We start from the raw sequence: 576,716 nt of genomic DNA on the forward strand, positions 1-576,716 counted from the left end.
CATCCCCTCTATTCCCTACTGAGAGCTTTACCTACCATCCCCTCTATTCCCTACTGAGAGCTTTCCTACCCATCCCCTCTATTCCCTACTGAGAGCTTTCCTACCCATCCCCTCTATTCCCTACTGAGAGCTTTCCTACCCATCCCCTCTATTCCCTACTGAGAGCTTTCCTACCCATCCCCTCTATTCCCTACTGAGAGCTTTACTACCCATCCCCTCTATTCCCTACTGAGAGCTTTACTACCCATCCCCTCTATTCCCTACTGAGAGCTTTACTACCCATCCCCTCTATTCCCTACTGAGAGCTTTACTACCCATCCCCTCTATTCCCTACTGAGAGCTTTACTACCCATCCCCTCTATTCCCTACTGAGAGCTTTCCTACCCATCCCCTCTATTCCCTACTGAGAGCTTTCCTACCCATCCCCTCTATTCCCTACTGAGAGCTTTACTACCCATCCCCTCTATTCCCTACTGAGAGCTTTACTACCCATCCCCTCTATTCCCTACTGAGAGCTTCCCTACCCATCCCCTCTATTCCCTACTGAGAGCTTTACTACCCATCCCCTCTATTCCCTACTGAGAGCTTTACTACCCATCCCCCTCTATTCCCTACTGAGAGCTTTACTACCCATCCCCTCTTATTCCCTACTGAGAGCTTTACTACCCATCCCCTCTATTCCCTACTGAGAGGCTTTACTACCCATCCCCTCTATTCCCTACTGAGAGCTTTCCTACCCATCCCCTCTATTCCCTACTGAGAGCTTTACTACCCATCCCCTCTATTCCCTACTGAGAGCTTTCCTACCCATCCCTCTATTCCCTACTGAGAGCTTTCCTACCCATCCCCTCTATTCCCTACTGAGAGCTTTACTACCCATCCCCTCTATTCCCTACTGAGAGCTTTCCTACCCATCCCCTCTATTCCCTACTGAGAGCTTTCCTAACCCATCCCCTCTATTCCCTACTGAGAGCTTTCCTACCCATCCCCTCTATTCCCTACTGAGAGCTTTACTACCCATCCCCTCTATTCCCTACTGAGAGCTTTACCTACCCATCCCCTCTATTCCCTACTGAGAGCTTTACCTACCCATCCCCTCTATTCCCTACTGAGAGCTTTCCTACCCATCCCCTCTATTCCCTACTGAGAGCTTTACTACCCATCCCCTCTATTCCCTACTGAGAGCTTTCCTACCCATCCCCTCTATTCCCTACTGAGAGCTTTACTACCCATCCCTCTATTCCCTACTGAGAGCTTTACTACCCATCCCCTCTATTCCCTACTGAGAGCTTTACTACCCATCCCCTCTATTCCCTACTGAGAGCTTTCCTACCCATCCCCTCTATTCCCTACTGAGAGCTTTACTACCCATCCCCTCTATTCCCTACTGAGAGCTTTACTACCCATCCCCTCTATTCCCTACTGAGAGCTTTACTACCCATCCCCTCTATTCCCTACTGAGAGCTTTACTACCCATCCCCTCTATTCCCTACTGAGAGCTTTCCTACCCATCCCCTCTATTCCCTACTGAGAGCTTCCTACCCATCCCCTCTATTCCCTACTGAGAGCTTTCCTACCCATCCCCTCTATTCCCTACTGAGAGCTTTACTACCCATCCCCTCTATTCCCTACTGAGAGCTTTCCTACCCATCCCCCATCCCCTCTATTCCCTACTGAGAGCTTTCCTACCCATCCCCTCTATTCCCTACTGAGAGCTTTACTACCCATCCCCTCTATTCCCTACTGAGAGCTTTACTACCCATCCCCTCTATTCCCTACTGAGAGCTTTCCTACCCATCCCCCCTATTCCCTACTGAGAGCTTTACTACCCATCCCCTCTATTCCCTACTGAGAGCTTTACTACCCATCCCCTCTATTCCCTACTGAGAGCTTTACTACCCATCCCCCCTATTCCCTACTGAGAGCTTTACTACCCATCCCCTCTATTCCCTACTGAGAGCTTTACTACCCATCCCTCTATTCCCTACTGAGAAGCTTTACTACCCATCCCCTCTATTCCCTACTGAGAGCTTTACTACCCATCCCCTCTATTCCCTACTGAGAGCTTTACTACCCATCCCCTCTATTCCCTACTGAGAGCTTCCTACCCATCCCCTCTATTCCCTACTGAGAGCTTTACTACCCATCCCTCTATTCCCTACTGAGAGCTTTACTACCCATCCCCTCTATTCCCTACTGAGAGCTTTACTACCCATCCCCTCTATTCCCTACTGAGAGCTTTACTACCCATCCCCTCTATTCCCTACTGAGAGCTTTACTACCCATCCCCTCTATTCCCTACTGAGAGCTTTCTACCCATCCCCTCTATTCCCTACTGAGAGCTTTACTACCCATCCCCTCTATTCCCTACTGAGAGCTTTCCTACCCATCCCCTCTATTCCCTACTGAGAGCTTTCCTACCCATCCCCTCTATTCCCTACTGAGAGCTTTCCTACCCATCCCCTCTATTCCCTACTGAGAGCTTTCCTACCCATCCCCTCTATTCCCTACTGAGAGCTTTCCTACCCATCCCCTCTATTCCCTACTGAGAGCTTTCCTACCCATCCCCTCTATTCCCTACTGAGAGCTTTCCTACCCATCCCCTCTATTCCCTACTGAGAGCTTTCCTACCCATCCCCTCTATTCCCTACTGAGAGCTTTCTACCCATCCCCTCTATTCCCTACTGAGAGCTTTCCCTACCCATCCCCTCTATTCCCTACTGAGAGCTTTCCTACCCATCCCCTCTATTCCCTACTGAGAGCTTTACTACCCATCCCCTCTATTCCCTACTGAGAGCTTTACTACCCATCCCCTCTATTCCCTACTGAGAGCTTTCCTACCCATCCCCTCTATTCCCTACTGAGAGCTTTACTACCCATCCCCTCTATTCCCTACTGAGAGCTTTCCTACCCATCCCCTCTATTCCCTACTGAGAGCTTACTACCCATCCCCTCTATTCCCTACTGAGAGCTTTACTACCCATCCCCTCTATTCCCTACTGAGAGCTTTACTACCCATCCCCTCTATTCCCTACTGAGAGCTTTACCTACCCATCCCCTCTATTCCCTACTGAGAGCTTTCCTACCCATCCCTCTACCCCTCTATTCCCTACTGAGAAGCTTTCACTACCCATACCCTCTATTCCCTACTGAGAGCTTTTACTACCCATCCCCTCTATTCCCTACTGAGAGCTTTACTACCCATCCCCTCTATTCCCTACTGAGACACCCATCCCTCTATTCCCTACTGAGAGCTTTCCTACCCATCCCTCTATTCCCTACTGAGAGCTTCACTACCCATCCCCTCTATTCCCTACTGAGAGCTTTACTACCCATCCCCTCTATTCCCTACTGAGAGCTTTACTACCCATCCCCTCTATTCCCTACTGAGAGCTTTACTACCCATCCCCTCTATTCCCTACTGAGAGCTTTACTACCCATCCCCTCTATTCCCTACTGAGAGCTTTACTACCCATCCCCTCTATTCCCTACTGAGAGCTTCCCTACCCATCCCCTCTATTCCCTACTGAGAGCTTTACTACCCATCCCCTCTATTCCCTACTGAGAGCTTTACTACCCATCCCCTCTATTCCCTACTGAGAGCTTTACTACCCATCCCCTCTATTCCCTACTGAGAGCTTTACTACCCATCCCCTCTATTCCCTACTGAGAGCTTTCCTACCCATCCCCTCTATTCCCTACTGAGAGCTTCCTACCCATCCCCTCTATTCCCTACTGAGAGCTTTACTACCCATCCCCTCTATTCCCTACTGAGAGCTTTACTACCCATCCCCTCTATTCCCTACTGAGAGCTTTACTACCCATCCCCTCTATTCCCTACTGAGAGCTTCCTACCCATCCCCTCTATTCCCTCTATTTCCCCTACTGAGAGCTTTACTACCCATCCCCTCTATGTCACTACTGAGAGCTTTACTAACCATCCCCTCTATTCCCTACTGAGAGCTTTTCTACCCCTTCCCCTCTATTCCCTACTGAGAGCTTCCCTACCCATCCCCTCTATTCCCTACTGAGAGCTTTACTACCCATCCCCTCTATTCCCTACTGAGAGCTTTACTACCCATCCCCCTCTATTCCCTACTGAGAGCTTTACTACCCATCCCCTCTATTCCCTACTGAGAGCTTACTACCCATCCCCTCTATTCCCTACTGAGAGCTTTACTACCCATCCCCTCTATTCCCTACTGAGAGCTTTACTACCCATCCCCTCTATTCCCTACTGAGAGCTTTACTACCCATCCCCTCTATTCCCCCCCTCCCTACTGAGAGCTTTCCTACCCATCCCCTCTATTCCCTACTGAGAGCTTTCCTACCCATCCCCTCTATTCCCCTACTGAGAGCTTTACTACCCATCCCCTCTATTCCCTACTGAGAGCTTTCCTACCCATCCCCTCTATTCCCTACTGAGAGCTTTACTACCCATCCCCTCTATTCCCTACTGAGAGCTTTCCTACCCATCCCCTCTATTCCCTACTGAGAGCTTTCCTACCCATCCCCTCTATTCCCTACTGAGAGCTTTACTACCCATCCCCTCTATTCCCTACTGAGAGCTTTACTACCCATCCCCTCTATTCCCTACTGAGAGCTTTACCTACCCATCCCCTCTATTCCCTACTGAGAGCTTTACTACCCATCCCCTCTATTCCCTACTGAGAGCTTTACTACCCATCCCCTCTATTCCCTACTGAGAGCTTTCCCTACCCATCCCCTCTATTCCCTACTGAGAGCTTTACTACCCATCCCCTCTATTCCCTACTGAGAGCTTTACTACCCATCCCCTCTATTCCCTACTGAGAGCTTTCCTACCCATCCCCTCTATTCCCTACTGAGAGCTTTACTACCCATCCCCTCTATTCCCTACTGAGAGCTTTACTACCCATCCCCTCTATTCCCTACTGAGAGCTTTCCTACCCATCCCCTCTATTCCCTACTGAGAGCTTTCCTACCCATCCCCTCTATTCCCTACTGAGAGCTTTACTACCCATCCCCTCTATTCCCTACTGAGAGCTTCCCTACCCATCCCCTCTATTCCCTACTGAGAGCTTTCCTACCCATCCCCTCTATTCCCAACTGAGAGCTTTCCTACCCATCCCCTCTATTCCCTACTGAGAGCTTTCCTACCCATCCCCTCTATTCCCTACTGAGAGCTTTCCTACCCATCCCCTCTATTCCCTACTGAGAGCTTTACTACCCATCCCCTCTATTCCCTACTGAGAGCTTTCCTACCCATCCCCTCTATTCCCTACTGAGAGCTTTACTACCCATCCCCTCTATTCCCTACTGAGAGCTTTCCTACCCATCCCCTCTATTCCCTACTGAGAGCTTTCCTACCCATCCCCTCTATTCCCTACTGAGAGCTTTCCTACCCATCCCCTCTATTCCCTACTGAGAGCTTTACTACCCATCCCCTCTATTCCCTACTGAGAGCTTTCCTACCCATCCCCTCTATTCCTACTGAGAGCTTCACTACCCATACCCTCTATTCCCTACTGAGAGCTTTACTACCCATCCCCTCTATTCCCTACTGAGAGCTTTAACTACCCATCCCCTCTATTCCCTACTGAGAGCTTTACTACCCATCCCCTCTATTCCCTACTGAGAGCTTTACTACCCATCCCCTCTATTCCCTACTGAGAGCTTTACTACCCATCCCCTCTATTCCCTACTGAGAGCTTCCCTACCCATCCCCTCTATCCCTACTGAGAGCTTTACTACCCATCCCCTCTATTCCCTACTGAGAGCTTTACTACCCATCCCCTCTATTCCCTACTGAGAGCTTTACTACCCATCCCCTCTATTCCCTACTGAGAGCTTTACTACCCATCCCCTCTATTCCCTACTGAGAGCTTTACTACCCATCCCCTCTATTCCCTACTGAGAGCTTCCCTACCCATCCCCTCTATTCCCTACTGAGAGCTTTACTACCCATCCCCTCTATTCCCTACTGAGAGCTTTACTACCCATCCCCTCTATTCCCTACTGAGAGCTTTACTACCCATCCCCTCTATTCCCTACTGAGAGCTTTACTACCCATCCCCTCTATTCCCTACTGAGAGCTTTACTACCCATCCCCTCTATTCCCTACTGAGAGCTTCCCTACCCATCCCCTCTATTCCCTACTGAGAGCTTTACTACCCATCCCCTCTATTCCCTACTGAGAGCTTTACTACCCACCCCCTCTATTCCCTACTGAGAGCTTTACTACCCATCCCCTTTATTCCCTACTGAGAGCTTTACTACCCATCCCCTCTATTCCCTACTGAGAGCTTTACTACCCATCCCCCTCTATTCCCAACTGAGAGCTTTACTACCCATCCCCTCTATTCCCTACTGAGAGCTTTACTACCCATCCCCTCTATTCCCTACTGAGAGCTTTACTACCCATCCCCTCTATTCCCTACTGAGAGCTTCCCTACCCATCCCCTCTATTCCCTACTGAGAGCTTTACTACCCATCCCCTCTATTCCCTACTGAGAGCTTTACTACCCACCCCCTCTATTCCCTACTGAGAGCTTTACTACCCATCCCCTTTATTCCCTACTGAGAGCTTTACTACCCATCCCCTCTATTCCCTACTGAGAGCTTTACTACCCATCCCCTCTATTCCCTACTGAGAGCTTTCCTACCCATCCCCTCTATTCCCTACTGAGAGCTTTCCTACCCATCCCCTCTATTCCCTACTGAGAGCTTTCCTACCCATCCCCTCTATTCCCTACTGAGAGCTTTCCTACCCATCCCCTCTATTCCCTACTGAGAGCTTTCCTACCCATCCCCTCTATTCCCTACTGAGAGCTTTCCTACCCATCCCCTCTATTCCCTACTGAGAGCTTTACTACCCATCCCCTCTATTCCCTACTGAGAGCTTTACTACCCATCCCCTCTATTCCCTACTGAGAGCTTTACTACCCATCCCCTCTATTCCCTACTGAGAGCTTCCCTACCCATCCCCTCTATTCCCTACTGAGAGCTTTACTACCCATCCCCTCTATTCCCTACTGAGAGCTTTACTACCCATCCCCTCTATTCCCTACTGAGAGCTTTACTACCCATCCCCTCTATTCCCTACTGAGAGCTTTACTACCCATCCCCTCTATTCCCTACTGAGAGCTTCCCTACCCATCCCCTCTATTCCCTACTGAGAGCTTTACTACCCATCCCCTCTATTCCCTACTGAGAGCTTTACTACCCATCCCCTCTATTCCCTACTGAGAGCTTTACTACCCATCCCCTCTATTCCCTACTGAGAGCTTCCCTACCCATCCCCTCTATTCCCTACTGAGAGCTTTACTACCCATCCCCTCTATTCCCTACTGAGAGCTTTACTACCCATCCCCTCTATTCCCTACTGAGAGCTTCCCTACCCATCCCCTCTATTCCCTACTGAGAGCTTTACTACCCATCCCCTCTATTCCCTACTGAGAGCTTTACTACCCACCCCCTCTATTCCCTACTGAGAGCTTTACTACCCATCCCCTTTATTCCCTACTGAGAGCTTTACTACCCATCCCCTCTATTCCCTACTGAGAGCTTTACTACCCATCCCCTCTATTCCCTACTGAGAGCTTTACTACCCATCCCCCCTATTCCCTACTGAGAGCTTTACTACCCATCCCCTCTATTCCCTACTGAGAGCTTTACTACCCATCCCCTCTATTCCCTACTGAGAGCTTTCCTACCCATCCCCCCTATTCCCTACTGAGAGCTTTACTACCCATCCCCTCTATTCCCTACTGAGAGCTTTACTACCCATCCCCCCTATTCCCTACTGAGAGCTTTACTACCCATCCCCTCTATTCCCTACTGAGAGCTTTCCTACCCATCCCCTCTATTCCCTACTGAGAGCTTTACTACCCATCCCCTCTATTCCCTACTGAGAGCTTTACTACCCATCCCCTCTATTCCCTACTGAGAGCTTTACTACCCATCCCCTCTATTCCCTACTGAGAGCTTCCCTACCCATCCCTCTATTCCCTACTGAGAGCTTTACTACCCATCCCCTCTATTCCCTACTGAGAGCTTTACTACCCATCCCCTCTATTCCCTACTGAGAGCTTTACTACCCATCCCCTCTATTCCCTACTGAGAGCTTTACTACCCATCCCCTCTATTCCCTACTGAGAGCTTTACTACCCATCCCCTCTATTCCCTACTGAGAGCTTCCCTACCCATCCCCTCTATTCCCTACTGAGAGCTTTACTACCCATCCCCTCTATTCCCTACTGAGAGCTTTACTACCCACCCCCTCTATTCCCTACTGAGAGCTTTACTACCCATCCCCTTTATTCCCTACTGAGAGCTTTACTACCCATCCCCTCTATTCCCAACTGAGAGCTTTCCTACCCATCCCCTCTATTCCCTACTGAGAGCTTTCCTACCCATCCCCTCTATTCCCTACTGAGAGCTTTCCTACCCATCCCCTCTATTCCCTACTGAGAGCTTTCCTACCCATCCCCTCTATTCCCTACTGAGAGCTTTCCTACCCATCCCCTCTATTCCCTACTGAGAGCTTTCCTACCCATCCCCTCTATTCCCTACTGAGAGCTTTCCTACCCATCCCCTCTATTCCCTACTGAGAGCTTTACTACCCATCCCCTCTATTCCCTACTGAGAGCTTTCCTACCCATCCCCCCTATTCCCTACTGAGAGCTTTACTACCCATCCCCTCTATTCCCTACTGAGAGCTTTACTACCCATCCCCCCTATTCCCTACTGAGAGCTTTACTACCCATCCCCTCTATTCCCTACTGAGAGCTTTCCTACCCATCCCCTCTATTCCCTACTGAGAGCTTTACTACCCATCCCCTCTATTCCCTACTGAGAGCTTTACTACCCATCCCCTCTATTCCTACTGAGAGCTTTACTACCCATCCCCTCTATTCCCTACTGAGAGCTTCCCTACCCATCCCCTCTATTCCCTACTGAGAGCTTTACTACCCATCCCCTCTATTCCCTACTGAGAGCTTTACTACCCATCCCCTCTATTCCCTACTGAGAGCTTTACTACCCATCCCCTCTATTCCCTACTGAGAGCTTCCCTACCCATCCCCTCTATTCCCTACTGAGAGCTTTACTACCCATCCCCTCTATTCCCTACTGAGAGCTTTACTACCCACCCCCTCTATTCCCTACTGAGAGCTTTACTACCCATCCCCTTTATTCCCTACTGAGAGCTTTACTACCCATCCCCTCTATTCCCAACTGAGAGCTTTCCTACCCATCCCCTCTATTCCCTACTGAGAGCTTTCCTACCCATCCCCTCTATTCCCTACTGAGAGCTTTCCTACCCATCCCCTCTATTCCCTACTGAGAGCTTTCCTACCCATCCCCTCTATTCCCTACTGAGAGCTTTCCTACCCATCCCCTCTATTCCCTACTGAGAGCTTTCCTACCCATCCCCTCTATTCCCTACTGAGAGCTTTCCTACCCATCCCTCTATTCCCTACTGAGAGCTTTCCTACCCATCCCCTCTATTCCCTACTGAGAGCTTTCCTACCCATCCCCTCTATTCCCTACTGAGAGCTTTACTACCCATCCCCTCTATTCCCTACTGAGAGCTTTACTACCCATCCCCTCTATTCCCTACTGAGAGCTTTACTACCCATCCCCTCTATTCCCTACTGAGAGCTTCCCTACCCATCCCCTCTATTCCCTACTGAGAGCTTTACTACCCATCCCCTCTATTCCCTACTGAGAGCTTTACTACCCACCCCCTCTATTCCCTACTGAGAGCTTTACTACCCATCCCCTTTATTCCCTACTGAGAGCTTTACTACCCATCCCCTCTATTCCCTACTGAGAGCTTTACTACCCATCCCCTCTATTCCCTACTGAGAGCTTTCCTACCCATCCCCTCTATTCCCTACTGAGAGCTTTCCTACCCATCCCCTCTATTCCCTACTGAGAGCTTTCCTACCCATCCCCTCTATTCCCTACTGAGAGCTTTCCTACCCATCCCCTCTATTCCCTACTGAGAGCTTTCCTACCCATCCCCTCTATTCCCTACTGAGAGCTTTACTACCCATCCCCTCTATTCCCTACTGAGAGCTTTACTACCCATCCCCTCTATTCCCTACTGAGAGCTTCCCTACCCATCCCTCTATTCCCTACTGAGAGCTTCCCTACCCATCCCCTCTATTCCCTACTGAGAGCTTTACTACCCATCCCCTCTATTCCCTACTGAGAGCTTTACTACCCATCCCCTCTATTCCCTACTGAGAGCTTTACTACCCATCCCCTCTATTCCCTACTGAAAGCTTTACTACCCATCCCCTCTATTCCCTACTGAGAGCTTTACTACCCATCCCCTCTATTCCCTACTGAGAGCTTCCCTACCCATCCCCTCTATTCCCTACTGAGAGCTTTACTACCCATCCCCTCTATTCCCTACTGAGAGCTTTACTACCCATCCCCTCTATTCCCTACTGAGAGCTTTACTACCCATCCCCTCTATTCCCTACTGAGAGCTTCCCTACCCATCCCCTCTATTCCCTACTGAGAGCTTTACTACCCATCCCCTCTATTCCCTACTGAGAGCTTTACTACCCATCCCCTCTATTCCCTACTGAGAGCTTCCCTACCCATCCCCTCTATTCCCTACTGAGAGCTTTACTACCCATCCCCTCTATTCCCTACTGAGAGCTTTACTACCCACCCCCTCTATTCCCTACTGAGAGCTTTACTACCCATCCCCTTTATTCCCTACTGAGAGCTTTACTACCCATCCCCTCTATTCCCTACTGAGAGCTTTACTACCCATCCCCTCTATTCCCTACTGAGAGCTTTCCTACCCATACCCTCTATTCCCTACTGAGAGCTTTCCTACCCATCCCCTCTATTCCCTACTGAGAGCTTTCCTACCCATCCCCTCTATTCCCTACTGAGAGCTTTCCTACCCATCCCCCCTATTCCCTACTGAGAGCTTTACTACCCATCCCCTCTATTCCCTACTGAGAGCTTTACTACCCATCCCCTCTATTCCCTACTGAGAGCTTTACTACCCATCCCCTCTATTCCCTACTGAGAGCTTTACTACCCATCCCCTCTATTCCCTACTGAGAGCTTTGCTACCCATCCCCTCTATTCCCTACTGAGAGCTTTGCTACCCATCCCCTCTATTCCCTACTGAGAGCTTTACTACCCATCCCCTCTATTCCCTACTGAGAGCTTTCCTACCCATCCCCCCTATTCCCTACTGAGAGCTTTCCTACCCATCCCCTCTATTCCCTACTGAGAGCTTTACTACCCATCCCCTCTATTCCCTACTGAGAGCTTTGCTACCCATCCCCTCTATTCCCTACTGAGAGCTTTACTACCCATCCCCTCTATTCCCTACTGAGAGCTTTCCTACCCATCCCCTCTATTCCCTACTGAGAGCTTTCCTACCCATCCCCTCTATTCCCTACTGAGAGCTTTCCTACCCATCCCCTCTATTCCCTACTGAGAGCTTTCCTACCCATCTCCCCTATTCCCTACTGAGAGCTTTCCTACCCATCCCCTCTATTCCCTACTGAGAGCTTTACTACCCATCCCCTCTATTCCCTACTGAGAGCTTTACTACCCATCCCCTCTATTCCCTACTGAGAGCTTTACTACCCATCCCCTCTATTCCCTACTGAGAGCTTTCCTACCCATCCCCTCTATTCCCTACTGAGAGCTTTCCTACCCATCCCCCCTAATCCCTACTGAGAGCTTTCCTACCCATCCCCTCTATTCCCTACTGAGAGCTTTACTACCCATACCCTCTATTCCCTACTGAGAGCTTTACTACCCATCCCCTCTATTCCCTACTGAGAGCTTTCCTACCCATCCCCCCTATTCCCTACTGAGAGCTTTCCTACCCATCCCCTCTATTCCCTACTGAGAGCTTTACTACCCATCCCCTCTATTCCCTACTGAGAGCTTTACTACCCATCCCCTCTATTCCCTACTGAGAGCTTTACTACCCATCCCCTCTATTCCCTACTGAGAGCTTTACTACCCATCCCCTCTATTCCCTACTGAGAGCTTTCCTACCCTTCCCCTCTATTCCCTACTGAGAGCTTTACTACCCATCCCCTCTATTCCCTACTGAGAGCTTTACTACCCATCCCCTCTATTCCCTACTGAGAGCTTTCCTACCCATCCCCTCTATTCCCTACTGAGAGCTTTCCTACCCATCCCCCCTAATCCCTACTGAGAGCTTTCCTACCCATCCCCTCTATTCCCTACTGAGAGCTTTCCTACCCATCCCCTCTATTCCCTACTGAGAGCTTTCCTACCCATCCCCTCTATTCCCTACTGAGAGCTTTCCTACCCATCCCCTCTATTCCCTACTGAGAGCTTTCCTACCCATCCCCTCTATTCCCTACTGAGAGCTTTCCTACCCATCCCCTCTATTCCCTACTGAGAGCTTTCCTACCCATCCCCTCTATTCCCTACTGAGAGCTTTCCTACCCATCCCCCCTATTCCCTACTGAGAGCTTTCCTACCCATCCCCTCTATTCCCTACTGAGAGCTTTACTACCCATCCCCTCTATTCCCTACTGAGAGCTTTACTACCCATCCCCTCTATTCCCTACTGAGAGCTTTACTACCCATCCCCTCTATTCCCTACTGAGAGCTTTGCTACCCATCCCCTCTATTCCCTACTGAGAGCTTTGCTACCCATCCCCTCTATTCCCTACTGAGAGCTTTCCTACCCATCCCCTCTATTCCCTACTGAGAGCTTTCCTACCCATCCCCCCTATTCCCTACTGAGAGCTTTCCTACCCATCCCCTCTATTCCCTACTGAGAGCTTTACTACCCATCCCCTCTATTCCCTACTGAGAGCTTTCCTACCCATCCCCTCTATTCCCTACTGAGAGCTTTACTACCCATCCCCTCTATTCCCTACTGAGAGCTTTCCTACCCATCCCCCCTATTCCCTACTGAGAGCTTTCCTACCCATCCCCTCTATTCCCTACTGAGAGCTTTACTACCCATCCCCTCTATTCCCTACTGAGAGCTTTACTACCCATCCCCTCTATTCCCTACTGAGAGCTTTACTACCCATCCCCTCTATTCCCTACTGAGAGCTTTACTACCCATCCCCTCTATTCCCTACTGAGAGCTTTACTACCCATCCCCTCTATTCCCTACTGAGAGCTTTCCTACCCATCCCCTCTATTCCCTACTGAGAGCTTTACTACCCATCCCCTCTATTCCCTACTGAGAGCTTTACTACCCATCCCCTCTATTCCCTACTGAGAGCTTTACTACCCATCCCCTCTATTCCCTACTGAGAGCTTTACTACCCATCCCCTCTATTCCCTACTGAGAGCTTTACTACCCATCCCCTCTATTCCCTACTGAGAGCTTTACTACCCATCCCCTCTATTCCCTACTGAGAGCTTTACTACCCATCCCCTCTATTCCCTACTGAGAGCTTTCCTACCCATCCCCTCTATTCCCTACTGAGAGCTTTACTACCCATCCCCTCTATTCCCTACTGAGAGCTTTACTACCCATCCCCTCTATTCCCTACTGAGAGCTTTCCTACCCATCCCCTCTATTCCCTACTGAGAGCTTTACTACCCATCCCCCCTATTCCCTACCGAGAGACTGAGTTCTGTTTAACGTTGTGTGCAAATAAAAAAATTCCTAAAGGGATTCAAGTGTTGGTCTCTACAGTTTATTGGACCATCAACCTCGGGAAACCCCTAGACGAGCACGAGGTGGAGAAGGTAACGGTAAGCCCAACAAAACCAGCCGCTCCTTCGGGGGTCAGTGCTACAAGTATAAAAACTCCAGCTGGGAAGGTTGGAGCCCCTTGTGATGGCCCCGGGTGTGTAGACCCGGATCTCCCGGACAGATACCCGACCAATAGAGTCATGACAGAGATCACAGATTGGGGTTTAGCTCTCCGGCATTTACTAAAAAAAATTTATATCTGTGTTTGAGAAGTTTACCAAACTCCAGACGTGTTTCTGCAGGCATTACAACGCCGTCCCGTACACCACACAGAAACCTGCAACCTGCATACTTTATACTCCCAAATGTAATAAATAAACAAGCTGACCTGTAAGGAGCCGGGAAATGGAAGCTACTTACCTGCTGCAACAGGGGAGTACGGTGTGGTGCTGAAGCTAGATTTAGTTGTGGTCCAGTTTGCAGAGGGAGTTGTGGAATTAAATGAAGATTGGCTTGTAGGTGGTGTTGTTGGTATTGGAGTGGTAGGTGATGTTGTGTTTTGCACTGTTGAAGTGGTAAGTGATGTTGTGTTTTGCACTGTTGGAGTGGTAGGTGATGTTGTGTTTTGCACTGTTGGAGTGGTAGGGGGTGTTGTGATTTGAACTATTTGAGTGGTAGGTAGTGTTGTGTTTTCTGCAATTGTAATGGTAGGTGATGTTGTTGTCTGTACTTGTGTAGTGGTAGGTAGTGTTGTGGTTTGCACTATAGGAGTGGTAGGGGATGTTGTGTTTTGCACTGTTGGAGTGGTAGGTAGTGTTGTGTTTTGCACTGTTGGAGCGGTAGGTGATGTTGTGTTTTGCACTGTTGGAGTGGTAGGTAGTGTTGTGTTTTGCACTGTTGGAGTGGTAGGTAGTGTTGTGTTTTCTGCAATTGTAATGGTAGGTGATGTTGTTGTCTGTACTTGTGTAGTGGTAGGTAGTGTTGTGGTTTGCACTATAGGAGTGGTAGGTGATGTTGTGTTTTGCACTGTTGGAGTGGTAGGTGATGTTGTGTTTTGCACTGTTGTAGTGGTAGATGATGTTGTGTTTTGCACTGTTTGAGTGGTAGGTGGTGTTGTGATTTGAACTATTTGAGTGGTAGGTAGTGTTGTGTTTTCTGCAATTGTAATGGTAGGTGATGTTGTCTGTACTTGTGTATTGGTAGGTAGTGTTGTGGTTTGCACTATAGGAGTGGTAGGTGATGTTGTGTTTTGCACTGTTGAAGCAGTAGGTGATGTTGTGTTTTGCACTGTTGAAATGGTAGGCAATGTTGTGTTTTGCACTGTTGGAGTGGTAGGTGATGTTGTGCTTTGCACTGTTGAAGCAGTAGGTAGTGTTGTGTTTTGCACTGTTGGAGTGGTAGGTGATGTTGTGTTTTGCACTGTTGGAGTGGTAGGTAATGTTGTGCTTTCCACTGTTGGAGTGGTAGGTGATGTTGTGCTTTCCACTGTTGGAGTGGTAGGTAGTGTTGTGGTTTGCACTGTTGAAGCAATAGGTAGTGTTGTGGTTTGCACTATAGGAGTGGTAGGTGATGTTGTGTTTTGCACTGTTGGAGCAGTAGGTGCTGTTGTGTTTTGCACTGTTGGAGTGGTAGGTAGTGTTGTGTTTTGCACTGTTGAAGCAGTAGGTAGTGTTGTGGTTTGCACTATAGGAGTGGTAGGTGATGTTGTGTTTTGCACTGTTGGAGTGGTAGGTAGTGTTGTGCTTTCCTCTGTTGGAGTGGTAGATAGTGTTGTGTTTTGCACTGTTAGAGTGGTAGGTAGTGTTGTGTTTTGCACTGTTGGAGCGGTAGGTGATGTTGTGTTTTGCACTGTTGGAGTGGTAGGTAGTGTTGTGTTTTGCACTGTTGGAGTGGTAGGTAGTGTTGTGTTTTCTGCAATTGTAATGGTAGGTGATGTTGTTGTCTGTACTTGTGTAGTGGTAGGTAGTGTTGTGGTTTGCACTATAGGAGTGGTAGGTGATGTTGTGTTTTGCACTGTTGGAGTGGTAGGTGATGTTGTGTTTTGCACTGTTGTAGTGGTAGATGATGTTGTGTTTTGCACTGTTTGAGTGGTAGGTGGTGTTGTGATTTGAACTATTTGAGTGGTAGGTAGTGTTGTGTTTTCTGCAATTGTAATGGTAGGTGATGTTGTCTGTACTTGTGTATTGGTAGGTAGTGTTGTGGTTTGCACTATAGGAGTGGTAGGTGATGTTGTGTTTTGCACTGTTGAAGCAGTAGGTGATGTTGTGTTTTGCACTGTTGAAATGGTAGGCAATGTTGTGTTTTGCACTGTTGGAGTGGTAGGTGATGTTGTGCTTTGCACTGTTGAAGCAGTAGGTAGTGTTGTGTTTTGCACTGTTGGAGTGGTAGGTGATGTTGTGTTTTGCACTGTTGGAGTGGTAGGTAATGTTGTGCTTTCCACTGTTGGAGTGGTAGGTGATGTTGTGCTTTCCACTGTTGGAGTGGTAGGTAGTGTTGTGGTTTGCACTGTTGAAGCAATAGGTAGTGTTGTGGTTTGCACTATAGGAGTGGTAGGTGATGTTGTGTTTTGCACTGTTGGAGCGGTAGGTGCTGTTGTGTTTTGCACTGTTGGAGTGGTAGGTAGTGTTGTGTTTTGCACTGTTGAAGCAGTAGGTAGTGTTGTGGTTTGCACTATAGGAGTGGTAGGTGATGTTGTGTTTTGCACTGTTGGAGTGGTAGGTAGTGTTGTGCTTTCCTCTGTTGGAGTGGTAGATAGTGTTGTGTTTTGCACTGTTAGAGTGGTAGGTAGTGTTGTGGTTTGCACTATAGGAGTGGTAGGTGATGTTGTGTTTTGCACTGTTGGAGCGGTAGGTGCTGTTGTGTTTTGCACTGTTGGAGTGGTAGGTAGTGTTGTGTTTTGCACTGTTGGAGTGGTAGGTGCTGTTGTGTTTTGCACTGTTGGAGTGGTAGGTGATGTTGTATATTGCACTGTTGGAGCGGTAGGTGCTGTTGTGTTTTGCACTGTTGAAGTGGTAGGTAGTGTTGTGCTTTCCACTGTTGGAGTGGTAGGTGATGTTGTGCTTTGCACTGTTGGAGTGGTAGGTAGTGTTGTGCTTTTCACTGTTGAAGTGGTAGGTAATGTTGTGTTTTGCACTGTTGGAGTGGTAGGTGATGTTGTGGTTTGAACTATTTGAGTGGTAGGTAGTGTTGTGTTTTCTGCAATTGTAATGGTAGGTGATGTTGTTGTCTGTACTTGTGTAGTGGTAGGTAGTGTGGTGGTTTGCACTATAGGAGTGGTAGATGGTCTTGTGGTTTGCACTATAGGAGCAACTGTAGATTCAGCTGTGGTTAAGGTTGTAGTTCCCGTTCCAGGTGTAGATTCAGTTGTGCTGGAGGTTGTAGTTTCAGTTGCTGGTCTAGATTCAGCTTTGGCGGGGGTTGTAGTTCCAGATGCAGGTGTAGATTCAGTTGTGGTGGAGATTGTAGTTCCAGTTGCAGGTGTAGATTCAGTTGTGGTTGTAGTTTCAGTTGTTGGTCTAGATTCTGTTGTTGTAGAGGTTGCAGTTCCTGTTGCTAGTGTAGATTCGGTTGTGGTAGAGGTTGTAGTTTTAGTTCCAGGTGTAGATTTAGTTGTGGTTGAGGTTGTAGTTCCAGTTGCTGATGTAGATTCGGTTGTGGTTGAGGTTGTAGTTTCGGCTGCAGGTGTAGATTCAGTTGTAGTTGAGGTTGTAGTTCCAGTTGCTGGTGTAGATTTGGTTGTGTTTGAGATTGTAGTTTCAGTTTCTGGTGTAGATTTGGTTGTGGTTGAGGTTGTAGTTCCAGTTGCTGGTGTGGATTCAGTTGTGGTTGAGGTTGTAGTTCCAGTTGCTGGTGTAGATTCGGTTGTGGTTGTAGTTCCAGTTGCTGGTGTAGATTCGGTTGTGGTTGAGGTTGTAGTTTCAGTTGCTGGTGTAGATTCGGTTGTGGTTGATATTGTAGTTCCAGTTGCTGGTGTAGATTCGGTTGTGTTTGAGATTGTAGTTCCAGTTTCTGGTGTAGATTCGGTTGTGGTTGATATTGTAGTTCCAGTTGCTGGTGAAGATTCAGTTGTGTTTGAGATTTTAGATTCAGTTGTGTTTGAGATTGTAGTTTTAGTTGCTGGTGTAGATTCTGTTGTGTTTGAGATTGTAGTTCCAGTTGCTGGTGTAGATTCTGTTGTGTTTGAGATTGTAGTTCCAGTTGCTGGTGTAGATTCTGTTGTGTTTGAGATTGTAGTTCCAGTTGCTGGTGTAGATTCGGTTGTGGTTGTGGTTGTAGTTCCAGTTGCTGGTGCAGATTCGGTTGTGGTTGTAGTTCCAGTTGCTGGTGTAGATTTGGTTGTATTTGAGATTGTAGTTTCAGTTTCTGGTGTAGATTTGGTTGAGGTTGTAGTTCCAGTTGCTGGTGTAGATTGGGTTGTGTTTGAGATTGTAGTTTCAGTTTCTGGTGTAGATTCGGTTGTAGTTGGGATTGTAGTTCCAGTTGCTGGTGTAGATTCGGTTGTGGTTGTGGTTGTAGTTCCAGTTGCTGGTGTAGATTTGGTTGTGGTTGTAGTTCCAGTTGCTGGTGTAGATTTGGTTGTATTTGAGATTGTAGTTTCAGTTTCTGGTGTAGATTTGGTTGAGGTTGTAGTTCCAGTTGCTGGTGTAGATTCGGTTGTGTTTGAGATTGTAGTTTCAGCTGCAGGTGTAGATTCAGTTGTGGTTGAGGTTGTAGTTCCAGTTGCTGGTGTAGATTGGGTTGTGTTTGAGATTGTAGTTTCAGTTTCTGGTGTAGATTCGGTTGTAGTTGGGATTGTAGTTCCAGTTGCTGGTGTAGATTCGGTTGTGGTTGTAGTTTCAGCTGCAGGTGTAGATTCAGTTGTGGATGAGATTGTAGTTTCAGCTGCTGGCATAGATTCAGTTGTGGTTGAGATTGTAGTTCTAGTTGCTGATGTAGATTCAGTTGTGTTTGAGATTGTAGATTCAGTTGTGTTTGAGATTGTAGTTCCAGCTTCTGGTGTAGATTGGGTTGTGTTTGAGATTGTAGTTTCAGTTTCTGGTGTATATTTGGTTGTAGTTGGGATTGTAGTTCCAGTTGCTGGTGTAGATTCGGTTGTGGTTGAGGTTTTAGTTTCAGTTGCTGGTGTAGATTCAGTTTTGGTTGTAGTTTCAGCTGCAGGTGTAGATTCGGTTGTGGTTGAGATTGTAGTTCCATTTGCTGCTGTAGATTTAGTTGTGTTTGAGATTGTAGTTCCAGTTTCTGGTGTAGATTCGGTTGTGTTTGAGATTGTAGTTCCAGTTTCTGGTGTAGATTCGGTTGTGTTTGAGATTGTAGTTCCAGTTGCTGGTGTAGATTCGGTTGTGTTTGAGATTGTAGTTCCAGTTTCTGGTGTAGATTCGGTTGTTGTTGACATTGTAATTCCAGTTGCTGGTGTAGATTCGGTTGTTGTTGAGGTTGTAGTTTCAGTTGCTGGTGTAGATTCAGTTGTGTTTGAGATTGTAGTTTCAGTTGCTGGTGTAGATTCGGTTGTGTTTGCGATTGTAGTTCCAGTTTCTGGTGTAGATTCAGTTGTGTTTGAGATTGTAGTTTCAGTTTCTGGTGTAGAATCGGTTGTGTTTGAGATTGTAGTTCCAGTTTCTGGTGTAGATTCGGTTGTGTTTGAGATTGTAGTTCCAGTTGCTGGTGTAGATTCTGTTGTGTTTGAGATTGTAGTTCCAGTTTCTGGTGTAGATTCGGTTGTTGTTGACGTTGTAATTCCAGTTTCTGGTGTAGATTCGGTTGTGGTTGAGGTTGTAGTTCCAGTTTCTGGTGTAGATTCGGTTGTGGTTGAGGTTGTAGTTTCAGTTTCTGGTGTAGATTCGGTTGTGGTTGAGGTTGTAGTTTCAGTTGGTGATGTAGATTCGGTTGTGGTTGAGGTTGTAGTTCCAGTTTCTGGTGTAGATTCGGTTGTGGTTGAGATTGTAGTTCCAGTTTCTGGTGTAGATTCGGTTGTGGTTGAGGTTGTAGTTCCAGTTTCTGGTGTAGATTCGGTTGTGGTTGAGGTTGTAGTTTCAGTTTCTGGTGTAGATTCGGTTGTGGTTGAGGTTGTAGTTTCAGTTGGTGATGTAGATTCGGTTGTGGTTGAGGTTGTAGTTCCAGTTTCTGGTGTAGATTCGGTTGTGGTTGAGATTGTAGTTCCAGTTTCTGGTGTAGATTCGGTTGTGGTTGAGGTTGTAGTTCCAGTTTCTGGTGTAGATTCGGTTGTGGTTGAGGTTGTAGTTTCAGTGGGTGATGTAGATTCGGTTGTGGTTGAGGTTGTAGTTTCAGTGGGTGATGTAGATTCGGTTGTGGTTGGAGTTTCAGTTGTTGGTGTGGTCACAGTTGCGTTATAGTTTGTAGTCCCAGTTGTTGTTGTGGTTGAGGTTGTAGTCTCTATTTCTAATGAGGGATAGATTACTACTGAATCTGTAGTTGTAGTTGGTGCAAAAGCTAAAAGAACAGAAGAGGAATAAAATATCAGTATAAATTCACATCATACGATGAAAGAGAAGCACGCACTAATATTGCTGGAGAGTGACTGTGAAGGCCATGAATGTACAGTTTTGTAAATATATCAGATTCAATTTCTGGCAATTCCTTAATTCCAGAGCTGCATTTATTCCAGAGAATACGTTTGTGGAAAACATCTAAACTTACAGATGTCAATCGTCTGCCCTATTTGTGGTTGATTTTGGGCTTTTGTCCCCAAGTGACATCTCTAGCCACTTGCTTACTGGGCACTTAAACCCCCCTCCTGCCCAGACCAATTGTCAGCTTTCAGCGCTGATGCACTTTGAATGACAATTGCGCGGTCATACAACACTGTACCCACATGAAATTGTTATCATTTTTTTCCCACAAATTGAGCTTTCTTTTGGTGGTATTTAACCACTTTCAGACCGGACCAATTTGCTGGTCAAAGACCAGACCACTTTTTGCGATTCGGCACTGCGTCGCTTTAACTGACAATTGCGCGGTCGTGCGACGTGGCTCCCAAACAAAATTGACGTCCTTTTTTTCTCACAAATAGAGCTTTCTTTCGGTGGTATTTGATCACCTCTGCGGTTTTTATTTTTTGCGCTATAAACAAAAATAGAGCGACAATTTTGAAAAAAACGCATTATTTTTTACTTTTTGTTATAATAAATATCCCCAAAAATATATAAAAAAACATTTTTTTCCCTCAGTTTAGGCCGATACGTATTCTTCTACATATTTTCGGTAAAAAAAATCGCAATAAGCGATTATTGATTGGTTTGCGCAAAAGTTATAGCGTTTACAAAATAGGGGATAGTTTTATGGCATTTTTATTAATAATTTTTTATTATTTTTTTTTTTACTAGTAATGGCGGCGATCAGCGATTTTTATTGTGACTGCGACATTGTGGCGGACACATCGGACATTTTTGACACATTTTTGGGACCATTGTCATTTATACAGTAATCACTGCTATATAAATGCAGTGATTCCTGTGTAAATGACACTGGCAGTGAAAGGGTTAACCAGTGGGTGGCAGTGTAGGGGTTAAGTGTTCCTAGGGGTGTGTTACTAACTGTGGGGGGGTTGGGCTTTCATTTAGTGTACACTGATCTCTGCTCCAATCACATGGAGCAGAGATCAGCGTCACTAGTTGCTAGGCAGAATGGAAAAATGTTGTTTATACAGCATTTCCTCCATTCGGCCGCTCCGTGAGACGATCGCGGGGATGCCCGCGGCGATCGAGTCCGCTGGTCCCGTGACCGGACTCACGGGGGTCCCGACCAGCGCGGGAGCGCACCGCCGGCGGCGTGCTCCCGATGGCAGGGCGGCATCGAATATTGGACGTACATGTACGCCAATATGCCTGCCCGTGCCATTCTGTTGACGTACATCGTCATGCGCTGGTCGGGAAGTGGTTAATTACAGCTGGGAGTTTTATTTTTTGCAATATAAAGAATAAATTAAAAAAATCATGTTTAATAGTTTGTTATAAAATTTTGCAAACAGGTCATTTTTCTCCTTCATTGAAGTGCGCTGATGAGGCGGCACTGGTGGGCACTGATAGGCTGCACTGGTGGACACTGATAGGCTGCACTGGTGGGCACTGATAGGCTGCACTGGTGGGCACTGATAGGCATAGTTAAGGCGGCACTAATAGGCACAGATAAGGTGGCACCGATAGGCACAGATAAGGCAGTACTGATGGGCACAGATAAGGTGGCACTGATGGGCAAAGATGGGCACAGATAAGATGGCACGGATGGGTGGCACGGATGGGTGGCACTAAGGGGCACTGATAGGTACCACTGATAGGTGGCACTGATAGGTGGCTCTGATAGGTGGCTCTGATAGGTGGCACTGCTGGGCACTGATGGGCAGCACTGATGGGCACTGATGGGCACTGGTAGATGACACTGATGGGCACGGATATGTGGCACTAGGGTGCAGCACCGTTGTTGAGGCAGATTGTGGGCACTGATGCATGGCACTGTGGGCACTGATGCATGGCACTGTGGGCACTGTGGGCCCTTATGGGTGGCACTATGGGCACTGATGGGTGGCACTATGGGCACTGATGGGTGGCACTGATGGGGGGCATTTTTTTATTACTGAGGTGGCACTGGCAGGGGGCAGGTGGGCACTGATAAGCTGGCCATGATTGGGACTGATGTCCCTCTCACAGCCGCCGGTGATCGGCTCTTTTTTTAGCTGATTACCGGCTCCGTTGTATCACATGATCAGCTGTCATTGGCTGACAGCTGATCACGTGGTAAGGGGTCGGGATCCACCCCTTGCTTCGATCCGTGATCAGGTGAGTCTCATAGACTCGCTTATCACAGGCCGCTCGTGCACGGGACGACGTCAATAGACGTCGTCCCAGCAAAGGAGGTTTGCGCTGTAGCCGTCATTTGGCTATATAGCGCGGATCTCTAGTGGCTAGGGACCTGAGCAACCAGTCGCCAAGCACCAGCAATGAGAAGACGGGGAGGCGCACCCACCTCTATACTGGAGAATGTTACTTTGTTTCCCCAGGATAGTGGGGGCAAGCTGGGGGGGGGGCATTAAAGTGAACCCCTTGCTCTGCCCTCCATAGTGGACCAAACATGTTCATTTAAAAAACATACATATTGTGATCTTACAGATCTATTTGTCTTTTCCAAAACAGTTAAAAATCCTAGTTTAAGTTTTGTGACCTTCATTTAAACTTAGATTGTACTTTTCGGTATTAATGTGTACCAAATGGGCTTTAAATATTTAACATTTCCTAATTTAGAGGCACACACAACCAAAGTCTCTTTGGATGTCCATAGGCTTCAACTTGGTCAAGTAGAGTTATGAACGGGCTACGCTACTCACATTCAGGTTTAGGCCCACGTTTGTTACACGGGTTTGGTGGTTTTTGTGTATGTCATTAGCACCGGGGTGTGTTTTAATAGGTAAGTAGAAGAGATTTTCACCTTGACAAGAAGTATGGAGCAAAGGTGTCCTTGTTCCCCGCTTTTATATCCTAGCAATCAAGCTGTTACCTACAAGTCTAATGCCACATACATACGACCGGTTTTCCCCGTCGGAATAAACTCTGAAGGTTTTTTTTCCAAGGGAATTCCGCCGAAACTGTCTTGCGTACACACGATCACACCAAAGTCCGACCGTCAAGAACGCGGTGACGTACAACACGTACGACGGGACTAGAAAAAGGAAGTTCATTAGCCAGTAGCCAATAGCTGCTGTCTTGTACTTGCTTCAGAGCATGCGTGAGTTTTTGGTCCGTCGGAAAAAGCGTACAGACGTGCGGTTTTCCCGATAGGAATTGGTTTCGTCGGAAATATTTAGAACATGTTCTATTTCTCGGTCCGTCAGAATTTTCGAAAAATAAAGTCAGTTGAGGCCCAAACACGATCGGAATATACGATGAAAAAGCTTCCGCCTGACTTTTTCCGCTCGTGTGTACGCGTCCTAAGGCAGCGTTTCTCAACGTTTTTTTCAGTCAAGGCACCCTTTAAAATGATGGACAACCTCGAGCCAAAATCATGGACAGTCCTGAGGCACCACATTCTAAAATGTAAAAACTATTCTGATAGTTTTACATAATGCAGCAACATCAATACACATATGACACCCAACGTAATGGCGCGTACACACGACCGGACTTTCCGGCAGAATAGGTTCAACAGTCTTCCCGACGGACTTTCGTCAGAGATCCGGCGGACTTTCCGAATGAACGGACTTGCCCACACACGAACGGACTAAGTCCATTCGAAAGTCTGTTCGTTTTGAACGTGATGACGTAAACGGGACTAAACAAGGAAGTTCAATAGCCAGTAGCCAATAGCTTCCCTTGCGTCGTATTTGGTCCATCAGACCAGCACACAAACGAACGGTTTTCCCGATTTTAGTCTGTCGGATTAGATGTTCTGTTTCTAGGTCCGTCAAGTAGCTTCTGTTTGGCGCTCCGGCCGGGCGGTTTGATTGACATCTGAGTTAGATGTCACTTCCTGTTTTCTCTCTCCTATTGTGCCCGGGAGAGAAAAAGTATGAGGAGTGGACTCCTCCATCGCTGCTGCCAGTAGAAGGAGACACCGCAGGAGAGGAGAGGACAGCACAGCAAGGTAAATGCTGCTGTGCTTCCATGGAGAAGGGGGGGTTTTATGTGACACAGGCTGCATTTGATGGGACACAGGCTGCATGTAAGGACGGACTCCGTTGGGGGCACCTGATGTAAGGACGGACTCCGTTGGGGGCACCTGATGTAAGGACGGACTCCGTTGGGGGCACCTGATGTAAGGACGGACTCCGCTGGGGGCACCTGATGTAAGGAGGGACTATGCTGGAGACATCTGATATAAGGAGGGACTCTAGCTGGGGCACCTGATGTAAGGAGGGACTCTGCTGGGGGCACCTGATGTAAGGAGGGACTCTGCTGGAGACATCTGATGTAAGGAGGGACTCTGCTGGAGACATCTGATGTAAGGTGGGACTCTAGCTTGGGCACCTGATGTAAGGAGGGACTCTGCTGGGAATACCTGATGTAAGGAGGGACTCTGCTGGGAATACCTGATGATTAAGTAAATTAACCTACAAAATAGGGGATAGATTTATGGCATTTTTATTTTTTTTCTAGTAGTGGGTCGGTGATCTGAAATTTTTATCAGGACTGCGACATTGCGGCGGACAGATTGGACACTTTTGACACTTTTTTGGGACCAGTGACATTTATACAGTGATCAGAGCTATAAAAATGGACTGATTACTGTATAAATGTCACTGGCAGGGAAGGGGTTAAGACTAGGGGGCGATCAAGGGGTTAGCTGTGTTCCCTCGGTGTGCTCTAACTGTAGGGGGGATTAGCTACCAGGGACATGACATAGATCACTGTTCCCGATCACTGGGAACAGTAGATCTCTGTGATGTCCCCTGTCAGAACGAGGAATCGCCTTGTTTACAAAGGCAGTTCCCCATTCTGCCTGTGTAAAAGGCGATCGCAGTCCGCCCGACCCGAGGGCACGCTCCCGCAGGATAATTACAGAACGATGCATTGTATCTGTGTCTCTCCCTCCAGCAGCTGAAAGCCGGTTCCTCCCCTTCCCTCCCTCCAGTTTTCAGCTGCTGGAGGGAGAGACACAGACACAGTGCATCGTTCTGTAACTGTCCTCCCGTCTCCCAATTTCCAGTGGACCAGATGGTCGCAGGAGTCTCTATGATCGTTTAGAGGCCAGGCGTGAAGTTATGATGTCCCGCCCGGCCTCTGCATTCAAACAAACGGTGCCGCTGCGGCTGGGAAGCCAAGATCGTATTTTATTTTTTATTTTTATTTCAGGCTTCCCAGCCTAGAGGTGAGATGTGGGGTCTTATTGACCCCCCAGATCTCTTGTATCATAAGAATACAAGCCACTCGTGCAAATAATGCCATCAACCAGCCTTTCCCGTGTCACCGTATTCTGCCCTATACTTTTGTGTATCGGACTTCCTCAGGGGGAAAGATGTGGCGTGTACATTCCTCATATGCTCCGAGCCCTCTAATTGGATTATCATACCAACCTGTTCTCTAGCACAATATTTGGATTGTTATCACAGCAAATTCTCTGGCACAATATTTGGATTGTTATCATAGCAACCTATTATCCGGCACTGTAGTTGGATTATACACCGCTCAAAAAAATGAAAGGAAGACTTTTTAATCAGAGTACAGCATCAAGTCAATGAAACTCCTGGGATATTGATCTGATCAGGTAAGTAGCAGAGGGGGGAATTGTTAATCAGTTTCAGCTGCTTTGGTGTTAATGAAATTAACAACATGTGCACTAGATGGGCAACAATGAGACGACCTCCAAAACAGGAATGGTTTTACAGGTGGAGGCCACAGACATTTTTTTTCCCCATACTCCTCTTTTTTGGTTATTTTTCACTAGTTTTGCATTTGGCTAGTGTCAGCATCACTACTGGTAGCATGAGGCCACGCCTGGACCCTATAGAGGTTGCACAGATGGTCCAACTCCTCCAGGATGGCACATTAATCACTTAAGGACCGAGCCTCTTTCTGAGATTTACTGTTTACAAGTTAAAAACATTTTTTTTGCTATAAAATTACTTAGAACCCCCAAACATTATACATTTTTTTTCTAACACCCTAGAGAATAAAATGGCGGTCGTTGCAATACTTTCTGTCACACCGTATATCGGTCTTAAAAGCCTTGGAAAAAATACACTTTTTTGTATTAAAAAATAAGAAAATAGTAAAGTTAGCCCAATTTTTTTGTTAGATTTTGAAAGATTGATGATGTTACGCCAAGTAAATTGATACCCAACATGTCACGCTTCAAAATGGCGCCCCACTCGTGGAATGGCGACAAACTTTGACCCTTAAAAATCTCCACAGGCGACGTTAAAAAAAATTCTACAGGTTGCATGTTTTGAGGTACAGAGGAGGTCTGAAATTATCGCTCTCGCTCTACCGATCCAGACGATCCTTCACATGTGTGCTTTGAATGCCGTTTTCATATGCGGGCGCTACTCACGTATATGTTCGCTTCTGCACGCCAAGCCCTTGTACACACGATCGGACATTCCGACAACAAAATCCGACGGATTTTGTCCGAAACTGGTGTTGCATACACACGGTTGGACAAAAAGTTGTCGGAAAATCCGATCGTTCAGAACGTGACGACGTTATTTCGTTACGACGGGACTACGTTCAGGCTAGTAGCCAATAGCTTTGGTCTAGGAATTTGATCTGAGCATGCGTGGCACTTTGTCCGATCGGAATTCTCTACACACGATCGGACAAAGTCCGATCGGATCATGTTGTCGGAAAGTTTTATAGCCCAGCTCTAAAACGTTGTCCGTCAGATATTCCAACGGAAACAGTCCGATGGAGCCCACACACACAGTCGGATTATCCGACAACACGGTCCGATCGGACATTTTCCGTCGGAACGTCCGACCGTGTGTACAAGGGCTTAGAGCTATGTGCGGAAGTGATGTTTTGACGTTGTTTCCGCCCTGCATTATCATGGAGACGGGCTGGGGGGGCGCCATCTTCCCCTCACTCGTCTCCATACCCAGCAAGGAAAAGGAGCCGACCGCCTCCACCGCTACCGGCTGCTACGGTAAGTGGCGGAGGGCACTGGAGAGCAGTGGGAGGGGCCCTCCACTGCAGAGACCACTGTTATCGGAAAGCGGACCGCCCGCTGAAGAAGGGGATACCGGGGCTATGGTGGCTAGGTGCTGCCATAACAAAGATATCCCTCCTCGAAGTACCGACGATATATCGGCGTGCGGCGGTCCGGAAGTTGTTAATTTCCCCGCCATTGCCAGAAGGTTTGCTGTGTCTCCCCGCACAGTCCTCATACACACGGATTGCTTAGAATTAGATTTGTATTATAAGTCCTTCTCCATCCATTGTCAAATGAACTCATCTCTGCTGGGAAAACTGCGCTTTTATTGCCGCGTACACACGGTCGGAATTTCGGCCAGCAAAAGACTGATGAGAGCTTTTCGCCAGAAAATGCGACCGTGTGCAGGCTCCATCGGAATTTTGCTGGCCGAGTTTCTGCCAATAAAAGATTGAGAGCAGGTTCTCAATTTTCCAGACGGAAAAATTCCGATCGCGTGTACGCAATTCCGAAGCGCAAAAATCACGCATGCTCAGATTCATCTACGAGACGGAGGCTATTGGCTACTGGGTATTGAACTTCTTTGTTTTTCTAGGCCAGTCGTACGCGTTGTACGTCACCACGTTCTTGGCGGTCGGAATTTGCTGTGACGGCGTGTAGGCAAGACAGCTTGAGCGGAATCCCATCGGAATTCCGTCGGGGTAAACCATCAGGGCTTGATCGTGTGTACGCGGCATTAGAGTATTTTTTTTCCTGGTTGAGCTAAACACCTTCACCGGGAAGAAGAAGAGGTTCTTTGAGATGTTGCTAAGTCTATAACAAAGGACACATAATCCTGTAATTGACCAATCATAGTAGGGTATTTACACTGTGCTTATAGAGAAGTATGTGTTGGGAATAAGTCCCATCTAGTCCCAGAGGTGGAACCTCTGGAGTTTAGCCGTGTCTGGAGGACACGGTTGTCAAGTTCAACCTCGCTGCCAGAAGCCTGGAGAACTCTATGAGAGGCTGACAGCCGATGCGGCTGGACGGGGGCTGGGCGGAACACCGGAAAGATTTAGGGCAGGATGTGCCCGGGGACAAGTGCAGGAAGCATTGTGCATCCCAGTCCCACAGATCTGTGTGTGGTGCCAATCATAGACCTGTGCACAGGGTATGCCGGATGTGTCCGGGCACACCCTAATCACCTAGTGCTCATTAGCATTATCCCTCCGTGTAGCAGCAGGGAGATGGAATGCTTTGGGGGTTTTACACAATCTTTAGGCCTAAAATGATTTTTTTAACGTGCAAAACCCCCCCTCGCGCAAAAATGGTTAAAGTAGAACAATTTTATATAAATGAAACTCTGATACTACATTTTCCCTAAGGAGGACATCGAGACATGTAATCAGGGCACTGATTACAATAAAGCGCCAGCAGTGCCACCAACAAGTGCCCATTAGTGGTGTCAGTCAGTGCTGGCTATCATTGCTGCCCATCAATGCCCACCAGTGCCAAATATCAGTACCCATCAGTGCCACCTATCAGTACCCATAAGTGCGGCATATCAGTGCCTCCTCATCAACTCACATCACTGAAGGAGAAAAATGACTTACTTACAAAATTTACTGACAGAAACTAAGAAAAACTTAGTTTTTTTTGAAATTTTCTGTCTTTTTAAAAATAAATAAATAAATAACCCAACAGTGATTAAATACAACCAAAAGAAAGCTCTATATGTGTGAAGAAAAATATAAAAATATAACATGGGTACAGTGTTGCATGACCTTGCAATTGTCATTCAAAGCATGAGAGCACTAAAAGCTGAGAATTGTCCTGGGCAGGAAGGGGGTAATGGTGCAAAGTAAGCAAGTGGTTAATTTTCTTTTTTGCTTTTTTTGCTATTTTTTTTGGTACATGTGCCCATGTACCCAATGTGCCCAACCCCCACCCTCCACCATGGTATTTGTTTCACAATAGCTTATTAGCCAGTAAAATCGCCAGACATTTTTTTTTCAACATTTGGCTCCTGATGACTTGGAGTTCAGCATTTGACTTTGGTAATTTTCACCAAACCATCACTTGTGCTTTAGCTATTTCTTAAAAAAAATTCCAGTACCCCATCATACTGCCCCATCACACTGCCCCATCTTAAAACTGCCCCATCATACTTCCCCCATCAAAATTGCCCCGTCACATTGCTACCATCAAAATGGTCCCATCAAAATTGCCCCATTATATTGCCCCATCAAAATTGCCCCCAGACATGTAACAGAATACATATTGCCCTAAATTTATGAAGAAATTTTATTTTTCATTTTTTTTTTATTTGATATGTTTGTAGCAGAAAGTGTTTTTTTTATTTCCCAATTTTTTGTCTTTTTTCATTTCTTTTCCTCGCGATATAAAAACAGTGGTGATCAAATACCACTGGCCTAAAGAAATTAGATTTTTTTTTTTAAATTGATAGGTTTTACAGCAAAAAATTAAATAAAAAAATCGAATTTCTTCATTAATTTAGGCCAGTGGTATTTGATAACCACTGGGGGTTTTTTTTTTTTTGCGATATAAAATGAAAAAAGACCAAACAATTGGAAATAAAAAAATAAATTGCAAAAAATGCCCTGGTCATGAAGGGGGGTGAAACCTTCCAGAGGTCAAGTGGTTAACCACTTAAGGACCGCCGCATGGCAATGTACGTCGGCACAATGGCACCGAAGGCACAAGCACGTACATGTACGTGCTTGCCTTCCAGGGGGTGGGGGGTCCGAGGACCGAGGGCTTCAGGAGCGATCCAGGATGAGGGGATGGCCGTTGGTTTCTGGCCATCCCCTCTCGATCGTTCCTGGTGAATGAGAAGCTTCCCCCGCCTGTGTAGTGTAAACACAGGCAGGAGGAAGTGATGTCACTCTCCTCGGGCGGTCTTTTTGACCGGCCTGCGAGGAGAACACAATAGTAAGTGTGCACCAACACTACACTGACATGTAGGTACACATAGGCACACAAATCGTCCCCTCGATCACCCCCCGATCCCCGCCGCCCCCCCCCCCCAGTCACAGTGTCACTGATTGCAGTGATCATTTATTTACTGATCACTGCATTTAGTGTCAGTTGTGACAGTAAAAACTGTCAGGGCAGTTAGTGTTAGGTCCAGGGTAGCCCCCTACCCCCCTAATAAAGGTTTAACCCCTGATTAACCCTAGAGTTAACCCTTTCACCCCCTTTTGCCAGTGTCACTAAGCGATCATTTTTCTGATCGCTGCATTAGTGTCACTGGTGCCGCTAGGTAGCTAGTTATTTTTTTAGGTTCACCGCCAGGTTTTTATAGCGCTAGGTACCCCCATATACTACCCAATAAAGGTTTTAACCCCCTGATTGTCCCTAGTTAACCCTTTCACCCCCTTTTGCCAGTGTCACTAAGCGTTCGTTTTTTCTGATCGCTGCATTAGTGTCACTGGTGCCGCTAGGTAGCTAGTTATTTTTTATGTTCACTGGCAGGTCTTTATAGCATTAGGTACCCCCATATACTACCCAATAAAGGTTTTAACCCCCTGATTGCCCCTAGAGTTAACCCTTTCACCAGCGATCACCGTATAAGTGTCACTGGTGATGCTGGATAGCCAGTTAGTTATTTAGTTATTTAGGTTCCCTGTCAGGTTTTTATATAGCGTCCGGGACACCCATATACTACCTAATAAAGGTTTTAACCCCCTGATTGCCCCCAGGTAACCCTTTTACCCCCTTTTGCCAGTGTCACTAAGCGATCGTTTTTCTGATTGCTGCATTAGTGTCACTGGTGCCGCTAGGTAGCTAGTTATTTTTTATGTTCACCGCCAGGTTTTTATAGCGTTAGGTACCCCCATATACTACCCAATAAAGATTTTAACCCCCTGATTGCCCCTAGAGTTAACCCTTTCACCAGCGATCACCATATAAGTGTCACTGGTGACGCTGGTTAGCCAGTTAGTTATTTAGGTTCCCTGTCAGGTTTTTATATAGCATCATGGACCCCCATATACTACCTAAGATTTGAACCCCCTGATTGCCCCTAGTTAACCCCTTCACCAGTGATCACCATATAAGTGTTACGGGTGACTCTGGTTAGTTAGTTTGCTTTTTATAGCATCAGGGCACCCACCATTTATTAACCAATAAAGGTTTAACCCCCTGATCACCCGGCGGGTGATATCAATTAGGTTTTAGGGTCAGGGTCTGCGTCGCCCCAGGCAGCGCTAGGTTAGTGCCAGTACTGCTAACACCCACGCGCAAAGCATACACCTCCTGTAGTGGTATAGAATCTGAACAGATCAATATCTGATCTGATCAGATCTATACTAGCGTCCCCAGCAGTTTAGGGTTCCAAAAAAACGCATTGTTAGCGGGATCAGCCAAGATACCTGCTAGCACCTGCGTTTTGCCCCTCTGCCCAGCCCACCCAAGTGCAGTATCGATCGATCACTGTCACTTACAAAACACTAAACACATAACTGCAGCGATCGCAGAGTCAGGCCTGATCCCTGCGATCGCTAACAGTTTTTTTTGGTAGTGTTTTATATTTAAATCCTGAAGACGGTGATTGGTTTTCGGGGTCCCGTACGTGGCTAGGCTCCCAAAAAGTCCCCCACATGTGGTATCCCCGTACTCGGAAGAAGCAGCAGAATTTATTTTGGGGTGTAATTTCACTTATGCCCATAGCATGTGTGAGCAATATATCATTTAGTGACAACTTTGTGCAAAAAAAAAAAAAATATTTAATATTCCTGCAACTTGTGGCAAAATATAAAATATTTCATGGACTCAACATGCCTCTCAGTAAATAGCTTGGGGTGTCTACTTTCCAAAATGGGGTCATTTGGGGGGGGGGGGGGGGTTGTGATATTTTGGCATTTTATGGCCTTCGAAACTGTGATAGGTAGTGAGGAGTGAAATCAAAAATTTGCACCCTTAGAAATCCTGAAGGCAGTGATTGGTTTTTGGGGTGCCGTACGTGGCTAGGCTCCCAAAAAGTCCCCTACATGTGGTATCCCCATACTCAGGAGAAGCAGCAGAATATATTTTGGGGTGCAATTCCACATATAACTATGGCATGTGTGAGCAATATATAATTTAGTGACAACTTTTTGTAAACTTTTTTTTTTTGTGTGTGTGTGTCATTATTCAATCACTTGGGACAAAAAAAAAAATATTCAATGGGCTCAACATGCCCCTCAGCAATTTCCTTGGGGTGTCTACTTTCCAAAATGGGGTCATTTGGGGGGGGGGGGGGTTTGTACTGCCCTGCCATATCAGCACCTCAAGAAATGAGATAGGCAGTCATAAATTAAAAGCTGTGTAAATTCCAGAAAATGTACTCTAGGTTGTAGACGCTATAACTTTTGCGCAAACCAATAAATATACGCTTATTGACATTTTTTTTTGCTAAAGACATGTGGCTGAATAAATTTTGCCCTAAATGTATGACTAAAATTGAGTTTATTCGATTTTTCTTATAACAAAAAGTAGAAAATATCTTTTTTTTTTTTAATTTCAGTCTTTTTTCCTTTTATATTGTAAAAAATAAATATCGCAGAGGCAATCAAATACCATCAAAAGAAAGCTCTATTTGTGGGAAGAAAAGGACGCAAATTTCGTTTGGGTGCAACATTGCATGACCGCGCAATTACCAGTTAAAGCAGTGCAGTGCGAAATTGTAAAAAGACCTCTGGTCCTCAGGCTGACAATTGGTCCGGGGCTCAAAGACAAATCCCATTTTCGTGGAAAATTCTTATCACATATAAAATTGATAAAACAAGATATTTTGTCATTTATTTAAGTCCCAGATTTCCCCCTTCAAAAAAAAAAAAATAGTATCTGTTACAAAGACTTACCAGAGATGAGCAGCTGGAGGGCGATAATCGCAGGCAGTGCCCCACGCCGGGGTCCCGCCATTATTCCGGGGGGGGGGGGCACACAATAAAATCCGGGGTTCAGTAAGCCGTCAGTTTCTCCCAGATGACCCCCCACACTGGAGGAATATCTTCTCACTGACTGGTCTAGATGTGAAATGTTCCGACATGGGGCGGGGGAGGGGCGAAGAGGAAAAGTGACATTCCTTATCAGTGATTACAATAGAGATTATCAATACAAAGACTGAAAACAAATCCCATGTGACCAGCCAAGCGATGTGCCTGGTCTTCCCGGACAGGTGAGCTTCTCAGCAACCTTTAGGCTCCGTTTACATATATGAGAATTGGATGCGTTTTGTCGCATGACGTGTGAATCAAACCAGCCTGTTCACACACACAATATTACCAAAAGTATTGGGACACCTGCCTTTACACACACATGAACTTTAATGGCATCCCAGTCTTAGTCCGTAGGGTTCAGTATTGAGTTGGCTCCGCCCTTTGCAGCTATAACAGCTTCAACTCTTCTGGGAAGGCCGTCCACAAGGTTTAGGAGGGTATCTATGGGAATGTCTGACCATTCTTCCAGAAGAGCATTTGTGAGGTCAGGCACTGATGAGAAGGCCTGGCTTGCAGTCGCCACTATAATTCATCCCAAAAGTGTTCTATCGGGTTGAGGTCAGGACTCTGTGCAGGCCAGTCAAGTTCCTCCACTCCAAACTCACTCATCCATGTCTTTATGGACTTTATTTACTAGAATCAAAGAACGAGCTTCCTATGAATACATTGTCTGGAAGGATGCTCTTTGGATTGATTGACTTGGCAGAACCTTCTTTGAAAGTCTCTGGGAAGTACTGTTCCATCTCTGGGTGCTTCTCAGACAATGGATCCTGATAGGGTGCTTCTCGGACAATGGATCCTGATAGGGTGCTTCTCCGACAATGGATCCTGATAGGGTGCTTCTCAGACAATGGATCCTGATAGGGTGCTTCTCCGACAATGGATCCTGATAGGGTGCTTCTCCGACAATGGATCCTGATAGGGTGCTTCTCCGACAATGGATTCTGATAGGGTGCTTCTCCGATAATGGATCTTGATAGGGTGCTTCTCAGACAATGGATCCTCATAAGGTGCTTCTCCGACAATGGATCCTGATAGGGTGCTTCTCCGACAATGGATCCTGATAGGGTGCTTCTCCGAAAATTGGATCCTGATAGGGTGCTTCTCCGACAATGGATCCTGATAGGGTGCTTCTCCGACAATGGATTCTGATAGGGTGCTTCTCCGACAATGGATCCTGATAGGGTGCTTCTCCGACAATGGATTCTGATAGGGTGCTTCTCCGACAATGGATCTTGATAGGGTGCTTCTCAGACAATGGATCCTGATAGGGTGCTTCTCCGACAATGGATCCCGATAGGGTGCTTCTCAGACAATGGATCCTGATAGGGTGCTTCTCAGACAATGGATCCCGATAGGGTGCTTCTCAGACAATGGATCCTGATAGGGTGCTTCTCCGACAATGGATCCTGATAGGGTGCTTCTCCGACAATGGATTCTGATAGGGTGCTTCTCCGACAATGGATCCTGATAGGGTGCTTCTCCGACAATGGATTCTGATAGGGTGCTTCTCCGACAATGGATCTTGATAGGGTGCTTCTCAGACAATGGATCCTGATAGGGTGCTTCTCCGACAATGGATCCCGATAGGGTGCTTCTCAGACAATGGATCCTGATAGGGTGCTTCTCAGACAATGGATCCCGATAGGGTGCTTCTCAGACAATGGATCCTGATAGGGTGTTCTCAGACAATGGATCCTGATAGGGTGTTCTCAGACAATGGATTCTGATAGGGAGCTTCTTGGGCAATGGATCCTGAAAAGGTGTTCTTAGACAATGGATCCTTCTAGGATGCTTCTCAGACAATGGATCCTGATAGGGTGCTTCTCCAACAATGGATCCTGATGGGGTGCTTCTCAGACAATGGATCCTGATGGGGTGCTTCTCAGACAATGGATCCCGATAGGGTGTTCTCAGACAATGGATCCTGATGAGGTGCTTTCTGGGCAATGATTCCACATAGATCCAAAGAGGGTGCCTCTCCCGGACAATGGAATCAGAAAGGGTGCTTCCTGGAGTGTGAAATCAGAGAAAGTTATTTTAGGTAAATGGATCCAGAGAAAGTGCCTCCTGGACAATAGAACCAAAGAACGAGCTTCCCATGAATCCATTGTCTGGAAGCATCCTCTTTGGATCGATTGACTTGGCAGAACCTTCTTTGAAAGTCTCTAGGAAGTACTGTTCCATCTCTGGGCGCTTCTCAGACAATGGATCCTTCTAGGATGCTTCTCAGACAATGGATCCTGAAAAGGTGTTCTCAGATAATGGATCCCAATAGGGTGTCCTTAGACAATGGATCCCGATAGGGTGTTCTTAGACAATGGATCCCGATAGGGAGCTTCCTGGGCAATGGATCCTGATAGGGTGCTCCCCAGGCAAAGTATCCTGATGCGGTGCATCCTGGGCAATGGATCCCGATAGGGTTTTCTCAGACAATGGATCCCGATAGGGTGTTCTCAGACAATGGATCCCCATAGGGTGTTCTCAGACAATGGATCCCGATAGGGTGTTCTCAGACAATGGATCCCGATAGGGTGTTCTCAGACCATGGATCCCGATAGGGTGTTCTCAGACCATGGATCCCGATAGGGTGTTCTCAGACAATGGATCCCGATGAGTTTGTTTCTGGACAATGATTCCACATAGATACAAAGAGGGTGCCTCCCGGACAATGGAATCATAAAGGGTGCTTCCTGAAGTGTGAAATCAGAGAAAGTTCTTCCAGGTAAATGGATCCAGAGAAAGTGCCTCCTGGACAATAGAATCAAAGAACGAACTTCCCGTGAATCCATTGTCTGACCTTCTTTGAAATTGTCTGGGGAGTAATGTTCCATCTCTGGATGTTTTTAAAAGCAGACCCATAATACATCTCTTCACCAAGGCTTATAGCACCACCTGAGAAATCCTTCTATCACCAACTCGATCCGAGTCCTCAGGGAGAAGAGTGCTATAGAATTATTTATAAGAAAAAAATGAAGGTGACTTTTAGCAAAACTGGAATTTTTACAGAAAAAATAAACAATGTGCTCATGAGGGCTTTCGCTCTCGTTCAGCATGTTTCCTCCTAGGGGAGCCGGTCTGTTAACTTTCCTACATCTCCCGGCTGGTCTCGGTTATTGTCATTGTCCTTTGTCTTTCAGGTTTGTCTCCATCGTCGCTGACAATAAACCTGCTATTAGACTCATCCATGTGAGTAATCACAGAGGAATCTCACATGCCTCTCACCTTTCTGAGATGGGGAAATACGGACGCAGAACTTCCTGCAGCAATGCGGGTGTGACTCAATAGATTGAGAATTTCCTAAAAGTGTATCTCCAGATTTAACAGAGAAAAAGCAATCGGCTTTTGGGGGGTCTAACCCCCTTCTTCTAGTGTCCAAGCAGTACTAATACACACAGCTTGAGCAAAAAACTGTTTCAATTGTCCATGCAAATTTAAAAGTATCATCAATGGTATGCAGTTGTGCTGTTGTGAAAGTAATAATACCATCTTTCCCCTGAAAGTAAGACATCCCCCGAAAATAACACCTACTTCCAGTTTTGTCTCTCGCTGTAATATAAGGCATTCCCCCGATAATAAGGCCTCCCCCGAACATAAGGTCTCCCCGATAATAAGGCCAACCCCGAAATATGAGGCCCCCGAAGCTACCGTAAGGCGTCTGACTCCTCTGGACCATATCGGCGGGCGCCGCCGTGCAGCTCTCTGATTGGCCGCAGCGCAGCCGCAGCTGTTCAGGCAGTGTGAGGTCTCTTTAAATCAGTGGGCTGCGGCCGGCTCTCTAGATGACGAGTGACATCCCTGACTTTGCGCAGGGGGACGTCACCCGTCATTCATCAGAGAGCCTGCGCCGCAGCCAGAACAAGCTGCCGCCTTCTGCTTGCTCTGCCCTGACGGAGTCTGGCTGGCTCACAATTAGACAGTGAGTCGCGCGGGGCAGGAGTCGGGTACATTGTGTGGAATCTGGCTGCCACAGACACACAGGGTTGACTGAGGTGGGGGGGAGGGAAATGTCTGATAAAGGGGGGATGTCTGATAAAGGGGGGATGTCGGGTAAAGGGGGGGATGTCTGGTAAAGGGGGGGGGATGTCTGGTGAAGGTGGGGGGGGAGAGACTAAATAATCCACTGTCCACTGGCACAGGGGTGGGGGGAGGGGGACTTACTTAAAATGACACAGGGTAGATTTGAGGGGGGGGGGGATCAAAATGGCACAGGAGGATCAGAAGGGGGGAATCAATAAATGTGTACCATATTCTTCTTCATGGAAAAATAAGACATCATCTGAAAATAAGACCTAGGGCATCTTTGGGAGCAAAAATTTATATAGGACACTGTCTTATTTTCAGGGAAACAGGGTAAATCTCAGAATGTTAGCTGGGACCTTAAATTCACCTCCAGCAACCATCTTCCTGGCCAAGGGTACCTCCCACCCAGGGCCGGCACAAGGGGTGGGTGGGAGGGGCGGCTGCCCCTGGAGGCAGTTGTATACTGCAGGGATGGGGGCGCCGCCATCCTAACTATATGCCTGACAGGAGTAGTGACATTGCCATCACTACTCCTGTCAGCTTAGCGCTGGGAGCAGTAAGGAGAGCAATAGAGAGCCAGGAGGCACAGGGGACTCCTACCATGCACAGCCTCAGTTCTTGCGAAGACTCCACTCCTAATAAAAATCCTTCTATTGACAAGGGGATGACCGCTGGGGGTAGGAACCCCTAAGCTTGCATATAATAGGGGGGAGGGGACTGTCACGTACCGGATTGGAGACTGAAATGACAAGGTTGGCCTCTCTTGTATCTCCAGCTCAGGTCCTGCTGAAGGTGGAACAGAGGGTACAAAGGGACAAGAGGAACACGACTGCTGCCAGGTGTTGATAGGAGTGCTTGCAGCAGGAGATGCAGACCCTGGCAGGCTGGCAGGACATCAGGTCCGGAACGGTAGCTGATCCCGTCAAAGTGAAAGGGGCACTCCACACCGGCTGGGGGGATACAGATGCGAGGCTTGTCTGAGCTTCTAGCAGGCTTGAAACAGGACCTAGCTGCGATGAGCAGAGCTGATACAGGTGACAGCCAGATGTGAGAGCAGAGCCAGGAACAGCAGCTTGGTCACAGATAGAGCCGAGGTGAGCAGAGGGTGGGCAGCGAGGTACCGAGACATAAGACAGAGACGTGGTCAAGAACGGAGCCGGGGGTTGGAATCTGGTGACAGAGCAGAAGCAGGATCCAAGTCAAAGGCAAGGTGGGTCAGCAACTGGGGAACAAGCAAAGTAATAGCAGGACACAGGGAACCACTGAAGGACCAGCCAGCACTGGAGCATGAGCAGGGGCCCCCTTTAAATAGTTTATCTGTCTCCAACATTCATTGTTGCCCGTGCGCACGCGTGTGCGCATTCTTCAGAATACTGCAAAGGATTCTACGTGCACGCGCATTTCTATTAGCCATTTTTTGTGCATGCCCATTTCTATAAGCCAAATTTCTGGTAGAAATTCTCTGACAGGGGCACAGTTGAGAATCTTAGCCCTGGGCCCTGGATGACCTTGTCCAGGCATTGCTCCCACTGTCCCACCGCAACAGGAACAGAATGGGGTACCAATACTTATGTCATGTGGAGGAACTCCGCCATCTTGACCACTCCTGGCCTGTGGCCCACCTTACAAAATGAAGGAATGTCCGTACGATCAGCCATTTTAATGTTTTATTGTACCAGAAAGGAGGACACAGTGATTTTCGAAAATACTGCCATTGCCTCCTTGCACCCCACATCGGCAACACTGCACAGTTCAACTTTCACCTTAACCCAGAGATTCCAACCAGCACTTGCAGTTCCCTCACAGTAGTTCCCTTAGATGGGCTCTTTGATGGGGCCGATATCAGGCTTACCATGAAGGGCAACTTCCTTGGGCTGCAGCCTCACATATAGTATACTGAAGACACCCTCTACCCGTCAACCTCTTCCCCCAAATGTAAAGACAAGGGGGGTATATTGGGACATGAAATGATAAAATGCACCTCCATCCGTATAGAATTCAAGGAAAAAAAGGGGGTTTGGGACTTTGAATGAGGCAAGGATCAACAAAAGAGTAAAAAAGGTATAAATGCACTTATTGCATAAATTCATGTCATACAATATACAGTTGTGCTCATAAGTTTACATACCCTGGCAGAATTTATGATTTTTTTGGCCATTTTTCACAGAATATGAATGATAACACAAAGACTTCTCTCTCACTCGTGGTCAGTGTTTGGCTGAAGCCATTTATTATCAATCATCTGTGTTTACTCTTTTTAAATCATAATCACAACAGAAACTACCCAAATGACCCTGATCAAAAGTTTACATACCCCAGTTCCTAATACCGTGTATTGCCCCCTTTAACATCAATGAGGCTCTTTATCTTCTCAGATGGTAAAGCTGCCCATTCCTCTTGGCACAAAGCCTCCAGTTCCTGTAAATTCTTGGGCTGTCTTCCATGAACGGCACGTTTGAGATCTCCCCAGAGTGGCTCAATGATATTGAGGTCAGGAGACTGAGATGGCCACTCCAGAACCTTCACTTTATTCTGCTGTTGCCAATGACAGGTGGATTTGGCCTCGTGTTTTGGGTCATTGTCATGTTGGAATGTCCAAGTACGTCCCATGTGCAGCTTCCTGGGTCATGAATGCAAATGTTCCGCCAGTATTTTTTGATAACATACTGCATTCATCTTGCCATCAGTTTCGACCAAATCTCCCGTGCCTTTGTAGCTCCCCAAAACATCAGCGATCCACCTCCGTGTTTCACAGTAGGGATGGTGGACCTTTCATCATAGGCCTTGTTGACTCCTCTCCAAATGTAGTGTTTATGGTTGTTGCCAAAAAGCTTTATTTTGGTCTCATCACTACATATGACTTTGTGCCAAAAGGTTTGAGGCTTGTCTCTGTGCTGTTTGGCGTATTGTAAGTGGGATACTTTGTGACATTTGCGTAGTAATGGCTTTCTTCTGGCGACTTGACCATGCAGCCCATCTTTCTTCAAGTGCCTCCTTATTGTGCATCTTGAAACAGCCGCACCACATGTTTTCAGAGAGTCCTGTATTTCACCTGAAGTTATTCGTGGTTTTTTCTTTGCATCTCGAACAATTTTCCTGGCAGTTGTGGCTGAAATTTTAGTTGGTCTACCTGACCGTGGTTTGGTTTCAACAGAACCCCTCATTTTCCACTTCTTGGTTAGAGTTTAAACATTACTGATTGGCATTCTCAATTCCTTGGATATCTTTTACATCCCTTTCCTGTTTTTTTTTTTTTTTTAACATTTCAAGTTTATTCGATCAAATGAAATACAAGCAAAGTTGAACAATTATAGCCAGAGATAGTCTTAATACATAAGGTACATTCGAAAGACTGTCAGGAACACACAAGAAAAAATGGATTACAGGCAACTGAGGCATAAACTTCCTGAGAGTAAGGTTATCTGACAAATAACTGCAATACCTCAACTTAGGTCTATTGATTTCTTCAAATATTGTTCCCTTTCCTGTTTTATTCAGTTCAACTACCCTTTTCCCGTAGATCCCTTGACAATTCTTTTGCTTTCTTCATGACTCAGAATCCAGAAACGTCAGTGCAGCACTGGATGAAAGATGCAAGGGCCTGTCAGGAGTCCAGAAACTCATTGTGACCTTTTATACACACACTAATTACAAGCAAACAGATCACAGGTGAGGATGGTTACATTTAATAGCCATTCAAACCCCTTTGTGTCAACTTGTATGCATATTATCATGCCAAAATCACCGGGGTATGGAAACTTTTGATCAGGGTCATTTGGGTAGTTTCTGATGAAATGAGTGAAAGAAAGGTTTTTGTGTTATCATTCATATTCTCTGAAAAATGGTCAAGAAATCATAAATTCTGGCAGGGTATGCAAACTTATGAGCACAACTGTGTGTATGTATGTATATATATATATATATATATATATATATATATATATATATATATATATATATGTAGCACTAACCCCCGAAGGTGCTGCTGGTTAGATTTGGGCTTACCGTTACCTTCTGTCTTCCTCGTTGCACGTCTAGGGGGTATCCCGTGGTAATGGCCCAGTAACTTGAGAGACCGACAACAGATCCAGTTGAATGGATTTTATTTGCAAAACGTAGACAATGAACAGTCTCTTAAATTGGGATCAGAGGGTTGGAAAGGGGTCGGAACCCCGAACCACATGACGTCCGCATCTTAAATACTGGCCGGGCTCCAAGAGAGAGTAACTTAAGCACCTAACCAGACCATAATTCCATGCCTGCCAGAGGAGACAGTGCCCCCTGTGGCCAGGCTGAACATTTCACAGTCCAGTCAGACTGATGCTGAAGTCTAATTTAGATAATTGTACCCAAACCAAACGGCAGTTTAGGCAAATTTTAACTTTGAAAAAAAAAACTCCCTTATAGACAAAAAGGTACATAACTTGGGCCAAAGACATAGGACATGTTGCATCATATCGTAAAGAAATAAGTACATGAAACATAACAAAATGAAACTAAAATCATATATTGAACTGAAACTTGTGACATGATGTGGATGAAACCATATATGAATGTGGGAGCTGCATCCTGTAAAGCTTGACGCGTTTCGTGCGTCCCATTGTATCCAACTCATCAGGAGCGGATGCTGAGCATGTCTAGAAAATGTAAAAAGAGTATAATAGATAATAAAAGCATGATGGTAAAGAACTGTTATGCCCCATTTTTCCACCGGAATTCCGCTCAAGCTTGTCTTGCATACACACGGGTCACACAAAAGTTCTCTGAACTCTCCACCGCCAAGAATGTGGTGACGTACAACACCACGACGAGCCGAGAAAACAAAGTTCAATGCTTCCGAGCATGCGTCAAATTGCTTCCGAGCATGCGTCAAATTGCTTCCGAGCATGCGTCAAATTGTTTCCAAGCATGCGTGATTTTTTTTTGCGCATCCGAACTGCATACAGACGATCGCATTTTCGCATAGGAACTTTTCCCGCCCGAAAAATTGAGAACCTGCTCTCAATCTTTTGCTGGCTGGAATTTCGCCAGCAAAAGACCGATGGAGCGTTACACACGGTCGCATTTTCCGACCAAAAGCTCTCATTGGAGTTTTTTGCTGGCGGCATTTCCAATCGTGTGTACGTGGAATAATTCAACCAACCCTGGATAACTTACACATGGTGACAAGTTCAACCAATGCGATCCTGGCATGAAAGAGTGGCTATAAGTGTCTATCCCGGGAGCTGAGGTATAGAGGATTTCAACAACGCCGGCCGCACACCCCTTCCCCGCACAGCTCTTGTGGGTCTAGATTATAAGGGACAATGCTAGCCTTAGCCCTTGTACACACGGTCGGACATTCCGACAACAAAATCTGTCGGATTTTGTCTGAAGCTAGTGTTGCATACACACGGTCGGACAGAGTTGTGGGAAAATCTGATCGTACGTAACGTGATGACGTAATTTCGTTACGGTGGGACTACGTTCAGGCTAGTAGCCAATAGCTTTGGTCTAGGAATTAGATCTGAGCATGCGTGGAACTTTGTCCGATCGGAATTCTCTACACACAATCGGACAAAGTCGGATCGGATCATGTTGTCGGAAAGTTTTACAGCCCAGCTCTAAAACTTTGTCGGTCGGATATTCCGACGGAAACAGTCCAAACGAGCCCACACACGGTCGGACGGTCCGATCGGACATTTTCCGTCAGAATGTCCGACTGTGTGTACAAGGGCTTACACTAATGCCGCGTACACACGACCGGTTTTCCCATTGGAATGAACTCTGAAGGTTTTTCCGACGGATTTCCGCTGAAACTGTCTTGCCCACGTTGACGTACAACACGTACGACGGGACTAGAAGAAGAAAGTTCAATAGCCAGTAGCCAATCGCTTCCGTCTCATACTTGCTTCAGAGCATGCGTTGTTTTTTGGTCCGTCGGAACAGCACACAGACGAGCGGATTTCCCGATAGGAATTGATTCCGAGGGAAAGATTTAAAGCATGTTCTATTTCTAGGTCCGTCAGAATTTTCGAAAACAAAAAGTCAGATGAGGCCCCACACACGATCGGAATATCCAATGAAAAGATTCCGTCTGACTTTTTTTGCCAGAAAGTCCGATCGTGTGTACGCGGCATTGGGAGTTGATTTACTAAAACCAAAGAGTGCAAAATCTGGCGCATCTGCGCACGGTAGCCAATCAGCTTCTATCTTCAGCTTGTTCCATTAGGCTGTGGCAAAAAAAAATCTGGAAGCCGATTGGTTTCTACGCAGAGTTGCACCAGACTTTGCACGCTCCGTTTTTTTCGGAAATCAGCCCCTTATGGTGGCCACACATGGGTCAAATTCCGAACATATTTTCTTTTAAAAATCAGAAATTTTGTGCGTTTTGTGGTCTGATGGCGCCACCATTTATTTTGAAACTCGACCAACCAAGCCTTCAATTTCATCTCATGGGGTTACAAAAAAAAAAAATTTCCATGGCCGGGAATCTTCTATTCTTTTGGGAATTTTCCTTTCTTGCTCTCATGTGCATTTCTTTTTCAGTTATATTTCTCACACGATTCTTCCATCAATGATTAGAAAAGTATTTGTTACCCCCCCCCCCCCAAAAAAAAATGGCCAATCACTCAAATTCGACGGCCGCAGGAAAATTGGCCGTTGCTGCAGCCCACTAATGGTGTGAAATTCGATGAAAATTCTTAAATAAGATTTTCAAAAGAAAATTATTTTGGAATTCGACCCGTGTATGGCCGGCCTTAGTGTCCACTTAGGGGAGGGGATTCCCTAAAAAAGGGGTACTAACCCCAGCTTCAGTGGTGGCCCATCCATGAGGGGCGCAGGGGCGCCGCCCCCCGTAATCCATGCAAAACGTTTTTTTTTTAGAAGCACATGATTAGAGCCAGAGGCTCTAAGAGGCTTCAAAAAAGGGTGGTCTCGTGGTGCAGAGCACTGCACCCCCGAGCCCACCCAGTGGTGGGACAATAGCGAATTAATATTTGCTACTGTCTTCCTGCTTCACTTCCCGGGCCAATCAGGAAGCGGGTTGACCCGATTGGCCAAGAGGGGGAACGATCGTATTGGCTGCCGAGGGAAGGAGCAGGGAAGCTGCTGAGGACGGAGCCCCCGCCATGGAGGAGGAGACGCAAGGAGCCGAAGCTGCTAGATGGGGTAAGTGGAGGGCTGGTGGGGGGGGCGGATGAGCAACCAAGGCCGGGGGTGGTGATGGGTGCCTTGTTTGCCCTCCCCCCCCCAAAATATACAGCACCAGCCGCCACTGCTCTGCTTACACGATCACAGATTTAACATTCTTTTTTTTTTCTGAATAAATCCCTGTTTGTTTTGCCATGACGTGACCTTTCTTTGCCCTCCTTATATACACCTTGTGCTGCCATAACACAAGAAGCCGCTCTGCATCTTTCACTGTTGTAAAAATATTTTATCACGATCGAAGCTGTTGGAGGGAATGCCTGTAATTGTCTGAGCCAGAGAGAGGGGATGACCAAGAAGGACAGCAATCTGGCAGTCATGTTCCCCCAGCTGCAGCATACTGCCAGGTTTGCTCCAGTGATGAGGAGGGAGAGGATGATGAGGTCACTGACTCCACATGGGTGCCTGATAGGAGAGAGGAGGAGGAGGCACATCTCCAACAAGGCAGGATGCCCTCTAGGGGCCAGCTTAAGGGTGTGTTATATATATAGTGCCTTGCAAAAGTATTCACCCCCCCCCCCTTGGTATTTTCCGTGTTTTGTTGCCTCACAACCTGGAATTAACATGGATTGTTTGAGGATTTGCATCATTTCATTTACAGAACATGGACAAAATAACAGAAAAAGTCAATGTGCATAATTATTCACCCCCCTAAAGTCAATACTTTGTAGAGCCGCCTTTGGCGGCTATCACAGCTCCAAGTCCCTTTGGATCAGTCTCTATGAGCCTTGCCACATCGTACCACTGGGGGTTTTTGCCCATTCCTCCTCCTTGCAGAACTGCTCCAGCTCCTTCAAGTCGGATGGTTTGACGCTTGTGAACAGCAATCTTTAAGTCTGACCACAGATTTTCTATTGGATTGAGGTCTGGGCTTTGACACAGTTCCATGTTTCTTCTTAAACCACTCAAGTGTTGCTTTAGCAGTGTGTTTGGGGTCATTGTCCTGCTGGAAGGTGAACCTCCGTCCTATCCTCAAATCACACACAGAGGGGTACAGGTTTTGCTCAAGAATATCCCTGTATTTATCACCAATCATCTTTCCCTCAACCCTGACCAGTTTCCCAGTCCCGACTGCTGAAAAACATCCCCACAGCATGATGCTGCCACCACCATGTGATCAAAAGGTTCAATGTGTTCCCTCGTTAGTGTTTCTAACTGTTGGGGGATGGGACTGACTGGGGGGAGGAGAGAGTTCGCTGTTTGCAATGACTGCAAACAGCACACCTGTCTTTTCTCTCCTGTCAGAACGAGTGTGTGTTTATACACATAAATCCCCCACTCTGGATCTCGTGGCCCCGATCACGCCTGCCGGGCCACGCTCGTCGGGTCTCTCCCACCATGCAGCACGCGCATGTCTGCTATGGCTCTTAAAGGAATAGCTGTACATATATACGGCGATTGGCGCAGGAGAGCCAACCTGCTGCCGTATATGTATGCGAACCGGTCGGGAAGTGGTTAAGGGGGCGTGGCAGGGGGCGTGTCCTGTGCCTACATACTTTTGCTAGTAGGTGTCCCTCATTCCCATCTCATAAAGTTGGGAGGTATGCAAAACATACTGCCAAGGCAACAAAGAAGTGGCTCAAGAAGAAGCACATTGAGGTCACAGAGTCTCCACACCTTAATCCTATAGAAAATTTATGGAGGGAGCCGAAACTTCGAGTTGCCAAAAGACCTCATCCACTTCCCACCCGCTGTATGCAGAATGATGGCCGGGATGTGGTTCTGTTATCCTGACTGGGCGTCCAGCAGGATAACATGCCGGCGCGTGCCCGCGGGGGCGCGCAGCGAGGCGATCTCGAGTGCGGCGTGTCAGTCTGACACCCCGCATCTCTGATCGTGATAAGAAGCCTCTGTCAGGGGCTTCTTACCACGTGATGAGCTGTGACCAATCTGATCTTTGCGTGAACCAGGAAGTGCCGGTAAATGGCATTTTTCGGTTCGCTCTGACAGGGAGAGCTGATCAGCGGCTCTGTGCTGATAATCAGAACATTGATTATAAGCACAGCCCCCTCAGATGTGCCACAACACCTTTTAAAATGTGCCCATAAGCTGTCAGTCAGTGGCCCATAAAAACACAGCTCACGGTGCCCAAGGTGCCAATCAGTGCCCACCACAGTGCCAGTCAGTGCCCAGCGGTAAAACCTGTCAGTACCTCAACATCAGTGCCAATCAGTACCGCCTATCTGTCAATCAGAGCCGCCAGTCAGTGACCATCAGTGCCGGCAGTCAGTGACCATCAGTGCTGCCTATCAGTGCCCATCAGTGCCGCCTATCAGTACCCATCAGTGCCCATCAGTGCCGCCTATCAGTACCCATCAGTGCCGCCTATCAGTACCCATCAGTGCCCATCAGTGCCACCTATCAGTACCCATCAGTGCCGCCTATCAGTGCCCATCAGTGTCCATCAGTGCCGCCTATCAGTGCCCATCAGTGCTGCCTATCAGTACCCATCAGTGCCGCCTATCAGTGCCCATCAGTGCCCATCAGTGCCGCCTATCAGTACCCATCAGTGCCGCCTATCAGTGCCCATCAGTGCCGCCTATCAGTACCCATCAGTGCCACCTATCAGTACCCATCAGTGCCGCCTATCAGTGCCCATCAGTGCCCATCAGTGCCCATCAGTGCTGCCTATCAGTACCCATCAGTGCCGCCTATCAGTACCCATCAGTGCCCATCAATTCTACATATCAGTGCATCCTCATCAGTGCCCGTCAGTGAAGGAGAAAACAACATTTTATAACCGAAACAATGAAAAACATATTTCTTTTAAACAATGTCGGTCTTTTTTAGTTTGTTTAGCAAAAAATAAAAACCGCAGAGGTGATCAAATACCACCAAAAGGAAGATCTATATGTGGGAAGAAAATCATAAAAATGTCGTTTGGGTACAGTGTGATGTATGACCGCGTAATTGTCACTCAAAATGCGACAGCGCTGAAAGCTGAAAATTGTCCTGGGTGGAAAGGGGCGAACGTGCCCCCCCCCCCGGTATTGAAGTGATTAAAGGGGTTGTAAACCCTCGTGCATCCTATGCATTAAGGTGAAAAAACACCTGGCTAGTCACTGCCCCCCCCCCGGCCCCCCTTTTACTTACCTGAGCCCCTCTCCTCGACGGGGACATGCTCTCCCTCTCTCCATGGGGGGTTCTCGGCTCTTGATTGGATAGATTGATAGCAGCTCAGCCATTGGCTCCCACTTCTGTCAATCAAATCCAATGATGTGGGTGCCGAGGGGGGGGCGGGGCTGAGTCTGGCACTCGTGTCTGTGGACACAAATGTTGGACCTGGGAGCGCGCTCCGCAAGGTAACCCCCTTGGGGCGGGGGGGGCGCTTCTCCAAGAGGGCCATCTGATGCAGGGGAGGAGCCACGAGAGCTGCCAGGGGACCCCAGAAGTGGAGGTTCGGGGGCCACTCTGTGCAAAACGAGCTGCACAGTGGAGGTAAGTATAATATGTTTGTTAGTTAAAAAAAAAAAAAAAAGACGATCCTTTCCAATCACTTTAAGGATTTAGAGAAGATCTGTAGAGAAGAAAAGACCAAAATCCCTCCTGAGATGTGTGGAAACCTGGAGACCACCTACAAGAAACGTCTGACCTCTGCGATCGCCAACAAGGGTTCCTCCACCAAATACTAAGGGGATCAAATACTTATTTTACTCACTGAACTCCATTTATAACATTTGTATTGTGTGTGTTTTCTGGATTTTCGGTTGATATTCCGTCTCTATCAGGGCCGGTGCTACCACTAGGCAAACTAGGCAGCCGCCTAGGGCGCACTTCTGCCTGGGGGCGCCGGGCCATTGGTGTTCCTACTCTCTTCTCTCTGCAGCAAGCAACTAAGTCTCAGCATCAGCAGGCAGCCACCTTCGCACATAGTGTCAGAGGTGCAGCCTGACTCCCGAATGAATGGAAGCAAGTAAACATTCATTGATGGGCACTGTTAGGCTGCATTAAAGAGCATTGGTAGGCTGCATTGATGGACGTTGGTAGGCTGCATTGATGGGCGTTGGTAGGCTGCATTGATGGGCGTTGGTGAGGCTGCATTGATGGGCGTTGGTAGGCTGCATTGATGGATGTTGGTGAGGCTGCATTGATGGACGTTGGTGAGGCTGCATTGATGGATGTTGGTGAGGCTGCATTGATGGACGTTGGTGAGGCTGCATTGATGGATGTTGGTGAGGCTGCATTGATGGATGTTGGTGAGGCTGCATTGATGGACGTTGGTGAGGCTGCATTGATGGACGTTGGTGAGGCTGCATTGATGGATGTTGGTGAGGCTGCATTGATGGACGTTGGTGAGGCTGCATTGATGGATGTTGGTGAGGCTGCATTGATGGATGTTGGTGAGGCTGCATTGATGGACGTTGGTGAGGCTGCATTGATGGATGTTGGTGAGGCTGCATTGATGGACGTTGGTGAGGCTGCATTGATGGATGTTGGTGAGGCTGCATTGATGGGCGTTGGTAGGCTGCATTGATGGACGTTGGTGAGGCTGCATTGATGGACGTTGGTAAAGCTGCATTGATGGACGTTGGTGAGGCTGCATTGATGGATGTTGGTGAGGCTGCATTGATGGACGTTGGTGAGGCTGCATTGATGGATGTTGGTGAGGCTGCATTGATGGATGTTGGTGAGGCTGCATTGATGGACGTTGGTGAGGCTGCATTGATGGATGTTGGTGAGGCTGCATTGATGGGCGTTGGTAGGCTGCATTGATGGACGTTGGTGAGGCTGCATTGATGGACGTTGGTGAGGCTGCATTGATGGATGTTGGTGAGGCTGCATTGATGGACGTTGGTGAGGCTGCATTGATGGACGTTGGTGAGGCTGCATTGATGGATGTTGGTGAGGCTGCATTGATGGATGTTGGTGAGGCTGCATTGATGGACGTTGGTGAGGCTGCATTGATGGATGTTGGTGAGGCTGCATTGATGGATGTTGGTGAGGCTGCATTGATGGACGTTGGTGAGGCTGCATTGATGGATGTTGGTGAGGCTGCATTGATGGATGTTGGTGAGGCTGCATTGATGGACGTTGGTGAGGCTGCATTGATGGATGTTGGTGAGGCTGCATTGATGGACGTTGGTGAGGCTGCATTGATGGATGTTGGTGAGGCTGCATTGATGGGCGTTGGTAGGCTGCATTGATGGACGTTGGTGAGGCTGCATTGATGGACGTTGGTGAGGCTGCATTGATGGATGTTGGTGAGGCTGCATTGATGGACGTTGGTGAGGCTGCATTGATGGATGTTGGTGAGGCTGCATTGATGGATGTTGGTGAGGCTGCATTGATGGATGTTGGTGAGGCTGCATTGATGGACGTTGGTGAGGCTGCATTGATGGACGTTGGTGAGGCTGCATTGATGGATGTTGGTGAGGCTGCATTGATGGACGTTGGTGAGGCTGCATTGATGGATGTTGGTGAGGCTGCATTGATGGACGTTGGTGAGGCTGCATTGATGGACGTTGGTGAGGCTGCATTGATGGGCGCTGGTGGAGCTGCATTGATGGGTGCGTCATTAAAAAAGGTGGGGTATGCATGAGCAGGGGAAAGGGGGTGGGGTCAGGGGTGCAGCCGGGGGGGGCGGCAAAATGAGGTTTCGCCTAGGGTGTCAAAAATCCTTGCACCAGCCCTGGTCTCTATCATATAAAATACACCTATGATAAAAATGACAGACCCTTCATTTCTTTGTAAGGGGGCAAATCTTACATCATCTGCAGGGCAGACGATCTTTATTTTCCCCCCACCATATAAAATGAGGTATCATAAACCATCGTACTGTCCCTTTAATCGGTGGTTGCTTGTGTATCCTATGCTGTAGGTAATAACAGATCGTTCGGATTCCTCAGACTAAATTCTATAAATAGCGATGTGTTGTCAGCGGGTCGGGAACGTGACTGAACGGGTGACTACGAATACAATAGCGCAGTGTTCGCAGACAACTGTTTTTTGGGTTTTTTTTCTCCTTTTCTTTTGTTCTGTAAACACTTCTTATGACGAGGTGTCACCTAATCCCCGGAGCTCAAAACAAGATTCCGATCCAGAAATACATATAAAGCGACAGCTCTCCATTGTCATCCAAAAACAGCAAGTTTTCTGCCACCTGGACCGCGTCGTCCCCGGAGGAGCTCTCCCGCCATATCTGCTTTTCAGGTATCGGCGGCGCCATGTATGAGGGAGACACGCGCGGTTCGTTTTCGTTTCCAAATTGAAATTCGGACAGATTTTTTTTTTTTAAAACGAATCTGAAATAACGGAACACTCCAGACAAAATTCGAATAACGAATCTGAAATAACGGAACACTCCAGACAAAATTCGAATTTGCATAGCTTTTTCGGATCAAATTCGAATTTCTGAAGAGAATAAAATAGAATAGGAAATGAAGGAATAGAATATAATAGAAAAGAAAAGACTAGAAAAGAATAGAATAAAATAGAAAAGAATGGAATAGAAAAAAAAATAGGATAGAAAAAAATAATTGAATAGAAGAAAATAGAAAAGAATGGAATAGAAAAAAAAAATAGAATAGAAAAAAATAATTGAATAGAATAAAATAGAAAGGATATAACCTTCTTCAAAAATTGGAATTCCAGATAGAATAAATTCAAAATTAGAATAGAACACAAAAGAGTAGAATAAAAAAACAAATAATAGATTAGAAAATATAAGACTAGAATGAAATTCAAAAAAGAATAAAATAGAAAGACTATAACCGTTTCCAAAAAAATGTAAAAATTTTAATAGAACAGCAAAGAATAGAATAAAAAAAAAACATTAGAAAATAGAAGAATAGAATGAAATTCAAAAAACAATAGAATAGAACAGGATAAAAAGAATATAACCATTTCCCAAAATGTAGATAGAACACATTCAAATTTGAATAGAACAGAAAAGAATAGAATAAAAAAAAAGAATAAATTTGAAAATATAAGAATAGAATGAAATTCCAAAAAAACAATAGATTAGAATAGAATATAAAGAATATAAACATTTCCCAAAATTTTAATAGAATACATTCAAATTCGAATAGAACAGATAAGAATAGAATAAAAAGGAATAGATTAAAAAATATAAGAATAGAATGAAATTAAAAAAAAACAATAGAATAGAAAGGATATAACCATTTCCCAAAATTCAATAGAATATATTCAAATTCGAATAGAACAGAAAAGAATAGAATAAAAAAGAATAGATTAGAAAATATAGGAATAGAATAAAATAAAAAAAAAACAGAATAGAAAGAATATAACAATTTCCACAAATTTTAATAGAATTATTAGTGTTACTAAACCCAGGACTCTGCATTCAGTATATCTGCTCCCCCCCAGGACTCTGCATGCACTATATCTGCTCCCCCCCAGGACTCTGCATTCACTATATCCGCTCCCCCCCCAGGACTCTGCATTCACTATATCTGCTCCCCCCCCAGGACTCTGCATTCACTATATCTGCTCCCCCCAGGACTCTGCATTCACTATATGTGCTCCCCCCAGGACTCTGCATTCACTATATCTGCTCCCCCCCAGGACTCTGCATTCACTATATCTGCTCCCCCCAGGACTCTGCATTCACTATATCTGCTCCCCCCCAGGACTCTGCATTCACTATATCTGCTCCCCCCAGGACTCTGCATTCACTATATCTGCTCCCCCCAGGACTCTGCATTCACTATATCTGCTCCCCCCCCCCCAGGACTCTGCATTCACTATATCTGCTCCCCCCCCAGGACTCTGCATTCACTATATCTGCTCCCCCCAGGACTCTGCATTCACTATATCTGCTCCCCCCCCCCAGGACTCTGCATTCACTATATCTGCTCCCCCCCAGGACTCTGCATTCACTATATCTGCTCCCCCCCCAGGACCCTGCATTCACTATATCTGATCCCCCCAGGACTCTGCATTCACTATATCTGCTCTCCCCAGGACTCTGCATTCACTATATCTGCTCCCCCCCCCAGGACCCTGCATTCACTATATCTGCTCCCCCCAGGACTCTGCATTCACTATATCTGCTCTCCCCAGGACTCTGCATTCACTATATCTGCTCCCCCCAGGACTCTGCATTCACTATATCTGCTCTCCCCAGGACTCTGCATTCACTATATCTGCTCCCCCCCAGGACTCTGCATTCACTATATCTGCTCCCTCCAGGACTCTGCATTCACTATATCTGCTCCCCCCCAGGACTCTGCATTCACTATATCTGCTCTCCCCAGGACTCTGCATTCACTATATCTGCTCCCCCCCAGGACTCTGCATTCACTATATCTGCTCCCTCCAGGACTCTGCATTCACTATATCTGCTCCCCCCCAGGACTCTGCATTCACTATATCTGCTCCCCCCAGGACTCTGCATTCACTATATCTGCTCCCCCCCAGGACTCTGCATTCACTATATCTGCTCCCCCCAGGACTCTGCATTCACTATATCTGCTCCCTCCAGGACTCTGCATTCACTATATCTGCTCCCCCCCAGGACTCTGCATTCACTATATCTGCTCCCCCCAGGACTCTGCATTCACTATATCTGCTCCCCCCAGGACTCTGCATTCACTATATCTGCTCCCCCCCAGTACTCTGCATTCACTATATCTGCTCCCCCCAGGACTCTGCATTCACTATATCTGCTCCCCCCAGGACTCTGCATTCACTATATCTGCTCCCCCCAGGACTCTGCATTCACTATATCTGCTCCCCCCCCCCCCAGGACTCTGCATTCACTATATCTGCTCCCCCCCAGGACTCTGCATTCACTATATCTGCTTCCCCCCCAGGACTCTGCATTCACTATATCTGCTCCCCCCAGGACTCTGCATTCACTATATCTGCTCCCCCCCCCCAGGACTCTGCATTCACTATATCTGCTCCCCCCAGGACTCTGCATTCACTATATCTGCTCCCCCCCCAGGACCCTGCATTCACTATATCTGCTCCCTCCAGGACTCTGCATTCACTATATCTGCTCTCCCCAGGACTCTGCATTCACTATATCTGCTCCCCCCAGGACTCTGCATTCACTATATCTGCTCTCCCCAGGACTCTGCATTCACTATATCTGCTCCCCCCCAGGACTCTGCATTCACTATATCTGCTCCCTCCCAGGACTCTGCATTCACTATATCTGCTCCCCCCCAGGACTCTGCATTCACTATATCTGCTCTCCCCAGGACTCTGCATTCACTATATCTGCTCCCCCCAGGACTCTGCATTCACTATATCTGCTCCCTCCAGGACTCTGCATTCACTATATCTGCTCCCCCCCAGGACTCTGCATTCACTATATCTGATCTCCCACAGTACACAGAACATGGAAATGTAATTATTTTAGTCAATATAAACTGATGAATACCTTTTGTCATCAGCAGTATATAGCAGGCTTATGACTTCTATCAGTGGCTGGTTAAAGCTTGTAGGAGGAGTTTTCATTCTCCTCTGACTGTCCTATGAGGATGCAGGATCCCTGACCGTCCGTCTGGACAGTGCTGATAACATGCACCTTCCCAAAAAATTTTTTTTTAAAAACTCTCTTGCAATACACACCAAACTGAGCATGTGCAGAGTGACTCCAAAGGCTCCGCCTTATCAGGAGATCTGTTAGGCCCCGTACACACAATAGGATTTTCTGACGGAAAAAAGTGCGATCGGACCTTGTTGGTGGAAATTCCGACCGTGTGTGTGGGCTCCATCGGACGTTCTCCATCGGACATTTTCCATCGGACATTTTCCATCGGGATTTCCATAACACAAAATTCGAGAGCAGGTTCCGATCGCGTGTACACCATTCCTACACAGACAACACACACGCATGCTTGGAGTGGGGTTCCTTGTGGGGTTCCTTTTGACCATCTTTGCCACTATGTTAGCCCCTCACACAATTTTGATCAGTCCACCTATATACAGGTCATTTTGCTTCGAGTTAGTCTGTCATTGTAGCTTTGGTCAGGACATGGGGGTATTAAAACATAGATTGTGTCATTTTCCTGCCTTGTCTTATTGTAATTTTGTGTTTTGTTTTTTTTCAATTTTTCAGTAGATAGTGCCTGACAAATGTAATCCTCCTGAGGAAGCTACTAATTGTGGCGAAACGTGTTGAGAATTTGTTGAGCTGCACATTCTGTAACTGTAACTGTATTTTTGACGGACCTTTTATTCTGTCATGTTTATAATTTTATAAATAAATATTTTTTGATCTACCTAAAAATCCCATTATCCTTATTCTCTTTATTGTCGATTTACGGGATGTGGTGCCAATGTAATTACAGATGATAAGCAATCAATTGTTCTCAGTGCCTGAAACATGTTTAAACAGCTGACCTGAGTAATATAATATAATCTGACAGGCTCAAAGTGCTGCCCCCCCACCCCCCCATTTATTATGAGCAGAGAAATACAGGGAGTTAAAGTGGATATAAACCCTCCATATACCCGGTGAAGTGACCGGCCTCGGGTGATACACAGAGATGATACAAATCCTCCTACATACGTTGTACCTGTTTATCTGCAGCCTTCTTTTCTCCACAGCTGATCAAAGTGCTGAAATTTACACAGCTTGTCCCAGCTTTCAGAAAGCAGGGGGCGGAGGAGCTGAATTCACATTTGCATGGCTGAGTGACTGCTGATTGGAGGGAAGGGACACACACCCCAACCCCCACCCCGTTCACACAGCACGCAGGAACAGAGCTGAGGCTAATCAATCACAGGCTGTGTGCTAGAGCTCTTGTCGCCCTTTTACCTCTTGGTGTCAGAAGTGCAGAGGAAGGAGGAAGCAGACATAAATGATACTAAGTGCTCTAGACTGAGACAAATACACACTATAGAGGGATACGCTTTGTTCAGATTTCATGTCTGAGGTTTACAGCCACTTTAACATAAAGTTATATTTCAGGTAGTTATACTGGAAGTATTTTGAAAAATACACATTCAGTGTACATAGCGGGACTTAAGAGAGAAAGGGCTTTTATTGGCAGGAGTTCCTCTTTTATGGTAAAGTGTGAGCTCTTCAGATCACCTGATACAACGACTCACTCTTATGTATCGGCCAACTTAAGATATTCAAGATCTAATCTTTCAATCCTCCTTCATCAAAGTGACTGCAAGAGTTTTCAAGCAGAAAAAAAAAAATCATACTCCAAGCAGGCAGATGTGGGTGCCGTGCCATCTCTTTAGCTAACCCATAGTGCTCTGGGATTCCTTGGTCGTGTGTTACATGTTTATTTAAAAAAAAAAAATGGTATACAGATAGTAAAAGAACAGCCAATGTGATACAGTGAAAGTCTATGCTGTGACTACAGATCACTATAGTTTCCCTTTATGTTCATAGAGAAGGGATTTAAAAAGCTTAACAACTCAATAAAAGGTGATCACTTAAACGTCAGAGTTTCTGCATTCATTGGTGGCTACAGGGCTTTTCAAAGAATAGTTTCTGGCCCTCCCCCTTTCCAAGTCACCTCTTGTCTCCTCCCCCTACCCACCCCCGAGCACCTTCTCTTGGTTCCACCCCCTACCCTCCTCCGAGCACCGCCCCTTTTAGAGAATACAGAACTAAGTATTATTTTGTGATGCAAAATACGTTGTATGGAGTTTTCCAATAACAAGAAAAGCAGTAAAATAGATGCCCTGCAGCCAGCAACAATAGACCCCAACCCCCCCTAACAACAATAGATTGCCCCCAGCAAAAAAAGATCCACCCCAGTAACAATAGGCCTCTTACAGCAAAAACAGACCCCCATAAACAGTAGAGCCCTCCCAGCAACAATAGATCCATCCCAAAAATAGGTCCCTGACAGCAACACTAGTTCTGCCAGCATCAATAGGCACTTAAGCAATCAGCAACCATAGACCCATCCTCCCAGAAATAATAGATCTCCCAGTAGCCAGCATCAATAGACACACAAGCAGCCAGCAACAATAGACATCCCCCCAACAGAAACAATAGATCGCCCAGCAGCCAGCGCCAGTAGACACTCCAGCAGCCAGCAATAATAGACACCCCCAACAGAAAAAATAGATCTCCTAGCAGCCAGCGTCACTAGACACTCCAGCAGCCAGCAACAGTAGACCCCTCCCCCCAGAAACAATAGATCTCCCAGCAGCCAGCATCAATAGACACTCAAGCATCCAGCAACAGTAGACCCCTCCCCCAGAAACAATAGATCTCCCAGCAGCCAGCATCAATACATCCATCCCCCACCAACAATAGGCCCCTGACAACAAAAATAAATATCCCAGCAGCCAGAATCAGTAGACCCTTCCCTCAATGCCCTGGATGACTAACCGTGTACAATCCTCTACTACTGCTGTCCCAGGTCATTGTAATCAATGAGCAGAATATACAACAAAGGACTGAACACCCTTCTGAATGTGTCTCCAGCACATGGTGCTGGCTGGGAGCTTCTGAGGGTGATCATTGGAAGCTCCTACAACATCAGGAAGGTTCTTTTTTTCTCTGCACAGGGCTCCTAGCGGCCATCTTGACTGGACACAGAGCTCTCCCAAGGTTTGGCCATATTGGATGCAGAGCGGCTTTACATAGCGCCTGCTGGGCTGTTTTGGCATTCCTAAGGGATCTATAAGAACAGGGACAGTCTGGAGTGGCCCTATATACTGCTTGGAGCTTGGGGAAGGAACCTGTTGCCCAGACTGCATCTAGATGAGAACATCCTTGCGCCTTATTTTGCCAGCATAGAACCCTAGCTGGTAGGCCCACTGTGTAGCCCTACGGGCAATCCCTGAGTGTACTGCCGCCTGTAGATTTTGCACACTTCCCCTGCCGGTTATGGAGTTGTACCCGTGTTTTATTATCTATGTGTATACTTTGGAGTGACCGCTGCATTGGTGGACTGTTCCTCATAAAAAGAAGGAAGTTCCTACAAGATGTTGCCCCGCTTGGTTCCTTTAAATTACTGCCAAGCACTTGCCCCGCCCACACGTGGGGCCTAATATTGCTATGATAATGGTATGGGAAGATCTGGTTTTCTGAAGCCACGGCTGTTTGTCTGATATCCCACCGGAGATCTGGAATGTGGTCAACCTAAATGCAAATAAGCAGATCTGTTCAGACGGCTGCTCTCCGGCTTATAAGGAAGCGTCCAGGAAGGTGTCACAGTTAGTTGATGTTCTCTGCTGTCCCCAGGTCACTGTTGCGTGTTTAATTGACAGATCATGGATGAGCCTGGAACATATCTGTGGAACAAGGACAACAAAAAAAAATACATCAATGGGAAAATCAAAAATAAAGAGCACCACCAATGCTCACAGTTGGTGTAAAAGCCTCCTTTCTCCCAATAAAAATAGGTCAACAACATTGGGAAAAGGAAAATGCCCCTCTTCTGGTCTACAAGACCCTCTTAGATGTGTCCAACTAAGTCTATTCTAATCCCAAAGTGTGATCATCTTTCAAAAGTGACCCCTCTTCGAGATGTACCAGATTAGACAAGACAAACTCAACCAAAATCTAGAGATGGGCACGATGAAAAAATGTTTTTCATTTAGTTTTGGATATTGTTTTGTCATATTCGTTATACAGTGGAACCTTGGATTACGAGTATAATCCATTCCAGGAGAATGCTTGTAATCCAAAGCACTCGCATATCAAAGCGAGTTTCCCCATAGAAGTCAATGAAAGTTAAGATAATTTGCTCCGCATTGACTTCTTTTACATGCAGTACCACATGTGGCCAGATGTGGGGGGGGCGCCGGAGAGATTAAAAAAATCCTTGGGGACAGCTCGACTGGACTCGGAAAGATTCGGAAACATTCGGGAACAGAGTATTTCCAAGTATTTTAGAGTCATTTTGAGTATTTCCGAGTGTCCCCGGAGCCCCGGCACCTCTGGCCAAATGCGGTACTGCACCGCCCATTAGCTTGTTGGCAATACTGGTAGGCCATTTTTGGGCATCAGTATACCTTCCTTTGTGGTTTTACCATATGCCCATTTCTATCTATCCCTGTGATTTTGGAGCCAAAATTCCATTGGATTTTAAGATATTCATCAGTATTCAGTGATCATATATGCAGTCCTTGATTAAAAGTCTCCTGATGAAGCCATAGTTTGGCGAAACATGTTGAGAATCTACTGCATTTTTCCATTTACCATATGGATATATGTGATGACATTATGCTGATTTTTAAATGTTTATAATACAATTTTGATATATTTGATATATTTGTGTTGTGTTTTGGCACCTCAAAAATCCCATACTTTTCTTTTTGATACAAAAAACTACTAGATGTATCTGCCAAATGCCTCCATGTTTATATGAGGCCTAGAATACAAGTAAACCCAATCGCTAAAATCTCATATAAGCAGTATCCTGTTATAAAACCAATTTTAATACTTTTCAACCTTCAGCCTTCTTCGTACCAATTGATGGTGATCCTGCCATGATAGCCATTATTCAGGCACTTCCCATTTTAGGGTAACAACACTTTGTTCCTATCTACCTTTTTTTTCTCCCATGTTGTCACTAGGGGCATGACTATGAATCATGGTTCCCCACAGCACCCCACCCCTGAGTACATCACCTTGGATAATATTACCTTCTCCCCCCCAAACCTTTCCTTGGACAAGACCTCGGACGTCCCTATTTTTTTTTTCTCTCATTTTAAGGGGTAAGGATAAGGGGGTTAAGAAGGTGAAGAAGAAGCACGGAATTAGGAAGTAGTGGTTGTACATCATTGTGGTGTTACAATCATTCTATTGTAGCACTAACCCCCGGAGGAGCTGCTGGTTTAATTGGGCTTACCGTTACCTTCTTCTCCTCGATTTGTGTCCAGGGGTTTCCCGTAGTAGATGGCCCAGTAACTTTTGAGACTGACAACAGTCTCTTAAAATAGGATCTGAGGGTTAGGAAGGAAGTTCAGGTACTCTTATGCCACGTACACAGGACAGGACTTATGTCCGACAGACTTTCGCAGGAGTTCTGACGAAGTTCTGACGGACTTTTCGAATGAGCGGACTTGGCCACACACAATCACACCAAACTCCGACAGAGTCGAGCGTGATGACGTACGACTCGACTCGAATAAGGAAGTTCATAGCCAGTAGCCAATAGCTGCACTAGCGTCGGTTTTAGTCTGTCGGAATAGCATACAAACGAGCGGATTTCTTGGTAGGAACTGGGTCCGGCGGAGTTCTGTCGGAAAAATTTGAAGCATGTTCCATTTCTAAAGTCTGTCAGACTTTGGATGTTGAAAAGTCCGCTCGTGTGTACGGGGCTTTAGTGTCAAAGTCAATAATGAAGGACTTGCTTACTTTGACTGAATCCAGAGAATAGCCATTCACAACTTGATGTTCACTCAGGTTGGACAGTCCTTCTCTCACAAGGCCTAGCGCCCAACAAGGTGCTTACTCAGGAACAAGTCTCTGCCACAGACGTTGTTGTAGAACATTCAGGAAACTAAAACTTGTAGAAGTTCACTCGTGTGATACCTGGATCTATGGAAGTCTCTATAGAGGTCTCTATGGAAGTCGCTATAGAGGTTTCTATGGAGGTCTCTATGGAAGTCTCTATAGAGGTCTATATGGAAGTCTCTATGGAGGTCTCTATGGAAGTCTCTGTCAAACTCTCTATGGAGGTCTCTATGGAAGTCTCTATAGAGGTCTATATGGAAGTCTCTATGGAGGTCTCTATGGAAGTCTCTGTCAAACTCTCTATGGAGGTCTCTATGGAAGTCTCTATAGAGGTCTATATGGAAGTTTCTATGGAAGTCTCTGTGGAAGTCTCTATGGAAGTCTCTATAGAGGTCTCTATGGAAGTCTCTATGAAAGTCTCTATGAAAGTCTCTATGAAAGTTTCTATGGAAGTCTCTATGGAAGTCTCTATGGAGGTCTCTATGGAGGTCTCTATGGAGGTCTCTATGGATGTACATACGGTCATGGCATTCAGTATGGAGGAAGTGATGAGTACATACAAGGGGTGCGCTCTACAAAGAATTAGCGCTCTATTGGTGTGTGTATTGGCGTTGCTCTGGTGATGCCCTGAGCTCACACATTCCAGCATGTTTACAGGTCAGTCTTATCTTCTAAGATCTGGAATGGAAATCCTGATAACAGGTTCTGCAGCTCTTATGGGAAAAGTCGTGTACAGCCGATTCCAGGAACCCCCTGAGGGTACGAGAGAGACCTGTCTGCAAAGTCACGGTCCACCGTCATTACCAGCAAGAGCCTACAAAGGGTCATGGCTGTCTTTAAGCTGGCCAAGATTCAAACCGTCTATGGCCAACTTTAGAAAGAAGAAAGAGCAGAGTCCTCCAGCAGAGCAGAGTATTTTAGGAGAGGAGAGTTATAGAGGAAGGAGCAGAGTCCTCCAGCAGAGCAGAGTATTTTAGGAGAGGAGAGTTATAGAGGAAGGAGCAGAGTCCCCCAGCAGTGCAGAGTATTTCAGGAGAGAAGAGTTATAGAGGAAGGAGCAGAGTCTTCCAGCAGTGCAGAGTATTTCAGGAGAGAAGAGTTATAGAGGAAGGAGCAGAGTCCCCCAGCTGACAGCTTCTGCCACCACCTTCCATTGCGGGTCACTGATTGGTCCATTATTACTGATCGTTGGTTTCCCGCATGGTTGTATGTGATCTAGTGATTGGTGCCCTTTACAAGGCTACTTACTATTGGGTATTCTCTTTATTCTATACAAGGGATAACCCATTTTTTCGTGTGTTTTTGCCACCAATGTATGTGTTTACTCTTAGGATTTGTTAATATTGGAACACACTATTGGTTGTTGATAGTAGGGGGTTTGACATTACTTGACATGTGGTCTGTATCCAGATCCCTGCCGAATCGCCCAAATTGTGCTCCTTGTACGGCCCCCCCTAAGTTGGCCATAGATGGGTAGACCTTTGAATGAACATTAGGGAGAAAAAAAAGGTCCTAAGAAAGTTTTTTCGTTTTTCTAATCATTAGTGGGCCAAATTGACGTTGCGGAAAATTTGAAGGAGCAGAGATGGTTGGAAAACTTTTCTGGAACAGATTTCTAAAGCCGCGTACACACGTGGCGGACTGTCTGGCCAACTTAGTCCGTCAGACAATCCGACGGACAGTCCGTCATACTTTCGAATGAACGGACTCGCCCACACACGCCGAGGAAAGTCCGCTCATTTTGAGCGCGTCTCCAGGTAGGCGGGGCCCGCGAAGGAGACGTCGCTGACCCCGCCGCCTGGAATGAACTTAAAGGGGAACCCCAACGGCAAAAAAAAACGGCGTGGGGGTCCCTCCCAAGTCCACAACAGACCCTTGTCCGAGCACGCTACCCGGCCGGCCAAGAAAGGGGGGCGAGCGAGCGCCCCCCCCCTCCTGAGCCGTACCAGGCCGCGTGCCCTCAACATGGGGGGTGCCTTGGGGAAGGGAGGCCGCGCAGCTCCGGGGGTCTTCCGTCTTCGGGGGTCTTCTCGCCGGACTCCTCCGCTATCTTCTTGTAGCTCTTTTGCTAGCGGAGGAGTCCGGCTTTCTTCCTCGCCGCCGGCCTCTTCTCCCGACTTCGGGGGTCTTGTCCCCCTCTTCGGTTCTTCTGCCGGGCCACCGCGCCTTCTTATAGCTCTTTTACAGGCGGTGGCCCGGTCTTCTGTCGCCGCCGTCGCCGCCGCCTTCCGTTCTTCTTCTTCTTCTCCAGGAGATGTTGCCTTGACGATCTCTCCGGCCGGAATGCCAGAGCCGCGCTGCGCTGCCACTTATATAGGGACAATGGGGCGGTGTACGATGTCATAGTCTCCATGTGACATCAACCCATGTGACCAACCCATGTGACATAAAGCCATGTGACACCGCCCCATTGTCACTATATAAGTGGCCGCGCAGCGCGGCTCTGGCATTCCGGCCGGAGAGATCGTCGAGGCAACATCTCCTGGAGAAGAAGAAGAAGAAGAAGAACGGAAGGCGACGGCTCTGACAGAAGACCGGGCCACCGCCTGTAAAAGAGCTATAAGAAGGCGCGGTGGCCCGGCAGAAGAACCGAAGAGGGGGACAAGACCCCGAAGTCGGGAGAAGAGGCCGGCGGCGCGGAAGAAAGCCGGACTCCTCCGCTAGTAAAAGAGCTACAAGAAGATAGCGGAGGAGTCCGGCGAGAAGACCCCCGAAGACGGAAGACCCCCGGAGCTGTGCAATAAAATATTTTAACCCTGTGTTGTGTTTTTTTTGTACTTTTTTCACAGGTGAATGGGTAGGGGTACATTGTACCCCATACTCATTCACATAGGGTGGGGGGCCGGTATCCGGGGGCCCTCTTATTAAAGGGGGCTCCCGGATTCCGATAAGCCCCCCGCCCGCAGACCCCGACAACCAACGGCCAGGGTTGTCGGGAAGAGGCCCTTGTCCTCATCAACATGGGAACAAGGTGCTTTGGGGTGGGGGGGGCCACGTGTGACGGACTGGGGTTTATATGGTCACAAAACAGACACCCCAAAGCAAAGTACATATTCATTTTTTTTATATTTCTAAACATCTCCCTTCTATTCTATTAATAACCAGTAGATGGCAGAGAAGGTACACAAACAGAGTCTATATAAGGCCACACACCATGTGACTGGAAATTAAACTACTTCCAGCCATAAAGTCAGTAGTCATATCTCATGCTGTTTGTGTGATTCTTTGCAGGTATGTACTCTAAATTGTTCCTAATCTGTATTAACCTGTGATAGAAAGATTCCTAAACATCTTGAGCAGATGCAGAAAAAGTCTCAGCAGATTTTATGCTATAGTTTTGCTGTAATTACAAGTTTAGAACAGCATGTGTCAGAAACAAGAGAAAAGTGCATAAGAACATGAAAATACTGCATTAGTCAGAACAAATGTCTATGATAAACACTAAACCGTTCTAAATAGGTATATTTAAACCTGATTTATTGGAAATGGCATAGATTTATAGAAGCACATGTTTTCTGTTATTTAATATAGAAAAAAAGCTATTGTATGTAAAGCTTATGTATTGCATCATACAGACATGCAATGTGCACCATCTAGTGGTTAAAAAAGAGTACTACCATGAAAATATTTGTATTAAAGCAATGCATTGCTAGTATGATTATTGCACACTTAAAGTGTACCAGAGAGATAAAGATAATTATCTATAACACTGAATAACAGGGATATATATGTTATTAAATTTAGTAATGTTCATTGTTGTAACTACGTATTAAAATACTTTAGTTAAAATCGGTATAATATATATTGTTAATGGTTATAAACATGTGACTATAAAAATGTAAAAGATGTATTGTTATGTAAAAATTAAACTACTTCCAGCCATAAAGTCAGTGGTCATATCTCATGCTGTTTGTGTGATTCTTTGCAGTCCACGACAAGCTGATCACCTTATCTCATCGCGTCTACAATCATCGGCTCTCTTAATTCACATTTTGAGGCCGGTAACATTTTGGGGGCTCGTGTGCCGGGATTCGTTGTGTTACCAGTGAGAAGGAAGCGCGAGACAAGCGTGAGCCTGCTACAGAGCTACAAAGAGAGTCCTGAGTGTCGTCTGCCTTGTGAGTGCAAGTCTTCAGATTGCAACAGAGATGGCGTCTCCTCCTCGTGCGCTGATGTGGGATATCCGGAAACAAATTCATCTGCTTAATGAAGAACAGCTGCATAGCCTCGCTATTACGCTGGGAGATGAAAGAGACGTGGACGTTCCATCAGTGACTGGTACCAACGAAATGGAATTTGTTGAATTTATTGTAGACTACTTGAGAAGTGATCAGCTGGAAAAGTTGGAAGATCAAGGTATGTCTTACCTACTCATCATCCAAGACAAGATCAATGAACTAAAACTTAACAAGGAAAGTACACCAACTGTGGACATTGCAACCAGAGGCGTAACTAGAAACCTCAGGGCCCCAGTGCAAGAAATCAGGTAGGGCCCCCCCGAAAAGCATGATTTTGATACTATATTTTTTTCCACTGTACAACAAAGTAAAACATTTCTGTGCAGCCTGTGTCCCAAGTGGAACCTGTGTCACCAGTGCAGTGGTGGTCCTGGAGAGGGGTGGTGGTACTGGAGGTGGGTGGCGGTGGTGGTACTGGAGGGGGGTGGCGGTGGTACTGGAGGGGGATGGTGGTCCTGGAGAGGGGTGGTGGTGGTACTGGAGGTGGCTGGTGGTGGTGGTACTGGAGGGGGGCTGGTGGTACTGGAGGGGGATAGTGGTCCCGGAGAGGGGTGGTGGTGGTACTGGAGGGGGATGGTGGTCCTGGAGAGGGGTGGCGGTGGTACTGGAGGTGGGTGGCGGTACTGGAGGGGGATAGTGGTCCTGGAGGGGGATGGTGGTCCTGGAGAGGGATGGCAGTGGTACTGGAGGTGGGTGGCGGTGGTACTGGAGGTGGATGGCGGTGGTACTGGAGGTGGGTGGCAGTGGTGGTACAGAAGGGGGGTGGTGGTACTGGAGAGGGGTGGCGGTCCTGTAGAGGGGTGGCGGTGGTACTGGAGGTGGATGGCAGTGGTACTGGAGGTGGGTGGTGGTGGTACTCGAGGGTGGGTGGTGGTGGTACTCGAGGGTGGGTGGTGGTACTTGAGGAGGGTGTGCGATGGTACTGGAGCGGCATGGTGGTCCTGGAGAGGGGTGGTGGTGGTACTGGAGGTGGGTGGCGGTGGTGGTACTAGAGGGTGGGTGTTGGTACTGGAGAGGCATGGTGGTCCTGGAGAGGGGTGGCGGTGGTACTGGAGGTGGGTGGCATGGTGGTGGTACTGGAGAGGGGGTGGCATGGTGGTTGTACTGGAGAGGGGGTGGCATGGTGGTGGTACTGGAGAGGGGGTGGCGGTGGTACTGGAGGGGATGTGGTGGTACTGGAGGTGGGTGGTGGTGGTACTGGAGGGTGGGTGGTGGTACTCGAGGAGGGTGGCGATGGTACTGGAGCGGCATGGTGGTCCTGGAGAGGGGTGGCGGTGGTACTGGAGGTGGGTGGCGGTGGTGGTACCAGAGGGTGGGTGTTGGTACTGGAGAGGCATGGTGGTCCTGGAGAGGGGTGGCGGTGGTACTGGAGGTGGGTGGCATGGTGGTGGTACTGGAGAGGGGGTGGCATGGTGGTGGTACTGGAGAGGGGGTGGCGGTGGTACTGGAGGGGGGGTGGTGGTACTGGAGGGTGGGTGGTGGTACTCGAGGAGGGTGGCGATGGTACTGGAGCGGCATGGTGGTCCTGGAGAGGGGTGGCGGTGGTACTGGAGGTGGGTGGCGGTGGTGGTACCAGAGGGTGGGTGTTGGTACTGGAGAGGCATGGTGGTCCCGGGGAGGGGTGGCGGTGGTACTGGAGGTGGGTGGCATGGTGGTAGTACTGGAGAGGGGGTAGCGGTGGTACTGGAGGGGGGGTGGTGGTCCTGGAGGTGGGTGGTGGTGGTACTGAAGGTGGGTGGCACGGTGGTGGTGGTACTGGAGGAGGGGTGGCGGTGGTACTGAAGGTGGGTGGCACGGTGGTGGTGGTGGTACTGGAGGAGGGGTGGCGGTGTTACTGGACATCAGGATCCCCAGATACCCCCCTTACTTTAGGGTCCCCAGAGAGCCCCCCTTACTTTAGGGTCCCTAGACAGTCACCCCCCTTAAAGAGGTTTCTCTGTACCTTGCTGGACTCCGCTGTGCACCTTGGCCCCCAGCAGATCTCTGTACCCCCCCCCACACCTGGGGGGAGGCAGCGATCAGCAGCTCTATGATGTTGATGGGCGGCGGGATCTTCCTGAGTCTCTGCACACACTGGAGAGGGGTCAGCACGGCTGTGAGTGGAGAGCGTGTCTCATGTAAACAGCAGCGCAGAGACACCGGCACTCAGGAGTGAAGTTTCATTTTCCCTCATTCTCTCTCCCAAAACACACAGCTGATCTGCTCCCCGTTCGGCCCCCCCTCCCCTCCTCTCCTCTCTCCTGTGTTCTCCGCGGGAAATGTGAGCTTGTTAGCTTCACACCTGAATGCCCGCGGAGAACACAGGAGAGGAGAGGAGGGGAGGGGGGGCCGAACGGGGAGCAGATCAGCTGTGTGTTTTGGGAGAGAGAATGAGGGAAAATGAAACTTCACTCCTGAGTGCCGGTGTCTGTGGATAGCAACCACGCCGGGGCCCCCCCACAGTGATGGAATTCCAGGGCCCAGTCGCAACTGCGACTGTTGCGACCCTGATAATTCCGCCACTGATTGCAACCGCTGCAAAAAAAATAAGTAGTGGAACTGTAAGGACTGAACAGGTATCGGAGGTGGTGAGATTAACTGATGTTGTTGCTTTATTGCCACGTAGAGAATTTAAAATGCATGGTGGTGTAATTTCAGATCATGGTTCGGACATGAGTTACAGTAGCGTGTGCAGACAAATTGACGAGGGTCTAACAGAAAAATTCCCTGAATCTGAAATTATACGCACAGTGTTGAGAATAATCAAACCTGGTAATTTTAAAGATATGTTGACTGACAAAGATGATCTTACTGTTGCTGAATTGAAAAGGTTTTTGAAGTCACATATGAGAGAACGAAGTGGTAATGAGTTATTTCAGGACCTTAGCAATGCTACCCAGCAAGAAAGAGAAACAGCACAACAATTTGTTTACAGGCTAGTGGGGTTAAAACAAAAAGTTCTGTCTACATCACAACATGATAGGCGAGAGCTTAGCTATGACAAAAAACTGGTGCAAGGCATATTCCTTCATACACTGTTTCAGGGACTAAATGAGAAAAATTCTAATGTTAGACGAGATATCAAGCCTTAGGCCGCATACACACGCGGGGACTGTTTGCTGAAACTGTCCGCCGAAACAAGGTTTCAGCGAACAGTCCGCTCGTGTGTGGGCTTTCAGCGGACAGTTTCAGCGAACAGTCCGCCCGTGTGTAGGCTTGTTCGACAAACTAAGTTCCGCGCATGCTCAGAAAGGATTTACACGCCGAAAGTTATAATGCAATGTATAGGACGTCGTATTTTTCGTCCCGTCGTACGTGCCGTTCACGTCATCGCGCACGGTTTCAGCAAACTGTTCGTACGTCGTGTGTGGCCATGTTCGTCCATGCTAATTTTGAGCGGACTGTTTGCCGAAACTGTTTGACGAACAAGGTTGAGCGAACAGTCCCCGCGTGTGTACGCGGCCTTACGTGTCTGATTTGACAGTAACGGATGACTTTATCATAGAGCAAGTCACCAGATCAGTTGATGAGGAAACAGAAAGGCAGAGACGCTTAAACAGTGTTCCTAAACATAAACCTCTTACTGTTCATTCATCACAGACACCAGGGAATAGCGAAAAAGACACCTTCCAAAAGGGAGTTGAGGGAGATGCTAGAGCAAATCACACTGCATTAATGGAACTAACAACACAGGTCTCTGCTCTCACAAAGAACCTGGAAAAGATGATGAAGCTAACTCCTATTGTTGGAAACCAAATGACTAAGCCACTAACCAATACACCAATTCTAGCATACCCTGATTTTGACTTACCCTTCGTCTTACACACTGATGCTTCCAATGAAGGCCTAGGTGCTGTACTATACCAACGACAAGGAAAAAAACTTCGTGTTATTGGGTTTGGCTCCAGAACATTGACTCCAGCAGAGCGCAATTACCATCTTCACTCTGGTAAACTTGAGTTTTTAGCTCTCAAGTGGGCAGTCTGTGACAAATTCAGAGATTACTTGTACTACGCTCCAACATTCACCGTTTACACAGACAACAACCCATTGACATATGTATTGAGTACTGCCAGACTGAATGCTGTGGGTCATCGCTGGGTTGGCGAGTTGGCTGATTTCCACTTCGATATCAAGTACAGGCCAGGTAAACAGAATGCAGACGCAGATACACTGTCACGATTTCCGGTGGAACTCACGAAGAATCTGAGTGAGTACACAGAGCTTGTACCATCTGAGGTTGTGTCAGCTATGTGGCAAGGGAGCAAAGCTGTTGACGAAGAAGAGGCATTATGGGTGGCTTCATTGACTCTTCACTCAGAAAGTAATGTGGCCGAAGAATTGCTGAAAGGACAGACAATCTGCCCAATGACTCAGGAGAATATCAGAGCATTACAACAAGACGATACCAACATTAGAGAAGTGGTCTGGCTTAAGGAGAACGACTGGATTCCAAACCACAAAGAAAAGGAGAGTATGACCAACAAAACAAGACGTTTGATACATGAATGGAATAAACTCAGAGTCGATGAAGGAATCCTCTACCGACACTCTGGAACCCGAAAACAGCTAGTTCTACCAGAAAAGTTAAAACCATTGGTCTTAAGAAATCTTCATGATGACATGGGTCACATTGGTACTGAGAAGGTAACCCACCTAGCACGTGAACGATTTTACTGGCCATTTATGCAAAAAGACATTGATGAATATGTGCTGAAGAAGTGCAGCTGCATCAAACAAAAGCGTCCAAATATCACCGAAAGAGCACCTATGGGTTCGATTACTACCAGTTCACCTTTGGAGTTAGTATCCATTGATTATCTTCACTATATACTTGTAATAGTTGACCATTTCACACGCTTTGCACAAGCGTATCCAACTAAGAACAAATCTGGAAAAACGGCGGCAGAAAAGATCTTTCAAGATTTCATACCACGTTTTGGCTATCCAGAGAAACTCCACCATGACCAAGGAAGAGAATTTGAAAACAACTTATTTCAGACATTGCAACGATTGGCAGGGATTTCTCATTCAAGAACTACTCCATACCATCCACAGGGTAACCCAGTGGAGAGACTGAACCGTACTTTGTTACAGATGCTTCGCACCTTAGAGGAAGAGAAAAAGTCAGATTGGAAAGAACATCTTCCACATATGGTTCATGCATACAATTGCACCAGGCATGAAGCCACAGGATACTCGCCATTCTTTCTATTGTATGGAAGATCTCCTCGTTTGCCAATTGACCTAATGCTCAACCTAAATTTGGAAAAGGAATCAGAAAGTCAACCAACATTTACTCAGAAATGGGCATCTAGAATGCAAGAAGCTTACAAAATCGCATCCGAGAATAGAAAAAAATCATCTGCTAAAGGGAAGAAGTACTATGACAAAAAGATAAAAGGAGCACCTCTTCAACCGGGTGATAGGGTCTTAGTACGAAATCTCTCTGAAAGAGGAGGACCTGGTAAACTTTGTTCATACTGGGAAGAATCAGTACACAAAGTGGTAGAAAGAATCAAAGATGGGCCTGTGTACAAAATTCAGCCTGAAAGTGGTAAAAAGACTATTCGAGTACTGCACAGAAATCTTTTACTACCAGTAAATGACCTACCAATTGAAGGACACATTCCAAGAGTACAGATGAAACAAATACAATCAAGTAACAGAAAGGATACCAGAATGGATGTGGACCAGGAGGAGGAATGTTCAGATGAAGAAAGATGGTATTATCCTTATATACCAGAGACTACAGAAAGTCATGATTGTGTTGTGTCTCAACAAAACTCTCAAAAAGTACAGAAAATCCCATTAAGAGTTTCTGCTGAGGAGTTCTATCCTACAACTACCACACCCAATCTTGAACAAGAACAAAATGATGGAACAGTAGTTGGCGACCAAATCTGGGCTACAGATATGGTGGGATTAGACACTGCAGAATTACCCTCATTAAGTCAAGACTTACCTGTGAACCAAGATATGCAAATGGAAAATGATGTTGATGGAGAAGACTCAACTCCTGTCAGAAGATCTACCAGACAAGCTAAGCCTAAAGAGATCTTTACATATGACACACTAGGTCAGCCAAGATACATACCAAGTCAGATTCGCACCATACAAACTCCTACAATGCTACCTACTCCCAGGACATGCCAGGTAGTTAACGTAGCTCCTTGGTGGCAACAAGTACCTATTTGGGTTACTTAAATCACTAAATAGTGTTCAGATACCAGTTTAATGTCGGGAGCCATTAACTGAAGGAGGGGAGAGTGTGACGGACTGGGGTTTATATGGTCACAAAACAGACACCCCAAAGCAAAGTACATATTCATTTTTTTTATATTTCTAAACATCTCCCTTCTATTCTATTAATAACCAGTAGATGGCAGAGAAGGTAAACAAACAGAGTCTATATAAGGCCACACACCATGTGACTGGAAATTAAACTACTTCCAGCCATAAAGTCAGTGGTCATATCTCATGCTGTTTGTGTGATTCTTTGCAGGTATGTACTCTAAATTGTTCCTAATCTGTATTAACCTGTGATAGAAAGATTCCTAAACATCTTGAGCAGATGCAGAAAAAGTCTCAGCAGATGTTATGCTATAGTTTTGCTGTAATTACAAGTTTAGAACAGCATGTGTCAGAAACAAGAGAAAAGTGCATAAGAACATGAAAATACTGCATTAGTCAGAACAAATGTCTATGATAAACACTAAACCGTTCTAAATAGGTATATTTAAACCTGATTTATTGGAAATGGCATAGATTTATAGAAGCACATGTTTTCTGTTATTTAATATAGAAAAAAAGCTATTGTATGTAAAGCTTATGTATTGCATCATACAGACATGCAATATGCACCATCTAGTGGTTAAAAAAGAGTACTACCATGAAAATATTTGTATTAAAGCAATGCATTGCTAGTATGATTATTGCACACTTAAAGTGTACCAGAGAGATAAAGATAATTATCTATAACACTGAATAACAGGGATATATATGTTATTAAATTTAGTAATGTTCATTGTTGTAACTACGTATTAAAATACTTTAGTTAAAATCGGTATAATATATATTGTTAATGGTTATAAACATGTGACTATAAAAATGTAAAAGATGTATTGTTATGTAAAAATTAAACCACTTCCAGCCATAAAGTCAGTGGTCATATCTCATGCTGTTTGTGTGATTCTTTGCAGTCCACGCCAAGCTGATCACCTTATCTCATCGCGTCTACAATCATCGGCTCTCTTAATTCACATTTTGAGGCCGGTAACACACGCGGCCCCCCCTTCCCCAAGGCACCCCCCCATGTTGAGGGCACGCGGCCTGGTACGGCTCAGGAGGGGGGGTGCTCGCTCGCCCCCCTTTCCTGGCCGGCCGGGTAGCGTGCTCGGACAAGGGTCTGTTGTGGACTTGGGGGGACCCCCACGCCGATTTTTTTCGGCGTTGGGGTTCCCCTTTAAGTCCATACCATGCGGCGGGGACAGCGACGTCTCCGTCGCGGGCCCCGCCTACCTGGATACCCGCTCGAAATGAGCGGACTTTTCTTCGGGCGGGAAAAGTCCGCTCATTTCAAAAGTACGGCGGACTGGCACACACACGGGCGGACTGTCCGCTGAAATGCGAGTCCAGCGGACAGTATTTCCAACATTCCGAAATACTTAGTCCGCCAGACTGTCCGCTGAAAAAGTCCGCTGAAGCCCACACACGAGCGGACTGTCTGCTGAAATGTTTTTCGGCAGACTAAGTTGGGCAGACAGTCTGCCCGTGTGTACGCGGCTTAGCAGTGTATATGATTTTTTCGTTTGGTACAGTCCACTTGTTCCAAAATCAAATATTACAAGCAGGCAAAATGTTTTGATCGACAGACACTTGTTCTGAGAATTATCATAAATTTTCCTACGATCCCCCCCCCCCCCCAAAAAAAAAATTATGTAAAATTCCATCCATCTCTGGCCAGGTTAATGGGTGAAACTGTCCCAGAGGCCTCTCTATTGAGGTCTCTATGGAATATGGAGGTGTCTATGGAAGTCTCTATGAAAGTCTCTATGGAGGTCTCTATAGAAGTCTCAATGGAAGTCTCTATGAAAGTCTCTATGAAAGTCTCTATGAAAGTCTCTATGAAAGTCTCTATAGAGGTCTCTATGAAAGTCTCTATGAAAGTCTCTATGAAAGTCTCTATGAAAGTCTCTATGAAAGTCTCTATGGAGGTCTCTATGGAGGTCTCTATAGAAGTCTCAATGGAAGTCTCTATGAAAGTCTCTATGGAAGTCTCTATGGAAGTCTCTATAGAGGTCTCTATGGAAGTCTCTATAGAGGTCTCTATGGAAGTCTCTATAGAGGTCTCTATGGAAGTCTCTATAGAGGTCTCTATGGAAGTCTCTATAGAGGTCTCTATGGAAGTCTCTATAGAGGTCTCTATGGAAGTCTTTATGAAAGTCTCTGTCGAAGTCTCTATGAAAGTCTCTGTCGAAGTCTCTATGGAAGTCTCTATAGAGGTCTCTTTGGAAGTCTCTATGAAAGTCTCTACGAAAGTCTCTATGAAAGTCTCTATGGAGGTCTCTATAGAAGTCTCTATAGAGGTCTCTATGGAAGTCTCTATAGAGGTCTCTATGGAAGTCTCTATGAAAGTCTCTATGAAAGTTTCTATGAAAGTTTCTATGGAAGTCTCTATGGAAGGCTCTATGGAGGTCTCTATGGAAGTCTCTATAGAGGTCTCTATGGAAGTCTCTATGGAAGTCTCTATGGAAGTCTCTATAGAGGTCTATATGGAGGTCTATATGGAGGTCTCTGTGGAGGTCTCTATGAAGGTCTCTATGGAGGTCTCTATGGATGTACATACGGACATGGCATTCAGTATGGAGGAAGTGATGAGTACATACAAGGGGTGCGCTCTACAAAGAATTAGCGCTCTATTGGTGTGTGTATTGGTGTTGCTCTGGTGATGCCCTGAGCTCACACATTCCAGCATGTTTACAGGTCAGTCTTATCTTCTAAGATCTGGAATGGAAATCCTGATAACAGGTTCTGCAGCTCTTATGGGAAAAGTCGTGTACAGCCAATTACAGGAACCCCCTGAGGGTACGAGAGAGACCTGTCTGCAAAGTCACGGTCCACCGTCATTACCAGCAAGAGCTTACAAAGGGTCATGGCTGTCTTTAAGCCGGCCAAGATTCAAACCGTCTATGGCCAACTTTAGAAAGAAGAAAGAGCAGAGTCCTCCAGCAGAGCAGAGTATTTTAGGAGAGGAGAGTTATAGAGGAAGGAGCAGAGTTCTCCTACAGTGCAGATTATTTCAGGAAAGGAGAGTTATAGAGAGTCATAGAGGAAGGAGCAGAGTCCTTAAGCAGAGCAGAGTATTTCAGGAAAGGAGAGTTATAGAGGAAGGAGCAGAGTCCTTCAGCAGTGCAGATTATTTCAGGAGAGGAGAGTTATAGAGGAAGGAGCAGAGTCCTCCAGCAGTGCAGATTATTTCAGGACAGGAGAGTTATAGAGGAAGGAGCAGAGTCCTCCAGCAGTGCAGAGTATTTCAGGAGAGGAGAGTCATAGAGGAAGGAGCAGAGTCCTCCAGCAGTGCAGAGTATTTCAGGAGAGGAGAGTCATAGAGGAAGGAGCAGAGTCCTTCAGCAGTGCAGATTATTTCAGGAGAGGAGAGTTATAGAGGAAGGAGCAGAGTCCTCCAGCAGTGCAGATTATTTCAGGACAGGAGAGTTATAGAGGAAGGAGCAGAGTCCTCCAGCAGTGCAGAGTATTTTCGGAGAGGAGCGTTAAAGAGGAAGGAGCAGAGTCCTCCAGCAATGCAGAGTATTTCAGGAGAGGAGAGTCATAGAGGAAGGAGCAGAGTCCTCCAGCAGTGCAGAGTATTTCAGGAGAGAAGAGTTAGATAGAGGAAGGAGCAGAGTCTGTCTCCTTCTCGTTTCTTATAATTGTGAGGACAGCATTATTTAATTCATAAATATGGTGGCTTGCTTATTGGTTAGTGGCACTGAATAGGGACTTCACTCCTCGCAGTTTCAAGTGCAAATCCAGCAGCTGCTCAGACTGAAGACATAAGACATAGTGATCTGCTACATGATGTCCTCTCATACAGGATTCTGTGGTTTGCTGCTACTGTGTACTGCTTAGTACACAAATAACCACTAGAGGGAGACTCTATAGACAATGTTCATGATACACAATAATGAACATTTGGAACATTGACCCATTACAAATGTAGAAGTTTAATAGCAAAGTCATTTTTTTGGGTTTGGGTATCCCCCGTATACCCTAATAGATTGTAAGCTCTTCTACCTTCTGTATCCTCCCCTATACCCTAATAGATTGTAAGCTCTTCCACCTTCTGTATCCTCCCTTATACCCTAATGCCGCGTACACATGTAGCAGACTATTTGGCGGACTTAGCCCCTGTACACACGGTCGGAGATTTCCACAACCAAATCCGTCGGATTTTGCCCGTTGGATTTTGTCCGTCGGATCTTGTCCGAAACTGTTGCATACACACGGCCGGACAAAGTTGGCGAAAAAATCTGATCTTTCAGAACGTGATGACGTTATTTAGTTACGATGGGACTATGTTCAGGCTAGTAGCCAATAGCTTTGATGTAGGAATTTGATCTGAGCATGCGTGGCACTTGGTCCGATGAAACTTCTCTACACATGATCAGAGTATGTCCAATCGGCCCAGTTGGTCGGAAAATATTTCCAACAAGTTGGAAAATTTGGTCCGACGGATATTCTGACAGAATCAGTCTGATGCATACCACACACAGTCGGATTATCCGACAACACGGTCCGCTAGGACACATTCCGACGGATTCTCCGACCGTGTGTACAAGGGCTTAGTCTTAGTCCGGATTTTTCGAACGAGCTACCTGCCCACACACAGTACTTTTGCGGCAGACTAAGTCCACCGTACTTTTGAAATGAATGGACTCGCCTACACACACGGAGGAAAGTCCGCTCATTTTGAGCGCGGCTCCAGGTAGCCGGGGCCAGCGAAGGAGGCGTCGCTGGTCCCGTCACCTGGTATGGACTTAAAGGGGAATCCCTACACCGAAAAATTGGCGTGGGGGTCCCCCCTAGGTCCATATTAGACCCTTATCCGAGCACGCTACCCGGCCAGCCAGGAAAAGGGGTGGGGACGAGCGAGCGAGAGCCAAAACCCCCCCTCCTGAGCCATACCGGGCCGCGTGCCCTCAACATGGGGGTTGTCTTGGGGAAGGGGGAGCCACGAGCCCCCTTTAATAATATGTGAATGAGTATGGGGTACAATGTACCCCTACCCATTCACCTGTGAAAAAAAGTAAAAAAAAAAACACAACACACAAGGGTTAAAATAGTTTATTGCACAGCTCCGGGGGTCTTCTTCCGTCTTCGGGGGTCTTCTCGGCGGACTTCTCCGCTATCTTCTGCTCTTTTGCTAGCTCTTTCACTAGCGGAGGAGCCCGGCTTTCTTCTTCACCGCCGTCCCCTTCTTCCGACTTGGGGGGTCTTGTCCCCCTCTTCGCACCTTCTTCTAGCTCTTTTGCAAGAGGTGGCCCGGTCTTCTGTCGCCGCTGTCGTCGTCTTCTGTTCTTCCGTTCTTCTCTTCTCTTCTGGAGATGTTGCCTCGTCGCTGTCTCCGGTCACAATGACAGGCACGCGGCGACTTATATAGGGACATCCCCGGATGATGTCCCCGCCAATTATGATGTCCCAGTCCCAAAGGATGCTGTAACTGTGACATCATAATGGGCGGGGACATCATCCGGTGATGTCCCTATATAAGTCGCTGCACGCCGCGTGCCTGTCATTGTGACTGGAGACAGCGACAAGGCAACATCTCCAGAAGAGAAGATTTGAGAAGAACAGAAGAACAGAAGAACAGAAGATGGTGACACTGCTTGCAAAAGAGCTAGAAGAAGGTGCGGTGGCCCGGCAAGAAGAGCTGAAGAGGGGGACAAGACCCCCGAAGTCGGAAGAAGAGGGCGGCGGCGAAGAAGAAAGCCGGGCTCCTCCGCTAGTGAAAGAGCTAGCAAAAGAGCAGAAGATAGCGGAGGAGTCCAGCAAGAAGACCCCCGAAGATGGAAGAAGACCCCCGGAGCTGTGCAATAAACTATTTTAACCCTTGTGTGTTGTGTTTTTTTTAAAACTTTTTTTCACAGGTGAATGGGTAGGGGTACATTGTACCCCATACTCATTCACATAGGGTGGGGGGCCGGTATCCTGGGGCTCCCTTATTAAAGGGGGCTCACGGATTCCGATAATCCCCCCGCCCACAGACCCCGACAACCAATGGCTAGGGTTGTCGGGAAGAGGCCCTTGTCCTCATCACCATGGGGACAAGGTGCTTTGAGGTGGGGGGGCCGCGTGGCCCCCCTTTCCCAAGGCACCCCCCATGTTGAGGGCACGCGGCCTGGTACGACTCAGGAGGGGGGGTTCTCGCTCGTCCCCACCCCCTTTCCTAGCCGGCTGGGTAGCATGCTCGGATAAGGGTCTGATGTTGACCTAGGGGGGACCCCCACGCCGATTTTTCAGCGTAGGGATTCCCCTTTAAGTCCATACCAGGTGACGGGGCCAGCGACGCCTCCTTCGCTGGCCCCGGCTACCTGGAGCTGCGCTCAAAATGAGCGGACTTTTCTCCGAGCGGGAAAAGTCCATTCATTTCAAATGTACGGTGGACTGGCACGCACACACGGCCGGATTGTCTGCCGAAATGCGAGTCCGGCGGACAGATTGGAGTGCAAAACTACTTTCTTAGTCCGCCGGACTTTTGGGTAAAAACTTTTCCACCGGATTGTTTGATCGTGTGTACGAGGCATTATAGATTGTAAGCTCTTCCACCTTCTGTATCCTCCCTCATACCCTAATAGATTGTAAGCTCTTCTACCTTCTGTATCCTCCCTTATACCCTAATAGATTGTAAGCTCTTCCACCTTTTGCATCCCCCCTTATACCCTAATAGACTGTAAGCACTTCTCCCATTGTTGGCTGCTCTGCATCATTTCCTCAGCGAACATTCTTCCCTCTTACAGCTTCTTACCAGGACTGGACCTCTTTGAGGTCAACAAAATGCCTGGACCTCCCAGAGCAGAGGGTGGGACCATAAGACCCAACATAAAGGTCAGACAGGTCTCCCCTCCACATACCTCACACTGTAAGTAGACCCCCCTGCCCCTGTCTTATGTGACCAGGACCTCCTAATTAGAACACTTGAAGGTTCTCTCCCATGTTCCGCCAGCTTTGTTTGGAGAACCCCCAGAAGCTGCAGAGACAGATCACTTACCAGTTTTAGAATGGCTTGGGTTGTGAAAGGATAAATGGCGGATGACTCCAGTTTTAACCTCAGTGCCAAGATTCCTGTTGACAAAAACAGACAAATGGCGTTATATTCTGTATACGGGACTGAGAGTGAAAAATCAGCTTACAATGTATAATGGTGAATACCGACTCCTATTATATACAGCGGGAAAACTCATTTACTGTCTATGATCATTTCCTGAATCAGCGGAGTTGTAGAAACATCTCATTGTTGGGAAATTTTCTAAAACTGGAGAATGCAAAATCTGGTGCATGGCAGCCAATCAGCTTTTAACTTCAGTTTGTTCAATGAAGCTTTGACAATAAAACCTGGAAGCTTATTGGTTTCTATGTAGAGAGGCACCAGATTTTGCACTCTCCAGTTTTAGTAAATTAGCGTCAGGACTCGGATCTGAACCGGCAACCTCTTCTGTCCCCGGTAGTATCTTTTCTGAGCCACCTGAGATGCTGGACAGCTCCCTGGACAATCTTGTCTCGTCTCTTGTTTCTGGTGACCCTTCAACCCTTTGCTCCTACCATGAACTTACTTTCTAAGCCATGTCTCTGCACTTGCCGTTTGCCAGATTTTTGTGCTCTTTCCAGCAGATATCATTGCCAACCTTCCTAATTGCTTGTATTCTATTGTTCTTTGTATCAGGTTTGCTTGCTAGAGTGACTTTGCACTCATCCAGGGCTTTTTTTTCAGCTCATGGTTGAGTTCATTCACCTATTCTCTGAGAAAAGAAAGCCCTGGATACATTTATATAGCCTTAGTCATACAACCGGGCCTTTATGGGCAACCTTAACGCTGATGGGGCCCGCAATGAAATTGAGTTTGACATCCTTATGCTCTAGGAGATTTGTACATATTAATTTCTCTTTCTAATATCTACTTTGTAACTAGGGATGAGCTTGGCGTTCGATTCGAACATCGGCCGTTCGACTGTTTGGCGAATTCAGAACTTTGTGGACCGTTCGCACCAAATTCACGTACTACGCCATCGCAGTGCATTGCTGGCTCATGATTGGCCAAACATGCACTGTGACTCCGCATGCTTGGCCAATCACAGCGCCGGCAGCGAGGAGAGCCATAATTGGCCACAGGCGGGATGCCTGTGGCCAATTATAGCTCAGGGAGTTTAGTACACGCCCCACACTATATAAGGCCGCCAGCGCGGCGGCCTTGTGTATTGTGATGGAGTGCAGGGAAAGAGCTAGATAGGCAGGGACAGTGTGTTCTTTGCTCAGCCATCTGCAGGAGTTAGTGGGTGTTGTGTGCCTCCAGCACAGCACAGTATACACCTGTATCTACCCTTTATTGCTGGTGTTCTCTAATACAGGCATCTGCAGGAGTTAAAGTGGGTGTTGTGTGCCTCCAGCACAGTATACACCTGAAGATAAATATAAAAGAAGTTATTCCTGCGCCTAATCAGGAAGGAGTCTAGTTTTTGTACCGCTGCACACACTGAAAAGGGGGTACTTGAACCCCAATTACAGGGTAAAAAAGGCAAGGAATAGTGATGCGAAGTACTATAATGGGAAATTTAGCCTAAAAGGCTAATAGATTCTATAAGCACCAAGATTATTGGGTAATTGCTGGAAAATGAGTAGGTCCGTGTAAATGTCTACTACATCATAAAGTGAATTAAATAATATACATAAAGCAATCAACAAAATATATAGTGATTCCCAATGCGATTTGTTAAGGTTGACAAAGTCGCATAAAAGTGCCAGTGCTAGACAGTAAATAGGTCTGTGGAAATGTCTACTAAACCATAAAATAAAAACAATATACATAAAACAGTCACTAACTTGATGAATCAATTTTGTGCAGAGAGTGGTTGGTTGTGACTGACAAAAATCGCATAAAGTGCCAGTGCCAGGAAAAGGTTATAGAAATAAATACGTGCGGGTGTCTTTCTACCATATAATAAATAATATCAGTACGGTGAACAACTCAATAATACAATTGTTCAAAAAATGGCAGAAAATCAGAAAACGCATGAACAATATTAGTGTTGAAGGAAGGGAAAAAGTCTCTCTAGAAATAATCCAAAAAAGGTTGTGCACAATACTTGAAAACTATATAAACAAAAAGAAAAAATTTTATGGATTGCACAAAGACATATGTCAAAATGTGTCCATTCAGCTTGTGCGACAACCGGTGGCGATCATACCAAAAATCGCATATAACAAGGAAATCGCATACGGTGCTGGTGTTTGGATATATGTGCACTATAGAGTAGCGATATAATCGGTGGTGGTAGTGGTGATGGTGAATATATCCCACGTGGTCCTGTGTAGTCGAAGTATGGGTGTCCCCTTACCTTACAGCTGTAAGGTAACAGCATATAATCAGGGTTCCTGGTAATCTTTATCCCTCAAGGTCCCGTTCCTGTATCCCCAGATCCTGACGTCTCCTGCCTATTGCGCCATGTTGGTCACTTTATATAGTCGCTCAGCAGTACTCAGCATGGGGGGGTACCTCGGCGGTTGGTGTTTATGTAAGGGGTTAAACAGATAAGGAGGAAGGGAGCCCCATAGCGTAGTAGTTTTGAACAATATTGAAATTTATTCAAACAAATGGATAAAATACTCACAAACATATAAGTTTCATATGTGGGGTATAAACAAGCCTCGAGCTCGATTGCGTCACTTCCGGTAGCGTCCCGACGTGACCGTGACGAACACGCTATAAATAATACTGATATTATTTATTATTATTATTATTATTTTAACACGCTATAAATAATACTGATATTATTTATTATATGGTAGAAAGACACCCGCACGTATTTATTTCTATAACCTTTTCCTGGCACTGGCACTTTATGCGATTTTTGTCAGTCACAACCAACCACTCTCTGCACAAAATTGATTCATCAAGTTAGTGACTGTTTTATGTATATTGTTTTTATTTTATGGTTTAGTAGACCTTTCCACAGACCTATTTACTGTCTAGCACTGGCACTTTTATGCGACTTTGTCAACCTTAACAAATCGCATTGGGAATCACTATATATTTTGTTGATTGCTTTATGTATTATATTTAATTCACTTTATGATGTAGTAGACATTTACACGGACCTACTCATTTTCCAGCACTGTCACTTTATATGATTCTGCCAATTCTAAAAAATCGCATTGGGAATCACTAGCTTTAATTATTGAATTTTTTTTGTTTATGCCTTTATATCCACTTGACCCTTATTCCAAACACTACTACGTTATAATAGTGAGGGTTTCTCACCATTCCCTCACAAAACACGTACATCGGTTTCTTAAGCCCCGTACACACGAGCGGACTTTTCGACATCCAAACTCCGACGGACTGAGTCCGGCGGACTATCCGATCGTGTGTGGGCTGCAACGGACTTTAGCTTTGCTAAAGTCTGACGGACTTTAGAAATGAAGCATGCTTTAAATTTTCCCGACGGAACTCCGCCGGACCCGGTCCCCTTCGAAAAGTTCGCTCGTGTGTGTGCTACTCCGACGGACTAAAACCGACGCTAGGGCAGCTATTGGCTACTGTCTATGAACTTCCTACGTCGAATCCCGTCGTACGTCATCACGTTCGACTCCGTCGGAGTTTGGTGTGATGGTGTGTGGCCAAGTCCGTTCGGTCGAAAAGTCCGCCAGAACTCCGTCGGAACTCCAGCGGAACTCCGGCGGAACTCCTTTGGAGGTCTGTCAGACTTAATCCCTCTCGTGTGTACGGGGCATTATACACCATCCTTCCAGTCTTGGTGGCAATATACTTATTACCCAATAATCTTGGTGCTTATAGAATCTATTAGCCTTTTAGGCTAAATTTCCCATTATAGTACTGCGCATCACTATTCCTTGCCTTTTATATTCCTGAAGATACCCCTTATTGCTGGTGTTGTCTGTTGCATATCTTGCATATTAGCCTTTAAAATGAGCACTTTTGATTGTGAACGTTCAAGTCCCATAGACTTTAATAGGGTTCTAAAGTTCGTACGAATTTTCAGTCTGTTCAAATGTTCTAGTGCGAACCGACTCATCACTATTTGCAACTTTTCTCTTCTAAATAAATGTTCAAAACTTTCACAGTTAAGTTGGAGTTGTTGTTTTCCTTATCAACATCTTGATACTTTGTGTTCGTTATCTTTTTTTACATTATGTTAAATGAATACGCATTGTAACATTACAAGGTGTAGGTTGTATCTTCCTTCCCTACAGCTTGGATTTCTACTCTCCTTTCTCCTGTGACACATGAATAGATGGAAGGTACAATACTTCCTATTTAATGGGAAGGATCAGCCCAGTAGAAAGGATATTTCTCAAAATGTTAGGCCGCGTACACACGCGGGGACTGTTCGCCCAACTTTGTTCGTCAAACAGTTTGAGCGGACAGTCCGCTCAAAATTAGCATGGACGGACTTGCCCACACACGACGAACAGTTCCCTGAAACTTGCGCGATGACGTGAACGGCACGTACGACGGGACGAAAAATACGACGTCCTATACACTGCAATGCAACCTTCGGCGTGGAAATCCTTTCTGAGTATGCGCGGAACTTAGTTTGACAAACAAGCCTACACACGAGGGGACTGTCCGCTGAAACCAAGTTTCAGCGGACAGTTTTTCGGAAATTCCGAAAAACTTTGTTCAGCAGACTGTTCGCTGAAACTGTCCGCTGAAGCCCCACACACGGGCGGACTGTCCACCGAAACACTGTTCAGTGGACAAGGTTGAGCGAACAGTCCCCGCGTGTGTACGCGGCCTTAGAGATTCTCTGTGCACAGTAATGAGAGATTCTGACATTATTCCCCTCTAGTGGGACCTCTAAATGATACAATTTTCACCTGCCAGATTCTGTCACCTGTAATGGATCCTAGAGACTGTTGCTGCTCTTTACCCCTTAGCCTGTTAAGGGCTTGCCTGTCCTAGAACATTGCTAATGGTGTTCCAGTGCTGTCCATTTTACGGCCTACTGCTCAGTGTTCTGGAGTATCTTACAGCTTCCCTAAACCCCATCCAAGTTACTCCACAATAAACTTTAAAAAAGGCAACCACTAGCTCAGGCTTTCTCAACCTTTTAACCCTAGAGGAACCCCAAAAATAATTTTCAGGTCTCGAGGAACCCTTAGTAAAACCAAATCATCAAGGCTCAATAGGAACAATGCTCCTTACATTGGTGGTCAATAGGAAGAATGTCCCCCTTAAAGTGGTGTTCAGAATGCCACCCTTAAAGACAGCTAAAAAGATATTTGGTGTCATACTGCTGGCTTTGCTAAGTGGTGTTGAACCATGAACTCTGTAGACATCATCAAATAGGTGGTTCATCAGCCACAGCTCAAGGAACGCCTAGTAACCTCTGGAGGAACCCCAGGGTTCCACGGAACCCTGGTTGAGAATGGCTGCACTAGACTGTATACTGAGCCAGAGGAGTGAATGTTGCCATTTGCCTGGTTGCCGCTACACTAGTAGAAGAACCTGGGGCACAACTCAGCGGTCCTTGAAGTGGTAGCGCAATATTAATGTGAGTAAATCGTGTACCACTTACCTCTGCTGTTTGTCTCATAAGTTCGCAAGGTGGCAGCTTCTGTAGGCCACATTTCAGTAGCGCCATCAGTCACGTTAGTGGTAGTTTTGGTAGCATTGACATTTTTAAGTGTGGAAGCAGTTGACATCTTAGTTGGGAAGTTCAAATGTATTGGCTCAGTTCCAGTGGAAAATGTTGATCCCGTAATTGTCAAAGTTGTATTAGATGGTATAGCTGTGGTACTGGTTGATGGAGCACCAGTGGAAGGGGTTAGAGTCACAGAAGCCACCATTAAGGCAGGCGTGGTAGTTGGCAAAGTAGAGTTGGCAATAGTAGGTGCTAAAGGCGCAGGTGTTACAATTGGTAATGACGGCAATAGTGTCGATTTGGTTGCCAGTGATATTATTAGACTTGTAAGAGCCATCGTTGTTGCAGGTGCTGCACTTGGTGATGAAGAATTAGTAATACTAGATGAGACTGATATAGTTTGGGCAGCTAGTGATGTGGCATTAGACATATTAGAAGTCATTGCTTGGGTTGCACTTCCTGCTGATACTACAGAAGTTGGTGCAGTTGTGGCTGCTGATGATGTTGGGTAAGTTGATGTAGTTGTGGCCGTTGATGATGTTGGGTACATTTGGGGATAAGCTGGTGCAGTTGTGGCTGTTGATGTTGGGTAAGTTTGTGGGTAAGTTGTGCCTGTTGATGTTGGGTAAGTTGTGTCTGTTGATGATGTTGGGTAAGTTTGTGGGTAAGTTGTGGCTGTTGATGATGTTGGGTAAGTTTGTGGGTAAGTTGTGGCTGTTGATGATGTTGGGTAAGTTGTGCCTGTTGATGATGTTGGGTAAGTTTGTGGGTAAGTTGTGGCTGTTGATGATGTTGGGTAAGTTGTGCCTGTTGATGATGTTGGGTAAGTTTGTGGGTAAGTTGTGCCTGTTGATGATGTTGGGTAAGTTGTGCCTGTTGATGATGTTGGGTAAGTTTGTGGGTAAGTTGTGGCTGTTGATGATGTTGGGTAAGTTTGTGGGTAAGTTGTGCCTGTTGATGATGTTGGGTAAGTTTGTGGGTAAGTTGTGGCTGTTGATGATGTTGGGTAAGTTGTGGCTGTTGATGATGTTGGGTAAGTTTGTGGGTAAGTTGTGGCTGTTGATGATGTTGGGTAAATTTGTGGGTAAGGTGGTGGGGTTGTGGCAGTCCGTAATGTTGGGTAAGTTTGTGAATATGCAGGTGCAGTTGTGACTGTTGATGATATTTGGTAAGATTGCGGGTAGGTTGGTGCAGTTTTGTCAGTCGATGATGTTGGGTTCGTTTGTGGGTGGGTTTCAAAAGCATTTTCAGATGAAACTCTACCCAAGTGTCCAGAAGGATAAGTGCTGGTGGTGATATTTCTGGCTTCATTATGGGATGTATCCCCTTCCATTATCATAGTGGCAGATGGTCCTGAGGTGACCAGAGGTTCAGTGGAATCAGTCTCTGGACCAGGTAAAGTGATGGCCCCTGATCTCTTAGTAGGCGATGTGATGTTTTTGTTTATTGGAATTGGTCCTGCGGCAGTCATATTGCTGTTCGGTGCCATGGTCTCTCCTCTACTAGGGTTTGGAGGTGAGGTGGGCGTCTTGGGTTTGGTTGGAGGGGATAACGGTGAGGACTCACTCCTCTGAAAAGTTGCTGGAACTGAAGACTCTGAAGGCTCTGTGTCCTCAGTAGTGATATTCAGCAGTGAGACAAAAACTTCTGGTGTCACTGGAGATAGTTCCGTGATATTCCTTGAAGGATCTTTCCTGCTCCAAGTTGGGGGTTGTGAGATGACATCAGAGAAAAGTGGTAAAGGTACTAAAACGGTAACAAAGATAAGATATTCAAGATGTTAAAATAAATTACCGTTTCAAAAGCAGAAGTAGGCAGTGTGTGCAGGTCACAGGAAACCAGTTATTAGAGAAAAATATGGCAGCCATTTCTCCTTCTAATGCCGCATACACACGATCGGAATTCTCGTCGGAAAAAGCTCTGATGGTTTTCCCGACAGAATTTCGCTCAAGCTGTCTTGCCTACACGGTCACACCAAATTCCGATCGTTTAGAACGCGGTGACGTACAACACGTACGACGGGACTAGAAAAAGGAAGTTCAATAGCCAGTAGCCAATAGCTTCCGTCTCGTAGTTGAATCTGAGCATGCGTGATTTTTGGCGTGTCGGAATCGCATACACCCGATCATAATTTCCGATAGAAAGTTTTTCCGTTGGAAAAATTGAGAACATGCTATCAATTTTTGGCTGGCGGAAATTCGGACAGCTAAATTCCGATGGAGCGTACACACAGTCGCATTTTCCGATGAAAAGCTCTCACCGGTCTTTTTTCTGGCCGGAATTCCGAGCGTGTATACGCGGCATAAGAATACATTGGTTGACCTGGAACCTACTTACAGATGTAAGTCAAAGTGAAGTCACAACTCCTGATCTGCACACTTGTTCCATGCCTGTGCGTTGCAAAGTTTGAAGGCCATTGGAAAAGCATGGCAGCCAAGCAACTAGCATTTCCAGAAACCAAGGGCAGGAATGGTGGCCTCCATGTTCTTGTACTACAGGTTTCCTTTAATGGCCATCCCATTATATTATGAAAAGAAAATATTTTCATTAAGGGCCCTTGCACACGTGTACATGCTGTAATGTATGCTCTTTAACCACTTGCCGACCGCGTCCTGTAGATACACCTCAGCAGAATGGCACGGCTGCACAAAGTAACGTATATTTACGGCACTTTGAATTTTGCGCCGTGCGGGCACGAGAGAGCCCCTGCCGCGAGCTCCGTGACCACGGGACCCGTGGACTCGATGTCCGCCGGTGTCCCGCGATCGTGTCATGGAGCTGCGGAACGTGGAGAGGCCAGCGTAAACAAGGCATCTCCCTGTTCTGCCTAGTGACAGCACACTGATCGTTTTCTCCCTGTCATCGGGAGCAGTGATCAGCGTCGCGTCACTCGTAGCCCATCCCCCAGACAGAAATCCCTCGCTGGGACACACTTAACCCCTTCCTCGCCCCCTAGTGGTTATCCCCTTCCCTGTCAGTGTCATTTACACAGTAATCAGTGCATTTTTATAGCATGGATCGCTGTATAAATGACAATGGTCCCAAAATAGGGTCAAAAGTGTCCGATGTGTCCGCCATAATGTCACAGTCATGATAAAAAATCATTGATCGCTGCCATTACTAGTAAAAAATAATATATATTAATAAAAATGCCATAAAACTATCTCCTATTTTGTAGACATTATAACTATTGCACAAACCAATCAATAAACGTCACCACTCTGCCTCTCCACCTCACCCCCCCCTGGATCGGTCGGTCACCAGCCCTGCAGTTACCCCATCTAGGTCGCGGGCAGTGTTCCCCCCCCCCCCCAGGGCAGTGGCTTCCCCTGCGTCTCCTCCTCTTCGGCATCACGGTGGAGTCTCCTCCCTCCTCCTCCTAGGTGGGCCAATAGGATCGCCTCTCCTCTCGGCCAATCGGGTGAGGGTCTCAGAACCTGCTTCCTGATTGGCCAGAAGAAAGAATCAGGAAGACAAAAGCGAATATTAATTTGCTATTGTCACGCAATTGGGTGGGCTCAGGCTGCAATGCTCTGCGCCCCGAGCCCACCCCTTTTTTAAGCCAATTAGAGCCTCCCGTTTAAATCACGTACTTAAAAAAACAAAACAAACAAACACTGGAATCCATGTGCCTTGCATGTAGATTAGGGGCCAGGCACATGGATTAGGTTGGCGGCGTATGGACGGGTATGGGAGCCAGAAACTGGTGGAGATCAGATTTTTTTTCCCTTGGTGGGTAATACTATTTACTGCTAAATTAAGATAATCCAGCACCACACCGAGTCTTATTGTTTTTTATGATAGAACTGTTTAGTTTTAAAGTTTAACTCTTTGCAAAATAAAATTATTATATTATTGGATGGTGTGGTTTTTATTGCCGTCTGTGTCCCCATTGGGGAGATTCACCCTCTTTTTATCCAGCTGACCATTGCCACCAAAATAGAAAGTGAGGCTTATTCCAAACATTTGGAGTTGTCCTCAGAACAAGAGGTAGTGGAAAATCTTCCAAAGGGGACACTTTTTCGAAGACAACTAGAGGAATTTACCTAACATTAGGAAATTTTCTCCAACTTCCTGCTGCACCTCTGGGACAGAAACTGAAAGGGAATTAGACCAATGATACACGGACAGCAAAAAAAAAAAATAACCTGGCAGGGGTTTTACCCTTTTCTTCCTCTACCCGACCCCCCCAAAAAAATATTTTGTGATGCCTACGTATTTTTAAAATGGCAGAGATTGGGAGGGGTTTGTTTCTGATTCAAAGCAAGTGGTGGCGTCACGTCTCTAGTCACTGATGATGTCTGTTGGGATGAAACGTGTTGGGTGAAGCTTAGAAATTTGGCGCTAGTGACCATGCCCATGATTGTATACATGGGGATTACAGTGGGATGTTATGCTTCCATGCGTATTCCTTTTTTGCAATCTAGTTGGACATATCAGCGTTTTACATGGAGTGATTTTATTGTTTTAGGTAAATTATCGGACTTTTTCAGGTGTGAGTATATTATATTATAACATATAAGCAGGTTAAAGCACCATGAACATAAACTTATAGCTTCATCAAAACATATTATATTAACTTCAGGCAGGAGTCAAGTCCTGGGAAAAAAGTGTGGCAACTCCCACCCAAGATCCACTGCCCACCAAAAAAAAAAAATAGGACATCGGGGCACCTTAGGGCACGGGGCACCTCAGGGCATGGGGCACATCAGGCCACATGGCACATCAGGGCACGGGGCACATTATAGGGCACATTATGGGGCAGATAGCACATCAGGGCACACAGCACATAAGGGCATGGGGCACATCAGGCAACATGGCACATCAGGGCACATAGCACATTAGGGCAAGGGGCACAGCAGGGCACGGGGCACATCAGGGCTCAGGGCACATTATGGGGCACATAGCACATCAGGGCACATTATGGGTCACATCGGGGCACATTATGGGGCAGATTGGGGCACAAAGCACATCAGGGCACATTATGGGGCACATAGCACATCAGGGCACATAGCACATAAGGGCACGGGCACATCAGGCCATATGGCACATCAGGGCACATAGCACATAAGGGCACATGGCACATCAGGGCACATGGCACATCAGGGCATAGGGCACATCAGGGCTCAGGGAACATCAGGGCTCAGGGCACATCAGGGCTCAGGGCACATTATGGGGCACATTAGGGTATGGGGCACATAGCACATCAGGGGGCACATTAGGCGATCTTACTAGCCAGCATGCAGAGTAACGCAGGAAGCGTTTGTCTGTAGTAAGTTTTCTCTCACGTCACGCAGCGCTGCTCGCTCCCCGGTGGCCCCTCCTCTCTTCTTGTCTATCCCCATTGGCTTGTGACATCATCTGGGATAGACGAAAAGAGAGGAGGGGCCGCCGGGGAGCGAGCAGCGCTGCGTGACGTGAGAGAAAGCTTACTACAGACAAACGCTTCCTGCGCTACTCTGCATGCATCTCAACATTCGGCTTGGGCGGCTCTAGTCCTGCAAAGGGAACGGCGTTCCTACTGTGAAAAAAGTGCAGGGACGCCGTTCCCATGCATTCCCGCAGGACGGGAGCCCTGACTTTAGGCATCTCTGTCCAGTAGAAATGGAGATACAAGTGTTCAGGTCCTAAATAGCTTCATATGTACAACACATGAGATACTAAAGAGGTGTGATCACTACTGAACCCTTACATATAGCAAACTCTAACTTATAAATTGGGGATTCTTAGTTTGCATATATTGCAATACGTGTTCAAGCTGATCAACTGTGTTAAAAAGGACCCCCGCTCTGGCAAACTGCGCCAACGTGATCCATTTCTGGCCAACTGCGTCAAAGCGATCCCTTTTGGCCCAACTATGCCAACTTGATCCCTTTCTGGCCAACTGTGTCAAAGCTATCCCTTTCTGCCCAACTGGGCCAATGTGATCCCTTTTTGACCAACTGCAACAACGTGATCCCTTTATGGCCAACTGCATCAAGGTGATCCCTTTTGGCCAAATTGTGCCAACGTGATCCCTTTCTGGCCAATGTGATGCCTTTCTGAACCACTGCATCAAAGTGATCCCTTTCTGGCCAACTGAGTCAATGTGATCCCTTTCTGGCCAACTGAGTCAACGTGATCCCTTTCTGGCCAACTGAGTCAATGTTATCACTTTCTGGCCAACTGTGTCAAAGTGATCCCTTTCTGGCCAATGTGATCCCTTTCTGGCCAACTGCATCAAAGTGATCCCTTTTTGGCCAACTGTTCCAACATGATCCCTTTCTGGCTAATTGTGCCAACGTGATCCCTTTCTGGCCAATGTGATCCCTTTCTGGCCAACGTGATCCCTTTCTGGCCAACGTGATCCCTTTCTGGCCAATGTGATCCCTTTCTGGCTAACTGCCTCAACGTGATCCCTTTCTGGCCAACTGCATCAAAGTGATCCCATTCTGCCCAACTGTGCCAGTGTGATCCCTTTGTGGCCAAGTGTACCAACATGATCCCTTTCTGGCCAACATGATCCCTTTCTGGCTAATTGTGCCAACGTGATCCCTTTCTGGCCAACGTGATCCCTTTCTGGCCAACTGCATCAAGGTGACCCCTTTCGGCCCAATTGTGCCAACGTGATCCCTGACTGGCCAATGTGATCTCTTTCTGACCCACGGCATCAAAGTGATCCCTTTCTGGCCAACTGAGTCAACGTGATCCCTTTCTGGCCAACTGAGTCAACGTGATCCCTTTCTGGCCAACTGAGTCAACGTGATCCCTTTCTGGCCAACTGCGTCAATGTGATCACTTTCTGGCCAACTGTGTCAAAGTGATCCCTTTCTGGCCAATGTGATCCCTTTCTGGCCAACTGCATCAAAGTGATCCCTTTTTGGCCAACTGTTCCAACATGATCCCTTTCTGGCTAATTGTGCCAACGTGATCCCTTTCTGGCCAATGTGATCCCTTTCTGGCCAACGTGATCCCTTTCTGGCCAACGTGATCCCTTTCTGGCCAATGTGATCCCTTTCTGGCTAACTGCCTCAACGTGATCCCTTTCTGGCCAACTGCATCAAAGTGATCCCATTCTGCCCAACTGTGCCAATTTGATCCCTTTGTGGCCAAGTGTACCAACATGATCCCTTTCTGGCCAACGTGATCCCTTTCTGGCCAACTGCATCAAAGTGATCCCTTTCAGCCCAACTGTGCCAATGTGATCCCTTTCTGGACAACATGATCCCTTACTGACCAACTGCATCAAAGTGATCCCTTTCTGGACATCTGTGCCTACGTGATCCCTTTCTTGCCAACTGAGTCATCGTGATCCCTTTCTGAAAATAATGGAAAACTCGATACCTATGGAAAATACCCTCAGTAACAATAAATTCAGAATTATACACACCCGGTCAATTAACCATTCACCCACTCAAAATACGCCAGGAGTACTTTATCTGAATGATTATTTGAACCCAATAGAGTGCTTATATGGATACCATGATCGCACAGGGATAACATTAGAAGATAATTTATGGCAAGTGTGGTGTGTATGGTATAGATGTAGTCAACGGGATCCTTTTCTGGCCAACTGAGTCAATCTGATCACTTTCTGGCCAACTGTGTCAAAGTGATCACTTTCTGGTCAACGTGATCCCTTTCTGGCCAATGTGATCCCTTTCTGGCCAACTGCATCAAAGTGATCCCTTTCTGGCCAACTGAGTCAACATGATCCCTTTCCGGCCAACTGAGTCAAAGTAATCGCTTTCTGGCCAACTGCGCCAACGTTATCCCTTTCTTGCAAACTGAGTCAAAGTGATCCCTTTCTGCCCGTGATCGCTTTCTGGCCAACTGCGTCAATGTGATCCCTTTCTGGCCAACTGCGCCAACATTATCCCTTTCTGGCCAACTGCGTCAACAAAGTGATCCCCATTTGGCCATCTGTGTCAAAGTTATATCTCTCTGGCCAACTGGGTCAAAGTGATCCCTTTCTAGTCAAACTTCAGCTAAGATATCCCTTTCTAGCTATCTGTGTCAAAGTGATCCCTCTCTGGCCAACTGCATCAAAGTGATCCCTTTCTAGTCAATTGCCTCAAAGTGATCCCTTTCTGCGCAACTGTGCTAATGTAATCCCTCTCTGGTCAACTGTATCAAAGTGATCCCTCTCTGGCTAACTGCATAAAAAATGATCACTTTCTAGTCAACTGTATCTAAGTGATCTCTTTCTGGCCAACTGCATCAAAAGTTATCTCTCTCTGGCCAAATGTATCAAAGTGATCTCTCCCTCTCTGGCCATCTGTGTCAAAGTGATCCCTCTCTGGCCAACTGCATCAAAAATGATCCCTTTCTAGTCAACTGCGACTGATGGCGCGTACAGACGACTGGACTTTCTGGCAGAATAGGTCAGACGGAATCATTCCGTCGGATATTCCGATCGTGCGTTGGATAACTTGATCGTTTTTGAAAAAAAAGTCAGACGGGCCTAGAAATAGAACATGTTTCAAATCTTTCTGATGGACTCAATTCCTATCGAGAAAACCGTTTGTCTGTGTGCTGGTCCGACGGACCAAATACGATGCAAGGGCAGCTATTGGCTACTGACTATTGAACCTCCTTTTCTAGTCCCGTCGTACGTCATCACGTTCAAAACGAATGGACTTTCGAACGGACTTTGGTCTGTTTGTTCGGATGTCCGTCTGGACTCTGTCGGGAAGACAGTCAGACCTATTCTGCCGGAAAGTCTGTCCGTGTGTACGCGGCATAAGGCATCCCATTTCTGCCCTTCTGCTTCCATATCAAAAGAGACCACGGGGGACGCACAGAGGGGGGACCTCAGAACACCAGAGCTTCTACAACTCTACCAAAGTTTAATAGAAAGGGCAGGAGCATACCTACAGGGGTCGCAATTGCAACCCACCCCTATGCTGCAGGGGGCCATGTGGCTCTCCTGTATGCCTGGATAGGAGGAAAGGTGGGGGCGGCTGCATATAGAAGAATCAATCTCTCCCGCTGAATGTCCGCTTCTCCTCTTCCCCCTCCCGCAGGCATTCAGCGGCTGCAAGAGAAAAAATTGAGAGATCGGTTGTTCTATATGCAACAGTTCTTCTATATGTGTAATTTACTGGCCCCTTCCTATTCTAAATGGAGAGTTCGTGTTCAGTACCAATCACTGACTCTGTCCAATCATAACTGAAACATAGGAAACTGTGTTTTCTATGCTTCAGTTTGTGAATGAACAGGAAGCAATGTACAGAGTTATTCCTGTCCATTCATTCTGTGAAGTTGATAGCTGTGTCCTCAATCTCCATTCTCTGTCTTAAAGGTGAAAAATTTCACCGAAGCCCCCCCAACGAGACTCCTAAAAAAAAAGTAAAAACAACAAAATCATAAAAAATAAAATAGCAAAAGTAAAAAAAAACGGACACACCAGTGGCGGAACTACCAGGGTCACAAAGGTTACACTTGTGACTGGCCCTGGCGTTCCGCCACTGGGCTCGGAAGGGAAGGGCCCTGGCCCGGTGGGTACTTCATAGTTTCTTGCACCGAGGCCCTTAAGGTTTTAGTTACCCCACTGGTAAGGGGCCCGCGTAGAACTGATAGAAGATCATAGATGGACCTTCAATTTAAGATCTCAGTCTACAAGATCTGAGACTTTTTTTTATTTGCACTTCCATGCAAATTTTCAGGACAGGTTTTCAGGGTCCAAGCAGGATTCTTGGAGTACCTCGATGAAGGGGGTCTTGAAGAAGGGGGTACACCCTGAAAGCTTGTCCTGAAAGTATCACGGACAGGACTTCATTGTTCTTCTTCCAAGTGAATGAATACGGCTACAGTCACCTCAGGCACGAATGAAGATCTCAGTCTACAGGTGATGATATCAGACACACGGAAAACAATTTCATCCAACAAAATAAAGATCCTCCAAGGGTCCCCACCAGACATGAGGAGCACCCCTCCCCCTACTTACCCCCAACCAGGTAGAGGACGATGGAGGTGACCCGGAGATCCATGGTGGAGTGTCTGGATCGGAGCGATGTATGGGGGCGGCTCGCTCCTTCCTGGTGATGAAATGATATCTGGGTGTGACTGTTGATGTGACATTAATCTGTTCTCCTCATTATACTAACAATAGTCAGATGGAGAAAAATCATCACACATCACCTCCTATTACTCCATAATCTCCATCATTTGTCAGAAGTCTCACGTACAAAGGTATGACAGGTTCTAATTGTCCACATTACATTTGGAAAAGGTAACTTAGTAGTAATTTAAAGCTGAACATCATTGAAAACAAGATACATACATTCTGTGTATTTCTGTCCATCCAGTCCTTGAGATTTATACAGCTCTGCAACACCGTGTGGCAGAACTGTAGCATGTCCCTTGCAATGCAGCACACCTGACCAACTCCTTGTGTATCCTGTCCATCTTTTAGTCAGAGCTCTGCTGTACGGAAACTGCAGGAGGCTGACCTGCTGATCTTGCTTGAGAAGGTGACCTGATTTTTCTGTGCCGTAGTTAAAAGGATCTTTAACGGGGAAAAATAGTTTTTCTCTTTTTAAGCATTTCCACTGTCCTCTTCCCCAGCAAGAAAATCACCCCCTCTTTTTTTTGCAGATTCCGACTTCCCTCTCCCCCCTACCCTGCATGCTGCGCTCTGCCCTCCCCCCACCCCATATTGACATGCTGTGCTCCAGGCGCCCCATGGTGGGCGGGTCTATGACGCCCTACAGGATGTCTTTAGTTTCCGGTTTGGATGAATGTGGGTGTCATTTAATAAGGAATACTGAGGACATCTAGTGGTAGAATGGCATAGCTGCATGTGCAGTTTTGGAAATAAGCTGAATTATATGAGGAAAAAAATTAAGAATTACATTTTTATAAATGTAAAAGAAAAAAATATTAGTTCAGCTCTGGGCTTTCTTAATTAGAAATCAAATTTGCAATCAGTTTTACGTATTTTTTAGGGGTGTGTGTAGAGTAGTATACTAAGGCAATTATTATTCTTTGTATTTATTATTAAAATTATTTATTATTATTATTATGTTTATTATTTCTGTTTTTCCCCTTTTTGTTGAGTATTTGATCGTTATTTGTGTGCAGTTATAGCTGCAGTTTAATCTGCTTGTATTGTGCCCTCCCTGGTCCCTCCCCTCTCCTCATTAACATGCTAATGACATACATAAAGTCTTTGTTTTCATTGCTTACCTTATTTTAGGTGTCATCACCGGGTCTCTGTGCTTCTCTATTCAATGCAGGCAGATCATGGCTGGTGGGAGGAGCCGGGAGGGGGCGGTTCTTAGCTTCCTGAACACATCACAGCACCCGGCCTCAGTACTCCTCTCAAGAGCCCTCAGCACTGATGCAAGCAGTGGGAGGAGTTATAAAAAAAATCAACATGCTTTGATGGATGGGTGACATTCTAGGAGGTGGGTGGTCCTGGGCAGGCTGTATTTGCATATGTGACGCCCACTTGTGACTCTAAGCTTCTATGATCAAAAGAACTGAAATTCAATCCAGATATGGGCCAGGGACAGTCAAACTGGGGAGAAAATGGGCTGGGCCAAGGACAGTCAGGCTGGGGAAGAAAAGGAGGGGCCAGGTACAGTCAGAGTGGGAGGAAAGGGGCAGGACCAATGACAGGTTGGGAAGGAAAGAGGAGGGGCCAGTCAGGCTGGGGAGGAAAGGGGAGTGGCCAGGGACAGTTAGGCTGGGGAGGAAAGGCTAGATAATGCTAGACTTCCTCCAGGCAGAAAATGAGGCGGGGCTCTATCTGACTTGCTGAAGCTTCTAATGCACATTGTGTGAAGCTCTCAGTGTGCGGTGAAATCAGAGGAAGCCGTTTCAACCCAGAAGAGGAGCCGGTACAACTGTGCAAGACTGAAGACTGGCTGGAGTCCAAGAATAAGACACACAAAGCAATCCTCTCCTGTGTGCCTCAGGCAGAAAGAAAACAAATTAAAGCCTGCAACATCTTTTCCGCTGATACAATAACATTGCCCAACATTACCAGATAGATTACATGGCAATATAATAATCCTGAGCAAGGAGGAGGTAAAATGCAACATTCGCTGACCTCATTTACTAACACAAACTCAATAAGGATAAAGGGTCTCCTCAGCACTGCACAGAGCCCAAATAATCCAACCCAGTACTGCACATACCCCAATAATCTGACTCAGCACTGCACAGACCTCAAATCATCTGACCCAGTACTGCACAGAGCCCAATAATCCAACCCAGTACTGCACATACCCCAATAATCTGACTCAGCACTGCACAGACCTCAATAATCTGACCCAGCACTGCACAGACCCCAATAATCTGACCCAGCACTGCACAGACACCAATAATCTGACCCAGAACCACACAGACACCAATAATCTGACCCAGAACCGCACAGACTCCAAATATTCTGAGCTAGCACCGCACAGAGCCCAAATAAACCAACCCAGTACTGCACAGAGCCCAAATAATCTGACCCAGCACTGCAAAGACCCCAATAATCTGACCCAGCACTGCACAGACCCCAATAATCTGACCCAGCACTGCACAGATCCTAAGCACCGATCCAGCACTACACAGACCTCAAATAATCGGACCCATCACTGCACAGACCCCAATAATCTGACCTATCACTGCACAGATCCTAAACACTGATCCAGCACTACACAGATCTCAAATAATCAGACCCAGTACTGCACACACCCCAATAATCTGCCCCAGCACTGCACAGACCCCAATAATCTGACCCAGCACTGCACAGATCCCAAATAACCTGACCCAGCACTGCACAGATCCTAAATATCGACCCAGCAACGTACAGACTCCAAATATTCTGACCTAGCACTGCACAGAGCCCAAATAATCCAACCCAGTACTGCACATACCGCAATAATCTGACTCAGCACTGCACAGACCCCAATAATCTGCCCCAGCACTGCAAAGACCCCAATAATCTGACCCAGCACTGCACAGACACCAATAATCTGACCCAGCACCACACAGACTCCAAATAATCTGAGCTAGCACTGCACAGAGCCCAAATAAACCAACCCAATACTGCACAGAGCCCAATAATCTGACCCAGTACTGCACAGACCACAATAATCTGACCCAGCACTGCACAGATCCTAAACACTGATCCAGCACTACACAGACCCCAAATAATCTGACTCATCACTGCAAAGACCCCAATAATCTGACCTATCACTGTACAGATCCTAAACACAGATCCAGCACTACATAAAACTCAAATAATCCGACCCAGTACTGCACAGACCCCAGTAATCTGACCCAGCACTGCACAGACCTCAATAATCTGACCCAGCACTGCACAGACCCCAATAACCTGACCCAGTACTTCACAGACCCCAATAATCTGACCCAGCACTGCACAGACCCCAATAATCGAACCCAGCTCTGCATAGACCACAATAATCTGACCCAGCACTGTACAGATCCCACATAACCTGACCCAGTGCTGCACAGATCCCATATAATTGGTGCCCAGCACTGCACAGATCCTAAATATCGACCCAGCAACATACAGACTCCAAATATTCTGACCTAGCACTGCACAGAGCCCAAGTAATCCAAACCAGTACTGCACATACCCCAATAATCCAACTCAGCTCTGCACAGACCCTAAATAATCCAACCTGGCTCTGAACAGAACCATATAATCCAACCCAACATTGCACAGATCCCAAATAATCCAACCCAGCACTGCACAGATCCCATATAATCTGACCCATCACTACACATGATGTCACTGGCCTAAAGAAACAATCATATCAGTTTGCTAAACTATTTCTGTGGAAGAAACAGTCACAGGCTGGACTATCTCATTAGAAGGTAGGACATTTGAACCATCAAGACCGATACAGTGAGTTCTGTGGGCAGGCAGAAAGTTGTTAATTTGTATCCAATCAGGCAGATCCTTCTACTATATAGTTGTTGGTAGATCTAAATTAGATTATAACATGTGGGGACACAGCCAGTGGCATATCATCCTTGGGTGCAATGTGTGCAGTGCACATGGGTCCTGGGGGAGGGATCCATTGTATTTTGACACACAATGCAACCATGGAGGATAATTTTCATGCCCCTTATGTGTCACTGGCCACTATGTCCCACTTCTTGTATCCCGCTGTCTGTGTCCCCTTCCCTGTTGCTGTTTGGGATTTGTCACTGGCTGCCAAATCTGGGGGCAGTTTGGCCTGGTGGGGGGGGGGGGACGCGCTGTCATCCTGAGCCTGGGAGGAAAGAAAGTTCACATGCCGCAGATGTGTCTGAGGTTTATTAGTTGTTAACGGAGGGGAGGGGCTTGGTGACTCTGCTGGGGACCCTAAACTAGGGGGGATAGTGATTGTGCTGGAGGACCCTAAACTGGGAGGGGGTGTGGTGATTGTGCTGGGGGACCCTGAACTGGGGGGGTGGAGATTGTGCTGGGGGACACTAAAATGCGAGGGTGGGGGGATAGTGAGTGTGCTAAGGGGCCCTAAACTGGGGGGATGGCGATTGTGCTGGAGACCCTAAACTGGGGAGGGGAGATAGTGAGTGTGCTAAGGGACCCTAAACTGGAGGGGGTGGTAAGGGTGCTGGGGGACCCTAAACTAGGGGGGGTGGCGACTGTGCTGAGGGACCCTACACTGGGGGGTGGTGATTGTGCTGAGGGACCCTAAACTGTTGGGAGTAGGGGAGGGTGCTGAGGGACCCTAAACTGGGGGGGGTGGCGATTGTGCTGAGGGATCCTAAACTGAGGAGGATGATAAAGAAGCTGAGGGTAAAGGTGATGGACCAGCCAAGCATGTCTCCAGACCTAGACCCTATTGAGCATCTGTGGGGCATCCTCAAACAGATGGTGGAGGAGTGCAAGGTCTCATCCACCAGCTCTGTGATGTCATCATGGAGGAGGGGAAGAGGACTCCAGTGCCAACCTGTGAAGCTCTGGTGACCTCCATGCCCAAGAGGGTGAAGGCAGTGCTGGAAAATAATGGTGGCCACACAAAATATTGACACTTTGGGCCCAATTTGGAGATTTTCACTTAGGGGTGTACTGACTTTTGTTGCCAGCAGTTTAGATATTAATGGCTGTGTGTTGAGTTATTTTGAGGGGACAGGAAATTTACACTGTTATACAAGCTGTACACTCACTACTTTACATTGTAGACAAGTGTCATTTCTTCAGTGTTGTCACATGAAAAGAGAGAAGAAAACTTTTACAAAAATGTGAGGGGTGTACTTACTTTTCTGAGATACTGTACTTCTGACCAAAGTGTGCATTGTCTTAACAGTTGCTGGTTGCTAAGCAACTATTCTATTTTTAATGAAGTTCTTCTTTAATTTAAGGGCGGCTCAAAGTGTTAGCTCTCTATTTTCAATGTGCATAAATCATAGGTAATGGAAGAGTTTTTATTTTTTTTAAGTTAATTGTGCTGAGGTTTATACAGGTCTGTGAGACTCTTACTTGGCTTGTGGCACATCAATCTAAGCGTTTTTATGTGAACAAAAAGTTTTTCCCTTTATTTAACTTGCCCCTTTAAGCCCCTCCCGCTGTTACAATTTGACCACGCCCACTTTTCACAATGGGAGGAAGGAATTGGAGGCATACATCTCTGATTAGACCCAGGAGATGCACAGGACAGACCAATCACCGCCCCCTCCCCCCTAACAATGAGGGGGGGAGGGTATTGCTGAAGGGCTATATAAGCAAGGTCCAAAAAACAACATAAATCCCCCTGAAGAATCTTCCAAGCAGCTCTAGAGAGAACCTTTCCGATGATTCCTGAAAACATGTAACCCCCCCCGTCCTGAAGAAACACTAAGTACTAAAGTAGGGCTCTGGAGGACCACTTTTTATTCTCTGTGGGGTACCATGTTCCTTGTCCCATTGGGAGGAGCTCTTCATCCTCCTGGAAGACAACTTAGGAAAATCAATATATATGCAGCTCACCTTGGTGAGTGGCCAAGAAAACGCCACGCCCCGGCTGGCAACTTTACAAAGCAGAAATCCGCAGTCGACTTCCAAGAGATCTTCAACACATCCCAGGTTTGGGCGTTTCATGCTCAACAACCATGCTGTTGGGTATTGGGAGCCCACAAAGTGCAAAGTAAGGAAGTGGATCGCAATAACAGTAAACAAAAAAGTCACAAATTTCTTAAAAATAATAAAACTCAACATTTTTCGGTGCTTAAGTAGTCCCAAGTATATCACCTTCCTAGATACCATATTTATCGGCGTATAACACACACTTTTTTCCCCTTAAAATCAGGGGAAAATCGCGGGTGCCAATCTTCTGCGATTTCTGGGCTCTGGGCTGCTTTTAGCTGCCTTCTGTCCTTCTCGGCGGCCGAAAACTGCCGAGAAGGGCCGAGAGCGGCCGAAAGCCGCCGAGAAGGGGCGAGAGCGGCCGAAAGCCGCCGAGAAGGGGCGAGAGCGGCCGAAAGCCGCCGAGGACGGCCGAAGGCGGCCGAGAACTACCGGGCGCCGCCGAGATACACAGGACATCTCTGCGACGCCATTTTTAAAAATAAAAGGCAAGGCTGCCATGAGGACAGGCTGCAATGAGGACAGGCTGCAATGAGGACAAGTCTGCAATGAGGACAAGGCTGCAATGAGGACAGGGCTGCCATGAGGACAGACTGCAATGAGGACAGGCTGCAATGAGGACAAGGCTGCAATGAGGACAGGCTGCAATGAGGACAAGGCTGCAATGAGGACAGGCTGCAATGAGGACAAGGCTGCAATGAGGAGAAGGCTGCAATGAGGACACGGCTGCCATGAGGACAGGCTGCAATGAGGACAGGGCTGCAATGAGGAGAAGGCTGCAATGAGGACAAGGCTGCAATGAGGACAAGGCTGCAATGAGGACAAGGCTGCAATGAGGACAGGGCTGCCATGAGGACAGGCTGCAATGAGGACAGGGCTGCCATGAGGACAGGCTGCAATGAGGACAGGGCTGCTATGAGGACAGGCTGCAATGAGGACAGGGCTGCAATGAGGACAAGGCTGCAATGAGGACAGGCTGCATGACAAGGCTGCAAATGACACTGACAAGGCTTCAGATGGATACTGATAAGGCTGCATTGATGGGCATTTAAATGTAAGTTTTTTTTTCCTTAAATTTCCCTCCTAAGAGTTTTTTTCCTTAAAATTCCCTCCTAAACTTGGGGTGTGTGTTATACGCCGGCGCGTGTTATACGCCAATAAATATGGTAGGTTGCCTGGATGATAGGTAAAATTTCGTTTTTTTTGTCTCCTCTGTAATCATTGGAGCAACTATTGATTTCTTTTGGCTATTCTAGATTTCACAGGCTGCAGGTTTGATTGCTTCCCCCTGCATTCTGGAGCCTTACAGAACATAGAGGGCTGGAACAAATAGGCAGCTTGAATATTTATGGTACTGCAGCCAATCCCTAGGGAGGTGTGCCCAGTAGGTAGGTGGGCGGGGGGAACATAAATAGACTGGGGAAGCCCTGCTGGAGAAGTTCCACCGCTTTAGGGAGGCTGCTGCCCCTTTGATGCAGTTCTGCTGGAGTTCACTGTGGTTCATTGAGGTCCCAGCTGTGGCAGGACTGGGGAGGGGGGGGGCTACCCTAATTATCCTTGGAGCCAAGTAAGCAAGCAAGCCTCACTCAACGTTGTGGCCTGGAGGACTCACTGGAGAGTGCTGGGTGGCAGCTAGAAAGTGTGCAGCTATTCTGTGGTTATGTATTAACCCCCCACTGAAGAGCTTCTGGTGAACCATAGGAACAGAACAGCTGTCCTGAAGCATAGAGATATCTGAAGGAAACTGGGAGGGGGGAAGTATTCAGCTGTCCTAAAGAGGCCTGGTGAGAAAGGACCCGAGAGTTCAAGATCAAAGTGACTGTGTGCTGTTTTTGAAGGATAAGGGTCAGCAGTAGTTCTTTCTGAGCTGCCTCTTAGCCCTTGTACACGCGGTTGGACATTCCGACAACAAAATTCGTCGGATTTTGTCTGACGGATTTTGTCCGAAACTTGTGTTGCATACACACGGTCGGACAAAGTTGTCGGAAAATCCGACGTGATGACGTTATTTCGTTACGACAGGACTACGTTCAGGCTAGTAGCCAATAGCTTTGGTCTAGGAATTTGATCTGAGCATGCGTGGCACTTTGTCCGATCGGAAGTTAGATCGGATCATGTTGTCGGAAAGTTTTATAGCCAAGCTCTAAAACTTTGTCCGTCGGATATTACGACGGAAAAAGTCTGATGGAGCCCACACACAGTCGGATTATCCAACAACACCGTCCGATCGGACATTTTCCGTTGGAATGTCCAACCGTGTGTACAAGGGCTTACAGGGTCTCAGTTTTGGCCATTCCTATTAACCCTTTGGCAGAAAGGCTTTTCAGAGAAGGCTAGACAAGAGTGTCCTCCAGTTACAATGAAGATGCCTTGCGTATCCCACACAACTCTCACCCCCTTCCCCATCCCAGGGTCTACAAGCAATAAACCACAAAAAGACAACTTCTGGACTGTTTATTGAAGCCGGAGCAGATGGACTGTTGCTTGTGTGACTGGTGGCCTCTGCACTGTGTGGAGAAGAGCCTGTTGAAATCAGTGGCTCCTATGGTGTTAGCTCTACACAAGCTCCCCCTTTTTTAGTGTGGGGTATTGGACTTTGGATTGTGTATTAGCTCTACAGGTGTCCTGGATGGAAGTGTCAACATACAAGCTCCAATACCTAGGCTTATATTAAGAAGTTGGCCTGGGGCCATCCTATGTAACGCCACAGAGAACAGGAATTCTGATTACTTCCAGACAAACCATAAAATAACAATAACACAAAGAAAGAGGCGCCAGGACTCAGGTAATAGCTACATGAAACCGGTGGAGCTGACTCTAGTAATAATCATTGTGGGAGATGCAGCCTGTGAGACCTGCTTTGCAATAAAAGCAATCTATTCTACCACAACCACACCATATGACCATATGTGAGGGCTGGCTCAGCCCTTCCTTCTCTGAGCTGTCCTCTCAGCTATCAGTTAATTGCCAGCTCTCATCTCTCTCCACAGTTACCAGCTGTTCCTGATCATGCTCGTCTGACCTGCCTACTTAAAGCTGTCCAGCTCACTTCATCTTTGCCTTCGCCTTGGTCACATCACAAGAAACCATCTCCTGTTTAAAGACTGGATTTGCTGACATCCCTTCTGGCTCCTTTGCCTGCTTGCTGTTCCTCTATTTGGATCCCTGACTTCTGGCCTGCCTGATTACCCAATCTGGCAACTGAACTCTGGCCTGGCTGACTACTCGATCCGGTTACTGGACTCTGGCTATGCTTTGACTACGCTTACTCTAGTTACCTTTTTATTTTTACTAATAAATAAGTGTGATTTTACTGTACTTCTGTCTCGGTCTGATTCATGGTTTCTGACACCATATGACATATCAGATTGTTCTTCATGGGAGAAGCTGGACTGCTGTACCAACAGAATTCCAGGAGATATAGATTCTGGTTTCTTGGGCAGAAGAGACATTAACTGTGTAAGATAAAGGGTTTTCTAGTAGCAGATTAAGATGAAGCATTTCCTTAGTCTTCTCTCCTCCAATGATCAGACTGCAACATTGTAGATTTGTAGCAAGTGACAAGGTGAGAGGCAGCAACAAGGGGTGATAGCGCTCAACTTCCTGTACCCAGTCTTGATACTGTTACTTGCGCCCCCTCACACAAGGATTATTTTATTATCTGCTGCCTGACTTGACCATTACCCTATTGAAAGCTGTCTGCCATGACCCTTGCCTGGATAATGGATATGCTACAGATTTCCACCCGTCCCAACTCTTGCCTGTATAAGAGATATGCTACAGATTGTCACCAGACCCTTGCTTGTATAAGGGATACACTACTGATTGCCACCTGTCCAGACCCTTTCTTGTATTAGGGATACACTACTAATTGCCACCTGTCCAGACCCTTGCTTGTATAAGGGATACACTACTGATTGCCACCTGTCCAGACCCTTTCTTGTATTAGGGATACACTACTAATTGCCACCTGTCCAGACCCTTGCTTGTATAAGGGATACACTACTGATTGCCACCTGTCCAGACCCTTTCTTGTATTAGGAATACACTACTAATTGCCACCTGTCCAGACCCTTACTTGTATAAGGGATACACTACTGATTGCCACCTGTTCAGACCCTTGCTTGTATAAGAGATACACTACTTATTGCTGCCTGCCCTGACCCTTGTGTGGATATGGACTCTGTTCATGCCAGCAGCAATCCAGTCCTGACCATTGCATGCTTGCTATCCAGACATCTACTAAAGGCCTGTTAACTCCTGAAATCTTTACCTACCTTTAACCTTCTCTGCAACTTGAAGGCATCTGGCACAGCACATGAACTCTGTCTCTGGGCTTGCTGGTATATTCTATGAATATACCTCAGTGTCTTAAGCCCTGGGGTCATCCAAACACTGGTAGTAATACTGGAGAGAAAAGTGCATAAGCTTTGCTATTTTTTGCAGAGAACAATGTGAACTGGTAAACCTTACAGAATCTAGAAAGTCACCATTCTATTTGTCTGGTGACCATTTACAGAGACTTAAAATAGAAGTGTGGGTGCAAATACACATATTCACCTAGGTGAATGCGTAATCTGTCTCCCACCAGCTCTCTGCTGAGAACTGAGCGATTAAACGCCATTGATCTTTCAGTTCTCAGTCTTCAGTGAGCAGAGAGTGGTGTCAGTCACCGACACTCTGCTCTGCCCCTCCAGTGCTCAATAAAAAAGCCGGGCTGGGGAGGGGGCGGGAGAGGCTGGCTCAGGCTCTCAACAGTGTGGTGAGAGGCTGAGCTAGTTTCTGGTCAGGGATCTCGGTGGATCCCCATAATTAAAGTCGGGATCTTTCCTGAGTCTGGAGACTCTGCCCACAGCGGTGACCTCAGCCAACAGCGGACTTTGGTCTGCCGAATACAGGTCTCAAGAGTGCAGAACGAAGCGCACTCCTGGGACCTACAGGAGAAGTAGGGACAAAAGAGCTTTTGCCCTACTTCTCCTTTAAGCTCAGAGAAAATATCAAAATTCAGAGTTGTCACCAGAATAGGAATAGAGGAAATCTTGTACCATTGACAACTGTCTGGGAGGGAATTTCCTCTCGGTTCCTGTTGTGGCTACAGGACAAGAAATGAAGGAAAATGGGATGTACATGGCAAGAAAAACATTCCCTGCCCTATTCAAAAAAAAAAAAAAAAAAAAAATTAAATAATATATGAATACTTTAGATACAATTTAACAGATATCTATCCAAACTGAGAAAAATACTGACTTGGTTTTTATCCAATTTCTACTGCAAAAGTAAGAAAATCAAATTTGTCTTGAGATTTAATTTAAATATATAAATTTTATGATTCTACAGCAATGAGTGAAGACATAAAACATTCAGAAAAGGAACAATAAATGGAAATATATCATAGCTTTATTAAATGCAATATTATTTCCACTGAAAACCCATCAGCACCCAACAAAACATCCCACAGAGTTACAGTCAGGATTTGAGGTATCAACGCTTGTTTGTAAAATATAATCTCATTGTATAAAAATGTACACTGGTATAGAAACAATGAATACATTCCATAAAATCTCTATAAATGTTCAGGATTAACATATTGTAAAAAAATATCTACAAATGTGTTTTATAAAGTAAAAAAAAAAAAAAAAAAATTCATATAAACATCTTTAATTATTTACATTCCCATTATTAAAACTACTTTGACCCTAAGATAAATCTATACAATGAAGGGCTCCCTGCAGAGAAGACATTGAATACCCCACCGATCTCTACAGAAACCTCCGTCTGAAGATCCTGCAGAATAGGACACTTTCCGGGTCCCCTGCTGGGTGATGTGGTTTTTCCCACCAGCCCCCCCACGGCACTACAGGATACAGTACTGATGGAGGGACTGAACCACTGAGAGCAATGGGGACCAGAAAATTGACACACCCGGAAGTGTCAGATTCTGTGGGATCTTCAGCCGGTGGTTTCTCTTCACTACTGTAGAGATCAGCGGTTGGGCAGTGAAAAGTGAGTATTACATTTTCAAGCCCTTCCCCAAACTGCAAGTTTAAATGAGGCCTGACAGCAGCATTAATGGTAGACAGGGGCGGATTGACAACTTATGGGACCCCCGGGCAATAGGAGATCATGGGGCCCCCTGTGTCCCTGTCTATACGCAAGCCACACAAAACACCACCTACTTATTGCACAGTGCCCACATTACATACGTTCGTCTCTTCCCCCTTTAGTTACAGTGGCTGCAGCTAAGGATGTACACATGCTGCAGCAGGAATTATACCTCCTGTTGCTTTTGGTGGGTGATTGTGACCCATTCAAGTAAATAGGGCCACTCTGTAAACATCTTGCAACTTTGTGCAAGGCACGAAGCTGCAGCATGCTAGTGTGGGATCCAAGCGGTTAAAGCAGGTGATGAAGAGGCAATACAAATCTTAACCCTTTTTTTTCGCTGTACTGCACAAGGTTGCACGGCCTTTTGCAGACCAGCCTCATTCACTTGAATGGGTTACGCTTGGCAGGCACTACACCAGCTAAGTGTGACGGGGTGTATAATTCCTGCTGCAAATGCAACATGTGTAAACCCCTGGCCACTACAGTTAAAGGGGGTGTGGTTGGGGGTGAGAAAAAAAAAAGAGGGCTCAACTATGAGGTTTTACCACCCCCAAACTGTGAATGTAAATGGACTCCTGAGATAAGGACAAAGATGGGCCCCTGGGATGAGAGCAGAGAGGGGGTCCTAGGATGACAGCAGAAAGGGGGCCCAGGGATGACAGCAGAGAGGGGGGTCCTGGGATGATCGCAGAGGGGGGGTCCTGAGATGAGAGCCGAGAAGGGGGTCCTGGGATGACAGCAGAGAGGGGGTCCTGGGATGACAGCAGAGAGGGGGGTCCTAGGGTGACAGCAGAGAGGGGGGTCCTGGGATGACAGCAGAGGGGGGGGGGTCCTGGGATGACAGCAGAGGGGGGGTCCTGGGATGACAGCAGAGAGGGGGTCCCGGGATTACAGCAGAGAGCGGGGTCCTGGATAACAGCAGAGAGGGGGTCCTGGGATGACAACAGAGGTGGGGTCCTGAGATGAGAGCCGAGAGGGGGGTCCTGGGATGACAACAGAGAGGGTGTCCTGGGATGACAGCAGAGAGGGGGTCCTGGGATGACAGCAGAGAGGGGGGTCCTGGGATGACAGCAGAGAGGGGGGTCCTAGGGTGACAGCAGAGAGGGGGGTCCTGGGATGACAGCAGAGAGGGGGGTCCTGGGATGACAGCAGAGAGGGGGTCCTGGGATGACAGCAGAGAGGGGGGTCCTGGAAAACAGCAGAGAGGGGGTCCTGGGATGACAGCAGAGAGGGGGGTCCTAGGGTGACAGCAGAGAGGGGGGGTCCTGGGATGACAGCAGAGAGGGGGTCCTGGGATGACAGCAGAGAGGGGGGTCCTGGATAACAGCAGAGAGGGGGGTCCTGGATAAAAGCAGAGAGGGGGGTCCTGGATAAAAGCAGAGAGGGGGGCCCTGGGATGACAGCAGAGAGGGGGGCCCTGGGATGACAGCAGAGAGGGTCCTGGAATGACACAAGAGTGGGGGGTCCTGGGATAACAGCAGAGAGGGGGGTCCTGGGATGACAGCAGAGAGGGGGGCCCAGGGATGAGAGCAGAAAGGGGGCCCAGGGATGACAGCAGAGAGGGGGTCCTGGGATGAGAGCGGAAAGGGGGCCCAGGGATGACAGCAGAGAGGGGGGCCTGGGATGAGAGCAGAAAGGGGGCCCAGGGATGACAGCAGAGAGGGGGTCCTGGGATGACAGCAGACAGGGGGGCCTGAGATGAGAGCAGAAAGGGGGCCCAGGGATGACAGCAGAGAGGGGGTCCTGGGATGACAGCAGAGAGGGGGACCTGGGATGAGAGCAGAGAGGGGGGTCCTGAGATGAGAGCAGAGAGGGGGGTCCTGAGATGAGAGCAGAGAGGGGGTCCTGGGATGAGAGCAGAAAGGGGGCCCAGGGATGAGAGCAGAGAGGGGGTCCTGGGAGGAGAGCAGAAAGGGGGCGCAGGGATGACAGCAGAGAGGGGGGCCTGGGATGACAGCAGAGAGGGGGGCCTGAGATGAGAGCAGAAAGGGGGCCCAGGGATGACAGCAGAGAGGGGGTCCTGGGATGACAGCAGACAGGGGGGCCTGAGAGCAGAAAGGGGGCCCAGGGATGACAGCAGAGAAGGGGGTCCTGGGATGACCGCAGAGGGGGGGTCCTGAGATGAGAGCCGAGAAGGGGGTCCTGGGATGACAGCAGAGAGGGGGTCCTGGGATGACAGCAGAGAGGGGGTCCTGGGATGACAGCAGAGAGGGGGGTCCTAGGGTGACAGCAGAGAGGGGGGTCCTGGGATGACAGCAGAGAGGGGGGTCCTGGGATGACAGCAGAGAGGGGGTCCTGGGATTACAGCAGAGAGGGGGGTCCTGGATAACAGCAGAGAGGGGGTCCTGGGATGACAGCAGAGAGGGGGTCCTGGGATGACAGCAGAGAGGGGGTCCTGGGATGAGAGCCGAGAGGGGGGTCCTGGGATGACAGCAGAGAGGGGGTCCTGGGATGACAGCAGAGAGGGGGTCCTGGGGTGACAGCAGAGAGGGGGGTCCTGGGATGACAGCAGAGAGGGGGGTCCTAGGGTGACAGCAGAGAGGGGGGTCCTGGGATGACAGCAGAGAGGGGGATCCTGGGATGACAGCAGAGAGGGGGTCCTGGGATGACAGCAGAGAGGGGGTCCTGGATAACAGCAGAGAGGGGGGTCCTGGATAACAGCAGAGAGGGGGTGCTGGGATGAAAGCAGAGAGGGGGGGTCCTAGGGTGACAGCAGAGAGGGGGGTCCTGGGATGACAGCAGAGAGGGGGGTCCTGGGATGACAGCAGAGAGGGGGTCCTGGGATGACAGCAGAGAGGGGGGTCCTGGATAACAGCAGAGAGGGGGGTCCTGGATGACAGCAGAGAGGGGGGTCCTGGGGTGACAGCAGAGAGGGGAGTCCTGGGATAACAGCAGAGAGGGGGTCCTGGGATGACAGCAGAGAGGGAGTCCTGGATGACAGCAGAGAGGGGGGTCCTGGATGACAGCAGAGAGGGGGGTCCTGGATGACAGCAGAGAGGGGGGTCCTGGCATGACAGCAGAGAGGGGGTCCTGGGATGACAGCAGAGAGGGGGTCCTGGGATGACAACAGAGGGGGGGTCCTGCGATGACAGCAGAGGGGGGGCCCTAGGATGACAGCAGAGAGGGGGGCCCTGGGATGACAGCAGAGAGGGGGTCCTGGGATGAACCAGAGTGGGGGGTTCTGGGATGACAGCAGAGAGGGGGTCCTGGGGTGACAGCAGAGAGGGGGTCCTGGGATGACAGCAGAGAGGGGGGTCCTGCGATGACAGCAGAGGGGGGGCCCTGGGATGACAGCAGAGTGGGGGGCCCTGGGATGACAGCAGAGAGGGGGGCCCTGGGATGACAGCAGAGGGGGGGTCCTGGGATGACAGCAGAGAGGGGGTCCTGGGATGACACCAGAGTGGGGGGTCCTGGGATGACAGCAGAGAGGGGGGTCCTGGGATGACAGCAGAGGGGGGGGCGTGGGATTACAGCAGAGAGGGGGGCCCTGGGATGACAGCAAAGAGGGGGGCCCTGGGATGACTGCAGAGGGGGGCCCTGGGATGACAGCAGAGGGGGCCCTGGGATGACAGCAGAGAGGGGGGCCCTGGGATGACAGCAGAGGGGGGCCTGGGATGACAGCAGAGGGGGGGGCCTGGGATGACAGCAGAGAGGGGGGCCCTGGGATGACAGCAGAGGGGGGCCTGGGATGACAGCAGAGAGGGGGGCCCTGGGATGACAGCAGAGGGGGGCCTGGGATGACAGCAGAGGGGGGGGCCTGGGATGACAGCAGAGAGAGGGGCCCTGGGATGACAGCAGAGAGGGGGTCCTGGGATGAACCAGAGTGGGGGGTCCTGAGATGACAGCAGAGAGGGGGTCCTGGGATGACAGCAGAGAGGGGGGTCCTGCGATGACAGCAGAGGGGGGGCCCTGGGATGACAGCAGAGTGGGGGGCCCTGGGATGACAGCAGAGAGGGGGGCCCTGGGATGACAGCAGAGGGGGGGGTCATGGGATGACAGCAGAGAGGGGGTCCTGGGATGACACCAGAGTGGGGGGTCCTGGGATGACAGCAGAGAGGGGGGTCCTGGGATGACAGCAGAGGGGGGCCTGGGATGACAGCAGAGGGGGGGGGCGTGGGATTACAGCAGAGAGGGGGGCCCTGGGATGACAGCAAAGAGGGGGGCCCTGGGATGACAGCAGAGGGGGGCCCTGGGATGACAGCAGAGGGGGCCCTGGGATGACAGCAGAGGGGGGGGCCTGGGATGACAGCAGAGAGGGGGGGTCCTGAGATGAGAGCAGAAAGGAGGCCCAGGGATGACAGCAGAGAGGGGGGGTCCTGGATGACAGCAGAGAGGGAGTCCTGGATGACAGCAGAGAGGGGGGTCCTGGATGACAGCAGAGAGGGGGGTCCTGGGGTGACAGCAGAGAGGGGGTCCTGGGATGACAGCAGAGAGGGGGTCCTGGGACAAGAGGCAAGCAGCATCTCTTTGGTTTTGGGGGTGTAACAGGATATGTGCTGCGGGATACTTTTGGATTGGGATTGGGTAAAGGACTTGTCCTAATAGGGGGATCAGATTTGAAATCTCCCCACACCACCCCACCTTGCAGCACAGGTCCACTGCTCTCCAAAAGCAACCCCCACCATCACCATCACTTCTCAGTGTGTGCATCCTGACCCCCCCCCCCTTGTTATTGTGACGGTCACATTGTGTCCCGCTCCCCTATCAACAAACTATATACACACCACAGATGACCAGCACAGCTCTTGCAGTGGATGTCTTTCCTCCCACCTCCTGTCTGTGTACATCGGAGTCAAGGAGGAGGATCCTCTGTCAGCTCTCTGTGTGATGTGCGGGCTCAGTGGGGAGAGATGTCAGTGTCGGCTGTTAGTGCTGGAGAGGAACTATCGCTGCGTGGGGAACCCGGGCACCCTGCAAAACATGTGGGGAAGGTGTCCTAGCGTGCCCCTGTTGGACCAGATACCGGAGCTCAGTGCTGGAACTTGTTACAGCACTGGGCTCCATGATCAACACAGAGTACCAGGAGCCTCTCATGGGGCCCCCTGCCCGAGGGCCCTAATGGTCAGTCCGCCCCTGATGGTAGACTGTAGAGTTGAGCAAAATATACAATGGGTTCCCCTTGGGGTTTTTTAAGCAGCAATGAGAGAGACTAATAGATAAAAAATAAGATTTTTTTATTAATCCAAAAAGCATTGTAGCCACAATGATTTCAAATTCAAGCTCTGGTATACATTATTTAAACAATTAAATGGATAGGAATACATTAATCGCTTAATACATAGTTCATATGAATACAGTTACAACAATCTTCAGATTATTCCATAGAATTGAACCATTTGATATAAAGCACCCTGCTACCCCGATGCATTTCAGTCTTCTTCAGGGGGGGACAATGCTATAAATGGGCAACTTTGTCACATTTCTAAAAGATTAATTATGTGATAATTATTCTTATTATTCGCATGTGATATTTACCATTTCCACCAAACCGTTTACACTTGAACCAGAGACTTTTATTCTGATGTTTAAAAATAACTATATTTTCTCCCTGACAAAGTTGCCCATTTATAGCATTGTCCCCCCCTGAAGAAGACCATAATCCCTAGATGGTCGAAATGCATTGGGGTAGCAGGGTGCTTTATATCAAATGGTTCAATTCTATGGAATAATCTGAAGATTGTTGTAACGGTATTCATATGAACTATGTATTAAGCGATGAATGTATTCCTATCCATTTAATTGTTTAAATAATGTATACCAGAGCTTGAATTTGAAATCATTGTGACTACAATGCTTTTTGGATTAATAAAAAAATCTTATTTTTTATCTATTATTCTCTCTCATTGCTGCTTAAAAAACCCCAAGGGGAACCCATTGTATATTTTGTAGAATTATATTCGGGGGGTGTGCAGCCAGCTCAAAATCAAAATTCTTCATGCACCCTCCTCTTACATGACTGTAGAGTTGAGAACATAGAGGGAATAGGTTATAAGGGTATGGAGCAGTTCTTCAGAGTTCTCAAGAGTAAGGAAGGGATGTAAGTTGCAGATCATAACAAGGTAGAGGCACCAGGATTTTGAGATCTTCAAGGATCTGGATGCTCAAGACATAGGTCACACCGACCCAAGTTGTTTATCTGTTGGAATTTCCGTGCCGGCTAAACAATACGTGAGGAAGACCACTAGAGGATTGAAAATTAGGATATGAGAACGCATTAATAACATCAAAAAAGGTTTTGAAAAACATGGTGTGTCCCGTTATTTTAAAGTGAAACTTAAAAAAGATCCCAGTTTGTTAACTTTTTATGGGATAGAAAATATTAAAGGGACCCTGGAGAAGAATGGACAAAGTTAGAGAAGTATCTAGGAGAGAAACCCACTGGGTATATGAGACGGGTTCTTTATATCCACATGGGATGAATATGGACATAGTCGATGCAGCCTCGACTGTATAGGTACATAGTTTATACATTATTTGACAGTTTTAAAAGATATGGGCTGACACATATTGAGCTTAAAAATTGGTGTGATGCTGCCATGTGGCCTATGTGCCCATCTGCAGCCTCGATGCAGCCTATGCGCCCATCTGCAGCCTCGATGTAGCCTATGCGCCCATCTGCAGCCTCGATGCAGCCTATGTGCCCATCTGCAGCCTCGATGCAGCCTATGTGCCCATCTGCAGCCTCGATGCAGCCTATGCGCCCATCTGCAGCCTCAATGCAGCCTATGCGCCCATCTGCAGCCTCGATGTAGCCTATGCGCCCATCTGCAGCCTCGATGCAGCCTATGTGCCCATCTGCAGCCTCGATGTAGCCTATGCGCCCATCTGCAGCCTCGATGCAGCCTATGCGCCCATCAACAGCCTCGATGCAGCCTATGCGCCCATCTGCAGCCCCGATGCAGCCTATGCACCCATCTGCAGCCGTCTCTCATCAATGCAGCCTGATGTCCATTTGCAGCCTCACCATCTCTCGTGCAGTGAGGGAATCACTGATATGCGAGTGCTTTGGATTACAAGCATTCTCCTGCAACGGATTATGCTCGTAATCCAAGGGTCGACTGTATAGGTACATAGTTTATACATTATTTGACAGTTTTAAAAGATATGGGCTGACACATATTGAGCTTAAAAATTGGTGTGATGCTGCCATGTGTCCTGCAGCTCCTTGAGGACTTTACTTAACGAAACCAGTAGAGCGCGGCTAAGGACGCTGACACCATCCAGCTCTTGCAAAGGTAAGGCTGGTATCTTTGGATTACAGCCAGTAGCAGAGAGATATATTGTAACAACACACAATTGTTCCCTAGTGTCGGGCTGACACTCAAGAAATGTGAGTGCATTTTAACAGAGTTTTAAACAATAAAACCTTTTTTAAAAAACAAAACAAAAACATCTGCTGTTCAATACGGGAGAGAAACGGACGGGCAGATACGGTGAAAATCAGCAGAGAGGAGATCCGATCTTCCTAATATACAGTATAAACACCGAATTATTGCTGGATTATAATCTGACCAGCCACAGCCTCTGGTAAGTCATTTTAGGACTTTATTGATGAGGGAGCACATCATATATTTGAACACAGGAGTTGTTGGATCACATTTTTTTCGTTGAAGATTGGAATTTGGATTTTGCTTGGCTGCACACACGCATTTGGAGATATTTGTTTAGTTTTTTTTTCTTGGACTCTTGCAATTTGGGACACTTTTTAAATTTATTTTATGTGAACATTTTCATGTAATCTTGCCTATATTCTATATTGTGGAACATGTACCGTACCAGTTGGCCCGTTTTTATATGTTATAATCTAATTATATTATGATACCTGTTTATTTTATTTTTTAAATAAATGCATTCATTGGTTATCCACCATATACAATTTTTGACCGTAAGATACTGCTGTCCGAAGCCCCATCAGGGAAGCTGTCCTTTTTTGCTACTTTTTATTTATATATAATTTTTTTGTTTTATTAACATTAACATTAATAACATTAACATTAATATTAACAAATATTCATATACAGTGGAACCTTGGATTATGAGCATAATCCGTTCCAGGAGAACGCTTGTAATCCAAAGAACTCACATATCAAAGCGAGTTTCCGCATAGAAGTCAATGGAAACGAAGATAATTTGTTTCACTTTTGACTTCTATTGTATGCAATACCGCATGTGGCCAGAGAGACTCAGAAATTCTCAGAGACTGCTCGGATGGACTCGGAAACCCTCGGAGAGGTTCGCGAACACTCGGGAACAGAGTATTTTCCGAGTGTTTCTGAGTGCATCCGTCCGGCTCCGAGTGTCACCGGCGCCTCCGCAACCTCTGGCCAAATGCGGTACTGCACACCGCAGAGGCTTGATTCCTGGATCGTTTTGCGAGACCATGCTCGCAAACCGAGTCAGGATTTTTTCAAAGTAATTGCTCGCATTGCGAAACGCTCGTTAGCCGTGTTACTCGCAATCCGAGGTATTACTGTATACGCTTTTCTGTCAGCATTGAATAGCAGTTAGTTGTAGTTATTAGATTCCTCTTGGAAATTAATCTTCATATTGTAATATTGTGGTGATACACATATTGATTGGCACACATAATATACTGTATTTATTGGCGTATAACACTCACTTTTTCACCATGAAAATCGGGTTGCAAATAGCGTGTGCGTGTTATACACCAATACTTCAATTTTAGCTGCCTCGGAGGGGACAGGGAGGAGGCGGGACGAGCGCCATCAGATTACATACAGTGAGAATCTCCTGTTTACCTGGCGGCCTCTGTAATAGGAAGTCCCGTCTCCTGGGCCGCCAATGGACCACCGTTCCGTCTATCATAGGAGATTCTCACTGTATGTAATCTGTCGGCTCTCGTCTGGCCCCCCTCTTTGTCCCCTCTAGGCTGCAGATGGGCATCGATCAGGTTGCACTGATGGCAATGGTGAGGCTGCTGCATTGATGGTAATGGTAAGGCAGCTGCATTGATGCCAATGATGAGGCGGCTGCATTGATGGCAATGGTGAGGCGGCTGCATTGATGGCAATGGTGAGGCTGCTGCATTGATGGCAATGGTGAGGCTTCTGCAATGATGGCAATGGTGAGGCTTCTGCATTGATGGCAATGGTGAGGCGGCTGCATTGATGGCAATGGTGAGGCTGCTGCATTGATGGCAATGGTGAGGCGGCTGCATTGATGGCAATGGTCAGGCTGCTGCATTGATGGCAATGGTGAGGCTGCAGATGGGCACTGACCCTTATTTTGCTTCAAAGTTCCTTATTTAAAATGTAAGTTTTTTTTCCCTGAAACTTCCCTCTTATAATAAATGTGCGTGTTATACACCAATAAATACGGGTAGTTGCACTTTATGTTTATATAGATACTTACATAGTGTTCTAGCACTTTACCATTATGCACTAAAAATATTTAATATGTATTTAATTCAGGTAGAATATTAATAGTAGTGATGGACGAACTTCCGAAGGGGCGTTTCGCAAACGCGGACCGCGAACGCGGCCGATAGTTCGCGAATCGGAACGTTCGCGGCGGGCCCCATTGACTTCAATGGGAGGCGAACTTCGCAAACCTACAGGTCAAATTTGCAGCCACAAAATAATTAATAGCTGTGCAAACATAGTCCCACCACATGGCCAATGACATAATACATGTATGAGGTGAATTTGGGATCGACAACTACAAGCATTCTTTTTTTATATGGGAAATTGTTGTGACAATTCAGGACTGTGGAGCGCATGAAGGCAATGGAGGAGAGGGAAGGTCAGGGACCAGGGTAGGCAACGAGGGTGCAGGAGATGATCACCAGCAGCGTGACATACAGCAATGACACCTGCACCGTGATAGAGTCATCTGACACCAGCACCGTGATAGAGAGCACTGACATCAGCAGCGTGACATAAAGCACTAACACCAGCACCGTGATATACAGCACTGACAGCAGCACCGTGATAGAAAGCACTGACATCAGCAGCGTGACATACAGAAATGACACCTGCACCGTAAGCAGCCCCAGGAGGAAGTCAGCATAGCACAGGGATGGTGGGAGCCCCTCATAATGAGCATAGCACAGGGATGGTGTGAGCCCCTCATAATAAGCAGCCCCAGGAGGAAGTCATCACAGCACAGGGATGGTGGGAGCCCCTCATTATAAGCAGCCCCAGGAGGAAGTCAGCACAGCACAGGGATGGTGGGAGGCTGGGAGCCCCTCATAATAAGCAGCCCCAGGAGGAAGTCAGCACAGCACAGGGATGGTGGGAGCCCCTCATAATGAGCATAGCACAGGGATGGTGGAAGCCCCTCATAATATGCACAGCAGAGGTACAGCCCCAGGAGGAAGTCAGCATAGCACAGGGATGGTGGGAGCCCCTCATAATGAGCATAGCACAGGGATGGTGTGAGCCCCTCATAATAAGCAGCCCCAGGAGGAAGTCATCACAGCACAGGGATGGTGGGAGCCCCTCATAATAAGCAGCCCCAGGAGGAAGTCAGCACAGCACAGGGATGGTGGGAGGCTGGGAGCCCCTCATAATAAGCAGCCCCAGGAGGAAGTCAGCACAGCACAGGGATGGTGGGAGCCCCTCATAATGAGCATAGCACAGGGATGGTGGAAGCCCCTCATAATATGCACAGCAGAGGTACAGCCTCAGGAGGATGTCAGCACAGCACAGGGATGGTGGCAGACCCTCATAATAAGCAGCCCCAGTAGAAATATGACACCGCTCAACCTCTTCAAAGAGGAGGGTAGAGGCATATAGTACGGTGTGCTTTTTTTGGACAAGGAAGTGAGCCAAATGAAGAAAGAAGGTCTGTGTGCTCAATTAAAAAAATTGTTTATAGACATATACATGGTCTACTGGTCACATGTGTTGAATTCCTCCGAGATCCATGCCTCATTCATTTTTAGAAATGTGAGGTAGTTAACACTGTCGTGAGCTAGGCGAGTACGCTTATCGGTCACGATCCCCCCTGCTGCGCTGAACGTCCTTTCGGACAGGACACTGGATGAGGGGCAAGCCAACAGTTCGATTGCAAATTGGGCAAGCTCTGGCCAGAGGTCAAGCCTGCCCACCCAGTAGTCCAGGGGTTCATCACTCCTCAGAGCGTCCACATCGGCCGTTAACCCGATGGAGTCGGACACCTGACGGTCTAGGCGTTCCCTGATGCTGGATCCAGATGACACTTGTTGGTGGGTCGGCTGAAAAAATGACCTCATATCCGAAGTCACCAACACATTTTCAAACCGGCCTCTTCTTGCAGGCGCTGTTGGATTGGTACCCGCAACTCCTTCTCTGGGAGTGGGAATTGCTCCTCTGCCAGCGCACGCAAAGGCAGAATGCAGCATTTCCTGGTAGGGGTAGGGGTAGGGCAGGAGCAACAGGCTTGAGCCAAAGTGGGAAGTTGCAGAAGGTGCGTTCAATTACTTTAAAGGACGCACCAGACTTGGTTAAGTGGCTCGCTCAGCCCTACTCTTCTGCACCCTCCTCATCCTCTCGATCTGCACCCTCTTCTTCACCCTCTGCTATGTGCACCCCCAAAGACACTACCACCACCACCACATACCTTCCGCTTGAGTCACAGGAATTATTTTTCGATCCATATCAAGAGGACATTTCTGATGTGCAGCCACTCTTGGTATTGGATCAGGAAGAGGAGGTAGCAAGAACCGCCACTCAGCAGTCTGACGACAGTACCCAGATCAGCCCAAGGAGGAGGTTGGTCCCCGGTGTTGCTGCGTAATCCGAGATCTCTACTTATAGCGGTGGGGAAGGTGACGTTGATGATGATGTGTCTAGTGATGTCACGTGGGTGCCCACAAGAGAGGAAGAGGAGGGGAGTTCAGAGGGAGATATGGACCAGCAGATAGGGAGGAGAAGCAGGAATAACTTACATTGCACAGGAGGGACAAAGCAGACTGCAAATGTATCAGGAGCGAGTCATCGACCATGTACGGTCACATCTGGCGCTCCCAGGACACCGGCACATGGCTCCGCAGTGTGGGCTTTTTTTAACGTGTCCGCTGCTGACAATAGCGTTGCCATCTGCAATCTTTGCAGCCAACGCATTAGTCACGGTAAGCCCAACACTCACCTACGGACGACCACCTTAAGAAGGCACATGGGCAGCCATCACCGAGCCCAGTGGGAGCAACGGAACACACAAAGCCACACTCCAGGCTCTCACCGTCCAGCCTCGTCTTCTACTTCTCCTTCTCCTCTCTCCTCACAACTGTCCTCCACTCCACCTTCCATCACGCCAAGCTCACGTTTTTCTGCAAAAAGGCAGGCTTGTGTTCGAGCGTAAAAAAATTATGACTGATAGCCTGCCAACTACTGCCATATAAACTGGTGGACTCGGAGGCCTTTTGCAAATTTGTGGCCATTGGAACACCACAATGGAAGGTCCCAGGAAGGAAGTATTTCTCAGAGAAGGGCATCCCAGAGCTATATGGCCATGTTCAGCGGCAAGTGAATGTATCTCTGGCACACAGTGTCCGTGCCAAGATACATCTGACCACAGACACATGGTCTAGCAAACACGGGCAGGGAAGGTATATCACTTTTACTGCCCACTGGGTGAACCTTCTGATGGCCGTCAAGCATGTAACCCGTGGCACCCGTGTAGATTTGGTTTTACCGCCACAGATTGCATGCAGGCCTGGCTCTTCTTCTCCTCTTCCTCCTTCTACTCCACCCTCCTCCCTCTCCTCCTTGGCTGACTCCTCCTTTTCCGCTGTTAGCGTCTCTTCCGCTGTGCCACCCAAGCTCCCCAGAACCTATTCGACATGCCAGGTGAGACGTTGCCATGCCGTGCTGCGTCTGTTGTGCCTGAAAGCCAAGAGCCACACTGGCCCGGCACTCCTTTCAGCTTTGCGTTCACAGGCAGATCAGTGGCTAACACCGCTCAATTTGACAGTTGGTAAAATGGTGTGTGACAACGGTGCCAATCTGCTTAGCGCATTGAGACAGGGCAAAATCACGCACGTGCCATGTATGGTACACGTCTTAAACTTGGTCGTGCAGCGATCCGTTGTCAAATACCCTGGGGTCCAGGACATCTTGCGGCAGGCAAGAAAAATCTCGGCCCATTTCAAAAGATCTTACACGGCCATTGCTCGCCTTGCTGACATTCAGCGGCGACACAATCTGCCAGTCAGACGTCTTATTTTCGCTGGGTCTGTTAAGAGGGCCTGTCGGCCATTATCCATTACATATCCTAGGGACTGTACTACGTACTGAAGTCTCTGACCATGATAATGTGATAATGACATTGTTGAAAAGGGGTGGTGCATGGGTGACCCTAAAATGATGCCCCCTTAAAAAAAGTTCTGTGGACACCCATGCCAGCCATTCTAGCCTCAGCATACCCACCATTGCAGCCTGTCAGGAAGATCCTCCTCACGGACGTCTGAGCGGCGAAAGTCGCAGAAGATCTTTTGCCCAGTTTCAGGAGCGTTACCGCAATCGGTGGTGCGCGCGTGCACGCGGGAGCGCGCACGCGGGTGCGCGCAGGGCCGTTTGACGCAAGTTGGCGCCAATAGCGCTATTTAAACTGGGTCCATGCCTCACTGCCTTGCTGCCTGATCAACAGCGTTCCTGTGCTTCCTGTTTATCCGTATCTGAACCTGAACCTGTACCTGTACCTGTATCCAGATCCGTATCCAACCCGGCTTGTTCCCGACTCTGCTGTTTGCTGCCTGCCCCCCGACTTTGGCTTGTACCCGACTACTCTTTTGGATTCCGTTTCTGTACCTGATCTGCCCGCCTGTGCCTGACCTGGACTGTTACACCATCCGTCAACTGTAAGTTGCTTGCTGTTGTACTACAGGACACCGTGCCTGACCTGGACTGTTACACCATCCGTCAACTGTAAGTTGCTTGCTGTTGTACTACAGGACACCTCCCAGTCCTCCGCAATATTTGGCTGTACTCCCTCTGCGTCTGTAGCCTTCTACCTCTGGCTGCAGACTACTGGACTCTTCCACTTCTGCTTATTCCATTGCACCTGCATCCGTTGTTGGACTACAATACCCCTCCGTCGTTTGTCATTTCCTGCAATCACTTGTATGCCGTTGCTGGACTACAGGAATCCTTCTGCTGTCTGCTGAACCTTACCTCACCTTGCCTGCATTCTGACACCGGACTACAATACACCTCCTCCTTCAACGGTCTACTGCCTCTACCACCTGCTATCCAGTCAGGCACTTGTGCCCCTCTGTGCTCCTGAGCCCCTGTCATCACTACCAGGGTCTCTCGAGTCGGAGGTCTACGAGAGGCCACTCCCTGCACTCCGGGCTCTGCTTAAAGGTACGTGACACAGCCTCTGTGTGCCAGCCATTGCAGCCTCTGTGTGCCAGCCATTGCCGCCTCTGTGTAGCTGCCATTGCCGCCTCTGTGTAGCTGCCATTGCCGCCTCTGTGTAGCAGCCATTGCCGCCTCTGTGTGCCAGCCATTGCCGCCTGTGTGTGCCCACCATTGCCACCTCTGTGTACCAGCCATTGCAGCCTCTGTGTGCCCACCATTACAGCCACTGTGTACAAGCCATTGCAGCCTCTTTGTGCCAGCCATTGCAGCCTCTGTGTGCCAGCCACTGCTGCCTCCGTGCCTACCAATTGCAGCTTCACCATTTCCTGGATCACACACAGCGGCCGATGTATGGCACAGACGGAGCTGGGTCTGTGTGTGTAAGGCGGCGCTGTAACAAGGTCCCACCCCCCTAGACCAGCTTGTGTGTTAGGCGGAACACTGATTCAACCAGTTTTCCATCTAGAAGACTATCACACGAGCTGCTCTTGGAGGGCAGGACCTTGTTACAGCGCTGCCTTATACACACAGATCCAGCTCTGTGCCATACAAGAGGAGGACCCGGAGGACAGAGGGAGGGAAGGGAGCACTGCAGCCGCCACTCAAAGTGGCCCTAGGGCAGCTGGCCTACTGGGAAATTTCCCGGTATTCCGGTAGGCCAGTCTGGCCCCGCCTCTCGCTTCCTCCTGCCCCCCTTTAGGCTTCCCTCCACAATCCCCTCTATGCTCTCTCTTCCCTTTCTCTCGCTCCCCTCTACGTTCCCCTCCGTGCTCCTGCCTACTTCCTCTTGCTTCCCTCCATGCTCCACTTCACACCTATTCTCCCATCCATGCCTGCTCTCACCACCACCCCACTGCTCACCACCACCGTCCAACTCACCACCACACTTCTCTACATGCTCCCACTCACCAACATGCTCAGCTCCACGCACACCGTCCAACTCACCTCCACACTTCTCTACATGCTCCCACTCACCAACATGCTCAGCTCCACGCACACCGTCCAACTCACCTCCACACTTCTCTACATGCTCCCACTCACCAACATGCTCAGCTCCACGCACACCGTCCAACTCACCTCCACACTTCTCTACATGCTCCCACTCACCAACATGCTCAGCTCCACGCACACCGTCCAACTCACCTCCACACTTCTCTACATGCTCCCACTCACCAACATGCTCAGCTCCACGCACACCGTCCAACTCACCTCCACACTTCTCTACATGCTCCACTTCACACCTATTCTCCCATCCATGCCTGCTCTCACCACCACCCCACTGCTCACCACCACACTTCTCTACATGCTCCCACTCACCAACATGCTCAGCTCCACACACACCGTCCAACTCACCATCAAACTTTTGCACACGCTCTAACTCACTGACAGTCTCGCTTCCAGGCACACACTCCCACTCCCTCCCCAACACCACAGACAGAGGATCAGTGCCAGGAAAAGGTCATCTGGAGCCCAGGGTGAACATGCCAAACTGTGCCCCCTCTCCTACAAGATGTATGAGCATTATGTGTTAGAAAAAATCCCCTCATGAAAACACTGAGCACTAATCTGCATGCTTATCCCCTAAGCATAAATCCCCCCCCCCCTCCAAGTACAATCCCCCCTCTCAGCACAAATTTTGCTCCCCTTCCCTCAAATGCCCCCAGCTCCAATCCCCCCCCCCAAAAAAATCACCCCTCTTAGCACAAATCCTCTACCCTTTAAACTTTCCCTCCTAGTACACATCTTCTCCCCCACTTCAAATTTCCCCCTTCCAGCACACATTTCTCCCAATTCCCCCACCATTGTTAGCATTTCCCCTCCTAGAACGCTACTTAACCCCTGCCACCCAAATCCCCCCCCAATATCCTTGTGGTGCCCCCCACGTCACATGATACCATAGTGCCCAAGGCAACCACCCTTTTGTCCTGGCTCTGCAGAGGAGTATACGACCTGCACATAAATTAGCAAATGGGGATAAGGGTTTGGTGAAAGGACCATAATCTGTGATCGAGGTCAACAAATGCCTCCCATGGGTCCAGCGGAGGATGAAGTAAGGTTCTCAGGTCCTTCTGTTGCTCGTTTGACAAAATGGAGACATCTGGATTTACTTGTTGTTGACAGACATTGAAGATGTTTATGATCAGTTCCTGGGGGGAGGTCTGGATTATGCAGTACTAGTGATAGGACCCAGATGTCCCCAACCTTCTTAAACTGCCCACCCACTCATACTCCACAATCCCCCTCTTACTATTCGAAATTAACGAGACCACACCTGAATTTCGAGTATAAATGGCCATAGCAGCCTTTTTATTAACAAAATGATTATTATAATTAAAAAACTTTTAACTTATAACATCTGTAACGACAACTGTCCACCCTCAGTCTGTTGGTCTTTGACTTCCACCACTAAACCGCGGGACCTTTTCTCCATGATAGGCCTCCAGCCGTACCACCCGCTCAGAGACAACCCCCTTCTTGCAGTGCAACCATTACCATATTCCAGCTAACCGTTCTAACTGGAATACACCAGAGGGGCACATACCACCGATGAGCCCCCACCAACACTTCCATCTCGTATGTATTCTGACACCATCAAAGACCAAAAACACTGCCGTTACTTCACTGCTATGACGAAACCGACTTCCACTACACCTGAAATGAAAAAAACAAACAAAGAGACAAACGAACATACCAACAACACAGGGAGGTTGGGTGGGAAACTGCTTCCTCCTTTCTGCCCCTTCCTCTGCTGCCTGGAAGTGCCGCCTCCCCCTTAACCACTAGGGATCCGCGCTATAGCCGAATGACGGCTACAGCGCGGACCTCCTTTGCCAGGACTACATCTATTGACGTCGTCCCGTGCACGAGCGGCCTGCGCGCCCCCGGAGGGGCTCGCGCGGCACGCTCTGTGATCGGCGAGTCTATGAGACTCGCCTGATCACGGATCGAAGCAAGGGGTCGATCCCGACCCCTTACCACGTGATCAGCTGTCAGCCAATGACAGCTGATCATGTGATCACAACAGAGCCGGCAATCGGCTATTTTCTATCGGCTATAAAAAAAAAGCCAATCACCAGACTTCAGTCCCGATCACGGCCAACCCATCAGTGCCCACCTGCCCCCCTGCCAGTGCAACATATATATAGTAAATGTGCCACCCATCAGTACCACCCCTTAGTGCCCATAGTGCCACCCATCAGTGCCCATAGTGCCACCCATCAGTGCCCACAGTGCCACCCAACAGTGCTGCACCTCATATGCCACATATCTGTGCCCATCAGTGTCATCTACCAGTGCCCATAAGTGCCCAGCAGTGCCGCCCATCAGTGTCCAGCAGTGCCACCTATCAGAGCCACCTATCAGAGCCACCTATCAGTGCCCATCAGTCCCATCTCTCAGTGGTACCTATCCGTGCCCATCCATGCCACCCATCCGTGCCATCTTATCTGTGCCCATCTTTGCCCATCAGTGCCGCCTTATCTGTGCCCATCAGTGCTGCCTTATCTGTGCCTATCAGTACTGCCTTATCTGTGCCCATCAGTGCTGCCTTATCTGTGCCCATCAGTGCTGCCTTATCTGTGCCCATCAGTGCCGCCTTATCTGTGCCTATCGGTGCCACCTTAACCGTGCCTATCAGTGCCCACCAGTGCAGCCTATCAATGCCCACCAGTGCAGCCTATCAGTGTCCACCAGTACAGCCTATCAGTGCCCACCAATGCAGCCTATCAGTGCCGCCTCATCTGCGCATTTCAATGAAGGAGAAAAATTACCTGTTTGCAAAATTTTATAACAAACTATGAAACATGATTTTTTTTTTTTGCATCTTTTTTTGTTTGTTTAGCAAAAAATAAAACTCCGAGCTGTAACTAAATACCACCAAAAGAAAGCTCTATTTGTGGGAAAAAAATGATAAAAATGTCATTTGGGTACAGTGTTGTATGACCGCGCAATTGTCATTCAAAGTGCATCAGCGCTGAAAGCTGAAAATTGGTCTGGGCAGGAGGGGGGTTTAAGTGCCCAGTAAGCAAGTGGTTAATAAATACCACTCCTCGCACTCTGTCTTCTCCAATCTGTACCATCCCCTTCCTCTCACACTTTCCTGATTAACCATTTGTTGTCTCCCTCCATACACTGTCATGCCCGGCCCTGCATTACTTTCTTCTTTCTCTTTTTGTTGCGGCCCTCACTGTAGCGGATGACATTTTGGACATTTTTGATGTGTAAATTTAGTTTTTTTCCTCAGAACAGTAGTGGGCTTCTGAGGGTTAATTATGTAGGTTGACTTTGACATCAGTCTGGCCGGGCTGTGTTAGAAGTTCTGCCTGGTCATGTGTACAGTGAGGTGCACATAACAGGCCAGAACCAGGCCTGGTTGGACGTTTTAGGTATCAGTCTTCTCGGAACCAATCAGTGGGTGTGACGGGCCTCGCTGAGGAGTCTGGGAGGGGCTACTTAAGATGTTGGGGGTCACGTGTTTTAGAGAGAGGAGTTCATAAGGCCCGTGTGGTCTGTTCTTGTTTCAGGACCGGGGTAGCCCCGCGAGGGGTCCTGGTCCCGGGGTGTCCGACATCTCGCAACATGCTTCTGTTGGTTACCCCCAATAGACCCACCTGGTCTGGGGTAGGGATCCGTCTGTTCCCGAGTCTCGGAACGGGCTGGTCTGAGGCGCAGTAACTGAGGGAGGATTCAAGGGGTCCGGGTGTACTCTTGGCTTGGAGGGGTACCATGGCTTGTGCAAGTGACCGGGGGAGGACTCTTCGGAGGAGGGCCGACAAGTGGCATCCTGAGAAGTGCCTGGTTACTGAGTTGGGATGGACAGTGACGAATCCACGCTTTCTCCAGTACTATTAAGGAGACGGAGAACGTTACCGTTTTTGAGGGAAAAGGTTCCTGTTCACTCTTCGTTACAACTTGTACACATTCATAGGATTTTTCAAGTTTTGAATCAACGTGCTGATTGCCACGATCTCTGGCTAGAGATCTGTTCAGCCTTGAAGTGCCCAGCTGCGAGTGGCTACTCTCTGGGTGGAATTAGAGACTTTGTTAAATCTGCAGTTCAAGGTACCTGAGTTCTTCACCCCGTGCCCTCTGCTCCCATGAGAGACTGTGCTATTGGATGTTATCACTGCAAAATAAAACCTTCCAAAAGGACTTTATTGGTGTCAGCGTCCAAGTTGTTGGGTATCAACCCTGGGAACCCCTAGACGTGGAGGAACGAGCCGAGCGGAGGTAACCGGTAAGCCCAATAAGTTAAGCCCCCCTTACAAACGGTTATGGCCGCTACACGTGGGGGATTGCAGTCCGGGACTTTCAGTTACCTCGCAGGGCCTTGGAACAGAGGGTGAAGAATGTTTTTGAACTGCGCCACAAAGATCAGCGCCATTTTGGAGAGACTTTCACTGAGGTGCGTAAGCATGTACCAAAAGCCCGCAAAACTACACAGGAGCCAGCCCCCAGTGGGAAGAGTCTAAGCTGATCTTTTCCCCGCACAAACCTTCCCTCCTCATCTCTATCAATGAGCCTTCCCTCCCAACCTCCATTAATGAGCCTTCCCTCCCCACCTCCATCAATGAGCCTTCCCTCCCCACCTCCATCAATGAGCCTTCCCTCCCAACCTCCATCAATGAGCCTTCCCTCCCCACCTCCATCAATGAGCCTTCCCTCCCAACCTCCATCAATGAGCCTTCCCTCCTCATCTCTATCAATGAGCCTTCCCTCCTCACCTCCATCAATGAGCCTTCCCTCCCCACCTCAATCAATGAGCCTTCCCCTCCCCACCTCCATCAATGAGCCTTCCCTCCTCACCTCCATCAATGAGCCTTCCCTCCTCACCTCCATCAATAAGCCATCCTTCCCCACCTCCATTAATGAGCCTTCCCTCCCTACCTCCATCAATGAGCCTTCCCTCCCCACCTCCATCAATGAGCCTTCCCTCCTCACCTCCATCAACTAGCCTTCCCTCCTCACCTCCATCAATAAGCCTTCCTTCCCCACCTCCATTAATGAGCCTTCCCTCCCTACCTCCATCAATGAGCCTTCCCTCCTCACCTCCATCAATGAGCCTTCCCTCCTCACCTCCATCAACTAGCCTTCCCTCCTCACCTCCATCAATGAGCCTTCCCTCCTCACCTCCATCAATGAGCCTTCCCTCCTCACCTCCATCAATGAGCCTTCCCTCCTCACCTCCATCAATAAGCCTTCCTTCCCCACCTCCATTAATGAGCCTTCCCTCCCTACCTCCATCAATGAGCCTTCCCTCCCCACCTCCATCAATGAGCCTTCCCTCCCAACCTCCATCAATGAGCCTTCCCTCCCAACCTCCATCAATGAGCCTTCCCTCCCCACCTCCATCAATGAGCCTTCCCTCCCCACCTCCATCAATGAGCCTTCTCTCCTCACCTCCATCAATGTGCCTTCCCTCCCAACCTCCATCAATGAGCCTTCCCTCCCCACCTCCATCAATGAGCCTTCCCTCCTCACCTCCATCAATGAGCCTTCCCTCCTCACCTCCATCAATGAGCCTTCCCTCCTCATCTCCATCAATGAGCCTTCCCTCCTCATCTCCATCAATAAGCCTTCCCTCCTCATCTCCATCAATGAGCCTCCCCTCCTCATCTCCATCAATGAGCCTCCCCTCCTCATCTCTATCAATAAGCCTTCCCTCCTCACCTCCACCAATGAGCCTTCCCTCCTCACCTCCACCAATGAGCCTTCCCTCCCCATCTCCAGCAATGAGCCCTCCCTCCTCACCTCCATCAATGAGCCTTCCCTCCCCATCTCCATCAATGAGCCTTCCCTCCCCATCTCCATCAATGAGCCTTCCCTCCCCATCAATGAGCCTTCCCTCCTCACCTCCATCAATGAGCCTTCCCTCCTCACCTCTATCAATGAGCCTTGACTGCCCATAACACTTTCACTGCTTTTCCTTCCTTGGACCCCTTTTGCTTGGTTCTGACCACTGCAGACCAGGAACATCCCACAGGAGTTGTAGTTTTGGAGTTGCTCTGATCCAGTCATCTAGACCCGTGGTTCTCAACCCTGTCCTCAAGTACCCCCAACAGGCCATGTTTGCAGGTTTTCCTTTATCTTGCACAGGCGCTTTAAATCAGAGTCAATGGCTTGGTATTTTGGACCACTATTTTATCTAAGATAAATTCCCAAAACATGGCCTGTTGGGGGTACTTGAGGACAGGGTTGCGAACCACTGGTGTAGACATTACAATTTGGCCCTTGCCAGGGTCCCCCGAGCCCTTACAATTTTTTCTGCTTTCATAACAACAACTTCAGGGACAACATGTTCACTTGCTGTCTAATAAACACCACTGACATTCAGATGCCAATGTCAATGTGATTCACTTTACCTGTCAGTGGTCAATGTTATAGCTGAGCATTGTATGTGTCTGTACCAAGATGTTCCTTTTTATGCGCCATACACACGGTCGGACATTCCGGCCACAAAATCTGTCGGATTTTGACTGAAACTTGTCTTGCACACACACGGTCGCACAAAGTAGTCGGAAAATCCGATCGTTCGGAACGAGGTGACGTACAAAAACGTACGACGGGAATACGTAGAGGCCAGTAGCCAATAGCTTTTCGTCTCCAAATTTTTTCTGAGCGCGCGTGCCACTTTGTGCGTCGGAAATTCTCGAAACACGATCGGACAAAAAGTCAGATCGGATTTTGTTGTCAGAAAAATTTTAGATCCGGCTCTCAAACTTTTTCCGTCTGAAAAATTCCCAACATAATCCGATCGCACTTTTTTTCCGTCTGAATTTCCGACGGTGTGTACGGGGTGTGGTGTCATATTTTGCTCCCCATCATAGAATGCTCCGGAAGTGACGTTTTCGGCCAGAAATTTAGCACTGCGCATGCGCGATGCGTTCCAAACACTTGCGCCATGCGTTCCAAATAATTTGCGACAATGCAGACCAGTGAAACCGTCAGATAATGTCAGAGAAGTGAGGGGAGGTAATGCCCTCCCTGAGCCTCAGTTACCCGCTCTCCCTCCCCCGCTCTCTGCTCTGTCTAAAGTTAAAGCGGGAGTCTGCCGGGGCTCCGCGTTTTTTTTTTTTTTTTTTAAAAGCCAGCAGCTACAAATACTGCAGCTGCTGACTTTTAAAATAGTGACACTTACCCGCCCAGCGCGCCCGCGATGTCGGCACCCGAAGCCGATCTCTCGATCGTCTCTCGGGTGCTGCCGTCGCCATCTTGGGTATGGGAATCAGGAAGTGGAGCCTTTCGGCTTCATTTCCCGGTTCCCTACTGTGCATGCGCGAGTCGTGCTGCGCAATAAGGACGGTCCCCGCTGTCTCTGGGATCCGTGTGTTTCCCAGCAGGCAGCGGGGGACTTTCGGAAAAAGGGACGTAATCTACGCCCCTTTCCGCAGAGCTATCCCGGAAGTGGGTGCAGATACCTGTACTGTACAGGTACCTGCACCCCCCTCCCCCCTGAAAGGTGCCACTTGTGGCGCCGGAGGGGGAGAGGATTCCAATGAGCGGAAGGTCCACTTTAGGGTGGAGCTCCGCTTTAATGTCACGATTACCTCCCCTCACTCCCGTGACATTATCTGACGGTTTCACTGAACTACATTGTCGGAAATCCTCTGGAACGCATGGTGCAAGCATTTGAAACGCATCGCGCATGCGCAGTGCAAAATTTCTGGCCGCAACGTCACTTCCGGAGCATTCTATAATGGGGAGCAAAATATGACACTACACTGGCAATAGATTGTAAGCTCTTCCGAGCAGGGCCCTCCTAACCTTGTATTTTATTGTATTGTAACTGTACTGTCTCTCGTTAGATTGTAAAGTGCTGCACAAACTGTTGGTGCTATATAAATCCTGTATAATAATAATAATAATATAATAATAGTGGTGTGTAGGGAGGATTGCTGCCGTGGTTTTTTTCTGCACTGTGATGAGTTAACTAGAAACTCTAAACTGTCACTTCCTGGATCTGCGCTGGGCGTGGTCTGACGTTCCTTATCTTCACTTTCACTTTGGAAGACATAAGCCAGGGAGAAGGTAATAACTTTCTAATGGTTATTTAAATATAAATGGTATTAATAGTGCTCCTCAGAAGACCCGGAGATTGTATAAGAAGTGACAGTTGTGTAGAAAGTAAAGGATTGTTCTCTATATAGGATGTTTATGGGGATTTGCAGGGCTGGGCCTGCAGTGTAAGGAAATACAAATCTCGGTGCGATCTTCTGTCTCATAACGTGGAATTTCCTTCATTTTTGGAGCCGAGATCATTATTATTAATGATGTCCCAACATACTTTACATGTAGGGTTGCCACCTTTTTGTTCAAGTCTAGGGATGAGCCGAACACCCCCCGGTTCGGTTCCCACCAGAACTTTCAAACGGACCCCAAATTCGTACGAATGTTAGAACCCCATTGAAGTCTATGGGACTCGAACGTTCGAAATTAAAAGTGTTAATTTTAATGGCTAATATGCAAGATACTGTCCTAAAAAGGGTTTGGGGACCTGGCTCCATGGGACATGGGTCAATGCAAAATTTTTTTTTTAAAAACGGCCGTTTTGGCGGGAGCACTGATTTTAACCACTTTCAGCCCTGGACCATTTTGCTGGTCAAAGACCAGACCACTTTTTGCGATTTGGCACTGCGTCGCTTTAACTGACAATTGCGCGGTCGTGGCGACGTGGCTCCCAAACAAAATTGACGGCCTTTTTTTCCCCACAAATAGAGCTTTATTTTGGTGGTATTTGATCACCTCTGCGGTTTTTATTTTTTGCGCTATAAACAAAAATAGAGCGACAATTTTGAAAAAAAAACGCATTATTTTTTACTTTTTGTTATAATAAATATCCCCCAAAAATAATAAATATCCCTCAGTTTAGGCCGATACATATTCTTCTACATATTTTTGGTAAAAAAAAAAATCGCAATAAGCGATTATTGATTGGTTTGCGCAAAAGTTATAGCGTTTACAAAATAGGGATAGTTTTATAGCATTTTTATTAATAATTTTTTATTATTTTTTTTTTTTACTAGTAATGGCGGTGATCAGCGATTTTTATTGTGACTGCGACATTGTGGGGGACCCATCGGACATCGGACCAGCGCGGGAGTGCGCCACCGGCGGCGCGCTCCCAATGGCAGGGCGGCATTGAATATTGGACGTACCTGTACGCCAATATGCCTGCCGGTGCCATTCTGTCGACGTACATCGTCGTGCGCTGGTCGGGAAGTGTTCCTTTTAGAATCTGATACTGTATGTTCGTAACAATAACATTTCCTGTTTTTTTTCTATTTATTTTATTTCCTTTTTTTCTTTTTTTTTTTTTTTTACACATGTATTTCTGTGTGGCAGAAAGTCTGGCTATCTATTTCAAATAGTGTGACCAGCTTGGTATCAGACCCCTTTCACACTGTGCCGCCCTGGGCGTCGGCGGTAAAGCGGCACTATTTTTAGCGTTGCTTTACCGTTGTGGCCATTGTGGCGCTACTTGGCCGCTAGTGGGGTGGTTTTAACCCCCGCTAGCGGCCGAAAAAGACTTAAAATGACCTGCAAAGCGCCGCCGCAGTGGCGCTTTGCTGGTGGTTCTCATTCAGATCAATGGGCAGGAGCGGTTTAGGAGCGGTGTATACACCCGCTCCTTCACTGCTCCAAAGATGCGGCTTACAGGAGTGGTTACCACTGTTTGCATTTTTTTTTCTCCAAAAATTGGCAAACAGTATAAAAAAAAATCTTTTTTTGGGCAAGCGTGGGTACGGGTGGGCTGTCCCTGAATGGCAGTTTGGAAATGTGGTCACCCTAGCCGGGGCCCGCTGAGGAGTCTGAGAGGGGATACTTAAAGCTGGAGTTCGGCCGTTTTTTTTTTTTTTTTTTAAACTCAGCGGCTACAAATACTGCAGCTGCGGACTTTTAAAATAAGGACACTTACCCACCCAGTGCGCCCGCGATGTCGCCACCCGAAGCCGATCTCTCGATCGTCTCTCGGGTGCTGCCGCCGCCATCTTGGGTATGGGAATCAGGAAGTGGAGCCTTGCGGCTTCACTTCCCGGGTTCCCTACTGCGCATGCGCGAATCACGCTGCACAATAAGGATGGTCCCCGCTGTCCCTGGGATCCGTGTGTTTCCCAGCGGACAGCGGGGGACCCGCATCAAGTGGCGTAAATATCCACAGATTCTGTGGATATTTATGCCGGAAGTGGGTGCAAATACCTGTACTGTACAGGTATCTGCACCCCCTCCCCCCTGAAAGGTGCCAATTGTGGGGGGGTTCCGATGAGCGGAAGTTCCACTTTAGGGTGGAGCCCCGCTTTAAGGGGGTGTGGGTCACGTGTTAAGGGGTCTGAGTTGTTCGTGAGACCCGTGTGGTCTGTTCTGGTTCCAGGACCGGGGTAGCCCCGTGAGGGGTCCCGGTCACGGGGTGTTCGACATCCCGCAACATGTTCCTATTGGTGGCCCCTGATAGACCTGCCTGGTCTGGGGTAGGGATCCGACTGTTCCCGAGTCTCGGAACTGGCTGGTCCGAGGCGCAGCAACTGAGGGAGGATTCACAGTGTCCGGGTGTGCTCTCGGCTTGGAGGGGCACCGCAGCTCGGCAAGTGGCATCCTGAGAAGTGCCTGGTTACTGAGTTGGGAAGGACATTGGTGAATTCACACTTTTCCAGTACCATTGAGGAGACGGGAAACGTTCCAGGTACGGCGGAAAAAGGTTCCTGTTCACCCTTAGTTGATTGATCAAGTTTGAGTCAACGTGCTGACTGCCATGATCTCTGGCTAGAGATCTGTTCAGCCTTGAAGTACCCAGCTGCGAGTGGCTACTCTCTGGGTGGAAATAGAGACTTTGCTAGACCTGCAGTTCAAGGTGCCTGAGTTCTTCACCCCGTGCCCTCTGTTCACATGAGAGACTGTGTTATTTGAAAGTTCTACTGAAAAATAAACCTTTTTAACCACTTAAGGACCACCGTATTGCCATTGTACGTCACCGCAATGGCACCGGCAGGCACAAGCACGTACATGTACGTGCTTGGCTTCCAGCGGGTGGGGGGTCCAATCGGACCCCCTCCCGCTGGATACGGCGGTCCGGTTCGCTTCAGGAGCGATCCGTGATGAGGGAATGGCCGTTGGTTTCTGGCCATCCCCCCTCGATCACTCCTGGCGAATGAGAAGCTTCCTCCCCTGTGTAAATGTAAACACATTACGGAGGAAGTGATGTCACACTCCTCGTGGCGGTCTTTTTGACCGGACAGCGCGGAGTGAAGACATCCAAGTAAGTGCACCAACAGTCCACTGACACATAGGCACACATTTCACCCCAGTCACCCCCCGATCGGCCCCCGCCCCCCCCAGTCACAGTGTCACTAATTGCAGTGGTCATTTATTTACTGATCACTGCATTTAGTGTCAGTTGTGACTGTAAAAAGTGTCAGGGCAGCTAGTGTTAGGCCCCTTTAGGTCCAGGGTAGCCCCCTACCCCCCCTAATAAAGGTTTAACCCCTTGATTGCCCTCCCAGTTAACCCTTTCACCCCCTTTTGCCAGTGTCACTAAGCGATCGTTTTTCTGATCGCTGCATTAGTGTCACTGGTCCCGCTAGGAAGCTAGTTTTTTTTTTTAGGTTCAACGCCAGGTTTTTATAGCGTTAGGTACCCCGATATATAACCTAATAAAGGTTTTAACCCCTTGATTGCCCCTAGAGTTAACCCTTTCACCAGCGATCACCGTATAAGTGTCACTGGTGACGCTGGTTAGCCAGTTAGTTATTTAGTTATTTAGGTTCCCCGTCAGGTTTTTATATAGCGTCAGGTACCCCCATATAAATACCCAATAAAGGTTTTAACCCCCTGATTGCCCTTAGTTAACCCTTTCACCAGTGATCACCGTATAAGTGTTACGGGTGACGCTGGTTAGGTAGTTCGCTTTTTATAGCATCAGGGCACCCGCCATTTATTGCCTAATAAAGGTTTAACCTCCTGATCACCCGGCGGGTGATATCAATTAGGTTTTAGGGTCAGGGTCTGCATCGCCCCAGGCTGCGCTAGGTTAGTGCCAGTACCGCTAACACCCACGCGCAAAGCATAAACCTCCCTTAGTGGTATAGTATCCGAACAGATCAATATCTGATCTGATCAGATCTATACTAGCGTCCCCAGCAGTTTAGGGTTCTAAAAAACGCATTGTTAGCGGGATCAATCCAGATACCTGCTAGCACCTGGGTTTTGCCCCTCTGCCCAGCCCAGCCAAGTGCAGTATCGATCTATCACTGTCACTTACAAAACACAACACACATAACTGCAGCGATCGCAGAGTCAGGCCTGATCCCTGCGATCGCTAACAGGTTTTTTTGTAGCGTTTATACAGTCGCTGACAGGCTAGGTGCTTTTTTACCTGTGAGTCTCACTAGTGTACCCCTAAATTTAGAGCCCAAAATGGCAAAGCGAAGGTACACTAGTGAAGAGGCCTACACGTTTCTGAGCATGACAGATAGTGAAGAGGAAGACACTGATCTGTCAGATTCAGGCTTAGAATACGAACCTGTAGAGGACAGCGCCTCCATGTCAGATAGCTCTGACGACGAAGAAGAGGTCCCTGCTATTGTCAGGCGTACCCGACCCCGATCTTCTGATGTTGTTGAGGTGCAGGAACCGCAAGTCCCTCGTATGGAGTATAGAGCCAGTACTAGCGCCGCTCATCCTTTTGGTGAACTGGCAAGCACCAGCGGCCTAGTACACCCTGGGCGTACATCCAGCACTGCAGTATCACGTGGTGACGTGGCGAGTCCCATAAGTGCAGTTCAAGCTGGTGAGGTGGCAAGCACAAGTAGTGTCCGCTGCCACCAAGAAGAAGACGAAGACAGGCCCGTCGTTCCCATAATGCCCTTCCTGCAGAATTTGCCAATCCTGATTGGGTGCCCACCACTTCTGCAGCACCAGTACTTCCCCCATTCACTGCCCAACCCGGTATTCAGGTGGATACAGATGATTTTACGCCACTTGATTTTTATTCTCTGTATTTCACGGAAGATCTCGCAAGCGCCGTAGACAGCAGTGCACTGAGCAGGCTGCAGATCACGGCGATATGCCGCTCGTGTCGGCTTCCGTGCCCATGTGCGGGAGTGACATCATCGCGGCTCCGGCGAATCGCAGCGAGACCCAGAAGTCACTCCGGGATACATGGCAGCGGTGAAGGTAAAGGAGGAGGACCGCTTCGGGGGCTTCGTTCTCAGGTAAGTTATTCATAATGAGCTAGTATGCTATGCATTCTAGCTCATTATGCCTTTGCATTGCAGGTTGCTTTATATTTTTTTATTTTTTAACCACTTGCTTACTGGGCACTTAAACCCCCCTCCTGCCCAGACCAATTTTCAGCTTTCAGCGCTGATGCACTTTGAATGAACGAATTGCGCGGGCATACGACACTGTACCCAAATGAAATTTTTATCATTTTTTTCCCACAAATAGCACTTTCTTTTGGTGGTATTTAATTACAGCTCGGAGTTTTATTTTTTGCAAAACAAACAAAAAAAGATGCAAAAAAAATAAAATAAAAATCATGTTTAATAGTTTGTTATAAAATTTTGCAAACAGGTCATTTTTCTCCTTCATTGAAATGCGCTGATGAGGAGGCACTGATAGACTGCACTGGTGGGCACTGATAGGCATAGTTAAGGCGGCACGGATGGGCACAGATAAGGAGGCACCGATGGGCACAGATAAGGTGGCACAGATGGGTGGCACGGATGGGCGGCACTAAGGGGCACTGATAGGTACCACTGATGGGACTGCTGGGCACTGATAGGTGGGACTGCTGGGCACTGATGGGCGGCACTGCTGGGCACTGATGGGCACTGGTAGATGACACTGATGGGCACGGATATGTGGCACTGGGGTGCAGCACCTTTGTTGAGGCAGATTGTGGACACTGCTGGGTGGCACTGTGGGCACTGCTGGGTGGCACTGTGGGCACTGCTGGGGGGCACTTATGTTTTAATGAGGTGGCACTGGCAGGGGGCAGGTGGGCACTGGCAGGGCTGGCCATGATCGGGACTGATGTCCCGATTACGGCCGCCGGTGATCGGCTCTTTTTTTTTTTCTCCTCGCGCTGTGAGCGCGAGGAGGAATAATAGCCGATTACCGGCTCCGTTGTATCACATGATCAGCTGTCATTGGCTGACAGCTGATCACGTGATAAGGGGTCGAGATCGACCCCTTGCTCGGATCAGTGATCAGGCGAGTCTCATAGACTCGCCGATCACAGAGCGCGCCGCGCAGGCCGCTCGTGCACGGGACAACGTCAATAGACGTAGTCCCGGCAAAGGAGGTCCGCGCTGTAGCCGTCATTCGGCTATAGCGCGGGTCTCAAGTGGTTAAAGTGCCTTTACAACAATTCTGTCTCCCTCCACCTTGTATTTATAGAGGTAATTCTGAATAAATAACTTTTTCTATTTGAAAACCATCTTGGCCCACCCAGATGTGACTTGTTTTCATATAATTTGGGTGTCCTTCTATTAGATAAAGTTCAATTTGGCCCAAGCCAAGTCATATAAATCATAAAATATGACGCCAAACTTGTCACCCTGACAGCCATGCATTTCAATGGGAAATTTTGAATAATGCCGCATGTACATTGCTGGTAAACGGACGTTTTAAACGGGTTGGGTTAATATCTGCCACATTAAATCATTCAGGAGAGGTTACCTTAGAAGCCAAGCTATTCCTATATGAAAACCAGCTTGATTCGCCCCAAATTCCATTTCTTATACACTCATTGGGCATCCTACTATATAGGACAGGGATATGCAATCAGCGGACCTCCAGCTGTTGCAGAACTACAAGTCCCATGAGGCATAGCAAGACTCTTGACAGCCACCAGCGTGACACCCAGAGGCAGAGGCATGATGGGACTTGTAGTTTTGCAACAGCTTGAGGTCCGTTAAATACATATCCCTGATATAGGGACAAAAAACACAGAGCAGTGATCTATGGGTAAAAGTCATAGATATTTATAAACCATTGGCTATGTAAAAAGTTGAGAAAGGTGAACAACTGTCATAAAAAAACTTGCAGAGGTTGCAAAAAAACAGTCATAGGAGCATATAGCCAATATAGATACTAGTATAAAATGTTACATAAACGTAGCACAATAACATCCAGGTAGGGAAGGGTTAACATCATCCAGTCGGCTTGTTGGTTAACCACTTGCTGAACAGCTGCCTCAGTTTCACTGTAGCAGAATGGCACAGATGGGCAAAACGACATTATGTAACATCGCTTCTCCCTGTGGCCACCAGAGGTGCGCGCCCACAAAGCCGATGCAATTGCCTGGCGGTCGCGATCACCGCCAGGCTCCCACGGTCACTCGTGGCACACTGAGAAGCAGGATCTGTGTGTGTAAACACAGTTTACGGTTCTCTGAGGACGAAGAGACATTTCTCTTATATTCACCGACCGACACAGCTCCTCTCTGTAACAAAATGGGTTGTCAGCCCTATCACTAGGAGAATACTAGGCAAAGTTGTAACACAACACTTCAGAACTTTAGTTCCGCCAAGGGGGGCGCTCCCTCAGGCTACAATCCCCACACTCTGCCCTAGCAGCCTTCTGTTTTATTTTGCCTAGTAGGTCCGTTTTTTTGATGCAGAAGCTTGGCTTTTTGCGCAAGATGAGTGATCATGTGATCTTCTATCAACAGCCGGCTGGGTGACAGGCTGGTTCACTTATCCTGGTAGTCTCCCCAGTCCAGCCATTGTGCGTGTGCAGGTCGCAGCTACAGCTCGGCAGGCCACGACATACCTCAGCTCCAGAGGTGGTCGGTGAGCTTTTATGTTCCGGGGCGTACATATGACCGGGCTACTGATGTCTGGCTCACAGTATGCCGGGCCAGTAGACTTCCCTGTACTGATCAGGAGTTGGCTACAATGGAATGTCTCCCAGCTCTTGAGGACTGGTAAGTACAGCTCTCCCTGTCTCGGCAAGGCTGAGCAGCTGGGCATTCCCTGGAAGGTTGATTCGGGGGCCCCCTCACCCCCTTCTCTTCTCTCCCCTGTCCCTAACTCCCCTCCTTTCTCCCCTCATGGGGGGGGGCTGTGCATGGATGCTGAGCAGTGTGTGTGTACCTTTTGGGCCCTCACCTGGGTTCTGGCTGTGCTGGGGTGCCTGGGCCCTGAGGGCTTAATCAACAGGAGGTGTCTGTGAGGGTTGCCCCTGTGTCGGTGCAGCGCTGTGTCTGCCAAAATTTTTCTTCTGCCTCTCATGGTACTGGCTGGCGGCCATTTTCAGTGTGGGCAAGGGACACCATGCTTCAGGCGGCCATTTTCACGGTGATTCCCTATTCAGAACATTGGCAGCCATTTTCTTGAAGCCGGACCACGTTTTTTGTGCTCTAGCAGCAGCTTTCTGTGCCCTCAGCTTCCTGTTTTGTCACCACAGAGCTCTGGCAGGCCTTCTATGTAATCTAGACACGTTTTTCAGATTGCTCAGCGATCATTCACCGATCACTCTGACGGACTGCCACCGATACAGCTCTGGTCCCTCTGCATCTGGGAGCTCTATGGGGCTACAGGCACTGCTGTATACAGCGCGGAACTCCTCAGGGCGGTGAGTCCGGTGGGTTAGAACCCCTCAGTCAGCGGCAACAAAGAGGGTGGGACTGTCACTGTCCTAAGTCCCCTTCGGATGGCAGACGGGGTAGGGTCAGCATGGCTTTAGAAGCTGGTGTTTCTTCCCCCGAAATCCATGCAATTGCAACCGGGTCGCCTGCGGACTGCGCGGATCCCATGGACACCCTGACAGCGGTCTTCAATTCGTTTGTTGCCAAGATGGAGGTGGTGCGTGGGAAGAAAGGTGCTAAAAAGTGGCCCCTGCCCCCCCCCTCCTCTGGGGAGAGCTCTGACGCAGACTCGGGTCCTCCTGAGGCCAGTGACCCCTGCTCTGTCTTGTCAGATGACGCTGACCAGGACAGTGAGGATGAGTCCCCGCCTGGGTCCGTGCACGACAAAGCGCTTGTTGGAGCACTTATCACAGCTGTGCGTGCTACCCTGAAGATTCAGGAGCCAGCGGATCCATCTGCTGATGTACCGGTCCCTTTTGGGTCCCGTAAGCCAGCACGTTCACCTAAGGTGTTCCCGTATCTGACTTATTTTGACAAGTTCATTTACAAGGAATGGGGTCGCCCGCAACAGACTTTTTCGGTCCCCAAATACATGGTGGTGCGTTACCCTTTTGAGTCGTGGACCCCCCAGTATCCAGGTTAAATAAAGTAACCACGATCCCTGTTGAGGGGACTCCTGCATTCAAGGATCCCATGGACAGGAAGGCCGAGGCAGTGGCTCGTTCCTTGTTTATGGTTGTGGGGTCAGCCGTGCGACCTGTACTGGCATCCGCACTTGTGTCGCAGACACTGACTGAGTGGGCAAAATGTTTGCACTGCGAATTGGCAGAGCAGCAGGCCTCCCCTGTCTGCGTGGAACAGCAGACCAACTAGTGCAAGGCCTTGAGTATGTCTGTGACGCGGGCCCTGGATACTCTCCCTCTATGATCCAGGGCTTCAGTATCAGCTGTGGTGCTGAGGCGTCTAATTTGGCTAAAATGCTGGTCTGCTGACCAAGCATCCAAAAAAGCCCTGATCTTACTTGGCGACCGGCTCTTTGGAGCCTCGCTAGATGACATTATTAAAAATGCCACTGGTGGTAAGAGTACACTACTCCCACAGGCCAGGAAAGCTAAGGAGCCACGCCGTAGGCAAGGGCCCTCTTTTTCCACACACAAACGGCTTTTTCGTCCGCCCGGAGCTTTGACAAAATGTCCCCATCCCGACAGGACGCCCACGGACAGTCAAAAACATCCCTGGAATCGCAAGCCTAACAAGCCTACGAATAAAAGTGCTACCGCATGAAGGTTTGCCCCCACCAGGCTACAAGATAGAGTTTCTCTTACAGATTCTTCCCCTCCAGCATACCCGTATCCCCGGTTCGCCGGGAGGCCCTGTTGGGGGCGGTAAGGGATCTGCTGAATCGCGGGGTGATTTTACCTGTTCTGGAATCGGAATACTTCCAAGGATTCTACTCAAATCTGTTTGTGGTTCCCAAGAAGGAAGGGGTACGTCCAATCTTGGACCTAAAATCCCTCAATCACTTTGTGAAAGTGCAGAGGTTCAGAATGGAATCAGTTCGCTCAGTAGTCGCTACGCTCCCTCAAGGGGACTTCCTGGCGTCCTTAGACATCCAGAATGCGTACCTGCACATAGCCATATGCCTTTGGGATCAAAAGTTTCTGCGCTTTGCTGTCGGGGAAGCCCATTACCAATTTGTGGCTCTTCCCTTTGGTCTGGCATCAGTCCCCAGAGTTCTTTTTTACTAAGGTACTGGCTCCAGTATTGGCGTTGCTGCGACAATGTGGGATCGCGATCGTGGGCTACCTAGACTATCTCCTGCTGAGAGCATCTTCCGCCTCAGAATTGGAGGATGTGGCGATCACCATGCAGACCCTGCAGGAATTTGGGTGGCTGTTGAACTTAAAGAAGTCGGTGATTGTGCCGACCCAGCGTCTGGAGTACCTAGGTTTGCCGTTGGACTCCAGGGAAGCGAGAGTTTTTCTCCCTTCAGACAAATTGCAGATTCTCGGATCTACGGTCAAACTGCTGATGAACCGCAAGTGGTCGTCGCTCCGGTTTCGCATGTGAGTACTGGCACTTATGGTAGCCTTCATCGAGGCGGTGCCTTACGCCCAGTTCCACGCCGGAGTTCTGCAGAAGGAGATCTTGTCAAAATGGGACAAATCTCAGTTGTCCCTAGATCGACAGATCCAGGTGAGCCGGCCAGTCAGGGACTCACTGATCTGGTGGTTGAGGTCCCCGGTGATTCAGTCCGGAAAATCGTTCCTTCCTCTGAAATGGATGGTGATCACTATGGACGCCAGTCTATCCAGCTGGGGTGGAGTGATGGAGGTTCAGTCGGCTCAGGGCCTCTAGTCGACGGAAGAATGCGAGCTGCCGATCATTCTGCTCAAATTGAAAGCGATCAGGCTGTGTCTCCACACATGGTCAATGAGTCTTCAAGGGTGTCCAGTCAGGATACAGTTGGACAATGCCACGGCTGTGGAGTATGTAAATCACCAAGGGGGAACAAGAAACTCAGCCGCTGCACGGGAGGTCACTCACATACTTCGGTGGGCAGAGCGACACGTACCGGCCCTGTCGGCCATTTACATCCCGGGAGTGGAGAACTGGCAGGCGGACTATCTAAGCCGCCAGATGCTGGACCCAGGAGACTGGGCATTGCATCCGGAGACATTCAGGCTGCTGTGCCTGAAGTGGGGTACACCAGATGTGGATCTACTGGCCTCCCGTCTCAATCGGAAGGTGCCAAGATTCGTGTCCAGGACAAGAGATCCATGGGCAGATGCGTCAGACGCGCTGGTGGCCCTGTGGGATCAGTACCAACTGATCTATACCTTTCCTCCACTGAAACTGTTGCCATGTCTGCTTTGCAGAGTGGAAGCTGAGGGGATCCCAGTGATACTGGTTGCCCCGGATTGGTCTCAGCGTCCTTGGTGCGTAGATCTGGTGCGTCTGGTGGCAGACGCTCCTTGGCGACTGCCGTTGTGAGAGGACCTCCTATCTCAAGTTCCAATCCTTCACCCTGCTTTACCATCGCTGGCTTTAACGGCCTGGCTATTGAGAGCCCGGTACTGAGGAACCAGGGTCTGTCGGACTCAGTGATTCCAACTATGCTGAGGACACTGAAATCTTCTTCACGGAAGATATACCATCGTACCTGGAAGGCCTACATCTCCATGTGTGAGGAGAAAGGGTGGCATCCGCGCTCATTTTCTATATCCAGGATCCTGCTGTTTCTTCAGCAAGGAGTAGACCAGAAATTGGCATTTAGCACCATTAATGGGCAAATTTCAGCCCTGGCTGTCTTTTTTTTCAGCGGCTCCAGGGAGTTCGACATGCAGTCCCTCTGGTGCGTCCCCCGTTACCCCTATGGGATTTGAACCTGGTGTTGTCGGCCCTTCAGAAGCCACCATTTGAGAATATCAGGGAGATTCCCCTGTTGACCCTTTCACAGAAGGTGGTCTTTCTAGTGGCCATCACATCGGCCAGGAGGGTTTCGGAATTGTCGGCCTTGTCATGCAAGTCTCCTTATCTGGTCATCCACAGGGATAAGGTGGTAGTGAGTCCGCAACCGTCCTTTCTACCAAAGGATGTTTCGGCTTTTCATGTCAATGAGGAAATTGTATTACCATTGTTGTGTCCTAAGCCGAAGCACCCCAAGGAGGTGGCTCTTCACGCTTTGGACATGGTTAGGGCTCTGAAGGTATACTTGTCTGCCACGACTCCCTGTCAGAAGTCACTCACTGTTTCTGTGGCTGGTCCAAAGAAGTGTATGGCGGTCTCGTCGGCCACCATTTCCAGGTGGATCAGACAGATTGTAGTCCAAGCCTACGCCTTGAAGGGGCAGGTGCCCCCCTTTCCAGTCAAGGCCCACTCTACAAGAGCTATCGGAATGTCTTGGGCCTTCCGACACCAAGCGTCTGTCGCTCAGGCGTGTGTAAAGTGGCGACCTGGTCATCTGTCCATACGTTTACTAAGTTCTACAAGGTAGACGTCGGTGCATCAGCTGATGCCTGTTTTGGCCGCAAAGTTTTGCAGGCGGCCGTGTAGTTGCAATTGAGATTTTTTTCCTGGTTTTTCGATAAAAACACAGTACTGTTTGCCAATGCACTGTTGCATTACTTCCGCAAAAAGGTTGCGGTGTTGGATCTCTCCTGTTGAGAATGCCCGGTTATGGCGGTGTGTTTTTCCATACACTGCTGTTTTTTTGTGGGTTTAGTTTCACTAGTTCCCACTTGACATGGTGGATGAAGTTTTATGCTGTTTTTCCCACCCCTCATTTGGCACTGCTTGGCGACTTCCCATTTAGTTACAGAGAGGTTCTGTGTCGGTCGGTGAATATAAGAGAAAATAGGAATTTTGTACTCACCGTAAAATCCTTTTCTCTGTAATTCACTGACCGACACAGCACCCGCCCCTCCTTTTCTCTACATTATACTGCTTGTTGACGTACTGAGTTCTGCCTGGGAGCAGGGAGGGTTGTTAGCACAGGGTCTGCCCCCCTGGGGCAGGACTAAAGTTCTGTGAATTGTGTTACAATTTTTGTGCCTAGTTTTCCTAATTGCAGGCTAACAAACCCATTAAGTTACAGAGAGGAGCTGTGTCGGTCGGTGAATTACAGAGAAAAGGATTTTACGGTGAGTACACAAATCCTATTTTTCCCCAAAATAGCTTTCTTTTGGTGGTATTTGATCACCTCTGTGATTTTTATCTTTTGTTAAAAAAAATTAAAAAGACCACATTTAAAAAAAAACAAAAAATTATATATATATATATATATATATATATTTTTTTTTTATTAGATTTTGTTATAAAAAAATGTCTCCTTCATTGATGTACGCTGATGAGGTGGCAGTGATGGGCAGGACTGCTAGGTGGCACTGATTGTCACCACTAGTGGGCATTGATAGGTGGCACTGGTGGGCAGCGGCAGGGGGTACTTGTGGGCACAGATGAGGCGTAATTGCCTCTTCTTCTTCTTCGGGAAACAGATGTCCCTTGCAGATAAGCCGGTGATCGGCTTTTTTTTTCTCCTAAAAAAAAAAATAAATAAAAAAAAAATAAAAAGAAGATTACCGATTTTTATTTATTTATTTTTGTTTGTTTACATCATGTGATCAGCTGTCATTGACTGACAGCTGATCACGTGGTTAGGTGGCCGGGACCGGCCCCTTACTCAGATCTGTGATTACCTAAGTCTCAGTGACTCGGAGATCACAGCGCGTGCCGCGCACACCATGCAGGGCGCACGCAGGGAGCGTGGCCTCCCCGAAATTCATGTCTGCACTGTGGCCGCCATTCGGCTATAGCGCGGGCGGCAAGTGGTTAAAGGCTAAGTTCACTTTCTCCTTCTTTTTTTTTTTTTTTTTTTTATTCTAGAATTCCAGCTCACCTATGTTCCAATATAGCATTCATGTGCTATATGTCAGTGGTCATCAACCCTGTCCTCAGGGCCCACTAACAGGCCAGGTTTGCAAGATAACTGAAATACATGACAGGTGATATCATTTGCTGCTCAGTGATTGCCGTATTCTAGTCTGCATCTCCTCCAAGGTAATACATAAAACCTGGCCTGTTAGTGGGTTGATGATCATTGCTATATGTGGTGGTGGATAGTTGAATGGACTTCCCTATGTGTGATGAGTGAAAATACCCCAAAACACCCCCCCCCCAACCTCACACCAAAAAAAGCACGTGAGAATGAAAGTTCCTGTGAATGGGGCTTGACAGCTGAGTGTTTATGTCCACTCCCTTCTATGTACTTGTATAAAGTTGGCCTTGCACTATTATCACATACCTGGTTGGAGGCGGAATTGCCTAGAGGGCTCCTCTTGTGGCTGACTGCAGTACACCCATGAAGTTGGGTTCAGAAGTTGTGGTGCCTAGAGAAGCACAGGTTGCCAAATGGATTCAGGAGAGAAGAGATGGTGGTCACCTGAAGAATACTGGGTAACATAGATAGGCCATAGTCTCTAGGAATCCTCAGTAGTACTTGGCAAGTTGTGCACAAGGGACAGTAGTGGACGTCAGGCCAGGGGTCAAACACAGTAGATCCGGCAAGAGGGAGAGGCAGGTTGCAGGAACGGAGACAAGCCAAAGTTTTGGTACCGGAATGCAGGCAGGAACAGGTAACTGTAGCAAAGTCAGTGATACAAGCCGGGATCAGGTACTGGAGAAGGCAAAAAGTCGGTAAAGCTAGCCAGGGGGTCAAACCAGGAGAGCAGATCAGACAGGTTAGGAACAAGCTGGGTCACAACGGAAAATCCAGACAATAATTGCACAGAGGCTCAGGAACACAGGAAAGCTGACGACAATCCAGCAATCAGATGGTTTTAGCAGCAGTCTTTTCTATAAGCCAGCAAGTGGCCACATCTGTCACGCCGTGTGTAGGCACATTTGCCAATTAGCGCTTCTGCGCATGCTTGTTTGCCTGTTGGCGCCCTTGTGAATCTGAGGGTGCCCGTTCGCACTTCTTGCATTAGTGCACACAGCAGTGTGCCGGAGGCTGCCATTACCAGTGCTGGCACTATTGCCAGTTCTCCTACAGCCATTTCCCTGACAACTATGCAATCTGTATATTGTGTGTTTTCTGTTATCTTATCACTGATTGCATTTCATTTAAAAAAAGTGCAGCTGGCAATGGGAGGCTGGATGATGCAGGGTGTGTGCAAATGAGGTCAGCTGGCCAACTCCTTCCTATGTCATAATCTCTAGTCTGATCAGGAAGTAAGACATTACAAATGGATACGTCTGAAAATATGGATGAGGACAAGTATAGTAAGTGTCTGTAGAATTAATAGAAAGCATTGATATTTTTGCAACAAAAGTACAGGAATGCTATATTGGTAAATAGGGGAGCTGGAATTTAGGTATGACACCTCCCCCCCCCTCTCCCCTTTCCGGTGTCACATTTGGGCACCTTTTTTTGTGGGGGGGGGGGGTACCTGTTTCGGACTCACGGAGCTGTGACTCTGCTTGGGTGCCCCTCATAGCAAGCTGCTTGCTGTGGGGGGCACTTGGCTGAAGGGAGGGGCCAGGAGCACAGAAGAGGAGGATCTGAGACACACTGCAAATCCAACTGCAACATAGGAGGTAAGTATAACATGTTTGTTATTTTTCTTCTTTCTTTCTCTTTTTTTTTTTATTCATTTTTATTTTATTCAGAAAAAAGGTTGAGAAAGAGAAGGTAAACAACACAAACAATAACCAGATAGGCCGCGTACACACGAGCGGACTGTCTGCCCAACTTAGTCCGCCGAAACACATTTCAGAGGACAATCCGCTCGTGTGTGGGCTTCAGCGGACTTTTTCAACGTACAGTCTGGCGAACAAAGTCTTACGGAATTTCCGTAAGATTGTCCGTCCAAATTTGGTTTGAGCGGGCAGTCCGCCCGTGTGTGTGCCAGTCCGCTGTACTTTCGAAATGAGCGGACTTTTCCCGCCCGGAGAAAAGTCTGCTCATTTCGAGCGGGTATCAAGGTAGGCGGGGCACGCGACGGAGACGTCCGAGCACGCTACCCGGTCGGCCAGGAAAGGGGGGCGAGCGAGCGCCCCCCTCCTGAGCCGTACCAGGCCGCGTGCCCTCAACATGGGGGGTGCCTTGGGGAAGGGGGGGCCGCGCGGGCCCCCCCACCCCAAAGCACCTTGTCCCCATGTTGATGAGGACAAGGGCCTCTTCCCGACAACCCTGGCCGTTGGTTGTCGGGGTCTGCGGGCGGGGGGCTTATCGGAATCCGGGAGCCCCCTTTAATAAGGGGGCCCCGGATACCGGCCCCCCACCCTATGTGAATGAGTATGGGGTACAATGTACCCCTACAGACGTTCCAGGTCCCTTATGCGGTCCACCTCCGTAGCCCAGTCCCCAAGGGAAGGCATGATCGTCGATCTCCAGTGACGAGGGATCACTACCCTGGCCGCCGCCAGGAAGTGTCGTAACATATCTTTTTTGATGGATTTGAATGTACCAGGGAGTATAGATAAGAGAGCCACCTCAGGTGAGGGGTGTAGAGAGGTCGCCATCAGCTTACAGTAAAGTTTGAATATCTGTTGCCAATACTTTTGTACCGGAGGGCATTTCCACCATATGTGGAGCATTGTTCCCCGGGAACTAAGACACCGCCAGCAGGTATCTGGTACTCCCGGGTTGAAATGGTTTACAGTCGATGGGCATCTGTACCATCTCGTTACCAGTTTAAATCCCTTTTCCTGGGTCTTAGTGGCGAGGGATATTTTGTGCGTCAGGATAAAGCATTTCTGCCAGTCAATAGGAGAGAGATAGTAGTTCTGTCTCCCAGGCCGCCGTAAACGGAGGGAGGTCAGGGGAGGAGATATTGAGCAAGAGGGAGTAAAGTTGAGACACCACATGCGTTGGAGGTTCTGCCTGCAAGATCAGTTCCTCAAACCCTGTCGGTTCAGCAAGGATATCTGGAATGTTTTTTTTTTTAAACAAGACTTTACAATGACTTTAAACCATAACCACACTTCCCCCTCAGTGACCTCCAAACTTGAGGTATCTGCCCTATCTTGGTGAATATCGTACTTCAATAATATTTTGGTGCTGATTAATACCAGTTTTGGGTTTGAATGCCACAAACTTGTAGGGGTGGTATAAAGAAGTACGAGTCTGTATAAATGTATACATTTTCTTTCAGACCTTGATATTCCAATTGGATTAATGCCCTGATGAAGGTTCTGGTTTACCCTCCGTCATGGGGCATCCATCCAATTCTGATCTCATCTGATTACACAATTGGGCAGCCAATCATTAACTACAGTTTATTATTATTTGTGCTTCTTCTAGATCAAGTCATTTTACATTATCTGCTGACGCCATGGCGACCTCTTCCTCCTCTTCACAAGGTATGTTGTTTTATACTGACAATGTTTTCCTCCATCTCACATCACTGCAGATTGCAATTAGATTATAAGATGACTCGCATATCCATTTCCCGACCGGCCCATATAGCTTTACTGCTACAGGGTGGCCACTCTGCATGCCCGCCCAATCCCACCGCGGCCGCCGCACTATCGTAGTCCCATTATAAATCGCTCATGTACACAGGATCCCCGATCTCTCCTCTGTTATCTTATCAGTACATGTACACAGGATCCCCGATCTCTCCTCTGTTATCTTATCAGTACATGTACACAGGATCCCCGATCTCTCCTCTGTTATCTTATCAGTACATGTACACAGGATCCCCGATCTCTCCTCTGTTATCTTATCAGTACATGTACACAGGATCCCCCATCTCTTCTGTTATCTTATCAGTACATGTACACGGGATCCCCCATCTCTCCTCTGTTATCTTATCAGTACATGTACACAGGATCCCTGTCTCTTCTGTTATCTTATCAGTACATGTACACGGGATCCCCCATCTCTCCTCTGTTATCTTATCAGTACATGTACACAGGATCCCCCATCTCTTCTGTTATCTTATCAGTACATGTACACGGGATCCCCCATCTCTTCTGTTATCTTATCAGTACATGTACACAGGGTCCCCGATCTCTCCTCTGTTATCTTATCAGTACATGTACACGGGATCCCCCATCTCTCCTCTGTTATCTTATCAGTACATGTACACAGGATCCCCCATCTCTCCTCTGTTATCTTATCAGTACATGTACACAGGATCCCCGATCTCTCCTCTGTTATCTTATCAGTACATGTACACAGGATCCCCCATCTCTTCTGTTATTTTATCAGTACATGTACACAGGATCCCCCATCTCTTCTGTTATTTTATCAGTACATGTACACAGGATCCCCCATCTCTTCTGTTATCTTATCAGTACATGTACATGGGATCCCCCATCTCTCCTCTGTTATCTTATCAGTACATGTACACGGGATCCCCCATCTCTCCTCTGTTATCTTATCAGTACATGTACACAGGATCCCCCATCTCTCCTCTGTTATCTTATCAGTACATGTACACAGGATCCCCGATCTCTCCTCTGTTATCTTATCAGTACATGTACACGGGATCCCCCATCTCTTCTGTTATCTTATCAGTACATGTACACAGGATCCCCGATCTCTCCTCTGTTATCTTATCAGTACATGTACACAGGATCCCCGATCTCTTCTGTTATCTTATCAGTACATGTACACAGGATCCCCGATCTCTTCTGTTATCTTATCAGTACATGTACACAGGATCCCCCATCTCCTCTGTTATCTTATCAGTACATGTACACAGGATCCCTGATCTCTTCTCTGTTATCTTATCAGTACATGTACACAGGATCCCCGATCCCTTGATCGCCCCCTAGTGTTAACCCCTTCCTTGCCAGTGTCATTTTTATATTGATCAGTGAATTTTTATAGCACTGCTCACTGTATTAGTGTCACTGGTCCCCAAAAACTGTCACTTGGGGCCAGATGTGCTGATAAAAAAGGCCAATTTAGAACTACAGCGCAACTTGGAAATGACTTCTGTAATAGAAGTCCAAGCAAGTTGCCTGAGTCTTCATAGACTTTCCTCCTCTCTGGGCAGACAAGAAAAGAGTAAAGAGATGAAATGTTTACACTTCTGAATGAATGGACTGATCTCTGTGTGTAGAAGTTCTCAGTTTAACCATTTAAAGACTAAATCTTTTCTGACACTTGTTGCTTACAAGTAAAAATCCTGTATTTTCTGCCAGAAAATCACTTAGACCCCCAAAAATTATATATATATTTTTAGCAGAAATCCTAGGGAATAAAATAGCGGTTGTTGCAATGTTTTATGTCACACGGCATTTGCAGAGGCCTTTCAAATGCATTTTTTGGGGGAAAAAAAATACACTAATGATTAAAAAAAAAAAAAAAAAATTAAAACCGTAAAGTTCGCCCATTTTTTTTTTTTTTTTGTCCAAAAATTTTGACTACCTGTTTTTATTATATATTATTTTTCTTTTTTCATCTAAATCATACATACAAATAAACTGATTGGAGGTTTGTTTTGTTTAATAAATGTTTAAATGTAAGAAATTTTCTGCATCACTTATGAAGGCCGCTTTCACACTGGAGCGGGCAGGCGTTGATGGTAAAACGCTGCTAGTTTTAGCGGCGCTTTACCATCATTTTAGCGGTGCTATTCTGCTGCTAGCGGCCAAGGAAGAGGTTAAATGCGCCTCGTGAAGCACCGCTGCCAAATCGCATTGCATGCGCTTCATCAGTGGTGCCCATTAATATCAATGGACAGGAGTGGTGGAGGAGCGGTATACACCACTCCAAGCGTGCTGCTTGCCTGACTTTTTTTTTTTAACATCCTGCCAGCGCGTCGCCTCCGTGTGAAAGCACTCGGTCTTTCACACAGACTGCAGGGGAGCCGTTTTGCAGGCACTTTACAGGCGCTATTTTTAGCCCAAAAGCGCCTGAAAAAACGCCCCAGTGGGAAAGGTGTCTGTTAGATTTTATGAGATGAAGGGGGATGAGGGAAAAAAAAAAGGAAAAAAAAAAAAAAAAAAATCGGCATCATATATCGGCCATCGGCCGCCATGATTTCTAAATATCTGCATCGGCCAGAGAAAAACCCATATCGGTCAACCTCTACACAGGATCCCCGATCTCTCCTCTGTTATCTTAGCAGTACATGTACACAGGATGCCCAATATCATTTCAAACGTGTGCTGGCATTTAGCCGAGTTTAGTTACCCACTTAAGCCCCAAACCAATTTGCAACCAAAAGGACCAGGCCCCTTTTTTTGCGATTCGGCACTGCGTCAATTTAACTGACAATTGTGCGGTCGTGCAACGTGACTCCCAAACAAAATTGGCGTCCTTTTTTTTTTTCCCCACAAATAGAGATTTCTTTTGGTGGTATTTGATCACCTCTGCGGTTTTTATTTTTTGCGCTATAAATAAAAATAGAGCGACAATTTTGAAAAAAAAAATGCAATTTTTACTTTTTGCTATAATAAATATCCCTCAAAATATATATATATATATAAAAAAAAATTTTTTTCCTCAGTTTAGGCCAATACGTATTCTTCTACATATTTTTGGCAAAAAAAAATCGCAATTAGCGATTGATTGGTTTGCGCAAAAGTTATAGTGTTTACAAAATAGGGGATAGTTTTATATCATTTTTTTTTTTTTTTTACTAGTAATGGCAGCGATCAGCGATTTTTATTTTTTTGGGACTGCGACATTATGGCGGACACATCATTTTTGACACATATTTGGGACCAATGTCATTTATACAGCAATCAGTGCTATTTAAATGCACTGATTCCTGTGTAAATGACAGGCAGTGAAGGAGTTAACCACTAGGGACGGGGAGGGGTTAAGTGTGTGTGTGTGTGTGTGTTTATTTATTTTTTTACTGTAGGGGGCGTGGCTTGGCACATGACGTCACTGATCGGTTTTCCCTATAACTGGGAACAGACGATCGGTGACAGCCACAGTAGGAAGCACAGGGGGAGGTTTGTTTACACAGACCTCTCTTCGTTCTTCAGCTCTGTGACCCGATCGTGGGACACCAGTGGCGATCAGGTCCCGCGGGCACGGTCACGGAGCTCAGGAGCCGGGTCATGAGCGCGCCACCGGCGGCGCGCTCCCGACCCACGGCTGGGCACTTAAAGAGCAACGTATAGGTACGTGCTTGTGCCATTCCGCCAACATAAATGTGCAGGAGGCGGTCCTTAAGCAGTTACAGACGTTTTTCATTTTTGGCTATAGTGACTAAACGCGGCATTTAACCACTTCCCGACCAGCGCATGATGATGTACGCCGACAGAATGGCACGGGCAGGCATATTGGCGTACAGGTACGTCCAATATTCAATGCCGCCCTGCCATCGGGAGCTCCCGCGCTGGTCGGGACCCCCGTGAGTCCGGTCGCGGGACCCGCAGACTCGATCGCCGCGGGCATACCCGCGATCGTCTCACGGGACGGCTGAATGGAGGAAATGCCGTGTAAACAGCATTTCTCCATTCTGCCTAGCAACTAGCGACGCTGATCTCTGCTCCATGTGATTGGAGCAGAGATCAGTGTTCACTAAATGAAAGCCCAACCCCCCCACAGTTAGTAACACACCCCTAGGAACACTTAACCCCTACACTGCCACCCACTGGTTAACCCCTTCACTGCCAGTGTCATTTACACAGGAATCACTGCATTTAAATAGCACTGATTGCTGTATAAATGACAATGGTCCCAAAAATGTGTCAAAAATGTCCGATGTGTCCGCCATAATGTCGCAGTCACAATAAAAATTGCTGATCGCCGCCATTACTAGTGAAAAAAAAAATAATAAAAAATTATTAATAAAAATGCTATAAAACTATCCCTATTTTGTAAACGCTATAACTTTTGCGCAAACCAATCAATAATCGCTTATTGCGATTTTTTTTTTTACCAAAAATATGTAGAAGAATACGTATCGGCCTAAACTGAGGGAAAACATTTTTTTTTATATATATTTTTGGGGGATATTTATTATAACAAAAAGTAAAAAGTAATGCGTTTTTTTTTCAAAATTGTCGCTCCTATTTTTGTTTATAGCGCAAAAAATAAAAACCGCAGGGGTGATCAAATACCACCAAAAGAAAGCTCTATTTGTGGGGAAAAAAAAGGACGTCAATTTTGTTTGGGTGCCACGTCGCACGACCGCGCCAATTGTCAGTTAAAGCGACACAGTGCCGAATCGCAAAAAGTGGTCTGGTCTTTGACCAGCAAAATGGTCCGGTCTGTAAGTGGTTAAGTGGTTACAGACGTTTTTCATTTTTGGCTATAGTGACTAAACGCGGCATTTAAACGCGACTAAACGGATTTTTTTAGACGCCGGCTTCTAGCTGTCAAGTTAAATCGTTCAGGAGAGGTTGAACGCTGTCCCGTGTACATGAAGCCTAAATCCAAATAGTCTGTGCTCTTTGCAAGTGCAATTGCACTCCTTTTCCACAGGGCTTGTTTTAGTGTGGTGAAGCTTTGCTGACTTCCGTCGTTCAATCATGTGCAATCAAATATGCTGTTATGTGTTTGATTGTGGTGAGTTTTTTTTTTTTTTTTTTTATTATTTGTGAAAAAAATTTTTTTTTTTTTTTTTCCTTGCATCAGATTTGGTTTTCTGTACAAAGTGAATCTTCACCACATTCTAAGCTCTGGACACATTGAGTGCATGTGCACCTACAAAATGCATAATCTATTTGCCTTTAGTAAATCAGCCCCAGGGAGTAACCTTCCTTTCACAAATGTTACAAGAATTCATATAATCTTCACAAATTTCCCCCCATAGTTTCTCTAATATTAGGAGTTCATGTGATCATCAGCTCATTCTAATTGCCAAAATGCAGTTTTGTTTTCTGACAGAGTTATTTCTGAAATATTATTTAGCACATTTTGACCTACAGATGGAGCGAACGATCATAGGAAGTCATACCCTGTTTCCCCTAAAATAAGACCTAGTGTGATTGTCGGTGATGGCTGCAATAAAAGCCCTACCCCTCCAAATAAGCCCTAGTTAAAGTCCTTGTAGGTCTTCTTTTCAGGGCTTATTTTTGAGGAAACAGAGTAGGGCTTATTTGGGTGGTAGGGCTTATATTGCAGCCAACACCGACAATCACGCTAGGTCTTATTTTAGGGGAAACAGGGTAGTGCAGAAAATATGGGGATGGATTCATACAGCTTGGTAAATACTTGTGCCTTTCATTCAAATAATGTTTTATAAATAGACTTTCTAGGTGTTTTCACACAATACATCTGACAAGTCCTTCTAAGTCCTTGTACACACGGTCGGAGAATCCGTCGGAATGCGTCCTATCGGACCGCGTCGTCAGATAATCCGACTGTGTGTGGTATGCATCGGACTGATTCCGTCCGAATCTCCAACATGTTGGAAAGATTTCCCGACCAACTGGGCCGGACGGACCTAATCCGATCATGTGTAGAGTATTTTCATCGGACCAAGTGCCACGCATGCTCAGATCAAATTCCTACATCAAAGCCATTGGCTACTAGCATGAATGTAGTCCCGTCGTAACGACATGACGTCATCACGTTCTGCATGATCGGATTTTTCGCCATCTTGGCCCGACCGTGTGTATGCAACAGTTTCGGACAAGATCCGACGGACAAAATCCGACGGGCAAAATCTCCGACCGTGTGTACAGGGGCATAAGAAGATGGTTGTCAGGAAGACAGTCCTGTAGATTATCACAGGGAAGCCAATCTCTCCATAGGCCAATATAGGATAGTTCCTTTCCTTTATATATATATATATATATATATATATACAGTAGGCTCATTATAAGACCACCGGCTGCCAATACAGACTTGTCTGCTGTCACCTGTCACAATCTGTCCAATCAGGATTAATGTTTGTGGTTTCCTGTTGTACTCTTTGCAGGGTGGTCTCCTGATATTCCGGGAAAGGTTCCACAAACCCCCGGGGATCTTATCGTAGATTCTCTGGAGGATCTGAAAGGAAGTGACTTCAAGACATTTAGGAACAAATTGTCCGATTTCTCCTATGGAGATAAACGTCCCATCCCCCGAGGAAGACTGGAACATGCTGACTGGATCACCACCAAGGACTTCCTGATAGAAGCATATGGAGAAGAAGGGGCTCTGGATGTCACCATTCAGGTCTTTACACTGATCGATCTGATGGATCCCGCAAATGATCTCCGGGAGAGGAGAGCGAAGTATGGTGAGTTCTCATCTATAATGAGATTTCCTAACAATTCCTGATCAATATCTGTGAGGAAGATCCAGGAATGTGATGGAGGGAGAGCCAGTAATACACAAGCAGAGCTGCATTATCTACAAGGTAACCTAGAGCAGTGATGGAGAACCTCGACACCCCAGATGTTGTGGAACTACATTTCCCATGATGCTTCAGTACACTGCAGAGTGCATGAGCATCATGGGAAATGTAGTTCCAAAACATCTGGGGTGCCGAGGTTCGCCATCACTGACCTAGAGAGAAGCTTAGCGCCCAGTTAACCACTTCCGGACTGCCCGCCGCACATGCAGGGTGTCCTGCTGCACGAACCAACGTACCTGTACATTGGTCCGTGCATGAGATATAGTGGCCGCTCGATGTCTGCCAGCCACTGCAATCACAGTACTGAGAGGCAGAATGGGGATGTGCCTATGTAAACAAGGCGGATCCCCGTTCTGACAAGGGAAAAAACACGGAGATCTGCTGTTCCTAGTAATCGGGGACATCGATCTGTGTCCCAGTAAACCCACCCCCCCATACAGTTAGAACACACCCACAGAACACAGCTAACCCCTTGATCGCCCCCTAGCGTTAACCCCCTTCCTTGCCAGTGTCATTTTTATATTTATCAGTGAATTTTTATAGCACTGCTCACTGTATTGGTGTCACTGGTCCCCAAAAACTGTCACTTGGGGTCAGATTTGTCCGCCGCAATGTCACAGTCCCGCTAAAAATCGCAGATCGCCGCCATCATCAGTAAAAAACTATAAAATCCATAAATCTATCCCATAGTTTGTAGACGCTATAACTTTTGCGCAAACCAATCAATCAGGGGGGGGGGGGATTTGATTTAAATCATCATTTTTAAACAACAAGTGTCATTTCTGGCTCCGCCTCTGACCCGCTGGTGACTCACTAACAGTCCCATTCACTTTAATGGCGCGGCAGTGACACAAGGCGAGGGACGTGGCGGCAGCAGGTGAGTGGATGTCCGCTAACAGGTGCTGCCATGGTGGATCTGAAAGGACAGGTGCTCTTTAAATGTGAGGACTCATTCTTGCTGCTAGTTAAAATCTTTTATTTAACCACTTGCTTACTGGGCACTTAAACCCCCCTCCTGCCCAGACCAATTTTCAGCTTTCAGCGCTGATGCACTTTGAATGACAATTGCGCGGTCATACAACACTGTACCCAAATGACATTTTTATCATTTTTTTCCCACAAATAGAGATTTATTTTGGTGGTATTTAATTACAGCTCGGAGTTTTATTTTTTGCTAAAAAGATAAAAAAAAAGAAAATCATGTTTAATAGTTTGTTATAAAATTTTGCAAACAGGTCATTTTTCTCCTTCATTGAAATGCACTGATGAGGCGGCACTGGTGGGCACTGATAGGCTGCACTGATGGGCAAAGATAAGATGGCACGGATGGGTGGCACTAAGGGGCACTGATAGGTACCACTGATAGATGGGCACTGATAGGTGGCACTGATAGGTGGCTCTGATAGGTGGCACTGCTGGGCACTGGTAGATGACACTGATGGGCACGGATATGTGGCACTGGGGTGTAGCACCTTTGTTGAGGCAGACTGTGGGCACTGCTGGGTGGCACTGTGGGCACTGCTGGGTGGCACTGACGGGGGCACTTTTTTTTTAATGATGTTTAGTGATGAGGGGGCAGGTGGGCATTGGCAGGGGGCAGGTGGGCACTGGCAGGGCTGGCCGTGATCCAGACTGGTGTCCCGATCACGGCCGCCGGTGATCGGCTCTTTTTTTTTCTCCTTGCGCTGTCAGCGCGAGGAGGAATAATAGCCAATTACCGGCTCCGTTATATCACATGATCAGCTGTCATTGGCTGACAGCTGATCACGTGATAAGGGGTCGGGATCGAGCCCTTGCTCGGATCGGTGATCAGGCGAGTCTCATAGACTCGCCGATCACAGAGTGCGCCGCGTGCGCCCAGGCCGCTCGTGCACGGGATGACGTTAATAGACGTAGTCCCGGCAAAGGAGATCCGCGCTGTAGCCGTCATTCGGCTATAGCGCGGGTCTCAAGTGGTTAAAGAGGAAGTAAACCCTGATGGGTTTACTTCCTCTGTTTCCCTGCAAAGGCAAAGCATATGCATAGTAGCCCATTATGTGTCACTTACCTGACACAGGAGCCAGCGATGTCCCCGATTTCCTCGCAGGCTCGAAGTGTCCATCTTCCTTCTGGGGTCACGGACTTCGGCTCGGGACGGCACGCCGTGACCCTTCTAAAGTGCACATGTGCCGAATACATCGGTGCTTGCGCAGAAGGAATCCTTGTACGGGGAATTGTAAATATCTCCTAAACCATGTAGGTTTATGAGATATTTGCAGCACCTACAGGTAAGCCTTAGTCTAGGCTTACCTTTAGGTTAAAGTATTCTAAGGGTTTACAACCACTTTAATTCACTAAAATTGCCAGTGCATGTTATCTTAGTTTGCAGAGCTTGGATTCATTGAATGAGTTCACCAACAATGTAAATTTTGCAGAATATACAGCCTCATACTACATAACTAAGCTCCATTTCATGCTGAATAAACTAAATTATTAATGCATCTTAAATAGAAAACCATCTTTAGATAGATTTTTGCTCAAAGCATTTTTTAAAAATAAATTTGATTAAAAATAAAAAGAATCTGATTTAAATAAAAAAAATCAAAGCCTGCTTTTTTTTTTTTTTTTTTTTTTTTTTCCTTGCATCGGATTGGGTTTTCTGTACAAAGTGAATCTTCACCACATTCTAAGCTCTGGACACAATCTATTAGCCTTTAGTAAATTAGCCCCAAGGAGTAACCTTCCTTTCACAAATGTTACAAGAATTCATATAATCTTCACAAATTTCCCCCCATAGTTTCTCTAATATTAGGAGTTCATGTGATCATCAGCTCAATCGAATTGCCAAAATGCAGTTTTGTTTTCTGACAGAGTTATTTCTGAAATATTATTTAGCACATTTTGACCTACAGATGGAGCGAACGATCATAGGAAGTCGTACTCTGTTTCCCCTAAAATAAGACCTAGTGTGATTGTCGGTGATAGCTGCAATAAAAGCCCTACCCCCCAAATAAGCCCTAGTTAAAGTCCTTGTAGGTCTTCTTTTCAGGGCTTATTTTTCAGGAAACAGAGTAGGGCTTATTTGGGGGTAGGGCTTATATTGCAGCCAACACCGACAATCACGCTAGGTCTTATTTTAGGGGAAACAGGGTAGTGCAGAAAATATGGGGATGGATTCATACAGCTTGGTAAATACTTGTGCCTTTCATTCAAATAATGTTTTATAAATGGACCTCCTAGGTGTTTTCACACAATACATCTGACAAGTCCTTCTAAGCCCTTGTACACACGGTCGGAGAATCCGTCGGAATGTGTCTTATCGGACCGTGTCGTCAGATAATCCGACTGTGTGTGGTCTGCATCGGACTGATTCCGTCTGAATCTCCGTCCGACCCAATTTTCCAACATGTTGGAAAGATTTCCCGACCAACTAGGCCGGACGGACATACTCCGATCATGTGTAGAGGATTTTCATCGGACCAAGTGCCACGCATGCTCAGATCAAATTCCTACATCAAAGCCATTGGCTACTAGCCTGAACGTAGTCCCATCGTAACGAAATTACGTCATCACGTTCTGAAAGATCGGATTTTTCGCCAACTTGGCCCGACCGTGTGTATGCAACAGTTTCGGACACAATCCGTCGGACTAAATCCGACGGATTTGGTTGGCAAAATCTCTGACCGTGTGTACAAGGGGCTTAGAAGATGGTTGTCAGGAAGACAGTCCTGTAGATTATCACAGGGAAGCCAATCTCTCCATAGGCCAATATAGGATAGTTCCTTTCCTTTATATATATACAGTAGGCTCATTATAAGACCACCGGCTGCCAATACAGACTTGTCTGCTGTCACCTGTCACAATCTGTCCAATCAGGATTAATGTTTGTGGTTTCCTGTTGTACTCTTTGCAGGGTCGGCTCCTGATATTCCGGGAAAGGTTCCACAAACCTCCGGGGATCTTATCATATATTCTCTGGAGGATCTGAAAGGAAGTGACTTCAAGAAATTTAGGAACAAATTGTCCGATTTCTCCTATGGAGATAAACGTCCCATCCCCCGAGGAAGACTGGAAAATGCGGACTGGATCACCACCAAGGACTTCCTGATAGAAGCATATGGAGAAGAAGGGGCTCTGGATGTCACCATTCAGGTCTTTACACTGATCGATCTGATGGATCCCGCAAATGATCTCCGGGAGAGGAGAGCGAAGTATGGTGAGTTCTCATCTATAATGACATTTCCTATCAATTCCTGATAAATATCTGTGAGGAAGATCCAGGAATGTGATGGAGGGAGAGCCAGTAATACACAAGCAGAGCTGCATTATCTACAAGGTAACCTAGAGCAGTGATGGAGAACCTCGGCACCCCAGATGTTTTGGAACTACATTTCCCATGATGCTTCAGTACACTGCAGAGTGCATGAGCATCATGGGAAATGTAGTTCCAAAACATCTGGGGTGCCAAGGTTCGCCATCACTGACCTAGAGAGAAGCTTAGTGCCCAGTTAACCACTTCCGGACTGCCCGCCGCACATGCAGGGTGTCCTGCTGCACGATCCAACGTACCTGTACATTGGTCCGTGCATGAGATATAGTGGCCGCTCGATGTCTGCCAGCCACTGCAATCACAGTACTGAGAGGCAGAATGGGGATGTGCCTATGTAAACAAGGCAGCTCCCCGTTCTGACGGGACAACACGGAGATCTGCTGTTCCTAGTAATCGGGGACATCGATCTGTGTCCCAGTAAACCCACCCCCCCATACAGTTAGAACACACCCACAGAACACAGCTAACCCCTTGATCGCCCCCTAGCGTTAACCCCCTTCCTTGCCAGTGTCATTTTTATATTGATCAGTGAATTTTTATAGCACTGCTCACTGTATTGGTGTCACTGGTCCCCAAAAACTGTCACTTGGGGTCAGATTTGTCCGCCGCAATGTCACAGTCCCGCTAAAAATCGCAGATCGCCGCCATCACCAGTAAAAACTATAAAATCCATAAATCTATCCCATAGTTTGTAGACGCTATAACTTTTGCGCAAACCAATCAATCAGGGGGGGGGGGGGATTTGATTTAAATTACTATTAAAATGCTTGATTTAAATCATAATTTTTAAACAACAAGTGTCATTTCTGGCTCCGCCTCTGACCCGCTGGTGACTCACTAACAGTCCCATTCACTTTAATGGCGCGGCAGTGACACAAGGCGAGGGACGTGGCGGCAGCAGGTGAGTGGATGTCCGCTAACAGGTGCTGCCATGGTGGATCTGAAAGGACAGGTGCTCTTTAAATGTGAGGACTCATTCTTGCTGCTAGTTAAAATCTTTTATGTAAAGAGGAAGTAAACCCTGATGGGTTTACTTCCTCTTTGTTTCCCTGCAAAGGCAAAGCATAATGGACTACTATGCATCGCATCGCATCGCATCGCATAGTAGCCCATTATTTGTCACTTACCTGACACAGGAGCCAGCGATGTCCCCTATTTCCTCGCAGGCTCGAAATGTCCATCTTCCTTCCGGGGTCACGGACTTCGGCTCGGGACGGCACGCCGTGTCCCTTCTAAAGTGCACATGTGCCGAATACATCGGCACATGCGCAGAAGGAATCCTTGTACGTGGAATTGTAAATATCTCCTAAACCATGTAGGTTTATGAGATATTTGCAGCACCTACAGGTAAGCCTTAGTCTAGGCTTACCTTTTAGGTTAAAGCGTTCTAAGGGTTTACAACCACTTTAATTCAATAAAATTGTCAGTGCATGTTCTCTTAAGCCCTTGTACACACGGTCGGAGAATCCGTCGGAATGAGTCTTATCGGACCGTGTCATCGGATAATCCGACTGTGTGTGGTCTGCATCGGACTGATTCCGTCCGAATCTCCGTCCGACCCAATTTTCCAACATGTTGGAAATATTTCCTGACCAACTGGGCCGGACGGACCTAATCCGATCATGTGTAGAGCATTTTCATCGGACCAAGTGCCACGCATGCTCAGATCAAATTCCTACATCAAAGCTATTGGCTACTAGCCTGAATGTAGTCCCATCGTAACGAAATTATGTCATCACGTTCTGAAAGATCGGATTTTTTCGCCAACTTGGCCCAACCGTGTGTATGCAACAGTTTCGGACACAATCTGTCGGACTAAATCTGACGGACAAAATCCAATGGATTTGGTTGGCAGAATCTCCGACCGTGTGTACAGGGGCTTAGTTTGCAGAGCTTGGATTCATTGAATGAGTTCACCAACAATGTAAATTTTGCAGAATATACAGCCTCATACTACATAACTAAGCTCCATTTCATGCTGAACAAACTAAATTATTAATGCATCTTAAATAGAAAACCATCTTTAGATAGATTTTTGCTCAAAGCATTTTTTAAAAATAAATTTGATTAAAAATAATCTGATTTAAATAAAAAAAAAATCAAAGCCTGCTTTTTTTTTTTTTTCCTTGCATCGGATTGGGTTTTCTGTACAAAGTGAATCTTCACCACATTCTAAGCTCTGGACACAATCTATTTGCCTTTAGTAAATCAGCCCCAAGGAGTAACCTTCCTTTCACAAATGTTATAAGAATTCATATAATCTTCACAAATTTCCCCCCATAGTTTCTCTAATATTAGGAGTTCATGTGATCATCAGCTCAATCGAATTGCCAAAATGCAGTTTTGTTTTCTGACAGAGTTATTTCTGAAATATTATTTCTTGATCATACATCACGGGACACAGGAGCTTCATTACATAGTGGGTTATATAGGCACCTCTGGTGATTGGACACTGGTTGACCCCAATTAAAGAGAATTCCTCCCCTATATAACCCCTCCCATTTGGGAGGCACCTCAGTTTTTTCGCCAGTGTCTGGTCGATGGTCACGTAAAACTTAGCTCTATGCGGGTCCCAGCGAGGGCCGAAGGGCTACAACAAACCGGATCCATACCTCGGGCCGATATTTGACTCCCAAGATGGTATGGTACCCGGGCCTCGTCTGCCGAAGAAACGAGGTTCTGCCTGTAAGTCCTCTCCATTGGAAGACTGGGCTCTGGGACAACCAGACTTGGGGTACTGTTTACTCAGGGCGCCCCTTAAGTAAGTTTCTGGCAGAGCTTTTTACAAGGCCCAGGTAGGAGGATCTTTTCGTAAGAACCCCAGATACGCCTGAAGGTTGGCTAACAATACCCGCCGTGATGGGTGAAGGCTGGAATTGGTCTGAGATCAGCAATTCCTGCAGCGGGGAACAGGTAAGGGAAGTCATCCTATATATTTTAAATATATGAATGGATTTCTTCATTGTGAGTAGTTGTATGTCTTACCTGGTTTCCACCACTAGAGGGAGTAAGAGCAGCCTGATGCATACTTACATGCCTTTCAATACAAACACGCTCAGTGAATGCCTGGTTCTTCCAGCTACTCACGTCTCCTTACAGTTCCTGCCACAGTTAAAGTAAAAAAGGGGTCCCACGCAGGTCAGGGGTCCCACGTTGCTCCCTTTGGGTTCTCCTTCCCCCCCCCGGATCCCGCGGTCCTCGTGCACGCGCGCGGGCGCGCTCCCGGCCTAATGGAGGAGGGGGGGGGGTGTGGTTGCCAGCTGTGCACGATTAGTGTGTTCAATGCTGTAGTGCAGGCGCCAAACGGCCGTTTTAAAAAGCCCAGAGCGTCAGGGGACTGTAAGGTGAGACACAGGAGCTGTGGGCTGTAAGCATCCGTGGGATTGGATCCAGGCGAACCTTAAGACACCTACTCGGCATCAGGTTGTGCAGTTAAGCATATATTGATTTATTGTGAGACTTTAAGCACAACAAGTGATTGCATTTGTACTAGTACCTCTGCTTTGTAGCTCAGTACTATGTCTCCTCGTAAGAGGGTTTCAGGGGCAGGTAATAAAAGCACTGGCAAATCACCGCCTAGGTCCAGGGGTTCCAAAAGTGCATGCAAATTACCATCCCCCTCTGCAAGACTGGAGCCTGCATCTCAAGACGAGTCAGTGCCCCTTTCAGGCTTTGCAGCCTCTCCTAATGTCGCAGCCCCGGTCTATGTCACTGAGGACTCCCTTAGGGCTACATTGGAGAGTTTTGAAGGGAGGATAATGAATTTTATTTCTGCTTCCCTAAAAGATAGCAGAAAAAGGGGTAGATCCCCTCCCTCTGCTGAAATCCCTCTCTCAGACAGTTGCTCTGAAAATGAGGAGAGATCCCTATCTTTGGATAGGGATCATGAGCAGTCGGATGAGTCAGAGGAAGAGGAGATAGTCCCCTCCTCCCAGGCACTCAGAAAGCAGGTGCAGTATTACACTGAATTGGTGCGTACCACGTTCAGAATGCCGGCTGCTGAAGTCGCTACATCCTCTGTCTCTTCCCTGGGAGTCAGGAAAGCCCCACAGACTGCTTGTTCCTTCCCAATTCATCCTTTAATGGGTGACTTGATGTATGAGGACTGGGGACATCCCGATAAACTGTTTACTCCTCCCAAGAGGTTTTCCATGTATTATCCCATGGAGGAAAGTTTCACCAAGAAATGGGGGGCCCCATCTGTCGATGCGGCTATCTCTTGTGTGAATAAAAACCTAACTTGTCCTTTGGATAACGCGCAGGTATTTAAGGATCCAGCTGACAAAAGGCTGGAAACCTTGTTAAAAGCCTCCTTTTCCATGGCCGGCGCTGTGGTGCAACCTACAGTCGCAGCCGTGGGGTTGTGTCAGTTCCTTAAGGAACAGGTTAAACAAATGTTTGAACTCCTTCCCAATGAGGAAGTAGAGAAATATGCAGAGATGCCTCACATCTTATGTTTCATAATTGATGCGATTTTTGGATTCTGTCCAACAAGCATCACGTTTGTCCCTCATGTTGGTACACATGCGTAGGGCTCTATGGCTAAAGAATTGGGCTGCTGAAATGTCATGCAAGAAGCATTTGGCTGGGTTCCCATTTAAAGGGGAGCGTTTGTTTGGAGAAGAATTAGATAAATTCGTCCAAAATATTTCGGGAGGTAAATCTACACTCCTTCCAGTCAAAAGGAGTAAACGTCCTTCATTCAGGCGTACTCTTTCTCCCGAAGCATCAAGCTCTAAACAGTGGCGACGGCCTTCCCAGCCCTCCGCTGCTAGAAAGCCTCAGGGCCGAGCCCAGGGACAGAAAAAGACTTGGGGGCGGAAGCCTGCCAAGCAGACCTCCAAGACCTCCTTGTGAAGGGGCGCCCCCTCTCGGCCGAGTGGGGGGAAGGCTCCTGCGGTTTGCAGGCGCCTGGCGGGAGGAGATTCAGGACAAATGGGTGATCTCTTCAGTATCTCTGGGCTACAGGCTAGAGTTTCAGAAGATTCCACCTTCTCGTTTTCTAAGGTCAAGGATCCGATAAAGCGGAAACCGCTATTCCTGGCCTTAGATCAGTTACTATCCCAAGGTGTGATAGTAGAAGTGAGCCCGAAAGATCAGGGTTCAGGTTTTTATTCGAATCTCTTCACCGTTCCAAAACCAAACGGAAGTGTCAGACCTATCTTGGATCTGAGAGACTTAAACCGGTTTCTACACATCCAGACCTTCCGGATGCAGTCAATACGCACTGTGGTCTCCTCCCTGCAGGGAAGAGAATTCATGGCATCAATAGATATCAAAGATGCATATCTCCATGTGCCAATATTTCCCGCACACCAGAAGTTTCTAAGGTTCGCGGTAGAGCAGCGCCATTTTCAGTTTGTGGCCCTGCCGTTCGGCCTAGCTACGGCCCCCCGAGTCTTCACGAAGATTCTAGACCCTCTCTTAGCAATCTTAAGAGTTCAGGGCATAGCCGTCATGGCTTACCTAGACGACTTGCTTCTCGTAGAGAGAACTACAACGGGCCTAAGTCGCAGCGTCACCAGAACGCTAGAACATCTGGGCCGCCTAGGTTGGATTATAAACCTAGAAAAGTCGTCTTTGCAACCGACCACCAGGTTGGATTACCTGGGTCTCATTATCGACACCGCTCAGGGCAGGGTGTTCCTTCCAGGGTCAAAGGCCTTGGCCATTGGAGATCTGGTGCGCCTGATTCTGGGCAGAAGATCTTCCTCTATTCGCCTATGTATGAGACTGTTGGGAAAGATGGTCGCCTCATTCGAGGCCGTCCCATTCGCCCAGTTCCACTCAAGGCCCCTGCAAAGATGCATCCTTGCAATTTGGAACAGGAAGCCCCAATCCCTGGATCTTCCTATGCGTTTATCCCCCCGGGCACGCAAAAGTCTTGTCTGGTGGTTACAAACCAGAAATTTGCTGAAAGGCAAAACTTTTCTTCCCCTCTCATGGAAGATTGTCACAACGGATGCCAGCCTGACAGGCTGGGGAGCCGTATTAGAGGGAACATGCTCGCAGGGAAAATGGTCTGCGACCGAAAGTCTGCTGTCCATAAATATCCTGGAGATTCGGGCAGTTTACATGGCACTCATAGAGTGGTCTCACAGACTGCGAGGCTTCCCAGTTCGGATTCAGTCCGACAATGCCACCGCAGTGGCTTATATCAATCACCAGGGCGGTACCAGAAGTCTGGTGGTCCAAAAGGAGGTGAATCGCATACTTGTCTGGGCAGAGGAGCATGTTCCGTGCCTCTCTGCAGTCTTCATCCCAGGAGTGGAGAATTGGCAGGCGGATTATCTCAGCCTCCAGCAGTTGTGCCCAGGAGAATGGGCTCTGCACCCCGATGTGTTTCGAGACATATGTTACAAGTGGGGAACTCCAGACGTGGATCTGTTTGCGTCCAGATTCAACAGGAAACTGGACAACTTTGTGTCAAGGACAAGAGATGCACTTGCTCAGGGGTCAGATGCTCTGACGGTTCCCTGGGATCAGTACAATCTGATCTATGCCTTCCCCCCGAGCCCGCTACTGTCACGGTTCCTGGGAAGGGTCAAGAGGGAGGCGAAGTCGGTCCTTCTAGTGGCCTCGGCTTGGCCCAGGCGACCATGGTTCGCAGAAATCATGAAGTTGGCAGTGGGCAGGCCATGGACCCTCCCTCTCCGGCCAGATCTGCTCTCACAGGGTCCAATTTGCCATCCTGCTTTACGCAGTCTGAATTTGACGGTCTGGCTGCTGAGACCCACATTTTGAGAGGCCGTGGTCTTTCGGGGCCAGTCCTTTCCACTCTGGTCAATGCCAGAAAACCGGCCTCCAGGCGTATCTATTACAAGATCTGGAGGGCATATGTTTCCTGGTGTGAACCCAGGAGATGGCATCCTAGAAGGTATGTCATTGGCAGAATCTTGGCCTTTCTCCAATTAGGCCTTGAAATGAATTTGGCCATAAGCACCATTAAGGTGAAGATTTCGGCCCTATCGGTCTTTTTTCAAAGACCACTTGCATCACATTCCCTAGTACGGGCTTTTATTCGGGGGGCTATGCGAATAAAACCGCCAGTCAAACCTCCGGTATGCCCATGGGATCTGAATTTGGTTCTCTCGGCCTTAGAAGCCCAACCATTTGAACCTCTGCATCTGGCTTCTTTAGCTCTCTTGACAAAGAAGCTGGTTTTCCTAGTAGCCATATCCACGGCTAGAAGGATATCAGAATTGGCAGCTCTTTCTTATAAAGAGCCCTATTTAGTTATCCATAAGGACCGGGTGGTTATGCGTCCCAACAGGTCCTTCCTACCTAAGGTGGTTTCAGGTTTCCATCTGAATCAGGATATAATCCTACCATCCTTTTTTCCAAATCCTCAGTCCATAGAGGAAGAGTCCTTACACACTTTAGATGTGGTTAGAGCAATCAGTCTTTATCTTCAAGCAACTGCTCAGATAAGAAAGACTGACTGTTTATTTATTCTGCCAGAAGGCCCTAGAAGGGGTCAGGCAGTGTCAAAGTCCACTCTCTCAAGGTGGATCAGACAGGTTATTTCTCAGGCCTATAGCTTAAAGGGGAAGATTCCTCCTTTTCAGGTGAAAGCGCACTCTACTAGGGCTGTCAGTGCTTCTTGGGCAGTGCATCACCAGGCCTCCCTGGCTCAGATCTGTAAGGCTGCGACTTGGTCATCAGTCCACACATTCACCAGATTCTATCAGGTGGATGTCAGAGGGCAAGAGGATATCGCCTTCGGGCGCAGTGTACTGCAGGCTGCAGTTTAGGTCCTCAGGTCCCTGGCGGTCTATATTTATGATCTGTGTCTCCCTCCCCTCAACCTGAGCATTGCTATGGGACATCCCACTATGTAATGAAGCTCCTGTGTCCCGTGATGTATGATCAAGAAAATGGGATTTTTATATACAGCTTACCTGTAAAATCCTTTTCTTGAGAGTACATCACGGGACACAGGGCTCCCGCCCCTCTTGGGTTTTACGTGGTTTCTTATTGCTTTGCTACAAAACTGAGGTGCCTCCCAAATGGGAGGGGTTATATAGGGGAGGAATTCTCTTTAATTGGGGTCAACCAGTGTCCAATCACCAGAGGTGCCTATATAACCCACTATGTAATGAAGCTCCTGTGTCCCTTGATGTACTCTCAAGAAAAGGATTTTACAGGTAAGCTGTATATAAAAATCCCATTTTAGCACATTTTGACCTACAGATGGAGCGAACGATCATAGAAAGTCATACCCTGTTTCCCCTAAAATAAGACCTAGTGTGATTGTCGGTGATAGCTGCAATAAAAGCCCTACCCCGCCAAATAAGCCCCAGTTAAAGTCCTTGTAGGGCTTATTTTTGAGGAAACAGAGTAGGGCTTATTTGGGTGGTAGGGCTTATATTGCAGCCAACACCGACAATCGCGCTAGGTCTTATTTTAGGGGAAACAGGGTAGTGCAGAAAATATGGGGATGGATTCATACAGCTTGGTAAATACTTGTGCCTTTCATTCAAATAATGTTTTATAAATAGACCTTCTAGGTGTTTTCACACAATACATCTGACAAGTCCTTCTAAGAAGATGGTTGTCAGGAAGACAGTCCTGTAGATTATCACAGGGAAGCCAATCTCTCCATAGGCCAATATAGGATAGTTCCTTTCCTTTATATATATATATACAGTAGGCTCATTATAAGACCACCGGCTGCCAATACAGACTTGTCTCCTGTCACCTGTCACAAACTGTCCAATCAGAAGTAATGTTTATGGCTGCCTATTGTACTGTTTGCAGGATTGGCTCCTAATATTTCGGGAAGGAAGAAACAAACCTCCGGGGATCTTATCGTATATGCTCTGGAGGATCTGAATAGAAGTGACTTTAAGAGATTTAGGAACAAATTGTCTGATTTCTCCTATGGAGATAAACGTCCCGTCCCCCGAGGAAGACTGGAACATGCGGAATGCATCACCACCAAGGACCTCCTGATAGAAGCATATGGAGAAGAAGGGGCTCTGGATGTCACCATTCAGGTCTTTACACTGATTGATCTGACGGGACCCGCAAATAACCTCTGGGAGAGGAGAGCGCTGTGTGGTGAGTTCTCCTCTATAATGAGATTTCCTAACAATTCCTGATAAATATCTGTGAGGAAGAACCAGGAATGTGATGGAGGGAGAGCCAGTAATACACAAGCAGAGCTGCATTATCTACAAGGTAACCTAGAGAGAAGCATTGTGTTCACTTAACCACTTCCGAACCGACAACCGCACATGCACTGCGGCAGGGCAGCCTTATGCGCGAACCAACGTACCTGTATGTTGGTCTGCACATGAGCTATAGTGGCCGCTTGATGTCTGCCAGCCACCCACGATCGCAGTACAGAGAGGCAGAACGGGGATGTAAACTAGGCAGATCCCCATTCTGAAAGGGGACAATACTGAGATCTGAATCTGCTGAATCTGCTGTTCCTAGTAATCGGGGGGGGGGGGGAAAGCGATCTCTGTCATGTCCCAGTAAACCCATCCCTCACACAGTTTGAATACACCCAGGGAACACGGTTAACCCCTTGATCGCACCCTAATGTTAACCCCTTCCCTGCCAGTGTCATTTTTACATTGATCAGTGCATTTTTTATAGCACTGATCACTGTAGTGGTGTCACTGGTCCCCAAAAAGTGTCACTTGGGGATCAGATTTGTCCGCCACAATGTCGCAGTCCCACTAAAAATTGCAGATCACCACCATAACCAGTAAAAAAAAGTCCATAAATCTATCCCACAGGTTGTAGACGCTATAACTTTTGCCCCAGTTACAATTCTCTAAAACATAAATATAAATGTCCAACAAGGCAGGAGACTCCCATAATGGAACAGGTACTGATCCAAGGCTGAGGGCCCACTCACACCGAAAAGGGTCAATCCAGCCAAAATAATATCTACGTTATAGGTGGAGCCCGGTGGGCCAAGTCACCCGCTGATTTCTTACAGGTCTATGGATGATCCAAACGCAAGATCCCCCCCCCTACCATAATTTCCGACTCTGCCCCTCCGGGGGAATTTTGGTGGTCCTCTCCCACACCTGGCTCCCCCCCCCCATTTACATTCTCTAAAACATAACTATAACGTCCAACAAAGGCAGGAGACCCTCATAATGGGCACAGCAGGTGTACAGACTCAGGAGATTGGAGAAACCCTCCATAATAATAGGCATGGCAGGTATATAGACCAAGGAACGCAAGGCAGAAATGGTGGGAACCCCTCAAAATGGGCCACAGCAGGTGTAAAAACCTAGGATTTAAGCACTGGGATGGTGAGAACCCCCTCAAAATGGGCACAGCAGGTGTGCAAACCCAGAATTTGGGCATTGGGATGATGGGAACCCCTCAATGTGCATAGCAGGTATGCAGGCCCAAGAACCCAGGATGGGATGCTGAGAACCCGTCATAATGAGGATAGAAGGAAGATCAGCACTGTGAAGGTGGAAACTGCTTGTAATGAGCATTGGAGCTGTGCAGACACAGAAACTCAGTGAAGGGATGGTGGGTATCCTCATGGGGGGTACAGAAGTTGTGCAGACCTAGGAGCTCCATTAAAAAAAAAAAAAAATTGGATCCCCTCATTTTGGGCACAGCAAGAGTACATACCCAGGAACTTGGCACAGGGATGGCGGGAACCCCTCCTATTGTGCATAGCAGTCATACAAGCCAAGAAATTTAGGGCAGGGATGTTGAAAACCCCGATAATGGTCACCAAAAGGTGTGCAGACCTATGAGCTTAGAGCTGGGATGGAGGAAACCCTTCAAAATGGCCACAGCAAGTGTACAAACCCAGGAATTCGGGGGAGGAGGCTCAGCATGATGTGATGTGGGAAGGCTGGGGGAGGAGCCCGAGGCGGTGTCTGTGAGGACGGAAGGGGAGGCAGGAGATCCATGGCGGCAAGTCCGATGCAGATGCTGGTGAAGTGGGATAGAGCACCGTGTTAGAGGACCGCACATGGTGACCCCCGCAGATGCCTATTCCCCGCGATATTGGATCAGGAGACCAAGGAGGAGCGACTGATAGATCGGGGTGGACAGCGGTAAAGGATGCAGGAAACTGAACAGGGGTAAGTGAGAGATATCCCTGGTTCAATCAAAAAAAATGGCTGCAAGAGAAAACACCTGATCCTGAGACCCCACGAGTGACTGTTGGTGCTGACCTCCCCTCTGTCTCCTCCATACGCGCCCCCTCTTATCTCTGCCTTTGTGTGCTCTGTATACTACCCTCCAGAGCCCCTAGGTTATCCAGCACTGTTGCATTGTGAACTGTGTTTGCTGTGGAAGCTAAAGAGATTTGATGACTAACTGAGGGAGAGATGCAGCAGCTGGGGCTGGCTAAAAATTAAATGACTGGAGACATGAGAGGTCTTGATGGAACAATGATTCTTTTTGAAACCTATGGATCTATGAGAGCTACGGAATTCAAATGTTTGTATGAACTGTATGAACTGTACTAATGAGAGGACCTGTTTAAATGTCAATGACTGCCTAATAACCCTAGGAGTGGCTCAATTGATTAAATGCTGGAAGTACTGGAAACTACTAAACTGATAGTTGAAACTAGTACTGAGTTTTAAGTTCACTTAAGGACTAAGTATTGATACAGCTTAGTACTGACTGAAAAGGTTATGAACTATGTTACGAACTAAGCTGCAAATTAAGTGATGAACTCTGCGTTTAACTATGCGATAAGCTCGGAGCGATATCTACTGGAGAGTAACTTTCCTTCCTGTGGTGGATAGCAGCTGATTAGATAATTGGGTTAAGCTAATATAGAGCTGCAAAAGTATAAGGACATTCCTTTTTTTTCTCGTATCCTCCCGCCTCTCTTACGCTATACAGAGACCGGGAAAGAGGGACGAATGGTACGTTTTTCATAGGTTCTTTATAGGATTTTCATAGGTGCCCCAGCAAAATAAAATACAAAAAAAAAAAAAAAAAAATCCACCAAGTCGCAGAATTTTCAATTCCATCTAAACTAGGGGGCCTGAGAGGGTTAAGTGACTGGAGACATAAGAGAGGTCTTGATGGAGCAATGATTTTGTTTGAAAACTATGAACCCATGAGATCTATGGAATTTAAGGGTTTGCATGAACTGTACTAACGAGAGGACCTATTTAAATATCAATGACTGCCTAATAACCCTAGGAGCGGCTCAACTGATTAAATGCTGGAATTACTAAACTGACAGCTGAAACTAGTATTGAGTTTTTAGTTCACTTAAGGACTATGTATTGATACAGCTTAGTACTGATTTGAAAGGTTATGAACTATGTTACGATCTAAGCTGTGAATTAAGTGATGAACTCTGCGATTTAACTATGCGATAAGCTCGGAGCGATATCTACTGGAGAGTAACTTCCCATTCTGTGGTGGATAGCAGCTGATTAGACAATTGGGTCAAGCTGAAATAGAGCTGCAAAAGTATAAGGACGTTCCCCTTTTTTTTATTCCCATGCGTTTTTTTGTTTTTGTTTTTTTGTTTTTTTTTACCTCTCTCTCTGCGTGTCCTCCCGCCCCTTTTACGCTATATAGAGACCGGAAAAAAGGGACGAATGGTACGTTTTTTATAGGTCCTTTTACAGGTGCCCTAGTAAAATAAGTAAAAAAAAAAAAAAAAAAAATCCACCAAGTCGCAGAATTTTCAATTCTTAAAGCAAAAGTGAAGAGAAGTATCCCATCTAAACTAGGGAGCCTGAGAGGTGAAACGGCAGGATATTTTTCTCTCCCCTTACCCCTCCTTTCAAATCAATAAAAGCAAAGATTGGAACCGAGAGGTACTCCCCTCTATACAGGACAAGTAATTTGTCAAACAAGATAAATGAACAAGATACATGATGAGGGGAAGATCACATAAAACAGAACCTAAAACACAGAGGGAGAGTTTAAATACCAGTGTAACTGCTAGTTCAATACAAAAATATTTGACAACTAAAGAGGGTAACCAAAAAAGCCCAGATGTAGAAAAAAAAACATCCTTGCCAACCAAAAACGCAAAAAAGGAAATGGCTAAGTTAAAAGGAGCCCAAGGAGATAAAACAAGAGAAGATACACAAACAGAGAGAGAGATGGAAACTTACGAGGGGGACGGGGAAGAACAGCGAAGTATAGCTCAAATGCCCACAAAGATCGAGATGATGGCAATGTTTGAAAGGATGGAAAGTTTACTTAAGAGTGAGATTACAAATGTCCGGATGGATCTGGGACATTTGCTGCGGAGAGTAGAAGAGGCTGAGGAGAGAACTGAGAAACAAACACAAGAAATCGCAGAATTAAAATCGCAAGTGAAAGCACTGCAAATAAACCATAGAAATACCTTTTATAAAATGGAAGCACAGGAAAATCAAAATAGACGCCAAAATCTAAGGATAAGAGCCCTCCCAGAGCAAAACGGAGAGAAACTGGAAGAAAAAAATAAGGAAAATATTTAACCCCCTCCCTACTAGGACGAGAAGGGGACGAGGAGTTAAAGATCGATAGAGTACATAGAATCAGAAAGCCTCTAGGAATGAAGGAGGAAACCCCACGAGATGTCATTGTTAAATTCCATCGGTATACAGACAAGGAGAAAATATGGAGGAACCTCAGAGAGAGACACCCGTTGCAATACGAGCAAACAACAAGTATTTGCGGACTTGTCAAGTGAAACATTATCCAGAAGAAGACAATTAAAACCATTACTAGAACATTTAAGACAAGCTAATATTAAATATAGTTGGGGGTTCCCTGCAGCATTGATAGTACATAGGGACGGAAAGACGGTTAGATTGAAATTTCTGGAAGAAGTACAGGACTTTTGTACAGAGTTACAGATTCCAACCATTAGTATACCTAAGCGATCGGAAAGAGAAGAAAGACTAATTGAAGAGGGAATAGGGAAGAGAGCTTAATGTAGGGGGGGGGGGTAGGGGGAGAGGGGGAGGGGGGGCTGGTGCAATTTATTACAAAAGAAACGAGATGGGAGAGGTAAAGTAAATAAAAGTTAATGTGGGTATGGGTGGAAACGGGAAGAGCGTCCCTCGACTATCTGCTCCCTCCTCTCCCCCCCTATGTCTACCGGGCCTTCATGGCCGGGGGGGAGTGGAGGGACACGGAATGCCGGGCTTGGAGCTTCACCCCAAGGGGTGAGGTACATATTCCAGGATGGGGATATATTCTGGATATAGGTACAAGGACCAAAGAGGGGTCTGGGAGGGTAGGGGGGGTGGGAGGGGTGGGGGGAGAAAAAAGACCCGACAGCAGAGAACCTCGCTAAGTGAGAAAAGAGAAAAAAACAGCCTGACTAAAATCTATGTCTATAGTTAATTGTTTGTCATATAACGTTAGGGGGCTAAATGAATCAGCAAAGCTGTTTAAAATTTTTAAAGAAATAGAACAATATGAAGCGGGTATAGTGTTCTTACAGGAAACCCATCTATCATACGAAAGCAAGATTAGAATATATTCCCCTGGGTTCCCGGTGTGGTTTTTTGGAGATTCTTACTCAAGGAACTCAAAAGGGGTAGCTATCGGTATAGGACGGGATGTATACTATAAAATAGAAGAAAGATTAGTCGACCCGGAGGGTAGATTCCTCTTTCTGAAGGGGAAACTATGGGGAGTAGACTATACCCTCGCTAACATATACTGCCCAAATAGAAGTCCAACTGTTTTTCTGAAAGGAATATTGGAGAAATTATGGGATTTTAAAAGAGGAATAGCTGGAGATATGAACTTTTGTATGAATCCGCAAATGGATAGTTCGTCCCGTGTGCAGGGGATTGGGAAGGAGCAGAGGAGAATAATAAAACACAGGCTATATCAGTATCAGCTTATGGATGCGTGGAGAACTATGCACCCAAGGATACGAGACTACTCGTTCTATTCCCCTGTACACGGGAAGTACACAAGGATCGACTACTGGTTAGTGGAACATAGGGTTCTGGACGAGGTGATATCCACAGATATAGGAATTAGAACATTGTCTGATCATTCTCCAATATGCCTGAAGATCAAAATCCCAGGATTTCAGAAATCTCCTTTTTCCTGGAAATTGAATAGGGAACTGTTGGACGAGAAGGGAGAGGAAATAATTAGAAAGGAATTGGAGTTTTTTTTTACCACTAATTTAAATGGAGAATATGGAAAATATTATTTGGGAGACACATAAAGCTTATATAAGAGGCATATATATTTCACTAGGTACAAATAGGAAGAGAGAAGGTATAAAAAAGAGTAGGGAGTTGAGGGAGGAAATCCATGGATTAGAGCAAGAACATAAAAAGGCAAATGGCAGGGAAAGTGGACAGGTAGTGGACCTATTACATAAACTGGCTATGAAAAGAGAGGAACTTGGGGAATTAATGGAACAGGAAATGAGGACGATATATAATAGGATTACTAAAGAGAGATATTATAGCGGCGTTAAAAATAGTAAGATCTTAGCAAAGATATTGAGGAAAAAAAGATCGAAGAATTATATAGAGAAAATATTAAATAAAGAGGGCGAGCCAGTCTATAAAACTAAGGAAATAGCAGAAGTTTTTAGAGAATACTATGGGCAGTTATATTCCGTGAGAAAAAAAGAGACAGAAAAACAAGAGATGAAGAGAAGGGGAAAAATCAAAGACTATATATTTCAAGCAAATATCCCTAAAATACCGGGGGAATTGGCGCAGGAATTGGAGAATCCAATCTCAGTCCAAGAAGTAATACAGGCAATAAAAGAGAACAAAGGAGGAAAGAGTCCAGGGCCTGATGGCTATATAATAGAATATCTAAAAAAGTTTGGAGACATACTAGCCTCAATTTTATTTGCATATTATAATGGACTAGGTACAAAATATGGACTGAGCGAGAAGGCCTCCACTGCGACAATCTCCACGATATTGAAAGAGGAAAAAGAGAATACAATATGCTCAAACTATAGACCGATCTCACTACTCAATACGGACGTTAAATTGTTCGCAAAAATATTGGCCGCTAGAATAAAGAAGTTAATGCCTAGCTTAGTCCATGCAGATCAGGTGGGATTCATTGAGGGGCGAGAAGAAAAAGATAATGGAGTAAGGTCAATATTACTGCTTCAGAGGATGAAGGAGAGTAGAATCCCCAGTCTACTCCTATCAATAGATGCTGAGAAAGCTTTTGATCGAGTAGACTGGGGATTCATGATGGGTACCCTAAGGGGAATGGGGTTTGGACCCAAAATTTTGAAGTGGATAAAGGCACTATATAACAGCCCCAAGGCAGAGGTAAAAGTTAATGGGGTACTATCAACAGCCTTCAGAATGAACAATGGGACTAGACAGGGGTGTCCGCTTTCCCCCCTATTGTTCGTTCTGGCATTGGAGCCACTCCTGGAGATGATAAGGAGAAACCCAGATATAAAGGGGGTTGAGATAGAGGGGGAAATACATAAGACAGCCGCATTCACGGATGATATTCTGTTTTATGTATCTAGCCCACGAAACTCCATGCCAAACTTGTTAAAGGCTTTACAGGAGTACGGGGAATTATCTAACTTTAAAATTAACCCAAGCAAGTCAGAAATCTTAAACGTAAATATAAATTCGAGAGAAGAACTTGACATTAAGAGAAAATTCCCATTTCTATGGCAAAAAGAAATTAAATATTTAGGGATTAAACTGACTGCATCAATAGAAAAAATATCAAATAAACTATATCCCCCTCTTAGAAGAATTGAGAGAAGAAATAAGGAGAATGAGAACAAAGCCCCTGTCATGGTTAGGAAGAATTAATGCCTTAAAAATGATTATTCAACCTAAAATCCTTTATAAGTTTCAGCTATTACCAATATATATCCCCCCCTATATTTTAAAATGATAAATTCTTTAATTTCTAAATTTATCTGGAACAACAAGAAACCTAGAACTCCACTGAAGACTTTGCAAAAGGGAAAAGATGAGGGAGGTCTGAATGTCCCAGACTTTAGAAAATATTACGAAGCAGCAGTGTTAACACGGGTGGTGGAATGGGCAAAATTAGAAAGTAAAAAAAGATGGGGAAAAATAGAACACAGTTTATCAGGCACAAATCTAGGTAGAGAAATCTGGACTCCTTTAACCACTTCCCACCCAGGCCAATTCTGACATTTCTCTCCTACATGTAAAATTCCTAATTTTTTTGCTAGAAAATTACATAGAACCCCCAAACATTATATATGTTTTTTTAGCAAAGACCCTAGAGAATACAATGGCGGTCATTGCAACTTTTTATCTCGCACGGTATTTGCGCAGCAATTTTTCGAACACGTTTTTTTTGCTAAAAAAAAAACAAATCAGTAAAGTTAGCCCAATTTTTTTGCATAATGTGAAAGAGGAGGATACGCCGAGTAAATAGATACCCAACATGTCACGCTTCAAAATTGCACGCGCTCGTGGAATGGCGCCAAACTTTGGTATTTAAAAATCCCCATAGGAGACGCTTTAAAATTTTTTACTGGTTACATGTTTTGGGTTACAGAGGAGGTCTAGGGCTAGAATTATTGCTCTCGCTCTAACGTTCGCAGCGATACCTCACATGTGTGGTTTGAACACCGTTTTCATATGTGGGCGGGACTTGCGTATGCGTTCGCTTCTGTGTGCGAGCTCACGGGGACAGGGGCGCTTAAAAAATTTTTTTTTTATTGTTAATTTTTTTTTTTTTTTTTTAGTTTTACACTTAAAAAAATAAATAAAAAAATTGATGACTTTTATTCCTATTACAAGGAATGTAAACATCCCTTGTAATAGGAATATGGCACGATCGGACCTATTTACAGTGAAATATGGGGTCAATAAGACCCCATATCTCACCTCTAGGCTGGGCAGAATAAAAAAAAAACAAAAAAAAAACGATCCTGGCTTCCTAGCCAGATTGGCGCCGTTAATTTGAATAACGAGGCCGGGCGTGACGTCATAACATCGTGCCCGGCCTCCGAACGATCATAGAGACTCCGGGGACAATCTAGTCCACTGGAAATCTCTATGATCACATGCTGGGGCCGGCGGATCCTGTGACCGACTCACCGATGGAAACGGTGAGTCGGTAGAAGCACCGGAGGGCGGCGCCGCCCGTAAGAACGATCAAGCGGCGGAACAGCCGCTATGATCATTCTTATGGTGTAGGGAATCGCCGGCTGAAAACGGCAATATCTAAATGATGTCTGTGGACTCAGGCATCATTTAGATATAACCACCGAAACCCCACGTATTGCGGGTCTGAAGTGGTTAAAATATAGATCACTAGGGAAGACAACCCCTTTGGTCACAAAAAATGTGTTTAGAGTATGGGAGGGAATACACAAACATAACAAGTGGAAATATAATTCCCCTTTAATTTATTTAAAAGATAATGATTTTTTTGCACCTGGTAAAAGTACAATAGGAGGGAAATGGATAAAACAAGATAATATGCAATTACGACACATAATTAAAGAGGGGAAATTGAAAACACTAGCAATATTACAGAAAGAAAATGATTGGATGGATTTGAATGAGTGGCGATACCTGCAGCTTAGACATTTCGTCTCAAGACTACCACAACCGCTTAGAGATGGAGAAAATTTGACTGCCTTGGAGCGGATATGCGAGGGGAAAACCCCAAGGGCAGGTATTGCCCAGTTTTATAAGGTCTTGAGACGGGAATGTGAAGCGGAGGTACCAACCTTCATTAAAAAATGGGAAGAAGAGATAGGAGCACGGGGTGAAAACCAAAATATAGAAAAAATATTGAAGATGGTGCACAGATCCACGGAAAATAGTAAGATGATGGAAACAAATTATAAAATTTTAGTAAGATGGTATAGGACCCCAGATATAATGGCAAAGTACCAGGAGGGACAATCTGGGAAATGTTGGAGGAATTGTGGACAAACGGGAAGTTTGGCCCATATATGGTGGGACTGCCCCAAGATTAAAGAAGATTGGAGAGAAAGAATAAGATATATAGAAGTAATAGCTAAAATACAGTTACCTGAGAACCCATGGTTATGCCTATTCCATGCAGTAGATACCCTAATTAAGGAGTATAGGAATTCCCTTACAAGCTCATTAATAAACGTGGCAAAAAGTCTGATTCCGAAAAAATGGAAAGAAATAGAAGCACCCAAAGTAAAGGAATGGTTAGGAAAAGTTGAGGAAATGTATAGTATTGAAGGGCTGGGAATGGAGGAAGAAAGAGAAAGAAAGATTCCATGTGAAATGGAAATACTGGAAAATCTTTAGACAATCTATGATTTTTAACGAGGTAATGGGTTGGTAGGGGTGGGAGGGAGATATTTTAGAAGAACCCGAGAAGTAAAGAAAGAAAACCAGGATAATGTGAAAAATTGAAGGGCATGAATGTATTTTGGTCCTATGGTTTTCTTTTAATACTTGATTATGTTTTGTACGCAACTTAAATGAAAAATTTAAATAAAGAATAAAAAAAAAAAAAATAATAACTTTTGTGCAAACCAATCAATTTGGGGTAGATTTGATTTTATATCGCTACTGAAAAAGGCTTGATTTAACCCCTTGCCGACGAGCGTGCGCAGATGTGCGTACTCGGCTTTCGAGGGTTATACCGTGAAGATGCTCGCAGCTGCATGCATCGTCCCGGTACCGTTGTTTAGAGCCGGTGATTGACTTTCCAGGTATAACAACCGATGCGGCTAAAAGCTGCTTGGCTGTTATACTGGAGGAGCGGGAGGGAATGTCACGCGTGTTATACACCAATAAATACAGTGTGTGTGTGTGTATATATATATATATATATATATATATGTATATATAGTGTGTGTGTGTATTTTATATTTTTCAGCAAAGCTATTTACTGTAACGTTTTGATTAAAGTATTTTGTATTCTTTGGCTAAACGTTTAATTCTGTTTTTAGTTGATTTTATGTGGGAATATTTTAACTCCTTCCATAATACTCCTTTTTTTTTTCTTGCGGTATATTTTTATGATTAAATTCTGAATGCTTATGGTTGCAAATGCAATAATATTTCCAATATGATTTTAAATTATTATTTCATGCGTGTGCAAAGAATAAAAAATGTTCTTTTCTCTCATATAGACATTGGAAAGGAACACAGAGAGTCTATGAAACAGAAGTTACAGAGGATTCCAGAATATAATTCCCGTATGGGGGAGGCTGTTTATCTACAGGAAAGATTCACTGAATTATTGATGACAGTGGGACCCCAGAATAAAGAGGGAAAAGAACAAGAATTAAGGAGTTCAGGCAGAAGACATCTACAGATCATGGAGAAAAGACCCCCAACCACAATCCAGACCCTCTTTGACCCTGATCAATATGGGTTCACCCCTAGGGTTGTGGTGTTAGAAGGACCTGCTGGTATTGGAAAAACAATGACCTCCAAGAAGATCATGCTGGACTGGGCCTCTGGGGATCTCTACCGAGACAAGTTTGACTTTGTGTTTTATCTGAGCTGTAGAGAAATCAGCACCATCCCTGGAAAGATAAGTCTTGTGGGACTTTTATCCAGAACCTGCAGACTGAGTTCAGATGACTTGGTGTTAATTCTGAGGGATCCTGGAAGTCGGAGAAAACTTCTCACCATAGTTGATGGGTTTGATGAAATGAGGTGGACTCTGGAGGAGAAATCTGAGGGTTGTCCTGACATTTCTATGGAAACCCACCAAGAAATAATTCTCCAAAGTTTGCTCAGGGGACGGGTTCTCCCAGAATCCTCTCTGATCATCACCACAAGGTCACTGGCCATAGAGACACTTAACACATTCATTGACGATTCTCGCAATGTGGAAATCCAGGGATTTACAAGGGCTGATCGAGAGAAATATGTCCATAGATTCTATGGAAATAAAGAGGATGCAGACAAAGTTCTCAGTGTAATAAAAGACAATGACGTTGTGTACACCATGTGTGCCGTCCCCATCACATGCTGGATTGTCTGCACTGTAATAAAAAAAGAAATCAGAAAGGGTTTGGATGTAATTTGGTGTCCTACAACGACTTACATTTACCTTCTCTACCTGGAGGTTTTACTAACCCATCACAGCAAGAAGGATCTGTCTGTACACCAGAAACAAACCTGTCTGAAGAAGCTGTGTGCTCTGGCCAATCAGGGAGTTCTGAACCAACAAATCTTATTTGTGAAGAAAGATCTAGAAAGACATGGACTTTCTCTGGATGAGGTGGAATCTTTGTTTCTGAATGAGAACATCTTTCGGTTGGACCTCCACACCCAAATCTGCTACAGCTTCATCCACCTGAGTGTACAGGAGTTCCTTGCTGCTCTCTATTATGGGATGGATGATGAGTCTATGGAAGGTACTTTCCTCCCGGAGATCTGTAAAGGAGAATCACTCGTAGATTTCACAATTTCACAATACCCTCATTTAGCATTAGCTGTGCAATTCCTGTATGGTCTCCTAAATGAAAATCAGATGAAGATGTTCTCCGAGATCACAGGAATCGACGTCTCACTCCGAGCCAAACCTGCAATGATAGAATGGTCCAAGAAGGACAATAATGGGAGTTTTTCTATCCATGCTATTGTCTGTCTGTATGAGACTCAGGATGAGGACGTCATAAGACGCATCTTGTCTGGGTGCTCACATCTGAGGGTGTACGGCTCACTGTCAGATGACTTGCAGAGGGACAGTAATTCTAAGCAGCTGAGATATTGCTTGAAGACTTTGAAGAGAGAGAGATTTCAGGATCTATGTTTTGAATGGCTCACTTTGGATCCCAAGTCCCAGAAATATATATATTCATTCCTACACAGGTGTCAGACAGTTCGGTAAGTGAGAGTAATTATTTCCTAACTGAAATCAGAAAAAGTCAGCTCAGTTTAACCGCTTAAGGACCACCTCCTTTACATTTACGTCGGCAGAATGTCACGGCTGGGCACATCAATGTACAGGTACGTTGCTCTTTAAGTGCCCAGCCGTGGGTCACACGCCGCCGCCGGCATGCTCGCGACCCGGTCCTGAGCTCCGTGGCCACTGGTGTCCCACGATCGGGTCACAGAGCTGAAGACCGGGGAGAGGTATGTGTAAACAAACCTCTCCCCCGTGCTTCCTAGTGAGACTGTCACTGATCGTCTGTTTCCTGTCATCTGGAAAGACAATCAGTGATGTTGAACACCAAGCCACGCCCCCTACAGTAAAAAAAAAACACACACGTCACACTTAACCCCTCCCCACCCCCTAGTGGTTAACCCCTTCACTGCCAGTGTCATTTACTCAGGAATCAGTACATTTAACCACTTCAGCCCCGGACCAATTAACAGCCTAAGGACCAGAGGTCTTTTTACAATTTCGCACTGCGCTGTTTTAACTGGTAATTGCGCGGTCATGCAATGTTGTACCCAAACGAAATTTGCGTCCTTTTCTTCCCACAAATAGAGCTTTCTTTTGATGGTATTTGATTGCCTCTGCGATTTTTATTTTTTGCGATATAAATGGAAAAAGACCGATTATTTTGAGAAAAAAATATATTTTCTACTTTTTGTTATAAGAAAAATCGCATAAACTAAATTTTAGTCATACATTTAGGGCAAAATTTATTCAGCCACATGTCTTTAGTAAAAAAAATGTCAATAAGCGTATATTTTTTGGTTTGCGCAAAAGTTATAGCGTCTACAAACTAGAGTACATTTTCTGGAATTTACACAGCTTTTAATTTACGACTGCCTATCTCATTTCTTGAGGTGCTAAAATGGCAGGGCAGTACAAACCCCCCCCCCCCAAATGACCCCATTTTGGAAAGTAGACACCCCAAGGAAGTTGTGGAGAGGCATATTGAGCCCATTGAATATTTTTTTCTTTTTTGTCCCAAGTGATTGAATAATGACACAAAAAAAAAAGTTTACAAAAAGTTGTCACTAAATGATATATTGCTCACACATGCCATAGTTATATGTGGAATTGCACCCCAAAATATATTCTACTGCTTCTCCTGAGTACGGGGATACCACATATGTGGGACTTTTTGGGAGTCTAGCCGCGTACGGCACCCCGAAATCCAATCACTGCTTTCAGGATTTCTAAGGGTGCAAATTTTTGATTTCACTCCTCACTACCTATCACAGTTTCGAAGGCCATAAAATGCCAAAATAGCACAAAACCCCCCCAAATGACCCCATTTTGGAAAGTAGACACCCCAAGCTATTTACTGAGAGGCATGTTAATTCCATGAAATATTTTATATTTTGCCACAAGTTGCAGGAATTTTACATTTTTTTTTTTTTTTGCACAAAGTTGTCACTAAATGATATATTGCTCACACATGCTATGGGCATAAGTCAAATTACACCCCAAAATAAATTCTGCTACTTCTCCCGAGTACGGGGATACTACATGTGGGGGACTTTTTGGGAGCCTAGCCACGTACGGGACCCCGAAAACCAATCACCGTCTTCAGGATTTAAATATAAAATGCTACCAAAAAAAACTGTTAGCGATGGCAGGGATTCGGCCTGACTCTGCGATCGCTGCAGTTATGTGTTTAGTGTTTTGTAAGTGACAGTGATCGATCGATACTGCACTTGGGTGGGCTGGGCAGAGGGGCAAAACGCAGGTGCTAGCAGGTATCTGGGCTGATCCCGCTAACAATGCGTTTTTTTTGGAACCCTAAACTGCTGGGGACACTAGTATAGATCTGATCAGATCAGATATTGATCTGTTCAGATTCTATACCACTACGGGAGGTATATGCTTTGCGTGTGGGTGTTAGCGGTACTGGCACTAACCTAGCGCTGCCCGGGACGACGCAGACCCTGACCCTAAAACCTAATTGATATCACCCGCCGGGTGATCAGGGGGTTAAACCTTTATTGGGTAATAAATGGTGGGTGCCCTGATGCTATAAAAAGCAAACTAACCAGAGTCACCCGTAACACTTATACGGTGATCGGTGGTGAAAGGGTTAACTAGGGGCAATCAGGGGGTTCAAATATTTATTAGGTAGTATATGGGGGTCCCTGGCGCTATATAAAAACCTGACGGGGAACCTAAATAACTAACTGGCTAACCAGCGTCACCAGTGGCACTTATACGGTGATCGCTGGTGAAAGGGTTAACTAGGGGCAATCAGGGGGTTAAAACCATTATTGGGTAGTATATCGGAGTATCTAGCGCTATAAAAACCTGGCGGTGAACCTAAAAAAATAACTAGCTACCTAGCGACACTAATGCAGCGATCAGAAAAATGATTGCTTAGTGACACTGGCAAAAGGGGGTGAAAGGGTTAACTAGGGGCAATCAGGGGGTTATAACCATTATTGGGTAGTATATCGGGGTACCTAGTGCTATAAAAACCTGGCGGTGAACCTAAAAAAATAACTAGCTACCTAGCGACACTAGCGACACTAATGCAGCGATCAGAAAAATGATCGCTTAGTGACACTGGCAAAAGGGGGTGAAAGGGTTAACTCTAGGGGCAATCAGGGGGGTTAAACCTTTATTGGAGGGTGGTAGTGGGCTACCCTGGACCTAACACTAACTGCCCTGACAGTTTTTACTGTTACAACTGACACTGAATGCATTGATCAGTAAATAAATTATCACTGCAATCAGTGACGCTGTGACTGGGGGGGGGAGGGGGGGGGGTTTGTGTGCCTATGTGTACCTATGTGTTAGAGTAGTGTTTTGGTGCACTTACTTTTAGTCTTCTCCTCGTAGTCCGGTCAAAAAGACCGCCCCAAAAGAGAATGACATCACTTCCTCCCTGCCTGTGTTTACAATACACAGTGGGAGGAAGCTTCTCATTCGCCAGGAGCGATCGAGAGGGGATGGCCAGAAACCAACGGCCATCCCCCTCATCACGGATCGCTCCTGAAGCGAAACGGACCGCCGTATCCAGTGGTTCCAAAAATGTGTCAAAAATGTCTGATGTGTCCGCCATAATGTAGCAATCACAATAAAAATCACTGATTGCTGCCATTACTAGTAAAAAAAAAAAAAAAAAAATTAATAAAAATGCTATAAAACTATCCCCTATTTTGTAAATGCTATAACTTTTGCGCAAACCAATCAACAATCTCTAATTAAAATTTTTTTATTTTTTTTTATTTATTTTTTACCAAAAATCTGTAGAGGAATACATATCGGCCTAAACTGAGGAAAAAAAGATTTTTTATATATTTTTTTGAGGATATGTATTATAGCAAAAGAAAATTATTTTTTTTTTCAAAATTGTCGCTCTATTTTTGTTTATAGCCCAAAAAATAAAAACCGCAGAGGTGATCAAACACCACCAAAAGAAAGCTCTATTTGTGGGGAAAAAAGGACGCCAATTTTGTTTGGGAGCCACGTCGCACGACCGCGCAATTGTCAGTTAAAGCGACGCCGTGCCGAATCGCAAAAAGGGGCTTGGTCCTTTGGCTGCAAATTGGTCCGGGGCTTAAGTGGTTAAGGACTTCATAGGCTGTAATAGGTAGGAGGATGCATAGTGTGACCATGATATTCCGACATTTTCTCCATGTACCATGTTAGATCTCTGTACTTTCCTTAGACCTGAATTCTGGTTACCCATTTTTTGCCCTATTTTTACTAGGCTAATCACTTTCTGACTCCAGTATGTATATATACGTTGCGGTTTGCAAGTCGTTTTCCGGGGTTATGGCGAAAGATGTCCACCCCATAACGTGTTTTATTTTATTTTTTTCGTTTTTGTTTTTTTTTTTTGTTTTTTCCTGGAGGTGGCTGACTTTCTGATGAAACCATTCGGAACAGCTTCTGAAGTATTGGCAGGGGACTTCGCCCCGCAAAGCTCTATCTGTCTTAAAGCGGGAGTCCGCCGGGAGTTCCGCCGTTTTTTGTTTTTTTTTAAAGCCAGCAGCTACAAATACTGCAGCTGCTGACTTTTAAAATAATGACACTTACCCGCCCAGCGCGCCCGCGATGTCGGCACCCGAAGCCGATCTCTCGATCGTCTCTCGGGTGCTGCCGCCGCCATCTTGGGTATTGGAATCAGGAAGTGGAGCCTTTCGGCTTCATTTCCCGGTTCCCTACTGCGCATGCGCGAGTCGCGCTGCGCAATAAGGATGGACCCGCTGTCTCTGGGATCCGTGTGTTTCCCAGCAGGCAGCGGGGGACTTTCGGAAAGGGGCGTAATCTACGCCCCTTTCCGCAGCTAGCTATGCCGGAAGTGGGTGCAGATACTTGTACTGTCCAGGTACCTGCACCCCTCTCCCCCCTGAAAGGTGCCAATTGTGGCGCCGGAGGGGGGGGATTCCAATGAGCGGAAGGTCCACTTTAGGGTGGACCTCCGCTTTAAAAATGATAAAAAATATCATATGTACAATGTTGCATGACCGCACAATTGTCATTCAAAGTGTGACAGCGCTGAAAAACTCTGTTGAGCTAAAGTGTTATATATAATATAGTGCCTGGGCTGTTGTCTGCCCCAGTGACTAGTGCAACATTGCCAAGCAGGTGTCCTGATATTTTCTAATGCCATGGGCGGGGCAGCATCATCAGTTTTTGTTCTTAAAGCAGAGGTCCACCCTAAAAAAAAAAAAAAAAAATACTTAAGCCCGCTCCTTAAAATACATTAGGAAAGAAATTTTTTTTTTTTTTTTACTTATCAGAAATGGCTGTTGCTAGGCAGATCGTCCTAATCTGCCACTTCCTACTCTGCGGTTCTTGTCCTCCCTCACGTTGTCTTCTGGGAGATGGGGCACAATGTCTTCTGGTACGTGTGTGCAATAGAAGAGGGTTGGGACTTTAAATGAAGCACCCAAAGGTGCCTCCATCCCGGTAATGAATAAAAAAGGAGAAGGAAATTGGGACTTTGAATGAAGCAATTGAATAGTGGAGGTGAGGTACAATACAACGTATTTTATTTATAAATACTCTCAAAGCATTAAATCATTGTTAATATAATATATATATATATATATATATATATATATATATATATATATATATATATATATATATATACACACATGTAGTGTACACAAAAACTGAACATAGTAAGCAAAGTACATACATACAACACATGATCGGAGTAATGAATATACAGATTGATACAAGAGGGCATGTACATGCCAATAGCACCATGCCCGATGCTGGCATGTACGCCTACATGGTATATGTGCATCTGTCAAAAAATATAGAAACATCATAAAGTCTAGTAGTAATGAATAAATAAATATCAGTTCGTATGAGGTGTAACTGCAGCATCAAGTAAAGCTCTACGCGTTTCATGGGTATTCCCAAACGTCAGGAGCAGATGCGGCAGACATTCCTATGGAATATATATAAAAAGGGATGTAAGGAACTAAATTCTAAATAAAAAATACTCAAAATAATTATATAAGTATGAATGGTTGACCAGCAACACTCACCAAACCTGACCACAACCGCAGCTAGGAGTGGCCAGCCAAGGGTCAGGCGAGAATACAAACCCCACCGCGGGAGCTGAGGCGGCATAAAAACAAGAATGCAGCACAGGAAGGTATCAGGGCATAAGCAATATGAATAGAATCTCCATGTGGCAAAGAATTGGGTCTACTGCGTGGAGCAAGGATATCTAAAAACAAAATGTTTAAAGTATATGTGTAATTATAAGGGTGACATGTTCTAAATAATGATTTTATATGAGTGAAAGTGTCAGATTGTGAAGGTGTGAGAGTGTAAAAAAAGCCACAAGGGGTTTGGACAATATAAGAGAAGTGCAAGAGGAATGTGAGAGTATGCGTGTACAAAAGTGATGGACAGGTGTGTGAATCAAAGAAGAAAAAAACGAAAAATCTAAAAAATCTAAAACAAGTGGGAAGGTGATGGGAAGTAAAACTTAAAAAAATATGTGTCCCAGTAGACAGGCATCCATTCACAAAGTGCCACGCGGCTCGCGCATGCGCAGTAGAAAACGGGCAGTGAAGCAATTTTGCAAGTGTATTACTACCATAAGCCTAATTTTATCTAACCAATCCTTTATCATCGGTATTTTCTTTGACTCCCATTGTTTCGGAATTAATGCTTTCGCTACATTTAATAAAAATGGGGTGATTGCTGCTCTCTCTTTCTTCCTTGAAGCCCCCTTCGCATGGAACAAGCATTTGCCAATGGTCTAGCTCAGGGGTTGACAAATTTGCTTGGAATCTAGGAGCCAGCTTAAAAAGTTAGGAGCCAGGTCCGTGACGGCGATCTGGACCTGTCCCTGGCCTGACATGGAGACGAGTGAGGGGAAGATAGCAGCGCCGCCGTCGCCGCCCCCCAACCCCCCCCCCCCCCCCCCGTCTCCAAGTCATTGCCCATAGCTCTTAGAGGGACATTTTATTAATTTTTTTCAAATGACAATTTTTTTTTCAATTGCATTTTAGTGTAAATATGAGATCCGAGGTCTCTCTGACCCCAGATCTCATATTTAAGAGGACCTGTCAAGCTTTTTCTATTACAAGGGATTTTTACATTCCTTGTAATAAGAATAAAAGTGACACAACATTTTTTTTAAAAGAACAGTGGGAAAAAAAAAGTTAAAATAAGCAGAAAAAATAATAATTTTTAAACGCGCCCTGTCCTGCCCGCATATAAAATCGGTGTTCGCCGTGATCGGTAGAGCGAGAGCAATAATTCTAGCCCCAGACCTCCTCTGTAACTCAAAACGTGCAACCTGTAGAATTTTTTTAAACGTCGCCTATGGAGATTTTAAAGGGTAAAAGTTTGTCGCCATTCCATGAGCGGGTGCAATTTTGAAGCGTGACATGTTGGGTATCAATTTACTCGGCATAACATTATCTTTCACAATATAAAAAATAATTGGGCTAACTTTACTGTTGTCTTATTTTTTTATTAACTAAATTATTTTTCCCAACAAAAGTGCGCTTGTAAGTCCGCTGCACAAATACGGTGTGACAGACAGTATTGCAACAACCACCATTTTATTCTCTAGGGTGTTAGAATAAAAAATATATATAATGTTTAGGGGGTTCTAAATAAAGGGAAGAAGAGGCAGGTAATATAAAACAGGCAGAGGCATTGCTGGTTTGTCATACCAACGGCGACCACAAGAGGGCGCCAGATTCCATAAGGAATCATAGGACCGCAGAAGGCCTCAAAGCCGCGGCCTAAATTTTCGGCCGCCGGCGGAATGGCCCGACGCGATCACGCTGGGGGGGTCCACAGAGACCGGATACCCCCAGCTGTGCTGCCCCAGGCGCGAGGTCGCTATTTCTAGTCGCCAATGCGGCCCGGCGCCCGGGTTTTGTCGAGCCCTGGTCTAGCTCAATTTCACTCCTACTGATCTTCTTCATTAAATTTAATATCTCCACCCAATATGGCTGGAACAGATGGCACTGCCACCATATATGGGCATGGGTTCCAACCTCCCCACATTCCCTCCAACATAGAGGCGATATATCGGGGGTTCATTTTGTGCAATGTTAATGGGACATAATACCATTTAGTTTGTAGTTCATTTCTTTTGTCCCTGTGTCAGTTGAAGTGGAGTGAACATAGTCTAGAACTTTTATTTTTCATTATTTCAGGCAATGGCTTCAATTCAATTGTATTTCCCAGCTCTCCAAGGGACACGTGAGCCCATCGTCCAAAGAGGACATCAACATCTTATATATCCTAGAGATCCCCTGTCTATTCCCCCTTGGTCAGTCAGCCTTTCCAATGGGTTTAACTTACTGGCCACACAGAGGGGTTTGGGGAGAGACTCTACGAAATGTTGGATTTGTCTATATCTCCAGCCATCCCATGGAGTTGTACCGCATCTTTCTCGAAAGTCCTTTAATGAGCATAGAACATTTCCTGTCAGAACGTCTTTTAACCTTGGAGAGTCCGAGGAAGACCATTTTAACCACTTTCAGACCGGATCATTTTGCTGGTCAAAGACCAGACCACTTTTTGCGATTCGGCACTGCGTCGCTTTAACGGACAATTGCGCGGTCGTGCGACATGGCTTCCAAACAAAATTGACGTCCTTTTTTCCCCACAAATAGAGCTTTCTTTTGGTGGTATTTGATCACCTCTGGGGTTTTTATTTTTTGCGCTATAAACAAAAATAGAGCAACAATCTTGAAAAAAACGCATTATTTTTTACTTTTTGTTATAATAAATATCCCCCAAAAATATATAAAAAAAACATTTTTTTCCCTCAGTTTAGGCCGATACGTATTCTTCTACATATTTTTGGTAAAAAAAAAATCGCAATAAGCGATTATTGATTGGTTTGCGCAAAAGTTATAGCATTTACAAAATAGGGATCATTTTATAACATTTTTATTAATAATTTTTTATTATTTTTTTTTTACTAGTAATGGCGGCGATCAGCGATTTTTATTGTGACTGCGACATTGTGGGGGACCCATCGGACATTTTTGACACATTTTTGGGACCATTGTCATTTATACAGTAATCAGTGCTATATAAATGCAGTGATTCCTGTGTAAATGACACTGGCAGTGAAAGGGTTAACCAGTGGGTGGCAGTGTAGGGGTTAAGTGTTCCTAGAGGTGTGTTACTAACTGTGGGGGGGCTGGGCTTTCATTTAGTGAACACTGATCTCTGCTCCAATCACATGGAGCAGAGATCAGCGTCACTAGTTGCTAGGCAGAATGGAGAAATGCTGTTTACACGGCATTTCCTCCATTCATCCGTCCCGTGAGACGATTGCGGGGATGCCCACGGCGATCGAGTCCGCGGGTCCCGTGACCAGACTCACGGGGGTCCCGACCGGCGCAGGAGCGCGCTGCCGGCGCGCTCCCGATGGCAGGGCGGCATTGAAGATTGGACGTACATGTACGCCAATATGCCTGCCCGTGCCATTCTGTCGACGTACATCGTCGTGCGCTGGTCGGGAAGTGGTTAAAAGGCATTACCCACTTCGTACCCAAGGATGTCCTATGACAGCTGCGAGGTGTTCTGCTGGGAAGCCTGAGTGCAAATTATTTTTTTTTATTTTTTTTTTAATCTCAGGCTTTCCAACATAGAGAAGAGATGTGGGGACCTATAGACTCCAGATCTCTTCATAAAGAGGACCTGTCATGCCCTATTCCTAATTCAAGGGATGTTCACATGCCTTGTAATAGGAATAAAAGTGATTTAAAAAAAAAAAAATTGGCCTGGGCAGGAAGAGGGTAAAAGTGCCAGGTAGGCAAGCGGTTAACTGATAGGTTACAGTCCAATTCTCAGCAGGGTCCATGACTTGGAGGTCTCTTGCGCTGCAAACTGATTAATTTTGATGGTCAGGATGGCATTTCTCCCATCAAACAGCCCTCTGTCCAGGCAGGGAATGAATTGCCCATTTACACCACACATATACAACACTCCATCAACTGCTCCGTCTTCCAGATTTAGGAAGCAGTCCAAGAGCTTATTATAACCGAGCTGATTGATCAGTATAAATGCAAAGTAAATACAAAGAAGAGTCCAAAATATGAAAACTCAAAACAGATATAAAAGCTAATTTTCTTTGCTATTGTGTACTGGCCACCTGTCTCGTCACTAATGAGAGGGGTTTGGATCACTTCCAAAGGGAGAAAGGAACTAATTACCTTGGCAATGAGGGGTTACACAACCGCCACAATTAGAAGGGCATTGGATTATCTTGACAATAAGAGAAGGTTGGAGTACCTTCGCAATGACCGGGGATTCGATTACTGTGCTTGGATTTCCTCATTAGGGGTTTGATTACCTCAGCTATGTGACGTTATTTCAAGTGTGATCAAAACTAAATTTTTTCTTTTCGTTAATTGACAGATACGGCACCTTTAATCTTGACCTTAGGGTTATATCGCCACCTTCAGGAGAGGACTAGGCAGAACATGTAAAAACAGCAAAACTGCAGAGTACTACCCAGGGGGCGGTCCTACTGGCTATAACCCCTCACTCTCCAGCAGCTCAGTTTTTATTCTTCTTAGTATAGAAGGACCTGGCTCCCTGTGGGGACCATTGGTCCTTGGAATTTTTTCTTTCTTCTGCTTTTTGATTCCTGCGATCTACAATCAACAGCCGGACTTGGTGACAGGCTGGATAATAGAGATCCTGGTAGTCTCCCCAGGCTGGCCATTGAGCGTGAGCAGACCCTAGCTACGCGCTGGGTTGGCCACGACATGCCCGTCTGGTCCAGGGGTGGCCGGCGAGCTATATGCTCCGGGGGAAAAAAATATGACTGGGCTACTGCTGTCCGTGTCACAGTGTGCCGTGGCTGACAGCTACCCCGTTCTGCTCGGTTGATGGGTCTGTCCGTGGAATGCCTCCAGCAGTCCCTGTGGGTGGGGTAAGTATGGTTCCACCTGTCTTTGCAGGATGGAGCAGCTAGGCATTCCCTGAGAGGTCGACTAGGGGATCTCTCTATCTCCCTTTCTTCTCTCCCAGTCCCTTTCCCTCCTCCCCATACTAAGGGGCTGCTGTGTGACTGGGCATAGGGGGTGCAGTGCACGTACCTGGCCGGAGGTCATCTGGGGAGTCTCTGGGTCCTGGCAGTGGGCTGTGCTGGGCGGTTGGTGGTCCGCTCATTTTCTCCCTGTTTTAAGCAGTTTTCTTGTAGCCGCAGCCAGTTTCTTAACCGCGGCCATTTTCTTGAAGTCCGTGGGCCATTTTCCTGGCGATCTCAGACATTTTTTGTTGTGGTGGCCGGCGCCCATTTTCTAGTAGCCTCGGTTTTGTTTTACTCTAGTGCTGGGGGCCTGGTTCAATCTGGAACAGCACAAAACTGACACAGAACACCTCGTGGCTGGCACAGGGGTGAGTAGACAGCGGCAACACAGCCCAGTACCTGAGTCAGAGTGGTGAGTCCTGCAGGGGGCCCTCAGTCTGTGGCAGCTAGGAGGGTGGGCATTTTATGTGGCTGGTCTTAGGTCCCTTTGCTTTCTAGAGCCTCAGTATCAGCTGTGGTGCTATGTTGCCTGATTTGGCTTAAATGCTGGTCTGCGGACCATACTTCTAAGAAAGTGCTGGTGGATTTGCCCTTCTAGGGGGAGAGGCTATTTGGAGCCTCGCTGGATGAAATTATTAAGAATGTTACTGGGGGGAAGAGTACTTTGCTCCCACAGTCCAGAAAGGGTAAGGTGCCACGGCGTAATAAAAAAAAAAAAAGGTGCCCACTCAGAAAAGGAGCCACACAGATTTTTTTTCCCTCCAACCTTCATCATCTTCCGGCTCGTCAGGAGGCCCTCTTTGGGGCAGGACCTGCTGCTGCGCGGGGTGATAGTACCTGTGCCAACGCTGGAAAGGTTTCAGGGACTCTACACCAATCTGTTTGTAGTCCAAAAGAAGGAAGAGGTCCGTCCGGTCCAGGATCACAAGGCCCTCAAAGGCTTTGTGAAAATACAAAGGTGCAGGATGGAATCGGATCGCTCTGTGGTCACTGCACTCCATCAGAGGGATTTCTTGGCGTCCGTGGACATCAAGGACTCATACTTGCATCTCCTCATATGCATCAGGCTTCCAGATTTCTACGATTTGTGGTCGGGACGAGCACTACCAATTAGTAGCTCTCCTTTTTGGTCTAGGGTCTTCACCAAGGTTCTAGCCCCAATTCTGGCATTGCTGAAAGAACGAGGGATCGCAATCATGAGTTACCTGGACGACCTCCTCCTGAGAGCAGCTTCTGCCTCGGAAGTCATTTCCAAGTCGCGCTGTAGTTCTAAATCGGCCTTTTTATCAGCACAATCGGCTGACAAAAATACTATTTTCTCTTTCGTTCATCGGACACAGCTCCAGTAATGTTGACTGTAGGGACGTCCCCAAGCAGTGTCATAAAAAGGGGTGGGAACAGCAACATAACTTCACCCACAACCATAGTTGCTCCCCAACAGGGGATTCACCATCTGAACCAACAGCAGCAGAACTTGTGGTCAACCTATGCATCAGAGTGCATTAAATTCAAAAGAGGTAACTTTCTCTTAATAGAAGAAAGAGTGTAAAATTGCAACATTACACAGCCGCCTGCAAAACTTTGTGGCCAAAGCAGGCATCAGAAGATGCGCTTACATCCACTTTATAGAACTTCATAAAGGTGAACGGACGACCAAGTCGCCACCTTACACACCTGGGCTACTGACGCTTGATGTCAGAAGCCCCAAGAAGTCCTAATTGCCCTATGGAATGGGCCATGACAGGAAAGGGGGGACACCTGCCCCTTTAGGGCATAAGCCTGGACCACGATCTGTCTGATCCACCTGAAAAGGGTGAACGGCGAGACCGCCAATCCTTTTTTCGGACCAGCTACCGAAACTAACAGAGTCTGACTTCCGGAAGGGAGCCGTGGCAGACAGATAAACCCTTAAAGCCCGGACCACATCCAGGGAATGGAGGGCCACTTCCTTAGGATGTGTCGGTTTAGGACACAGAGATGGTAACACAATGTCTTCATTGAGGTGAAAAGCCGAAACCACCTTCGATAGAAAAGAAGGTTGCGAACACAATACCTAACCAGATAGGGAGACTTGTAAGATAAGGCCGCCAGTTCCAAAACCCTCCTGACCGATGTAATGGCCACTAGGAAGACCACTTTCTACAACAGGAATTTCCCTGATACTCTCAAACGGCCGTTTCTGAAGCACCAAAAGCCCCAGGTTCAGATTCCACGGAGGCAAGGCTGGACGCACTGGAGGGACTACATGCCGGACACCTTGTACAAAGGTGCTCACTAGAGAGACGCCAGGGGTCGTTGGAAAAAGACAGCCAATGCTGATATCTGTCCCACATCCTCTTTTAATTCTGAGGCGGAAACTGCTCTCAGGAGATCGTCTAGGTAACCCACACTTGCGATCCCGCGTTGTCACAACAATTCCAAAATTGGAGCCAGCACCTTGGTAAAGACTTGGGGTGCTGAAGCCAGGCCATAGTGGAGAGCTACAAACTGGTAGTGGTCTTCCCCTACTGCAAATCGCAGAAACTTCTAATGCCTGAGGCATATGGGTATGTGTAAGTACGCGTCCTGGATGTCTAAAGACGCCAGGGAGTCCCCCTGATGGAGTGCAGTGACTACTGAGTGAACTGATTCCATTCTGAACCTCTGTACTTTCACAAAGCAATTGAGGGCTTTTAGGTCCAAGATTGGACGTACCTCATCCTTTTTGGGGACTACAAACAGATTGGAGTAGAACCCCTGAAACCTTTCCATTTCCGGAACAGGCACTATCACCTTAGCAAGTCCCTTACCGCCCCCAACAGGGCCTCCCGGCTCGCCGGGTGTAAGGGTATGCTGGAGGAGAAGAATCGGTTTGGTGGCCAATAGAGGAACTCTATCTTGTAGCCTGATGAAATCAGTTCCCAGACCCATTGGTCGGACAGCCGAGAGGCCCACCGGGCTGCAAACTCCCAAAGATGACCCCTCACCCGAGTGATGGGCAGGGGCAAACCTTCATGCGGAAGCACGTTTGCTCGCTGGCTTGCTAGGCTTGCGAGTCCAGGGACGCTTCTGTCCCACAGTATTCGTCCTGTCGGACTGGGAGTGTTTTGCTGAAGTTCCGGGCAGACGAAAAAGCCTCTTTTGAGCAGAAAATGTGGGCCCTTGCCTGCGGCGTGGCTCTTTACTCTTCCTGGCCTGTGGGAGCAAGGTGCTCTTCCCACCTCTGACATTCTTAATAATTTCATCCAACGAGGCTCCAAATAGCCACTCACTAAGGAAGGGTACATGTGTCAAGGCTTTTTTAGATGCCTGGTCCGCAGACCAGTATTTCAGCCAAATCAGGCGCCGCAGCACCACTGCTGACACTGATGCCCTGGAAAGCAAGGGAAGTGTATCCAGGGCATCACAGACGTACTTAAGGCTGTGCACTAACTGGTCTGTCAGTTCCATGCAGACAGGAGAGGCCTGCTGCTTCTCCAACTCCAGGTGCAATAGTTTTGCCCACTCAGTATTTGCGGCACTAATGCTGTGGCCAATACTGGCGGTATCGCTGACCCCACTACTGTAAACAAGGAATGGACCACTGCCTCGGCCTTCCTGTCGGTAGGGTCCTTAAATGCAGGAGTCCCTTCTACCAGGATCGTGGTTACTTTGTTTAATCTGGATACTGAGGGGGGTCCACGACCGGAGGAGCCGACCATTTTTTAAGAAGACTCTCCTCCAAGGGGTAACGCACCACCATTCTTTTTGGGACCGAAAAGGTCCGTTGCGGGCTTCCCTATTCCTTGTATATGAACTTATCGAAATAAGTCAGATACGGAAACAACTTAGGTGTACGGGCTGGTTTACGGGACCGAAAAGGGGCCGTTACTTCGGCAGAGTATCCTGCTGTATCCTGAATTTTCAGGGTATTACGCACAGCTGTAATATGTGCACAAATTAGTGATTTGTCTTGCGCGGACCCGTACGGGGTATCATCCTCACTGTCCGATCGGTCCTTGTCAGCTTCTTCTGACACATCAGAGCAGGGGCCGCCAGTCGCTGAGGGGCCTGAGTCTGAGTCAGAACTCTCCCCAGAGGATGGGGGGCAGGGGCAGTTTTTTACCACCTTTGCGACCGCACACCACCTCCACCCTGGCAACAAACGTTTCAAGGACCGCTGACAAAGAGCCCAAAGGCACTGCAGACGATCCCATTGCAATTACAGGGAGTTCTGGGGAAGAAACACCAGTTTCTGAAGCCATGCTGACCCATCCTGTGGGACTTAGGACAGGCGTTCAATCCCACCCTCCTAGCTGCTGCAGACTGAGGGACCCCCACCGCAGGATTCGCCAGCCCGACCGAGTTCTGCTCCATGCTGTTACAGGTGCCTGTGTCCAATGTCAGCTCCCAGGTGTCCAGAGCAAAATAAACGTGCTGGTCTGAAGTACAGCGACCAGCACTGAAGAGTAAAACCGCGCTGAGGCTACAACAAAATGGCCGCCGGGCGCCCTGTATAAGGGAAAATGGCCACCGAACTTTGAAAACATAGCCCCCGACCATGCTTTCCACAAAGATTTACAGAAAATGGCCATCAAGGAAATGTACACAATGAATGAACAGAGATAATGGCGGCAAACAGTGTTAGGGACAGGGAGAGGAGAGGGGCCCCCTAATCGACCTCCCAGGGAATGCCCAGCTGCTCAACCCCACCGAGGCAGGAAGAGCTGTACTTACCATCCGGGTGAGCTGGGGACATCCCATCACAGACCCAAGCAGTATGGGGTGGCTGCTGGCCATAGCATACTGTGACAAAGACATCGGTAGACCGGTCATGCGTGTGCCCTGGAGCATGCGCTCACTGGCCGCCCCTGGAGCCTGAGGGGCATGTTGTGGCCGACCCGGCGCATAGCTAGGTTCTGCACACTCTTGATGGCCAGGCTGGAAGACTAAAAGGATATATATTATCCAGCCTGTCACCCAGCCGGATGTTGATAGCAGATCAGAGTATCTTAAAATCTTGGGCAAAAGGCAAAATCCAGAAGAAAAATCCCCAGGACCGATGGTCCCGCAGGGAGCCTAGGTCCTTCTCCTTCACTAGGCAGAAAAAAACTGAGCTGCAGGAAGCAGGCTGAGGGGTTATTGCCAGAGGGACCGCCCCCTGGGCAGAACTGTAAATTTCTGTTGTTTTCACATGTATAACATGTTCTGCCTAGTCCTCTCCTGAAGGTGACGTAATAACCCTACGGTCAAGATTACTGGAGCTGTGCCCGTCAATGAATGAAAGAGAAAAATAATGTGTTTTATTCAAAATTGTCGCTCTTTTGTTTATAGAGCAAAAATATAAAAACCGCAGAGGTGATCAAATACCACCAAAAGAAAGCTCTATTTGTGGGGAAAAAGGGACGTCAATTTTGTTTGGGAGCCACGTCGCACGACCGCGCAATTGTCATTTAAAGCGACGCAGTGCTGAATCACAAAAAGGGCTCTGGTCAGGAAGGGGTTAAATTCTTCCGGGGATGAAGTGGTTAATAGTAATAATTTTGCGCTGCTTACTAGCACATTATGGCATTAACCTGTAGACAATTAATTTTTTTTTTTTTTTAACTCTTTAACTCTTTTTTTTTTTTTTTTTTTTTTTTTTAGTTTACTACCACTTTAATGCACAATGTGATGTGTCTATATTTTTCTCTGCAGTCTGATTGGATGTGGTTTGACTTCCTCCTGCTGTAATGATCTCCGTTCCATTCTCATAAATAACCAGTCCCTCATCACACTGGATTTATCAGACAATAATCTTCAAGACTCTGGGATTAAACTTCTATGTGAGGGACTCCAAGATCCCGGCTGTACCCTTCAGGATCTAAGGTGAGAATTCTACCATTAGTGATCTAATGATCTGCAGAATATGGAATAAAACTTCTGTGTATTGTACTCAGACATTTAAAAAGTACCCTGCAGAACCTGAGATAAAGTCCTGTGATTTGTTAGTAAATGAAATGAAGGGAGCTCTTTATAAATGGGGAAATTCTCCCACCATCAATTCTTTACTGCTATTCACTCAAGTGACCTTTTAACCACTTCCCGACCAGCGCACGACGATGTACGTTGACAGAATGGCACGGGCAGGCATATTGGCGTACATGTACGTCCAATATTCAATGCGCTCCCGTGATGGTCGGGACCCCCGTGAGTCCGGTCGCGGGACCCGCGGACTTGATCGCCGCGGGCATCCCCGCGATCGTCTCACGGGACGGCTGAATGGAGGAAATGCAGTGTAAACAGCATTTCTCCATTCTGCCTAGCAACTAGTGACGCTGATCTCTGCTCCACGTGATTGGAGCAGAGATCAGTGTTCACTAAATGAAAGCCCAACCCCCCCACAGTTAGTAACACACCCCTAGGAACACTTAACCCCTACACTGCCACCCACTGGTTAACCCCTTCACTGCCAGTGTCATTTACACAGGAATCACTGCATTTGTATATAGCAGTGATTACTGTATAAATGACAATGGTCCCAAAAATGTGTCAAAAATGTCCGATGGGTCCCCCACAATGTCGCAGTCACAATAAAAATCGCTGATCGCCGCCATTACTAGTAAAAAAAAAAAAAAAAAAAATATTAATAAAAATGCTATAAAACTATCCCTATTTTGTAAACGCTATAACTTTTGCGCAAACCAATCAATAATCGCTTATTGCGATTTTTTTTTTACCAAAAATATGTAGAAGAATACGTATCGGCCTAAACTGAGGGAAAAAAATGTTTTTTTTATATATTTTTGGGGGATATTTATTATAACAAAAAATAAAAAATAATGCGTTTTTTTCAAAATTGTCGCTCTATTTTTGTTTATAGCGCAAAAAATAAAAACCGCAGAGGTGATCAAATACCACCAAAAGAAAACTCTATTTGTGGGAAAAAAAGGACTTCAATTTTGTTTGGGAGCCACGTCGCACGACAGCGCAATTGTCAGTTAAAGCGACGCAGTGCCGAATCGCAAAAAGTGGTCTGGTCTTTGACCAGCAAAATGGTCCGGTCTGAAAGTGGTTAAAGGCATTTGCTTTGAACTCGTCCAAAACAAATGCAGCGACTGGTGAACAGCCATCAAATGTGAATTGTATTTGTATATACAGCTTGTAGAGCTGAACTGCTGAAAAAGTTAAAAAAAGTTAAAAAATTAATTCCCTGAATAGCAGAGCTGGGAATGTAAGAGCAGAGGCGGCTCTCTAATTAGGCAGTTTAGGCGTTTGCCTAAGGCCTCGAAATCCGAGGGGCCTCGCAAAAGCCTAATTTGCCCATAGCTCAACATCCCTGGGATCGTCACGCAACTTGTACAATGTCCCAATCTGGAGTGCTGGCGAATCAGAGTCCCGGAATGCCCGCGGGATGCCTTGGTTCCCATGAGCAGCGCTTTGTATGACAGCCGCAAAGTGCCATCTCTCCCTGGCTGACATTCACATACGGAGCTCTGCGCGCTGACCCCGCCCCTCCTCCACCTGCTGTGATGTTTTCCTGGACACAGAGGAGGAGGCAGGGAGGAAGGACAGCCACGCAGCTCTGCCGGGACAGCGCTGATCTGAGGTCATTTTTAATAGACTAAAAGTGAGACTTACGGGGGGGGGGGGGGGGGTTAAACATGCATTACACTTGGATTTGTTTGTATATCCACTTGGAGAGGATATATGGGCACTTTAGGATTGTAGAAGACTTGGTGCTACAAGGGGGGATGGATATGAAATCCACTCCCCTCACCCCCCAGCACAAGTCTTTCCCCTTCTCAAGGAACCACCCCCTGCAAGTGTTCGATGGATGCTGCAGCAAAGTGAGTTTGCTTGTCATTACCAATCTCTGACCATCTCCTGTTTGTATCTCTGCAACCTCTGACCATCTCCTGATTCTATGTCTGCAACCTCTGACCATCTCCTGTTTGTATCTCTGCAACCTCTGACCATCTCCTGATTCTATGTCTGCAACCTCTGACCGTCTCCTGTTTTTATCTCTGCGACCTCTGACCATCTCCTGTTTTTATCTCTGCGACCTCTGACCGTCTCCTGTTTTTATCTCTGCAATCTCTGAGCGTCTCCTGTTTTTATCCCTGCAATCTCTGACCGTCTCCTGTTTTTATCTCTGCGACCTCTGACCATCTCCTGTTTTTATCTCTGCGACCTCTGACCATCTCCTGTTTTTATCTCTGCGACCTCTGACCGTCTCCTGTTTTTATCTCTGCAATCTCTGAGCGTCTCCTGTTTTTATCCCTGCAATCTCTGACCGTCTCCTGTTTTTATCTCTGCGACCTCTGACCATCTCCTGTTTTTATCTCTGCGACCTCTGACCATCTCCTGTTTTTATCTCTGCGACCTCTGACCATCTCCTGTTTTTATCTCTGCGACCTCTGACCGTCTCCTGTTTTTATCTCTGCAATCTCTGAGCGTCTCCTGTTTTTATCCCTGCAATCTCTGACCGTCTCCTGTTTCTATGTTTGCAACCTCTGACCATCTCCTGTTTTTATCTCAGCAACCTCTAACCATCTCCTGTTTTTATCTCTGCGACCTCTGACTATCTCCTGTTTTTATCTCTGCGACCTCTGACCATCTCCTATTTTTATCTCTGCGACCTCTGACCATCTACTGTTTATATCTCTGCAATCTCTGAGCGTCTCATGTTTTTATCCCTGCAATCTCTGACCGTCTCCTGTTTCTATGTTTGCAACCTCTGACCATCTCCTGTTTTTACCTCTGCAATCTCTGACCATCTCCTGTTTTTATCTCTGCAATCACTGACCATCTCCTGTTTCTATGTCTGCAACCTCTGACCGTCTCCTGTTTTTACCTCTGCAATCTCTGACCATCTCCTGTTTTTATCTCTGCAATCTCTGACCATCTCCTGTTTTTATCTCTGCAATCTCTGACCATCTCCTGTTTTTATCCCTGCAATCTCTGACCGTCTCCTGTTTCTATGTTTGCAACCTCTGACCATCTCCTGTTTTTATCTCAGCAACCTCTAACCATCTCCTGTTTCTATGTCTGCAACCTCTGACCATCTCCTGTTTTTATCTCTGCGACCTCTGACCATCTACTGTTTTTATCTCTGCAATCTCTGAGCGTCTCCTGTTTTTATCCCTGCAATCTCTGACCGTCTCCTGTTTCTATGTTTGCAATCTCTGACCGTCTCCTGTTTCTATGTTTGCAACCTCTGACCATCTCCTGTTTTTACCTCTGCAATCTCTGACCATCTCCTGTTTTTATCTCTGCAATCTCTGACCGTCTCCTGTTTTTATCTCTGCAATCTCTGTCCGTCTCCTGTTTTTATGTGTGCAGTCTCTGACCATCTCCTGTATCATGCCTGCATTCTCTGACCATCTCCTGCATCATGTCTGCAGTCTCTGACCATCTCTTGTATCATGTCCGCAGTTTCTGACCATCTATTGTATAATTTCTGCAGTCTCTGATCATCTCTTGTATCATGTCTGCAGTCTCTGACCATCTCTTGTATCATGTGTGCAGTCTCTGACCATCTCTTGTATCATGTCCGCAGTTTCTGACCATCTCTTGTATCATGTCCGCAGTTTCTGACCATCTATTGTATAATTTCTGCAGTCTCTAACCATCTCTTGTATCATGTCTGCAGTCTCTGACCATCTCTTGTATCATGTCTGCAGTCTCTGACCATCTCTTGTATCTTGTCCACAGTTTCTGACCACCTATTGTATAATTTCCGCAGTCTCTGACCATCTCTTGAATCCTGTCTGCAGTCTCTGACCATCTCTTGTATCGTGTGCAGTCTCTGACCATCTCTTGTATCATGTCTGCAGTCTCTGACCATCTCTTGCATCATGTCTGCAGTCTCTGACCATCTCTTGCATCATGTCTGCAGTCTCTGATCATCTCTTGTATCATGTCCGAAGTTTCTGACCATCTCTTGTATCATGTCTGCAGTCTCTGACCATCTATGTGTGCAGTCTCTGACCATCTCTTGTATCATGTCTGCAGTCTCTGACCATCTCTTGTATCGTGTGCAGTCTCTGACCATCTCTTGTATCATGTCTGCAGTCTCTGACCATCTCTTGTATCATATTTACAGTCTCTGACCATCTCTTGTATCATATCTGCAGTCTCTGACCATCTCTTGTATCATATTTGCAGTCTCTGACCATCTCTTGTAGCATGTCCGAAGTTTCTGACCATCTATTGTATAATTTCTGCAGTCTCTGACCATCTCTTGTATCATGTCCGCAGTTTCTGACCATCTCTTGTATCATGTCCGCAGTTTCTGACCATCTCTTGTATCATGTCCGCAGTTTCTGGCCATCTATTGTATAATTTCTGCAGTCTCTGATTATCTCTTGTATCATGTCTGCAGTCTCTGACCATCTCTTGTATCATGTGTGCAGTCTCTGACCATCTCTTGTATCATGTGTGCAGTCGCTGACCATCTCTTGTATCATGTCCGCAGTTTCTGACCATCTCTTGTATCATGTGTGCAGTCTCTGACCATCTCTTGTATCATGTGTGCAGTCTCTGACCATCTCTTGTATCATGTGTGCAGTCGCTGACCATCTCTTGTATCATGTCCGCAGTTTCTGACCATCTCTTGTATCATGTCCGCAGTTTCTGGCCATCTATTGTATAATTTCTGCAGTCTCTGATTATCTCTTGTATCATGTCTGCAGTCTCTGACCATCTCTTGTATCATGTGTGCAGTCTCTGACCATCTCTTGTATCATGTGTGCAGTCGCTGACCATCTCTTGTATCATGTCCGCAGTTTCTGACCATCTCTTGTATCATGTCCGCAGTTTCTGGCCATCTATTGTATAATTTCTGCAGTCTCTGATCATCTCTTGTATCATGTCTGCAGTCTCTGACCGTCTCTTGTATCATGTGTGCAGTCTCTGACCATCTCTTGTATCATGTGTGCAGTCTCTGACCATCTCTTGTATCATGTGTGCAGTCTCTGACCATCTCTTGTATCATGTGTGCAGTCTCTGACCATCTCTTGTATCATGTGTGCAGTCGCTGACCATCTCTTGTATCATGTCCGCAGTTTCTGACCATCTCTTGTATCATGTCCGCAGTTTCTGGCCATCTATTGTATAATTTCTGCAGTCTCTGATCATCTCTTGTATCATGTCTGCAGTCTCTGACCATCTCTTGAATCATGTCTGCACAGTCTCTGACCATCTTCTTTATTGTGCATTCTGCAAAGGAGTCAAGAGCTGGAGCGCTGCTAGGATGGGGGTCACAAGAGGAGTTTGACTTGTGTAGACTGTGTAGAGGATAATAGAGGATGAAACTAGAGCCACCAAGCCGGAGCCCAGAGAGGACTGTCTGGCTGAGCCCTGCACCAGTGAACCTGAGAGGACGTCAGTGACAGGATAGTCTGATGAGGGTCAGTGATGTAAGGTGGAGTGAATACAGTAAGGTAAGGAGGCACTGATATAAAGGTTCCCCCTTATATTAGTAACCTCCCCTTCACCTTAGTGTATTAACTCTGTGGTCTGTGGTCACCAGCGTATCCCCCACATTGGCGTTCTCATTTTAAATGCAAGTTGGAACTCCAGGGACCCTGATAAAAAGGGGAACTCTGATGTAAATGGGAATGCTGTTCACTCTGATATAAGGTGATCTCTAGTCACCAGAGCCCACCGTACTTTAAAGTTCCCCCTTACTCCAGTCTGCAGCATTCCCCTTACATCAAATTTCCCCTTGCACTGTAAGGGGGAATCCTGTTGCAGACTCTGATGTAAGGCGGAACTCTGTGCTGGGTTATATTAACCTGAGCTTCATGTGAATGAAGAAATATGATTTTTGACTTTTATTCTACTACTACACATTACTAGTAGTAGCTGCGCAAATTGTATTTATATTTGTGTGCATGTAATATATATATATATGTTTAATGATTTTGCTTGAGAAAATTCTAGAAACTGTGAAATTATAGTTCATAGCGTTTAAGGCTCTTATTATATACAATTTATACAGTTAATTTTTATTGCTTGAATTATTTTTCCCATTATGGGCGTGAGTGGGGCCTCATGTCTAGGTTTTGCCTAAGGCCTCACAAAGCCTAGAGCCGCCTCTGTGTAAGAGGGTGAAGCAGCTCAAGGAGCCAGTCATTGCATCCATGACATGCATGCCGATAGAAGAACGCTGTGACAGGGATATGCCCATTACTGCAGTGCTTCCAGTCACAGGCTGGAGCTTTTTCAGGGTGACCTGGGCTCAGAGGAAGTGTGTGTGTTTTTTTTTTTTTTTTTTTTTTTTAGGGCATCCATCTGGTGGCAAAGAAATGTACTGTGGGTGAAATCCTCTGGATTTAAGTAATGTCAGGGAAAGCCTGAATGATTAAAGGGGTTGTAAAGGTTCGTTTTTTTATTTTCTAAATAGGTTCCTATAAGCTAGTGCATTGTTGGTTCACTTACCTTTTCCTTCGATTTCCCTTATAAATGTTTTTTTTTCTTTGTCTGAATTTCTCACTTCCTGTTCCTCCTCAGTAAGTGCCGGTTCACACAGGGGCGACTCAGATCCGACTTCAAGTCGCCTCAGGTCGCACAACATGTAGAAATCAATGTAAGTGAATGAGAGCCGTCTTAATGCACACTACTGAAGTCGCTCCGGCTTCAGAAAAGGTTCTTGTACTACTTCAATCCGACTTGTAGGTGACTGGTACCCATTGATTTCAATGGAGGTCGCCTCCAAGTCGGATCTCCGTCTATACAGAGGCGACTCTCAGAGAATTATCAGCTCTCAAAAAGGAGTTCCCCCCTGAGAGCTCATTCTCTGATTGGCCACGGCAAGTCGCCTGGCCTGGGGCGACTTAAAGTAGTGTTGTAAGTCGCGTCCAAGTCACGTCAAATCACATCAAGTCACGTCCAATTTGCCTCCAAAAGTCGTGTTGCCCCTGTGTGAACCGAGCCTAAGCTGTTCAGTAAGCTGTTCTGGCTGACTAACCACCGCTCGGATGATGGTGAGAAGTTTACTGAGGAGAAACAGGAAGTGAGATATTCAGACAAAGAAAAAAAACATTTAGAAGGGAAATCGAAGGAAAAGGTAAGTGAACCAACAATGCACTAGCTTCGAGGAACCTATGTAGAAAAGAAAAAACGAACCTTTCAGCTAAAGCCATCAAATCACAGTTCCCTCCAATACAAGAATAATTATTAAAAAAAAAAAAATAATTAAACAAATTAAAATATTTTGCCAAGCAGAAATCTTTTAAAAAGCTCACAACATTTTTTTTTTCTCTTCTTCTTTTTGTATTGATTGGATGAATGTATGGGTGAAAGTGGGAGGAATATAAATAATATATGGAGTTATTATACAAATAGAGACATAAACCTGAATTTAGATAAATGAGGTATAGTAATAGATTAATGTAATGAAAAGGATAGTAGAAGTTAATCCATATTTAGTGATTGTTAATATTGAATGTGTAGTGATGTATAAATATGTAAAAAAATGTTTTGTTAAAGATATTAATAAGAAAAAAAAAAGCTCACAATAAGATCGATGTAAGTATAGACTGAGGCTATCGAACATAAATTGATTTTTCACAATAAGGCCTCATGCACACGAGACGCAGATGAAACCTCTGTCAAAAAAAAGCTGAAACGCGCGTTTAGAAACGCGCGTTTTGCCGCGTTTGCATGTCGCGTTTAGACGCGTTTAGACGCGTTTAGACGCGTTTGCGTTTAGACGCGTTTATAAAGATAACATCATGTAGACCCTCCCCAAGCTCTCAAAGCATTTTTTTTAACTATTTCTGCTATTTTGATCAGAGTGAGCAGCAGCAGCATAGAGAGCAGTTGTACACTTGCATTTGCCGTGTCACTTGCCACGGCACCTGCCACAAGTTGTGGATTGTCCACTTGCCACGTCACTTGCCACAAGTTGGGGATTGTCCACTTGCCACATCACCTGCCACGTCACCTGCCACAAATTGTGGATTGTCCACTTGCCACGTCACTTGCCACATCACCTGCCACGTCACTTGCCACGAGATGTGGATTGTCCACTTTCCACGTCATCTGCCATGCCACCTGCCACAAGCTGTGGATTGTCCACTTGCCACGTCACCAGCCACATCACCTGCCACAAGTTGTGGATTGTCTACTTGCCGCGTCACTTGCCACATCACCTGCCACAAGTTGTGGATTGTTCACTTGCCACGTCACCTGCCACGTCACCTGCCACAAGTTGTGGATTGTCCACTTGCCACGTCACTTGCCACAAGCTGTGGATTGTCCACTTGCCACATCACTTGCCACGTCACCTGCCACGTCACTTGCCACGTCACCTGCCACGTCACCTGCCACAAGTTTTGGATTGTCCACTTGCCATGTCACTTGCCACGTCAGCTGCCACGTCACTTGCCACGAGATGTGGATTGTCCACTTTCCACGTCATCTGCCATGCCACCTGCCACAAGCTGTGGATTGTCCACTTGACACGTCACCAGCCACATCACCTGCCACAAGTTGTGGATTGTCCACTTGCCACGTGACTTGCCACATCACCTGCCACGTCACTTGCCACATCACCTGCCACAAGTTGTGGATTGTCTACTTGCCGCGTCACTTGCCACTTCACCTGTCACGTCACTTGCCACGTCACCTGCCACAAGTTGTGGATTGTTCACTTGCCACGTCACCTGCCACATCACCTGCCACAAGTTGTGGATTGTCCACTTGCCACGTCACTTGCCACAAGCTGTGGATTGTCCACTTGCCACATCACTTGCCACATCACTTGCCACATCACCTGCCACAAGTTGTGGATTGTCCACTTGCCACGTCACTTGCCACAAGATGTGGATTGTCCACTTTCCACGTCACCTGCCATGCCATCTGCCACAAGTTGTGGATTGTCCACTTACCACGTCACCAGCCACATCACCTGCCACAAGTTGTGGATTGTCCACTTGCCACACCACTTTCCACGTCACCTGCCACGTCACCTGACACAAGATGTGGATTGTCCACTTGCCACGTCACCAGCCACATCACCTGCCACAAGTTGTGGATCGTCCACTTGCCACGTCCCTTGCCACGTCCCCTGCCACGTCACCTGCCACAAGTGGATTGTCCACTTGCCACGTCACTTGCCACGTCACCTGCCACAAGTTATGGATTGTCCACTTGCCACGTCACATGCCAGTCACCTGCCACAAGTTGTTGATTTTCCACTTGCCACGTCACCTGCCAAGTCACTTGCCGCGTCACCTGCCAGGTCACTTGCCACGTCACCTGCCACAAGTTGTCTATTGTCCACTTTCCACGTCACTTGCCACTTCACCTGCCACGTCACTTGCCACAAGTTGTGGATTGTCCACTTGCCACATCACTTGCCACCTGCCATGTCACTTGCCACAAGTTGTGGATTGTCCACTTGCCACGTCACTTGCCACAAGTTGTGGATTGTCCACTTGCAATTGCAATTGTTTAAAATATTTTTCTAATGGTTTTTCATCATTTGCAATCATTTTTGAGATTTTTAATGTAAAAAAAAAGGTCACCTTTAAAAACGCATATAAACGCAAACGCGGCTAAACGCGGTTGCCGCGTTCAGCCGCGTTTAGCCGCGTTTAGCCCCGTTTTGCGTCTGAAACGCAGAAATTTTTGTCTCTGAACGCATTTTTTTGCTTCTGGAAAAACGTGATTAAACGCAACTGCATATAAACGCAAAAAAACGAGACTGTGTGCATGGACACATAGGATAACATTGAATGAGTTCAGGTGCAGTTGAAAAAACTGTCCAACTGCATCTGAACGCGCGTTTAACTGCGTCTCGTGTGCATGAGGCCTAAGTCACTAACAAACACCACTAATAGTTTGATTAATAGGTGGGCACAGACCCTACCATTGAAAATTTATAGACGTGCGGTTCACTTCGCGGAACACTTTTTCAAAAAAAATTTGGACACATTTTTCATTATTTGGAGATTCGAATTTATCCGAATATCCGAATTACAGCATAAGCAAAGTTTACCGATTAACGAAAAAGAAATTCGGCTGAATTTCCGAAAATCGAATTTTAGATAAAATTCCATTTGAATTTGAACGGAAACATATTTCTGAAATCAAAGACTTTGTTATTAAAGTACCATTTTGAAATAATGCTGCTTTTAGTTAAAGTGTTACTAAACCCAGGAGCCTGCAGTCACTATATCCAGCCTCCCACTGTACACAGCACATAGAAATGCAGTTATTTTAGTAAATATAAACTGATAAATACCTTTTCTCATCAGTAGTATATAGCAATCTTGTGACTTCTGTCAGTTCCTAGTAAAGCTTGTAGGAGGAGTTTTCATTCTCTTCTGACCCTCTGTCTGGACAGTGCTGATTGGCCCTGTGCTGATCACATGCACCCTCCCAAGAAAAAGTAAAACTAGCAATACACACCAAACTGAGCATGTGCAGCCTGACACCTAATGCTCTGTTCTATCTCAAGATGGGTTGTAGTCAGTTGAAGAAGGGGAGGATCAGAAAAGACAGGATCAAACAGCCTTTTGCACAATGCAGAGGATTAACCCCGTAGGTTCCACAGTGAGTATTACATGTATACTTTACTGCATATACAGACTGATTTTACTGTTGTGGGTTTGATAATACTTTAAGCCAAAAGGTGATTTAAAGAGTCAAAATGCACTTTAAACGTAAACATTTTGGCTGCCACATTCGAAATGAAAATTCTAAAATGTTTGACTGATTCAAAATTTATCGATTTTCAAACGATTTGTTTTGGAAAAAAAAAAAAATGTTTTGATAAAATACATAAAAAGAATTCCGAATACAAATTAAACAAATCAACCAAATTTAACTAAACTAAATAACTAATGCAAAACACAAAGACTATAGGAACTTATGCACTTTGTAGGCACTAATGCAACACAAATATTTTATATTAAAAATAATTTATTATCAAAAATTTCATATGACAAAAAACATGATTAAAAACCAAAGAAAAATAAGGTATTCATTCAAGAGAGACCTTGAATCAGCACAAATAATATTCATACACTGTATGGTATAATTAATCAGTACACAACAAATTCAAGATTAAAGTGTAGATATACATTCACATTGACAATGTGCTGATATAGGGTCCCAAGTTCATGCCCGACATGTTTCGCATCTCGTATGAACGCTTCTTCTGGGGCGCAATAGAATTCTTAAAAAGAAAAAAACAAAACGGTTCTAATATAATCATGTACAATACAAAAATTATTTAAATCAAAACATGCTAGTATAAAATGAATAGATAATCATTAACATGTAGGTACAATGTGTGTCAAAGGGGCGGTAAAGGGCGCAGCAACAGAGATAATCCTATATGGGCACTGTGGGGGCATACACAATATAGTAATTCAGTAGGTAGTTGCAATAAGAGTTCAATTAAAAAAAAGGCCTACATAAAAGTTTTTTTTTCTCTACATTATTATATTACTAGATTTAGTGTGTGTGTGTGTATATATATATATATATACTGTGAGGGGTTAGCTCGGCAGCGGGTGTGTGTGACCCCCTGGATGGGTTCACAACACAAAGTCAGGCACAGCAGACAGCGGTGTAGGTTCAAAAAACAAAAGATGCGGTTTATTTATGCTCCATGCAGTGATACATATAACAGCCAAACAAAATAAAACAAGAAAATAAATCCTGGTCAGCTTGACCTCTAACTACACACGTAGACTCCCTGTCTAACAACTGGGTGCAGCCTTGTGCTGCCCCAGTCCCTGCCTTTGTTGTAAAGGTTTTGCCACACAGGCGTTAACTCACCGCACAGTACAGGTGACACACTCCCCAGTCTATACAACACAAAACTGGTTCCAGGATGGAGCATCTCCCTAAGCATGCTGGGGTTTTTTGTAGAGGTCTTAATGAGCCCACTTACTACAGCTGGGCTCATTAACTCTTCCCCTCTAATTGTAAAAGTCTGCATAAAGCCTGAATCTAGGACACACATATTTACCATCCTGGATACAACCAGGTGATTTTACCTGCGTGCTGCCACAATTATATATATATTATATATATATATATATATATATATATATATATATATATATATATATATATATATATATATATATATATATAGTACAAATAATAAAATAATAAATAAATAAGAATAAGATATAAATATATAAAAGAACAATAAATAATAAAAAATAAATAAAAAAATATAAAATTGGACATACTAAGCATTATGTTTTCAATGAACTCCTGCAATCCAGTTTATATAGTAGTTTATTCTAGTATTACATTGTCTAGTCATCGATTTTTAACTTACGCATTGCGTATGCGTTTTAGATGCTACAAAATCGCTTTCCTCTACTGCCTGGATCAGCATTTTATGCGACTCTATGTGCGAATCAGAGGCTACTTGCAGCTTTAGCACCATGTCCAAAAAGGGTAACTTCTATGTAGGCCTTTTTGAATTGAACTCTTATTGCAACTACCTACTGAATATTTGTGTTGCATTAGTGCCTACAAAGTCCATAAGTCCCTATAGTCTTTGTGTTTTGCATATGTTCATCATGGACGATGGCACTCTATACTTAGTATAAACGTCTGGGATAGCCACTTGTACCACTAAGTGATTGAGATATCCCCTTTTATATCTTGTTCGTCAAACTAAATAACTAGATTAACGAATCTAAAGGAAACTTGACAATTTTTTTTTGTCATGCACAAGTGTAGAAATTTTTTTACCCTCAGGTATATACACTTGTGCTTATAAGTTTACATACCCTGGCAGAATTTATGATTTCTTGGCCATTTTTCAGAGAATATGAATGATAAACACAAATTGTTTTCTTTCACTCATGGTCAGTGTTTGGCTGAAGCCATTTATTATCAATCAATTGCGTTTACTCTTTTTAAATCAGAATGACAACAGAAACTACCCAAATGACCCTGATCAAAAGTTTACATACCCCAGTGATTTCGATCTGATAACATGCATACAAGTTGACACAAAGGGGTTTGAATGGCTATTAAAGGTAACCATCCTCAACTGTGATCTGTTTGCTTGTAATTAGTGTGTGTGTATAAAAGGTCAACGAGTTTCTGGACTCCTGACAGACCCTTGCATCTTTCATCCAGTGCTGCACTGACGTTTCTGGATTCTGAGTCATGGGGAAAGCAAAAGAATTGTCAAAGGATCTGCGAGGAAAAGGTGGTAGAACTGTATAAAACAGGAAAGGGATATCAAAAAAGGAATTGAGAATGCCAATCAGCAGTGTTCAAACTCCAATCAAGAAGTGGAAAATTAGGTTTTCTGTTGAAACCAAACCACGGTCAGGTAGACCAACTAAAATTTCAGCCACAACTGCCAGGAAAAATTTTCGGGATGCAAAGAAAAAGCCACAAATAACTTCAGGTGAAATACAGAACTCTCTGAAAACATGTAATGTGGCTGTTTCAAAAGGCACAATAAGGAGGCACTTGAAGAAAGATGGGCTGCATGGTCGAGTTGCCAGAAGAAAGCCATTACTACGCAAATGCCACAAAGTATCCCGCTTACAATACGCCAAACGGCACAGAGACAAGCCTCAAACCTTCTGGCATGAAGTAATTTGGAGTGATGAGACCAAAATTGAGCTTTTTGGCCACAACCATAAACACTACATTTGGAGAGAAGTCAACAAGGCCTATGATGAAAGGTCCACCATCCCTACTGTGAAACACGGAGGTGGAACGCTGATGTTTTGGGGATGTGTGAGCTACAAAGGCACAGGAAATTTGGTAAAAATTGTTGAAGATGAATGCAGTATGTTATCAAAAAATACTGGAGGAACATTTGCATTCATCTGCCAGGAAGCTGCACACGGGACGTACTTGGACATTCTAACATGACAATAATCCAAAACACAAGGCCAAGCCGACCTGTCATTGGCTACAGCAGAATAAAGTGAAGGTTCTGGAGTGCCCATCTCAGTCTCCTGACCTCAATATCATTGAGCCCCTCTGGGGAAATAACAAACCTGCCGTTCATGCAAGACAGCCCAAGAATTTAAAGGAACTGGAGGCTTTTTACCAAGAGGAATGGGCAGCTTTACCATCTGAGAAGATAGAGCCTCATCCACAAATGCCACAAAAGACTTCAAGCTGTCATTGATGTTAAAGGGGGGGTGTATGTAAACTTTTGATCAGGGTCATTTAGGTAGTTTATGTTGCCATTATGATATAAAAAGAGTAAACACAGTTGAATGATAAAAAATGGCTTCAGCCAAACACTAACCACGAGTGAAAGAAACGTTTTTGTGTTATTCATATTTTCTGAAAAATGGCCAAGAAATCATAAATTCTGCCAGGGTATGTAAACTTATGAGCACAACTGTCTGTCTATAAGATTGGATACAGTAATGGGTTTTCCCAACGTCAATCACGCTGCCCGCCGCCACTGCTGACCTGAAAAAGAAAAAAAAATTGCTCCGCACGCCGTGAAGGCAAACTGACGAATGGCTGGATTGCCATTTGACAGTTCTTGTATAGGTAAGGGCGGGACCACCTGGCAACGTCAATAGGTGGTGACAGCACTGACCCAGCATGCACTGTCACAAGTTCCTGTTGGTTTTTTTGGGCCAGCTTGTCCCAAACATACTAGTTATGGTGAAAGTAAAGCTGACGATCAGCTTTCTGTTCACCTTTTCAAAAAAATTTTTTTTAAAACGTAACTTTTAAACCCTAGCAATCAGGGCAGCCATCAGAAATTTTGGGGCCCCTTACACTGCTTTAGGCCTGGGCCCCCCATTCCAATATTTCCCAGGGCCTGCCCACTGGCCATCCCACCAAATCCACCCACTGGCTGTCCCACCGGGTCCTTCGGTGCAACCATTTTTATTTTAACACCCTTATCTCAATGTATCCCCATATCCACCCTGAATTATCCATATTCCTCTCCAGGAGATGGATGGATGATTCAGGGCGGGGACGGGGATACAGTGTGGAGAGGGATGGATTATTCTGGGTGGGGATGAGGATAATGGAGTTCAGTGGCGACTGGTGCTCTATTGTGGGGGGGTGGGAGATGGACCTGAACCCCCCACCCCACCCCCTATTGCTTCAGTCACCACCCCACCCCCCCCCCCCCCGGCTCTCCTGCTCTGTGTTGAAGTTAATAGGGAGCTCTGTGCAGGCTCCATGCCCAGGAATGCCAGATGAGGTCGTGGCATGTGGGGATCGATGAGGTGTCCAAGGTGTCACAGGGAAATTCAGCGTGTACTCCTCTCTTCCGCAGCCACAGGAGGAGCTGACAGCACTCTGCATGGAGGGGCCCTAGGATCGGACTTGGTGGCTGGTGGGTTAGTCTCTCTTTCCTACGCTGTGCTTCTCCTCCCTCCTCGGCCAATGGGATCGCTTATCCTTTTGGCCAATCGGGAAATGGGTCTCACCATCCACTTCCTGATTGGCTGGGAGGAGAATAAGTGTTACAATAGCGAATATTCATTCACTATTGTCCCACACCTGGATGGGCTTCAGACGCAGTGCTCAGCGCCTCGAGCCCACCCTGTTTTGAAGTCTATTAGAAGCTCTGGCTCTAATCGCGTGCTTCAAAATCCCCCTTTGGAATCCATGCGTCTGGCACCCAGCATGTAGATTAGGGGGTCAGAGGCATGGATGTGGGGAGGGGGGGGGGCGGGCACCTAATGGACGGGCCGCCACTGAGAGTTACATTGTATAAAATGGATGAGGATGATTTTGGGCTGGGATGAGAGTTGCATTGTGAAGAGCCTCTCCACAATGTAACTCTCATCCCCACCCCAAATCATCCTCATCCATTTTCACTGATCCACTCCAATCTACAGCACAGCAGAACACCACTGCACACTGGTGGCTTACCCTCCATGCTGCTCTCTGTCTGAGAGGGCTGTGTCCACTGACAAGACTGACCACTCCCCCTCCCCGAGTCCCACCCCTCCCGCCTAATTACAATACCTAGCAGCAGGCTCCGCCTCAACAGTGAAGGAAGCAGAGCGCCTGCAGGATCCCCTTCAGGGCGGGAGGAACACTGAGAGGAGGAGACAGACGGAAGCTTCTTGTGTACGTGTTATTCTCTATTGCGGGCGCCGCACGGCCATCGGATGCCTGCTGTGCTAAGTTTAACAGTTTCATTAAGCTGCTGTATGTGGGCCCCTTAGGACGCTCAGGCCCCTTACAAGTGTGTTGCCTGTACCCCCCCCCCCCCATGGTGGCCCTGCTACCAATCCCCAATCCTTGCTGCACTTTTTTGCTCCCAGTCAATCTCCCCCCATCTCTGCCAGTAGTTATAAGGCTGCACAGTAAGAATGTACACTACACAGCTTGGGCAACTGTGTTGTGTCATAATGCAGGAAATGACGACCAGTGATTGGTCAATGTAGCCAAATGACAGCAATATTCAGTATACAAATACCGTAATGGTGACCTCACAATAGGTATAAAACTTTTTCGCAGAAGGGAGTTTAACAAGACTCGTGGCCACTCATTAAAATTAGAAGAAAAGAGGTTTAACCTTAAACTACATAGAGGGTTCTTTACTGTAAGAGCGGCAAGGATGTGGAATTCCCTTCCATAGGCGGTGGTCTCAGCGGGGGGGCACCGATGGTTTAAAAAAAAACTATTAGATAAGCACTTGAATGACCACAACATACAGAGATATACAATGTAATACTGACATATAATCACACACATAGGTTGGATTTGTGTCTTTTTTAAGCCTCACCTACAATGTAACTATGTAACAAAACTGACTAAGGAGAATATCTCTTCTTTTCTGAGAGATCAGGTCCCAGAAGAAGGTTGAACAGATATTTTCATCACTGCTCAACATTTTCTTGCATTATGACCGTAAACCTCTGCGTCGGTTTCAACTGCAGTGGTGGGAAAGTGAAGGGGGGCTTAGCCCTTGTACACACGGTCGGAGAATCCGTCGGAATGTGTCCTATCGGACCGTGTCGTCAGATAATCCGACTGTGTGTGGTCTGCATCGGATTGATTCTGTCGGACCCAATTTTCCAACATGTTGGAAATATTTCCCGACCAACTGGGCCGGTCGGACATACTCCGATCATGTGTAGAGAATTCCGATCGGACCAAGTGCCACGCATGCTCAGATCAAATTCCTACATCAAAGCTATTGGTTACTAGCCTGAATGTAGTCCCATCGTAACAAAATTACGTCATCACTTTCTGAATGATCGGATTTTTCGCCAACTTAGTCCGACCGTGTGTATGCAACAGTTTCGGACAAGATCCGACGGGCAAAATCCAACGGATTTGGTTGTGGAAATCTCCGACCGTGTGTACGGGGGCTTAGGGTTTATGGAGTTGGTTAAAAAAGAAACAGACACAAAACACATTTGTACAGTAATGCCGCGTACACACGCTTGGACATTCCAACAACAAATGTTCGATGTGAGCTTGTTTGTCGGAAAGTCTATCTGTGTGTATGCTCCATCGGACATTTGACAACAAATGAAAAGTGAAAAAAAGTTGCACTACTATTAACAATGTGAAAAAAGTGTTAAATCAGCAGCTAGCATTGCCAACCTAGTATAGTTGCATGGAAACGTATTATAAATAAAATGCAACGCTAAACAAACAACCTAAAAAAAAAAAAACGTAAGTAGTAATATACGGTGACAACTCCTGAAAAAATTCAGACGGAAAGACAAAATAATTTGTCATCACCAGTGTGTGCACCACATAGTGAATTCAAGTGTATAGTTACATAATATAGTCCATTGAGTGAAAGAAAAATATCCCAGATATTCAAACCTGTGATAAACTGAAAACCATTAAAGTATAAACAAATGTGATCACATAGAATGTGTTAGAAAAACTCAAAAAAAAGTCAATAAAACATATAGACGTGAACTGTCTCCACGGAAAAATGGTTGAGTCCTATCTGAACAGATGGAAACTGCTGCCTCCCCATCAAAGTAGATGAAAAAGGTTGCCATATAGGATTGTTGCTATACAGTGGCGTAACTAGAACCTTCAGGGCCCGATGCAAGAAACCATGAAGGGCCCCCCTGAACACCAGCCAGGGCCCTTCCCTCCGAGTCCGGCGGTGGAACTCCAGGGCGTGGTCACAGGTATGACCTTTGTGAGCCCTGTAGTTTCACCACTGGTATCAGTCATTTTTTTTTATTATTTTTATTTTTAGGTGCACCATTGGGGGACTGTCCCTAGGCAGGATGGGGTCCCCGTCCCCAGAAGAGATAAGGTCCTTTTCTCCAGGGCAGATGAAGTTACTGTCCCCAGGTGAGAAGGGGTCCCTGTCCCCAGGGGAGGTGGGGGTCCCTGTCCCCACGTGAGAAGGGGTCCCTGTCCCCAGGGGGAGATGGAGGGGGTATGTAATGGTGTGTGTGGGGGATGGGGTCCTCTCACTCACCATGACCAAGCTGTAGGCCATGCACTCATCCATGTTGGCCTGGGCTCCATCCAGTGTGCTGGATGGGCGATCAGCATATCTCCCAGAAAGACCTTTCATCATCTGTGTATGACGGGAGAGGAGGGGGGCTGGCAGACAAGCCTGCAGTGTCCTCCGGGGGCTCTCATAGGGCTGCACTGCATCTGTGTGCTTAAAGTTTGTTTACCCGGGAGAAGTATGCAGTGCAGTGTGGGCCGTACTCAGGGGGGAGGGGCGGGACTCTGGCTGGGGAGAACAGACATCGGACTGAGCGGCAATGCATGGAGCAGGAGAGGGGTACTCTGAGGAGCCGGCCGAGGGCACAGGTCATGCGGGGAATGCACAACTAAAGAGCAGCCAGTGCGATAGTCGAGCATGGAGCTCTGCTAGTCACCCTCCACCTCCAGCCACCCGTGTGCATGGTACACTGGTACCCCTAGCTGCCTATGCTGCTGCCGGCCATATGTAGAGGGGGCTGCATGGGCCCCCTGCATCACAGGGCCCAGTTGCGGTCGCAACTGCTGCACCCCCTATAGTTACGCCCCTGTTGCTATACCAAAAGAGCTGTGTCCATCCACATATCGTAGATAACAATCCTTAACCACTTGCCGCCCGCCCTATTACAAATAGACGGCGGCAAAGTGGTTTCATAATCCTAACCGGACATCATATGACGTGATCAGGATTATGAGCCGCTGCGCCCCCCCGGGGGCGCGCATCGCGGCGATCGTTGTTGCAGGGTGTCAGTCTGACACCCGGCAACTACGATCTCGGTAAAGAGTCTCCGATGGAGACTCTTTACCACGTGATCAGCCGTGTCCAATCACGGCTGATCACAGTGTAAATGGGAAGAGCCGGTGATCGGCTTTTCCTCACTCGCGTCTGTCAGACGCGAGTAGAGGAGAGCCGATCAGCTGCTCCTCTGACGGGGGGGTCTCTGCTGATCGATTATCAGCACAGCCCCCCCGAGGATGCCCACACTGGACCACCAGGGACGCCACCAGACCACCAGGGATGCCCAGCAGAGGTAATCCTCCCTAGACCACCAGGGATGCCAGTCAGGCACAATGGATGCCAATCAGTGCCCATAATGGATGGCAATCAGTGCCCACAATGGGCATCACTGATTGGCATGCATTATTGTTTGGCACTGATTGGCATCCATTAGTACAGTATAACACCTGTGCCGCTAATGAGTGCCCACCTGTGCCGCTAATGAGTGCCCACCTGTGCCGCTAATGAGTGCCCACCTGTGCCGCTAATGAGTGCCCACCTGTGCCGCCTATCAGTGCCCACCTGTGCCGCCTATCAGTGCCGCCTACCCATGCCCATCTGTGCCACCTACCCATGCCCATCTGTGCCGCCTACCCATGCCCATCTGTGCCGCCCATCCATGCCAATACGTGCCAGCTATCAGTGCCAATTTGTGCCATCTATCAGTGTCCATCCGTGTCGCCCATCCGTGTCGCCCATCCGTGTCGCCCATCAGTGTCGCCTATCAGTGTCCATCAATGCCACCTCATCAGTGCCACTTCATTGGTGCCCATCAGTGCCGCCTTATCAGTGCCCATCAGTGTAGCCCCATCAGTGCCCATCAGTGAAGGAGAAAACATACTTATTTACAAAGTTTTGAAACTGAAACAAAAAAAAAAATTTTTTTTTTCAAAATTTTCTGTATTTTTTTATTTGTAGCACAAAAAATAAAAACCGCAGAGGTGATCAAATACCACCAAAAGAAAGCTCTATTTGTGGGAAAAAAATGATAAAAATTTCATTTGGGTACAGTGTAGCACGACCGCGCAATTGTCATTCAAAATGCGACAGCGCTGAAAGCTCAAAATTGGTCTGGGCAGGAAGGTGTTTAAGTGCCCTGTATTGAAGTGGTTAAGTAATAGTGATTAGATGAGGTACGCTTACCGCAGCCGATGGACACACGCATTATACAGTGGTGGGTCAAACAAGCGTTCGGATTGATTAATCCAGCAGATTTTTGTGCAGGAATGCTGACACCACGGAAGTTTACACTGGCCACAACATCAGGGGAGGTCGGTGGATATCTGGCACTCCAATCAGTCCGGGAAATAACCATAAGGCAGATCCAACTCTGAACGACTGTATGTATGAAACTCCGTAATATCCAAATGTGGTTGTTTGAATCATAAAAAAGGGAAAAAAAGGCTTCCACATCATGCATGAATCAGGACACAAGCATGGAACTTTAATTTAAAAAAAAGGTTAAAACAAAGAATAAAAAAATGCACAATTAACCATCCGGTAAGTGCATACAAAAGTCAAAGCGTGGTAACAAGAAAAGATTCGAGTTAGGGGCTGTACCGAGGTGGGCACCCACCTACATGTTTGGTGGACATGCCCGATAGCTCAGCAATTCTGGGCCGCGGTGTTCCAAATGGCATCGACACTACTAAAGCTCACACTACAACCGGACCCTACTCTTGCTTTACTCAACATGACACCCGAACACTGTACTCACAACCAACTGAAGCTCTTCCTCCAACTCACAACGACGGCCAAACAAACCATTGCACAGGCCTGGAAGACAACGTCCCTGCCTTTGCCCGCAGTCAGGAGCAGGGTAACGCAGGCCATGATTCACTGCAGGATCGAAGCCAAAATCCTTGACCGCCTCCCCCAACATAATAGAATCTGGCAGCCGTGGGTAGACCACTTCATGCCCCTTGACCTAGACTTAGCCTCATTGGAATATTGAAACAGACAATCCGCTATCACCTAAACCACTACTGGTCCTAGGCCCTCGGACCCGTACGGGCTTACCGACTTTCCCCTTTTCCCCAGTATAATCTCTCCCTTTCCCTACCCCTCCTACTCCTTTCTTTCCTTACTCACTTCTTCTTTTCTCTCCTCCTCACCCACCTTCGCTTAAAACCATTCACTACGCAGTACCAGGATCCCTACTCGGGACTAAACTTCCCTCTGGGGAAGGCACCGATACCCTTCTCTATGCAACCCCATGCCTAAGGCCTTCTCTACCTAATATATGATGTGCACTTGCCCTAAGCTGAATCCTTTTGTTGTCACCTTGTTATGCTGTTCGGGTTCTGACACCCGTTACTGTTGTATCGCACTTGTTATACTGCCATTAACCTGTTCAAAATACTGCACACCAACATGTATTCTGTACTGTGTATCCGTTCTATTGCATGTTAATAAAAATATGTTAAAGAAATATGTTAAAGAAAAGATTCGAGTGAGTTACAAACCCGACATGTTTCGGACTAAAGTCCTTCTACTGGGGCATCTGAAACATGTCGGGTTTGTAACTTACTGGAATCTTTTCTTGTTACCACGCTTTGACTTTCTCTTATGTTCACCGACCGACACAGCTCCTCTCTGTAACAAAATGGGTTGTCAGCCCTATCACTGGAGATTACTAGGCAAAGTTGTAATACAACACTTCAGAACTTTTAGTTCCGCCCAGGGGGCTGTCCCTAGGCTACAACCCCCACAGCCTGCCCTAGTTTTATTTTGCCTAGTGACGGAGATACACCTAGGAACCCTGCGGGCCCTATGGTCCATGTTTTTTGATGCAGAAACTTTTTTTTTTTGCGCAAAATGAATGACCCTGTGATCTTCTATCAACTGCCGGCTGGGTGACAGGCTGGTTCACTTATCCTTGTAGTCTCCCCAGTCCGGCCATTGTGCGTGTGCAGGTCGCAGCTACGGCTCGGCAGGCCACGACATACCTCAGCTCCAGAGGTGATCGGGGAGATTTATGCTCCGGGGCATACATATGACCGGACTACTGATGTCTGCATCACAGTATGCCGGGCCAGTAGTCTTCCCTGTACTGATCAGGAGTTGACTACCATGGAATGTCTCCCAGCTTCAGGACTGGTGGAGCAGCTGGGCATTCCCTGGGAGGTTGATTCGGGAGCCCCCTCACCCCCTCTCTTCTCTCCCCTGTCCCTAACTCCCCTCCTTCCCTGGGCTCTCACCTGGGGGTTTTAGCTGTGCTGGGGTGCCTGGGTCCTGAGCTTAGTCCCGATGGATGCCTGTGAGGTTGCTCTGTGTCTGCCTCATGTTTTTTCTAGGCCTGTCAGGGAATTATTAGACCAGACTGTGTGGACTGCACAGAGGAAACCCAAAACGCATGTAGGTAAAATAACAAAAGTGTTTATTATAAATGACAAGAAAGTGAAAACAAACTGCACTACCAACCACAAACAACAAGTAATATATACAATAAATGGGAACTACCAGAGTCGTCAACAAAAGCCAGGCCGAGGTAAGGAAGGGGAACCAGCAGGAGAGGGAGAGGACGGATGGATGGGCTGCAGAGCAGGGATCTTAGGTAACAGGAGACAAGAGGGACAGGTCCAGGATGGGCTCAGGATCAGGAGGGGTCAGATAGATACAGGCTCAAGTTCCAAGTTCAGGCAACAAGGTCAGGGCACATGGAGAGAGCGATACCAAGGCAAGCATGTGAGGGCTTGCCGGGTATTTATAAGACTACCAATGCTTAACCTCACGTAACAGCTGAGCGCAGAAGGTGCTGTCTGCTCCACACTGCCGGAGTACACCCGCTGGTGGGCACCGGTACTACAGCCCAAGGATCCAACAGTGCCACCAGGAGGTAGGTCCTCTTATTACAGGCCCTGGGTGTTAGAAGACACCCGCTGGTGGACACTGGTACTGCAATCCAAGAGACCAACAACGCCACCAACGGGTGGACCTTTTCATGACAAGGCCTTGCATGGCGCTGTCCGGTGGCCATCTTAAGTGTGGGTAAGGGTCAGGCATGCTGCTGGGCTTCAAGCGGCCATTTTCCCAGTGATTCTCTATTAGAACACTGACATTTTCTTGTAGCCGGACCGTGTTTTTTGCTCTAGCAGCAGCCCCTGTGCCCTCAGCTTCCTGTTTGGTCATCAGAGGTTGGGAGGTTTTTCCTATGTATCTGGAAACATGCTGTTAGATCGCTCATCGATCGTGCTGACGGCCTGCCACAGACACAGCCTTGATACCTCTGCATCTGGGAGCACTGGGGATCTCCAGGCACTGCTGTAATACAGCGTGGAAAGGCTCAGGGTGGTGAGTCCAGTGGGTTAGAACCCCTCAGTTAGTGGCAGCAGGAGGGTGGGACTGTCACTGTCCTAAGTCCCCTTTGGGTGGCAGACAGGGTAGGGTCAGCATGGTTTCAGAAGCTGGTGTTTCTTCCCCCGAAATCCAGGCAATTGCAACCGGGTCACCTGCGGACTGCGCAGTCCCTATGGACACCCTTACGGCGGCCCTCAATTAGTTTGTTGCCAAGATAGAGGTGGTACGTGGGAGGAAAGGTGCTAAAAAGCGGCCCCCCCCCCCCCCCCATCCTCTGGGGAGAGCTCTGACGCAGACTCGGGCCCTGCTGAAGACATTCACCCCTGCTCTGTCTTGTCAGATGACGCTCACCAGGACCGTTCGGACAATGAGGATGAGTCCCCGTCCAGGTCCAGGTGCGACAAAGCGCTAGTTGGAGCACTTATCACAGCTGTGCGTGATACCCTGAAGATTTAGGACCCAGCGGATCCCTCTGCTGATGTACCGGTCCCCTTTGGGTCCCGCAAGCCAGCGCGCTCACCTAAGTCAGATACGGGAACACCTTACTTTGACAAGTTCATTTACAAGGGGCCTTTGCGGTCCCCAAATACATGGCGGTGCGTTACCCCTTTGAGGAAAGCCTTCTCAAGAAGTGGTCAGCTCCTCCGGTATCCAGGTTAAATAAAGTAACCACGATCCCCACGGTTGAGGAGACTCCTGCATTCAAGGACCCCACGGACAGGAAGGCCGAGGCGGTGGCTCATTCCTTGTTTATGGTTGTGGGGTCAGCCGTGCGACCAGTACTGGCATCCGCATGTCGCAGACACTTGAGTGGGCAAAAATTTGCACCGCGAATTGGGAGAGCAACAGGCCTCCCCTGTCTGCGTGGAACTAGCAGACCAACTAGTGCAAGGCCTTAAGTACGTCTATGACGCGGCCCTGGATACTCTCCCTCTGTTATCCAGGGCTTCAGTGACAGCTGTGGTGCTGAGGCGCCTAATTTGGCTAAAATGCTGATCAAATGCTGCCAGGCATCCAAAAAAGCCCTGACGGATCTTCCTTTCCTTGGCAACTGGCTCATTGGAGTCTTGTTAGATGACATTATTAAAAATGCCACTGGTGGTAAGAGTACCCTACTCCCACAGGCCAGGAAAGCTAAGCAGCCACGCCGTAGGCAAGGGCCCCCTTTTTCCGCTCACAAAGGGCTTTTTCGTCCGCCCGGAGCTTTGACAAAATGTCCCCAGCCCGACAGGACGCCCGCAGGTGGTCAGAAACGTCCCTGGGACCGCAAGCCTAACAAGCCTGCGAATAAAAGTGCTACCACATGAAGGTTTGCCCCCACCCATGTCTCGGATGGGGGGTTTGCCTTTTGGAGTTTGCAGCCTGGTGGTCCTCCCGGTTGTCCGACCAATGGGTCTGCAATCTGATTTCCACAGGCTACAACCGCCAAACCGATTCTTCCCCTCCAGCATACCCGTATCCCCGGTTCGCTGGGAGGCCCCGTTGGGGCGGTAAGGGACTTGCTGAATCGCGGGGTGATTGTACCAGTTCCATAATTGGAACGCTTCCAGGGATTCTACTCAAATCTGTTTGTGGTTCCCAAGAAGGAAGGGGTACGTCCGATCTTGGACTTAAAAGCCCTCAATCACTTTGTAAAAGTGCAGAGGTTCAGAATGGAATCAGTTCGCTCAGTAGTCGCTGCACTCCATCAAGGGGACTCCCTGGCGTCCTTAGACATCCTTCTGTGCCCTCAACTATGTTGAGGGAGCGGAAATTTTCTTCTCGGAAGATATACCATCATACCTGGAAGGCCTACATTTCCATGTGTGAGGAGAAAGGATGGCATCCGTGTTCCTTTTTCCATAGCAAGGATCCTGCTGTTTCTCCAGCAAGGAGTAGACCAGAGATTGGCATTGAGCAACCTCAAGGGGCAAATCTCAGCCTTGGCTGTCTCTATTCAACGACTTCTGGCATCGCACTCCTTAGTGGGTACCTTCGTTCAGGGGGTACAACATGTAGTCCCACCGTTGCCCCCATGGGATTTGAACCTGGTGTTGTCGGCGCTTCAAAAGCCGCCTTTGAAAATATCAGGGAGATTCCCCTGTTGACTCTTTCCCAGAAAGTGGTCTTTCTAGTAGCCATCACATCTGCCAGGAGGGTTTCGGAATTGGCGGCCTTGTCTGGCAAGTCGCCCTATCTGGTCATCCACAGGGATAAGGCGGTGTTGCGTCCGCAAACACTACCGAAAGTGGTCTTGGCTTTTCATATCAATGAGGACATTGTATTCCTATCGCTGTGTCCTAAGCCAAAGCACCCTAAGGAGGTGGCCCTTCACGCTCTGGACGTGGTTAGGGCCCTGAAGGTGTATTTGGTGGCTACGGCTCCCTTTCGGAAGTCAGACTCACTATTTGTTTCGATGGCTGGTCCAAAGAAGGGCATGGCGGTCTCGTTGGCCACCATTTCCAGGTGGATCAGACAGATTGTAGTCCAAGCCTATGCCTTGAAGGGGCAGGTGCCCCCCTTTCCGGTCACGGCCCACTCTACGAGGGCAATCGGAACGTCTTGGGCCTTTCAACATCAAGCGTCGGTCGTTCAGGTGTGTAAGGTGGCGACCTGGTCGTCTGTCCATATGTTTGCCAAGTTCTACAAGGTAGATGTCAGTGCATCGTCGGATGCCTGTTTTGGCCGCAAAGTTTTGCAGGTGGCTGTGCAATTAAATATGCAATCTTTATTTTTTCCTGGTTTTTCGATAAAAACGCAGTACTGTTATGTTATGCACTGTTGCATTACTTCCGCAATTTGTTGCGGTCTTGGGGATCACTCCTGTTGAGGATACCTGGTTATATGGTGGTGGTGTTCTACACACTGTTGTTTTTTGTGGGTTTAGTTTCACTAGTTCCCACTTACCATGGTGGATGACGTTTTATGCTGTTTTCCCACCCCTCGTTTGGCACTCCTTGGGGACATCCCATTTTGTTACAGAGGGAAGCTGTGTCGGTCGGTGAATATAAGAGAAAATAGGATTTTTTGTACTCACCGTAAAATCCTTTTCTCTGTAATTCACCGACCGACACAGCACCCACCCCTCCTTTTTCTCTTTACATTGTACTGCTTGGGCAGGCTGTGGGAGTTGCAGCCTAGGGACCGCCCCCTGGGCGGAGCTAAAAGTTCTGAAGTGTTGTATTACAACTTGCCTAGTAATCTCCAGTGATACGGCTGACAACCCATTTTGTTAGAGAGGAGCTGTGTCGGTCGGTGAATTACAGAGAAAAGGATTTCACGGTGAGTACAAAAATCCTATTTCTGTATGCACTTACCGGATGGTTAATTGTGCATTTTTTATTTTTTGTTTTAAAGTTCCGTGCTTGTGTCCTGATTCATGCATGATGTGGAAGCCTTTTTTTTTCCTTTATGATTCAAACCATATTTGGATATTACTGAGTTTCATACATACAGCCGTTCAGAGTTGGATCTGCCTAAGGGCCGGTTCACACTGCAGGCGATGCGAGGCGACACCGACTTGCCTCGCCGCGACCTGCCGCGACCTCAGCGGCAACTTGCAGATGACTTCTGTATAGAAGTCAATGCAAGTCGCCCCGAGGTCGCCCAGAAGTAGTACAGGAACCTTTTTTCTGAGTCTGAGCGACTCGAGTCGCTCCTCTCAGAACGGTTCCATTGTACAGAACGGGGGCGACTTGCGAGAGCGAGGCGAGGCGAGTCGTGTCGCCTCGCATCGCCTGCAGTGTGAACCGGCTCTTAAGCCCCATACACACTATCAGTTTTTCTGCTGAGTTTTTCCTTCTGGTTTACCAAAACCATGTAGTAGAAGGGCCGGCCTGATTGCATACAAATTGAAAATCCTAAGGTTTGACCTCATATTATATGGTTTTGGTAAATCTGAAGGAAAAACTCAGCAGAAAAACTGATAGTGTGTATGGGGCTTTATGGTTATTTCCCGGACCAATTGGAGTGCCAGATATCCACTGACCTCCCCTGATGTTGTGGCCAGTGTAAACTTCCGTGGTGTCAGCATTCCTGCACAAAGATCTGCTGGATTAATCAATCCGAACGCTCGTTTGACCCACCACTGTATAGTGCGTGTGTCCATCGGCTGCGGTAAGCGTACCTCATCTATTCACTATTACTTAAGGATTGTTATCTACGATATGTGGATGGACACAGCTCTTTTGGTATAGCAACAATCCTATATGGCGACCTTTTTGATCTACTTTGATGGGGAGGCAGCAGTTTCCATCTGTTCAGATAGGACTCAACCATTTTTCCGTGGAGACAGTTCACGTCTATATGTTTTATTGACTTTGTTTTACTAAGCCCTTGTACACACGGTCGGAGAATCCGTCGGAATGTGTCCTATCGGAGCGCGTAGTCAGATAATCCGACTGTGTGTGGTATGCATCGGACTGATTCCGTCCGAATCTCCGTCCGACCCAAATTTTCCAACATGTTGGAAATATTTCCCAACCAACTGAGCCGGACAGACCTAATCCGATCATGTGTAGAGGATTTTGATCGGACCAAGTGCCACGCATTCTCAGATCAAATTCCTACATCAAAGCTATTGGCTACTAGCCTGAATGTAGTCCCATCGTAACGAAATTACGTCATCACGTTCTGAAAGATCGGATTTTTCGCCAACTTGGCCCGACCGTGTGTATGCAACAGTTTCGGACACAATCCGTCGGACTAAATCCGACGGGCAAAATCCGACGGATTTGGTTGGCAAAATCTCCGACCGTGTGTACGTGGGCTAACACATTCTATGTGATCACATTTGTTTATGCTTTAATGGTTTTCAGTTTATCACAGGTTTGAATATCTGGGATTTTTTCTTTCAATCAATGGACTATATTATGTAACTATACACTTGGATTCACTATGTGGCGCACACACTGGTGTTGACTAATTATTTTGTCTTTCCATCTGAATTTTTTCAGTTGTCACCGTATATTACAACTTATGTTTTTTTTTTTTTTAGGTTGTTTGTTTAGCGCTGCATTTTATTTATAATATATTTGAGAACAAATGTTTGAGAGCAGGTTCTAAAATTTTCCGAAAATAAACTGTATCCAAGTCCGATGCGCAAAACTCCACGCATGCTCTGAATCAAGCAGAATAACCGCACTGGCTATTGAACTTCATTTTTCTTGGCTCGTCATACGCGTTGTACGTCACCACGTTCTTGACGTTCAGATTTTCCGACAACATTTGTGTAATGCAGGCCATACACGGTCGAATTTCGAACAAATTTTCTTTTCAAAATCAGAAAATTCGTTTTTTTTTGTGATCGGATGATGCCACCATTGATTTTCGAAATTCGGCCGACCAAGCCTTCAATTTCACCTCATGTTCCTACAGAAAAGAATTTTCTTGGCCGGGAATCTTCTTTTCTCTCCGTAAATTTTCTTTTATCTCCGTACATTTTCTTTTCTTATTACATTTCTCGCACAATTCTCCCATCATTGATTAGAAAATCGTCCGTTTTTCAAAAAATTTCCAACATGTCCGATTCCTCAAATTTTATTTCCGCACAAAAATCGGCTGTTGCTGCAGCCCCCACTAATGGTGCGAAATTCATATGAAAATTCTTAGATACGATTTTCGAACGAAAATTCTTTCGAAATTCGAACCGTGTATGGCCGGCATTACTGTGTGTGCGCAAGACAAGTTTGAGCCAACATCCGTCATTTGTTGTTGGAATGTTCGATCGTGTGTACGTGGCATTAGAGTGTACAAGGTCCTCTGGAATCCAAGGCAAAGATCACCCGCTCATCCCAGCTCCCCCACCCCATGTAGTTGAGAGATAATTTGCACAATTAATTTGCACAATTTGCACAACTGCACATTCATCCACTGGACATAGGGTCACATTTTTGTCCAAAAACATCTAAATGGAATGAGGGGAGGTGCTGTGATGTAGTTAAAGCGGGACTCCGCGTTTTTTTTTTTTTGTTTTTTTTAAAAGCCAGCAGCTACAAATACTGCAGCTGCTGACTTTTAAAATAGTGGCACTTACCTGTCCAGCGCGCCCGCGATGTCGGCACCCGAAGCCGATCTCTCGATCGTCTCTCGGGTGCTGCCGCCGCCATCTTGGTTATGGGAATCAGGAAGTGGAGCCTTTCGGCTTCATTTCCCGGTTCCCTACTGCGCATGCGCGAGTCGCGCTGCGCAATAAGGATGGTCACCGCTGTCTCTGGGATCTGTGTGTTTTCCCAGCAGGCAGCGGGGGAATTTCGGAAAGGGGCGTAATCTACGCCCCTTTCCGCAGATAGCTATCCCGGAAGTGGGTGCAGATACCTGTACTGTACAGGTACCTGCACCCCCCCTCCCCCCTGAAAGGTGCCAATTGTGGCGCCGGAGGGGGGGAGGATTCCAATGAGCGGAAGGTCCACTGTAGGTTGGACCTCCACTTTAAATTGCATCTTTTCTTTTTCCTTTTTTTTTTTTTTTTACAGTGGAGGAAGGGTTAGACCCTCTGTTATTTTTTTTGCCGTCTGTGTCCCCATTGGGAGGAGCTGTCATTCTGCTATGACTAGTGCTGGGATTAGTCGTGTGCCTTATCCCATTCAGTGAATCGGCGGGCATCGTGATTGATGGGGGATTTACAAGGGACTTTTTGGGGGATTTTTATTTTTTTTTATTTTTAGGTTACATAATGATTGTGAATGATTAAAGGACTATGAACCCCATACTCATTCACATGGGGGTCAGTATCTGCAAGCCCCCTTTTTGTAAAAAGGTGCGTAGAGTTCCATATAAGCCAGTCAGTTTGACAGCTCAGTCATGCACAGTGTAGGACACTGCCAAATGATGCAAATGAAGATGGGCGGCACAGTGGTGTAGTGGTTAGCACTCTCACCTAGCAGTAAGAAGGGTCGCTGGTTCAAATTCCAACCACGACACTACCTGCCTGGAGTTTGCATGTTCTCCCTGTGCCTGTGTGGGTTTCCTCCAGGTACTCCGGTTTCTTCCCACAATCCAAAGACATGCAGGTAGGTTAATTGGCTTCTGTCTAAAAATTGGCCTTAGTATATGAATGGGGACCTTGGATTGTGGGCTCCTTGAGGGTAGGGACCAATGTGAGTGTGCAATGTACAGGGATAGGGACAATTGTAGACACTCACACAGGCTGAACTGGATGGACTGGTGTCTTTATTCAACCTTACTAACTATGAAACTATGAATAGGAGGCTCCAGACTCTTCAGCACAGCACCCAAGGCTGGTGCCTCCCTTGCCTCTGCCTTGACATGGCTCTGCTTGCACACGCTGTGAAGTGTGGTTCTGTGTTGTTCTTATAAAGGTACAAATATAGAAATTAAGTGCTAACCATTTTTATTTGTCTCCATAGACTACGAAATGTGAGTCTGACTGACGAATGCGCGCCATGCCTCGTGTCACTGAGTAATAATAGAACACTGACAGCCCTGGACCTGCGTAGTAATCACCTTACTGATGCCAGTGCTGAACACTTACAGGACCTTATACTGACATCAACCATCTTAAAGGAGATCAGGTCAGTATTTATTGAAGTACTTTCACATTAACACTGGTTTTTATAGTGTGATCAATAAGTGCAGCGCTTTGGGGTGTGTCCAAGATGGCGGGGTGAGCAGACGTGCTTCCTGGAGCTCTGCTAGAGTATCACCCGTAATTATTCTCCTGCCTGGACTACTTAACCCAGGGAGTGTCCCTCTATGCCTTCCAAGTTGTCTGGTAAATTGAAAGGTTTTTAAGAGACTCCGATTTCCCCAGTGTATAACTGAGCCAGACAGCCGTACACTGTGTGGAGCGGGAAGCCCGGAAATGAGATCCAATATGGCTACCCAGACGACACCTGTGGAGACGACATCTCCTTCGCTCCCTGGTATACCCAAAGGTCATGATGGTGATATTGGCCTGCCAGACGGCCCTGACGGGGAAGCTGGAGGCTGTGCAGATGGATACAGGACTGATCAGACGGAATCTTCACAAGATCTGAGCCCGACTTGTGACCCCCTGAACAACGGGTGGGCCGCGTGGAGGACATGGCAGAGGAGCACCCTATTGCACTCCTTACCTTGCAAACTAAAGTGAAGGTCCTTGACTACCGCGCAGAGGATGCCAAGAAAAGGAGCAGGTGAAATAACCTGCACATTGTGGGGCTGGCTGAGGTGGCAGAGGGTCCGAATTCAGCTACCTTCGTGGAGGACCTGCTGCGCTCCATGTTGCCTGTGGCCCAGCTCTCTCCATACTTTACAGTGGAGAGAGCGCACAGAGTACCACCGTAGCAGCGTCCAGCCTGTTTCCTTCCTCATACGCTGATCCTGCGACTGCTGAATTTCAGGGACCGTGATGAGCTTCTGAGGGCTGCATAGGCAGTGAAGGAGATCTCCTGTCAAAACAACAAGCTGCTCCTGTTCCCGGTTTACACCATTGAAACACAGAAGCAACACAGGTCGTTTGATGGGGTCAAGGCTGCCATGCGGGCAAAAGGCCCTTTTTCACCAATCCTCGGGATGCCGCCTTCTGGCTGGAGTCACTGCCATCTGGGAGATGAGTACCTGACGGCGGATTCCATGCACCAGTTGAATGCAACTCTAGGAGCTGTAGGCTGAGTTGCCTGCTGGCTTAGAGTCCCCTGTTGGCCATGGGGGGTTGGCTTTTTTTCCTGAGTTCCAGAGTTCTATTTACACTGATGGGAGGGGGTTCAGCACAGAATTGTTCATCTGTTCAGACTTCCATTATAAATGGAGCCCTCCAGACGATCGGCTCTGCAGATGGGACAGATTGGTCCAAATCTGTACTATTTCCCCTAGACCCCTTGGCACAAGCTACTGCCGCCCGTACCCCATTACATTGGGTCGATAGCTTTAAATACCTGTGTGTTCAAATACAGCGTGACCCGAATAAATTTTACGACCTCAAATGCATCCCCTGTTGGTGCAACTGAGGACTAGATGCGCTTCCTGTGGGACTTTGCCGCTGAATCTGCTGGGCTGCATTAACCTTCTAAAAATGGTATTCTCCCCAAGTTCAATTTCCTATTCAGAAATTCCCCGGTGTGGCTGCCAGGTTCTTTCTACCGTGACCTGGACAGATGCATTGGGGCCTTTTATCTGGGGGGTTCCACTGCACGCTTGGCAAGGTCTGCCTTGTGTCTCCCTGTGTGCTGCAGGGGCTTGGCATTGCCTAGTTTACAGATATATTACTTGGGCAGCCATGTTGGTCTCGGTCCGCTGGTGGTTTGTTCGTTTAAGAACCAACGCTGCTGTGTGCCTGGAGGCGGCCATATTGGGCTCTCTTAGTGATTTGGGGAACCTGGTCTACTGGGGTCCTGGGGCCTACGCCGACCTACCGCATCCAACCAGGACAACTCTCAGTGTATGGGGGGGGTTGCTAGGAAGAGGTTTCTTAAACATAACCTTTAAACCGTTATGGGGTAACCCTAATCTCCCACACTTCCGGTCCATTCCGGACCCTCAAGTTTGAGCAAAACATGGTGTCAAGGCCCTTAGAGACATTATGCTGGCCGGGTCATTACTTGGATACAAGGAAGTCCCGACTAAGTTGTTGTTGGCAGCTACGCCACACCGCCAGGGCCCAATTTCAGGGGCCTATCTCCATGACCATGGACCCCATAGAGGAGCTCCTAGCCTAGGAGTCCTATATATGTCGCTACTTAGCTTGGATTCCCCCAGGCTGGAGAGGCTCTGGGAGGCGTGGGAAACAGATATTCCTACGTTGGAGAGAGAGGACTGGAATGAGTGTTTTGAGGATAGTTTGGGACTGGTTGTTTCCTCTAGATATAAATTGATACAAACTAAGTTCCTACATAGGGTTTATTACACTCCACAGAGATTGCACAGACTGTACCCCCAGAGTGATCCACTGTGTGGCAGATGTCAGCTTGAAATTGGCACTTATTACCACATGTTCTGGAGCTGTCCCAGAGTAGCGCTGTTTTTGAAACCATTAACGAGCACCTCCAGTTGTCTTTGGCACGGTCTCCAGAACTGGCTCTACTTGGTATACAGGAGGACGATCAGAGGCCACGCTACACGAAACTCCTGGTTTCTTACCTTATGTACTATGCTAAGAAAGCCATTCTACTTTGGTGGGATTCTGCCTCTCCTCCAACATTGGATATTTGGGAAAACACTGTCAGTAGTGCCTTACCGCTATATAAAATGACTTGCTTAAATAGGAAATGTCCCAAAAAGTTTGATGGCATCTGGTTACTGTGGACTGCATGAATGACTTGCTAATTACACTATATGCATATGGGTTGTTCCCCCCCCCTTTTTTCCTTTCTCCCCCCCCCCCGTCCCCACACCCTTCCTCCCTTTACCTCAATATCCACCCTTCCCAGGATAGGGATGATGACTAATTGTTGGCTCCGCCTTACGAAACCATTACTGCCGTCATAATAATAAATAAGGCTTATGTATAGTACTCATGCTGTCTGCTTACCTGTTCTTACCATGTATACACATACTGGTAGTGATTTGTAACAACTAAATACCACAATTTTCCTACACTTCGCGCCGCCTAGCTAAATGTAAAAAAATTAACAAGCGCTCACATCTAAAACTGTATGTGTGCGTTTTCTGGAGGATGTGGAATTATGTTCCTATTTCGCAGCTGTTTTAATTAGGTTCTATACGCTGATACAACCTTATCACTATTGTATGAAGAAAACTCTAAAAAAATGGTACAACTCCTACAAAAGGTGGGTTAATCCATCAAGAAAGAGTTAAAAACAGCGCGTATTATTCTAAATATAAACATTAACAATAATCAGCATTCACATAGTTTAAAAATCTCCTCAAAATATTCAAGCCAAAAAAGATGTTAAATGATTTCCAAGCTCAATATTTGATATTGCGTTCATTTAAACCAATGTCCAGCTGAAAATTAGTGCTTGGTAACGGAGATGACGATCTCACAATTATTCAACATAGTTCATTGGAAATTATATATAGTCTTATATTGCACTAATGCCCGACATGCACCTCCACACGTGCATACATGTAAAATACTGCCCGAGATTGTTGCCAGTAAAGAGATAGTCCCCCTTAGGTATTACTCTTACCAGACATTGGCTGGTTTCTCGCAGTTAATAAAGAAATCCTCATAGGCGAGAGATGCAGGCGTCTTCCTTTCTTCCTTCATATACTCCTCCACTCAATCTCCGTCGAAGGTATAATTAGAAGAAAGAAAAGTGCATATAGCGTAATTCCGTAAAACCAATGAATGCTTTATTAAATTTAAAAACCCACAAACATTGCACTCACAAACGTAAAAAGATAGCAAGCATAAATTCAGTATGCAGATTGGCAGCTAGGGTCAGGTAGAGATAGCTAGGCTAAACGATGGTCCTACCGCCTTCAGCGACAGATCACTCTGCTGATATTCCTCGGCTTAGCGCTTCTCCCCTTCTTACTCCTGTCACTCCTGCTGTGTTCAATCTCATATGGTTCCACCCTGACGCGTTTCGTCTTACTGACATCATCTGAGGGATGATGTCAGATGATGTCAGTAAGACGAAACGCGTCAGGGTGGAACCATATGAGATTGAACACAGCAGGAGTGACAGGAGTAAGAAGGGGAGAAGCGCTAAGCCGAGGAATATCAGCAGAGTGATCTGTCGCTGAAGGCGGTAGGACCATCCTTTAGCCTAGCTATCTCTACCTGACCCTAGCTGCCAATCTGCATACTGAATTTATGCTTGCTATCTTTTTACGTTTGTGAGTGCAATGTTTGTGGGTTTTTAAATTTAATAAAGCATTCATTGGTTTTACGGAATTACGCTATATGCACTTTTCTTTCTTCTAATTATACCTTCGACGGAGATTGAGTGGAGGAGTATATGAAGGAAGAAAGGAAGACGCCTGCATCTCTCGCCTATGAGGATTTCTTTATTAACTGCGAGAAACCAGCCAATGTCTGGTAAGAGTAATACCTAAGGGGGACTATCTCTTTACTGGCAACAATCTCGGGCAGTATTTTACATGTATGCACGTGTGGAGGTGCATGTCGGGCATTAGTGCAATATAAGACTATATATAATTTCCAATGAACTATGTTGAATAATTGTGAGATCGTCATCTCCGTTACCAAGCACTAATTTTCAGCTGGACATTGGTTTAAATGAACGCAATATCAAATATTGAGCTTGGAAATCATTTAACATCTTTTTTGGCTTGAATATTTTGAGGAGATTTTTAAACTATGTGAATGCTGATTATTGTTAATGTTTATATTTAGAATAATACGCGCTGTTTTTAACTCTTTCTTGATGGATTAACCCACCTTTTGTAGGAGTTGTACCATTTTTTTAGAGTTTTCTTCATACGATTTGTAACAACTGCCATTCATTTTGATTGCTATGCCGTGTTTATCTTTTCCAAAATAAACTGAAATTTTGACCATGAAAATAAGTGCAGCGCTTTAATAACTTGTGCATAAATTAACAACCTTAAGCCCCGGACCAATTTGCAGCCAAAGGACCAGGCCCCTTTTTGCGATTTGGCACTGCGTCGCTTAAACTGACAATTGCGCGGTCGTGCGACGTGGCTCCCAAAGAAAATTGGCGTCCATTTTTCCCCACAAATAGAGCTTTCTTTTGGTGGTATTTGACAACCTCTATGGTTTTTATTTTTTGCGCTATAAACAAAAATAGAGCGACAATTTTGAAAAAAACGCATTATTTTTTACTTTTTGCTATAATATCCCCCAAAAATATATATAAAAAAAAATTTCCCTCAGTTTAGGCCGATACCTATTCTACATATTTTTGGTAAAAAAAAAAATCGCAATTGGCGTTTATTGATTGGTTTGTGCAAAAGTTATAGCATGTACAAAATAGGGTATAGTTTTATAGCATTTTTATTTTTTACTAGTAATGGCGGCGATCAGCGTTTATTGTGACTGCGACATTATGATGGACAAGTCGGACATTTTTGACACATTTTTGGGACCATTGTCATTTATACAGCAATCGGTGCTATTTAAATGCACTGATTCCTGTGTAAATGACCCTGGCAGTGAAGGAGTTAAAAACTAGGGGGCAGTGTAGGTGTTATGTATGACTTTATGTGTTTTTTTATTGTAGGGGGCGTGGCCTGGCATGTGATGTCACTGATGTCTTTCCCTATAAAAGGGAACAGGCGATCGGTGACAGGCTCAGTAGGAAGCACAGGGGAGAGGTTTGTTTACACAGACCTCTCCTCGTTCTTCAGCTCGTCCACCTGATCGTGGGTCTTTGACACCAGGGGAGATTGGATCCGCTGGTGCCACGGTCACGGAGCTCAGTGCCCAGCCGGCAGCGTGCTCTCGACCCACGGCTGGGCACTTAAAGAGCAACATACAGGTACGTGCTTGTGCCCAGCCGTGCCATTCTGCCGATGTACATCGGCGTGAGGCGGTCCTTAAGTGGTTAACACATACTGTAAGTATTAAACCATCATTGCAAACGAACAAGTGATGTGAAAGTCCATTACACCAACAGCATAATCTCTTCCCTCTTAACCACTTGCAGACCGGACCAATTTGCTAGTCAAAGACCAGACCCCTTTTTGCGATTCGGCACTGCGTCGCTTTAACTGACAATTGCGCGGTCGTGCGACGTGGCTCCCAAACAAAATTGATGTCCCTTTTTTTCCCACAAATAGAGCTTTCTTTTGGTGGTATTTGATCACCTCTGCGGTTTTTATTTTTTGCGCTATAACCAAAAATAGAGCAAACATTTTGAAAAAATGCATTATTTTTTACTTTTTGTTATAATAAATATCCCCCAAAAATATATAAAAAAAACATTTTTTTCCCTCAGTTTAGGCCGATACGTATTCTTCTACATATTTTTGGTAAAAAAAATCGCAATAAGCGATTATTGATTGGTTTGTGCAAAAGTTATAGCGTTTACAAAATAGGGATAGTTTTATAGCATTTTTATTAATAATTTTTTATTATTTTTTTTTTACTAGTAATGGCGGCGATCAGCGATTTTTATTGTGACTGCGACATTGTGGGGGACCCATCGGACATTTTTGACACATTTTTGGGACCATTGTCATTTATACAGTAATCACTGCTATATAAATGCAGTAATTCCTGTGTAAATGACACTGACAGTGAAAGGGTTAACCAGTGGGTGGCAGTGTAGGGGTTAAGTGTTCCTAGGGGTGTGTTACTAACTGTGGGGGGGTTGGGCTTTCATTTAGTGAACACTGATCTCTGCTCCAATCACATGGAGCAGAGATCAGCGTCACTAGTTGCTAGGCAGAATGGAGAAATGTTGTTTATACAGCATTTCCTCCATTCGGCCGCTCCGTGAGACGATTGCGGGTATGCCCGCGGCGACAGAGTCCGCGGGTCCTGCGACCGGACTCACGGGGGTCCCGACCAGCGCGGGAGCGCGCCGCCGGCGGCGCGCTCCCGATGGCAGGGCGGCATTGAATATTGGACGTACCTGTACGCCAATATGCCTGCCCGTGCCATTCTGTCGACGTACATTGTCGTGCGCTGGTCGGGAAGTGGTTAAACCATAAAAATATATGTATAACCTGTTGCCCTGTCACAGAGCTTATACATCTTGACCCCATACCTGGCACGCTTGCTAGGAAGATACTGTTTGATAGACAAGCGGCCAGAAAACTTAATCAGGGACTCATCAACGCAGACAACTCGTATCGTTTCCTGGTCATGGAGGCAGAGAACACAGGCATATGGTGAATTGGGTCAGTGGACCAATATGACTGCAACTCACTCTTTTTAACTATGCCCATGAGGAGGGATAGGTCCAGGAAGGTCTTAAATTTGGAAACCATAATAGGTTTCCAATCTCTGGCAAGGATCAACTGGGGATTAGAGGCGATGAATTGACCAGCATACAAATTGCTTTGGTCCACAACAGATCTATAGAGATCTTCCGTGAAAAACAGCGAATAAAAATCAAGTAACGTAATATCAACTGTTTCCACCTAAATTCCAGGTTGGCCAGTGAATGGGGGGAAGTACGGGTGCTGCAGAAGTGGTGGGCTCCCAATTCGGATTGGCAAATGTATCAGGAAGGGCACTATAGGCTCGATGGGCCTGTCTTTGTCTTCTTGGCGGCTGCAGGACACTACTTGTGCTAGCCACCTGACCATCTTGAACTGCACTTATGAGACTCGCCACGTCACCACGTGATACTGCAGCGCAGGATGTACTAGGCCACTGGTGCTTGCCAGTTCACCAGAAGGATGAGCATCACTAGTACTGGCTTTCTGCTCCATATGAGAGTCCTGCAGTTCTTACACCTCAACGACAGCAGAAGAACGGGGTCGGGTATGCCTGACCTTGGCAGGGACCACTACTCCGTCGTCAGAGCTATCTGTCAGGGTGCCGCTGCTGTCTACAGGTTCGTATTCTGAGCCTGAATCTGACAGATGGGTGACTTCCTCTTCACTATCTGTCATGCTCAGAAACGTGTAGACCTCTTCACTAGTGTACCTTAGTGATGGGATATTTTGGCCTCTACATTTACTGGTACAGTAGTGAGACTCAAAGGAAAAAGGGCACCTGACTGTCAGCAACTGATTCAAACGCTACGACAAAAAAAAGTTAGCGTTCGCACAGATCAGTCCTGACTCTGCAAATGCTGCAGTTATGTGTTTAGTGTTTTGTAAGGGACAGTGACAGATTGATACTGCATTTGGGTGGGCTGGGCTGGGTGGAGGGGCTAAACGCAGGTGCTAGCAGGTATCTGGGCTGATCACGCTAACGCTGCGTTTTTTGGGAACCCTAAACTATTGGGGACGCTAATATAGTTCTGATCAGGTATTGATCCATTCAGACACTATACTACTAAGGGAGGTGTATGGTGCGTGCGTGGGTGTTAGTGCTACTGCCACTAATCTGACGCTGCCTGGGGTGACGCAGACTCCATCTGGCGCTAAAACCTAACTAATATCACCTGCCGGGTGATCAGGGGGTGAAACCTTTATATATGGCAGGTGCCCTCACGCTATAAAAGATAACTAACCAGTGTTACCCTAACACTGATTATTGTCACTAATGACACCAGTACAGTGATCAAAAAAAAATATGAACACTACACTGGGTGACACAGTGCTCAGGGGGTGAAGAGGTTAATTGAGCGGGTGGGGCGATTGGGGTGACAAGTGTACCTACATGTACTGGTGTCAGTGTAGTGTTGGTGCACTTACTCTGAGATGTTACATAGTTACATAGTTAGTCAGGTTGAAAAAAGACACAAGTCCATCCAGTTCAAGCACAAAAAAGAAAAAATTATAATAATATCATACAATCCCATATACCCAATTCTATACCCACAGTTGATCCAGAGGAAGGTAAAAAACCCCAGCAGCGCATGATCCAATTTGCTACAGCAGGGGAAAAATTTCCTTCCTGATCCGCCGAAAAGCAATCGGATTTTCCCCGGATCACCTTTACCTATAAATGTCAGTACCCAGTTATATTATGTACACTTAGGAAATAATCCAGGCCTTTCTTAAAGCAATCCACTGAGCTGGCCAGAACCACCTCTGCAGGGTGTCTATTCCACATTTTCACAGCTCTTACTGTGAAGAAACCTTTCCATATTTGGAGATGAAATCTCTTTTCCTCTAGACGTAAAGAGTGCCCCCGTGTCCTCTTTGTTGACTGTAAAGTGAATAACTCAACACCAAGTTCACTATATGGACCCCTTATATATTTGTACATGGTGATCATATCCCCCCTTAATCTCCTCCTATCAAGAGAGAATAAATTCAGTTCCTCTAATCTTTCCTCATAGCTGAGCTCCTCCATGCCTCTTATCAGTTTGGTTGCCCTTCTCTGCACTTTCTCCAGTTCCCTGATATCCTTTTTGAGAACTGGAGCCCGAAACTGAACTGCATAATCCAGATGAGGTCTTACTAATGATTTGAACAGCGGCAAAGTGATATCTCTCTCTCTGGAGTACATACCTCTCTTAATACAGGAAAAGACTTTGCTCACTTTGGAAACAGCAGCTTGGCATTGCATGCTATTATTGAGCTTATGATCTACCAAAACCCCCAGATCCTTCTCCACTATGGATCCCCCCAGATCCTTCTCCACTATGGATTCCCCCAGTTGTACTCCCCCTAGTATGTATGATGCATATTCGTAGCCCCCAAGTGCATAACTTTACATTTCTCAACAATAAACCTCATCTGCCACATAGTCGACCCAATTAGACAGAGCATTGAGGTCGGCTTGTAAATTGGAGACATCCTATAAGGACGTTATTCCACTGCATAGCTTGGTGTCATCTGCAAAGACGGAAATGTTACTTATGATCCCAGACCCAATATCATTTTTAAAGATATTAAAAAGTAAGGGTCCCAGCACTGAACCTTGGGGTACACCACTGATAACCTTAGACCACTCAGAGTAAGAATCATTAACCACGACTCTCTGAATTCTGTCTTTTAGCCAGTTTTCTATCCATTTACAAACTGATATTTCCAAACCTGTAGACTTTACCTTACACATGAGCCGTGTGTGCGGAACTGTATCGAACGCTTTTGCAAAATCCAAGTATACCACGTCCACTGCCACCCCTCTGTCCAAGTATACCACGTCCACCGCCACCCCTCTGTCCAAGTATACCACGTCCACCGCCACCCCTCTGTCCAAGTATACCAAATCCACCGCCACCCCTCTGTCCAAGGTTTTACTTACCTCCTCATAAAAAGAAATCAGGTTTGTCTGACAATTTCAGTCTTTCATAAATACATGCTGTCTGTTGCTTAAAATATTTTTTTCCTGCAAGAACTCGTCTATGTGGTCTTTTATTAAACGCTCCAGTATCTTCCCAACTATAGAAGTTAAACTAACAGGTCTATAGTTACTTGGTAAAGACTTTGTTCCCTTTTTAAATATAAGGCACCACATTGGCTCTGCGCCAATCCAGTGGTACTATTCCTGTCATTAATGAGTCCCTAAAAAATTAGATACAATGGCTTTGTAATTACAGAGCTCAATTCTTTTAGGATCCGTGGGTGGATGCCATCAGGTCCAGGTGCTTTATCCACCTTTATTCTGTCTAAATATTTCTGCACCATATTACTTTTAAGCCATTGTGGATTTGGGGCTGTGTCACTACCACCCCCATTATGGACATGAGCTCCCCCATGCTCTTTTGTGTACACAGAGCTGAAGAAAGTATGTAATAAATTAGCCTTCTCTTTGTCCCCAGTCACCCACTCCAGATTATTTTGTAAAGGGCCTACATGCTCAGACTTGACCTTTTTACTATTAACATATTTGAAGAATTTTTTGGGGTTTGTCCTACTATCTTTTGCAATTTGTCTTTAGTTTTGAATTTTTGCATCCTTGATTTCCTTTTTACATATTCTGTTATATTCTTTGTAACATTTAAATGACACTAGAGTCCCGTTTTTATATTTTTTTAAAAGCTCTTTTTTTTATAGTTTATAGCTTTTTTTAACTTTGGCCGTGAGCCACATCGGTTTTATTTTTAGCCTTTTAAACTTATTGCCCATGGGAATATACTTTGCCGTGAGATCACAAACAGTCTTTTTGAAGAACTCCTATTTCTGTTCTGTGCCCATTGATGCCAATATTCTCTCCCAGTCTAGGTCCTGGAGAGCAGCCCTCATCCTTGGAAAATTTGCTCTCTTGAAATTAAGTGTTTTTATCTTTCCCGTATGTGATTTTTGCTTACATCAAATGAAATCATATTATGGTCACTGCTACCCAGGTGTTCCTTTATCTGAACATTAGTAATGCGTTCTGCATGGTTTGAGATTACCAGGTCCAACAGAGCATCATTCCTAGTTGGGGCCTCAATAAACTGGACCATAAAATTGTCCTGTAATAGGTTTATAAATGTTTGCCCTTTAACTGTCCCAGCAGTGCCATTACCCCAGTCGATTTCTAGGTAGTTAAAATCCCCCATTATTATCACTGTCCCAGCCCTTGCAGGCCTTTCTATCTGTGTAAGGAGCTGAGTCTCCACCTCCTCATTAACATTGGGTGGTCTATAACAAACTCCAATGGTTAACTTTGAACTACGCGCATCTGTATGCAGTTCTACCCATAATGCTTCAGAATCGTCACACTCTTCCTCCACCAGGTCCTCTTTCTCACTTGCTTTGAGATCACTTCTCACATACAGACAGACCCCTCCACCTTTCCTTTTTACTCTGTCTTTCTGAAAGAGTGCATAGCCAGGAATATCAATAGCCCAGTCATGTGAGGAATGAAGCCAAGTTTCAGCAATACCGATTACATCATAACTCTCCTGACGCACCAGAGCTTCCAACTCACCTATTTTGCTTGGAAGACTTCTGGCATTGGTGAACAAACATTTTAATGCATTAATATATTTTGACCGGTCACATACTATCCTCTTGGGTGTTCCAAGATTACAGCTAGGACTTGCTACTATATTTACCTTGGGTTTATGTGCTTTGGTTACCCTACTACTAATGCCCCTAATATTACCCTCTGGAATATGCTCCATGCTGACTATCTCTATCTCTGGACCCCCCCCCCCCCCATCGCCTAGTTTAAAAACCCCTCCAACTTTTTGGCCATCCTTAATCCCAGCTGATCTGCACCCTCCTCATTTAGGTGCAGTCCGTCCCTTCTATAGTACCCGTTATCGACTGAGAAGTCGTCCCAGTCCTCCAGGAACCCAAACGTCTCCTTACTACACCAGCTCTTGAGCCACTTGTTTACTTCCCTAATCTCCCTCTTCCTTTCTGGTGTGGTTCGATGTATCGGTAGTATTCCTGAGAATACTACCTCGGAGGTCCTTTTCCTCAATTTAGCTCCCATGTCCCTAAAATCATTCTTTAGGACACTCCATCTGCCTCTGACTTTGTCATTGGTGCCATGACAGCTGGGTCTTCCCCAGTCCCTCCCAGTAATCTGTCCACCAGATCCGTGATGTGCCGAACCCGAGCGCCCGGCAGACAACATACAGTTCGGCACTTCAGGTTGTTGTTACAGATTGGCCTCTCTGTCCTCCTAAGAATTGAGTCCCCTACCACCAGAATCTGTCTTTCCTTTCCCTTCGCTCCCCCCCCCCCCCACCACTCTCACTGGAGGAGTTCTTCCCCTGGCAGCTAGGAGAATCCCTCAGCTCCAGTAGTGCTGGTCCCTGACTGGGATCACCAATGTCACTCAATGGAGCGTACTTATTGGGATGCTCCAGCCCTGGATCGGCCTCCCTGGCACTTGCCCCTCTACCCTTCCTGACTGTCACCCATCTACTCTCTGCTAGTGCCTGCACCTTTTTGTCTCCACCCACCTCTGTGCTAGCCCCTGCTGGCACCTGCCCTGTATTCCTGGCTCTCATTTAGGGTGGAGGGTCCTCTCAGTGCTGAGAGTTGCTTGCCCATATTCAGAACCTGGGCTTCCAGGGAAACAATGTGCTTACATTTTGCACAGCAGTATTCGCCCTCGATCAGATGATCAAGGAACGCATACATGCCACAAGATGTACACCAAGTCGCCTCTCCACACCCGCCAGTCATCGTACCTATTAATGAGGATTATAGATTATACCCAGTCCAAATTACCTAACAACTAGCTTCCTGACTCTAATACTCAACAAAACAGTACACAGGTACTCACAGACCAGCGTGCACCCACAATACACAAGTACTAATGATACACACACACTACTCAGACAACACTCAGGTACACACACTACACAGGTACTATGACCCCTGTTATAACCTCCTGTTGGTGTTTAACTCACCACTTTGACCAGTTCCACTTGGACAGAGTTCCCACAGACTCAAGATGAGCAGGCTCACAATGGGTTCTACACAAAGTTATATAGACCTCAAGCACCTGTGCCCAATTAACCACTACCCTTAATTAGCAGGCTGAAGGCAGTAAAGAAAAGGAAAAAAAATACTATTTAAAATGTGTCAGAAAAGGGTATTAAAAAGCTACAAGGAAAAGCCCCAAAAGAACCTAAAAATGCAACCCAGCAGTCAAAAAGCAATACTTATTCACACTCCACTCAAGGCTCCACCGTTTAGCTTACAACCAGCAGTTTGTCTTCTCTCCTCTCTCTGGAATGGAAAAGAGTTTCACGAGGGGAGATGACCTCACTACCCCTGCCTGTGTTTACACTTACACAGGCAGAGGGGAAGATTTCATTCGCCAGGACTGATCACACCTGGTCCAGGCCAGAAATCATTGGCCTGGTCCTTGAGACTGATCGGTTCTGAAGCGAATCCGAATGACGCTTCGCCCAGCCGGGCCAACCTGCCGCAGTATAACTGCGGCGGCTGGTCCGGAACTGGTTAAAGGGTTTGTGTAAACTATCAGCTCCTCCCCCGCATCGGTAAGCCCCCTAGGAGAAGCCATTACGTCCATAGACACGGAATGCCAGACTCAGCCCCGCCCCGTGCCCATGTCATTGGATTTTATTGACAGCAGCGGAAACGGGCTCAGGTGAGTAAAGCTGGGGGGGGGGGGGGTGGTCAGTTTTTTCACCTTCATGCATTAACCACTTCCGGACCGGCTATGTCTGCACTTTGAAGTGGAATATCGCTGTTATGGCAGCAGCTAGCTACCCTAACCCTGGTATCCTCCTCTTCAGTGAGTGGTCGGGTTTCAGATAAAAGTGGTCTCTGTGGCGCATTCACCGCAAGATCACTTTTGTTAGCAGTGGGAGAGGGCTGCTGCTCTCTGGTGCCCTCCACCGCTTACCGGAGGGTCCGCTCCCGTGTGTGTTATAGAGATGAGTGAGGGGAAGATGGCCCCCACCCGTCTCCATAGCATTGTAGGGTGAAAGTGATGTCAAAACTTCACTTCCGCCCATAGCTCTTAAAGAGACATTTGTTTTTATTTTTTACTGCATTTTAGTGTAAATATGAGATCTGATGTCTTTTTGACCTCCCAGATCTCATATTTAAGAGGTCCTGTCATGCTTTTTTTTTTTTCTATTACAAGGGATGTTTACATTCCTTGTAATAGGAATACAAGTCACACAATTTAGTTTTTTAAAAAGAATAGTGTAAAAATAAAAGGTAAAATAAATAAGAAAAAATTTTAAACGCGCCCTGTCCGGCGGAGCTCGCGTGCAGAAGCAAACGCATACCTGAGTAGTGCCCGCATATGAAAACGGTGTTCAACCAGGCGTAACAAACGTGGAACTGTGAATGCAAAAATGCCGTTCGTGCCGTGCGTTCCATAATACCGGAAGTGACGTCAATAGAAACCGGAAATTAAGTCTACGTGTTTTCACCCTCCCACAGGGCGTCATCAAGGACCTATTGACATCACTTCCGGTATCCTGGAACGGAATGGCATTTTTGTACTCGCAGCTCCATGTTTGTTATGCCTGGGTTTATCTTACCTCTTGTAAGTACCCATTTTTATGCGCAATAAACCCTTTTTAAAGCGGTTGTCATGGTTATGCAGTGATCTTCCTCTGTCTGCCTACCTCCCCTCGTGTTCTGACTAAGAGGCCAGCCACTTCCACCTGGTGGTTTTTATAACCTCTCCTCTAAGCATGACTCTACCCAAGGCCCTATCAGGGAACCCTATATTAACCTGTGCACTGCAAGCCATCGGGGCTGATCAACCATTGTGTATTCCTTTGTGTGTTTGGCTTCCTGGTTCCTGCTTGCCGTGTGCTCTATGTTTGACTCTGTTACCGACCTTGGCGTGTTCTCAACTATTCCTGTCTGCTTGTGACCTTAACCTTTTGCATGTCCCTGACCATCCCTGTCTGCCTGTGACCCTGAACCTTTGGTGTGTACTCTGTTGTTCCCGTCTGCTAGTTGCCCTGACCTCTGCCGTACCCCCTTACTATCCTTGTCGTCCCAGCCTGCTGCTTCCTTCTCCTGTAGTCTACTGTGAGCGTGAGCTGTGAGACCCTAGGGGCCGCGACCTGGAGCCAGACTGCAATGAAGTCCATCCTCACCACTGGAGGCTCTGGCGAACACCCGCTGGCTCTTAGACTCCGCGCCCTGGGGAATCTATGCTCCAGCTCCCATTGGGATCTGTGTTAGTGATCCAGTAGACCTGTGTCCTGAATCTCCCTGGGTACAATCCGCAGCAGTCAGTCCTAAGGTCCACTACCTAGCGGTGCACTTCCCACTCCTACCGAGTGCATCTGTCACCTGATCTCAGGTGACCTGACAGCGGTACTTCCCTATTAGTCCATTTCCTTTCAATTTTTGGGTATCCGTTATCCTGGCCGAGTATTTTCAACAAGGGAAATCTATTAGATGATCTGATGTTCAAGCTGCCATTCCTGGCCATCACTCTTAAGCCTGACTCCTAGACTGAAAAGCTGAGGGTCTACTATATTTGGTGAGTGGGGACACAGGCGGGGGGTGTTGCGGTACACCTTGAAAACTCTGGAGCACTTTTGTTGGATTGGAGCACATCAGTCACTTTACATGTACTTCTATTTCTGTTATTAATGTATTGTTTTTCTTTCTTTCTTTTCTTTTGTTGTGTTTGCTAGCACTGTAAAATTCGTATTATTACTTTGGTCAAGTGGTCAGTACTTTGTGTACAGCAGCTGCACTTTTTATTTTTTATTTAGTGCCGGGGGTCCGAGTAGAAGACAATGACATGAAATGCCAAGCTGCAGCAAGCAAAGCCAGCAGCAGACTATTAGTATGCATCAAAAAAGGGTTTTATTTCAGAGATCAAATGATAATCCTGCCAATTTATAAAACTCTGGTCCGGCTGCATCTGGAGTATTCTGTCCAGTTCTGGTCACCAATCCTCAGGAACAATGTGCTGGAACTGGAAAGAGTCCAGAGAAGGACAACAAAATGAATAAAGAGACTGAAGGACCTCCATCAGGAAGAATAACTACAAGCATTAAACGTATTCTCGCTGGAGAAGAGACGGTTGAGAGGGGATATGATAGCAATATATAAATATCTCTGTGGTGATCCTAGCATAGGAAGAAAACTATTTAGTCTCAAAGAGTGTGAGCCCCTGTACACACGGTAGGAGTTTGTCCGTCAGATTTAGTCTGACGGATTGTGTCCGAAACTGTTGCATACACACGTTCGGACTAAGTTGACGAAAAATCCGATCTTTCAGAACGTGATGACGTAATTTCGTTACGATGGGACTACATTCAGGCTAGTAGCCAATAGCTTTGATGTAGGAATTTGATCTGAGTATGCGTGGCACTTGGTCCGATCAAAATTCTCCACACATGATCGGATTAGGTCCGTCCGGCCCATTTGGTCGGGAAATCTTTCCAACATGTTGGAAAATTGGGTCGGACGGAGATTCGGACGGAATCAGTCCGATGCATACCACACACAGTCGGATTATCCGACGACACGGTCCGATAAGACGCATTCCGACGGATTCTCCGACCGTGTGTACGCGGCATAAGAAGACACGGGCCCACACAATGAGATTGGAGGAGAAGCGGTTTAACCTTTTTTTTTTATCAATAACGTTTTATTGAAAGATATTCGACATACAGTTGAAGTGCAAGGGTCTTCCAATCAACAATACAAAACTTTCAAATGAAAAATACATGGATCAGCTAATTTTTCAAGTACTGTGTCACTATCTATCCGCAGACCATGTTCTAGTATACACTTCTCAAGATTGTCCAGCGCAGGATATATATACAACCTATGCAACCACAGTCAAACGTATCATCCTGCCGGCATAATAAGCGGTCGCATGGGTCCCTGGAGGATACCCATGGACAGAGATAAATGAGAGAAGAAAGTAGGAGAAAGAGGGAGAGAGAGAAAAAAGGGGGAAAAGAAAAAGGGGGGGGGGGAAGAGAGGGAGGGGGGGAGATGGAAGGCTCAACCAACATCAGCCGATACCTGGGTGTGGATTACTAGGATCCTCTCGGCGGTGCCACAGTTCCCAAATCAGGTTGTGTGCGTCCAGGCGGTCCTGCATCCTCGCTGTCATCTTCTCCATTGTCTCTACCTCCCTAATCCTAGCATACAGCGCTCCCTCCGGTGGAGGGGTCCGGCGCTTCCAGTTCAATGCCACTAGGCAGCGAGCTGCCGTGAGAATGTGCCTGACCAGTTTCCCCTGTGGGGGCGGGATTTTCAGGGGCGCGGTTTAACCTTTTAAGCTGTGTAGGGGGTTTTTCACTGTGAGAGCGGCAAGGATGTGGAACTCTCTTCCACAATTGGTGGTGTTTTTTAATTTACAGCGCTGGCCTATTGATTTCAATGGGGAGCAGCGGTGGAGGAGTGGTAAACACACCGCTCCAAAGAAGATGCTGGCAGGACTTTTCCTGACGTCCTGCCAGCGCACCGCTGTAGTGTGAAAGCCCTCGGGGCTTTCACCCTGGAGACAATGGAGCAGCAGTTTGAGGGCGGATTTCAGGCGCCATTTCAAACGCTATAGCGCCTGCAAAAGCCCTGGTGTGAAAGGGGTCTTAGAGTCCTCTTAGTCCATAGTTTTGATCTATTTATACGATAGTAGCATTTGAGAAGCTGCGTTAAATTTGAAGACGTTGAACTTCCAGATTCTTTTTTTTATATGTTTGTGTGTGGTTGGTGCGTCTTCTGTCTTGTTTATGTGCTAAGAAACTTTATCAAATGTGGCAGATAAAGCAGCACATTGTCTTACTATTCGTGACAACATTATGTGAATGTGGATTTGCCAAATAAAGAAACAAGCTGCCCCAATTTTGTTTTGCCTACGGCCACATCACCCTTAATGCATCTGATGTCGGAGGCCCCATTTTTTTTTTTTTACCCAAAACAACTTGATAAATGTGCTTTAGCAAGGAACATACATTTCACATTAATAATTAACCACTACAGCCCCGGACCAATAAACACCTCAAGGACCAGAGGTCTTTTTGCAATTTCGCACTGCGCTGCTTTAACTGGTAATTGCGCGGTCATGCAATATTGCACCCAAACGAAATATGCGTCATTTTCTTCCCACAAATATAGCTTTCTTTTGATGGTATTTCATTGCCTCTGCGATTTTTATTTTTTGCGATATAAATGGAAAAAGAGCGAAAATTTTGAAAAAAAATATATTTTCTTCTTTTTGTTATAAGAAAAATCGAATAAACTAAATTTTAGTCATACATTGAGGGCAAAATTTATTCAGCCACATGTCTTTAGTAAAAAAAAATGTCAATAAGTGTATATTTTTTGCTTTGCGCAAAAGTTATAGCGTCTACAAACTAGAGTACATTTTCTGGAATTTACACAGCTTTTAATTTATGACTGCCTATCTCATTTCTTGAGGTGCTAAAATGGCAGGGCAGTACAAACCCCCCCCAAATGACCCCATTTTGGAAAGTAGACACCCCAAGGAAATTGCTGAGGGGTATGTTGAGCCCATTGAATATTTATTTTTTTTGTCCTAAGGGATTGAATAATGACAAAAAAAAAAAATTACAAAAAGTTGTCACTAAATGATATATTGCTCACACATGCCATGGTTATATGTGGAATTGCACCCCAAAATATATTCCGCTACTTCTCCCGAGTATGGGGATACCACATATGTGGGACTTTTTGGGAGTCTAGTCTCGCACGGCACCCCGAAAACCAATCACCACCTTCAGGATTTCTAAGGGTGCAAATTTTTAATTTTACTCCTCACTACCTATCACAGTTTCGAAGGCCATAAAATGCCAAAATATCACAACCCCCCCCCCCTCCTCCCCCAAATGACCCCATTTTGGAAAGTAGACACCCCAAGCTATTTACTGAGAGGCATGTTGAGTCCATTAAATATTTTATATTTTGCCACAAGTTGCAGGAATATTAAATTTTTTTTTTTTTTTTGCACAAAGTTGTCACTAAATGATATATTGCTCACACATGCTATGGGCATAAGTGAAATTACACCCCAAAATAAATTCTGCTGCTTCTCCCGAGTACGGGGATACCACATGTGGGGGACTTTTTGGGAGCCTAGCCGCGTACGGGACCCCGAAATCCAAGCACCGCCTTCAGGATTTCTAAGGGTGTAAATTTTTGATTTCACTCCTCACTACCTATCACAGTTTCAACAGGCCATAAAATGCTAAAATAGCACAAAACCCCCCAAAATGACCCCATTTTGGAAAGTAGACACCCCAAGCTATTTACTGAGAGGCATGTTGAGTCCATGGAATATTTTATATTTTGCCACAAGTTGCGGGAATATTACAAACTTTTTTTTTTTTGCACAAAGTTGTCACTAAATGATATATTGCTCACACATGCTATGGGCATAAGTCAAATTACACCCCAAAATAAATTCTGCTGCTTCTCCCGAGTACGGGGATACCACATGTGGGGGACTTTTTGGGAGCCTAGCCACGTACGGGACCCCGAAAACCAAGCACTGCCTTCCGGATTTAAATATAAAATGCTACCAAAAAAACTGTCAGCGATTGCAGGGATCAGGCCTGACTCTGCGATCGCTGCAGTTATGTGTTTAGTGTTTTGTAAGTGACAGTGATCGATCGATACTGCACTTGGGTGGGCTGGGCAGAGGGGCAAAACGCAGGTGCTAGCAGGTATCTGGGCTGATCCCGCTAACAATGCGTTTTTTGGAACCCTAAACTGCTGGGGACACTAGTATAGATCTGATCAGATCAGATATTGATCTGTTTAGATTCTATACCACTACGGGAGGTTTATGCTTTGTGTGTGGGTGTTAGCGGTACTGGCACTAACCTAGCGCTGCCTGGGGCGACGCAGACCCTGACCCTAAAACCTAATTGATATCACCTGCCGGGTGATCAGGGGGTTAAACCTTTATTGGGTAATAAATGGTGGGTGCCCTGATGCTATAAAAAGCAAACTAACCAGAGTCACCCGTAACACTTATACGGTGATCAGTGGTGAAAGGGTTAACTAGGGGCAATCAGGGGGTTAAAATTTTTATTAGGTAGTATATGGGGGTCCCTGGCGCTATATAAAAACCTGACGGGGAACCTAAATAACTGGCTAACCAGCGTCACCAGTGACACTTATACTGTGATCGCTGGTGAAAGGGTTAACTAGGGGCGATCAGGGGGTTAAAACCATTATTGGGTAGTATATGGGGGTACCTAACGCTATAAAAACCTGGCGGTGAACCTAAAAAAATAACTAGCTACCTAGCGACACTAGTGACACTAATGCAGCGATCAGAAAAATGATCGCTTAGTGACACTGGCAAAAGGGGGTGAAAGGGTTAACTAGCGGCAATCAGGGGGTTAAAACCATTATTGGGTAGTATATCAGGTTACCTAGCGCTATAAAAACCTGGCGGTGAACGTAAAAAAATAACTAGCTACCTAGCGACACATGCAGCGATCAGAAAAACGATCGCTTAGTGACACTGGCAAAAGGGGGTGAAAGGGTTAACTCTAGGGGCAATCAGGGGGTTAAATCTTTATTGGGGGGTGATAGGGGGCTACCCTGGACCTAACACTAACTGTCCTGACAGTTTTTACTTTTACAACTGACACTGAATGCATTGATCAGTAAAGAAATGATCAATGCATTCAGTGACACTGTGACTGGGGGGGGGGGGGGGGGGCGGGGGGGATCGGGGGGGTGTTTGTGTGCCTGTGTGTGCCTACATGTCAGTGTAGTGTTGGTGCACACTTACTTTGTGTCTTCTCCTCGTAGTCCGGTCAAAAAGACCGCCCCGAGGAGAATGACATCACTTCCTCCTTCCTGTGTAAACAATACACAGTGGGAGGAAGTTCGTCATTGGTCAGGAGAGATCCAGAGGGGGTGGCCAGAAACCAACGGCCATCCCCTCATCACGGATCGCTCCTGGAGGGAAACGGACCGCCGTATCCAGCGGGAGGGGGTCCGATCGGATCCGATCGATCTGGAAGGCAGGCACGTGCATGTACGTGCTTGTGCCTGCCTGTGCCATTGTGATGACGTACATTGGCAATACGGCGGTCCTTAAGTGGTTAAGCTTATTAATAATTAGTGTGTACTGTAAATTGCCTCCAGCATTGTTACAGTTTCTTCTTGCTGGAGGCTGCCATTTTGCTAAAGCCTGGAGTTCCTGAGCAGCAGTAAATCTTTAGGCTGTCAGCAGATCGGATATGAAAGGCAGGTCCTCGGAAAGCCTCACCGGGCTATTCCGTATGCAGGTGCTGCAGAAGCTGGATCCTTAAAGTGGTTGTAAACCCTTACAAACCACTTTTGACCTACAGGTAAGCCTAGATTAAGGCTTACCTGTAGGTCCAAGAAATATCTCCCAAACCTATACGGTTTAGGAGATATTTGCCCGAAGACGGGCACCGCTATCTACGGCGCATGCGCCGTAGACAGCGGCGCGCAGGCGCACTGATGGGGGCATCGTCGATGACGGCAATGCCGCGAGTCTCGGTTCCCGTGCGCATGCGCGGGAGTGACGTCATCGCTGCTCCGGTGAATCACAGCGCCGGAGCAGCGAGACCCCACGGAGACCCACCAAGAAGATGGACGCTCGGAACTACAGGGGACAGCGTTGACTTCGCTGGCTCCTGTGTCAGGTAAGTGACACATAATGGACTACGATGCGATGCGATGCATAGTAGTCCATTATGCTTTGCCTTTACAGGGAATGAAAGAGGAAGTAAACTCATCTCTTTAAGCTGCGCTGGGAAAGCGCTTGCGCTGCTGTAAAAGGAAGCCTGCCCACTTGGATGATCTCCTTGTGGAATAGTGCCAGATGGAACGCAATTCTAAGGCATTTACACTTTCTTCAGCTCTGGGGGGAGGACCTGCCTTCCATCTGAGTGGTGGATCTGCTAACCTTGCCATGTAATGCACTGCCTCCTGGATGTTTAATGCCCCGTACACACGACCAGACTTTTCAACATCAAAAGTCTGACGGAATGATTCCGGCAGACTATTCAATCGTGTGTGGGGCTGCAGCGGACTTTTGATTTGCAAAAGTCTGACAGACTTTAGAAATGGAACATGTTTCAAATTTCTCCAACAGAACTCTGCCGGACCCAGTTCCTACTGAGAAATCTGCTCGTGTGTGTGCTAGTCCGACGGACAAAAACCGACGCTAGGGCAGCTATTGGCTACTGGCTATGAACTTCCTTATTCTAGTCCGGTCGTACGTCATCACGTTAGAATCCGTCGAAAGTCTGTCAGACTTAATCCCTCAAAGTCTGGTCGTGTGTACGCGGCATAAGAGTGCATTTTGTTTTCCTTACTTTATAAACACCCATTGTTTTTAAAGCGGGAGTCCGCCGGGAGTTCCGCCATTTTTTTTTTTTTTTTTTTTTAAAGCCAGCAGCTACAAATACTGCAGCTGCTGACTTTTTTAAAATAGTGACACTTACCAGCCCAGCGCACCCGCGATGTCGCCACCCGAAGCCGATCTCTCGATCGTCTTTCGGGTGCTGCCGCCGCCATCTTGGGTATGGGAATCAGGAAGTGGAGCCTTTCGGCTTCATTTCCCGGGTTCCCTACTGCGCATGCGCGAGTCGCGCTGCGCAATAAGGATGGTCCCCGCTGCCTCTGGGATCTGTGTGTTTCCCAGCAGGCAGCGGGGGACTTTCGGAAAGGGGCGTAAATCTACGCTCCTTTCCGCAGAGAGCTATCCCGGAAGTGGGTGCAGATACCTGTACTGTACAGGTACCGGCACCCCCCTCCCCCCTGAAAGGTGGCAATTGTGGCGCCGGAGGGGGGGGGGGAGGATTCCAATGAGCGGAAGGTTCACTTTAGGGTGGACCTCCACTTTAACTTGCTGCACAATAGCGTGTGTGACCTTTTTTTTTTTTTTTCTTTCTGTTTTGTGTGTAGACCAGTGAAGTTTGTATAGTGCCTGGATTCCCGTGACCTTTATACAACCATTCATGCGGACACTTTTTTTATTTTATTGTGTTTTTATCATGCCACGCTTGTCTATTCATCAGTATCCTGTTTATTTTTTGCTCCTCTTTATTTTTATATTTATTTTTCACTTTCAGTTTTACCAATACGTTTTGAGATGTGGTTCTGTAGTGCTATTATTGTTACTGTGGTTAAGAAGTTGGGAAAACTCTAAAATGCTTTTTTGTCACTTTTTTTTGTCAGGATCGGTGGAAATGAATTTTCCTCTAATGTAGAACAAATTGTAGAAGAAATATTGGCTGACATGTAAGTTAAATACTTAGATGTATTGCATTTATTTTCAAAATTTGTTGAGTGTCTAATGTCCCTGAATTTGAATTACTGTTAAACATCTACAGTACAACTACACCTTAGGTGCCATTGCGCTTATATTGTGATATATACATACATACTATAGTATTGGGACACCTGCCTTTACACATATGAACTTTAACCTCTACAATACCGGGGGGCACTTTCTCCCCCCCCTTCCTTCCCAGCCCAGATTTCAGCTTTCAGCGCTCTCGCAATTTCAATGACAATTGCGCGGTCGTGCTACACTGTACCCAAATTAATTAATTAAATTTTTATCATTTTGTTCGCACAAATAGAGCTTTATTTTGGTGGTATTTATTCACGACTCCGTTTTTTTATTTTTTGCGATATAAGCACAAAAATAGTGTAAATTTGGAAAAAAAAAATACAATATTTTCTTTTTTCTATTTTAAAAGAAATCCAATAAAATCAAATTTTGTCATACATTTAAAGAAGGATTCCACCAAAAAAAAAAAAAAAAAATATTAAAAGCCAGCAGCTATAAATACTGCAGCTGCTGACTTTTAATAAATGGACACTCACCTGTCCCGGGGTCCAGCGATGCCGAGGCCGATCGATCGATCGGCTCTCGGCTGCTGCCGCCGCCATTCTAGGTGAGGGAATCAGGAAGTGAAGCGAATCGGCTTCACTTTCCCGGTTCCCTACTGCGCATGCACGAGTCGCGCAGCGCAATAGGAATTCTCCGCGCTGTCACTGAGACCCGTGTGTGTCCCAGCAGACAGCGCGGCAGGGCAGGAAATGGCGTAGACTCCCACGGGAGTCTATGCCCGGAAGTGGGTGTAAATACCTGTCTTTGACAGGTATCTCCACCCCCCTCCCCCCTGAAAGGTGCCAATTGTGACACCGGAGGGGGGGGAGGGATCCGATCAGCGGAGGTTCCACTTTAGGGTGGAATCCCGCTTTAAGCCAAAATTTATTCTGCTACATTTTTTTGGTAAAAAAAAATTCTGTTCAGTGTATAATAATGTGTGATCTGTGTGATCACGGACATATGTACGCAAATGATCACGTACATATGTGTGCAGATAATCATTGGGACATGTGATTTTAGTGGGACATGTGTTTTTTTTATTTGGGGACATGTGTGGTGACGTGTATTGTGGTGACGTGTGTGTACACTGTAGGTTTGCACTAGACTAGTGATCAGTGAGTAAAAAGCTGTAAAAAACAGCTCATACTCACTGATCACCAGCCGGCTGCATCAATCTGCTCTCCTCTCCTCAGCGACGACTTCCGTGTGAGGAGAGGAGGAGCCGATTGCCTAGCAACCAGCTGTTTGTTTTGATCACATGACGGCTGTGATTGGACACTGCTGTCATGTGATCAGGAGGGCCAATCACAGAGCCCTCCTGCCGATCCGAGATGCGCCGTGTCCAGGTGACACGAGCGCATCGGGATTGCGCCGCTGCGCGGGCACGCGCAATCCCCCTCCTTCTGAAGGGCCTTTCAGTCAGAAGGAGGCCGTATATGTACATTGGCCGGGTGGGAAGTAGTTAATGACATCCCAGTCTTAGTCCGTAGGGTTCAATATTGAGTTGGCTCCGCCCTTTGCAGCTATAACAGCTTCAACTCTTCTGAGAAGGCCGTCCACAAGGTTTAGGAGATGTGTCTATGGGAAGGTTTGACCATTCTTCCAGAAAAGCATTTGTGAGGTCAGGCACTGATGTTGGACGAGAAGGCCTGGCTCACAGTCTCCACTCTAATTCCCCCCTCGGGTTGAGGTCAGGGCTCTGTGCAGGCCAGTCAAGTTCCTCCACCCCAAACTCGCTCATCCATGTCTTTATGGACCTTGCTTTGTGCACTGGTCCAAATAATTTGGTGCAGGGGGGATTATGGTGTGGGGGGGGGTGTTTTTCAGGGATTGGGCTTGCCCCCCTTGGCTCCAGTGAAGGGAGCTCTTAAAGAGGGATTCCACCAAAAAAAAAAAATATTAAAAGCCAGCAGCTATAAATACTACAGCTGCTGACTTTTAATAAATGGACACTCACCTGTCCCGGGGTCCAGCGATGCCGGCAGCCGATCGATCGCTCGGCTCTTGGCTGCTGCCGCCACCATTCTAGGTGAGGGAATCAGGAAGTGAAGCGAATCGGCTTCACTTCCCGGTTCCCTACTGCGCATGCGCGAGCCGCGCCGCACAATAGGAAATCTCCGCGCTGTCACTGGGACCCGTGTGTGTCCCAGCAGACAGCGCGGCAGGGCAGGAAATGGCGTAGACTCCCGTGGGAGTCTATGCCCGGAAGTGGGTGAAAATACCTGTCTTTGACAGGTATCTCCACCCCCCTCCCCCCTGAAAGGTGTCAATTGTGACACCGGAGGGGGGGAGGGTTCCGATCAGCGGAGGTTCCACTTTAGGGTGGAATCCCGCTTTAAGGCTTCAGCATACCAAGATATTTTGGACAATTTCATGCTCCCAACTTTGTGGGAACAGTTTGGGGACGTCCCCTTCCTGTTCCAACATGACTGCCCACCAGTGTACAAAGCAAGGTCTGTAAAGACATGGATGAGCGAGATGTATAGATCTGTCTTCTAGGTAGACTAGTCACATAGCTGTTGAAGGAACTCGACAGGTAGGTTGTTCTATGTACAGCTTGGAGAACTAAGCACAGATCTTCAGTGGATGTCGGCTGCCTCCAATCCTTCTGTCTCCATGTCAACCCAGACAGACTCCATGATAGTGAGATCAGGGCTCTGTTGGGACAAACCATCACTTCCAGAACTTGTTCTTCTTTACACTGAAGATTATTATTATTCAGGATTTATATAGCGCTAACAGTTTACGCAGTGCTTTAAACATGGGGGCAAGACAGTACAGTTACAATACAAATCAATACAGCAGGAATCAGAGGGCCCTGCTTGTTAGAGCTTACCATCTAGAAGGGATAGAAGGGATAGTTCTTAGTGACATTAGCTGTATGTTTGGAGTGGTTGTCCTGCTGCAGAATAAATTTGAGGCCATTCACAAACCTTCCCGATGGTATGACAAGATGGAGAAATATCCGCCTGTATTTCTCATCACTGAGGACACCATTCATCCTGACCAAATCTCCATTTGAAGAAATTCAGCCCCAAACTTGCAAGGAACCTCCATCATGCTTCACGGTTGCTTGCAGACACATTATTGTACTCCTCTTCAGCCCTTTGCCAACAAACTGCCTCCTGCTACAGCCAAATATTTCACATCATCGGCACAGAGCACTTGCTGCCATTTTTCTGCACCCCAATTCTTATGTATTCCTGCATAGTTGACTCGCTAAGCCTTATTTGCATGTACTATGCAGAAAAAAAATAGGACCTAGGGTGCATAAAAATGACAGCAGGTGCTCTGGACTTGGATCCTTATGGTGAACATTAGCCAAATTACATCTTGAGCTGTCATAAGCTACATAAGGGAAGGGGCGGGGATAGTGGCTATGTATTTGGGTAGTTATATCTTTGCTAGCCCCTCCTCTTTGCCTAAAACAGGGGTGCCCAATCTTTTGAAGAGCGAGGGCCACTTAAGCAACTTGGTAACCGGTCGCGGGCCACAATGAGCAGAGCAGGCAGATGACAGGTCCGTGCAGAGTGGACACAGCCCACTCTACTCTATGTCCTCCAATCCACCCTGATGGAAGGGGATTGATCCCCTTCTGTTTTTTTTGTTTTTTTTAGATTGAAGGTAGGCGGGTGTAAAAGGACACAAATCCGTTAACATCTGCCGTTTCATAGAGGTGAATGGAGGGTCTGATTGAGTTGTACTGATTGTGTGAAAGGGGCCTTTCACACTAATGCAGTGCAGTGCACCTGTGTCTTTCATGTGGGTTAGCTACACTTTGCCATAGACTTCTGTTATCGCCTGCAAGTGTGGTGCACTTTCTGAAAGCTCACCAAACTCGCAGGTAATAACAGAAGTCTATGCCTCAGTGCAGGTAACCTGCAGCCCAGTAACCACTGCGCAGATATGGCCATATATACACTGCAATTTTAGTAATAAACTGACCTTTAAAGCGGAGGTCCACCCTAAAGTTGACCTTCCGCTCATTGGAATCCTCCCCCCCTCCGGCGCCACAATTGGCACCTTTCAGGGGGGAGGGGGGTGCAGATACCTGTACAGTACAGGTATCTGCACCCACTTCAGGGATAGCTCTCTGCGGAAAGGGGCGTAGATCTACGCCCCTTTCCGAAAAGTCCCCCGCTGCCTGCTGGGAAACACACAGATCCCAGAGACAGCGGGGACCATCCTTATTGCGCAGCGCGACTCGCGCATGCGCAGTAGGGAACCGGGAAATGAAGCCGAAAGGCTCCACTTCCTGATTCCCATTCCCAAGATGGCGGCGGCAGCACCCGAGAGACGATCGAGAGATCAGCTTCGGGTGACGACATCGCGGGCGCGCTGGGCGGGTAAGTGTCCTTATTTTAAAAGTCAGCAGCTGCAGTATTTGTAGCTGCTGGCTTTAAAAAAAAAAAAAAAAAAACGGCGGACTCCCGCTTTAATAACAGTCTTCCATTCAGGTATCGCCTGCTGTTGCTGTCCCTGGAAGAGTGCATTTGGTATCACTCCACCTGTGGCAAGAGATGGCGCTATACAGGAAGCATCAGGTTATACAGCTCTACTCCACAGCTGCTTGCTTTACCGGCTTCATTAACAACACAGATGCTCTGTGATAGCGGGTCTGCAACCCATGATCTGGGCTTGCCAGTCTGCCATCCCACTGAAGGATGTCGCGGGACACATCAGGCCACCGGGCCACTGGTTGGGCACCCCTGCCCTAAAAGAAGCAGGGATTCCTCATGACATCAGTGGTTCCTAGGGATGCTGTGGATGGAGGCACCCACAGTTTCATTAGGAACCAGTGATAGCGGGACACTGTCATGTATAGAAACCATAGAAATACAGCAGGGGGGGGGGGGGGGCAAGCAGGCTAAAGTTCAGTTTGTCCAATTGCCTGAACAGCTAAAGATCAGTCCAAACCTAGGTTCAGACGAAACTGTAAGCTCATCCCTACTGCTCATCACCTGATCTAAAAGCTCCGACGTGGCGATCTTGCAGCTGGACTCCTCAAGAGATAAAAGAAAGTGGTAATTCTAATGCTCTCAATTTAACCACTTGCCGACCAGCGCACGACGATGTACGTAGACAGAATGGCACGGGCAGGCAAATGGGCATACATGCATGTTCCTTTAAATTTGCCACCCTGCCATCGGGAGCGTGCCGCCGGCGGCGCGCTCCCGCGCTGGTCGGGACCCCCGTGAGTCCGGTCGCGGGACCCGCGGACTCGATCGCCGCCGGCATCCCCGCGATCGTCTCACGGAGCGGCCGAATGGAGAAGTGCCGTTGTAAACAACATTTCTCCATTCTGCCTAGCAACTAGTGACGCTGATCTCTGCTCCATGTGATTGGAGCAGAGATCAGTGTTCACTAAATGAAAGCCCAACCCCCCCACAGTTAGTAACACGCCCCTAGGAACACTTAACCCCTACACTGCCACCCACTGGTTAACCCTTTCACTGCCAGTGTCATTTACACAGGAATCACTGCATTTATATAGCAGTGATTACTGTATAAATTACAATGGTCCCAAAAATGTGTCAAAAATTTCCGATGTGTCCGCCATAATGTCGCAGTCACAATAAAAATCGCTGATCGCCGCCATTACTAGTAAAAAAAAAAAAAATTAATAAAAATGCTATAAAACTATCCCTATTTTGTAAACGCTCTAACTTTTGCGCAAACCAATCAATAATCGCTTATTGCGATTTTTTTTTACCAAAAATATGTAGAAGAATACGTATCGGCCTAAACTGAGGGAAAAAAATGTTTTTTTATATTTTTTTGGGGGATATTTATTATAACAAAAAGTAAAAAATAATGCGTTTTTTTCAAAATTGTCGCTCTATTTTTGTTTATAGCGCAAAAAATAAAAACCGCAGGGGTGATCAAATACCACCAAAAGAAAGCTCTATTTGTGGGAAAAAAGGGACGTCAATTTTGTTTGGAAGCCACGTCGCACGACCGCGCAATTGTCAGTTAAAGCGACGCAGTGCCGAATCGCAAAAAGTGGTCTGGTCTTTGACCAGCAAATTGGTCCGGTCTGAAAGTGGTTAAAAAACAAAATCTCATTTAAAGGTGTACTGACCCATTAACAAAGTTTGCCTGTCTATGTGGTTGAGCAATAAGGTGCGGTGCATTACCAGTCATCCCTGTGTATCTTGGCTTTCAAGTATAACTTCACTTATATTCATTCTTTTAGTCTGTTGGATGTCATTATGAATTTTTGGCATGAAAATATATATATTTATATATGTTTTTTTTTTTGTGTGTGTTACAAGTCAACGTTCTGAATTGTGTCTCGCTAAATCTGGTTGTGGCAATCAAGAAGAGGCTTTGATGGAGGTAGGTGTAACTACATACCCATATTGCCAAAAATCAAGTGTCTCTGCAACAGAAAGGGTACTGTCATCTACCCCCTTCTTTGCCGATTTATCTCAGTCCCTATAGTAGTGATTCCCCACTACATATCATGGTGACAATTCTGCTATTCATAGTGTGGGTGTTGCATGTTTTATTTTACAAATGAACCCCTTCCCGCTGACAATGCAGATATATGCAGCCTCACTGAACTGGGCTTTTTTCCCATGGGACCACATACAGTGGATATAAAGTCTGCACACCCCTGTTAAAATGTCAGGTTTTTGTGATGTAAAAATAAATGAGACAAAGATAAATCATTTCAGAACTTTTTCCACCTTTAATGGGACCCATAAACTGTACAACTCAGTTGAACAACAAACTGAAATATTTTAGGTAGATTGAAGTAAAATTAAAACAATATGGTTGCATAAGTGTGCACACCCTTACTCTAATACTTTGTTGAAGCACCTTTTGATTTTACTCCAGCACTCAGTCTTTTTGGGTATGAGTCTGTCAGCATGGCACATCTTGACTTGGCAATATTTGCCCACTCTTCTTTACAAAAAACACTCCAAATCTGTCAGATTGCGAGGGCATCTCCTGTGCACAGCACTCTTCAGATCACCCCACAGATTTAAAATGGGATTCAGGTCTGGGCTCTGGCTGGGCCATTCCAAAACTTTAATCTTCTTCTGGTGAAGCCATGCCTTCGTTGATTTGGATGAATGCTTTGGGTGGTTGTCATGCTGAAAGATGAAGTTCCTCTTCTTGTTCAGCTTTCTAGCAGAAGTTTGAAGGTTTTGTGCCAATATTAACTGGTATTTGGGGGCGTGGCCTGGCAAGCAATGGAGTAAGAGGTGGGTAGAGAGAGCTCCCGGCGCCGAAACTCCTAACATTTATCCTGCACACGAATCTGCAACTAAAGAAATATAGAAGCTACTTCACAGCAGTGCAGAACAAACTGAGAACATGTCTCAGGTGAAAAGATTAACCAGAACTGCAGACCTACTGGCACAGTTCCGCCGGCTAGACAAGGAGCAGCAGGCCGAAGATGGTGCGGACACGAGCGCGAGTACAGGGCAGCATGCATCCGATACGGCCAAAGTGCTGGACGCCATAGCAGCGCTGCAAGGTACACTAAGGGCGAAAATTGATGAGGTGAAAATTGACATCTCCCTCCTTCGGCAAGATCTGTCTAAGCTGACAGACAAAGTTACGGAGACAGAGACGCGAATAGGAACGGCGGAAGACATCCTTCACCTGCTGAGACACACCACGGAGGATATGTAGAGACAAATCCAGCAGCTGCACTCCCACCAAGACGATATGGAGAATCGCCTGAGGAGGTGCAACCTCCGCTTTATCGGTCTCCCGGAGAGAGCAGAGGGAACAGACCCGACTGAATACCTGGAATCTCTCCTAGTTAAAACGTACGGTAGGGAGGCATTTTCCGTGATGTTTGCGGTGGAGAGAGCTCACCACATTCCAATGAGGCCCCCACTGCCTGCAGCACCTCCGCGTACATTTATAGCCAAGGGAAAACATCCAGTTGGAAAACAACCAGATAGCGGTATTCCTGGATTTCTCTAGCCAAGTTCAAAGAAAGAGGCCCCAATTTCAGAAGGTCAAACGTCGCTTGAGAGCACAGCATTTAAAGTACGCCAGGCTGCGGGTGGAGGAGGACGGACGTGTGCAGTTTTTTTGAGGACTCGGCCGCAGCAGCAACATGGCTTGATCAGCGGGGCCGGCCGGCCTAGTGTCCGGGCCGCTGGAGCGGTTTCGTGAGTATAACTGCAAAACAGCTATCCTCACTCAAGTCTACAGCCCTTGGGGTTTTCTTGTTGTTTTTTTATTTTTGGGTGTGGATGTTTTTTTCTTTTCCCCTTTTTTTTTCCGGTTGATTGGCACCATGTTACATGCATTACCAATAAAAATATGCCTTCTGGGAAGAGAGACAATGCATGACGGCTGTACCCATACTGCTATACCACTCCCACACTTGAGGTAATCTTTCTCAGTAACACCTGATGGGCTATTTCCCGAAGGAATGAGTGGCAGTTGCAGCACGGTGGCAATCTCAAACTGATACTTAATGCTGTCACATAATATCCGGATGGATAGAGAACATCCGTGAGTATGACTGTTTAATAGCTAGTTCCCAATATATTTATAGCCATCGGTATTCCTGGTTTGTGGGAACGTTCCCTTTTCCATTTGCTGGATACTATCTGCATGATCGCTAATTCTATGACACCCAAGAGAAGATAGGGTGCATGATATAGGGGTCCCAACTGATGTAATACTCCCATATTTGAAGTACTAACCCCTAGCAGCACCCGATGGATTCTATCACACAGACATGAGTGACAGAAATGTAAGATGACATCTATAACTGGACATGTAAAAAGGCCATTTATTCTCAATTTAAAGACTGCAGAGTGATGTAGACTGATCTACAAAGAAATATGGACAACATATACTTTACCGCAGATTTCTGTAATAGGCGCGGGGAGTTTTCACGGTGAGATCATCGAGGTGGATGAGTCCCACCACACAACACTGCTCCACTATTGACAGAAGTTTTGCCCCCCATGAAATGCCCCTTCATTATTTCAAAAGGCGAACAACTGTTTTAAGTAGTGTGCCTCCAGCAGTATATATATGCTGGATGTTGATTACTGTGATGAAGGTTGGGGACTATATGCTCTCACCATGTTGGGGAGGTGTAGAGCTGGGAGGGATGGGTTATGTTAAAATTTTCTGTTGTAAGGGGAAATACCAGTATATTATATACTGGTTGATGGTTGAAATACATAATGGGTACAATGTAAAGCCGCGTACACACGGGCGGACTGTCTGGCCAACTTAGTCGAAACACATTTCAGCGGACAGTCCGCTCGTGTGTGGGCTTCAGCTGACTTTTTCAGCGTGCAGTCTGGCGGACTAAGTATTTCGGAATTTCCGTAATATTGTCCGTCATACTTTGGTTTCAGTGGACAATCCGCTCGTGAGTAGGCTAGTTCGACGGACTAAGTATGGCGCATGCTCAGAAAGGATTTACACGGCGAAAGGTTGCATTGCTGTGTATTCGACGTCCTATTTTTAGTCCCGTCGTACGTGCTGTACACGTCATCGCGCAAGCTTTCGACGGACTGTTTGTGCATCCGCGTGTGGTCAAGTCCGTTCATTCGAAAGAAGGACGGACTGTCCGTCGGATTGTCTGACGGACTAAGTTGGCCATACAGTCCGCCCGTGTGTACGCGGCTTAAGTCTGATGCGGTTTGCCCGGTTGGAGGTTGACGGGTGTCATGTAATGCCTGCCTACTGGATCTTACAATGTAAATCCTGTAGTAAAGAACTGACATCAGGAGTAACATGGCATCTGTGAAATTCCTAACCTGGAATGTGAGGGGGGTGCGTAACAAAATTTAAAGGACAGCAGCCCTGAATTTCCTCAAAGCAGAAAAAGCGGATATTATAGCAGTGGTGGAAACCCACATTACAGGCCACCTGCAGGCGGCTCTGAAGCAACCCTGGGTGGGGTGGGTATATCATAGCACACACACACTAATCAATCTAGGGATGTATCAGTGCTCGTAGCCAAAAAGACCCCGTTTGAATTAATAGAGTTAGAGTCGGATCCGCAGGGAAGATTCCTATTTATTCATGCTGTCATAAGGGGCAACCCGCTTTTAATACTGGCATGTTATATCCCTCCCCCATTTACTTCCTATGTGATTACAAAAGGGCTAGTGTACATGGCTCAGAACCCCTAGACACCGGCGGTGTGGATGGGGGACTTTAACATGACTATGGCCCCAGTGCTGGACAGGCCACTGACGGTGGTACAACAAGCACAACACAACAGACTAGGCTTAGCCGGTTAATGACAGAGTTTGCGATGACCAATGTCTGGAGAAAGCAAAACCCGTCTACTAGAGCCTATACCTGTCACTATACTAGCTATAACACAATGTCAAGGATAGACCTCATCCTAGTCTCAGGCACTTTACTACCCAAGGTAACAGGATCGGGAATTGCTCCTAGAGCACTTTCAGATCACTCCCCATGCTGGATTTCCATCTCTCTGCTGGGGGCTCCCTCTAGGCCTTTGTGGAGACTAAATCCATTTTGGTTGTCTAGTCTGCCGGATCTTGAAGCTATAGCAGGGAAGCTGAAATATGTTTTGAATGACACAAAGGCCAAATATACTAACCCATCAGAATGGGATACATTTAAAAACCATGCCTCTAGGATACTGACACAGAAAATCAATTGATTAAAACAATACAATACTGATCCCACCACTGACAATCTACATAAGGTTAAATTACAGGCCAGAGTGGTTTCTCAACTGCTTATAGAAAAGGCTAAGCAGCAAATATTCTTTGGCAAACAACGAGTATTTGAACATGGGGAAAGGGCTGGGAAATTGCTCGCACACCTAGAAAATTTGAATGATAGACCTCTGGTGGTGGTCTCTTTAAAGACCCCACAGGGAGAGACTATCACCAAGGTAGCAGCAAGGTTTGGGGAGTTCTATAGCGAACTATTCAAGACTCAACTCACGCACACCCAACAGGATATTCAGAGATATTTACACACCATAGATTTCCCTAGACTCAACCCTGAGCAAGTAAAACTGCTTGAGGCTCCTATAACAGTAGAAGACGTAACAGAGGCGTTATCGCAGCTATCCAAATCCAAGGCATCGGGATTAGACATTTATTTACAATACCTTCTCTGAAATTTTTATCCCCAAGTTAAAACACCTCTATCAAATGCCCAGGAAGAACACCGCTATGATCATCAGGAGACTATTCATGAATATCCAAGCCCAACATGACAATTCGGGATCAAGGGTAATAGTGGCGCTAGACACGGCAAAGGCGTTTGATTCGGTGGAATGGCCATACCTTTGGGAGTGTCTTTGGATTTGGACAAAATTTGGTCAAATGGGTACAAATATTATATCAATCGCCAAAGGCACAAGTGCTTGTAAATGAGTGGCTATCGGAACAATTTCCCCTAGAAAGAGGAACTAGACAGGGTTGCCCTTTATCCCTGCTTTTGTATGCCTTAGCAGCTGAACCCCTGGCTATAGTTATTAGGGCCACAAGACATAGAGGGTCTGTGTATGGGTACGACACTGGACAAAATAGGTCTATACGCAGATGATACAATACTGTATTTGGCTGATTAGGGACCGTCGCTACAGGCAGCACTTAGAATTATTGGAAAAATGGGAAGCTACTCTGGCTTGTGTATGAACTGGGACAAGTCCCAAATTCTTCCAGTAGACCAATTCCCCCCGCCTCACATAAGTCCAGACCTGCCACTGGCCAGGGTTGCCTCGATAAAATATTTGGGCGTACAGGTTACAAGGGATCTGAGGGACTACTATTTTCTCAATATAGAAACCTTATTTACCCTGATCAAAACTAAAACACTAGCATGGGCCAAATTTACCTCTTGGGGTTATGGGTCGAATCAATATTGTAAGATGATCCTTTTACCAAAGAGCCTCTACTTGGTGTGGCACTCCCCCTTATACATTCCATTAAGAGTCTTTAAAAAAATGGAAGTTATAATAAATACATTTGTCTGGGGACATGGGTGTCATAAGCTAGCTTGGCTTACTCTTAAAAATCCCACATCCATGGGGGGGAACTTCTCTTCCTGACCTACAGGAGTACTATCCCACATACACTACTTCAACACAACTGAAGTACACCGTTATAGGGCACTAGTGGGAGACAACCCAGGAAACCCATTAGTATCCCCAACACAAGCCATTTTTAGAGGGGGGCAAGTACGTAGAAGACCCCACAGATTAAATGACGGTATGCTTATGCACCATCAAAAAGTCTGGGACACTGCTCTAAAAAAATTAAAACTGGGGCACATTCACTCACACCCCCCTATGGGCTAATAACCATATGCCGGAGCTACAGCACTTACTGGACCCGAGTATATGGGCTTCCTATGGGATAATATACCTGCACCAAGTCATGACAGATAAGGGACCCAAGACGTTCCAATCCCTCAAAGATGAATTTGCAATCCCACACCATCTGCGGTTTAGGTATCTTCAGTTACGCCATGCACTACAAACCCAGTTCAGGAACCTTGGGATCACATTAGACCGGACATAATTCCTGGACATAATTCTGGGAACAGAATCTCAAAAACTGATATCTAACCTGTACTCTACAATTAGACTCCCCAAAACGATAACCGTGATCCAGAAAGCTAAGGAGGGTTGGGAAAATTACCTGGGAGATAATAGTGACTCAGACCTGGATGAAATCCTGGATTAATGTCAAAAGATTGTCACCCAAGCTTTCAGATAGATTGGCGCAGCTCTGCATAGTCCACCAAGCATACCTGAAGCCCCAGAGGTTGGCCATAGGGATGCACCGAATGGGTTTTTTGGTGCCGAAACCGATACCGAAAATGAAAAATACACTAGGCCGAAAACCAAAACCGATACCGAAACAGCACCGATACCGAAAATGACTGTTTTAAAAAAATATTTTTATACAGGAGGTGGTCAGAGACTGGGGACATGGTTCAGGAGGTGGTCAGAGACTGGAGACATGGTTCAGGAGGTGGTCAGAGACTGGGGACATGGTTCAGGAGGTGGTCAGAGACTGGCGACATGGTTCAGGAGGTGGTCAGAGACTGGCGACATGGTTCAGGAGGTGGTCAGAGACTGGCGACATGGTTCAGGAGGTGGCCAGAGACTGGCGACATGGTTCAGGAGGTGGCCAGAGACTGGCGACATGGTTCAGGAGGTGGCCAGAGACTGGCGACATGGTTCAGGAGGTGGCCAGAGACTGGCGACATGGTTCAGGAGGTGGCCAGAGACTGGCGACATGGTTCAGGAGGTGGCCAGAGACTGGCGACATGGTTCAGGAGGTGGCCAGAGACTGGCGACATGGTTCAGGAGGTGGCCAGAGACTGGCGACATGGTTCAGGAGGTGGCCAGAGACTGGCGACATGGTTCAGGAGGTGGCCAGAGACTGGCGACATGATAAAAGAGATAAGTGTGGTGTCCCCTCGTGCAGCCAGTGTTTGTGTCCCCTCGTGCAGCCAGTGTTTGTGTCCCCTCGTGCAGCATGTGTTTGTGTCCCCTCGTGCAGCATGTGTTGTCCCCTGTGTAGTCAGTGATGCAGAAAGAGAGGAGAGCCGCCTCTGCCGTCTGGATCAATAGAGCGCCGGGAACATCACAGCTTTAATTTCAATAGCTGTGTGTTCCCCCGTCGCGCGCCGCCGCATATAGCCCCTCCCCCTTGTCCGGGGAACTGTGATAGACAGATCCCCCGTCCAATCTTGACGGGTGATCTGTCTATCAGTTCCCCGAACGAGGCGGAGGGGCTGTAGGCGACGGCGCACGACGGGGGAACACACAGCTATTAAAATTAAAGCTGTGATGTTCCCGGCGCTCTATTGATCCAGACGGCGGAGGCGGCTTTCCTGCGCTATACACCTCCCGTGATGGGCGGCACCAGGGGCGGGGGCGGAGCTCCGCCCCGACCAGGCCCCGCCCCATTTTCGGCTCAATTATCGGCCGTTTTTTCCTTTCGGCAAATTGCCGAAAGGGCCATTTTCGGCCGATATGTTTCGGCGGCCGAAATTTCGGTGCATCCCTAGTTGGCCAAATTCCAAACGACGCATTCTTCAAGGTGCCCCTTATGCAATCACGACCCAGGTACATTTTACCATTTGATATGGGACTGTCCCATTCTACAAACATATTGGCTACAAGTAATCCGATTTTTACATGATGTAATGGGATCCCCAGTGACTCCAGATCCGAAGTTATATATACTGGGTTTACTCCCTGATGCAAATATCGATAAGCACCAAGCTACCTTCATACATGAAACTCTCTTCCTAGCCAGAAAGGCTGTGGCCTGCACATGGATGCGGAATCAACCGCCCCCCCCCCCCCGACTGTCACAGACTGGAAAAGGGACGTAAATAACACCCTCCCTTACAAAAGACTCATATATAGGCACAGGGGTTGCACGCACAAGTATCTAAAGGTATGGGAACGGTGGATGGGTGATGGAGAAACATGTACATAGTAAATGGCAGGCAATGTACTGTAACGTTGAAACTCTGCATGGGTAACGTGATAAAGGGATAATAAAAGGCTCAACGGGAAAAGGGGGATAATGGATATGCTGATACACTTTCAATATAAGATGCATAATTGTTTGTGGATATGTGTAAACATCAGACTATGAACCATGTACTCACTGTATTGCTGTCATGTTAGTGTCGTATATACATGGAGCTGATTGTACTTGTATATGTGATCATTTAATAAAATTGGTTTTCCCAAGTGAAAAAAAATATTGACTGGTATTTGGAACTGTTCATAATTCCCTCTACCTTGACTAAGGCCCCTGTTCCAGCTGAAGAAAAACCGCTCCAAAGCATGATGCTGCCACCACCATGCTTCACGATGGGTATGGTGTTCTTTTTGTGATGTGCTGTGTTTTTCTGCCAAACTTTTATCTTCTGGAATTATGGCCAAAAAGTTCGACCTTGGTTTCATCAGACCAGAACACATTTTCCCACATGCTTTTGGTGAGACTTCAGATGTGTTTTTGCAAAATTTTGCCAGGCTTGGGTGTTTTTCTTAGTAAGAAAAAGCTTCCATCTTGCCACTCTACCCCATAGCCCAGACATATGAAGTCACAGGAGATTGTAGTCACATGTACCGCACAGCCAGTACGTGCCAGATATTCCTGAAGCTCCTTTAACCGCTTCAGCCCTGGAAGATTTTACCCCCTTCCTGACCAAAGCACTTTTTGCGATTCGGCACTGTGTCGCTTTAAATGACAATTGCGCAGCCATGCGACCTTACACCAAAACAAAATTGACAGGTTTTTTTTCCTCCACAAATAGAGCTTTATTTTGGGGGTATTTGATCACCTCTGCAGTTTTTATTTTTTGCGCTATAAACAAAATGAATTGATAGTTTTGGAAAAAAAGCAATATTTTTTACTTTTCGCTATAATAAATATATCTCAAATATATAAAAAAACTAATTTTTTCCTCAGTTTAGGCCGATATGTATTCTTCTACATATTTTTGGTATAAAAAAAAATCACAATAAGCGTATATTGATTGGTTTGCGCAAAAGTTATAGCGTCTACAAAATAGGGGATACGTTTATGGCATTTTTATTATTAATTTTTTTAGTAATGCGGGCGATATGTGATTTTTTTTTTTTTTTTTTTTTACTTTTTTTTTCCTCTTTCGTTCATTGACAGACACAGCTCCAGTAATCTTACGCCATCTTCAGGAGAGGATTAGGCAGAACATGTAATACATGTGAAAACAACAGAACTTTACAGTTCTGCCCAGGGGGCGGTCCCTCTGGTAATAACCCCTCAGCCTGCTTCCTGCAGCTCAGTTTTTTTCTGCCTAGTGAAAGAGAAGGACCTAGGCTCCCTGGGGATTTTTTTCTGGATTTTGCCTTTTGTGCAAGATTTTAAGATCCTCTGATCTGCTATCAACAGCCGGCTGGGTGACAGGCTGGATATATACATCCTTGTAGTCTCCCCAGCCTGGCCATCAAGCGTGTGCAGGCCCTAGCTACACTCTGGGTCGGCCACGACATGCCCCTCAGGCTCCAGGGGCGGCCAGTGAGCACAACACTCCGGGGCACACATATGACCAGACTGACAAAGTCTTTGTCACAGTGTGCCATGACCAGCAGCCACCTCGTACTGCTCGGGTGTGGGTCTGTGATGGGATGTCCCCAGCTCGTCTGGATGGGAAGTACAGCTCTTCCTGCCTTGGCGGGATTGAGCAGCTGGGCATTCCCTGGGAGGTCGTCCCTATTTTCCTCCCTCCCTCTGTGGGGGATGCTGCATGACTAGGCTACTGAGCGGTGTGTGTACCTGAGCCAAGGGTTCTCAGCGGGCTCTGATCCTGGATTGGGGGCTGCGCTGGTTGTCTGTGTCCCTGGGTTGTCTGTGGTCTGTCTGCTGGTGTCTGTGAGCTCTGTATGTGCTGCCGCCATAGCGCTGTATGCCGCCATGATCTCTGTTAATTCACTGTGTACAGTTACTTGTCGGCCATTTTCTGTGAGTCTCTGTGGAAGGCATGGTCAGGACCATTTTCCCGAAGTTCGGCGGCCATTTTCCCTGTGATTGTCCCTTATACAGGGCGCCCAGTGGCCATTTTGTTGTAGCCCCAGCGGTTTTTTTCTATTCAGCGCTGGTCTCTGTACCTCAGAACAGCACGTGTTTTTTTGCTCTGGACACCTGGGAGCTGACATTGGACACAGGCACCTGTAACAGCACAGCGCAGCACTTGGTCAGGGGGGTGAGTCCTGCTATGGGGACCCCTCAGTCTGCAGCAGCTAGGAGGGTGGGATTGAGCACCTGTCTTAAGTCCCCAAGGGTGGGTCAGCATGGCTTCAGTTCTTCCCCAGAACTCCCTGCAATTGCAACCGGCTCCTCTGCAAACAGTGCAGTGCCTTTGGACGCTTTGTCGGTGGTCCTTGAAACGTTTGTTGCCAACGTTCGGTGTGTGGGCGCAAAGGTGGTAAAAAACGGCACGGCAGTATTCGACTGATCTACGCTTTCCCTTCGCTAAAACTGTTACCACGTCTGCTCCGCAGAGTGGTGGCCGAGGGGATTCCAGTGCTACTGATTGCCCCAGATTTGCCTCGGCGTCCTTGGCACGACCTAGTACTCCTGGTGGCGGACGCTCCCTGACGGTTACCGATGCGACAAGACCTTCTGTCTCAAGGTCCAATTCTCCATCCTGCTTTACCGTCTCTGGTTTTAACGGCATGGCTGTTGAAAGCCAGGTGCCAAGGAACCGAGGTCTGTTGGACTTGGTAATCTCTACTATGCTGAGAGCTCGAAAATCTTCTCAGAAGATATACCATCGTAAGTGGAAGGCTTATATCTCCATGTGTGAGGAGATGGGGTGGCATCCGTGTACCTATTCAGTTTCCAGGATTCTGCTGTTCCTACAGTGAGAAGTAGACCAGAAACTGTCTTTGAGCACCTTTTAAGGGACAGATATCAGCCTTGGCTGTTTTTTTTTCCAACGACCCCTGGCATCTCACTCTCTAGCGAGCACCTTTGTACAAGGGGTCCGGCCTGTAGTCCCTCCGGTGCGTCCATCCTTGCCCCCGTGGGATCTGAACCTGGTGCTATCGGCGCTTCAGAGGTGACTCTTTCCCAGAAAGTGGTCTTCCTAGTGGCCATTACATCGGCCAGGAGGGTTCCGGAACTGGTGGCCTTGTCTTGCAAGTCGCCCTATCTGGTTATCCACAGCTTTTCTACCGAAGGTGGTTTCGGCTTTTCACCTCAATGAAGACATTGTATTACCATCTGTTTCCTAAACCAACACATCCTAAGGAGATGGCCCTCCATTCCCTGGATGTGGTCCTGGGATTATCTGTCTGCCACGGCTCCCTTCCGGAAGTCAGACTCTGTTAGTTTCGGTAGCTGGTCCGAAAAAAGGATTGGCAGTCTCGTCGTCCACCATTTCCAGGTGGATCAGACAGATCGTGGTCCAGGATTATGCCCTAAAGGGGCAGGTGTCCCCCTTTCCTGTCACGGCCCATTCCACCAGGGTAATTGGAACCTCTTGGGCCTTCTGACATCAAGCGTCATTAGCCCAGGCGTGTAAGGCGGCAACTTGGTCGCCCGTTCACACCTTTACGAAGTTCTACAAAGTGGATGTAAGGGCATCTTCTGATGCCTGCTTTGGCCGCAAAGTTTTGCAGGCGGCTGTGTGATGTTGCAATTTTACACTCTTTCTTCTGTTAAGAGAAAGTTACCTTTTTTGAATTTAATGCACTCTTATGCATAGGTTGACCGCAAGTTCTGCTGCGGTTGGTTCAGATGATTACTCCCCCATTGGCGAGCACCTATGGTTGTGGGTGAAGTTATTTTGCTTTTCCCACTGCTTGGGGACATCCCTATGGTCAAGATTACTGTAGCTGTGTCCGTCAATGAACGAAAGAGAAAATAGGATTTTTGTACTCGCCATAAAATCCTTTTCTCTAAAGTTCATTGACGGACACAGCACCCTCCCCTTCCATTGGTTTACGTTATACTGCTTGTTGACATACTGAGCTGCAGGAAGCAGGCTGAGGGGTTATTACCAGAGGGACCGCCCTCTGGGCGGAACTGTAAAGTTCTGTTGTTTTCGCATTTATTTCATGTTCTAACTAGTCCTCTCCTGAAGGTGGCGTAATAACCCTACGGTCAAGATTACTGGAGCTGTGTCCGTCAATTAACTTTAGAGAAAAGGATTTTATGGTGAGTACAAAAATCCTATTTTTTATCGTGCCTGTGACATTATGGCGGACACATCGGACACTTTTAACACTGTTTTGAGTCCATTGTCATTTATACAAAGATCAGTGCTATAAAAATGCACTGATTACTATGTAAATTACACTGGCAGGGAAGGGGTTAAACACTAGGGGCGATCAAGGGGTTAAGTGTGTCCTAGGGAGTGATTCTAACTGGGGGAGAATAGGCTACCACTAACATGACAGCGATCACTGCTCACGATGACAGGGAGCAGTAGATAGCTGTCTTGTCACTAGGCAGAATGGGGAAATGCCTTGTTTACAGAGGCATCTCCCCGTTCTGCAGCTCCATGACACGATCACGGGCACGGTCGTGCTTTCATTTGCGCACTCCCACTAGCCTCGGCAACGTACCCACTTGCCCTGACAGGTACGTCCATTTGCCTACTGCTGCCATTGTGCCGGCGTATATCGGCATGCAGTGGTCGGCAAGTGGTTAATGTGGCTGTAGGCCTCTTGGCAGCCTCCCTGACCAGTTTCCTTCTCATCCCTTTCATCACTTTTGGAGGGACGTCCAGTTCTTGGTAATGTCACTGTTGTGCCAGATTTTCTCCACTTGATGATGACTGTCCTCACTGTGTTTTCATGGTATATCTAATGCCTTGGAAATTCTTTTGTACCCTTCTCCTGACTGATACCATTAACATTGACATCTCTCTGATGATTTGGAAGCTCTCTGAGGACCATGGCTTTTGCTGTAGGATGCGACTAAGAAAACGTCAGGAAAGATTCTAAACTTTATTTGGGGTTAATCAGAGGCACTTTAACCACTTCAGCCCCGGACCAATTGTCAGTCTGCTTTAACTGGTAATTGCGCGGTCATGCAATGTTGTACCCAAATGAAATTTGTGTCCTTTTCCTCCCACAAATAGAGCTTTCTTTTGATGGTATTTGATTGCCTCTGCGATTTTTATTTTTTGCGATATAAATGGAAAAAGACTGAAAATTTTCGAGAAAAAAATATTTTCTACTTTTTGTTATAAGAAAAATCGAATAAACTCAATTTTAGTCATACATTTAGGCCAAAATGTATTCAGTCACATGTCTTTAGTAAAAAAAAAATGTCAATAAGCGTATATTTATTGGTTTGCGCAAAAGTTATAGCGTCTACAAACTAGAGTACATTTTCTGGAATTTACACAGCTTTTAATTTATGACTGCCTATCTCATTTCTTGAGGTGCTAAAATGGCAGGGCAGTACAACCCCCCCCCCCCAATGACCCCATTTTGGAAAGTAGACACCCCAAGGAAATTGCTGAGGGGCATGTTGAGCCCATTGAATATATTTTTTTTTGTCCCAAGTAATTGAATAATGACAAAAAAATAAAAATAAATAAAATGTTTACAAAAATTTGTCACTAAATGATATATTGCTCACACATGCTATAGTTATATGTGGAATTGCACCCCAAAATACATTTTGCTGCTTCTCCCGAGTATGGGGATACCACATGTGTGGGACTTTTTGGGAGCCTAGCCACGTACGGGACCCCGAAATCCAATCACCACCTTCAGGATTTCTAAGGGTGAAAATTTTTGATTTCACTCCTCACTACCTATCACAGTTTCGAAGGCCATGAAATGCCAAAATAGCACAAAAACCCCCAAAATGACCCCATTTTGGAAAGTAGACACCCCAAGCTATTTGCTGAGAGGCATGTTGAGTTCATGGAATATTTTATATTTTGCCACAAGTTGCGGGAATATTACAAACTTTTTTTTTGCTCAAAGTTGTCACTAAATTATATATTGCTCACACATGCTATGCGCATATGTGAAATTACACCCCAAAATACATTCTGCTGCTTCTCCTGAGCACAGGGATACCACATGGGAGGAACTTTGTGAATCTAGCTGCGTACGAGACCCCGAAATCCAAGCACCGCCTTCAGGATTTCTAAGGGCATTCATTTTTTATTTTACTCCTCACTACCTATCACAGTTTTGAAGGCCATAAAATGCCAAGATGGCACAAACCCCCTACCCCCCCCCCCAAATGACCCCATTTTAGAAAGTAGACACCTCAAGCTATTTGCTGAGAGTCATGCTGAGTATTTTACAGCTCTCTCTTTTTTTTTTTTTTGAAAATGAAGAAAGTAAAGAAAAAAACATTTTTTTTTTCTTTTTTCAAATTTCAAAACTTTGTGACAAAAAGCGAGATCTGCAAAATACTCACCATACCTCTCAGCAAATAGCTTGGGGTGTCTACTTTCTAAAATGGGGTCATTTGGGAGGGGGTTTGTGCCATGTGGGCACTCCGAAACTGTGATTGAGAGTGAGGAGTGAAATAAAAAATTTACACCCTTAGAAAGCATGAAGGCGGTGCTTGGTTTTTGGGGTCCCATACGGAGTTGGGACCCCAACGTATGGGTACGTGATTGTGCCCGTCCGTGCCATTGTGCCCGTCCGTGCCATTGTGCCGACGTATAATTACATGCGGCGGTCCTTAAGTGGTTAAATGATGGCAGGTGTGTACTGACTCTTATTTAACATGAGTTTGAAATTGAATATGATTGCTTAATTCTGAACAAAGCTACAGCTATAAGAAGGTGTGCACACTTATGCTACCACATTATTTTTATTTTTATTTCCACTCCCCCCCCCCCTAAAAGATTTGTTTGTTTTTCAACTGAGTTGTACAGTTTATAGGTCACATTAAGTGCTCATGCACATGGACGTTTTAAAAAACTGGCTGCAAAGCTAGCTCCGAAGCCTGGAAAAATCGGCGTTAAAAACGTGATTTTTACCGCGTATTGCATTGGCGTTTTTGCGCGTTAGCGTTAAGTAGCGTTTTTTTAAAGAAACACATCTCTTGGCTATAGCACTCAGAAAACAAAGAAAATATGTTACGCGTTATGCGCGTTTTACCACGATTCGCGTTTTTACAGCTCTAGCTGTAATTTTTTAAACGGCTTACCTGTAAAATCCTTTTCTTGGATTTTTTAAACGGCTTACCTGTAAAATCCTTTTCTTGGAGTACATCATAGGACCCGCCCCTCTTTTTATGGGGTATACGTATATTGCTTGACTACAAAAACTGATGTGCTCCTGGAAGGAGGAGGGGTTATATAGGGAGTCAACTTTCTTAATTGGGGTTTACCAGTGTCAACACCTGAAGGTATCCTATAGCCCACCAAGTAATTACTTGAGGCTTTGTGTCCTATGATGTACTCCACGAAAAGGATTTTACAGGTAAGCCGTTTTAAAAATTCTATTTTTTTTTTTTTTTCTTCTAAAATCCAGATCCCTTAGTACCAATATACCCTTAAAGAGGAAGTAAACCCTGATGAGTTTACTTCCTCTTTCATTCCCTGCAAAGGCAAAGCATAATGGACTACTATGCATCGCATAGTAGCCCATTATGTGTCACTTACCTGACACAGGAGCCAGCGAAGTCGCCGCTGTCCCCTGTAGTCCGCCGCATCCATCTTGTTGCTGGGGTCTCGCAGCTCTGCCGCTGTCATTCGGCGAAGCCTCGATGACATCACTCCCGCGCATGCGCACGGGAGCCAACACGCGCGGCAGCTCCGTCGCTGAGAATGCCGCGCTCAGTGCGCCACTGTCTACATGCGCCTTAGACAGCGGTGCCCGTTTTTGGGCAAATATCTCCTAAACCTTAATCTAGGCTTACCTGTAGGTCAAAGTGGTTTGTAAGGGTTTGCAAACATCTTTAATGTATCTCTGTTTCAGAAAAATAAAGGCTTTCTTCTGATTCTTAGAATGAGGCCTTACCTCAGCGCTTGCTGTGTTCATAGAAAACTTCTTTACTTCCTGGTATGTAAATTTGGGATGTGCAAACATCAACTGGGTTTGCACAGCATCCCTCCTCAGCTGCTATGTTTGCTTGGCATTCCCAGCGTCCCTCTGGTTGGGCCCGGGCCATATGCTAAACTCTCTGGGGCTGCATGTAGCGCACGGTCCAAGAGTTGGACACCCCTGATGTATTGCAATGAGCAAAAAAGCTCATTGCACTACATCCCAAATCTACATACCAGGAAGTCATGAAGTTTTCTATGAACACAGCAAGGGCTGAGGTAAGGTCTTGTTCTAAAAATCAAAGAGAGCTTTTATTTTTCTGCATCAGAGATACATTAATGGTATATTGGTACAAGAAAAGTGAACTTGGCCTTTAACATATCTCGTGTTCACGTTGTCACTTGTAGATCCATAAATATAAAATCGGATGGTTTTCTTGTGTCGACAGAAAATCAATATTGTAATGTGTGTATTACATACTTCACTAATACTAGCCCTTACGAATCTGATTATTTTATATATATTTTTTTTCTTTTGCATAGTTTCAGGAAGAGCCCGAGAATTTAGTTACACCGATTGTAGATGGAAAAACATACAGGTAAAGTTTTCTTCCTTTTTATTACATTGTGATCATTTAGACTTCCAGATGTTCATGGGACAAATACTACTTCAGTATATAAATATTCATATACAGGTTGTCCTGATTCCCAGATCATACCATACACCAGTCCACGTGCACATGTGATCAGATTTATTTTAACTATGTATAGCACCCTCTAGTGTGTGCTACTAGTAGTGACAGTGCAGGAAAAAACATAGCTGGCTCTAGGTTAGACCTGAGTCATTTAAAGTGTTTGTTGCCCTAAAAAAAAAAGGATCCCGTTCCTTTAAAGCATTTTATAGAGCATAGTGCTTGTGCTGTGTCATTTGGGCCCCTGTATCGCCTAAAAAAAAACCTGCCTGGTTCTGCCCCCCCCCCCCCCCCCCTGTAAACTGACCATAGTTTATCATGGCTCCTGAGCCCTAACACCATGGTCGGTTTGCGTGCCTCCGTCATCCGCAGCTCTCCTCTGTCCTCTCCCCTGTCCCCTCCCTGCCTGTTAGCTCCTGTGTGTGAGCCGCTCTTCCCCTCCCCTTTTAGCACCGTTCTCACCAGTATAAAATGTACTGCTCACAATCACTGCCAGCCCTTCTGCTAGGATAACATGTAGTATATAGTATGTGCCATTTTTTTTTATTATTCTTTTAATAAATACCTTATTTCTTCTCATCGGTCACGTGAATGCCCGTCGCTTTCTTCCTCCAATGTATGTACTATAGAGTGAGATCACGTGACTGGCCAGCAGACGTCAGAGGGAGATCTGGGCCCCTCCCTCTGTAGTAAATACATCAGGGGCAGAGAGTGACGGGTGGTCATGGGACCGCTGATTGCCGAGAAGATCGGTGAGAAGAAATAAGGTATTTAGAAGATGAATTTTAAAAACGGCACACGCTATATACTACAGGTTATCCTAGCAGAGGGGCTGGCAGTGATTGTGAGCACTGCCCTAACAACCCCTTCAATTGAGTCAGGGTTATTCAAGGCCAGGGCTGAATGACTCATCCTGGCAGCTCTCTGGTGCCCCCCCCCCCCCATTTCTGGGGCATTGGAGAATGTTCTAGAATTAGTATGCGAAGTAGTAGGAGGGGCTGCCATAAATATGTATGGGCCCTCAGCCAATCCCCAGAGAGGGGACTGGAAAAACCCATAGACATGGACCATGCGAAAAGGAGTTGGGTGGAAGATGCTGTGCTGAGGGGAGACTGTCGGTGGCAGAGGGTGGGTGAGCCTCAGGCTGGAAGCTCAGGAAAGCTGGTCTGGAAGGATCCCACCACAGGAGACAGTTGGAGAGATCCATGCAGAGACAGCGAGTAGATCAGCACAGTCCATGGACAGGACAAGGGGAGAGACTGTCAGCTGTAACAGTGCTCTCTTGAAGACAGTGATGTGCCAAGTCTTCATCTAACCTTGCCCTGGAGAATCTCCATGTGTGTGTGCCAGTCAGGCAGGACTGGGGAAGCAGGCAACCAGGTGGGCTGGTATCTTCTGCAGCGGTAAAACTGGGCTTAGAGTCTGCAGGAAGGCAGAAGGTGATGCTGTTCACTCCACAATGTGCAACTTTATACACAAAGGGACAGGATGTTCCTAGCCTGTAACGGGCAGTTGCTGAATTAACTAGAGACTGTTAATTCCCCTTGAGTGAATTGGCAGGAGTTGTACATACTGTGTTTCCCAGAAAATAAGACCTTGCGTTATTTTCCAGTAGGGCTGCAATATAAGCCCTACCCCAAAAATAAGCCCTAGTTTTAAAATGCTTGTAAAATCCTATAATCCACTTTATTACAGTAGTATATAATGTACAAGGTGTGTGTTTCTGTAATATAATTGTGCCAAATACCTTCAGTATAGCGTCGCTCCGCTCCGGGGAAGAGTGCTCCGGTGGGTCACGGAAGCGCAGAACGGCGCTATAACTTGGGTATTTGGCACAATTATATTAGAGAAACACACATTGTACATTACAGTCGGGTCCATAAATATTCGGACATTGACACAATTCTGATCTTTTTGGCTCTATGCACCACCACAATGGATTTGAAATGAAATGAACAAGATGTTCTTTAACTGCAGACTTTCAGCTTTAATTTGAGGGTATTTACATCCGAATCAGGTGAACGGTGTAGGAATTACAACAGTTTGTATTTGTGCCTCCCACTTTTTAAAGGACCAAAAGTAATGGGACAGATTAACAATCATCCATCAAACTTTCACTTTTTAATACTTGGTCCTTTGCAGTCAATTACAGCCTGAACAAAAGAAATAAAGTGCAGCGCTTGGCCACTAAATATGAATGTGGCCTAATAAATGTAAAACAAAAAAAACTGTGAAGTCAAATATACAAATATTGTGAAAAAACATTAATATAAGATGCTTCTGAAACTCAAGTGTCCAATAGAATCAAAAAACGAACTGTGAATCCAAATGATCACAGATAAATTGATGCAGCAAAATAATATAAATAATGTCCCATGTGAATATGAAGCAAAGGTAGCTAATCTTGTTTGTTCAAAAATAATAACAATGCTTGACCACGTGGACCCTTCACCTCTATAGATCACTAATAAATGGAGGCTTACCAGATCCCCAGTGATCCCCTGTTTAAGGGAGGTCGAACTGCGCAGATTCGATCACAAATCACATAGACGTCTCGATACAGGATGCTGGAAAACGACCCAATCGTTCGGATATCACGTGATCTCCAAATCCGCTCGGATCCTCTTAGCAGGCCTTAAAGCGACGTATCGATTGCTCTTGTAGAGTGGCCGTGACTGGAAAGGGGGGCACCTGCACCTTCAAGGCGTAGGCTTGGACTACAATCTGTCTGATCCACCTGGAAATGGTGGCCAACGAGACCGTCATGCCTTTCTTAGGACCAGCCACCAAAACAAACAGTGAGTCTGACTTCCGAAAGGGAGCCGTGGCAGACAAATACACCTTCAGAGCCCTAACCACATCGAGAGCTTGAAGGGCCACCTCCTTGGGGTGTTTCCGCTTAGGACACAACGATGGTAATACAATATCCTAATTTTTATGAAAAGCCGAAACCACCTTTGGTAAAAAGGACGGTTGCAGACGCAACACCACCTTATCCCTGTGGATGACCAGAAAAGGCGACTTGCAGGACAAGCCCGCCAATTATGAAACAGCTCCTGGCCAATGTGATGGCCGCTAGAAAAAACTTTCTGTGAAAGGGTCAACAAGGGAATCTCCCTGAGATTCTCAAACGGCGGCTTCTGAAGTGTTGACAACACCAGGTTCAAATCCCACGGAGGTAACGGAAGACGCACCGGAGGGACTACATGCCGCACCCCCTGAACAAAGGTACTCACTAATGAGTGAGACGCCAGGGGTCGCTGGAAAAAGACAGCCAGAGCTGAAATTTTCCCCTTGATGGTGCTCAACGCCAACTTCTGGTCTACACCTTGCTGAAGAAACAGCAGGATCCTGGATATAGAAAAGGAGCGCAGATGCCACCCTTTCTCCTCACACATGGAGATATAGGCCTTCCAAATACGATGGTATATCTTCCTTGAAGATTTCCGCGCCTTCAACATAGTTGGAATCACCGAGTCCCACAATGCCCACTCTCCTCCAGCATCCAGCATCTGTTGACTCAGATAGTCCGCCTGCCAATTTTCCACCCCCGGGATGTAAATGGCCGACAGGGCCGGTACGTGTCGCTCTGCCCACCAAAGTATGTGAGCAACCTCCCGAGCAGCGGCTGAGCTTCTTGTTCCCCCTTGGTGATTTACGTACGCCACAGCCGTGGCGTTGTCTGACTGTATACTGATCGGATGCCCTTGAAGACTCATCGACCAAGTGTGGAGGCACAGCCTGATCGCTCTCAAGCAGATTGATCGGCAACTTGTATTCCTCCGTGGACCAGAGGCCCTGAGCCGATTGAATCCCCATCACTCCACCCCAGCCGGACAGACTGGTGTCCGTAGTGATCACTGTCTATTTCAGAGGAAGGAACGATTTTCCGGACTGAATCACTGGGGACCTCAACCACCAGATCAAGGAGTACCCACATGCAAAAGCGGAGCGACGTCCGCTTGCAGTTCATCAGTAGATTGACCGCAGATCTGAGAGTCAGCAATTTGTCTGAGGGAACAAAAACCCTTGCTTCCCTGGAGTCCAATAGTAAACCCACGTACTCCAGACGCTGAGCCTTTGACACCAAGCATCTGTCGCTCAGGTGTGTAAGGCGGCGACCTGGTCGTCTGTCCATACGCTTACCAAGTTCTACAAGGTAGACATCAGTGCATCGGCTGATGCCTGTTTTGGCCGCAAAGTTTTGCAGGCGGCCGTGTAGTTGCAATTGAGTTTTTTTCCTGGTTTTTCGATAAAAACGCAGTACTGCTTGTTGATGCACTGTTGCATTATGTCCGCACAAGGTTGCGGTGTTGGGGATCTCTCCTGTTGAGAATGCCCGGTTATATGGCGGTGCTTTTTCCGTACACTGCTGTTTTTTTTTTGTTTTTTTTGTGGGTTTAGTTTCACTAGTTCCCACTTGCCATGGTGGATGAAGTTTAATGCTGTTTTTTTCCCACCCCTCGTTTGGCACTGCTTGGGGACGTCCCATTTAGTTACAGAGAGGAGCTGTGTCGGTCGGTGAATATAAGAGAGGCCTGGTTTTGAGAGGTCTGCATGTCCCCTGAGGCCCATTGCTTGGAGCCGCCTTGCTCTCCTCCAGGACTGCACAGTGATGTTAGGGACAGTGATCGGGGAAGGCATGGGGAGAGGTCGCTGGACTGGGAGAAGGGAGTCATGTAATTTCCGCGATCATACCTTGCTCCCCCTCCTCCATTTGTAGGCTGGCTGGATTCGTCATCATGGCCCGTGTCAGCGCCATCTTGGCAGAGTTCGGGGTCAATGCGGCCAGCTGCACTGGGACCAGAAATCGCTCCATAGGGGCGGCAGAGTCTCCCGCTGTGTGACACCACTTCTCAGAGTTCCTGGGCGGTGGGGAGAAGCTGAAATGTTTGGCAAGACTGCGTGGGTAAGCTGCCGAGGAGCCACGGTCCAGGAGCTCAGAGAGAACGCGTCCTCACTCCTCCATGCTGAGACCACGCCCCTGACCCTTCTTTTTGAAGACCTCTGCAATTCCCCCTGGCATGCTGTCAATCAACTGGGCCACATCCTGACTGATGGCAGACCATTCTTGCATAATCAATGCTTGGAGTTTGTCAGAATTTGAGGGATTTTTTTTTGTTCACCACAAGTTCTCAATGGGATTAAGGTCTGGGGAGTTTCCTGGCCATGGACCCAAAATGTTAATGTTTTGTTCCCCAAGCTGCTTATCACTTTTGCCTTATGGCAAGGTGCTCTATCATGCTGAAAAGGCATTGTTCATCACAAAACTGTTCTTGGATGTTTGGGAGAAGTTTCTCTCAGAAAATGTTTTTGGACCATTGTGAAATTGTGAGTGAGCCCACTCCCTTGGCTGAGAAGCAACCCCACACAGGAATGGTCTCAGGATGCTTTACTGTTGGCATCACACAGGACTGATGGTAGCGCTCACCTTTTCTTCTCCGGACAAAGTTTTTTCCGGATGCCCCAAACAATCGGAAAGGGGATTCATCAGAGAAAATTAATTTACCCCAGACCTCAGCAGTCCAATCCTTGTACCTTTTGCAGAATGTTAGTCTGTCCCTGATGTCTTTCATGGAGAGAGGTGTCTTCGTTCTTGCCTTTCTTGACACCAGGCCATCCTCCAAAAGTCTTCTCACTATGCGTGCCAATGTACTCACACTTGCCTGCTGCCATTCCTGAGCAAGCTCTGAACTGGCAGTGCCCCGATCCTGCAGCTGAATCAACTGTAGGAGACAGTCCTGGCGCTTGCTGGACTTTCTTGGGTGCCCTGAAGCCTTCTTCACAAATGCAGTGGAAATCTTTTTTCATGGGATTAAGTCTATTTTCATGGCAGAGAGGGACTTTGCAGTTCATTCTTCATAACATTCTGGAGTATTTGCAAATTGCCATCATAGAAACTGAGGCAGCAGACTTTGTAAAAAAAAAAAAAAGTAATATTTCTGTCATTCTCAAAACTTTTGGCCATGGCTGTACATGGTGTAACTCCATTCGGATATTTTTATGTAAAGTCATTAAAATCGCGCTCAAGCCGTTAAAAATTACAGTCCATGTAGTAATAAAATCAAAAAATCAGGAAGTTTGGCCCTCCTGATGATGTCACTCTGAAGAAACACGTTGGGCGGAGCCTACAGCATGAAACAAAAAGGGTGGCGGCACATCCAGGAATTAAAATCATTGAAGTTTATTGAAGATCGATAAAATCTTGGGAACATGAACACACAACGATCTAAAAGCTTACAGCATCATTGCGTCACTTCCGGTTTCGGTCTGTGGAGTGCATCGTGTCCTGGAATTCCTGATTTTTTGCTTTTATTACTACATGGACCATGTAAGTGTGATTTTATTGGCTTTACAATAAAATATCCAAACATTACATTATGGGGTAATAATTGGCAAGGCCAAGAAAACTACATAGGGGATGTAGACATATGGGTCGAGGCCACTGTAGAACTGCAGATAGTTTCTCTGCGTCCATCGAAAAGCCGGCAGCAGAAATGACATAACCCAAAAGTGTAATCTGTTCACGATGGAACTCGCACCTCAACTTGCAATACAGGTTGTTCTCTCTCAACCTCCGTAGCACATGGGAGATGTCTGTGTGGTGATTCTCTAGGGATTTTGAATATATGAGAATATCATTGAGGTAAACCACCACACATTGCTGTAACATATCTCGGAGGACATTGTTCATACATTCCTGGAAAACAGCTGGAGCATTGCAGAGACCAAAGGGCATTACAAGGTATTTGTAGCGTCCGATCCAAGTATTAAGTACAGGTTTCCATTTGTCGCCCTCTTTAATCCTCACGATTGTATGCCCCTCTCAAATCGAGCTTCGTGAAGACCGGGGCTCCCTTGAGGCGGTCAAATAATTCCATAATCAATGGAATCGTTTAAGCATTTTTAACAGTAATACAATTGAGATCCCTATAATCGATACAGAGTCTCAGTTAACCACTCTTTCACAAAGAAAAAGCAAGCATCTGCAGAAGAGGATTTGCGGATGAACCCCCAGGATAGTGAATCCACTGAATTTTCAGGGCGTTCGACTGCTTGTTCGGCCCGCTGAACGACCACAATGCACTGTGCCACCGCACAGTGCATTGAAAGTCCCGATTGGATAAAGCAATGAAAGCTTTGCCCTATCAGGGCACAGAGCACTGTCAGAGCCATGATTGGATGCTGTCATGATGACTCTATCCAATCATGGCTCATTGCTGTTGGTTCTGCCCCACACTATAAAAGTATTCTTTCAATAGTGGCCATTTTCAGTGTGATATTGGCATGGAGAGAGCTAGAACAAGGCTCTGTTCAGTGCTATTAGACAGGCTAGGTTCACACATGTGAATTGGATGTCTGTTTCCCCGCATCCAACTTGCATGACAGGAGATTGTGACCGGCTCTCTATGGAGCCGGTTTCACATGTCTTCGTTGCGGCTTGTACAGGGACACTGTGCATCTTTGGCGGAGTTTCAGGGCCGAAATCAGGAAAAAATTTGGCCCCGATTTGTCCCTGAAACGGAGAACAGGGACGCACCGCACCCCTGCTGTGAGCCGCATCCTTCGGAGGTGTGAACCCAGCCTCAGTGGGCTATTGTGATTTTTATGGTCGATGTATAATATCTGTTTATTGCGAATCTAGGGATAATGCAGTGTGAGTGTAGTGCAACCATTCGTCTTTATATTAGTGTGAATGTAGGGATAGTTCAGTCAGTGTGAGTGTAGTGACAATTTAACGCAGTACATTTCTGTGCATTACTGCACACTTAACGCAGTACAGTTCAGTGCGATACTGAAAGTTTAACACCATATATTGCAGTGCGTCAGTGCAGTTTTACTGCAGTATAATATAGTGTATCAGTGGAGTGTGTCTGTGTTGTAGTTAAAGTGCACCAAACACCACTTTCCATTAAAGTGCATCCATGTACACATTTCCACGTCTATATTACATTGTGTTAATGTTAATAAGCACCCCCCCCCCCCCCCCAATCATGTCTGGGAGGACAAGGAGAGGCAGACTTTCCCATGGCACTGTGAGGGGGGGCAGCAGCGTATGTGTGCACAGGCAAAGGTGGATGTGGTCAGTCCTCAGGCAGGGCATCCTTTCCTGTTTAATGATGTTGCCTGTGCTATCCAGCCACAGCATGTGGTGGACTGGCTTACTAAACCATCCTCATCCTCAGTCACCCAAGCAGAGACTGGTGCACAGTCCACTGCAGCTGCCAGAGTGGCTAAACCTGCTTTCTTGTCCACAGAAATTCCTGCCATAGCCCCAGCATCAGGAATGGAGGAGTCAGCTAAGTTATTTGAACACAGCATCAGCCACTTGTTCCTTGATGATGCACAGCCATTACTTGAATCTGATTTTGTTTCTGAGGTTGAGGAAGGCAGGAACATGAGCCTACAGAGAGGGGAGAACACAGTACACAAATTGGCAGAGGGGGAAAGTGAGGGTGAGGCACAACCCCAACGAGGCAGTCACTATGGAAGCGTAGAGAGCAGCCACCCTATTCCATCACATTGTGGAGCTGTTCTCTCCCAGCCCACTTCCCACAGCTCAGCTGTCTGGGCCTTTTTTTAGCACATGTGCAGCCGATTGCACTGTTGCAATTTGCAAGCATTGTCTCAAGCATATCAAGCGTGGCAAACACACCAGACATTTGGGTACCAGATGCTTGACAAGGCACTTAACTTCCCACCACTCAGCCCTTTGGCAAGAGCGCCTGAAAGCCACACAGAAGGGGCACAAATCTGTTCATCCTCCTTACCTCAATCTGCCCCCGCTATAGCTCATTACCTGTCAGCAGTCCCCAATGACAGGGATGATGTATAGTGCAGGGTGTCCTAGGTCCTTGCAGCACATCTGCCAGCAGCACACCACCAGCTGTAGACTATAACTGGCAAATTTCTTTGCCCCATCTGCTGCAGGGGAAAAATTAAAATAAAGTCACTGCCACCCACATGTCCAGCTTCTAAATGCAAGCTTGTCAAAGCTGCTGGCTCTACAACTTCTGCCTTTCCATCTGGTGGCTTCTGACCCCTTCCCTTAATTTGCAGAATGTGCTGTACCAAAATGGCAGGTTCCTAGTTACTTTTTCTTTTCACATAAGGCCATTCCAGCTCTGTACCATCACGTGGAAGGCAATGTTGTGGCATCGTTGGGCAAGACAGTTAGCCGCAAAGTCCATGTTACTGCTGACACGTGGTCTGGCAAGCATGGTCAGGGATGATATATTTCATTCACAGCACACTGGGTAACTCTGCTTACAACTCGGAAGGATGCAGGATAGGGGTCAGTGCTGCAGCTTGTTGTGCCCCCACATCTCCAGATAGCTAGTGGTGATGCCAGATTTGTCAGCTCTACCCCCCTCCTCCTCCTCCACCTCCATGCCCCCCTCTGCTGAATTGTCCTATGAGCCACAAGTACCCCCTAAGCATTCAAGGGGCTATTCAGTGTGTCAGACTAAAAGGTGTCATGCAGTGCTTCAGCTGGTGTGTCTAGGGGACAGGAACCACACCGAAGCAGAGATCCTTGCAGCTCTGCAGGGTCAGGCCCAGAGATGATTCACACCACGCCAGCTGGAGCCAAGAATGAAGGTGTGTGATAATGGCACAAACCTTGTGCCCGCCCTTAGACAGGAAAGGTTGACACATGTACCATGCCTGGCACATGTCCTCAATTTGGTGGTACAGCGTACCCAGGGTTGGAAGGTCTGCTAAAGCAGGCCAGAAGAGTCTGTAGCCATTTCAGGCGGTCATACACAGCCAGTGCTCGGTTGGCTGAAATTTATTGGGAATTCCACCTACCTGTAAACCATCTGATTTGTGACATGCCTTCAGGTGGAACTCGACTTTGGCAATGCTGCAGTGTCTGCAAATGTAGCAGAGGGCTGTCGAGTACCTGTGTGAGTATCGCACAACCGCAGGCTTGGTGGCTTTTTTTTCCCCACGCCAATGGCTGCTCATAAAGGATTTATGCACTGTACTGTTGCCATTTGAGGAGGCCACAAGGATGGTGAGCCGTGAAAATGCATGCATCAGTGACACATTCCCTGTTCTGTTCCTGCTGGAGCAGACACTGCGAGGCATTATTGACTGGGAACTTGAGGCAGAGCAGCGGGAGGAAGAGGACTTCCTTTCCTCTCAAAGCCCATTTTATGCAGACACCATTGTTCTTATGCCACAGAACACACAAGAGAAGGAGGTTTCTGGCAGGTTTGGAGGCATTGAAGCAGAGGAAGACATATGTCGAACAGTAAGGATTTCCATCCCCAGATCCCTTGGGAGTAGTACATGGCTGGGAGGAGGCAGTTCCAGATAGACTCCTCAGGGTCACTGAGGATTATAGTTTCTCATGCCTCCGCAAATTTGCGGTGCACGGGCTCCCTCATGCTTCAATGCCTGCAAAAAGACCCAAGAATATGTGGCATAAAGGAGAAGGATCACTATTGGTTTTCAACCCTCCTTGACCACCATTACAATTGGAAAGTCTCAGAACTCATCCTGTACCCACAGAGTGCAGAAAATTAAATATTTTGAGGACACCTTAAAGAGGAGTTTATCTAATGCTTTTTCCCACTCAGGTAGATTACAGTGTTGTGGAAATGTAGTTTTGAGGCTGCCTAAGTAATGCATTTCACAATAGTCCTCGCCGCCTAGGGCTGTCAGCTTCCACATCTCATCAGCAGCGTCTGCATCACATGGTGGACGATTAACTAGGGGCAAAAACAGAGATGGAGAGCTTTCCAGTCGACAATCCACTGACTTACTGGGCCATGAGACTAGGCCACTGGCCAGAACTTGCCCAGTATGCAATTGAGCTGCCCTGCATCCAGCATACTTTCTGAACAGGCATTCAGTGCTCCTGGAGGTTTTGTTACTGATAATAGAACGCGTCTGTCCACAGACTCGGTGGACCATCTGACATTTATCAAAATGAATCCGTCCTGGATAACCAGCAGCTGTTAAGCCTCTGATGCCGATGTCGCTTATTAAGTGTTTTTGGGATGTGGAATCTCTGCAGGACTTCTGGAAGAATTTTTTGGTTTCATGGGCACAATTGACACCCAAAGACCAATTTTTCCACACCAGTTTGACAATTTTTGACAGCAAGGCCAGTTCTTGATTTCATCAAGTGTACCTCAATAGGGTTATGGTGTGAAGGCACCACCGAAACCAAAAGACCAATTTTTCTGCCCCTGTTACTTCTATCCAAATTCTGTGGAAGAGGCACCAGAATTTATCAGAAAAAAATCACTAATCTTGTTTCCAGTGCAGTGCATTGTGGCCTCATCATATAGACTGGCTCCACAAGCCATTGTTTATTATTATTATTATTCACGATTCATATAGCGCCAACAGTTTACGCAGCGCTTTACAATGTATAGGGGGACAACACAATTACAGTACAATACAAAAGGTACAGGAGGGCCCTGCTCATAGAGCTTACATTCTAAAGGGAGGGGGTGGTGGTACAAAAGGTAATAGCTGCATAGAATGATTTGATAGGGGTGGCTAGGGGACAGTTAGGTGGGTGTGGGATAGGCTTCCCTCAATGAGTTTTCAGGGAACTCCTAAAGGTGGACAGGGTAGGGGCTGATCTCATAGACTTGGGAGGGGAGTTCCAGAGGATGGGAGAGGCTCTGAAGAAGTTTTGAAGGCGAGCATGAGAGGAGGTAACAAGGGAGCTAGAAAGCAGGAGGTCCTGGGAGGAGCGGAGGGGACGATTTGGGCGATATCTGCAGATGAGGTTGGTGATGTAGATGGGGGCGATGTTGTGGATGGCTTTGTATGTTATGGTTAGCATTTTGAATTTTACACGGTGGAGTAGGGGAAGCCGGTGAAGGGATTGGCAGAGAGGGGCAGCAGTCACGGAACGATTAGTGAGGTATATGAGTCTAGCAGCAGCATTCATAATAGACTGAAGGGGGTATAGCCTGCTTAAGGGTAGGCCATTAAGGAGAGAGTTGCAGTAGTCAAGGCGGGAAATAATCAAGGAGTGAACAAGTTGCTTTGTGGTGTCATTAGTCAGGAAGGGTCGAATTCTGGAGATGTTGCGGAGGTGAAGGCGGCAGGATTTAGCCAGTGATTGGATATGGGGGCTGAAGGAGAGGTCGGAGTCAAGGATTACACCCAGGACCCTGGCATGTGTGGAGGGACCAATGGTTGTGTTGTTGATATTAATGGTGAAGTCACGGGGGGTCGTGAAGGAGGAAATATAACCAGCTCAGTTTTAGAAATATTGAGTTTTAGGAAGTGGTGTGACATCCATACTGATATGTCATTCAGTAAGTTGGAGATCTGTGAGGAGATTGAGGGGGTGAGTTTAGGAGTGGGGAGATAGATATGGGTGTCGTCGGCATAGAGGTGGTATTGGAAACCATGGGAGTTTATCAACTGGCCCAGGGAAGAGGTATAGAGCGATTATAGGAGGGGCCCAAGGACAGAACCTTGGGGTACCCCAACAGAAAGAGGAAGGGGAGCGGAGGAGATGGAGTTGTAAGTGATACTGAAAGTGCGCTGAGATAGGTAGGAGGAAAACCAGGATAAAGCAGAATCGCAGAGGCCAAGGGAGCGTAATTTGCTGAGGAAGAGCAGGTAGTCAACTGTGTCAAAGGCAGCAGAGAGGTCTAAAAGTATGAGTATGGAGTAGTGGCCGTTGGTTTTAGCAGTTAGTAGGTCATTGGTGAGTTTTAGTAGGGCAGTTTCAGTAGAATGTTGTCGGCGAAAGTCAGACTTTAGGGGGTCAAGAAGGTTGCTGTCCATGAGGTAGCGACTCATTTGGTCATGGACAAGGCGTTTGATGAGCTTGGAGGCAAACGGGAGCAGGGAGATGGGTCTTAAGTTGTTCAAACAGGTGGGGTCTAGTGAGGGTTTTTCTGTCTGTACCCCATGGAGCTGCTGGTGGCCATTTTAGGTATGGGCGAGGGCAGCATGCCTTCCTGGGCTTCAGCGGCCATTTTCCAAGTGATCTCCTATTCAGGACACTGGCGGCCATTTTCTGGAAGCCTGAACACATGTTCAGTGTTCTCTAGCAGCAGCATGGCTCATGTGCTCTCACAGCCATTTCCCCTGTGTTTCCTGTCTGTGTACTGGACGCTGGACAGCCATTTTATTGAAACCTGAGCACATTTCTAGAACGTTTTAGCTCTCATTCCAGTGGCTGCCACCAACACAGCTTTTGTTTCCTCTGCACTTGGGAGCACTCAGGGACTCCAGGCACTACTTGGGGACAGCGCAGAACTCCTCAGGGTGGAGAGTCCGGCGGGAAAGAGCCCCTCAGTCAGCGGCAGCAAGGAGGGTGGGACTGTCACTGTCCTAAGTCTCCTTGGGGTGGCAGACAGGGTAGGGTCAGCATGGCTTCAGAAACTGGTGTTTCTTCCCCTGAAATCCAGCCGAAATTGCAACCGGATCACCTGCGGACTGCGCAGTGCCCAAGGACACCCTAATGGCGGTCCTCAATTCGTTATTTGCCAAGATGGAGACCAACTAGTGCAAGGCCTTAAGTACGTCTGTGACGCGGCCCTCAATACTCTCCCTCTGTTATCCAGGGCGTCAGTGTCAGCTGAGGTGCCTGATTTGGCTAAAATGCTGGTCTGCTGACCAGGCATCTAAAAAAGCCCTGAAGGATCTTCCCTTCCTTGGCGATCGTCTCTTTGGAGCCTCCTTAGATATTATTAAAAATGCCACCGGTGGTAAGAGTACTCTACTCCCACAGGCCAGGAAGGCTAAGGAGCCACGCTGTAGGCAAGGGCCCTCCTTTTCTGCCCACAAATGGCTTTTCCGCCTGGAGCTTCGACAAAACGTACCCAGCCCAACAGGACGTCCACAGACAGTCAAAAACATCCCTGGAACCGCAAGCCTGCGAATAAAAGTGCTACCGCATGAAGGTTTGCCCCCACCCATGTCTCGGGTGGAGGGTCGCCTTCGGGAGTTTGCAGTCCGGTGGTCCTCCCGATTATCCAACCAATGGGTCTGCGATCTAATTTCCACTGGCTACAAGATAGAGTTCCTCTCTTGGCCGCCAAACAGATTCTTCCCCTCCAGCATACCCATATCCCCGGCGCGCCGGGAGGCCCTCTTGGGGGCGCTAAGGGATTTGCTGAATCGCGGGGTGATTGTACCAGTTCCAGAATCGGTACGCTTCCAGGGATTCTACTCAAATCTGTTTGTGGTTCCCAAGAAGGAAGGGCTACGTCCGATCTTGGACCCAAAACTGCTCAATCACTTTGTAAAAGTGCAGAGCTTTAAAATGGAATCAGTTCGCTCAGTAGTCGCTGCACTCCATCAAGAGGACTCCCTTAAGTCCTTAGACATCCAAGATGCGTACCTGCACATACCCATATGCCTTCGGCATCAAAAGTGTCTGCGTTTTGCAATCGGGGAAGCCCACTACCAGTTTGTGGCTCTTCCATTTGGTCTGGCAAAGAGAAGAGGCTGAGACTCAGAGAGACTTTCTGGACCGCCCCATCCCGCCCCGCCTATCCAGAGAGAGAGAATGTAGGGAGGCGGGGCGGACACTGAAAAATGAAGTCAGCTGACACCAATCGAGTGAAGGATCTCTCTCTCTCTCCCCATGAGGAAAGGCATCCCTGGAGGCATTCAAGTAAGTGACTGTACGATTCTAATTGCAGTGCAATCCATCCCAAGTCCACCACCTCTGCTTCTTACGGATCCATCCCTACCCACCCATCACTTCTACAACAGAGGTGATGGGGGGGGGGGGGGGGGATATGGTAGAGATTAGATCAGTGGTGGTGGGGGGTGGGATCAGTAATGCCGCGTACACACGGGCGGACTGTATGGCGTACTTAGTTCGTCATACAATCCGACAGACAGTCCGTCGTACTTTCGACTGAACGGACTTGACCACACACGGATGCACAAACAGTCCGTCGAAAGCTTGCGTGATGACGTGTACAGCACGTACGACGGGACTAGAAATAGGAAGTCCAAGACACAGCAAAGCACCCTTCCGCCGTGTAAATCCTTTCTGGGCATGCTCCATTCTTAGTCCGTTGAAATAGCCTACTGACGAGCGGATTGTCTGCTGAAACCAAAGTACGACGGACAGAATTTCGAAAAATCCGAAATTCTTAGTACGCCGGACTGCACGCTGAAAAAGTCAGCTGAAGCCCACACACGAGCGGACTGTCCGCTGAAATGTGTTTAGACGGACTAAGTACGCCATACAGTCCGCCCGTGTGTATGCGGCATAAGAGGCAGAGGATGGCACCACCACCGCTGACACCCCCCCCCCCAGTCCCACCGCTGCCACCCCCCAAGTACTGTACACCACCCCCGCCACCCCCCCCCCAGTACTCCACTACCACCGATGCCATCCATACGCTGCACATAGAGGACTGCTTTGCCGTTTGTAATTTGGGGTTGGACTACAGCTTCCAGTTTTCCTTTTGGGCTTATTTCCTGGGAATGGGACAAGGCAACCCTGGGTGCAAGTCATATACATGCTAATTCAGCTTGACACACACATGAAGGTGGACTTGAAACATCCAGATAGCCATTGTTTGTTCCAATTAATGTTCCACATAGAAACAGAAACCCCCCCCTTGCCATAGAATCCGTCTAACTGATCTGGAAGTAATTTGCAGGACATCCTGTGCTTGGTTGACATCTCGATAGTATTTGAAGTACTCTTCAGACATACTTATATTTTTCTAAATGGCAGGCATTTTGATCCTCGAACTTGCACCTCACTAGATTGCTATATCATCAAGTTTGTTCCACCCCTGATGAAGGTTCTGAATTATCAGCAACTGGAAACGCGTCGGGTGTGGGTGATATAGGACGAGCATTGTTTTAATCATATTTTGTTCTGTATATATGTTTGTTTATTTATTAATATACCAGGAGGACATTGTTTAGCCCATTTGCACTTCCTGGTAATATTATGTACATTGTGTAATTTATGAATAAAAATTGTATATTTTTGTGTCCGGAGTTGATGGTCATTTAAAATCCCACCCACTCAGGGGGAAGCCTTTTTTTTTTTTGATATGTCACCCCTCAAGTACCACCGCTGCCACCCCCCAAGTACTGTACACCACCCCCGCCACCCCCCCCCCCCCCAGTACTCAACTACCACCGATGTCACCCCTCAAGTACCACCGCTGCCACTCCCCTCAAGTACCACTGCTGCCACCCCTATCACAGTTACTTTGCTGAGTAACTAATTACTTTTCCAATGTAGTAACCAAGTTACTAACGCAATTACTTTTAAAGTAAGATGACCAACACTGGCGCGCACACACAGCAAAATGGTTAAAAGATTTGTATAGTTATGACCGAAATTTACCCCCCAAACATTCCTCTCCCCAGCTAGATGATCTCCCAGATTTTTTGGGTTTAGCACTCCTTGTGACATCATCAGGCTTGTTGGGTTCCTGAGGGAGCTGTTCAAAGGGCAGTTCTTCTGAGGTAGGCATCTCCCCCAGAACTATATCCCAGGGGTTGACAAATTTGTTTGGAATCTAGGAGCCAGCTAAAAAAGTTAGGAGCCGGGTCCGTGACGGCGATCTGCACCTGTCCCTGGCCTGACATGGAGACGAGTGAGGGGAAGATAGCGCCCCCAGCCCCCCACCTGTCTCCAAGTCATTGCCCATAGCTCTTAGAGGGACATTTTATTTATTTTATTTTTTTCAAATGACAATTTTTTTTTAAATTGCATTTTAGTGTAAATATGAGATGTGAGGTCTCTCTGACCCCAGATCTCATATATAAGAGGACCTGTCATGCGTTTTTTCTATTGCAAGGGATTTTTACATTCCTTGTAATAGGAATAAAAGTGACACACTTTTTTTTTTTTTTTTTTTTTTTTTAAAGAACAGTGAAAAAAATAAAAATAAAACGTTAAAATAAGAAGAAAAAAAAATAATTTTAAACGCGCCCTGTCCCGCCAAGCTTGTGTGCAGAAGCGAACGCATATAGGAAAGCGGTGTTCAAACCACACATGTGAGGTATCGCTGCGATCAGTAGAGTGAGAGCAATAATTCTAGCCCCAGAACTCCTCTGTAACTTAAAATGTGCAACCTGTAGAATTTTTTTAAATGTCGCCTATGGAGATTTTAAAGGGTAAAAGTTTGTCGCCATTCCATGAGCGGGGCGCAATTTTGAAGCGTGACATGTTGGGTATCAATTTACTCGGCGTAACATTATCTTTCACAATATAAAAAAAAATTGGGCTAACTTTACTGTTGTCTTATTTTTGTTTTATTAAATTCTTTTTCCCCAAAAAAGTGCGCTTGTAAGTCCGCTGTGCAAATACGGTGTGACAGACAGTATTGCAATGACCACCATTTTATTCTCTAGGGTGTTAGAATAAAAAAAAAAATATATATATATATATATATATATAATGTTTAGGCTGGCAGGCAGGGGAAGCTCCATTAGCATTGCTGGTTTGTAATTCCAACGGCCACCACAAGAGGGCGCCAGATTCCAGAAGGAACCATAGGACCGCAGAAGGCTTCAAAGCCGGGGACTCAATTACCGGTGGCGCGGCCCGCGCGATCACGCCGGGGGGGTCCACGGAGACAGGATACCCCCCGCTGTGCTGCCCCAGGCGCCAGGCCGCTAATTCTAGTCGCAAATGCGACCTGGCGCCCGGGTTTTGTCGAGCCCTGCCATAGGACCGCAGAAGGTCTCAAAGCCGGGGGCTCAATTACCGGCCGCCGGCGTCGCGGCCCGACGCGATCACGCCGGGGGGGGGGGGGGTCCACGGAGACAGGATACCCCCCGCTGCACTGCCCCAGGCGCCAGGTCGCTAATTCTAGTCGCAAATGCGACCTGGCGCCCGGGTTTTGTCGAGCCCTGCTATATCATATATGAGCTTTTTACCCCACACTGTGCCTTTGTGGGCTCGTGGGAGTCAGGGCAGCAGCAGCAGCAGCAGCATGGTTATACTGGGAAATTAATTTGTGTGTGCATGTTGCCAAAGCTGGAATGGGGCTGCGGATAGGCAGAATTCTGTATTTCAGCTGGTATGGCTGACAACTGCTTGAGATTCAGTGCAGAAGAAGCAGCGTAGTCGGCTACCAACAGCTAAGGGTATGGGGGGATGTGCATGTGCTGCAGTGTTGTATTGAATATTTGATTATTTTTCTTGTTCTTTTTCTTTGTCCAGACACAAACTTACGTTTTTTTAAAGCATTATCAGTACAGGAGGTTGTAGTAGTAATCTGAATTTCTTTTTTTTTTCTTATTTAGACTAAAACTGAAGCCTGGCCGACTTTTCCGCTGCTCAGAGACGGGGATTATGTTCAAGGCAAAATCTGAATCGATTGTCACATATGAGCTGGAGTTTGGGAGTGAAAATTTAAATGAAGTACAGAATAAAGGATATGACATTGTGGGCCCCGTGTTTAACATAACCGTAGAACCCGGTATACTGTCAGTGGTGCACCTACCACATTACTTGTCTTTAGAAGGTAGGTCAGAGAATTGTAACAACATGAGTTAAGAAGGTATTTCAAAGTACATCTAACTTAAATGTTTTTATTTCTATTGCCAAATATGCATGCTAAGATGAAATTCAGCAAAGGTATTTTCTGATATTTTCATATCAGAAAAGACACAACGTGGGACACAGAAGCCCTCTTCATCACGGTATACATACACTTACCGGCCACTTTATTGGGTCCCCCTTGCTAGTAGCGTGTTGGATCCTCTTTTTGCCTTCATTCTTGGTGGCATAGAGACAACAAGGTGTTGGAAACATTCCTCAGATTTTGCTCCATAGTGACATACCATCACACAGTTCCTGCAGATTTGTCGGCTGAACATCCATGATGCCAATCTCCCATTCCACCACATCCCAAAGGTGCTCTATTGAATGAGCTGTGGTGATGGTGGAGGCCATTGGAGGACAGGGACCTCATTGTCCAGTGGTGAGATGATTGGAGCTTTGTGACATGGAGTATTATCCTGCTGGAAGGAGCCATCAGAAGATGGGGACACTTTAGTCATCAAGGGATGGACATGGTCACCAACAATACTCAGGAAGGCCGTGGTGATTAACCACTTTCAGACCGGACCATTTTGCTGGTCAAAGACCAGACCACTTTTTGCGATTCGGCACTGCGTCGCTTTAACTGACAATTGCGCGGTCGTGTGACGTGGCTCCCAAACAAAATTGCCGTCCTTTTTTTCCCACAAATAGAGCTTTCTTTTGGTGGTATTTGATCACCTCTGCGGTTTTTATTTTTTGCGCTATAAACAAAAATAGAGCGACAATTTTGAAAAAAACACATTATTTTTCTACTTTTTGTTATAATAAATATCCCCCAAAAATATATAAAAAATATTTTTTTTTCCCCTCAGTTTAGGCCGATACGTATTCTTCTACATATTTTTGGTAAAAAATCGCAATAAGCGATTATTGATTGGTTTGCGCAAAAGTTATAGCGTCTACAAAATAGGGATAGTCTTATAGCATTTTTATTAATTTTTTATTAGTTTTTTTTTTACTAATAATGGCGGCGATCAGCGATTTTTATTGTGACTGCGACATTGTGGGGGACCCATCGGACATTTTTGACACATTTTTGGGACCATTGTCATTTATACAGTAATCACTGCTATATAAATGCAGTGATTCCTGTGTAAATGACACTGGCAGTGAAGGGGTTAACCAGTGGGTGGCAGTGTAGGGGTTAAGTGTTCCTAGGGGTGTGTTACTAACTGTGGGGGGTTGGGCTTTCATTTAGTGAACACTGATCTCTGCTCCAATCACATGGAACAGAGATCAGCGTCACTAGTTGCTAGGCAGAATGGAGAAATGCTGTTTACAACGGCATTTCTTCATTTGGCCGCTCCGTGAGACGATCGCGGGGATGCCCGCGGCGATTGAGTCCGCGGGTCCCGCGTCCGGACTCACGGGGGTCCCGACCAGCGCGGGAGCGCGCCGCCGGCGGCGCGCTCCCGATGGCAGGGCGGCAAATTTAAAGGGACGTATATGTACGCCCATTTGCCTGCCCGTGCCATTCTGTAGACGTACATCGGTGTGCGCTGGTCGTCAAGTGGTTAAACCATGCTCAATTGGTACTAAGGGGCCCAAACTGTGCCAAGAAAACCCCCCCCCCCCACACCATTACACCCCCACCACCAGCCTGAACCGGTGATACAAGGCAGGATGGATCCATGCACCAAATTCTGACCATCTGAATGTCGCAGCTGAAATCCAGACTCATCAGAACAGGCAACAGTTTTCCAATCTTCTATGGTCCAATTTTGGTGATCCTGTGCCAATTGTAGCCTCAGTTTTCTGTTCTTTGCTGACAGAAGTGGCACCCGGTGCTGCTGTAGCCCATCTGCTTCAAGGTTGGATGTGTTGTGCGCTCAGAGATGGTATTCTGCATACCTTGGGTGTAACGAATGGTTATTTGAGTTACTGTTGTCTTTCTATCGTCTGCCCATTCTTCTCTGACCTCAACAAGGCATTTTCCTCCACACAACTGCCGCTCACTGGATATTTTCTCTTTTTCCCACCGTTCTCTGTAATCCCGAGAGATGGTTGTGTGTTAAAATCCCAGAAATACTCAGACCAGCCCGTCTGCCACCAACAATCATGCCACGTCCAAAGTCACTTCAATCCCCTTTCTGATGCTCGGATTGAACTTTAATAAGTCGTCTTCATAACGTCTAGATGCCTAAATGCATTGAGTTTCTACCATGTGATTGGCTGATTAGCAATTTGTTTTACCGAGCAACTGAAGAGGTGTACCTAATAAAGTGGCTGGTGAGTGTATATACAAACCAGTAGATAACAGGTAAATGTGAAACTCACCGCCTCCAATCAAAACCCAATGGTGGAGAAGGTTCTGGGTGTTCTGATAGATCATAGACTTTAATAATAGCATAATGACAGGCTGAGGTTTCTAAAGCGAGCAAAATTCTTTCTTGTATTAAGAGGTAACTGCAGAGAGAGGGATATCATTTTGCCCCCATACAAATCATTAGTAAGACCTCATCTGGAATATGCAGTTCAGTTTTGGGCTCCAGTTTTCAAAAAGGATATCAGGGAACTGGAGAAAGTGCAGAGAAGGGCAACCAAACTGATAAGAGGCATGGAGGAGCTCAGCTATGAGGAAAGTTTAGAGGAACTGAATTTTCTCTTGAGAAGAGGAGATTAAGGGGGGGGGGGGGGGGGTATGATCTCCATATATAAATACATTAGGGAGGGGGGGGTATATGATCATCATGTATAAATGCATAAGGGGGATATGATCTCCATGTATAAATGCATAAGGGGGGAAATAATCACCATGCATAATACATAAGAGGGATATGATCTCCATGTATAAATACATAAGGGGGGATATGATCTCCATGTATAAATACATAAGGGGGATATGATCTCCATGTATAAATACATAAGGGGGATATGATCTCCATGTATAAATACATAAGGGGGGGATATGATCTCCATGTATAAATACATAAGGGGGGATATAATCACCATGTATAAATACATAAGGGGGGATATGATCACCAGGAATACATAAGGGGGGATATGATCACCATGAATACATGAGGGGGGATATGATCTCCATGTATAAATACATAAGGGGGATATGATCTCCATGTATAAATACATAAGGGGGATATGATCTCCATGTATAAATACATAAGGGGGGGATATGATCTCCATGTATAAATACATAATGGGGGATATAATCACCATGTATAAATACATAAGTGGGGGATATGATCTCCATGTATAAATACATAAGGGGGGGATATGATCTCCATGTATAAATACATAAGGGGGGGATATGATCTCCATGTATAAATACATAAGGGGGGGATATGATCTCCATGTATAAATACATAAGGGGGGATATGATCACCATGTATAAATACATAAGGGGGGATATAATCACCATGTATAAATACATAAGGGGGGATATGATCACCAGGAATACATAAGGGGGGATATGATCACCATGAATACATAAGGGGGGATATGATCACCATGTATAATACATAAAGGGGGTTACGATCATCATGTATAATACATAAGGGGCCCATATAGTGAACTTGCAGGAAAAGAGATTTCAGGAAATACATTTTTCCTCTTTCGTCTTTCAGGACAGCACACTTGAGAGACCTTGACTCCGCCCCCTCAGGTAACCCCGCCTCCACCAGATCTTAAAAACCACTCCTTCCCTCCAGCCCTTCAGTTTTGGTGTTTCCTCCGGCGAGGACACATCGGTAGGAACCTGGGCTTAATTCAGCTGGGGAGGCTGAGGCCGGTGTTATCCTGGAGGGAGAGACAGAGGTCTCTCATACACGGCAGCAGGGCTGGGGAGTCCATTACCTGTGGTGTTTTTGGCGCTCCCCATCCTCCCTTGGGGAATGCGAGGCCTGGGGCATTCATTTGGCGCTGCCTGGGGAGCTGTTTGCCGGAGTGTCCTAGTCTCCCCCTCGTTAGTGCAGCCAGCATAGAGCTCAATGCTGGGTCAGATGACTGGCGACGTCATTTCCGGCGGGAGAGGTCACTTACAGTTCACCCACGACTTCCGGCTCCGGTCGTGGGACGCTAAATGAATGGCGCAAAGGCTGTTGTGTGCCTCATTCAAGCTTTAGCGACAGCTAGAGGAGCAATCTGTGGCGAACCGCTCGTTCTGGCCGAAGGGATGTCCGAGACTGAGGGTTCCCGTTCTGTGCCAGGTGATACCAGCGCCAGCCATTCCAAGGTAAGTGGAACCCTGGGGTGGTGTTCCCTTACTATTGTTTTCCCACTTAGCTCCACGGGTGAACCCCCCTCCTTGGTGGTTAGAGGGAAGGAGTTTCCCATCTGGGACCCTGGTGGTAGTCGATCCTGGGGGGGTGCACTCCTGGTGTCGGTCTGGTGCATGCTGAGGAACATAGTTCTGGCCTGGCGGCTTCTGTTAACCACTTGGTTCCCACACTACGTCTATTGACGTCATGGGCTTTCAGTGGTTATATCTGAGTGATGCCTGAGGCCACAGACATCATTCAGATATTGCCGTTTTCAGCCGGCGATTCCCTGCACCATAAGAACAATCATAGCGGCTGTTCCGCCGCTTGATCGTTCTTACGGGCGGCGGGAGGGGATGCCTCCTCCCGCCGCCCTCCGGTGCTTCTACCGACTCACCGTTTCCATCGGTGAGTCGGTCACAGGATCCGCCGGCCCCAGCAAGTAATCATAGAGATTTCCGGCAGACTAGATCGTCCCCGGAGTCTCTATGATCGTTCCGAGGCCGGGCGCGATGTCATGACGTCACGCCCGGCCTTGGTATTCAAATTAACGGCGCCGATCTGGCTAGGAAGCCAGGATCTTTTTTTTTTTTTTTTTTTTCTTCCCAGCCTAGAGGTGAGATGTGGGGTCTTATTGACCCCCCCCATATCTCACTGTAAATATGTCCGATCGTGCCATATTCCTATTACAAGGGATGTTTACATTCCTTGTAATAGGAATAAAAGTCATAAATTTTTATTTATTTTTTTTAAGTGTAAAACTAAAAAACTAAAAAAAAAATTAACAATAAAAAAAATTAAAAATTTTAAAGCGCCCCTGTCCCCGTGAGCTCGCACACAGAAGCGAACGCATACGTAAGTCCCGCCCACATATGAAAACGGTGTTCAAACCACACATGTGTGGTATCGCCGCGAACGTTGGAGCGAGAGCAATAATTCTAGCCCTAGACCTCCTCTGTAACCCAAAATATGTAACCAGTAAAAAAATTTCAAGCGTCGCCTATGGGGATTTTTAAATACCAAAGTTTGGCGCCATTCCACGAGCGCGTGCAATTTTGAAGCATGACATGTTGGGTATCTATTTACTCGGCGTATCCTCCTCTTTCACATTATGCAAAAAAATTGGGCTAACTTTACTGTTTTTTTTTTTTTATTTTATTTTTTTTTAAGCATGAAACAGTTTTTTTTCTGAAAAAAAAATGTTCGAAAAATTGCTGCGCAAATACCGTGCAAGATAAAAAGTTCCAACGAGCGCCATTGTATTCTCTAGGGTCTTTGCTAAAAAAAACATATATAATGTTTGGGGGTTCTATGTAATTTTCTAGCAAAAAAATTAGGAATTTTACATGTAGGAGAGAAATGTCAGAATTGGCCTGGGTGCGAAGTGGTTAAAGAGCTTTCCAGCAGTTTTCAGTCTTTTAAGACTTTTTTTGAGAATTGCCAGCATATGCAACCCCCAGCTAGTCCTCTGCCAGCGCAGCAAGATGTCACACCTGGCCCTTTAGCAGGTCCTTCTGCTAATGAAGGGTTACCTGGGGGCACCAGAACGACATTAGAGGATGATCCTGACCGTGCATCTTCAGACTCTTCAGAGTCAGATGCAGAGAAGGTGGATGGTGAGTCCTCCAGATCCTCCCGATACAAGCTCTCCTTGGAGGAAGTGGAAGAGCTCCTGGGAGCAATTCACACTACACTAAGTATCCAAGAGGAGAAAAACATCCCGGTCTCTTCATGACCAATGTACGAAGGTCTCGGAGAACCTAAGAAAAGGGTCTTCCCGGTCCATGAGGTTCTGGTAGACACCATTAGGAAGGAATGGCGAGACCCAGGGAGGAAGCCTTTCTTTTCTAGAGCATTAAAAACGCAGATTCCCTTTTTCAGAGGATGAAGCTGCTGTGTGGAACAAATCTCCTAGACTGGATGCAGCCTTTTTTCAGGTATCCAGAAAGACAGATTTGTCCTTTGAAGATATGGGTATGCTAGCAGACACTATTGACAAGAGGATGGATTCTCTCAAGAAATCTTGGGATTCTTCTTTAAGAAATCTTAAGCCTGCCATGGCTGTCACAGTGGTGTCGTGTAACATGGAGCATTGGTTAACTCATATAAAAGCTCATATTGAGGTGGGGACTGCAAAGGAAATGATCATTTCCTCCTTCCCAATGCTTTTAAAAGGAGTCGCATACATAGCGGATGCGTCAGCAGAGTCGGTCCGCATGTCTGCTAGATCCTCTGCCTTAGCTAATTCAGCCAGGAGGACGCTTTGGTTAAAAACATGGCAAGGGGACAATGCATCAAAGATCAAGCTTTGCGGAATTCCCTTCCCAGGGATTTGCTGTTCGGTCCAGACTTTGAGGCTGTCCTTGATCGAACAACGGATAAAAAAAAAGGCCTTTCCCTTAAAGAAAAAAGTGGAGGAAAAAATCTAAAAAGAAAACTCGCCCACAAAGGAGGTTTAACTTTCCTAGGACAGAGTTCCAGATAAAAAAGTCTGGACCAACAAGGGCAGAGGGGGAGCGATTTTTCGCCCTCCTGAACAGTCCCAATGACAGGTTAACCCCGGTGGGAGGAAGACTGGGGGCTTTCCTCCCACAGTGGGAGTCGGTTACCTCCAATCCATTTATACTAGGGATTGTAAGGAGGGGGTACAGACTGCGGTTCTCAAGCCCCCCCCCCCCACACACACACACACACACACACACACACACACACACACACGCTGTCACAGATTTACCAAGGTGTGCGGAAAAGGTGACAGCCCTATTGGCTTCTCTGCAGGATTTGGAACAGCAGGATGTAGTATCACGGGTTCCTCCTGGAGAGATAGGCAGAGGTTTCTATTCCCACTTTTTTTGTCCTTCGAAAGCCTTCAGGGAAGTTCAGGCTTATCCTGAACCTGAAACCTCTGAATCTGTCAATCTATTACAAAAAGTTCCGGATGGATTCCATTTTTTCAGTGAAAACACTGCTTCCTCCAAATTGCTTCATGGCGTCCATAGATCTAAGGGACGCCTATCTGCACATTCCGATCACCGAGAACAGCCAGAGATTCCTCAGACTGGCAGTAAGGTCAGGGTCAAAACTAGTACATCTTCATCTTCGAGCCCTCCCCTTTGGGCTATCCTCTTCCCCCCGGATATTCACCAAAGTTTTGGTGGAGGCTTTGGCCTTTCTGTGACTCTGGGGAATCTCAGTGGTCGCATACCTGGACGACCTGCTCGTTTTTGCTTCTTCGCCAGAGCAGCTGGTGCAGGATTTGCAGATAGCAAGGAGTATTTTTGAACATCTGGGATGGCTCTTAAATTTGGAGAAATCCAACCTGGTTCCATCCCAGAGGGTGACTTTCCTAGGTTACGTTCTAGACTAAACTCAACAGCGAGTTTTTCTGCCAGAGGAGAACATTTTCAAAGTAGACAAAGCTTTGGCAGCCCTGCAGAGCAATCAGTAAATCTCTATAAGAAAGGCCGTGTCAGCTTTGGGACTACTGAAGTCGGCCCTCCCAGCTGTAAGATGGGCAGGAGCACATTTCCGCCCCTTACAGCTGTTCATTCTGGAGGTTTGGGATCGTACTCGGAGATCCCTGGTCTCAACGGTTCTCATTCCAGTAGGGGTAAAGGGGTCCCTGTGGTGGTGGAGGAAGGTAGCAAATCTATCTCAGGGTCTATAATGGGTACATCCAGTGTCCAAGGTTGTCACACCTGGAGAAAGGTCTGGCTCAAGGATCTTGGAGTATAGAGGATGCAGGGAAGTCCTCAAATTGGAGAGAGCTGAAAGCGATCTCCCTGGCTCTCAGGTTTTTCCAGCAGGAACTCCAGGGACATCATGTTCAGGTCCGTTCAGACAATACTTCAGCAGTTGCTTACATCAACTGACAGGGGGGCACAAGAAGCCGTTCCCTTTGGTCTCTAACAGAAGCAATATTCAGCTGGGCCGAGGTCACAGTGCTCTCACTATTGGCAGTACGCCTGAAAGGGGAGCTAAATCAGAGGGCAGACTTCCTCAGTAGGAGGAATCTGAGGGAGAGTGACTGGGTACTGAATCTGGTAATCTGCAAGATGATTATCCAGAAGTGGGGGATCTTTTCGCTTCAAGAGAAAAACGCAAAAACTCCCCTCTTCTTCTCAATGAATCGGGGGGACGGAGCAATAGGAGTGGATGCTCTTTCCCAGAGATGGCCTTTTGCCAAGTGCTATGCCTTTCCCCCCTCCTGTGCTGTTTTCGGCAGTCCTGAGGAAATTTCAGTTAGAGGACACAACCCTAATCTTGATAGCGCCACACTGGCCCAGGAGGCCTTGGTTTTCTGTGCTAAAGAAGCTGGCGGTGGAACCACCTTGGATTCTTCTGGTCAGGGAAGATCTTCTCTATCAAGGTCCAATCTGCTGCCCTCAGGCGGAGAGGTGGAGTCTTGCAGCCTGGCTACTGAAGAGGAGAAGCTGAAAAACAAGGGGTTCTCCAAAAGGTTGATAGCGACTCTTTTGAGCTCTAGGAAGGAAGAAACACACAGGATTTATTTGAAAGTATAGAAAAAATTAAATTCTTGGTGTGCGGAGAGCTCCTTTGATGTTTGTAGTCCAGTAGCAGTGCTGGAGTTCCTACAGAGGGGGGCAGATAATGGACTGGCCCTCAGTACTCTTAAAGGTCAGGTTTCTGCTTTAAGTGTTTTTCTAGAACAACTGGCAGCGAATCCTTGGGTTTCCAGGTTCTTTAAAGGTTTAAGTAGGCAGAGACCAGTCAGTTTCCATCCCTTTCCAGTTTGGGATCTATCTTTTAGTATTGCAGGCTCTTACAGAGGATCCTTTTGAGCCTATTGGTTCTTGTACGGTGACATTTTTAACCCCCAAGACTTTTTTTTGGTAGCAATCACTACCGCGAGAAGGGTTAGTGAGCTAGAAGCCCTCTCAAGGAGGGCGCCTTTCCTTCAGGTTTTTCCGGATTATTTTAAAAACCGATCCGGCCTTTTTGCCAAAGGTGGCTTCAAAATTTCATAGAAGTCAGGAAATTTGTTTGCCCACTTTCTGTTCGAATCCTGTGAGGGAATAGGAACATGTCTTTCACAAGTTAGGTGTCAGGAGGTGTGTTTTAAAATACCTGGAGATTACGGAGCAATTCAGGAAGTCTGATTTCATTTTTTGTTTCTTTTTCAGGGGCTAGGAAGCGGTCCAAAGCCTCTAGAAATACTACAGCCAGGTGGATAAGGTTGGCAATCAGTCAGGCATACATAGGAAAGGGGGTGGAGGTCTCGGAAGGTATTAGGGCCCATTCCACTAGGGCTATGGCAACGTCACAAGCAGAGTGGGCTGGTGCTACACCCGAGCCTGTCTGCCCAGGACCAGGCCTTTGGGCGTAAAGTCCTGCAAGCAGTAGTCCCACCCTAGGGTAAGTGCTCGTTTATCCTCTCAAGTGTGCTGTCCTGAAAGACAAAAGAGGGGAAAATCTAAGTTACTTACAGCTAACGTTTTTTCCAAGAGTCTTTCAGGACAGCACCGATACCCACCCAAAATAAGATCTATTAGGACATGAGAGCATCAGGTATGTGTCATTTTTTATGATGTATTCTTATGTCTCCCTAGTCTGGCCAGAGGGGCTCATGCAAAAGCTGAAGGGCTGGAGGGAAGGAGTGTTTTTTTTTTGTTTTTTTAAAGATCTGGCGGAGGCGGTGTTTCCTGAGAAGGGAGGAGCCAAGGTCTCTCAAGTGTTCTGTCCTGAAAGACACTTGGACTACCGGTAAGTAACTTAGATTTTTCCCCTGCTGTAGCAAATTGGATCATGCTTTGCTGGGGTTTTTTTTTTGTATTTTTGTTTTTTTTGCCTTCCTCTGGATCAATTGTGGGTATAGGTTTGTGTACATGAAGGCTTTCTGTGTGTGTGTTTTTTTTTTTTTCCCTCTATGGGTTGAATTTGATGTATTTGTGCCTTTTTTGTTTTCCAACCACACTAACTATATAAAACCCAACCAATGAACAAAATACTTGCGCCACGTAAGATGTAAAGTATACATTAACCCCTTCATGCCCAAGAGTAAAACAAATCTTAATTTTATGTTAATATTAACCTATTGCTGACCGCCTCACGCCGATATATGTCAGCAGAATGGCATGGGCAGGCAGAGTAACTCGTACTACGTTACTCCTCTCCCGCGGGAGGTGGGTGCCCGAGGTGGTCGGCATCGTTCCAGGAGCGATCCGTCCTGAGGGGGAGGCCACTTTACATCTAGGGTACCTCCCTACACCCTCCCAATAAAGATTTAACACCTTGATCGCCCCCAGTTAACCCTTTCATCCCCTGTCGCCAGTGTCACTAAGCAATCTTTTTTCTGATCGCCATATTAGTGTTGCGGGTGACGCTAGTTAGCCTGTTGGTTATTTAGGTTCACCATCAGGTTTTTATAGCGTCAGGTATCCCCATATACTACCCAATAAAGGTAGTAACCCCCTGATTGCCCCATAAGTGTTACAGGAGACGTTGGTTAGTTCATTTTTTATAGTGTCAGGGCACCCGCCATTTATTACCCAATAAAGTTTTAACACCCTAATCGCCCGGCTGGGGATATCAGTTAGGTTTTAGGGTCTGCATCACCCCAGGCAGCGTCAGATTAGTGCCAGTAGTACTAACACCCACGCACACAGCATGCATCTCCCTTAGTGGTATAGTGTCTGAACGGATCAATATCTGATCAGATCTATACTAGCGTCCCCTGCAGTTTAGGGTTCCCAAAAATGCAGTGTTAGCGTGATCAGCCCAGATACCTGCTAGCACCTGTGCTTTGCTCCTCTGCCCAGCCCACCCAAGTGCAGCATCAATCGATCACTGTCACTTACAAAACACATAACTGCCACGTTCGCAGAGTCAGGCCTGATCCCTGCGATCACTAATGGTTTTTTTGGTAGCGTTTGCAGCGCGGATTTAGTTATCTTGACAGCAACAGCGTTTGCTCCCACGATACATAAAGCCGTGACTCCAGCGCTGTAGGAGGTGATTTCACCACCACAGTTAAAAACAAAACGTTGCATGTATGCCCATCATTAGAAGTGGGTGGATGAAGGGAGGTATTCTAATGGTGGGCATACCCACTGATCAATCAATTTTTTTAGTTCAGCCCACAGACTGCATGAGAAAAAAAAAAAAAAAAAGATTACAATATATGCTGGAGGTTATACCAGAATGATGCTGGCAGGTTTAGGTATCGTCTTGGTATCATTCTTTTCATCCAGCGGTCGGATTTCATGTAAAAGCAATCCTAAAAACTAATTGGCCTCTAGACTGTTTTTGCAAGCAGTTGGAGTGAACGTTCCCCCCCCCCCCCTTCCCACCATCTTCCATGGTTTTCTCTTGCTCTCCTGTCCCAACAGGGAACCCGAGAATGCAGCCGGTGGTTCCGCCAGCTGACCATAGAGGGGATCAGAGACCAGAATGGCTCCAATCATCTCTATGGCCTAAGAAACTGGAAGCTACGAGCATTTCATGACTTAGATTTCGCCAGATATAAACAGCGCCATTGGGAAAGCATTTTATAACACCGATATTGGTGTGGTCAGATGCTTTGAGGGCAGCGGAGATATGTAGGGTCTAATAGACCCTAATTTTTTCAAAAAAAGAGTACCTGTCACTACCTATTGCTATCATAGGGGATATTTGCATTCCCTGAGAGAACAATAAAAATGATTAAAAAAAAAAAAAAAAAAAAGAAAGGAACGTTTTAAAAATAAAATAGCAAAGTAAATAATAAAAAACAAAACAAAGCACCCCCCCCCGCTCTCACGCAAAGTCGAATGCAAGTGTCGGTCTGGCGTCATATGTAATGTAACAGCAATTGCACCATGCAAGTGAGGTATCACTGCGAAGGTCAGATTGAGGGTAGTAATTTTAGCAGTACACCTCCTCTGTAAATCTAAAGTGGTAACCTGTAAAGGCTTTTAAAAATGTATATAGTTTGTCACCGCTGCATAATTGTAAGCAATTTTAAAGCAGGTCATGTTTGGTATCCATTTACTTGCCCTAAGATCATCTTTTTTTATTTCATCAAACATTTGGGCAATATAGTGTGTTTTAGTGCATTAAAATTTTAAAAAGTGTGTTTTTCCCCAAAAAAGTTTGAAAAATCGCTGCTCAAATACTGTGTGAAAAAAAAATAGGATTTTTAAAACAACTTACCTGTAAAATCCCTTTCTTTGATGTACATCAGGGGACACAGAGCCATAGTAATAACTGTGTGGGTTATATTGGCATATCAGGTGCTGGACACTGGCATGCCCCTTAAGGTGTGAACTTCCCCCATATAACCCCTCCCATTACTGGGAGTCGTCAGTTTTGTAGCCAAGCAATCAAAGTGTATAAGAAGAAGAAGGGAGGGACCTCTGTGTCCCCTGATGTACATCAAAGAAAAGGATTTTACAGGTAAGCTGTTTTAAAAATCCTATTTTCCTTTCTTACATCAGGGGACACAGAGCCATAGTAATAACAATGTGGGATGTCCCATAGCAATGGCAACTGAAGGGGGGGAGACAGAATCAAGGAAACAGGAGGCCAGAGGACTCATATTGCAGCCTGCAGTGTATGCTGTGCCCAAAGGCAATCTCCTCATGACCTTTGATATCGATTTGAAAAAAAAAATAAAAATCGGATACATGTCTGAACCAAAGACCAATGTTGCGGTCTTACAGATCTGAGCCATAGAGGCTTGATGATACAGCACCCAAGAGGCACTAATTGCCCTGGATGCATGTGCTCTTAATATGAGAAGGAAGAATTTTCTTCTTTAAGCTGAAGCTTGATCAGTCACTTGACAAATCCATTTGGAAAATAATGGATCTTGACGCTGCCTGTCCATATCTTGGACCCTCTGGCAGTACAAACAAAAACCTGTGTTTTGTGAACCTGAGTGGTCGCCCTTAAATAGATTCTGATCGCTCTTACTACATCAAGAGACTGTAGTGCTTTCTCATCCCCAGATTATGGCTTCTGGGGAGAAAGAAGGAAGAATAATATCTTGGTTTAAATGAAAACCTGTTACCACTTTTGGTAAGAATTCAGGATGAGGACATCAAACCACCTCGTCCTTATGCATGACGAAATATGGCTCTTACAAGACAGAATCGGTAGTTACAATACTCTTCTAGCAGAAGAAATGGCAAGCAAAAAAGATCATCTTTCTTGTCAAAGAACCAAGAGAATTTCTCGTAAGGTTCAAACGGCTGATTTAACAAAGCCGACAAGACCATTTTTGAATCCTAAGGATTAGAGGTGCCTTGACAGGGGGAATAAACCATGTTACCCCCCGGAATAAGCTAAGCACCAAGAGTGGGAAGCAAGAGGCCGTAGGAAAAGACATTGACATGGCCTGGATCTGGCTCTTAATAAAAGTCAAGGCCAGCTTAATTTCAGATCCCATATCCTGGAATCCTGCCTATTGACATACTTCCTGGGGTGCCAACCCCTGGATCCATACCAAGAAACCTATGCCTTCCAGATTCTATAGTAAGTGATTCTGGAAGCCAGCTTCCTGGCATTAGTCAAAGTAGACACTACTGAAAGAGATCACCCGCAATCTTTTAGTGGGAGTGGGATTCAACAGTCAAACCTGTTAAACTCCTTGTCCGTAAAGTAGGATGAAATACCGGACCATGTGCAAGAAGGTCTGGCTAGAATGCCCTCTTTATGATCTCGATAAATTAAGATCTTCTGTGACCCACTGGGGCCACCAGAATCACCTCCTTCTGTTCCTGCTTAATCCTGCAGAGAAGGCGCGGAAGTAGCAGAGCTGGAGGAAATGCATAGATCAGTGAGAACTGATCCCCTGGGAAGACAAATGCGTCTGTTCCGCCTGCTAGCAGACTCCTTGTTTGACATAAAGTTGTCGACCTTATTAATGAACCTGGACGCGAATAGGTCCATGTCCGGAGTACCCCATCTGACATTTTTCTAGGAAGATGTCGGGGTGAAGAGATCATTCTCCCGGAAATAATGTTTGGCGTCTCAAGTAGTACGCCTGAAATATTAAAATTGCCGATAGGCAAGGAGTGTTGTGTTCTGCCAAAGCTAGAACATTATTCACCTCTTTTTGGGCTGCAAGACTTCTCGTGCCTCCCCTGGTGATCGATGTAAGCCACCGCCATGGCTCTGTCAGACTGAATCCTGTCAGGACAGTCCCGTAATCTGACCACCAAGATTCTATGGCCAGATGTACTGCCTGAAACCTCCAACAAAGTTGATAGGCAAGGTCCTCTAACCTGGACCATCTCCCCTGGACAGAATCTTCTTCCAGAGCTGTTTCCCAGCCTAGAAAGCTGGCATCTGTTGTTAACACCTTGCAGAATAAAGATTTTTCCTCCTGCTGGATAACAACCACCAATTTAGGCGCTGACCTATGTCGGGAGCCAAGCGTATTGGAAACAAACAAGGCCTGAATCCTCTTTATTCCAGACCAACAGGATGGTGTCTTTAACCACTTCCCACCCTGCCAATGCACATATACGGCCGGATGGGAGCCGTCTACTCCTGATAGGACGTTCAGGAACGTCCATCAGGAGGAGCGGGATCGCGCGCGTGCCCGCGCAGCGGCGCGATCCCGATGCGCCCGTGTCACCCGGACACGGCGCATCTCAGATCGGCAGGAGGGCTCTGTGATTGGCCCTCCTGATCACATGACGGCCGTGTCCAATCACGGCCGTCATGTGATGTAAACAAACAGCCGGTTGCTAGGCAATCGGCTCCTCCTCTCCTCACACAGAAGTCATCGCTGAGGAGAGGAGAGCAGATCGCTGCAGCCGGCTGATGATCAGTGAGTATGAGCTGTTTTTTACAGCTTTTTACTCACTGATCACCAGTCTAGTGTACACACAAATCACCACACAGTAAACACACCACACAGTATAAACACAATGTCCCCACACATGTCCCCAAAACATACATGTCCCCAAATAATAAAAACACATGTCCCTAATAATAAAAACATGCCCCCCACATATGTCCCACTAAAATCACATGTCCCAATGATTATCTGCACACATATGTACGTGATCACCTGCACACATATGTACATGATCATTTGCGTACATATGTCCGTGATCACACAAACCAATTATTATATACTTAACGGAATTTTTTTTACCAAAAACATGTAGCAGAATACATTTTGGCTTAAATTTATGAAAAAATTTGATTTTATTGGATTTCTTTTAAAATAGAAAAAATAAAATATTGTTTTTTTTCCCAAATTTCCGCTTTTTTGCGCTTATATCGCAAAAAATAAAAAACGGAGTCGTGAATAAATAACACTAAAATAAAGCTGTATTTGTGCAAACAAAATGATAAAAATTTCATTTGGGTACAGTGTAGCATGACCGCGCAATTGTCACTGAAAGCGATAGAGCGATGAAAGCTGAAAATTGGGCTGGGAAGGAAGGGGGTGAAAGTGCCCTGTATTGTAGTGGTTAAGCAGTCTTTGAATAAAACTACGAGTAAGGGACGGCCTTGAAGGAGGCCACCATTTCCCCTAAAAATCTCCTGCAGCCAAAATGAAGGAATTTTCCTTTCCTGATAAGTTAAATTAGTCCTACAGTCCTACAATGGAACTGATTCATGTCTGGGGTAAGCATACCTTCTTTTGTATGGTATCTATAACCAGCCCCCAAGTAACCTCCTTGATGGTTTTAAGGAGAATCTTCCTAGGCTGAGAATCCAATCTAGAGATTTCAGATATCTACAGCTGAGATCAGACTCTGGTTTTAGACCTGAGACTGAATGATCTATTCAAAGTAGATCTTCTAATAGGCTAGGACTGCTATGCCTTGAGCCTTTAGCCTGGCTAAAGGAGGTGCCAGAATATTTCAGAACACTCGTAGTGTTGTGGCTAAGCCGAATGGCAGTGCCGTGATTGATAAAAACTTTTATCAATTAACAATTTTATATTTAAAACTGCAGAGATTTGTGGAAACTTTGGCAAACGGAGATATGCAACTCCCCTCCTTGCAGGATGGACACAGCCGATCGAATTATGAAAGGATCGGATGTTTAAGTGCCGATTCAGATCTCCGAGATCTAGAATGGGTCCTACCTCTCTGCTTGGCTCTGGGACCTTAAAAGGTTTGAGCTAAAAACCCTGTTCCACTAAGGGAATCTCTGATATCACCGACTGAGATAACCGCTGATCCAGAGACCAGACATTCTGCTCTTAACGTTGTTCCTGCCAGACTTTGAGAATCACAGGACCTTTCCCCTCACTCAAACGAGTGGGGGTGCTCCTTCAAGAGAAGGCCTTAGCATTCTGCTTCATGGGCTTTTTGCCCCAAGATCCTGGTGCTGCCCCTGTCGAGACCGCCTAAAGGCAGATACCCCGGGCATAGGAGAGGCTGCATGATTAAAGGAGAACTGTTTGAACCTCTTTTATTGGTAAAGAGAGCTTTACCCCTTTTTGGATGTATTTATCCACTCTAAATAGTCGTACCCCAGGAAGGGACACAGACTGGCTAAGGGTTTTCACCTGGTGCTTCGGCTGATCAATATCTCAGCCATGGACCTTTGCAAAAATGCACTAGTCCAAGCAAGGGCTTAAACGATCGAGTCTTTCATAGCATCTGTGAGACACAGTGCGTCAAATACACCAGCCCCTTGCCGGGCCTGCTGATCAGGCAGAGCTTTCAGGTATCTCACACCTGTTCCTTAACCCCTTGGAGTCCACATGCCAATGCATTGGCGTGACTCAAAATGTGCTCCACCAAAATAGTGGAGCAGACGTTAAAAGGGTTAATGGACTGAGCTACTCCAGTTGCTGCCAGAACTGCAAAAGACATCTTGTCTTAAAAGGAAAATCGAACGTTAACTTGCTGGATCCTTTAACATCACTGCATTATCCACTGGGCATGTGAGACTGTTCACTGAGGTGATTGCAGCATTAATAGCTGGAACCCCCCCATTTCTTTCATAGAAATGTTCCCATTCAGAATTTATAAGCTCTGCATGAATAGGAAAAAACATCCCCAGGTGGGGGAGGTTCAAATGATCCCTTTTAGAGGTAGATACCGCAAGAGCCTGTGGCAGGCAACAAAAGGGTTAAGTAAGGGAGTAGACAAACACCTGACTTGTCAGGCTACTCCCTCCCATCAAGAGCAAGACCTCCCTTCTTCTTATACACTTTGATTGCTTGGCTACAAAACTGAGGACTCCCAGTAATGGGAGGGGTTATATGGGGGAAGTTCACGCCTTAAGGGGCATGCCAGTGTCTAGCACCTGATATGCCGATATAACCCACGTAGTTATTACTATGTCTCTGTGTCCCCTGATGTAAGAAAAGAAAAATGCAACACCCACCGTTTTAATTTGTAGGGCCTTTGCTTTAAAAAATATATATATAATGTTTGAGGGTTCAAAGTAATTTTCTTGCAAAAAAATTTTTTTTTTCATGTAAACAAAAAGTGTCAGAAAGGGCTTTGTCTTTAGAAGAGCAGGTGATGTGTGACATAAGCTTCTAAATGTTGTGAATAAAATGCCAGGGCAGTTCAAACACCCCCCCCCCCAAATGACCACATTTTGGAAAGTAGACACCCCAAGCTATTTGCTGAGAGGCATGTCGAGTCCATGGAATATTTTATATTGTGACACAAGTTGCGGGGGAAAAGGCAATTTTTTTTTTTTGCACAAAGTGGTCACTAAATGATATATTGCTCAAACATGCTATGGGCATATGTGGAATTACACCCCAAAATACATTCTGCTGCTTCTCCTGAATACGGGGATACCACATGTGTGAGACTTTTTGGGAGCCTAGCCGCGTACGGGACGGACCCCGAAATCCAAGCATCTCCTTCTGCGTTTCTAAGGGTGTACATTTTTGATTTCACTCCTCACTGCCTATCACCGTTTCGGAGGCTATGGAATGCCCAGATGGCACAACCCCCCCCCCATGACCCCATTTTGGAAAGTAGACACCCCAAGCTATTTGCGGAGAGGTATGGTGAGTATTTTGCAGATCTCGCTTTTTGTCACAAAGTTATGAAAATTGAAAAAAAATTACATTTCTCTTATATTCACCGACCGATGCAGCTCCTCTATGTAACAAATGGGTTGTTAGCCTTATCACTAGGAGAATACTAGGCATAGTTGTAATACAACACTCAGAAATCTTAGTTCCACCCATGGGGCAGTTCCTTGGTAACAACCCTCCCGTCTGCAGACAGACCTCAGTTTTATTTTGCCTAGTGAAGGAGAAGGACCTAGGAACCCTGCGGGCCCATCGGTCCGTGCTTTTTTATTAAAAAGCTTGGCTTTTTGCGCAAGATGAATGATCCTGTGATCTGCTATCAACAGCCAGCTGGGTGACAGGCTGGATACCCTTATCCTTGTAGTCTCCCCAGTCCGACTATCGAGCGTGTGCAGGTCGCAGCTACGGCTCAGCAGGCCACAAGGAAACCTCAGCTCCAGAGGTGGTCAGTGAGCTTTTATGCTCCGGGGCATACATATGTCTGCGTCACAGTATGCCGGGCCAGCAGCTACCCTGTACTGATCAGTGAGTAGTTCTGCAATGGAATATCTCCCAGCTCTTCAGGACTGGTAAGTACAGCTCTCCCTGCCTCGGTGGGGCTGAGCAGCTGGGAATTCCCTGGAAGGTCGATTCGGGGGTCCCTCACCTCCCTCTCTCCTCTCCCCTGTCCCTATCCTCCCCCTCCCTGGGGGGATGCTGCATGTGGCTGCTGAGCAGTGTATGTGTGCATATACAGGGGATCTCTGTGGGCTCTCACCTGAGATGGGGGGCTGGCTGGGGGTGTCCTGGGTCCTGTGTGTTATGCTCCCCGAAGGTGCCTGTGAGGGTCTGCTGTGGTCTGGTGCGGCGCTGTGTCTCTATCATTTTTTCTTTCTGTACCTCATGGAGCTGCTGGTGGCCATCTTAGGTGTGGGCGAGGACAGCATGCCTTCCTGGGCTTCAGCGGCCATTTTCCAAGTGATCTCCTATTCAGGACACTGGCGGACATTTTCTGGAAGCCTGAACACGTTCTCAGTGTTCTCTAGCAGCAGCATGGCTCATGTGCTCTCACAGCCATTTTCCCTGTGTTTCCTGTCTGTGTACTGGACACTGGGTGGCCATTTTATTGAAGCCTGAGCACACTTCTAGAACATTTTAGTGCTCATTCTGGCCTCTGCCACGACACAGCTTTTGTTTCCTCTGCACTTGGGAGTACTCGGGGACTCCAGGCACTACTCGTGGACAGCGCAGAACTCTTCAGGGTGGTGAGTCCGGCGGGAAAGAGCCCCTCAGTCAGCGGCAGAAAGAAGGGTGGAACTGTCACTGTCCTAAGTCCCCTTCAGGTGGCAGACAAGGGTAGGGTCAGCGTGGCTTCAGAAACTGGTGTTTCTTCCCCCGAAATCCAGGAAATTGCATCTGGGTCACCTGCGGACTGCGCAGTGCCCATGGACACACTGACGGTGGTCCTCAATTTGTTGCCAAGATGGAGGCGGTGCGTGGGAAGAAAGGTGCAGTAAAGAGGCCCCTGCCCCCCCCTCCTCCTCTGGGGAGAGCTCTGATGCAGACTGGGGTCCTGCTGAGGCCGGTGACCCCTGTTCTGTCTGGTCAGATCACGCTGACCAGGACCGTTTGGAGGATAGTGAGGATGAGTCCCCATCTGGGTCCGTGCGTGACAAAGCGCTAGTTGGAGCACTTATCACAGCTGTGCGCGATACCCTGAAGATTCAGGAGCCAGCGGATCCCTCTGCTGATGTAGCGGTCCCTTTTGGGTCCTGCAAGCCAGCACGTTCACCTAAGGTGTTCCCGTATCTGACTTATTTTGACAAGTTCATTTACAAGGAATGGGGTCGCCTGCAACGGACAATTTCAGTCCCCAAATACATGGAGGTGCGTTACCCTTTTGAGGAGAGCCTTCTCAAAAAATGGTCGGCTCCTCCGGTCGTGGACCCCCCCAGTATCCAGGTTAAATAAAGTAACCACGATCCCGCTTGAGGGGACTCCTGCATTCAAGGATCCCACGGACAGGAAGGCAGAGGCAGTGGCTCGTTCCTTGTTTACGGTGGTGGGGGTCAGCCGTGCGACCAGTACTGGCATCCGCACTTGTGTCACGGACACTGACTGAGTGGGCAAAACGTTTGCACCTTGAATTGGGAGAGCAACAGGCTTCTCCTGTCTGCGTGGAACTAGCAGACCAACTAGTGCAAGGCCGTAGGTGCGTCTGATGCGGCCCTGGATACTCTCCCTCTGTTATCCAGGGCTTCAGTGTCCTGATTTGGCTAAAATGCTGGTCTGTTGACCAGGCATCAAAAAAAGCCCTGACGGATCTTCCCTTCCTTGTCGACCAGCTCTTTGGAGCCTCATTGGATGATATTATTAAAAATGCCACCGGTGGTAAGAGTGCTCTACTCCCACAGGCCAGGAAGGCTAAGGAGCTACGCCGTAGGCAAAGGCCTTCCTTCCTCGCTGCACTCCATCAAGGGGACTCCCTAGTGTCCTTACCTGCACATACCCATATGCCTTCAGCATCAAATGTTTCTGCGGTTTGCAGTCGGGGAAGCCCACTACCAGTTTGTGTTTCTTCCCTTTGGTCTGGCTTCAGGCCCCCCCCCCCCCCCGAGTCTTTACCAAGGTATTGGCTCCGGTTTTGGCATTGCTACGGCAACGTGGGATCGGGATCGTGGGATACCTAGACGATCTCCTCCTGAGGGCATCTTCCACCCCAGAATTTGAGGAGGATATGGTGATCCCCATGCAGACCCTGCAAGAATTTGGGTGGCTGTTGAACCTAAAGAAGTCGGTGATTGTGCCGACCCAGCGTCTCAAGTACCTAGGCTTGCTGCTGGACTCCAGGGAAGCGAGAGTGTTTGTTTCTCCCTTCAGACAAATTGCAGACGCTCACATCTGCGGTCAAACTACTGATGAACCGCAAGTGGTCATCGCTCCGGTTTTGCATGTGAGTACTTGGACTCATGATAGCCTCCTTCGAGGCAGTGCATTACGCCCAGTTCCACACCGGAGTTCTGCAGAAGGAGATCTTGTCAAAATGGGACAAATCTCAGTTGTCCCTGGATTGGCAGATCCAGGTAAGCCAGTCAGTCAGGGGCTCACTGACCTGGTGGTTGAGGTCCCTGGTGATTTAGTCGGGGAAATCGTTCCTTCCTCTGAAATGGACGGTGATCACAAGGGACGCCAGTCTATCCGGCTGGGGTGGAGTGATGGGGGTTCAGTCGGATCAGGGCCTCTGGTAGAAGGAAGAATCCAAGTTGCAGATCAATCTGCTTGAATTGAGAGTGATCAGGCTGTGCCTCTCCACATGGTCGATGAGACTGCAAGGGCGTCCGATCAGGATCCAGTCAGACAATGCCACGGCTGTGGCATACGTCAATCACCAAGGGGGAACAAGAAGCTCAGCCGCTTCATGGGAGGTCGCTCACATACTTCGGTGGGCAGAGCGACACGTACCGGCCCTGTCGGCCATTTACATCCTGGGAGTGGAAAACTGTCAGGCAGACTATTTGAGTCGATAGATGCTGGACCCAGGGGAATGGGCATTACATCCGGAGACATTCAGGTCACTGTGCCTGAAGTGGGGCACACCAAACGTGGATCTGCTGGCCCCCCATATCAATCGGAAGGTACCAAGATTCGTGTCCAGGACAAGAGATCCGTGGGCCGACGCGTCAGATGCGCTGGTTGCTCCGTGGGATCAGTAACAGCTGATCTATGCCTTTCCTCCACTGAAACTGTTACCACGTCTGCTTCACAAAGTGGAAGCCGAGGGGATCCCAGTGATACTGGTTGCCCCGGATTGGCCTCAGCGTCCCTGGTACACAGACCTGGTGCGTCTTGTCCGCTGAGAGAGGAACTTGTGTCTCAAGGTCCGATTCTCCATCCTGTTTTACCATCGCTGGCTTTAACGGCATGGCTATTGAGAGCCAGGTGTTGAGGAGCCGGGGTCTGTCAGACTCGGTGATCCCAACTATGTTGAGAGCACGGAAATCTTCTTTTCGGAAGATATACCATCGTACCTGGAAGGCCTACATTTCCATGTGTGAGGAGAAAGGATGGCATCCACGCTCCTTTTCCATATCCAGGATCCTGCTGTTTCTTCAGCAAGGAGTAGACCAGAAATTGGCATTAAGCACCATTAAAGGGCAAATTTCAGCTTTAGCTGTGTTTTTTCAGCAACCCCTAGCATCTCACTCCTTAGTGAGTACCTTCGTTCAGGGGGTACGACATGTAGTCCCACCAGTGCGTCCACCGGTTCCCCCTTGGGATCTGAACCTGTGTTGTCGGTGCTTCAAAAACCGCCATTTGAAAATATCAGGGAGATTCCCCTGTCGACTCTTTCCCAGAAAGTGGTCTTCCTAGTGGCCATCACATCGGCCAGGAGGGTTTCGGAACTGGCGGCGTTGTCTTGCAAGTCGCTCTATCTGGTTATCTACAAGGATAAGGTGGTGTTGCATCCGCAACCGTCTTTTCTACCGAAAGTGGTTTTGGCTTTTCATATCAATGAGGACATTGTATTGCCATCTCTGTGTCCTAAGCCAAAGCACCCTAAGGAGGTGGCCCTTCACGCTCGATGTGGTTCGGGCTCTTAAGGTGTATTTTTCTGCCACGGCTCCCTTTCGGAAGTCAAACTCACTGTTTGTTTCGGTGGCTGGTCCAAAGAAAGGCATGGCGGTCTTGTCGGCCACCATTTCCAGGTGGATCAGACAGATTGCAGTACAATCCTACGCCTTTAAGGGACAGGTGCCCCCCTTTCCGGTCATGGCCCACTCCTCAAGGACAATCGGAATGTCTTGGGCCTTCCGACACCAAGCGTCTGCCGCTCAGGTGTGTAAAGCGGCGACCTGGTCAGTGCATAGGCTGATGCCTGTTTTGGCCGCAAAGTTTTGAAGGTGGCCGTGTAGTTGCAATTGAATATGCAATATATATTTTCTGTTTTTTGATAAAAAACGCAGTACTGTTATGTTAATGCACTGTTGCATTACCTCCATAGTTTGGTACGGTTTTGGGTCATCACTCCTGTTGAGGATACCCTGATTTTTGTGGTGGTTTTTCCACGCACTGTTTTTTTTGTGTGTAATTTTTCACTAGTTCCCACTTGCCATGGTGGATGAAGTTTTATGCTGTTTTTCCCACCCCTCGTTTGGCACTGCTTTAGGACGTCCCATTTGTTACAGAGAGGAGCTGTGTTGGTCGGTGAATATAAGAGAAAGTAGGATTTTCTGTACTCACCGTAAAATCCTTTTCTCTGTAATTCCCCGACCGATACAGCACCCGCCCCTTCTTTTATCTTTACGTTATACTGCTTGTTGACGTACTGAGGTCTGTCTGCAGACAGGAGGGTTGTTACCCAAGGGACCGCCCCCTGGGCGGAACTAAGAATTCTGAGTGTTGTATTACAACTATGCCTAGTATTCTCCTAGTGATAAGGCTAGCAACCCATTTGTTACAGAGAGGAGCTGTTTTGGTCGGTAAATTACAGAGAAAAGGATTTTACAGTGAGTACAAAAAATCCTATTTCTCTTATATTCACAGCTCCTCTCTGTAACAAAATGGGTTGTCAGCCCTATCACTGGAGATTACTAGGCAAAGTTGTAATACAACACTTCAGAACTTTTAGTTCTGCCCAGGGGGTTGTCCCTAGGCTACAATCCCCACACTCTGCCCTAGCAGCCTTAGTTTTATTTTGCGTAGTGAGAAGATAAACCTAGGAACCCTGTGAGCCCATAGGTCTGGTTTTTTTGATGCAGAATCTTGGCTTTTTGCGCAAGATGAATGATCCTGTGATCTTCTAGCAACAGCCGGCTGGGTGACAGGCTGGTTCACTTATCCTTGTAGTCTCCCCAGTCCGGCCATCGAGCGTGTGCAGGTCGCAGCTACAGCTCGGCAGGCCATGACATACCTCAGCTCCAGATATGGTTGGTGAGCTTTTATGCTCCGGGGCGTATATATGACCGGGCTGCTGATGTCTGCGTCACAGTATGCCGGGCTAGTATCCTTCCCTGTCCTGATCAGGAGTTGGCTACAATGGAATGTCTCCCAACTCTTCAGGACTGGTAAGTACAGCTCTCCCTGTCTCGGCAGGGTTGAGCAGCTGGGCATTCCCTGGGAGGTAGATTCGGGGGGCCCCCTCTCCTCTCCCCTGTCCCTAACTCCCCTCCTTTTCCCCCCTCACGGGGGGGGGGGCTGTGCATGAATGCTGAGTGGTGTGGGTGTACCCCTGGGCCCTCACCTGGGTTCTGGCTGCACTGGGGTGCCTGGGTCCTGAGTGCTTAATCCCGGGAGGTGTCTGTGAGGGTTGCCCCTGTGTCTGTGCATCGCTGTGTCTGCCACATGTTTCTTTCTGCCTCTCATGGCGCTGGCTGGCAGCCATTTTCAGTGTGGGCAAGGGACAGCATGCGCCTGGGCTTCAAGCGGCCATTTTTCCGGTGATTCCCTATTCAGAACACTGGCGGCCATTTTCTTGAAGCCGGACCACTTTTTTTGTGCTCTAGCAGCAGCTTCCTGTGTCCTCAGCTTCCTGTTTTGTCATCACAGAGCTCTGGCAGGCTTTCTATGTAATCTGGACACATTTTTCAGATTTCTCAGTGATCGTTCATCGATCGTTCTGACGGGCTGCCACCGACACAGCTTTGGTCCCACTGCATCTGGGAGTGCTAGGGGGCTACACTGCTGTATACAGCGTGGAACTCCTCAGGGTGGTGAGTCCGGCGCGTTAGAACCCCTCAGTCAGCGGCAGTAAGGAGAGTGGGACTGTCACTGTCCAAAATTCCCTTTGGGTGGCAGACAGGTTAGGGTCAGCATGGCTTTAGAAACTGGTGTTTCTTCCCCCGAAATCCAGGCAATTGCAACCGGGTCACCTGCGGACTGCGTGGTTCCCATGGACACCCTGACGGCGGTCCTCAATTCGTTTGTTGCCAAGATAAAGGTGGTGCGTGGGAAGAAAGGTGCTAAAAAGAGGCCCCTGCGCCCCTCCCTCCCCCCTGCTGAGGCCGGTGACCCCTGCTCTGTCTTGTCAGATGACGCTGACCAGGACCATTTGGACAGTGAGGATGAGTCCCTGTCCGGGTCCGTGCATGACAAAGCGCTTGTTGGAGCACTTATCACAGCTGTGCGTGATACCCTGAAGATTCAGGAGCCAGCGGATTCCTCTGCTGATGTACCGGTCCCTTTTGGGTCCGGCAGGCCAGCATGTTAACCTGTGTTCCCGTATCTGACTTATTTTGACAAGTTCATTTACAAGGAATGGGGTCGCCCGCAACGGACCTTTTCGGTCTTCAAATACATGGCGGCGCGTTACCCCATTGAGGAAAGCCTTCTCAAAAAGTGGTCGGCTCCTCTGGTCGTGGACCCCCCAGTATCAGGGTTAAATAAAGTAACCACGATCCCGGTTGAGGGGACTCCTGCATTCAAGGATCCCACAGACAAGAAGGCCGAGGAGGTGGCTTGTTCCTTGTTTATGGTCGTGGGGTCAGCCGTGCGACCTGTACTGGCATCCACACTTGTGTCGCAGACATTAACTGAGTGGGCAAAACTTTTGCACTGCGAATTGGGAGAGCAACAGGCTTCCCCTGTCTGCGTGGAACTAGCAGACCAGCTAGTGCAAGGACTTAAGTCTGTGACGTGGCCCTGGATACTCTGCCTCTGTTATCCAGGGCTTCAGTGTCAGCTGTGGTGCTGAGGCGCCTAATTTGGCTAAAATGCTGGTCTGCTGACCAAGCATCCAAAAACGCCCTGATGGATCTTCCTTTCCTTGGCGACCGGCTCTTTGGAGCCTCGTTAGATGACATTATTAAAAATGCCACTGGTGGTAAGTGTACATTACTCCCACAGGCCAGGAAAGCTAAGGAGCCACGCCATAGGCAAGGGCTCTCTTTTTACGGAATCTGAACACTTCCAGGGATTCTACTCCAATCTTCGACTTAAAAGCCCTCAATCACTTTGTGAAAGTGCAGAGGTTCAGAATGGAATCAGTTCGCTCAGTAGTTGCTGCGCTCCATCAAGTTTCTGCGTTTTGCAGTTGGGGACGACCATTACCAATTTGTGGCTCTTCCCTTTGGTCTGGCATCAGCCCCCCGGATCTTTACCAAGGTACTGGCTCCAGTATTGGTGTTGCTGACAACGTGGGGTCGCGATCGTGGGCTACTTAGACTATCTCCTCCTGAGAGCATCTTCCGCCTCAGAATTAGAGGAGGATGTGGCGAACACCATGCAGACCCTGCAGGAATTTGGGTGGCTGTTGAACCTAAAGAAGTCAGTAATTGTGCCGACCCAGCATCTGGAGTACCTAGGTTTGCTGTTGGACTCCAGGGAAGTGAGTTTTTCTCCCTTCAGACAAATTGCAGACGCTCACATCTGCGGTCAAACTACTGATGAACCGCAAGTGGTCATCGCTCCGGTTTTGCACGTGAGTACTGGGACTCATGGTAGCCTCCTTCGAGGCAGTGCATTACGCCCAGTTCCACACCGGAGTTCTGCAGAAGGAGATCTAGTCAAAATGGGACAAATCTCAGTTGTCCCTGGATCGGCAGATCCAGGTAAGCCAGCCAGTCAGGGGCTCGCTGATCTGGTGGTTGAGGTCCCCAGTGATTCAAATGGTTCCTTCCTCTGAATTGGGCGGTGATCACTACGGACGCCAGTCTATCCGGTGGAGTGATGGGGGTTCAGTCGGCTCAGGGCCTCTGGTTGATGGAAGAATCCAAGCTGCCGATCAATCTGCTCAAATTGAGAGCGATCAGGCTGTGTCTCCACACATGGTCGATGAGTCTTCAAGGGCGTCCGATCAGGATACAGTCGGACAACGCCATGGCTGTGGCGTACGTAAATCACCAAGGGGAACAAGAAGTTCAGCCGCTGCACGGGGGGGTTCGCTTACATACTTTAGTGGGCAGAGCGAGACGTACCGGCCCTGTCGGCCATTTACATCCCGGGAGTGGAGAACTGGCAGGCGGACTATCTGAGTCAACAGATGCTGGACCCAGGAGATTGGGCATTGCATCTGGAGACATTCAGGCTGCTGTGCCTGAAGTGGGGTACACAAGATGTGGATCTACTGGCCTCCCGTCTCAATCGGAAGGTGCCAAGATTCGTGTCCAGGACAAGAGATCAGTGGGCAGACGCGTCGGACGCGCTGGTTGCCCTGTGGGATCAGTACCGGCTGATCTATGCCTTTCCTCCACTGAAACTTTTGTCAGGTCTGCTTCGCAGAGTGGAAGCCGAGGGGATCCCACTAATACTGGGGCAGAGTGTGGGGATTGTAGCCTAAGGGACTGCCCCCCTGGGCGGAACTAAAGTTCTAAAGTGTTGTATTACAACTTTGCCTAGTAATCTCCAGTGATAGAGCTAACAACCCATTTTGTTACAGAGAGGAGCTGTGTCGGTCGGTGAATTACAGAGAAAAGGATTTTACGGCGAGTACAAAAAAATCTAATTTTTTTTCTTTTCTTTCTTCATTTAAAAAAATAAATGAGATCTGCAAAATACTCACCATGCCTCTCAGCAAATAGCTTGGGGTGTCTACTTTCCAAAATAGGGTCATTTAGGGGAGTTTTGTGCCATCTGGGCATTTTATGGCCTTCAAAACTGTGATAGGTAGTGAGGAGTGAAATCAAAAATGTACACCCTTAGAAATCCTGAAGGCGGTGCTGTTTTTTTTTCGGGGGGCCCTGTACGCGGCTAGGCTCCGAAAAAGTCCCACGCATGTGGTATCCCCGTACTCAGGAGAACCAGCAGAATGTATTTTGGGGTGTAATTCCACATATAACCATGGCAATGTAATTTTTCAATCACTTGGGACAAAAAAAAAATATTCAGTGGGCTCAACATTCCTCTCAGCAATTTCCTTAGGGTGTCTACTTTCCAAAATGGGGTCATTTAGGGGGTTGTACTGCCCTGCCATTTTAGCACCTCAGGAAATGAGATAGGCAGTCATAAACTAAAAGCTGTGTAAATTCCAGAAAATGTACCCTAGTTTGTAGACGCTATAACTTTTGCGCAAACCAATAAATATACGCTTACTTTTTTTTTTTTTTTTTACCAAAGACATGTGGCTGAATACATTTTGGCTTAAATGTATGACTAAAATTCAGTTTATTGGATTTTTCTTATAACAAAAAGTTTTTGTTTTTCTACATTTTTGGTCTTTTTCTGTTTATGTCACAAAAACTAAAAATCACAGAGGCAATCAAATACCATAAAAAGAAAGCTCTATTTGTGGGGGAGGGGAAAAAGGACGCAAATTTTGTTTGAGTACAACATTGCATGACCGCGCAATTACCAGTTAAAACAGCGCAGTGCCAAATTGCAAAAATGGCCTCTGGTCTTTAGGCAGCCAAATGGTCGGGGGCTGAAGTGGTTAAAGGAAAACTGGCCCAAAATGTAAAAAAAAAAAAAAAAAAAAATTATATATATATATATATATATATATATATATATATATATATATATATATATATATATATATATATATATATAATATTTTTTTTTTTTTTTTTTAGCAATTTAGCTGTACGTTTGGAATAATTTTGATGGTTCAGCCTCACACAACACCTAACAAAGATGGCACCTCATCCCTGAAAATTTGAAACATAAATCAAAGGACAGGAAGGGAAATTAGGGATTTTCGCGGTGCTGATTAACAAAGTACAATTAATTAAAGTACAAAATTTGTAGTACAAAAATGTATTAAGTTTGAAGTTAAAATCAGTAGCAATATATGCTTAAAAGATTCAGAGTAATGCAATACAGTGGTTGTTCTCGTCAAGCACACATAGTCCCGACATGTTTCGCATTGGATTGCTTCTTCAGGGGATGTGTGAATGTTTTGAACAAAATCTAGACCAAAAATACAAAAATAATAATAGAATATATCACAAAATTCATAAGTGCAGAGAGAGGAAAAAAAAAACAAAAAAAAACACACAGACACACATCAAACCCACCTTCAACCACTACGTTGATGGTAAAGTAGGGGAATTGTCCACCTCGGGGGTTAACTGCAGCAGTGCTGAATCGCAGGGGGCTAAAAAGCCAACCCAAGGAAACTGATAACAAAAAGGTATGTAGTAAAAAGCGAAATTTGAAATTTTGGGATAATTTAAAGTTCTTTAATACATGACTTAATTTTAAGGTTGCTAAAATAAAGCAGCCTTTTAGGGGTGAAAAACCCTCTAAAGTATAGAAATTAAGAAAGGTAGTACACAGATATATTTTAATTTCAAATGTATTACTTACATAGGTTGGATAGTTGTAAGAAATGGGGACGCTCGTATTTTGAAAAAAATCTTTTTGAGCACTCAGGGAGACACACCTGCACAGAAGTACCAGCTGGGTGGCCAATCAAAGAAAAAACAAAACGAAGATTAGAAAGGTTAGGATAGATAAGAAAGTATATCTCAAAAGGGTGGTGTGTACATCACAAACTGAGTGTTATAAAAACACAAACACTCAAGCATATAGATATACACTAAGAATTACACTTTAGCATCCCAAAGCATAGAATTCCAAGCCAGGGAGTCAATGCAGACATACAAAAAGAAACATGGACAGTAGCCCAGGTCTAAAGGGTTGAAAAACAATCAGAAAGAAAAGTGAAAGTTTGCAAATGAAAAAAACGATCGATTAAAGTAAATATAAAAAGATATAACAGTAAGCTTACCAAGAAGTACAAAGTCTGGAGGATCAAGCGTCACCCTTGGCTGTGACCCGCAAAGGAATGACGGTATTACGAAGGCTTTTTATATGCCCCGCCATCAAGCCGGCGTCTGACGTAGTCGGCCTGATGCGGACAAAAGGAGCGCTATTGCGCATGATCACCAATGGGACGAGACTGAGTAAGCCTACAAGTCCCATAATGCCTCAAGCATGTGGGCGGGGGAAAGATTTGTTTGTTAATAATGAGTATAAGAATACATTATGTATATGTTTATGATATTATTATGTTTATGATATTATTATGTGCAGCTTTTAGAGAAATATTTCTTTGCCCTCCCCCTTTATGATTCCCCACCCGAATGGTCCACCTCCTCGGTTTCCCCATCAGTGCTGTTCGCACGGACGCCCGGGGGCATAGGCGCCTTGTGTGCCACTGCCCCTCTCTAGCGCTGCGACGCTCCCCTTACATCGGTCGAAAGGATTGGCCATTTTTTGCCATCCTTTTCCGACCCTCTTTTTCCATCGTTTTTGCCTCTACGCTTGACTGGGCGGTCGGATTGGTGGCCACGTTCGTCTATGCCGTCGTCCTTTACGAAGGCATCGTTCGTTCCCCTTTTTCCCCCGCCCACATGCTTGAGGCATTATGGGACTTGTAGGCTTACTCAGTCTCGTCCCATTGGTGAGCATGCGCAATAGCGCTCCTTTTGTCCGCATCAGGCCGACTACGTCAGACACCGGCTTGATGGCGGGGCATATAAAAAGCCTTCGTAATACCGTCATTCCTTTGCGGGTCGCAGCCAAGGGTGACGCTTGATCCTCCAGACTTTGTACTTCTTGGTAAGCTTACTGTTATATCTTTTTATATTTACTTTAATCGATCGTTTTTTTCATTTGCAAACTTTCACTTTTCTTTCTGATTGTTTTTCAACCCTTTAGACCTGGGCTACTGTCCATGTTTCTTTTTGTATGTCTGCATTGACTCCCTGGCTTGGAATTCTATGCTTTGGGATGCTAATGTGTAATTCTTAGTGTATATCTACCGTATATACTCGAGTATAGGCCGACCCGAGTATAAGCCGAGGCCCCCAATTTACCCCCAAAAAACTGGGAAACCTATTGACTCGTGTATAAGCCGAGGGTGAGATATGCCTGTCCATCCCTGTGTGTGTCCGTCCATCCCTCTGTGTCCGTCCATCCCTGTGTGTCCGTCCATCCCTGTGTGTGTGTCCATCCATCCATCCCTGTGTGTGTGTCCATCCATCCATCCCTGTGTGTGTGTCCATCCATCCATCCCTGTGTGTGTGTGCGTCCATCCATCCATCCATCCCTGTGTGTGTGTGTGTGTGTGTGTGTGTGTCCATCCATCCATCCATCCCTGTGTGTGTGTGTGTGTCCATCCATCCATCCATCCCTGTGTGTGTGTGTGTGTCCATCCATCCATCCATCCCTGTGTGTGTGTGTGTGTCCATCCGTGTGTGTGTGTGTGTGTGTGTGTGTGTGTGTGTGTCCGTGCAGCCTTGTGTGTCCAGCCTACCTGTGCCCCGAGCCTCTGTCCGGTCCCGTCCCGAGCCTCCGTGTCGTCCCGTCCCGAGCCTCCGTGTCGTCCCGTCCCGAGCCTCCGTGTCGTCCCGTCCCGAGCCTCCGTGTCGTCCCATGCCAGGATCGCCGCTCTTCGTCGGCGCCCTGGCGGCCATTCCCCTGTTCAAAAGCCGCGCCTCCGGCTCCGCCTCCGCCTGTGATAGGCGGAACACTCAATTTCCCAGCAGTCAGTGTTCCGCCTATCACGGACATCGGCTCATCCGAGGATGAGCCGATGTCCGTGATAGGCGGAACACTGACTGCTGGGAAATTGAGTGTTCCGCCTATCACAGGCGGAGGCGGAGCCGGAGGCGCGGCTTTTGAAAGGTAGAATGGCCGCTGTCTGTCTGCTCGACACGCTGTTCGGGCAGTCAGACAGCGGTGACTCGAGTATAAGCCGAGGGGGGCACTTTCAGCCTCAAAAAAGAGGCTGAAAATCTCGGCTTATACTCGAGTATATACGGTATATGCTTGAGTGTTTGTGTTTTTATAACACTCAGTTTGTGATGTACACACCACCCTTTTGAGATATACTTTCTTATCTATCCTAACCTTTCTAATCTTCGTTTTGTTTTTTCTTTGATTGGCCACCCAGCTGGTACTTCTGTGCAGGTGTGTCTCCCTGAGTGCTCAAAAAGATTTTTTTCAAAATACGAGCGTCCCCATTTCTTACAACTATCCAACCTATGTAAGTAATACATTTGAAATTAAAATATATCTGTGTACTACCTTTCTTAATTTCTATACTTTAGAGGGTTTTTCACCCCTAAAAGGCTGCTTTATTTTAGCAACCTTAAAATTAAATCATGTATTAAAGAACTTTAAATTATCCCAAAATTTCAAATTTCGCTTTTTACTACATACCTTTTTGTTATCAGTTTCCTTGGGTTGGCTTTTTAGCCCCCTGCGATTCAGCACTGCTGCAGTTAACCCCCGAGGTGGACAATTCCCCTACTTTACCATCAACGTAGTGATGGGTTGAAGGTGGGTTTGATGTGTGTCTGTGTGTTTTTTTTTTTTTTCCTCTCTCTGCACTTATGAATTTTGTGATATATTCTATTATTATTTTTGTATTTTTGGTCTAGATTTTGTTCAAACATTCACACATCCCCTGAAGAAGCAATCCAATGCGAAACATGTCGGGACTATGTGTGCTTGACGAGAACAACCACTGTATTGCATTACTCTGAATCTTTTAAGCATATATTGCTACTGATTTTAACTTCAAACTTAATAAATTTTTGTACTACAAATTTTGTACTTTAATTAAATGTACTTTGTTAATCAGCACCGCGAAAATCCCTAATTTCCCTTCCTGTCCTTTGATTAGCTGTACGTTTCTTGCTACTACCATAACCTTCCACCAAATAACAACCCAAAATAAATGCTCCTGACAATCGCAGTGATACCACATATGTGTATATTAGTTGTTGCTTATACTGTTAGTACAGCCCAGAAACAATGGCGCGCATTTTGATTTTGCTTTTTATCCTACCTAAAACACACTGACACTAAATAAAAAAAAAAAAATCCTGTGCAAAAATACTGACTTTGACCAGAACGCTTACCCTGGCACATGCCTAGATCAAACCTTGATCTAGGTATTCTTTTATTTTTACACACAGAGAGAGACCGAGACGGACAATGTATCTGAAGTGCGCTCCATAAGCCAGAAGTGATTTATTGCGCTAGAGCTGTATTTCCTCTCTAAGCCCCTTGTACACACGGTCGGAGATTTCGACAACCAAATCCGTCGGATTTTGCCCGTCGGATCTTGTCCGAAACTGTTGCATACACACGGTCGGACTAAGTTGTCGAAAAATCCGATCATTCAGAACATGATGACATAATTTTGTTACGACGGGACTACGTTCAGGCTAGTAGCCAATAGCTTTGATGTAGGAATTTGATCTGAGCATGCGTGGCACTTGGTCCGATCAAAATTCTCTACACATGATCGGAGTATGTCCGTCCGGCCCAGTTGGTCGGGAAATATTTCCATGTTGGAAAATTGGGTTCGACGGATATTCAGACGGAATCAGTCCGATGCATACCACACACAGTCGGATTATCTGACGACACGGTCCGATAGGACACATTCCGACGGATTCCCCCGACCGTGTGTACAAGGGCTAAAAGTGGTCCAACAAGGAGAAAATCTAAAGATAAAAAAATAAAAATAAACAACCCCAAAGTAGAATACAGTAAATGATAATGAAAAAATGTAGAAGAACTAAAACGTGGCTATTCAGTTGGGTGTAAAATTATAAAAGAAAAAAAAAAAAAGGCATTGTAGCGTAACGAGGGAGGTGGTTTTGATACACTATAACATAACACAAAAATTAGTTAATTGGATTTTCAGCCTGGCATTCTGGCTTTTACTGCTCATTTATAGTTATACAGTAACAAAGCTACCCCTTTGAAGAAGCCTGTGCAGTATGGTTTGATTTACTGTATTACTCAGGGGGGTGTCCAACCTTTTGATCTTCCTGGGCCACATTGGAAAAAGCGGAATGGTCTGGGGCCGCACATAAAATACACAAAAAATAAGGACGAGCACAAAAAGACACGTTAACGTTTACCGATGTAAAAAAATGTGTTATAAAACTTCGTAATTTTTTTGTAATATGTTTTATTCGAAGAGGGGAACATAAAACTAGTGCAATATATGACACTGGTTTTGATAAACTACCACATCAATATCTGGTTGGTTGGATGAAGTAACAATTCTCGATGAAATCTCAGGGTGCTCATCAGATATTTTGGTTCTAATTTTGCCCTTTCCTGTGCTTCATCCATGAAAATAGTCGCTCACAAATATCGGTGCAGCCAAAAACTGATGACCTGAAAAAGGCGCGATTGTAAAGAGGGGCAGATTTTCCTTTGGGAAGATAAAACCCGAGACACATTTTTCTTCAGCCGCATGTTTGTTAAAGGCATTTTTTACAAAAAAAAAAAGAAAAAGAAAAAAAAATCTCAATTTTTACCTCTTAACCACTTACAGACCAGAACATTTTGCTGGTCAAAGACCAGACCACTTTTTGCGATTCGGCACTGCGTCGCTTTAACTGACAATTGCGCAGTCATGCGACGTGGCTCCCAAACAAAATTGATGTCCTTTTTTTTCCCACAAATAGAGCTTTCTTTTGGTGGTATTTGATCACCCCTGCGGTTTTTATTTTTTGCACTATAAACAAAAATAGAGCGCCAATTTTGAAAAAAACGCATTCTTTTTTACTTTTTGTTATAATAAATATCCCCCAAAAACATATAAAAAAACATTTTTTTTCCCTCAGTTTAGGCCGATACGTATTCTTCTACATATTTTTGGTAAAAAAAAAAATCGCAATAAGCGATTATTGATTGGTTTGCGCAAAAGTTATAGCGTTTACAAAATAGGGATAGTTTTATAGCATTTTTATTAATAATTTTTTATTATTTTTTTTTTACTAGTAATGGCGGCGATCAGCGATTTTTATTGTGACTGCGACATTGTGGGGGACCCATCGGACATTTTTGACACATTTTTGGGACCATTGTCATTTATACAGTAATCAGTGCTATATAAATGCAGTGATTCCTATGTAAATGACACTGGCAGTGAAGGGGTTAACCAGGGGGTGGCAGTGTAGGGGTTAAGTGTTCCTAGGGGTGTGTTACTAACTGTGGGGGGGTTGGGCTTTCATTTAGTGAACACTGATCTCTGCTCCAATCACATGGAGCAGAGATCAGCGTCACTAGTTGCTAGGCAGAATGGAGAAATGCTGTTTACATGGCATTTCCTCCATTCAGCCGTCCCGTGAGACGATCGCGGGTATGCCCGCGGCGATCGAGACCGCGGGTATGCCCGCGGGCGATCGAGACCGCGGGTCCCGCAACCGGACTCACGGGGGTCCCGACCACCGATGGCAGGGCGGCATTGAAGATTGGACGTACATGCACGCCAATATGCCTGCCCGTGCCATTCTGTCGAAGTACATCGTCGTGCGCTGGTCGGGAAGTGGTTAAGGACCAGGCCTATTGCTGACATTTGTTTACAAGTTAAAATCTGTATTTTTTGCTAGAAAATTACTTAGAACCCCCAAACATGAGATTTTTTTTTTTTTTTTTCAGCAGAGACCCTAGAGAATAAAATGGAGACCATTGCAATATTTTGTGTCACACCTTATTTGTGTGGTGGTCTTACAATAGCAATTTTATTGGGGAAGAAAATACACTTTTTGGAATTAAAAAATAACAAAACAGTAGTTGGCCCAATTTTGTGTATAATGTGGAAGATGATGTTACGCTGAGTAAATAGATACCCAACATGTCGCACTTTAAAATTGCGCCCGCTCGTGGAATGGTGACAAACTACAGTACTTAAAAATCTCCATAGGCAATGCCTTAACATTTTTACAGGTTACCAGTTAAGAGTTACAGAGGAGGTCTAGTGCTAGAATTTTTGATGTCACTGACAATCACAGCAATACCTCACATGTGTGGTGTGCGAACACCTTTTTTATATATGGGGATGTGACTTGCGTATGCGTTTGCTTCTGCGCATGAGCTGGGGGTCAAAAAGACCTCAGATCTCACATTTACACTTAAAAGCAAAAAAAAAAAAAAAAAAAAGACAGCCGTCGCTCCAGACCTCCAAGGGCATAGAGTCGAGTGGGGGCCATCTTGGCCTCACTCAACTTCCTTCCCATCGCTCCAGGGGATTGGATCGTTTCCCCCTTTACCGACATCTCCGGTAAGCAGGGAAGCGATTGGGGGGGGGGGGGGGGGGGCACCTCTCCCGCTGCCTATAAAACTGAACCCGTGGTGAATCTGTCGCCGGGACCTCTTCTATTAGATGCCGACTTGCCCGTGCAAAAAAAATCCCGGGGTTATGGCAGCTAGCTGCTGTTGTATAACATCAAACTAATGACGTGTATATACATAATGGGAGGTCCAAAAGTGGCAAGTTTAGAATTTTGTGTTGGACCTCATTGATCGCTTTCTTGGGTCACATGTTTATTGCCATCTGTGTCTCTGGGGAGATTCACACTTTTTGCTTGCTTGTCCTCTGGACAGAAAGTAAATAGGAAATCCTAAAGGTTGAAGTTGTCACACAAACAAATGGATGGGGGAAGCTTTCCACTGCAGACACCTGTTCATGACGAATGTCTTGGAGATTTCTCCTCACTTTGTTATATTTCTGGGGCAGGAAGTTAATGGAAATGCCTCCCAACAGGTATAGACCACAATAAAACCAGGGGGTTTTAAATATTCCGTACGTCATCCAAAATTAAAGTTACTTGCTCACCATGAAGCTGCTGAGATCACACGATCCTTGGCTACTAAATGACCATTATGAGTATTTCACTTCATTAGAGACTGTAGATAATTTACTGCTTTCAGTTAGAGCCGGTTCGCACAGGGGCGACACGACTTTGAACACGACTTTTGGAGGCAACTTGGACACGACTTGGGCGCGGCTTGGGGCGACTTACAACACGACTTTAAGTCGCCCCAGGCCAGGCGACTTTTGCCTTGGCCAATCAGAGAATGAGCTCTGAAGGGGGAACTCCACGCCAAATAATAAAAAAAAAAAATGGCATGAATTCCCCCTCCGAGAGCATACCAGGCCCTTAGGTCTGGTATGGATTCTAAGGGGAACCCCCTACGCCGAAAAAACAGCGTGGTGATCACCCCAGATTCATACCAGACCCTTATCCGAGCACGCTACCCAGCCGGCCAGGAAAGGGGGTGGGGACGAGCGAGCGCCCCCCTCCTAAGCCATACCAGGCCGCGTGCCCTCAATTTGGGGGGTGCCTTGAGGAAGGGGGCCGCACGACCCCCCCCACCCCAAAGCACCTTGTCCCCATGTTGATGAGGACAAGGGCCTCTTCCCGACAACCCTGGCCGTTGGTTGTCGGGGTCTGCGAGCATGGGGCTTATCGGAATCCGGGAGCGCCCTTTAATAAGGTGGCCCCTGGATCCGGGCCCCCCACCCTATGTGAATGAGTATGGGGTACAATGTACCCCTACCCATTCACCTGTAAAAAAAAAAATTGAAAAAAAAAAAAAACACAACACAGGGTTAAAATTGTTTATTGCACAGCTCCGGGGGTCTTCCGTCTTCGGGGGTCTTCTCGCCGGACTCCTCGGCTATCTTCTGCTAGCTCTTTTACTAGCGGAGGAGCCCGGCTTTCTTCCTCGCCGCCGCCCTCTTCTTCCGACTTCGGGGGTCTTGTCTCCCTCTTCGGTTCTTCTTGCCGGGCCACCGCGCCTTCTTCTAGCTCTTTTACAAGCGGTGGCCCGGTCTTCTGTCGCCGGTCTTCTGTTCTTCTCTTCAGAAGATGTTGCCTCGTCGCTGTCTCTGCTCACAATGACAGGGACGCGGCGTGCGGCGACTTATATAGGGACATCACCGGATGATGTCCCCGCCCATTATGATGTCACAGTCCCAGCATCCTCCTCTGGGCCACCGCTTGTAAAAGAGCTAGAAGTAGGCGCAGTGGCCCGGCAAGAAGAACCGAAGAGGGGGACAAGACCCCCGAAGAAGGGGACAAGACCCCCGAAGTCGGAAGAAGAGGGTGGCGGCGAAGAAGAAAGCTGGGCTCCTCCGCTAGTAAAAGAGCTAGCAGAAGATAGCGGAGGAGTCCGGCGAGAAGACCCCCGAAGATGGAAGACCCCCGAAGCTGTGCAATATACAATTTTAACCCTGTGTTCTGTTTTTTTTTTACTTTTTTTTTCACAGGTGAATGGGTAGGGGTACATTGTACCCCCTACTCATTCACATAGGGTGGGGGGCCGGTATCTGGGGGCCCCCTTATTTCCGATAAGCCCCACGCCCGCAGACCCCAACAACCAACGGCCAGGGTTGTCGGGAAGAGGCCCTTGTCCTCATCAACATGGGGACAAGGTGCTTTGGGGTGGGGGGGCCGCGCGGCCCCCCCTTCCCCAAGGCACCCCCCATGTTGAGGGTACACGGCCTGGTACGGCTCAGGAGGGGGGGTGAGCTTGCTCGTCCCCACCCCCTTTCCTGGCCGGCCGGGTAGCGTGCCCTGATAAGGGTCTGGTATGTATCTGGGGGGGACCCCCACGCCGTTTTTTCGGCGTAGGGGGTTCCCCTTAGAATCCATACCAGACCTAAGGGCCTGGTATGCTCTCGGAGGGGGAACCTACGCCAATTCTTTTAAATAAATTTGGCGTGGAGTTCCCTCCTGAGAGCTGATAATTCTGTCAGAGTCGCCTCCGTATAGACGGAGATCCAACTTGGAGGCGACCTCCATTGAAATCAATGGGTACCAGTCACCTATAAGTCGGATTGAAGTAGTACAGGAACCTTTTCTAAAGTCGGAGCGACTTCAGTAGTGTGCATTAAGACGGCTCTCATTCACTTACATTGATTTTTACATGTTGTCCGACCTGAGGCGACTAGGGGCGACCTGAAGTCGGATCTGAGTCTCCCCTGTGTGAACCGGCTCTTAGGCAGACCCTGTCTGGTAGACTTGCAGCTAGACCAGAGGATCATTGAAGCATAATTAGGAGACACGGTATGCACACATAATGGTAACATTTAGCTGCCCCTTGAATTGATAAGATGATTCAGGATTGGACTAATCCCTTTTTTACACATCTGAAAAACAATGCTTACTATCGCAATGACGCAGAAAATTGTTTTTTTTTTTTACTTTCTAGATCTGAAGAGAGGCTTCGTGCTAATTAGATGTGGCCATGTTACGGGAGGAAAATTTAATATCACAAAACCGGTAACAGTTGGATCATCCCATATTGTTATAGAAAATCCCTCCTCTTCTAATTTTTTTCCTGCATTGCACGCAAAATTATGGAGAAGACCCATTCCATTGGAGGGGAAGGTTCTGTTATACAGCAAGGTGGTTTCTCCAGAAGATGTGAATTACATGGAGTATACATTTCATCTTTATGTGGTTCCCGTTAACCAGCCGCAATTAAGGGTGAGCTAAAGACTGAAAGGGAATTTTTCATTTTATATAAGATGTGGAAGGGTTAGAACTGCTGCCAGTGAGACCTCTGGGCAACTTCACCCCATTAGTCCAAGGCAACATTGTCTCTGGTACCAAAAGTGATGAGAAAATCCAGCAAAAAAAAAAGAGGGGGTTCTCACTGTCGCCTGCTATATCCAAAAAATAAAAAAAAACATCTTAGGCCAAATTCACACTATCAGATACGCTGTCGTAGTAGTTTTACAGCTGCAACAGCCCTCCGTTGCCTGCTGCACTAGGGGGGGCCAGCGTGATGCGCGATTCAGCAAATTGGACTGCTTCTTTTTTTGTTTTTGTTTTTTGTACCAGCTTTATTTATAACACCAGTTGTTTTTGCACAGAGGAGCCCAGATCCTCCTCTTCTTGGGTCCCTCTTCGCCCGCACCTGGCCCCTCCCTCCTTTGAGTGCCCCCTCAGCCAGCAGCTTGTTACAGGTTGTCATCCAAGCCAACTCAGAGCTCCATGTATCCATTCAGACACGGAACCCCGACCTGGTCCCGCCCCCTCTCTCCTGATTGGCTGACTGACTTTGATTGACAGCCACGGGAGCCAATAGCGCCACTGCTTTGTCTCAGCAAATCAGGAGAAGTGTACTGGATGGCTGAGGGGATCGTGGCCATTGCTGAAAAAAGAAGGTCGGGTAGGTAATGGGGGGGGGGGGGGGTCTGCTACACACAGAAGGTTTTTTTATCTTGATGCATAGAATATTTTATGTACAGTCGCTGCACTGGAACATGTTATAAGACACAAATCTCCTCCAGAATGGTTCTAATCTCCAGTCATATGCACAGAATGTTATGGCTAAAGGTTTGGAAAGCAAAAGCTGCCCGTAAGAGGTGCCTCACACATATGCTTTTCCAAGCAAGATGTCTGTTTGGTGAGGTGCTTGACCAAAGATGTCACAGTTGAGAAAGTTTTACTTCCTCAAAATAAGGTACCAAAACCTCCATCCTCAGGCGCTCCTTGCACATACACATATGTCAGTTAGCCTCTCAGAGTCACGGATATCCCAGACCTGTGGTTTCAAGGTTGTAAAGCAAGAGTAGGAAAACCTTTGGAGAGGTGGAGATTTACCTGAAAAACATGAGAGATCAAAGATCACTGGGGTTTATCGCTTTTTTTTTATATAAAAATTAACTACCAAAGCTTAACTAAATAAGAAAAACATGAAAAATATAATAAAACTAATGTCACTGAAAAAATATAAACATAGCCTACCTCAATAGTGGACAGTGTCAATAGGGCAGTGGACAGTGTGAAAGCTCAGGCCTCTCAACAATTAGATAGGTAGTAGTTGCCATTTGATGTATATTGATAAGTCTGAAATGCATGTGAACTCTGCCTCTCCTTCCCTCCATGTGATGAAGTCAAAATGTTCCTTCCCCTGCCTCCCCAGTTGTTCCTAATATGTATTGTATTGTTTCATGCCCCATACACACAATCAAACTATCTGGCGGACTTGGTCCGGCGGACTGTCCGCCCGTGTGTGGGCTCACATAAAGGGGAAGCCCTATGCCAAAAAAAACGATGTGGGGGTCCCCCCCCCAAGGTCCATATCAGACTCTTATCCGAGCACGCAGCCTGGCCGGTCAGGAAAGGAGTAGGGGACGAGCGAGCACCCCCCTCCTGAGCCGTACCAGGCCGCATGCCCTCAACCTGAGGGGGTGCTTTGGGGAAGGCGGGGCCCTGCGGCCCCCCCCACCCCAAAGCACCTTGTCCCCATGTTGATGAGGACAAGGGCCTCTTCCCGACAACCCTGGCCATTGGTTGTTGGGGTCTGCGGGCGGGGGGCTTATCGGAATCCGGGAGCCCCCTTTAATAAGGGGGCCCCCAGATACCGGCCCCCCACCCTATGTGAATTAGTATGGGGTACAATGTACCCCTACCCATTCACCTGGGGAAAATAAATTGTAAATAAAACACAACACAAGGTTTTAAAATATTTTGCACAGCTCCAGGGGGTCTTCCGTCTTGGGGGGTCTTCTCACCGGACTCCTCCGTTATCTTCTGCTAGCTCTTTTACTAGCGGAGGAGTTGGGCTTTCTTCTTTGTCGCCCGCCCGGGGGTCTTGTCCCCCTCTTTGGTTCTTCTTGCCGGGCCTCCGCTTCCTTCTTCCAACTCTTTTTCTTCCTTGAGATGTTGACTCGACGCTGTCTCTGGCCGCAATGACGGGCGCGTTGTGTGTCGACTTGTATAGGGACAATGGGCGGGGGTCATCAGGTGATGTCACATGGTGACCCGCCCCCTTATGATGTCACAGTCCCAGATGATGCTGGGACTGTGACATCACGAGGGGGCGGGGTAACCATGTGACATCACCTGGTGACCCCGCCCATTGTCTCTATATAAGTCGCAGACAGCGTTGAGTCAACATCTCAAGGAAGAAGAAGAAGAGAAGGCAGCGATGACAGAAGACCGGGCAACCGCTAGTAAAAGAGCTGGAAGAAGGAAGCGGAGGCCCAGCAAGAAGAACCGAAGAGGGGGACAAGACCCCAGAAGTCGGAAGAAGAGGCGGCGGCGACAGAAGACCGGGCGAGAAGTCCGGCGAGAAGACCCCCCAAGATGGAAGAAGACCCCCCGGAGCTGTGCAATAAATTATTTTAAAACCTTGTGTTGTGTTTTATTAAAAAAATTTTCACCAGGCGAATGGGTAGGGGTACATTGTACCCCATACTCATTCACATAGGGTGGGGGGCCGGTATCTGGGGGCCCCCTTATTAAAGGGGGCTCCCGGATTCCGATAAGCCCCCTGCAGACCCCCGACAACCAAGGGTTGTCAGGAAGAGGCCTTTGTCCTCATCAAAATGGGGACAAGGTGCTTCGGGGTGGGGGCCCCCCCTTCCCCACAGCACCCCCCCATGTTGAGGGCACGCGACCTGGTACGGCTCAGGAGGGGGGGCGCTCGCGCGTCCCCACCCCCTTTTCTGACCAGCCGGGCTGCGTGCTCAGAAAAGGGTCTGATATGGACCTTGGGGGGACCCCCATGCCGTTTTTTCGGCATAGGGCTTCCCCTTTAAGTCCATACCAGGTGACAGGGCCAGCGAGGTGTCAATCTTGCCGATGGAGGTGGCGACATTGACTTCCTTCACTAGTCCCGTCTACCTGGAGCTGCGTTCAAAATGAACAATAAAAGTCTATAATTGATAACCACTGTAATCAACGGCACAGGCGCAGGTGCCGTTCCTAAAGGAGATCCTGCCGCAACTGGCGGCTCCCGTGTGTATGCGGGGAAGTGTAGCCCATTATGCTTTACCTTTGCAGGGAAACAAAGAGGAAGTAAAACCTATTAGGGTTTACTTCCTCTTTAAGAGGGGCTGTTCTCTCTTGAGGGGTATTTTTCTTTACATTATTAGTTTAGATGGGGCTCCTGTGACCAACATGTTCCTGTGACCAACATGTTCCAACATGTTGGAAATATTTCCTGACCAACTGGGCCGGACGGACCTAATCCGATCATGTGTAGAGCATTTTCATCGGACCAAGTGCCACGCATGCTCAGATCAAATTCCTACATCAAAGCTATTGGCTACTAGCATGAATGTAGTCCCATCGTAACGAAAATTACGTCATCACGTTCTGAAAGATCGGATTTTTCGCCAACTTGGCCCGACCGTGTGTATGCAACAGTTTCGGACAAGATCCGACGGGCAAAATCCGACGGATTTGGTTGTGGAAATCTCCAACCGTTTGTACGTGGGCTAATACTGCTTGCTACTAAACGGAATGTCTATAGCAGAGAGGGGGTTATACACCAGCTGAGAACAGCCCATATATTTGTTTTTTTTGATCTAATGCTTTAACCACTTCAATACAGGGCATATTCACCCCCTTCATGCCCAGGCCAATTTTTAGCTTTCAGCACTGTAACATTTTGAATGACAATTGCGCGGTCATGTAACACTGTACACATATGACATTTTGATACATTTTTCCCCCCCACAAATTGAGCTTTCTTTTGGTGGTATTTATTTCCACACAAAAAAAAATGCGTTTGAAAAACTGCTGTGCAAAAACTGTGTGACATAAAAAAATTGCAAAAGAAAAGACAGTTTGGGGGTTCTAAATAACTTTCTATAAAAAAAAAAAGCAGATTTTTACATGTAGGAGAGAATTCTGTTGTCTGATAAATTTGTCTACTTCTGAACACAACTTCTTATTTATTATGTGATCTTACCTAGAAACTTGACAAGGAGAAGAGAGACGATGGATTTAACCACATGAATAAACCTCACCAAATACAGCGCAGCTTAAATTTTAAAACGGACTACGCTTTCAGCGTTCAACCGAATGGAGCACTCTTGCCGGAGGTAAAGCTATACATATTTCTGCCTAAAACCTAACTCCAGGTTTACTTTTACATTAGTTTGTGCCAACTGGCCAATAAGAACTAGTTTCTTTACAAACAGATGCTCTGGCTGTAGGCGCTATATAAACTGTAATTAGCTGCATACAGTATACTATAAAGCTGTTCCTATATACAGTTTATACAGCACTGACAGAAACCACTGCAATTAGTAACATAATTAGTTGATTTGGGCCAGCTAAGCTCAAATGGAATATTTAAGGTGATTGTAAAGGCTTTGTTTTTTTTTTAATGAGAAACATGTTATTTTTACTTCCTCTGTGTAAGGGTTTTGCACAGAGCAGCCTCCATCCTCTTCTTCTGGGGTGCCTCATCTGCACTCCTGGCTCCTCCCCTTCATCGGGTGACCTCACGGAGACCCATTTTCCATTGGGGGAAACCCATGCGGGCGCGCTCACGAGTCCTGCTGCTGCGTCCATTGACACAAACACCAGACTCAACCCCGCCCCGCAGCTCCCGTGTCATTAGATTTGATTGACTGCAGCGGGAGCCAATGGTTCCTGCTGCTATCAATCTATCCAATGAGGACGAAGACAGCGGCTGAAGCTGCTGGACTCCTGCTCGTCGCTGGAACGATCGGGTTCAGGTAAGAAAAACGGGGGGGGGGGGGACGGCTCTGGGGAGCAACTGCACTACAGAAGGTTTTTCATCTTAATGCATTAAGGGGAAAAACCTGGAGACTTTACGACCTCTTTAAAGCAAAAGTAAACCCGGGGTTAGACTTAAACCCTTTCATTACTAAGCCTATTTTTGTTGTTTACAAGTTAAAATCCATATTTTTTGCTAGAAAATTACTTGGAACCCCCAAATATTATATATATATTTTTTAGCAGAGTCTCTAGAGAATAAAACGGCGATTGTTGCAATATTTTATGTCACACGGTATTTGCACAGCAGTGTTTTAGACGCAACTTTTTGGGAAAATTTACACTTTCATGAATTAAAAAAAAAACAAACAGTAAAATTAGCCCAATTTTTTTTGCATAATGTGAAAGATAATGTTACGCCGAGTAAATAGATACCAAACATGTCACACTTTATAATCGTACGCACTCGTGGAATGACGACAAACTACGGTACCTAAATATCTCAATAGGCGAAAAAAAATTTGGTTGCCAGGTTAGAGTTACAGAGGAGGTCTAGTGCTAGAATTATTGCTCTCGCTCTGAAGATCGCGGCGATACCTCACATGTGTGATGTGAACACCGTTTACATATGCGGGCGTGACTTCCGTATGCGTTTTCTTTGCTTCGCAAGCTCGCAGGGACGGCTAAAAGACCCCCCGATCCCTCCTTTACACTTCAAAGTATTCAGGTCCCCGTTTTCGGCGATTCTGAATAGTGTATATATTTTTAAATCCGGCGCCATTGGCAGCCAAGTAAACGGAAAGTGACGTCATGACGTTGCTTCCGTGTTTACCATTAGGAGGCTGGAATGAAGCCACTTACGGCTTCATTCCAGTCCCTGCCCAGCCACCAGAGGCATCGGATGTGTGATCGGTGCTTCCGATCTGAACGGGAGCACCGGTAAGAGCGGCGGGAGGGGGGTGTCCCCTCCTGCTCCACCAGCATAACAGCCGAGCGGCTTTTAGCCGCATCGGTTGTTATGGTTGGAAAGCCAATCGCCCGCTCTGAAAAATGGTACCGGGATGATGCCTGCAGGTGCTGGCATCATCCCGGTATAACCCCCGGAAGCCGAGTACGCACATCTGCAAGGGGTTAAAGTGTTTCGGAAGCTAAAACCTTTTTTTTTCTTTTTTTTTTTGATGGAGTTGGGAAGGGTTAGCATGTGCTACTGTATCAGAAAAAATGTTTTCAATCAACTTTTTTTTTTCATGATGAAGAGGTGATTGTAGCCTTATTAGTGCCTAGTGAGGAGATAAGACCTAGGAACCCTGTGTTTTTTTAGTGCAGAAGCTTGACTTTTTGCGAAAGATGAATGATCCTGTGGTCTTCTATCAACAGCCGGCTGGGTGACAGGCTGGTTCACTTATCCTTGTAGTCTCCCCAGTCCGGCCATCGAGCTTGTGCAGGTCGCAGCTAGGGCTCAGCAGGCCACGACATACCTCGGCTCCAGAGGTGGTCGGTGAGCGTTATGCTCCGGGGTGTACAAATGACTAGGCTACTGGTGTCTGCGTCACAGTATGCCAAGGCCAGTAGTCTTCCCTGTACTGATCAGGAGCTGACTTCCGTGGAATGTCTCCCAGCTTCAGGACTGGTAAGTACAGCTCTCCCTGCCTGTCAGGGTGGAGCAGCTGGACATTCCCTGGGAGGTCGATTCGGGGGGCCCCCCTCACCCCCTCTCTTCTCTCCCCTGTCCCTAGCTCCCTCCTTTCCCCCCTCACGGGGGGGGGGGGGCTGTACATGTGTTGAGCGGTGTGTGTGTGCCTGGGCTCTCAAAGAGCGGGAGAAGAGGCCGGAAAGTGTGGAGAAGTCGGAAGAAGACCCCCGGTCGACAACGACGAACAAGAAAGCTGGGCTCCTCCGCTAACAAAAGAGCAGAAGATAGTGGAGGATCCCGGCGAGAAGACCCCCGGAGCACCTAATAAACTACTACTACCTGTGTTGTGTTTTTTTTATTGACGCTTTTTCCCCCCAGGTGAATGGGTAGGGGTACGATGTACCCCATACTCATTCACATAGGGTGGGGGGCCGGTATCTGGGGGCCCCTTATTAAATGGGGCTCCCGGATTCCGATAAGCCCCCCGCCCGGAGACCCCGACAACCAACCTCCAGGGTTGTCGGGAAGAGGCTGTTGTCCTCATCAACATGTGGACAAGGTGCTTTGGGGTGGGGGGGCCCATGTTGGGGGCACGTGGCCTGGTACGGTTCGGGGGGGGAGGTGCTCGCTCGTCCCCACCCCTGTTCCTGACTGGCCGGGCTGTGTGCTCGGATAAGGGTCTGGTATGGACTTTGGGGGGACCTCCATGCCGTTTTTCGGCGTAGGGGTTACCCTTAAAACCCATACCAGGCGCTGGTGCTCGCAAGGTGTCAATCTCGCCGATAGAAGCAGCGACATTGACTTTCTTCGCTAATCCCATCGTACCTGAAGTTTTTACGTTATACTGCTTGTTGACATATAGTGTATTGCCTGAGCAGGCTGTGAGGTTGTAAACTAGGGACCGCCCCATGGGCGGAACTAAAAGTTCTGAAGTGATGTATTACAACTTGCCTAGTAATCTCCAGTGATAGGGCTGACACTGTACCTGAAGTCACGTTCAAAATGAACGGACTTTAGTCCGTGTGTGGGCTAGTCTGTTCATTTGGAAAGTCCGGCGGACTAACATACAGACGAGCAGATTGTCCACCAGAAAGCCGAGTCTGGCAGACAATTTTGAGGAAGAAAATGTCCGCTGGAGCCCACACACCGTCGAATTGTCCGGTGGACTCTGGTTTGGCGGATAGTCCGATCGTGTGTACGCGGAATTATGGTGCAAAAAATACGGTAGTTTCGTACAAAAAAAAATTCATGAAAACATCCGACCGTCTGTTATGGACTCACAGATGGACTCTACAAAACTTGCTAAACCAAACTCAAACGCTCTGCGATAATTCTTACATTCAGTGGACCTGTTTGATGCCTGAAGATGCCAACACGTTAGTGAGAGAGATTTCACCTTTTTCTCTACACGCCATTTGACTTATTCCAGAATTGATGTTTTTTTGTGGATAAACGTATGTTACAGAAGGTCTCATCCTCCTCGATTCATGATATTACGTGGTCCGACCATGCTCCTATCTCTCTAGTAATCAAGGAGAATGAGCACACTTCTCAAATGTTTATGTGGAGATGTAATTCTCAGCTGTTACACTCACCACAGTACCAACCCATTTCCTGAAAGCATCTGCAGGATTTCTTTTGCCAATAACGCTGGGTCAGTAGAAAATCCTATCACACAATGGAATACCCATACGACATGTATGATGGGAGTTTTTATTCATGCAAGTGCCAGAGAAAAGCACCATAGGAACCAACAACTAAATTACATTTTACAACGTATTCATGATTTAGATACTCAAAATAATAAGACCTGCTTTAACCATGACACTTCCTCAGATCTTGTCCAACTCCGCCTTGACCTACGCAGACTATTACTTGAGTCTTATGACCGACATGCCAAAGCTCTCAAACTTAACTACTATGCGCAAGGAGCAGGTAAACTCTTGGCAAAAAGACTTGCTGCCCAGAGATCCAAGTCAAAATTCAGTTTCTCTTTCATCCGACAAACATAAAATAGTCAACCCACAGGATATAGCTGACTCATTTGCCAGTTACTACAGTTCCTTATACAATCTAAAAGATGATCCTACCACTGTCCAATCCTCAGACTAAGCAATAAGCAGTGGCGTAACTAGAATCTTCAGGGCCCCGATGCAAGAAACCATGAAGGGCCCCCCTGAACCCCAGCCAGGGCCCTTCCCTCCGAGTCCGGCGGTGGAACTCCAGGGCGTGGTCACAGGTATGACCTTTGTGAGCCCTGTAGTTCCACCACTGGTATCAGTAGTTTTTTTTTATTATTAAATTTTTTTAGGTGCCCAGAAGAGATGAGGTCCTTTTCTCCAGGGCAGATGAAGTTACTGCCCCCAGGTGAGAAGGGGTCCCTGTCCCCAGGGGAGGTGGGGGTCCCTGTCCCCACGTGAGAAGGGGTCCCTGTCCCCAGGGGGAGATGGAGGGGGTAAGTAATGGTGTGTGGGGGATGGGGTCCTCTCACTCATGACCAAGCTGTAGGCCGCACACTCATCCATGTTGGCCTGGGCTCCATCCAGTGTGCTGAACGGGCGATCAGCATATTTCCCAGAAAGACCTTTCATCATCTGTGTATGACGGGGGAGGAGGGGGGCTGGCAGACAAGCCTGCAATGTCCTCCAGGGGGCTCTCATAGGGCTGAACTGCATCTGTGTGCTTAACGTTTGTTTACCCGGGAGAAGTATGCAGTGCAGTGTGGGCCGGACTCAGGGGGGGGCGGGACTCTGGCTGGGGAGAACAGACATCGGACTGAGCGGCAATGCTTTAGCAGGAGAGGGGTACTCTGAGGAGCCGGCCGAGGACACAGGTCATGTGGGGAATGCACAACTAAAGAGCAGCCAGTGCGATAGTCGAGCATGGAGCTCTGCTAGTCACTCTCCACCTCCAGCCACCCTTGTGCATGGTGCACTGGTACCCCTAGCTGTATGCTGCTGCCGGCCATATGTAGAGGGGGCTGCATGGGCCCCCTGCATCACAGGGTCCAGTTGCGGTCGCAACTGCTGCACCCCCTATAGTTACGCCCCTGGCAATAAGGGATTTCCTTGACAAACTGAAACTACCCTCTCTAACCCCCACACAACTGCATGACCTAAGCTCGACATTTACTTCAACAGATATCTTACACACAATACATTCCCTACCTATTAGCAAATCACTGGGACCAGACAGATTTGTGTCTGAGTATTACAAGACCTTCCAGGAGATTTTTATGTATCAAGCTATTCATGCCCTCTAATCTCAGAGCCAGACACCAGCTTAAAACTGAGTTCCAGTCTGGGAGCAAGAAAAAATAAGTCAGCAGCTACAAATACTGTAGCTGCTGACTTTTAATATAAGGACACTTACCTGTCTAGGGATCCCACGATGTAGACACCTCAAGACGATTCATCTATTGGCTTCAGGTGCAGTCGCCAGTGATGCAATTAAGGGGAAACCAGCAATGAACACTTCAGGCTTCACAGCCAGTTTCCTACAGCGCATGCGTGAGTCACGCTTCACTTTCTGGATGGTCTTGCTGTCTTCTGGGGGACACGCAGGTTCCAGAAGGCAGCGGGGTGAGGTGGAGGAGCCGGACATGACGCAGATCGCCGTGTTACTAGGAAGTGGGAACGGGTACCAAAAACAGGTACCCCCCAGAAACGTACCAAATGTGGCAGTGGTGGGGGAGGTGGAGCTCTGCTTTAAAACGGGGGTGGACATAATGTCGCAACAAGTAGACAAAAGCTGCTTAAATTAGACAGACAATTATACATGCATTATAGATTGAAACAAATAAAATGCAAACCACCCATAGGGCAAGATGGAATTATGCTGTGATATCTCTGAATACTTGTTGCATCCTCCTCGATGATGGCAAAAGGATTCATTCGCCCGGATAGAAGATGGGCTGGGGATCGATGGTGCCTTAGGAAGACCCAGGATTTGAGTAGGCCAAGCTTCACCAAAACCTCTTTTCCTTTGGCCACAGCAGTGACAGTGTAAGTGGCGCCAAGTTTAAAACAGCCTGTAGGTGCAGGCATCATCCCGGTACAACCACTTAAACCTGGCGAAGCCATAAGACGTCCACCCAGGGTTAACTGGTTAACCTGGCTAAAAGTTCAACCATATAAAAGCCTAAATGCATTTTGAGGCTCATAATATTTGACACACTAAAAAACAGTAATGCCGCGTACACACGGGTGGACTGTATGGCTTACTTAGTCCGCCGAAACACATTTCAGCGGACCGTTCCGCTCGTGTGTGGGCTTCAGCGGACTTTTTCAGCGTTCAGTACTAAGTATTTCGGAATGTTCGAAATACTGTCCGTCGTACTCGCATTTCGGCGGACAATCTAGCAACTAGTGATGCTGATCCCTGCTCCATGTGATTGGAGCAGAGATCAGTGTTCACTAAATGAAAGCCCAACCCCCCCACAGTTAGTAACACACCCCTAGGAACACTTAACCCCTACACTGCCACCCACTGGTTAACCCCTTCACTGCCAGTGTCATTTACACAGGAATCACTGCATTTATATAGCAGTGATTACTGTATAAATGACAGTGGTCCCAAAAATGTGTCAAAAATGTCCGATGGGTCCCCCACAATGTCGCAGTCACAATAAAAATCGCTGATCGCCGCCATTACTAGTAAAAAAAATAATAATAAAAAATTATTAATAAAAATGCTATAAAACTATCCCCTATTTTCTAAACGCTATAACTTTTGCGCAAACCAATCACTAATCGCTTATTGCGATTTTTTTACCAAAAATATGTAGAAGAATACGTATCGGCCTAAACTGAGGGAAAAAAATGTTTTTTTATATATTTTTGGGGGATATTTATTATAACAAAAAGTAAAAAATAATGCTTTTTTTTCAAAATTGTCGCTCTATTTTTGTTCATAGCGCAAAAAATAAAAACCGCAGGGGTGATCAAATACCACCAAAAGAAATATCTATTTGTGGGAAAAAAAGGACGTCAATTTTGTTTGGGAGCCATGTCGCACGACCGCGCAATTGTCAGTTAAAGCAACGCAGTGCCGAATCGCAAAAAGTGGTCTGGTCTTTGACCAGCAAAATGGTCCGGTCTGTAAGTGGTTAAACACTGCAGCAGAGCTGACATTTACAAAGGTAAAAGGTTTAATATTGCCGGCAAATAACATTTCATTGAAAACTTCTCTGTTAGAAAAAAAGAAAAGCATACATCCCCCACCAGGGTTCTGCTATGTATTTTGGGGGACATTTAGAGGGGGCTGGCAAGGAATATAATTTTCCGGAAATTTGAAATGGTTAATTTTCTTTCCTAAGTATCACTTTTGCCATAGTACATTGTAGAGCAAGCATGAAAAAATACATTGAGTCCCCCCTAAATACAAGTCAATTCCTTTTGATCCTAGTATGGATTTTAAGGGGGTGCTTCACCCAAAAAAGGCCCCCATGAAATCGATACAGACCCTTAACTCAAGCATGCAGCCTGGCTTGCCAGGGGGCAAGAATGCAGCCCACCCCTACTAAACTATACCAGGCCACATGCCTTCAACATGGGGCACCACTAAAAAAAAAAAATTGCAATAAGCGTTTATTGATTGGTTTGCGCAAATGTTATAGCGTCTACAATATAGGGGATAGTTTTATGGAATTTTTATTAATATTTTTTTTTTTACTAGTAATGGCAGCGATCTGCGATTTTTATCGTCACTGCGACATTATGGCGGGCACATCAGACAATTTTGACACATTTTTAGGACCATTGTCATTAATACAGCGATCAGTGTTATAAAATTGCATTGATTACTGTAAAAATTTCACTGGCAGTGAAGGGGTTAACCACTAGTGGCCGGGGAGAGGTTAAGTGTATCCTAGGGGGCGTGTTTCTAACTGTCTGGGGGCGTGGCTGTGTGTGACACCACACTGATCGCTGCTCCCGAAGACGGGGAGCAGTAGATCACTGTCCTGTCACTAGGCAGAATGGGGAAATGCTGTTTACATCGGCATCTCCCTGTTCTTGAGCTCTGTGACACGGTCGTGGGTATCCCGATCAAGTCCGCGGGACCAATGGGCATGGTCATGGAGGTCGCGGCAGGCGAGCGCAGGCAGGGCGGGAAATTCAAAGTAACGTATAAAAAAAAAAAGAGCGACAATTTTGAAAAAAACACATTATTTTTTTACATTTTGCTATTATAAATATCCTCAAAAATATGTAAAACAAACAATTGTTTTCCTCAGTTTAGGCCGATATGTATTCTTCTACATATTTTTGGTAAAAAAAAAAATCGCAATAAGCGATTGATTGGTTTGCGCAAAAGTTATAGCATCTACAAAATGGGGTATGGTTGTATGGCATTTTTATAAAAAAAATTTAAAATTACTAGTAATGGCGGCGATCAGCGATTTATTTTATTTATTAAATTTTTTTTATCGTGACTGTGACTTTATGGCGGACGCATCAGACATTTTTGACACATTTTTGGGACCATTGTCATTTATACAGCAATCCTGTGTAAATGACACTGGCAGTGAAGCAGTTAACCACTAGGTGGCAGTGTAGGGGTTAAGTGTGTCCTGGAGAGTGATTCTAACTGTGGGAGGGGGGCGTGGCTGTGTGTGACACATCACTGATCTCTGCTCCTGATCACAGGGAGCAGAGACCAGTGACACTGTCACTAGGCAGAACGGGGGAGATGCTTGTTTACATTAGCATCTCCCCCGTTCTTCCTCTCTGTGAGACAATAGCGGGTATCCCCGTGGACATCTAGTCCGCGGGATCCACGACCCGACTTACGGGGCTTGCTGGCGGCGCACACGTGCCGCCCGCAGGCCGCCTCTTAACCACTTGCCGACCAGCGCACGACTATGTACGTCGACAGAATGGCATGGGCAGGCAAATGGGCGTACATGTCGGGACCTCGGTGAGTCCAGTCGCGGGACCCGCGGACTCGATTGCCGCGGGCATACCCTCGATCGTCTCACGGAGCGGCCAAATGAAGAAATGCCGTTGTATACAGCATTTCTCCATTCTGCCTAGCAACTAGTGACGCTGATCTTTGCTCCATGTGATTGGAGCAGAGATCAGTGTTCACTAAATGAAAGCCCAGCCCCCCCCACAGTTAGTAACACACCCCTAGGAACACTTAACCCCTACACTGCCACCCACTGGTTAACCCCTTCACTGCCAGTGTCATTTACACAGGAATCACTGCATTTATATAGCACTGATTACTGTATAAATGACAATGGTCCCAAAAATGTGTCAAAAATGTCCGATGTGTCCCCCACAATGTCGCAGTCACAATAAAAATCGCTGATCGCCGCCATTACTAGTAAAAAAAAAAAATAATAAAAAATTATTAATAAAAATGCCATAAAACTATCCCTATTTTGTAAACGCTATAACTTTTGCGCAAACCAATCAATAATCGCTTATTGCGATTTTTTTTACCAAAAATATGTAGAAGAATACGTATCGGCCTAAACTGAGGGAAAAAATGTTTTTTTTATATATTTTTGGGGGATATTTATTATAACAAAAAGTAAAAAATAATGCATTTTTTTCTAAATTGTCGCTCTATTTTTGTTTATAGCGCAAAAAATAAAAACCGCAGGGGTGATCAAATACCACCAAAAGAAATCTCTATTTGTGGGAAAAAAAGGACGTCAATTTTGTTTGGGAGCCACGTCGCACGACCGCGCAATTGTCAGTTAAAGCGACGCAGTGCCGAATCGCAAAAAGTGGTCTGGTCTTTGACCAGCAAAATGGTCCGGTCTGTAAGTGGTTAAAGGGCAACGTACAGGTACGTTAGTTTGCCTGTACGTGCCCTTCTGTCGCAGTATATCTGCGTGAGGCGGTCGGCAAGCGGTTAAAGGAGCATCACATGCTTGAAACAATTTTATTTATCCACAATTTTGAAAGGGTGCCAAGAATTTTGACCAGCCTGTTTTTGGAGTTTTGTGTGACATTTGCTTTTTTTTCCTCCCTTTTCTTGTTTTGTTCCAATACACACAAAGGGAATAAACGTGTGTATAGCAAAACGTGTGTTACTGCAATACTTTTCTGTGAGAAATACACTTAATAAGGCCGTTTACTTTGTAAGGGAATGTTACCCAGAGCTTAGTGAATGTGGTGAAATGTCACTTTGCAAAGAATAACCAATCAAGTGTAAATGAAATAAAAAAACACGGTTTTATTTTTAGCTTGTAATGACTTTATCTTGTATGTTTCCCTTTATTGGGCTCATACCCTGTTTCCCCGAAAATAAGACCTAGCGTGATTGTCGGTGATGGCTGCAATATAAGCCCTACCCCCCAAATAAGCCCTAGTTAAAGTCCTTGTAGGTCTTAGTTTCAGGGTAGGGCTTTGTTTTAGGGAAACAGGGTAGGGCTTATTTGGGGTGGTAGGGCTTATATTGCAGCCATCACCGACAATCACGCTAGGTCTTATTTTCGGGGAAACAGGGTAGTAAGAGCAGAACTACAGGTGAGAGGTGCGGTGTAGACCACAGGAGACCTGAACAATCTCATTTTCCAGTTATTGTGCAAATGATATCATATTTTCACACTACTAAATGTGTCCTAAAATATAATAGAATAAATATAAATGTATACAGTGTTGTAAAGCACTGTTGTGTATTTATTTCTACGGTGTCCTTTATTTTATTTTTATTTCTTTTTCTTAGGAGAATTGAGAGAAATGCTATTAAGAGTCCATTCATCTTTAAGCCGTGCAGGTATTTCAAACCGGTTACTATAAATAACATTTATCCAATCAAAGCATTATTTTATTCTTATTTGCCTAAATGTCTAAAAAAATAAATAAATGTGTGCAGTCTTGTGTTTCTTTGCACAATCCTTCCTGACTTGGCTCCGGCCTTAAGGCTCTGGAATAAAAATTAAACTAAATTAGAACTAAAGGAAAAACTTGATTTTTTTCATTTTGGATATAGAAAGAGATGGTTATAACCCCTGTCAGTTTTTGTGTCCTATTCGGGAGATTTATCTTCACTTCCTGTCCCGTACCCATTTTCTTTCACTCTCTGGGATAATTGGTAAACAGGACAAATAGAAGGTGAATCTCCTTAACAGGGGCACATACACAGCAATAAAAACTGACAGTGGCTCTAATCCCTCTCCACTATACCCAAAACTAAAAAAAAAAAAAATTCCTTTCGTTTTACTCTAATGGCTAGTTTCCACTTGCTTCAAAACAAGGCTTCGGACAGGCTTTGGTAAAGCTCTCTGAACGCCAGTGAAAGCCCCTGTCACTAAATAAAATGGTTCGCTTACAGTCCTGCTTACTCCTGCTTTTGCTTGGAGCTTTGGTGAGGCTTTATGAGGCTTCAGTGGGGCTTCAAGTGAGCTTTGCCATAGACTTCAATGGGGGCTTTGAAGCACAACTAAAGGAACATGGGGCATCATTTTTGAAGCTAAGCAAGGTGTAAACAGTACTGTAAGCCAACCATTTTATTTAGTGACAGAAGCTTTGACTGGCGTTCAGGGAGCTTTACCAAAGCCTGTCCGAATCCATGTTTTGAAGCAGAGTGTAAACTTGCCGTTAATGTGTGTTGAAGCAAGTGTAAATGAGCCCTTGGCTCTCGCGCAGCTTTTACAATGATTATTCTTCTGAGATGCTTCACCGCCAGCATATCTATATCTGTGTAGGTTTAAAGTGGTTGTAAACCCTTACAAACCACTTTGACCTACAGGTAAGCCTAGATTAAGGCTTACCTGTAGGTCCAAGCAATATCTCCTAAACCTATATGGTTTAGGAGATATATGCCCAAAAACAGGCACCGCTGTCTACGGCGCATGCGCCATAGACAGCGGTGCGCAGGCGCACTGAGCGCGGCATTCTCAGCGATGGAGCTGCCGCGGGTGTGGACTCCCGCGCGCATGCGCGGGAGTGACGTCATCGCGGCTTCGCCGAATGACAGCCAGCAGAGCTGTGAGACCCCACCAACAAGATGGATGCGGCGGACTACAGGGGACAGCGGCGACTTTGCTGGCTCCTGTGTCAGGTAAGTGACACATAATGGGCTACTATGCGATGCGATGCGATGCATAGTAGTCCATTATGCTTTGCCTTTGCAGGGAATGAAAGAGGAAGTAAACTCATCAGGGTTTACTTCCTCTTTAACATGCAGGTGAATAGTGATGAGCTGAACTACCCTGGGTTTGATACTATGAAGTCCAGATACCGAACCCCATTGTAATCAGAGGGGGCCAAATCTGTCAAATTAAAAATGCCCATTTTCTGGGCTAATAGGCAAGGAGGCGGTTAAACAAAAAAATAGCATAAGAATGGGCACTGCCTTGGTGAACAATGCACAAAATATAGTGTGTGTGTGTGTAATATAAATACATATATATATATATATATATATATATATATATATATATATATATATATATATATATATATATATATATATATTACCGTCATTTGACTATATGGTGGATGGGAGATGGTTAAACAACATTCCTGGGGTAATCCTGACTGTGAAGGGGCCCATCTCTGTGATGTACAGAAGGTGCTGCAACATCACTGACATTTACAAAGGACGAACATTTTAAAATTATTGGCAAATGATATTTCACTGAGAGCTGTTCTTGGCGATGTCATTGTTGGAGGAAAAAAAACTGCAGACAGACCCCTACCCCCAAAGGTCTGCTATGTATTTTGGAGGGCTCTGTGTACTCTTGTTTTTTTATTTTATTTCCTTGTTTTTTTTTATATGTCATTTGATGCCAATTTTAGCTCATTTTCTTTGCATAAGTAGTTTTTGCTGTACAGCAACCTTTAGTAAGAATGAAAATGAATTGCATAGAGTCGTCCATGCCCCCCCCCCCCCCCCGTAATACGTACCTGACCCTTTGAATCTGGAATGGATTTTAAGGGGGTACCTTATAAAACAACAAAGTGTGAGGTCCCCTATGATAGCTATACCAGATCCTTCAGGTCTAGTTAGGTTTTTAAAGGGGGCTCCACACACAAAAAAGTATAAAGTTCTTCTAAAAATCCATACCAGATCCTTAATCCGAGCATACAGCCTGCCTGGCCAGGAAAGGAGCATGACAAGTGTGTGCCCCCCTCCTGATCCATACCAGGCCGCATGTTCTCAACATGGGAGGGGGGGGGGGGTGGCTTACCAGTGGGGCCCCTGTTAAAGCACCTTGTCCCCATGGTAATCAGTTCAAGGGTTTCTTCCATACAATCCATGCCAGGTGGTTGTGAGGGGCTTATTGGAATCTGGAAGCCCCCTTTAACAGTAAGCAGAAACTCAGATACTGCCCTCCCATATGAATGAGTATGGTGTACACAGTACTTCTACTCATTCAGGGAAAAAAGTAGTAACCTAAAAATAGTCAGCCAAGTCCTTTTATTAAAAACGTAAATCTCAGAATGCGTCTCTTCCATGTCGGTCACAATACTTAAAGCGGGAGTCCGCCGGGAGTCCGCCGTTTTTTGTTTTTTTTTAAAGCCAGCAGCTACAAATACTGCAGCTGCTGACTTTTAAAATAAGGACACTTACCCGCCCAGCGCGCCCGCGATGTCGGCACCTGAAGCCGATCTCTCGATCGTCTCTCGGGTGCTGCCGCCGCCGCCATCTTGGTTATGGGAATCAGGAAGTGGAGCCTTTCGGCTTCATTTCCCGGTTCCCTACTGCGCATGCGCGAGTCGCGCTGCGCAATAAGGATGGTCCCCGCTGTCTCTGGGATCCGTGTGTTTCCCAGCAGGCAGCGGGGCACTTGCGGAAAGGGGCGTAATCTACGTCCCTTTCCGCAGATAGCTCTCCCGGAAGTGGGTGCAGATACCTGTACTGTACAGGTACCTGCACCCCCCTCCCCCCTGAAAGGTGCCAATTGTGGCGCCGGAGGGGGGGAGGGTTCCGATGAGCAGAAGGTCCACTTTAGGGTGGACCTCCGCTTTAAAGAACCCATGCTGCTGCCGAGACACATCCCTCTCGTTTGCTTGTCACCTGTTGAATGGAAAGTCCAGTGGATGGCAGCTATTATATACAAAGCCGAGTATACTCCAACTGGAGTAACTCCACACTTATGCAGGTCTTCCTTTCTTCCCTATATGCAGCTCAGTGGAGGAGAGAAAGAGCAGAACATACAAGTACAGCTGCAGTGCTGGCTTTGAAGTCAACCTCTTCCTTTCCCCTGCATGAGCAAAGCACAGGTTCAGATTAAACAGACACCTCCTATTTGTATTGCAGATAAACTGGGGGTCAATTAACAACAAAGCATAACATACTATATCGAAATTCTTACCACAGAACAAAAAGACAAAAATAAATTCAGGAGAACGAGCAATACATGGCATAACAATGTATTTTTATATTTGCAGGTCCATCCTCATCAACAGAGCACGTTGTGGATGTACGTCATGAAGAACCAGTGAGAAAAAGAAAGGCTTAGAAAAAATCAAGAACCTTCTGACCGATGAGCATTATGACATTGAGAGATGTCAGAAAATGTCCCAGGACCAAATAATAGCTCCATTCAGGATTGTCTGAGGTTGGGGGGGATGATGACAGGGACAAGCTACTCGATGTTCTAGAAAAGACCAACAAGCAACTGATTAAAGAGGAAGTAAACCCTGATGAGTTTACTTCCTCTTTCATTCCCTGCAAAGGCAAAGCATAATGGACTACTATGCATCGCATCGCATCGCATCGCATAGTAGTCCATTATGTGTCACTTACCTGACACAGGAGCCAGCGAAGTCGCGCTGTCCCCTGTAGTCCGCCGCATCCATCTTGTTGGTGGGGTCTCGCAGCTCCGCCGCTGTCATTCGGCGAAGCCGCGATGACGTCACTCCCGCGCATGTGCACGGGAGTTGACGCGCGCGGCAGCTCCATTCTTGGAAATGCCGTGCTCAGTGCGCCTGCGCGTCGCTGTCTACGGCGCATGCACAGTAGACAGCGGTGCCCATTTTCGGGCAAATATCTCCTAAACCATATAGGTTTAGGAGATATTTCTTGGACCTACAGGTAAGCCTTAATCTAGGCTTACCTGTAGCTCAAAGTGGTTTGTAAGGGTTTACAACCACTTTAACAAGTCATGAATTCCTGAATTTTTTCAGAATTTTATTTCATTTTATGATAGTTCATGCTGCCATGATTATCATTTTCTTTTCGTTTTCTTCTGAACAAACTACATCCAGAACAGTTGGTTTATAACAAGGACACATCCAATGTTTTAGAGCCATTTTTCCAATCTGCATACAGCTATTTCAGGCTTGCTGAACCTCATCTGTGCAGCTCATGAAACCATGACTTGTGCTTGAGAAACAACAGACAGGTTATGATCAAACACACTTAAGGAGGTTGTATAGTCTTTTTTTTTTGGAACGTTTACCTACAGGTAAGCCTATAATAAGGCTTACCCGTAGGTAAAAAAAAATATCTCCTAAACCTGTACGGTTTAGGAGATATTCCCCTCGCAATTAGTCGCTGACTGCAGCGGTGCATGAACACAGGGGATTCCCGGCTGAAAGCCCGGCAGACGCCAGACCCTGCCGGGAAGAAAACTCCCGCACGCGCGGGAGTGACATAACATCTCCAGCCAGTCACAGCACCGGAGCCGCGATACCCGGAAGACATGCAGAGGGAACATGTTGGCTCCCTCGCCGAGTGAGATGCCAGCGCCTCGTTCTAAGGTAAGTATTTCATAATGAGCTAGTATGCGGTGCATACTAGCTCATTATGCCTTTTGCCTTACAGGTCTGTAAAAAAAAAAAAAAAAAGTCAGCGGGTTTACTTCCGCTGGAATCTAAGCTTCCCTCACAGGGGCGTAACTATAGGGGGTGCAGCAGTTGCGACCGCAACTGGGCCCTGTGATGCAGGGGGCCCATGCAGCCCCCTCTACCTATGGCCAGCAGCAGCATAGGCAGCTAGCACACACTATTACATACCCCTTCCATATCCCCCTGGGGACAGGGACCCCTTCTCACGTGGGGACAGGGACCCCCACCTCCCCTGGCGACAGGGACCCCTTCTCACCTGGGGGCAGTAACTTCATCTGTCCTGGAGAAAAGGACCTCATCTCTTCTGGGGACGGGGACCCAATCCTGCCTAGGGACAGTCCCCCAGTGGGGCACCTAAAAATGTAAAATGTGGTGGAACTACAGGGCTCACAAAGGTCATACCTGTGACCACGCCCTGGAGTTCCACCACTGGACTCGGAAGGAAGGGCCCTGGCTGGGGTTCAGGGGGGGCCCTTCATGGTTTCTTGCATCGGGGCCCTGAAGGTTCTAGTTACGCCACTGTTCCCTCACTATACCAGTGCAAAGCACAGTAAAGTCTCCCTATAATAGAAGATATCTCCAAATTCCCAACATTAAACTCGCTATCCTGAAATTAGCGCATTGCCTTGTCTTAAAAACGACTTCAAACTTGTACCACCCCTATATTTCTGACCTCATCCACATACTCCCCAGACTTTCCTCTATTTTATACTACTCGGCTATTAAAGTTTATTTATAGACAAAAGTTGTTTTCAAATAGATTAGCGAATAATTCAAACCCCTGCTAGTTTTTATCATTTCGATTGGTGAGATTCCACTTTACCCTCCTGGAGATGCAATGGGTAGAGTGAATGTAATTCTCCTCCTGGACAGTTATCACCATAACAGAGGTCCTCATCAGAATTCCCTCTTTGACCATCTATACAAGCCCCTAGCCATAGTATCTAAAGTTTCCAGACCTCGTCTCTTAGATTGTAAGCTCATTCAGACAAGGTCTACTGTTTTATGTTTTTAAAATTGTCTCTGTTTAACCAGTTGAGACCCGCGCTATAGCCGAATGATGGCTACAGCGCGGATCTCCTTTGCCGGGACTACGTCTATTGACGTCGTCCCGTGCACGAGCGGCCTGCACGCCCCCTGAGGGGCGAGCGCGGCACGCTCTGTGATCACCGAGTCTGTGAGACTCGCCTGATCACCGATCCGAGCAAGGGGTCGATCCCGACCCCTTATCACGTGATCAGCTGTCAGCCAATGACAGCTGATCATGTGATATAACGGAGCCGGTAATCGGCTATTATTCCTCCTCGCGCTCACAGCGCGAGGAGAAAAAAAAAGAGCCGATCACCGGCGGCCGTGATCGGGACATCAGTCCCGATCACGGCCAGCCCTGCCAGTGCCCATCTGCCCCCTGCTTTTTGCCCACATAAATAAAAAATGTGTACCCCCTGTCAGTGCCACCCAGCAGTGCCCACAGTGCCACCCAGCAGTGCCCACAATCTGCCTCAACAAAGGTGCTGCACCTCAGTGCCACATATACGTGCCCAGCAGTGCCGCCCATCAGTGCCACCTATCAGAGCCACCTATCAGTGCCACCTATCAGTGCCCATCAGTCCCATCTATCAGTGGTACCTATCAGTGCCCCTTAGTGCCACCCATCCGTGCCACCCATCTGTGCCACCCATCCGTGCCATCTTATCTGTGCCCATCAGTGCCGCCTTATCTGTGCCCATCGGTGCCGTCTTATCTGTGCCTATTAGTTCCGCCTTAACTATGCCTATCAGTGACCACCAGTGCAGCCTATCAGTGCCCACCAATGCAGTCTATCAGTGCCGCCTCATCAGCGCACTTCAATGAAGGAGAAAAATGACCTGTTTGCTAAATTTTATAACAAACTATTAAACATGATTTTTTTTTTTTTGTTTGTTTGTTTAGCAAAAAATAAAACTCCCAGCTATAATTAAATATCACCAAAAGAAAGCTCTATTTGTGGGAAAAAAATGATAAAAATGTCATTTGGGTACAGTGTTGTATGCCCACGCAATTGTCATTCAAAGTGCATCAGCGCTGAAAGCTGAAAATTGGTCTGGGACTGAGGGGGGTTTAAGTGCCCAGTAAGCAAGTGGTTAATATCTATAGTAATGAAGAGAAACAGCTGGCTGAAGATCCCACAGATCAGGCATTTCTGGGTGTGGCCATTCCCTGGTCCCCCACTTCTCTCAATGGCTCAGTCCCTCCATCATTACTATATCCTGTTGGGTTCTGATGGGAGAAACCACATCACACGGGGGACCAGGAATCTGTCAGATCCTGCAGTGGGTATTCCATGTCTTTCTTTCAGGGAGCTCTTGTACATTTTTCCCTTGGGGCAGAGTAGTTTTAATAATGGGAATGTAAATAATATGTAATTATATATTTTTTACTTTCATAAAACACATTTGTATATAATTATTACAGTATATCAATTGTGAACATTTAGGCTCTTTTCACACTAGCAAACTTCAGCGACCTGCGCAATGTTTGTGCAACTTCGAAGTCCGACATTGAGGTAACTTTGTTACGACTTCAACGCCAGAGGGTGTAAAAGTCTTATCAGAGTAGTGCAGGGACCTTTTCTGAAGTTGTGGTGACTTCAGTAGTATCAATTGGAATGGCTCTCATAGAGACGCATTGCATTTCACATGTCTCGCAACTTTGGGTCTCACAAGTCGGATCCCAAGTCGCAAAAGTGTGAAAGAAGCCTTACCGAGATTTTATAGATGTTATTGTTTCTATACCAGTATACAGTTTTATGCGATAAGATTATATTTTGCAAACCACGTTGATGCCTCAAATCCATTGTAACTGTGCAAAGTTTGTTACGAAGACTGGATTTAATAAAGCTGTAAAATATTTACATTTATTGTTCATTTCCTGAATGTTCTATGTCTTCACTCATTGCTGTAAAATAATAAAAATTACATATTTAAATTAAATTTCTCAAGTCATCTTCCAGGACGGCACACCTGAGAGATGAGAGGCTCCTCCCTACAGGAAACACAATCAGTCGACAGCTGTTTTAAGTCCCCACCCTTCCCCTTGATCCTCAGTTTTTGATTGTGTTTCTCCCTACACAGCGAAACTGTTTTTTTTTTTTTTCCAAATGACCCGAAGCCTGGGGCTGGTGGTCTCCCCCTGGGAGCCGGACCACAAGCTTGGGAAACCTCTGGGTCTGGTAGGATATTCTTATCCTTCCTGGGGGTTCCCCTATCTTTTCCTCAGGGGGTGCAGCAGAAATTGGAAGAGGCCCCCTGGGAGCTGAAGGATCCTGGGTACAGTGGTGTACCCGGAACTTCAGGGGCCATTATCCTGTCTCCCCTCCTTACCTGTCCAGGTGGCTGTTCAGACGGGGGTGCTGGCCATCGGTTCTTTCCAGGGGGATCATGTCCCTGACTCCTGGGCCCCCCGGTAGCTCGCGTGGGCTGCTGGAGAGGGCGCAGCGACAAGCACCCGTGTCATTTTCAAACTGTGGGAAAATGGAGGCGGCGTTCTTACCCAGGAGGGAAGGCTAAGAGTCAGCAGGAGCAGGCGCCCACATCCTTCTTTCTCTAGAGCAAGGAGGCACCAGTTCACTACAGTGGATGTCTGCTTAAACACCTCAGATGGGAATGAGGAATGGAAGGCATTGCCCCCCCCCATGTGTATATACTGACTGGTACAGTGCAGGACACAGCCTAACCTGGCACCTCCCTATGGGGACAGCAGTTGGGGGGGGGGGGGGGCACTTTGACGGATATCCTCCTTGCGTGTGGACCATAAGGATGGAAAAGCAAGCTCGGTGGCTGTGGCAAAAGGGGAAGACGACAACGGTGAGTACTTTCCTTTGCCTTGGGAATTTAGCTGCAAAATCCCCAATTCCAGCTAGAAGGTTTCTGGGCATTTGAGATAATCTCCCCTGGCGTCTGGATTCAAATAGCCCAGAAGCTTCTGCTAAAAACACCAGCCGCAGCTCCCTCTTACATCAGAGACGCTGTATGGTGGACAGGTGGTGCAGAAGAACGAGTGTGCCTAAACCACCTCAGATGGGAAAGAGGTAGGAAAGGCATTTCTCCCCCTTCCCCGTGTATATACTGACTGGTGCAGTGCAGAACCTGGGGTCGGGATACAAATAGCCCAGACGCTACTGCTAAAACCACCAGCCACAGCTCCCTCTTACAGCAGAGACACTGTGGTTATCGCAACAGTAGGTTTCCAACCTCTCCCTACATGCCCAGTTGTGGTACATTAGTAGGGATGAATATAGCGTACAGAGGGGACCTGGTAGATACAAAAAGTTACTTACAGGCCAGGTATACCACTGAACAAGTTATTAATTGGGTAATGTTTGGTGGATTCAGCTCCCCTGGTCAGCAGGTGCACTAGGTTACCGGCCCTATTAGCCCAGCTGCTAGGAATCTGAAGTTGCTTCAAGATGCTTAAAAGCTGATCTGACATCCTACGATGGGCAGAGACCAAGCTTCTGTGTGGCACAGTAGGAGTTCCCTTGTGACAGATCCTCCTTTTGGGGGTTGCTTGCTATAGGTAACTTTCATAAGCTCCAATCTCCCACTCCACCTTTACACTGTGACTATATTATAGTGTAGGAGGTAAGAAAAACCTTTTTTTGTTGGTTTGGGCTACAATCCACTCCGTGGCAGATCTAAAGGCGATTTACCATAAATCGCTTCCTAAACCTTTTAATTGAGGATTTTCTGTGCAAACCTATGCAAGAGCTACATGATTGCTTGTTTGAAGCCTGCAAGTAGCTATTTATCTCCAGGCTAAATTGGTAACCACCTCTTCTAGAGGCTGTCTTAAATTGGTCTCTAGGGCTTGGGCTCATTGAGACTTTAGTTGCTGATCAGCCCCACCTAGGAATGAGCTGGCTAGCGTTTGCTCAGTCTATGGAGGTAAGGTAGGACAACAACAACTACTATAGTAGGGTGTCCAACTATTTTAGGATTTGTTCCTTCACTGGTGGTGAAGGTTTACTATCTACAGCCCAGGCTATGGCTATGAAATAAATTGCCTGTTGGTTATTTCATAAAGGGATAGACCATGACTTCTCCTTGGCTGCACACAAGTAGACCTCGGTAGTGAAGGTTTGTCCTTGCTGGGATGTTTTTGTGGCACAGCAGAAATACACATTGAGATTTGTGACATCTCTGCTCATAAGGGCTATATTGCTGTACATCAGAAATGCACTGCACTGAAGCTTGTTTTGTTGTTCTTTATATCCTAAAGGTACTGTTTTGTTTGGCTACAGATCAGAAAAATACAACAGTGAAGGTGGTCTGTACTTTCTGGTTTTTTGCTGCACAGCAGAAATGCACATCATTGAGTCTGGTGACATCTCTGCTCATAATGGTTATATTGCTGCACATCAGACATACACAAGATTGAGGTCTGTCTGTGGGGCTTTGTGTCCTGTATTACTGCCTTGTTAGTTACTTATCAGAAAGGCAGCAGTGAAGTTTGATGGTCCTGATTTGTTGGGCTGCATAGCAGAAATAGAAATTGAACCTGGGCTAGTGGTAGTACATATACTGCCTTTGGTAATCGGTGCAGCACCGCAAAGTGGTGTTGTGCCGATTCAGACAGTGCTATTAACGGCAATGGCTGCCGGGTTTAAGCATGCGATTTGACATGTTGAGTCGCATGACAAATTTCAATATGGATGTGCTATCTCTATTCAGAATGTTTTATTGTTGCACATCAGACATATACAGGATTAAGGTCTGTGGGGTTTTGTGTCCTGTATTACTGCCTTATCAGAAAGGCAGCAGTGAAAATTGATGGTTCGGATTTGTTGGGCTACATAGCAGAAATACAAATTGAACCCCTGCCAGGTGTAGTACATATACTGCCTTTGGTAATCCGTGCAGCACCACAAAGTGGTGTCGTGACAATTTTAGCCGTGCAATTTGACATGTTGAGTCGCAAGGCCAAATCACCTCAATATGGATGTGCTATCTCTATTCAGAATTGTTATATTGTTGCACATCAGACATATACAAGATTGAAGGTTGTCTGTCTTTTTTATGTCTTGCATATACTGCCTTATTGGCTGCATATCAGAAAGGACACAGCAGTGAAGGTTGCTTGACTTTTTCTGATTTTGTTTTTGCTGCTCAGCTGAGAGACACATTGAGGATGGTGGCGTCTCTGCTCAGTATTATTATATTGCTACACATCAGACATACACAAAGGTTGAATGTTTGAGTACTGTATGTCCTATATTTACTGCATTATCGTTTGTATATCAGGCACAGCAGTGAGCAGTGTTTCTCATTGATCTACCTTTCTGCATCTTAGGGATACACAGCAGGGGGTTGTTGGCTGCACCCCTCCAGGGAGTCACAGCATTGGGGACCCCTCACTTGTTCGACCTGAAAATTGATATTTTTTCCCTGTGACCTGTGTAATCTTGAGGTCTGTGGATCCAGGAATCGGGGACTGCTGGAGTCGCATAGACAAGAATGGTACCCATTGGAAGCCATAGTGTATGATTTCTCATGCATCTTGCAGTCCCAATTCACAGGTCGGGTCGCACGGGTGTGGGAGCCCTAAGCTTATCTGTCCCTTCTGGTTGAGGTTTTGCTACGCAGCAGGAATACACATCATGGCGTTATTGTCTTATTTTGCAGCAGACCAAAAAGATTTCAGCTGTAAAGGCTGTCTGTTTTTTTCCTCAGTGTCTGTTTTTATGTTGTTGCACAGCAGAAATACTGAAGATTGAAGCTTGTTGGTGTTTTTTGTTTCATATTGCCTTACCTTACTGCTCTTCAGAAAAACACAATGCTGCAGGTTGCTTGTGTCCTTTCTCAGTGTTGGTTCTCTATGAACTACACTACAGAACTGCATAACAGAAAGGATTGTCTTGTGTTTCATATTATTTTACCCTGTGGCATAGCATAAATGCACAACACGGGAGTTGGTGTTCATATTGATCTTATAACTGTATTTGTTAGTTTGTCAGAAATACGCAACATAGAAGTTTGGGTCTTTCTGTCTTTATATTTATAGCCTTGTTTTGCTGTACATCAGTAAAACACAACAGTAAAGGGAGTTCCTGTCCTTTCTGTATTTATATATCAGTTATGACCTAGCTAGCTGCACTTCAGAAACACGCAGCATTTAGGGTTTGCTTGTGTCCTAATGTTTTTACATCTTGGCAGCACATCAGAAAACCAGACTGTGAGAACTGTTTGTCTACATTGAGGTTCAGATTTGGGTCTCTTCCCATATTTGATATATGGGTTTAGCTAGTCACACTCAGGCACACAACATTGTTGTCTATGCTTGTGTCCTTTCTGTCCAAATCTATTGTGCCGTGCCCACAGTCTATGATCTTTTTATTTGTGATATTAATAATACATGTATCACCTTTTGTATTTCAGCCTTCTTTTCCATGGAGGGGCCAGGAGTTCTGGCTGCAGATGTCACATGTCAGAAAGCCTCGACCCCTTACATTCAGGGATGCCAGAACCATTTCCTAGGGTTATGGGACACTGGAGGAAGGGGATAATGAATCGCCCTGTTTAGCAAGAACTTGGAGAGTTCTGTTCAGAGGAGTATTAGGGCCTGAGGATGAAGTATAACGATGTATACCCGATCGAATAGGTTTTGGCTTGGTGCATGGCCTTCATTGCGCCCTTCTAGCAAAACTAGAGGTAGCCATATGGCTAGTCTACTCCTGCTAGGGACTTTAATCTCCTGAAGTAGGCTCTCAGGCGTACGTAAATCCATAGATTGGGCATGCCTTAAACCCAGGGATCAAGCTTCTGTTAATCAATTACCCTTAAGTAGGCTTCCTTTTAGTCTTTGCTGACGTAAAGATAAAAAGGAACAAAAAAGGTTGTCTGACAGGGCCCCCCCCCCCTTTTTGTTTTGCAGTTTTATTTCCCTGAACAGGGTTGTGTTAAGTCAAGCCCGCATATTGATCAATGTAGTGTCCTTTTCTTACAACACAGGTCTCTGATTTATCTTTTTAGTGGTTCTAAGTAGCACCTACAGGCACAATAGGCCATGGTTGTTGGATGTGTGAGACAGGCAACATTGCTAACCTACTAGTTTAACATGTTTTCTGATTCCATCTTTAAGAGCCCATTCCACCTAGATACTGCATCCAAAACAGAAAAGGCAGGGACATCTGTGGAGCAGATCAGCCGCATGATCCAGCTAAGATGCCTTCATCAAGCATATGAGTGTATGGAGTGGAGGTAAAGCTCACTGCAGAACCAAGGTTCGCCAAGAGGGTCTTGCAGTGGCCCCACCCTAAGGTAGGCCTGAGGTACTTGTTTATCCTCTCAGGTGTGCCGTCCTGGAAGATGACTTGAGAAAGGTACCAGTTACTTACCAGTAGCTGTCTTTCTGGGAAATCTTCCAGGACGGCAGGCCTACTTCTCGCCCGTTGGAGGAGGGGAAATTGTAGAACACTAGAAGGTGAGTGCCTATGAGGAATGATTTCCCTTGTGAACCAGGTTCAGGAGTTACTTCTCTACAAACTGAGGATCAAGGGGAAGGGTGGGGACTTAAAACAGCTGTCGATTGATTGTGTTTCCTGTAGGGAGGAGCCTCTCATCTCAGGTGGGCCGTCCTGGAAGATTTCCCAGAAAAACAGCTACCGGTAAGTAACTGGTACCTTTTTGGATCTTTCTGCACACCTGTTTTGTCCCAATCTCTGAGATCAGCTTCTTCAGCACATCCTTGCAAATCTGAAAGAACCTGATCAAAAAAGGGGCAATTCTGGTGCTAGCATGGGCATTTGGATCTGTGCATTTTGTGAAGTAGCAGCTTGTTTAGCAGCGAAACCAGCCAGAGCATTTCCCTTGGCTATCTGTTTCTTGGCCTGTGTGTGCTCTGCAGTGCTGTGAAAGATAAATCAAACCTGGGTGATGTGTCTTGAATGAGGTTTATGCAATCAATGTTGTGGCACGACCTCATCCTGCTCTCCTTTTAATCCTAAAAGGGCATTTAAGATTGGGGCGCACTTTTTGGCGACATTAAGTCGCATCTCTGCACTCACTGCATGCACCCTAAACTATTTGTAGGACACACGACAACCTCACGGGCCACATATCTCGGCTATACAATATTTTATTCCCACCTTCTCAGAAATTGCCTTATATGGAGAAATGGGAAGGGGATATGCATACCACCTTGAAGATGGAAGAGTGGAACAAAATAATACAAGGTGCATCTAAATCTTTTATTAACACTTCTTTGATTGAAGCAAACTATAAGGTGCTGATGAGGTGGTATATGGTCTCAGCTCGACTGGCCACCTTCGCCCCTGGGGCGTCCCCGCGGTGTTTTAGGGGCTGTAATGCGGATGGTACCATGTATCATATATGGTGGTCGTGCCCGAAGGTGCGACGGTTTTGGATACGCACTTACAACTTTATATATTCTTTGACCCGTGTGAACCTCCGCAAATCGCCCCTGCATGCGCTGCTGGGACGCCCCGTAGAAGGGGCTTCAAAGCCAATGAGCAAGCTTATAGCTTTTATCTTTGTGGCAGCGAGGATCTCCATAGCCAAATCGTGGAGATCACCAATTGTCCCGTTTTACTTACTCAAAACAAAATTGTCCTGGATAATGGTGAATGAACGTTTATCGGCAATACTTGCTGATAGAATGTCTTGGTTTAACAGAGTGTGGGAACCTTGGATTAGAGATCTCGTAACTGGATAAAGGGGTTTTTCTGGTGTAGGGCTGGGGGGCAGTCCCCGGGAACTGGAGTGCATCCCCCTTCTTCTTCTTCTTCTTCTTCTTCTTTTTCTCTTTCTTTGTTTTTCATTCCTTATTTCTTTACCCTATTTTACTATAGTTACTTTCCTTCTTTTCCTTCTTTATGTGAGTACGCCTGAAAACACATGTGCCAGCACCTTTTCGATTATCATTTATTTAGGATTTACTGTAGCACTGAAGTCAAAAGGGAGGGTTGGATAATAAGGGCTCAGATGTTTGCCTTTTGACCCCTAAATGAAGCAAGATACAGGACGACTACCTGGAGGGGGTGGGCCAGTAACTCTTTGAAGTACCCTTGCAACTTCACACATGTACTACCAGTTTTTCCTCCTTCTTCTCTCTACTTGAATTGTTTCGTATTGTTTTCTTGTGCTTTTATGTATCTACATTGTCAGATACTGAAATTGTAACTTCTCTTGTCGAAAATTTGAATAAAAATATTGGAAAATAAGATTGGGGCTAGTCCTGCAGTGGGAGAAGCATATTTGATGTGCAATTTTGAATTAGACAGCAAGATCACCTCATAGCCGCTCAACCTCTGAGCAGACATGTGCTGTGTATGTACATTTTTCAACAGGATTGATACATTGTGGGTGGTGTGAAGTGTGGTGTCGTGCCCCAGAGTGAAAGAAGTGGCCATCTGAACCATCATCGCCCAGGACGCGAGAGCTCTGAGCCCTTGTACACACGGTCGGAGAATCTGTCGGAATGAGTCTTATCGGACCGTGTCATCAGATAATCCGACTGTGTGTGGTATGCATCGGACTGATTCCGTCCGAATCTCCGTCCGACCCAATTTTCCAACATGTTGGAAATATTTCCCGACCAACTGGGCCAGTCGGACCTAATCCGATCATGTGTAGAGCATTTTCATCGGACCAAGTGCCACGTATGCTCAGATCAAATTCCTACATCAAAGCTATTGGCTACTAGCCTGAATGTAGTCCAATCGTAACAAAATTACGTCATCACGTACTGAAAGATCGGATTTTTCGCCAACTTGGCCCGACCGTGTGTATGCAACAGTTTCGGACACAATCCGTCAGGCAAAATCCGACGGATTTGGTTGGCAAAATCTCTGACCGTGTGTACGTGGGCTGAGATACACAGGCATGCCCTGAACCTGCACCAGAACCATCTTTGAGAAAAAAATAGGGTGCAACTTGCCTCCATGCTCCTGAGCGAGGACACCTGACAAAGTCTTACAATTTGCCCTCGCAAACAAATGAAACATTTTTCCATAGTTAGGGAGGCCGAGCCCTGGAGCCATTAGCATAGCATTTTTCAAATACATGAAAGCATTGCACATTTCATCTGACCATTTTATACAGTCTGGCATGTCTGAACCTGTGGCTTGTCTCAGGAGATTGTCATAGTAGGAACAGTCAGGTATCCATTGGCGGCAGTAACCAATCATACCAAGAAAGGTAAGTGGACGGGGCAGACCCACAAGAACCATAGCTCTTTTGTGATTGACTTTCCTTTCTCCTTTGAGAGTACACAACCAAGATATGCAACCATTTCCTGACACCATTGCAATTATTTCTTTGACACTTTGTGACCACTTTGAATAAGACATTTGAAAAGATCCCTCCCATCCTCCAGGGCGGCCACCGAGTAGAACCGCAGATGAGGAACCACATTCTGCAGCAGGGATGAACAGTGTCCTGGTATCCAAGCTCTGAGAGTAGTTTGGAGGACAATGGAATAGACTGCAGAGGAGTCTACATAGCCCTGGGGCATTCTACACCATGTTAGTTAGAAAGCAAAGATTGGCTGTGTCTCCTCATCCACAGGGACGGAAATAAAAAATGCGTTCAATAAATCAATAACAATAAAATACTCTGCATCCGGTGGTATGGCAGTATTGATGACACATCAGGCACTATTGGGGCAATCGGTACCATTAGGCTATTGATGGCCCTTAGGTCTTGTAAAAACCTATAGTCACCATTGGCCTTCTTTACTGGGTTAATTTTAATGTAGGGCGAGACAATTTCCCTCTAAGATCCCCTTTAAGAAATCCTCAACTATTGGCTGTAAGCCATCCTCCTGGTTGTCTCTGTGTGTAACCCCCTATTTGTCCTTGCTCCCTCCCTCTCTTTTTATAAAAGTTTCCCCTTTGATTTCCTGAGAAATCATTTTGATAATGTATCTGCACTGGTGTTTGCTTAAAGTGGTTGTAAACCCTTACAAACCACTTTGACCTACAGGTAAGCCTAGATTAAAGCTTACCTGTAGGTCCAAGAAATATCTCCTAAACCTATACGGTTTAGGAGATATTTGCCCGAAGACAGGCACCCCTGTCTACGGCGCATGCGCCGTAGACAGCGGCGCGCAGGCGCACTGAGCGCGGCATTTCCAACAATGGAGCTGCCGCGTGTGTCGGCTCCCGTGCACATGCGCGGGAGTGACGTCATCGCGGCTCCGCCGAATGACAGCGGCGGAGCTGCGAGACCCCACCGAAAAGATGGATGCGCCGGACTACAGGGGACAGCAGTGACATCGCTGGCTCCTGTGTCAGGTAAGTGACACATAATGGGCTACTATGCGATGCGATGCGATGCGATGCATAGTAGTCCATTATGCTTTGCCTTTGCAGGGAATGAAAGAGGAAGTAAACCCATCAGGGTTTACTTCCTCTTTAAGAGAGTGTTATTAACACTGCTACTGCTCATTATCTCATACATACATCACTCTACGTTTCCATTAGGGAACTTCCATCAATCACAAAAAGGAGCCGGGAGTTCACCGCTAGATGCGTCTGTCGCCTTTTTATTTACGTCCTATTGTAATACAGTGCAGTGGAAGGCGTTGTCTTACCTTACAACGCTGACAAATTCCACACAGACAGTTAAATTATCTTATAAACTTCTACGGGCGATAGGAAGATAAGCAAAGAGATCGGGTTTTGTCTGGCACACCTTATCAGACTTTTTCTTATAATTACAGTACTGTATAAATCATTTTCCTAGGGACTTCTCAGAGTCCTAGAAATCCCCCCCCCCCAGGGCTTTTCTCACTGTTCACCCGGAAAAAGTGCTGCTATTTAAAGCAGTCTTAAGGCCCATACACACGATCAGACTTTTTGACAACAAACGTGCAAATTAGCTGTTTTGGAGCAACATCCGACCGTGTGTACGCTCCATCGGACAAACTTTTTTGTTTTTCATCTGACTTTTGTTGGCTGTGCGAACGGACAAACTTTCTGGCAACAAAAGTCAGATGGAGCAAAGTCTGATCGTGTGTACAGAAAACCATAGGACTTGTGTACAAAGTACAAACAGGCATGCTCAGAACCAATGCAAAAGATCAGACAACAATACAGAAGTTGACCAAAGGTGGCGGTAAAGAGCAGAAAAACCACATGATTTGGTGAAAGTTGGCTGAAAAAGTCCTGGTGTGTGTATGCAATACAAGTTCACGGCTGACGCCCTTTGTACAAAAATCCAAGGGAAAGTTTGTACAAAGTCCTATCGTGTGTATGAGGCTTTATACTATGGACTTCCCAGAGCCCAAAAGCCAACCAGGGCTTTTCTCACTATTAACTCAGAACAGCCTTTTTTTTAAATTTTATTTTATTTTACTGCTTCTCAGAGCAGTTCACTTTATTATCGAGGTCTGAAAACAACTTCTACATAAATTACAGGTCCCTTTAAAGGAAATGATTTCTAAATAGGTGTCACGGTGAAAGAAGATACATATATCAATTCAACTCGCCACATATTATATTATAATCGAACCCGGAGCGGGACCCCATCTGAAGGGTATGTAGATTGAATGAATGAATGAATGACTTGTATAGCGCTACCTATAATGAATCGCCTCATATAGATTGTCTAGAGGTCGTTAATCCTTCGATAATCTCTGGTAAAATGTGACGATCAATCCCCCACAGGAATGTGAGATTAGCCCATTGAGACAATGACACAAAACAACAAAGTCTCTCTGCGCAAATCTAATCTTTATTCTTTGGTGTGAATATTTAAAGGGGCTTTCAGAAAGTACCGCCCTTTGAATGTGTCATATAGATTATCCAATCATATACAAGTACATAAATAAATAAGAAGGTGAATATAGCTCTGCCCATCCAAATAACCATAAAATATCACCTTGTAGCGCTAAATTAGTGTAAAAATAATCACATTAGAGTTACCCCTCAAACAAAAATTTGTGTTTCTCACGAAAACATATCTCAAACCAAATATAAGAAAATATATATATTTGTGAAAAACTCAATGTGATAATCTTAAAAAAATAATATGCAAGTGTTCATATCCTTTAGAACAAAACCAATAGTCCATAGGGAAAATTAAATCCTTTTCATGTGCAAATCTTATCAGTGTCCATATAATAATGGTATAGCCTTCACCATACACCATCAGTGTCCGTGACCCCCCTCGTTGGAGCACTCACCAGCTGCGGCGCCCAGCACTCTCGTGCCGGGCTAGATGTGCGTTTAGATCACGCAGATATTCAGCACTCAATGTATATTCTCCTTTAATAGAGCTACCCCTCAAAGCACCTCAGAAAGAAAAACAAAGACTTCCCATAGTGCAACACTGTAAAAACTCTTTAATTCCAAAATTAAAATCCACTCATTAATGCACTCACATGGAAACAGCTTGAACGAAAGCACTTCAAGATTAGTGATGGACGAACTTCCGACGGGACGTTTCGCGAACGCGAAACGCGAACGGACACAAACGTTCGCGAAAACGACCGTTCGCCGCGGGCTCCATTGACTTCAATGGGAGGCGAATTTCGCAAACCTTTAGGTCGAATTTGCGGCCACGGGGTAATTATTAGGGGGTAGCACGTAGTCCCACCACCTGGACAATAGCATAATACATGTATGAGGTGAATTTGGGATCGATAACTACAAGCATTTTTTTTTTATTTGGGAAATTGTTCTGACAATTCAGGACTATGGAGCTAATGAAGGCAATGGAGGAGAGGGAAGGTCAGGGACCAGGGTAGGCAAACAAGAGGGTGCAGGAGATACAGAGCACTGACAGCAGCACCGTAATACAGAGCACTGACATCAGCACCGTGACATACAGCGCTGACAGCAGCTCCGTGACATACAGCGCTGACAGCAGCTCCGTGACATACAGCGCTGACAGCAGCTCCGTGACATACAGCGCTGACAGCAGCTCCGTGACATACAGCGCTGACAGCAGCTCCGTGACATACAGCGCTGACAGCAGCACCGTGACATACAGCGCTGACAGCAGCTCCGTGACATACAGCGCTGACAGCAGCTCCGTGACATACAGCGCTGACAGCAGCTCCGTGACATACAGCACTGACAGCAGCTCCGTGACATACAGCGCTGACAGCAGCTCCGTGACATACAGCGCTGACAGCAGCACCGTGACATACAGCGCTGACAGCAGCTCCGTGACATACAGCGCTGACAGCAGCTCCGTGACATACAGCGCTGACAGCAGCTCCGTGACATACAGCGCTGACAGCAGCTCCGTGACATACAGCGCTGACAGCAGCTCCGTGACATACAGCGCTGACAGCAGCACCGTGACATACAGCGCTGACAGCAGCTCCGTGACATACAGCGCTGACAGCAGCTCCGTGACATACAGCGCTGACAGCAGCTCCGTGACATACAGCACTGACAGCAGCTCCGTGACATACAGCGCTGACAGCAGCTCCGTGACATACAGCGCTGACAGCAGCACCGTGACATACAGCGCTGACAGCAGCTCCGTGACATACAGCGCTGACAGCAGCTCCGTGACATACAGCGCTGACAGCAGCTCCGTGACATACAGCGCTGACAGCAGCTCCGTGACATACAGCGCTGACAGCAGCTCCGTGACATACAGCGCTGACAGCAGCTCCGTGACATACAGCGCTGACAGCAGCTCCGTGACATACAGCGCTGACAGCAGCACCGTGACATACAGCGCTGACAGCAGCTCCGTGACATACAGCGCTGACAGCAGCTCCGTGACATACAGCGCTGACAGCAGCTCCGTGACATACAGCGCTGACAGCAGCTCCGTGACATACAGCGCTGACAGCAGCTCCGTGACATACAGCGCTGACAGCAGCTCCGTGACATACAGCGCTGACAGCAGCTCCGTGACATACAGCGCTGACATCAGCACCGTGACATACAGCGCTGACAGCAGCTCCGTGACATACAGCGCTGACAGCAGCTCCGTGACATACAGCGCTGACAGCAGCTCCGTGACATACAGCGCTGACAGCAGCTCCGTGACATACAGCGCTGACAGCAGCTCCGTGACATACAGCGCTGACAGCAGCACCGTGACATACAGCGCTGACAGCAGCTCCGTGACATACAGCGCTGACAGCAGCTCCGTGACATACAGCGCTGACAGCAGCTCCGTGACATACAGCACTGACAGCAGCTCCGTGACATACAGCGCTGACAGCAGCTCCGTGACATACAGCGCTGACAGCAGCACCGTGACATACAGCGCTGACAGCAGCTCCGTGACATACAGCGCTGACAGCAGCTCCGTGACATACAGCGCTGACAGCAGCTCCGTGACATACAGCGCTGACAGCAGCTCCGTGACATACAGCGCTGACAGCAGCTCCGTGACATACAGCGCTGACAGCAGCTCCGTGACATACAGCGCTGACAGCAGCTCCGTGACATACAGCGCTGACAGCAGCTCCGTGACATACAGCGCTGACAGCAGCTCCGTGACATACAGCGCTGACAGCAGCTCCGTGACATACAGCGCTGACAGCAGCTCCGTGACATACAGCGCTGACAGCAGCTCCGTGACATACAGCGCTGACATCAGCACCGTGACATACAGCGCTGACAGCAGCTCCGTGACATACAGCGCTGACAGCAGCTCCGTGACATACAGCGCTGACAGCAGCTCCGTGACATACAGCGCTGACAGCAGCTCCGTGACATACAGCGCTGACAGCAGCTCCGTGACATACAGCGCTGACAGCAGCACCGTGACATACAGCGCTGACAGCAGCTCCGTGACATACAGCGCTGACAGCAGCTCCGTGACATACAGCGCTGACAGCAGCTCCGTGACATACAGCACTGACAGCAGCTCCGTGACATACAGCGCTGACAGCAGCTCCGTGACATACAGCGCTGACAGCAGCACCGTGACATACAGCGCTGACAGCAGCTCCGTGACATACAGCGCTGACAGCAGCTCCGTGACATACAGCGCTGACAGCAGCTCCGTGACATACAGCGCTGACAGCAGCTCCGTGACATACAGCGCTGACAGCAGCTCCGTGACATACAGCGCTGACAGCAGCTCCGTGACATACAGCGCTGACAGCAGCTCCGTGACATACAGCGCTGACAGCAGCTCCGTGACATACAGCGCTGACAGCAGCTCCGTGACATACAGCGCTGACAGCAGCTCCGTGACATACAGCGCTGACAGCAGCTCCGTGACATACAGCGCTGACAGCAGCTCCGTGACATACAGCGCTGACAGCAGCTCCGTGACATACAGCGCTGACAGCAGCTCCGTGACATACAGCGCTGACAGCAGCTCCGTGACATACAGCGCTGACAGCAGCACCGTAAGCAGCCCCAGGAGGAAGTCAGCACAGCACAGGGATGGTGTGATCCCCTCATAATAAGAACCCCCAGGAGGAAGTCAGCACAGCACAGGGATGGTGGGAGCCCCTCATAATAAGAACACCCAGGAGGAAGTCAGCACAGCACAGGGATGGTGGGAACCCCTCATAATAAGCAGCCCCAGTAGAAATATGACACCGCTCAACCTCTTCAAAGAGGAGGGTAGGGGCATATAGTACGGTGTGCTTTTTTGGGTCAGGGAAGTGAGCCAAATGAATTAAGAAGGTCTGTGTGCTTGATTCCAAAAATTGTTTATAGACATATACATGGTCTACTGATCACATGTGTTGAATTCCTCCGAGATCCATGCCTCATTCATTTTTAGAAATGTGAGGTAGTTAACACTGTGGTGAGCTAGGCGAGTACGCTTATCGGTCACAATCCCCCCTGCTGCGCTGAACGTCCTTTCGGACAGGACACTGGATGAGGGGCAAGCCAACAGTTCGATTGCAAATTGGGCAAGCTCTGGCCAGAGGTCAAGCCTGCCCACCCAGTAGTCTAGGGGTTCATCACTCCTCAGAGCGTCCACATCGGCCGTTAACCCAATGTAGTCGGACACCTGACGGTCTAGGCGTTCCCTGATGCTGGATCCGGATGACACCTGTCGATGGGTCGGCTGAAAGAATGACCTCATATCCGAAGTCACCAACACATCTTCAAACCGGCCTCTTCTTGCAGGCGCTGTTGGATTGGTACCCGCAAATCCTTCTCTGGGAGTGGGAATTGCTCCTCTGCCAGCGCACGCAAAAGCAGAATGCAGCATTTCTCGAAGCAAGGCCTGGAAGTGCTGCATTCTGACAGCCCTCTGCGACGGCGGTAACATTTCCGCCATTTTGTGTTTGTACCGGGGGTCTAAGTACGTTGCCACCCAGTACTGGTCCTTGACCCTCATGCTTTTTATACGGGGGTCCCTATTAAAACACTGGAGCATGAAGGCCCCCATTTGCACTAAAGTGGAAGCGGTGTGGTGGCCTGGCTCCTGCTCATCATCCAGGATAATGTCGTCCTCTTCATTCTCCTCTCCCCATCCTCGCACAACAGGGATCCCAGAAAGGTTTAAAGCATGCTCTTCTTGCTCCTGCTCATCCGCCCCGGCACCATCCTCCTCTGACTCCTCATCAGACTCCTGTTGTTGACTTGTCTCAGATAGAGTAGCCCCCCCTGGGAATTCATCCAGCATTGCGACTTCCTCATCTTCCCGCTCCTGCTCCTCCACAGCCTGATCAATGACACGACGCAATGCACGCTCCAGAAAGAAGGCATAAGGTACCATGTCACTGATGGCGCCATGGCTGCGACTGACCAGTTTGGTGATCTCCTCAAATGGCCGCAGAAGTCTGCATGTGTCGCGCATGAGCAGCCACTGGCGCGGTGAAAAAAAACCCAGCTCCCCAGAACCGTTTCTTTCGCAGAGTTCATACAGGTAGACGTTAACTGCACGTTTCTGCTGGAGCAGCCTATCAAGCATATAGAAGGTTGAGTTCCATCGCGTCGGGCAATCGCAAATAAGACGTCTGACCGGCAGATGGTGTCGCCGCTGAATGTCAGCAAGGCGAGCCATGGCCGTGTAAGATCTTCTGAAATGGGCCGAGATTTTCCTTGCCTGCCGCAAGATGTCCTGGACCCCAGGGTATTTGACAAGGAATCGCTGCACGACCAAGTTTAAGACGTGTGCCATGCACGGCACGTGCGTGATTTTGCCCTGTTTCAATGCGCTAAGCAGATTGGCACCGTTGTCACACACCACTTTACCAACTGTCAAATTGAGCGGTGTTAGCCACTCATCTGCCTGTGAACGCAAAGCTGAAAGGAGTGCCGGGCCAGTGTGGCTCTTTGCTTCCAGGCACAACAGACGCAGCACGGCATGGCAACGTCTCACCTGGCATGTGGAATAGGTTCTGGGGAGCTTGGGCGGTGCAGTGGAAGAGACGCTAGCAGCGGAAAAGGAGGAGGCAGCTGAGGAGGAGAGGGAGGAGGATGGAGTAGGAGGAGGAGAAGAAGAGTCAGGCCTGCATGCAATCCGTGGCGGTAAAACCAAATCTACACGGGTGCCACGGGTTACATGCTTGACGGCCGTCAGAAGGTTCACCCAGTGGGCAGTAAAACTGATATACCTTCCCTGCCCGTGTTTGCTAGACCACGTGTCTGTGGTCAGATGTATCTTGGCACCGACACTGTGTGCCAGAGATACATTCACTTGCCGCTGAACATGGCCATATAGCTCTGGGATGCCCTTCTCTGAGAAATACTTCCTTCCTGGGACCTTCCATTGTGGTGTTCCAATGGCCACAAATTTGCGAAAGGCCTCCGAGTCCACCAGTTTATATGGCAGTAGTTGGCGGGCTATGAGTTCTGACAAGCCAGCCGCCAACCGTTGGGCAAGAGGGTTATCCGGCGTCATCATTTTTTTACGCTCAAACATTAGGCCCACGGAAGCCTGCCTTTTTGCAGAAAAATGTGAGCTTGGCGTGATGGAAGGTGGAGTGGAGGACAATTGTGAGGAGAGAGGAGAAGGAGAAGTAGAAGACGAGGCTGGACGGTGAGAGCCTGCAGTGTGGCTTTGTGTGTTCCGTTGCTCCCACTGGGCTCGGTGATGGCTGCTCATGTGCCTTCTTAAGGCGGTCGTCCCTAGGTGAGTATTGGGCTTACCGCGACTAACGCGTTGACTGCAAAGATTGCAGATGGCAACGCTATTGTCAGCAGCGGACACGTTAAAAAAAGCCCACACTGCGGAGCCATGTGCCGGTGTCCTGGGAGCGCCAGATGTGACCGTACATGGTCGATGACTCGCTCCTGATACATTTGCAGTCTGCTTTGTCCCTGCTGTGCAATGTAAGTCATTGCTGCTTCTCCTCCCTATCTGCTGGTCCATATCTCCCTCTGAACTCCCCTCCTCTTCCTCTCTTGTGGGCACCCACGTGACATCACTAGACACGTCATCATCAACGTCACCTTCCCCACCGCTATAAGTAGAGTAGGCAGCAACACCGGGGACCAACCTCCTCCTTGGGCTGATCTGGGTACTGGCGTCAGACTGCTGAGTAGCGCTTGTTGCTACCTCCTCTTCCTGATCCAATACCAAGAGTGGCTGCGCATCAGAAATGTCCTCTTGATATGGATCGGAAAATAATTCCAGTGACTCAAGCGGAAGGTATGTGGTGGTGGTGGTGGTGGTCGTGTTGTTGGTGGTAGTGTCTTTGGGGGTGCACATAGCAGAGAGTGAAGAAGAGGGTGCAGATCGAGAGGATGAGGAGGGTGCAGAAGAGTAAGGCTGAGCGAGCCACTCAACCAAGTCTGGTGCATCCTTTAAAGTAATTGAACGCACCTTCTGCAACTTCCCACTTTGGCTCAAGCCTGTTGCTCCTGCCCTACCCCTACCACCCCTGCGGAAGGGCCTGCCTCTTCCTCTGCATGTCATTTTTTAAATGACCCTGTGACAAAACTCTTAGTCCCTATACCGCTGAAGGACTGCTGCAGTATAGGTGAGCGGTCAGCAGTGGTGCACGTCAACCCTATCTATTGTGGACCTATAGCGGTCCTTACAGAACAGCAGACTGTACCGCACTCAAGCCTATGTACCGTAGCACCCTATACCAAGTTACCAGTCCTTATAAGAACTTTTGTGGACCAAGCAGGTTGTGTATTAGTGTTTAGCAGACTGTACGTCAGTCCCTATACCGCTGAAGGACTGCTGCAGTATAGGGCAGCGGTCAGCAGTGGTGCACGTCAACCCTATCTATTGTGGACCGATAGCGGTCCTTACAGAACAGCAGACTGTACCGCACTCAAGCCTATGTACCGTAGCACCCTATACCAAGTTACCAGTCCTTATAAGAACTTTTGTGGACCAAGCAGGTTGTGTATTAGTGTTTAGCAGACTGTACGTCAGTCCCTATACCGCTGAAGGACTGCTGCAGTATAGGGCAGCGGTCAGCAGTGGTGCACGTCAACCCTATCTATTGTGGACCGATAGCGGTCCTTACAGAACAGCAGACTGTACCGCACTCAAGCCTATGTACCGTAGCACCCTATACCAAGTTACCAGTCCTTATAAGAACTTTTGTGGAACAAGCAGGTTGTGTGTTAGTGATTAGCAGACTGTACGTCAGTCCCTATACCAATGAAGGACTGCTGCAGTATAGGGCAGCGGTCAGCAGTAGTGCACGGCAACCCTATGTATTGTGGACCGATAGCGGTCCTTACAGAACAGCAGACTGTACTGCACTCAGGCCTATGTACCGTAGCACCCTATACCAAGTTACCAGTCCTTATAAGAACTTTTGTGGACCAAGCAGGTTGTGTGTTAGTGTTTAGCAGACTGTGCGTCAGTCCCTATACCGCTGAAGGACTGCTGCAGTATAGGGCAGCGGTCAGCAGTAGTGCACGGCAACCCTATGTATTGTGGACCGATAGCGGTCCTTACAGAACAGCAGACTGTAACGCACTCAGGCCTATGTACCGTAGCACCCTATACCAAGTTACCAGTCCTTATAAGAACTTTTGTGGACCAAGCAGGTTGTGTGTTAGTGATTAGCAGACTGTACGTCAGTCCCTATACCAATGAAGGACTGCTGCAGTATAGGGCAGCGGTCAGCAGTGGTGCACGTCAACCCTATGTATTGTGGACCGATAGCGGTCCTTACAGAACAGCAGACTGTAACGCACTCAGGCCTATGTACCGTAGCACCCTATACCAAGTTACCAGTCCTTATAAGAACTTTTGTGGACCAAGCAGGTTGTGTGTTAGTGATTAGCAGACTGTACGTCAGTCCCTATACCAATGAAGGACTGCTGCAGTATAGGGCAGCGGTCAGCAGTAGTGCACGGCAACCCTATGTATTGTGGACCGATAGCGGTCCTTACAGAACAGCAGACTGTACTGCACTCAGGCCTATGTACCGTAGCACCCTATACCAAGTTACCAGTCCTTATAAAAACTTTTGTGGACCAAGCAGGTTGTGTGTTAGTGTTTAGCAGACTGTGCGTCAGTCCCTATACCGCTGAAGGACTGCTGCAGTATAGGGCAGCGGTCAGCAGTAGTGCACGGCAACCCTATGTATTGTGGACCGATAGCGGTCCTTACAGAACAGCAGACTGTAACGCACTCAGGCCTATGTACCGTAGCACCCTATACCAAGTTACCAGTCCTTATAAGAACTTTTGTGGACCAAGCAGGTTGTGTGTTAGTGATTAGCAGACTGTACGTCAGTCCCTATACCAATGAAGGACTGCTGCAGTATAGGGCAGCGGTCAGCAGTAGTGCACGGCAACCCTATGTATTGTGGACCGATAGCGGTCCTTACAGAACAGCAGACTGTACCGCACCCAAGCCTATGTACCGTAGCACCCTAGACAGACCAAGTTACCAGTCCTGATAAAGAGCTTTGTGGAACAAGTGAGTTGTGAATGATTAGCAGACTGCAGCAGAAGGGCAGCAGTCAAGTATAATATTCTTTCTATATTTGGAAGAAAGAATATTATACGTGTACAAGCCTATTACCGTACCACTGATACCAGTCCTGAAAAGAACCTTTGTGGAACTAATAGTAACAGCAAGTCTTTAAAATTATCCTCACTGCCTGACACACTGCTTCCTGCCTGTCCCTATACAAATTGGCAAAAAAGAGTAGGCTGGAACGATTAGCTGGAACAGCTCTTTTGTGGACCTGATAGTAACAGCTAATGATGATGATGATGATGATGATGAAGAAAGACTAATCTGGCTGAGCTGTCCCTAAAATAGCAGCATACAGCGCTCTGTCCCTTTATCTAAACTGACAAAAGAAACTCAGGCTGCTGACCTAACACCTATACCAGTCCTGAAAAGAACTTTTGTGTACCAAATAGCTAGCGTTTTCTCTGTCCCTACTCCACACAGGATCCTTTCCCTACAGTGACAGAAGAAAGAATGTAAAATGGCCACCGGATCGGGTGTATTTATAGGTTAGGGGGAATGTCCAAGTGTCCATGAGCTGTCATGTCTCAATTGGTTGTCCTGTAACACATGATAAACGTGTCACGAAAGGTTAAAGTTCTTGTATACATTAAACACGTAAGTCCGCCGGGGCGAACGACGGAAAAAGGCGTTCGAACCCGCGGACGGCGAAAGTCGGAAATTCGCCGCGAAACGACCGCCGGGCGAACCGTTCGGCCATCACTATTCAAGATCACTCCACTCCTCAGTAACAGCGCACTCTACTCCAAGGCATTGGTGGTCACAGTGGATACTGGTTAGATCAGTAGCACAAATACTGTCTCTCACCCTTCCTTCCGCTGTTTGGTACCTCACAGCGGAGCTCACAGTTTAAACACAGCGCCACACTCTCCCAGTTCTGTTCCTCGTGTCAGACACCTCATTCCGCCTTGGTTGCAGTGCTCAGTGTATCAAAGATAGTTGCCAGATAGCCACGTCCCCGACATGTTTCGCATAGGACTCAGAAGAACCGAAGAGGGGGACAAGACCCCAGAAGTCGGAACAAGAGGCCGTGGCGACGAAGAAGAATGCCGGGCTCCTCCGCTAGCAAAAGAGCTATAAGAAGATAGCGGAGGAGTCCGGCGAGAAGACCCCCGTAGACAGAAGACCCCCGGAGCTGTGCAATAAATTATTTTATCTTGTGTGTTGTGTTTTTTTTTGTACTTTATTTTACAGGTGAATGGGTAGGGGTACATTGTACCCCATACTCATTCACATAGGGTGGGGGGCCGGTATCCGGGGGCCCCCTTATTAACCACTTGCCGACCGCCGCACGACGATATACGTCGGCAGAATGGCACGGGCAGGCATATGGGCGTATATATAAGTCCCTGCCTTCCCACGGGTGGGGGGCCCGATCGGGCCCCCCCCCCCCGGTGCCTGCGGCGGTCGGTATTCGTTTGGGAGCGATCCGGGATGAGGGGGCGGCCATTTATTCATGGCCACCCCCTCGCGATCGCTCCCGACGAATAGAAATGCTCCGTGACATCACTTCCTCTCCTGTAATGTAAACACAGGAGAGGAAGTGATGTAATCTCTCCTCCGTGTCGGTATTTTTCGTTCCGGCACCGAGGAGAGAGGATCGGTGAGTTGCACCAACACACCACACGTACAGTAGAACATGCCAGGCACACTCACACCCCCCCTTTACCCCCCGATCACCCCCCCAATTACCCCTGCCCCCCCAGTCACAGTGACACCAATTGCATTTTTTTTTTTTTTTGCATTGGTGTCATTTGTGACTGTAATAACTGTTAGGGCAGTTAGGGTTAGCCCCCTTTAGTTCTAATGTGCCCCCCTAACCCCCCCAATAAAGGTTTAACCCCGTGATCACCCCCCGTCGCCAGTGTCACTAAGGCTGGGTTCACATTGCAGCGGTTTATGAGAACGGATGTGATTCGCACCGCACTGCAGTGCAAATCACATCCGATCTCTGTGCGATTTGAGTTCAGCCATACAGATAGTATGGCTGAATTCGCGCCGCACCCGCCGCAAACTCGCACGGGACCCTTTTTTTGGCCCGCAGCAGAATCGGATCGCATGGGTGTTCACACCATGCGATCCAAGTTTGCAGATCGCACTGCGATATGCGAACTGATCTGGGGGTGTCATTAACATTTCACTGACACTCCCAGCAGTTCGCATAGGGCAGTGTGAACTGCCGCCGGGAGGCATGCGATGCGGGAACCCGCCGCGGATTCGTGGCGTTCCCGCATCGCTCCAGTGTGAACCCAGCCTAATAAGCGATCGTTTTTCTGATCGCTGTATTAGTGTCACAGGTGACGCTAGTTAGGCAGGTAGGTATTTAGGTTCGCCGCAGCTTTTTATAGCGCCAGGGACCCCCATATACTACCGCATAAAGCCCCCTGATTGCCCCCTAGTTAACCCTTTCACCAGTGATCACCATATAACTGTTACAGGTGACGCTGGTTGGTTAGTTATTTTTTTATAGTTTCAGGGCACCCGCCATTTATTACCTAGTCTCACTAGTGTACCCCTAAATTTAGGGGTGTCTACTTTCCAAAATGGGGTCATTTGGGGGGGGTTTGTGCCATCTTGGCATTTTATGGGCTTCAAAACTGTAACGCCCTTAGAAAGCCTGAAGGCGGTGCTTGGTTTTCGGGGCCCCGTACGCGGCTAGGCTCCCAAAAAGTCCCACATATGTGGTATCCCCGTACTCAGGAGAAGCAGCAAAATGTATTTTGGGGTGTCATTTCACATATGCCCATGGCATGTGTGAGCAATATATCATTTAGTGACAACTTTGTGAAAAATAAAAAATAAATAAAAAAGTTTGTAATTTTCCCGCAACTTGTGGCAAAATATTAAATATTCCATGGACTCAACATGCCTCTCAGCAAATAGCTTGGGGTGTCTACTTGCTAAAATGGGGTCATTTGTGGGGGTTTTGTGTCATCTTGGCATTTTATGGCCTTCAAAACTGTAATAGGTAGTGAGAAGTGAACTCAAAAATTTACGCCCTTAGAAAGCCTGAAGGCGGTGCTTGGTTTTCGGGGCCCCGTACGCGGCTAGGCTCCCAAAAAGTCCCACATATGTGGTATCCCCGTACTCAGGAGAAGCAGCAAAATGTATTTTGGGGTGTCATTTCACATATGCCCATGGCATGTGTGAGCAATATATCATTTAGTGACAACTTTGTGAAAAATAAAAAATAAATAAAAAAGTTTGTAATTTTCCCGCAACTTGTGGCAAAATATTAAATATTCCATGGACTCAACATGCCTCTCAGCAAATAGCTTGGGGTGTCTACTTGCTAAAATGGGGTCATTTGTGGGGGTTTTGTGTCATCTTGGCATTTTATGGCCTTCAAAACTGTAATAGGTAGTGAGGAGTGAAGTCAAATATTTACGCCCTTAGAAAACCTGAAGGCGGTTCTTGGCTTTCGGGGCCCCGTACGCGGCTAGGCTCCCAAAAAATCCCACATATGTGGTATCCCTGTACTCAGGAGAAGCAGCAGAATTTATTTTGGGGTGTCATTTCACATATGCCCATAGCATGTCTGAGCAATATATCATTTAGTGACAACTTTGTGTAAAAAAAAAAAAAATTTTTTTTTGTCATTATTCAATCGCTTGAGGCAAAAAAATAAAATATTCAATGGGCTCAACATGCCTCTTATCAATTTCCTTAGGGGGTCTACTTTCCAAAATGGGGTCATTTGGGGGGGTTTTGTACTGCCCTGCCATTTTAGCACCTCAAGAAATGAGATAGGCAGTCGTAAACTAAAAGCTGCGTAAATTCCAGAAAACGTACCTTAGTTTGTAGCTGTGACAACTTTTGCGCAAACCAATAAATATACAGTTATTGACTTTTTTTTACCAAAGACATGTGGCTGAATACATTTTGGCCTAAATGTATGACTAAAATTGAGTTTATTGGATTTTTCTAATAACAAAAAGTAGAAAATATCATTTTTTTTCAAAATTTGTGGTCTTTTTCCATTTATATCGGAAAAAATTAAAATCGCAGAGGCAATCAAATACCATCAAAAGAAAGCTCTATTTGTGGGAAGAAAAGGACGCAAATTTTGTTTGGGTGCAACATTGCATGACCGCGCAATTACCAGTTAAAGCAGCGCAGTGCCAAATTGTAAAAAGACCTCTGGTCATTTACCAGCAAAATGGTCCGGTCTGAAAGTGGTTAAAGGGGGCTCCCGGATTCCGATAAGCCCCTCGCCCGCAGACCCCGACAACCAATGGCCAGGGTTGTCGGGAAGAGGCCCTTGTCCTCATCAACATGGGGACAAGGTGCTTTGGGGTGGGGGGGGCGCACGCCCCCCCTCCCCCAAGGCACCCCCCCATGTTGAGGGCACGCGGCCTGGTACGGCTCAGGAGGGGGGGGCGCCCACTCGTCCCCACCCCCTTTCCTGGCCGGCCGGGTAGCGTGCTCGGATATGGGTCCGGTGTGGATCTGGGGGGACCCCCATGCCGTTTTTTCGGCGTAGGGGGTTCCCCTTGGAATCCATACCAGACCTAAGGGCCTCTCAGAGGGGGAACCCACGCCAATTTTTTTTCAGAAATTTGGCGTGGAGTTCCCCCTTCAGAGCTCATTCTCTGATTGGCCACGGCAAAAGTCGCCTGGCCTGGGGCGACTTGTAAGTCGCCCCAGGTCGTGTCTATAAGTCATGTTCAAGTTGCCTCACAAAGTCGTCCCGAAGTCGTGTCGCCCCTGTGTGAACCGAGCGTAAGGAGGATTGGTGCCGTGTTTTTTTCTGCACTGTAATGAGTTAATTAGAAACTCTAAACTGTCACTTCCTGGATCTGCGCTGGGCGTGGTCTGACGTTCCTTATCTTCACTTTCACTTTGGAAGACATAAGCCAGGGAGAAGGTAATAACTTTCTAATGGTTATTTAAATATAAAAGGTATTAATAGTGCTCCTCAGAAGACCCGGAGATTGTATAAGAAGTGACAGTTGTGTAGAAAGTAAAGGATTGTTCTCTATATAGGATGTTTATGGGGATTTGCAGGGCTGGGCCTGCAGTGTAAGGAAATACAAATCTCGGTGCGATCTTCTGTCTCATAACGTGGAATTTCCTTCATTTTTGGAGCCGAGATCATTATTATTTATGATGTCCCAACATACTTTACATGTTGATAGCCATAGATAGAAGCACAAATTGCAGACACAGCTTTAAACTCACTTATTCCAATTCATTACAGAAGGTAGTGATCAGTACACATTAAGGTGCATGTGTCACTTATCCACACCTCCCAACCGTCCCGGATTTTGAGGGACTGTCCCTGATTTGGAGCAAAGTCCCTCTGTCCCGCATTCCTCCTCATTTGTCCCTCATTTTGCTCTGATCCATATAATTGTATATAAAATGCACTATTTAACTATCAAAAAGTGTTTCCCAGCGCTAAACCTTTCTTCCAATTTCTAAATTGCTGCATTTGTAAATTTCAAAAGCCAATATAAAGAAAAATGAATGGTAAAAAAAGGCGCTTGTAGGTTTAACTAATCATTTTATTTGTACAATTCTCCTTTAAGGGGGTGTGGCAGGGGGGTGTGTCCTATGCCTGCATACCTTTGCTAATAGGTGTCCCTCCTTCCCATCTCAGAGAGTTGGGAGGTGTGCTGTTCCCTAAGGCCATCAGGCATGCTGGTACATGTAGTTCCATGGCCTTAATTTGTCAGATTCTGCTGTTACCTGTTATGCCAACCCGCTGTTGCTTCAATTATTTCAGTGAAGGTTGAGCGCGCTGTCCCTTCAAAATTCAAAAGTGCTACTGTGCATACAATGAAGTTATTTCATATATTATTACAATACTATGAGAAGGTACCAATAGTGCAAGCTTAGTGCATACAGTCTACATGAAAAAAGAAAATAAATTCAAGGACCACTTAAAGCGGAGTTCCGACGAAAAATAAATAAAAAAAACCTAAAAAATAAATTAAATAAAATAAAGTCAGCAGCTACAAATATTGCAGCGGCTGACTTTTAAAATAAGGACAATTACCTGTCCAGGGCGCCTGCGATGTCGGCACCCGAAGCCGATCTGTCCCTCGGCTCCAGGTGGAGGTGCCGCCATGATCAGTAAGGGAATCAGGATGTAGAGCCTTGCGGCTTCACAGCCTGGATCCCTACTGCGCATGCGTGAGTCGCTCTGCACATCCTGACTGGACCCTGCTGTCTTCTGGGACCTGTGTGTCTCCTAGAAGACAACGGGGGGGGGGGGGGGGGGCGGACATGGCGTAGATCACCGCAGAATCTGTGGGAGAAGATACCTGGATTAGACAGATATCTGCCCCCCCCGTAAGGTGCCAAATGTGACACCGGAGGAGGGGGGTATCCGGACAGCGGAAGTTCCATGTTTGGACCGGAGGAGGGGGGTATCCGGACAGCGGAAGTTCCATGTTTGGGTGGAACTCCACTTTACAGACCAGGCCTTTTTCTGACACTTGCTTTTTAAAAGTTTAAATCAGTATTTTTTTGCTAGAAAACCCCCAAAACATTATATCTATATAGATATATATATATAGATGTAGCGGATGACATTTTGGGACCAAATGTCATACGTATATAAATTTCGTTTTTGGCCTCAGAACAGTAAAGGTTCTGAGGGTTAAATGTGTAGGTTGGGCCTTAAAGAGGAAGTAAACCCTGATGAGTTTACTTCCTCTTTCATTCCCTGCAAAGGTAAAGCATAATAGACTACTATGCATCGCATAGTAGTCCATTATGTGTCACTTACATGACACAGGAGCCAGCGAAGTCACCGCTGTCCCCTGTAGTCCGGAGCCTCCATCTTCTCGGTGGGGTCTCGCAGCTCCGCCGCTGCCATTCGGCGAAGCCGAGATGACGTCACTCCCCCGCATGCGCACGGGAGCCGAGACGCACGGCATTGCGCGGCATCTTCGTCATCGACGATGCCACGCTCAGTGCGCCTGCGCGCCGCTTTCTACGGCGCATGCACTGTAGACAGCGGTGCCCGTCTTCGGGCAAATATCTCCTAAACCGTATAGGTTTGGGCGATATTTCTTGGACCTACAGGTAAGCCTTAATCTAGGCTTACCTGTAGGTCAAAGTGGTTTGTAAGGGTTTACAACCACTTTAAAATCAGTCTGGCCAGGCTGTGTTTGGAAGTTCTGCCTGGTCATGTGAACGGTGAGGTGCACATGACAGGCCAGAACCAGACTTGGTTGGACATTTTAGGTATCGGCCTTCTCGGAGCCAATCAGGGGGAGTGCCGGGGCCTGCTGAGGAGTCTGGGAGGGTATACTTAAAGAGGAAGTAAACCCTGATGAGTTTATTTCCTCTTTCATTCCCTGCAAAGGCAAAGCATAATGGACTACTATGCATCGCATAGTAGCCCATTATGTGTCACTTAACTGACACAGGAGCCAGCGAAGTCACCGCTGTCCCCTGTAGTCCGGCACATCCATCTTCTCGGTGGGGTCTCGCAGCTCCGCCGCTGTCATTCGGCGAAGGCGCCATGGCGTCATTCCCGCGCATGCGCACGGGAGCCGAGACGCGCGGCATTGCGCTGCATCTTCGTCATCGACGATGCCACGCTCAGTGCGCATGCGCCATAGACAGCGGTGCCTGTCTTCGAGCAAATATCTCCTAAACCGTATAGGTTTGGGAGATATTTCTTGGACCTACAGGTAAGCCTTAGCCCTTGTACAAAGGGTCGTGGAATCTGTCGGAATGTGTCTTATCAGACCGTGTCGTCGGATAATCCGACTGTGTGTGGTCTGCATCGGACTGATTCCGTCCGAATATCCGTCGGACCCAATTTTCCAACATGTTGGAAATATTTCCCGACCAACTGGGCCGGTCGGACATACTCCGATCATGTGTAGAGAATTTTGATCGGACCAAGTGGCACGCATGCTCAGATCAAATTCCTACATCAAAGCTATTGGCTACTAGCCTGAATGTAGTCCCATCGTAACGAAATTACGTCATCACGTTCTGAAAGATCGGATTTTTCGCCAACTTTGTCCGACCGCAACAGTTTCGGACAAGATCCGTCGGACAAAATCCGACAGGAAAAATCCGACGGATTTGGTTGTGGAAATCTCCGACCGTGTGTACAGGGGCTTAATCTAGGCTTACCTGTAGGTCAAAGTGGTTTGTAAGGGTTTACAACCACTTTAAGGGGGTGTGGGTCACGTGTTAAGGGGTCTGAGTTGTTCGTGAGATCCGTGTGGTCTGGTCTGGTTCCAGGACCGGGGTAGTCCCATGAGGGGTCCCGGTCACGGGATGTTCGACACCCCACAACATGTTCCTATCAGTGGCCCCTGATAGACCTGCCTGGTCTGGGGTGGGGATCCGTCTGTTCCCGAGTCTCGGAACCGGCTGGTCCGAGGCGCAGTAACTGAGGGAGGATTCACAGTGTCCGGGTGTGCTCTCGGCTTGGAGGGGCACTGCAGCTCGTGGAAGTGACCGGGGGAGGACTCTTCGGAGGAGGGCCGGCAAGTGGCATCCTGAGAAGTGCCTGGTTACTGAGTTGGGAAGGACAGTGACAAATTCACACTTTTCCAGTACCAGAAAGGAGACGGGAAACGTTCCAGGTACGGCGGAAAAAGGTTCCTGTTCACCCTTAGTTGATTGATCAAGTTTTGAGTCAACGTGCTGACTGCCATGATCTCTGGCTAGAGATCTGTTCAGCCTTGAAGTACCCAGCTGCGAGGGGCTACTCTCTGGGTGGAAATAGAGACTTTGCTAGACCTGTAGTTCAAGGTGCCTGAGTTATTCACCCCGTGCCCTCTGTTCCCTAAGGCTCGGTTCACAGAGGGGCGACTTGTCCAGGCGACTTCGCCGCCTGACAAGTCGCGCCCCGTTCTGTACTACCGAACCATTCTAATAGGAGCGACTCGAGTCGCTCCGACTTAGAATAAAGGTTCCTGTACTACTTTTGCGGCGACTTCGGGCGACTTGCATTGACTTCTATACAGAAGTCGTTTTGCAAGTAGCCGCTGAGGTCGCGGCAGGTCGCGGCGCTGCAAGTCGTGCCGCCTACTGTGTGAACCGAGCCTAAAAGACTGTGTTATTTGAAAGTTCTACTGCAAAATAAACCTTTTTAAAAGGACTTCATCGGTGTCAGTGTACAAGTCGCCTGGGAACCCCTAGACGTGGAAGAGCAGGCCGAGAGAAGGTAACCGGTAAGCCCATCAATCAAGGCCGCCCTGCAACGGGTTATATATATATATTTTAGCAGAGACCCGAGTCGTTGCAATATTTTACGTCACACTGTATTTGCACAGTAGACTTTCTTGTACAAAGGGTTTTATTGAACATACAGATCAACAGAATTATACAAAAACAGTGTTGGACACATCATGTATACATATTTGCAGAAACTTCAGGTGTCAGAAATATTAATCCAAGACACAAGGGTTTGCACGTGCTCCTGAAAATTCAGGGGCAATCTTATGTGGTCCGCAAATCATGATGGTGTGGTAACACGCTAGACTTGTGTCAATAGAAAATGTAAAACATAACATTTCAATAAGAAAACAAAAGAAGAAAATATAATGAAAAAAAACAAATGAGCGCACCTAAGGAAAGGCAGTATATATTTGTACACGTTTTCTCACCATGTGTCCAGTCCAGGGGCGGACTGACAACTCATGGGGCCCCCGAGCAATAGGAGATTATGGGGCCCCCAGGCAATCAGAGATTATGGGGCCACAGAGTAGACACAAACACACACACAGTATACACAGACGTGTTTCTATTGGCTGAGAAGGTACTGGAGAGTTGGGGCAGCTATAATCTCTGGATTTTTAGACCAAAAGGATGTCTGTAAGAAACATTTCAGAGACAGATGTAAAAAAAAAAAAAACACAAATTTTTCCATACTGTCCCTGGTTTTACTGAGGATGGCAAGCCTGATGAGACCCCCTAGTGGCATGGGGCCCTCGGGCAGTGCCCAAGTGGCCCAATGATCAGTCCGCCCCTGGTCCAGGCCCAGCAGGACCAAGCCTCTGGGCCAGAGAGAGATACAAAAGAGAAGATAGGAGGAAGGTGTGAGAAGGGGGAGGATCAGAAGAAGAAAGAGGTTGGTGTGTAGAACAGAGAAACGGGGAGAAACAGAAAAAGAGGGGAGTCCACGGGGTGGGGGTGAAGATATACGAGAGAGAGAGTAGTGCTGGATCGAAGGGAAGGGTGGCCCGGGGTTGCCATGTTCGGAGGAATTTGTCATGCGTATCTGATAACACGGCTGTCAGTTTCTCATTACCCATGATGTAATTTACGCGATTTTTCACTGCTTCGAAGCTGAGAGCCAGGGTTCTCCAAGCTTTTGCTATGGTTAATTTAGTTCAGTGTTTCTCAATTCCAGTCCTTATGGCCCACTAACAGGTCATGTTTTCAGGATTTCCCTCAGATGAAACAGCTGGGGTAATTACAAAAGGCAGTGAAACTGATCAAATCACCTGTGCAAAATAATGGAAAGCCTGAAAACATGACCTGTTAGTGGGCCATGAGGACTGGAATTGAGAAACACTGATTTAGTTGCAGTAAAAAATATGAGATGCCAATTGGCGTTCTGGTCATAGTAATACTGTGATCGGTTTCCCCAGAATGGCCTCAGAAGGGTCCCTTTTTATGTTGATATTGAAAAGGTTACGAAGGAGTGCGTAGACTCTGACCCTCAGTGTGCATACCCTGGGGCACTTCCACCAAACGTGTGTCATTGTGCCCTCCTGAGAACACCCACGGAAACATAAGGGAGAATATGAAGGGATAAAGCTTGCTAATCTGGCCGGAGTGTAATACCATCTATAAAGCACTTTGTAAGCATCTCCCAAGAAGAGAACATTCTTGGAGCACTTGGACAGTGCAATAGTCATGATTTGCCAATCCTCTGGGTCCAGTCTCTTCCCCTATTCCGCCTCCCACTGGAGATGGTATGGTCTCAAGGGTGGTCTTTTGGAGCCTATTATGGCTGCATATATTAAAGAAATCAAACCCGTGGACTGGGATCGTGATCTACAAAGGCTTTCGAATGGGGTTAAAGTATAAGGGGTTGGTCGAGATTTTATAAGAGATTGAAGGAAATGTCGGTGTTGCATATACGGAAGCTGGAGTGCTCCCTAAGGGGGATGTCATGAGAGGAAGGTAAGGCTGCAAATGGGATAATCTTAGTGGGGGTGAACATAGAGTGGATATCAACAAAGCCATTTATGGTCCACCACGTGAACTGCAATGGATTATCGCATCCAGGTGGGAATAGTGGATAGTGAAGAAGGTGAAGTAGGGGGAGGTGGGGGGAGATTAGGCCTGCCGAGTATTTGACCGAGTCCCACAACCGAAGTGAGTGGGCCAAACATGGACCGATAGTGTTTGGGCTGTGGACTCGAGGGAGCAAAGGGAGGGAGGCTAATGGTATCGGTGAGAGTCCACCAGATCAATGATGGTCCACAACAGCATTTGATGCTTCTGATGGAGGTGGGATAATGGGGCGATAGCCACTGATGTATAGTAAGCATGTAAGTTGGGAACCGAGAGGCCACCATTGATCCTGTGGTTATACAGTACCTGCCTCTTGATCCTGGGTCTCGTAGAACCCCAGATAAACTGAATAATTTTGCATTGGTGTATACGGAGAATATGAGAAGGGGCCTGGAAATAGTAGAGCAGCTTTGGGAGATAGGTCATACGGATGGTTGCAATCCTTCCGAACCAGGACAACTCAAGGGTGGACCAGGAGGAGAGTATAGCTGCAAACCTCCCAAACAGTAAGCCCTTGTACACACGGTCGGAGAATCTGTCGGAATGAGTCTTATCGGACCGTGTTGTCGGATAATCCGACTGTGTGTGGTATGCATCGGACTGATTCCGTCGGAATATCTGTCGGACCCAATTTTCCAACATGTTGGAAATATTTTCCGACCAACTGGTCCGATCGGACATACTCCGATCATGTGTGGAGGATTTTGATCAGACCAAGTGCCACGCATGCTCAGATCAAATTCCTACATCAAAGCTATTGGCTACTAGCCTGAATGTAGTCCCATCGTAACGAAATTACGTCATCACGTTCTGAATGATCGTATTTTCCGACCGTGTGTATGCAACAGTTTCGGGCACAATCCGTCGGACAAAATCCGACGGATTTGGTTGGCAGAATGTCCGACCGTGTGTACAGGGGCTAAGGGAAAATTAGCTTGACATAGGCCCGAGTATCTTGGGGTGAGCCGGATCCCCAGGTAGGGTAATGAGTTTAACCATTGGAAGGAGAATGCAGATTGCAGGGTTTCCAGTTCAGAGGGCGAGAGGTTGATTGACATTGCTTTGGATTTAGCGGGATTGACAGATAGGCCCGAAAAGGTGGCAAAAGTGTCCAAAAGAGAAAGGAAGTTAGGGAGGGTGATTCTGGGTTTAGTGATGGTCAACAGGTTCTCATCCACATACAATGACAACTTGTGCAGAGTACCCGCCATTTCCACCCCCTCTATATCCGGGTGGGATCGGATGGCCTCCGCCAAGGGTTCCAGTGCCAGGATAAATACGAGTGGGGAAAGTGGGCAACCTTGACCTTTTTTTAAACACAAAAAATATAGAAAATATACCAAATCAAATCATTATTGTTCAACCAAAAAAATAACATCAAAGCAATAACTCCAAGGCCATTATCTCCAATTCCGCAACATGGCTGGTTGGCAAACGGGGCGTTCAGAAACAAACTGAAAAGCACGAAATGAAAAACATGAAAAGAAAAGCGCGAATCAACACTCACCAAACTCACCAAACTTCTACTAACACGAAATTAGCAGAAGGAGTCCAAAGGGTGGCGCTAAAGAGCTGAAAAAAAAACACATAGTACATCACCACGTTCGTAATTGTTTGGCCAACAATTGTGTGGCCGTGTGTATGCAAGACAAGTTTGAGCCAACGACCTTTTGAACAAAATTCCACAGTTTTGTTGTTGGAAAGTGCGATCGTGTGTACGGCGGGGCTTTAGAGTTAAAGAGAAGGGCTAGCGCTGGAATTATTGCTTTTATTCTAACGATCGTGGCGATAACTTACATGTGTGGTTTGAACACTTTTTACATATGTGGGCGTGACTTACGTATGCGTTTGCTTCTGCGTGCAGGGAGCTGGCACAAAACCACGCCCCCGGCCCCGCCCCTCCGTCAGTGGCACAGCGTGCTTTGCTTGGTTTATATTGTCTGCGGCAATTCATTTACAGTGCTGCGGCTGCAGGAAGAACTCGGCACTGTGAGCACAACAGTAACTGCGGCAGTGCCCTGCTACTGAGGTGGGGGGATTGGTGGCGGGGGGGGGGGGGTACAGTGAGAGTGCAGTTGTGGAGAGGGGGTACACAGTAGTGACAAAGAGATATAGGGTGGTGCAGAGGTATACAGGGGGCACAGTGGGGTGTTATTACATTTTAAAGTTGGGGGGGGTGCCAGATATAGGATGCAGTGGCGGCTGGTGGTATATTTTTTGGGGGGGGGCAGAAAACGATGCACCCACAGCCAACCCCCAGTCGGTCGGTTACCCAACCCCACACTTACCCCATCTATGGTGCGGGCAGCGATTGCCTCCGGTCAACAGGCGGCAGCTTCCCCTCTGTCTCCTCCTCGGCATCACAGTGGCCGTGCGTCTCCTTCCCTCCTCCTCCTCCTCCTGGGCGGCCAATAGGATTGTTTCTCCTTTTGGCCAATTGGGAAACAGGTCTCAGGACAGGCCGGGAGAAGAGTCAGTGTGACAATAGCGAATATTCATTCGTTTTTGTCACACAACTGGGTGGGCTCGGGGGGCGTAGTGCTCTGTGCCCCTTTTGAAGCCCATTAGAGCCCCAGGCTCTAATCAGGTGCTTAAAAAAAAAAAAAAAAAAACTTTTGGAATCTATACGCCCCGCATGTACTGTATATTAGGGGGCCGGACACATGGCTAGGGGGGTGGCGCCCCTGCATTACGGGGCCGCCACTGATAGGATGTCAAATGCTCTAGGTACGCCCCTGCTTGCTTGTCAGGTGGCTTCAGCTGACATCATCTGTTGATGAAGTTAATTCCTTTGATCTGCAGATGAATTAACAGAACGATACAAAAGTAACATTATGCTACTTTGTATCTTTCTATTTTCCTGTCTGATGTTTGAAGTGGTGTGCACAGCAATCCCAGCTGTGGAGCTAAAAACCACTGCGTCCTCGGAGGAGGGGCAGAGAGACTGGACACGCTACACAGGTCCAGTGTACAATGAGGGAGTACTTTGGGCATGCGTAGCACACTCACAGTCTGGAACTAGTTCAATTGTCTGGGGGGGGAGGGGGGCCTTAACCTGCCTGGGAAGTGGCATCTGTACAATGTATACAGCTTACTACAGCAACGCCGACATTTACAAAGGAGAAGATACAGGTCAGTCCCCGGGGATTCCTTTCCTCTATATTAGACTCTTATCTTAGATGATTGTATGAAATGTAAGGGGAAAACCCCATGCAAAGAAAACATTCCATAACAAGCACTTCTCTGAGCATGCGCTGTATAGCCCTGAAGATACTGGTAATACAGCGAGGACCTCTTCACATCGTGTATATCTGTACTGTGCAGGGAGGAGAAACTGAGAGATCGTCGGTGAAAAGCAGGACACTCTATACACATTGTGAGGCACCCATTGAGCCCCTTTGATCACCCGAGATGTTAACCCCTCCCCAGCCAGTGTCATTAGTGCAGTGACAGTGTATAGTATTATCACTGATCACTGTATTATTGTCAGTGACAGTGTATAGTATTATCACCGATCGCTGTATTATTGTCAGTGACAGTGTATAGTATTATCACCGATCGCTGTATTATTGTCAGTGACAGTGTTTAGTATTATCACCGATTGCTGTATTATTGTCAGTGACAGTGTATAGTATTATCACTGATCGCTCTATTATTGTCAGTGACAGTGTATAGTATTATCACTGATCGCTGCATTATTATCAGTGACAGTGTATAGTCTTATCACCGATCGCTGTATTATTGTCAGTGACAGTGTATAGTATTATCACCGATTGCTGTATTATTGTCAGTGACAGTGTTTAGTATTATCACCGATCACCGTATTATTGTCAGTGACAGTGTATAGTATTATCACCGATCGCTGTATTATTGTCAGTGACAGTGTATAGTATTATCACCGATCGCTGTATTATTGTCAGTGACAGTGTATAGTATTATCACCGATCGCTGTATTATTGTCAGTGACAGTGTATAGTATTATCACCGATCGCTGTATTATTGTCAGTGACAGTGTATAGTATTATCACCGATCGCTGTATTATTGTCAGTGACAGTGTATAGTATTATCACCGATCGCTGTATTATTGTCAGTGACAGTGTATAGTATTATCACCGATCGCTGTATTATTGTCAGTGACAGTGTATAGTATTATCACCGATCGCTGTATTATTGTCAGTGACAGTGTATAGTATTATCACATATTGCTGTATTATTGTCAGTGACAGTGTATAGTCTTATCACCGATTGCTGTATTATTGTCAGTGACAGTGTATAGTATTATCACCGATCGCTGTATTATTGTCAGTGACAGTGTATAGTATTATCACCGATCGCTCTATTATTGTCAGTGACAGTGTATAGTATTATCACCGATCGCTGTATTATTGTCAGTGACAGTGTATAGTATTATCACCGATCGCTGTATTATTGTCAGTGACAGTGTATAGTATTATCACCGATCGCTGTATTATTGTCAGTGACAGTGTATAGTATTATCACCGATTGCTGTATTATTGTCAGTGACAGTGTATAGTATTATCACCGATCGCTGTATTATTGTCAGTGACAGTGTATAGTATTATCACCGATCGCTGCATTATTGTCAGTGACAGTGTATAGTATTATCACCGATCGCTGTATTATTGTCAGTGACAGTGTATAGTATTATCACCGATCGCTGTATTATTGTCAGTGACAGTGTATAGTATTATCACCGATTGCTGTATTATTGTCAGTGACAGTGTATAGTATTATCACCGATCGCTGTATTATTGTCAGTGACAGTGTATAGTATTATCACCGATTGCTGTATTATTGTCAGTGACAGTGTTTAGTATTATCACCGATCGCCGTATTATTGTCAGTGACAGTGTATAGTATTATCACCGATCGCTGTATTATTGTCAGTGACAGTGTATAGTATTATCACTGGTGCGACTTCTATTCAAATCAATGGGCTCCAATAGGGAACCGTTGATTCTGAATAGAGACACAGAAACACGGCTGAAACACGCTAAACGTGCAATGATGCCAATGCGAAAAAAATCGCGTTTTTAACGCCGCTTTTTTCCGGTAATAGCTTTGCAGCTCGTTTTTTAAAACGTCTGTGGGCATGTAGCCTTAAAGAGGAAATCCAGGTATGGATATTTTATACATAGTTACAGTGATCTGCTACTACACTGCTATTATACCACTACTACACCACTCCTCTACCACTACTACACCACTACTCTACCACTATTATACCACTATTACACCACTACTCTACCACTACTCTACCACTATTACACCACTACTCTACCACTATTATACCACTACTCTACCACTACTACACCACTACTCTACCACTATTATACCACTACTCTACCACTACTACACCACTACTCTACCACTATTATACCACTATTACACCACTACTCTACCACTATTACACCACTACTCTACCACTACTCTACCACTATTACACCACTACTCTACCACTACTCTACCACTATTACACCACTACTCTACCACTATTATACCACTACTCTACCACTATTACACCACTACTCTACCACTATTATACCACTACTCTACCATTACTACACCACTACTCTACCACTATTATACCACTACTACACCACTACATCCATCCATGACCAACCGATCACTGCTTGGGTCCCCCCACCAACACCTTTCAGGATTCTCTATGCCATTTAGGACCCCAGTGATACCCCTGTAAAGGTCGATGACACCACATGTATTTAACCTTTTTATGTAGCTTGGAAATTTTCAAGAAGTAAACTTTTGTTACCTTTTAAGAAGTAACATTTCTCTTGTTGTTGTGCCCAGGTGATGGGCTGACCTCTGCCGGAAACTCACCAAATCCGGAAAGGATGGCGGAGGGCTGGAGATCCAGAACATCGGGTAAATATAAAAGTGTCTTCTATTCTGCCTTCTAGTTATAGAATATTATTTGATAAATATTATATTCACATTAAATATAAGCTGCACTCCAATTAGCTCTTGCAGTGTTTTTAGTAATCAGTGAATTGACTGCATACAGTGATATCACCAACCCAAAACCAACCTTCCTTGACATGTTTCACCACTCTTGGCTTGGACACAACAAGGATATCACACTTCACACATCACAGACCAGGCATATTAACCACTTCCCACCCATAGGACATCATATGACACCCTGGGCTTGAAGCGGAGATGGGGGCAGCTACAGTCATCATCCCGGTAACTTTATTTTAAGCCTGTAATTCCCTACAATGTAAAAGCCTTCCTATTGACTGACACCAACCTCTGCCCTACTGACACCAACCTCTGCCCTACTGACACCAACCTCTGCCCTACTGACACCAACCTCTGCTCTACTGATACCATCCACTGATCTACTGACACCGTCCTCTGCCCTACTGACACCGTCCTCTGCTCTACTGACACCATCTACTGATCTACTGACAGTGACACCATCCACTGATCTACTGACACCGTCCTCTGCCCTACTTACACCGTCCTCTGCTCTACTGACACCATCTACTGATCTACTAACACCATCCACTGATCTACTGACACCGTCCTCTGCCCTACTTACACCGTCCTCTGCTCTACTGACACCGTCCTCTGCCCTACTGACACCGTCCTCTGCTCTACTGACACCGTCCTCTGCCCTACTGACACCGTCCTCTGCCCTACTTACACCGTCCTCTGCTCTACTGACACCGTCCTCTGCTCTACTGACACCGTCCTCTGCCCTACTGACACCGTCCTCTGCTCTACTGACACCATCCTCTGCTCTACTGACAACTTCCACTGCTCTACTGACACCATCCTCGGCTCTACTGACACCATCCACTGCTCTACTGACAACTTCCACTGCTCTACTGACACCGTCCTCTGCTCTACTGACACCGTCCTCAGCTCTACTGACACCGTCCACTGCTCTACTGACACCGTCCACTGCCCTACTGACACCATCTACTGATCTACTAACACCATCCACTGATCTACTGACACCGTCCTCTGCCCTACTTACACCGTCCTCTGCCCTACTGACACCGTCCTCTGCTCTACTGACACCGTCCTCTGCCCTACTGACACCGTCCTCTGCCCTACTTACACCGTCCTCTGCTCTACTGACACCGTCCTCTGCTCTACTGACACCGTCCTCTGCCCTACTGACACCGTCCTCTGCTCTACTGACACCATCCTCTGCTCTACTGACAACTTCCACTGCTCTACTGACACCATCCTCGGCTCTACTGACACCGTCCTCAGCTCTACTGACACCGTCCACTGCTCTACTGACACCGTCCACTGCCCTACTGACACCGTCCACTGCTCTACTGGCACCGTCCACTGCCCAACTGACACCGTCCACTGCTCTACTGACACCGTCCACTGCTCTACTGACACCGTCCACTGCCCTACTGACACCGTCCACTGCCCAACTGACACTGTCCACTGCCCTACTGACACCATCCACTGCTCTACTGGCGCCGTCCACTGCTCTACTGGCGCCGTCCACTGCTCTACTGGCGCCGTCCACTGCTCTACTGACAGCGTCCACTGCTCTACTGAAAACATCCACTGCCCTACTGACACCATCTTCTGCCCTACTGACACCGTCCACTGCCCTACTGACACCGTCCTCTGCTCTACTGACACCGTCCACTGCTCTACTGACACCGTCCACTGCCCCACTGACACCGTCCACTGCCCTACTGACACCATCCTCTGCTCTACTGCCACCATCCACTGCTCTACTGACACCGTCCACTGCTCTACTGACACCATCCACTGCTCTACTGACACCGTCCTCTGCTCTACTGACACCGTCCTCTGCTCTACTGACACCATCCACTGCCCTACTGACACAGTCCACTGCCCTACTGACACAGTCCACTGCCCTACTGACACAGTCCACTGCCCTACTGACACCGTCCACTGCCCTACTGACACCGTCCACTGCCCTACTGACACCGTCCACTGCCCTACTGACACCGTCCACTGCTCTACTGATACCATCCACTGCCCTACTGACACCGTCCACTGCCCTACTGACACCGTCCACTGCCCTACTGACACCGTCCACTGCTCTACTGATACCATCCACTGCCCTACTGACACCGTCCTCTGCCCTACTGACACCGTCCTCTGCCCTACTGACACCGTCCTCTGCCCTACTGACACCGTTCTCTGCTCTACTGACACCGTCCTCTGCTCTACTGACACCGTCCTCTGCTCTACTGACACCGTCCACTGCTCTACTGATACCATCCACTGCTCTACTGACACCGTCCTCTGCCCTACTGACACCGTCCTCTGCTCTACTGACACCGTCCACTGCTCTACTAATACCATCCACTGCTCTACTGACACCATCCACACAGGGTCCATTGCTTTACTGGCATATTTTTTACAGTGACATTTGCTGGTTAATCTCTTTAAAACAGAAAACCGAATCCTGGTGATCTTTGGTCTCTTTCATGTTACTCAGGTAGATGTCCACTTCTCAAATGTTGCCTACCCCTGAATTAGGGAAACTGCCCCCTATGTAGTATTGGGGTGCATCATTGAATGAATGAATAACTTGTATAGCGCACAACGCGAACTGAATCGGCTCAATGTGCTTCTTTTTTTTACATTATAGGTTTGATTTACTAAAAGAAAATAGACTGCAGTTGCTCCAGAGCTTAGCAAATGAGCAGAAGCTCTGCTGACTTCCATCATCCAATCATGTGCAAGCAAAAATGCTGTTTTTTCATTATCCTTGCACGTGATTGGGTATTCTTTGCAAAGGGAAGTTTTACCTCCTTTACTAAGCTCTGGAGCAACTGCAAAGTGCACCGTCTATTTGCCTTTAGTAAAGCAACCCCAATGTGTTTACTTTTCTGTAGTAATTTTATAATAAAACTTGTATATATTTATATAAATTGGTGTATTGTGCACATAATGTACCAATAAAGTCCAGCTATGCCCCTTTTTCTTGGACCGTTCGCAGTGTTGGCTCTGTGTGCGGCCATCTGCATTTGGTGTTGGAGTGGTTATAAAGCCATGGCTTGTTATGAAAAGTACATAAAAAGTTGGGGGACAAATTCCATATCTATAGGAACTTTCCCACAGATGATGTAAAACCTGAATTTAGTCCATGAACCTGTAATTTGTATTTTCTTCAGAGGACATCGGGAGGTTCCGCCAGCAACTGCAGAGTTATGATGAGACATCGCTGAGGCTGCTATTCAAATATTACAGAGAAGATCTGACCTATATCCTGCAGACCCTGGAGACCGAGTCCGTCCTGGAAGAACTACATTCTCGAAAAGTCATAAACCCGCAGGTAAGAACAAGATATTCACATAATTACATAGTCAGGCTGAAAAAAAGGACGCAATCCAGTTTAACCAATAAAAGAGGAAACAATCCAATATACACAATCCTCCACCCACAGGCGATCGAGAGGAAGGCAAAAAAAAACCCCAGCAAAGCCTAAGATCCTATTTGCTACAGCAGGGGAAAAACTATATAAGCAAAAAAAAGACTGAAAATGTTAAAAATGTCAAATATATTCTGTTACATATTTACATAGGAGGTGAGGATGAAAAAAGACACAAGTCCATCAAGTCCAACCTATGTGTGTGATTATATGTCAGTATTACATTGTATATCATGTATGTTGTGGTCGTTCAGGTGATTATCTAATAGTTTCTTGAAACTATCGATGCCCCCCCGCTGAGACCACCGCCTGTGGAAGGGAATTCCACATCCTTGGCGCTCTTACAGTAAAGAACCCTCTACATAGTTTAAGGTTAAACTTTTCTTCTAATTTTAATGAGTGGCAACGAGTCTTGTTAATCTCCCTTCAGCAAAAAAGTTTTCTCCCTATTGTGGGGTCACCAGTCCAGTATTTATATATTGTGGGGTCACCAGTCCGGTATTTATATATTGTGGGGTCACCAGTCCAGTATTTATATATTGTGGGGTCACCAGTCCAGTATTTATATATTGTGGGGTCACCAGTCCAGTATTTATATATTGTGGGGTCACCAGTCCGGTATTTATATATTGTGGGGTCACCAGTCCGGTATTTATATATTGTGGGGTCACCAGTCCGGTATTTATATATTGTGGGGGTCACCAGTCCGGTATTTATATATTGTGGGGTCACCAGTCCGGTATTTATATATTGTGGGGTCACCAGTCCGGTATCTATATAATGAAATCATATCCCCTCTCAGGCGTCTCTTCTCCAGAGAGAATAAGTTCAGAGCTCACAACCTTTCCTCATAACTAATATCCTCCAGACCCTTTATTAGCTTTGTTGCCCTTCTTTGTAGTCGCTCCATTTCCAGTACATCCTTCCTGAGGACTGGTGCCCAGAACTGGACAGTATACTCCAGGTGCGGCCGGACCAGAGTCTTGTAGAACGGGAGAATTATCGTTTTATCTCTGGAGTTGATCCCCTTTTTAATGCCAATATTCTGTTTGCTTTGTTAGCAGCAGCTTGGTATTGCTGAGCCCATCATCTACTAGGACCCCCAGGTCCTTCTCCATCCTAGATCCCCCCAGAGGTTCCCCCCCCCCCCCAGTCTATAGTTTGCATTCAGATTTTTGCCACCCAAATGCATTATTTTACATTTTTCTACATTGAACCTCATTTGTCACGTAGTTGCCCCTCCCCCCATTCATTTGTTCAGATCTTCTTGCAAGGTTTCCACATCCTGCAGAGAAGTTATTGCCCTGCTTAGTATCGTCCGCAAATACAGAGATTGAACTGTTTCCCCCATCCTCATCCTCCAGGTTGTTTATGAACAAATTAAACAGGATTGGTCGCAGCACAGAGCCCTGGGGGACCCCACTACCCACCCCCGACCATTCCGAGCACTCCCCATTTATCACCACCCTCTGAACTCGCCCTTGTAGCCAGTTTTCAATCCATCTACTCACCCTATGGTCCATGCCAATAGACCTTACTTTGTACAGTAAACGTTTATGTGGAACTGTGTCAAATGCGTTTGCAAAATCCAGATACACAACGTCTACGGACCTTCCTTTATCCAGATACACCACGTCTACGGGCCTTCCTTTATCCAGATACACCACATCTACGGGCCTTCCTTTATCTAGATACACCACGTCTACGGGCCTTCCTTTATCTAGATACACCACGTCTACAGGCCTTCCTTTATCTAGATACACCATGTCTACATGCCTTCCTTTATCTAGATAACCATGTCTACAGGCCTTCCTTTATCTAGATACACCACGTCTACGGGCCTTCTGTTATCTAGATACACCACGTCTACAGGCCTTCCTTTATCTAGATACACCACGTCTACGGGCCTTCCTTTATCTAGATACACCACATCTTCAGGCCTTCCTTTATCTAGATAACCACGTCTACAGGCCTTCCTTTATCTAGATACACCACGTCTACATGCCTTCCTTTATCTAGATAACCACGTCTACAGGCCTTCCTTTATCTAGATACACCACGTCTACGGGCCTTCCGTTATCTAGATACACCACGTCTACGGGCCTTCCTTTATCTAGATAACCACATCTATAGGCCTTCCTTTATCTAGATAACCACGTCTACAGGCCTTCCTTTATCTAGATACACCACGTCTACAGGCCTTCCTTTATCTAGATACACCACGTCTACGGGCCTTCCGTTATCTAGATAACCACGTCTACGGGCCTTCCTTTATCTAGATAACCACATCTATAGGCCTTCCTTTATCTAGATACACCACGTCTACGGGCCTTCCTTTATCCAGATAGACCACATCTACGGGCCTTCCTTTATCTAGATACACCATGTCTACGGGCCTTCCTTTATCTAGATACACCACGTCTACGGGCCTTCCTTTATCCAGATACACCACGTCTACGGGCCTTCCTTTATCCAGATACAACACGTCTACGGGCCTTCCTTTATCCAGATACACCACGTCTACGGGCCTTCCTTTATCTAGATACACCACGTCTACGGACCTTCCTTTATCTAGATACACCACGTCTACGGGCCTTCCCTTATCTAGATACACTATGTCTACGGGCCTTCCTTTATCCAGATACACCAGATACACCACGTCTACGGGCCTTCCTTTATCCAGATACACCACGTCTACGGGCCTTCCTTTATCCAGATACACCACGTCTACGGGCCTTCCTTTATCTAGATACACCACGTCTACGGGCCTTCCTTTATCTAGATAAGCACGTCTACAGACCTTCCTTTATCTAGATACACCATGTCTACGGGCCTTCCTTTATCTAGATACACCACGTCTACGGGCCTTCCTTTATCTAGATACACCACGTCTACGGGCCTTACTTTATCCAGATACACCACGTCTACGGGCCTTCCTTTATCTAGATAACCACGTCTACGGGCCTTCCTTTATCTAGATACACCACGTCTACGGGCCTTCCCTTATCTAGATACACTATGTCTACGGGCCTTCCTTTATCTAGATACACCATGTCTACAGGCCTTCCTTTATCTAGATACACCACATATATGGGCCTTCCTTTATCCAGATACACCACGTCTACGGGCCTTCCTTTATCCAGATACACCACGTCTACGGGCCTTCCTTTATCCAGATACACCACGTCTACGGGCCTTCCTTTATCCAGATACACCACGTCTACGGGCCTTCCTTTATCCAGATACACCACGTCTACGGGCCTTCCTTTATCTAGATACACCACGTCTACGGGCCTTCCTTTATCTAGATACACCACGTCTACGGGCCTTCCTTTATCTAGATACACCACGTCTACGGGCCTTACTTTATCCAGATACACCACGTCTACGGGCCTTCCTTTATCTAGATAACCACGTCTACGGACCTTCCTTTATCTAGATACACCACGTCTACGGGCCTTCCTTTATCTAGATACACCACGTCTACGGGCCTTCCTTTATATAGATACACCATGTCTACAGGCCTTCCTTTATCTAGATACACCACATATATGGGCCTTCCTTTATCCAGATACACCACGTCTACGGCCCTCCTTTATCCAGATACACCACGTCTACGGGCCTTCCTTTATCCAGATACACCACGTCTACGGACCTTCCTTTATCTAGATACACCACGTCTACGGGCCTTACTTTATCCAGATACACCACGTCTACGGGCCTTCCTTTATCTAGATAACCACGTCTACGGGCCTTCCTTTATCTAGATACACCACGTCTACGGGCCTTCCCTTATCTAGATACACTATGTCTACGGGCCTTCCTTTATCTAGATACACCATGTCTACAGGCCTTCCTTTATCTAGATACACCACATATATGGGCCTTCCTTTATCCAGATACACCACGTCTACGGGCCTTCCTTTATCCAGATACACCACGTCTACGGGCCTTCCTTTATCCAGATACACCACGTCTACGGGCCTTCCTTTATCCAGATACACCACGTCTACGGGCCTTCCTTTATCCAGATACACCACGTCTACGGGCCTTCCTTTATCTAGATACACCACGTCTACGGGCCTTCCTTTATCTAGATACACCACGTCTACGGGCCTTCCTTTATCTAGATACACCACGTCTACGGGCCTTACTTTATCCAGATACACCACGTCTACGGGCCTTCCTTTATCTAGATAACCACGTCTACGGACCTTCCTTTATCTAGATACACCACGTCTACGGGCCTTCCTTTATCTAGATACACCACGTCTACGGGCCTTCCTTTATATAGATACACCATGTCTACAGGCCTTCCTTTATCTAGATACACCACATATATGGGCCTTCCTTTATCCAGATACACCACGTCTACGGCCCTCCTTTATCCAGATACACCACGTCTACGGGCCTTCCTTTATCCAGATACACCACGTCTACGGACCTTCCTTTATCTAGATACACCACGTCTACGGGCCTTCCTTTATCTAGATACACTATGTCTACGGGCCTTCCTTTATCCAGATACACCAGATACACCACGTCTACGGGCCTTCCTTTATCCAGATACACCACGTCTACGGGCCTTCCTTTATCTAGATACACCACGTCTACGGGCCCTTCTTTATCTAGATAACCACGTCTACAGGCCTTCCTTTATCTAGATACACCATGTCTACGGGCCTTCCTTTATCTAAAAACACCACGTCTACGGGCCTTCCTTTATCCAGATACACCACGTCTACGGGCCTTCCTTTATCTAGATAACCACGTCTACGGGCCTTCCTTTATCTAGATACACCACGTCTACGGGCCTTCCTTTATCTAGATACACCACGTCTACGGGCCTTCCTTTATCTAGATACACCACGTCTACGGGCCTTCCTTCATCCAGATACACCACGTCTACGGGCCTTCCTTTATCTAGATAACCACATCTATGGGTCTTCCTTTATCTAGATACACCACGTCTACGGGCCTTCCTTTATCCAGATACACCACATCTACAGGCCTTCCTTTATCTAGATACACCATGTCTACGGGCCTTCCTTTATCTAGATACACCACGTCTACGGGCCTTCCTTTATCCAGATACACCACATCTACAGGCCTTCCTTTATCTAGATACACCACGTCTACGGGCCTTCCTTTATCCAGATACACCACATCTACAGGCCTTCCTTTATCTAGATACACCATGTCTACGGGCCTTCCTTTATCTAGATACACCACGTCTACGGGCCTTCCTTTATCTAGATACACCACATCTTCGGACCTTCCTTTATCTAGATACACCACGTCTACAGGCCTTCCTTTATCTAGATACACCATGTCTACATGCCTTCCTTTATCTAGATAACCACGTCTACAGGCCTTCCTTTATCTAGATACACCACGTCTACGGGCCTTCTGTTATCTAGATACACCACGTCTACGGGCCTTCCTTTATCTAGATACACCACGTCTACGGGCCTTCCTTTATCTAGATACACCACATCTTCGGACCTTCCTTTATCTAGATAACCACGTCTACAGGCCTTCCTTTATCTAGATACACCACGTCTACATGCCTTCCTTTATCTAGATAACCACGTCTACAGGCCTTCCTTTATCTAGATACACCACGTCTACGGGCCTTCCGTTATCTAGATACACCACGTCTACGGGCCTTCCTTTATCTAGATAACCACATCTATAGGCCTTCCTTTATCTAGATAACCACGTCTACAGGCCTTCCTTTATCTAGATACACCATGTCTACGGGCCTTCCTTTATCTAGATACACCACGTCTACGGGCCTTCCTTTATCTAGATAACCACGTCTACAGGCCTTCCTTTATCTAGATAACCACGTCTACGGGCCTTCCTTTATCTAGATACACCACGTCTACGGGCCTTCCTTTATCTAGATACACCACGTCTACGGGCCTTCCTTTATCTAGATACACCATGTCTACAGGCCTTCCTTTATCTAGATACACCACATCTATGGGCCTTCCTTTATCCAGATACACCATGTCTACGGGCCTTCCTTTATCCAGATACACCACGTCTATGGGCCTTCCTTTATCCAGATACACCACGTCTACGGGCCTTCCTTTATCCAGATACACCACGTCTACGGGCCTTCCTTTATCTAGATACACCACGTCTACGGACCTTCCTTTATCTAGATACACCACGTCTACGGGCCTTCCTTTATCTAGATACACTGTGATTACGGGCCTTCCTTTATCCAGATACACCAGATACACCACGTCTACGGGCCTTCCTTTATCCAGATACACCACGTCTACGGGCCTTCCTTTATCTAGATACACCACGTCTACGGGCCTTCCTTTATCTAGATAACCACGTCTACAGGCCTTCCTTTATCTAGATACACCATGTCTACGGGCCTTCCTTTATCTAGATACACCATGTCTACGGGCCTTCCTTTATCCAGATACACCACGTCTACGGGCCTTCCTTTATCTAGATAACCACGTCTACGGGCCTACCTTTATCTAGATACACCACGTCTACGGGCCTTCCTTTATCTAGATACACCACGTCTACGGGCCTTCCTTTATCTAGATACACCACGTCTACGGGCCTTCCTTCATCCAGATACACCACGTCTACGGGCCTTCCTTTATCTAGATAACCACATCTATGGGCCTTCCTTTATCTAGATACACCACGTCTACGGGCCTTCCTTTATCCAGATACACCACATCTACAGGCCTTCCTTTATCTAGATACACCATGTCTACGGGCCTTCCTTTATCTAGATACACCACGTCTACGGGCCTTCTTTTATCTAGATACACCACGTCTACGGGCCTTCCTTTATCCAGATACACCACATCTACAGGCCTTCCTTTATTTAGATACACCACGTCTACAGGCCTTCCTTTATCCAGATACACCACATCTACAGGCCTTCCTTTATCTAGATACACCATGTCTACGGGCCTTCCTTTATCTAGATAACCACATCTATGGGCCTTCTTTTATCTAGATACACCACGTCTACGGGCCTTCCTTTATCCAGATACACCACATCTACAGGCCTTCCTTTATCTAGATACACCACGTCTACGGGCCTTCCTTTATCTAGATACATCACGTCTACGGGCCTTCCTTTATCCAGATACACCACGTCTACGGGCCTTCCTTTATCTAGATAACCACATCTATGGGCCTTCCTTTATCTAGATACACCACGTCTACGGGCCTTCCTTTATCCAGATACACCACATCTACGGGCCTTCCTTTATCTAGATACACCATGTCTACGGGCCTTCCTTTATCTAGATACACCACATTTACGGGCCTTCCTTTATCCAGATACACCACGTCTACGGGCCTTCCTTTATCTAGATACACCACATCTACGGGCCTTCCTTTATCTAGATACACCATGTCTACGGGCCTTCCTTTATCTAGATACACCACATCTATGGGCCTTCCTTTATCCAGATACACCACGTCTACGGGCCTTCCGTTATCCAGATACACCACGTCTACGGGCCTTCCTTTATCTAGATACACCACGTCTACGGGCCTTCCTTTATCTGGATACACCACGTCTACGGGCTTTCCTTTATCTAGATACACCACGTCTACGGGCCTTCCTTTATCTAGATAACCACGTCTACAGGCCTTCCTTTATCTAGATACACCATGTCTACGGGCCTTCCTTTATCTAGATACACCACGTCTACGGGCCTTCCTTTATCTAGATACACCACGTCTACGGGCCTTCATTTATCCAGATACACCACGTCTACGGGCCTTCCTTTATCCAGATAACCACGTCTACGGGCCTTCCTTTATCTAGATACACCACGTCTACGGGCCTTCCTTTATCTAGATACACCACGTCTACGGGCCTTCCTTTATCTAGATACACCATGTCTACGGGCCTTCCTTTATCTAGATACACCACATCTATGGGCCTTCCTTTATCCAGATACACCACGTCTACGGGCCTTCCTTTATCCAGATACACCACGTCTACGGGCCTTCCTTTATCCAGATACACCACGTCTACGGGCCTTCCTTTATCCAGATACACCACGTCTACGGGCCTTCCTTTATCTAGATACACCACGTCTACGGACCTTCCTTTATCTAGATACACCACGTCTACGGGCCTTCCTTTATCTAGATACACTATGTCTACGGGCCTTCCTTTATCCAGATACACCAGATACACCACGTCTATGGGCCTTCCTTTATCCAGATACACCACGTCTACGGGCCTTCCTTTATCTAGATACACCACGTCTACGGGCCTTCCTTTATCCAGATACACCACGTCTACGGGCCTTCCTTTATCTAGATAACCACGTCTACGGGCCTTCCTTTATCTAGATACACCACGTCTACGGGCCTTCCTTTATCTAGATACACCACATCTACGGGCCTTCCTTTATCTAGATAACCACATCTATGGGCCTTCCTTTATCTAGATACACCACGTCTACGGGCCTTCCTTTATCCAGATACACCACATCTACAGGCCTTCCTTTATCTAGATACACCACGTCTACGGGCCTTCCTTTATCTAGATAACCACATCTATGGGCCTTCCTTTATCTAGATATACCACGTCTACGGGCCTTCCTTTTTCCAGATACACCACGTCTACGGGCCTTCCTTTATCCAGATAACCACGTCTACGGGCCTTCCTTTATCTAGATACACCACGTCTACGGGCCTTCCTTTATCTAGATACACCACGTCTACGGGCCTTCCTTTATCCAGATACACCATGTCTACGGGCCTTCCTTTATCTAGATACACCACATCTATGGGCCTTCCTTTATCCAGATACACCACGTCTACGGGCCTTCCTTTATCCAGATACACCACGTCTACGGGCCTTCCTTTATCCAGATACACCACGTCTACGGGCCTTCCTTTATCCAGATACACCACGTCTACGGGCCTTCCTTTATCTAGATACACCATGTCTAAGGGCCTTCCTTTATCTAGATAACCACGTCTACGGGCCTACCTTTATCTAGATACACCACGTCTACAGGCCTTCCTTTATCTAGATACACCACGTCTACGGGCCTTCCTTCATCCAGATACACCACGTCTACGGGCCTTCCTTTATCTAGATAACCACATCTATGGGCCTTCCTTTATCTAGATACACCACGTCTACGGGCCTTCCTTTATCCAGATACACCACATCTACAGGCCTTCCTTTATCTAGATACACCATGTCTAAGGGCCTTCCTTTATCTAGATACACCACGTCTACGGGCCTTCTTTTATCTAGATACACCACGTCTACGGGCCTTCCTTTATCCAGATACACCACATCTACAGGCCTTCCTTTATCTAGATACACCATGTCTACGGGCCTTCCTTTATCTAGATAACCACATCTATGGGCCTTCCTTTATCTAGATACACCACGTCTACGGGCCTTCCTTTATCCAGATACACCACATCTACAGGCCTTCCTTTATCTAGATACACCACGTCTACGGGCCTTCCTTTATCTAGATAACCACATCTATGGGCCTTCCTTTATCTAGATATACCACGTCTACGGGCCTTCCTTTTTCCAGATACACCACGTCTACGGGCCTTCCTTTATCTAGATACACCATGTCTACGGGCCTTCCTTTATCTAGATACACCACATCTATGGGCCTTCCTTTATCCAGATACACCACGTCTACGGGCCTTCCTTTATCCAGATACACCACGTCTACGGGCCTTCCTTTATCTAGATACACCATGTCTAAGGGCCTTCCTTTATCTAGATAACCACGTCTACGGGCCTACCTTTATCTAGATACACCACGTCTACAGGCCTTCCTTTATCTAGATACACCACGTCTACGGGCCTTCCTTCATCCAGATACACCACGTCTACGGGCCTTCCTTTATCTAGATACACCACGTCTACGGGCCTTCCTTTATCTAGATACACCACGTCTACGGGCCTTCCTTCATCCAGATACACCACGTCTACGGGCCTTCCTTTATCTAGATACACCACGTCTACGGGCCTTCTTTTATCTAGATACACCACGTCTACGGGCCTTCCTTTATCCAGATACACCACATCTACAGGCCTTCCTTTATTTAGATACACCACGTCTACAGGCCTTCCTTTATCCAGATACACCACATCTACAGGCCTTCCTTTATCTAGATACACCATGTCTACGGGCCTTCCTTTATCTAGATAACCACATCTATGGGCCTTCTTTTATCTAGATACACCACGTCTACGGGCCTTCCTTTATCCAGATACACCACATCTACAGGCCTTCCTTTATCTAGATACACCACGTCTACGGGCCTTCCTTTATCTAGATACATCACGTCTACGGGCCTTCCTTTATCCAGATACACCACGTCTACGGGCCTTCCTTTATCTAGATAACCACATCTATGGGCCTTCCTTTATCTAGATACACCACGTCTACGGGCCTTCCTTTATCCAGATACACCACATCTACGGGCCTTCCTTTATCTAGATACACCATGTCTACGGGCCTTCCTTTATCTAGATACACCACATTTACGGGCCTTCCTTTATCCAGATACACCACGTCTACGGGCCTTCCTTTATCTAGATACACCACATCTACGGGCCTTCCTTTATCTAGATACACCATGTCTACGGGCCTTCCTTTATCTAGATACACCACATCTATGGGCCTTCCTTTATCCAGATACACCACGTCTACGGGCCTTCCGTTATCCAGATACACCACGTCTACGGGCCTTCCTTTATCTAGATACACCACGTCTACGGGCCTTCCTTTATCTGGATACACCACGTCTACGGGCTTTCCTTTATCTAGATACACCACGTCTACGGGCCTTCCTTTATCTAGATAACCACGTCTACAGGCCTTCCTTTATCTAGATACACCATGTCTACGGGCCTTCCTTTATCTAGATACACCACGTCTACGGGCCTTCCTTTATCTAGATACACCACGTCTACGGGCCTTCATTTATCCAGATACACCACGTCTACGGGCCTTCCTTTATCCAGATAACCACGTCTACGGGCCTTCCTTTATCTAGATACACCACGTCTACGGGCCTTCCTTTATCTAGATACACCACGTCTACGGGCCTTCCTTTATCTAGATACACCATGTCTACGGGCCTTCCTTTATCTAGATACACCACATCTATGGGCCTTCCTTTATCCAGATACACCACGTCTACGGGCCTTCCTTTATCCAGATACACCACGTCTACGGGCCTTCCTTTATCCAGATACACCACGTCTACGGGCCTTCCTTTATCCAGATACACCACGTCTACGGGCCTTCCTTTATCTAGATACACCACGTCTACGGACCTTCCTTTATCTAGATACACCACGTCTACGGGCCTTCCTTTATCTAGATACACTATGTCTACGGGCCTTCCTTTATCCAGATACACCAGATACACCACGTCTATGGGCCTTCCTTTATCCAGATACACCACGTCTACGGGCCTTCCTTTATCTAGATACACCACGTCTACGGGCCTTCCTTTATCCAGATACACCACGTCTACGGGCCTTCCTTTATCTAGATAACCACGTCTACGGGCCTTCCTTTATCTAGATACACCACGTCTACGGGCCTTCCTTTATCTAGATACACCACATCTACGGGCCTTCCTTTATCTAGATAACCACATCTATGGGCCTTCCTTTATCTAGATACACCACGTCTACGGGCCTTCCTTTATCCAGATACACCACATCTACAGGCCTTCCTTTATCTAGATACACCACGTCTACGGGCCTTCCTTTATCTAGATAACCACATCTATGGGCCTTCCTTTATCTAGATATACCACGTCTACGGGCCTTCCTTTTTCCAGATACACCACGTCTACGGGCCTTCCTTTATCCAGATAACCACGTCTACGGGCCTTCCTTTATCTAGATACACCACGTCTACGGGCCTTCCTTTATCTAGATACACCACGTCTACGGGCCTTCCTTTATCCAGATACACCATGTCTACGGGCCTTCCTTTATCTAGATACACCACATCTATGGGCCTTCCTTTATCCAGATACACCACGTCTACGGGCCTTCCTTTATCCAGATACACCACGTCTACGGGCCTTCCTTTATCCAGATACACCACGTCTACGGGCCTTCCTTTATCCAGATACACCACGTCTACGGGCCTTCCTTTATCTAGATACACCATGTCTAAGGGCCTTCCTTTATCTAGATAACCACGTCTACGGGCCTACCTTTATCTAGATACACCACGTCTACAGGCCTTCCTTTATCTAGATACACCACGTCTACGGGCCTTCCTTCATCCAGATACACCACGTCTACGGGCCTTCCTTTATCTAGATAACCACATCTATGGGCCTTCCTTTATCTAGATACACCACGTCTACGGGCCTTCCTTTATCCAGATACACCACATCTACAGGCCTTCCTTTATCTAGATACACCATGTCTAAGGGCCTTCCTTTATCTAGATACACCACGTCTACGGGCCTTCTTTTATCTAGATACACCACGTCTACGGGCCTTCCTTTATCCAGATACACCACATCTACAGGCCTTCCTTTATCTAGATACACCATGTCTACGGGCCTTCCTTTATCTAGATAACCACATCTATGGGCCTTCCTTTATCTAGATACACCACGTCTACGGGCCTTCCTTTATCCAGATACACCACATCTACAGGCCTTCCTTTATCTAGATACACCACGTCTACGGGCCTTCCTTTATCTAGATAACCACATCTATGGGCCTTCCTTTATCTAGATATACCACGTCTACGGGCCTTCCTTTTTCCAGATACACCACGTCTACGGGCCTTCCTTTATCTAGATACACCATGTCTACGGGCCTTCCTTTATCTAGATACACCACATCTATGGGCCTTCCTTTATCCAGATACACCACGTCTACGGGCCTTCCTTTATCCAGATACACCACGTCTACGGGCCTTCCTTTATCTAGATACACCATGTCTAAGGGCCTTCCTTTATCTAGATAACCACGTCTACGGGCCTACCTTTATCTAGATACACCACGTCTACAGGCCTTCCTTTATCTAGATACACCACGTCTACGGGCCTTCCTTCATCCAGATACACCACGTCTACGGGCCTTCCTTTATCTAGATAACCACATCTATGGGCCTTCCTTTATCTAGATACACCACGTCTACGGGCCTTCCTTTATCCAGATACACCACATCTACAGGCCTTCCTTTATCTAGATACACCATGTCTAAGGGCCTTCCTTTATCTAGATACACCACGTCTACGGGCCTTCTTTTATCTAGATACACCACGTCTACGGGCCTTCCTTTATCCAGATACACCACATCTACAGGCCTTCCTTTATCTAGATACACCATGTCTACGGGCCTTCCTTTATCTAGATAACCACATCTATGGGCCTTCCTTTATCTAGATACACCACGTCTACGGGCCTTCCTTTATCCAGATACACCACATCTACAGGCCTTCCTTTATCTAGATACACCACGTCTACGGGCCTTCCTTTATCTAGATAACCACATCTATGGGCCTTCCTTTATCTAGATATACCACGTCTACGGGCCTTCCTTTTTCCAGATACACCACGTCTACGGGCCTTCCTTTATCCAGATAACCACGTCTACGGGCCTTCCTTTATCTAGATACACCACGTCTACGGGCCTTCCTTTATCTAGATACACCACGTCTACGGGCCTTCCTTTATCCAGATACACCATGTCTACGGGCCTTCCTTTATCTAGATACACCACATCTATGGGCCTTCCTTTATCCAGATACACCACGTCTACGGGCCTTCCTTTATCCAGATACACCACGTCTACGGGCCTTCCTTTATCCAGATACACCACGTCTACGGGCCTTCCTTTATCCAGATACACCACGTCTACGGGCCTTCCTTTATCTAGATACACCATGTCTAAGGGCCTTCCTTTATCTAGATAACCACGTCTACGGGCCTACCTTTATCTAGATACACCACGTCTACAGGCCTTCCTTTATCTAGATACACCACGTCTACGGGCCTTCCTTCATCCAGATACACCACGTCTACGGGCCTTCCTTTATCTAGATAACCACATCTATGGGCCTTCCTTTATCTAGATACACCACGTCTACGGGCCTTCCTTTATCCAGATACACCACATCTACAGGCCTTCCTTTATCTAGATACACCATGTCTAAGGGCCTTCCTTTATCTAGATACACCACGTCTACGGGCCTTCTTTTATCTAGATACACCACGTCTACGGGCCTTCCTTTATCCAGATACACCACATCTACAGGCCTTCCTTTATCTAGATACACCATGTCTACGGGCCTTCCTTTATCTAGATAACCACATCTATGGGCCTTCCTTTATCTAGATACACCACGTCTACGGGCCTTCCTTTATCCAGATACACCACATCTACAGGCCTTCCTTTATCTAGATACACCACGTCTACGGGCCTTCCTTTATCTAGATACACCACGTCTACGGGCCTTCCTTTATCCAGATACACCACGTCTACGGGCCTTCCTTTATCTAGATAACCACATCTATGGGCCTTCCTTTATCTAGATACACCACGTCTACGGGCCTTCCTTTATCCAGATACACCACATCTACGGGCCTTCCTTTATCTAGATACACCATGTCTACGGGCCTTCCTTTATCTAGATACACCATGTCTACGGGCCTTCCTTTATCTAGATACACCACATTTACGGGCCTTCCTTTATCCAGATACACCACGTCTACGGGCCTTCCTTTATCCAGATACACCACGTCTACGGGCCTTCCTTTATCTAGATACACCACATCTACGGGCCTTCCTTTATCTAGATACACCATGTCTACGGGCCTTCCTTTATCTAGATACACCACATCTATGGGCCTTCCTTTATCCAGATACACCACGTCTACGGGCCATCCTTTATCCAGATACACCACGTCTACGGGCCTTCCTTTATCTAGATACACCACGTCTACGGGCCTTCCTTTATCTGGATACACCACGTCTACGGGCTTTCCTTTATCTAGATACACCACGTCTACGGGCCTTCCTTTATCTAGATAACCACGTCTACAGGCCTTCCTTTATCTAGATACACCATGTCTACGGGCCTTCCTTTATCTAGATACACCACGTCTACGGGCCTTCCTTTATCTAGATACACCACGTCTACGGGCCTTCATTTATCCAGATACACCACGTCTACGGGCCTTCCTTTATCCAGATAACCACGTCTACGGGCCTTCCTTTATCTAGATACACCACGTCTACGGGCCTTCCTTTATCTAGATACACCACGTCTACGGGCCTTCCTTTATCTAGATACACCATGTCTACGGGCCTTCCTTTATCTAGATACACCACATCTATGGGCCTTCCTTTATCCAGATACACCACGTCTATGGGCCTTCCTTTATCCAGATACACCACGTCTACGGGCCTTCCTTTATCCAGATACACCACGTCTACGGGCCTTCCTTTATCCAGATACACCACGTCTACGGGCCTTCCTTTATCTAGATACACCACGTCTACGGACCTTCCTTTATCTAGATACACCACGTCTACGGGCCTTCCTTTATCTAGATACACTATGTCTACGGGCCTTCCTTTATCCAGATACACCAGATACACCACGTCTACGGGCCTTCCTTTATCCAGATACACCACGTCTACGGGCCTTCCTTTATCTAGATACACCACGTCTACGGGCCTTCCTTTATCCAGATACACCACGTCTACGGGCCTTCCTTTATCTAGATAACCACGTCTACGGGCCTTCCTTTATCTAGATACACCACGTCTACGGGCCTTCCTTTATCTAGATACACCACATCTACGGGCCTTCCTTTATCTAGATACACCACGTCTACGGGCCTTCCTTTATCTAGATACACCACGTCTATGGGCCTTCCTTTATCCAGATACACCACGTCTACGGGCCTTCCTTTATCTAGATAACCACATCTATGGGCCTTCCTTTATCTAGATACACCACGTCTACGGGCCTTCCTTTATCCAGATACACCACATCTACAGGCCTTCCTTTATCTAGATACACCATGTCTACGGGCCTTCCTTTATCTAGATACACCACGTCTACGGGCCTTCCTTTATCTAGATACACCACGTCTACGGGCCTTCCTTTATCCAGATACACCACGTCTACGGGCCTTCCTTTATCTAGATAACCACATCTATGGGCCTTCCTTTATCTAGATACACCACGTCTACGGGCCTTCCTTTATCCAGATACACCACATCTACGGGCCTTCCTTTATCTAGATACACCATGTCTAAGGGCCTTCCTTTATCTAGATACACCACGTCTACGGGCCTTCCTTTATCTAGATACACCACATTTACGGGCCTTCCTTTATCCAGATACACCACGTCTACGGGCCTTCCTTTATCTAGATACACCACATCTACGGGCCTTCCTTTATCTAGATACACCATGTCTACGGGCCTTCCTTTATCTAGATACACCACATCTATGGGCCTTCCTTTATCCAGATACACCACGTCTACGGGCCTTCCTTTATCCAGATACACCACGTCTACGGGCCTTCCTTTATCCAGATACACCACGTCTACAGGCCTTCCTTTATCCAGATACACCACGTCTACGGGCCTTCCTTTATCTAGATACACCACGTATACGGGCCTTCCTTTATCTAGATACACCACGTCTACGGGCCTTCCTTTATCTAGATACACTATGTCTACGGGCCTTCCTTTATCCAGATACACCACGTCTACGGGCCTTCCTTTATCCATATACACCAGATACACCACGTCTACGGGCCTTCCTTTATCCAGATACACCACGTCTACGGGCCTTCCTTTATCTAGATACACCACGTCTACGGGCCTTCCTTTATCTAGATAACCACGTCTACAGGTCTTCCATTATCTAGATACACCATGTCTACGGGCCTTCCTTTATCTAGATACACCATGTCTACGGGCCTTCCTTTATCTAGATACACCACATCTATGGGCCTTCCTTTATCCAGATACACCACGTCTACGGGCCTTCCTTTATCCAGATACACCACGTCTACGGGCCTTCCTTTATCCAGATACACCACGTCTACGGGCCTTCCTTTATCCAGATACACCACGTCTACGGGCCTTCCTTTATCTAGATACACCACGTCTACGGGCCTTCCTTTATCTAGATACACCACGTCTACGGGCCTTCCTTTATCTAGATACACTATGTCTACGGGCCTTCCTTTATCCAGATACACCACGTCTACGGGCCTTCCTTTATCCATATACACCAGATACACCACGTCTACGGGCCTTCCTTTATCCAGATACACCACGTCTACGGGCCTTCCTTTATCTAGATAACCACGTCTACAGGCCTTCCATTATCTAGATACACCATGTCTACGGGCCTTCCTTTATCTAGATACACCACGTCTACGGGCCTTCCTTTATCTAGATACACCACGTCTACGGGCCTTCCTTTATCCAGATACACCACGTCTACGGGCCTTCCTTTATCTAGATAACCACGTCTACGGGCCTTCCTTTATCTAGATACACCACGTCTACGGGCCTTCCTTTATCTAGATACACCACATTTACGGGCCTTTCTTTATCCAGATACACCACGTCTACGAGCCTTCCTTTATCTAGATACACCACATCTACGGGCCTTCCTTTATCTAGATACACCATGTCTACGGGCCTTCCTTTATCTAGATACACCACATCTATGGGCCTTCCTTTATCCAGATACACCACGTCTACGGGCCTTCCTTTATCCAGATACACCACGTCTACGGGTCTTCCTTTATCCAGATACACCACGTCTACGGGCCTTCCTTTATCCAGATACACCACGTCTACGGGCCTTCCTTTATCTAGATACACCACGTCTACGGGCCTTCCTTTATCTAGATACACCATGTCTACGGGCCTTCCTTTATCCAGATACACCACGTCTACGGGCCTTCCTTTATCCAGATACACCACGTCTACGGGCCTTCCTTTATCCAGATACACCACATCTACGGGCCTTCCTTTATCTAGATACACCACATCTACGGGCCTTCCTTTATCTAGATACACCATGTCTACGGGCCTTCCTTTATCTAGACACACCACATCTATGGGCCTTCCTTTATCCAGATACACCACGTCTACGGGCCTTCCTTTATCCAGATACACCACGTCTACGGGCCTTCCTTTATCCAGATACACCACGTCTACGGGCCTTCCTTTATCTAGATACACCACGTCTACGGGCCTTCCTTTATCTAGATACACCACGTCTACGGGCCTTCCTTTATCTAGATACACTATGTCTACGGGCCTTCCTTTATCCAGATACACCAGATTTACCACGTCTACGGGCCTTCCTTCATCCAGATACACCACGTCTACGGGCCTTCCTTTATCTAGATACACCACGTCTACGGGCCTTCCTTTATCTAGATACACCACGTCTACGGGCCTTCCTTTATCTAGATACACCACGTCTACGGGCCTTCCTTTATCCAGATACACCACGTCTACGGGCCTTCCTTTATCTAGATAACCACGTCTACGGGCCTTCCTTTATCTAGATACACCACGTCTACGGGCCTTCCTTTATCTAGATACACCATGTCTACGGGCCTTCCTTCAACCAGATACACCACGTCTATGGGCCTTCCTTTATCTAGATAACCACATCTATGGGCCTTCCTTTATCTAGATACACCACGTCTACGGGCCTTCCTTTATCCAGATACACCACATCTACGGGCCTTCCTTTATCTAGATACACCATGTCTACGGGCCTTCCTTTATCTAGATACACCACGTCTACGGGCCTTCCTTTATCTAGATACACCACGTCTACGGGCCTTCCTTTATCCAGATACACCACGTCTACGGGCCTTCCTTTATCTAGATAACCACATCTATGGGCCTTCCTTTATCTAGATACACCACGTCTACGGGCCTTCCTTTATCCAGATACACCACATCTACGGGCCTTCCTTTATCTAGATACACCATGTCTACGGGCCTTCCTTTATCTAGATACACCACGTCTACGGGCCTTCCTTTATCTAGATACACCACATTTACGGGCCTTCCTTTATCCAGATACACCACGTCTACGGGCCTTCCTTTATCTAGATACACCACATCTACGGGCCTTCCTTTATCTAGATACACCATGTCTACGGGCCTTCCTTTATCTAGATACACCACATCAATGGGCCTTCCTTTATCCAGATACACCACGTCTACGGGCCTTCCTTTATCTAGATACACCACGTCTACGGGCCTTCCTTTATCTAGATACACCACATCTACGGGCCTTCCTTTATCTAGATACACCACGTCTACGGGCCTTCCTTTATCTAGATACACCACATCTACAGGCCTTCCTTTATCCAGATACACCACGCCTATGGACCTTCCTTTATCTAGATACACCACGTCTACGGGCCTTCCTTTATCTAGATGGCAACTCCCCTCCTCATAGAAGGTTAATAGATTGGTTTGGCCAGAACAATTCTTCATGAATCCATGCTGATTACTAATAACGATACCGTTCTCATTACTAAAATCTTGTATATAGTCCCTTATCATCCCCTCCAGGAGCTTGCATACTATTGATGTTAGGCTAACTGATCTGTAATTCCCAGGGATGTATTTTGGGACCTTTTTAAATATTGGTGCTATATTGGCTTTTCTCCAATTAGCTGGTATCATTCCAGTCAGTAGACTGTCAGTAAAAATTAAGAACAATGGTCTAATTACTTGACTGAGTTCCCTAAGTACCCTTGGATGCAAGCCATCTGGTCCTGGTGATTTATTAATGTTAAGTTTCCCAAGTTTAATTATAATTCTGTCCTCTGTTAACCATGGAGGTGCTTCCTGTGATGTGTCATGAGGATAAACTCTGCAGTTTTGGTTACTGAAGCCCCCCAATTCCCTTGTGAAGACTGATGAGAAGAATAAATTCAATACCTTCGCCATCTCCCCATCCTTTGTAACCAGATATCATTCCTCATTCTTTATGGGGCCAATATGGTCTGTCCTCCCTTTTTTACTGTTTACATACTTAAAGAATTTCTTGGGATTTTTCTTTTGCTCTCCTCCGCTATGTGTCTTTCATGTTCTATCTTAGCCGTCCTTATTGCACCCTTACATTTCTTGTTGCATCCTTTATAAAGTCTGAATGCTGATGATGATCCCTCAACCTTGTATTTTTTGAAGGCCTTCTCCTGCTTTGATATGCATTTTTACATTGGAGTTAAACAGTCCAGGAACTTTGTTCGCTCTTTTAAATTTATTCCCCAATGGGATGCATTGGCTAATGCCCTTAATATGCTTTTAATATGCTCTTAAAGCAAAACCATCTCTCCTCCGTGTTCTTCCTTCCTAAGAGTTTATCCCAATTCATGCCTTCTAGCAAGGTTCGTAGTTTAGGGAAGTTGGCTCTTTTAAAATTCAGTTTCTTTGTATTCCCCTTACGTTTCCTATTTGTGCGATTTTATACTGAAGCCAATTCAGTAGGTTATAAAACCTATGCAATAAAATACAATTTCTTCATAAATTTTGGGCAAAATGTATTCTGCTACACGTCTTTGGTAGAAAAAAAAATCCCAATACGTGTATATTAAATGGTTTGTGTGAAAGGTATAGCATCTAAAAACAGTGCAATATATACTGTATCTGAAAATGGATCAATCCTGATGTACTGACAGCCTATTTTTTTTATTATTATCTTGCATACATTCATCAGAGTAGTTCAGTGTCACCATAGTACCACTGTAATACTCCAAAAATAAATAAAAAATCCCCCCCCCCCCCCATTTCATACTTTGATTGCTGTTACATTAATGTTTTGAACTGTCATGAATGATTTGCATTCATAACAGCTTTGATTACTATTGTGTGCTGTGATTGTCTACATCTAATCACATGGTACAGGGCGCTGTAATTGGCTCATGCAACATGTGATAGCTGTCCGCCAATCAGAGCATCACTCTATAGGAATCACAGCTGGTATGAATGAAATGCATGCACAACAGCTTTGATGAGATTGTAAACATGTGATTGCATAGCGACCAAATAATCCCCCAGCAGCAGAAAGTGGCCGGTTGCCAGTATCGGTGGTCACGGGAGTGACGTGCTGCATGCCCCTAACCCAGAACAGCCTGAATCACATATATGTACATGATCCAGCCTACCCGTGCCACTCGCCCGCAGTAATAGTACTCTGGGCGATCAAGTTAAGTTGGTTAAGAATTTAACCCTTTCCCGCCAACTGCATACACATATGCAGCCTCATGGAGGTGGGCTTTTACCCGTGGGGCCACATATATGCGCATCGCACTTCCAGCACAGAGTCCAGCCTCTCACAGAGAGCCACGGGTTTCGTATGAACGATCGGGACCCAGAAATGTCGGCTCCAGGTCACCTGATCGCTGTGATGGAGGTACAGGTATCTTCACCCACTTCCGGCCTAGATTCTGCAGAAGGTACACCCCTTTCCGCAGAATCTACGCCCCTTTCTGAAAGTCCCTGCTGGGAAACACACAGATCCCAGAGACAGCGGGGACTCGCGCATGTGCAGTAGGGAACCGGGAAATGAAGCCGAAAGGCTCCACTTCCTGATTCCCATACCCAAGATGGCGGCGGCAGCACCCCGAGAGACGATCGAGAGATCGGCTTCGGGTGCCGACATCGCAGGCGCGCTGGGCAGGTAAGTGTCATTATTTTAAAAGTCAGCAGCTGCAGTATTTGTAGCTGCTGGCTTTAAAAAAAAAAAAAAAAAATGGCGGACTCCCGCTTTAAGCATGTCATTTGTGTGCAGTGTTACATGAAAAATTGTCATTTAAAGTGTGACAGCACTGAAAGCTAAAAGCTGGCCAGGGCAGGAAATGGTTAATGAAAGAGGAAGTGACATGACACATATTTTACATTGTTACATAACAACATCCGTTTTTTTTTTGTCTTTTGCTATGAAGGGTAGAGAAGAGATTTGAGGTCTTTTAGATCCCAGATCTCTCACCTGTCATGCTGTATTATTATCGCAAGGGTTGTTTACATTCCTTACAATAGCAAAAAAATATACTTTTTTCTTATTTTTTTTCAAGGGACAATGTAAAAATTGAAAAAAATGTAATAAAATGAATTAAACCTTGTGACATAAAAAATTACAATGACCTCCATTTTATTCTACAGGGTCTCGGCTAAAAAAAAAAATTTATAGAATATATAATTTTTGGGGGTTCTAAGTCATTTACTAGCAAAAAATACAGATTTTTACTTGTAAACATCTTTAAAGTGTTTGTTACCCTAAAATAAAAAAAATAAAAAATTGGATCCTGTTTCCCTAAAGCATGTTATACAGCACAGTGCTTGTGCAATGTAATTTCCCTGTATCACCTAAAATACCTGGCTGATCCTGCCTGGTTCTGCCCTCCCCCCTGTAAACTGACCTTGGTATATCATGGCTGCTGAGCCCTGACACTGTGGTCAGTTTACGTGCCTCATTCATCCTAAAAAAAAATGCTGATTATACCTTATATCAGAGCGTCTCCCGGCACTCATGTGACTTCTTGGCTCTCTCTCCTCTCCTCCTTCCCATCAGCGGGAGTTCTCGGCCCCGCCCACTATATCTGTCAGCCGGGAGAGGAGAGAGCCAAGGAGTCATGTGAGTTCTGGGAGATACTCTGATATAAGGTATAATCAGCATTGTTTTTTAAATATAGATCAGACACTGGAACACATATTGTTATATAACAGAGGGCTTGGCATGAATAGATTATAATAGATTTTAGTGGCTTAACAACCACTTTAGGTGGTTAAAATCTATCAATACGTGGTCTCACCCTGTTCTGTATATGCACTAGTTGCTCTCTATTTTTAGGCATTTTTAGGCACTGCTGAATTTGTAGAGGCCGACCTGCTGACGCCTTAAACCCTCCTATCCTTACAGCCTAGGAAGCTGCTTCTGTTTGATCTGCAACTGCCATGGTGCTGCACATGTGACCATTTATGACACCGGCCATTTGATGGTTTGGCAGTTTGCTCGAGGACACAAGCAAATGTGAAAGTTAGCAATCCCGGCATTCCGAGAATGTAATAATTTTTTTTAAACCATTAAATCGATGGGTTTTAGTTCCACTTTATGATTTATTGCTGTTCAGGGGTTCTGGGCTTCAACAAAATGGCTGCCTCCAGCAAGAAGAAATAGGAACAGTGCTGGAGGCAATATACAGCACATGGTCATTTTGGTAGCATTAGTTTTCTTTCCTCCATTTTTCATTTGGTGATCCAGCCAGTAAGTCTGTTGGTTTTTTAAAAGCACAAGCTCTCCAGCAGAATGTATCAGTTTACAGGGATGAGACAAACCATTTAACACTGACAATGGGTGCTCACAATGATCAGCTTTTATTTGTTTATGTAAAACCTTTATTCCAAAAGGAAAAAAAAAACTGTAACTGTATTATAAAGGTTGGGCTGCTTTATTATTGCTTTAAACTGAATTGATGGCCCTACAACTGCCCGCCTATGTCTGGTGTATACGGGGATGTGTAATGTATTTTTGAGGTTTATGTATGTATCCTGTGTGTGTCCTTTATTTTTCCATGTTATCCTGTCTGCTGCCATCACGCATGTCTGATAATATCACGTCTGTGTTCCAGGATTACCTACATATGAGAGATGAATGGAAGACCGATACTTTCTCTGAACGTTTGTTAGAAGATGTGATGAGCTCTAGAAGAGACGCTCTGATCGGATTCTGGGAATGTCTCTTTGTGCTCCGCAAATGTCACCCCAATATATTATCAGTTGTGGAGGAAATCACCAATAAAGGTAATTACATTGTATCATAGTAACCGCTTCCTTACCGCGCTCCATGGACGTCCTCCCAGAACCACGCCCCTCTCTCTCTCCCCCTGGGGCATGCATCCAGTGTGCTCTGTGATTGGCTGTGTACTGCAGGCAGAGCCAATCACAGTTTCTGGTAAAGGGCCATTTACAGCAGCCCTTTACCACATGATTAGCTGTGTCCATTCACAGTTGATCACATGTAAATAGACTTGCCAGTTATCAGCATTCCTCTCCTCATGCGCTGTCACAGTGTGAGGAGAGGAGAGCTGGTAACCGGAAATCCTGACAGGAGACAAGTACACAGGTAATCAGGGCACTGATCATCAGTGCAGCTATCATAAGTGGAAGTCACTGTCATCAATGCTGCCCATCAGTGCTGCCTATCATTTCCCCTCAGTGCCACCTAATAGTGCCCATCAGTGCCACCTATCAGTGCCACCTAATAGTGCCCATCAGTGCTACCTATCAGTGCATATCAGTGCAGCCCATCAGTGCCACCTATCAGTGCCCATCAGTGCAGCCCATCAGTGCCACCTAATAGTGTCCATCAGTGCCTCCTCGTCAGTGCCCATCACTGCCGCCTATCAGTGCAGCCTCATCAGTGCCTCCTCATCAGTGCCCATCGGTGCCGCCTTATCAGTGCCTTCATATCTGTTTCACCTATCAGTGCCCATCAGTGCAGCCTCATCAATGCCCAGCAATGCTGCCTATCAGTGCCCATTAGTATCGCCTATCAGTGCTCATTAGTGCAGCCTATCAGTGCCGCCTAATAGTGCCCATCAGTGCTGCCTATCAATACCTCCTATCAGTGTCACCTATAAGTGCTCATCAGTGTAGTCTATGAGTGCCTCCTTTCAGTGTCACCTATCAGTGTTGCCAGTCAGTGTAGCCTCAGCAATGCCCATCAGTGCTGCCTATCAGTGCTACCTATCAGTGCCCATCAGTGCAGCCTAATAGTGCCTATCAGTGTTGCCTATCAATGCTGCATATCAGTGCATCCTTATCAATGCCCATCAGTGACGCCTAATAGTGCCCATCAGTGCAGCCTCATCAGTGTGCATCAGTGCAGCCTCATCAATGCCGCCTAATAGTGCCCATCAGTGCAGCCTCATCAGCGCACATCAGCGAAGGAGGAAAATTACTTATTTGCTAAATTTTCTAACAGAAACTAAGAAAAAGGTTTTTTTTTTCTGCCAAACTTTTCAGTAATTTTTCATTTGTTTAGCAAAAAAAAAAAAAACCCCAAATGGTGATTAAATACCAACAATAGAAAGCTCTATTTGTGTGAAAAAAATGTTAAGCATGTAATTTGTGTGCAGTATTACATGACAAATATTATTTAAAGTGTGACAGCACTGAAAGCTAAAAGCTGGCCAGGGCAGGAAATGGTTAATGAAAGAGGAAGTGACATGACACATATTTTACATTGTTACATAACAACATCCGTTTTTTTCTTTTTTTGTCTTTTGCTATGAAGGGTAGAGAAGAGATTTGAGTTCTTTTAGATCCCAGATCTCTCACCTGTCATGCTGTATTGTTATGGCAAGGGTCATTTACATTCCTTGCAATAGCAAAAAAATATACTTTTTTCTTTTTTTTTTTCAAGGGACAATGTAACATTTTTTAAAAAATGTAATAAAAATTATCAAACCGTGTGAAAAAATGACAATGACCTCCATTTTATTCTACAGGGTCTCGGCTAAAAAAAAAAATGTATATAATATATAATTTTTGGGGGTTCTAAGTAATTTCCTAGCAAAAAATACAGATTTTTACTTGTAAACATCAAGTGTAAAAAAAGGCTTGGTTCTTTAAAGTGTTTGTTACCCTAAAATAAAAAAAATAAAAAATTGGATCCTGTTTCCCTAAAGCATGTTATACAGCACAGTGCTTGTGCTATGTAATTTGCCCCCCGTATCACCTAAAATACCTTGCTGATCCTGCCTGGTTCTGCCCTCCCCCCTGTAAACTGACCTTGGTATATCATGGCTGCTGAGCCCTGACACCGTGGTCAGTTTATGTGCCTCGTTCATCCTAAAAAAAATGCTGATTATACCTTATATCAGAGTGTCTCCCGGTACTGATGTGACTCCTTGGCTCTCTCTCCTCTCTCCTCCCCTCCTTCCCGTCAGCGGGAGTTCTTGGCCCCGCCCACTATAGCTGTCAACCGGGGAGAGGAGAGAGCCAAGGAGTCACGTGAGCACCGAGAGATGCTCTGATATAAGGTATAATCAGCATTTTTTTTAAATATAGATCAGACACTGGAACACATATTGTTATATAACAGAGGGGTTGGCATGAATAGATTATAATAGATTTTAGTGGCTTAACAACCACTTTAGGTGGTTAAAATCCAGCAATACGTGGTCTCACCCTGTTCTGTATATGCACTAGTTGCTCTCTATTTTTAGGCATTTTTAGGCACTGCTGAATTTGTAGAGGCCGACCTGCTGACGCCTTAAACCCTCCTATCCTTACAGCCTAGGAAGCTGCTTCTGTTTGATCTGCAACTGCCATGGTGCAGCACATGTGACCATTTATGACACTGGCCATTTGATGGTTTGGCAGTTTGGTCGAGGACACAAGCAAATGTAAAAGTTAGCAATCCCGGCATTCCGAGAATGTAATAATTTTTTTTAAACCATTAAATCGATGGGTTTTAGTTCCACTTTATGATTTATTGCTGTTCAGGGGTTCTGGGCTTCAACAAAATGGCGGCCTCCAGCAAGAAGAAATAGGAACAGTGCTGGAGGAAATTTACAGCACATGGTAATTTTGGTAGCATAATTATTAATGTGGAATGTATGTTCCTTGCTAAAGAACATTATTTTTTATTAAGTTGTTATGGGTAAAGTTCCATTTTAAGGCAATCCATTACAATATACACTTATTTCTTTTTCTTATTAAGGAAAGCATCTGGTGCCGAAGATTCTATTGGATGAACTTGGCTACGCGTTGCCTCCGGAGCTTAGAGGTAAATAGAACATAATGTACATGTAAAGAACAGGATTCCAGAGATGGTGTTGAAAGCTTTTCACTCTGTATGTGTAGCGAACCCCCTAAGGAGCCGTAAGTAGAATTGGATTCCCCACCCTGCACAGCCAGCATAGGAGTGCACGCAGGGTGTGCTGGGTAATCACCCTGTGTGGCACAGATTGCCCTGGCAGCCTAGGCCCCGCCCCTCAATGTCCCCCTGCAGCGCTGCTGGCTTCCCTCCTCTCCTTTCCTGCAGAATGCTGCGGCCGTTCGTTTCAGGATCAAGAGCGGGGAAGGGGCCAGTAAATATGTCATTTAGCAGCCCCTTCCCTTTTCTAAATGAACAGGATGAGTGATTGATATTTATTATAACAAAAAGTAAAAAAATATAGTTTTTCTTTCAAAATTGTCACTCTTTTTTTGTGTATAGCGCAAAAAATAAAAAACTGCAGAGGTGGTCAAATGGCACCAAAAAAAAAAGTTCTATTTGTGGGGGGGGGGGAAAGGACGCAAATTTCGTTTTGGGTACAGCGTTTCATGACAGCGCAATTACCAGTTAAATTGACGCAGTGCCAATTTGTAAAAAAAAAGTGCTGTGGTCAGGAAGGGGGGTAAAACTTTCCGGGGGCTGAAGTGGCTAAATATGGATCCCATTTGGGATGGTGATAAACATCCCCGATGAAGACGGTCCGCAGATATTCGAAACGGCATTGGATTTCCCTCTACACATAAGACCCCTTTCACACCACACCGCCCATAGCGTGGGCGGTAAAACTAAAAACTAAAAATAGCGGTGTTTTACCGCCGGACTTGCGGCGCATTTCGGCCACTAGCGGGGCGCTTTTACCCCCCCGCTAGCGGCCGCGAAAGGGTTAAAACCGCCGGCAATACACCGCAATAGCGGCATTTTGCCGGCGGTATTACAGCGCTGCCCCCATTGATTTCATTGGGGAGCAGCGGTGGAGGAGCGGTAAACACACCGCTCCTTTCACCGCTCCAAAGAAGCTGCTGGCAGGACTTTTCCCTGACGTCCTGCCAGCGCACCGCTCCGGTGTGAAAGCCCTCGGGTGCAGCTTTTTTGGACCCCTTTCACACTGGGGCGTTTTTCAGGCGTTTTTCAGGCGCTTTAGCGTTAAAAAAAGCGCCTGTAAAGCGCTTGAAAGAAGCCTCATCTGCAGTCCCAATGTGAAAGCCCAAGTGCTTTAGGAACCCTTTCACAATGTCAGCGCCCGAAAAACGCTCGTAAAGCGACGCTTAAACTAGCAGCGCTTTACCAGCGTTTTTCGAGCGTTATTGGGGCGCTTTTAACCCCTGCTAGTGGCCAAATAAAGGGTTAAAAGCGCCCACAAAACGCTGCTGCCAATAGCGTTTTTCAGGCGTTTTTCTGGCGTTTTACATGCGCTTCCCATTGATTTCAATGGGAAGGGACGCTTTATTCACCGCTCCAAAAGCGCTGCAAAGAAGCTGCTTGCAGGACTTTTTTTGACGCCCTGGCAGCACAGCGCCTCAGTGTGAAAGCACTCGGGGCTTTTACATTGGGCTTGCAGTTGCAGCTTCTTTCAGGCGTATTTTTTAACGCTAAAGCGCCTGAAAAACGCCCCAGTATGAAAGGGATCTCGGTGTGAAAGCACTCGGGGCTTTTACATTGGGATTGCATTTGCGGCTTCTTTCAGGCGTATTTTTTAACGCTAAAGCGCATGAAAAACGCCTGAAAAACGCCCCAGTGTGAAAGGGGTCGGGCGGATTGCAGGCGCTATTTCTAATGCTATAGCGCCTGCAAAACGCCCCTCAGTGTGAAAGGGGTGTAAAACTGTTATTGAACCCTTATAGAATTGGGTATCACCACCGAGTACACCGTTTATGCTCAACTTTGTCTTTTGATGTTCTTTATGGAAAGTTATGAGCCTCATGGAGGTCCAGTTTTTATAAACTTTTGAAGAATAAAATTTATACTTTTTATATTAAATATGCTTCTTGATTATATTGGCTGTCCTGAAAAAGTCCCACAAAGAGATTTACCGAAATATGTTGATTATATTCACATGACGTATTTGTTTGGATCGTGGCGTATTGTATTTTTTCGCCTATGGGCATCATTTTTTTTACTTCGGTTAGTACTTATCCACATCTAAACTCTATGGCAGCCTTTTTCAACCAGGGTGCCTTGAGGTTTCTTCAGGGGTGCCTTTGGCAAAATGTCTAAAAATTGGCCCAAAATTGAATACAAGCCGGCGGGTGGATGAAACCTGCCTTTTATGCCCTGTACACGCGACCGGTTTTCCTGTCGGAATAAACTCTGAAGGTTTTTCCGATGGAATTCCGCTCAAGCTATCTTGAGTACACTGTGGTCTCACCAAAGTCCGGCCATCAAGAATGCGGTGATGTACAACACGTACAAAAACGCGGAAGTTCAATAGCCAGTAGCCAATAGCTTCTGTCTCGTACTTGCTTCGGAGCATGCGTGAGTTTTCGGTCCGTCGGAACAGCGTACAGACCAGCGCTTTTCCCGATAGGAACTGGTTCCGTCGGAAAAATATAGAACACGTTCTCTTTCTCGGTCCGTCAGAATTTTCGACGTAAAAGTCCGATGGGGCATACACACGTTTCGGAATATATACGATCAAAAGCGAAAATTCTGCTCGTGTGTACGCGGCATTAGTTAGACAAAGTCACAGGTTTTTATTGTATACCATTACAACCCTCTAGCTGCCAACCTCCTAACGACCAATGACATTGTTAATTGGAAAGGAGGATGCCAGTTGCCTGCATATCATCCTTGTTTGACCCTCCCATGCCTCCTTCCATCAGCTTTGGGGTCTCATTAGCTAAGTGATGGCAAAAAAAAAAAACTGAGGGAGAAGAGAAACATTGGAATACTAGTCAGTATCAGTTTTTGCAAAAGTGTATTTGTTTTGGAAGAATAAATCACCTCTAACGTTGGGTGTGCTACAATGCAGCACTGGGACAAGGTCATCCAGAGCCCAGGGCAAACATGCCAAACTGCGTCCCCGCCCCCAAGGTGTATGAGCATTATGTGTCATCAAACCCCCCCCCCCCCCCGAAAAAAAAAACTGAGCACTAAGCTTTTTCACCCCCTAAGCATAAATTCCCCCTCCTCCCAGTGCAAATCTGCTCCCCTGCTGAAACCCCCCCACCTCCCAGCAGAATTCTTAACCCCCCATCCCCCAAATCCTCTCAATTCAAGTGCCCCCCCAAAAGAAAATCACTCCTCCTACCACAAATTCTCTACCCCTAAAATTTCCCCTCCCAATAACCCCACTGCAAATCCCCCCCTTCCAGCACAAAGTGCCCCAATCATCCCTCCTAGCACAAATCTTTTTCCCCCATTCCTCCTCCCCCTAAATTTTAGCATACCCTCCCCAAATTTCTCCTCCTAGAACAATACTTACAAAGAATTACCGCTCTAAGGAAATGACTTCTCCCAAAACAGCTGTCTCCACAATCCCACAGGGTGCTGGCTCTGTTTGCAACAGGTACTGAAGTAGAAAAGATGTAGCTGGATAGCCACACTCCAAATTATTCAACTTTATTTCAAAAATGTAATTAAAATCATAGCATCTAGGCTGGTAAACAGACTAACTGCACAGCCGCTGACATGTTTCACACCGAACACAGTGTTTACCAGCCTAGATGCTATGATTTTAATTACATTTTTGAAATAAAGTTGAATAATTCGGAGTGCGGCTATCCAGCTACATCTTTTCTACTTTAGAACAATACTTACTCCCTGCTGCCCCCCAAATCCCTTTTTCCAACACAAATTCCCTCCCCCAATTTCCTTGTGGTGCCCCCCCCCCACCGCCCATGATACCACAGTGCCCAGGGCAGCTTTTCCTCTTGCCCACCCCTTGTACCGGCCCTGCCTACATATATTGATGTTGCTGCATTACGTAAAACTATCAGAATAGTTTTTACATTTTCGACTGGGGTGCCTCAAGACTGTCCATGATTTTAAAAGGTGCCTTGGCTGAAAAAAAGATTGAGAAGCACTGGTATATGGGATAATTAATATGTGCTTGATATATATATTTATTTACAGCGCTGTATTATATGAAAGATTCCTTTTTTACTTCAAAATTTGGATTTTTTTAGGGGTAAAGTGCAGCAGCTGTTTTTGTTTATTTATTATTCATTTTGGCTCATTACATTTGAATCAGATCACGTGTTGCTTGACTGATACAGTGGGGATCGAAAGTTTGGGCACCCCAGGTAATAATGTGCATAACGAAGCCAAGGAAAGATGGAAAAATCTCCAAATGGCATCAAATTACAGATTAGACATTCTTATAATATGTAAAAAAAAGTTAGATTTTATTTCCATCATTTACACTTTCAAAATGACAGAAAACAAAAAAATGGCGTCTGCAAAAGTTTGGGCCCCCTGCAGAATTTATAGCATGCACTGCCCCCTTTGCAAAGCTGAGACCTGCCAGTGTCATGGATTGTTCTCAATCATCATCTGGGAAGACCAGGTGATGTCAATCTCAAAGGTTTTAAATGGCCAGACTCATCTGACCTTGCCCCAACAATCAGCACCATGGGTTCTTCTAAGCAGTTGTCTAGAAAACTGAAACTGAAAATAGTTGACGCTCACAAAGCTGGAGAAGGCTATAAGAAGAACGCAAAGCGTTTTCAGATGCCAATATCCTCTGTTCGGAATGTAATTAAGAAATGGCAGTCATCAGGAACAGTGGAAGTTAAAGCAAGATCTGGAAGACCAAGAAAAATATCAGACAGAACAGCTCGCAGGATTGTGAGAAAAGCAATTCAAAACCCACGTTTGACTGCACGATCCCTCCAGAAAGATCTGGCAGACACTGGAGTTGTGGTACACTATTCCACTATAAAGAGATACTTGTACAAATATGGTCTTCATGGAAGAGTCATCAGAAAAAAACCTCTTCTACGTCCTCACCACAAAAATCAGCGTTTGAACTTTGCAAATGAACATTTAGACAAGCCTGAGGCATTTTGGAAACAAGTTCTGTGGACCGATGAGGTTAAAATAGAACTTTTTGGCCGGAATGAGCAAAGGTACGCTTGGAGAAGAAAGGGCACAGAATTGAATGAAAAGAACCTCTGTCCAACTGTTAAGCATGGGGGTGGATCAATCATGCTTTGGGGTTGTATTGCAGCCAGTGGCACAGGGAACATTTCACGAGTAGAAGGAAAAATTGATTCAATCAAATTTCAGCAAATTTTGGATGGTAACTTGATGCCATCTGTGAAAAAGCTGAAGTTAAAGAGAGGATGGCTTCTACAAATGGATAATGATCCTAAACACACCTCAAAATCCACGGGGGATTACATCAAGAGGCGTAAACTGAAGGTTTTGCCATGGCCTTCACAATCTCCTGACCTCAACATTATTGAAAATCTATGGATAGACCTTAAAAGAGCAGTGCGTGATAGACAGCCCATAAATCTCAAAGAACTGGAACACTTTTGTAAGGAAGAATGGGCAAAGATACCTCAAACAAGAATTGAAAGACTCTTGGCTGGCTACAAAAAGCGTTTACAAGTTGATATACTTGCCAAAGGGGGCAGTACAAGATATTAACTCTGCAGGGTGCCCAAACTTTTGCAGACGCCATTTTTTACTTTTCTGTAATTTTGAAAGTGTAAATGATGGAAATAAAATCTAACTTTTTTTGACATATTATAAGAATGTCTAATCTGTAATTTGATGCCATTTGGAGATTTTTCCATCTTTCCTTGGCTTCGTTATGCACATTAAGGCCGCGTACACACGGGCGGACTGTTTGCCCAACTAAGTTCGTCAGACAATCCGACAAACAGTCCGTTCAAAATTTGCATGAACGGACTTGACCACACACGATGAGCAGACAGTCCGCTGAAAGCGTGCGCGATGACGTAAACGGCACGTACGACGGGACGAGAAATTCAACGTCCAATACACTGCAATGCAACCTTCGCCGTGTAAATCCTTCTGAGCATGCGCCAAACTTAGTCTGTCGAACTAGCCTACACACGAGCAGACTGTCCGCTGAAACCAAGTTTGGACGGACTGTCTTACGGAAATTCCGTAAGACTTTGTTCGTCAGACTGTCCGCTGAAACAGTCCGCTGAAGCCCACACACGAGCGGATTGTCCGCTGAAACACTGTTCAGCGGACTAAGTTGGGCGAACAGTCCGCCCGTGTGTACGCGGCCTAATACACATTTTTACCTGGGGTGTCCAAACTTTCGATCCCCACTGTACATATATCAGTCGTATTTTATAATATTTCTCTAGTGCGGAGTGCTTGTACTATAAAATATATTTTCTATTCTCTCCAGATCTTCAAAAAATCCACAAGCAACATCTTCTGAAGGAAACTCAAACTCTAGTGGAGCCAAGATGCCCGGGATTTGCACTGAAAACACAACAATTTCCCATCAATGAGCGTTATGTGAAGCTGAGTGTTGTTTCTATTGATCCGTTTAAGGAACACATTTGGCCCAACAAGCTGTTCAGTTGGAGCCACCAGTCACAATGTGTCCCACATGCAGTAATGGTGAGCGGAGTGCCAGGAATAGGGAAGACCACACTAATGAAGAAGATTGTCTACGATTGGGCGAATGAAAAACTCTACCAGGGATTTTCTTTTGTCTTCTTCTTCAAATTCCGAGAACTCAATAAACTGGGGAAGGTCAGTTTGGAGAAGATGATTCTTCAACAGTATCCACATTTGGAGAGTCAGATTGGAAATATTTTAAAACATCCAGAGAGGCTTCTGTTTTTATTTGATGGATTAGATGAAAGTATTGACCAAATTGAATTTAACTCAAGTAGAATATCTTCTGATCCAAAACAGAGAGAAAATCTTGGTGTGATTGTAGAAAGTTTGGTAAGACATAGACTTCTTATGGGTTGCTCCGTACTGATAACTAGTCGCTCAACCAGACTGGCCTCAATTAACACCAAGGAATTCCAGAGAATGGCTGAGATCAATGGATTCCACCACAGAGAACAACTGATCTACTTTGACCATTTCTTTGGAAACAAGAAACTCTCAGAAAAGGCTTTTCGTTATGTACAGGAGAATGACACGCTGTATACTTTCTGTTATATCCCATCATACTGCTGGATTGTCTGTACAGTGTTATCAATGTGCTTCAGAGCCCAACCAACAGCCACGGGTCAGCCGATGGCATCGTTGCCTAAAACAGTGACTCAACTCTTTGTGACCTTTGTCTGCAACATTCTGGCCAAACACAAGAAAGATAGAACTGCCACCACCCGGGATTTGATATCTATCGGACGGATGGCAGAACACGGACTCATGTATCACAGGACTGTATTTGATCGCCGCCACCTGGACGCCTTCAGTGTGAGAACTGATAATGATCTCTTTTCATGTCTCATGATGGAATCTGGTCGGCCTCCCGATGTGGATTACACCTTCTTACAGTTCGCTCTTCAGGAGTTCCTTGCTGCTTTTTTTCATCTTATTAACTATAATCCCGACAAATTAAAAGAATCACTTGATAGGGCTGAATCGTACAAAGACGGCCGCGCTGAAATATTCCTTCGTTTCCTCTGCGGTCTCTCAGACTCTTCTACTAGATCCATGTTAGAGTCTCATGTAGGAGGATTTTCTGCTGAGGCTTCCAGAGAAGTCATATCTTGGATCCAGAGGAAGACAAAAGAACAAAAACCTGATAAATCTATCAGGGGATCCAGAGATCTTCTTAATGTATTCTACTACCTACATGAGAGCGGGAATAAGGAGCTAGTGTTACAATGTATCGGATCAAAGAGAGTTATTGACTTTTCTGGCATTACTCTCACCTCTGTAGACTGCTCTGTGTTGTCTTTCATCCTTCAATCCTGCAGAGAGACAGAACATCTAAACCTAAAGGGATGTAATGTTCAAAATGAAGGATTAAGAAAACTTGTACCAGCTCTACACACCATCAGGAGTTTAAGGTAATGGATACCGTATATACTCGAGTATAAGCCGAGATTTTCAGCCTCTTTTTTGAGGCTGAAAGTGCCCCCCTCGGCTTATACTCGAGTCATCGCTGTCTGCCCGCTCGATCAGCGTGTCGAGCAGACAGACAGCGGCCATTCTATGATTCAAAAGCCGCGCCTCCGGCTCCGCCTTCGCCTGTGATAGGCGGAACACTGAATTTCCCAGCAGCCTGTGTTCCGCCTATCACGGGCATCTTCTCATCCTCGTACTACGGACGAGGATGATACGACGTCCGTGATAGGCGGAACACAGGCTGCTGGGAAATTCAGTGTTCCGCCTATCACAGGCGAAGGAGGAGGCGCGGCTTTTGAATTTTACAATGGCCGCCGACGAAGAGGGCACGGGACGGAGGCAAGGCAAGGCACGGCACGGGACAGGACAGGACGGGACGGGACGGGACGGGACGAAGGCAAGGCACGACACGGGACGGAGGCTCGGGACAAAGGCTCGGGACACAGGTAGGCTGGACACACACACACACACACACACACACACACACACACACACACACACACACACACACATGGAGACACACACACACGGATGGATGGATGGATGGAGACACACACACACACAGGGATGGATGGATACACACACACACAGGGATGGATGGATGGATGGATGGAGACACACACACACAGGGATGGATGGATGGATGGAGACACACACAGGGATGGATGGATGGATGGATGGAGACACACACACACAGGGATGGATGGATGGATGGACACACACACACACAGGGATGGATGGACGGACACACAGGGATGGACGGACACACAGGGATGGACGGACACACAGGGATGGACGGACACACACACAGGGATGGACAGGCATGTCTCACCCTCGGCTTATACACGAGTCAATAAGTTTGCCAGTTTTTTTGGGGGTAAATTGGGGGCCTCGGCTTATATTCGGGTCGGCCTATACTCGAGTATATACGGTACATATTTCTGTGTTTAATTGTATGTGCCATGTCCAGGAATCACACGGTGATTCCTTGACCGGGCAAAATAATTGTTTTGTGGAGGAGGAATGATGAGTGAGTTTACCTTGGGCAGATAAAAAATGGTGTCATCACAGGTTGTATGACTGCTGACCACCACTGGAGGGTGACTCAGTCAAATGTAGCTGGCTGGACACACACAGGCAGATGTAAATCCTGCATACGATCTGTCATACTCTAAGGGTTGTGGAGCAACCTATTGGATCCCTACACACTTACCAGATTCCCTAATGCCGAGTACACACGATTGGACTATCCGGCGGACAAACCGCCGGACTTTGCAGCGGAGGTCCGCCGGACTTTCCAAATGAGCGGACCTACCCACACACGACCTGACTTTTCCGGCGGACTAGGTACGGCGGACAAACCGCCGGACTATGGCGGGAATCAGCCGAACTTTTGAAATGAACGGAGAAAAGTCCATCCATTTTGAACGTGGCTCCAGATAGACGGGACTAGCGAAGGAGGTCAATGTCGCCGCCTCCATCGGCGAGATTGACACCTCGCTGGCCCTGTCACCTGGTATGGACTTAAATGGGAAGCCCTACGCCAAGAAAACAGCATCATCCGGGACAGTGACATCATAAGGGGGGGTCACCATGTGACATCACCCGGTGACCCCGCCCATTGTCCCTATATAAGTCGCCACACAACACGTCCCTGTCATTGTGGCCAGAGAGAGCGTTGAGTCAACATTTCAAGGAAGAAGAGAAGAAGAAAAGGCAGCGACGGGCGACAGAAGAGTCATCTACTAGCCACCCCTAGTAAAAGAGCTGGAAGAAGAAAACAGAGGCCCAGAGAGAAGACCCGAAGAGGGGGACAAGACCCCAGAAGTCGGAAGAAGAGGCGGCGGTGGCGACAGAAGACCGGGCCACCGCTAGTAAAAGAAAGTGGAGGCCCGGCAAGAAGACCCGAAGACGGGGACAACACCCCCGAAGTCGGAAGAAGACTCCCGGATGGCAGCGGCAACGACGAAGAAGAAAGCCGGGCTCCTCCCCTAGTAAAAGAGCTAGCAGAAGATAGTGGAGTCTGGCGAGAAGACCCCCCAAAACGGAAGACTACCGGAGCTGTGCAATAAATTATTTTTAAAACGTATTTTTTCTTTACACTTTTTTTCACCAGGTGAATGGGTAGGGGTACATGGTACCCCAATACTCATTCACATAGGGTGGGGGGCTTATTAAAGGTGGCTCCCGGATTCCGATAAGCCCCCCAGCCCGCAGACCCCGACAACCAACGGCCAGGGTTGTCGGGAAGAGGCCCTTGTCTTCATCAACATGGGGATAAGGTGCTTTGGGGTGGGGGGGCCGCAGGGCACACGTCCTGGTACGCCTCAGGAGGGGGGGCGCTCGCTCGTCCCCACCCCCTTTCTTGACCGGCCAGGCTGTGTGCTCGGATAAGGGTCTGATATGGACTTTGGGGGGACCCCCATGCCGTTTTTTCAGCGTAGGGCTTCCCCTTTAAGTCCATACCAGGTGACGGGGCCAACGAGGTGTCAATCTCGCCGATGGAGGCGGCGACATTGACCTCCTTCGCTAGTCCCATCTACCTGGAGCCACGTTCAAAATGAATGGACTTTTCTCCGTGTGTGGGAGAATCCGTTCATTTCAAAAGTCTGGCAGACTAGCACACAGACGGCCGGATTGTCCACCGGACTGCCGAGTACGGCGGACAATTTTAAGTTAAAACTTCTTTCTAAGTCTGCCGGACTTTTGGAAAGAAAAAGTCCGCCGGAGCCCATACACGCCGGATAGTCTGATTGTGTGTACGCGGCATAAGATATCCCGCAAGCTAGAATCTTTGCATGATCCTTTTCCCCCACCTACACATACCCACCCACACCAAACACTTGATTTCACACAACCTTTCCAGTTCACTCCTGTCAACAAGGTAAACCAATGCTATAGTATAAAAAGAGAGGAAAATCATTTAAAGAACGTTACAGTTTGGGCAGTATGGTTTATCCTGTTGGTGGGTACACACAGGTACGTCAGCAATCCACCTGGTTCAGACAGGCTCTGTATGAATTACCCTGCTCAATTTAGAGAAGTATGGATGTGGGATGGGCTTTTATCCCCTTTGGCCAATCACCTTTGGAAGTGTACCTCACCTGCTGGGAGGAGGGTTTCTTCCTCCAGAAGAGGTCATAGGTTTTGTGGACCAGCCGGTTCTGATGGCTGGGTTGGGGGTAGGGTTTATCGACATCAGCCCTAGGATGGGCCATTTCATATCCACATGAAGCCCAAAATGCATACTATCAGTAGGGATCATTTTCGTCTCCCTGTATTTAATAATTTGGATTTTATTTATTTAAAAAAACATATTCCCTTTGATCTTAATTAAAATGAATATTGACATTAGATTGTTCAGAGCCCCATCAGAGTCTCATCAGGCTTGCCCCATCCTTCTCTAGTGAGGTGAAAGATATCTAAAGTGAATATAAGGTGGGAGACCCCTATGAGATGGTATTAAAACTCCATCCCCTTATAGGAGCAATACACAAAGATTTATGTTTCCAGTGAATCAATGCCAAGATAACAACATATATTTATGAAAATATACAATTTTCTCTTCTTTGTAAACCTATTGAGAAGTTGCTCCAACTGGAGTAACAACTAGCTTCACATCTCTTTGCAGCAACCAAACTTTCCATAGCGAGAGCCTGGAAAACCTGACCTGAAACCTGAAAGAAATCTCAGTTTCAAGGCAGTCAAATGCCAAATGACCGCTATTATGGTCAACTAAGAATTAACGGCCATTTTAGTTGATACTCAGGAAAAATTTCTCCAAGTCTGGTAGCCTTGGATTTCCCATGCTCAACCAATATGCTTCGATGACCTCCTCATGTCAATCTGATGACCCTAATTCACTGTTCCCTGAGACCTTTTTATTTTTATCTCTCTTTCTACCTTTTCCGAGATCTTTATTTTGTTTCCTGCTCTTCTCCTTGTCTTTCCTTTTAATTTTGTCTTTCCTTTTAATTAGCGTGTAAACCTATTAAGCCTATTAAGCCTTCAAGTGGTTGTAAACCCTTACAACCAACTTTGACCTACAGGTAAGCCTAGATTAAGGCTTACCTGTAGGTCCAAGAAATATCTCCTAAACCTACACGGTTTAGGAGATATTTGCTGAATGACAGGCACCTTTCTACTCTTTCTCCCATTCCTTTTTTATTCTTCTACGGCATGCCTGCACGAGCTGTCGTAGCTATACGTCGGCTCGCGGGGTCGGGATAGCAGGCGCGCGCACGCCCACTGCATGATGACCAATGGCCATGAGCGATCGTGAGCAGGAGACACAGAACAGGGATGAGTGTGTGTAAATACACACTTCCCTGTTCTGTTCTGACAGGAGTGACAGATCATGTGTTGATATTAGCTAGGAACCATGATCTGTCACTTCCTCTAGTCAGTTCCCTCTCCCTTCAGTTAGAATCACCTCCCAGGGAACACAGTTAACCCCTTGATCGCCCCTAGTGTTAACCATTTCATTGCCAGTGATATTTATGCAGTAATCAATGCATTTTTATAGCACTGATCACTGTATTAATGCTAATGGTCCCAAAAATGTGTAAAAATTGTCCGATGTGTCTGCCATAATGTCGCAGTCATGACAAAAATCGCAGATCACCGCCATTACTAGTAAAAAAAAGTAATAAAAATGCTATAAATCTATCCCCTATTTTGTAGACGCTATAACTTTTACGCAAACCAATCAATATACGCTTATTGCGATTTTTATTTTACCAAAGATATGTAGAAGAATACATATCGGCCTAAACTGAGAAAAAAAATAGCTTTTTAAAAAAAGAAATGGGGATAATTATTATAGAAAAAAGTACAAAATATTGTAATTTTCAAAATTGTCACTCTTTTTTTGTTTATAGTGCAAAAAATAAAAACCGCAGAGGCGATCAAATACCACCAAAAGAAAGCTCTATTTGTGAGTAAATTTTGTTTGGGTGCAACGTCACATGACCGCGCAATTCTAAGTTAAAGCGACACAGTGCCGAATCGCAAAAAGTGCTCTGGTCAAGAAGGGGGTAAATTCTTCCGGGGCTGAAGTGGTTAAAGAAAAACAAAACAAAAACAAACCTTTACAATCACTTTAAGAAGAGTAAAATAAAATGTAACAAAAAAGGGCATAATTATATTAAAGATTGTATTTTCATTTTTCTCTTCCATAGTTTTTATAATAATAACCTGACAGACAGTTTCTGCACCGACCTGGCCTCAGGAATAAGAAATAACCAGGCACTGAGGAGACTGGACCTGTCCTGGAACCATCTGGAGGGTCCTCATTTCAGAGAGCTGATGACAGCTCTGACCACAAGCCGGATAGAGGAGTTAATGTGAGTGGAAAAATACATGAGATTTTAATCTACAACGTGGATGTAAAGGATGTGAGGATACAACACTTTGCTTGGCTATGTACACCACAGCCTACATTTTAAATTGCATTCTGTGGTAGTCCACTGAGTTCTCTTTGCTAAACGGAACAGAGAGCTTTGTGAGACAGTCATGTATCATTTACACATCACCAGACTCCCCTTTTGCCATTTTTTCTACTCCTTCTCCCATTCCTTTTTTATTCTTCTATGCAAACTTTGGACTTCCAAAGCCATATAGATTGGCGCACATTTTTAAATTACATTACAGTGCTTTTTAATTGAAATCCTATGACTGCTAGAATATAGCAGATTTTAAATAGTCTATTATCCCAAAACAACTTCTGTTATAGGTGCAATCCATCCAAAAACGAATATTATAATTTTTATGAGTTGTTGGACACAAAAATCAGCAAACTTTTTTGGTGGCTCTCTTGGATTCCAGTGAATGTTTTCTGTGTGGAGTTTCTAGGTTTACATGCCTGTTTTCCACGTACTGTAGGATTATAAAATTGCCTCAAAACTTGGACCAGTGGTGTGCAAACTGTGGCCCTTGGACTGGATGTGGTCCTTTGGTTGCTTTTTTTCCAGTCCTTAGGCTCCCACTGATATGAGGCACTATTCCTCCCACTGTCAACAAGGTTCAGGCACCATCCCTTCCACTGGCACCAATAATGGGGCATTGTTCCTCTTACTGACATCAACAATGGGGTACTATTTCTTCTGATGATACCAGTGGGCACTGTTCCTCCCACCAATTATAATGATGGGGAATTATCCCTCCTCCTATTAACCATTTGTGCTTTTTTACTCCTTCTGACCCCCAAGCCTCAGGAATTGTTTACTACCATTGACGTTGGGACATTTTCTACTTCCACTGGCCACAGTTTGGCCCCTCTAAAGTCTGAAGGTCAGTAAACTGGCCCATTGCTTAGAATGTTTGGAGACCCTGACTTAGACAAAGGAACAGCCAAAGTGGGAACATCCTGGGGTTGGTAGGAATAGGCAAAACTCCAAGGTGGGTCCAAACAAAGCAAGAAACTCTGGCAGGGTGAACCAGGAGGTGACTCTGCCCACTGAACTGAACCTAGAACTGAAATGCCAACTTTGGTTGCATTGACCCCCTTAAAATCGATTTTAATATTTAGATTGGGGGGAATCTGACTAGAATCTGTCTAGAATAACTAAAATAAAATATAATGAAAAATATAAGATACTTATTTGAAGTTCTTTAAGAGACAATATTGTGGAATATTTTATTGAAATAATTTTCTGTTCTCATTCTTCTATTCTTCTGTAGTTTGTATGGTAATAACCTGACAGAAAGTTCCTCCATCCACCTGGGATCAGGAATAAGAAATAACCAAACACTGAGGACACTTGACTTGTCTGGGAACAATCTGGAGGGTCCTCATTTCAGGGATCTGATGGAAGCTCTGACCACAAGCCGGATAGAGGAATTACAGTGAGTAGAACAGGACAAACCTTTTCAGGAACACTTTTACATACAAAACATAAAAAAATTTAATTGGGGTGTTTTTATAAAGAGTCAACTCTAACATTTACCATAAAGCCAACATCTGTGAAACACTCACCCGATATGTAACAAACATCATGATTTACAAAGATAATTCCCACATTCTAAGAACATTCATCAGCATCTGGATTTGAGAATCGATGTAAAAGTCTCCTAATATATCCAGTGGCAGCTGTTAGAAGATTGTTCTTATGACATTGACCCCTCTTTTCATGTATTTCCCAACGATGTCCTATGGAGACCCAAACGGCTCATCCACATTCTCTGTATATGTGATACAAATTCACCAAATATTTTCCTAATTCCACAATTTGCATATATGAAAAGGTATAGCAATGAAAATATACTCTTGGCAAATGTACCTGAATTCACCCAATGTTTTTAAATGTCTCCTTATATGATATTGTATTCAGTGGCAACTGGAACTCGAGTTCTTCTTTTGTGGTAGTGGCATGGCACTGAAACAGACCAACCCCCCCTTGTGCGGGCGTTCCGGCACTTACCAGCTCATGTGGCGGGCCTGTGGCAGGGGAGGGCTGACAGCCTTAGGCCTGGGGGGCAAGTCCAGTCAAGTGGCCCACTTTAACCCCGAATCAGTTCACTATCTATGCCCACCTTGTATTACAAGGTTACCCATGGCTAGTAGCCAGCAGAGCCCTACAGGCCATGATCAGCTCCCAGCAGGACCTACAGGTGCATGCCCATCTCCCAGCCCGTGGGTCCTGCTCACCTCTCGGTCCTGCTGGCCACTGGCCATAGCCAGCTCCCAGTAGGACCAACAGGCAGCGGTGGTGCGTCCATAAAGGCGCAGGAACGCCGCCCCCGTGTCACTTGCTCTCTCACATAGATTCATGCATTGCATAAATCTATCTATGGTCGCCGCTGCTGCCCCCTATTCATGTGCCTGGTCCCTTGTTGGGTGCCATGCATATGAATTACAGCGGCAGAGTTTCTTTGGAAATGCCTGATTAGAGCCATAGGCTCAAATAGGCTTCCTGATTAAAGCCATGGGCTCTAATAGGCTTCCGAAAGGGAAAAACAGTGGGCTGATTACTCATTGGTGTGTTAGAGAACCAAAGACATTGCTTTCCTAACACTGACCTGCCTCACAGCCAATCAGGTTGCTCAGGTCATGTTACCTGTCACCTGATTGGCTGAAACAACAGGTGCCGCTATTGGACGCCTGACGGGAGAAGAAGTGCAGGAGACGCATGTTGCTGTCACCTGCTGCCCCACAAGACAGGGTAAGTGCAGGGCAGAAGGCGAGCGGGCGTCACACTGGCAGATTTTAGCACACTGGCAGCATTGGGCACACTGGCAGCGTTTGATGGCACAGTGGCTGCATATGATGTATTTTTTTCACATTTTTTCAGTTTGTTTGCCCCCCCAAAATATTTTAGCACCGGCCGCCACTGCCAACAGGCCATGATTAGTTCCAGCAGGACCCACAGGGAATGGCCAGCTCCCAACAGGACATCATGTACTGTACCATTCCCGAGTCTTTTCTGCAGGTGATCCCTCTGTGTAGTGCGGGGACAAGGTCATCCAGTGCCCAGGCAAAGATAGCAAACTGCATCCCCCCCCAGGTGGAGGAGGGAATCGGGGTAATAGTGCCATAATGTTTGTGACGTGCTGTGGGGTCACTGGAAGGAAAAAAATGCTGCTGCATTGCTGTCAGTTTGAGAAGGACTGATTGATAACTATGTCAGTGCCATCCAGTGCACTGTGATAAAATGTAGAATAAGGCTGGGTTCACACTGCTGCGGAAGCGAGAACTGGATGTGATTCGCACCGCACTGCAGTGCAAATCACATCTGATCTCTGTGCGATGCGAGTTCAGCCATACAGATAGTATGGCTGAATTCGCATCGCACCCGCCGCAAACTCGCACGGGACCCTTTTTTTGGTCCGCAGCAGAATCGGATCGCATGGGTGTTCACACCATGCGATCCGATTCCTGTCCGAGTTTGCAGATCGCACTGCGATATGCGGACTGATCTGGGGGTGTCATTAACATTTCACTGACACTCCCAGCAGTCCGCATAGGGCAGTGTGAACTGCCGGCGGGAGGCATGCGATGCGGGAAAACGCTGCGGATTTGCGGCGTTCCCGCATCGCTCCGGTGTGAACCTGGCCTTACTGTATTTTATTGCAGCTTACTGCACCTCTGGACTGCGCTGCAGTGTAAATGGAGCACATAGAGAACAGTTGTATTCTATGTGCTCTAGCAGTGACTGGTATTTTTCCAGTGTGGAAAAATGGCAGTCACTGCACTAGTGTGAAAAAGTCCTAATTCTGTAGTATAAGAGAGTGAAGGGCTGCATGTGTTAGAGGCATGATTCTGACAGAACTATTGTATTAGGTAAAAGTAAGCTGGGATGGAAAGGGTGTCAGCCCAAGTACATGTGTGGAATGCCCAGAGCTGACAGGCTACAGTGATTTATATGAGGAGAGCAGAATTACAAAACAGAAGAGAGGATAAAATGAATGGGGAAAAGATAAGTAAATTGGTGCAAGGAGAGTCTGACTTACCTACAGCAAGATTGTACCGGCCGGGAGAGATGAGTACACAGAGGGAGGGGGAGGGGGATGAAGCATGAGTGAAATCAGCCTGGGAAAAATGAAGGAAGAAACTAAACAGAAACAAACCAAACGTGATGTGTCCTGGAAGGAGAGAGAGGTTATAGGAGTGAAGAGTGATACATTGCAGCCAGTAGGAGAGTTATCACAAAGCAGGTGCAGCTGCTAGGAACAGAGCAGCAGGAGAATGATGGCTTGAAGTTGCTGGCCGCCCCCCCTGTGAAGTGATTGGTCTCCCTGCCGGGAGTTGGAGTTACCTGCTGTGCTGCTCAGTTCCCTCCAGTCTCTACCCACCAGACTACAACTCCCAGAATGCAGCGCAGCAGCAACACAGCCAATCGGCGGCCAACTTCCTCAAAGAAAAAAAAAAAAGTGTCAGCAAACAGCGGCTGTTTTGATTAAAAGTAAGACGGCCTGGGGGGAAATTTCCACCCTGCCCCCCGGCCCAGCCTGCCCCTGGCCTGTGGTGTCCTCTCCTCCTCTCCTGGAGTGTGGGCAGCGGTCAAAGTGGCTCCAGAGTCCGCGATTCTAGCTTCCTCCGCAGTGTGTCTCCTCTTCCGCCAAAGCACTAGGCATCCAATAGGATTGTCCGACGCTTTGACCAATCGGGAAACAAGTCTCACAGACCTGCCTTCTGATTGGCGGGGAGGAACTGTAGTGTGATAATAGTGAAAAGTAATTCGCTATTGTCACACAACTGGGTGGGCTCGGAGCGCAATGCTCTGTGCTCCGAGGCCATCCTTTTTTAAGCCTATTAGAGCCTCTGGCTCTAATCAGGTGCTTCAAAAAACACCCTGCATTGGAATCCATGGTCCGACGCCACTGATATGTAGATAAGGGGGCCAGACGGGGAGACGGCGCCTGTGCGCCCTGTATGGACGGGCTGCCACTGATTGTATTTGAGCTAAAACTCTATTTTTCAACTCCTTGAAACCCAACCCCAGGATTATCCTGCTGGCAGTTCCACTGACTAATTTTTATCTGGATTTTTGTTAAAGGTTTGTTAAAATATGGCACTACATTTAGTCTGGTAACTGCTAAATTGTTAGAAACTGATGTTTTTTTTCACTATAACAAGACACCTACACACTGACCTACAATTGCCTGCTTAAAACTGTATTAGTTCTCTCTGTCCTACAAGAGTTACCGTATATACTCGAGTATAAGCCGAGATTTTCAGCCTCTTTTTTGAGGCTGAAAGTGCCCCCCTCGGCTTATACTCGAGTCATCGCCGTCTGACTGCTCGATCAGCGTATCGAGCAGACAGACGGCGGACATACTACAATTCGAAAGCCGCGCCTCCGCCTCCGCCTGTGATAGGCGGAACACTCAATTTCCCAGCAGTCAGTGTTCCGCCTATCACGGACATCCGCTCATCCTCGTACTACGGACGAGGATGAGACGATGTCCGTGATAGGCGGAACACAGGCTGCTGGGAAATTCAGTGTTCCGCCTATCACAGGCGAAGGCGGAGGCGCGGCTTTTGAATTTTAGAATGGCCGCCGAGGCGCCGACGAAGAGCGGCGATCCTGGCAAGGCACGGGACGGAGGCAAGGCAAGGCACGGCACGGGACGGGACGGAGGCAAGGCACGACACGGGACGGAGGCAAGGCACGACACGGGACGGAGGCAAGGAGGCAAGGCACGGCACGGCACGGGACGGAGGCAAGGAGGCAAGGCACGGCACGGGACGGAGGCAAGGAGGCAAGGCACGGGACGGAGGCTCGGGACACAGGCTCGGGACACAGGTAGGCTGGACACACACACACACACACACACACACACACACACATGGACACACACACACAGGGATGGATGGATGGAGACACACACACACAGGGATGGATGGATACACACACACACAGGGATGGATGGATGGAGACACACACACACAGGGATGGATGGATGGATGGAGACACACACACACAGGGATGGATGGATGGATGGAGACACACACACACACAGGGATGGATGGATGGATGGACACACACACACACAGGGATGGATGGATGGACACACACACACACAGGGATGGATGGATGGATGGATGGATGGACACACACACACACAGGGATGGATGGACGGACACACAGGGATGGACGGACACACAGGGATGGACGGACACACAGGGATGGACGGACACACACACAGGGATGGACAGGCATGTCTCACCCTCGGCTTATACACGAGTCAATAAGTTTGCCAGTTTTTTTGGGGGTAAATTGGGGGCCTCGGCTTATATTCGGGTCGGCCTATACTCGAGTATATACGGTAATACATTTCCAACCAGACAATTGTCCTCTCAGTGTTTTCCTATCCTGCACAGAAGGGGTAATGCCATGGGAGCCCCAGGAGGGGGTCCTTGTATGTTTCTGTTTAGGTAAGTGCATGAAATATGACAAGCCCTTTATTTGGACTGAATGTTGAACCTTATACTGTAAGGGGAACCAGTCAGTAACTTAGAGAGAAAAGTAAACAATTGAGGTGTTTGGTGTTTAAGTGTTGTTCATGACTAATCTGCTAGGTCCTTGATGTGAGTTCAGGAATGGTTCTTGTGTTTTAAAGTCTAGGCCCTTGTACACACGGTCGGACATTCCGGCAACCAAATCCGTCGGATTTTGTCCGAAACTGTCTACCTGACATGCCATATATTTAGTTGCAGCGAATACAATTCATAAAAGCCACCCAGAGGGTGTAATCTTATGCCGCGTACACACGTAGCAGACTATCCGGCCGATTTAGTCTGGCGGACTTTGCGCCGGACTGTCCGCCGGACTTTCCGAACGAGCTACTTGCCCACACACGGAACTTTTTCAGCGGACTAATACGGCGTACTAAGTCCGCCGGACTATCCGCCGTACTTTTGAAATGAACGGACTCGCCCACACACGCGGAGGAAAGTCCGCTCATTTTGAGCGCGTCTCCAGGTAGCCGGGGCCCGCGAAGGAGACGTCGCTGGCCCCGCCACCTGGTATGGACTTAAAGGGGAATCCCTACGCCGAAAAATTGGCGTGGGGGTCCTCCCTAGGTCCATATCAGACCCTTATCCGAGCATGCTACCCGGCCAGCCAGGTTGTAAACCACTCTGTGTCACTTTTACCTACCTAGAATAAGGCTTATCTATAGGTTGTGGAAATATCTCTTAACATGCACCGTTTAGGAGATGAGGTCATCAGTGCATGCGCTGTGAAGAAGCAGCCCTCCATGCCGTTTCTTCACTCGCAAGTGCCGTGGCTAATGGCTCCCTCGCGCATGCGCGGGAGTGACGTCACGTGTCCAGTCACAGAGCCGGAGTCTGTGGCCACAGAAAGAGAAGACGAAGATGGATGAGGCCACCAGCGGGGACACCGCAGGCTTTGTTTGCAGGTAAGTGCCACATAATGGGCTGTGCGATGCATACTAGCCCATTATGCTTTTACTTTGCAGGGGAAAACAGAGGAAGAAAAACCCATCATTTTTCACTCAGCAGCATAAAAACACAAATTATTCTAAACATTAATTGTTCAGAAACTCTGGTAGGGAGATCTTGCTGATAAATTCCAAATCAAATACTAGGTGATGACCAGCCAAGTTAAGATATACATTATATGACTTAAATATCACTTTAGTTTGGACCAACATCCTACATTTTCTGTAATTTGTAAAATGAAAATGTAAAAATAGTTTTCTACAGAGGTTTTATCTGTATTATTTTCTCAACATTCTGGTTTTCTATTACAGTTTCAATGGCAATAGATTGACAGACAGTTCCTGCACCCCCCTGGCATCAGGAATAAGAAATAACCAGACGCTGAGGGAGCTTGGCCTGTCTGGGAACAATCTGGAGGGTCCTCATTTCAGTGACCTGATGAGCGCTCTGCCCACAAGCCGGATAGAGGAATTACAGTGAGTAAAACAAGACTGGTTGCAACTTGCAATAGTTCTTTTCTAGAACAGTTTTGCACCCAAAACATATAAATACATGAAATAACAAGGGAGGAAGTATTATATTCACTTTATATTCACAATGCATTCCTCTATGAAACATTCACCTAATACATAACAAACATCATTATTCACACAACTGCTATTCCAAGAATATTCCAAGAACATTCACCAAAATCTTTTCTTTTTTTTTTTTTTAGAAACAGAAAATGCTGCCTCATGTAGCATGCTCCAAATGTATAAAGATTTGGTTGTTACAAGATTGCCTTTCTGGCATTGTTTATTCTGAACTAGTGTGTCTAAATAGAAGTTATTTTCTATGGTGACCCAAACCACTCACCAACATGTACCATATACAGTATCTAACAAAAGTGAGTACACCCCTCACATTTTTGTAAATATCTTATTATATCTTTTCATGTGACACTGAAGAAATGGCACTTGTCTACAATGTAAAGTAGTGAGTGTACAGCTTGTATAACAGTGTAAATGTGTCCCCTCAAAATAACTCAACACACAGCCATTAATGTCTAAACCGCTGGCAACATAAGTCAGTACACCCCTAAGTGAAAATGTCTAAATTGGGCCCAAAGTGTCAATATTTTGTGTGGCTGCCATTATTTTCCAGCACTGTCTTAACCCTCTTGGGCATGGAGGTCACCAGAGCTTCACAGGTCACCATTAGAGTCCTCTTCCCCTCCTCCATGATGACATCACAGAGCTGATGGATGTTAGAGACCTTGCGCTCCTCCACCTTCTGTTTGAGGATGTCCCACAGATGCTCAATAGGGTTTAGGTCTGGAGACATGTTTGGCCAGTCCATCACCTTTACCTTCAGCTTCTTTAGCAAGGCAGTGGTCGTATTGGAGGTGTGTTTGGGGTCGTTATCATGTTGGAATACTGCCCTGCGGCTCAGTTTTCAAAAGGAGGGGGATCATGCTCTGCTTCAGTATGTCACAGTACATGTTGGCATTTATGGTTCCCTCATTGAACTGTAGCTCCCCAGTTCCGGCAGCACTCATGCAGCCCCATACCATGACACTTCCACCACCATGCTTGACTATAGGCAAGACACACTTGTCTTTGTACTCCTCACCTGGTTGCCACCACAGATGCTTGACACTATCTGAACCAAATACCTTTATCTTGGTCTCATCAGTAGTCCATGCCCTGTGTCTTCAGCAAACTGTTTGTGGGCTTTCTTGTGCATCATCTTTAGAAGAGGCTTCCTTCTGGGAGGACAGCCATGCAGACCAATTTGATGCAGTAAGCGGCATATGGTCTGAGCACTGACAGGCTGACCCCCCCCCCACCCCTACAACCTCTGCAGCAATGCTGGCAGCACTCATGCGTCTATTTCCCAAAGACAACCTCTGGATATGATGCTGAGCATGTGAACTCAACTTCTTTGGTGGATCATGATGAGGCCTGTTCTGAGTGGAACCTGCCCTGTTAAACCGCTGTATGGTCTTGGCCACCGTGCTGCAGCTCAGTTTCAGGGTCTTGGCAAACTTCTTATAGCCTGGGCCATCTTTATGTAGAGCAACAATTCTTTTTTTCAGATCATCAGAGAGTTCTTTGCCATGAGGGGCCATATTGAACTTCCATTGACCAGTATGAGAGAGTGAGAGCGATAACACTAAATTTAACACACCTGCTCCCCATTCACACCTGAGACCCTGTAACACTAATGGGTCACATGACACCGGGGAGGGAAAATGGCTAATTGGGCCCAATTTGGACATTTTTAGTTAGAGGTGTACTCACTTTTATTGGTTTAGACATTAATGGCTGTGTGTTGAGATATTTTGAGGGGACAGCAAATTTACACTGTTATACAAGCTGTACACTCACTACTTTACATTGTAGTAAAGTGTAATTTCTTCAGTTTTGTCACATGAATAGATATAATATAATATTTGCAAAAATCTGAGAGGTGTACTCACTTTTGTGAGATACTGTGTGTGTGTGTGTGTGTATATATATATATATATATATATACTAACCTGCTCTGTGAAATTGTATTTCTATTGTTTTCTTCTCTTCTGCTACAGTTTGAATGATAATCACCTGACAGACAGTTCCTGCCCCCACCTGGCATCAGGAATAAGGAATAACCAGACACTGAGCAAACTTCACCTTTGTAGAAACAATCTGAAGGGTCCTCATTTAAGGGATCTGATGACAGCTCTGCCCACAAGCCGGATAGAGGAATTGTTGTAAGTATAACAAGATTGATTAAAGCATTACTTTTTTTAGGGCCCATTTGCAACTAAAAGATATAAAAAATAAAAGAAGTGGGGGTTGTTTTTATCAAGTGTTGAACGCTAGTTGAATTTAGGGTCATTATTCATTTATTAACCACTTTATTAATTCTCGAATACCCCTTCATTGTCAGGCCATTTTTCAGCTTTCAGTGATGTGATAGTTTGGCTGACAATTAACAGATAAAGGTGAATGGTACTGCACTGCTTGTACCTAAAGTGGATAAATAAATATAATACACGTATAATATAAAACGAATAAACATGCAACCTCTGCAATAATGGTTCAAAAGATTGTGCAAATGGATCAATAATCTTACAGTATATAAATGATGTCTCGCTATTTACAATCAAAAATGATTAGGAATTTAAAAAGACACGTGGCCATTCATTAAAATTAGAAGAGAAGGGGTTTAATGTTAAACTGCATAGAGGGTTCTTTACTGTAAGAGCAGTAAGGATGTGTAATTCCCTTCCACAGGCAGTGGTTTCAGCAGGGAGCATATATAATTTCAAAAAACTATTAGATAAGCACCTGAACGACCGCAACATACAGAAATATACAATGTAATACTGACATGTAATCACACACACAGGTTGGACTTGATGGACTTATGCACCCCCCGCATACCTGCTGAAAAAAAGCCCTGCATTTATATTAGGGATTGTTTCTGTGTGTCTTTTCACCTCTGTGCTCACAGAACTCTCACCTCCTTCATACTTAAAGCATGTACTATTACTCCTCCAAAATGTCTCAGTCCTCCCGTAAACAGGTGGCCCCGCCCCCTCTGACACCACAGGGGTAGCCATAGGGAAGTCCCTGTGCGTCAGAGGGGCGCGGGGTCACCCGATCACCCAGTTATATAAGAGCTGTCACAAGAACAGAAGCGTCACACAGTGGGAGCCTCCCATAGAGGCGGATCGTCCATAGGAAGAAGCGGGGAAGAAGAAGCTGGAGGAAGAACGACAAGACCGGAGGAAGAAGCAGAGGAAGATAGCAGGGAAACAACAAGATGGAGGAAGGAGAAAATGGAATGAAAACCAGAAGAGGATGGAAGAAGAAGCGGGGAAAGAAGACATTAATAAAGGATTTGTCAAAAACCGGCCATTGTATTTTTTAACATTTTTGACACTTTTTTGTGAAATGGTAGGGGTACCCCATTACCAATTCACACAGGGGGGGCAGGATCTGGGGGTCCCCTTGTTAAAGAGGGCTTCCCGATTCCGTTAAGCCCCCCGCCTGCATACCCCCGCAACCACCGGGCAAGGGTTGTGAGGACATTTTTTATTTTAAATTTGGAGCTGGGTTCCCCTTAAAATCCATACCTTCAGGTTTGGTATGGATTTTGAGGGGGACCCCCACGCCATTTCTTTTTAAATTTTGGCGCAGGGTTCCCCTAATATCCATACCAGACCTGAAGGGCCTGGTATGGAATTTGGGGGGACCCCCACGCAATTTTTTTTTTTTTACATTTTGGTTCGGGGTATTAATCTTTATACCAGACCCAAAGGGCCTGGTAATGGACTGTGGGGGAATCCTATGCCGTTTTTTTCTCGTTCAAAAGTTTTTATTTTATGTTAAATGTTGCATGTACAGAATACAAAACAAATTATTTGATACCAGAAATAAAAAGTAGACATATTGAAGTACGGATGATACAAAGCAAAGAAGAATTTCAAGATATTCTCGTAGGAATGACAATAAATGGCCTTATATATTTTAGAATTTGAAAACATTCTTATAGCTGAGTTTTAAACATTTTAATCCCCAAGAAAATCTAAATATGTCTAAAAGAAAATATATGATTTTAAAGTTTTCATGCCGTTTTTTTCAATGGCTTTAATGTGTATTGCCGGGACCGAACAATTCATTATGGCCGCGAGTAGTTTTAAATTACTTTTTTTCCTTTAGAAATGTCATTTTGCTCTCAGACTGTTCTAAACACGGGAAACATGCGCAACTTTACAGGCATACTATAGATACCCCCCAGGTATGAAATTTAAAGGAATATTTCACTTTTATTGTTTCACTTTAAGCATTATTAAAATCACTGCTCCCGAAAAAACTTCAGTTTTTAAAACTTTTTTTTGCATTGATACATGTCCCCTGGGGCAGGACCCGGTCCCCAAACACTTTTTATGACAATAACTTGCATATAAGCCTTTAAAATTAGCACTTTTGATTATTCATGTTCGAGTCCTATAGACTTTAACGGTGTTCGCGTGTTAGAACAAATTTTTTGCCTGTTTGCATGTTCTGCTGCGAACCGAACCGGGGGGTGTTCGGCTCATCCCTATTCCCAACCTCACGGGAAGTCCATCATGGCGTGGCATTGGGGCAACCATTTTTGAACATAGACCATATGGCTTTTTGAGGGCTTATTTTGATATCCGTATATGGAGGACTAAATTAACTGATCTCTGCATTGCGCTGAGTATCTCTTAAATGAGTTGTAAAGGCAGAAGGTTTTTTATCTTAATGCATTCTGTGTGTAGCAGTGTCCCCAGCACCCCCCAATTACCTACCTGACCTCCTTCTCTCTCCAGCAATGTCTACGATCCCCATAGCCATCCAGTACACTCCTCCTGATTGGCTGAGACAGAGCAGCGGCACTATTGGCTCCCACGTTTGTCAATCAGTCATTCAGCCAATCAGGGGAGAGAGGGGACTGGGCCTGTTCAGGGTTTCCGTGTCTGAATGGATACATGGAGCTCTGACTCAGCTTGGGTGACAACCTATAACAAGCTCCTGGCTGAGAGGCCACTCAGTGAAGAGAGACCCGAGAAGAGGAGGATCCAGGCTGCTCTGGGCAAAACCGACTGCACAGAGGAGGTAAGTATAACATGTTTGTTATTTTTTTTTTAAAAAGGAGCCTTTACAATCACTTTAAGCCCTTGTACACACGGGTCGGACATTCTGACAATAAAATCCATCGTATTTTGTCTGACGGATTTTGTCCGAAACTGGTGTTGCATACACACGGTCAGACAAAATTGACGGAAAATCCGATCGTCCGAACGTGATGACGTTATTTCGTTACGATGGGACTACGTTCAGGCTAGTAGCCAACAGCTTTGGTCTAGGAATTTGATCTGAGCATGCGTGGCACTTTGTCCGATCGGAATTCTCTACAAACGATCGGACAAAGTCCGATCGGATCATGTTGTCGGAAAATTTTGTAGCCCAGCTCTAAAACTTTGTCGGTCCGACATTCCGACGGAAAAAGTCAGATGAAGCCCACACACGGTCGGATTATCTGACAACACGGTCCGATTGGACATTTTCTGTCGGACTGTCCGACCGTGTGTACAAGGGCTAAGAGTTTTTGTAATTTTATACTTTAACCACTTTGAGACCGGACCATTTTGCTGGCTTAAGACCAGACCACTTTTTTGCAATTTGGCACTGCGTTGCTTTAACTGACAATTGCGCGGTTGTGCAATGTGGCTCCCAAACAAAATTGACGTATTTTTTTTCCCACAAATAGAGCTTTCTTTTGGTGGTATTTGATCACATCTGCGTTTTTTTATTTTTTGCACTATAAACAAAAATAGAGCGACAATTTTGAAAAAAATATCATTTTTTACTTTTTGTTACAATAAAAATCCCCCAAAAATATATAAAAAACAATTTTTTGTCCTCAGTTTAGGCCGATACGTATTATTCTACATATTTTTGGTAAAATAAATCGCAATAAGCGATTATTGATTGGTGTGCGCAAAATTTATAGCATTTACAAAATAGGGGATAGTTTTATGGTATTTTTATTAATAATTTTTTTTTTTACTAGTAATGTTGGCGATCAGCGATTTTTTTTTTTTTGTGACTGCAACATTGTGGCGGACACATCAGACATTTTTGACACATTTTTGGGACCATTGTCATTTATACAGCAATCACTGCTATACAAATGCAGTGATTCCTGTGTAAATGACACTGGCAGTGAAGGGGTTAACCAGGGGGTGGCAGTGTAGGGGTTAAGTGTTCCTAGGGGCGTGTTACTAACTGTCGGGGGCTGGGCTTTGTGTTAGTGAACACTGATCTCTGCTCCAATCACATGGAGCAGAGATCAGCGTTTCTTGTTGCTAGGCAGAACGGGGAGATGCTGTTTACAACGGCATCTCCCCGTTCAGCCTCCCCGTGAGACGATCGCGGGTATCCCCGTGGCGATTGAGTCCGAGGGACCCACGACCAGACTCACAGGGGTCCCGACCGGCACGCTAGCGCGCCGCCGGCGGCGTGCACGCGATGGCAGGGCCGCATATAGAAATGGACGTACCTGTACGCCAATATGCCTACCCGTGCCATTTTGCCGACGTACATCGGCGTGCGCCGATCGGGAACTGGTTAAGGGCGAATATGTTTTGAGTTGGTGATGCCCCTATATGAAGTGCTGTGAGGTTAGCAGGGGTGATATTTTGTAATAAAGATATTATGTTTTTGTGGTGCCTTAAAAGTCCTGCCAAACGCAAAAACTGTTTTTTTTTTTTTGTCTTTTGATGTGAGCTTGTTTTAAAATTTAGCGGCGTCTGGACAGCTTTTAAGGTTTTATTTTTTAGTTAATACGCCATTTTGCTTTAAAGTGATATTATTGAGGATCATTTTATTCTAATTTATTTTCTTCTCTTCTACAGTTTGAATTCTAATAACATGAAAAGCAGTGCCTGCACCCACCTGGCATTGGGAATAAGAAATAACCAGACCTTGAAAAAATTTGACCTGTCCTATAACAATCTGGAGGGTCCTCATTTTGATGACCTGATGACAGCTCTGACCACAAGCCGGATAGAGGAATTACTGTAAGTAGAATAGAGATAATTGTATCAAAAAAATTTTTGGGTCACTTTTACATCTTAACCACTTAAATTTTCAGCTTTCAGCGCTGTCGCACTTTGAATGACAATTGCGCGGTCATGCTACACTGTACACAAACCAAATTTTTATTATTTTGTTCCCACAAATAGAGCTATATTTTGGTGGTATTTGATCACCTCTGGGATTTTTATTTTCTGCTAAACAAATAAAAAAAATGACCGAAAATTAAAAAAATAACTTTTTATTTGTTTCTGTTACAAAATGTTGTGTAGCGCCGGCTCCTGAAGAGCACACGCTATGTGTTTTTCTCTATTTAACGTTTATTTAACGTTCAGGGGCGGACTGACCATTGGGCCACTCGGGCACTGCCCGAGGGCCCCATGCCACTAGGGGGCCCCATCAGGGTTGCCAGCCTCAGTAAAAGCAGGGACAGTATGTAAAAATTTGTGTTTTTTTTTTTTTACATCTGCCTCTGAAATGTCCCTTACCGACATCCTTTTGGTCTAAAAATCCAGAGATTATAGCTGCCCCACCTCTCCAGTACCTTCTCAGCCAATAGAAACATGTCTGTGTATACTGCGTGATTGTATACTGTGTGTGTGTGTGTGTTTGTGTATACTGTGTGGCCCCATAATCTCTGATTGCCTGGGGGCCCCATAATCTCCTATTGCCTGGGGGCCCCATGAGTTGTCAGTCCGCCCCTGTTAATGTTCCTAGAAGCGCAGTTTGGTTTTGGGTTTTATTATACCAAATTATGGTTTCAGTACCAGTCTGGCTGGATTGCACTGTGTTCTGCTTAGCCATAGGTGGCGCTGTCATCACTGGCAGGTGTGAGAAGGCAGTTCAGCTGGGCGCATTGAGTGCCATTCCTTCTCGGAACCAGCCCAGTGGGGGTATCATCCTGCTGTGCATTTTGGGAGAGGATACTTAAGGTACTGACATCACGTGCTTCTGGGTTCCGGTCCAGAGGATTTTTCTGTCTGTTTGTTCCTGGTCTTCCTGACCAGCCCCCATGGCTCTCATGGCCTGGGGTGCGGATCCATCCAATTCCGAGTCTTTGGGCTGGCTAGCCCGGGGCAAAGTAACTGGAGGGAGGATTCGGATGTGGTCCGGTGCCGTCTCATCTGTGGACAGGCCCAGCAACTGAAGAAGCAACCAGGGGAGGACTCTTCAGGAGAAGGCTATGCGGAAGGCTGGCTTCTCAGAAAGAGCCTGGACACTTAGTTGAAAGAACCCCAAGTGAATCTACACTCGTACGGTAGCGCCGGACCGGCTGCAAGATACCGTATGAGGGCTCTCTAAATTTGTCTACACCCTTCAGTTTACTACAAGTGTTCTACAACAAGTCTGTGGCAGAGACTTTATTCACAAACGTTCCATATGCAAGTCTGTGGCAGAGGCTTCGCTTTATCTGAACACTCTATTGGCTGCTAGGCCTAGTGAGAGGAGGTCTATCCGGTAGCGGTGAGGATCCAGTTGTGAGTGGCTATTCTCTGGATTTCTATAGTGAGAGACTACATATCTTGACTAAGTTCCAAAGTACCTGAACTTTCTACCTAAAACCCTCCAACCCCCATTGAGAGACTGAGATTGTTTTGTCTGCTCCTTTTTGCAAATAAAAATCCTTAAATTGGATCCAGTTCCTACAATCCTTTGGGCCATCAACCTCGGGAAACCCCTAGACGTACACAAGGTCAAGAAGGTAACGGTAAGCCCAGTAAAATCAACAGCTCCTTTAGGGGTCAGTGTCACAGTTGCAAATAAGTACGTTTTCTCCTTCACTGATGGGGCTGCATTGACGGGCACTGATGGGCACTGATGAGGTGGCACCAATGTGGTGGCACTGATGGGCACTGATGATGGGTACTAATATGCGGCACTGATGGGGCACTGATAGGTGGCACTGACATGCAGCACTGATGGGTATGGACAGGCATGGATGGGCACTGATAGGTTGCACTGATGTACAGTAATTGATGGTATGGATGGATACCAATTAGTGCCAAACAATAATGCCTGTCCATCGGTGGGGCCCATTGTGGGCACTGATTGGCATCCATTGTGGGCACTGATTGGCATCCATTGTGGGCACTGATTGAATCCCCGGTGGTCTAGGGTGGCACACCTGGTGGTGACATCCCTGGTGATCCTAGTGGCATCCATGGGGGTCCAGTGTGGGCATCCTGGGGGGGGGGGGCTGCGCTGATAATCATTCAGCACAGACCCCCCCCTGTGAGAGGAGCAGCCTATTGGCTCTCCTCTACTCGCGTCTAACAGCCAATCACCGGCTCTTCCTGTTTACTGATAGGCGGCACTAATGGGCACTGATAGGTGGCACTGACATGCAGCACTGATGGGTATGGATAGGCATGGATGGGCACTGATAGGTGGCACTGATGTACAGTAATTGATGGTATGGATGGATACCAATTAGTGCCAAACAATAATACCTGTCCATCGGTGGGGCCCATTGTGGGCACTGATTGGCATCCATTGTGGGCACTGATTGCATCCCTGGTTGCCTAGGGTGGCACACCTGGTGGTGACATCCCTGGTGATCCTAGTGGCATCCATGGGGGTCCAGTGTGGGCATCCTGGGGGGGGGTCTGCGCTGATAATCATTCAGCACAGACCCCCCCCCTGTGAGAGGAGCAGCCTATTGGCTCTCCTCTACTCACGTCTAACAGACGCGAGTGAGGAAAAGCCAATCACCGGCTTTTCCTGTTTACACTGTGATCAGCCGTCATTGGGCACGGCTGATCACGTGGTAAAGAGTCTCCGTCAGAGACTGTTTACCGAGATCGGTGTAGCGGTGTGTGTCAGACTGACACACCGCACCACCGATCGCCGCGATGCGCACCCGCATTGTCGCACGGCGGCTGTTATCCCGCCGGACGTCATATGAGGCCCAGTCAGGATATTGAGACCACTTTGCCGCCGTCATTTTGCTATATGGTGGGCGGCAAGTGGTTAAACGTATCCCGTATAATATAAAAAGAGAAGAGCATTTCTTGTTTCCTGCAGAAAAACAATGGAGGATACTTGCATTCACCTTCCTGTCTTCTGTCCTCCTCAGTATTCACTCCCCTCTCACTGCCTTCCTTTGTATAGAAAACGCGTGTGCATTGAAGGAGTGCCAGACCAAAAAAATAAGAGAGACCAATTTAATTTATCGGTATTGTGCTAAAAGACAACCAACGCATTTCGGGGGTCACAGGAACTCCCCCCTTCTTTAGGGCTTCAGTTAAAAAATGAAAACCTTGATTCTGAATGATTCACGTGCCAAAGGTCTGGGAACCATGGATAGGAGTTCCCCTCACTCCAAGCAGCCTGTTTGCCTGCTCCCCTCAGTTCCTCAGAGCCCAAGTTACCCCCTTCCTTCTCCCCCCCCCCCCCTTTCTCTTGTCTGTGCTCCTCTTTTTCCCTACTTATTCTTCTAATGTTTCCTTGTTCTTGCTCACACAGTCATCGCCCGGTGGGGGTGGTGCAGGAGAAGAGCCTCCCCCTAGTAGATTTTGGGGAAATGGCATTTTCTACTAATGGGTATCATCCCAATGTTTCATAATTATTTTATTTTGGTTGCTCAATCAGTATTGGTTACTCATTATCTAGCCCCTGCATGGGCGATTTATACACTATATTACCAAAAGTATTGTGACGCCTTTACACCCACATGAACTTTAATGATATCCCAATCTTAGTCCGGAGGGTTCAATATTGAGTTGGCCCACCCTTTGCAGCTATAACAGCTTCAACTCTTCTGGGAAGGCCGTCCACAAGGTTTAGGAGGGTGTCTATGGGAATGTTTGACCATTCTTCCAGAAGTGCATTTGTGAGGTCAGGCACTGATGATGGACGAGAAGGCCTGGCTCGCAGTCTCCGCTCTAATTCATCCCAAATGTTTTCTGTCGGGTTGCGGTCAGGACTCTGTGCAGGCCAGTCAAGTTCCTCCACCCCAAACTCACTCATCCATGTCTTTATGGACCTTGCTTTGTCCACTGGCCCTCTCACTACTTCATATGAACTTAAATGAAAAAAAAAAAAAACGTCCTGCCTTGATGAAGGCCCACTGACTGCCTGCGCCTCCATCTGACAGTTCTTAAATAGCTAAATAAAATGATAAATATTAAAGCGCTAATATGATTTAAAATCTGAAAAAAATTAATAAACTTAAAAAAGATAACTAAATAATAACAGCTGCAACTAAACTTCAGTGCCCTCACACTGTGCAAATAAATGATATACTTTAGCTCACAAAAGTAAATACACCCCTCACATTTTTGTAAATCTTTTCATGTGACAACACTGAAGAAATGACACTTGTCTACAATGTAAAGTAGTGAGTGTACAGCTTGTATAACGGTGTAAATTTGCTGTCCCCTCAAAATAACTCAACACACAGCCATTAATGTCTAAACCGCTGGCAACAAAAGTCAGTACACCCCTAAGTGAAAATGTTGGAATTGGGCCCAATTAGCCATTTTCCCTCCCCGGTGTCATGTGACTCATTAGTGTTACAAGGTCTCAGGTGTGAATGGGGAGCAGGTGTGTTAAATTTGGTGTTATCGCTCTCACTCTCTCATACTGGTCACTGGAAGTACAACATGGCACCTCATGGCAAAGAACTCTCTGAGGATCTGAAAAAAAGAATTGTTGCTCTACATAAAGATGGCCTAGGCTATAAGAAGATTGCCAAGACCCTGAAACTGAGCTGCAGCACGGTGGCCAAGACCATACAGCGGTATAACAGGACAGGTTCCCCTCAGAACAGGCCTCGCCATGGTCCACCAAAGAAGTTGAGGTCACGTGCTCAGCGTCATCTCCAGAGGTTGTCTTTGGGAAATAGACGTATGAGTGCTGCCAGTATTGCTGCAGAGGTTGTAGGGGTGGGGGGGGGGGGGGTCAGCCTGTCAGTGCTCAGACCATACACCACACACTGCATTAAATTGGTCTGCATGGCTGTCATCCCAGAAGGAAGCCTCTTCTAAAGATGATGCACAAGAAATCCTGCAAACAGTTTGCTGAAGACAAGCAGACTAAGGACATGGATTACTGGAACTGTGCACTGATGAGACCAAGATAAATGTATTTGGTGTCAGATGGTGACAAGCGTGTGTGGGGGCAACCAGGTGAGGAGGACAAAGACAAGTGTGTCTTGTCTACAGTCAGGCATGGTGGTGGGGGTGTCATGGTCTGGGGCTGCATGAGTGCTGCCGGCACTGGGGGGGCTACAGATCATTGAGGGAACCATGAATGCCAACATGTACTGTGACATACTGAAGCAGAGCATGATCCCCTCCCTTCAGAGACTGGACCGCAGGGCAGTATTCCAACATGATCACCACCCCAATCACACCTCCAACACCACCACTGCTTTGCTTAAGAAGCTGAGAGTAAAGGTGATGGACTGGCCAAGCATGTCTCCAGACCTAAACCCTATTGATCATCTGTGGGACATCCTCAAACGGAAGGTGGAGGAGCGCAAGGTCTCCAACATCCACCAGCTCTGTGATGTCATCATGGAGGAGGGGAAGAGGACTCCAGTGACAACCTGTGAAGCTCTGGTGACCTCCATGCCCAAGAGGGTGAAGGCAGTGCTGGAAAATAATGGCGGCCACACAAAATATTGACACTTTGGGCCCAATTTGGACATTTTCACTTAGGGGTGTACTGACTTTTGTTGCCAGCGGTTTAGACATTAATGGCTGTGTGTTGAGTTATTTTGAGGGGACAGGAAATTTACACTGTTATACAAGCTGTACACTCACTACTTTACTACTTTACTTGGTTTACCTGGGCATATGTGAGTGCATTTAATTTAACCTACACAGCTCAGTTGTTTATAACAGTGCTGCGCAATGATATTTATCCCCTTCTTTTGAGATCGGTATCTGTGGTTAAAGGAAAGAATTGTTTACATATATATCATCTTAAATAGCTATGGGGTGGAGTCACCCGATGACATCAGCGGGTGACCATGCCCCCTTGTGATGTCAGGTCATGGGCAAAATTTTGGGCAGTTTCTCCCATTCTTCTTTGCAGGACCTCCCAAGCTCCATCAGGTTGGATGGGGAGTGTCGGTGCACAACCATTCTCAGATCTTTCCAGAGATTTTCAATCAGGTTCAAGTCTGGGCTCTGGCTGGGCTACTGAAGGACATTCACAGAGTTTTCCCATAGCCACTGCTTTATGTGTGGTTAGGGTTGTTGATCTGTTGGAAGATAAACCTTTGTCCCAGTCTGAGGTTCAGAGCAGGTTTTCGTCAAGGTTGTCTCTGTCCATTGCTGCATTCATCTTTTCCTCAATCCTGACTAGTCTCCCAATTCCTGCTGCTGGAAAACATCCCCACAGCATGCCAGCACCATGCTTCACTTTAGGGTTGGTATTGGCCAGGTGATGAGCGGTGCCTGGTTTCCTCCAGACATGACACTTACCATTCAGGCCAAATAGTTCAATCTTTGTTTCATCAGACCAGAGAATTTTGTTTCTCATGGTCTGAGAGTCCTTCAGGTGCCTTGTGGCAAACTCCAGACGGGCTGTCATGTGCCTTTTACTGAGGAGTGGCTTCCGTCTGACTACTCTACAATACAGGCCTGATTGGTGGAGAGATGGTTGTTCTTCTGGAAGGTTTGTCTCTCTCCACAGAGAAACGCTGGAGCTCTGTCAGAGTGACCATCGGGTTCTTGGTCACCTCCCTGACTAAGGCTCTTCTCCCCCCAATCGCTCAGTTTGTCCCTGCGTCCCGCTCTAGGAAGAGTCCTGGTGGTTCCAAACTTCTTCCATTTACAGATGATGGAGGCCACTGAGCTCATTTGGACCTTCGATGCTGCAGAAATTTTTCTGTACCCTTCCCCCGATCTTCACCTTGATACAATCCTGTCTCGGAGGTCTAAAGACAATTCCTTGGACTTCATGGCTTGGTTTGTGCTCTGACATGCACTGTTACCTGTGAGACCTTTATATAAACCGGTGTGTGCCTTTCCAAATCATGTCAACTGAATTTACCACAGGTGGACTCCAATCAAGTTGTAGAAACATCTCAAGGATGATCAGTGACGCCTGAGCTCAATTTTGAGTGTCATGACAAAGGCTGTGATACTTATGTACATGTTTGTTTTTTTCTTGTTTTAATTTGCAAAGATTTCAAACAAAATTCTTTCAGGTTGTCATTATGGGGGATTGTTTGTAGAATTTTGAAGAAAATAATGAATTTAATCCATTTTGGAATAAGGCTGTTAAAAACCAAAATGTGGAAAGAGTGAAGCACTGTGAATACTTTCCGGATGCACTGTAACTCTCCCCTTCCTGTTCCTCATCTACCCATAAGGCCAGCCATAGACTGTTCAAATCTCGGTTCGACAGCAACTGTCCAAGATTCGAACCATGTATGGGCAGGCTGAATGTGTCAAGTTGATTGATCAACTTGGGTACAGCCAGCCTGCCGGATTTAGCATGTGATTATCGCCAGTGGATAGTATAGCCTCCAGCAATAACCATTGTCTTCTCCCATGGGGGACGGCTTCTCCCCGCCAGGAGAATCCAGTGGCTCGGCGTGAGGGATTCCACTGTGAACACTGTCTGTGTTGATGGGGGAATCTAGTGAATTTCGCTCTGTGTATGGGCTGCTCAACACCTGCATCGAAACACCTGGTTACCTATATTATCTCTTTATCTTCATATCCCTATACAATACCCCTCTTGCTAACTGAAACAAAATAACACAATAATAAGCATTGGAAGTATGAATTCTTTGTCGATATTGACATTACATTTATTTTGCTGTAAATTCATTTTTTTACCTCCACATCATCAGGTTTCCTTTTCTATATTATCTTATTGTATTCCCATCTACCAAGCTGTACATTCACATGTTTATAGTAGGTTAGGGATGGGCCGAACACCCCCCTGTTCAGTTTGCAGCAACTTCCGAACAGCGGAAAAGTTCTAGCCTGAATGTTGAGCCCCATTGAAGTCTATGAGAGCCAAACAGGAAAAGCAAAAGTGCCCATTTTGAAGGCTGATATGCAAGTAATTGGCCATAAAAGGGGTATAGGGGTCCAGGTGCTGCTCTGATTTTAATGATGCTTAAAGTGTAACAATAAAAAAAATCCTCTAAATATGGTGCCTGGGGGGGGGGGTCTCCTTAGTCTGCCTGTAAAGTGGCGCATCTGTAGCATGTATAGAACCTGCTGCAGCAAAACTGACATTTCTAAAAAAACAAAACAAAACTAGTAAAATCACCTTTAAATTGACTCGCGGTTGCAATTGCTTTTCGGACTGGTATGAATTTTAAGGGGAACCCCACGCCAACATTAAAAAAAAAAACAGAGTGGAACCTCCCCTAAAATCCATACCAGACCCTTACCTGGGCATGCAGCCTGGCAGGTCAGGAAATGGGGAGGGGGGGACAAGCAGTACCCCCCTGTTGAACCATGCCAGGCTACATGCCCTCAACATGGGGGGTAGGGGGGTGCTTTGGGGCAGGGGGTGAGCAAAAGGGAGGAGAAGGGGAGTGCCGTGCCATCCTAGGCTATGGGGCTGTGTGTTTCTATTGTTGCACACAGTGTAGGGAGACACAACTCTAGTCCCTGCATGCAAGTGTGACTCCATAGGATGCTGAAATAGAAAAGTGCCACCCTGGAACAAAAAACCTGGGACATCTGTCATGGCACCAGTTTCAACTGGAACATATAAGTGACAGGGAGCGCACCGTGTCACTTATTTTTTCAAATTGCACAGTGTTTTACATTGTTTTTTTGGGGAGTAGCTAAATATATATATATATATATATATATATATATATATATATATATATATATATAAAACTAGTTATTTCTCTTTATTCCTCTCTTCTTTTACAGTTTGTATGGCAATAAAATGTCAGACAGTTCCTGCACCCATCTGGCATTGGGGATAAGAAATAACCAGACCCTGAAGAAATTGGACCTGTCCAATAAAAATCTGGGGGGTCCTCATTTCAGTGATCTGATGACAGCTCTGACCAAAAGCCGGATAGAGGAGTTAATGTGAGTAGAACTGGGTTGATTGGAACAACAATTATTCTGGCACATTTTTATCCAAAATACACAGTATAGTAATAAAGCCTAAGTGGCCCTTTTACTTTGCTCTAATATTGAGATCCCACCTCCAGCACACACATGAGCACTGTTCTACCAGTGAGATCCTACCGCCGCCACAGAAACGAGCATGCTCTACCAGTGAGATCCCACCGCCGGCACACACATGAGCAATTCTCTACCAGTGAAATCCCACCACCAGCACACACAGGAGCATGCCCTACCACTGAGATCCCAGCACTGGCACACACATGAACATGCCCTACCACTGAGATCCCACCACCAGCACACACATGAGCATGCTCTACTATTGAGATCCCACCACCAGCACACACATAAGCATGCTCTACCTGTGAGATCCCACGGCTAGCACATACTTGAGCATGCTCTACCAGTGGGATCCCACTGCTGGCACAAACATGAGCATGTTTTACCAGTGAGATTCCACCGCCAGCACATGCGTGAGCATGCCTTACCAGTGAGATCCCACTGCCGGCACACACATGAGAATGTTCTACCAGTGAGGTCCCACCACTGGCACATCTGTCAGCATGCTCTACCAATGAGATCCCATCGCCGGCACACGCATTGGTCTTTCTGTATCTTGAACCCAGCACACAATCTAAAAAGTGGGGTTATCCATTTAGTTTTTTAACTATTAAAAATATGAGAAAATTGGCAATATATGAAGAAATGTAATTGTTTACTGTGCAGTGAACTGAAAAAATAAAAAATTACAATTAAGAAAATGATCTGCATTAATACAGTAGATACTAGCAAATGTGTGTTTATTACTTGACTGGGATATTCAGTACAGTGGCATTGAATTAATCTTATTTAGAATTTAGATTTTAGTGCATTCATACAATTGAGATATGTTTGTGTATAACATCAATTAGACAAAGTAGAAAACTTTATTGGCTAGACACACAATATGATTTTAGGTCATATAATAGTTCACTGAAGGGCCTCATAAACTGGTGGTCAGAGGAGACATGTCCCTTACATTGGTGGTCAGTGGCACAAAATGTCCTCTTATATTAGGGGCCAGCATAGGGGAGCCCCCATTCAGTGGTTGTCTGTGGAGAAGGGCCCCAGTACAGTAATGGTCAGTGACATAAGGGCCCTCTTACATTGGTGGCCAGTATAGAAGAGCCTCCGTATAGTGGTGGTCTGTGGAATAAGTTTCCTCCTACGTTAGTGGTCAGTGGAGCAGTGTCTCCCTACCTTGGTGGTCAGTGCAGCATTTCCACCTCACATCAAGATCATGAAGTGTTCCTTAAAGTGGAACTACATTGCACACTTTAACATTGTCACGCTACACTTTTGGGTCCCGGTGTTCTGGCATATTCAGTCCGGCCATCATATAGTGTCCGCCCCGTACTGCGCATGCTCAGCGCTTGCGCAGTACGGAGAAGAAGAAGCTTCGGAAAATCTCCGAAGATGGACGGCGCCTCCGCCGTGAGTCGAGGTGGTAGCCCCACCATCCAAGCGGACATAGGGCTGGGAAAATTAGAGGGCCCCTCGCAGGCTCGCTTCGCTCACCACGCTTCGGGCTCGGCCTCGCTGGGCTCGGCTCTTTTATATTACAACTCTATGTCCACTTGGATGGTGAGGCTAGTACCTGGACTCACGGCGCAGGCGCCGTTCATCTTTGGCTATTTTCGGAATCTGTGTGTGCTGTGTACTGCGCATGCGCAGTACACAGCGGACACTATCTGATGGGGGACTGTATATGATAGGACACCGGCTTAGACTTCATATACTCCACTCTCATATCATAGGTAGGTATTGTTCTGTAGTCCACAGAGAAAATTGGGCAGGTCTAATACCACTGCTTGATATCTACACCGGACCTAAAGGAGCAAAATAACAGTTTTTTTGGTATATATTATTTACGGTGAGTTTATAATTGTTCTTCTTTTCCTCTCCAGTTTAACCTACAATAATCTGACGGACAGTTTCAGCCCCCACCTGGCACTGGGAATAAGAAATAACCAGAATTTGAGGAAGCTTGCCCTGTCTGGTAACAATCTGGAGGGTCCGCATTTCAGTGATCTGATGAAAGTTCTGGCCTCAAGTCGGATAGAGAAATTACTGTGAGTAAAATGTGTTAAAACCAAAAATTCTTATGTTTTTACATCCAAAACATGAACAAGATATATCATTACTATATGATATATCGATAAGTTTGAATCACCATTCTTCAGCACTCCAATAAAAAAGGCAGCACCGTGACTGTTCTACCTTTCAGATACCCTCAATAAAACCTTATACAACACTAAAGTGTATCTCTAGTGTAGCACCCTGGGGTTTAGTCAGGGAGCCCCTCACCAATTTACTTGCCAAGAGTAGTCATCTTGGTCGATCGATTGATCAATTGATTTCTCCCTAAGTTTGGCCTTGTTGCACCTTTCTCTTCTACCACTAGGTGGCCGGGTGCTTGGTGGTACTAGATACAAGAAGGGCAACCCAAGGTCAGGTTATGGGTATATGGGATATCTCAGCCAATGGGCAGAATTTTCTTGAATCCCTTGGCCTGCTGGGAGCACCTATATATTCGGGGAGGTCAGGTGATCTATGCTCTGTGCCACCTGGATGCCTGTCTGGGTGGATGCGTGTCATACTCACCGGGCTGCTAGGCCAGAGATTAGGCCTACCCTGGAGGCATCTGGCTGCCAGGCTGTGTGAGGGCCTATCCAGAAGTAAGAGGGCAGTGCAGGGTTGGGACTGTGGCTTGCAGTCCAACCAAAAGTGACTGTTCTGTCGGCTGGAGAACCTGTCAGTGGTCGGAGGTAGAAGGGAAGCTGTCGCCACAAAAGGACCAATCACCTTTACCAGGGACCACAGTGAAAAAAGTACCGGAACCATATTCTCACCGAACAGGCACGGTGGAGAATCAGGAAACTTCAGACGGTGAGATCAGGGACCCAACCTGTGGAGGAGATGTTTGCAGGGCAGCATTGTGAGTCATGCCAGGGACCGAGCCGGTTAGCAGGGGTGAAGCTTGAGAAGTATCTGGAGTGCCAAACTAGGTACCCAGCAGGGAAGTGTGGGTGACGCTTGAGGAATATACCACCACAAACCTTGGAGGAGCACAAAGGATTCATAGTCAGTGAATCAGAGGGTCTAGTGAGAGACCGGGAGCTCAGTGTTGAAGAACTACAAGAGGCAGTTGTAGTAGAACTGAAAGAACTGATACGCTTGTACACACCGTCGGACACCGTCGGACATTCTGACGGAAAATGTCCGATCGGACCATGTTGTCGGATAATCTGATCGTGTGTGGGCTCCATCGGACTGTTTCCGTCAGAATATCCGACCGACAAAGTTTTACAGCTGGGCTATAAAATTTTCCGACAACATGATCCGATCGGACTTTGTCGGATCGTTTGTAGAGAATTCCGATCGGACAAAGTTCCACGCATGCTCAGATCAAATTACTAGACCAAAGCTATTGGCTACTAGCCTGAACGTAGTCCCGTCGTAACGAAATAACGTCATCACGTTCTGAACGGTCGGATTTTCCAACAACATTCAATCCAACGGATTTGGTTGTCGGAATGTCCAACCGTGTGTACAAGGGCTTAGAGGACTGTTGCCAAAGGAGACAGCATTCCTGCATGTGCAGAAGTGGCACCTTGTTGGGGCCTTTCCCTGCATGGCTGTCCTCCTATTGAAGTCTCGGGTGTTGTGGCCCTAACCCTCATTCCCCCAAAAATACAAAAAGGACTGTCAAAAGAAACAAAACCTCTTTTACATCCAAGAAGAGTCTGGCACCTCATGACATTCACCATCTTTGCACCCACTATGCCTTACAACCCACTACATATTGAAAGATATCAGCTATCTTTCGCCTTGGAGGTCCTCATTAGACTGGACAAGGCCAGAGGCCTTGCTACACTAGTCTAAACTTTTTTTCAGTTTTGCATAGGGTGGTGTTGGATTCCAACTTCAGTCAGGTTATTATTGTTGTGTTTTTTCCTGCTGAGATTCCCCCTCATTGGCCTCATGACTACAATCAACGGAACAAAAAAGTGGCGGCAAACTCTCAGTGATCAATGATGAACTATTCTTCCTACGAAGGTGATGGGATCATGGGATGGGACCTCAACCTAATTCTTTAGAGCTTTAAAGTTGTGATCACGCTGGTGGTCGATGTGATAATCCCATTGATTGGATCTTTGCTCTTACTTGAGCAATCAATTTCAGCGCAATAGCACCCTTCTCGCTGCCTCTGGAATGGCTTGGTCTGGTGTGGTGGCTTATAAAGGACATGGTGGTTCTGCCTCTCTACTGGAAAGTATTCGGAGTTAGCACATTCCTGGTGTCCAAAACTATGCTGGCTCAGGCAGCTGGATCCATATGCAAATCGCAAGTTCACCCTTCTCTAAGCCCTTGTACACAGGGGTCGGACATTCCGAGAAACAAAATCCGTCGGATTTTGTTCCGGACGGATTTTGTCTGAAACTGGTGTTGCATACACACGGTCGGACAAAGTTGACGGAATATCCGATCGCTCGTAACGTGATGACGTAATTTCGTTACGACGGGACTACGTTCAGGCTAGTAGCCAATAGCTTTGGTCTCGTAATTTGATCTGAGCATGCGTGGCACTTTGTCCGATCGGAATTCTCTACAAACGATCGGACAAATTCCGATCGGATCATGTCGAATTTTTTTTATAGCCCAGCTCTAAAACTTTGTCGGTCGGATATTCCGATGGAAACAGTCCGATGGAGCCCACACACAGTCGGATTATCCGACGACACGGTCCAATCGGACATTTTCCGTCGGAATGTCCGACCGTGTGTACAAGGGCTAAGCCAGCAATTGGAATACATTTTTACAACAGTTGGTAGGCGAGGGACCAAAAAAACTAATTCTTTTATCTTATCTCAGATATTTTTGCCAAATGGACTCAAAAATAGAATCTGGATAGGCTGCTATGATGGTTGTTAGTCTATATTGTCATTCTGTATTCCTGGTGGGCCTTACGGATATTTTTTGGATAATTGTACAACCAGTTTTATAACTTTAAAAAAGCAAAGCAAAAAAAAAATGATCAAAGAAGCAGACCTTCTGGTTTTTCTCTTGTTGCACAAATATAAAAGTGGCGATGATAAAGCTTATTCTTTGGCATTCTCTAGCTTTAAACATGTATTAACCCCCCTGGCGGTATTCTCGAGTCTGGCTCGGGGGTGGAAGTTTTATACCAAAAGCGGTAACCCCGAGCCAGACTCGGGACCGCATCGCTGAATGCAGGAGGAGGTTACTTACCTTCTCCCTTGGATCCAGCAATGTCCCCGCGCTGTACGAGCGGCTCGTCCCCCGCTCGATTCATCACGGAGCCGATCTCCGTTTCCTGTGAGCGTTGCGACGCACGGGGACGGAGAACGGCGCCAAATTCAAAAAGTGAAACACACACATTACATACAGTATAATGTAATCTTACAGATTACATTGCTTTATGTCAGGGGTCTCAAACTTGCGACCCTCCAGCTGTTACGAAACTACAAGTCCCATGAGGCATTGCAAGGCTGACAGTTACAAGCATTACTCCAACAGGCAGAGGCATGATGGGACTTGTAGTTTCACAACAGCTGGAGGGCCACCAGTTTGAGACCCCTGCTGTATGTAATAATTTCACATCCCCTTTGTCCCTAGTGTTCTCTCCAGTGTCCTGCATGCAGTTTTATATTATAACAACGGTTCTTTATGCCTGGAAACTAGAGATTGTCCATAGCAACCAAAACTGTCCCTTTACATCAAAAATGATTTTAGACCAGCTAGAAAACCGCAATAATAAATTGTAATTACTCGCAGAATTGAGGGATAGCGATTTGTGGGGAGATCCATCATCAAATACTGAAAAGTAATGACAGTGACAATTTTGCAACTGCGCAAATTTCAGTGTTTTTGATTTGATTACATTATTGAATAATTTTTATTATTGTTATGTTATTATTTGGTATAATTATTTATAGTTATTTATTATATTATAATTTATTATTTCATTTTTCAAACTTTATCATACCCGGGATGTCTGCTAGATTCTGGTTTGGACAGATTTAAGTGAGTTATTTCTAAGAATTACAGGACTACAATATAAAACGCCAAATTTTCATGCAAAATAACTGTACCGCTTTTAGCACCTAAAATCCGAAATAATCATACCGCCAGGGAGGTTAAAGGAAGACAATTCCGATAGCGTAAAATAAATGATGCATACTTCACACATCTTTATGGTTCTCAAAAGGATTCCCAGCTTGGGAGGACACAAAGGAAACTGTCACAGTGGATACACTGGATAGGATCTGAATGGCACCTGCAATAGCTAAGAGAGACAGCAAGGGGGCGCCAATCTAAGTGCACCAAAGTGGACACAGAAACACAATAATTGGCAACTCACAACGTCAAGATGATCTCATGCATTACAGGCATTGGTGCATCTGCAGCTGGGAGGAGGAGACATCCAGGAACCCAAGATGGTGCTGCTGCAAGGGGCGGAGTGTTGTAGCCGGGGTGACCAGGCAGCCTCAGGAGAGGAAACAGGAAGCAGCACATGTGGATCGATTGAGTATAAAATTGTTGTGCTCCATTTATCCACATGTGCTGCTCCCTGTTTCATTGGGCATAGTCATGCAATTCAGGCCCGTTTAATCAAAATATGGTCTGAGGGTGCCATCTTCTTTTTTTTTTTTTTTTTTTTTTTAAACAGACCTGTGCCATCTGGGGAAGTGACTGTCATAGGAAGTCCTTGTGCAAGTTTTTTTGCAACAAAGTCCTTCATAGCCTTGCCTTCGGTTATCCAAACCAAGGGTCAAACCAGGCAACGTTCAAGAATGAGTCTGTTATCCAACTGTTGTCATCAGGTCAGAGTTCAAATAGAGCACCACAGCCCATCAGGCAGGGTGGCAGGAACTGACCACCCCCCAGCAACTGCAAAGCTTCCTGTGGAGATGCACCACTGGTGAATGCAGGGGCATACCTAGAGCATTTGGCATCTGGGGTGAATCCTATATCTGGCACGCTACGCCCCCCCCCCCCAATCTTGAGCAGAACCGCTGAAAAAGCAGCATCGGCCTGACATCCCTAAACAGCACCAGCCTAATACCCCCCCAATGTGTGGCACCTGGGGCGGACCGCCCCCCCCTCCCCCCGTGGTATGCCACTGGGTGAATCAAAACTGGTTCTGTGTTATATAGGTAAGAAATTATATAGAAATTAAGCGCTAATCATTCATATTTATCCACCGTAGGCTACGGAATGTGAGTCTGACTGATAAATCCGCCCCATTCCTGGTGTCACTGAGCAATTGTACAACTCTGACAGTCCTGGATCTGAGCTATAATCGACTTACTGATGCCAGTGCTGAACACGTAGAGGACCTTATACTGACATCATACAGCTTAAAGGAGGTCAGGTCAGTATTTTTTTTTTTTCAAGTGCTTAAGCATTTATTAACAATGGGTTTTCATAGAAACAAATGTACATAATAACTAAAAACGTTTAATGCATGTCAGTGTTGGCCTTGTAGGCACTGGTACTTTAACAAAGTATGAAAAAAGGTAAAAATTATTCCCTCCCCCAAGGCACAAATTTCCCTCCTACCCAAGTAGCTCTTCCTAATCCCATAGCTCCCAACTGGCACTGATTTTAAGGGACTGTCCCTGATTTGGAGAAATGTCCCTCTGTCCTTAATTTCTCCTCATTTGTCCCTCATTTTGGTCTGATCTATATAGTTGTATATAAAATGCACTTTTTAATCAAAAAGTCTTTCCCAGCGCTAAACCTTTCCTCTGATTTCTAAATTGCTGCATTTGTAAATTCCAAAAGCCAATATAAAGGAATTGTAGCGGTAAAAAAAAGCACTTGTGGGTTTAACCAATTCTGTTTTTTTTTTTGTACAATTCTCCTTTAAGGGGGCGTGGCAAGGGGTGTGTCCTATGCCTGCATACTTTTGCTGATAGGTGTCCCTCATTCCCATCTCAAAAAGTTGGGAGGTGTGCAATCCAAGTTAAAAGCCCGGACAGTACATTACGGGTTACAAAGAATTGATTGTCCACATTTTGGGCATTTCCACAACATGTGTATGAGAGTGCCCTTATCTATTTCACATTGAGGACATAGCAGGATATCTCTCCTGTGCCATGCGTATCATTTCTGGGTGATATGATAAGAGTGATGAATAAAAAAAGCGGGGTTCGTTTTTGAGTTGCAGAGAGAGATACCAGTATAAAATTAGTAAGCATGGTAGACCATTCCTCATCAGGGGCGGCCCGTCCATTAGGGGTGCATGGGTGCTGCCCCCTCTATCCTCGCCACCCCCTTATATGGTTAATGGATAGATTCATTGCATTGCATGAATCTATCCATGGCCGCCGCTGCCACACGCTATTCAGGCGTCCGGCCCCTTTTCGGTACAGGATCAGTACAATGTGCAAAGCCAGTTTCCAAGCCATGGTCAGTGTCAGATGAGCAGATCTAGAGCAAGGAGAGCAGGCAGATGCATGGCCATGGAGCACGCTGGGGTCAGTACAGACAGATAGCAAGAGCAGGTCAAGATCAGGAAGACATTTGGGAAATATTGGACACGAGTTATAGGTACTGCCGAAATTGTCACTAGACAGATGCAACTATCTAGCTTAAATTCGACTTGGTGCCAAGAAGACCACCTGCGCTTTTGCAAGGATGTTCGTACAGAAACGCTATCCTCCATACTCAGAGCCATCTTAATGGCATCAAGGGCCCCTGGGCAAAGTAATACACTGGGGCCCCCTACCAGCATGGCCCAAATTTTACGCAACTACTCTCAAGAATTAAAGTATAGATAGTCAATAGAGTTAAACATATATTTATTAGCACTTTCAATAAAATCGATTTTAAACAATAAGAAAACATGCCATAAGACTACGCAGTGAGCCCAGTACAGGGGGGGGAGACAGAAGGGCAAAGTAGAGGGTGGGGAATCAGGAGGGCAAGATGCTGGAATCAGAGGGGTAATGTCCAGGTTCCCGGGACGCAGGCCATCCCAAGAAAGCTTAGTAAAAAGCATGACTATCCCAGCAGATCCTGGACAGTTGGCAGGTATGATGTAATGCAAGACTAGCATGGGGTCCCCCCATGCACTCGGCCCCCCGGGCAGTGCCCAAGGGTGCCCATGCTTTAAGACAGCCCTGTCTATACTGACGTGACCTATCTGACAGGGCCTGTTCCCTGAAATTCAGCTTTAACCATCATAGGACAAAGCTCTGAAATATTTCCAGACACATTTATTCACGTTATTCTCTTGTTTTTTTCAGAACCAATGGAAATGGCTTTTCTACTGATGCAGAAGACATACTTAGGAAAATAAAGCAAGAAATGTAAGTTATTATTGATTTGTGAGTAGATAAGATCTTGCCCTTAATACTGGACTATTGTTAAACATTTAAAGTGCAACTACAATCTAGTGAATTTACACTTGTTCAATATTGTGGATTATTCTGCTTCCAGTTGTACCCCTCCGGCCAGTTTATTACCCCCCCTCCCCCTATCTATGGTGCAGACGATTTTTGACATGCATCTATGCAACCTCACCGATATCTCACTGGTTCACTTGTTTTTAAGACGCACATAGATTTCTCTCACTGGCTGAATATGGGAGAATGCTCAATCCACACTAATTCCCTTAGTAGCAACTAAGAGCAGATTGTCATGAGCCCCTTAATGATGATTGATACTGGTGTTGCAATTGTTCAGATGACTCTAGCTTTTCCCAACATCCTTCGGTAAAAAAATTCACGGTTTTGTTGACTGAAAATCCTATCGTGTGTACAGGGCATTAGGGTGGAAGTCGGCGGAGCCACCAACATGTGACTCCTGGCGCCTTTCAATAAACTCAGGACTACCCCTTTTATAGGTTCACATGTGAAAGCGGGCAGCGCCCAGTGAAATTCGAGAAGGTCTGGTCGAGGGGGATAGACACTGAAAGTTTGGGGGTTTTAAGGAAAAAAACCTTTAGGAGGGAAATTTAAGGAAAAAAAACTTACATTTAAATGCCCATCAATGCAGCCTTGTCTGTGTCATTTGCAGCCTTGTCATGCAGCCTGTCCATCATTGCAGCCTTGTAATGCAGCCTTGTGCATCGTTGTCCCCTTGTCAGATTTTATCTTTAAAAATGGCGCAGCCGAGAAGTCCTGTGTATCTCGGCGGCGCCTGGTAGTTCTCGTACCGTACATTTCATTTATACCTATGCTAGATGTTGTTACTGATTTATTGGTATTGGTATTGGTATAAAAATCGTTTTTTCTATTTTACAAGACAAGATTATGTCCAGTTGAATCCTTCTAAAGCTGGTGATCAAGCAGAGGCTTTGATGGAGTCTGATCCGTCTGCAGAGGTAGGTATAACTACAGTATTTATCGGCGTATAACACGCACATTCATTTTAAGAGGGAAGTTTCAGGAAAAAAACGTACATTTTAAATAAGTAACGTTGAAGCAAAATAAGGGTCAGTGCCCATTAATGCAGCCTCACAAGTGTCATTAATGCAGCCTCATCAGTCCACATCAGTGCAGCTTCACCATTGCCATCAGTGCAGCAGCCTCACCATTGCCATCAGTGCAGCAGCCTCACCATTGCCATCAATGCAGCAGCCTCACCATTGCCATCAATGCAGCAGCCTCACCATTGCCATCAATGCAGCAGCCTCACCATTGCCATCAGTGCAGCAGTCTCCCCATTGCCATCAGTGCAGCAGCCTCACCATTGCCATCAATGCAGCCTGATCGATGCCCATCTGCAGCCTCGGAGGGGACAGGGAGGGGGGCGGGACGAGCGACGACAGATTACATACAGTGAGAATCTCCTATGATAGACAGAACAGTGGTCCAAAGGTGGTCCAGGAGACAGGACTTCTTATTACAGAGGGCGCCAAGTAAACAGGAGATTCTCACTGTATTTATTCTGACAGCGCTCATCCCGCCCCCCTCCCTGTCCCCTCCAAGGCAGCTAAAATGGAAGTATTGGCGTATAACACGCACACGCTATTTACACCCAATTTTCAGGGTAAAAAAAGTGCATGTTATATGCCAATAAATACAGTATATATCTGATTTACCAAAAACCAAGTGTCTTTACAGCACAGAGGCTACTGTTACCCACCTTGGTGGTTTTATTGCTGGCGCTATTGCAGAAATTCCCCCTCGCTTCCTATCATGATGACATCGATGCTAATCACATTGCAGTGCCCATTGCAGGTTTTACTCATCATGTACCTCTGTGATTAAAGTGATTAAAGTGGATTGTAAACCTCAGACACAGTGGAGGCTGTTTTTTAGGGGGGGGGGCGGCAAACAATCCAGCCACCGCCACCCCCGTCGGTCGGTCAGGTCACAGGCCTGCCCCCCCCCGGTGGGTCGGTCATCAGCCCAGCACTTACCCCATCTAGGTGGGCAGCAGGGCAGCGCCTTCCTCCTGGCGGCGTCTCCTCCTCCTGGCGCTTCATGGCGGCTTCCCCTGCGTCTCCTCCCTCCTCCTCCTCCTCAGCGGCCAATAGGATCGATTCTCCTCTCAGCCAATTGGGTGCCAACCACTTCCTGATTGGCCGGGAGGAGGATCAGGAAGACAATAGCAAATATTATTGTCACACAACAGGGTGGGCTCAGGGCGTAATGCTGTGCACCCCGAGCCCACCCTTTTTTGAAGCCTATTAGAGCCTCGGGCTCTGAAAAAAAAAAAAAAAGAAAAAAAGAAAACCCCATTAGAATCCATGCGTCTGGCACCCTGCATTACGGGCCGCCACTGCTCAGACATGAAATATGAGCAAAGCGTATCCCTCTGTAGCGTGCACTTATCTCAATGTACACACATTGAACAAATGATCATCTATTTTTTTTTTTTGCTTGCTAGTCTCCATTTTGAAAATAAATAGGTTACTAAAGTTAAGAAAATTTTAATAAGACAGAATACAACAACTTCAGAATGCAGAGCAAGGAGGTGTTAGCGTGTTGGATTTCCCTTCAGCAACTCCAGATGTGTCCACCTAACAGCCATGACTGTTAGCTGGACACATTTATTTCAAACCTGGGTTTGAAATATTCCTCTTATTCGTACACACGTTCAGACTATCCGGCGGACTTAGTCCGGCGGACAACCTGCCGAACTTTGCAGCAGAGGTCCGCCGGACTTTCCGAACGAGCAGACTTGCCCACACACGAACTGACTTTTCCGGCGGACAGTCCGCCGGACTATAGTGGGGGTCCGCCGGACTTTTGAAATGAACGGACTTGTCCACACATGGAGTAAAGCCCATTCATTTTGAACGTGGCTTCAGGTAGACGGAAATAGTGAAGGAAGTCAATGTCGCTGCCTCCATCAGCAAGATTGACACCTCGCGAGCACCGTCACCTGGTATGGATTTAGAGGGGAACCCCTACACCGAAAAAATGGTGTGGGGGCCCCCCAAAGTCCATATCAGACCCTTACCCCCACCCCAAAGCACCTTGTCCCCATGTTGATGAGGACAAGGGCCTCTTCCCGACAACCCTGGCCGTTGGTTGTTGGGGTCTGTGGGCGGGGGGCTTATCAGAATCCAGGAGCACCCTTTAACCACTTTCAGACCGGACCAATTTGCTGGTCAAAGACCAGACCACTTTTTGTGATTTGGCACTGCGTCGCTTTAACTGACAATTGCGCGGTCGTGCGACGTGGCTCCCAAACAAAATTGATGTCCTTTTTTTCCCACAAATAGAGCTTTCTTTTGGTGGTATTTGATCACCTCGGCGGTTTTTATTTTTTGCGCTATAAACAAAAATAGAGCGACAATTTTGAAAAAAACGCATTATTTTTTACTTTTTGTTATAATAAATATCCCCCAAAAATATATAAAAAAACATTTTTTTCCCTCAGTTTAGGCCGATACATATTCTTCTACATATTTTTGGTAAAAAAAATCGCAATAAGCGATTATTCATTGGTTTGCGCAAAAAGTTATAGCGTTTACAAAATAGGGATAGTTTTATAGCATTTTTATTAATAATTTTTTGTTATTTTTTTTTTACTAGTAATGGCAGCGATCAGCGATTTTTATTGTGACTGCGACATTGTGGGGGACCCATCGGATATTTTTGACACATTTTTGGGACCATTGTCATTTATACAGTAATCACTGCTATATAAATGCAGTGATTCCTGTGTAAATGACACTGGCAGTTAAAGGGTTAACCAGTGGGTGGCAGTGTAGGGGTTAAGTGTTCCTAGGGATGTGTTACTAACTGTGGGGGGGTTGGGCTTTCATTTAGTGAACACTGATCTCTGCTCCAATCACATGGAGCAGAGATCAGCGTCACTAGTTGCTAGGCAGAATGGAGAATTGTTGTTTACAACGGCACTTCTCCATTCGGCCGCTCCGTGAGACGATCGCGGGGATGCCCGAGGCGATCAAGTCCGCGGGTCCCGCGACCGGACTCACGGGGGTCCTGACCAGCGCGGGAGCACGCTGCCGGCGGCGCACTCCCGATGGCAAGGCGGCAAATTTAAAGGGACGTACATGTATGCCCATTTACCTGCCCGTGCCATTCTGTCGACGTACATCGTTGTGCGCTGGTCGGCAAGTGGTTAATAAGAGGGCCCCCAGATCCCGGCACTCCATCCTATGTGAATGAGTATGGGGTACGATGTACCCCTACCCATTCACCTGGGGGAAAAAAGTGTTAATAAAAAAACACAACACAGTTTTTTAAAAATACTTTATTAGATAGCTCTGGGGGTCTTCTCGCCGAACTCCTCTGCTATCTTCTGCTCTTTTACCGCTAGGTCTTTTACCGCTAGCACTTTTACTAGCGGAGGAGCCCGGCTTTCTTCTTCGCCGCCGTCCGGGGGTCTTCTTCCGACTTCGGGGGTCTTGTCCCGCTCTTCGGTTCTTCTTGCTGGGCCTCCGCTTTCTTCTTCCAGCTCTTTTACTGGCATTGGCCCGGTCTTGTCGCTGTCGCCACCGCCTACTGCTTCTTCTTCTTCTTCCTTCTTCTCTTCTTCCAATGTTGAATACAATGCTCTCTCTGGCCGTAATGGCAGGGATGCGTTGTGCGGCGACTTATATAGTCATAAGGGGCAGGGGCACCGGGTGATGTCACATGGTGACCCCGCCCCTTATGACGTAACAGTCCCATCATCCTGTGACATCATAAGGGGCAGGGGCACCATGTGACATCACCCAGTGACCCCGCCCCTTATCCCAATATAAGTTGCCACACAACGCGTCCGTGCCATTACGGCCAGAGAGAGCATCGTGTCAACATCGGAAGAAGAGAAGGAAGAAGAAGAAGCAGAAGGTGGCGGCGCCAGCAACAAGACTGGGCCAATGCTAGTAAAAGAGCTGGAAGAAGAAAGCGGAGGCCCGGCAAGAAGAACCAAAGAGCGGGAAAAGACCCCCTAAGTCGGAAGAAGACCCCCGGACGATGGCGGCGACAAAGGAGAAAGCCGGGCTCCTCCACTAGTAAAAGAGCGGCAAAAGAGCAGAAGATAGCGGAGGAGTCCGGCGAGAAGAACCTGTGTTGTGTTTTTTTATTAACACTTTTCCCCCCCAGGTGAATGGATAGGGGTACATCGTACCCCATACTCATTCACATAGGGTGGGGGCCAGAATCTGGGGGCCCCTTATTAAAGGGGGGCTCCCGGATTTTAATAAGCCCCCGTCCGCAGACCCCGACAACCCACGGCCAGGGTTGTCGGGAAGAGGCCCTTGTCCTCATCAACATGGGGACAAGGTGCTTTGGGGTGGGGGGGCCGCAGGGCCCCCCCTTCCCCAAAGCACCCCCCCATGTTGAAGGCACGCAGCCTGGTACGGCTCAGGAGGGGGGGCGGTCGCTCGTCCCCACCCCCTTTCCTGACCGGCCAGGCTGCGTGCTCGGATAAGGGTCTGATATGGACTTTGGGGGGACCCCCACACCGTTTTTTCGGCGCAGGGGTTCCCCTTTAAATCTATAGGTGACAGGGCTTGCAAGGTGTCAATCTCGCCGATGGAGCCGGCGACATTGACTTCCTTCGCTAGTCCCGGCTACCTGGAGTCACGTTCAAAATGAACGGACTTTACTCCGTGTGTGGGCAAGTCCGTTCATTTCAAAAGTCCGGCAGACTAGCACACAGATGGGCGGATTGTCCGCCGTACTGCCAAGTTCGGCGGACAATTTTGAGTCAAGACTTCTTTCTAAGTCCACCGGACTTTTGGGAAGAAAAAGTCTGCCGGAGCCCACACACGGGCGGATTTTCTGGCGGACTCTGGTCCGCCGGACCAAGTCTTCCGGATAATCCTATCATGTGTATGCGGCATTAGAGTTCCATTCCAAGCAAGGACAATGTGGATGGGAATGCGGATGGACTCCATGTGACAGGGTCTCTCTTTTAAAAATGGATTTGAATGATTTTATGTATGTGCAATTCAACAAAATATTACATATTTCCTGTTAAAACCCTTAAGAAGGAGACTACATTCATCTCCGAAACGCGTTGGTTAAACTATCTCTGTATCATCAATTTGCACAACTTTGATGTCTCCATGTCCAATATTTTGTTTATTATTATCTGTATTTTTCTAGATAGTTACTCAATAAAATGTCTATTTTTTCTATAGTGTGTGTTGGCAGTGCCTTAAAAATCCCACCCCCAGGGGTTCCTCTCTCTTCCAATTTTCTTGAGATGTGGCACACTTTGTAAATCTTTCATATCAGAAAACCAATTCTTGTATATAAATGTGATGGGTGTATTGTGTTCACAGAAAACCAACATGATGACATGTTGGTACGACATGCTTCACCAACACTAGTCCGTATTAATCTTATTAATATATAATAATCTTTTTTCTCCTTTCCATAGTCAGAGGAAGAGCCAGAAAATGTAGTTACACCAATTGTAGATGGAAAAACATACAGGTAAAATTTTCTCATTTTTATTACATTCTGAGCATACAAAGAACAGATTTCCAGCTGTTCATGGGACAAATTTTGGAGCACTCAGGACATTCAGGTCTAGATCCAGTGGTCTGTGGACCAGTGATGGTCCACGAGAAATCTTTTGGTAGTCCCCAGGGGTTCTGCTGCAAATCAACATTGTGGCGAACGTATGCTGCCCAATGTTTCCAGTGTTGTTCTCAATGCACGCTGCCAATACTGTCAGCATGCATTGATACCCAATGCCATCTTTGTATTTCCGGCTCCTGTGAACTCAGAGGGAGGCACTGGGAGTAGTGCAGAGAGCAGGAGGTGAAGAAAGAGGGGACTTCCAATGGCAGTGCTGATCACAGACTGTGGGAGGGAGCACGCAGCTCCAGCACATGGCTGGATAAGGAGGTGAGATCAAATAATGAATCTGTATATGGCAGCAGTGTGATGCAAAGTGCGGGGGAATAGAGCAGAGGGGGTCAGAGAGGCAGAGCATTGTGTGTATAAGGCAGCAGTGTATACCAGGGGAAGGGGGGGGGGGCAGAGTGTGGAGGCATTGTGTGTATAAGGCATGTAAAATTCACGTTAGTGGTCCGCTGGATTAAAAATTGTGAGTTTAGTGGTCCATGAGGTCCGAAAGGTTGGTAACTACTGATTTAGACAACCTTCTTCTGAAGGCCCCATTTCCCTTCCAGCAATGCAAACATTCACAGGACAATTCAGAGGCTTCTGGCTTTTGCTTGGGCGATTATGTCCTTAATAATTTGCTCTCCAAGCGTCTCTTCATCTGGAATATTTGAACCTAATACTAGACACAACCCAAGCAAAAGTTTTCCTTCCAGAGAAATAACTACTCTCTCTCAGAACTCATGCTAAGGACTTGGGATCAACGAGACGCTCCCTCTGTGAGAGTTCTGGGTCTCCTGGTGGCCTCCTTCTAGGCTGTCCCATTAACCCAATTCTATTCAAGATTTTCCAACACAACACCTTGTTGGCATGGAACAAGCATGCCCCTTCTGTAAACCTACTTATGCTCCCATCCATCCAACCAAGAAATGTCCTAGCTTGGTGGATCTCCAACCCAGTTTTAACAATGGGGATGTCATTTTTGTCATATCACTGGAAAGTGATAGATGCCAGCCATTTAGGCTGGGGAGTTGTTTCCCTTTTCCCCACAGTTCAGGGAATCTGGTCATAGGCAGAAGCCAAGCTCTCCATGAACTTCCTGGAGCTCAGAATGATAAGGACGGCTCTGCTCCACTGGACCCTCCTGCTGCAAAGACACCCAATCAGGGTGCAATCTGACAATGTTGTCCACTTCGCTTCTCGGCCTTTTGGCTAAGATCAAGTGTAGTATCTGTTCTTATCAGTTACCAGGATTCTGTCCCTATTCTACGGCGAGGTGGAGCAGGGGTGGCGGTTGCTATGCAAAGCCTGCTGGTGTGAAGGTGACCTGGAGCGGTTCGTAGCCGAAAGGGAAGCCTTCTGATGAGGATGGAGAACCACTGGTCGTCGCCAGGGGAGGGGACCCTGGCCTTCTGGCTTGGATTGTGGCAGCTTTAGCTCCGGTCAGTTTTTCGGGAGGGAACGTTTGTTCCCCTTTCTCCCATCGGGGGAACGGCCTGTACTTCCCGAATGTAATTAGGTAGGAGTGATGGGAGCGAGGGTGTGACCTGATGGTAAAGGGTCTCACTAAGCTCCTAGATCTCCATGCCTTTCTGGCTGGGGTGGGGGCTGTCGTGGTCTGGGCTGGGGGGTCAGGGATGCTCCTGTTGAAAAGCCTATGGTTATGTGCCCCTGGAGTGGCAGTCCGGGGGTGCCTTATACTCACTGTGCTACGCACTTTAATATCTGGCACCTTGGTCACGTCATCATAAACACGCTTTTTCACACCTGCCTCTAGGGCCCGGCCTTTTGGCTAGGACCAGAGGAATTTTTGATTCCTGGCCGGAGGGCCTGGTCATTGTATTGCACAATGGCCACCTTTTCACTCTCCTCTTCACTATCCCTTTCCTCACTTTTTATTTGTGTTCGTGTGTCATGTCACTGTCACTGTACGTTTTGATGAGTAGGGTGTTCGGTCCTCGGACCTATCCTGAAAGTCTTGTGGGAGAGTGGACATAGGCCTTCTGGCTTGGTCCGCCTCTATTGGGGGCCTCCCTTCGGGGGAGCCCCATAGTACCTAGGAGGCTCTGTTTTGGCAGACCTTCCGGGGGAAAGGAGGTCACCCGGCTTCGGCTGGAAGGCCATGAGTCTGGTACCTCAGTCCTTGTCTGGAGCCTAATGCCCTGGGGGATCAGGGTAAGGTCCTTCCTAGTGGAGGATATCAGACACCCGTCTGCACTTTTTAGTTTGTCACTCTTTATGTGTGTGCACTTTTTTTGGCACCGGGTGGAAGTTTTTTGGGTGTGTTTTGCACGCCATGGGCTTTTTCAATCGAAAAAATGTTGTCCACAACAATCACCAAAGGGGCATCAGGAGTCCTGCATTCTTGAAGGAAACAGGCCAGATCATCTGGAGAAAAAAACATCCATGCTGTGATATTTGATGTCCACATTCCTAGAGTAGACAACTGGAAGTTGAGCAGGCAGGGCTGTCACCACTGCATGGAATTCAGTTCAGCATAGTCAATGTAGCCAGATACCAACAAGAAATTCGGAGCTTGGGGAAATTGTAAAGTATTATCAGTACAGCAGGTTGTAATAAATGTCTTTTTTTCTTTTTATTATTTAGGCTAAAAGTGAAGCCTGGTCGACTTTCCTGCTGTAAAGAGACGGGAATCATGTTCAAAGTGAAATCTGAAGTGACCATCACTTATGAGCTGAAAGTCGAGAGTGACTATGTAAATAAAATACAGGAGAATGAATATGACATCGTGGGCCCCGTGTTTAACATAACCGTAGAGCCCAAAGTAGTGTCAGAAGTGTACCTACCACATTACTTGTGCTTACAAGGTAGGTCAGAGAATTGTAATCATTTCATTTACGGTATTTTAAAGTATATCTAAAGCCAGAACTTTTTTGTCAATTCTGGAAAGTGTAGGGAAGGACTAAACTTCTGTCAGGTTTTTCTTGCCATCTGTGTCTTGAGCTTTTGGTTGCCTTCTGGGGAGATTCAACCTTTCTATTTGTCCTCTGGATAGAAAGTGATTTGGAAATCCAATTTATTTCAGTTGTCACTGAAACTAGTGGGTGGGGGAAATCTTCGATTGGAGGCACCTGGTCCATGACAACCTTCTTCTTTCTTCTTGGCCTGTCCATATGGCCATGAGCATATTTGGTCAATGACATCAGCCACCATCCCCACCCCTTAGTTTACAAAGAAACCGCTGGGCCAGGGATCTGTCATTCATGTTTAGGAGTGAACCAAGAGCACATTGGCCCTGTGTTTTTTTTTTTTTTTTTTTTTTTGATTGTTTGGCGTATGTCATTACTTTTCAATTGACAAGGATCTACTGTACATCATTGGATGACATGATTAATGATATATTTACATCATGGGACATTTTTTGTTTCTTATTTTCAAAGTACTTATTCAAGTGTAGTATGTGTTTATTTTTTAAATATTTTAATGTGAATGAGTAGGGTCATTATGTAGCCCTTACTCATTCATGTAAGGAATGGGATGGTATCTAGGGGCACCCTTGTTTTTAAAGATTCTTATAAGTCCCCCACTTGTAGACCCCAACACCCCTACCAGGTTATGGGGAAGAGGCCCTTTTCTTCCTCATATTGAGGGCATGTGGCCTGATATGGTCCAAGAAGGGGGGGCTGCATGCTTGGATGAGAGTAGGGATTTTGGGGGAGGACCCCACGTCTTTTGTTTTTTTCATGGGGTACACCCTTAAAAAAAAAAAATTGCCAGTAAGTTAAATTTTTCTGCCAGCTTCTTGCTTTGTAAAAAAGGCATAGGAACCTCCCAAAGGCATAGGAACCCCCCAAAGGTCTCCATGCCATTTTTTATTTAACCACTTGACTTCATAACCCAGCCATTTTTTGCGATACAGCACTACATTACTTTAACTGGCAATTGCGCAAATAGAGCTTTCTTTTGGTGGTATTTGGTCACCTCAGATTTTGTTTATTTTTTTCAATATAAAGAATAAAAGACCGACAATTTAAAAAAAAATATATATATTTTTTATTTTCTGCTGTAAAACACATCTAATAAATTTTTTAAAAATCATTTTTTTTTATCAATTTAGGCCCAATATGTATTCTACTAAATATTTTTGGTTACAAAATCCCAATAAGGGTATATTGATTGGTTTATGCAAGCTTTATACAGGAAGTCCCCGAGTTACGAATGCCTTTTGCAACAGTCGAAAAACAAGCTCTGGACTGCCGCACTCTTCAGAAGACCACTTTCTTTTATTGGAAAATCACATCACAGCTCAACAAACACAGCGAATAAGGAAAAATTTCTGACGTTTCGCACTAGCTGTAGTGCTTAATCATATGAATATCAATATCAATAAGCACTAGAGCTAGTGCAAAACGTCAGCAATTTTTCCTTGTTCGCTGTGTTTGTTGAGCTGTGATGTGATTTTCCAATAAAAGAAAGTGGTCTTCTGAAGAGTGCGGCAGTCCAGAGCTTGTTTTTTTCGTCTGTTGCTAGTGGTAATAGCCGGCACCTGTGGCTTCCCATCCGAAGAGACAGTTTACAGCCTGCATGCGTGCTCCTGGAGCGGTGAGATACCTTCTCCTTCATATTACGAATGCCTTTTGGTTGGGCGTTTATGTCCTTAATAATTTGCTCTCCAAGCGTCTCTTCATCTGGAATATTTGAACCTAATACTAGACACAACCCAAGCAAAAGTTTTCCTTCCAGAGAAATAACTACTCTCTCTCAGAACTCATGCTAAGGACTTGGGATCAACGAGACGCTCCCTCTGTGAGAGTTCTGGACCTCCTGGTGGCCTCCTTCTAGGCTGTCCCATTAACCCAATTCTATTCAAGATTTTCCAACACAAGACCTTGTTGGCATGGAACAAGCATGCTCCTTCTGTGAACCTACTTATGCTTCCATCCATCCAACCAAGAAATGTCCTAGCTTGGTGGATCTCCAACCCAGTTTTAACAATGGGGATGTCATTTTTGTCATATCACTGGAAAGTGATAGATAGATGCCAGCCATTCAGGCTGGGGAGTTGTTTCCCTTTTTCCCCACAGTTCAGGGAATATGGTCATAGGCAGAAGCCAAGCTCTCCATGGACTTCCTGGAGCTCAGAATGATAAGGATGGCTCTGCTCCACTGGACCCTCCTTCTGCAAGGACACCCAATCAAGGTGCAATCTGACAATAAGGGTATATTGATTGGTTTATGCAAGCATTAGACAGGAAGTCCCCAATTTTATGAATGGGTTAGGGACTGTAGGTTTGTTCTTAAGTCGAATATGTTCGTAAGTAGTGATGGCCGAACGGTTCGCCCGGCGGTCGTATCGCTGCAAATTTCGGTCGTTCGCGGTCCGCTCTTTCGCTCACCTTTTGCCGTCGTTCGCCCCGGCGGACTTACGTGTTTAATGTGTAAAAGAACTTTGACCTATGATGACACGTCTATCATGGGGTACAGGACAGCCAATTGAGACATTACAGCACATGGACACTTGGACATTCCCCCTAACCTATAAATACACCCGATCCGGTGGCCATTTTACATTCTTTCTTCTGTCACTATAGGGAGAGGTTGCTGTGTGGAGTAGGGAGAGATAAATCGCTAGCTATTCCGCAAAAGTTCTTTTCAGGACTGGTATAGGTGTTAGGTGTATATAGGTTTGCTGTGCTACTGATTCTTGCAGCAGCCTGAGTGTCTTTTGTCAGTTTAGAGAAAGGGAAAGGACGGTGTGTGCTACAGGGAGAGTCAGTTTAGTCGTCATCATCATCATTAGCTGTTACTATCAGGTCCACAAAAGAGCTATTCCAGTAACCACTAATTGTTCCAGGCTCCTCTTTTTTGCCACTTTGTATAGGGACAGGAAGGAAGCAGTGTGTCAGGCAGTGAGGGTCAGTTTAAAGACTTGCTGTTACTATTAGTTCCACAAAGGTTCTTTTCAGGACTGGTATCAGTGGTACGGTAATAGGCTTGTACACGTATAATATTCTTTCTTCCAACTATAGGAAGAATATTATACTTGACTGCTGCCCTTCTGCTGCAGTCTGCTAATCATTCACAACTCACTTGTTCCACAAAGCTCTTTATCAGGACTGGTAACTTGGTCTGTGTAGGGTGCTACAGTACATAGGGTTGAGTGCGGTACAGTCTGCTGTTCTGTAAGGACCGCTATCGGTCCACAATAGATAGGGTTGAGGTGCACCACTGCTGACCGCTGCCCTATACTGCAGCAGTCCTTCATTGGTATAGGGACTGAAGTACAGTCTGCTAATCACTAACACACAACCTGCTTGGTCCACAAAAGTTCTTATAAGGACTGGTAACTTGGTCTAGGGTGCTACAGTACATAGGGTTGAGTGAGGTACAGTCTGCTATTCTATAAGGACTGTTATCGGTCCACAATACATAGGGTTGAGGTGCACCACTGCTGACCGCTGCCCTATACTGCAGCAGTCCTTCATTGGTATAGGGACTGACGTACAGTCTGCTAATCACTAACACACAACCTGCTTGGTCCACAAAACTTCTTATAAGGACTGGTAACTTGGTCTAGGGTGCTACAGTACATAGGGTTGAGTGAGGTACAGTCTGCTATTCTATAAGGACTGTTATCGGTCCACAATACATAGGGTTGAGGTGCACTACCTTCTTTCTTCATTTGGCTCACTTCCTTGTCCCAAAAAAGCACACCGTACTATATGCCCCTACCCTCCTCTTTGAAGAGGTTGAGCGGTGTCATATTTCTACTGGGGCTGCTTATGATATCCCTGTGCTGTGCTGACGTCCTCCTGGGGGTTCTTATTATGAGGGGATCACACCATCCCTGTGCTGTGCTGAGTTTCTCCTGGGCCTGCTTATTATGAGGGGATCACACCATCCCTGTGCTGTGCTGACTTCCTCCTGGGGGTTCTTATTATGAGGGGATCACACCATCCCTGTGCTGTGCTGACTTACTCCTGGGGCTGCTTACGGTGCTGCTGTCAGTGCTGTATATCACGGTGCTGGTGTGAGTGCTTAATGTCACGGTGCTGCTGTCAGTGCTGTATATCACGGTGCTGATGTCAGTGCTTAATGTCACGCTTCTGATGTCAGTACTCTCTATCACGGTGCTGCTGTCAGTGCTGTATATCACTGTGCTGATGTCAGTGCTGTATGTCACGCTTCTGATGTCAGTGCCCTCTATCATGGTGCTGCTGTCAGTGCTGTATATCACGGTGCTGATGTCAGTGCTTAATGTCACGCTTCTGATGTCAGTACTCTCTATCACGGTGCTGCTGTCAGTGCTGTATATCACTGTGCTGATGTCAGTGCTGTATGTCACGCTTCTGATGTCAGTGCCCTCTATCACGGTGCTGCTGTCAGTGCTGTATATCATGGTGCTGATGTCAGTGCTGTATGTCACGCTTCTGATGTCAGTACTCTCTATCACGGTGCTGCTGTCAGTGCTGTATATCACGGTGCTGATGTCAGTGCTTAATGTCACGCTTCTGATGTCAGTACTCTCTATCACGGTGTTGCTGTCAATGCTGTATGTCACGGCGCTGGTGTTAGTGCTTTATGTCACGCTTCTGATGTCAGTGCCCTCTATCACGGTGCTGGTGTCAGATGACTCTATCACGGTGCAGGTGTCATTGCTGTATGTCACGCTGCTGGTGATCATCTCCTGCACCCTCTTCTTTGCCTACCCTGGTCCCTGACCTTCCCTCTCCTCCATTGCCTTCATGCGCTCCACAGTCCTGAATTGTCACAACAATTTCCCATATAAAAAAAGAATGCTTGTAGTTATCGATCCCAAATTCACCTCATACATGTATTATGTCATTGGCCATGTGGTGGGACTATGTTTTCCCTGCTAATAATTACCTCGTGGCTGCAAATTTGACCTAAAGGTTTGAAATGTTCGCCTCCCATTGAAGTCAATGGGGCCCGCCGCGAACGTTCGGTTTCGCGAACGGTCGGCCTCATTTGCGGTCTGCGTTCGCGAAACGTCCCGTCGGAGGTTCGGGCCGTCACTATTCGTAAGTCGGAACAGCATGCGCAGAACGGCAGAGACGTCGTTTTCCGATGTTCTGTTGAAAGTGCCCGCCGTCGAAAGTGGCCGCCTCCATATCGTAAGTAGGAGTCGTTCGCAAGTCGGATGTTCGTAACTCTGGGACTGTCTGTAGTGTCTACAAACTATGGTATATATTTATGGGATTTTTTTCTATACTAGTAATAGCGGTGATCTGTGACTTAATATGCAATATTGCAGCGCACATTCTGACACTTGACACTTTTAGGGAACTTGTGACACTAATACAGTGATCAGTGCTAAAAATAAACATTTTACTAGTTAACACAGCAAGTTACCAATGAAATTGCAAAGTATATATAACCACAAAACACACAGCACAATGTACCCCATCTACCTCAAGATACCCCCACAAACACGGGGCGCGCATTAAGGCAGTGCAGAAGCAGTGAATAGGGTGCCGTAATGTAGTGGCTACAGGAGGCATACAGGGACCGTGTGTGAAAGCAAAATTGGGGAAAAAAGGTAGGTAGTAAATAGTAATCGACACAGTAAGTCCAATCTTATGGGCTAACATAGCCTCAATACTTACAATAGCTCTGTGGAGGAGGTAGGTGGGGTTGTGGACCACTGGGAGGAGACATTATGAGCCATGTCAGACGATCATTGTGCTGTTATTTGTTTTTGTGGTTATATATACTTTGCAATTTCATTGGTAACGTGCTGTGTTAACTAGTAAAATGTTGTTGTTTGTATTTATTGCCACTAGAGCCACTGTTGAATACTGACAATTACATATCCCCCTGAAGAAGCCAATGCTTGGCGAAACATGTAGGGATCACTGCCAGTAATTGCCACAGACGTATGGATACTCTGGCCAGTATTTACTATTTGGATGCTCTGTGTTTTATGCAGCCATGATTGTTTTGTCTGATATTCTTCTATGTAATAAAATATTTTTATACTACAAACAAAAGTTTTCTATATTGTGTTGGGCACCGCTATAATCCCAAGTTCAAACCCTACATTTATACAAATTTCCAATTGTGTTTGTACAGAGAACAGAGTGGTGAGAGAAATCCTAAAGCATTTGTGCTGAGGCTGTTCCCTTATGTGTCAGAGTCAGCTGTGTGTGTGTGTAAAGGGGACATTGTGTCTGGTGTCCTGAAGAGCTTAGTCCAGGGGTCGGCAACCTACGGCCCGCAGGCTGTACCCGCCGCTAAATGTCTGACCTGTCAATGCATGTGATGAATTCACGTGTACCCGGCCTGCGCACATTTTAACCCCTTCACGCCGACCGCAGTCAAATATGCGGCCTCGGCATAAAGGGGTTGTACCGGGGTAATGCCTGCAGCTGCGCACATCACCCCGGTACCATTTTTTAGAGCCAGTGGTTGGCTTTCCTGGGATAACAACCAATGTGGCTAAGAAGCTGCTCAGTTGTTATCCCAAGCAGTGGGAGCGGGTGACCTTCCCCCCCCCCTCACTGCCTTCCATGGCTCCCGTCCCATCGGGAGGCCCGAGCGACCGGTCATGATCGGGTCATGACATCACTTCCAGTTTACAGAAGACTTAGGCCGCGTACACACGCGCGGACTGTTCGCCCAACCTTGTCCGCTGAACAGTGTTTGGGCGGACAGTCCGCTCGTGTGTGGGGCTTCAGCGGACAGTTTCAGCGGACAGTTGGCCGAACAAGGTCTTACGGAAATTCCGAAAAACTGTCCGCTGAAACAAGGTTTCAGCGGACTGTTCGCTCGTGTGTAGGCTTGTTCGGCCAACTAAGTCTCGCGCATGCTCAGAAAGGATTTCCACGTCGGAAGGTTGCATTGCAGTGTATAGGACGTCGTATTTTTCGTCCCGTCGTACGTGCCGTTCACGTCATCGCGCACGGTTTCAGCAAACTGTTCGTACGTCGTGTGTGGCCATGTCCGTCCATGCTAAGTTTGAGCGGACTGTTTGCCGAAACTGTTGGACGGACAAAGTTGGGCGAACAGTCCGCGCGTGTGTACGCGGCCTTATAGGCGCCAAATTTTTAAAAATTACAGTAATAAAAATAGCCAAATTTGGCATTTTGAATGCTTTTAAATGCAAAGGAGGGATTTGGGGTCTTGTAGATCCCTCCATAAAGAGTACATGTCACTGCCTATTGGGCCTTGTACACACTGGACGTAATAACAATGCTATAAAAACGAGTAGCTTTGGAGTGAGTTTTTCAAAGTTTTCCAGCGTTTTTGCAATTCAGCATTTTTTGGCATTAGCGTTTTTAAACTTTTTTTTTTTTTGCGTTTATCCGTGTTTTTTTGACATTACAGTGTTTTTACAGCTGAAAAACTCTTCCCAGAATGCACTGGTTTTGGGGTGTTTTTTTACAGTTCAAAAATGCCCCTGCCAAAAAACAGTTGATAACAGCCTGTGTGTGCATGGACACATAAGCTAACATGATGGGGAGTTTATTGACTGTAGAAAAAAAAAAAATCTGACGCCAAAAACAGCAGCTGTAAAAATGTCCTGTGTGCATGAGGCCTTAGCCCTTGTACACACGGTCGGAAATTCGGAACGGAAAACGTCCGATCGGACCACGTTGTCGGATAATCCGACCGTGTGTGGGCTCCATTGGACTTTTTCCATCAAAATGTCCGACCAACAAAGTTTGAGAGCTGGATATAAAATTTTCCAACAAGAATTCTGTGGAGAATTCTGACTGGACAAAGTGCCACGCATGCTCAGATCAAATTACGAGACCAAAGCTATTGGCTACTAGCCTGAATGTAGTCCCGTCGTAACGAACGTCATCACGTTCCGAACGATTGGATTTTCCGACAACTTTGTCCGACCGTGTGTATGCAACACCAGTTTCGGGCAAAATCCGTCTGAAAACATCAGACGGATTTTGTGGCCTGAATTCTTGACCGTGTGTACAAGGGATGTTTATGTTCCTTCTGACAGCAATAAAAGTGACAGTTTAAAAATAAAATAAAATTATTAAGAAAAAAAAAATTTTTTTTCAAGCCCCCTATTTCTCCGTGCTTGCGCGTGGAAGCGAACGCATACGTAAGTCGCGTCTGCAAATGTAAACAGTGTTCAAATGACACATGTGAGGTATCACCGCGATTGTTAGAGCGAGAGCAATAACTGTACTGTTATTATCATTACTATGTTAGGTTTATTATTATATTCATTTATTAGCAGGTGAATGCTGCCCTCCATGCATTTATATACATTGAATCCAGCTCTTAAAGGGGTTGTAAACCTTTGTGGTTTTTCACCTCAATGCATTCTATGCATTGAGGTGAAAAACTTCTTGCAGAGCAGCAGCCCCCCAGTGCCCCCATTTTACTTACCTGACCCCTCTTTTTCTCGCACCGGGGATGAGCACACCAGCTCTAGCCGGTGTCTTGTGTCCTGATTGGCTAGATTGATCGCAGCGCATCTGTCCCGCTGCTGTCAATCAAATCCAATGACGGGGGGGCGGGGGCCGAGTCATACATTCGGCGGCTATGGACGCCGAATGCTGGACTTGGGAGCACACCCGCAAGGTAACCCCCTTCGGGGAAGCGCTTCTCCTAGAGCATTGATCCTCAACCATGGTTCCGTGGAACCATAGTGTTCCTCCAGAGGTTGTAGGGGTTCCTTCAGCATTGGGCAATTTCTGCCTCTCAGATAAGTTCCCACCGACACCATTGATCTTTTTAACTATCTGTAAGGAGATAATTCTTCCCAATGACCACAAGTGTGAGGACCATTCTTCCCACTGACTATCACACTAATGTATCATGGGTTGTAGAGTTCTAATTTTTAGGAGTTCCCTGAGACCGGAGAACTATTTCAAGGGTTCCTCTGTGTTGAAAAGGTTGAGGAAGCCTGTCCTACAGGGTTATCTGATGCAGGGAGGAGCCGCGAGAGCCACTGGGGGAACCCAGAAAACGAGGTTTGGGTCTACTCTGTGTAAAATGAGCTGCATTGTGGAGGTAAGTATGATATGTTTGTTATTTTAAATAAAAAAAACAAAAAACAAACCCTTATGCTGCGTACACACGACCGGACTTTTCAACATCAAAAGTCCGACGGAATGATTCCGGCAGACCATTTGATCGTGTGTGGGCTGCAGCGGACTTTTGATTTGCAAAAGTCTGACAGACTTTAGAAATGGAACATGTTTCAAATTTTTCCGCCAGAACTCCGCCGGACCCAGTTCCTACCGAGAAATCCGCTCGTGTGTATGCTAGTCCGACGGACAAAAACCGACGCGAGGGCAGCTATTGTCTACTGGCTATGAACTTCCTTATTTTAGTCCGGTCGTACGTCATCACGTTTGAATCCGTCGGAACTTTGGTGTGATTGTGTGTGGCCAAGTCCGTTCATTCGGAAAGTCCGTCAGAACTCTGTCAGAACTCCATCGAAAGTCTGTCGGACCTAGTCCCTCAAAAAGTCCAGTCGTGTGTACGTGGCATTACAATCACTTTAAGTGGAAAAAGGTTGCTGACCCCTGGCTTAGTCTATTTAATTCCCAGTGAAAGGACATTGCTTGGACTGTTCACCAAAATAGGATTACACTCCTCAAGTTTTCTACTGGCTCAAAGTTCTACAGAAGATATACCGTATGTCCTCCCATTTGTACATAGTTGCTGGAGTTTCCCACTTAATTCCTTAACCCCATCCAAATTACCCAAAAATAAAAATACCTAAAAAGGGAACCCTTGGACTATTAATTGAGCCGAAGAGTGACTGTGACCATGTGCCTGGCTGTGGGGCAACTGTTTGGGGAAAAAAAAAAAAAAACCCTGGGCATCTTTCTAAAAAATAATTTCTTTTAATTCTTTAGGTCTGAAAAGAGGCATCTCTCTAATTAGATGCGGCAATTTTAAGGATGGAAAATTTAATATAATAAAACCGGTAACAATCGGACCGTCCCATATTATCCTGGAAAATCCCTCCTTTTCTAGTCTTGTTGCTCTATTTTCGAAATTATGGAGAAGACCCATTCCGTTCAAGGGGAAGATTTTGTTATACAGCAAGGTGGTTTGTCCAGAAGACATGAACTGCTTGGAGTATAAATTTCATCTTTATGTGATACCCCAAAAACAGCCGGAAATAAAGGTAAGCTAAAGATCGAAAAAACAAATCTTTATTTATATTTTGGATAAGATATGGAAGGGTTAAGTCACGCTCAGGGCTCAGAGACCAGCAGCTATAGCAGTAGGGGGACTCCCACTGACCAGCAGGATTAGTATACAAGCAGGTCATCCTGGAAAATAACGCAGACTCGCCCGAGGTGCGGAGTCTAAGCCCTTGTACACACGGTCGGAGATTCCGACGGAATGTGTCTGATCGGAGCGTTTTGTCGGATATTCCGACTGTGTGTGGTCTGCATCGGACTGTTTCCCTCTGAGTATCCGACGGACCAATTTTTCCAACTTGCCGGTAAAATTTTCTGACAAAATGCTCCGATCGGACATACTCCGATCATGTGTAGAGAATTCCGATCGGACAAAGTGCCACGCATGCTCAGATCAAATTCCTACATCAAAGCTATTGGCTACTAGCCTGAACGTAGTCCCATCGTAACCAAATTACGTTATCACCTTCTGAACGATCGGACATTCCGGCAACTTTGTCCGACCGTGTGTATGCAACAGTTTCGGACAAAATCCGTCGGACAAAATCCGACGGATTTGGTCGTCGGAATGTTCGACCGTGTGTACAAGGGCTAACCGGTGTTCACCAGAGTTCCTGATGGTGGAGATGGCTTTTAGACATGTACAATGCGTTTGCTTCCAAATTTATTTTAGAAAAAATTCGTAAATATCCCAATTAACGAAAACCGTTTAACGAATTTTTTCGAATATTTGTAAATTCGAACATTCAAAATTCAAAAAATGGGAAATTCGAAAGTAAGAACGAAAATTCAAAGAATGAATATCCTAAAATCCGAAAATTCAAAAACCCCAAAAATTCTAAAAATCAGAAATAATAACTAACTAATAATAACTATTAAATTATATATTGGAATTTTCTTTCAAATTTGTCTGTTAGTGAACATAACGAATACAAACTTATATGATGTTACAAATTATCCAAAATAACAAATGCCGCATCTAAACAAATGGAACGTAACAAATTAATAATAATAAATAACAATAAAAACTTTTTTATTATTGTAGCGGCCATAACCCTTTGTAGGGCGGCCTTGACTTATTGGGCTTACCGGTTACCTCCGCTTTGCTTATTCTTCCACGTCTAGGGGTTCCCAGGGTTGATACCCAACAACTTGGATGCTGACACCAATAAAGTCTTTTTGAAAGGTTTTATTTTGCAGGGGTAACATCCAACAACACAGTCTCGTATAGGAACAGAGGGCAAGGGTAGAAGAACTCAGGCACCTTGAACTGCAGACATAACAAAGTCTCTAATACCACCCAGAGAGTAGCTACTCGCAGCTGGGCACTTCAAGGCTGAACAGATCTCTAGCCAGAGATCATGACAATCAGCACGTTGATTCAGAACTTGTAAAATCTCTGAACGTGGACAAGTTGTAACTGAAGGTGAACTGGAACCTTCTTCCTCAGTACCTGGAACGTTCTCTGTCTCCTTGATAGTACTGGAAAAAAGTGTGGATTTGTCAATGTCCTTCCCAACTCGGTAACCAGGCACTTCTCAGGATGCCACTTGCCGGCCCTCCTCCGAAGAGTCCTCCCCCGGTCACTTTCGCGAGCTGTGATGCCCCTCCAAGCCGAGAGCACACCCGGACACCTTGAATCCTCCCTCAGTAACTGCGCCTTGGACCAGCCGGTTCCGAGACTCGGGAACAGATGGATCCGAACCCCAGACCAGGCGGGTCTATTGGGGATAACTGACAGAAGCATGTTGCGGGATGTCGAACACCCCGTGACTGGGACCCCTCGCGGGGCCGCCCCGGTCCTGGAAACAAGACCAGACCACACGGGTCTCACAAATTACTCCTGAACACGTGCCCTCAACATCTTAAGTACCCCTTCCCAGACTCCTCAGCGGGGCCCAGCACACCCACTAATTGGTTCCGAGAAGCTGATACCCAAAACGTCCAACCAGGCCTGGTTCTGGCTTGTCATGTGCACCTCACTGTACACATGACCAGGCAGAGCTCCAACACAGCCCAGCCAGACTGATGTCAAAGTTAACCTACATAATTAACCCTCAGAATCCCTTTACTGTTCCGAGGCAAAAACTAAATTGACACAGGAATGACACTTTGTCCAAAATGTTATCCACTACAATATTTATTATTTATTTGTTCTGTTCCATTTGTTTAGATACGGCATTCATTATTTTGGATAATTCGTAGCTTCTAATAAATTCATATTCGTTCACAGCCACATTTGAAAGGAAATTCTAATAACTTTAATTTAATAGTTATTTAGTTAGTTATTTCAAATTTTCAGATTTTCTTTCTTATTTTCGGATTTTCTTTCTTATTTCCGAATTTCCAAATTTTTGGAATTTCCAGATTTTCGAATGTTTGAATTTTTGAATTTCAAATTTACGAATTTTCTCATTTACGAATTTCGATCATAATGAATGACCTGAAAATAAAAAAAATAAAAAAAAAAACGAATGAAAGGAAAATTAACTAATTTTTCGTCAGTGCACATGTCTAATGGCTTTTGCTGTGTGTTAGTACCAGGTTGCAGTCCTCAGGATCGCCCCACCAGGAGGTGAACAAGTCGGGGTCCAGTAGCGGATATAGCAGCTAAGGATCAATCAGAAGCGTAGTCAGTAACAAGCCAAAGGTCGGTAACAAGTAGTTGCAGGTTAGGATCAAGCAGAAGCATAGTCGAGGAACAAGCCATGGGTCAGTAATGAATGGTAGCAAAGATATGGACGGCAGCAGGAAAGACAAAAGGGAGATACTGGCTGGAGAGAGCACAATAATCTGGCAAACAGGAAGTGCAGAGACATGGCTCAAATCGGAAAGTTCATGGGAGGACAAAAGCCTCATACACATGATCGGAATTTCCGAGGGGAAATGTTTGATGTCAGGCTGTTGCCGGAAAATCCGACCGCGTGTACGCTCCGTCGGACAATTGTTGGCCAACTTTCCGTGGACAAATGTTGGATGGCATGCTTTAAAATTTTCCAAGAACAAATGTCCATTGGACAAAAGTACAAACACGCATGCTCGGAAGCAAGGACGAGCCGGAAGTGGTCAGTCTTGTAAACTAGCATTTTCTTAATGGAGAATTAACATTCGTGACGTGGAAAATTATGAAATCTGGAAATGCAGCGCACAATTCTCTTCTTCTATAATGGGATAATAATGAAGCTGCTTTGCTGGTGATACTGATGGAGTTACTGCAAACACAATTTTCCAAGGCTTTTTTTATTTCTAGTGATATCAAGAATAATTGTCATGGTTATGCATTAGAGTTGTTCTCCTTACCTGTCTGCATGTGTTCATTTCTAGAGACCAGCCGAGCTTCACCTGACTGCTTTTATTTCCTTCCTCTGGAATGGCTCCACCCTAGCCCCTATCAGACTACACTATATTAACCTTTGCACTGCTAGCCTATCCTGCTGATCAACCTTTGTGTATTAGCTTCCTGTTTCCTGTTGTGTGCTCTGCTTCTGATTTCCGTTACCGACCTTGGCGTGTTCTGACCATCCCTGCTTGCCTGTGACCCTGACCTATTGGCGTGTACCCGACTATTCTGTTCTGCTTGTGGCCCCGACCTTGGCTTTGTCCCTCACCATCCCTATCCTCCTGTTACCTACTGTGGGTGTGAGCTGGGGGACCCTGGGGGTCGCGACCTGGAGCCAGTTGCAGCCAAGACCATCTTCACCACTCGAAGCTCTGGTGAACACCAGCTGGCTCTTAGACTCCGCGCCCCGGGGAATCTTACGCTCTTACCCCAGTGGGATCTGTCCCCCGTCTGCAGCCGTCAGCCGTAGGGTCCACAGCCTTGCGGTGCATCCCCAACCCTACGGTGTGCACCTGTCACCTGGGCTCTAGGTGACCTGACAATAATATTATTATGCTTTTTTTTTGGGGGGGGGGGGAACAAGTTACCACAACACCATTATCCCACAATTTTTAGGATCAAAGATAAAACTATGTTGGTGTCCTTTGTTAATTTTACATTGTATTTTTTTAAAATGTAACTGCCTACTCCCAGACTGTCATTTGAAGTAAAACACATGGCCAAGTGTTATTCTACACAATAAAAAAAAAAAAAAGAAAACAAATAAACTTAGACATGCTATCTGCCAATAGAACTTAACCACTTCAGCCCCGAACCCAATTTGCAGCCAAAGGACCAGGCACCTTTTTGCAATTCGGCACTGCGTGCGACGTGGCTCCCAAACAAAATTGGCGTCCTTTTTTTCCCACAAATAGAACTTTCTTTTGGTGGTATTTGATCACCTCTGCGGTTTCTATTTTTTGCGCTATAAACAAAAAATAGAGCGTCAATCTTGAAAAAAATTCAATATTTTTTACATTTTGCTATAATAAATATCCCCAAAAAATATATAAAAATTATTTTTTTTCCCTCAGTTTAGGCCGATACGTATTGTTCTACATATTTTTGGTAAAAAAAATCGCAATAAGCGATTATTGATTGGTTTGCGCAAAAGTTATAGCGTTTACAAAATAGGGGATAGTTTTATAGCATTTTTGTTAATATTTTTTTTTTTTACTAGTAATGGCGGCGATCTGCGATTTTTATTGTGACTGCAACATTATGGCGGACACATCGGACATTTTTGACGCATTTTTGGGACCAATGTCAGATATACAGAAATCAATGCTATTTAAATGCACTGATTCCTGTGTAAATGACACTGGCAGTGAAGGAGTTAACCACTAGGGGGCAGTGTAGTGTTATGTATAACGTTATGTGTTTTTTTAATCGTAGGGGGACGTGGCCTTGCATGTGACGTCACTGATTGTCCTTCCCTATAACAGGGAACAGACGATCGGTGACAGCCACACAGGGAAGCACGGGGGAGAGGTTTGTTTACACAGACCTCTCCTAGTTCTTCAGCTCTGTGACCCGATCGCGGGACACCAGCAGCGATCGGGTCCGCTGGCCCCGCAGCCATGGTCACAGAGCTCAGGACCGGGTTGGGAGCGTGCTGGCGGCGGCGCGCTCCAGACCCACAGCTGGGCACTTAAAGAATCACGTACATCTACGTGATTGTGCCCAGCCGTGCCATTCTGCCGACGTACATCGGCATGAGGCGGTCCTTAAGTGGTTAACCAAAAAGTGCATTCTATTCATCCAAAATATAGAAAATATACCAAATCAAATCATTATTCAACCAAAATATAATGTCAAAGCAATAACTCCAAGGCCAATAATAAATAATGTGTTATCTCCTCTGATTCCGCAACATGGCTGGTTGACGAACTGCCGTTCAGAAACTGACTGAAAAGTGCGAAATGAAAAGTGCGAATCAAAACTCACCAAACTTCTACTAACAAGAAATTAGCAGAAGGAGCCCAAAGGGTGGCGCTAAAGAGCTGAAAAACAGCATAGTACGGCACTACGTTCATAATTGTTGGCCAACAATTGTGTGGCCGTGTGTATGCAAGACAAGTTTGAGCCAACGCCCTTCAGACAAAATTCCACGGTTTTGTTGGCCAACAATCCGATCGTGTGTACGAGGCAAAAGAGTTCAAGGTTCAAGACAAATAAGGTTCAACACAGGATCTTTGAAGGATATGTCCAGGGAACTATCCAGTAGCCCAGTGAGAAGAGTGGTTGGCAGACACAGTCGAGGTCCCAGGTTCGAGTCCAGACCCAGACTGGTTAGAATCTCTGTCATTGAATACTCTTGGGAGATTCACTCTGTTGTGATGGCCAGGGTCTTTGGCACAGGAAGTGGTGGGAAGCCAACTTTTTTTTAGATCTCCCAGGAACAAGTGAAATCTTATCCTAGAATACCTGCTCTGCTGGCAACTATCCAAGAGTGGATAGCCTCTTTGCATTGGAAGGAACTCCTCTGTCTTGCCGAGGCTCTTAAAGAGGAAGTGAGGGGGACACTAAAGAAAAATAAACAGGGGTCTTAACTGTTCCCTACTATGTGCTAAACTAAAAAGAAAGTTTTGGCATTATAAAAAATGCAATTTTCAGAGATTCTTGTTATTTTTTTTAAATGCCCATAATTTTTAAAACGTCCCTGGTAAATTCTGTGACTAGAAAGGTTTTAGTTTTGTTAACAACAGGAAGATATGTAAAATGTTTTCTGTAGGAGGCTATCTTGATCCTGCCAGTAGAATTGCTATTTTTTTAACTTCCTTTAACCACTAGGGATCCGCGCTATAGCCGAATGACGGCTACATCGCGGACCTGCTTTGCCGGGACTACGTCTATTGACGTTGTCCCGTGCACGAGTGGCCTGCGCGCCCCCTGAGGAGCGCGCGCGGCGCGCTCTGTGATCAGCGAGTCCATGAGACTCACCTGATAACGGATCGGAGCAAGGGGTCGATCCCGACCCCTTACCACGTGATCAGCTGTCAGCCAATGACAGCTGATCATGTGACACAACAGAGCCGGTAATCGGGAAAAAAAAGCCGATCACCGGCGGCCGTGATCAGGACATCAGTCCGGATCACGGCCAGCTTATCAGTGCCCACCTGCCCCCTGCCAGTGCCACCTAACTAATAAAAAAGTGCCCCCCATCAGTGCCACCCATCAGTGCCCACAGTGCCACCCATCAGTGCCCACAGTGCCTCATATCAGTGCCCAAAATCTGCCTCAACAACAGTGCTGCACCCCAGTGCCACATATCCGTGCCCATCAGTGTCATCTACCAGTGCCCATCAGTGCCGCCCATCAGTGCCCAGCAGTGCCACCTATCAGAGCTACCTATCAGTGCCACCTATCAGTGCCCATCAGTCCCATCTATCAGTGGTACCTATCAGTGCCCCTTAGTGCCACCCATCCGTGCCACCCATCAGTGCCATCTTATCTGTGCCCATCTTTGCCCATCAGTGTCGCCTTATCTGTGCCTATTAGTGCCGCCTTAACTGTGCCTATCAGTGCCCACCAGTGCAGCCTATCAGTGCCCACCAGTGCCGCCTCATCAGGGCATTTCAATGAAGGAGAAAAATGACCTGTTTGCAAAATTGTATAACAAACTAAGAAAAAAAATGTTTTATTTTTTTTATTTTGCATCTTTTTTTGTTTGTTTAGCAAAAAATAAAACTCCGAGCTGTAATTAAATACCACCAAAAGAAAGCTCTATTTGTGGGAAGAAAATTATAAAAATTTCATTTGGGTACAGTGTTGTATGCCCGCGCAATTGTCATTCAAAATGCATCAGCGCTGAAAGCTGAAAATTGGTCTGGGCAGGAGGGGGGTTTAAGTGCCCAGTAAGCAAGTGGTTAACAGACCAAACTGTCCAGCAGAAGAGATAAACACAAAGCATGGGACAGTTAATTTAACACTATGAGGTGCTCACAATGGTCTCATTTTATTCATACTAGCAAACGGGAGCCCCATCCAGAACGGGGCGGGGTTTACTGGATGTGCAAAATAGTTTTTGGAGGTTATTGAGGAAAGGTGTTTGGGGACAAGAGGGTTAATGTGGGTTTTCAATATTGATTTGTTATTTGGAGAATAAATGCATTTTTGAATTGTGACGTTGACTGTGCTGTGAAAGGGGGGTGAATGCCAACTGGTGGAGAGAGGTCAGATGTAATGGGAGCCACTTGGAAGGTAATTAAAAAAAAGGCCATAGAAATCACTACTTTTTTCAATCTCAAAATAAACACAAATAGAAAAAAAAAGCTATTGGTGTCTTTATATTGCTGTGCTCACTAGGGATGAGGTTCAAGTTCAGGGTTCAAACCCTGGTTGTTTACAGCTTGCCCAATGGGCAAACAAAGATGGTCTGTTCTCCTGCCCAGTGGTGTAGTGCTTAGGTAGGGATGAGCTCAGGTACAACCCCGAACCCGCCCAAGCTATCTGGCCTGAAAGATGTCAAAGCTGACAACAAATCATCAGCAGTGGAGGCATTCCCCACCCAGAAGCCATACATATGCAAGGGGTGTGCTGTGAGGCCGGGAATGCCTCCACTGCCTATGATTGGTTGTCGGCTTTGACAGCTTCCCATCAGTAGCATTGGTTGTCGCCTCCCAAGGTCAAGCAAGTTTTGCATCGTTAGATGCTTTCTCGTAGCTAAAACTATGTCAAACGTCTTAGCCCTTGTACACACGGTCGGAGAATCCGTCGGAATGTGTCCTATTGGACTGTGTTGTCGGATAATCCAACTGTGTGTGGTCTCCATCGAACTGATTCCATTGGAATATCCGTCGGACCCAATTTTCCAACTTGTTGGAAATATTTCCCGACCAACTGACTCGATCGAACATACTCCGATCATGTGTAGAGAATTTTGATCGGACCAAGTGCCATGCATGCTCAGATCAAATTCCTACATCAAAGCTATTGGCTACTAGACTGAATGTAGTCCCATCATAACAAAATTACGTCATCACGTTCTGAATGATCGGATTTTTCAACAACTTAGTCCGACCGTGTGTATGCAACAGTTTCAGACAAGATCCGGCGGGCAAAATCCGACGGACAAGATCCGACGGGCAAAATCCGACGGGCAAGATCCGACGGGCAAGATCCGACGGATTTGGTTGTCGAAATCTCCGACCGTGTGTACAGGGGCTTAGCTATTCATCCCTGTTTGTCCTTGCCAGTTGTGATTTTTATTTTTTTTTGCATTTTTAAATTCTACAATAAAAATGCCTTTCTATGGAGTGCGGCAGTCCAGGACTTCTTTTCCTACACTATTGTGCAGAGCCTGCACCTGAGATTTCACAGTAGGGCGGGGGCACTTGTTAAGGTGCGGAGGCTTCGAGAGCGGCATTTACTTTCTATTGCACCCTCTAACCTGTGGACGTAATTACTTTTTGCAACCGGGGCAGTTGCCCCTGTGGCCCCACCCATGCTACCCAATTGCTCCTGCCCTATAAAGCAACCGCCTATTGCAGGAAGTCATTCATTTAGTAGAGGTATTACTACTGCCACTAAAATGTGATAGCTTCCTGCTCAGATCTTGTGGCTGCTCGGATACTGTTGACCTGGACATTTTATGCCGCGTACACACAACTGGACTTTCCGGCAGACTTGGTCCGTTGGTCCTCCCGATGGACTTTCTGAACTAACGGACTTGGCCACACACCGTCCGTTCGTTTTGAATGTGATGACGTAAACGGGACTAAACAAAGAAGTTCATTAGCCAGTAGCCAATAGCTTCCCTTGCGTCGTATTTGGTCCGTCGGACCAGCACACCGACCAACGGTTTTCCCGATTTTAGTCCTTCGGATTTGAGTCTGTTGGATAGATTTGAAACGCTCTATTTCTAGGTCAGTCGGACTAGCCCACACACGATCGGATTGTCCGTCATACTAATCCCGACGGACTAATCCCTTCGGTCCTAGTCTGCCGGAAAGTCCGGTCGTGTGTACACGGCATTATAGTGATTCCAAATTAACAATAACTACTCTAGTAGGGAACAAACACAAAAGATACACTCCGCATCTTTCCAAAATAACTGTTCTGCTTTATTATGACGCAATTGAAGGTTTTTATACACATGATTACGTAGGTATCACATTCATATTACAATTGTACTTGCATGGTAACAAGGGGCGTAACATAAGCAGGCTAATTCTAATCGAAAGAATGCAAACATGTAATGAAAACATTATTAGTGCCGTGTGCACAGTGAGGGCATTGTGCAATACATACAAAATAGAATACAATTATATACAGAACCTACAAATTTCCATTACACTGTCAACCACCCACCTTCTAGGAACCAATTATTCATCCTCAGGGTTGGGGATGCTGTCTGATGTGATTTACCAAAATGGTTTGCTGATATTCAGCAACCATCAGGAATTTGTCAGTTGCAGTTAGAATCCGTCAGGAGAACAACTTCATGTGCAGCTCACCGTTTTTGTGTTGTTGGGTTGTCAGGATTGTCATTCATTGTGATTGACAGTGGATCTACATTGCTTACAATGGAGGGGGGGGGGGGGGGGCTATAGGGATTTATGAGGTACACACTTCAATTTTAAAAATACATATCTGCTCTTCTTTTATTATATTTTTTATTATATATAGCTTTTGCCACATAAGTGTATAGTCACTCATTTTTCAAACATTGTATACATTCTTTTATGTGACAAAAACAATATAATAAAAGAAGATATGTATTTTCAAATCGAAGTGTTGTACCTCAAAAATCCCTATAGCCCCCCCCCCCCTTTTTTTTTTGTTTAGATATTGATTGGGGTGTGGCATTTTACCTGTTACCAACTGTCATTTCACTTCCTCAGAAACTTCATGTGCAGAAACAAACCAACGGCTTCAAGGACATGGAAAAACCTCACATAATGAACAGCAGATTGTATACTAGAACAGATTATTCGGTCAAAGTTCAACCCGATGGAAAGATAACCCCCAGGGTAAAAACTACAAACTGTACTTATAGACAGTTTAATTAAATACGTTTGTGATTTTTAAAAAAAATTTTAACATCGCATTTATAAAAATTAAGAAAAAAAAAAAATATATAAATATATATATATATATATATATATATATATATATATATATATATATATATATATATATTATATTATTATATATATATATACACACACATACATATATATCTATCTATATATATATATATATATATATATATATATATATATATATTTATTTTTTATTTTTATTTTTTTAATTGATAGAAATCTAATTGGCTACATTGAAGCTTTTAGTGGTGATCACGTTTTTTATCCAAATGCTTTTTGAATTTTAACAAAATTTTGTTCTATAAATTAAGTTTTAAAAAAATGATCTACGCAAAGAAAATGACATTTTGGATGGAGTGGATAAGGCTTAAAATAGGTCTTCAGATGAATGAATGAATGAATGAATGAAATACTTATATAGCGCACAATGCAAACTGAATCGCCTTTAGATACATACAGTATATAAATATTCTCTCTCTCTCTCTCTCTATATATATATATATATAGATTATTTTTTAAATAGTTTTTTTTTTTTCTGAATATTGTTGTTTTTATCACTGTGTTCCTTCTGGGGATAAGAAATTATTGGAGTGATTGAGCAAAATCCACTTTGCTCTGAAAGTATATCATTGAAATCAAATAATGTCACAGAAACGAATAAAGTTATAAACATACCGGACTTGCAGAAATTCATCAGCTAATTAGGAAATGTAATGAGAAAGATCTCATTTATTCATTTAGGCCGCGTACACACGCGGGGACTGTTCGCCCAACTTTGTCCGTCAAACAGTTTCAGCAAACAGTCCGCTCAAAATTAGCATGGACGGACATGGCCACACACGACGGACGAACAGTTTGCTGAAACCGTGCGCGATGACGTGAACGGTACGTACGACGGGACGGAAAATACGACGTCCTATACACTGCATTACAACCTTCGGCGTGTAAATCCTTTCTGAGCATGCGCGGAACTTAGTTTGACGAACAAGCCTACACACGGGCGGACTGTTCGCTGAAACCAAGTTTCAGCGGACAGTTTTTCGGAAATTCCGAAAAACCTTGTTCAGCAAACTGTTCGCTGAAACTGTCCGCTGAAAGCCCACACACGAGCGGACTGTCCGCCGAAACACTGTTCAGCGGACAAAGTTGGGCGAACAGTCCCCGCGTGTGTACGCGGCCTTATACTCCTTATCATTTTCAGTGATCTTGGGTACATATCTCTTACGTCCCCAAATCAAGAAAAAAAATCAAATCACAGAGATCATTATCTGGGGGGTTTGTTCATATTCACACAATTTACCTTATGGACTCAATTAGTTTTGTTAGCAGTCTGATTAATAAATAATTATAAATTAACTGACTCGCTAAAATGTGAAACTCCAGTGATATCATAAGTACATTTTTATGTGTGCTCAGCATGGATGAGCAAAACATGGGCTTACACTCCGCATCTTTCCAAATAACTGTTCTGCTTTATTATGATGCAATTGAAGGTTTTTATACGCATGATTACGTAGGTATCACATTAATATTACAATTGTACTTGCATGGTAACAAGTTAGTTTTTGTTTCATTTGTTTGTTTTTTCGTTTTTCGGGTCATTCGTTATGATCGAAATTCGTAAATTTGAAAATCCAGAAATTTAAAAATTCGGACGTTTGGAAATGAGAAAATTCTGAAATTTGAAAATCCAAAAGTTAGGAAGTTAAGAAATTCGAAATTTTTAAATAACTAACTAACTGTTAAATTATAGGTATTGGAATTTCCTTTCAAATTTGGCTGTTAGTGAACGTAACGAATATGAATTTATCCACAGTTACGAATTATCCGAAATAATGAATGCCGCATCCAAACAAATGGAATGAATTAATAATAATAAAAAGTTTTTATTATTATTATTGTTATTTATTATTATTTTTTACATTTCATTTGTTTAGCTTTTGTTATTTTTGGATAATTCGTAACTTTGGATAAATTTGCAATTGATACATTGGCTAACAGCCAAATTTGAAAGGAAATTCCAATACCTATAATTTAACCGGTTCCCGACCAGCGCACGCCGATGTACATCGGCAGAATGGCACGGGCAGGCAAATGGGCGTACCTGTGCGTCCCTTTAAATTTTCCGCCCTGCCATCGCGAGCACGCTGGTCGGGACCCCCATGAGTCCGGTCGCGGGTCCCGCGGACTCGATCGCCACGGGCATACCCGCAAACGTCTCACGGGGAAGGCTGAACGAGGAAATGCCGTTGTAAACAGCATCTCCCCGTTCTGCCTAGCAACAAGTGACGCTGATCTCTGCTCCATGTGATTGGAGCAGAGATCAGTGTTCACTAAATTAAAGCCCAGCCCCCCAACAGTTAGTAACACACCCCTAGGAACACTTAACCCCTACACTGCCACCCACTGGTTAACCCCTTCACTGCCAGTGTCATTTACACAGGAATCACTGCATTTATATAGCAGTGATTGCTGTATAAATGACAATGGTCCCAAAAATGGGTCAAAAATGTCAGATATGTCCGCCATAATGTCGCAGTCACAATAAAAAAATCACTGATCTCCGCCATTACTAGTAAAAAATTATTAATAAAAATGCCATAAAACTATCCCCTATTTTGTAAACGCTATAACTTTGGCACAAACCAATCAATAATCGCTTATTGCGATTTTTTTTTTACCAAAAATATGTAGAAGAATACGTAAACTGAGGGAAAAAAATGTTTTTTTATATATTTTTGGGGGATATTTATTATAACAAAAAGTAAAAAATAATGAGTTTTTTTCAAAATTGTCGCTCTATTTTTGTTTATAGCGCAAAAAATAAAAACCGCAGGGGTGATCAAATACCACCAAAAGAATGCTCTATTTGTGGGGAAAAAAGGACGTAAATTTTGTTTTGGAGCTACGTCGCACGACCGCGCAATTGTCAGTTAAAACGACGCAGTGCCGAATCGCAAAAAGTGGTCTGGTCTTTGACCAGCAAAATGGTCCGGGGCTGAAGTGGTTAATTGTTAGTAATAGTTATTATTAGATAATATTTAATAATAATATTTTACAATGAGATACGTTAAACTAATTCGGAATGAAACAAATTGCACAAGTGTAATAAATAGGGCAACACCAAATTTCCGAAATTTAGAATTTACTAAATTTTCGAATGTCCGAATTTGGAAATTTGAGAAATTACGAATTTTTGAATGAACAAATTTTCAAATTTTAGAATATTCAAATTTGCGAATTTACTAAAGAAAATAATAATTCGGAACGAATTGCACAAGTATAATAATATATAACGCCACATTTTCTAGGCAGTTGTCATTATAGATAATATTTTGCATCCCCTCAGTCCTGGATTGGTCCAAAATAGATGTGGTTTTTAAAATGACAGCAGATTTTTCTTCCATCTTTTTATAGCATCTACGGCTTAAAATTTATTGCGAAACGGAAGATTTACCTTTTGTTGAAGTTATTGTGGGTAGAAATGCAAAGGAACTTGCCCTATTCATGTCAGTAAAGGAAAGTGATGATTCCCTGTGGGAAGGTGGCATCACAGAAGGTAAAAAAACGTTATTGCTTTGTTTTCAAGACATGTATGTCATTTGTGTGTGCTGAGATTTGTAGTCCCACATTTCTCTCTTAATTTCTTCATTTTTTTTGTTGTGTTTATACACAACAAATCATCTTCTCATCTTCAATCTCTTCCCCTCTAGTAGCACCTTCCCCTCCCCCCCTCCCCTCTAAAACATGCGCAGATCACCCCCATACTTAAAAAGCCTTCACTGGACCCCACCAACCTGAACAACTTAAGACCCATCTCGTTGCTCCCATTCACCTCTGAACTTCTAGAACGCTGATGCCGCGTACACACGACCGGACTTTCCGGCAGACTAGGTCCGAAGGGATTAGTCCGTCGGACAATCTGATCATGTGTGGGCTAGTCCGATCGGTTCTTGAAAAAAAAAATCAGATGGACTTAGAACATCTTCAATTCCGACCGACTAAAATTCGCGAAAATCATTCGTCTGTGTGCTGGTCTGACGGACCAAATACGTCGCAAAGGGCAGCTATTGGCTACTGACTATTGAACTTGACGTAACTGTTTATGTCATCATGTTAAAAACGAACGGACTTACGAATGGACTCAGTCCGTTCTTGTGGTCCGCCGAAAGTCCGTCGGGAAGACCATTGGACCTAGTCTGCCGGAAAGTCCGGTTGTGTGTATGCGGCATTAGCCCTTGTACACACGGTCGGAGATTCCGACAACCAAATCCGTGGGATTTTGTCCGAAACTGTTGCATACACACGGTCGGACAAAGTTGTTGGAAAATCCGATCGTTCAGAATGTGATGACGTAATTTCGTTACGACGGGACTACATTCAGGCTAGTAGCCAATAGCTTTGATGTAGGAATTTGATCTGAGCATGCGTGGCACTTTGTCTGATCGGAATTCTCTACACATGATCGGAGTATGTCCGATTGGAGCAGTTTGTCGGAAAATATTTCCGGCAAGTTGGAAAATTTGGTCCGTCGGATATTCCGACGGAAACAGTTAAATGCATACCACACACAGTTGGAATATCCGACAAAACGCTCCGATCAGACACATTCTGACGGAATCTCCGACCGTGTGTACAAGGGCTTAGTCTACAACCGTCTTAGCTCCTACCTCAGTAAAAATAACCTTCTTGACCCCTTATGCCGCGTACACATAAAAAAAAAATGAAGGATTCGCCCCTGGGACTTTAAATGAAGCGGGTACCGTTTCCGCCAGTAAACATAAACAGTATTCAATTATAGTATATGGTTTATTCAAATACAATTGTTTAGATGCATAAATAACACCAACAGTTGCCAATTAAAAAAGATACACAAACAAGGAGTATTGGTACATAAATGTAGTAGTCATAGTACACGGGCATCATAATACCCGACTAGTTCCGCAAGATCCAGCTCGCTCTTCAGGGGTGGATGTGTGTAACAATGGACCTAGGATGAAAAAAATATATATATGTTTGGCAATATAGCACAGTATTAGTTATAAAGGCACAGGGTAGGAGGGGTTGTGGGTCCCCCCATACTCACCACTGAGCTTGACCATGGCTCCAGGTGTGCGGCCTCAAGACGGCGGCAGCAGCAGATGCCTCCCCGTGCTGCGTACACACGCGACCTTTTTTCCCCCTGTCGGAATAAACTCTGAAGGTTTTTCCGACGGAGTTCTGAAGGGAGTTCCACTGAAACTCGCCTTGCGTACACACGATCACACCAAAGCCCGGCCGTCTAGAAGGCGGTGACGTACAGCGCGTACGACGGGACTAGAAAAAAGGACGTTCAATGGCCAATAGCTTCCGTATAGTGCTTGCTTCGGAGCATGCGTCGTTTTTTGGTCCATCGGAACAGCGTACAGACGAGCGGTTTTCCCGATAGGAGAATTGGTTCCTTCTGGAAATATTTAGAACATGTTCTATTTCTCGGTCCGTCAGAATTTTCTAAAAAAAAAAAAAAGGCAGATGAGGCCCCACACACGATCGGAATATCCGATGAAAAGATTCCGTCTGACTTTTTCTGTCGGACATTCCGCTCGCGTGTACGCGGCATTACAGCCTGGATTTCGCTCGCAGCCCTCCACAGAAACTAGCTTAAAGTGGGGGATGCCCCCTAAAAAAAAAAAAAAAAATTTTAAGTCAGCAGCTATAAATACTGCAGCTGCTGACTTTTAATAATCAGACACTTACCTGTCCCAGGGTCCGGCGATGCAGTGGAACTAAGCGCCCCCCCCCCCTTGTTCCCTGCTCCGCTCGGGGCGCCGTCATTCGTACTGTGGGCACCCGGCTGCGGCTTCACAGCCGGGCACCCACTGCGCATGCACGAGCGGCGCAGGGTGCCGTGATACGCCGCACAGTCATCTGGGACACGTGACAGGTCCCAGGCGACTGTGCGGCGCGAGGGGAAGTGATGTCATCAGCCCGGGCAATGAAGAAGGCAGACTACGAGGGACCCCCTAGCAACAGGCATTTAGAGGTGAGTAAAAAAATATTTTTTAATATTTAATTCCAATTATATTTTTATTTTTTTAAGAATTTTAAGCACTTTTTAATTTTTTTGGTGGCAACACCACTTTAAGCAATTTTACTAATGAGTATATGTCTGCTTTTTCTTTTTTTTTCCTTTTTATTTCTTTTTTTTTTTTTTTTTTTTTTTTTTAGGGGAATTGAGAGAAATGCAATTAAGAGCCTGTGCGTCTGTCAGCACTGCAGGTATGTTGTAACTGTTACTACAAAATGTATCCATTATATTATTTGCATACAGAAAATGATTGTGTGTTGTTTTGTTTCTTTTCACCATCCCCCCCCCCCCCACACCCCCGAACTTAGCTCTGGCCCTAAGGCCCTGTAGACACGATCTGACTTTTTGACAACAAACATGCAAATTAGCTGTTTTAAGGCAACATCCGACCGCGTGTGCACTCCATCGGACAAACTTTTTCGGTTTTCATCTGACTTTTGTTGGCTGTGCGAACGGACAAACTTTTTTCGACAACGTAAGTCCGATGGAGCAAAAGTCCGATCGTGTGTACAGAAAACCATCGGACTTTACAAACACGCCATGCTCAGAACCAATGCAAAAGATCAGACGACAATACAGGAGTTGACCAAAGGTGGCGGTAAAGAGCAGAAAAACCACGTGATTTGGTGAAAGCATAGTTCCCAACTGTCCCTGATTTCGAGGGACTGTCCCTGATTTAGAGGGACTGTCCCTGATTTAGAGGGACTGTCACTCTGTCCCTCATTCCTCCTCATTTGTCCCTCATTTTGGTCTGATCCATATAGTTGTTTATAAAATGCATTTTGTATCTATCAAAAAGTGTTTTTCAGTCCTAAACCTTTCATCTGATTTCTAAATTGCTAAATTCCAAAAGCCAATATAAAGGGATAGAAGTGGTAAAAAAAAAAAAAAAGGACTTTGGGGTTTAACTAATCTTGTTTTTGTGTATAATTCTCCTTTAAGGGGGCGTGGCAAGGGGGGGGTGGGTCCTATGTCTGCCTACTTTTGCTGATAGGTGTCCCTCATTCCCATCTCAAAAAGTTGGGAGGTTTGTGAAAGTTGGCTGAAAAAGTCCTGCCGTGTGTGTGCAATACAAGTTCACGGCCCACGCCCTTTGTACAGAAATCCACGGGAAATTTTGTACAAAGTCCGATCGTGTATACAAGGCTTCAGTCTCCAAATTAAAAATGAAATGAATAAAAGGTCCAACCTACCTCTCCAGCTGCTTTTTTCCATCATTCTCATCCTGAGAAGCTTCTCTCTCAGTGAGATCATCTCTTTGTAGCTTCAACATTCCGGTGAAACGGGAAAACCATATCCCCTGTACAGAAGACCTGCACTTTCTTCATTCAGGTCAAAACAATGAGATCGCATTAGACGTGTGCACGACCAAAAAAAATTCATTTAGCTTTGTTTTCGTTCATCGGATCATTCGTTATGATCTGCATTTGGTACTTCTGATCATTCGTATTCCTTCCGTTCACTCAGACCCCTTTCACACTGCCGCGCCCATAGCGTCGGCAGTAAAACGCAGCTATTTTTAGCTGCGTTTTAGCGTTCGGATTTTCAACGCATTTCGGCCGCTAGCGGGGCGCTTTTACCCCCCCCGCTAGCGGCCCGAGAAAGGGTTAAAACCACCCGCAATAGCGACGTTTTGCCGGCGGTAATGCAGCGCTGCCTCATTGATTTCAATGCGGAGGAGCGGTATACACACCGCTCCTTCACCGCTCCAAAGAAGCCGCTGGCAGGACTTTTCCTGACGTCCTGCCAGCGCACTGCTCCGGTGTGAAAGCCCTCGGGGGCTTTCACACTGGAATGAATGGAGCAGCAGTTTGAGGGCGGATTGCAGGCGCTATTTCTAACGCTATAGCGCCTGAAAAACGCCCCTCGGTGTGAAAGGGGTCTAACAGTTACTTTAGCCAAATGTGACGCTGTAATCAAATAAAATTGACGTCCTATAGAGCTTTCTTTTGGTGGTATTTGATCACCTCTGCAGTTTTTATTTTTTGTTGGTTTGTTTTTTTGCGCTATAAACAAAAAAAGACCAAGACATTTTACTTTCTGCTATAAAACACATCCAATTAAAACTTAAAACTTTAAAAAAAAAATTTAAATCTAACGTCTTCATTAATTTAGGCCAATATGTATTCTGCTACAAAATCCCAATAAGAGTTTATTGATTGGTTTGCGCAAAAGTTATAGCGTCTACAAACATTTTTTTTTTTTACTAGTAATGGCGGCAATTGGCGACTTATAGCGGGACTGCGACATGGTGGCTGACAAATTGGACACTACGTGACACTTTTGGGAACCAGTGACATCAATACGGTGATCAGTGCTAAAAAATATGCACCGTCACTGTACTAAGGACACCGGCAGGGAAGGGTTTAACATCTAGGGACGATCAAAGGGTTAAATGTGTCCCTAGGGAGTGCTAACTAACTGTGTGTGGGAGGTGCTTGTACTGTGGGAAGATAGAGATCCGTGTTCCTGCTTAGCAGAAACACAGGATCTTTCCTTGTCACAGAACAGCGATCTGCCTTGATTTCATCAGCAAACCGCAGTTCTGCCTCTGTCGGGAGCAATTGGCGGGTCCCAGCAGACATCCGGTCCATGCGGACCCGCTGATTGGCTCCCGCAGAGTCCAATCACAGCGGGGGCCCTTCGTCAGCGGAGTGCGTGCCCGAACCCGGAAGTAAAGATCCCTTACAGGTATGTGATTTCGCCTGTAGGAGCCGCCATATATATATATATATATATATATATATATATATATATGTATATATATATATATATATGCGAGGCAGTCGGCAACAGGATAAACATACACGGCAATAGTGAAAAAATAATATTTTTATTGCAGGTGAACTGAGGCTGTTACCAACCCCCATTTGGTTAGTTGATCCAGGGAATATCTTCTTGCCACTTGGGGAACCAGGAAGAAATTTATTTTTCCCCCCCCGATGGAGCAAATTGGATCATACCTTACTAGGATTTTTTTGGATCAACCATGAGTATATTGTATATTTAAAGAGAATAAGTACCCCTGGTACAATGGGACTTTAAAAGGGACGTAAACCCTCTCTAAAAAATAAAAATAAAAAAACACCCTGCAGGACAAAGGCATAGTGGGTTAGTATGTATAGCATACTAGCTCATTATGAATTCCTTCCCTTTGATCGAAGCCCTCGTTCACCTCCTCCATCCCCGCGATGATACCCGGCGTGACTTCCAGGTATCGGTGCTCCGGCACTGTGACTGGCTGGATCAGCGATGACGTCACTCCGGCGCATGCGCGTGGGAGCCATCAGTGACGGCACGATCACCTTCACTAACTGTACGCTCAGTGCGCCTATAGACATTGGTGCCCGTTTTTAGGAAAATATCTCCTTGACGGTAAAGGTTAAGGAGATATTTCTTCCACCTACAGGTAAGCCTTAATCTAGGCTTACCTGTAGGTTAAAGTGGTCTGTAAGCCCTTGTACACAAAATTCCTTGTCGGCCATACCTCTAAGGCCGCGTACACACGCGGGGACTGTTCGCCCAACTTTGTCCGCTGAACAGTGTTTGGGCGGACAGTCCGCTCGTGTGTGGGCTTTCAGCGGACAGTTTCAGCGGACAGTCTGCTGAACAAGGTTTTTCGGAAATTCCGAAAAACTGTCCGCTGAAACTTTGTTTCAGCGAACAGTCCCCTCGTGTGTAGGCTTGTTCATCAAACTAAGTTCCGCGCATGCTCAGAAAGGATTTACACGCCGAAAGTTATAATGCAGTGTATAGGACGTCGTATTTTTCGTCCCGTCGTACGTGCCGTTCACGTCATCGCGCACGGTTTCAGCAAACTGTTCGTTCGTCGTGTGTGGCCATGTCCGTCCATGCTAATTTTGAGCGGACTGTTTGCCGAAACTGTTTGACGGACAAAGTTGGGCGAACAGTCCCCGCGTGTGTACGCGGCCTAAGCCCTTGTACACGTGGTCAGACATTCCGATTGAAAAAATGTCCGATCGGACCGTGTTGTTGGATAATCCGACCATGTGTGGGCTCCATCGGACTGTTTCCATCGGAATATCCGACCAACAAAGTTTTAGCCCTTGTACACACGGTCGGAGATTCAGACGGAATGTTTCCTATCGGACTGTGTTGTCGGATAATCCGACTGTGTGTAGGCTCCATCGGACTGTTTCCGTCGGAATATCCGACGGACCAAGTTTTCCAGCTTGGCTATAAAAAATTTCGACAACATGATCCGATCGGACCTTTGTCCGATCATGTGTAGAGAATTCCGATCGGACAAAGTGCCACGCATGCTCAGATCAAATTCTTACATCAAAGCTATAAGCTACTAGCCTGAACGTAGTCCCGTCATAACGAAATAACGTCATCGCGTTCTGAACGATCGGATTTTCCCGACAACTTTGTCCGACCGTGTGTATGCAACAGTTTCGGACAAAATCCGTCTGAAAAAATCTGACGGATTTGGTTGTCGGAATGTCCGACCGTGTGTACAAGGGCTTATGCCGCGATACACATGATCGGAATTCTCGTCGGAAAAAGTTCTGATGGTTTTCCCGACGGAATTCCGACGGAATTCGGCTCAAGCTGTCCTGCCTACACACGGTCACATCAAATTCCGATCATTTAGAACACGGTGACGTACAACGCGTACGACGTGAATAGAAAAGGGAAGTTCAATAGCGAGTAGCCAATAGCTTCCGTCTCGTAGTTGAATCTGAGCATGCGTGATTTTTGGCGTGTCGGAATTGCGTTACACACGATCGGAATTACCGATAGAAAGTTTTTCCGTCGGGAAAATTGAGAACATGCTATCAATTTTTGGCTGGCGGGAATTCGGACAGCTAAATTCCGATGGAGCGTACACACGGTCGCATTTTCCGATGAAAAGCCTCTCATCGGTCTTTTTCTGGCCGGAATGTCCGATCATATGTACGCGGCATTAGGGTTTACAACCACTTTTAGGGGCAAACTTTTGAAGACACAGTTTTGTGTTATAAAATGTATTATTTCATAAAATAGTATGACGGTCAGAGACAACACCATACACAAAATAGTACATGATATCCATATATAATATGAGAAAAAAAAGCACTTCTCCTATGGCCCGACGCGTTTTGGGAGATTCAAGGTAAATCTCTTCTTCAGGGGCACGGAGGAGATGATAGTTGGAGATACTCTGAAATAGAGAAGACAAAGTCTAGACTTTTGGAATATAACAGGGCAGACATTGTTTCAAACATGGAAGCATCGCAGCCGGGAAAATACGCGCACATACCAGTACTATATTCATGGAATCTAATATTTATTAAAAAGATTGTTGGGATGGCGCTGAACAGGTATGAGGACACATATCCAGAATAAAGAAAATCACCAAGTATCCCAATCCTCTAGGTTTAAGAAATCCCTCACAAGGATCCCCAAAATAGGTGCCAGCAACCGACTCGTGCAGGTCCACGTGTAGCGGGAAACATGGGAATATCAGTCCTAAGGGAAAAAATAAATACTTTTCTTTAACAATGAGTTTTATATAGATTAGAGAACAAGACTGCCTATGTATATAAGCATGGCCTATACTAGGACGATGACTTAATATATCGGTTGTTTAATCTGACCGATCGGTGGAGGGCTGGAAAAGAAATACAATTCCAGATCGCTACTTTAACCACTTGCTTACTGGGCACTTAAATCCCCCCTCCTGCCCAGACCAATTTTCAGCTTTCAGCGCTGATGCACTTTGAATGACAATTACGCGGTCATACAACACTGTACCCAAATTAAATTTTTATCATTTTTTTCCCACAAATAGAGATTTCTTTTGGTGGTATTTAATTACAGCTCGGAGTTTTATTTTTTGCTAAACAAACAAAAAAATATGCAAAATAAAAAAAAAAATTCTTAGTTTGTTATAAAATTTTGCAAACAGGTAATTTTTCTCCTTCATTGAATTGCGCTGATAAGGCGGCACTGGTGGGCACTGATAGGCTGCACTGGTGGGCACTGATAGGCACAGTTAAGGTGGCACTAATAGGCACAGATAAGGTGGCACCGATAGGCACAGATAAGGCAGTACTGATGGGCACAGATAAGGCGGCACTGATGGGCAAAGATGGGCACAGATAAGATGGCACTGATGGGTGTCACGGATGGGTGGCATGGATGGGTGGCACTAAGGGGCACTGATAGGTACCACTGATAGATGGGACTGATGGGCACTGATAGGTGGCACTGATAGGTGGCACTGCTGGGCACTGATGGGCGGCACTGATGGGCACTGGTAGATGACACTGATGGGCACGGATATGTGGCACTGGGGTGCAGCACTGTTGTTGAGGCAGATTTTGGGCCCTGATGGGTGGCACTGTGGGCACTGATGGGTGGCACTGTGGGCACTGATGGGGGGGCAATTTTTTATTGGTTAGGTGGCACTGGCAGGGGGCAGGTGGGCACTGATAAGCTGGCCGTGATCGGGACTGATGTCCCGATCACGGCCATCGGGAAAAATAGCCGATTACTGGCTCTGTTTTGTCACATGATCAGCTGTCATTGGCAGACAGCTGATCACGTGGTAAGGGGTCGGGATCGACCCCTTGCTCCGATCCGTGATCATAGACTCTCATAGACTCGCCGATCACAGGGGGCGCGCAGGCCGCTCGGGCACGGGACGACGTCAATAGACGTCGTCCCGGCAAAGCAGGTCCGTGCTGTAGCCGTCATTCGGCTATAGCGCGGATCTCTAGTGGTTAAACAAAACAGAAAATAAAGAAAAAAATACTCTAATTGCATATGCAGAATATTATATCATTCACCTTAGTGAGGAATGTCGGCATTTGTCTCACAGGGAACCCCAGAGCAGCAGCGTCCGCATGGAGCAGATGGGCTGCCCGGCGCATGCGCAATGCAGAGCGTAGGGACGTCACGCGTCATCACGGGAGCGTCGCGGCGCTCCGCATGATCACCGTGGTCACGTGACACGACGCGGTATCTGTGCATCATCACAGGAGCGCGATGGCGCTTTGTACAACAAATGGAGTTTTTTTATTCTCCATAATGGTTCTCTTTCGATAAACCATGAGTATATGATTGTGTATATGGAGGTTTTCTATTTATTTAATCTATGTATTTATTTTCTATAACTTCAAAACATATCTCAGGGAAAAATGCAGAGAATCAGTTCAGGAGAACGGACAATACATGGCATCACAATGTATTTTTTATACTTGCAGGTTCTTCTCCAACACCAAAGCACTTTGTGGATGAACATCGGATAGAACTGATCAATGGAGTGCACCCAATAGATCCGGTCCTAGATAATCTCAGAGTTCTGGAACTATTAACCCCTCAGCAGTGTAGTGTTGTGACTAGTAAACCCACCCCCGAGGACAAGATGAGAGAGCTCTACGTATGTCTTAGAGGTTGGGGGAATGAGGATAAGGACAAGTTACTCCGTATTCTAGAGGAGACCAACAAGTCAATAATGAGAAGGTTAAGAAAATGTAATCCATGAAAGGCATCTCAAATTCCTGTGATAAGAACGGCTACAGAACTTCTGAATAATTGGGTTTGAACACAAGGTTAAATCCAAAAGAAAGAAAAAATTCCCTACAGCTTCAGTCACATAATTTAGCTGTAATGAAGGGGGTATCGTGTTGTGAAGGAGGCAGCTGGATCCTGGAGAAATCTTCACTGCGGGGATGCCCCGTCCTCTTCCCGTCTCTGAACTTCCAGCACTGCAATGGTTAACCTACGTTATGAAGGGCTGATCCAAAACGTGGCCAATGTAAAGGAAGTTTTAGGAAAACTCCAAAAAAATGTCTGACCAATGAGCAGTGTGAGATGTGAGGGAACATCCCAGGACCAGATGAGAGAGCTATTCAGGATTGTCAGAGGTTGGGGAGATGAAAGCAAGGAAGAGCTAGGGGTAGGGAACGTCGGCTCTCCAGCTGTTTTGAAAGTACAACTCCCATGAGACATTGCAAGACCCTAACGATCACAGGCATGACTCCTAGAGGCAGAGGCATGATGGGATTTGTAGTTTCAAAACAGCTGGAGTGCCGAGGTTCCCTACCTTACAGGATATTCTAGAGAAGACCAACAAGCAACCAGGGGTGGACTGTCAACTCATGGGGCCCCCCGGGCAATAGGAGATTATGGGGCCCCCAGGCAATCCAAGTTTATGGGGCTACACAGTATACACACACACACACACACAGTATACACAGACGTGTTTCTATTGGCTGAGAAGGTAGAAGGATCCCTACCAGATTGGTCTATATTGGAAGTCGTGGTTCCTGTACCTCTCCTTGGGTGTGTTACACCCAGGGGTGGACTGACAACTCATGGGGCCCCCCGGGCAATAGAAGATTATGGGGCCCCCAGGCAATACGAGTTTATGGGACCACACAGTATACATACACACACACACACACCTACCTACACACAGTATACACAGACATGTTTCTATTGGCTGAGAAGGTACTGGAGAAGTGGGGCAGCTATAATCTCGGGGATTTTTATACCAAAAGGATGTCGGTAAGGGACATTTCAGAGACGGATGTAAAAAAAAAAAAAAAAAAGAAAAGATTTTTACATACTGTCCCTGGTTTTACTGAGGCTGGCAACCCTGATGGGGCCCCCTAGTGGCACAGGGCCCTCGGGAAGTGCCCGAGTGGCCCAATGGTCAGTCCGCCCCTGCAAGCAACTGATTCAGAGGGTAAAAACGCGATGAATTTATGAAAATGTTCAGAATCTTATTTCATTTCGGGATTGTGGACGAAACCATGCAGATCGTTTTATTTTTAGGTCTGGACCAACTCTGCCTCCAGAACACCTGGTTAATAGCAAGGATACAGTCTAATAATATAGAACCATTTATTCCAACCTGCATACAGCTGTTCAGGCTTGTTTGCCATCATCAGGGCAGCTCATGGAAACCACGTCCTCCATAGAGGACTGCTTGGAGAACAATGAGATGGTACAACCAGACAGGTTATGGTGAGATGGACTTAAAGGGACCTAAACCTCCCTCACTGTACCAGTGAACAGCAAAATAAAGTCTTCATTAAAAAAGAGAATATCTCCATATGTGGATGTATAAATGGCCCAATGGCAAAAAAGGTTCTCAACATTCAACCCACTATCCTAACATTAAGAATAAACACTTTCATTTTGGGATATTAACCACTTACAGCCCCGGACCATTTTGCTGGTCAAAGACCAGACCACTTTTTGCGATTCGGCACTGCGTCGCTTTAACTGACAATTGGCGCGGTCGCGCGACGTGGCTCCCAAACAAAATTGACGTCCTTTTTTTCCCACAAATAGCGCTCTCTTTTGGTGGTATTTGATCACCCCTGCGATTTTTATTTTTTGTGCTATAAACAAAAATAGAGCGACAATTTTGACCTTTTCCATCGGAATGTTTCCCATCGGACCGTTTTGTCGGATATTCCGACTGTGTGTGGTCTGCATCGGACTGTTTCCATCGGAATATCCGACGGACCAAGTTTTCCAACTTGCCGGTAAAATTTTCCAACAAAATGCTCCGATCGGACATACTCCGATCATGTGTAGCCTACTCTGACGGACAAAGTGCCACGCATGCTCAAAACAAATTCCTAGACCAAAGCTATTGGCTACTAGCCTGAACGCAGTCCAGTCGTAACGAAATAACGGCATCACGTTCTGAACGATCGGATTTTCCGACAACTTTGTCCGACCGTGTGTATGCAACATCGCTTCCGGACCTCTTCCGGAATTAATCCGTCGGGAATTACTCCGACGGATTTGGTTGTCGGAATCTCCGACCGTGTGTACAAGGGCTTAGAGCAGGGCTATAAAAATTTTCCGACAACATGATCCGATCGGACTTTGTCCGATCATTTGTAGAGAATTCTGATTGGACAAAGTGCCACACATGCTCAGATCAAATTCCTACACCAAAGCTATTGGCTACTAGCCTGAACGTTGTCCCGTCGTAATGAAATAACGTCATCACGTTCTGAACGATCGGATTTTCCGACAACTTTGTCCGACCGTGTGTATGCAACAGTTTCGGACAAAATCCGTCGGACAAAATACCTGCATCTGTAACGCTGTTGCCTGTGTTCTGATTGTTGTGTTGATCTATGTGGACCCATGCAATGTTATAAATAAAAAAAAAATAAACAAAATAGCTTTAATATTGATAATGTAAATAATAAAAGATCTTACTACAGAATATTTTTTTTTAGTTTTATAAAACACATTTGTATATACAGTACAATATGCTAGTCCTAAAAATTTACAGAGATTTTATATTATGTATTTATTGTTTCTATCCAGGTATACAGTTTTATATTGAGATTATATTTTACAAACAGTGTTGATACCTTAAATCCTGACTGTAACTCTGCGGGGTGTTTGTTGGTGCTGATGGATTTACAATGTTAACAAGACTGGATTTAATAAAGCTGTGCAATATTTACATTTATTGTTCCTTTTCCTGAATGTTTTACTGTATGTCTCCACTTATTGCTTTAAGGCTCGGTTCACACAGGGGCGACACGACTTCCAGGACGACTTTGTGAGGCAACTTGGAGACGACTTGAACACGACTTAGACACGACCTTGGGCGACTTACAACACAACTTTAAGTCGCCCCAGGCCAGGCGACTTTTGCCGTGGCCAATCAGAGAATGAGCTCTGAAGGGGGAACTCCACGCCAAATTTCTGAAAAAAAATTAGCGTGGGTTCCCCCTCCGAGAGCATACCAGGCCCTTAGGTCTGGTATGGATTCCAAGGGGAACCCCCTACGCCGAAAAAACGGCGTGGGGGTCCCCCCCGATCCACACCAGACCCTTATCCGAGCACGCTACCCGGCCGGCCAGGAAAGGGGGTGGGGACAAGCGGGCGGCCCCCCCCTCCTGAGCCGTACCAGCCCGCGTGCCCTCAACATGGGGGGGTGCCTTGGGGAGGGGGGGCGTGTGGACCCCCCACCCCAAAGCACCTTGTCCCCATGTTGATGAGGACAAGGGCCTCTTCCCGACAACCCTGGCTGTTGGTTGTTGGGGTCTGCGGGCGGGGGGCTTATCGGAATCCGGGAGCCCCCTTCAATAAGGGGGCCCCCGGATACCGGTCCCCCACCCTATGTGAATGAGTATGGGGTACAATGTACCCCTACCCATTCACCTGTGAAAAAAGTAAAAAAACACAATACAAGGTTAAAATAGTTTATTGCACAGCTTTGGGGGTCTTCTGTCTTCGGGGGTCTTCTCGCCGGACTCCTCCGCTATCTTCTGCTAGCTCTTTTACTAGCGGAGGAGCCCGGCTTTCTTCCTCGCCGCCGGCCTCTTCTTCCGACTTCGTCCCTGGCATTGCGGCCGGAGAGAACGTCGAGTCAACATCTCCAGGAGAAGAAGAAGAAGAAGAACGGAAGGCGGCGGCGATGACAGAAGACCGGGCCACCGCCTGTAAAAGAGCTATAAGAAGAAGCGGTGGCCCAGGCAGAAGAACCGAAGAGGGGGACAAGACCCCCGAAGTCGGAAGAAGAGGCCGGCGGCGAGGAAGAAAGCCGGGCTCCTCCGCAATAAAAAGAGCTAGCAGAAGATAGCGGAGGAGTCCAGCGAGAAGACCCCCGAAGACAGAAGACCCCCGGAGCTGTGCAATAAACTATTTTAACCCTGTGTTGTGTTTTTTATTAACACTTTTTCCCCCCCAGGTGAATGGATAGGGGTACATTGTACCCCATACTCATTCACATAGGGTGGGGGCCAGAATCTGGGGGCCCCTTATTAAAGGGGGCTCCCGGATTTTAATAAGCCCCCGTCCGCAGACCCCGACAACCCACAGCCAGGGTTGTCGGGAAGAGGCCCTTGTCCTCATCAACATGGGGACAAGGTGCTTTGGGGTGGGGGGGCCACACGCCCCCCCTCCCCCAAGGCACCCCCCATGTTGAGGGCACGTGGTCTGGTACGGCTCAGGAGGGGGGGCGCCCCCTCGTCCCCACCCCCTTTCCTGGCCGGCCGGGTAGCATGCTCGGATAAGGGTCTGGTGTGGATTGGGGGGACCCCACGCCGTTTTTTCAGCGTAGGGGGTTCCCCTTGGAATCCATACCAGACCTAAGGGCCTGGTATGCTCTCGGAGGGGGAACCCACGCCAATTTTTTTTCATAAATTTGGCGTGGAGTTCCCCCTTCAGAGCTAATAATTCTGTCAAAGTCGCCTCCGTATAGACAGAGATCCGACTTGGAGGCGACCTCCATTGAAATCAATGGGTACAAGTCGCCTACAAGTCGGATTGAAGTAGCACAGGAACTTCTTTTGAAGTCGGAGTGACTTCAGTAGTGTGCATTAAGACGGCTCTCATTCACTTACATTGATTTTTAAATGTTGTCCGACCTGAGGCGACTAGGGGCGACCTGAAGTCGGATCTGAGTCGCCCCTGTGTGAACCGAGCCTAAGGACAGACCAATTGCCTGGCTACAATCTTTTCAACTTTTTTGCACTGTATACTATAATCCATATTCATCTTAACCAGCCCCGGAAGATTTTACCCCCTTCCTCACCAGAGCACTTTTTTGCGATTCAGCACTGCGTCGCTTTAACTGACAATTACGCGGTCGTGCGATTTTGTACCCAGTCAAAATTTGCTTCCTTTTTTCCCCCCACAGAGCTTCCTTTTGGTGGTATTTGATCACTAGACATGTGCAATTCGTTTAGTTCCAAATTCGTTTTTTAACGAATTTTGACAAATTCATTAATTCTGAATTTCCGAATTTTTCAATTTCCGATTTTCAAAATTTCCGAAATTACGAATTTCCAAAATTACGAATTTCCGAAATTACAAATTTCCGAAATTACAAATTTCTGAAATTTCCAAAATTACGAATTTCCGAATTTTGAATTTTTGGATTTTAGAATTTCCGAATTTCCAATTTTCAGATTTCCGAATTTTAGAATTTTGGATTTTCGGATTTCTGAAATTCTGTTTTTCGGACTTCCGAATTTTGGATTTTCGCAATTCTGAAATTTCGGAAATTCGAAAGTCAGAAAAAATCAGTTTAATTCTAAATAATAACTAACTAGTAGGGAAGGGGTTAACACTAGGCGGCAATCAAGGGGTTAAATGTGTGTTCCCTCAACGTGTTCTAACTGTGTGGGGATAGGATTGACTAGGAGAGGAGCCATATCATTTTGCCTACTTAGTAGGAACAAACAACATGTCTCGTCTCCTTTGACAGCACAGGGATTTGTGTGTTTACACACACAAATCCCCATGCTGGCACTCGTGCAGGCGATGGGCACTGATGGGCATTCATAGGTGGCACTGATAGATGGCACTGAAAGGCTGCACTGATGGGTGCTTATGGGTGTCACTGATGGGCACTGAAAGGCAGCACTGATGGCTGGCACTGATAGATTGCACTGATATGCATGACTGATGGCACTGGCATTGGCAGACATTGTTAATGGGCACTCATTGGCATATCCCTGGTGGTCTAGGATGGTATACCTGGTGGACACCCTTTATTGCCATCCCTGGTGGTCCAGTGTGGACATCCGCAGGGGGGCTGCGCTGATAAACAATCAGCACAGACCCCCCCCCGCCCCCTGATCAGCTCTCCTCTACTTGCTTCTGTCAGACGCGAGTGAGGAAAAGCCGATAAGTGGCCCTTCCTATTTACATTGTGATCAGCCGTGATTGGACACAGCTGATCACGTGGTAAAGCGCCTCCGTCAGAGCTCTTTACCGAGATCGGTGTAGCGGTGTACCAGACTGACACGCCGCACCACCGATCACCGCGCTTCACGCCCCCAATGTGTGCTCGCCGGCAGTTATGCTGCTGCATGTCATATGACGCCCAGTCAGGATAACTGAACCACCACCCGGCCGTCATTTTGCTATAGGCCAGACGGGAAGTGGTTATCCCCCTGATGAAGTCATGTGTTGCGATGCAACGTTCGTGGGGATTGGCCGGAAGTTTGAGAGACTGGAAGTGATGCAAGGAATGCGTTTGACACACGGCAACATACAGATAAGCTTGTTTTTAACTTTTTTTTAATGTAAGAGGCAACTTGGCATTTTAAATAAATTGTATTATCTTTGCATATAACACTACGGGAGGCCAGTTTTCTTTTATTTCCTTTGATGGCGAGCTCTGAACGTTCATAACGGAACCACGAGATTTTGTGGCCAGTCAAGCGGTCAGCAGAGAGAGGGCTTCCTCAGTGGATCGTGAAACACGTCAGTTACCATCTACGCGGACATCGATTGGGAGTACGGACAACATATAGGCGATCCCATCCCAGGATATCGATCCAAGGCTTGTCTTTCTCCATTTGGAGGTAATTTGGGAGCATTATGTGACTATTTAGTCACGAAGATTAACATCAATTTCACAACACAACTGTTCATTTAGAAGATTCACCAGGATTATGGACATTCATGACTATTGTCACTCATCTATCAACTTTGATGGACTTTTTTGGTGCATACACATTTTTTTTTCTCTTGGATTTCAGCTATTGTGTTTACTTTTTCACACTATTTGGGATTATTTTTTTTTTTATAATATGAATGTGTTAGAAGTCTGCGCGGATCACTTTTATTATTATTTAAAGATGAGGCATTGTTTACTCCAACTGATTCTGGTATTTTCCCTACTTCCAATGGTCACAGTGCGCTCCCCCCCCCCCCCCAAAGTCTGAAGCCCTTTGTATAGAAAGTTTGGAGACCCCCCTCACTAGATCAGTGATTTTTGTTCTTTTTTTTTTTCTAATGCTTTACATTGTAGAGGGGAGATTTGGAGTCTTATTGACACCGGATCCCTCCCTAAAGAGGACCTGTTACTTCTTATTTCTATCACTAGGGGTGTTTGCATTCCTTGTAATAGAAGTAAAAGTGATAAAAAAAAAAAACTTTTTAAAAGGAAATGTGTAAAAAAAAAAAAAAAAAAAATCAATAAAATAAATAATAATATTTAAAAAATGTAAAGCGCCCCAGTGCTTGCGTGCAGTGGTTAACGCATACATAGGTCACGCCCACATATGTGAACAGGTGTTCAAACCACACACGCGAGGTATCGCTGCAAACGTCAGAGCGATAATTCTAGTGTCAGGCCTCCTCTGTGAAGCCTCATACACACGATAGGACTTTGTACAAATTTTCCTGTGGATTTTTGTACAAAGGGCGTCGGCCCTGAACTTGTATTGCATACACACAGCAGGACTTTTTCAGCCAACTTTCACCAAATCACGTGGTTTTTCTGCTCTTTACCGCCACCTTTGGTCAACTTCTGTATTGTTGTCTGATCTTTTGCATTGGTTCTGAGCATGCGTGTTTGTACTTTGTACAAAAGTCCTATGGTTTTCTGTACAAACGATCAGACTTTGCTCCATCAGACTTTTGTTGCCAGAAAGTTTGTCTGTTCGCACAGCCAACAAAAGTCCTATGAAAACCAAAAAAGTTTGTCCGATGGTGCGTACACACGGTCGGATGTTGCTCCAAAACAGCTAATTTGCATGTTTGTTGTCAAAAAGTCTGATCGTGTGTATGGGCCTTAACTCTAAACCTGTAACCTGTACAAAATTTTAAAGAGTCGCCTCTGGAGATTTTTTAAGTGCCATAGTTTGTTGCCATTTTCCATTTTAAAGTGTGTCATGTTGGTTATACATTCAAGGCCCGTACTCACGATCAGACTTTTTGACAACAAACATGCAAATTAGCTGTTTTGGAGCAACATCTGACCCGTGTGTACGCTCCATCGGACAAACTTTTTCGGTTTTCATCTGACTTTTGTTGGCTGTGCGAACGGCTAAACTTTCTGGCAACAAAAGTCTGATGGAGCAAAGTCTGATCGTGTGTACAGAAAACCATAGGACTTTTGTACAAAGTACAAACAGGCATGCTCAGAACCAATGCAAAAGATGAGAAAACAATATAGAAGTTGACCAAAGGTGGCGGTAAAGAGCAGAAAAACCACATGATTTGGTGAAAGTTGGCTGAAAAAGTCCTGCTGTGTGTATGCAATACAAGTTCAGGGCCGACGCCCTTTGTACAAAAATCCAAGGGAAAGTTTGTACAAAGTCCTATCGTGTGTATGAGGCTTTACTCTGTGAGTGAAATAATCACCACACAAAAAACACACTAAAGGCCCATACACACGATCTGACTTTTTGACAACAAATATGCAAATTAGCTGTTTTGGAGCAACATCCGACCGTGTGTACGCACCATCGGACAAACTTTTTTGGTTTTCATCGGACTTTTGTTGTCTGTACGAAAGGACAAACTTTCTGGCAACAAAAGTCCGATGGAGCAAAGTCTGATCGTGTGTACAGAAAACCATAGGACTTTTGTACAAGGTACAAACAGGCATGCTCAGAACCAATGCAAAAGATCAGACAACAATACAGAAGTTGACCAAAGGTGGCGGTAAAGAGCAGAAAAACCACATGATTTGGTGAAAGTTGGATGAAAAAGTCCTGCTGTGTGTATGCAATACAAGTTCAGGGCCGATGCCCTTTGTACAAAAATCCAAGGGAAAGTTTGTACAAAGTCCTATCGTGTGTATGAGGCTATAGACACAAGACAGTACAAACAATTAAAAGGAACACGTCCAGACGTCGTGTGACAACACGCAGGTAAGCGATCAAATAAATGAATTAATTCATCATTGAGGAGACTCCTAAGTGGAAAACCGCAAAGCCTAACATGGCTGTGACATTATCTGATAGCACAGCTGTGTGTAGCCCCAAGGAAGATCTCAATGGAGAAAGGAAAAGGGGGGGGGGGTAATAGATGGGGCTAATATTACAAGGAGCTTAAACTTGCTCAAAATATCATGATGATTGGAGATTTAATCCTGATTGATCCATCTAGGTAATGATCATGACCAGCTTATAATGAGTTCAGAAAGGAAAAAGAAGAGGATTATCTTTTCTCCCGGAAGTAAATCCTAGTTGTATGAAGAGATTTATCTCCTATAAGTCCCGACATCGGTATCAGATCCATCCTTAATTGTGAGTGTAGCATTGACCCCCGAAGGAGCGGCTGGTTTAATTGGGCTTACTGTTACCTTCTTGACCTCCTGTACGTCTAGGGGTTTCCCGAGGTAGATGGCCCAAAGAACTGCAGAAACTGACACTGGATCCACTTTTGGGATATTTATTTGACAACAAGTAGACAGAACAGTCTGTCAATGAAGGGTAGAGGGTTGGGTAGGAAGTTCAGGTACTCTCGGAACTGCCAAAGATAGGAAGTCTCTCACTATAGAAATCCAGAGATTTACTGCTCGCAACTGGATTCTCACAGCTACCGGATAGACCTCCTCTCACCAGGCCCAGCAGCCGATAGAGTGTTTAGGTAAAGCAAAGTCTCTGCCACAGACTTGAATGTAACTGTAGGATGTAGGTAAATTTAGAGAACTATCATACGGTACCAGTATCTCGCAGCCGGTCCAGCGATACCGTATGAGTGTAGATTCACTTGGTGTCTTTCAACTGAGCCTCCAGGCTTTTTCTGAGAAGCCAGCCTTATGCGTAGTGTCAAGATATGAAGACATATGTAACACATATCTGTATATAACCCAGAGTTCCCCTTCAATATAAGAATGTATTTCTTTATATAATGTTTTTTAATTCTTCTTGGGTATTCTCAATATTGCAACACATATCTTGTTATTCACTTGTTATTGTTATTGTTATTACTTGTTATTTGCTTCACATGAGATTATTCCCAGAAATGATGTTCAAATGTTTTTATGGAAAATACCTGTTGATAACATAACTTACCAAAAAGTCAGAATGACCTTTTAAAGTTGTTATTGTGTTATGGCGAAAATGACCATGTGAAATATGAAATAGATTATCCTGGAATGTATTGTGTATTTTCTATTTTCACTCTTTCCCACACATAGACTGTAATGTTATAATTTTCTTATAAAAACGCTGTTACAAATTGAGTAATATCATCACTTTCATCACTTTCCCTTTGGAAAGGAAGTGACGTGATCCTCTGTACGGAGATTGATTTTCTGAGTAAATATACATCGATGAATGCAACTTCGTAGAGGTCTTTTATTTCAAGGCTGTACATAACAGTAGCCTTCTCCCGAAGAGTCCTCCCCTGTTTGCTTCACCAGTTGTTGGGCCTCTCCACAGATGAGACGGCACCGGACCACCTTTGAATCCTCCTCCCGCTTACTTTGCCTTGGGCTAGCCAGCCCCAAGACTCGGAATTGGATGGCTTCCGCAAACCCCAGGCCATGAGGGCCATGAGGGCTGGTGAGGAGGTCCAGGACCAAACGGACAGAAAGATCTTCTGGACCGGAACCCAGAAGCGCGTGATGTCAGTACCCTCTCCCAGAATGCACAGCAAGATGACACTCCCACTGGGCTGGTTCCGAGTAAGAATGGCACTCAATACGCCCAGCTGAACTACGTTCTCACACTTGCCAGTGGTGACAGCGACACCTGTGGCCAAGCAGAACCCAGTACAATCCAGCTAGACTGGAACTGAAACCATAATTTGGTATAATTGACCCTAAAACACAACTGTGGCTTTAGGAATTTTAAATAGAAAAAACACATAGCGCATGCTCTTCAGGAGCCGGTGCTACATGGGTAATTATCCGAAGTAGGTCTTTGGATTGTAAGCTGACAAGCCCAGGTAGTAAATTAACTTAGTCAACCATCAGTCCTGTATCCACATAAACGGCACAATTATATTCATCACAGTGTGGCAAGGTAACAAAGTAGGAGGAAATACATCTTTCATGTAATGAATTCATATAGAACAGAACACCCAACTCGGCCTGTAATGGAGGACCTTTATCATCCTATGTCATGGATGTCTGCATGTCTCCATCCTTCAGCGTCTGTCGGGAAAGGTTCCCTCTGCTGGTAATATCGATCATTTGGCGTGCAGTACTGAGATCCACCAGCAGGTGTCTCCTGGCAGTTTGGAGCTGTCAGAACTTTTCGCTGCTGAAATTATGTCATCTTTGGGCCGCAGTACTGGCGTCCACCAGTGGAGCAGGTATTACCTTCTGCAATCAGGCGTCACATGACTTTGATAGCAGCTATAGTATAAATACCCGGCAAGTGCACACACATCTTGCCCTGGTATTGTCTTTGTGCCCTGACCTGCAGCCTGTTTTTCTGTTAGCCTGAGCCTGATCCTGAACCCTGATCCTGAACCCTGATCCTGAACCCTCATCCTGATCCTGAACCCTCATCCTGATCCTGAACCCTCATCCTGATCCTGAACCCTGATTCCTGTATCTTAAACCTGTTTGTTTCTGTTCCTGTATCCCTGGATCCTTGCCCTGCAGCCTGATTCCATCGATCTTGTTTCCCTGTCTGTTTACTCCTGGCCCCCATCTTCTGATCTCCTGTTTATGACCCTGGCCTGGCTTGACTATGATTCTGGTATGCTATATTTGCTGGTTGGTTTATTATCACCGTTTGGTTGTCCAGTTTGTTCACTCTGTTTTTTATTGATGGTGTGTTCCCATTTATATGAATTTACTTTAATAATAAATGTACTTACTTTCACCCATTTAATGTCTGGTTCACTCACTCTGTCGCAGTCACACAGTTCTGGTCACATCTGGTTTATGACAGCGACCCAGTTTGGGGATTTAGGCGTGGCCTTGTCACCTACATTTTAGTGCCTGTTGGTGTTTGTGGGATTGTTGTCCAGGGGTTTCCAATAGGTGGAACGTTCGGAACTATCGGGAGTCTCCTGTATACATCACATGCCCTCTTTCCTGGAGCATCATGGAGGCGGCGTCACGAAACGGCTGTGACGTCAACGCGTTTCGCTAAGCAAGGTAAACGTAGCTTCATTTGGACGATCATTGGCTGGCGGGCCTCACTCCCTTTATATACATTTTTTTTTAGAGAGGACGCTGCCCACTATGGTGTGTTAAAGGGATAGATGTCTTTTTTGTCAGAGTGATACGTGGCGATCTTCAGATTTGGCAATTGAAGCAGAAGAGGTCTTGTCGGCTTATCCATTAATCCTGGTCAGCCTCACATAACCTAACATAGACTTTTCATTTAGAGGAGTAACAGCAAAGGAATGAATGCAAAGATAACACAATAGGAAAGACGAAAAGAGAGGAAAGGAAAAAGGAAATAAAGAAAAAGGAAGGAAGAAAAAGAAGAAAGGAGAGGGGAAGAAATAGGTGGACATTCGGCAAGGAGCCGATCGCTATCGGGAGTTTCCTATATACATCACACGCCCTCTTTCCTGGAGCATCACGGAAGCGGCGTCACGTGACGGAATGGCTGTGACGTCAACGAGTTTCGCTAAACAAGGTAGCGTAGCTTCATCTGGACGCGAAACAAGCTTCACTTAGTGACCACAATGCAGCATTTTTTCCTGATTCCTTCTATTCTATATGAAATGAATTAAAGCGGTTCTCCACCCTAAAGTGGAAGTTCATGTGATCCCTCCCCCCCTCCGGTGCCACAATCGGCAACTTTCAGGGGGGAGGGGGGGTGCAGTTACCTGGATAATCCAGGTATCTGCACCCACTTCCGGGACAGACCGCCGCAGATGCCCCGCCCCCCCCCCGTTGTGTTCTGGGAAACACACAGTTCCCAGGACACAGCGGGGACCAGCAGAGACGCGCAGCACGACTCGCGCATGCGCAGTAGGGAACCAGGCAGTGAAGCTGTAATGCTTCACTTCCCGATTCCCTGACAGAGGATGGCGGCGGGGGCAGCAGAGAGACGAGCGATCGCTCATCATCTGCCGCCGACATCGCTGGACCCCCGGGACAGGTGAGTGTCCATTTATTAAAAGTCAGCAGCTGCAATATTTGTAGCTGCTGGCTTTTAATATTTTTTTTTTTTAAAGGTGCAGAACCGCTTTAAAAACATTAGACCTGGAGAAAAATGAGCCTAATCATTCAATTTTGCCCCCATTCACACTAAAGGAATGTGTGTGTGTGTGGTTTTAGAAAACAATCAGCTCTGTAATTTTTATTTTTTTATAAATTCACCCCATGCTGAGATTGATGGCGCCACATTAGAAGGCGACCAATCGGGTATAAATTAATAAAAAAAAATAAGAATAAAAAACTTGATTGGCTGTAGCAATACAAAAGTATAAAAATAAAACAGAAAGAACCACACATTTCCAGGTCCTCTGCAGGCCATACACGGGTCCAACTTCAAACTAGTTTTCTTTTCAAAATCAGAAATTTTAGTGCATTTTGTGACCTCGATGACGCCACCATTGATTTTTCGAAATTTGACCAATTAAGCCTTCAATTTTACCCGATAATGTTAGAGAAAAGCGTTTTTGTGGCCAGGAATCTTCTTTTCTTTCCGGGAATTTTCTTTTCTTGCACTCATGCATATTTCTTTTTTTTTTTTCGATTTATATTTCTCACATCATTCTCCCATCATTGATTGGAAAATAGTTTTTTGTTTTTTTTCCCAACATGACCGATCACTTAAATTCTATGGCGGCACGAAAATCGTCCGTTGCTGCAGCCCACTAATAGTGGGGAAATTCAAATGAAAACTCTAATGCCGCGTACACACGATCGGAATTCTCATCGGAAAAAAAGCTCTGATGGTTTTCCCGACGGAATTCGGCTCAAGCTGTCTTGCCTACACACGGTCACATCAAATTCCGATCGTTGATAACGCGGTGACGTACAACACGTACGACGGAACTAGAAAAAGGAAGTTCAATAGCCAGTAGCCAATAGCTTCTGTTTCGTAGTTGAATCTGAGCATGCGTGATTTTTGGCGTGTCGGAATTGCGTACGCACGATCGGAATTTCCGATAGAAAGTTTTTCCGTCTGGAAAATTGAGAACATCCTATCAATTTTTGGCTGGTGGAAATTCGGACAGCTAAATTCCGATGGAGCGTACACACGGTCGCATTTTCCGATGAAAAGCTCTCAACTGACTTTTTCTGCCCGGAATTCCGATTGTGTGTACCCGGCATAATGCTGCGTACACACGATCGGAAATTCGGCCAGCAAAAGACCGATGAGAGCTTTTGGTCAGAAAATGCGACTGTGTGTACGCTCCATAGGACTTTTCAGGGCCGTCTTTAAGGCAGGGCAAAAGGGGCAGCTGCCCTGGGCCATGTCATTGTTGTGGGGCCCAAAACAGCTGCCTCATACTTGCCAACTATCCAGGTTTAAATTCCCTTGTCCCTTGAAGTTTTATTCCTGTGCTGTGTCCTAATATCTGTATGAAGTGCTGCTACTAATGCTGCCCAGCTCTGCCCTATTGTTGTGTGCAAGTGACTCACCTGCAGACCCTGTGTTTACATGTAAATAACCGGCATTCATATGTAAATAGCGGCGACAATACTAAGTAAATAGCTGCGGCTGGCGACATTGATATGTAACTAAAGGTGGCATTCCTATGTATATCATGCTCCCCTGCTGTGAGGAGGTGATGTGCTGTAACCTCTAGCAACTAATCAGTGAGCCGTAACGTGTGCTGTAACCTCTAGCAACTAATCAGTGAGGCGTAACATGTGCTGTAACCTCTAGCAACTAATCAGTGAGCCGTAACGTGTGCTGTAACCTCTGGAAACTAATCAGTGAGCCGTAATGTGTGCTGTAACCTCTAGCAACTAATCAGTGAGCCGTAACGTGTGCTGTAACCTCTAGCAACTAATCAGTGAGCCGTAACGTGTGCTGTAACCTCTAGCAACTAATCAGTGAGCCGTAACGTGTGCTGTAACCTCTAGCAACTAATCAGTGAGCCGTAACGTGTGCTGTAACCTCTAGCAACTAATCAGTGAGCCGTAACGTGTGCTGTAACCTCTAGCAACTAATCAGTGAGCCGTAACGTGTGCTGTAACCTCTAGCAACTAATCAGTGAACCGTAACGTGTGCTGTAACCTCTAGCAACTAATCAGTGAGCCGTAACGTGTGCTGTAACCTCTAGCAACTAATCAGTGAGCCGTAACGTGTGCTGTAACCTCTAGCAACTAATCAGTGAACCGTAACGTGTGCTGTAACCTCTAGCAACTAGTCAGTAAGAAGTAATGATACGCTGACACTGCTAGCAACCAATCGCAATTGCTGCCTGATCTGATGCAGAAAACAGATTTTAGGTCTAGCTGCTATTGTATGTCTCAGAGCAGGTGGAGAGGGAAATTGCATGGGGGGGGGGGGGGGGGATTCCCGCCAGAAAAAGATTGAGAGCAGGTTCTCAATTTTTCGGTTGGAAAACGTTCCTATCCGAAAATGCGATCGTCTGTACAAATTCTGGTGCGCAAAATTCCTGCGCATGCTCGGAGACAATTCAGCACACGCTCGGAAGCATTGAACTTCATTTTCTCGGCTCGTCGTGGTGTTGTACGTCAACCGCGTTCTTGACAGTCGAAAATTCAGAAAACTTTTGTGTGACCCGTGTGTATGCAAGCCAAGCTTGAGCGGAATTCCATCGGGAAAAAACTTGGATGGTTTTTACGATGGAATTCCGCTCAAGCTAAAGCTGAAAGCTAAAAATCTGCTTGTGTGTACGCGGCATTAGAAAAGAATTTCAAAGTAAAATGTGTTCAGCATTGAACCCATGATTGCATTAGTCTGGAAATTGCTGAAATTAAAAATTCATCTGAAGCCCCATACACACTATCAGATTTTTTGCTCATTTTTTCCTTCAGATTTACCAAAACCATATAGTAGAAGGGCCGGCCTGATTGCATACAAATTGAAACTCCGAAGGTTTGACCTCATATTATATGGTTTTGGTAAATCTGAAGGAAAAAATCTGTAGAAAATCTGATAGTGTGTATGGGGGCTTTAGATTGAAGTGCCACACCTGGAATTATTCATCCAGTTGTATCCCAAAATAAGATAGGAGACATTATCAAAGAGCAACGTGTTTCGGGGGGGGGGGGGGGGGGGGAGAATACCACCTTCATCAGGGCTACAAACAACATAAGATTATAAAAATAAAGGATGAATACAGTGCCTTGAAGAAGTATTCATACCCCGTGAAATTTTCCACATTTTGTCATGTTACAGCCAAAAACGTAAATGTATTTTATTGGGATTTTATGTGATAGACCAACACAAAGTGTCACATATAATTGTGAAGTGGAAGGAAAAATTATAAATGATATTCAAAATTCTTTGCAAATAAATATGTGAAAAGTGTGGGGGAGGGGTATTTGTATTCAGCCCCCTTTACTCTGATACCCCTAACTAATATCTAGTGGAACCAATTGCCTTCAGAAGTCACCTAATTAGTAAATAGAGCCCACCTGTGTGTCATTTAATCTCAGTATAAATACAGCTGTTCTGTGAAGTCCTCCCTCTTGTTAGAGAACCTTAGTGAACAAACAGCATCACGAAGGCCAAGGAACACACCAGACAGGTCGGGGATAAGGTTGTGGAGAAGTATAAAGCAGGGTTTGGTTATAAACGAATCTCCCAAGCTTTGACCATCTCACGGAGCTCTGTTCAGTCCATCATTGAAAAATGGAAAGAGTATGACACAACTGCAAACCTACCAAGACATGGCCGTCCACCTAAACTGACCGGGCCGGGCAAGGAGAGCATTCATCAGAGAAGAGCCAAGAGGTCCATGGTAACTCTGGAGGAGCTGCAGAGATCCACAGCTCAGGGGGGAGAATCTGTCCACAGGACAACTATTAGTCGTCTCTCCACAAATCTGCCCTTTATGGAAGAGGGACAAGAAGAAAGACATTGGAGAAAGAAAGTCATAAGAAGTCCTGTTTGTAGTTTGTGAGAAGCCATGTGGGGGAGGGGGCAGCAAACATGTGGAAGAAGGTGATCTGGTCAGAGGAGAAAAAAATTGAACTTTTTGGCCTAAAAGCAAAACTCTATGTGTGGGGAAAACTAACACCGCCCATCCCCCGAACACACCATCCCCACCGTGAGACAGCCGGAACGATTAATTCCAGGTGTGGCACTTCAATCTCATATTCATATTTTTCTCTCTCTTTCATGACTCGGGGATCTCCATTCTCAGACCTGGAGATTTGTGGGCTTTCCATTCCTTTCTTTGTATTTCTACAACTATTCTGTGTGTGGGGGAGGGGAGGGGTCACTGACACATACAACATGTATGGAGTCAATTCTCACAGGTTGGTTTAGCAATGCAAAGACCCTGGATGTCCATTTCAGTTTGGAGGACGTGATCGGTAACTGGAAGAGGAGATGGAAAAGAAGGAGCGCAGTTTTATATTTCTTATTTATTGGGGAGGTCACAGGCAGCCCGACATCTGACACCCTATGTGTATGCAGCTGGTAGAAGTTAGCCACATCCAGCTGGGCATGGTCAGTATCGCTGAAGATGTTTCATGATCTTTCCAAGTGGCTTCCTCAGTTCTAATGATGTCAGGATCACACCCCAATATTTATAGCCCCATGGGTAACCCTAATCCTAACACCATGGGGTCATGTAATGTGTTAAGGCAAATCTTGATTGTCCAAGGACAGGACAGAATGCAAATACTCATCCAGAAGGTGCTCACTTCTCCAGCAGTGCATGAGCCCTTCTCAGGGTAGGGAACTTGTAGCCTCTGACCCTGGTGGGCTGGCAAAGGAGTCCTCTGAACCCCACACCAAGACCAAATCTGACAATTAGGGGTGTATTTATTTATTACAAAATTTCATCCCATCACCTCCTGCACCATCACTCCCTTCACCTCCTGCACCATCACTTCCTTCACCTCCTGCACCATCACTCCATCACCTCCTGCACCATCACTCCATCACCTCCTGCACCATCACTCCCTTCACCTCCTGCACCATCACTCCCATCACCTCCTGCACCATCACTCCCATCACCTCCTGCACCATCACTCCATCACCTCCTGCACCATCACTCCATCACCTCCTGCACCATCACTCCCTTCACCTCCTGCACCATCACTCCCATCACCTCCTGCACCATCACTCCATCACCTCCTGCACCATCACTCCATCACCTCCTGCACCATCACTCCCATCACCTCCTGCACCATCACTCCATCACCTCCTGCACCATCACTCCCATCACCTCCTGCACCATCACTCCCATCACCTCCTGCACCATCACTCCCATCACCTCCTGCACCATCACTCACATCACCTCCTGCACCATCACTCCCATCACCTCCTTCACCATCACTCCCATCACCTCCTGCACCATCACTTCCTCCTGCACCATCACTCCATCACCTCCTGCACCATCACTCCCATCACCTCCTGCACCATCACTCCCATCACCTCCTGCACCATCACTCCATCACCTCCTTCACCATCACTCACATCACCTCCTGCACCATCACTCCCATCACCTCCTACACCATCACTCCCATCACCTCCTACACCATCACTCCCTTCGCCTCCTGCACCATCACTCCCATCACCTCCTTCACCATCACTCACATCACCTCCTGCACCATCACTCCCATCACCTCCTGCACCATCACTCCCATCACCTCCTTCACCATCACTCACATCACCTCCTGCACCATCACTCCCATCACCTCCTTCACCATCACTCACATCACCTCCTGCACCATCACTCCCATCACCTCCTACACCATCACTCCCATCACCTCCTACACCATCACTCCCTTCACCTCCTGCACCATCACTCCCATCACCTCCTTCACCATTACTCCCTTCACCTCCTGCACCATCACTCCCATCACCTCCTGCACCATCACTCCATCACCTCCTGCACCATCACTCCCATCACCTCCTGCACCATCACTCCATCACCTCCTGCACCATCACTCCATCACCTCCTGCACCATCACTCCCATCACCTCCTGCACCATCACTCCATCACCTCCTGCACCATCACTCCATCACCTCCTGCACCATCACTTCCTTCACCTCCTGCACCATCACTCCCATCACCTCCTGCACCATCACTCCCATCACCTCCTACACCATCACTCCCATCACCTCCTACACCATCACTCCCTTCACCTCCTGCACCATCACTCCCATCACCTCCTTCACCATTACTCCCTTCACCTCCTGCACCATCACTCCCATCACCTCCTGCACCATCACTCCATCACCTCCTGCACCATCACTCCCATCACCTCCTGCACCATCACTCCATCACCTCCTGCACCATCACTCCCATCACCTCCTGCACCATCACTCCATCACCTCCTGCACCATCACTCCATCACCTCCTGCACCATCACTTCCTTCACCTCCTGCACCATCACTCCCATCACCTCCTGCACCATCACTCCATCACCTCCTTCACCATCACTCCCATCACCTCCTGCACCATCACTCCCATCACCTCCTTCACCATCACTCCCATCACCTCCTTCACCATCACTCCCATCACCTCCTTCACCATCACTCCCATCACCTCCTTCACCATCACTCCCATCACCTCCTGCACCATCACTCCCATCACCTCCTGCACCATCACTCCCATCACCTCCTGCACCATCACTCCATCACCTCCTGCACCATCACTCCCATCACCTCCTGCACCATCACTCCATCACCTCCTGCACCATCACTCCATCACCTCCTGCACCATCACTTCCTTCACCTCCTGCACCATCACTCCCATCACCTCCTGCACCATCACTCCATCACCTCCTTCACCATCACTCCCATCACCTCCTGCACCATCACTCCCATCACCTCCTTCACCATCACTCCCATCACCTCCTTCACCATCACTCCCATCACCTCCTTCACCATCACTCCCATCACCTCCTTCACCATCACTCCATCACCTCCTGCACCATCACTCCATCACCTCCTGCACCATCACTCCATCACCTCCTTCACCATCACTCCCATCACCTCCTGCACCATCACTCCATCACCTCCTGCACCATCACTCCATCACCTCCTTCACCATCTCACTCCCATCACCTCCTGCACCATCACTCCATCACCTCCTTTACCATCACTCCATCACCTCCTTCACCATCACTCCATCACCTCCTTCACCATCACTCCCTTCACCTCCTGCACCATCACTCCCATCACCTCCTGCACCATCACTCCCATCACCTCCTGCACCATCACTCCCTTCACCTCCTACACCATCAATCCCATCACCTTCTTCACCATCACTCCATCACCTCCTGCACCATCACTCCCATCACCTCCTTCACCATCTCACTCCCATCACCTCCTGCACCACCTTCATTACCTCCTGCACCATCACTCCCATCACCTCCTGCACCATCACTACCATCCACACCACCCACCACCCCCATTACCCCTATAACTTGTATGACGATCATTTCACAGATTTTCCTGCAATTCTTCTGGAGGGTAAATAATCGTTACTGTGAACATGATTATTATCATAACTACATTCCCATAATTCTCTGTTCTCAGCGGTGTATTATCCTGTAAGAAGATACATGGCCGATCCATCATGGCTGCCACCATGAGATTGCGAACCCTGAGCACCCTTTTGTGCAGATTGTACACAATGACACCCGTCCGGTGCAGGAAAAAATAGCATGGAAGGGAATTTATTAAGAAAAACTGGTTATTCTACATTCTTGTGTTTTCTTTCCGACTGAACTCTGATAATTACACCTCGCCCAGCCCATCGGGGAGGAGAAGACCAACCATGACAGGTCTAATCAATGTCAGGTCATGTATGGATGTACATACAGTATACATTGTATACAGTGACTGGGGGGGAGGGCAGGCGTCCTGCTACACGCAAGCAGTCCTTGTCTGGGGCGACATTCTGACACTTTCTTGTTATTCGAAGATTCTGATGTATGTGAAGTTTCTGAATTACAATAATAACGAATTTAAACGGATCCAAAATAACGAAAAAACTAAATTTTTTGGACAACATTCTAATTCGAATAGTTTTCAAATCTAATTTGAATTGTTTTTGAATTGAAGTCGAATACTTTTCTAATCAAATTCAAATTTCAGAAGAGAATAAAATAGACATTAAAGGAAAAAAATATAAAACAATAGAATAGAATAGAAAATAATAGAATAGAATATAATAGAGTAAAACAGAATATTATATAAAATAAAACAATGGAAAAAAAATTGAATAAAAAAATTAAGGGATAGTATAGAATAAAAAAAAAAATTGAATATAACCATCTTCTGAAAATCGAATTTCAAATAGAATACATTGGACTACAGATAGGGGGAAAAAAAGAGTAGAACGGCAAAAACGAATAGAATAGAATAAAATAGAAAGACTATAACCTTCTACTGAAATTCGAATTTTGAATAGAATATAAAAGAATGGAATAGAATAGAAAAAAATATAATAGAATATAAAATAATAGAATATTATAGAGTAAAACAGAACATTATATAAAATAAAACAATGGAAAAAAATAGAATATAAAATAAAAGGCTAGAATAGAATAAAAAAAAAAAGAATGCAATAGAAAGAATATAACCATCTTCTGAAAATCGAATTTCAAATAGAATAAATTGGAATTCAAATAGGAAAAAAAGAATAGAATAGAATGAACTAGAATATAACATCTTCTGAAAATTGAATTTCAAATAGAAAATAATTCTAATATTGGAAAAAAGAATAGAATAGAAAAAAGAAAGAATATAACATTCTACTAAAATTCAAATTTCAAATAGAATAGAAAAGAATAGATTAAAATAGAAAGTAAAAGAATAGAAAAGAAAAAAACGATAGAATAGAATAAAACAGAATATAACCATCTTCCAGAATTCACATTTCAAATAGAATAGAAAAGAATAAACTTGAAAATGAAATAATAGAAAAGAATATAATTTAAAAAAAATAATAGAATAGAATAGAAAGAATATAACAATATAACTATCTTCCAAAATTCTAATTTTGAATAGAAAAGAAAAGAATAGAATAGAAAAAAAAACAATAGAATGGAATAGAAAGAATATAACCATCTTCCAAAATTAGACTTTTGAATAGAATAAATTTGAGTTTTAATGGATTTGGAATGGAATTAGAATTCAAAACAATTCAAAACTTGAATGCAAATAAATAAAACAATTTCCAAAAACAAATTAAATGAGTTGAAACAAATGTAACTATATGAGTACCTATATAAATTTATATAAATAACGAATAAAAATGAAAAAAAAAAAAAATGTCATTCTGCACATGTCTAGACTTCAGCTATTCAATATGATGCTATTACCATCTACAGCACTACATTAAGGTATACAGCAGACTAGAGGTTTGTTCTGGGCTTCTGCTATAATAGAGGTCCACAATATACAGTGGTGTGAAAAAGTGTTTGCCCCCTTCCTCATTTCCTGTTCCTTTGCATGTTTGTCACACTTAAGTGTTTCGGAACATCAAACCAATTTAAACAATAGTCAAGGACAACACAAGTAAACACAAAATGCAATTTGTAAATGAAGGTGTTTATTATTAAAGGTGAAAAAAAATCCAAACCATCATGGCCCTGTGTGAAAAAGTGATTGCCCCCTAAACCTAATAACTGGTTGGGCCACCCTTAGAAGCAACAACTGCAACCAAGCGTTTGCGATAACGTGCAATGAGGCTTTTACAGCGTCCTGGAGGAATTTTGGCCCACTCATCTTTGCAGAATTGTCCTAATTCAGTTACATTAGAGGGTTTTCGAGCATGAACGGCCTTTTTAAGGTCATACCACAACATCTCAATAGGATTCAGGTCAGGACTTTGGCTAGGCCACTCCAAAGTCTTCATTTTGTTTTTCTTCAGCCATTCGGTGGTGGACTTGCTGGTGTGTTTAGGATCATTGTCCTGCTGCAGAACCCAAGTTCGTTTCAGCTTGAGTACACGAACAGATGGTCGGACATTCTCCTTCAGGATCTCTTGGTAGACAGCAGAATTCATAGTTCCTTTTATCACGGCAAGTCTTCCAGGTCCTGAAGCAGCAAAACAGCCCCAGACCATCACACTACCACCACCATATTTTACTGTTGGTATAATGTTCTTTTTATGAAATGCAGTGTTCCTTCTACGCCAGATATACTTGGACACACACCTTCCAAAGAGTTCCACTTTTGTCTCATCGGTCCACAGAATGTTGTCCCAAAAGTCTTGGGGATCATCAAGATGTGTTGTGGAGAAATTGAGATGAGCTTTGATGTTCTTTTTGCTCAGCAGTGGTTTTCTCCTTGGAACTCTGCCATGCAGGCCATTTTTTCCCAGTCTTTTCCTGATGGTGGAGGCATGAACGCTGACCTTAACTGAGGCAAGTGAGGCCTGCAGTTCCTTGGACGTTGTTGTGGGGTCTTTTGTGACCTCTTGGATGAGTCGTCGCTGCGCTCTTGGGGTAATTTTGGGTGGCCGGCCACTCCTGGGAAGGTTCACCACTGTTCCATGTCTTCGCCATTTGTGGATAATGGCTCTCACTGTGGTTCGCTGGATTCCCAAAGCTTTGGAAATGGCTTTATAACCCTTTCCAGACTGATAGATCTCAATTACTTTCTTTCTCAATTGTTCCTGAATTTCTTTGGGTCTCGGCATGATGTGTAGCTTTTAAGGATCTTCTGGTGGACCTTACTGTGTCAAGCAGCTCCTATTTAAGTGATGCCTTGATTGTGAACAGGTGTGGCAATAATCAGGCCTGGGTGTGGCTAGAGAAATTGAACTCAGGTGTGGACAACCACAGTTATAGTATGTTTTAACAAGGGGGGCAATCACTTTTTCACACAGGGCCATGATGGTTTGGATTTTTTTTCACCTTTAATAATAAACACCTTCATTTACAAATTGCATTTTGTGTTTACTTGTGTTGTCCTTGACTATTGTTTAAATTGGTTTGATGTTCCGAAACACTTAAGTGTGACAAACATGCAAAGGAACAGGAAATGAGGAAGGGGGCAAACACTTTTTCACACCACTGTAGCTGTGCTGTCCGGCAGGGGTACCTAAAATCAAGAATCGATGAACAGATTTACCAATCATCTACATATATCTAGAAATCAAGACTTGTACAGCAAGTCCATAGCATAAAACAAACAAAATATCGGCTCGACTGAGCCACTATCTCAGTTCCGGATGAACAGGGTGTCCCCGAATGGGTTCCCCAAAACAAACAGGCAGCACCTGTATCTCTTTTGTTGTCATTGTCCTTGCCGCCACAGCCATGGCACTCAGCAAGAGCACTGGCTGTGCAGCAATCAGAGCTGTCCCTGAATGTACAGCGGCCGACAGCATCCACCACCGCAGCCACTGCCCACGGTGCTCTGGGGACCCTGATGTAAGAGGGCTCTGGGGACCATGATGTAAGGGGGCTCTGGGGACCCTGATGTAAGAGGGCTCTAGGGACCCTGATGTAAGAGGGTTCTAGGGACCCTGATGTAAGAGGGTTCTAGGGACCCTGATTTAAGAGGGCTCTGGGGACCCTGATGTAAGGGGGCTCTGGGGACCCTGATGTAAGGGGGCTCTGGGGACCATGATGTAAGAGGGATCTGGGGACCCTCATATAAGGGGGCTCTAGGGACCCTGATGTAAGGGGGCTCTGGGGACCCTGATGTAAGAGGGCTCTAGGGACCCTGATGTAAGTGGGCTCTAGGGACCCTGATGTAAGGAGGCTCTGGGGACCCTGATGCAAGGGGGCTCTGGGGACCCTGATGTAAGAGGGATCAGGGGACCCTGATGTAAGGGGGCTCTGGGGACCCTGATGTAAGAGGGATCTGGGGACCCTGATGTAAGAGGGATCTGGGGACCCTGATGTAAGAGGGCTCTGGGGACCCTGATGTAAGAGGGCTCTGGGGACCCTCATGTAAGGGGGCTCTGGGGACCATGATGTAAGGGGGCTCTGGGGACCCTGATGTAAGAGAGCTCTGGGGACCCTGATGTAAGAGGGCTCTGGAGACCATGATGTAAAGGGGCTCTGGGGACCCTGATGTAAGGAGGCTCTGGAGACCCTGATGTAAGGGGGCTGTGGAGACCCTGATGTAAGGGGGCTCTGGGGACCCTGATGTAAGAGGGCTCTGGGGACCCTGATGTAAGAGGGCTCTGGGGACCCTGATGTAAGAGGGCTTTAGGGACCCTGATGTAAGGGGGCTCTTGAGACCATGATGTAAAGGGGCTCTGGGGACCCTGATGTAAGGAGGCTCTGGAGACCCTGATGTAAGGGGGCTCTGGGAACCCTGATGTAAGGGGGCTCTGGAAATCCTGATGTAAGAGGGCTTTGGCGACCCTGATGTAAGAGGGCTCTGGGGACCCTGATGTAAGAGGGCTCTAGGGACCCTGATTTAAGGGGGCTCTGGGGACCCTGATGTAAGAGGGATCTGGGGACCCTAATATAAGGGGGCTCTAGGGACCCTGATGTAAGGGGGCTCTGGGGACCCTGATGTAAGAGGGTTCTAGGGACCCTGATGTAAGAGGGCTCTGGGGACCCTGATGTAAGGGGGCTCTGGGGACCCTGATGTAAGGGGGCTCTGGGGACCCTGATGTAAGAGGGATCTGGGGACCCTGATGTAAGTGGGCTCTGGGGACCCTGATGTAAGAGGGATCTGGGGACCCTGATGTAAGAGGGCTCTGGGGACCCTGATTTAAGAGGGCTCTGGGGACCCTCATGTAAGGGGGCTCTGGGGACCATGATGTAAGAGGGCTCTAGGGACCCTGATGTAAGAGGGTTCTAGGGACCCTGATGTAAGTGGGCTCTAGGGACCCTGATGTAAGGAGGCTCTGGGGACCCTGATGCAAGGGGGCTCTGGGGACCCTGATGTAAGAGGGATCAGGGGACCCTGATGTAAGGGGGCTCTGGGGACCCTGATGTAAGAGGGATCTGGGGACCCTGATGTAAGAGGGATCTGGGGACCCTGATGTAAGAGGGCTCTGGGGACCCTCATGTAAGGGGGCTCTGGGGACCATGATGTAAGGGGGCTCTGGGGACCCTGATGTAAGAGAGCTCTGGGGACCCTGATGTAAGAGGGCTCTGGAGACCATGATGTAAAGGGGCTCTGGGGACCCTGATGTAAAGGGGCTCTGGGGACCCTGATGTAAGGGGGCTGTGGAGACCCTGATGTAAGGGGGCTCTGGCGACCCTGATGTAAGAGGGCTCTGGGGACCCTGATGTGAGAGGGCTCTGGGGACCCTGATGTAAGGGGGCTCTGGGGACCCTGATGTAAGAGGGCTCTAGGGACCCTGATGTAAGTGGGCTCTAGGGACCCTGATGTAAGGAGGCTCTGGGGACCCTGATGCAAGGGGGCTCTGGGGACCCTGATGTAAGAGGGATCAGGGGACCCTGATGTAAGGGGGCTCTGGGGACCCTGATGTAAGAGGGATCTGGGGACCCTGATGTAAGAGGGATCTGGGGACCCTGATGTAAGAGGGCTCTGGGGACCCTGATGTAAGAGGGCTCTGGGGACCCTCATGTAAGGGGGCTCTGGGGACCATGATGTAAGGGGGCTCTGGGGACCCTGATGTAAGAGAGCTCTGGGGACCCTGATGTAAGAGGGCTCTGGAGACCATGATGTAAAGGGGCTCTGGGGACCCTGATGTAAAGAGGCTCTGGAGACCCTGATGTAAGGGGGCTGTGGAGACCCTGATGTAAGGGGGCTCTGGGGACCCTGATGTAAGAGGGCTCTGGGGACCCTGATGTAAGAGGGCTCTGGGGACCCTGATGTAAGAGGGCTCTAGGGACCCTGATGTAAGGGGGCTCTTGAGACCATGATGTAAAGGGGCTCTGGGGACCCTGATGTAAGGAGGCTCTGGAGACCCTGATGTAAGGGGGCTCTGGGAACCCTGATGTAAGGGGGCTCTGGAAATCCTGATGTAAGAGGGCTTTGGCGACCCTGATGTAAGAGGGCTCTGGGGACCCTGATGTAAGAGGGCTCTAGGGACCCTGATTTAAGGGGGCTCTGGGGACCCTGATGTAAGAGGGATCTGGGGACCCTAATATAAGGGGGCTCTAGGGACCCTGATGTAAGGGGGCTCTGGGGACCCTGATGTAAGAGGGTTCTAGGGACCCTGATGTAAGAGGGCTCTGGGGACCCTGATGTAAGGGGGCTCTGGGGACCCTGATGTAAGGGGGCTCTGGGGACCCTGATGTAAGAGGGATCTGGGGACCCTGATGTAAGGGGGCTCTGGGGACCCTGATGTAAGAGGGATCTGGGGACCCTGATGTAAGTGGGCTCTGGGGACCCTGATGTAAGAGGGATCTGGGGACCCTGATGTAAGAGGGCTCTGGGGACCCTGATTTAAGAGGGCTCTGGGGACCCTCATGTAAGGGGGCTCTGGGGACCATGATGTAAGAGGGCTCTAGGGACCCTGATGTAAGAGGGTTCTAGGGACCCTGATGTAAGTGGGCTCTAGGGACCCTGATGTAAGGAGGCTCTGGGGACCCTGATGCAAGGGGGCTCTGGGGACCCTGATGTAAGAGGGATCAGGGGACCCTGATGTAAGGGGGCTCTGGGGACCCTGATGTAAGAGGGATCTGGGGACCCTGATGTAAGAGGGATCTGGGGACCCTGATGTAAGAGGGCTCTGGGGACCCTCATGTAAGGGGGCTCTGGGGACCATGATGTAAGGGGGCTCTGGGGACCCTGATGTAAGAGAGCTCTGGGGACCCTGATGTAAGAGGGCTCTGGAGACCATGATGTAAAGGGGCTCTGGGGACCCTGATGTAAAGGGGCTCTGGGGACCCTGATGTAAGGGGGCTGTGGAGACCCTGATGTAAGGGGGCTCTGGCGACCCTGATGTAAGAGGGCTCTGGGGACCCTGATGTAAGAGGGCTCTGGGGACCCTGATGTAAGGGGGCTCTGGGGACCCTGATGTAAGAGGGCTCTAGGGACCCTGATGTAAGTGGGCTCTAGGGACCCTGATGTAAGGAGGCTCTGGGGACCCTGATGCAAGGGGGCTCTGGGGACCCTGATGTAAGAGGGATCAGGGGACCCTGATGTAAGGGGGCTCTGGGGACCCTGATGTAAGAGGGATCTGGGGACCCTGATGTAAGAGGGATCTGGGGACCCTGATGTAAGAGGGCTCTGGGGACCCTGATGTAAGAGGGCTCTGGGGACCCTCATGTAAGGGGGCTCTGGGGACCATGATGTAAGGGGGCTCTGGGGACCCTGATGTAAGAGAGCTCTGGGGACCCTGATGTAAGAGGGCTCTGGAGACCATGATGTAAAGGGGCTCTGGGGACCCTGATGTAAAGAGGCTCTGGAGACCCTGATGTAAGGGGGCTGTGGAGACCCTGATGTAAGGGGGCTCTGGGGACCCTGATGTAAGAGGGCTCTGGGGACCCTGATGTAAGAGGGCTCTGGGGACCCTGATGTAAGAGGGCTCTAGGGACCCTGATGTAAGGGGGCTCTTGAGACCATGATGTAAAGGGGCTCTGGGGACCCTGATGTAAGGAGGCTCTGGAGACCCTGATGTAAGGGGGCTCTGGGAACCCTGATGTAAGGGGGCTCTGGAAATCCTGATGTAAGAGGGCTTTGGCGACCCTGATGTAAGAGGGCTCTGGGGACCCTGATGTAAGAGGGCTCTAGGGACCCTGATTTAAGGGGGCTCTGGGGACCCTGATGTAAGAGGGATCTGGGGACCCTAATATAAGGGGGCTCTAGGGACCCTGATGTAAGGGGGCTCTGGGGACCCTGATGTAAGAGGGTTCTAGGGACCCTGATGTAAGAGGGCTCTGGGGACCCTGATGTAAGGGGGCTCTGGGGACCCTGATGTAAGGGGGCTCTGGGGACCCTGATGTAAGAGGGATCTGGGGACCCTGATGTAAGTGGGCTCTGGGGACCCTGATGTAAGAGGGATCTGGGGACCCTGATGTAAGTGGGCTCTGGGGACCCTGATGTAAGGAGGCTCTGGGGACCCTGATGTAAGAGGGCTCTGGGGACCCTGATTTAAGAGGGCTCTGGGGACCCTCATGTAAGGGGGCTCTGGGGACCATGATGTAAGAGGGCTCTAGGGACCCTGATGTAAGAGGGTTCTAGGGACCCTGATGTAAGTGGGCTCTAGGGACCCTGATGTAAGGAGGCTCTGGGGACCCTGATGCAAGGGGGCTCTGGGGACCCTGATGTAAGAGGGATCAGGGGACCCTGATGTAAGGGGGCTCTGGGGACCCTGATGTAAGAGGGATCTGGGGACCCTGATGTAAGAGGGATCTGGGGACCCTGATGTAAGAGGGCTCTGGGGACCCTCATGTAAGGGGGCTCTGGGGACCATGATGTAAGGGGGCTCTGGGGACCCTGATGTAAGAGAGCTCTGGGGACCCTGATGTAAGAGGGCTCTGGAGACCATGATGTAAAGGGGCTCTGGGGACCCTGATGTAAAGGGGCTCTGGGGACCCTGATGTAAGGGGGCTGTGGAGACCCTGATGTAAGGGGGCTCTGGCGACCCTGATGTAAGAGGGCTCTGGGGACCCTGATGTAAGAGGGCTCTGGGGACCCGGATGTAAGGGGGCTCTGGAGACCATGATGTAAAGGGGCTCTGGGGACCCTGATGTAAGGAGGCTCTGGAGACCCTGATGTAAGGGGGCTCTGGGAACCCTGATGTAAGGGGGCTCTGGGGACCCTGATGTAAGAGGGCTCTGGCGACCCTGATGTAAGAGGGCTCTGGGGACCCTGATGTAAGAGGGCTCTAGGGACCCTGATGTAAGGGGTCTCTGGGGACCCTGATGTAAGGGGGTTCTAGGGACCCTGATGTAAGAGGGCTCTGGGGACCCTGATGTAAGAGGGCTCTGGGGACCCTGATGTAAGGGGGCTCTGGGGACCCTGATGTAAGAGGGATCTGGGGACCATGATGTAAGGGGGCTCAGATCCGTGGCCGCTCGGCGGCGGCGCTCGGGGCTAACAATAAAATGGTGCATGCCTGAGACCCAAGGCTTTTTGGGGCTCCAGCCCCCCCCACTCCTGATGCTACTGGGGGGCACTAATAAAAGGGGTAAAGTCTGATATAAGGGGCCCTGGCCTAAAGCTGTGTAAGTGCTGATGTTCCATATACAGTTGCAGAATTGGATGACGTTAGCTGGAGATGAACCTTCTTCTGCAAACTTCATCCAATCCATGAAGAAGAAGTATCCTGGCATCAACATCACTCCCTGCCAGCTCCCCAATCCCCAGTCTCCACACCGAGCTAACATTGGCAAGGAGGTGAGAAGGTATACCAGCACAGGCAAGTAGCTGGTCTTGCCGAGGGCACAAAATAGTCTATCGCCGGCCCTGCCTGTACCCCATCCATCCAGTCAGGGCCGTCTGTAATATTGATTGGGCTGAGGTTTCGTTTTTAATTGATTGTCGTCCCTCAATCTTCTCGCCCCGTATACCATACATCATACGTGCACGTTCACCATTACACCTTTACTACTACCCACCACGGTCTGTGGGTATCTCAGCCCTGAGTGTTTGGTTTTAATTACCTGTCTTGGTGCGGCAGGTTGCTCGGGCTCGCTCGTCACATACACTAGGGTTGTGTCATCATTAGGTTCACATTCACGCGCTGTTGGTCTTGTCATTTCTGCACCCACATCCTCATACTTGTCAGGTACATAGGGGGTGGTGTTGTTTTGTGTGTTGGTTGTCTGATCTCATTTCTCTTGCGTGTGTTTCCTTTAGTTCAGGGTACGTCGTGCATTTCCGAAGCTGCCTTGTCATTCATTCCTCCCCCGCCGCATAGGGGTTCCAGTGCATGATAGCACCCCATCATTAAGGGGGTGGGTCCATACCAGTTCATAGCTTAGTTTATCACTGGTGTACCCAGGGCCGTCTTTAAGGTAGGGCAAAAGGGGCAGCTGCCCTGGGCCCTGTCTCAAAACAGCTGCCTCATACTTGCCAACTATCCAGGTTTAAACTCCCTTGTCCCTTGAAGTTTTATTCCTGTGCTGTGTCCTAATATCTGTGTGAAGTGCTGCTAATGCTGCCCAGCTCTGCCCTATTGTTGTGTGCAAGTGACTCACCTGCAGACCCTGTGTTTACATGTAAATAACCAGCATTCATATGTAAATATCGGCGACAATACTAAGTAAATAGCTACGGCTGGCGGCATTGATATGTAAATAAAGGTGGCATTCCTATGTATATCATGCTCCCCTGCTGTGAGGAGGTGATGTGCTGTAACCTCTAGCAACTAATCAGTGAGCCGTAACGTGTGCTGTAACCTCTAGCAACTAATCAGTGAGCCGTAATGTGTGCTGTAACCTCTAGCAACTAATCAGTGAGCCGTAACGTGTGCTGTAACCTCTAGCAACTAATCAGTGAGCCGTAATGTGTGCTGTAACCTCTAACAACTAATCAGTGAGCCGTAACGTGTGCTGTAACCTCTAGCAACTAATCAGTGAGCCGTAATGTGTGCTGTAACCTCTAGCAACTAATCAGTGAGCCGTAACGTGTGCTGTAACCTCTAGCAACTAATCAGTGAGCCGTAATGTGTGCTGTAACCTCTAGCAACTAATCAGTGAGCCGTAACATGTGCTGTAACCTCTAGCAACTAATCAGTGAGCCTTAATGTGTGCTGTAACCTCTAGCAACTAATCAGTGAGCCGTAACGTGTGCTGTAACCTCTAGCAACTAATCAGTGAGCCGTAATGTGTGCTGTAACCTCTAGCAACTAATCAGTGAGCCGTAACGTGTGCTGTAACCTCTAGCAACTAATCAGTGAGCCGTAATGTGTGCTGTAACCTCTAGCAACCAGTCAGTGAGCAGTAATGATATGCTGTAACTGCTGGCAACCAATCGCAATTGCTGCCTGATCTGATACAGAAAACTGATTTTAGGTCTAGCTTCTATTGTATGTCTCAGAGCAGGTGGAGAGGGAAATTGCATGGGGGGGGGGGGGCAAGAACATTTTTGCCCTGGGCCCAATCTATATTAAAGACAGCCCTGGGTGTACCCCTTTCCCAGCCTCTGCTGGGGGGGGGGCGCAGTACTTTTAGGTGGCTATCCCAACGTCGTCCCAACCTCTTCCATCTGCCAACACAGCGCATGATTCTTCGACCCAGATTCATGCGGTACTTTATGTGCTCTCACATCCATAAGTCAATTGTTAGTCAGGATGGAGGGGATCTTAGCCCGCTCAGCTTGCGCAGAGGTGTTAGTTGTGGCTCCTGCTCTTCTCAGTAAGCCTGCAGGTGATGTTGGAATTTCTTTACAGTGGCACACAGAACTGGGGGGCAAGCTTGGTCTCGGGTAATCGATCTGGCCAACGGTTCTTATCCAGATTATTCCGAGGGCTTCTTACAAGGGCAGGGAGGTTTCATAGGTTCATGTCTCTAGTTTGCTGCTTTTGCATCGCCAATTTGGCCTCATCTGCCAATTCCATGAAGTATCTATCAGGTAACCATGACCAATGCATTCGGGGTATAACTCACTCCCCTTATACCCCCCTTTTTCCCTTTGGCCCCCCTTTCCCAATAAATAGACCACACCTGAGTTTGGAGTGTAAATGGCCGTAGCAGCCTTCATTAACAAATCTTCAAACCAAACTTAAATAACTTTATTAACTATATATACAGTACAACACTATTCAGCAACAGCAATTTTTCCTCCCAGTCATTTTGGTCTTTGACAGTACCTCGGGTTTTCCACCTTTACTTAACACTCTCCACCAGTACACTGCAGGACCAACAACTTTACCATACCAGGCCTCCGGCCGTTTTTATCAGCCCGGAGTCAACCCCCTTTCCCGCAGTGCCACCAACCCCGTATTCCAGCCTACCCTTCCGCTGGGATACACCAAAAAGGGGGGCACATACCACCTAAGAGCCATCCCCCCCCCCACACTTCCATCACATCAGTTTTCCTGCCCCATCAAAGACCAAAAGACCCGCCGTTACAGCTGCTATGATGACCCGCATCATCGACCCCTGGAAGAGAAATAAACACAGACCAACAACAAGAAAAACAACACATCACATAAATACATCTTAAACCTACAACCCAGTTGGGCGGGTGGGTGGGCAACTTCTTCCTGCTCTGTCCCATGCTTGATTTTTACAGCTCCTCCCTCTCCTTTTATTGCGCTCCACCCCTCTTCCTTCTCCTCGTAGCTCCACCCCCTCTCTCTCTTCCTTTACCACTTAACCCCTTCCTTCCTTTCCCCTGACATTAGTCATGCCCAGCCCTTCACCTATGGCTTTTAGCCTCTGTTTTCGTGCCTCCCTGCATTTCAGGACCTACAAACTCCTGTCCGTCTGTCCATTTTTGCAGCTCACCCTCTCTAAGCCGCCAGGGGAGGGAAGTCGGGGATGTTCTTTGGCACGGCTACCAGTTACCGGCCAGGTTTTCATGGTGTTTCAGACTTCCTATCTCCATCCCTTGGCGCAGTTCTCTATTACCACGCTTACAACTTCCCCTTCATTTGTATAGATGGGTAAGTCAGGGGTTTGCGGTTATTTCTGTACCACAGTCATGGTATCGGATTAAAGAGGAAGTAAACCCTGATGAGTTTACTTCCTCTTTCATTCCCTGCAAAGGCAAAGCATAATGGACTACTATGCATCGCATCGCATCGCATCGCATAGTAGTCCATTATGTGTCACTTACCTGACACAGGAGCCAGCGAAGTCGCCGCTGTCCCCTGTAGTCCGCCGCATCCATCTTCTTGGTGGGGTCTCGCAGCTGTCATTCGGCGAAGCCGCGATGACGTCACTCCCGCGCATGCGCAAGGGAGCCGAAACGCGCGGCAGCTCCGTCGTTGAGAATGCCGCGCTCAGTGCGCCTGCGCGCCGCTGTCTACGGCGCATCCGCCGTAGACAGCGGTGCCTGTTTTCGGGCAAATACAGTGGTGTGAAAAAGTGTTTGCCCCCTTCCTCATTTCCTGTTCCTTTGCATGTTTGTCACACTTAAGTGTTTCGGAACATCAAACCAATTTAAACAATAGTCAAGGACAACACAAGTAAACACAAAATGCAATTTGTAAATGAAGGTGTTTATTATTAAAGGTGAAAAAAAATCCAAACCATCATGGCCCTGTGTGAAAAAGTGATTGCCCCCCTTGTTAAAACATACTATAACTGTGGTTGTCCACACCTGAGTTCAATTTCTCTAGCCACACCCAGGCCTGATTATTGCCACACCTGTTCACAATCAAGGCATCACTTAAATAGGAGCTGCTTGACACAGTAAGGTCCACCAGAAGATCCTTAAAAGCTACACATCATGCCGAGACCCAAAGAAATTCAGGAACAATTGAGAAAGAAAGTAATTGAGATCTATCAGTCTGGAAAGGGTTATAAAGCCATTTCCAAAGCTTTGGGAATCCAGCGAACCACAGTGAGAGCCATTATCCACAAATGGCGAAGACATGGAACAGTGGTGAACCTTCCCAGGAGTGGCCGGCCGCCCAAAATTACCCCAAGAGCGCAGCGACGACTCATCCAAGAGGTCACAAAAGACCCCACAACAACGTCCAAGGAACTGCAGGCCTCACTTGCCTCAGTTAAGGTCAGCGTTCATGCCTCCACCATCAGGAAAAGACTGGGCAAAAATGGCCTGCATGGCAGAGTTCCAAGGAGAAAACCACTGCTGAGCAAAAAGAACATCAAAGCTCGTCTCAATTTCTCCACAACACATCTTGATGATCCCCAAGACTTTTGGGACAACATTCTGTGGACCGATGAGACAAAAGTGGAACTCTTTGGAAGGTGTGTGTCCAAGTATATCTGGAGTAGAAGTAACACTGCATTTCATAAAAAGAACATTATACCAACAGTAAAATATGGTGGTGGTAGTGTGATGGTCTGGAGCTGTTTTGCTGCTTCAGGACCTGGAAGACTTGCCGTGATAAAAGGAACTATGAATTCTGCTGTCTACCAAGAGATCCTGAAGGAGAATGTCCGACCATCTGTTCGTGTACTCAAGCTGAAACGAACTTGGGTTCTGCAGCAGGACAATGATCCTAAACACACCAGCAAGTCCACCACCGAATGGCTGAAGAAAAACAAAATGAAGACTTTGGAGTGGCCTAGCCAAAGTCCTGACCTGAATCCTATTGAGATGTTGTGGTATGACCTTAAAAAGGCCGTTCATGCTCGAAAACCCTCTAATGTAACTGAATTAGGACAATTCTGCAAAGATGAGTGGGCCAAAATTCCTCCAGGACGCTGTAAAAGCCTCATTGCACGTTATCGCAAACGCTTGGTTGCAGTTGTTGCTGCTAAGGGTGGCCCAACCAGTTATTAGGTTTAGGGGGCAATCACTTTTTCACACAGGGCCATGATGGTTTGGATTTTTTTTCACCTTTAATAATAAACACCTTCATTTACAAATTGCATTTTGTGTTTACTTGTGTTGTCCTTGACTATTGTTTAAATTGGTTTGATGTCCCGAAACACTTAAGTGTGACAAACATGCAAAGGAACAGGAAATGAGGAAGGGGGCAAACACTTTTTCACACCACTGTATCTCCTAAACCATATAGGTTTAGGAGATATTTCTTGGACCTACAGGTAAGCCTTAATCTAGGCTTACCTGTAGGTCAAAGTGATTTGTAAGGGTTTACAACAACTTTAAAGTAGTTGTCCTTCACTGCAACATTCCTTGGGTCTGCTCTTTCTACATCCTCTCACTATAAACAGTTAGTTCACATTTCCAGGTTACTTGCCAAACCAGGCTTGAATCCTAAACCCCTTTTCTGTATATTCATCTGGTTCGGAGGCAACTTTCATTTGTCCCGCAGAGGGGGTCCCTTCTTTTCATCAGGTCCATGGGGCGCTGAAGATCCTCCATTTTAGCAGCTACTTACGTATCCCTCCTTTTCTGTATTCATCCTGGCATTCGCATTTTCTGGTCTAACGGTTGTTGCTGGCCCTTCTTTGTAGCTTTCACATCACACCTACTTCGTGTCTCTTTTTGCCCTCTTTTAGGCATACTGACCAGATAGACCAAGGCACATCGCAGGTCTTGGTAGTTAGGGTTATCGTATTTCCAAGTGAAGACTCTGACTACAAGCAGGGCCGCTGATAGGCCAGGATTAGGGAAGAAGTGACTCTTTGGGCCCAGCTAACAATGACAAAGGTGTGTGCTTGCTTGGGGGGGGGGGGGGGGGCTTCAAGATCTACTACTACTACTGCAGAAGCATCTATACATTATGGAATTAATGGCATGGGTGGCACTGTCTGCAGGTAGCACATGCTTTATGGCATTGACGTTATGGGTGGCACTGTCTGCAGCACAGTATGGCATTAGCAGCATGGGTGGCACTGTCTGCAGGTAGCACATGTTTTATGGGCCATAACGCATGTGCTGCCTGCAGAGACAGTGCCACCCATGACGCTGATCTCGTAATGTGCTTCAGACAGTGGCATCTGTGCGGCCAATGCCATAATGTGCTGCAGACAGTGCCACCCATGCTGCCAATGGCATTATGGAGGGGCCAGGGGTGGGGCTAAAGGAGGGACCAGGGGCGGGGCCAGGGGTGGAGCTGAAGGGGGCCCCGTCAGGTAGGCTGTATGGGGCCCCATGATTTCTATCAGCGGCCCTGACTACAAGTGTCAATTATAAGTTCTTCCACTTCCATTTTATCCTCTGTGTACTACTTCCATCGGTAGCAATAGCAAACCAGCCATCTTCTGTATTCGACAATAGACAATAGACAATTAGTTTCAGACGAAACGAAAATTTGTATGAATTTCCGGAAATGTGTACATTCGTTCGAATCCAAAATATGAATTTTTATGCACATGAATTCCGTACGAAATACAAAATTTCGTTTTCGAATTTCGGATCCAAATTCATAAAGAAAATTCGTAATTGTTCCGAAAAGTTAACGAACCTAACAGTTAAAACCCCAGGATTTCAGCACAGGGATGGTGGGAACCCTATGGGGAATTTCTATTTCGTTAACGAATTTCGGAATTTTGGATCCAAATAAAGAGAAACATGACTGGTGTTTTGTTCACCAATCAGAGGAAGTCATCTCAGCACAGGGATGGTGGGAACCCCTCATAATGGGCACAGCAGGTGAACAGACCTGGAAACTCAGCACAGGGATGGTGGGAACCCCTCATAATCGGCACAGCGGGTGTACAGACCCAGGAACTCAGCACAGGGATGGTGATAACCCCTCGTAATGGGCACAGCAGGTGTACAGACCTGGAAACTCAGCACAGGGATGGTGGGAACCCCTCATAATGGGCACAGCGGTTGTACAGACCTGGAAACTCAGCACAGGGATGGTGGGAACCCCTCATAATGGGCACAGCGGGTGTACAGACCTGGAAACTCAGCACAGGGATGGTGAGAGCCCCTCATAATGGGCACAGCGGGTGTACAGACCCGGGAACTCAGCACAGGGATGGTGGGAACCCCTCATAATGGGCACAGCAGATGTACAGACCCAGGAACTCAGCACAGGGATGGTGGGAACCCCTCATATCCCAAACAAATAAGTATATGGTGATATCACGAAAATCCCCTGGGAGAGAGTGAACAACTCTTCCCATCAAAACTTTATTGAACAGAGAGGGAGAGAGGTTTTGATGAATATCCCTTGTTCAATAAAGTTTTGATGGGAAGAGTTGTTCACTCTCTCCCAGGGGATTTTTGTGATATCACCATATACTTATTTGTTTGGGATGATGGTAGCTTGGATCTGGATCCACCATACTGGATAAACAGTCAGGCTTCTATCTGTGGCTCTTTTTTTGTGACTCAAGGATCTTCTTTGATCTAATCAACATGGTCCATGGCATACTCCATCTCCCATCAGATATCCTCTGTTCAATAAGGTTTTTGATGATCAACTCAAATAGTAAGTCTCTCACTTTAGACATCCAGAGAATAGCCATTTACAACTGGATCCTCAACCTTATCGGATAGACCTTCTCTCACTAGGCCTAGCAGCCGATAGAATGCTCAGATAAAGCGAAGTCTCTGCCACAGACTTGTTGTAGAACACTTGAATAACTGAAGGATGTAGATAACTTAGAGAACCCTCGTAAAGTACCAGTATCATGCAGCCGGTCCGGCGATACCATACAAGTGCAGATTCGCTGAGGGTCTTTCTGAGAAGCCAGCCTTCCACGTGCCCTTCTCCCGAAGAGTCCTCCCCTGGTTGCTCTTTCAGTTGCTGGGCCTCAGATCAGACGGCACCGGACCACCTCCGAATCCTCCTTCCAGTTACTTTGCCCCGGGCTAGCCAGCCCCGAGACTCGGAATTGGATGGATCCGCACCCCAGGCCATGAGAGCCCTGGGGGCTGGTCAGGAGGACCAGGGCCAAACAGACAGAAAGCACTTCTGGGCCGGAACCCCCGAAGCACGTGATGTCAGTACCTTAAGTGCCCTCTCCCAGAATGCACAGCAGGACGACCCGCCCACCAAGCTGATTCGGAGAAAGATAGCACTCAATGCACCCAGCTGAACTGCGTTCTCACACCTGCCAGAGATGACAGCGCCACCTATAGCCCTGAAGAACACAGTGCAATCCAGCCAGACTGGCACCAAGAAGACCACAATTTAGGGTAATTGAACCCATAACCAAACTGCAGTTTCAGGAATATTAAATAAAAAAAAAAAAAAACACATAGCGCATGCTCTTCAGGAGCCAGCGCTACATCACAATTTGTGGCGCTAGCTGATCCCGTTGTTGCAAAACACTTCCATTGTCACCCTCGCTATTTTCTGAACTCATTGTAATGTGCACATCGACTAGATTACTGACACCGAATGATCCGTCACAGGATTGTGCTTCGTCATGGCAATCAGAATCATTGATTGCAATGATTCTGATTGCAATGATTCTGATTGCAATCAATCAGAATCATTGCTATCAATCAGAATCATTGCTATCAATCAGAATCATTGCTATCAGAATCATTGCAATCAGAATCATTGCAATCAGAATCATTGCAATCAGAATCATTGCTATCAGAATCATTGCAATCAGAATCATTGCAATCAGAATCATTGCTATCAGAATCATTGCAATCAGAATCATTGCAATCAGAATCATTGCTATCAGAATCATTGCTATCAGAATCATTGCTATCAGAATTACAGCGGCGGGGGGTGTTTTTTGGAAGCATGTGATTAGAGCCATAGGTAAACAATGAACAGCGGGGGGCCATGCTGGGCGTTCGCTGTTCACTCAGCTGTCCGTTAGGAACATCATTGCTATCAGAATCATTGCAATCAGAATCATTGCAATCAATCAGAATCATTGCAATCAGAATCATTGCTATCAATCAGAATCATTGCAATCAGAATCATTGCTATCAGAATCATTGCTATCAATCAGAATCATTGCTATCAGAATCATTGCTATCAGAATCATTGCAATCAGAATCATTGCAATCAATCAGAATCATTGCAATCAGAATCATTGCAATCAGAATCATTGCAATCATAATCATTGCAATCAGAATCATTGCAATCAATCAGAATCATTGCAATCAGAATCATTGCAATCAGAATCATTGCTATCAATCAGAATCATTGCTACCAATCAGAATCATTGCAATCAGAATCATTGCAATCAGAATCATTGCTATCAATCAGAATCATTGCAATCAGAATCATTGCAATCAGAATCATTGCAATCAATCAGAATCATTGCAATCAGAATCATTGCAATCAGAATCATTGCTATCAATCAGAATCATTGCAATCAGAATCATTGCTATCAATCAGAATCATTGCTATCAGAATCATTGCTATCAATCAGACTCATTGCTATCAATCAGACTCATTGCTATCAATCAGACTCATTGCAATCAGACTCATTGCAATCAATCAGAATCATTGCTATCAGAATCCACACAATACACTGCAATGGGTTGTACAGGTTCTGGTTCTACTGCATTGTTTTTTTCAAAAAAAGGATGCGTTTCTCTGCTATTTTGAGTAACAGAAGTTGATTTTTTTTTTTTAAAACTGACATGTTTTGCATTGAAACGAGTCCTTCCTTCCTTTTCTGCATACATTTTTTTTTTTTTTTTGTAAGAAATTGTATAGGTTTGTTTTGGTCCAACTCATTTTCAGATTCTCAGTATCTTACTGTATTTAAAGGATAAAATAAAGCTATTAGATTTACCACAGTGGACTGTAGTAGAGAAAAAAAAATGTTCTTTAAAAAAAATGATATCCTTTTTTTTTTATAGCCTTTGTCACCATTTTACTATATATTAGTGCCCTTATGATGGTCTTCCCGATATACACTCACTGGTCACTCTATTAGTACACAAATTGCTAAATCAGCCAATCGCATGGCGGCAACTCCATGCAGTTAGGCATCTAGATGTGGTAAAGACAACTTGAAGTTCGAACCGAGCATTAAAATTGGGAAGAAAGGGGATTTAAGTGACTTAACAGGTGGCATGGTTTTTGGTGCCACATGGGCTGGTCTGATTAGATAGTCCGGATGGGGGATAAGCAGCCCCCAAACAAGTTCCAAAGGAATTCAAGCTGTCCTGCAGGCTCAGGGAGCATCAGTGTCAGCGTGAAACTATCTGCCGACATTTAAATGAAATGAAACACTAAGGTCCGAGAGGACCCAGGAGGACCCGGGAGGACCCTGGAGGACCCCACTGCTGACACAGAGACATAAAAAAGAAAGACTACAGTTTGCCAAAATGTACTTTTAGTAAGCCAAAATCCTTCTGGGAAAACGTCTTGTGGAGAGATGAGACCAACGTAGAGCTTTTTGGTAAAGCACATCATTCCACTGTTTACCAAAAACGGAATGAGGCCTACAAAGAAAAGAATGCGGTACCTACAGTGAGATATGGTGGAGGTTCAATGATGTTTTGGGGTTGTTTTGCTGCCTCTGGCACTGGGAGCCTTGAATGTGTGGAAGGCATCATGAAATCTGAGGATCACCAAAGGATTTCGGGTTGCGCTGTAGAGCCCGGTGTCAGAAAGCTGGGTTTGCGTCCGAGATCTTGGGTCTTCCAGCAGGACAATGACCCCAAACATGCGTCACAAAGCACCCAGAAATGGATGGCAACAAAGCGCTGGAGAGTTCTAAAGTGATCAGCAATGAGTCCAGATCTAAATCCCATTGAACACCTGTGGAGAGATCTTAAAATTGCTGTTGGGGGAGAAAGGCGCCCTTCCAATAAGAGAGACCCGGAGCAGTTTGTAAAGGAAGTGCGGTCCAAAATTCCGGGTGAGAGGTGTAAGCCCTTGTACATAGATCTCCAATGGTTCGCGTCCTTCCTAGGAAATCGGTCACAGACAGTGAAACTAGGAAAATTCCTCTCCGAAACTCGGGCAGTCACCTGCGGAGTCCCTCAAGGCTCTCCATTGTCACCCGTTCTCTTCAACATTTACATTCGCCCACTCCTCCAAATCATCAGATGCTCAGATCTCTGCTTCCACTCTTACGCTGACGACACGCAACTTTATTTCCGGATCAATGGAAAAAAAGATCACCAACAACAACTTGAAAACTGCCTCAAATCAATAGAGGACTGGATGACCACTAACTCCCTCCAGCTGAACCAATCAAAGACAGAGCTTCTTATCTTACACCCAAATCATAAGCCCGCAACCAAAACCTCCTGGTCTCCACCAACCGTCTTTGGGCAGACTATCTCCCCAAAGACCAAAGCGAAGAGTCTCGGGGTTATTTTAGACGCACAAATGTCAATGGATGCGCAAATAGGATCTGTAGTCAGTGGATCTCACCATCTGCTGCGCATGCTTCGCAGACTCATCCCTTTTATCCCAAAGAATGACAAAGCAGTGGTAGTTGGAACAATCATTAATTCACGACTGGACTACGCAAACTCGCTTTACATGGGATTACCACAATATCAACTTGCGCGATTACAACTGATCCAAAACACGGCGGCAAGGCTGATAACAGGAAAAAAACCCTGGGAATCCATCTCTCCTTCGCTGAGGAGCTTACATTGGCTAACCGTAAAAAATCGGATCACGTTTAAGACCCTTTGCCTCACCCACAAATGCGTGCATAGAGAAGCTCCGCAATACCTAATGGAGAAAATAAATCATTACACACCAAACCGCAGTCTTCCATCAGCCAACAAAAACCTCCTCCTCGTGCCCAAAGCCCGGTATAAATCCAAGGGGGATCGGAGATTCGCTGTCCAAGGGCCTCGGCTATGGAATGCTCTACCAATCAACATCCGCCTGGAAGAAAATCACCTGGCTTTTAGGAAAAAACTCAAGACCTTCCTCTTTTAGCAGATGATCAAAGCTCGCCACAGCGCCTAGAGGCGATTCAGTTCGCGTTGTGCGCTATACAAGTATTTCATTCATTCATTCATTCACACACGGTCGGAGATTCAGACGGAATGTGTCCGATCGGACCGTTTTGTCGGATAATCCGACTGTGTGTGGGCTCCATCGGATTGTTTCCGTCGGAGTATCCGACGGACCAAGTTTTCGAGCTTGTCGGTAATATTTTCCGACAACATGATCCGATCGGACTTTGTCCGATCATGTGTAGAGAATTCCGATCGGACAAAGTGCCACGCATGCTCAGATCAAATTCCTACACCGAAGCTATTGGCTACTAACCTGAACGTAGTCCCGTCGTAACGAAATAACGTCATCACGTTCTGAACGATCGGATTTTCCGACAACTTTGTCCGACCGTGTGTATGCAACAGTTTCGGACAAAATCCGTCGGACAAAATCCGTCGGACAACATGCGACGGATTTGGTTGTCGGAATGTCCGTCCGTCTGTACAAGGGCTTAGAAGATTATTGATGGTTATAGGAAGCGACTGATTTCAGTTATTTTTTTTCCCAAAGGGTGTGCAACCAAATATTACGTTAAGGGTGCCAAGAATTTTGACCAGCCCATTTTTGGAGTTTTGTGTGACATTATGTCCAATTTGCTTTTTCCCTCCCTTTTTTTGTTTTGTTCCAATACACACAAAGGGAATAAACGTGCGAATAGCAAAACGTGTTACTGCAATACTTTTCTGTGAGAAATACTTGATTTCCTGGAAAAGCGCACGCCGATGTGCGTCAGCAGAACGGCACGGACAAGCAAATGGGCATTCAGGTACGTCCCGGTCGGGACCTCCGTGAGTCCGATCGCGGGTCCCGTGGACTCGATCGCCGCGAGGATACCCGCGATCCTCTCACGGGGAGGAAGAACGGGGAGATGCGGAAATAAACAAGCATCTCCCCGTTTTTCCTAGCGACAGTGTCAGAGATCAGTGAAGTGTAAAACACAGCCACGCCCCCCCCCCCCCCACAGTTAGTAACACGCCCCTAGGACACACTTAACCCCTACACTGCCACCTGGTGGTTAACCCCTTCACTGCCAGTGTCATTTACACAGGAATCACTGCATTTTTATAGCACTGATCGCTGTATAAATGACAATGGTCCCAAAAATGTGTAAAAAATGGCCGATGTGTCCGCCATAATGTCGCAGTCACAATAAAAATCGCAGATCGCCGCCATTACTAGTAAAAAAAAAAAAAATTATTAATAAAAATGCCATAAAACTATCCCTATTTTGTAGAAGCTATAACTTTTGCCAAACCAATCAATAATCGCTTATTGCGATTTTTTTTTTTTTTACCAAAAATATGTAGAAGAATACGTATCGGCCTAAAACTGAGGAAATAAATTGTTTTTTTATATATTTTTCGGGGATATTAGAGCAAAAAGTGAAAAATAATGCGTTTTTTTCAAAATTGTCGCTCTTTTTTTGTTTATAGCGCAAAAAATAAAAACCGTAGAGGTGATCAAATACCACCAAAAGAAAGATCTATTTGTGGGAAAAAAGGACGCCAATTTTGTTTGGGAGCCACGTCGCACGACCGCGCAATTGTCAGTTAAAGCGACGCAGTGCCGAATTGCACAAGAGCGGCCGTTCAGGGCCGACGTCATATGAACAAGAACTGCACCGCCCCCCCGCCGTCATTTGACAGTGGGCGGGCTGCAAGCAGTTAAAGAGATAGGCCCCGCATCAGCCATGTGTCCCCATATTGTCCACCCACTGAGGCTTCCTGTCAACCACCCCCCCCCCCCCAAATGGGAAGGGAAAAAAAAAACACACACACCACAGGCCCTCCCCCCATAAAAATAAATAGAGCAGGCCCCACCCCCCCCCCCTCTTTTTTCCCCATAAACACACAAAAATCTAACAGGGCCACCATCAGCTATTTGTCAAACCACTGCCACTTCCTATTACTGCCCCCCCCTCCCCTAATTTTAATAAACAAAAATCTAGGGGGTGGGGGGCGGTAATAGGAAGCGGCAGTGGAAGGATTTTATTTTTTTCAAATACACAAAAATCTAACAGTCCCACCAGCAGCTATTTGTCCCCATAAGGGGGGGGGGGTCATCCCACTGATACTTCCTATCCCCCCCCCAAAAAAAAAAAAAACACACACACATCAAGGTCGTGCTCACTTTCGCTTCCTATCACACACCCCACACCCAAAAACTGAACTTGCGCCCCCCCCCCCCATAAAATTTTTTTTATGTGTGTATATATATATATATATATATATATATATATATATATATATATATATATATATTTTTTTTTTTTTTTTTATTATTATTTATTTATTTTTTTGGGTGGGGGTGCGCAAAAAGTTCAGTTTTTGGGTACGGGGGGTATGATGGGAAGCAAAATTGAACACGGCCTTGATGTGTGTTTTTTTTTTTTTTTGGTTTTGTTTTTCTTTAAGGGGGGAGATATGAAGTATCAGTGGGGTGACCCCCCCCCCCCCCCCTTATGGGGACAAATAGCTGATGGTGGCCCTGTTAGATTTTTATGTATTTGAAAAAAATAAAATCCTCCCACTGCCACTTCCTATTACCGCCCCCCCCCCCCACCCCCTAGATTTTTGTGTATTCAAAAAAAATAAAATAATAATAATTAGGGGGTGGGGGGCAGTAATAGGAAGTGGCATTGGGTGGATTTTTTTTTTTTTAAACGCACAAAAATCTAACAGGGCCACCATCAGCTATTTGTCAAACCACTGCCACTTCCTATTACTGCCCCCCCCTCCCCTAATTTTAATAAACAAAAATCTAGGGGGTGGGGGGGCGGTAATAGGAAGCGGCAGTGGAAGGATTTTATTTTTTTCAAATACACAAAAATCTAACAGTTCCACCAGCAGCTATTTGTCCCCATAAGGGGGGGGGGGTCATCCCACTGATACTTCCTATCCCCCCCCCAAAAAAAAAAAAACACACACACATCAAGGTCGTGCTCACTTTCGCTTCCTATCACACACCCCACACCCAAAAACTGAACTTGCGCCCCCCCCCATAAAAATTTTTTGTGTGTGTGTGTATATATATATATATATATATATATATATATATATATATATATTTATTTTATTTTTTTTTTTTTGGGTGGGGGTGCGCAAAAAGTTCAGTTTTTGGGTACGGGGGGTATGATAGGAAGCAAAATTGAACACGGCCTTGATGTGTGTTTTTTTTTTTTTTGGTTTTGTTTTTCTTTAAGGGGGGAGATATGAAGTATCAGTGGGGTGACCCCCCCCCCCCCCCCTTATGGGGACAAATAGCTGATGGTGGCCCTGTTAGATTTTTATGTATTTGAAAAAAATAAAATCCTCCCACTGCCACTTCCTATTACCGCCCCCCCCCCCCCCCCACCCCCTAGATTTTTGTGTATTCAAAAAAATAATAATAATAATAATTAGGGGGTGGGGGGCAGTAATAGGAAGTGGCATTGGGTGGATTTTTTATTTTTTTTTAAATGCACAAAAATCTAACAGGGCCACCATCAGCTATTTGTCCCCATAAGGGGGGGGGGGGGTCACCCCACTGCCACTTCCTATCTACCCCCTCAAAAAAACAGAACCAAAAAAATAAAAACCCACACACATCAAGGCCATGCTCACTTTTTCTTCCTATTACACCCCCCAGCACCCAAAAACTGAACTCCTTGCACCCCCCCAAAAAAAAAAAAATGTGTGTGTATGTGTGTGTGTATATATATAAAAATTGTCCCCTAAGAGAGCACACCAACCGCTGCAACTCCCATCCCCCAAAAGGGAGGGAGGGAGAATTGTTTTCACAGGAGCACTTACCGTTGGTGCCTAGTAAGTTTACTCCCTCCCTCCACGTGGCGCCGGCGACCGAGTGTCCGCGGTCCGGCCTCTCTGGCTCCCCAGCTGGGACTGTTGCGGTTCTGAAGTGAAGTGGTCGTCCTCCTCGGTCCCTCTCAGACTGGGGAAGCAGTGCCAACAGGAGGCGTACCTCCTCCGAACACGCCTCTTCCTCCCATCCACGCGGACTGCGCTCTGGTCTGGGCGGGCCGGCGTGGTAACTTAACTAGCCACGCCCCCCACTTGCCATACTTGGCAAATCAATGAAAAGAGAAAGAGCATGCGTCCTCTTTGTCCAACAGAAGACAAGGAGGACAAAATGAGGCGGGGGGGGGGGGGATACTCTGGGATAGGGGGGGAGGATACGAAGCTGTTCTAAAGCGGTGATATTAACACTTCATTGCCCAAAAGTTTCCGATGCCCGGGACAAGCGGAAAAATTTTGTGACAAATAATACGGGAAACTTTTAAATCGGGACGAGGCTCCAAAATTCGTGGCTATCCCGGGAAATTCGGGACTATTGGCAACTATGCCTGCTGAAGTCATTGGAGGACTTCTCCTGCCCAGCGTGGACACCCGCCCTGCTGTCAGCAAGTCCTACAGGAACTCTGTGCTCCTGTGCCTCCTGGGCACACTACCAGGGCCCCCCCCCCCACCCGAGTCAGGGGTGTAAGAGAGGCCTTCCTCATCATATCAGGCTCTGCTACCAGCTACGTGATAATACCATTTCCTGCTGTGATGATACGTCAGGATCAAATACTAAATTCTGATCAATAAAACAAGCGGAACAGGTGATGAGTGGAAATCTTCCATGGGGGGCACCTATTTTGGTGGCAACTGTCTTGTCATACTTACCTTATTTTTTTTCTCCATAAGACGCACTTTTTTTCACCCCAAAGGCCTCAACCCTTCCCCCGTAGCCACCATGTTAGAATACCGGGCCGGCCATCTCCTGCGAGTGCGGGGCGATCTCCCGGCTGAGCCTGTCATACATAGAAGACAGCGCAGCCCGAGCAGCCAAATGGAGCACGGCCGCGGCTATCTGTGACCGGCGGATGGGATGACGTCCTCGCCAGGCACCGGTCAGGCTGCATTTCATGGGACTGGTATGGCCAGTGGTGGCTGGTGCTCAAAATTTTTGGAGGGGCGCAAACAAACTGAAAAATTCTGTGCCCATCAAACATAGCCACTGTGCCCATCAATTGCAGCCACTGTGCCCATAAAACGCAGCCACTGTGCCCATCAATTGCAGCCACTGTGCCCATAAAACGCAGCCACTGTGCCCATAAAACGCAGCCACTGTGCCCATCAATTGCAGCCACTGTGCCACAAACGCTGCCATTGTGCCCATCAAACGCAGCCACTGTGCCATCAAACGCAAGCCATTGTGCCCATGAATTGCAGCCGCTGTGCCACAAACGCTGCCACTGTATCCATCAATTTCCACCACTGTGCCATCAAACGCAGCCACTGTACCCATCAATTGCAGCCACTGTGCCCATAAAACGCAGCCACTGTGCTATCAAACGCAGCCACTGTGCCCATCAATTGCCACCACTGTGCCATCAAACGCAGCCACTGTGCCCATCAATTGCCACCACTGTGCCATCAAATGCAGCCACTGTACCCATCAATTGCAACCAGTGTGCCATCAAACGCTGCCACTGTGCCCATAAAACGCAGCCACTGTGCCATCAAATTCAGCCATTATGCCCATCCAATGCTGCCACTGTGACCCCCCCCCCCCCCCCCCCCCGCCCGCTCGGCATCTTCCCTGCATTTACCCTGTCTCAGTGAGGCAGCGGCTGACGGTGGTGTGCGGTGTCCTCCATGCATCTCCTCCCGTCAGGCATCCAATCAAAGCGCCTGTTGTTTCAGCCAATCAGGTGATAGGTAACAGATCCAAGCACCTGATTGGCGGAGAGGCGGTTCAGCGTTTGCTCTAACACACCTGGGTGAACCACGTCACCTTTTTTGACACCTATTAGAGCCTTCAAAAACAACCGCCCCCCACTGTAATTCAGGCATTCGAAAATAGGGGTGGCAGCGGCAGCCATGGATAGATTCAGGAGGCCGTTCTGAGATGACATCATATGACGGTGGGCGGGCGGCAATCGGTTTAATCACCACGGCCTCCCTGAGTATTGTTTCTGACCATGTCCATCCCTTTATGACTACAGTCTCCCCATCTTCTGATGGCTCCTCCCAGCAGGATAATACTCCATGTCACAAAGCTCCAATCATCTCACCACCGGACAATGAGGTCCCTGTCCTCCAATGGCCTCCACCATCACCACATCTCATCCAATAGAGCACCTTTGGGATGTGGTGGAATGGGAGATTCGGCATCATGGATGTGCAGCTGACAAATCTGCAGCAACTGTGTGATGTTATCATGTCACTATGGAGGGAAATCTCTGAGGAACGTTTCCAACACCTTGTTGTATCTATTCCACCAAGAATGAAGGCAAAAGGGGGTCCAAATCGGGACTAGCAAGGGGGACCTAATAAAGGGGGTCCATCCCGCGACTAGCAAGGGGAGGCCTAATAAAGGGGGTCCAACCTGCTACTAGCAAGCTGGACCTAATAAAGGGGGTCCAACCCGCTACTAGCAAGGTGGACCTAATAAAGGGGGTCCAACCCGCTACTAGCAAGGGGAGGCCTAATAAAAAGGGGGTCCAACCCGCTACTAGCAAGGGGAGGCCTAATAAAAGGGGTCCAACCCGCTACTAGCAAGGGGAGGCCTAATAAAAGGGGTCCAACCTGCTACTAGCAAGGGGAGGCCTAATAAAAGGGGTCCAACCCGCTACTAGCAAGCTGGACCTAATAAAGGGGGTCCAACCTGCTGCTAGCAAGCTGGACCTAATAAAGGGGGTCCAACCAGCTACTAGTAAGGGGGCCCTAATAAAGGGGGTCCAACCCGCTACTAGCATGGGGAGGCCTAATAAAGGGTGTCCAACTCACTACTAGCAAGGTGGACCTAATAAAGGGGGTCCAACTCACTACTAGCAAGGGGAGGCCTAATAAAGGGGGTCCAACCCGCTACTAGCAAGGGGAGGCCTAATAAAGGGGGTCCAACCCGCTACTAGCAAGGTGGACCTAATAAAGGGAGTCCAACCTGCTACTAGCAAGGTGGACCTAATAAAGGGGGTCCAAACTGCTACTAGCAAGGGGAGGCCTAATAAAGGGGGTCCAACCCGCTACTAGCAAGGTGGACCTAATAAAGGGAGTCCAACCTGCTACTAGCAAGGTGGACCTAATAAAGGGGGTCCAACCCGCTACTAGGAAGGTGGACCTAATAAAGGGAGTCCAACCTGCTGGTAGCAAGCTGGACCTAATAAAGGGAGTCAACCTGCTACTAGCAAGGGGGGCCTAATAAAGGGGGTCCAACCCGCTACTAGCAAGGTGGACCTAATAAAGGGGGTCCAACCTGCTACTAGCAAGCTGGACCTAATAAAGGGGGTCCAACCCGCTACTAGCAAGGGGGGGCCTAATAAAGGGGGTCTAACCCGCTACTAGCAAGGTGGACCTAATAAAGGGAGCCCAACCTGCTGCTAGCAAGCTGGACCTAATAAAGGGGGTCCAACCCGCTACTAGCAAGGTGGACCTAATAAAGGGAGTCCAACCCACTACTAACAAGGTGGACCTAATAAAGGGAGCCCAACCTGCTGCTAGCAAGCTGGACCTAATAAAGGGGGTCCAACCCACTACTAGCAAGGTGGACCTAATAAAGGGGTTCCAACCCGCTACAAGCAAGGTGGACCTAATAAAGGGAGTCCAACCTGCTACTAGCAAGCTGGACCTAATAAAGGGGGTCCAACCCGCTACTAGCAAGGGGGGGCCTAATAAAGGGGGTCCAACCCGCTACTAGCAAGGTGGACCTAATAAAGGGAGCCCAACCTGCTGCTAGCAAGCTGGACCTAATAAAGGGGGTCCAACCCGCTACTAGTAAGGTGGACCTAATAAAGGGAGTCCAACCCACTACTAGCAAGGTGGACCTAATAAAGGGAGCCCAACCTGCTGCTAGCAAGCTGGACCTAATAAAGGGGGTCCAACCCGCTACTAGCAAGGTGGACCTAATAAAGGGGGGTCCAACCCGCTACTAGCAAGGTGGACCTAATAAAGGGAGTCCAACCCACTACTAGCAAGGTGGACCTAATAAAGGGAGCCCAACCTGCTGCTAGCAAGCTGGACCTAATAAAGGGGGTCCAACCCGCTACTAGCAAGCTGGACCTAATAAAGGGGGGTCCAACCCGCTACTAGCAAGGTGGACCTAATAAAGGGAGTCCAACCCACTACTAGCAAGGTGGACCTAATAAAGGGAGCCCAACCTGCTGGTAGCAAGCTGGACCTAATAAAGGGGGTCCAACCCACTACTAGCAAGGTTGACCTAATAAAGGGGGTCCAACATGCTACTAGCAAGGTGGACCTAATAAAGGGAGTCCAACCCGCTACTAGCAAGGTGGACCTAATAAAGGGGGTCCAACCCGCTACTAGCAAGGTGGACCTAATAAAGGGGGTCCAACCCGCTACTAGCAAGGGGGGCCTAATAAAGGGGGTCCAACCCGCTACTAGCAAGGGGGGCCTAATAAAGGGGGTCCAACCCGCTACTAGCAAGGGGGGCCTAATAAAGGGGGTCCAACCCGCTACTAACAAGGGGGGGCCTAATAAAGTGTCTGGTGAGTGTAGGAGTTGGCAAACAATTGATCGGTATTTGATTGTAGAATGATCTCTCTGAATACAGTTGATCTCCCACAATGCACTGCGGTATGGAGTGTGACTCTGCAGAGGAGAGAGCGGAGTGCTGACACTGGTGGCGTGTTCCGGGGAGCGTCATCCACCATTTATCATCCATCCACCATTGTTGGGCTCTGTTAGCTCTTCATCCAGCTTTCTATAGCCTGTGACCAGGATGTTTAAAATAGTCCCCTTATCTGTGTACATAACACACCTCATACACCGCATGTGACCCGTCTATTCACTAGAGAGAATTCTCCCATACATGACCCCATCCCCCCACATCACTGATCTCACGTGTGTTTGCACCTCTGCTATCAGGCAATGTACGTCAGCTTTCCTCTGTCCCCACAACAAACTTTTATTTCTTTTAACATCTTCAGCCTCAGAAGATTTTACCCCCCCTTCCTGACCAGAGTACTTTTTGCGATTCGGCACTGCGTCGCTTTAACTGACAATTGGCGCGGTCGTGCGACGTGGCTCCCAAATAAAATTGACGTCCTTTTTTCCCCACATATAGAGCTCTCTTTTGGTGGTATTTGATCACCTCTGCATTTGTTTTATTTTTTTGCGATATAAACAAAAAAAGAACGGTCATTTTGAAAAAAAATATATATTTTTTTTGCTTTTTGCTATAATAAATATCCCCCAAAAATATATAAAAAAAACATTTTTTTTCCTCAGTTTAGGCCGATACGTATTCTTCCACATATTTTTGGTTAAAAAAAAAAATCACAATAAGTAATTATTAATTGGTTTGCGCAAAAGTTACAGCGCCTACAAAATAGGGGATAGATTTATGGCATTTTTATGAATATTTTTTTATTACTAGTAATGGCGGCGATCAGCGATTTTTATCATGACTGCGACATTATGGCGGACGCGTCGGACAATTTTGGTGCAATTTTGGGACCAGTCACATTTAGACAGCGATCAGTGCGATTAAAATTGCATTGATTACTGTGTAAATGTGACTGGCAGTGAAGGGGTTATCACTAGGTGGTGCTGTAGGGGGGTTAAGTGTGTCCTAGGGATGTGTTCTAACTGTAGGGGGGATGGGCTAGCTGTGACACATCACTGATCAGAGCTCCCGATCACAGGGAGCAGAGATCAGTGACACTGTCACCAGGCAGAACAGGGAGATGCTTGTTTACATTAGCACCTCCCCGTTCTTCCTCCCCGTGACACGATCGCGGGTAACCCCTGCGGACATCGAGTCCGCAGGATCTGCGATCCTACTCACAGAGCTCCCGGCCGGCGGCGCGTACGCGATGGCACGGCGGCAAATTCAAAAGGATGTACAGGTACGCCCATTTGCACAGCGGTGCCATTCTGCCGACGTACATCAGCGTGCGCTGGTCGGGAAGCAGTTCAATTTTTCATTGAATAATCCTATAGACTGAATAAAAAGTATATATATTAGTAGAACCAATACAATCTTTCATCCAAAAAAGGGGGGGAGGAATGCGATGGTCTTATAGATCCAAATGTAGCAGAATAAATATTGTCCTAAATTGATGAAGAAATTTGATTTTTAAAATTTCTTAATTTAAAAAAAAAATTTTTTAGCAGAAAAGAAAAAAGATATTGTTTTTGTTTTTTTGTTTTTTTTTCTAAATTGACGCTCTTTTTTTGTTTATAGCGCAAAAAATAAAAACCGCAGGTGGTGATCAATTACCACCAAAAGAAATCTCTATTTGTGGGAATTAAAGGACGTCAGCTCTATTTGGGTGCAGCGTCGCACGACCGCGCAATTGTCCGTTAAAGTAATGCAGTGCCGTATCGCCAAAAAAATGGCCTGGTGGCGAAGGGTGGGACATACTTCATGTCCTTAAGTCCTGGTTCACACCTATGCATTTTTTTTTTTTTGTGCATTTTCAGTTTTGCAGGAGCACACCTACAGTCCATGTAAAATGCTTTCCTATGGATGTGGTTCCCATCTGGGCATTTTATGGAAAGGGCCAGGGACTTCTTTTTTTTTTCTGGTTTTTGGTTCCATAGACTTTAATGGCTATATGTTTGGTTGGAGACAGGGGCATTGCTAGGTCTACGAAAAATCTGGGGCTAGAGCTCATAGCAGCGTAGTTAAGAAAGTCATATGCTTGGGTGGGCATACACATGTATATACAGTAATATATGTGTGTGTGTATATATCTCCAGAGAGCCCCCCACTTACATCAGGGTCCCCAGAGAGTCCCCCTTACATCAGGGTCCCCAGAGAGCCCCCCCTTACATCAGGGTCCCCAGAGAGCCCCCCCCTTACATCAGGGCCCCCAGAGAGCCCCCCTTACATCAGGATCCCCAGAGAGCCCCCCCTTACATCAGGATCCCCAGAGAGCTCCCCCCCTTACATCAGGGTCCCCAGAGAGCTCCCCCCCTTACATCATGGTCCCCAGAGAGCCCCCCTACATCAGGGTCCCCAGAGAGCCCCCCTACATCAGGGTCCCCAGAGATCCTCCCCCTTACATCAGGGTCCCCAGAGATCCTCCCCCTTACATAAGGGTCCCCAAAGAGCCTCCCCCTTACATCAGGGTCCCCAGAGAGCCCTCCCTCCTTACATCAGGGTCCCCAATGAGCCCTCCCTCCTTACATCAGGGTGCCCAGACAGCCCCTCCTTACATCAGGGTCCCCAGAGAGCCCCTCCTTACATCAGGGTCCCCAGAGAGCCCCTCCTTACATCAGGGTCCCCAGAGAGCCCCTCCTCACATCAGGGCCCCAGAGAGCCCCCCCTTACATCAGGGTCCCCAGAGAGCCTCCTCCTTACATAAGGGTCCCCAGAGAGCCTCTCTCATACATCAGGGTTCCCAGAGAGCCCCCCTTACATCGGGGTCCCCAGAGAGCCTCCCCCTTAAAATCAGGGTCCCCAGAGAGCCCCTCCTTACATCGGGGTCCCCAGAGAGCCCCCTCCTTACATCAGGGTCCCCAGAGAGCTTCCCCCTTAAAATCAGAGTCCCCAGAGAGCCCCTCCTTACATCAGGGTCCCCAGAGAGCCCCTCCTTACATCAGGGTCCCCAGAGAGCCCCCCCTTACATTAGGGTCCCCAGAGATCCAGAGAGCCTCCCCCTTGCATCAGGGTCCAAAAAGAACCTCCCTTCCCCTTGGGGACCCCTGCAGAGACTCCAAAAGCCACCCCCTAGTGACACCACTGCTGCTGACCCCTACAGCCCCCCCCCCCCCCCCCGACTCCTTCACTTTTTTAATTTTGCAATTCCTCTACTATGCACTAAACACACTGGCCTCCTGCATTCTGTGCATTATTGATCATTGACCTCTGCACTCTGCAATATGTATTCCTAAACTCAACACTGACTGCAGCACTCTAAGTACTCCTGACCCTCGCACTCTGCCTTACAGTCTCCGGCACTATATACACAATATTGTACTTTACACACCTTTGACTAAAATCTTTATTGTCTCAGCCGGTACAGGTAGCTAAGCAGTCCCTGATTATTTTAACCACTTTAAGACCAGGCATTTTCTGGCACTTTTTTGTTTGCAGAGCACCCAGGAAGTATTCACAGCGCTTCACTTTTTCCACATTTTGTTATGTTACAGCCTTATTCCAAAATGGATTAAATTCATTATTTTACTCAAAATTCTACAAATAATCCCTCATAATGACAACGTGAAAGAATTTTGTTTGAAATCTTTGCAAATTTATTAAAAACACAAAAAAAAACTAAAAACTCCCATGTACATATACTTCACAGCCTTGGCCATGACGCTCAACATTGAGCTCAGGTCCATCCTGTTTCCACCGATCATCCTTGAGATGTTTCTACAACTTGATTGGAGTCCCCCTGTGGTCAATTCAGTTGATTGGACATGATTTGGAAAGGCACACACCTGTCTATATAAAGGTCCAACAGTGAACAGTGCATGTCGGAGCACAAACCAAGCCATGAAGTCCAAGGACTTGTCTGTAGACCTCCGAGACAGGATTGTATGGAGGCACAGATCTGGGGAAGGGTACAGAAAAAATTCTGCAGCATTGAAGGTCCCAATGAGCACAGTGGCCTCCATCATCCGTAACTGGAAGACAGTCGGAACCACCAGGACTGAGCGATCGGGGGAGAAGGGCCTTAGTCAGGGAGGTGACCAAGAACCCGATGGTCACTCTGACAGAGCTCCATCATTTCTCTGTGGAGAGAGGAGAACCTTCCAGAAGAACAACCATCTCTGCAGCCCTCCACCAATCAGGCCCCTTTGGTAGAGTGGTCAGACGGAAGCCACTCCCCAGTAAAAGGCACATGACAGCCCCGCCTGGAGTTTTCCAAAAGGCACCTGAAGGACTCTCAGACCATGAGAAACAAAATTCTCTGGTCTGATGAAAACAAAGATTGAACTGTTTGGCCTGAATGTCAAGCGTTGTGTCTGGAGGAAACCAGGCACCGCTCAACACCTGGACAATACCATCCCTACAGTGAAGCATGTGGGTGGTAGCATCATGCTGTGGAGATGTTTATCAGTGGCAGGAACTGGGAGACTAGTCAGGATTGATGGAAAGATGAATGCTGCAATGTATAGAGACATCCTTGATGAAAACCTGCTCCAGAGCGCTCTGGACCTCAGACTGGGGCGAAGGTTCATCTTGCAACAGGACAAAAACCCTAAGCACACATCCAAGATAACAAAGGAGTGGAGCTATGGGACAAATCTGTGAATGTCCTTGAGTGGTTCAGCCAGAGCCCAGACCTGAACCCAAATGGACATCTCTGGAGAAATCTGAAAATGGCTGTGCACCAATGACCCCCATCCAACCTGATGGAGCTTGAGAGGTCCTGCAAAGAAGAGAAACTGCCCAAAAATAGGTGTGCCAAGCTTGTAGCATCATACTCACCAAGACTGGAGGCTGTAATTGGTGCCAAAGGAGCTTCACCAAAGTATTAAGCAAAGGCTGTGATACTTATGTACATGGGAGGAGCCTGTGATACTTATGTACATGGGAGGAGCCTGTGATACTTCTGTACATGGGAGGAGTCTGTGATACTTATGTACATGGGAGGAGCCTGTGATACTTATGTACATGGGAGGAGCCTGTGATACTTATGTACATGGGAGGAGCCTGCAATACTTATGTACATGGGAGGAGTCTGTGATACTTATGTACATAGGAGGAGCCTGTGATACTTATGAACGTGGAAGGATCCTGTGATACTTATGTACTTGGGAGGAGCCTGTGATACTTATGGACATGGGAGGAGCCTGCGATACTTATGGACATGGGAGGAGCCTGTGATACTTATGTACATGGGAGGAGCCTGTGATACTTATGAACGTGGGAGGATCCTGTGATACTTATGTACGTGGAAGGAGCCTGCGATACTTATGGACATGGGAGGAGCCTGCGATACTTATGTACATGGGAGGAGTCTGTGATATTTATGTACATGGGAGGAGCCTGTGTTACTTATGAACATGGGAGGAGCCTGTGATACTTATGTACATGGGAGGAGCCTGCGATAATTATGGACATGGGAGGAGCCTGTGACTGTGACATCATACTGGGCGGGGAATCATCCGGTGATGTCCCTATATAAGTCACCGCGCGCCGCGTCCCCGTCATTGTGAGCAGAGAGAGCGACGAGGCAACATCTGAAGAGATGAAGAGAAGAACAGAAAACGGCGACAGCGGCGACCGAAGAAACGAAGAAGGGGACAAGACCCCCGAAGAGGGGGACAAGACCCCCGAAGTCGGAAGAAGAGGGCGGCGGCGAAGAAGAAAGCCGGGCTCCTCCGCTATCTTCTGCTAGCTCTTTTGCTAGCGGAGGAGCCCGGCTTTCTTCTTCGCCGCCGGAGGAGTCCGGCGAGAAGACCCCCGAAGACGGCCTCCTTATTATTAGAGGGGGCTCCCGGATTCCGATAGGCCCCCCGCCCGCAGACCCCGACAACCAACGGCCAGAGTTGTTGGGAAGAGGCCCTTGTCCTCATCAACATGGGGACAAGGCACCCCCCATGTTGAGGGCACACGGCCTGGTACGGCTCAGGAGGGGGGGGGGCGCTCACTCGTCCCCCCTTTCCTGGCCGGACGGGTAGCGTGCTCGGACAAGGGTCTGATGTGGACCTGGGGGGGGACCCCCACACCGATTTTTTCGGCGTTGGGGTTCCCTTTTAAGTCCATACCAGGTGACGGGGCCAGCGACGCCTCCTTCGCTGGCCCCGGCTACCTGGAGACGCGCTCAAAATGAGCGGACTTTCCTCTGGGCGGGAAAAGTCCATTCATTTCAAAAGTACGGCGGACTGGCGCACACACGGCCGGATTGTCCGCCGAAATGCGAGTCTGACGGAAAGATTGGAGTGCAAAACTACTTTCTAAGTCTGCCGTACTTTTGGGTAAAAAAAGTCCGCCAGAGGCTACACACGGGGGGATTGTCTGGCGGACTTGAGTCCACCGGACTTTTCCACCGGATTGTTTGATAGTGTGTGTACGCGGCATAACATAACAAAACATGGAAAAGTGAAGCGCTGTGAATACTTTCCGGATGCACCGGGCGTGTAAAAAACAGTTTTATTTTGCTAGGAAATTAATTTAAACACGCAAACATTATATACTTTTTTTTTTAGCCGAGGCCCTAGAGCAGGCATGTCCAAAGTCCAGCCCGTGGGCCAATTGCGGCCCGCGTTCTGGTTTAATGCGGCCCCCCTGGTAATTTGGACATATACTGTATTTATCGGCACTGCCTCGGAGGGGACAGGAAGGGAGCGGGACGAGTGCCATCAGATTACATACAGGAGAATCTACTGTTTACGCTGCGCCATCTGTAATAGGAAGTCCCTTCTCCTGGGCTGGCATTGGACGACTGTTCTGTCTATCATAGGAGGCGGGACTTTGTATTACAGAGGCTGCAGTGTAAACAGGAGATTCTCCTGCATGTAATCTGTTGGCGCTTGTCCCATCCCCTCCCTGTCCCCTCCAAGGCTGCAGATGGGCATGGATTAGGCTGCACTAATGGCAATGGTGAGGCTGCATTCAGAGGCTGCATTTAGGCAATGGTGAGGCTGCATTCATGGAAATGGTGAGGCTGCATTCATGGAAATGGTGAGGCTGCATTCATGGCAGTGGTAAGGCTTCATTCATGGCAATGGTGAGGCTGCATTCATGGCAATGTTGAGGCTTCATTCATGGCAATGGTGAGGCTTCATTCATGGCAATGGTGAGGCTTCATTCATGGTAATGGTGAGGCTTCATTCATGGCAATGGTGAGGCTTCATTCATGGCAATGGTGAGGCTTCATTCATGGCAATGGTGAGATTTCATTCATGGCAATGGTGAGGCTTCATTCATGGCAATGGTGAGGCTTCATTCATGGCAATGGTAAGGCTTCATTCATGGCAATGGTGAGGCTGCATTCATGGTAATGGTGGGGCTTCATTCATGGCAACGGTGAGGCTTCATTCATGGCAATGGTGAGGCTTCATTCATAGTTACATAGATACATAGTTAGTAAGGTTGAATAAAGACACCAGTCCATCCAGTTCAACCTGAGTGAGTGTCTACAATAGTCCCTATCCCTGTACACTGCACACTCACATCAGTCCCTACCCTCAAGGAGCCCACAATCCAAGGTCCCCATTCATATACTAGGGCCAATTTTATACAGAAGCCAATTAACCTACCTGCATGTCTTTGGAGTGTGGGAGGAAACCGGAGTCCCCGGAGGAAACCCACGCAGGCACAGGGAGAACATGCAAACTCCAGGCAGGTAGTGTCGTGGTTGGGATTTGAACCAGCGACCCTTCTTAGTGCTAGGTGAGAGTGCTACCCAACTACACCACTGTGCCGCCACTGTGTGGTAAGGCTTCATTCATGGAAATGGTGAGGCTGCATTCATGGCATTGGTGAGGCTGCATTCATGGCATTGGTGAGGCTGCATTCAGAGGTTGCATTCATGGCATTGGTGAGGCTGCATTCAGAAGCTGCATTCATGGCAATGGTGAAACTGCAGATGGGCACTGATTAGGCTGCATTAATTGGCACTGACCCTTATTTTGCTTCACAGTTCTTTACTTCAACTTCAAGTTTTTTTCCTGAAACGTCCTTTCTAAGTGAAGGTGCGTGTTATACGCTGATAAATACGGTATATCCAAATACCACGAATCTCCGAGCCCATCTGTTCACCACGCACAGCCACAAAGATAAGAGAATTCTTATTGGGCCCTGTATAAGTGCTCGGATGAACGCACTTAGACCGAAATTTAAGGGTTCAAAGAACGTCAGGCAAAAAATGGTCGGTTCACTTCATCAAATCTGGCCCTCTTTGAAAAAAGTTTGGACACCCCTGCCCTAGAGAATAAATTGGTGGCTTTTTCCATTTTTTTATGTCATGTTTTTTTTTATTTTGCGCAGTTTTTGGGGGAAAGAATACACTTTTTTTTTATCATTTTAATGCAAAAAAAAAACACAATACATGACCCATTTTTTTTGCAAAATATAAAGGATGATGTGACGCCGAATAAATAGATACCAAACATGTCATGCTGTAGAATTGCACACGCTCACGCGGCGGCGACAAACTATGCAAACTTTACTATCCATAGGCGGCTCTTTAAAAGCCTTTACAGGTTACCTCTTTATATCTGCAGGTCTAGTGCCAGCCCGCTGCCCATTGTGAACTTATAGGAAAATACCTGGGGTCCCTCCTTCCCCTCTTATCCCCCCTCCGTTATTCCCCTCCCTCCACCCCCCCCCTTTTTTTTTATCTTCCACGTATCCTGCCTTTCCTGGACCCCCCTGCCCGTGATCTGACATTCGCGGCGATACCTCACATGTGTAGGACGATCGCTGTTTGCATGCGCGCGGGGCAGACGTAAGGGTTCACCTTTGCGCACTAGCACCGGGGCACTTTAAATTTATTTTTTATTTTTTAATGATTAATTACTTTTTATATATATATATATTTTTTTTTTTACACTGTTGCTTCCAATTTCTTTTCTTTTTTTATCACTTTTATTGCTGTCATAGGGAATGTTAGTGTCCTTTGTGACAGTGATAGGCATGTGACAGGTACTCTTTATGGAGGGATCTGGGGGTCAATAAGACCTTTAATCCCTCCTCTGGCCCTAAAAGCATTTAAAACACCTGGATCCGTGTTTTTGAATACTTTAGATTTTTTTTTTTAATAATGGCGCCGATGACATCCAGGTAAACCGGAAGTGATGTCATCACTTTCCCGGGTTACCATAGCGGAGAACCGATCAAAGCCGCTTCTGGCTTTGTATGGGTCTCTGGCCCAACGGCGGACATGCCGGCTGGTAGTAACAAACAAATGGCCCCCTGCCCCCACCTATAACCGGCCTTCACAGCAAGGAGCATATGGAAGGGCAAATGCATGAAAGACGAAAAACAGAAGAGTCCATAACTCACCGACCAGTCTGCTGACCAATCGAATTAACCTGTCCAACAGTCTGCTTTAAAAACAGGGATTTAGTTAGCACGCATTTGCATGCGTAAGCTTCACGGCCTCTTTTTTTTTTTTTTTAACAACACGGTTGGTTTTATTGAGAAGACAGTACAGAACAAGCCATATGCAGACATCACAACAGACTGGTACAGAACAAAGGTTATCCACAGGTAATACAGCAGAACTAGAGAGCCCATGAAGCAAAGATTCATTAAAGGAAAATGTTCTTGATCAAGCGGGCTCACAGTCGGGCACATATATGCCCCTAAAATAAATAGAAGCACGGAGGAAGGAGGGGGGGGGGGGGGGAAGGGAAGGAAAGGGAAAGGAGGGGGAGGGGAAAGAGGGGAGGGGGGGCCCACCTTCAATACCATAAGAATTCAAAACTGTTCCACCCAAGGTAACCATACACGGTCAAACTTCTGCGGGCACCCTCTAACCAGATAAGTCAGCTTATACAGGGGGAGGACAGCATTAACCGCTGCATCCCACGATTCCACCGTAGGGGGCGAAGACGATATCCAGTGCCGAAGAATTTCCCTCCGGGCATAAAATGCCAGGAGGGAAAGCAACAGCTTGCTGTACCGTGGTCGCTGCTCATCCTCCTGAATCCCCAGAAGGGCAAACTCGGGTGTCATAGGCACTTCCAGTTGCAATCTAATATTAATACAATCAAAAACATCTCTCCAGAACCTTGCAATACGGGGGCATTCCCAGAACATGTGTAGGAAAGAACCTTCGGGGTAATGACACCTGGGGCATTCCGGGGACCTATGGGGATAAATTCTGTGCAGCCTCTGCGGCGTGAAGTACACGCGGTGTAGGAATTTTGTGTGGATTAGCCGGTCCCCAGAGGAGATCAGCAGCCGGGACCCGTCCTCAAAGCACTCCTCCCAATCCTGCCTGTCCAGACTAGGGATGTCCGCCCACCACTTGTCCCAGTGGGTGTTCATCCTAGGAGAATCGGAGCGTAAAAGGACCTGGTACAGCGTGGTAAGGGTCTTTCCTTCACGGCCTCTTTAGGGTATCGTGTGTATGCTGAGTAAGGGGGATTGGGCTACCTCCAGGCCCACCTGCCCCTCATCTATCCAGTAGAATGCATGTTCTCCCACTGTGGAGACGCTCATAAATTCAGTAGCGTTAGGACTGCAAGCATACACAGGGAGCCGTGAAGAGGCCTTGCAGCTTACGCATGCATGTGTGCAAAATGCGTACTAACTAAACCCCTGTTGGATAGGTTAATTCAGTTGGTCAGCAGACTGGTTGGTGAGTTGAGCTATGGAATGTTCTATTTTTGTCTTTAATGCCGGCTGGTAGAACGGGAGAGCCAGAGAGACCTGCAAAAGTCGGCGGGAGGTGGAAAGGGGTGGACGCCCCCTCCCGCTGCTTGTAATAGCAACCAAGTGGCTAGTTAGCCACCCCGGTTGCTATTACAAGAGAGCCGCCCACATGCTGTAGGCATCATCCTAGTACAACCACTAGACATGTGCAATTCGTTTAGTTCCAAATTCGTTTTTGAAAGCGGGAGTAAACCCAGTTTCAAAAAAACTGTTACATTCCCGGCATGCCGTAAATGCTAACTTTCACATTGGTTGTGCTCTCAACCAAACTTTCAAACCATCCAATGGCTGATGTCATAACTGATCACATGTGCAGCAATATGGCAGTTGAAGAATTATTAGAGGCCAAGATGGCAGCTTCCTTGACTGAAAACGATAGGAGGGTTTACTTCCACTTTAAATTCGATAATTCCGAATTTCTGAATTTCCGAATTTCAAAATTTGCGAAATTACGAATTTCCAATTTTCGGATCTGCGAATTTCAAAATTTCGAATTTTCGGATGTCCGAATTACCGATTTCGGAATTTCGGATTTCCGAATTTTCAAATTTCCGAATTTCGGATTTCCATATTTTCGAATTTCCGAATTTCAGATTTCCAATTTCCGAATTTCTGATTTTCGGAAAATTCTGAATTTTCGTAAGTTCAGAAATTCGAAAAAAGTAAGAAAATCAGTTCTAAATAACTATTAAATTATAGGTATTGGAATTCCCTTTCAAATTTGTCTGTTAGTGTAACGTAACAAGTACGAATTTATCTGAAGTTACGAATTATCTGAAATAATGAATTATATATAATTAATAATAATAAAAAGGTTTTATTATTATTATTATTAGATCATTATGTTCCATTTGGTTAGATGTGGCATTCGTTATTTCAGATAATTCGTAACTTCGGATAAATTCGTACTCGTTAATTTAATAGTTAGTTATTAATTAAACAGATTTTCTCTCTTTTTTTCAGATTTTCACATTTTTGGACTTTCAAAGCTGTGGATTCACGAATTCCGAAAATCCAGAGTTCTGAAAATCCAAAAATTCGGAATTCAGAAAATCGGAAATTCGTAAATCCGGAAATTCAGGAATTCGAAATTCAGAAGTGCGAAAAGTTTAAATGTGAAAATTCCTGAAATTTCCGAATTCCTAATTTTCGAATTTCCGATTTTTTGATTTTACAACTTACCGAATTTCCGAAAAAAATCTAAAAAACGAATGAAATGAACACGAAAATGAACAAATTTTTTGTCAGTGCACATGCCGAACAACCACTTGAAGGCAAATGACGTACCAGGTACACGATTTGGCAGCAAGTGGATAGGTTAATAATGTTCTTCTTGAAGGTAGGCTAAACCTTGTGTGTGCAAAACCATACGTAATGAAAGAATTTATTTTTTTCAATATTGTTCTGAGGTTTATATGTGTCTGTGAGACTCTTGCTTGTGCCAGAGCAATTACAGAAAACTTTATAGCTACAAGGCTCCTGTACATTTACATTTTACAGCTTAAGGATGTACAGTGGTGTGAAAAAGTGTTTGCCCCCTTCCTCATTTCCTGTTCCTTTGCATGTTTGTCACACTTAAGTGTTTCAGAACATCAAACCAATTTAAACAATAGTCAAGGACAACACAAGTAAACACAAAATGCAATTTGTAAATGAAGGTGTTTATTATTAAAGGTGAAAAAAAATCCAAACCATCATGGCCCTGTGTGAAAAAGTGATTGCCCCCCTTGTTAAAACATACTATAACTGTGGTTGTCCACACCTGAGTTCAATTTCTCTAGCCACACCCAGGCCTGATTATTGCCACACCTGTTCACAATCAAGGCATCACTTAAATAGGAGCTGCTTGACACAGTAAGGTCCACCAGAAGATCCTTAAAAGCTACACATCATGCCGAGACCCAAAGAAATTCAGGAACAATTGAGAAAGAAAGTAATTGAGATCTATCAGTCTGGAAAGGGTTATAAAGCCATTTCCAAAGCTTTGGGAATCCAGCGAACCACAGTGAGAGCCATTATCCACAAATGGCGAAGACATGGAACAATGGTGAACCTTCCCAGGAGTGGCCGGCCGCCCAAAATTACCCCAAGAGCGCAGCGACGACTCATCCAAGAGGTCACAAAAGACCCCACAACAACGTCCAAGGAACTGCAGGCCTCACTTGCCTCAGTTAAGATCAGCGTTCATGCCTCCACCATCAGGAAAAGACTGGGCAAAAATGGCCTGCATGGCAGAGTTCCAAGGAGAAAACCACTGCTGAGCAAAAAGAACATCAAAGCTCGTCTCAATTTCTCCACAACACATCTTGATGATCCCCAAGACTTTTGGGACAACATTCTGTGGACCGATGAGACAAAAGTGGAACTCTTTGGAAGGTGTGTGTCCAAGTATATCTGGCGTAGAAGGAACACTGCATTTCATAAAAAGAACATTATACCAACAGTAAAATATGGTGGTGGTAGTGTGATGGTC

At 46.5% G+C, this 576,716-nt stretch overlaps 4 protein-coding genes, 1 long non-coding RNA gene and 1 pseudogene across 6 annotated transcripts in view; 4 read left to right on the forward strand and 2 right to left on the reverse strand.

Annotated features, from left to right (window-relative positions):
- The window catches only part of LOC143997900 (uncharacterized), a 122,840-nt gene extending 86,523 nt beyond the window's left edge, over positions 1 to 36,317 (reverse strand). The window contains exons 1-2 of the mRNA XM_077493722.1: positions 33,103 to 36,317; positions 14,087 to 20,113 (exon numbers count right to left, since the gene is read on the reverse strand). Coding sequence (XP_077349848.1) covers positions 14,087 to 20,113; positions 33,103 to 33,163 — 6,088 coding nt within the window. The 5' untranslated portion in view covers positions 33,164 to 36,317. The remainder of the gene's footprint in view (positions 1 to 14,086; positions 20,114 to 33,102) is intronic.
- Positions 36,318 to 55,393: 19,076 nt separating this feature from the next.
- LOC143995783 (uncharacterized) lies at positions 55,394 to 84,645 on the reverse strand. Its single transcript, XM_077490496.1, has 3 exons — positions 82,839 to 84,645; positions 77,294 to 77,367; positions 55,394 to 57,636 (listed from the first exon to the last, which is right to left on the reverse strand). The coding sequence occupies exons 1-3, from the start codon at positions 84,391 to 84,393 to the stop codon at positions 57,529 to 57,531; spliced, it is 1,737 nt and encodes a 578-aa protein (XP_077346622.1). The 5' UTR covers positions 84,394 to 84,645; the 3' UTR covers positions 55,394 to 57,528.
- A 43,649-nt stretch (positions 84,646 to 128,294) lies between these two features.
- Positions 128,295 to 335,308, forward strand: LOC143997901 (NACHT, LRR and PYD domains-containing protein 6-like). Its single transcript, XM_077493723.1, has 14 exons — positions 128,295 to 128,354; positions 145,721 to 145,779; positions 152,259 to 152,561; positions 156,571 to 156,873; positions 165,748 to 166,050; positions 177,032 to 178,742; positions 194,936 to 195,106; positions 226,061 to 226,225; positions 249,705 to 249,767; positions 256,143 to 256,206; positions 272,887 to 272,942; positions 291,264 to 291,484; positions 330,643 to 330,920; positions 335,147 to 335,308. The coding sequence occupies exons 2-14, from the start codon at positions 145,752 to 145,754 to the stop codon at positions 335,306 to 335,308; spliced, it is 3,828 nt and encodes a 1,275-aa protein (XP_077349849.1). The 5' UTR covers positions 128,295 to 128,354; positions 145,721 to 145,751.
- Positions 335,309 to 346,020: 10,712 nt separating this feature from the next.
- Positions 346,021 to 354,201, forward strand: LOC143995795 (uncharacterized). Its single transcript, XR_013277478.1, has 2 exons — positions 346,021 to 346,284; positions 349,908 to 354,201. It is a non-coding gene; the product is annotated as an uncharacterized LOC143995795 (long non-coding RNA).
- A 24,759-nt stretch (positions 354,202 to 378,960) lies between these two features.
- On the forward strand, positions 378,961 to 515,357 carry LOC143995796 (NACHT, LRR and PYD domains-containing protein 3-like). 2 transcript variants are annotated; one of them, XM_077490506.1, is made up of 23 exons: positions 378,961 to 379,019; positions 391,212 to 391,286; positions 394,550 to 394,710; positions 418,493 to 418,664; positions 421,591 to 421,656; positions 427,979 to 429,611; positions 434,850 to 435,014; positions 436,351 to 436,515; positions 442,888 to 443,052; positions 445,146 to 445,310; positions 449,991 to 450,155; positions 459,033 to 459,197; positions 461,183 to 461,347; positions 466,510 to 466,674; positions 468,554 to 468,616; positions 469,554 to 469,632; positions 475,104 to 475,159; positions 477,902 to 478,122; positions 488,113 to 488,387; positions 498,631 to 498,759; positions 502,249 to 502,390; positions 505,039 to 505,089; positions 512,113 to 515,357. In XM_077490506.1, exons 2-23 carry the CDS (start codon positions 391,256 to 391,258, stop codon positions 512,391 to 512,393), a joined length of 4,680 nt encoding a protein of 1,559 aa, XP_077346632.1. In that variant the 5' UTR covers positions 378,961 to 379,019; positions 391,212 to 391,255; the 3' UTR covers positions 512,394 to 515,357. The 2 variants fall into 2 exon arrangements, with proteins under 2 accessions (XP_077346632.1, XP_077346633.1); XM_077490507.1 differs by having other exon boundaries at positions 505,039 to 505,083; positions 512,107 to 515,357.
- On the forward strand, positions 476,487 to 476,564 carry LOC143999744 (U2 spliceosomal RNA; annotated as a pseudogene).
- Positions 515,358 to 576,716: the final 61,359 nt, after the last annotated feature.

This window comes from Lithobates pipiens, unplaced genomic scaffold (genome assembly GCF_037356315.1).
Source record: "Lithobates pipiens isolate NorthernLeopardFrog02 unplaced genomic scaffold, aLitPip1_a1.2 Scaffold_19, whole genome shotgun sequence".
Classification (NCBI taxonomy): Eukaryota; Metazoa; Chordata; class Amphibia; order Anura; family Ranidae; genus Lithobates; species Lithobates pipiens.

Bases quoted from the DNA above. Each gene is read 5' to 3' on its own strand.
- LOC143995796 (XM_077490506.1), top strand. From the start codon at position 391,256: ATGGCGGAGGGCTGGAGATCCAGAACATCGG. The intron at 468,617-469,553 runs GTAAGTTATTAT...CTATTTTACAAG, and splicing joins AGGAAAATAAAGCAAGAAAT to ACAAGATTATGTCCAGTTGA. The intron at 478,123-488,112 runs GTAGGTCAGAGA...TTAATTCTTTAG, and splicing joins ACATTACTTGTGCTTACAAG to GTCTGAAAAGAGGCATCTCT.
- LOC143997901 (XM_077493723.1), top strand. From the start codon at position 145,752: ATGGCGACCTCTTCCTCCTCTTCACAAG. The intron at 249,768-256,142 runs GTAAGTTAAATA...GTGTGTTACAAG, and splicing joins GAAGAAATATTGGCTGACAT to TCAACGTTCTGAATTGTGTC. The intron at 330,921-335,146 runs GTGAGCTAAAGA...GATCTTACCTAG, and splicing joins TTAACCAGCCGCAATTAAGG to AAACTTGACAAGGAGAAGAG.
- LOC143995783 (XM_077490496.1), bottom strand. From the start codon at position 84,393: ATGGCACCGAACAGCAATATGACTGCCGCAGGACCAATTCCAATAAAC. The intron at 77,368-82,838 runs GTAAGTGGTACA...TTTTGTCAACAG, and splicing joins TTATGAGACAAACAGCAGAG to GAATCTTGGCACTGAGGTTA. The intron at 57,637-77,293 runs GTAAGTGATCTG...CTTGTTCCACAG, and splicing joins CCCAAGCCATTCTAAAACTG to ATATGTTCCAGGCTCATCCA.